The sequence below is a fragment of the Odocoileus virginianus genome, chromosome 3 (assembly GCF_023699985.2).
Source record: "Odocoileus virginianus isolate 20LAN1187 ecotype Illinois chromosome 3, Ovbor_1.2, whole genome shotgun sequence".
Lineage (NCBI taxonomy): Eukaryota > Metazoa > Chordata > Mammalia > Artiodactyla > Cervidae > Odocoileus > Odocoileus virginianus.
The window spans coordinates 45,745,870-46,322,585 of record NC_069676.1 but is presented as its reverse complement, the minus strand read 5'-3'; the positions used below and the strand labels follow the sequence as shown (position 1 = coordinate 46,322,585).

The window sequence follows — 576,716 nt, the reverse complement described above, 5'->3', positions numbered from 1 at the left end:
TCTCAAAATGTTTGATTTGCAGCAGCACCTGGATATTCTAAAAAAATTCCATTACATGATCATGCAGTTTCTAAAGGGATGTTGAGGACCTAAGGGTGGTTGGGGTTACAGGACTGAGCTAAACCAAAGAAGCAGGGAAGGGAATTCCCTGGCAATCTAGTGGTTAAGACTCCACACTTTCACAGCTGAGGGCCCAAGTTCAATTCCTGGTCAGGGAACTAAGCTGTATGGTGCTGCCAAAAAAAAAAAAAAAAAAAAATAGGGAAAAGAAACAAACAAGGAAAAGGGGGGAAAAGCTATCTAAGAGTGTATTATCTATCTATCTATCTGTAATAAATGTCTATTATCCCTATCAGAAAGTGGGGATATTAATGAAACCACTTTGTATCATTGATCCAAGTAGTAAATGAAACAGTGCATACAAAATTCTTTGCTGCCTGGCATATAGATTAAAACCCATAAATTTTTTTTAGCTATAAGATCATGAAAATGTGACAAAACTTGGTGCTGGAACCAGGTTTTAAAGGAAAATGCTCTAAAATTAAATTTAAATTAAAGTAAATGCTATGACACTCAGTAGCTTTGTGTGGGTAGGTACTGGGTCTTGGTTGCTATAGTTTTCTTAGAGCTTAGTGCCTATTCCATAAATAATTTTTTGAATAACCACTGAGCCCTCAGGAGGATATCACAGGGCTGAATAGCTGTTTGAAAGCTTTGGAAAGTAAAATGGTGATTTTGAAGAGGATTCTAAATCTGGGGTAGAAGTATTGAAAAGTAGGTAGATGAGAAGAATGGAGAGGAGGAGTTCATGGACTTAGAAGGTCAACATGAGCACACATACATTCTTAAATTTTCCAGAGTCTGAGGTCATGAGCTTAGTAAAGAAATAATAACATGATATGGGTTGTATTCAGTTCAGTTCAGTTCAGTTGCTCAGTCATGTCCGACTCTTTGCGACCCCACGAATCACAGCACGCCAGGCCTCCCTGTCCATCACCAGCTCCTGGAGTCTACTCAAACTCACGTCCATCGAGTCGGTGATGCCATCCAGCCATCTCATCCTCTGTCGTTCCCTTCTCCTCCTACCCCCAATCCCTCCCAGCATCAGGGTCTTTTCCAATGAGTCAACTCTTCGCATCAGGTGGCCAAAGTATTGGAGTTTCAGCTTCCGCATCAGTCCTTCCAATGAACACCCAGGACTGATCTCTTTTAGGATGGACTGGTTGGATCTCCTTGCAGTCCAAGGGACTCTCAAGAGTCTTCTCCAACACCACAGTTCAAAAGCATCAATTTTTCGGTGCTCAGCTTTCTTCACAGTCCAACTCTCACATCCATACATGACCACTGGAAAAATCATAGCCTTGACTAGACGGACATTTGTTGGCAAAGTAATGTCTCTGCTTTTTAATATGCTATCTAGGTTGGTCATAACTTTCCTTCCAAGGAGTAAGCATCTTTTAATTTCATGGCTGCAATCACTATCTACAGTGATTTTGGAGCCCCAAAAAATAAAGTCTGCCACTGTTTTCACTGTTTCCCCCTCTATTTGCCATGAAGTGATGGGACCAGATGCCATATCTTAGTTTTCCGAATGTTGAGCTTGTATTACACTCCCTCAATTCATATGTTGAAGCCCTAACTCCCCAGTACCTCAGAATGTGACTTTATTTGAGCACAGGGACATTTCAGATATGGTTAAGACGAGGTCTGCAATAGCCAAGACAAGGAAGCAGCCTAACTGTCCATCGACAGATGAATGGATAAGTAAGATGTTTTATATACATATATATATGTATATACAGTGGAATATTGCTTAGTCACAGAAGAGAATGGGGCTTCTCTGGTGGCTCAGTTGTAAAAGAATCCGCCTGCCGAGCAGGAGACCTGGGTTCACTCCCTGGGTCAGGAAGATCCTCTGGAGGAGGAAATGACAACCCACTCCAGTATTCTTCCCTGGGAAATCCCATGGACAGAGAAACCTGGAGGGCTACAGTCCATGGGGTCGCAAAAAATCAGACATGACTTATGACAGACTTTGACTTTCATAGAAGAGAATGAAAGAATGCTATTTGTTTTTTAAAATTTATTTATATTTATGCTTGTGCACACAGGCTTTCTCTAGTTGTGGAGAGTGGGCGCTACTTGCTAGTTGCAGTGTGGAAGCTTCTTGCAGAGGCTTCTCTTGTTGCAGAGCACCAGTTCTAGAGCCTGAGGTTCCGTAGTTGGGTGCACAGGCTTAGTTGCTCCACGGCATGTGGAATCTTCCCAGACCAGGGATTGAACCCATGTGCTTTGCATTGGCAGGTGGATTTTTATCAACTGTACCACCAGAGAAGTCCGAAATAATGCTGTTTGCAACAACATGGATGGGCCTAGAGATTATCATACTAAGTGAAGTAAGTCAGACAAGTATGATATCACTTATATATGTGATATAAAAAATGATACAAATTAGCTTATTTACTAAACTGAAATAGATTCACAGACACAGAAAACAAATTTAAGATTACCAAAGGTGAAGAGGGGGCAAGGACAAATTGGGAATTTGGGATTAATAGATATACACTACTATATATAAAATAGATCCATCTACAAGGACCTATTGTATAGCACAGGGACCCATATTCAGTATCATATAATAACTTATAATGGAATTACTTTGCTATACATCAGAAATGCTGTAAATTAATTAAACTTCAATTTTAAAAAAATATGAGGTCAATCTGGAGAAGGGTGGGCTTCTAATCCAAAAGCTCTAGTGTCCTTAAAAAAAGACAAAAACTGGACATAGACAAGCACACAGAGAGAATATCAGGTTAAGATGAAGTTAGAGATCAAGGTGGTGATCCTACAAGCCACGAACACTGAAGATGGCTAGCAAATCACTAGCTAGTTGACAAGACTGCAACCCATCCTCTCACAGCCCTCAGAGGGAACCAACTCTGCTCATAGGTTGATTTTGGACATCCAGCCTCCAGAAGTCTGATACAATGAATTCCTGTTGGTTAAACCACCCATTTTATAGTACTTTGTTACCACATTTGCTAGGCAGCCCTAGCAAACTAACATTAATATGTGAAGCAAACAAATCCAGAAATGCTGTCCCTCTGGCTTTCCCAGTGGAAATTCCTGCCCAAGCCCAGATAATTAGATCTCTATGTGCTTGCCCCAAACCACTTCTGTTAGAACAACTCTTGCCAGGTAGGCTTCCAAGCAGCAGGCAGAATGATGTGGAAAGCCATTGACCTATTAGTCCCAAGGAGCACAGTAGTTTTAAGTCTGAACAACTGCAACCGTGCAATTAACAACAACAACAAAATCCTGCCTAGGTCCGAGGAACTTAAAAAAAGTTTGAAATTTAGCTATTTTATCCTAATGGTATTTTAATAAGTAATAACTGCTATACATTGATTGATTATTATTACAGGTTAGGGAGTTTGCTAAACATATTATACCCATCATTTCTTTAAACCTCTCAACAACCTTAGGAAATAAGAATTATTATTATTTACATTTTATCAAGGAAGAAACTGAGACTCAGAGGATTAGCTTGTCTGTAAATGCATAGCTAGTCAGTAATGGAGCTGACCTCAGACCCAGAGTCCATGATTTTTGTTACCACACTCCTCTGTCTCCTGAGAGGGTACTGGGCCTCCATGCAGAGAAAGCTTATGGAACATTAGATCCCTCCCCTGTCTCCTCCTATATTGACATAAAAGCTACTGCTTGTTTTGCCTGCATTTTCAAGCTCAAAATGAAAGAAAAGTGACTGGCACATAGTAAGTGCTCAGTAAGTGTTAGCTATTATTACTATTAATATTGCATTGTACATATTCTTCTCTGGCAAGGGAGGTGAATCCCTAGTCTATTGCTAACAATGAGTACTTAGAAGTGTTCCTGAACGAACAAGACAAGTGAAGTGGGGCCTGGAAAGTTAAGTTGATCTAGGAAGAAAATGATAAGTGAGGGTAGGGAGCTTAGGCTGGGGGTAGGGAGGTGGCGAGGGACAGAGAAAGTAGTTGGCTGAAGGCCAGACACCACTTTGCCTTTGGTGTGGCTACCCCTGGGGTTTCAGAGGTGGGGGTTGTAAAGCCTTTCTACTCATGATTGGTCAGTTCACCTTGCTTTATCCTGTATTTTCTCTCTTTTGGGGTGTTGAGGAGGCTGCAGCTTGTGGTTACATAAAGCTTCCTGGAAGAATTCCAGGAAGAGGAGACATGCATGGGGTGCTGACAAAGGTTCCGGAGTGAAGGACTGTGTGAGCAAGAGTGATTGTGCACTGTCCATCGGCACCATGGCAAGGCTGGAGGGCAGTGGAATCAGGCAGATTTAGGTGGAAATTCCAGCTCTCCCATTTTAGCAACTGTGTGACTTACCTTCTTGAGTGTGATTTCCACTTCTATAATAAGGATGATAATGGTACCTATTGCAAAACACTTAAAAGCCTAGTAGAATGCCTCATAAATAATAGCAGCTATTACTGTTATTGTTATTGTTAGAGTTTAATATCCTGTCTGCCTCCCTCCTGTTCCCTCAGTCCTGAAAATTTGAGTCAAATACCTCCAAGTGCTCCTTGATACCTCTGCTTTCCCCTGGTCTTTCCAGTAGGGCCAGGCCTTCAGGGACACCTGGGCAGCCCCAGGGCAATGGAAAGCATCCCTTCATGACTCCGGGATGGTTCTTTTTCCCTCACAGCCTAGGAAGGGTTGATAAAAGTCTTATCTGAGTCACATTCCATTACAGGATTAAATCAGACTTGCTCTGGGGCCTTCTGTCTGCTACCCTAGGCTGCATGCCTGCAGCTCCTGGTTACTGCCTTTAGCCCAATCTGAGGTCATCACACTTCTTTGGGCCCAAGGGACCCTTGGAGGCAGAGGCTGAGGAGAGGCTCTGGCCGTCATTTGGGATCCATTTCAAGTAGCAAGGACTGACTAAGCACGGAGTTCAACAGCCCCGCACATACTAGGCACTTTGCAGACTAGGAGGAAGGATGCTCACCTAGTCAGCTCCAACCTGAGGAGAGAAATGACAGGCTCCATGAGGGCAGTCGACAGGGATGAAGGAGATCAGCAAACAAGAGGTAATGGGACAAAGGAATAATTGTGTGACTGCAGGCAAGTTGCTAAATTTCTCTGAGATTTAATTTCTTCAACTCTGAGCTCGTAATATTAGCATTTACTGCAAGAAGTTAATTTAGATGGACACACATGTTAAAACAACCAGGTTTTAGAGAGAAACCTGAGTTTGGATTCTGGCTCGGCCACCTTGTGCCATAACTGTTAACTTCTCAGAATGTCAGTTTTCTCATGGGTAAAAAGGAGGAAATAACGCTTCCCTCCCAGGGTTGTACTGGTTAGAGAAATTTATGCTTAGCAGTTAGTGCTTACTGGGGCAAATGCATACCTTGTCCGCTGTCCTAGAACTGCTCAATGAATAGGTACTCATGATTCTTCCTAGGCAATGTAGGTGGGAGTGGGCTTAGCCTTCTGGTCTACCTTCTCAAATTAGAGAGGCAGCAGAGAAGATGCATTTCTCTTGCCTAGGTCTTGAGTGTGTGTGTATGGGGGGTGATGGGGTTTCGGGGAGAAAGTTTAGGATGGAATGCATGTCTCTGTGTGTCCCCTGGCAGAAAGAGCCTGGGCTGAGCCAGATGCCACCTTAGTGTGGGGTCAACACCATGATATGTATACTGGACTTGGGACCAATCTCAGCTTGGAGGGCACAGCAGGAAGAGAGAAAGTGGGATTTTGTTAGCCTCCAACACCCAGACGGGCCTTAGAATGCATGTGTATTCAGTCATATCCTATTCTTTGCAACCCCATGGACTGTTGCCCTCAGGATCCTCTGTTCATGGAATTTTCCAGGCAAGAATAGTGGAGCAGGTTGCTATTTCCTCCTCCAGGGAATCTTCCTGACCCAGGGATTGAACTCGCGTCTGCTACATTAGCAGGTGGATTCTTTACTACTGCACCACCTTGGAAGCCCAGGGCCTTGGAGTGGACAGATGAAAGCTAGAAGCTAGAATCTGTCTGTGAGATTATCCGACAACAGGGAAGGCCTGAATGCTCAGCACCCGGCTGCCCCAGCAAGGGCTCATTCCCGAGTCTGAGGTGCCACCTCAGGAGCTCCCAGCTAGTAGTTCAGTCTCTCTCTGCTCAGATCTTTTATCTTTCTGGCTCCCTTTTCTTTCTTATTTCTTATTTTTATTTGCCACCACTCAATAATTTTATTGTGATTCTTTTATTGTGACCTAGACCTAGTGGGTGATCTGGCAAATGTGAAGGGGCACCATACCCTATGCCTGTTGGAAACACAACAATCTTTGTGTAATGACTGTCTGCATGGCATGATCTCATCTCATTCTCAGAGAAACCCTATGAGTGAACTTCTCTTAATACCCTCCTATTACAGTTGAGGAAGCTCTCATTCTATGAGATAAAACAACTTTCTCATGGTTATTTGGTTACAAAGTGGTTGAAGCAAGACTTGTTCAAAGATGCGGTGACTTTTCCATTCCGACTCCAGGTAAAGAGCATTCTCAGGCCTAAGCTGCACTTTCTACACTCATGGATCCTGGGGAAGTGTGAAAGCTGAGCTGTTCTTTCAGGGGATGCCGCAGCCTCTGTGGAGTGGGCACTGTGCCTCCAGAAACACTGGGCTGATGGAGGGTCCTCTGATGTCTTCCTCAGCAGGGGGCACTGAGCTCACAGGAGTGGGTATGCTGAAAGTGTAGATGGCTTCATCCAAGTTTTAAAAGGGAGCCCAGTCGTTCCTGGGGGACAGAAGAAAAATAAAGCAAAAATGGTGGAGGCAGTCGGTTACTTTGAAGTGAAGCCAGTGGATGCCCCCTGCTGTGGTAGTGATTGGGCTTCCCTAGTAGCTCAACCGTGAGCATTCCATGAACAGAGGAGCCTGGAAGGCCACAGTCCATGGGGTCCCAAAGAGTCAGACGCGACTGAGCGACTAACATACACATGGCAGTGGTTAGGCACATGAGCCTTGGAGTCTAACATTTGGATTCGAGTGTCACATTGGCACCTGCTTCTGTGGGTGACCTTTTACAAGGCATTTAAATTCTCAAAGTGTCAGTTTCTCCATCTGTAAAATGGAGATGATAGTGGTACTTTGTTGTGAAGATCAAATGATATCATGTTCCATAAAGCTCTTAGTCTAATGCCTGGACCTCAGTCAATTTATTTTAAAAGGTATTATTGTTGAAAAATAAAAATAAATAAAAGGTATTATTGTTAATAAAATTAGACTAAGAGTAAATACCTATCAGAAGTGTTCTTTATCTTGATCTGGGTGATGGTTATATGAGTGTGTGTCTATGTAAAAGAAAAAACCTTAAATTGTACACTTAAGATCAAATTACTTTTCATGTGTGAAAATTAGTACATTCTACATTTTATTGTATGTATCTTATACCTTACTCCCCCCCCCAAAAAAAGAACAAGAAAAACAAAAGGAAGCTCTTGCAAGCTAGAGTTTAATAGAATGAAATTGTTCAAATAAAAAAAATTGCAGACTAAAATGTAGGAAAAAATGTATTGTGGAGGTATGTCAGTCAGGAAGTTAATAAAAACATTTTCTTCCCCTCAGATTTTGTAATGGTTATGGGATTCATCAGGGTTTTTCTGTGTTTTTAACCACACTGCCCAGGATGTGGGATCTTAGTTCGTCCCCCGCCCCCAGGGATTGGACCTGTGTCTCCTGCAGTGGAATCAGGAAGTCCTAACCACTGGACCACTCTGGAAGTCCCTCTCAGTTTTTTTTTAAATGTGTAATTTTGTGTGCTTTCTTTTATTATCCTAAGTAAACATTCACTTTTGTAGTGAAAAAAAAAATGTGAATGAGCCCATCTTTGGTAGCACTGTGCACGGGGACCCTCTTGGGGAAGGAGAGAAAACAGGAGTTGCCAGGTTGGATAAAGACAGAGACATACCCAGCCTGCCCTTATCCCTCAACTGGTTGGAGCCAATAAACTGCCTGGATGTGGGGTCCTGTGGTTGTCCTGGGGGAAGCCTGCCTGATGGGAAGCCTGCTGTGATCAGGCTCAGCTTTTTGCCCCTACAGAAGGAGCTCCCACTGTATCATCTTCCCCACTGGGAATAGCATGAGCAACAGAGTGATGTCAGTCCAATCAATTCTCCCTCCTAACAGTTCTCAGCAGTGACCTGGGAGGTGAGGCATCCTGAGGGGGACTTTATTGAGTAATAGGAATTAAGAACACTGAGACGGGGGGTCACCCATGCTCTGGGCCCCTGATTAACAGGGCTGGTAGCAAGGCCTCCCATTACGTCCTGGAGCTATTACCTCGGGGAAATGGAACTGGACAAGCCTGCCTTCCCATTATGCAAAGAAAGGGCTTTTCAAGTAAATTTCCATTTAAGTATGAGCTTAGATCAGTGAATATGGGGCCATAATAGCTGAGATGGTCATCACAGCTATTAAAAATACATTTTTTTACCATGTGCTCAGGCTGCCTTGTCATCTTCATACCATTTATCCCCAGAAGCCTGTGACTCAACCTTTCCCAAGTTTCTCAGAGGCAGGTTAACATCCGTCTGTATTTTCAACTTTTTAATTCTTTGACGTACATCCTGAGTGAAGTTTACATCCTTGACACAGCCTACGGATGTATTCAGAATGTGATAAAAAATTGGTCCTGGATTGAGATGGAGATGGGTGGTGGGCAGTAAGTAAGGCACTCCACTCACTGGTCATCACCTGTGGTGCTGGGCTTACCTCTCCAGTTAGACCATCTTGTTCTGCTGTTCCCTACACAGGACCTCAGACATACATAGTTTATTTTTAGCTCAATGCCTTTAGATGGCTGTCTCTGCTGCCTGGATACTCTTCCCCCGTGCTCTATCAGGCTGACTCCCACTTATTCTCCAGGTCTCAGCTTGAACCTGTGTCTTCAAAGATGCCTTCTGACTCACTCCCCGCCCCCAGACATGGTTAGGACTTTCAATTGGTTTTCTATCTTTGAGTGACAAACTGCCCTTAGCCATTTGCTCATGGTTCTGCAGTTTGATTGGCTCAATCTTGCCTGGATAACCCCTGTAGCTGCAGTCAGTTGTTGAGTTGACTGACAGCTAGCTATTCCTGGGTAACTTTGCTCACATGTAGGGAGCCTCAGTCAAAGTGGTGTAAGCACCTGGGACAGCTGGAATGTCTGGGAAGCTAGGATGCTAACCTGGGGCTTCCTTACATGGTGGCTTCAGGGTAGCAAGAGAGTGCAAGTAGAAGCTGCCAGGTTCCTTAATGCTGAAGTTCAGTAGTCACATAATGTCACTTCTACTGCATTCTGTTACTTGAAGAAAGTCCTAGGGCCAGCACAAATTCAAGGCAGAGAAATAGACTCATTTCTTGATGCAAAGTCACCTTGCAAAAGGGCAGGTATCCAGGGATGGAAGGGCTTACTTTGTCCATCATTTAGCATAGACTTAGTTCCGTAAGCGTTTCCTTCAATGCTCTTATAACCGGTGTTGACTAATACCTTGTATGATTGTTTACTTGTCATTTTTATTTCCTACTAGACAATAAGGTCTATGAATGTAGGGACTGACTATCTTGTTCATCACTCTATTCCCAGAGCTTGGAACATAGGCCTTAGTTGTTCAGTTGTATCCGACTTTTTGTGACCCCACGCACTGTACCCCACCATGCTCCTCTGTCCATGGGGATTCTCCAGGCAAGTAAACTGGAATGGGTCGCCACGCCCTCCTCCAGGGGAATCTTCCCAACCCAGGGAGTGAACCTAGGTCTCCCACACCGCAGACGGATTCTTTACTATCTGAGCCACCAGGTAAGCCCTAGGGGAAACTAAGTAGTTGTTAAGTGAACAGATGGATGAATGAATGAATAAATAAGGGTCCAGGTGTCCCAAAGTTGCAGCTAAGGCTTTGGAGATGGTCTTGGGTTTAAATCCTTGTTTTATCACTTTCTAGGGGTTTGACCTTAGACAGGTTGCTTGATCTCTGAGCATTAATTTATCTTTAGAGTTTAAAATAAACTGCACCTGAGTCCAGTCCTAACCATGAGGGTTTCAACTCCATGTTTGCTTTCTTTCTTCTTCTTTGTGACCCTCTTAGCTTTCGTACTCATTAGGTGAGGGCTACTAGTTTCCTTTCCCCAACTCCCAAGCATTGGAAACTGGGCTTTCAGGGAAAGTGGCCCTCAGAGTACATCTTTTGAAGGTCCCCAGGAGTTATTATTATTATTTTGTGTGTGTGTGTGGTGCCATGAAGCATGTGGGATCTTAGTTCTCTGTCCAGGGATCAAACTAGCAACCCCTAGAATGGAAGCACAGACAGGAGTCTATTCTGTATAGACCATTGCCCCAACACTATTAATGGTTATAAACCAGTGGTTCTCAACTAGGAGAGATTCTGCCCCTCAGGGGACATTTGGCAATGTCTGAGACATTTTTGGTTGTCACAGACATTTTTGGTTGGGGAGAGGCATGCTGCTGGCATCTAGAGGCTAGCAGCTAGGGATGTTAAACATCTTACAATGGACAGCCCTCTCCCAGCCCCAACAAAGACTTGTTGATCCAGGGGATCTTCCCAACCCAGGGATTGAATCCAGATCTCCAGCACTGCAGATTCTTTACTGTTTGAGCTACCCGGGAAGCCCCAACAAAGAATTAAATGGTTGAAGGCAGGAGGAGAAGGGGACAACAGAGGCTGTTGGCTGGATGGCATCACCGACTCGATGAACATGAGTTTAAGCAAGCCCGAGACTTGGTGATGGACGGGGAAGCCTGGCGTGCTGCAAGTCCAGGGGGTCACAAAAAGTTGGACACAACTGAGTGACTAAACTGAACTGAAACTGAAATAATCCGTAGAGCTGAAACCACGATAGGACTGACTGTTCTTTCCATCCTCACCGGGTTTAGATGTACTAGGTTTTACCTGGTAGTAGTCAGCCTTCATCCTTTTTTAGCTCTGGTGTCTGGTGATGTCCGCAGTCTTCTCATTCCTGGACCTCACAGCTTTTGATTTAACAGATTTTCTGCTTGGCAAGTTTGTTGAGAGGGGAGGGAGGAAATGACTCCATCTGCTGGCCACAGCTGGGATCACAGCAGGAGAAGGCAATGGATTTTTTTCTGGGAAAGGACTCATATGTGTCAACCTTCAGTTCAGTTCAGTCACTCAGTTGTGTCTGAGCAAGCGTCTTTTATTTTTTTATTCATTTTTAGTTTTACTTTTGTTGTCTTTTAGCTGTGCCACACAGCATGTGGGATCTTAGTTCCCCCACCAGAGATGGAACTCTCATGCCCTACTTTGGAAGCACAGCGTCTCAACCCTGGACCACCAGGGAAATCCCAGCAAGCGTCTTTTAATTTCATGACTGCAGTCACTATCTGCAGTGATTTTGGAGCCCAAGAAAATAAAGTCTCTCACTGTTTCCATTGTTTCCCCATCTATTTGCCATGAAGTGATGGGACTGGATGCCATGATCTTAGTTTTCTGGATGTTGAGTTTTAAGCCAACTTTTTCACTCTCCTCTTTCACTTTCATCAAGAGGCTCTTTAGTTCCTCTTCTTAAGGGTGGTGTCATCTGCATATCTGAGGTTATTGATATTCAACCTTCAACATATTACAAACCCCTAGAGTTCCTGAAGAATGTTAGTTGGGACAGCACACAACTGGATAAAGTTGTTACTGAAGATGTCGTATGTGATAAGCATGGGGTTAGAACCTAGAGTTGAATTCAGCAACTTCTTATACTTTCTTCTTTTTAAGAAATTGTTTTAAAAATTATCCCAGAGGTCCAGACCTAGGAATGGACATGATCCTAGAACTTCATTTTCTCAAAGGGGGTTAGTGTCCTGGGCTTAGCAGCACTTCAGCCAGGAAGGTGCTCACAGCTGCCTAGTGGGTGCTTGGTACACACTTGCTGAACTGAATCCAGAGTTTAGGAGAAACTGCACCAGCATGCGGCTGCTTTTAATAGCCCTGTTGGAAAGAACATTTACTCAACCAGAGAAAGAAGAGAAGGATAGAAGGAGGGAAAGGTGTTAAGGGATGCCTGGGTACTTTATGTGTCATTCCCTCTGATCCTCACAACAACTTGGTATGGTCAATTACTGACCATCATTATCATCACCCACATTTTATGTTATAGATGGAGAGGTTTAGTGACTTGCATTAAGCCATTGCTGGTATATAATGGAACCACAATTTGAATCCAGGTCTCTCTGGGCCAAAGAGACTAAAGTCCTATTTCCGTTATACCACAAAGTTCTTCCATAACAGAAGTGTTTTGTTTGTTTGTTTTTTACTTTTATTTATTTTTGACCATGCTATGTGGCAAGCATGAATCTTAGTTTCCTAACCAGGGATAGACCCATGCCCCCTGCAGTGGAAGTGGGGAATCTCAACCAGTGGACCACCAGGGAAGTCCCAAAATGATTTTAAAATAATAATAAAAATGTAAACAACTACTATTTATTGACTTCCAACCATATGCCAAGGTCTGTGCTAACATTTCACACAGATTATCTCATTTAAACCTTCTTATTAAATCTCACCATGAGCCTGTAAGGTAGGTATTGTTCCTATTATTCCCATTTTATAGACCAGGATACTGCTGAAGTTCATAAGAATTCAGTGTCTTGCTCTAGGTTTCACAGCTGTGAAATAGCAGTGTGCAGGGGAAAAAAAGGGAGTTTTTTCAAAGGATCAGAATGGAAGAACGAATGTAAAGAAGAAGGAAAGGAAAAGAGAAAAACAAGGGGAAGGAGGGGAGGTGGAAAGAGAGTGTCACTGGAGGGGCTTCTCCAGAAATGGTCACCTGTCTGGTCTTGGCCATAGAAGAGGTGAGGAAAGGGATATCAACACTGGGAAAGCATCGCAGTAAGGTGCACACACTGCTGCCTCCCACCTTCAGAAGTTGATCTGCAGCAAACATAGCTACCTGGTCAAGTGGAAGAGAAAATATAATGGAATGCCAAGTCTAAAAGATGAAATACCGCCTCAGCCAGTGAATGAGGCACTTAAAAATTATATGATGCAGATTCAGGCATGAATTCCATGAAGGAACACTACCTAAACCTAAGAGGGCACCTTTGCAGCATCTTTGAAGCAACTTTCATGTTTCAACAATTAGTCATGAATTGAGTGTTTTGATTTTAAATTTTTTTTTCTTTTTTTTTTTTGCTGGTCTTGTTTCTCTCACAAGACCTCCAAAAATTAGGTTGAACACGCTAATTTTCCTGCTCTGACCCTACCTAACCGAGTCTTACGTGTAAGACGAAGACTCGGTTTGAGCACAGGCAAGAGTAACCCTAGCCGTGATTTTAAATTTTTAAAAAAATAAATAAAAATGAAGAATTCTTAATGTTCTATTTGTTAACCTGAGTAGTGGTTCATGGGTACTCTTTTTATATTATTCTTTAACTGTTGTTATATACTATGTGTTATGTATAAGCATATTTATATACTATATCTGATATAATTCTATCATATCCATAAAATAGGGATAATAATATCTGCTTTGCAGGGTTGTCATGCAATGGATGGGCTTCCCAGGTAGCTCAGTGGTAAAAAGTCTGCCTGCCAACACAGGAGCCACAGGAGATGCAAATCTGATCCCTGGGTCGGGAAGATCCCTTTGAGGAGGAAATGGCAACCCACTCCAGTATTCTTGCCTGAAAAAAGTCCAAGGACAGAGGAGCCTGGTGGGCCACAGTCCATGGGGTTGCAAACAGTGAAACATGACTGAGCAACTGAGCAGACACACGTGCACACAAGTGACCTGATATGTAAAGGCGCCAGCAGAGTAATTGTTCCAAATAGCTTACATGTATCCAGTGTTCATTGTGTTAGCAATTGTTCTAAATATATTACATGGATTATCTCATCCAGTTCTTACCCCAAATGAATAGCATGAATGAATTATGATCCTCACTTTACAAATGAATGACCTAAAGGACATAGATTAAATGATATTTGAAGATTTTGAGAACATCAGCAATGGTGGAATTAGAGTTTGAACCTAGTAATATGGCTCAGGGCCTGAATTATATAGCTCTCCACTCAACTATCTTCCAGTAAAGAACTCACTATTACCACCATTTTACCTCCTGAGAGAGAAGTTTACAAATGAGGAGTTTACAAATGATACTGTTGCAAATTTGCCTTAAGGTACTCTTCACATATATCTGTGGATTGTATTCATCTAACAAAAAAATCTTGTTTAACACAAGAAATCTCTGGGGCTTAACAAAGCAATGTTGCAATGAGAAAATATATTCAGGGTCCACAGGGAGGGGAGAGTGGGAAGTGATGCCAATGGGTATGAGGATTCTTTTTGAAGTGATGAAAATGTTTTGGAATTGGATAGTCATCATAGGCTAAACCACTCACCTTTTTACTATCTCCTTAGTTTTGCCTTTTCCAGAATGTCACATAGTTGGAATCATACAATATGTAGCCTTTTCAGATTGGCTTCTTTCACTCAATAAAAGGCAGACAAGTGTCCTCTCCAAGTCTTTTCATGGCTTGATAGCTCATATCATTTTAATGCTGAATAATATTCTATCTTCTGGATATACTAGTTTATTTATTCATTCACCTTCCAGACAGTGAAAGAAAGTGAACTTGCTCAGTCGTGTCCGACTCTTTGCGACCCCGTGGACTGTAGCCCACCAGGCTCCTCTGTCCATGGGATTCTCCAGGCAAGAATACTGGAGTGGGTTGCCATTTCCTTCTCCAGCAGATCTTCCCAACCCAGGGATTGAACCCGGGTCTCCCGCATTGCAGGCAGATGCTTTATCCTCTGAGCCAACTTCCAGAGGACATTTTGTTTCTAACTTTTGGCAATTATGAATAAAGTTGTTATAAACATCTGTGCACAGTTTTTTGTGTTGATAAATGTGTTCAGTTCCCTTGGTTAAATACCAAGGAGCAAGACTGCTGTGTCACATGGTAAGTGTATGCTTAGTTTTGTAAGAAACTGCCAAACTATTTTCAAATGTGGTTGTACATTTTGCATTCTCACCAGAAATGAATTAAAGTTCTTGTTCCATATCTTTGCTAGCATTTGGTGTTAAGCAGCAATCTAGATTTTGGCCATTTCAACAGGTATGTAGTAGTATATTTATTTTTATCCATGAATACTGTATTTTTCAAGTTTTCTGCATTGACCATACATTATTTTTGTAATAGAAAAAATGTGTTATCAAATAGTAATCTGCAAAGTCTCTGTAATAGCAAGTAGTGGTGGTGTGGTGGAGAAATAAAAATTATATAGCATTACAGTGAGAAACATAATACAAAGTAATGATAGTATCAGAACAACTATGGCTTTAAAAATGGTTACAAACATGTGACAGTTAGATCCAATTTATCTTTTCATTCACCAGGACAAAATATTCATTCACTGGCTACACCCAAAATGTGTTGTTTGTAGAGAACTGCTTGCCAGAAGCACCTTGAAATCATTTCTATTTTTTTGTTACTTAAAAACAAAACATAAAAATTATAAAATTATAGACAATTATAAAATAAACAATAACATATTAAAGGCCAAAGTATAATAATTCTAAACAAGTTATAAAAGCATTATCTATCTTACTACCTATAATACCATAAAGAGTAACATTTCATATTTATTCAATTTATATTCAGTATGGTTCATGGAATTGTAAGAGTCGGACATGACTTAGTGACTAAACCACCACCACCACCATATATCTATATCTATATCTATATACACACACAGGTAGATATTTGTAATTTTGTGTTTTCTAACAAATCATTGTTTTTCTTAAATTATAAATTTAAAACAAATATAAAGTGTGCAACACTTTTGAAACAAGAAAAAATAGAATTTTGACCTCATATACTATATAGTATGATGGAAAAAAGTTGACTTTAGAATAGTCTTTAATAGTACAAGTTAATCTAAACATGCTTTACATAATTTCATTTATATATGACACCCAAAGAATGGGTTCAAGACATTCCCAAGGGAGTTCAAAAAATCATATATTACTATGAAAGGGTTAAAGATAAAACAAGGTTGAAAATGTTCATGTAATACTTAGTAATGTTCATTTAATATTTAAGGGTTTTGGAGTCAGAGCAGGGTTATAATCTAAACACTCTTCTTGGAAGACTGAAATTCTGAACTTTAGTCTTGTTTTATCTGTAAAACTGGGATGATACAAATCATGCTGCTGCTGCTGCTGTTTAGCCGCTAAGTCATGTCCAGCACTTTGCGACCCCATGGACTATAGCCTGTCAGGCTCCTCTGTCCAGGAGATTCTCCAGGCAGGAATACTGGAGTGGGTTGCCATTTCCTTCTCCAGGGGATCTTCCTGACCCAGGGATCGAACCTGGGGCTTCTGCATTGGCAACCAGGTTCTTTACTGCTAGTGCCAGCTCGGGAGCCCTCAACAAATGTTAGTTATCTTCTCCCCTCCCCGGGGTAAGAAAGAGAGTGGATAAAAATAAAAATTCAGACAAATTGAAGAAAGTAAGGAAAAACACTACACCAGTCAGGTATGACCTAAATCAAATCCCTTATGATTATACAGTGCAAGTGACAAATAGATTCAAGAGATTAGATCTGAAAGATAGAGTGCCTGAAGAACTATGGATGGAGGTTTGTGACATTGTACAGGAGACAGGGATCAAGACCATCCCCAAGAAAAAGAAATGCAAAAAGGCAAAATGGTTGTCTGAGGAGGCCTTACAAATAGCTGAGAAAACAAGAGAAGTTACAGGAAAAAAGGAAAAATATATCCATCTGAATGCAGAGCTCCAAGAACAGCAAGGAGAGATAAGAAAGCCTTCCTTAGTGATCAATGCAAAGAAATAGAGGAAAACAACAGAACGGAAAAGACTAGAGATCTCAAGAAAATTAGAGATACCAAGGGAACATCTTGTGCAAAGATGAGCACAATAAAGGACAGAAAGCATAAGGACCTAACAGAAGCAGAAGATATTAAGAAGAGGTGGCAAGAATACACAAAAGAACTATACAAAAAAGATCTTCATGACCCAGATAACCATGATGATGTGATCACTCACCTAGAGTCAGACATCCTGAAATGCAAGGTCAAGTGGGTCTTAGGAAGCATCACTACGGATAAAACTAGTGGAGGTGATGGAATTCCAGTTGAGCTATTTCACTTTCTAAAAGAAGATGTTGTGAAAGTGCTGCATTCAGTAAGCCAGCAAATTTGGAAAACTCAGCAGTGGCCGACTTCCCTGGCGGCTCAGACGGTAAAACGTCTGCCTACAGTGCGGGAGACCCAGGTTCAATCCCTGGGTCGGGAAGATCTCCTGGAGAAGGAAATGGCAACCCACTCCAGTATTCTTGCCTGGGAAGTCCCATGGATGGAGGAGCATGGTAAGCTACAGTTCCTGGGGTCGCAAAGAGTCAGACACAACTGAGTGACTTCACTCACTCACTCACACCAGTGGCCACAGGACTGAAAAGGTCAATTTTCATTCCAGTCTCAAAGAAAGGCAATGCCAAAGTTCAAACTACCACACAGTTGCACTCATCTCACATGCTGGCAAAGTATTGCTGAAAATTCTCCAAGCTGGGCATCAACAGTACATAAACCAGATGTTCAAGCTGGATTCAGAAAAAGCAGGGGAACCAGAGATCAAATGGCCAACATCTGTTGGATCATAGAAAAAAGCAAGAGAGTTCTAGAAAAACATCTACTTCTGGTTTATCAGTTAGTTCAGTTCAGTTGCTCAGTCATGTCCGACTCTTTTCGACTCCATGGACTGCAGCATGCCAGGTCCCCCTGTCCATCACCAACTGCCGGAGTCTACTCAAACCCATGTCCACTGAGTTGGTGATGCCATCCAACCATCTCATCCGCTGTCGTCCCCTTCTCCTCCTGCCCTCAATCTTTCTCAGCATCAGGGTCTTTTCCAATGAGTCAGTTCTTTGCATCAGGTGGCCAAAGTATTGGAGTTTCAGCTTCAACATCAGTCCTTCCAATGAATATTCCGGACTGATCTCCTTTAGGGTGGACAGGTTGGATCTCCTTGCAGTCCAAGGGACTCTCAAGTCTTCTCCAACAGCACAGTCAAAGGCATCAATTCTTTGGTGCTCAGCTTTCTTTATGGTCCAACTCTCACATCCATACATGACTACTGGAAAAACCATAGCCTTGACTAGACAGACCTTTGTTGGCAAGATAATGTCTCTGTTTTTTAATATGCTGTCTATGTTGCTCAAAACTTTCCTTCCAAGGAGCAAGCATCTTTTAATTTCATGACTGTAGTCACCATCTGCAGTGATTTTGGAGCCCCCCAAAATAAAGTCAGCCACTGTTTTCCCATCTATTTGCCATGAAGTGTTGGGACCAGATGCCATCATCTTAGTTTTCTGAATATTGAACTTTAAGGCAACTTTTTCACTCTCCTCTTTCACTTTCATCAAGAGGCTCTTTAGTTCTTCTTCACTTTCTGCCATAAAGGTGGTGTCATCTGCAAATCTGAGGTTATTGATATTTCTCCCAGCAATCTTTATTCCAGCTTGTGCTTCTTCCAGTCCAGTGTTTCTCATGATGTACTCTGCATATAAGTTAAATAAGCAGGGTGACAATATATAGCTTTGAAGTACTCCTTTTCCTATTTGGAACCAGGCTGTTGTTCCATGTCTGGTTCTAACTGTTGCTTCCTGACCTGCATACAGATTTCTCAAGAGGCAGGTCAGGTGGTCTGGGATTCCCATCTCTTCCAGAAGTTTCCATAGTTAGTTGTGATCCACACCGTCAAAGGCTTTGGCATAGTCAATAAAGCAGAAGTAGATGTTGTGGAACTCTCATGCTTTTTCAATGATCCAGCGAATGTTGGCAATTTGATCTCTGGTTCCTTGGCCTTTTCTAAAACCAGCTTGAACATCTGGAAATTCATGGTTCATGTATTGTTGAAGCCTGACTTGGAGAATTTTAAGCATTACTTTAGTAGCATGAGAGATGAGTGCAATGGTGTGGTAGTTTGAACATTCTTTGGCATTGCCTTTCTTTAGGATTGGAATGAAAACTGACCTTTTCCAGTCCTGTGTCCACTGCTGACTTTTCCAAATTTGCTGGCATATTGAGTGCAGCACTTTCACAGCATCATCTTTTAGGATTTGAAATAGCTCAACTGGAATTCCATCACTTCCACTAGCTTTGTTAGTAGTGATGCTTTCTAAGACCCACTTTACTTCACTTTCCAGGATGTCTGGCTCTAGCTGAGTGATCACACCATTGTGATCATCTGAGTCGTGAAGATCTTTTTTGTACAGTTCTTTTGTGTATTCTTGCCACCTCTTCTTAATATCTTCTGCTTCTGTTAGGTCCATACCATTTCTGTCCTTTATTGAGCCCATCTTTGCATGAAATGTTCCCTTGGTATCTCTCATTTTCTTGAAGAGATCTCTAGTCTTTCCCATTCTATTGTTTTCCTCCACTTCTGTGCACTGATCATTGATGAAGGCTTTCTCATCTCTCCTTGCTATTCTTTGGAATTATGGATTCAAATGGGTATATCTTTCCTTTTCTCCTTTGTTTTTCACTTCTCTTCTTTTCACAGCTATTTGTAAGGCCTCCTCAGACAGCCATTTTGATTTTTTACATTTCTTTTTCTTGGGGATGGTCTTGATCCCTGTCTCCTGTACAATGTCACAAACCTCCGTCTATAGTTCATCAGGCACTCTGTCTATCAGATCTAGTCCCTTAAATCTATTTCCCACTTGCACTGTATAATTGTAAGGGATTTGATTTAGGACATACCTGAATGGTCTAGTGGTTTTCCCTACTTTCTTCAATTTAAGTCTGAATTTGGCAATAAGGAGTTCATAGACTATGCCAAAGCTTTTGACTGTGTGGATCACAACAAACTGGAAAATTCTTAAGCTGATGGGAATACCAGGCCACCTTACCTGCCTCCTGAGAAATCTATACAAGTCAAGAAGCAACAGTTGCAACCAGACATGGAACAACAGACTGGTTCCAAACCGGGAAAGGAGTACATCAAAGCTGTACATTGTCACCCTGCTTATTTGACTTATATGCAGAGTACATTATGTGAAACGCTGGACTGCATGAAGCATAAGCTGGAACAAGACTGGAGGAGAAATATTAATAACCTCAGATATGCAGATGATACCACTCTTAAGGTAGAAAGCAAAGAGGAACTAAAGAGTCTCTTGATGAAAGTGAAAGAGGAGAGGGAAAAAGTTATCTTAAAACTCAACATTCAAATAAACTAAGATCATGGCAATCGGTCCTATCATGCAAATAGATGAGGAAACAATGGAAACAGTGAGACTTTATTTTCTTGGGCTCCAAAATCACTGCAGATGGTGACTGCAGTCATGAAATTCAAAGACACTTGCTTCTTGGAAGAAAAACTATGACCAACACAGTGGCTGCTGCTGCTGCTAAGTTGCTTCAGTCGTGTCCGACTCTGTGCGATCCCATAGACGGCAGTCCACCAGGCTCCTCCGTCCCTGGGATTCTCCAGGCAAGAATACTGGAGTGGGTTGCCATTTCCTTTTCCAAAGCATACATGCATGCTAAGTTGCTTCAGTCATGTCCAACTCTGTGAGACCCCCATGAACAGCAGCCCACCAGGCTCCTCTGTCCACAGGATTCTCTAGGCATGAACACTGGAGTGGGTTGCCATTTCCTTCTCCATGACCAACCCAGACAGCATATTAAAGAGCAGAGACATTACTTTGCCAACAAAGGTCCGTCTAGTCAAAGCTATGGTTTTTCCAGTAGTCACGTATGGATGAGAGAGTTGGAGTATAAAGAAACCTGAGCGCCAAAGAATTGATGCTTTTGAACTGTGGTGTTGAAGAAGACTCTTTAGAGTCCCTTGGACTGCAAAGGGATCAAACCAGTCCATCCTGAAAGAAATCAGTCCTGAATATTCATTGGAAGGAGTGATGTTGAAGCTGAAACGCTAATATTTTGGCCACCTGATGTGGAGAACTGAGTCACTGAAAAAGATTCTGATGCTGGGAAAGATTGAAGGCAGGGGTCGAAGGGGAGGGCAGAGGATGAGATGATTGGATGGTATCACCCACTTGAAGGACATGAGTTTGAGCAAGCTCCAGGGAGTTGGTGGACAGGGAAGCCTGGCATTTGCAGTTCATGGGGTCGCAAAGGGTTGGACACGATTGAGGGACTGAACTGAACTGAAAGAGGAAGAACTCACCTGTTGCCATACATCTTGCTTCTTAAAAAAAAAAAAAATCTAGCGTATATCAGACATCCTTGCTAGACACCATACCTCACTGTCATTCAGTGGCAGAGAGTCTGCCCAGGAAGTCCTCTGTCTTTAGTCCAATCACATCATCCTTAAGGTGCAGGGCACGGCTCTCTCCCTTCTGCACACTCTTGCCCTCCCAACCCTAGTTTCCAGTCCACCTTAACATTCACTCATTCCTCTCTGCCCCGCCCAGAAATCGTGGCTTTGCCCTCTCTTTCTTGTTCTAACTTTCCCGGGCCAGTAGTTCTTCGCCAATCGGAGACGTAATTGTCTCTTTCCTCCCGACCTCTTAGTGACTTTACGAGAAGGAAGGCTTCTGATTGGTTTTTCTGTAGCAAGAACCCGCCAATAACAGACAGACTTTTTTGGTTCAGAGGGTCAGGCAGTATTTTCGCTGATGATTGGTTGGGGTGGCCGAGACAGGAAAATGGCTGCGAGCTCCTCTATAGTGTCGGTGGCCGCGACGGCTTCCTCCGTGCCGATCCTGCCATCCAGCTGCGATTTCTCAAATTTGCGGGAAATTAAAAAGCAGCTGCTACTTATCGCGGGCCTCACCCGGGAGCGGGGCCTCCTGCACAGTAGCAAGTGGTACGATGTCGGGGTCCGAGGGGACCAGGGTTGGATCCTCGGCCCTGGGGGCTTGGGCTGATTCAGTTTGTGTGGCTGTTCCAGGTCTGCGGAGTTGGCCTTCTCCCTCCCGGCATTGCCTCTGGCTGACCTGCAGCCGCCGCCGCCTATTACAGAGGTAACGACGTATTCACAGGGAGTGCTCCCCAGCATCAGGAGAGATACTGAGTGCCCTGTCACCAGAGGGGAGCACAGTGTTTATCAGGGATGTTTGTAGAGGGAGTTCAAGCCATTCACAGAGATGGATATCTTAAGCAATTTTATCTGTATGTGTTTGCTAAACTTGGAAAGACTTGGTGCTCCAACTTAAGCTTTTGGAGGAATTAGTAAATAATGCTTGCTTAAGATTTCAGCCTTTTAGATTTTACAGCTCAATCTCGACAGTATTCATAACGAGGAGAAGCATCAAAGGTTTTTACAACAGTGTGAAACCGATTTTGGATCCAGACGGTTCTGGGTTCAAATCTCAGTCATACTAGTGAGTTTTGACATTTACATAATTAACCTCCTGAGCCAGTTTCCTCGTCAGTGAAATGCAGATAATAGTATTTACTTTATGGGGATAGTGAGAGAGTTAAATGAGATATGATACATTTTGTGTATGATCTATAGTACATATGTTTACATAGTCTGTAGTCTGAAAGATTTTTGTCATAATCCATTTTGTTTTTCCTGGAGATGCCATTTGATCCCACTCTTCCTCTAACCACACACACACACTTAAAAACAGTAAATATTCATTAATCCAAAAGGTACAATGCATGACATATATACACTACCATGTGTTAAATATATAGCTAACAGGAAGATGCTGTATAACACAGGGAGCTCCACTCAGTACTCTGATAAATAGAGGGATGGTGTGGGAGAGTGGGAAGGAGACTCAGAGGGAGGGGATATATGTATACTTACGGCTGATTCACTGATGTTGTACAACAGAAACTAACACAAAATTATAAAGTAATTCCAGTAAAAAAAAAAAAATACAAGTCACACAAAAAATGTATAATGCAAGTGAGAGAGGTGGAAGAAGAAATAAGCAAATGATGAATGTATGTGAAAAGGGCCACCAGAATCCTAAGCTTGAATGGCCACATTTAGGACATGTTCATCCAATGAAGAAAACATGAATATAATTTTGGTTCCAGTTTTGTGCTGACAGTATTTGGGCAGGAGGGATGAAGAGAATGAAATTATTAAAGTTTTAATCAACTTATCCCTAGAATTTGAGGAGATTGTATGTTTTTACCTCAAGCATGTATCATTCAAATTTTTTACATAGAGAATATAGCTGTGTTTTTTGCTTTTACAGTACTAATGTGTCAAAACTTGAAGAACAAAAAATACAATTAATTCCACAATATATTGCATTCATGTGGACATTTAAAAGTCTGGAGAAGGAAAGGAATGTCAGATATTAATACTAGACATTTTTCATGACTTTTTAATTTTTTCCTCATATCATATGTGTATTATTGGCCCCATTTTACAGATGAAGAAGTGAATACTCAGAGAAGCTAAGTAAGTTCCCTACTAACATCTTGAATCCAGGAAGTCAAGGAGTCAGAATTTAAATCTAGGTGCCTAACACTAAAGCATATGCTACTTCCCACTACATTTGTAGAAACAATACAGATTTCTGAGTGCTAAGTTCTTTCCCCAACTTTTTATTTTGAAAGAATATACTGTTACCTTACTTTATAAACTAATAAATAAGTATTGCATTTTGGGGAGGAGGAAAATAATTATTGTTTCTTACATCTTGAATTTAATAAATATGCTTCTTGGATTTGAACTTTTGTTATCCTGTTCTTAATCACCAACATAAGCTTGTCTCTTTTTTAGGAAGATGCCCAGGATATGGATGCTTACACCCTGGCCAAGGCCTACTTTGATGTTAAAGAGTATGATCGGGCAGCACATTTCTTGCATGGCTGCAATAGCAAGAAAGCCTATTTTCTGTACATGTATTCTAGATATCTGGTGAGGGCCGTTTTAAGATGTCATTCTGTTATCAGTGAAGCATCCATGTTTAGAAATCCCAGTAGAAAAAATTTCATCTTTAATAGTTTAGCAATAGTCTACTTGGTGAATATACTTTATAAATACTTAATAAAGAAGACATCAAAAGAAAAGTAAAAAGAATAATGGTATGAAAGAAAATATAAAAATACTGACAGTATTCATTATTGATAAAGGCAGGGGGCAGTAGACCATTTATTTCAGGAGTAAAAGTTTATATAGTTTTGACATTGGTTGAAAATGACCTGTGGCTTTGGTTGTGGCTATGGGTGAAATTTGTTGCCCAGAGCCACTGGGGGCCTCAGCTCACCACCCGCTCCTCTGTATGGGGACGTGAAACCCAGACCATGACATATGTGGACTGCTGCTCTGGGTGTGTGTGCATGCTGTGTTTTCACATGCTGTCGTGTCTGACTCTGCGACCCCATGAACTGTAGCCTGCTAGGCCTCTCTGTCCATGGGATTACCCAGGCAAGAATACTGCAGTGGGTTGCCATTTCCTCCTCCAGGGGATCTTCCTGACCCAGGGATTGAACTCATGTCTCCTGCTGCTCTGGGCAGGTTATGTCAGTTTGAAATACTATGCCCAAAGAATTCTTGAAGAAACTTCACTTGTCCAATAGAAATACTTTAGTATGTGTACAGGGATATATGTACAGAGCTGTTCATTGAAGTATTTTATGCAGTAGGCAAAAAAATTAAGAACCTAAATAACCATTAGTCAAGAAATTCATTGTTAATTTTTGCCTGAAGTTTCTTTATAATAATGTGAAATGATGATACTCTACTCCAGGATTCTCTAAAGAAGTAAATTCTACTCTACGCAAGGCCCTGGGATTTCCCTTCTGGTCCAGTGGCTAAGACTCTCTGTTCCCCATGCAGGGGGCTTGGGTTCGATCCCTGGTCAAGGAACTAGATCCCTCATGCTACAACTAAGGGTTTGCATGCTGCAGCTAAAATCCCACATGCCGCAGCTAAAAAAAAGATCCTGCATGCTGCAATTAAGACCTGCCAAATAAATACATAAATACTTATTATTTTTTGTAAAGAGCATATTTTCCCCTTCACTTATTTATGTATTTATCTAGTGTCAGTATGGACTCAAGGATACCTATTTTTTTTTGTTTATAATTCATTATTGTACTTTATCATTTTGGTACTCAAATTATTCCAGATTCGGCAGTGTGAGCGCCTAAATAGTTGTTTAAAATTAGCAACCAACAGTAGATTTCATTTTGAACTTGGACCCTTTAGGTCATTTCAGGCTGCTAGTTTTAGAACAGGTTTCAGAATAAACTGAAAAAAAGACCTACTTAACTGGTTTTCTCTTACAGTCTGGAGAAAAGAAGAAGGATGATGAAACAGTGGATAGCTTAGGTATGAATTTCTTTCTCTTATCCTTTGGACTAAAGCAGAAGTCGCAGACTGATCCCTGTGGGATCCAGGCAGGTAATGTAAGTGTGGGGGGTGGACTGAGGAGGAGTCTGCAGGCTGGAGAGCACAGCTGACTGGTCGTCGCCCAGCTGCCTCTGAGGGCTCCCTTGTGGGGATGTGGGCTTGGTTTTGTCAGGGGCTTTACTCCCTTGGCCTTACCCTGTTCCCTGCAACCTGAACCTGGAAATTTAGATTTTTAGGTGAGGCTTCTGATATTTAAATATTGATAATTAAAATTTTAAAAACCTATGTGGACCTAACAGAGTATGACTGCAGACCCACTATCAGTTGCAGTTTCTATAATAAAGTAAATGGACTGTGTAAGATGTCATCGGCCATTGGTGAATGTTGGCTGGAAGTTCCAGTTGTAACTTTGGTTGACGCCAGAGGGAGTATCTGAGTCTGAAATAAAAAGCAGCAGTCTACCCTTCGGTCAGGAACTCTGTTTCTTTCCTAGGCCCTCTGGAGAAAGGTCAAGTGAAAAATGAGGCTCTTAGAGAATTGAGAGTGGAACTCAGCAAAAAACACCAGGCTCGGGAACTTGATGGCTTTGGCCTTTACCTGTAAGTGTTACAGTATAATTTGGAACTTCTGAGAGAGATTCTTCTGAGTAGAGGGGAGATGCTATTAACTTCTGTGATCGTTCCCTTCTCTTCTAGGTATGGTGTGGTGCTTCGAAAGCTGGACTTAGTGAAAGAGGCCATTGATGTGTTTGTGGAAGCTACTCATGTTTTGCCTTTGCACTGGGGAGCCTGGTTAGAACTCTGTAACTTGATTACCGACAAAGAGATGGTAAATTTGAGATGAGTTATATGAAAAATCTTTTGCTTCAAGTCTTAAGTAATTCTTTAATAATCCAGTAGGGGGAGAAAAATTTTGCTAAACCTTTCATTATAGCTACCTCTTTACTCTCTCTCCTATGGTCTCTTTCACTGTTGGGATTTAGGTCTTTATTTGAAAGACTAATGTCTAGCTCTTGTTTGGTAGATGCTGTTGGATTTGCATCCAGTTGTGTTAGACTGTCTTTTCCTATTCATGCTTTCAGATTCAGGTTTTACTGTAACTTGTTTTATAGACTAAATGCTATTATAGTTTCCTAATTCCAAAGATGCTATAGGAGTGATTTCTCTTAAATCAAGAATTGTATTGAAAACATGTTTAATGTCTCTTCTGGACTGTCATAGGTCTCTGTTAAGATTTAGAAATGTGTTAATTAATGAAATAATGCATATGAAATTGCTTTCTAAACTGTCATTGTCTTATTAGTCATTGTTAGAGAACAATGTCTACGGAGCTGTCTACAGAGTTTATTTTGCTGTTCTTCAGTAGTTAATAGAAGCAACAACATACTTCCTTTTGTTGACTCTAAGGGACCAAGGGCTGGTTGATTTCCCTCAATGACACATGCTACTAAATTGGAGTCTGAAATCTTAATCTTGGTTTACCTCTATTTACTTATCTCTAACTATGTACCAGACTTTCAATAAAAGTTTGTTTAGCTCTGAACTTAAAATATGTAAAACCACATTTCTCATCTTGCCTCCTCAGTTCTCTTTCTTCCTCTCAACCTGATGGACTCTCAGTTATATCACTGCTTCTCGGAATGTACTGTCTTGATGCCTCAAAGTCATATTTTGTCTCTTTCCTTTTTCTCATCTCCCTTTATCTAGTCAGTCACCAGACATTGCCATGGTTTTCTTCTTGTCTGCATCTTTTTCTCTTGGTTCCCTTTGCCATCTTGGTTATCATCTCACAAATAGATTACTTAAAAGTAATAAATACTTTTTATCTAGCTTTCCTATTTTTGTACTTCCATTTGCAAGCTATCCTACATACTGTTTCCAAACTTATTCTTAAAGCACTCATGTCATCATGTCACTCTCTTAACAAAAATTGCAATATTTTCACGTTGCATCCCATTTCTGTTTGTAGCATAGCACCCACTCTTAGTTCAGTCTTTTTTTTCCTACAGCTTCCCAACACATAGCCTCCCCTCAAACTGAACTAGTTGCCTCATCCTGTCTACCTACACTCATGACTTTTTCCTCTGTTGTTACCCTTATCTAGAATGTTACCTTCCTCTCCCCTTTTCTATTCAGTTTCTACCCATCCTCCAAGACTCACCTCATATCCTATCTTTTTGAAGCTAGACCATTCTTCCCTATTCCTCCTATTATGTTTGTGAGTCCTATTCACTTAATTGAACAGCATCTCAGGTAGTGCTAGTGCTAAGGAACCTGCCTATCAATTCGGGAGACATAAGAGATGTGGGTTTGATCCCTGGGTTGGGAAGATCTCCTGGAGGAAGAAATGGCAACCCACTCCAGTTTTCTTGTCTGGAGAATCCCATGGACAGAGGAGCCTGGTAGGCTGCAAACCATAGGGTTGCAGACTTCAACTCAACTGAAGCAACTGAATACACACACACACCTGTTCATTATTAGGTGCTCTAATAAAATTTTGGTGATAAATTCTTTTAGAAAATAAAGATAGTTCCTTGATGTTCATTTGAGAGAGAGGTCAAAGTATATTAAGTATGTCCCTCTCTCTCCTGCTGCCAGCTGAAGTTCCTGTCTTTGCCAGACACCTGGATGAAAGAGTTTTTTCTGGCCCATATATACACAGAGTTGCAGTTGATAGAGGAGGCCCTGCAAAAGTATCAGAATCTCATTGATGTGGGCTTCTCTAAGAGCTCATATATTGTTTCCCAAATTGCAGTTGCCTATCACAATATCAGAGGTGAGTGAATAAGGATAACGAAGTACCATCAAATCCTGAAGGTAGCACTGTATTGTTTTCTGAACTCTGTCTTATTTCTGCAGATATTGACAAAGCCCTCTCTATTTTTAATGAGCTAAGGAAACAAGACCCATACAGGATTGAAAATATGGACACATTCTCCAACCTTCTTTATGTCAGGGTGAGGTGCTTCCGTTGCTTAGACCTGATTAAGCTCTTTTGTGCTTTGATCTCCTGGGTTGGATTGTCACCTTGTAGCATTAGATACAAGAAAAATAAGGGTTCCTTTTTCATGCTTAGATCATCTTTCTTTTCTTTCAGAGCATGAAATCTGAGTTGAGTTATCTGGCTCACAACCTCTGTGAGATTGATAAATATCGTGTAGAAACATGCTGTGTAATTGGTAAGAGTCACTATTTTTTTTCTTTCAAGATTTATCTTTAGTGTAAGTAATCCAAATAACAACAATATAAAAGTGTCAAAAAATAGGAGGGGGGCAGTTCTCCGGCAGTCCAGTGATTAGGACTCTGAGATTCCACTGCAGGGGGCATGGATTCAACCCCTGGTCAAAGAATTGGGATCCTGCCAAAAAAAAAGTGTCAAAGATAAAAAAACTATATACAGTAGAATAGGAAGGATCACTGTAATCCCACTCCCAAGACTGTTTGGTGGATACAACTCCAGAATATTTTTCTGTGTAAATACTAAAAATGGTATATGTGTAGGTATGGTTATTTACAAAAATTGTGTCATCATATTAACTGCTTTGTAATGAGCTTTTTTTTTAACCTAAAATATATCTTTTTCCATCTTTTCATGCTATTACATCTAGAGTTGTATTATTTATGATGGCTATGTAGTATTTAATTATATAGATGTGCCATTTAAAAAATTTAATTATTTTCTATTATATAAATTGTGGACATGAGTTTGAGGAAACTCTGGGAGTTGGTGATGGACAGGGAGGCCTGGCATGCTGCGATTCATGGGGTTGCAAAGAGTCGGACACGACTGAGCATATGAACTGAACTTAAAACCAGTTAAAATCAAAGGAGACATACATATGAAGAGTAATGCTTTAGGAGTTTCTGGATTTTTATTTTATTTATTTATTGTTTGGCCATGCCACACAGTTTATGGGATCTTAGTTCCCCTAGCAGGGTTTAAAGCCAGGCCTTTAGCAGTGAGAGCAAGGAGTCCTAACCACTGGACTACCAGGAAATTCCCTTCTGTTTTTTAAAATAATTGGTTGAAAAAAAAAATAAATAAAATAATTGGTTGATTGGTAAACTTTTTTTTTTAATTTATTTTTATTTTTGGTAAACTTCTTAATGAACTGTTTTTGTTTTCTCTTCAGTATATCTGTGCATGCGTGCGTTCTCAGTTGTGTTTGACTCTTTGCAAACCCTTGAACTATAGCCCACCAGGCTCCTTCGTCCGTTGTACTCTCTCAGCAAGAATACTGGAGTGGGTTGCCATTTCCTCCTCCAGGGAATCTTCCTGACCCAGGGATCAAACCGGCATCTCCTGCATTGCAGATAGATGCTTTACTGCTCAGCCATCCTGTCCTTTGCCCCCAGTATATCTGTAATGGCTGACAAAGTTCCTAACATGTGGTCAATAATGTTTGTTGAATTCAGCCACCTATTTTAAGAATAAGGAACGTTAGATAAGATAAAAAGTATATTTCAGCTTCCATATTATAGCCAATTCAGAGGAAGTGGAAGGAGTAAAAAGGTTGGAGAGAGAAGAAACTTGAGGACCTGAAAGACAATGAAACAATAGAGTGATAAATAGAGTGATGGCAAGAAACCTCTACTTATTTATTTCTTGCTTCTGATTTTATGTCTTGATGTGAGTTGAATGCTTCCTTTTGCATCTTTTCTGGAGTTCTAGTCTCTGACAGGCAGCTTTACACACACACACACACACACACACACACACACACACACACACACACACATTACTGTGTAGCATGGTTAAGATTTGGACTCTGGAACCAAACTGCCCAAGTTTAACTCTTGGTTTTGCTACTCACTAGCTGTGTGACAGTGGATTTAAATTCTCCTCATCCATAAAGGGATTTATCAATAGAACCTTTTCCTATGTGTTTGTTTTAAAGGATTAAGTAAATTAATACATACAAAGCACTTATAACAATGTTAAGTTGCCCAGCACATTGTAATTATATAATACATTGTAGCTGTTCCAACTGGTCAGAAAAGCTCATCTACTTAATCTTTGCACAGAACTTGCCTATTCTGACTTACTTAGCATCTCTTTTGTCATCCCCACTGCTTTAGTAGCTAAAGCTTATACTCCTGCTACCACTGCTTCACTTCTGTTCTATTACAGAAGTTAACCCTTGGACAATCTGCTTAAGTTTGGTTATTTTTCTGTATCTGAGTCTGAGTCAGTGGCAGAAGCAAAGGTATCCTTGTATATATTAAAGACCTCCCATCATTTTTCCTAGGTGAATATCAACTTTAATGATCTTATGTGATACAGACAGTTGTTATAAATGATTTCTCCTGCATCAAACTGACAGCTGAATCTAGACAAATTTTTTTAAAAAAGACAAACATATACATAGAAATAGTATTACTTGTTTTTTAGTAGAGTGGAATCATAAAGTTTCTCGCAATTTGCTTTTTCCATTTGACAGTTTATCATGGTCTCTGTAAATTAGTATATGTATATATTTAAATCCATCCTTTTATTTAGTTTATGCACATACAGTTTTTACATAAAGGAGATTTTTTTTCCCCCCTCACTGCACCCTTCATCCTTTAAAATACTTGTGTTAGCATGTTCTGGTACCACATGAAAAATACACATACACATGTATGTGGGGTTTGGGCTTCCTTGGTGGCTCAGCGGTAAAGAATCCGCCCGCCAGTGCTGGAGAGGCAGGTTCAATCCCTGTGTGAGGAAGATTCCCTGGAGAAGGAAACGACAATCCACTCCAGTGTTCTTAAGTCCCAGGGATAGGGGACCTGGTGGGCTACAGTCCAATGGGTCGTAAAAGAGTCAAACGTGACTTAGTGACTAAACAGTGACAATGCAGGGTTTAATGGGCTGTTTGCTTACAAAAATAGGATCATATTGTACCCATTTCTCTGCATTTTACTTTTCTCATTCAACAATATCTCGTGAAAAATCATTCAGAAGTCTTGGTATATCTCTCATTTTTTTCTTCTTTTTAAAATAATTGAGGTATAGTTGATTTACAATATTATATTGGTTTCAGGTATACAACTTAGCGAGTCTGTATCTTTTCTGTACAGATGGTCATATAATTTTTATTTTTCATTTTGTTAATGTGGTATATATGACATTGATTAATTTGCAGGTATTGAACCATCCATGCATCCCTGGGGTAAATCCCACTTGATCATGATGTATGATCCTTTTATTGTATTATTGAATTCAGTTTGCAAATACTTTGAGGACTTTTTCGTCTATGATCATTAGTGATATTGACCTGTAATTTTCTTTTTTTTGAGATGTCTTTGGTTTTGGTATCAAGGTGATGCTGGCTTTGTGGAATGAGTTTGGAAATGTTCCTTCCTCTGTAATTTTTGGGAATAATTTGAAAAAAATAATTGTTAGCTTTTTTCTAAATGTTTGATAAAATTCATCTGTGAAGCCATCTGGTTCCAGACTTTTGTTTGTTGGGAGTTTTTTTTATTTTATTACTGATTCAGTTTTATTACTGGTAATTGGTCTGTTTATGTTTTCTATTCCTGTTTTAATTTTTGGAGATTATATATTTCTAGGAATATGTCCATTTCTTCTAGGTTGTCCATTTTATTGGTATATATTAAAGATAAATTTATTGAGGGATAATTTGTATACCATAAAATATACCCATTTTAAGTTTACAGTTCCTTGAGCTTTTGCTGATTTACTCAGTTGTGTAACCACAGTCACAATCCAGTTTAGAAAATTCTGTCAAACCCCAGAGTTTCCCTGAGTCTCTTTGCAGTCAGTCCTGCTCCCATCCCCAGCAGATCTGCCTTCTGAGTGTGCAGTTTTGCCTTCTCTAGAAATTTTAAATGGAATCTTGGAATATTTAGTCTTATTATGTGGCTTTTTTCACAGAGCTGTTTCTTGAGGTTTGTCCATGTTGTAGCATAGGTCAGTAGTTCTTTTCTTTTTACTGCCGAAAAGTATTTCATTGTCTGGATATACACCACATATCATTTATGCGTTTACTAGTTGAGATAAGTCAGATGGCCTTTATTCCCTTTCTTCAAATAAATTTTTTAATAGAATCCTAAAATCACTCTTTTTAAGGCCAGTGATAATACAACTTCCTTGATTCTTATGGAAGAGAGGAGTTCAGAGTTCTGCATTTTTAACCTTTCAGGTACTTTCTTAGCAACCTAGTAAGATAGTTGGAAAACTACCAATCTGAAGCATACTCTAGGAATACCTTACCCTTTATTAAGAAAATATATGTATAAATGCTAATATCCAGAGGAAATAAACTGAAGAAAACCTTTGTGGTGTTAGGAAACACTTTTTTAAAAAAAAACCAGAATGTATGTTAGATCAAATATATTTTCCAAGGAAATGATGATATTGCCTATACAATTTGGTTTTTCTGCAAGGACTTTGGGGGAATGAGTTCATGCCTACCCTGTGAAATGCTGCCTATTTTAGTGACTTATTTTAATCTTTCTAGTTGTTCACATACTTTTTTTTCCAATCAGGCAATTATTATAGTTTGCGTTCTCAGCATGAGAAAGCAGCCTTGTATTTCCAGAGAGCCTTGAAATTGAATCCTCGGTATCTTGGAGCCTGGACGCTGATGGGACATGAGTACATGGAAATGAAGAATACGTCTGCTGCTATTCAGGCTTATAGGTGAGGTTTTAGTTGGAGGGTGAGGTGGAACAGATTGTTGTGATTTTAGGAACCTCTGGGAAGATCACCTGGAGAAGGGAATGGCTTCCCACTCTAGTTTTCTTGCCCATGGATAGAGGAGCCTGACAGGCTACAGTCCATGGGGTCCAAAGAGAGTCAGAGACATCTGAGCAACTAACACTTTTACGCAAGTCGCTAACTTCAATTCTGCCTTCTTACCAGTTTTCTCTTCCATTTCTTAGGCATGCTATTGAGGTAAATAAGCGAGACTACAGAGCTTGGTATGGCCTTGGGCAGACCTATGAAATCCTTAAGATGCCATTTTATTGCCTTTATTATTATAGACGGGCCCACCAGCTTCGGTAAGTCTGACTACCACCTGATGATGTTTGTTGTGGGAAGGGCTGACACTTTTCTTTCTCTTTGGATAGCTACTGAAGAATCACAGTGAATAGTTTTGACTTTTGAAGACCTAAGTTTAAACATGCCATATGTTGTTTGGTCATTTTTATGTAGTGTATTCTACTAATATGTTAATAGCATAACTGTGGGGACTTCCCTGGTGGTCTGGTGGTCAAGAATCCGCCTTGTAACACAAGGAATGTGGGTTCGATCTGTGGTTGGAGAACTAAGATCCCACATGCTGCAGAGCAGCTAAGCCCAAGTGCCACAACTACTGAGCCTGTGCATCACAACTCGAGTTCCTGCACTGCCATGAGAAATCCTGCATGATGCGACGAAGACCCCCCCATGCCACAACTAAGACCCAAGGCAGCCAAATTAATTAATTAATTTAAAAAATAGTATAATTGTGAACATAATACAATTATATGAAGTATTGGATTAAAGCCCATTCCTTTCATGGATTTGAAACGGTTGTGGTGGTGGTTCCTCAAGGGAAGACTTCAGTTATCTTTAAAGTCTTTGCTCAGGTTTCCTATTTCTCGTTCCTTACAGGCCCAATGATTCTCGTATGTTAGTTGCTTTAGGAGAATGTTATGAGAAACTTAACCAACTAGTGGAAGCCAAAAAGGTACCTGAAATTGGGTTCTGGAGAATTTATGTGGAAACCTAACGTTTGGATGACGGGTTGAGCTATTGGTGCTTAATTTTCCTTCATTTGTATCTGTCTACATAGGGAAGTCTGAATATTTATAGGCTCATTTGCCTGGAGAATCCCAGGGATGGGGGAGCCTGGTGGGCTGCTGTCTGTGGGGTTGCACAGAGTCGGACATGACTGAAGCAACTTGGCAGCAGTAGCAGCAGCAGTGTGTATAAAGCAAAGCAGGACTGACATAGTGGGAATGTTAGTATGTAGTCTAGACCTCAGATCTAGTAAAAATGCTCTGTATTCTCTAAGTCTGAATTTCTGGGAGGATTGCAGGACCTGAGTGAGTCATGGCACATGGGGCAGTGGTTGAAGTGACTGGTTTGTTTATTTCTTTATTGACAGTGCTATTGGAGAGCTTATGCCGTGGGAGATGTGGAAAAGATGGCTCTGGTGAAACTGGCAAAGTGAGTGAAAGAGTGAAATGTTAGTTACATTTCTGTTGGCTTCTCTGGTAGGTGGATCCTGCATGTTCTCGAGCCTCTCATCCATCGTCTACATGAATGAGGGGATGTTCAGTTCAGTTGCTCAGTCATGTCCGAATCTTTGTGACCCCATGGACTGCAGCACGCCAGGCCTCCCTGTCCATCACCAACTCCTGGAGTTTCCTCAAACTCATGTCCATTGAGTCGGTGGTGCCATCCAACCATCTCATCCTCTGTCGTCCCCTTCTCCTCCCACCTTTAATCTTTCCCAGCATCAGGGTCTTTTCAAATGTGTCAGTTCTTCTCATCAGGTGGCCAAAGTATTGGAGTTTCAGCTTCAGCATCAGTTCTTCCAATGAATATTCAGGACTGATTTCCTTTAGGATTGACTGGTTGGATCTCCTTTCTGTCCAAGGGGCTCTCTCACGAGTCATCTCCAACACCACAGTTCAAAAGCATCAATTCTTTGGCGCTCAACTTTATGGTCCAACTCTCACATCCATACATGACTACTGGCAAGACCATAGCTCTAACTAGACTTTGTTGGCAAAGTAATGTCTCTCCTTTTTATTATGCTGTCTAGCTTGGTCATAACTTCTTCCAAGGAGCAAGCGTCTTTTAATTTCATGGCTGCAGTCACCATCTGCAGTGATTTTGGAGCCCCCCAAAATAAAGTCTGTCACTGTTTCCACTGTTTCCCCATCTATTTGCCATGAAGTGATGGGACCAGATGCCATGATCTTAGTTTTCTGAATGTTGAGTTTTAAGCCAAACTCAGTATCATACAGTACAGTACAGTAATCATACAGTAGATCAGTATGAATACTGATCTGGAAACTTAGTCATCGTGTCTCAAGAGAATGCTAGTACTTTTTGAAGGGGAATTGTTCTCCCATTTGGAAAATTCAAGAACTAATTGAAGGAAATGGAAATTTTATGTGAGAGCAGTCTAGAGAAACTAATTTAGGTATCAGTTCTCCTAAGCCCCAGGAAAATACAGAATAACTCAGAAATGATAGGGAAAGAGGTTCTTAAATGCAATTTCATTCCTACTAGTTATTTTCTGGATTCTTAGCAAAAAATCTGAATTGCTTGGTATCTTTTTGACCTTACTCAGGGTATTACCAGGCAGTTTTAGCAATGGTATGTTATCCAACTTAAGTATTTACTAACCTTCCCTCCATCACCAGAAGCAGAATGATTTGAAGCTTTAATGAAGTAACCGTGACTTCTGGGCACTAATAATCTGGGTCCCACTGTGTCATTTATGTCAAAATTTGTACTTGTCTATATATTGTACTTGTCATTTTGTGATGTTACTTGTGTACTTTTACTTTTTTTATCGCTAGCTTGCTTTGCAATATGATTTGTACCTAACAACCAATTTCTTTTGTAGGCTTCATGAACAGTTGACCGAGTCAGAACAGGCAGCCCAGTGTTACATCAAGTATATCCAAGATATCTATTCATGTGGGGTATGTGTCATTAACATGAGAATTGGGTTGCTGATCTTATTCTTACCACCTCAGTCATCCCTGCTCTCCTTATCTAGGAAATAGTGGAACACTTGGAGGAGAGCACTGCTTTCCGCTATCTGGCCCAGTACTATTTTAAGTGTAAGCTGTGGGATGAAGCTTCAGCTTGTGCTCAGAAGTGTTGTGCATTCAATGATGTAAGTATCAGTACTTTAGTGAAAGACTTGGATTTTAAGTTTGAGGACATGACTTTACTGTGATCTGGGGGTAGAAGGTGGTTAAAAGGGTGAGTGGAGAGGCTACCTTGTTCTGAGAAACTTTTTAAGTCAGTATTTTAGAACTTGTTTTTGAGAATAACTTTGGATATATTTTGATACATTTGCTTGACCTTGTTTCAGACCCGGGAAGAAGGTAAGGCCTTGCTCAGGCAAATCCTACAGCTTCGGAACCAAGGCGAGACTCCCTCCAGTGAGATACCGGCACCCTTTTTCCTCCCTGCTTCACTGTCTGCTAATAACACTCCCACACGCAGAGTTTCTCCACTCAACCTGTCTTCAGTCACGCCATAGTTGGCTTCTTTCAAACCAGAACATTGCCAGACCCATATTAAGCCTTATCTCCATGTAAAAAACAGCCACATCTATTTTTCCAAGGACCTTATTTCTTTTTGTTTGTACAACTCCTTGGGGACAGTTTATAGAATCACCTTCAGAGTAGACTGACAGAAGAATCTTGGCAGGAACAGATACTGTCTTTTGCCAGTTTGAAGCACTTCTATCTCCCTTCTGTTCAGAGTGGCTACAGATCTTGGCCTTTTTCCCAGGTCTTTTGGCACCCCACAAAACATGCCATTAACAGCACTTTAGCACAGGCAAGTCTACAGGAACAAAGTTTAAATGCTGCTGGGAGTGAGAGATTTCTTTAGAAAGGCAAGGAAGAAAGCCTGCCACGTTACCCTCTGCTGACAGTAGGGCACTGGATACCCTAGGAAGGTCAGGGCACTGGATAGACATGACTCATCATTCTTTGATGTGCTAAGCATGACTACTCTGATATCAGAGATTAGTTTTAATGGAGTCAAGCTGTATTTTTGTTCTTACTAGGAAGACATTCTTCCCAAACATGACTTGGGGGTGTCTCCTAGAAACTTTCAAATTGGAAGTAACAAGTAGAGTTGAACAAAGGGGCAAAAGGACTCACTGAGTGTGGAACTGATGGCCCCTACTACGGGGAAAAGATGTCTAGAGTTAACTGTACCCCTACTAAAGCAGAGCAAGGAGACAGGATTACAGAGTTTCACAGATATTTGGGTGTGATAACTTTTGTGACTATACAGATAAGAATAAACTCTTTAAGTCAGTCTGTTTTAATAAATATTTTTGACATAATTGTTTGTGTCTCTTCCCCCAACCCCATCTCCAGCAGAATTTTTTCCTAACCTTCAGCTGTTAGACAAGGTAAAAGCAATCATTTCTGCTGTATTCTTGGAGAGTTGCAGGCCTGTGCTTGTGTGTTCCATAGGAGGTAATATGCTGGGATTATGTCTGCTGTGATTTGGACAGTGGATACTATGGGTTATTCTGAGCTCAGGGCCCAGCCTTCCTTGATTCTTTGTTACCCATTCATCTTCTAATATATGATGCTTCATTTTTAAGGGAGGTTTAGCATATCTAATGTCCCTTGCATTCGTTTCTTACGGAGATTGCTTGGGTTAGCTGTACACCAGTTGCTGGTTTCCACTGCCATTCTTGTGCAAGGTTCCCAGGGGCCTGGATGGTATTTGATTTTCAGTTTTTCTGCCCCTTTTATAATTTACTTCAATGATAATGCTAGATTTGGAACTTAGATTTAAAATGTGAATAATATCTTTATTTTAATATAACTTGTGTGCATAGAAACCATATAAGTAAAAAAGTGTAAGATTACATAGGTGATTATATTACAAAAGGGAGAAAAACTACTAGTGTCTGAATATTGCATATTAGATAGAGTTTCAGGTATATATATGGTAAAGCTTTAAAGAAACCTATTTCTTAAACTGAGCGGCAGACCCACCTGAGGGGAGTGCTCTCTCCTCACAACCTTAGTATTTTTTGCCGAAAGGCCCAGATTTGAGTAAAGGGGAACGCCGTGAGCGCAGGATTCGGGCATAAGGGCTGCAGTCTGTTGAACTTTGGCAGGTGGGTGTTCGGGGAAGTAAGTTACGAAGAAATGGTTTCTTCCCTGGGGGCTGTTGGTTTGGTTGCTGGTTTTCCTGGTTGGCACCGAGGCGCTTTTTGGTAGAAGCCTGGCCTTGAAGTTTCAGCACAGTATGATACTGCTCCGCGATGCATGCTGCCTTCTTCCGAAGGTCCAGTTTTACTAGCGTCATGTTATTTTGCAACTCAGCCAGGGTCTGATCCTAAGGAAGATGAACAAAGTTATAGAAAACATTTCTATCTGATCTATTAAAGAAACACTAGAGGGCAAGGTAATACACACTATAGTTAATAAAACTTCTTTTTACAAACATTAGCTCTGTATGGTCAGAGCTTTAATTGAATGGTGTGTGTGGGAGGGGTGGGTGTTGGTATTTAAGACCCAAACAAATAGCACTGAATAGAAGGACCTTTTCTAACACATCAGGTGGTATGAGCCTGAATAATTTCACTTAACTTCCAAGAGCCTCAGTTCCTGGGTGGGTATCAAATTAGGATGTATTTTTTTACATTTCCATTTATCTGGATGGAATCAGGGTGCATTTATTGATGACAGTGTCATAGCTTATGTTAGTGTTTCCTTTTACTATGGTTTCTTATCGTTTACACATCTTGGATGAAATATGATAGTATCTCCCTCCCTAGGATAGTTATAACAGAAAAAGCCTACAATTATTTAGTATAACGTCTTGTACTTAGTGAATGGTTACTTTGCAGTGAAGAGAAACTCCCCTCACTAAAACATTAGCCTAAAAATCTTTTTTATCTTCCTCATATATATTCTGACATGGGCTGATGGGAGAAAGTGATTTATAGGCTGCCCCAACCTGTTTGATTAAGATGTCATCACAAGTGGCCAAGGCTTGGCGAAGTTTTCCGGCTCCAGTGTTGTGGCAACAGGCTCTTTCCGCTGACTGGAGAGACTCACCAAGTTTCTGAAGCTCTGTCCGCAGTAGCCTTATATTCTGAAAAAGGAAGAGCAGGAACCAAATTGTGGCCAAGACGTCACGCTAAGTGATTTACAGGAGTCAGAGAACCATCTGAAGAGAAGTAAAATTAGAAAGGCTAGCCATAAGAATGCAGTAGCCACTTTCCAGGATGCCACAGAAAGCATCTTGTCCTCACGTAAACCAGGGATGCAGTGCTGGGAACTGTCTTAGGTGAGAGCTCTGGTAACGGAGAAAGCTAATTACCTTTTGGCCCTCCTCTAACTTCTTGTCCACATCAACGATGAAAGGCTTGGCTGAGGGTGGGGGTTCTAACATTTTCTGATACTTCTGCAGCTCTGAGGGAAAGAAGCAATAAACTCACATGTATAGGCTTTCTCGCCTTGGACTTTCCTCTTTAACTGAATTAACAGAAGTTTGCAAAAAACATAATAAATGAGGCCATGTGCATCCTAGAATGAAAGGTCAGGGGGATGTAGCTTGGCAGTCAAGAAATTATGTTGGAGTTGGCCCCAGAAGGCCCAAGTTTGAAGAACTTCTGCTTCCTGCCCTCTCTCCCTCCTCACCTTCAGTGGTGGATTTTAGCTCTGCTTTGCATTGTTCCAGTTTAGCCTTAATCTCCTGGAACTGCTGGGTGGAAACAGAAGCCAATCTTTGTGACCGCCGTAGGGACAGTTCAGACCCTGAGGGTTGATGGGCCACTTGCTGCTGTCTGGCTTCCTGCAGGAGAGCTTCTAGCTCTTCAATCTTCTCATCCCGCTCCTAAAGGGAAACAGAGAACACAGTTCTGTTCAGAGTCAGACAGATCCTGCAGGTATAGATGACTGAAGAATGAACAAACATTGCCCTGTTAATTAGCATTTACACCATTTCTTGGCCAGTCAAACTCTAAATCAGTTCATCAAACATAGATTGACATAAAGTACTAAGGAGAGAAGAGAAAGGTGAGTTACACATTCCGCCCCTACTTTATCTCAGGCAAGCTAGCGATGGGAATCTGAGCAGCTACTTGGGACTGGTTCAGGGCAACTCACCTGAAGTTCTTCTTGGTAAAAACTTGTCAGTGACTCCTTGAGGATTGTTAGTTTGTCTTCATACAGTTCCTCTAGTAGTTCCTTTTGTGTGTCCAAATGCTCACTGTCAGAGGAGAAAAGAGAAGTCAGTGCAGAGTCTGAGGAGTGAGCTTGGAAAGCAGATCTTGAGGCACTACTCCATCCTCATCTCTACTTCCTACCCTACGGTCTCGGTGATAGAACAAGAGGGGTTACTCAGCCGGTACCTGCACCACTGTTCTCGTTGTTGCATCTGCTCCACCATCTCATTGCAAATTTCATCACGGAGCTGCATCTCCAGCCGCAATTTTTCCTGCCGTTCTTTCAAAAGCAGTGCTTTCATGGCTTCTACCACCTGTAGGAGCTCCTGGGAGGGACACACAAGTCAGAGGTCATCAGAAGTCCATGCCCTAAAAACGTACAGGCCCACTTGGAACACAGCATGGAAAATGTATAGCTGTCAAGCTTCTGCGCCAAAGTTTTCTTGCATTCTCACCTCCTTCCCGTATGTGGAGATGTCAACTTCATTTTCAATGTCATCACCAAGGCCTGGGTCAGTCTTAGCTCCAGTCTCTAAGCTGGGAGAAGCACGTAGACTGTGTTCCTTGAGGAATGAATGTATCGATGGAAATCCCAGTTGCGTAGGTGGAGCATGCACAAGCTAGTGAGGGGAAAAAAAATCTTAATCGAATCCATTACTAGTCCCTAGTAGCTTTCTGAAGTACAGGTACCAGCCCAAAGTGAGCACAATCATCACACCTATAGCTTCACACCTGGCTAGCAATGGCTGAAAACTTGGCCACATGAAGGGTCTCATCATAGGTAGACGCACAGGGATTCACATTGACAATCATGCAGGAGCGGCCTCGGCCTGTGAAAAAGCCTTGGAACACTCGAGTCAGCTTGCTGTCACGGAAGGGAACCAGGTTCTGCTTTGACCTGGCAGGGAATTAAAGAGAATAGTGCTGTGAGCAGAGCTCTAGCCTCTGCTAGAGCTAGGAGATACTAGCACTAGCTGCAGTGATGATCAGGAAGTTGCTTAGCAAACTGCAGAGTGCCAGGCCAACCTGGCTTGCAGTGAAAAGCTTACCGGTTCTGCTGGTTTTGGCGCAGGGCAGCAATACAGCGGCCCAGGGTGTGCAGAGAAGTGTTAATGTTTCCTGCTTCCTTCAGCCGCTCACCACTCTTTTGATCTTTGCAGCGCTCTGATCCAGCAAGATCACAGAGTGATAACCTTGAGTGATGAACAGGATCTGATATTAGGACCCCACATGTTATATGCTTTTTAGCCCCTTCATATCATTCTAGGGAGGGGAGGAACTGTGAAGAAACTCTGTACCCAAGGAAACAGAACATGAATCTAATGGAAGTAATTCCCCTGAGGACTTTCTTGTCCCCTCCACCAACCACCATGTATGGCCCCAAAGCCCAAATTTCTAAGTGGAAAAACTTACTCGCTAATCTTGGGGATTATATCTCCTTCCCCCTGAAGGTGCAGGATCCGGATTGAGAAGATGCTATGACTAGAAGTTAAAAAAAATAAAAGTCACTGCGTATCTTCTATGACCAGGTGGAGGACTAATGTTTCCTGAAACACAGTGAAAGGCTGACTCATTAACCTACTAACCTACGGCTGGAGTTCTGGTTCAGGTGGGTGCTGGCAAAGCTCTGGTTTTTACGACCCACTTTCAGAAGTTTCCAGGCCTCCTCAGCATCCTGAACATGAATCCAATTGAGATCTGATGTGAAGGAAAGAAGGGCATACATAAGATGGGAGCACCTAACTCTTTTCTAAGTCTCTCCGAAGGTCCCCTCCAGGGTTTATGCCAGCCACCCTGCTTTCCCATACCTTTTACGTAGGGATTGCCATTCTGATCCTCACACAGGCGCAGAGTCTGCCTCTTGCGCTGCTGGCTAGGTGGTTCTAACAGGTCATAAAGCAGTTCATTGTAGATCTCAAAGAAGGAGATCCAGATAGAGAAGCGAAGATCTGCAGGGACACTTACAGGGGCAGTGTCTGGCTGTGCCCATCGGTGACTCATTTCTGGGGAAAAAGCCAATGTCCAGAGCATCAACTCAAGGGTGGTCCACCTCTCCTTTGGCCTGCAGGGGCCTCAGAAAGTGGGACTCAGTTGCAACCTCTGATCTGTACCCCTGGAGTTTTGGGGAGCAGAAAAATGGGTTCCTGCTGTTAACTGGCACAGAGCCCAGTCATGGTACATACCATCCAGCTGGCTACTGCTGGGAAACTGGCTACTGGAGGAGAGCCCTGCAATGCCACTGTCAAAACTGGTGCTGGTACCCATCCGGCTGTCAATGTAGACACTTTTCTTCAAGGAGGTGGACAGTTCCTCCTGGAGGGGTCCAGGGATAAGATAAGCACAAAACTTTCTGGAGGTCTGTCCCCTATCCCTGCCTGTGTGAACACCAACACTTTACCTCTTGGAGGCCTCCATTTAGTAGAGCCAGTTTCTTTAATTCCTCCTGCCGGATCTGCTTGCTGTCTAGCCACATTACCTCATTGGAGAACAAGGGCTTCAGATTAGGTGTTGGATGAAGCTGGCCTTGGAGGCTATTGAAGATCAGAGCCAGGGACCTGGGCAGGATCCCACCATCCTTGATGGTACCTGGAGGTATGCAAAAGAGGGACAGTTGCAGCAAGCACTGTTCAACTTAGAGCATCAAAAGCCAGACAATCAGCAGTTCTGTGAGGCCTACTACTCACCTTGAATTGTGTAGGTTTTCCCTGAGTTGGTGACTCCATATGTATAGATGAGCCAGTTCTGTCCTTTAAGTACATCCTTTACCATCTCCTTCACAGTCAGGTTGAAGAAAGATGCCTGTCCCACTTCTGGTCCAAAGATCTAGGGACAGACCCAATTTCTCAGAGGCCCATCCTTCACCTGGAGAAGGCAATGGCAACCCACTCCAGTACTCTTGCCTGGAAAATCTCATGGATGGAGGAGCCTGGTAGGCTGCAGTCCATGGGGTCACTAGGAGTCAGACACGACTGAGCAACTTCACTTTGACTTTTCACTTTCTTGCATTGGAGAAGGAAATGGCAACCCACTCCAGTATTCTTGCCTGGAGAATCCCAGGGACGGGGGAGCCTGGTGGGCTGCCGTCTATGGGGTCACACAGAGTCGGACACGACTGCAGCGACCTAGCAGCAGCATCCTTCATCTCCTACTTTTACCTGTGCCGAGCTAGAAAATACATCCCTTCCTGAGTGGTTGGCTCTGGAGACTACACAAGCAGCTTCTTCCTGCAGTGCTGCCAGTTGCTGCCTAAATACTCTGCCAGTCCATCTTTCATCCAAATCAACAAATACTTACAGAATGCTATCCACTAAGTCCAATGCTGCACATAAAATGGAGCAACATAATGGTCACAAGCATGGGTTTGGTAGATAGATGAATCTAGATTCAAGTCCTAACTCTACCAATGACTAGCTACATGGTCTCAGGAACATTATATTCAATGAGTCACAATATCCTTACCAGGAAAATAGGGACAGTGATGATAGTAACAAGAGTTGTTGGGAATTAATGTATATAAAGTACATGACAAGCTGACAACACAGTGAAGTGAAATCACTCAGTCGTGTCCGACTCTTTGCAACCCCATGGACTATAGCCTACCAGGCTCCTCCCTCCATGGGATTCTCCAGGCAAGAATACTGGAGTGGGTTGCCATTTCCTTCTCCAGGGGATCTTCCTGACTCAGGGATCAAACCCGGGTCTCCTGCATTGCAGGCAGATGCTTTAACCTCTGAGCCACCAGGGAAGCCCTGCTGCTGCTGCTGCTGCTGCTGCTGCTAAGTTGCTTTAGTCGTGTCCAACTCTGTGCGACCCCATAGACGGTAGCCCACCAGGCTCCCCCGTCCGTGGGATTCTCCAGGCAAGAACACTGGAGTGGGTTGCCATTTCCTTCTCCAATGCGTGAAAGTGAAGTCGCTTAGTCATGTCCGACTCTTAGCGACCCCATGGACTGCAGCCTACCAGGCTCCTCCATCCATGAGATTTTCCAGGCAAGAGTACTGGAGTGGGTTGCCATTGCCTTCTCCAGGGAAGCCCTAGAGTCCCCCAAATTGTAGACATGCATATATAATGAACTCAGTCAAGTAAAATGCTTTCCTTCTGAAGAGGGAATAAAGTTGCCCCTACATGTTGGTCCCTTATTCACATATCAGTAACTCCATACCTGGGAAAAGGTGAATCTGTGGGTAGCCTGTCCAATTCCTCGCTCGTTGCTCTTCTGGGCAAAAGAGTCCTTGGGTGCCTGAAGGGCAAGGGTCTCCATATTCTCAATACAAACACAACCCTGAGATGGGGGAAAACATAGTTGTCACAGAAGGAAACATTCCTGGAAACTCTGCTGTACTGTATCATTCCTTCTTTTAAATCCTCCCTCCTCAGAAACTTACCTGATCCTCCTGTCGTTCTAACTCTGAAGGTAACAAGGGCCTGACCCTCAGGTATACTTTCACCTTCTCTGTACCATCTTCAGATGGAACCTGTAGTAGAATTCCCAGTCAGAATCACAGATTAATCTCAGTTACTTCTGAGCAGATGAGCAAACACAACATAGTTCCTGGGAATCATGCTAACACCATCCCAATTAACCTCAGATGACTCTGTGCTGTTACTCTGGTTCCATAATCATTCCAACCCACATGGAGTTTTTCAGTACTTAATCGCCATTCCTTGTATCTTCAGTATCCTGCAAACTTGGCTTACCAAGATTATCTGCATCAGAAGGGGCTGACTGGTATGAAAATCAGTCAAAACTGATTTTATAGCAAAACACAGTAGTTAAGCACTTTGCGTGTGTGCTAAGCTGCTTGTATCCAACTCCGTGACACTATGAACCATAGCCCGCCAGGTTCCTCTGTTCATGGAATTTTCAAGGCAAGAATACTGGAGTGGGTTGCCATGCTCTCTTCCAGGGGATCTTCACGACCCAGGGATTGAACCCATGTCTCTTACATCTCTTGCATTGGCAGATGGGTTCTTTACCACTAGTGCCACCTAGGAAGGCCCAGTTAAGCACTTTGGAGGCAGACATCCCTGAATTTGAGTCCCAGTTTCATCATTTAGTAACTATGAGATCTTAAATAATCACACCCACCACGTTCATTTAACAAATATTTATAGACATCTACTGTGGCCTAGATATTCTAAGACGGTCTGGTAGCCCACAGTGAAGAATATTACCAAGGCTTCTGCTCTCATGAAACTTCTACAGAAGAGAAGACTTCTGAGTGGAGCTGTTCTCAACTATGGCCATTTCCCTTTCAAGAGACATTTAATAATATTAGGACAGGTTTCCTGGTTGTCACAAATGGGAAAGAGCTACTAGTGGGCAGAGGCCAGGAATGCTGCTTAACATCTTAAATTGCACAGGATAGCCCCCTATAACAAAGAATTATCTGGCTCCAAACATCCATAATGCTGCACCCGAGAAACCTCAGCTCAGCAGAAAGTTTCCTTAAATGGAAGCTATGGTTGATATTAAAACCTGAATGTACATTTCACCTACTTAATGGTGATATGACCTTGTGCAAATAACTAAAACGTCTGGGCCTCAAGGTGAAGGAGAGACAATGACTGCCTTTCCTCATAGAATAAATTGAGAGTAAGCGTTCAGTTTCATTAGTGCAATGCAATTAATAGCTTTCTTATGGACACAGAACTGTACATTTTTTACTTATCATGCTCTTAATTTTGAGTTGACCTGTCAAAATCTAGAATTGCTGGGTTTTTTACTTCATGCTTCTCTGTATGGACAACTAGTAGGCTGATTATATCACTTTCAGTCCCGAAGCCACTCTTCAACTCCTTTACCTGCTTGTCTTCCAGGGAGGTGGAGACGACAGAGCAGTCTGACAGCAGGTTCTTGCGTATCACAGATCCCAAATCTGCAGCTGTGGACTCAAACATGGGGGAGACTACGACCTCCTCATCCGACAGCAAGCCAGCTGGTGGAGAAAGGATCCCTTGCGACATGTCAGCAGGGGCAGTTTAGGTCTAAAAGGAGACAAGAGTGGGTAGGGAGGAGAACCTTAAAGGATAAAAGGGGCTGAAGAATTCTGAAGAATTCAGCCTCTTTTCTAGGTAAGAAAGAATTCCCTGGCCCCAGGACAACCTAGTCTCGCTGCCTGAATTCCTACTCCCTTTCCCTTTGAACTACCAGCAAACGGGAAAGGAATGAGAGAAAGAGTTAATCATTTAATCCAATCTGAGGCAGCATTTCGGACCGCGAACAGGAATGAACAGATATCCAACTCCGAAAACATAAGGCCAAGTTCCAAGTAGGGAGCCTCCCTCAGCCGTGTCAGTAGCCCTAGGTTCATTCTCCAACCTCGCCCCTAGGCCCACGGTTGAAGACAGAATTAAGAAAAACAGAAATGGCGGCAGTTCCGCTTTCTGAACGCCTACTCCGCCAAAGCAAAGGTGCCCCAACTTGGATCAAATATAGCCGCACACTCACCCAAAGACGCCACACTTCTACGGTACCGGCTCACTCACACCCCACAGCCGAAACTGGGCTTTCGCAGCTTGAGAGCACAACTCCACCCACGAAGCACACCTTTGTTACTGATACAATGTTTTAAATTGCGCGCTGCGTTCGTTCGGCCAATCAGATAGCGAAGCTTGCACCTACCAATCAGTGCAAGGGGGCGGGCGAAACCCGGAAACGGTTTTCTTCGGCTTGACCTCTCTGCTCAAATGTGGGACGGGTTACCAACTGTCGGATTTTGGAGCTGGGTCAACTGGAACTTCGGTTTATCAGTTTTTCTTGAATCCTAGGTATTTATTTTCTAAGAAGTCTGGAGGAAATCGTAAGGCTTCAGCCACCATTCTCTGTTCTTTCGCACATTCCTTCCCAGGAACTCACAAGAATACCTGATTTGGTGCGCTAGTTCATCCTAGGGTAGGGAGAGGGGACTACATTTCCCAGGACGCACCGCGAATAAACGCTGGAACTCTATTTCCCAGAACTCCTTGGGCTTCAATTCTGCCAGAAATCTTCCTTCGGGGGTTGGAGACGTCGTGGCCAAAAGATGGCGACGGGAACGGGCAGTAAGTATTCGCCTTGCTCTTGCGTGGAAGGTGTTTGTAGAACCAAGGCCAGGCAACAGATCTGGCACACTCTCGGGTAGTAGAAGCAATGATTTACTTGAGAACCCAGAGCCGTCAGAGACTTGGGCTTGAGCGGCGCTGTTAAGGCCAGCGGTTGGGGGTTGAGGCCCCAGAAGCGTGAAGTCTTACATTTTAGTAAGGCCGCGGACTTTTTTTGTTTGTAAATTTTTACTTTATTTATTGGCTGCGCTGGGTCTTCGTCGCTTCCCGTGGACCATTCTCTAGTTGCCGCGAGGAGTGCTCCTGTCTAGTTGTGGTGTGCAAGGCGGCGGAGCTTTGAGAGAAGCAGCCCAAGAGCATTCTTGTGTGTTTGTCAGCTCTGCGCGGTGAGAGGGGGAAAAAGGTGCCTTAGAGGCTCCGGCGTGCGGACAGAGATACTGTGAGCCATATGGAATGGCCGGGGTCCCAAAGAGTCATTTTCTGACGAACATTTGTGAGGCCTGTATCCACAGAGAAGTGGGGCTTTTTCTGCCACGAGGGAAAAGACGCATTTCGTGTATCTCAGCCATTTCCCCCCGTTTCAGGGACTGAGAAGATCTTTAAGGCCTAACAGCTTGAGGGGAATGGGTGTAACTGAGAGAAGTAAACAAGTTTATGCTAAGAAGGAGGCGGGGCAGTGGGGGGGGGTTGGCCGCTCGGAATCCTGGGAAATAAGGCCTGGGGTCCACATTGGAATAAAGCATTCTTTTTGGGGGGGGGGGGGGGGGCAGGGCGGGGAGGGGAACGGAACCCACGTCCCTTATAGTGAAAAGACACAGACTTAACCACTGGACCACCAGGGAAGTTCCTGGAATAAAGCATTCTTAAAACTGGGTTTTTTTGAAGAACTGCCCTAAATTAACTTGACTTTTTTTTTTTTTTAAATGGTAGAGTAACCAAGGCATTTAAAGAAAAATGTTTTCCTAGATAATCAAGTGCAGTTCTCATGCAATGTATAGGCACCATCCTAGTGGTGGTGTTTACTAGAGAGGTGAAAATCAAGATTTGGTGACAGTGGCTCACTTTGTCCTTACAGGTTAGGACATTTTTGTATTAGACTTTTAATCCTCCCTTTGGGGCTTAGAGTTATCTTCTTTCCTTTCAGAACATAAGCTGTTGAGTACTGGCCCTACAGAGCCATGGTCCATCCGAGAGAAGCTGTGTTTAGCGTCTTCTGTCATGAGGAGTGGAGATCAAAATTGGTAAGGTATCTAGGATGTCTGCTTCCTTGGGTATTAGAAACCGTTGGTTTTTTTTTTTTTTTTCCCTTCATGTAAATACCGGTGGATTCCAGTAGTTAACCTTTAAGCAGTATTTGTTTAGCAGCCTTCTTGAGATGCAAGTCACATATCATAAAATTATATTCACAGACTTCCCAGTATATTCACAGGATTTAATTTATTAAAATTATTAAAACTTATTAATATAATTTAATTTATTAAATTAACAATTTAATGTGTATCTGTAATAGGACCAACACTAGAGTCTATAATTTTACATTTAAATACACTTGAAAGAAGCATCTTACCCCTTAAGCAATCACTCTACAAATCTCTTTACCTCTCTAACATTTCTGCCTCCCTCACCAAATACTCATCTACTTTCTGTCTCTCTATAGCTTATTCTGATCATATCATATAGATGGAATCATATACTTTGTGGTACTCTGGGGCTGGCTTTTACTTAGCATAATGCTTTCAAGGTTCATGCTGGCGTATGTATCAGTACTTTATTCTTTGTTTTGATGAAATTGTAGTTCCTTGTATGAGTTTACCACATTTTGTTTATTTGTTGATGAACATTTGGGTTGTTTTTACTTTTCTGAATATTATAATTAATGCTGCTGTGAACATTTGTGTACAAGATTTTGTGCAGGCATGTTTTCATTTCTCTTGAAATAGTGGAATTGCTGGATCATAGTTCAGTTCAGTTGCTCAGTCATGTCCGACTTTGCGATCCCATGGACTGCAGCACGCCAGACTTCCTGCCCATTACCAATTCCCGGAGTTTACTCAAACTCATGTCCATTGAGTTGGTGATGCCATCCAACCATCTCATCCTCTGTCGTCCCCTTCTCCTCCTGCCTTCAATCTTTCCCAGCATTAGGTCTTTTCAAATGAGTCAGCTCTTCGCATCAGGTGGCCAAAATATTGGAGTATCAGTTTCAACATCAGTCCTTCCAGTGAATATTCAGGACTGATTTCCTTTAGGATGGACTGGTTGGATCTCCTTGCAGTCCAAGGGAATCTCAATGAATCATATTATAATTCTTATATTTACCTTTTTGAGTAACTGCTTTCAAACTAAAAAGTGGCCTCACCGTTTTACATTCCTACCAGCAATAAGTAGGGACCCAGTTTTTCTGCATTCTTGGCAAACATTTAGTCTTTTTGATTATAGCTATACTGCGGAGTGTGAAGTGGTATCGTATTGTGGTTTTAATTTGTCTTTTCTGATGACCATTGTTGGTGAGCATCTTTTCATGTTCTTTTTAGTCATTTGTGTGTCTTTTTTTGTAGAAATGTCTGCTCAGATCTCTTGGATTATTTTTATGTTGAGTTTTAAGAATTCTTTATATATTCTGGACACAAATCCCTTGTTAGACAGGTTGTTTGTAAACATTTCACCTGTTTTGTGTATTGTCTTTCTGTTGTGTATTGTCTGTTGATATCTCTCGATATTGTCTACAGCACAGACGTTTTTAGTTTTGATACGTTTATTTTTTTCTTCTGTTGCTTGTGCTTTTGGTGTCATAGCTAAGAAACTGTTTACATCTATATTTTATTCAAAGAGCTTTTAACTCTCCACATTTAGGTCTTTGATCCATTTTGAGCTGATTTTTGTTTAGATTGGAAGGCAAGATACCCTTTTGCGTGTAGATACGCAGCTATCCCAGAATTCAGTATTTGTTGAAAAGATCATTCTCTCCCTGTAGAATTATCTTGGCACTGAATATTTCTTTTAAGTACCAGGAAGTAGGACTGTGTGTGTTTTCCAGTCTTTTTGTCTACCAGGACATACTCTCATTTTTAACATTTGTTCTCCGCCCTCCTCCCCTTTTTTTCTCTCAGTATCTAAAGATACCTTTTAATTTTCTTAAGTGTTCAAACTGCTTAATAAACATTTGCATTTGTAGGGTTTATCTCTACTACTTTAACCATTCAAATGAGTTTACGAAAGCACCATTATTGATCACATGTAACACTTCTACAATTCTATGTATTTTTCAAATAACTTTTCAAAGAGGAAACCAGAATACTCTAGGTAGCAGCTATTCTTGAACTGATAACCCCTGACAAAACAGCATGGTAATTTGACGAATCTCAGATTGAATTTAAATATAACTCAAATATAAACTGAACTCTTTTTTTTTCTAACTGAACTCATTTTTATACAAAATATCAAGTAAACTGGATTGAAACAGAATCCAATATGTATATTTTATTACATTTTTATTTAAAAAGTTTAAGAACACTTAAGTAAAAGTTTGAAATTTTAAATTGTATTTATGTTTTGAGGAGGTTCTTAAGACATAAAGTTCAAAATTCAAAATGGTACATGTCTGTGTCTTATCTCCCAGGATTAGCAGTTCCTTGTGTGTTTCTCTGCCATTAAATTTTATACTTGAACAAATAAATATTTTCTTTTTCCTTCTCCTTTTTAAAAAAATACTTTATTTATTTTTGGCTGCACTGGGTCTTAGTTGCTGTGCCCGGGCTTTCTCTAGTTGCTGCGAGTGGAGGCTACTCTTCCTTGCAGTGTGCGTTGTGGTGACTTCTCTTGTTGCAGTCCGGGCTCTGAAGGCAGGGCCTTCTTTGCCCCATGACATGTGGAATCTTTGCAGAGTGGGAATTGAACCTGTGTCCTTTGAATTTGCAGACAGATTCTTAACTATTGGACCACCTTTTCTCTCCTCTTTAAACACAAGTGGCCCTGGAGTAGGAAATGGCTACCCTCTCCAGTATTCTTGCCTGGAAAATTACATGGATGGAGGAGCCTAATGAGCTACAGGCCATGGGGTCTCAAGGAGTTGGACACAACTGAGCACTCATGCACCCATGCAATGTATAGTATGTAATTTTTACTGCTATGTAGAGCAAATAAAATGAAGATCTTTCTCAAACACAATTGGTTATATACTATGCACATTTTACTTTACTTTGGCACTGCTGCCTTTTTTTTCCCTTCTACTTAGTATTATACCTTATAGGTCATTGTATATCCTTATATGAATATCTAGCTCTTTTTTAAACAGCTGCATGATACAGTTTTATGGATATACCATAATTTATTTAACGAGAACTCTGTTGATGGACATATGCTAATAGAAATATAGCATTGTATAGTTATGTGTGGATTTGTATCTTAGACAAACTGAAAGTAGAATTATTGATTCAAAGAACATGTAAGTTAAAAAAAATTTGTTAAGCATTTCAGTTGCCCTACTCAAGAGATTTGTTTCAATTTATACTCCCATTGGTGATATGTCATACCTGTTTTTCTATGCTTTGCCTCATAGAATGTGTTGTTATGTATTTTTGATCATTGACAGTATAAGATCAAAACTTTGAAATAGTTCTCGTATCTTTCACTTGCATCTGTCCTATGATGAGTGAAGTTAAATATCTTCTGTTAAAAAGGCACCTGTATTTCCTTTTCTGTAAACTGTCTTCCAGTTTTTCTATTTGACTATTAGTCTTTCTCTTTAATTTTACTGGTGGGGTGGGGAGGGTGAAGGTGGCTCCTTATATATTAGGGAGATTAGCCATTTATCTACATCTTGGGGTACAGTTTTTAAAAACTGGTGTGCTCTTTGGCTTTACTTGATGTAGTATTTTTACATTAAGGGTCTTAAAATATAGTTTATTTATTAAAAATTTTCTCTTATAGCTCCTGGATTTTGTGACTGAATTAGAAAGTTCTTCCCTAGTCCAAGGTTATAAAATACTTTTCCTTTTTTTCCCCTAGTACTTTTGTGTACATTTAAAAAGATATTTAAATCTTGATTTGGAGGCTTTTCTTGATTTAAAGAAAGTTTGTTATGGATCAAACTTTGTTTTTTGCTGATAGCTGTCTACATAACAATGTTAAAGTGAATTTTTTTATAAAAGAATTCTGTGAAACCATTATCCCAACACAGAGTTTAAAAGTTTTCTTTTTAAAGTTGTGAGATACTTCAACCTCATAGAGAAGTAGGCAAAATAATATAGAGTGCCCATGTATCTGGTGCTTGGATTTAACAAATCCTAATGTTTTGTTATGTTTCCTTCAGATCTTTTTAAAGAAATAGACACCGTTGAAGCCCCTTCACATTCTTGCTTCAAGCCATTTCAGTCTGTTTTTCGCCTTTTCCTTTTTCTTTATATCTCTTAGCTTTTTAAAAGATCATATAAGTGCATCATAGCAGAAAATTCTTTTTTTTCAGTAAATATTGTTATAAATATGTTCTGTATCACCACATATATTTCATAGTTATTTTTATGGGTTTAATATTTTCTTGAGGGGAAGTTCCATAAGTTAAATGTGCTGTTACAGGACTTAGGAAAAACCTAACTGTTCATCAATCTGATCAGCACGCTTATGGTTATTGGGGGGAGGATGTCCATGCCTTCTTCCTGGTGCTGCTTTTGTGAAATTATTTTCTTATATTACGTTCTTAAGAACTGTATTAGTAGATCAAAAGATAACTTTTGGGAGTCTGGAATATTGCTTCTCAAAAGACAGATATTTTCTAAAAGAACCAAAGAAGAAATTTCCCAAATGAACAGAAATGATAACTTAGTGTAGGTCCTAATACCTTCACTTCACTCAGGAAATACATCATGTAGGGAAACTGTTTATCAGTGATGCTTTCCCTCCAAAATGACTTTTCAGTAGCTGTGTCCTTTGCCATAGCCATGTATTCCAGAATGTTTCCCAGTAGCAGTATTTTCCCCCAGATTTTGTACTCTAAACCTTGAACTGTGGATGTATACCTTCTCTCTCTCTCTTTTTTTTTTTTCAATTTAGTGTGTGATGCTTTTCTCATTTTGTAGGGTATCAGTTAGCAGAGCAATCAAGCCCTTTGCAGAACCTGGCCGCCCTCCAGACTGGTTCTCTCAAAAAGTAAGTTCCCAAGTACGTGTTCTTTTAGAGCACTTTTTGAGATGTAAAGTGGGTTCCCTTCCAGGTCCTGCCCGCCCCCGCCAACCCTTCCACCACCCCCGTTTTCTTTAAGTATCTTGCACATTTGGGCTTCCCTGGTTGCTCTGCGGTAAAGAATCCTCCTGACAATGTAGGAGATATGGGTTGGACCCCCGGTCGGGAAGACCCCTGGAGAAGGAAATGGCAACCCTCTCCAGTATTCTTGCCTGGGAAATCCCATGGACAGAGGAGCCTGGATGGGCTACAGTTCATCAGGTAGCAAAAGAGTTTGACACAACCTGGTAACTAAATGACAGCAACATCTTGCTATCTATTTGTTCTTATGTTTGTTTCTTTTTTTAATTTTATTGAAGTATAGCTTGATTTACAATTTGTTAATTTCTCCCCTCCACACCCTCCCCCTGATAACCACAAGTTTGTTCTCTGTATCTGGAAATCTGTTTCTGTTTCTGTTTCATACATATGTACATTTGTATTGTAGTTTAGAGTCTACATATAAATGATATCATATGGTATTTGTCTTTCTCTTTCTGACTTATTTTGCTTAGTATGATCTCTGATTCTGTCCTTGTTGCTGCAAATGGCATTATTTCATTCTTTTTTATGACTGAGTAATATTCCATTATGTGCATACACACACACACACGTCATTTTCTTTATCCATGCATCTGTCGATGGACATTTATTTAGGTTGTCTTCACGTCTTGACTGTTGTAAATAGTGCTACTATGAACATAGAGGTGCATATATATTTTCAAATTATAGTTTCGTCTAGATGTATGCCCCAGAGTGGAATTACTGGATCACTTGATAGTTCTATTTTTTATATTTTGTGGAACTTCTGTACTGTTTTCTATATTTACGTTTCCAACAATAGTGTTAAAGGGTTCTCTTTTCTCCATACCCTCTCTAACATTTATTATTTGTAAACTTTTTTGTGATGGTCTTTTTGATCACTGTGACCAGGTCCTGCCCTTTTAAATCACAAGACTTTTGAACTGTGAAGAGTAGTTGAGAATACTTTTCCTTTTACTCAGTATTTGCCAATCCATCCATGTATGCTCACACTATTACAAACTGTCCTTTTCAGTGTAGCATAAGAGTGAAAAAATGAAAAGCCCAGTCTTGTACATTAGATAGATCTCTGTTTAATATGATTTTACTTAAAACTTTGAACCATGATCCTTAGTTTTATGATTTGTAGAATAGAGATAAAAGTTGATTCAAGCTTGTTTAAAAGATTTTGTTGAGATAATACCTAGAAAACATTTAGCACAGTGCCATGTATATGGTAACTACTCAGTAGATCTTAGATATAAATATTGGCTGTTAGCTTGTCTCTCCCCCAAATACACAAATTCCATGCCAGAATTTATATTATGTATTATACAAATACATATTTGTATTATGGTATTGATTATTTTGAACTGATTTGATTGCAAAGTAATTTGTCCTCCTGGAAGCTACTCATACCTTAAACATAGCTCTCCTGTCTAAACCTTAGTGTAATGTGTTGAAATTTTTAAAAGTCGTCCATTTTTAGGCTTGGTCATCATGTTTTCACTTTTTTTCACAGCATTGTGCTTCCCAGTACTCAGAGCTTCTAGAGACCACTGAGACCCCAAAGTGAGTACAGAGCCAGGCATTTGAACCAAATCTCTTTAGTGAAGAATATTTACTGTAGAAGTCTGCTTTTTTAAAAAAAATAAAAAGAAGCTATTTATATTATGGTATGGTAAAATTGTAAAAATACAATAGTAATAATCTTTGGTTAGGTGGTGGAGAAGCCTCAAAGAAAGCAGGTGAGACTAGAAATAATGTTCTTCTTATTCAAGTCTGTGTGTGTTTGTTTTTTTTAATTTTTCATAGACGGAAACGGGGTGAAAAGGGAGAAGTGGTAGAAACTGTTGAAGATGTCATTGTTCGGAAACTGACTGCTGAGCGAGTTGAGGAACTAAAGAAAGTGATAAAAGAAACCCAGGAAAAATATAGGTACTTATCAGAGATAATGTAAAATGGTTGGGAGAGACAAATGGGGCTAACTTACTCTAGTCTGAAATTTTTAAATAGATTAAAAAACTTAGTCTACCCCCCTCTCATCCTACAGACGACTGAAAAGAGATGCAGAGCTGATTCAAGCTGGGCACATGGACAGCAGGCTGGATGAACTTTGCAATGACATTGCGATGTGGGTTATATTATTTTTCCATCTATACTCCTTCTCTTTTTGCCCTTTTTACTCCTTAAGTAATCTGGCTTATTTCCTACATCTGCCACCCCTTTAGACTTGAGAGATTTTTGGAAAGGGACAGCTGTAGAGTGGCCTGGAAGCTGGGAGGGGGTGGCAAGTCTTAGAAGGTAATGTGATAGAACATTTCACTGTGAGAACATAACTTAGTTCTAACTTAAAAGTGGCTCTAGTTTGCCGGGGTAAAGAACTGGTAGTTAGGTAGTATTTTGCTGATAAAGTTTGTAGGTTTTTTTGGGTTTTTTTTTTTTTTTTTTTTTTTTTTTAGGCTTTTCCTCTAAAAAGAGCTAGCCTGGCAAAAAAAAATTTCCTTGTGAGGGCACTATGAACTGTGGAGGAGCTAGAGTCAGCTAGGACCTAACCCTTAATTTTCTCTTTAGGAAAAAGAAAATGGAGGAAGAGGAGGCTGAAGTAAAGAGGAAGGCTACAGATGCGGCATATCAGGGTAAGGTGAACCTAATGATTAGCAGTTGACTGTACAGTACTTCATGTTGATGGCAGTAGAAAAATATTTGTTAACACAGAATCCACTAATTCCAATTTACTTGCACACTTTCCTCTGTCATCTTCTCTTTCATCAGAATAAAAATGTCCCTTTGTGTCCAGGAAGAAGCTCTTAGAAAGTGAGTTCTATTCAGATCTCACTAGACCTTGTGTTCTTTTAAGCACAAAAACCTGATAATAACCTACTGAACAAAAACAAGGTTTTAGAAGTCAGATTCTGTAAGAAGATTGAGAATAGCTCAGTCACTGGATAAGGGAAGGAACTTCAGCATTTATAACTCTAGGAATACATGCTCTGAACCAATAATGTCTTTCCTTGTTTAAAGCAGAATCTCAAGTTGTTGTAGAGGATACTGGGGGATGTTTAAACTACTTTCCTACGGTAGGAACCTTTGGGGTATACGAATTTGCTCATAGGAAAAATTAGGCTAAAAACTTGCAAAGAAAGCTTTCTAATCCAGACTCTTAACACTGCTTTAGTAATACAACATCTCTATTTGTCTTTTGTTGTATAATAACAGAGTAGAGTCTAGTTTTAAAATTTTTAATCTTGAGACAGAAATCATTCTTTTTTATGTTCTAGCCCGTCAAGCAGTAAAAACACCCCCTCGGAGGTTACCTACTGTGATGGTCCGCTCTCCTATAGATTCTGCCTCCCCTGGAGGTGATTATCCACTTGCGGACTTGACTGCAACCACTATGGAAGAGGCCACCTCTGGGGTGAGTATATTTCCATCCACAGGAATTGATCACCAAGGGGCAATAAGCCAGCTGAGAGCTGAGTAATGAGGAAACCACTTTTGGCTTAGAGACAAGTTCCTCTCTTGGTCTGAATGCTGAAGACTCATCATGTTCTGTGCTTTAGGATAAGAATGGACCTAAAAACATTGAGCCTTTTGAAGCATTTTTAGAAATAGGTAAAAGACTAAGTTAAGGAATTACTTGTAAGTGTACTGATCTTATGAAATTCTTGCTGAAATATAGGATGACTTATTTGTAAATACAGTATTGGCAGTGGGTAAGGAGTTTATAAAAAGGCAATTTGGGTGGAAAGATTGAGTCACTTTGGGTTTGAGTGGGTGGAAGAGAAAAATTTTCGGGGGGGGAGAAAGGTGTGATTACGAGCAAGAGGGGTTGAGGGTTTCTAGGCAGTTCCACTTAGGACTAATAAAGTAATAGTTAGATACACTAACCCATCCAGATTAGTAGGGAACCTCCTGAGTTTGAGAAGTCAGATAAAGGTTCTCTGTTGTCTCTTAGGTAACCCCTGGGACTTTGCCGAGTACCCCAGTCACCTCGTTTCCTGGAATTCCTGACACCCTTCCTCCAGGCTCTGCACCCTTAGAAGCCCCCATGACCCCAGTAACAGATGATTCACCCCAGAAAAAGATGCTTGGACAGAAAGCAACTCCACCCCCTTCCCCTCTGCTGTCAGAGCTCTTGAAGAAGGGCAGCCTCCTGCCTACTAGCCCCAGACTGGTATGGAGACTTCTGTGGGTGTTTGAGAGCTGTGGTGATTTAGTAACTTGGAAGGGAGTGCCTGGGACCTAAAATATAACCTAAAATATACATGGAAAAAAAGTTCAAAAGAGGAAGAGATCTCCTAGTTAAATGTTAATTTAAAAACAAACAAGTAGTTGATAGTATCCTTGGGTCCTGAGGTATCTGAAACCATAATTATTTTGGTTCTCTTCTCCAGAGAACTCTTATCCGTAATATTTGAAAATCAGAGTTTCCCCTGGGTCTGCAATTATTTTCTTTGGATATTAACTTTTAGTTTCATGAAGTTTGGCCAACTGCTGGAGTTTTTTTTGGGAAGTGGTAGTAAAGGAAAGCTTGAGTGTAGCCTTCACCTCTGTTCTTCCCTGGTAGGTCAATGAGAGTGAAATGGCTGTGGCTTCTGGCCACCTGAACAGTACAGGTGTCCTCCTGGAGGTAGGCGGGGTCCTTCCCATGATACATGGTGGGGAGATGCAGCAAACACCCAGCACTGTTGCAGCCTCCCCTGCTGCCTCAGGTAAGTCACTACTTTTCCGTTATCTACTTTGTTTTAGAAATGTTGAATGTGGCATTGATTGCCCTTGGTTTCTAGCCTTTGTTATTAAGCAACTGTGAATCCTAGATTTAAAGCCCAACCTTGGAGCCGCATTACCTCTTAAGCCACATGGAGCTCAAAATTATAAATCCATTTCATCTTCAAAATACAGAATATCTTAGATGAACATGGTATAGGTTGTATTAAGAATAGTGAACTTAATGGTCAAGGTGCAAAATCACAGAAGGGTGATACCTGAGACTAGTATAGGGAGACAAGATTTGGAACTAAAATGCTAGACATAACAAGTTTCAGGCCTGCTGTACCCTGAGTTTGTGACTTTGGATAGATAACTTTAACTCTCGAGTCTCAATTTTTTCTTTTATAAGTTGCGATATACATACTTCTCAAGGATGTAGTAATAATTAAATGAGGCAGAAAATGTAAAGCAAAAAAGAGTTTTATAAAATGCCAAACATTAGATTTTGGTGTTTGAGTGATGTTACATTTGAGTGGGTTATAGCATGCTTAACTTCAGTGGAAGTGACAGATTACTCATACTGTTTTTGTTTGTTTTTAAATTGCTCCTCATTTTTCATATGAGTTGTGTATTCTAGTGCTTTGAGTAATTCCAAACTTGGCAGAAGATCTTAAGTAAGATTTGGAAAAGTAAGGATATAGATAATGAGCTTATTTAACAGAGGAGTTGCTTTCATCCTTTGAGACTAAAAATTTTCTTGGTTGAGTCTTAAAGTGGCTATTATTTGCTTTTTGTTCATGTGCTTTCTTCTTACCTCGTTTGTGTGCCTCTTTGTCTGTTAGGTACTCCCACTCTTTCCCGGCTTTTGGAAGCAGGTCCTACACAGTTCACCACACCTCTTGCTTCCTTCACTACTGTTGCCAGTGAACCTCCAGTTAAACTTGTGGCACCCCCTGTAGAATCTGTATCCCAGGCTACCATTGTCATGATGCCTGCGCTGCCAGCACCATCCTCTGCTCCGGCTGTCTCCACCCCTGAGAGTGTAGCTCCAGGTGCGTCCTTGACCCACGCCCTGAGCAGCAACTAGATCCAAAATTTCATTTTGAGCTTCATTTAGAGAAAGGTGACCAAGAGCATTAGCTTCTATTCTCTGTAGATATGTACTATCTTTATCCTTACAAAAACAAGGATATGAGAAGAAGTGGGTGAGCATTTATTCATTGGTGAAAAGGACTCAGTGTACACATACAAGTGGGCTTGAGAATGTGTTCTCACCTTTCTAGATAAAACTGAGGAGAAGAAAACATAGGCAGATGTAAGATAACTTATACTGAGCTTAAGTGTATGGGTACTTGACATCTGTCTAAACTTTGCTGTGATCTCCAGTTGCACAGTTGGTAACAAGCTTCTGAGATGGTTTTCCTTTCCTGTTATTCAGTGAGTCAGCCTGACACCTGTGTTCCCATGGAGGCTGTGGGGGATCCACATACTGTGACTGTTTCCATGGATAGCAGTGAAATCTCCATGATCATCAATTCTATCAAAGAAGAGTGTTTCCGATCAGGGGTAGCAGAGGCCCCTGGAGGATCAAAGGCTCCCAGCATTGATGGGAAGGAAGATTTAGATCTGGCTGAGAAGATGGATATTGCGGTGTCTTACACAGGTGAAGAGCTGGATTTTGAGACTGTTGGGGACATCATTGCCATCATTGAGGACAAGGTAACTATTCAGCAAAACCCCAAGGAATGTCTCATGGGTCCTACATAGACTTCTCTCTCAGCTTCTCCTTGCAGTAAGAATTACATAAACAGCTCTCCTGCTTCTTCCCATCTCCATCTCTGTAGTCCCAAAGCCCTTTGATGCTGACATACTAGTCATCTGCCCAACCTTCTGGTTTGCACCAGACAGGTACCTGTACATTGGTTGCTTCTTCTACCTGGCGGAGATGGAGAGAGAAGCTCAGATTCAGGCCATCTCATTGGGTGCTAATGAATTGAGGGACTTGGGCTTCTTTTTTGATTTCAACAGTGTATATATTATGGGACAGGTAGATGATCATCCTGAAGTTCTGGATGTGGCAGCAGTGGAAGCAGCACTGTCATTTTGTGAAGAGAATGATGATCCCCAGTCACTGCCTGGCCCCTGGGAGCACTCTATCCAGCAGGAACGGGATAAGCCAGTACCTCTCCCTGCACCAGAGATGACAGTCAAGCAAGAGAGACTTGACTTTGAAGACACAGAAAGCAAAGGAATCCATGAACTGGTGGACATCAGGGAGCCCAGTGTTGAGATAAAAATGGAACCTGCAGAACCAGAGCAAGGCATTTCAGGGGCTGAAATGGTATCTGGAGTTGTTCCAACCACAAATATGGAGCCACCAGAACTCAGGAGTCAGGACTTAGACGAGGAACCCAGAAGTATAGCAACGGGAGAAATTACTGAAGCAGATGTTTCCAGTAGGAAAGGTGATGAGATTCCACTTACAGCAGTGAAGACAGAGGTAAATTTAAGACCAGGGGCTTGGCAGGGGGTTGGGAGAGGGTAGAGGGTTATACCTTATGTAAGAAGTGACAGTTTGGGCCTTTGGTTTTCCTGTGGTATTCCTGAGTTCTGACATGTTGGTGTCCAAAGCCCATAGGTATGATCAGTGCTATATATATGTTTACTTAACTCTGTTCCTTTTAAGGTGACCATTAGAATCATATTTCATGGATAAGACTTAGAATTTCTTGTATAGTTTCATTATCATTGAAGAATAAAATAGAAGCTATAGCGATTTACCAGGACTTAAGGTACTTGTTCTTTTTTGGTCTTCAGGCATCCCCTGAAAGCATGTTGTCTCCATCACATGTTGTCTCAAATCCCATTGAAGATCCTTTAGAGGCAGAGACTCAGCACAAGTTTGAAATGTCAGGTAAATAAATAATAAAGCCAGGAAATATGTACTCTGTAATTTTAAATCATTTGCTTTGGCTTCTGAGGGATTGTGGGTTGTGGGCAAGTAGAGGAGATAGAGTAGGTCAGCATGGAAAGGAGAGCTGCAGGGGATTATTGTCCATAGGAAGGGGAGGGCTAAGGTGGAAAAATCTTCAGGTAGTCTTTCTCTCCTCTGCAGACTCATTGAAAGAAGAATCAGGGACTATTTTTGGAAGCCAGATAAAGGTATTTCAGACTTTTCTTTATTCCTCTTGCTGTGTGACTAGATTTCCCTATAGCACTACCTTTTTAATGAATTTCCGTAAATTCACATCTTTATTCTCTGAGATGAGACTGGTTAAGGAGTTGCATGGGGAAAAGCTGCAGTGGACAGTTAGGCATAGTAGGAATACTTTGGCAACATGTGCTTCCTATCTGAAAGAGTTTATGGCTATCACACAGACCATTCTGTGCATATGATGCACAGAGAAGCTTTGATACATTCAGAAGATTTGGAGTGAGTAGTGATACCAGAGCCAGGGAGAGCATATAGGAAATCAGATTATTAATTATTACTATGCAGAGAAAGTCATTCACAGTTTTCTTTTTAGAATTACTAAAGCAGTAGTAACAAACAGACTTAAAGTAATGCGATGTGAGCTTGCTCCATCAGATGAGACACAAAATAAAAACTATTTTTGATAATTTGTACCCAGGGTCAGAGTTCCTCTCAAGAGCAAGGGGAAAGAAGGAACGCCTCTTAGCTTAGTCTTAAGTAAGTAGCTTTTTTTTTCTTCCTTTTAAAAAGATCCTGGGTCTTATTCTTTGTCCAGGCTCTAAATTACTTGATCAATCAGTATCTGTAAGTAGATGGTAGTATAAGTGATAGAGGGCTCAGTCAGGAAATAGTGTGAGGCCATTTTCTAGAACTGATCTAACCCAAAAGACAGATCATGTTTAATGTGCTTTTGCTAGATAGTTTTGTTCTCCTTTCAATTTGTTGACTGGAACACACTATGTCTAAGGATGCCCCAGGTGAGGATGAGGAGGAAGATGGAGTCAGTGAAGCGGCAAGCCTAGAGGAGCCTAAGGAAGAAGATCAAGGAGAAGGCTATTTGTCAGAAATGGATAACGAACCCCCTGTGAGTGAGAGTGATGATGGCTTTAGCATTCACAATGCTACGCTGCAGTCCCACACACTGGCAGACTCCATCCCCAGCAGCCCTGCTTCTTCACAGTTGTGAGTATTAGCGATTTTTTCTTTGAGGTCAAGGCAGTGAAGGTGGGAAGGAGGAGAGGATCTTTTTAGTCTTCTTTTTCATTTTCACTTTCTTGGCCTGAACAAACATTTGATAAATATTAGAACTTTTTTTTTGGACTTATACCAGTGGGACTTTCCTATTTTATTTCAGCTCTGTCTGTAGTGAGGATCAGGAAGCTATTCAGGCACAGAAAATCTGGAAGAAAGCCATCATGCTTGTATGGAGAGCTGCAGCTAATCATAGGTGAGTGGGCTTTACCAGTTAATAGGAACATTTTCTCCTGCTCTTCCTCATTGTTGGTAACTAGAAAAGTCTAAATAGGCTTATATATGACTGATAGCATTGGCTCTTAAAACCTTCAGCCCTTTAGATCAAGTTCCATTACTTGTGCTTCTTGGAGGAAAAGTCAGTAATTGGCACCAAATTCTTTTTGGACAGGTATGCCAATGTCTTCCTGCAGCCTGTTACAGATGACATAGCACCTGGCTACCACAGCATTGTACAGAGGTAAGCCATGACCCATTCAGCCTGCTAACTTGGCCTGAATTGTAAGCTTTCCAGTCTTAGGGGACTTTTCTATAGACAGAAAATTTAAAGCAAAATTTTATTTGATGTAAGGATGACAGAATACTAAACTAATTATTTCATTGACTAGATCATCGAGTCTAAAAAGAATTAACCCCCTTTATTACCTTTCTCAATACTTATTGGACTGACTTTTTGTTTTTATGTTAAGTATTTGTTTGGGGGTTAAGTACTTGTTTTAGGGCTTTATATTTGAGTCTTGGCAGCTGGGACTGAAAGTATATATTAGGAAGTGTATGTGGTAATAATATATTCAAAGATCCTGTTGAGTCCTCTTTCCCTCTCTGCTCCCATTTTTCCCCTGCTCTGTTTTTTAGGCCTATGGATTTGTCAACTATTAAGAAAAACATTGAAAACGGACTGATCCGCAGCACAGCTGAATTTCAGCGTGACATTATGCTGATGTTCCAGAATGCTGTGATGTATAATAGCTCAGACCACGATGTCTATCATATGGCAGTAGAAATGCAGCGAGATGTTTTGGAGCAGATCCAGGTACTTTGAGTATCCTGAGTGTTTTAAATTATGCAAGAGAAGGATTTGTGTTGATATTAGGAAGGGGTGCTGGGATTTGTACTTGGAATAGCCATCAGAAACACAGTACAATTTTCTTCTCGCTGCATTTATGTTGGTTTTCTCATGTTGGTTTGCTAAACGAGTTGTGAGGAAATATTCTACCTTTCTTGGGCATATATCAATAAAATTTTTATAAAATGGTGAATGTATATTTTTAAGTGACATAAAGTATGTACATGGTAGACAGCACTTTTCATTGCAGGGAACCTACTTCTATCATGTAGTTGCATTACCAGGCACCCTTTGGGTATTGAACTTAGAGGGATGTTGTCTGTCTCTACAGAGAGACAGTGATTAGTGCCTAGTGATTACTTAAGTTGCTTCAGTTCATCTAGTTTTATTCCCTCTCATTTTCTTTCTTAGAGCATATAGATTTGTTTTTAAGGATTTTTTTTTAATTGAAGTATAGTTAATTTACAGTGTTGTGTTAGTCTCAAGTGGACAGCAGATTGATTCAGTTTTTTATATATATATATATTAGTTTGGTGCAAAAGTAATTGCAGTTTTACATTATTGAACTTTGCCAATTGATATTGGAATACATTCTTAAATTTGTTAAATAAATGTGATTATGTTATACATCATTTTAATGCACGTTTCTTGCTTTTTGTTTTTTGCTAATGATACTACTTGCCGTGTGTTTTATATTTATTTTAGACTATGGAAATGATGTTAGACAAAAAGCAAATTCAAGCGATTTTCTTACTCGAGTTCAAAATAGGTCATAAGGCGCAGAGACAATTTACAACCTTAACAACACCTTTGCCCCAAGAATTGCTAACAAACATACAGTGCAGTGGTGGTTCAAGAAGTTTTGCAAAGGAGATGAGAGCCTTGAAGATGAGCTTAGTGGCTGGCCATTGAAAGTTGACAGTGATCAATTGAGAGCCATCATTGAAGCGGATTCTCTTACAGCTATATGAGAAGTTGCCAAAGAACTCAACGTTGACCATTCTATGGTGGTTCAGAATTTGAAGCAAATTGGAAAGGTGAAAAAGCTTGATAAGTGGGTGCCTCCTGAGCTGACTACAAATCAAAAAAAGTCATTTTGAAGTGTTGTCTTCTCTTACTCCTCACAACAACAACAGGCCATTTCTTGATCGGATCGTGGCATGCAATGAAAAATGGATTTTATACAACAGCAGGCAACAACCAGCTCAGTGGCTGGACTAAGAAGAAGCTCCAAAGCACCTCTCAAAGCTGAACTTGCACCAAAAACCAGTCATGGTCACTGTTTGGTGGTCTGCTACCGGTCTGATCCACTACAGCTTTCTGAATCCCTGTGAAACCATTACATCTGAGAAGTATGCTCAGCAGATCGATGAGATGCACCAAAAATTGTAGCTCCTGCAACCGTCTTTGGTCAATAGAAAGGGTCCAGTTCTTATCCATGACAATGCCCAACCGCAAATCACACAACCACCACTTCAAAAGTTGAACGAATTGGGTTATGAAGTTTTGCCTCATCTGCCATGTTCTCCTGACCTCTCGCCAACTGACTACCACTTCTTCAAGCATCTCAACAACTTTTTGTAGGGAAAATGCTTCCACAACCAGTAGGAGGCAGAAAATGCTCTCCAAGAGTTTGTTGAATCCCAAAGCACGAGTTTTTACACTACAGAAATAAACTATTTCTCATTGGCAAAAATGTGTTGATTGTAATGGTTCCTATTTTGATCAATAAAGATATGTTTGAGCCTGGTTATAATGGTTTAAACTTCATGGTCTGAAACCACAATTACGTTTGCACCAACCTAATATATATGTTCTTTTTCAGATTCTTTTCCATTATAGGTTGTTGTAAGATAACTGAGTATAGTTCCGTGTTTTATACAGTTAGAGCATAGAGATTTTGATGCTGTATTGTAACAACAACAAAAACTTAGAGCCATTTGGCATTTTCTGATTGTTTATCATACCCAAGAAGAATTAAAACCCAATGTGCTAAACTTCTAATTAGTAGATGTATTTGCATGGTGTTTGCAGAAGGGTACCATAGTCCTATTTACAAAGAGTTCAGGTGTCTTCGTTCTTCCTTGATGGATCAGGTCTCTAGGGCCAACTCTGTTTCTTCTCCCTACAGCAATTCCTGGCCACACAGTTGATTATGCAAACCTCTGAGTCTGGGATCAGTGCTAAAAGTCTTCGAGGCAGAGATTCTACCCGCAAACAGGATGCTTCAGAGAAGGTGAGGAGACCAAGGAAGAGCATGTGTGCCAGTGTTCCAGTGATAGAAGTCTGAAGCATCCAAGGAACCTTATGTTACTACTTGGTACTGCCAGGCTTCTACATTCCAGTGGTATACAGACATCAAGATCTTAAAATGGTAGTTGTTTGCTCCCATCAGACATTGAAGAAACCTGCTGTGACTGAAAAACTCAGTCACATGGGAGAAATTGTGAGCTGAGTGAATGAATTATTATCTCCTCTGGAAGTGTTCACAAGTTGGGAGAAATGACTTAGCTTGTCATTTGGGGATCATCAGTTCCTAATCCAGAGGCATAATGGCCAGATTGCTTTTGGATCTCTTTCCTCTTATTCTTGAGTTTTAAAATTTTGTCTTTGTGTGCGTGGTGCTTGTGTCTCTGTCCTAAGGTTTGGGGTGCTTGCAGCTGAGAGTTTCTGTGGAACCTGATCAGTGTTTGTTTGTCCTCTAACAGGACAGTGTCCCCATGGGCTCTCCTGCCTTCCTTCTCTCTCTCTTTGTAAGTATTGAATGGCTGCAAGGGGTGGTGTTGCCACAAAGATTCTCAGCTCTTGCTGGGGGTGGGTGGCAGAGGGAAATCCAACGTGCAGACTGTGGCAATGTCTCAAACTTCTGTTTATTCAAGTCATCAAATAAGAAACTGCCTCTTCTGCATTTCTGTCTTTCTGCATGTGTGTGTGTGTGGGTTGGGTAGGGACTGTTTCAAGACTTCACTAAACTGAAATGAGGTGTTCTTGGTAAGGATCTAGGATGCACCTGCTCCTCATTTCTTGACTTCACCTTTTGACAGTTCTTTTTTTTACAAATAGAAGATTGCTCAGAGCAGCAGCTGCTAACTGGCATTTAAAAAGATACTCCGCGCATGGGTTTTTTGTTTTTGTTTTCCTTTTCCTCTAATAATAAGTTGCAAGAGTGATGCCTGATAGATAAACATCTAGAAAAATTTAAGGTAAAGATCTCAGTAACAATGATCCCTACCTTTAGTAGTGGCTGGTGGAATTAGAGATGAGCTTAATAAAGCTAACCTAAAGACTTCTTTCTTTTCCTCTATGATTTGAACAAACTTTTGACTGTGTTCATTATGAGGCACTAATTCATGATATAATGAAGGGATATCAGCCTAGAAAACCATATGATTTTAAAACTCACTGGATTTTCTCCTGGAGCCTTGTTTTCCTCATCTGTGTGATGGAGATAATATAACGAGGTACCTGTCCAGCCTACCTCACAGGGATGTTGTGAGGATAAAATGAAATAATAGGTGTGAAACTGGCTTGGAAAAAAAATTAAAGTGTTATACAAATGCAAGGGTGTTATTTTTATACTTAATGTTGTCTCAGAGGCAACTTGTGTTCATGAGCTCTAAGAAGTCCTTGCATATTAGAAATGTAAAAGTGGCCTGGCCCAGCTAAAGTGTTCACTAGCTCATCTTATCTACATGTCTCAGCCTGTACGACAGACAAAACACTGTAGTCTCCATTCTTTCTTACTGGCCTGCAACAGTGACTCTGTGTATCCCGAAGCAATTGACTGGTTGTTGCAAGGCTGGTTAATAGAATCTTTTATCTATTGAAGACAGCAAAGTATTGCACAAGAGGAAGGAGCTGGGCTGCAGGGAGAGAGCAGCAGATGGAACGAAGCTTTCTGATTGTCCTGATCTCATGGAAAACAACTCAGGAGGTGCTAGGGAACTAGTGCCAGGGTCAGTCTGCAGGAAAGGCCTTTCTTATAGGGATCAACAGCTGGACAGGTATGTTAGCCAAGAATCTCACTATCCACTGCCCTTTCTGGCTCTCACACCCATCTTTTACTCTTCTTGTTCCTTTGCACATTGTTTGGGGCCTGGGTGGGATGACTCAGTCGTTCTGTGGGACCCCAGGGCAGAAGCAAGTTACTCTGTCCTGTTATTTCTTCTCACACACTACTCGAGGTGCTTTTTAGCCCACTCTGTGGGAGGACCGTTAAATGCCCCTCATTCCCTGGATTTTTCTGTTGATTCTCCCCCCTCTTCCCCTAAAACCAAATCCCCAGCATTCTTATTGCACCTTCTCCCTTACATCATAGGTAACTCATTCACGCTCCCTTTCTTTATCTGCCTGTCATCTAGGATGGGGGAACCAGGGGGCGCCGCTGTGCCATAGAAGCAGATATGAAGATGAAAAAGTGAAGCCTCAGAGTATCTGCACTGAGCTGAACCTGAAACAGAAGTAAAGATAACGCTTGGGCTTGTGGCCCAGTTTCAGAAGTTGAAGTTACAGAAGAGGAGTTGCCTGGGCCACATGATATAAGCTGGGAAGATCTCTCTCAGAGAGTTGGAGTAGCACAATTGCCTGTTTTAGGGCAAAAATCCTGGGCTGTGTTAATGTCCTGATGTTTTGCTAGCAGATTGTAGCTAGTTTGTACTGTCTTGTGAAGTGTACAGACTTTAAAAACAAAAACCTGTGAAATGTGTATGTACACAATAAACTCCGAAAGATAAGAAAACTCTAGCCTTTGGTGTGTTCTTAGAGTATGTGAGTGTGTGTGTGAAACTTGCAATTTGTTCTGCGTGGTAACTTTAATAATTTGTGGAATGAGATTGTTAGGGTGGAAAAGTAGTGTTATAATATGAAATGTTCTACTACAGGTCAGAGAATGTAAGTAACCACGACTGAGTTTATAATATTTAAGAGTATTGCATTATGCAGTCAGGACTGTCTTATTCAGCTTTTCTTGAATGATTGGGAAAACTTAAGGTCTTCAGTGTTCTGTTCATGGCATTGTTTAAAGAGTAAAGCATGAATACAGATACCATTTTTATCCTCAGCATTTGTTCTTTTTATGACTATCTTTGCAGGTGGTATTTCTTTTATTTAGTTTTGGCTGCACTGGGTCATTGTTGCTTTGTGTGGGTTTTCTCTAATTGCAGAGAGTGGGGGCTTCTCATTTTGGTGGTTTCGCCTTGTTCTAGGCGTGCGGGCTTCAGTAGTTGTGGCTTGAGGGTTCCAGAGCGCAGGCTCAGTAGTTGTGGCGCACAAACTCAATTGCTCCATGGCATGTGGGATCTTCCTGGACCCAGGGATCAAACCTGTGTCCCCTGCACTGGCAGGTGCATTTTTATCCACTGTGCCTTCAGGGAAGTCCTGTAGGTGGTATTTCTTGAATAGTATATTGTTACTTCCTTTCTGTATATTTTCTATGTGTAGGGTTTTTGTATATTTTAGAATTCATAACATTACTATTTGAAGATTTAACTCAGTTATCAAATTATCACCTGAGTTTATTCCAAGTTTTGTTGCTAAGTAAAAATTAGATTAGTGAAATGAAGTATTTGTAAGCTTTTTATTAAAAAGAGTTGGAGATTAATAAGATATTATCTAGTATTTTGAGCATTCTTGAGGAAGATAAGGAACATGATTGAAAATCATAGATCTTTCTTTGGCTTAAATAAAAATATAAAACTGGTTAGAATGCTAAGGACATAGAAGATATACATCTTTGTGAGTGATAGAAAGTTCAGTCAATCCAGGAGTTAGAAAACTTTAATTACAGTATATTCCCAAAGTGATATACTAACATGTATATGATCTAAGCAGTGGAGTCCTAAAAGTTGGAGAAGTTTGTGGAGGAGGAGGTCCATTAAAGGACACAAGATTTTGGGTTGGTAGAGAATGTGATTCATAAGCTTAAGCAAGCTAAATTAAGGTAGAGGTATCTGAGGTGGGAACAGTAAGACTAATTAAGGACTGTATTAAGGAATAGTGAATTACAGGAACTAGGATAAAGGGACAAAATTGGACTTGATTTATGAAGGACTTTGACAGACTGAGAAATTTATCTTTGAAGTATCTATTGTAAAGCATTAAATAGGGAGACTGTATTTGTTCAAAGCAGGTTGGATTAAAAATAGAGAAGCTGACCAGGAGGCTGTCACATTTATTCAGGAATAAAGGATGGGCAGTGAGAAAAATTACTGTGGAAGAGAATTTGGAAGTGGACTTGTTTAATGAATGTGAGAGAACACTCAAAACAGGACTAAGAAAATAGTGATGGTAGGTATAAAGAATTTCGGGAGAGCAAATGGTTTGGGGGGCTTCCTTGATAGCTCAGTTGGTAGAGAATCCACCTGCGATACAGGAGACCCCGGTTCAATTCCTGGGTCGGGAAGCTCCCCTGGAGAAAGGGATAGGCTGCTCACTCCAGTATACTGACCTGGAGAATTCATGGACTGTATAGTCCATGGGCTCACAGTTGGACACGATTGAATGACTTTCACTTTCAAATGGTTCGTGAGATGTTCAGAAAAGTGATTTTAGTGTTTTAGAAGAGTTGAAGGAGATGGGTAGGGCACCTGAAGGGAATCGGCCTTTGGGCACATGGAGAAATGAGGCAAGAATGTATATAAAAAGTAAAAGTGGAGAGATTTGGAAGCCACCTTAATAAAGATCAAAGTTGAAACCTCAAAATAGCTACATTTCTTCTTTTGTTTTTTAAAGACACAGTAAGGAAGCAGAGGCCCAAACAAGAACGTAGAAAGTTGTAAAGGGAGAGGACAGAGTGGTAAGAAAACCAGGAGTGCAGTGTAATGAAAGCAAGGAAAGATATTTTAAAAACTTGATGTTGTAGTTCTCTTTCTGAGAAGTGAAAGCTGAATATCACTAGAAGGATGCTGCAGGTAATTGTAAAGCATGCTTTGAGGATTTAATGGTTGATAGGTTAAAAATGTCTATATGCTGAGGAAAATACCCCATGTGCATCTTATTTGTTGCCTTACAATTGAGTTTAAGGGTGATTTGGGATAGAGGAGTTCAGCTAGCTATGCTCCAGTTTTTTCTCTTCTTTCAGAGTATGAGGAAGTCTAAGAACAAATAATTATTGGGAAATATTTCTGTTGTACTGTTTGACATAGGGCTTTTTCTTTATTCCCGATAACAGATCACTTTTTCTCCTGATGTCTCCCTTCAGCTAGATATTACTCTTCCTAATGATGAGTAGAAAAACATTTCTGACCCATTACCTTTCTACCAAAGTTGGGAGATGGAAATGCCATAGAAATATTGATTTGAGTGTATTTAATGTATTTTTTTTCTGTGTATTTATTTACAGATGGGGCATGACTGGGGTTGGTTGGATTCTGAACAAGACTATCCCAATGACTCTGAGTTGAGCAATGACTGCAGGTCCCTCTTCAGCTCATGGGACTCCAGTTTTGATCTTGATGTGGGCAGCTGGAGGGAACCTGAGGAGCCAGGGGCTGAGGAACTAGAGGAAAGCAGCCCAGGGAGAGAAGCTAGTGAGCTGCTTGTGAGGGACGGAGGCAGTGAGGAATCTCAGGAAGAGGCAGAGCAAGTCAGCCGCCAGAACCTCCTCTTTCTCTCTGAGGTAATGGGAAGCCGTTATTTCCAAAGGTGGAAGAGGCTCAACTTCCTAAGAGAATGCTTACCCATACATATTTCTACCACTCTGTATGTTGTTTACTAAAAATAATGTCTGTATTGGCAGGAATTGAGTTGATTGCTGTGTCTCCAGCACTTGGTGCTGATACAAAACATGTCCCAAATATGTACTTTTTGACTGAATGTTCTAAGAGCCCAGTCATTACGAGCCTGAATCATAGGAATTTCTGTATGTAGGACTGTCTTAGGAGGATCCTTGCAATTCATTCTTTCATACTCATGTGAGGTGACACTTGCCCAAACTCCCCTGTAAGTTTATAATGTTAAGACTTCTCGGCAGTGTTTTTATTTCCCTGGTTAAGGGCTGAGCACCAGAAATAAACAGAACTGGACAGAGAGTTTATGTGGCAGCTATACACATTCAGGAGAACCTAGGTCAAGATCAGTAAAAATCCAGTTTGTGGCAGAGTTTTCAGCAGTTTTTTAGATAGTCGTTGCCAGTTGATTAGAGTTGACACTTGAGATGGAAAATTAGAACTTAAGCTTCTTGAGGCAAGAATCATGTCTATCTTGTTTACTGTTAAGTCCCTACCAACTAGCCCAGTGCCTATGTATATAAGATATTTGATAAATTTAAAAATAATGAATCAGTTAACCCTACCATCTCAGATTTAGTCACAGTGGCAGTGTAATGATGTGGCATTATTAATACGTAGATGATCATTTCCACTGGTGTTCTTATACATCTAACAATAAACTATGGTTGCAGGTAGCTTATTTAATGGAGCCGTTGTGCATTAGCAGCAAAGAATCAAGTGAAGGCTGTTGCCCTTCATCTGCTACCAGACAAGAGGCAAGGGAAATTGAAGCTACTAAAGGAGAGGGGGAGCCCTACAGAGAACCTGAAGAACTTTCAGCCAAGGAAGACCCCTTAGTCGCTGAGAAGTCATCACTGGGAGAAAATGGAAGGCCAGAGGTGACTCGACCTCCCTCAGATATTTCGGCACTTCAGGAACAATCCATAGAGAGCGAAGAGGTATAAGTGAATAACTTAAACCAGCTGTCTGATCAGTCCTGTGCACAGACAGGCAGAGCAGAATGGTTAGAGCACACAGGCTGACTCCAGAGTTCAATTACTTGGGTCTTAAATCCTGGTTTTAGCATCAGCTGTGTAGGCTTAGGCATGTTAGTGAATATTTTAGAACCTCAGTTTTCTCTGCTGAAATGAAATAACAGTGTTCTGTCTCAGGTGTGCTGTGAGGATTAGATGAATAATTTGTGTGCAGCACTTAGCACAGTACCTGGCTCATAGTAAGCCATCAGTAAAATTAGAATGCCATTATCATTAATATAATCTGACCAGCTAGAGTGGTTAGCTCCAGGGCAACAAGTAATGACAGTTTTAAAAGAAAACAGCATCTTATCTAGACTTGAGTATATTGCTTTTTCATTTCTTGGGGGGGCTATAGAGTCAGAGTTCTCCAAGAGTTCTCCATTGCCGTAGGTCTAGTTAAACCACCATTTTCTAACTTATTCTATAACTTTATTTAACTGACCTCTTCTTACCTTAAGATCAGCCTTCTTTTACCCCATGTAAGAAAAATTACCTTGAAGATAGTAAATACCTTTCTAAACTTTCCTTTGTTTCTTGGCATTCCCAGCGGGGAGTTCAGCAAGAATCCAAAGAGGAGGACCAGGTTGAAGGGTATGTATCAGAAATGGAGGATCAGCGTTCTTCAGGTGAGTGTGATGATGACTGCAGCATCCAGGAGACTCCTCTGGTGGATGTCCTTTTCAGTCATGCTGCCTCCTCAAAGCCGTAAGTATAGATTTTTTATTCAAGATTGTTAGGATTCATACTTTTACTTGTGTTTATGCCTATTTGAATTTGTTGCCATGAGCATTTATTACTTCTGTAAATTGAAAAATAAAATTAGAGTTGGAAAACACTAGAAATAGAATTAAATACAATTCTACTATATAAATAGTAGCCTCTATGCTTTCACCTTATAAAACAGGACTGTTTCATCAACATTAAGAATCTCTTTCATAAGTAACACTTATCTGTATGTTTATTCAGGAAATATTGATGAGTCAACTTGTTACTCAGGTCTAATATATAAACTGTACTTTTAAAAATACTAAAACATCTCCTATTAACTTGAAGTTAAAAATTATTTCTAAGATATTATGTCCCTTGTTACTTTTTTCACAGGTCTTGGAAAATTGTTTATAGTTTTTTTTTTTTTTTTTAGCATAAATAACTCTAAGGCCACAGGGCACGTTTTTTAGAATGTTAATTTATTTTCAGTAAAGTGAATTTCTTTTTAAATCAGAAAAGCAAGGTATTTCTAGTTTTTGTAACAAATAGTTCCTCTTTTGGGCCTAGTCTGGTGTCTATGTATTGAGAGAAGACAGCACGAACTGTTTTTTCTTCTTCACTACATCCTAGATCCATCCACATTATCTGTGGTAAGGCAAACCAATAATTATTGTAGCCTAAGATCTACCACTGAACCATGCATATATGTTTTTGTAAATAGTAGATTTTAAATTTTTGTTACACAAATAGAATACAGCTAAAAACCTAGCTTGTTGAAGAATTACTTCCTTTGCTTTTCTTTAATTCCCTTTGTAAGTATGAGCGGATGGCATATGATGACTGAACCCTAAACAGGAAATCACTAATCTGGGACATTTTTTCTCATGACATTTCAGCATCTTGAAATGCAAACTCCACACTCTTATCTTAGAATTTAGGTTAAACATGAAATCTTTGTTAGAAAGCAGTAGATATTAGTAATTAAGTCTGCTTGACTAGATAACTTAAGGGGAAACAGGTATTTGAGTTCGGTGTTACCATTACGGAAGCTTAAAACTACTTTGAAAGATAGACATTCCCTTGGTCCCTCTCTTCTGGCTTCATCCTTAGTCTGTACTGACTCTCGGGGTAAAGTAGAACTTTTGGAGTACCACTGTTAAGTGTGAAGGTCCTTTTTACTCCCACAATTTTACTTGTAGTTGCTTGGTGTACATTCCCAAATAGATGGAAATAAAGGTAAGCAGGGGGTTGTTTCTTAAAATATTGCAAAGGTGATTGATTCTGAAGTTACCAAACATCGCAGTATATTTTACATAGTGGTAACTTAATATCTCTTTTGTGGATATATGAACAAAATTGTATCAGAACTAGGGACCTGTTGTTTATTCTGGCTGACTGACCAGAAACAAAGGAAGAGGTTTGCTTTGGGCTTTAAATGTCTTGTTCTTACAAGGATAAAATGATTTTTGTGGTATATAATTTAGATACAAGTGAGATATTACATCATGAAAATGAATTGTTATATGGAGTTGTTCAAACTGGAGAAAGATGAAATATGAGTTGTGTTCAAATGGATGCACATAATATGGTACATAAAGCAAAACGAGGGTCTGAAACCTTAGGTGTGAAAAGTCTGTTTAGAGAGAATAAGGCAGTGTATAAAGTATGAAGTATAACATGATATTTAACTTTGAAGTAAATAGAAAACTTGCCAATTGGGAAAATTATAAAATGAAATAAAATGTTGAGCAGTTGTACCTCTAAAGAAAAAACTAAATAAATTAGGCAGTTTAGCCCAGAGAAGGAGGGACCATGAGGAGAAATGAATTTGTCTTGGTATTTTAAAGGTTACTATACAGAAGAGAATGAAAAAGAAAAATATTTAAATTGTATCACATTCAGGTGAAGTGTGAGAATTCCTTGGAATATGAAACCAAGTCTCTCCCCCCCCCCTTTGGAAATATGGGAGAAGTACTTATTAATGTGGCATATTTCTGTATAAAAAGAGGACCAGATTCATTTATCAGATACTCATTTGAGCACTTAATATGTGCCAGGAACTTGGGAGACATCAGTAAACAAAGACTACTCTCATAGACCAGTTGTTTAGAGTCACAGGTGCTGAAATGCAAGATTGCAAAAGGCAGAGGCAGTTGCTTGTAAGAATGTAACAACTTCATTTGGTAATAGTGATCAATAGAGAATACTTATAGTCTGGGGTCCTTTATGGAAGCCTTAAATATGTTTTTATTCCTGTGATGTTATTTCCTTCAGATGTTAGCTAGGGGCACTGTGTGTTAGGGAAAATTCATTGCTCATCTGGGGGAACAGAATACCATATGTGAAATTACTGTTTATTTTCTGTCTTATTTTATGCCATAGGTCTGATCGATGCCATGGTGATCCTGTTCAGGATCACTTGCTATTTAAGAAGACTCTCCTGCCAGTCTGGAAGATAATAGCCAGTCACAGGTAGGACTCCAAGCCACTCTGGACATTCACAGCCACTCTTCTCATTTAGGGTGACTTCCTAGAGTTTCTTCATTCTCTCTGGATTTGTCTTTTATCAGGTTCAGCAGCCCGTTTCTGAAGCCTGTGTCAGAAAGGCAGGCCCCAGGATACAAGGATGTGGTGAAAAGGTCAGTGGAAAAGGGGTCAAGAAAGGTTGGTTGCTTTTATATCTGTCTTTTCATACTTTATTTTGCATCTGTTAGATTATTTCCTTATTTCATTTACATTATTTAAGCTCAAGATATATTTTATAGCTGAATAAGTTATCATAAAGTTATGATAGGCTCAGTCCTTATTTGAGAATGTAAGGAACAACAAGATAAAGAGGCTTTTTTTCATTATTGACTTTTCAGTAATATGATCCATTTGTTATAATCTTACATTAGCCTTTGGTAGTTTTTGACACTTATTTTGGAGGAAAACTTTGAAAGGAAAGCTGTATTCCTTCAGGCAGTTATAAGTATGCAAAGAAAGATGGTAATTCAAATGGATTTTACAAACATTGGTTGATTGCAGTATTTTGGATTTTTATATCATAGTTCATCTAAAATGCTATCATAAACTAGTGTGTTAATGTATAAAAGATCATAAAAGAACCTTTGGAGGCAGACTCCTTAATTCTCTAGATGGGAAAACTAAGACTCAGAGGTGATCATGACTTGTCTGTGATCAAAAGTGAAATAGCAGAGCTAAAACTAAACTGGAGTCTTACCTACCTCCTAGTTCAGTCCTCTTTCTCCTCTGCTGTGCCTTCTCTTATACACCCACTCTCTATTATGTCCCACTATATAATATTTATCTTAATATTCATTTTATCTTCATGAAAAGAAGAAAAAACTCTGAGATTTTGATTATATAGTAAAAACTGTTGATTAAATACCTAGTGTATGACTACACATTGTAAACTGTCAATAACTCCCATGTGACAAATTGGAGCTCTTTACAACTTTGATACCACCAACTGTAAAATGTAATGGCTAGTCCTATGGGCTCTGGAGTCAGGCTGCTTCTGAATTAGAATCTAAGCTGTGTGACTTTGGGAAAGTACCTAATTTCTTTGATCTCAATTTTCTCATTGCCAGTTGTGATCATGGTACTTACCATATAGGTTTTTTGAGAGTATCAAGTGAGTTAATATAGAAAATACCTAGCATAGCACTTGACTTATTGTAAGCAGTCGTTATGTTAGCTGCTTTTGCTATTTTATTATCTAATGGGGATTGTTATCTTTACTACTGTTTTCATTAAGAGCTGGTTAGTTTTTCAAGAAAGCATGTTAGGTCACTGCATGTTCCACATGAAGGTTTGATTTCCTCTGATTTCTCTTGGCCACCTGTAGACCCATGGACTTAACTAGCCTGAAAAGGAATCTGTCCAAGGGACGGATTCGCACCATGGCTCAGTTCCAACGGGACCTGATGCTGATGTTCCAAAATGCTGTGATGTACAATGACTCTGATCATCATGTATACCATATGGCTGTGGAGATGCAGCGAGAAGTCTTGGAGCAGATTCAGGTACTGTAGGTAGACAGCTGCAAGGAAAAGGAGTGTAGTTTCTGGAATCTGATTTTAGAAAGTCTTGTGAGAATAGGGGTGATGTTGAAGTGACCTTGTGCTGCCAGAGTTTATGTTTAGAGGTGATTCAAGGACCTGAAGGGTTGACATTGTAATTGCTCCTCTGTGGAACCAGCTTTAATAGATGGTGAAGTAAAATTCTCTAGGAAGGCAGGCAGCAGTAAAGAGCTCTTAGAGACCTGGAGATAGATAAGTAGGTAATGGGTGCATCTACTTCCAGAGCCTCAAGTCAGAGGGCTAAACATGAATACCTGAGGCTGGAGTCACTGTCCATTTTTTGACGCTATGTTGGTATTAATATATGTCCACTTTGTCCCATCTATAGGAGATAAGATATGGTAGCCAGAAGAAGACATTTGAGGGTTTATTTTTTGGGCAGTGTCTTATTGATACTTTAAAAAAAAAAACATGGTTGAATCTCTGCAGAGAAAGAAATAAAATTGCATTCAAACCTCCATAAAGATTCATAGCTGCTATCTGCCTTGACCCTGTAGGTGCTGAGTATTTGGTTAGACAAAAGAAGAGACTTAAATAGTCTGGAATGAAAACTAACCAACCCTATGGATGATGGAAAACCTGTTTTGCTAACTTGGAGCTGCTTCCCTGAACTTTTCTGGATTTTGGACCTTTAACTGAGACTCTGACTTACTGAAGATCCCAATACTTGTTTACCATTTCTCTGTTGTCTTTTCTAATAAGAATTACACCTTAACTTACAACCAAAGAGTTTAAGGTGCTTGTGGACATGATACAAAGAAAACACAGAAAACAGATTTGGGGTTATGCCATATATGTTGCCCACATCTTTGTTCAGTAAGGTTAATTTAGAGGTAAATAGATTAAACTTCTTTTACTGCTCTTTAAATAAATGTTATTTCACAAGTCGAAAATTACCTTTTAATGATTATAGAAGCTGGCAGTAGAGGGGATAACATTGTCTGGTGAAATATGGAAGGTATCTGACACGGATTTTCTTACATACACTGGAAGGTGCTGGGGGTAGGATGAGGAAGAGCATCTATGATTTATCTCATCATTTGTAAAGTGGAGATAATACAAGTGTCCTTCGAATGACTAGGAGGATGAAATAAAATAAATTATGAGGAAAACGTTAGAAAACTTTCGTTGCTTTTAAGATTTGCAAGGGGATAAAAATCCCTGTGGCGGGTTCCCTTTCTTGGCTAAAAGGAGCTAGCCGAAGACTGCGAAGTGCTCTGCTGGAATTGGCCCTCTGCAGCCACCGTCTCTAAGCGGGTTTCTGGTCTCCTAGCAACAGTCTGTGACACTAAAGAAGCCCAGGCTAAGGTGAGTGCCCAAATGAGGGCCGGACTCTGAAGGAATTTGGGAGTGCAGGGGACCCAGGAATTCTGCTTTCCATCTGGGCCTTACCCTAAGCGTCCTGGTGGCAGGAGGGGATGGGAAGAGGGGGTGTGTGTGTGCACTGTGGAGGGTGGTGCTGAGTGGCCTGGAGAGTTGCAGACCTAGTCTCCTCCTGGGCCCCCGGGGTCCTCGGCTTTGCCTTGCCCCTTGGGCTCTCCTAACTTAATGAAAGCACCTAGGAAAACCCATGGCAGGAGATAAGGTAAAAATCGTATTACTGAGACACCGTTTGTGGAAAAAACTATGACAGTTTCCAGCTTTATAAATTAATAAAAATCAAGCATCTGATAATGCTGTTTAGTCACAATTACATTGAGTTGGGGGTGGGGGTGCATGTCATTACAGTTGATACACGTGAAGAATCTTTTTTTTTTTTCATTTATTTTTACTAGTTGGAGGCTAATTACTTTACAGTATTGTAGTGGGTTTTGTCATACATTGACATGAATTAGCCATGGATTTACATGTATTCCCCATCCCGATCCCCCCTCCCACCTCCCTCTCTACCCGATCACGTGAAGAATCTTAAATTGTAGCTGAAAAGCCAGAATGGAGCTATCAATGCCCCCACCTCAGATCTACGTAGAAAAGACTCTGGCTATTATCAAACCAGATATTGTTGACAAAGAGGAGGAGATACAAGATATTATTCTCAGATCTGGATTCACCATTGTTCAGGTAACTTCTGGGCAGTATGATCATGTTTTTTCCCTCTCTACTGAATTAGATTTTTCTGCCTTAGCTTTTAGCTAAAACCGAATTAAAAACTCACTTTATCTTAAGTAAAAGATATGTTTGAAAGCTCTTCTTACTCATAGAGTTATATCCCTAAACTTGTTTTAGAATACCTTTGATTTTACCTTTTAAAAATGTTTATGTATATGTGTTAGCCCAGTTCGATCCTTAGTATTTAGCATGAAATTTAGATTTACTCTTCTGAGTATAAAAGTTATATGTGATAATTTTCCAAAAAGTATTTTCACACTTTAAAAATATATAAAATGAGAAGTAAAACTTCTTTTTCCCATCTCTCCTCTCCCAACTCAAGTCTCACGCTGCAGAGACAACCACTTAATACTTTCTTTTCTTCCAGAATTTTTGTATGCATTTACAAATATGTTTCCCCAAATATGTCCTACTGTAAAGTAGGACAGTTGCCCTCCCTGGACCCTCTTTACCCTCCCTCAGATAGCATGCCAGCTCATTACATCTGAATCTAACTTCTGTATAAATATTCTACTGTCCTAATAAACCAGTCTATTTACTTGATCTTCTCTTGATGAATTTTTAGACTGTTGAGTTTTTTTTTAAGTTAATGTTTTAAGCCTTTTCCTTGTTCTGCAGTTAACAGTTTGAAAATGAATATATAAAGACTATCAAATAGAATGGAGTATTTTTCATCTTCCTTTTTTGTACCATTCTTATCTGAAATTTCACTTTTTTATTATATTTATTCAGTTTCATATTGCTTGTTGAGTCTTTTAAAAAATAAAAAAGATAACTTCAGTCTTCAGAAAGATGGGTTTTTGAATGAACTTAGAAGGATACATGGAGGCTGAGGATGAGATGCTACAAGAAAGTTTAAGGGAGTAGTAATGCAGGAAAAGTATAAAGAAATATTTAATATAATTAAAAGATTCAGGTAAAGATGAGCTTTTAAATAAATGTTGTTAGGAAACTGGGTAGCCACTTAAAAAAAAAACTTGGATTCAAATATTACACTATATATACCAGGATAAATTCCAAATGGATTTGACATTTAAATATTAAAAAATTAAACCGTATAAACTCTAGAAGAAAAATGACTGAATTTCTTTTTATTTTTGGAAGGGGACAGCCTGTTTATTGGGTACTGTAAAATAAAAGATTGATAAAAATATAAACAAAAAACTTGAGCGTGGCCAAATAAGCATAATAAGCAAAGTCAAAACACAGGTGACAAACTTGGAAAAAATATTTGTAACTCATAAAGACTAATCTCCCAAATGTATAAAAAGCTCCTCAAACGGATAAAAATTCAGTTGAAAATGGGAGGTACATGTGGATGGTCACAGAAAAATAAAAATGCTTCTAAAACATGGTAAAAGATGCTCAATTTCTAAGCAGGAAAAAAGCAAATTAAACAACAGTGAACTACCATCTGGCAAGACTACAAAAGTAAATGACATAAGGGAGGGAATCTGGCAATTATGGAAGGAAATCTGGCAGTTATCTATCAGTATTTACAGATGCATCTTCCCTTTGACCCAGCAGTACTACTTCTGGGAATCTCTCCTGTAACTTGTGTATTAATATGCAATGACATATATCTAGGTAATTTTTTGTAGCATTGTTTATTTACAAGCAAAAAATTGAAAACAACCCCACATTAGGAAATTGGTTAAATTCACCCTGATGAATCCGCCAAATTGAATACTATGAAACTAATTATAAAAAGAGCAATGAAGAACCTCTCAGTGTCCTGTTAGGGAAAAAAGCAAGATGCAGAACTATGTGTAGCTTTTTTTCTATGATAGAAAGAGAAAAAGTAATATATATTCATGTTTGCCAGTATTTACAAAATGAATTTAGAAGATAAATAAGCATTAAAAAATGGTTGCATATAGAGGGAAAGGAAGAACAGGCTGAATTAGGACAGGAATGGGAATGAAATTTTTCAGTATGAACCTTTTTATATTGCTTTGAATTTTTTAATCCCCAAAGTATGTTACTCATTAATTTTTTTATTTTATTTTATTTTTTTATTTTATTTTTTTTACTCATTAATTTTAGAAGAAAGACAAAACATAAATAAGATAAAGTTTCCAATTTGATTTTTTAAAGTTTGAAAAGAATTAGTGAAAAGGTAATTAAACAGTGATAGTTAGAAATTAAAACTTCTTATAAAAAAAAACAAAACTTAGTGTAAATGTTAATATTTAACACTTTCTCTAGTCAGCAATAAATTTTAAACCAAAGAACATCTTGGTATGTAGTATGCTTCTTTTTGGTTTAATTGTGATAAAATATATACAACATAAAATTTACCTTAACTGTTTCAGTTCAAGGGCATTAGAGTACCTTCACATCATTGTGCAACTGTCACCACTGACCATCTCTAGAACTTTTTCATCATCTCAAACTGACACTCTGTACCCATTAAACACTAGCTCTCTGCTTAGCCCTCTCCCCAGTCCTTGGTAACACTGTTCTACTTTCTGTCTCTATGACTTTGCTGTTCCAGGTATCTCTTGTCAGTGGAATCATTTTTGTCCTATGTATTATATGCTTTAAAATAGGCTTTATTGTATTTGAGAGTTCATTGAACTTGAGACTTTCTTTTCCCATCTAGGAAAAAACCTTCTAAAAAATGATGTGTTCATTTAGTAGGTGGCAGTCTTTCCTGTGTTACAACAAACTATTGGTTCCTTTTTTTTTTTTTAAATACTTATTTATTTGGCTCTGCTGGGTCTTAGTTGTAGCACTCAGGATCTTTAGTTGCTGCATGCAGGACTTTTTTTTTTGTTTTTTGGTTTCTTTTGGTGGGGGCCACAGCGAACTCTTTTGTGGCATGTGGGATCTAGTTCCTTGACCAGGGATTGAACCAGGGCCCCCTGAATTGGGAGCACAGAGTCATGCCTACTGGACCAACCTCCTTTTCTGATATTAAGTTCACTTCTCTTTGTGAAAATACTTTGTTTTGTTTTTTGTTTATTTACTTATCTTTTGGCCATGGCTTGCAGGATCTTAGTTCCCTGACCAGGGATTGAATCCATGCCCTCTACAGTGAAAGCACAGCATCCTAACTACTGGACTGCCGGAGAATTATCTTGTTGTGAAAATACTAATCTAAATTACAAAAAAGTTTATCTGATCTAATTTTGAAGCAATTGATGGAATCATTGATTCAGTATCAACTTTACTTTAGAATGAGCCCTCAGTTTTTAAAATTATGCTACATTAGCTGGCATACCTGCAAAAGATAGCTTCCCTTGCTTGTTAAGGGATATGTGGAAGTTAAGTGCTTACAGTGCAACAAATGAGATTTTTAACCCAGCAACAACAAAATTACTCAAACCAATAGGCATAGGAATCACAAATACAGGCATGTCTTAATTTTAAAATAATAGAATCAGCGATTATACCAAATCAAGTGCTGTTATCACTTCTCAGATTTCTTCTATTTCTTGACTATATGAATTTTAATATGAAAACATGTCAGCACCTTTTTTTAAAAAAAATAGTACTAGAGCTTCCCAGGTGGTGCCAGTGGTAAAGAACATGCCTGCAGGAGACGTAAGAGACTCGGGTTTGATCCCTGGTCAGGACGATCCCTGGAGAAGGAAGTTGCAACCCACTCTAGTATTCTTGCCTGGAGAATCCCATGGACAGTGGAGCCTGGAGGACTACAGCCCATAGGGTTGCAAAGAGTTGACACGACTAAAGTGACTTAGCAGGCTTCCATAACTGATCCCTGACTGTGAGAATGTTAGTTTTTGTCCAGTAGAGCCTGTTCATAGCAGTGCTGAACTACCTAGTAAGCATCTTTCCAGGCTTCTTGAACTAGGGCAGTTTAGCTCCCTCTCCACAAACCAAGCAATTTTATCAAGTTTCTGAAACCTGAAGACACAGGATAGTTTTGTGGGGTTTTTTTTTGAAATACAAATTCTTTTATTCCAGGTGTTTAAAGAACAATAAATGTGAATCTTAAATAGCTGAATGATGGTAGATTTGTCATTTCTGCCTGTGATTAGACTTGGTTTCTCTAAACAGCAATTTAGAACAGCAGTTGAGTAAGCAGGAAGTGACTTGTGAATGGAGTTAAAATAGAAAAATTGGAAGAATGACTGACTTGGCTTCTGTGATTTTTTAAAATTTAATAATTCATATAGCTTCTCATTGTGAAGAAAATTAATATTTATTTGTCTCAAACATTTCATTTTGTTTCATATTAACAAACTTAATGCTAACTACTTATCTTAAGCTCTTACTGAGTCAACGTATTTATGGCAGAACCAGAATAAGGAAACAAGTGAAAAACTTGTTTACTGCATCATGTTGCATACTACTTCAAAGTACCATAATGAGACCAGTTCTCTTAAATAATGTAGGAAAATTTCACAAATAGATAGGGAAAGATGAATTTGGAATATTCTAAAGTATTTTTTACTTTATGTGAAGTATGTATTAACAAGATATTGAAGATTGGCATGTTTTTACTTTAAGGAGATAAGATTATTTTGTCATTAATGTTGTTGTTGTTTTTTAGTCACTAAGTCGTGTCTAACTTTTTTGTGACCCCCAAGGCCTATAATCCACCAGGCTCCTCCATCCATGCATTTTCCCATACAAGAATACAGGAGTGGATTGCCATTTCCTTCTCCAGGGGATCTTCCTGACCCAGGGATCGAACCTGTTTCTTCTGCATTGGCAAGTGGATTCTTTATTGCTGAGCCATCATTAATGTACCATAGGTTGAAGGAGGCTGCCAAACAAGAGTAGTTTTTCTTAAGTAATAATTCTTATTTACAGCCTACATTTTTAAAAAATTTATTTAATTGGAGGCTAATTACTTTACAATATTGTAGTGGTTTTTGCCATACACTGGCATAAATCAGCCATGGGTGTACATGTGTTCCCCATCCTGAACCCTCCTCCCACCTCCCTTCCCATCCCATCTCTCAGGGTCATCCCAGTGTACCAGCCCTGAGTGCTGTGTCTCATGCATCAAACCTGGACTGGCGATCTGTTTCACGTATGGTAATATACATGTTTCAATGCTATTCTCTCAGATCATCCCACCCATGCCTTCTCCCACATAGTCCAAAACTGTGTTCTTTACACCTGTGTCTCTTTTGCTGTCTCATATATAGGGACATCGTTATCATCTTTCTAAATTCCGTATGTATGCGTTAATATACTGTATTGGTGGTTTTCTTTTTGACTTACTTCGCTGTGTATAATAGGCTCCAGTTTCATCCACCTCATTAGAACTGATTCATATATATTCTTTTTAATAGCTAAATAATATTCCATTGTGTATATGTACCACAGCTTTCTTATCCATTTGTCTGCTGATGGGCATCTAGGTTGCTTCCATGTCCTGGCTATTGTAAACCGTGCTGCGATGAACATTGGGGTACACGTGTGTCTTTCAATTCTGGTTTTCTCGGTGTGTATGCCCAGCAGTGGGATTGCTGGGTTGTATGGTAGTTCTATTTTCAGTTTTTTAAGGAATCTCCACACTGTTCTCCATAGTGGCTGTACTAGTTTGTATTCCCACCAACAGTGTAAGAGGGTTCCCTTTTCTCTGCACCCTCTCCAGCATTTATTGTCTGTAGACTTTTTGATAGCAGCTATTCTGACTGTACAGCCTACATTTAACATTTTTATCTTGCCCACTGTTCATAATACAAAAATAAATCTCAAATTTGTGGTCAGATTGGTACTATTTCAAGTTATTAGTGACTTGTAAAAGTCGCTCAGTTGTGTCCAACTCTTTGCTATCACATGGACTATACATCCAGTCCATGGAATTCTCTAGGCCAGAATACTGGAGTGGGTAGCCTTTCCCTTCTCCAGGGGGTCTTCCCAACCCAGGGATTGAACCCAGGTCTCCTGCATTGCAAATGGATTCTTTACCAGCTGATCCATAGGGAAGCCCATTAAGGACTTAATGAGGTATTACTGAACTGTCAATAATGCTTTTGTTGACTTTGTTTCTCTTTTAGAGAAGAAAACTGCATCTCAGCCCTGAGCACTGTAGTAACTTTTATGTGGAACAATACGGGAAAATGTTTTTCCCCAATTTAACAGCTTACATGAGTTCTGGACCACTTGTTGTCATGATATTAGCTAGATATAACGCCATCTCTTACTGGAAAGAACTCTTGGGACCAAGTAATAGCTTAGTAGCTAAGGAGACACACCCAGACAGGTAACTTTCCTAGGGGAGAAATGGAATCCAACTATGAAAAAAATCTGATTTCATTGTAATAGGAATTTCCTTTAATTTGGAAGTTTTCCTGAATAACCTGATTTTTTTTTTTTTTTTTTGTGGTGGTGATGCAGGGTTGGGTGGGGAAGGTCCATTCTGTGTTTTAACTACTTAAATGTTTACTTTAATATCAAATACCACAAAAGGTCTCAGAGAATGTTTGATTTATGGTTGACTAGCTTATTTTTCTCTCATTCTTGAATTAAACTGCCACTGGTTTAGGAATTTTCATGGGAAAATTGGGATGGTATTTTGTAGAATGTTGGTAATAGAGATTAGAAACTCAGATTTTCAGCATTATCTTTAATGTTTAGAAACCAGAGGACATTGAGTTCTTGACACTTTTGAAAATACCATTGTTTTTTCAGTTGTCATAAGATAGTACCTCTTTTTCACCCAGATAACTATTTTTCCAGTATATCTCTCCTGCAGATTTAATTATAGTTGGCCCTCATGTAGATAGATTTATGCTTAAAATCAAAATAGATTAAAACCTCCATATGTGAGAAGTGGAGATGCTTCTGTAAAATTTCTAAGTAGAATACATATGTAAAAAGTAAGGAAAGAATGTCAGATTGGGTGGTCATCATTTCTAACTTGCTTTCAGTCTGAGGGCGATTTATGGCACAGATGAGCTAAGAAATGCACTTCATGGAAGTAATGATTTTGCTGCAGCAGAAAGAGAAATTCGATTCATGTTTCCTGCAGGTGAGTTACAAATGAGTAATTAGTTAATTGCATTTACTTGTTTGCTTTGTCTCTTAATTTTGGAGATGTAGCTGGGAAGGAAGATAACAGGGTTTATCTCCAGTATATTCTGTCATATTTTCAAGTTGTAGTTAACAATTTGAAGCCAAGAATAGAAAACTTAATGTTTTTCTCAGAATGAAATTGTGACCTCTAGGGAATCTTTTGAGAAGAGTTTACCTTTCTTTCCTTTATTTTGGACTGGGCATATCAAGGGTTTTTCTCCTTCTGTGTTATTTACTCCTTTTAGTTATCCCTAAATGCATTAGTTGAATTTGTTACAAATGAAAAGAGATTCTTCTTTGGCACTTTTGATGGATTTGCCATATTCTCTAATAACAGTTTAATGTTTAACAAATACTCATGCTTTTATGAAATTCGTAGTTCTCCATTCCCTTTTTTTGTTTCTATCCTGTGAAGTTATAAACCTTTTAGAAGTGGGTATAATGAGGAACAACACTGATGTTCTTATTTTCAATAATATTTTTAGAGCAGAAAAGAAATTTGCTGATTTTCATTATATAGAAACAAAGTCAAAGCATTGGGCAGTTTTGAAAATTTCTTTGGCCTTTTTTTTCCTCTCAGTAATTTAGACCTTATTCCTCAGTATTTTTCTGCTAAAGATTTATTCAAAGAAAACTGAAAATTTTCTTGGAGATTTAAAAGTTTGGATTTTTGAACAAACAAAAACTTTTAAATTAAAGATATCTATACATGAAAGGATTTGCTTACTATATGCTTAATTCTTACTGTGACAGAAATTTCTGTCGTATCTATCCCCTTAAGGTATCTTTTTCTTTGGAGCTGTTTTTATTTTGGAATATTTACACAAAAGGAGATAGCATAGCAGCCATGAAATTAAAAGATGCTTGCTCTTTGGGAGAAAAGCTATGACCAACCTAGACAGCATATTAAAAAGCAGGGACATTACTTTACCACAAAGGTCCGTCTAGTCAAAGCTGTGGATTTTCCAGTAGTTGTGTATGAATGTGAGAGTTGGACCATAAAGAAGGTTGAGTGCTGACGAACTGATGCTTTTGAACTGTGGTGTTGGAGAAGACTCTTGAGAGTTCCTTGGACTGCAAGAAGATCAAACTAGTCCATCCTAAAGGAGATCAGTCCTGAATATTCATTGAAAGGACTGAAGCTGAAGCTCCAATACTTTGGCCATCTGTTGGGAAGAGCTGACTCATTAGAAAAGACCCTGATGCTGGGAAAGCAGGAGGAGAAGGGGATGACAGAGGACGAGATGGTTGGATGGCATCACTAACTCAATGGACATGAGTTTGAGCAAACTTGGGGAGATGGTGAAGGACAGGGAAGCGTGGCGTGCTGCAGTCCATGGGGTCGCAATGAGTCAGACATGAAGAGAGTGAACAACAACAACGAAGATCACACAGTATAGTAAACCACTAATGAACCCATCATTCAATTTCAATGATTTTGGTCTGTCTGCTTTTCTTAAAAAAAATTGAAGTATAGTTGATTTAGACCAGTCTTGTTTCATCTGTCACTCCTGCTTGTATTTCTCCTGCTTCTGTATTACTTTGGGGCACATCTTGAACATGAGATGTCTTTTTCATATGGTAGATGTTTAGATTTTGTCCTACTAGTGAATTAGACTTTTTCTCCTTAGCTTTTAACTAACATAGAGTTAAAAACTCATTTATCTTAAGTGGAACAAATTTTTTAGAAGCCCGTCTTACTCATAGGGTTATATCCTTAGACTGTTAGTTTGTATTGCCTTTGATATTATTAATTAATTAATCCTCTGTATACAGTTAGACATTTGAGTTGTAGGACAGATATAAATGATTACCTGCTATACTGCAGATTTCTTGCTATGAGAATGTGAAGTCTTTGAGAGAAAGTTTTTGGAGTTTGTGATATGAGCTTCTTCTTGCTTAGCAATGAGGAACTATGTACAGAACCCTATACAATAAGTCACTAAAGCAAATTACAAAGATATTCTTAAGACATTCCTAAATTCTTGAAAAAGCTAATGCTCTTCCTTTTTAATAGGGATTGCTGATTCAAAGCTTTACTACATTCCATTCATTCAGCAAGTTTATGAGTTACTGAGTTGTGCCAGAAATACCAAAATGAATAAGATATCCCTGTTCTCTCAGGATGATTTTATTTTAAAAGGCCAGAAAAATAAATGTACAATGCAATGTATAACTTCTGCCATGAAAAAGCCTTTAAAAATACAGTGAAAATTTGTTTATGTGAGAAACATGAAAATACATTTTTAGTTTCTCATTAATTCATCCAACTCTGTTGTCAAAAATCAGTTGGCAATGTAAGTATCTACTTTAGAGTCTCAGTTCTGCTTCATTGATCTTTATTGTCTGTTCTTATGTCAGTACCATACAGTCTTAATATTGTGGTTTCATAATAGCATTTTTTTCTTTTTTATATATCTATATTTGTTCCAACTCTTAAGTGTGTGGCTAGAACACTACATTTTCACTCACAAAACTTGTTCTGAGTTATTTTTCAAATGGCTTTGCAACATGCCTAGGTAGGCTTATAATTTTGCTATTCTAAATATTATTTTCCTTTATAAAATAATTTCTATATATGGATAGTGACTCCCATCAAGTTGGTTCAGTTTAACATACTAATTTCTAGGGTCCTGGCACATGCAGTATTATGACTGTAGGGGTTGGAAGGTTTAAAAAGTAGATCCCAGAAAATGAAAGTTGCTTTAATGAGTACTTTTCTTTTAAACATCAGGGTATATACTTCAGAATACTTTAGTGACGAGATTTGGTCCACTAAAGAATCTGCTTGATAGCTAAACACTTCAGACTGAGAAGTTTACATAGGTTACATACACCTTATAACAAACACTACTTCTGTCTGTTAAAATAAGCCAACCTGAAACTAGGAAAAAAAGCTAGCTCTACTTCAGTGCCTAAAGTATCACACTTAATAGAAATCTTAACTTTCCCCTAAAGCAGTTGTCATGCCATACATATTTTTAAATGCTAATAAAAAAATAAATACTTGAAAACATGTTATCAGAAGAAATGGAGACAGAGTGTTGAACATGTAATCACGTAATCCTCAGGCAGAGCTTAGTCTACTTCTTCCATATGAATATGGTCATCATCTCCTTCCAAGGGCAACATCTCCTCAGTTATGGCAGCATTGCTGTTGTCAGTAGTGGGGTCATTCTCATGGATACCAAGACCAAATTTGATCATCCTGTAGACCCTGTTAGCTTGGGTCTGGGGATCCTCCAGACCAAAGTCAAGCTAGGAGAGCCACTTCATACAGTAGGATGACCTGGTTGTTCAAAGACTTATCATTATTATCAGCCTTTTGCTTCAGGGTCTTGATGATGAAACGGTCTGGGGTTTACCTCCAGGTGCTTCTTTGCTGCCATGTAACCCATTGTTGAGTTGTCTAAGGGCTTGAGCCTTCATGATTCTTTCCATGTTTGCTATGCAGCTGTACGTGCTCGTGACAATGCAGCACAGGGATGTCACCAGTAGGTTTGATACAACCATCTTTTTTGCAGAGGGTTTGAAACGTTTTCTTTTCCTGTTTCTTGTTTATTTTTGGCTGTGCTGAGTCTTTGTCATTGTGTAGGCTTTTCTTTACTTGATGCAAGCGGGGCTGCTCTCTAGTTGCAGTGCATGGGCTTCTTACTGTAGTGGCTTCTCTTGTTGCAGAGTATGGGCTCTGCGGTGCACGGGCTTCAGTAGTTTCTGCGTATGAACTCAGTAGTTGGAGTTCCCAGGCTCCAGAGCACAGGCTCAGTATGGCACACGGGCTTAGTTGCTCTACAGCATGTGGGATCCTCCTGGACCAGGGATCAAACCCTTGTCTCCTGCATTGGCAGATGAATTCTTTACCACTGAGCCACTAGGGAGGCCCTCTTCCTATTTCTTTTTCTCCTCGTCTTCTGGAAGTTCTGGGCCCTCTTCAATGACTGACACTAAGGTCTCGCCCTCAAACTTCTTTAGCTGTTGCACACAGTACTCGTCAAGTAGCAGTTTCTGAATCTGGGCCACACTATTACTGCCTGGGTGCCTGACCCCTTCAATCATTAAGTAGGCAAGTAACCAAGGACAGGACTTCTTTTGTACCAGAGCTCCAGTTCATCAGTTCATCTCAGAGAAACATCAGTTCATCTCAGAGGTACCAAGCATAGATAGAGTCAATGTTCCCAGAAGGAATTCTGATACTATCTGAAAATCCAAGTCTCCCAAGCCTCGGGGTACTAGCCAGGCTTGGCCTCCCTTCCCCAGCAGCCAAGTGTCAGTTCTTCCTCATTAAAGGTTTTGAAATCAGGTTAGTGGTTAATAAATAGCCAGAGACAAATAATAAATGATTTTCAAAAATAGAGAAACAATCCAAAAATGAAATAAGCAATTTTATTCACAGTAGCATCAAAAACAATAAGATATTTAAGAATAAATTTAACAAAAGAAGTGCAATTCTTGTGCACTGAAGAGTACAAAACAAAATGCTGCTATGAAAGAATATCTAAATAAATAGACATCCCCTTTTAGGGGCTTCCCTGCTGGCTCAGGTGGTAAAGAATCTTCCTGCGATGTGGGAGACCTTGTTCGATCCCTGGGTCAGGAAGGTCTCTTGGAAAAGGAAATGGCAATCCACTCCAGTTTTCTTGCCTGGAGAATACCATGAACACAGGAGCCTGGCGGGCTACAATCCGTGTGTTTGCAAAGAGTGGGTCGTGACCGAGCAACTAACACTTTCCTGGATCAGAAGAGTCAATATTGTCAAGATGACAGTTCACTCCAAATTGATAGATAAATTTAATGCAGTCCCTATCAAAGTCTGTGCATGCTTTTATGTAGAAATTAACAAGTCAATTGCAAAATGTATATGGAATTGCAAAGGATCTAGAAGAGCTCAGGCAATTTTGAAAGCGAAGAACAAAGTTGGAAGACTTCCACTAACCTGATTTCAACCTATTATGAAACCAGAGTAATTAAGGCTATATGGTCCTGATGTAAGGATAGACATAAAGATCAATGAAGCAGAATTGAGAATCTATAAGTAGATTCTTACTTTTATGGCCAATTGATTTTCCATGAAAGTGCCTAGACAGTTTGATGGGGAGAGGGTGATCTCTTCAACAAATGGTGCAGAGACAACTAGATATCCACATGCAAAAACAAAAACCAGCATAGACCTTTGCTTCACACCACACACAAATAGACCTAAACACTAAAGCTAAAAACAAGCTTTGGTTTTTAGGAAGAGCACAAGCTTTTTCAAGGATTAGGAATATGTCCTAGAATATCTTTATAACTTGCTTTAGTGACTCATCATATAGGGTTTTGTATATCATTCCTGACTGACTGCTAAGCAAAAGGGAGCTCATATCACAAACTCTTCTAACTGGAAGAAAATATAGAAAATCTTTATTACCTTGAGTTGGACAAAGAGTTCTTATATATGACATCACAAATATGATCAGTAAAATAAAATATTGATACATTGGATTGCATCAAAATTCAAAGCTTTTCTTCTTTAAAAGTTGTCATTAAACATGTGAAAAGATAAATCATAGATTGGGAGGAAATACTTGCAAATCATATATCAGATAAAGCACTTGTATCTAGAATATATTAATATAAAGAATTTTTACAACTCAATACAAACTGAACTAGAAACTGCAAAAGATTTGAATAGGTGTTTTGCAAAAGAGGATAACAGTCTAATAAAGTACATGAAAAAGTTCTCAGCATAATCACTGAGAAAATGCAAATCGAAAGCACCATGAGATACCTTTGCTTACCCACTAGAATAGCTATAATCAATGGCAAGGCTATAGAGATACTGGGACCCTTTTTGTTTCTGGTTGAAATATGTTTTTGTTGTATTGCAAGTCTGGGTCACCTATAGTGTTCAAACAAAGCTGAAAAGACTAAAATTTCCTTAAATCTTAGATAATTTATTTTAACAACTGAAAAATAAGCAGCAATATTAATATATACTATCATAGAAATAGGATTTATGTGTATATTCAATAGTTTATAAGAGAGCAAGAAGCATGTATTATTCACTCTTGTATCTGTGCCACTGTGCACACTGCCCCCATTTTAGGGTTGACAGGAGTTAATTTTTGTGATGAATTAACCTAGATTATATGTATTCTTTCAGCTTTTCATAACATTGTCCATTATGTATTTACTGTTAGAAAATGGAAATGTAAATGCAAAAAAGGAGATTGTTGAAAACATAATCAGAATCTTATGTGTGAGCACTATCAATATATTGATGTATTTTTTGCTATTTGTATGAGTCTTATTTTTGTGTATGTGTGATTGTGTGTTTTTGAACAAACTATTTGCTATGTATTTCTGTTTACTTTTTTTAAAAAAGAAAAACAAAGTATTTCTCATGTCATTAAAATTTCTTTGAATATGTCCTTTTTAATGACTGTATAATATTTCATCATTTATATTAGCTTTAATGGGAATACATTTGTATTTGCAGTGATTGTTGAGCCCATTCCAGTTGGACAAGCTGCTAAGGACTATTTAAATTTGTATGTAACGCCAACTTTGCTTAAAGGACTCACAGAACTTTGTAAGCAAAAACCAGCAGATCCTTTTGTAAGAAATCTTTTTATTCATACTAAAGAATACTGTGTATAGCTTTCATAATTTAAATATTCTTTGAAACATATAGTCATTTAAAAAAGCTATTTTATATACATTTTAGATAATTGCTTTTGTATGACATTTGATTACAGTTGACCCTTGAGTAAGAGTAGAACTTAGGGGCACTGACCCTTTGCACAGTCAACAATCTGGCATACTAAGAGCTCCCATGTGCAACAACTAAGACCCAGTGCAGCCAGAATAAATAAATACTTAAAAAAAAATCTGGCATATAATTTATAGTAGGCCCTCGTATCCTCAGTTCCTCTGTATCTATGATTTCTGCACCCTGGGTTCAGCCAGTTGTGGATTGTGTAGTACTGTCATATTTACTATTGGAAAAAATCTCTACGTAAGTGGATCCCCACAGTTCAAATCTCTTGCTCCAGGGTCAACTGTGCTTATTTTCTTGCTGTGTTTTGACTCTTAAAAAACATTCTAAGTAAGTTTTCAATCATTGCACCCTTTAATTGCTCAGCCTTGTTTTTGTGTATAATTTATATAATAAATGATAAAATTAGATATATACTTGAATTTTGTTCAACATTTTTATTTCTCGTGATATCTAAATTTTCTGAATAGAATATTTGTATTTATTCACATACTCAATGCCTCAACATTGCTCATTCAGGTGGAAGAACTGTTGAGTATGAGGACGTAGGATGATCATCCAGGGCCAACTGTCAGCCTGGATCTTTCCTTATAGATACTCCCACCCATCTGAAGAGTCTTAAAGATAATCAAGGAAGGTTATTTTAATATCAGCCCTACCAAAATAATATGTCTGGCCTTTGTTAGAATTCTCAAAAGGAATGCTTTTTGGAAGACAAAAGATTTAATCTTTCCCACATGTTAACATTACCACTTTTACCAAAAAGAAAAACATAGACACGTTATTTCTCTAATAATTCTTTTTCGTTGTGAAAATAGTACTTTTTTTATTTAGTAAGAAACCTGAAAGCACTGAAAAACGTAAAGAAGAGAAGAAAAAGATAACTCATGGTTCCATTTCCTAAACATGGTCTTGAAGTCATCTTGCCTGGACTCAGCTCTGATTCCAGACACCTAATCTCCCCTGAGTCTCTTTATTCGCATTAGTAAGATATAGATGAAAGAGAAAAGTGAAAGAGCTGGCTTAAAACTCAACATTCAAAAAATGAAATCATGGCATCTGGTCCTATCACTTCACGCAAATAGATGGGAAAAAATGGAAACAGTGACTGATTTTATTTTTTGGGGCTCCAAAATCACTGTAGATCATAACTGCAATCTTGCAATTGAAAGATGCTCTTGGAAGAAGAGCTATGACAGACCTTTTTTTGTTCAGTCACTCAGTTGTGAATGTTTGCAGTCCAATGAACTGCAGCACGCCGGGCTTCCCTGTCCTTCACCGTCTCCCAGAGCTTGCTCAAACTCATGTCAGTGATGCCATCCAACCATCTCATCTTCTCTCCCCTTCTCCTCCTGCCTTCAATCTTCCCCAGCTTCAGGGTCTTTTGAAATGAGTCAGTTCTTTGCATCAGGTGGCCAAAGTATTGGGAGTTTCAGCTTCAGCATCAGCCTTTCCAATGAATATTCAGGACTGAATTTGTTATAATGTTGCTTCTTAAAGGGAAAGCTTTTTTAAAAATAATTTAATTTATTTCTTTTTGGCTGTACTGATTTTTCGTTGATGCACATGGGCTTTCTTTAGTTGTGGTGGCCAGGGGCTACTCTCTAGTTACAGTGCATGGGCTTCTCATTGCAGTGGCTTCTCTTGTTGCAGAGCACAGGCTCTAGGGTGCGTGACCTGCAGTAGTTGTGGTTCCCAGACTCTAGAGCACAGGCTCAGTAGTTGTGACACAGTTCTTCCTGGACCAGGGATCAAACTCATGTCTCCTGCATTGGCAAGCATATTCTTTACCACTGAGCCACCAAGGAAGCCCACTTCTGTTTTTTATGTTTTTTTTGATCCATGTGTCATATGGGATCTTAGCTCCCCGACCAGGGATTGAACCACATCCCTTGCACTAAAAGGCAAAATCTTAACCAGTGGACTGCCAGGAAAGTCCCCTTCTAATACACTGTAATATTATATTTCCTCCCACTCTGCCATGGATATGTCTTTGATCATCTGGAATTTTTGTTGTTATAGGAAGTGAGGTAGATGCCACATTTTATTTAATTTTCCATTTGGTTACTCAGTTGACCAAAACCATTTATTGATGGTTTGTTTTTATTGTAGATTTTTTTTCTTGTAGATTTAAGATGGTTTGTTGTTTTTATTGTAGTTTTTTTCTTGTAGATTTAAGAATCTGCTATTAATATATACTAAGTTCTTGCATGCATTTTGTGGGTTTATTTCTATTTTGGGGAGTTGGTTTATTTCATTTATCTATGTCTGTTCATTTGTAAGTACCATACTGCTTTAAGTATTATAGGTTTATAATATATTTTAAAATCAGATTGTTATAAACCTTTCAATTACTCTTCTTTTTCAGAATTTTCTTGATTTTTTTTTGCATTGTTATTTCTAATATGAATATTTTCAGTCAGAATACATACTGTCATATTGCTTCCTTAAAGGGCAATTCCAAGGTACACTGTGATCACCAATGTATATTTTTCATTTCACTTCATCCATGTAAGTCTTATATGTAAGTTAAAAACACTGGGGTGGGGATGGGACTGACTTGATAAGAAAAAAAATAAATGAAAGATGATAATTCAACTGCTTTAACTTTGTGTATATATATATATATATATATGTATGTATACTGGTAAAATTAAACATTTTCCCCTATGTTTAATTGTATTTCCTCCTTTGTGAATTATCTTTTTTTCTTTAGATCCACTTATCTGTTGGAGTTTTATAAGAATTCCTTTTTCCATTACTGAATTATAACTAATCTACAATACTGTGTTAGTTCCAGGTGCATGACATAGTAATTTGATACTTCTTAATATTGCAAAATGATCAATATGATAAATCTAGTTGCCACCTTTCACCATACAATTTATTGTATTGTTATTATTATTTACTATATTCCCCATTCTCCTGTACATTTAATTCCTGTGACTCGTTTATTTTGTACCTGGAAGTTTGTACCTATTAATATCCCTTACCTCTTTCACTCATTCCCAACCCACCTTCCCTCTGGCAACTGCCTATTTGTTTTCTGTATCTGTGACTCTGTTTCTGTTTTGTTTATTCATTTGTTTTAGTGTTTATATTCCACTTATAAGTGAAATCATATGGTATTTGTCTTTCTCTGACTTACTTCACACAGCACAATACCTTCTAGATTTATCCATGTTGTTGCAAATGGAGAATTTTCTTTTTTATTGAGTAATATTCCAGTATGTGTGTATGTCTATGTATATGTCACATCTTTTTAACCTATTCATCTGTTGACTTAGGTTGCTTCCATATCTTGGCTATTGTAAATGATGCTCAGTGAATGTAAGGGTGCATATATCTTTTCAAATTAGTGTATTTGTTTTCTTCAGAAAAAGACCAAGAAGCAGAATTGCTGGATCATATGGTAGTTCTGATTTTAATTTTTTTTTTTTTAGTTCTACCAGGTTATTGCTACAACCCATCTCCCTCCACCCTCATGCATGCATCAGTCATGTAACCCCACGGGCTGCAGCCCGCCAGGCTCCTCTGTCCATGGACTTTTCCAGGCAAGAATACTGGAGTGGGTTACCATTTCCTTCTCCTGATTTTAATTTTTTGAGGAGCCTATTACTTTCTTTGCTGGCTATATCAACTTAAATTATAACAAGCAGTGCATGAGTGTTCCCTTTTTTCAGATCCTTGCCAACATTTGTTATTTGTGTTTTTTAAAAAATTAATTTATTAATTTTTTTGGTCTTCATTGCTGTTCGTGGGCTTTCTCTAGTTGCAGTGAATGGGGGCTACTCTTCATTGCACTGTGCAGGCTTCTCGTGGCAGTGGCTTCTTTTGTTTTAGAGCATGGACTCTAGGGAGCTCAGTAGCTCAGGCCCTCAGTAGTTGCAGCAAGTAGGCCCTAGAGAATGGGTTCAGTAGTTGTGACTCATGGGTTGAGTTGCTCCAGGACATGTGGAATCTTCCTGGACCAGGGATTGAATGGGTGTCCCCTGCATTGGCAGGTGAATTCTTTTTTTTCTCCGTTTTTTTGTTTGTTTTGTTTCTTTTTTTTCCCCACTGTTATTTTTTGTTTTGTTTTTCTCAATTTTTAAAAAATCTTTTTAATTAATTTTTTTCAAACCCTTGTGTTGAGGGCTGATTTTCAATAGATAGCAGCGAGGGAGCTGCGGTGCTGTGTATGAAACCCTGATAGCATGTGAATTCTTAACCACTGGACCACCTGGCACAACCTATTTGTGTTCTTTGTGATGATAGCCATTCTGATTGATGTGAGATGATAACTCATTGTGGTTTTGATTTACATTTCCCTGATGCGACTTAGCATGCATGCATTGGAGAATGAAATGGCAACCCACTCCAGTATTCTTGCCTGGAGAATCCCAGGGATGAAGGAGCCTGGTTGGCTGCCGTCTGTGGGGTTGCACAGAGTCGGACACGACTGAAGCAACTTAGCAGCAGCAGCAGCAGCAGATGGTTAGTGATGTTGTGTCTGTTGGCCGTCTGTTTGTCTTCTTTGGAACAATACCTATTCAGGTTCTCTGCCCATTTTTAAAGTAAGTTTTTGTTTTTATAATGTTGAGGTGTATGAGTTCTTTGTATATATTGAATATTAATTTCTTATCAGATATATTATTTGCAAAATAACTTCTCCCATTCAGTAGGCTGCCTTTTCATTTCATTGATGGTTTCCTTCGCTGTGCAAAAAGCTTTTTATTTTATGTGGTCCCATTTGGATTTTTTTGCTTTTGCTTCCCTTGCCTGAGGAAAAATACATCCAAAAATATATTGCTAATAATACAATATTGTGAATCAACTATATTTCAATGAATATTTTTAAAAAGTATATTACTAAGACTGATTTCAAAGTTGCATACTGCATGTGTTTTCTTCTAGGAATTTTATGGTTTCCTCTCTGCAGTTAAGTCTTTATCCATCTTTCACTTATTTTTGTGTATGGTATGAGAGAATAGTTCAGTTTAATTCCTTTGCATGTAGCTATTCAATTTTCCCAAAACTGTTTATTGAAGAGATTGTCTTTTCCCTACTGTATTTTCTGTCTTCTTTAGCATAAGTTAATTGACCATATAAATGTGGTTTCATTTCCGGTTCTCTATTCTTTTCTGTTGATCTATGTGTCTGTTTTTATGGCAGTACCATACTGCTTTGGTTACTATAGCTCTGTAGTATAGTTTATTTTTATTTTTTTCAGTTTGCTTTAGCTTTTATTGTTGTAGTTGCCTGACCTCACAAGGCTATCATGTAGTCTTCCACATTCCTTATTTTTTTTTCCCATTTATTTTTATTAGTTGAAGGTTAATTACTTTACACTATTGTAGTGATTTTTGCCATAGCTTGACATGAATCAGCCATGGATTTACATGTGTTCCCCCTCTCGATCCCCCCTCCTGCCTCCCTCTCCATCCCATCCCTCTGGGTCTTCCCAGTGCACCAGCCCTGAGCACTTGTCTCATTCATCCAACCTGGGCTGGTGATCTGTTTCACCATTGATAGTATACTTGTTTCGATGCTGTTCTGTCAGATCATCCCACCCTCGCCTTCTCCCACAGAGTCTAAAAGTCTGTTCTGTACATCTGTGTCTCTTTTCCTGTTTTGCGTTTAGGGTTATCGTTACCATCTTTTAAAATTCCATATATATGCGTTAGTATACTGTATTGGTCTTCATCTTTCTGGCTTACTTCACTCTGTATAATGGGCTCCAGTTTCATCTGTCTCATTAGAACTGATTCAAATGAATTCTTTTTAATAGCTGAGTAATATTCCATAGTGTATATGTACCACAGCTTCCTTATCCATTCGTCTGCTGATGAGCATCTAGGTTGCTTCCATGTCCTGGCCATTATAAACAGTGCTGCCATGAACATTGGGGTGCATGTGTCTCTCTCAGATCTGGTTTCCTTGGTGTGTATGCCCAAGAGTGGGATTGCTGGGTCATATGGCAGTTCTATTTTCATTTTTTTTAAGGAATCTCCATATTGTTCTCCATAGTGGCTGTACTAGTTTGCATTCCCACCGACAGTGTAAGAGGGTTCCCTTTTCTCCACACCCTCTCCAGCATTTATTGCTTGTAGACTTTTGGAAAGCAGCCATTCTGATTGGCATGTACCTCATTGAGGTTTTGATTTGCATTTCTCTGATAATGAGTGATGTTGAGCATCTTTTCATGTGTTTGTTAGCCATCTGTATGTCTTCTTTGGAGAAATGTCTGTTTAGATCTTTGGCCCATTCTTTGATTGGGTCGTTTATTTTTCTGAAATTATATAGCTCTGTAGTATAGTTTAAAATCAGGGTGTGTGATACCTCTAGCTTTGTTCTTGTTTCTCAAGATCATTTTGGCTATCGAATGTCTTTTGTGTTTCCATACAAGTTTTGGAATTATTTGTTCTAATTTTGTGGCAAATGCTATGGGTATTTTGATAGGGATTGCATTAAATCTTGTTGTGGTGAGTATGGTTATTTTAACAATAGTAATTCTTCTAATTCATGGATATAACATATTTTCTCATTTGTTTGTGTTTTCAGTTTCATCAGTGTGATAACAGTGTTCTTAGGACAGGTCTTTTACCTCCTTAGATTTATTCTTAGGTATTTTTTAATGGAATTGTAAATGCAATTGATTTCTTAATTTCTCTTTTTGTTGGTAGTGTATAGAAACAACACTTTCTGTATTAAATTTTTACTGTGCAGCTTCACTGAGTTTATTAGTTCTAACAGTTTTTTGGTGGTGTCTTTAAGGTTTTCTCTGTATAATATCATGTCATCTTCAAATTGTGACAGTTTTACTTATTCCTTTCCTGTTCAGATCTCTTTTATTTTTTAATTAATTTTTTCTGATTGCTGTGGCTAGGACTTTTAACACTATGCTGAATAAAAGTGGAAAAAGTGGGCATTCTTGTATGATGTTACTGTGGGCTAGTCATATATGATCTTTATTATGCTGAGGTATCATCCCTCTATCTTTGTTGAGAATTTTTATTGTAAATGGATGTTACATTTTGTCAAAAGCTTTTTCTTCATCTGTTAAGATGATTGTATGATTTTTATTCTTCAGAATGTGATGTATTACATTGATTTGCAGAAACTGAACCATCCTTGCAGCCCTGGAATAAGTCCCACTTGATCATGGTGAATGATTCTTTTAATGTATAGAATTCAGTTTTCTTTGAGAATTTTTGCTGCTATGCTTATCAGTGATACTGACCTATAATTTTCTTTTCTGGTGATGTTTTGTCTAGTTTTGGTGTCAGGGTAATCTTGGCCTCATAGAATGAGCTTGGAAGCATTTTTTTCCTCTTTGGTTTTTTGGAATAGTTTAAGAAAGATAAGTGTAAGAATTCTTTATGTATTGGTTACATCAAGCTTGTATTAGCTACAAAAATATTCCCCTTCTTGTTTAACTTCTAATTTTGCCTTTTAAATAATATTCAATAAGTCAAACCTTAATTTTTTTTCTTATTGTGAGTTTTACTTTATCATCTAAGTTTAGAAAGTGCTATTCCATTGGGAATAGTGAATATTTGCTAAATATTCACTTTCATTTTCTTCTATTAATAGTTTTTTTTCATTTTTAACTTTCCTATGTCTCTGAATTTACTTTTATATATATCACAAAATGAAGATCTAAATTGATTTTTTTCTGACCAATTGTTCTTGTGCATTGATTTATGAGGCCACATTTATCACATATAAAATTCTATATGTGAACATGTATTCCATTATGTTGAGCTGTATGTTCTGATAACAGTACCACAATAAAGAATTGTTTTTAACATTATTTTCAGTACTTTCGTATATACTTAAAAAGTTTTTTGGTTTTTTGGTGGTAAATATAAGATAAACTTTGTCATTTTAACCATTTTCAAGTGTACAGTTCAGTGACATTAATTACAATCACAGTGTTGTATAGCCATCATGACTACCTATTTCCAAAACTTTTTTATCACCCTAAACAGAAACTCTGTAACCATTACGTGGTGACTCCCCATTATCTCCTTCTGCCACCCTTTGGTAACTTCTAGTCTGTTTTCTGTCTCCATGAATTTGTCTATTCTAGATATTTTACATAAGTTATATATAAGAATTATATAATATTTGTTTTTTTGTGTGTCTGACTTACGTCACTGTAATAATGCTTTCAAAGTTCATTCATGTAGTAGCATGTACTAGAATTTTATCCCTTTTATAGTTGAATAATATTTGATTATGTGTGTATATATATATATATATATTGTTTATCCATTCATCTGTTGATAGATACTTAGATTGTTTCTCCCGTCTGGCTATTGTACATAATGTTGCAGTGAACACTGGTGTATAAATATCTGTTTGAGTACCTGTTTTCATTTCTTTGAAGTATGTACTTAAGAGTGAATTTTCTGGGTCATATGATCATTCTGAGTTTAGCTTATTGAGTAACCACTAAGTTATTTCTCACAGCAGCTGCACCCATTTACATTCCCACTAGCAATGTATGAGTGTTCCAGTTTCTCCATGTCCTGGCCAACACTTGTTCTTTTCCATTTTTGTTTTTGTTTTTTTTTTTTAACTAATTGTAACCATCTTATTAGATGTGAAATGGCCTATCATTGTGGCTTTGGTTTGCATTTCCCTAATAACAAATGATGTTGACCCTCTTTTCAAGTGTTTACTGGCCATTTGTATATTTTCTTTGGAGAAATGTCTGTTCATATTCATGTTCTTTGTTCATTTTTAATTGTTTTTGTTGTTGAGTTGTAGGAGTTATTATATGTTACAGATTTTAAATCTTTATATGATTTGCAAATATATGTTCCCTTTCTATAGGTTGTTCTTTCACTTTAAAAAAATAATAATTTTATTTATTAACTTTTTTTTAATCTTCTTGGCTGTGTGGGCTTTTTTCTAGTTGCAGCAAGAGGAGACTACTCTCTAGTTGCAGTACAAGGGCTTCTCATTACGGTGGCTTACCTTGTTGGGAGCATCATGCCCTAGGGTGCTTGGGCTTCAGCAGTTGTGGCACATGGACTTAGTAGTTGCAGGTCCCAGGCTCTGGAGCACAGGCTCAGTAGTTGTGGCACACAGGCTTAGTTATTTCACAGCATGTGGCATCCTCCCAGATCAGGGATCAAACCCATGTCTCCTGCATTGGCAGGCAGATTCTTCACCTTTGAGCCACTAGGGGAAGCCCCATGTCCTTTTACTTTGTTGATGATGTCCTTTGATACATGAAAGTTTTGAATATTTGATAAAGTCTAATTTACCTATTTTTTTTGTTGCTTATGCTTATGGTGTCATATCTAAGAATCTATTGCCAAATTCAAGGTCATAAAGATTTATTCCTTTATTTTCTTCTAAGATTTTAATGAGTTTAACTCTTATGTTATTGACAAACTTTGAATTAATTTTTTATATTAAGTGAGATAGGAATCAACTTCATTTTTTCCGCATAGAAATCCAGTTTCTAAGTACCATCTGTTCAGGATACTGTATCTTCTCCATTGAATGGGCTTGGAACCATTGTCAAAAATCTGTTGGTCATATATACAGGTTTATTTCTGACTCTCAATTCTATTCCATTGATCTATATATATATCTATATATCTCATTGTCTTGATCCCTGTACCTTTATAGAAGATTTTGAAATTGGGAAGAACAAAATTTGATAATTCTCCAACTTGGTTTTCTTTCATGACTTTTTTAGCTATTTGGAGCTCCTTGAAATTCTGTATGAATTTAAGGATTGACTTTTCCATTTCTGCAAAAACAGCAGTTGGAAATTTGATGGGAATTGTGTTGAATCTGTAGATCACTGTGAGTAGCATTCACATCTTAGCATCTTAACATTATTAAATCTTTCTATCCATGAACATGAGATGTCTTTTCACTTATTTAGATCTTTCAATTTCTTTCAGCAATGTTTTATGATTTTCAGGACACAGGTTGGTTAATTTATCCTAGATATTTTTTCAAGGCTATTATAAATGAAAGTGATTTCTTAATTTCCTTTTTGACTCATTCATTGTTGATATGTAGAAACACAACTGATTTTCTGTATTGATCTTGTAACCTGCAACTTTGCCATACTCATTTATTGGCTCTAGTAGCTTTCTTAGATTCTTTGGAATTTTTTATACAGGCATACGATGGAGATGTTGCAAGTTAGGTTCCAGACCACAACAGTTAAGCAAGTATTGCAATAAAGCAAGTCGAAGAAGTTTTTTTGTTTCCCCATGCATATATAAAAGGGTTACACTATTCTGTAGTCTATTAAGTGTGCAATAATATTATATCTTAAAAATCACAATGTGTATAACTTAATCTAAAAAAATGTTAACCATCATCTTAGCCTTCAGTGAATCATGATTTGTTTTTGCAGTAAGATCACTGATAATAGACCACTATGTTTGTGTTAAGTCGCTTCTGTTGTGTCCAATTCTTTGTGACTCTATGGACTGTAGACCTCCAGGCTCCTTTGTCCTCTTGCCCATGGGATTCTCCAGGCAAGAATACTGGAGTGGGTTGCTGTTTCCTCCTCTGGGGGGGATCTTCCGACCCAGGAATGGAACCCACATCTCTTATGTCTCCTGCATTGGCAGGTGTGTTCTTTACCACCACTCCACTTGGGAAGCCCTAGACCACTATAACAAATCTAATAATAATGAAAATATTTGAAATATTATGAGAACTAGCAGACACAGAGACTTGGAGACACAAACTGAGCAATTGCTCTTGGAAAAATGGTGCTGATAATCTTGCTCAATGCAGAGGGCTCAAAACCCTTCAATTTGTAAAGAAAAAAAAAGCTGTATCTGCACAGTACAATAAACTGATAGAGGAATATTATACCTGTATATACGAGGGTCATGTTATCTGTGAACATCGTTTTACCTTCCTTTCAAATTTGGATCTATGCTTGACAATATTGTCTAATGTAATACTTATTGCTTCAATTTTTAGTGGTCATTTTCTTATTAAAGTGAGTTTGGAAACTGTTTTAAATTGATAGAGTATATATTGAAGAAAGTATGTGAACATTAATTAACATAAAGGTTTTTTTCCTTTTCCATAGATTTGGCTAGCTGATTGGCTGCTGAAAAATAATCCCAACAAACCTAAACTGTCTCATCATCCAGTTGCGGAAGAATCTTATTAAAATAAAACCCTCAAAGAACAAATCATGAGCTGTCTTACTATAAAAGGCATGCTTCTACTTAAGAAAAAAGTAACTCCTAAGGGTTTATGTAACTACATGTGAACTTATTTCTTAAAAATAAATTTTAAAAGAACACCTATTTTGTGCGGCAGATAACATTATCTAAGATAAAACATTAGTTTGGGGTACTATTTTTTTCTAATATGAAAATGGTATTAATGTGAGAAGCACTTAGAATGTCAACAAAGCAATTGCAGTTTTTTATTTTTTCAGTTACAAAGTGGTGTTCAGTTAAGAGAACAATAATTCATATACGATGCATCAGAGACAACTGAAGATGGTAGAACTACCATCCCTATATAAAATTGATATTTGCTGTGCACCAGCAAGAACCTACTTTACATTTCTTTGCCAGTTTGTTAATACAATACACATAATACATGAGGCAAAATTAGTATCTATTGAAAATACCACCAGGGCAAGGCTAGCGAAAGACACATTTGGTAGTATGTTAACTATATAGAAAAAAGCACTATACAGTTTAAAAACAAGTCTTGTACGCTTTACAGTTCTTTTTTCTTTAGAAGGAGTGAGTTGTGCACAGGGAGGTTAAACGCTTTTAGACAAGCAGGAAACTAGAATCAACTTACTTGTTATTATCATCTTCAACTTCCTTCTCTTCCTTTTCCTTCTTTTCACCTTGATGACTATCTTTTTTGCTCCATATTTTCTCTTCATCTTAGCAGCCTTCTTTTCATAAAGCTGCTTGTCTTGCTGGAATGCTGTTCCACGTTTCTCCCAGTTCGTTTGCAACATTGCCAATGGGTATGCTGGGCTATCCTCTTTTGATTTGGAAAAAGAACAGGAGAAAAACTGAAGGCAGCCTCTTGTATGCATTGGGATCCTTGAACTTCTTTTTTGTTTCTCCTTTAGGAGGAATGTAGGTTTTCATTTCTCTGTTATAAAGGCCTTGTCTACCTCTAATATGCCTTCAAATTTTTCTTTTTCAACTGACATGGTCTTCTATCTCTCTGAGCACTTTTTGGAAAACTCTGAGAAGGTGACTGGGTACTTGTGCTCCTTCTGGCAAGTTTGCCCAAAGAATGCACATGATGGTGCTTTGTAGTCTCTTAGGGCATCCTTTCCCGTGCTTAGTTATTTTTCGTCCATGAGTCTCAAAGTCATCCAACACCCATCTGGCTCTCCCTTGCCCTCATGCTGTCTTTATGAGGTCATTGTGTTGCAGTGGCTGTCCATTTAGGATATGATTTTAACAGTGATGTAGCATTAAGTAACAGAAGGCTGATGTAAGATATTGCTTATTATTTTTTAATTTTGAGAAGATGTGGCATTTTAGTTATATTTTCCCTAGCCTATATTCTGGATCTACATGCATAATTAATGCATAGTTCAGAAAGCTTAGTTTAAAAAATGTTAAGTATATAAATAATTACAGTTTTCTTTTGCTATCCTATGGGCATCCCTGATATCTCAGTTGGTAAAGAATCCACCTTCAATGCAGGAGACCCAAGTTTTATTTCTGGGTCGGGAAGATCCCCTGGAGAAGGGATAGGCTACCCACTCCAGTATTCGTGGGCCTCCCTGGTGGCTCAGCTGGTGAAAAATCCGCCTGTAATGCGGGAGACCTGGGTTCAATCCGTGGGTTGGGAAGATCCCCTGGAGAAGGGAAAAGCTACCCACTCCAGTATTCTGGCCTGGAGAATTCCATAGAGACTATAGTCCATGGGGTCTCAGAGTCAGACACAACTGAGCAACCTTCACTTTCTACTATCCAATAGTAGAGTGTTCCTATGAAATCTCTCATAAGCAGAAAGAATATAAAGTGAAGACACAATTACCTTAGTTAGTTCACATCTTGCTAACAGAAGCACAAAGTAAATTGAGATAAAGCCCAGATGCTCACTGACAGTTCAGAGCTATGCTGTTTGATGCTGGGATGCTAAGTGTAGTTCCTTAGGAAGGAGCTTGGTGGGGCTACTTTTTTTCCCCAATTATTTTTATTAGTTGGAGGCTAATTACTTTACAATATTATAGTGGATTTTGCCATACATTGACATGAATCAGCCATGGATTTACATGTGTTCCCCATCCTGAACCCCCTTCCCACCTCCCTCCGCATCCCATCCCTCTGGGTCATCCCCGTGCACCAGCCCCGAGCACTTGTCTCATGCATCGAACCTGGACTGGCAATCTGTTTCACACTTGATAATATACATGTTTCGATGCTGTTCTCTCAGATCATCCCACCCTCACCTTCTCCCATAGAGTCCAAAAGTCTGTTCTATACATCTGTGTCTCTTTTTCTGTCTTGCATATAGGGTTATCATTACCATCTTTCTAAATTCCATATATATGCGTTAGTATACTGTATTGGTGTTTATCTTTCTGGCTTAATTCACTCTGTATAATGTGCTCCAGTTTTATCCATCTCATTAGAACTGATTCAAATGGATTCTTTTTAATGGCTGAGTAATATTCCATAGTGTATATATACCACAGCTTTCTTATCCATTTGTCTGCTGATGGGCATCTGCTTCCGTGTCCTGGCTATTGTAAACAGTGCTGTGATGAACATTGGGGTACACGTGTCTCTTTCAGATCTGGTTTCCTCGGTGTGTATGCCCAGAGTGGGATTGCTGGGTCATATGGCAGTTCTATTTCCAGTTTTTTAAGGAATCTCCACACTGTTCTCAATAGTGGCTGTACTAGTTTGCATTCGCTGGGGCTACTCTTGTTGCTCAGTGTGCACTCTGCTTCTGAATTCAGTTCAGTTCAGTTGCTCAGTCGTGTCCGACTCTTTGCAACCCCATGAACCGCAGCATGCCAGGCCTCCCTGTCCATCACCAACTGCCGGAGTCTACCCAAACCCATGTCCATTGAGTTGGTGATGCCATCCAACCATCTCATCCTCTGTTGTCCCCTTCTCCTCCTGCCCTCAATCTTTCCCGCACCAAGGTCTTTTCAAATGAGCTCTTTGCATCAGGTGGCCAAAGTATTGGAGTTTCAGCTTCAACATCAGTCCTTCCAATGAACACCCAGGACTGATCTCCTTTAGGATGGACTGGTTGGATCTCCTTGCAGTCCAAGGGACTCTCAAGAGCCTTCTCCAACACCACATTCAAAAGCATCAATTCTTTGGTGCTCAGCTTTCTTTATAGTCCAACTCTCACATCCATACATGACTACTGGAAAAACCATAACCTTGACTAGATGGACCTTTGTTGACAAAGTAATGTCTCTGCTTTTTAATATGCTGTCTAGGTTGGTCATAACTTTCCTTCCAAGGAGTAAGCATCTTTTAATTTCATGGCTGCAGTCACCATCTGCAGTGATTTTAGAGCCCAAAAAAATAAAGTCTGACACTGTTTCTACTGTTTTCCCCATCTATTTGCCATGAAGTGATGGGACCAGATGCCCTGATCTTAGTTTTCTGAATGTTGAGCTTTAAGCCAACTTTTTCACTCTCCTCTTTCACTTTCATCAAGAGGCTCTTTAGTTCTTCTTCACTTTCTGCCATAAGGGTGGTGTCATCTGCATATCTGAGGTTATTGATATTTCTCCTGGCAATCTTGATTCCAGCTTGTGCTTCATCCAGCCCAGCGTTTCTCATGAAGTACTCTGCATATAAGTTAAATAAGCAGGGTGACAATACACAGCCTTGATGTACTCCTTTCCCTATTTGGAACCAGAATGTTGGTCCATGTCCAGTTCTAACGTGCATACAGACTTCTCAAGAGGCAGGTAAGGTGGTCTGGTATTCCCATCTCTTTCAGAATTTTCCACAGTTTGTGGTGATCCACACGGTCAAAGGTTTTGGCATAGTCAATAGAGCAGAAATAGATGTTTTTCTGAAACTCTCTTGCTTTTTCGATGATCCAGCAAATGTTGGCAATTTGATCTCTGGTTCCTCTGCCTTTTCTAAAACCAGCTTGAACATCTGGAAGTTCACGGTTCACGTATTGCTGAAGCCTGGCTTGGATAATTTTGAGCATTACTTTACTAGCGTGTGAGATGAGTGCAATTGTGCGATAGTTTGAGCATTCTTTGGCATTGCCTTTCTTTGGGATTGGAATGAAAACTGACCTTTTCCAGTCCTGTGTCCACTGCTGACTTTTCCAAATTTGCTGGCATATTGAGTGCAGCACTTTCACAGCATCATCTTTTAGGATTTGAAATAGCTCAACTGGAATTCCATCACCTCCACTAGCTTTGTTAGTAGTAATGCTTCCTAAGGTGCACTTTACAGGATCTGGCTCTAGGTGAGTGTGAGTGATCACACCATTGAGATTATCTGGGTCATGAAGATCTTTTTCGTACAGTTTTTCTGTGTATTATTACCACCTCTTCTTAATATCTTCTGCTTCTGTTAGGTTCGTACCATTTTTGTCCTTTATTGAGCCCATCTTTGCATGAAATGTTCCCTAGGTATCTCTTAAGTTTCTTGAAGAGATCTCTAGTCTTTCCCATTCTATTGTTTTCCTCTATTTCTTTGCATTGATCACTGAGGAAGGCTTTCTTTTCTTTCTTTGCTATTCTTTGAAACTCTGCATTCAAATGGGTATATCTTTCGTTTTCGCGTCTCTTCTTTTCACAGGTATTTGTAAGGCCTCCTCAGACAGCCATTTTGCTTTTTTGCATTTCTTTTTCTTGGGTATGGTCTTGATTCCTGTCACCTGTACAATGTCACAAACCTCTGTCCATAGTTCATCAGGCACTCTGTCTATCAGATCTAGTCCCTTAAATCTGTTTCTCACTTCCACTGTATAAGGGAGTTTCTGAATTTGCTCCTGAAAAACAAATACTGAGTTCTGTTTTCCCTTTTGGCCTTTCTTCATAAAAGCAAAAATCCTCTTTAGATTTATTTTGATTAGTGAAAACAGATGTGTGTAGGACTTTTTTAACAGCAGAGTTACAAAAGAACACAAACTTTCCAAAAGAGGGGGATACCTATATCTATTGTAATGAAAAAGGTTAGAGCTCCATTACAGTTTTAACCAGTCATATATAACTATTTCCTCAATGTTAGTAAGTGCCCTCCACGGGTGACCAGACGGTAGAGTGACAACTCATTTCTGTTTGTATCACTGAAAATCCTACACCCTGGGAGGCCCCTTAATCCTATGCAAAATGAAATGATTGATCCTTCTACCAAAGTCTTCAATATTTCTCAATTATGTTTATTTCTCAATTATGATAAGATACTAGTTTGCAAAAAACAAAATATTCTCAGTTATTAAGAGTAAATAATTAAATTGGCCTCATCTCTTCTAAAAGCTAATATCATAAAACTGAAGATGGAAATGAGGGCGACCGAAGAGACACCTTAACCAAAAGCAGTGAGTGTATCTTGGCTGGATACTGGTTTTAAAAATCAGTAAAAGACCTTTAGGGGACAATTAAGGAGGTTTAGGTTTGGAAATGTTAGGTGGTGTTAAGAAATAATTGCCAAATTTCAATGAGTCAAAATTATATGACCATGAAAAGAGAATGTCATTATCTTTAGGTTGAATGCATTCTGAAATATTTAAGGGTGAATTGTGTTATATTTGCAACTTATTTTCACATGATTCAGCATGAATTATTTTTATATGTGTTAAGATAAAGCAAAGTTAGCAAAATATTAACAGTTGTTCAGTATAATTGGTGGGTATCCTAGTTTACTATTCTTTTCATTTTTCTGTGCTTTAAAACTATTCACAAATGAAGTTGAAGGGGAAAGATCTATTATCATCAAAATCTAGTGGTCAGTTTTTCACATTCTTGATAGGGAAACATTCAGATCCTATATAGCTCTTGATTAGATACAAAAATGAAATATACTAATCATTTATGATATATTCTAGCCAAACGTGTACCTTAAAATTATCTAGCCTTTAGGTCAACCTTCCTTCTTACAGTAGTAGGAGATAATGTGGTCATCTAAAGAATACCAGAAAGAAGCAAAAATTTACAAGATGGGATGTTCTGTAGGACAACTGCCCTGGTCTTCCAACAAATTGGTGTTAGGAGAAATGGGACTCTTTTCAATTAACAGAGATGTAAGATACATAATCAGAATCAACACTTGTTTCTAGATTGAACCCTCATTTAGGCAGACAAGTGCCAAAGGATATTTTTTGAGACAACTGCAAGATTTGAATCTTGACTAAGTATTAGATAAAATGAAAATGTGTTCAAAGGTAAAGATTGTTAACTGAAGAAACATATTGCAAAGCAGTATGTACAGAGTAGTCTCACTTTGATGAAGAAATACATATATGCACATATGTATGGATTAAGTTGTAGAAGGATGCCCACTCAAATGTTACTGTATAATCTCTGGATGGTGGTAATATACTGATTTTTTCTTATTTTTGCTTAGCTATATTTAAATTTTTCTACAATGTTCATATTACTGCTTTTGTCATTTTTTAAAAGGTTCAGAAAGATAAGTGTCTCACTGGTTGCAACCTTAGAAGGGTTAGCAACACTTCCTTATTAATAGACTATCTTCAAGGTATATGTACAACTAAGATACTTTACAAGTTCTAGGTCCTGATGTTTATATGAGTTTTGGGACATATTCCTCCTGCAACTGGTTTGTCCACTGTATTTCAAAATACCTTTAACATTCATGTTGGAAAGACAAGCTAAAAATCTTAAAAATACAGATAGATAGTGGATAGCTATATTTTGACCAATGGCCAAGAGCATATAGGAAAAAGCAAATAATTTGTTAACAATGAGATTCCAGTTTCAGGAGGTTATTTCCCCCACAAGAGCCTCCTCTTGTGCAAAAAGGTGGCTGCATTATATACGGCAGAAAAATTCTATACTGGAAGTCAGCTTCAGTCCATAGACCTGCCATTTGTTTTGTTTTTTAAGTGGAAGAAAAAAATAGAGAAAACAAATTTAATTTGAGACATGTTTTGGGAAAAAACAGAAATACATGCAGGTGGAAAACAATGTAGTTAGCCATAGGATTTTTAAATTTTGGACACGTTTGAGGTCATTATTTCATAAATCAGAACTGGAAAGTGTAGCATAGAGTGAATAAGAAAAATGAGAGGACTGCCTTCTGATATAACCTGCGAGGTAATACCAAAGTCCTGTGTACACATTTGTTACTAAGCAATGGTGATTTAATGCATTTATCTTGAATGATAGTGTGATATTCTTATTAATCAAGATACACCACTTCATTTAATTCCTTTCTCTAGGACTCAAAAAGACCATAAAAGCAAGCAAGCAAGCAAGCATGCAGTTCTCTTATGACTTGAGATTAAATAGCAGTTTAGATCTGGGATGGCATCTAGAAGTACCTCCCCCTAGCCTACCCCACCCCTGCTGCCAACACACACACACATACACACACCGTCCACAGTTTTCTTAAACTTTGCCAAGAAATATGGTACATGTCTAACCTGGGTGTACCTACCTCAGCTTCTATGTGAAGGGTTTTGAAAAGTAAACTAATGCTTGGAAAACCCAGGGCAATAGTTGATCTGCTCTAGTTTAAGTGTGACACAGTTCAACTTGATTTGAATATATATATATATATATATATATATATATATATATATATATATATATATATAATTACATATATTTATAACATTCTGGACTTCCCTGGTGGCTCAGCTAGTTAGGAAGCTGCTTGCAGTACAGCAGACTTAGTTTTGATCCCTCGGTCAGGAAGATCCCTGGAGAAGGGAGTGGCTATCAGGTATTCAGGTATTCTTGCCTGGAGAATTCCAGGGACAGAGGAACCTGGTGGGCTATAGTCCGCGGGGTCACAAAGAGTCGGGCGCAACACTTTCACTTTTCATATATAATTTTCTTTATTTATTTATGACTGTGCTGGGTCTTTATTGCTTTGCTTGGGCTTTCTCTATGCAGTGAGTGGGGGCTACTCTTCATTGTGGTGCAAAGGCTTCTCTTTGTGGTGGTTCCTCTTGTTATGGAGGACAGGCTGTAGGCGCACAGGCTTCAGTATTTGTAGCATGCTGGCTCAGTAATTGTGGCGAAGCATATGGAATCTTCTGGGACCAAGGATCAAACCCACTTTCCCTGCACTGGCAAACAGATTCTTATCCACTCTACCACCAGGGAAGTCTGTGAACTGTGAACAGTTACTCTCAAGAAGTACTTTCCCATCTCGGAAATACTGCCACTTCTCTCTTGTAGTTACCTCTATAAGAGTATTTAGATTAAGCTTTGATTTTTCATTCAGAGATGGCTCAATTCTTCCTTGTTTGCTGCTACTTTGACTTTAAGTGCTTTTTCTTGAGTTCCTTATTTTTGTTAAGTTTCCCTGGTGGCTCAGATGGTAAAGTGTCTGCCTACAATGAGGGAGACCCAGGTTCGATTCCTGGGTCAGGAAGATCCCCTGGAGAAGGAAATGGCACCCCACTCCAGTACTCTTGCCTGGAAAATCTCATGGACGGAGGAGCCTGGTAGGCTACAGTCCACAGGGTAGCAAAGAGTTGGACACAACTGAGCAACTTCACTTTATTTTTGTTAGTCTGCTTTCTAATAACATTCACTATACTAAACTTTGGAAGGACTGATGCTGAAGCAGATACTCCAATACTTTGGCCACCTGATGTGAAGAACTGACTCATTGGAAAAGACCCTGATGATGGGAAAGATAGAAGGCAGGAGGAGAAGGGGACAACAGAGGACGAGATGGTTGGATGGCATCACTGATTTGATGGACATGAGTTTGAGCAAGCTCTGGGAGTTGGTGAAGGACAGGGAAGCCTAGCATGCTGCAGCCCATGGGGTCACAAAGAGTTGGACACGACTGAGCAACTGAACTAACTTTGTGCCTTTCATTTAAGATCTATAATTGCTTTATAAAAGTTAATTAAATCTTAGAAACCCCCTGGCTTATGAGAGCCTTTAATAGAGAAATTTACTTCTAAAGGTAGAGTCCACTGATTTCTGGCAATTACATATAAAGACTGTAAGGAAGATAGCTTTCACCTCACTGAAGGACGTGACTAAATGAAAAAAAATCATTGTGGAGCAGTTCTGCATAGCTTTCCTATTAACTAGATTCTTCAGTCCATTGGAAAGGGGAGATGACTAAGTAACATGATGTCTGTTCCATTCCTGCATCCAAAGTGACCCAGAAAGTTCTCTACCTTCATTCAAGGGTTGATGACACTGCTGAGATTGATGCCTTTTGTTTCCAGACCAAATTGCTTTTTATAGCCCACCCCCTGCCAGCACTTTCCAAAGTGCCACTGCCATCAGCTCCAGAGGGAGCCCCTTCCTCAGGCTTCCTGGCCAGCAGCTGCACTGTGATGGCAGGGAGCTTGGAATGGGAGGAGAAAGCAGCTTGCAGACAAATGGGCAGCTAATCCGACCAACAGCCCATCACTAGAACCATAAAAAAAATTCCTTTTTCCCTCCACTTGCCTCATCTGCATTTCTTGGCTGAGGTGGTGATGGAATGCTCCTTGGGAAAGTTATGGTTTCACATGGTCTATCAAGCAACCTCAAATTTCCCCCTTTTTTCTTTCTCAAACAATTCTGCTTAGTTAGCCTAGTATTGTCAAATCACTACAGACCTTACAGGTAGTAAAAGAACAATGAGGCAATAGTAGAAACAACTTTATGCCGATGAGATTGACAAATTAGATAAAGTCCTTAAAAGACACAGCTACCAACAGTGTCTCAATCTAAATGAGAATTTCTGGATCCTCCTTTAAACTTTCTGTCATCATTGTTTGGATCTCTCAGTGTTCAACTTTAGTTTAGAAGCAGCCCTACTGAATTTACTTAATAAGCATTCTCAACTGTTCTACTAAGATCCAGTTGCTTTCACCACAAGTTTTCTATTTTGGGGATAGAGAGGGTAAAGCTATATTATTAGAATAAAATTTTTAAATTTTTATTTTATAAGAACATCTCAGGGATTAATCTTATTTTAATCAGGATTATAAAATTCTGATCCTTCTGGGTGGCCTTTATGTTAGAGCCAGAATGACAACCTTGCTGGTCTTTATATAGTGTTCCTAGTCCTTAACAATGTGAGAACGTTTCAAGGCAAGAGAGGTAAAGCTATTTTATAAAAATAAACATCTCAGGGGTTAATAAATCTTATTTTAATCAGGATTATAAAATTCTAATCCTTCTGGGTGGCCTTTATGTTAGAGCCAGGATGACAACCTTGCTGGTCTTTATATAGTATTCCTAGTCCTTGACAATGTGAGAACATTTCAAGGTGTCTTTAACATATATATGTGATTAGAGCCTCTTGCACCATAAAATGGTTAGCCACGGACCCATATAAAACAGTCAGTCTACAATGAGGTTGAAGCTTTGGAAACATCACATCCTTTTCAGTGGTACCTGCTTTTATAGTGTCATTTAGCAAATAGACTGTGAAGAATTAGTCATGCCAAACTTCTAACCATCTGATGACTAGCTACAGAATAAACATCCCAGATGAAATTTTTAGATTTTAAAGTTTTAGTCTTTCTTTTCAAAGTTTCAATTAAAATAAAATACTATATCTACTAGGACCCCCTAGTTCTCGTCTAACTTGTTTGCACCTTTCAGAGATACAAGATCAGCACTTATGTGCTACACATGAGTAGCACACCATTATGAGTTCCTTCATGCCTCTCAGAGATGGTTTGAGAAAATGGTATATTTGAAGCCACTGTAGTCTTTGTGGTGAGAAACATAATACACTAAATTAAATCAAAATGTGATGCTGTTAGGCACATTAATGAAACCACATTATTATATTCCTCTTTCTGTTACGCAAATCGTATGTCCCAATCTGAACACCGTATTATATGTAGGAAGCCAGACCCTCTGTCTAGCTTCCTGTAGGTCTGGATGCCCTCAACCTGTCCTTGGCTCTTCAGTAGTTACCTAGGTCTGAGGCCTGACCCTGGGATCTCCTATGCCATCTGAGCTGGCCTTTTCACTGGATTCCATGCCCTTGTATCTTCTTAGAATACTTTTCTTCCTTTTTAAGATCCATCTTTTTAACTAGCCTTTTCTTGATAGTTTACCTTTATCAGTGAGTTTGGTATTCCTGACTTCTACATAAGCTGCTATAAAGATTTTGATATGCCAGTTATATCTTAATACGATTTTTAAAAAAGATTTTGAAATTCTGAAACACATCACAGAGTAAGAGTTAGAAACAGTGTGCCAACATGTTTTCTTCCTATTCTGATGGATCAGGGGAACCTGAGTTGGATGTACACATTGCCCATATAGAAAACAGGTTTCCTACTCCATGAGTAATTGTTTGAAATTAAATTTCACTGTGACAGAAAATACTGAGTATCTAGTGTATATATAATATACTATAAAAATATTTTATAGTTGTTAATCTGGCATTCAGGGCTCCCACAGACTGGTCAGTGTTTATCTTTCAGAACATATCTCCCCCGAACCTGCCTTATGGTTGCTGCTCTAGCTATAGTCATCTGCTCACATTGCTCGTTACTCACTTTGTTCATTTGCTAAAGCCATTCTCTTCCTTTAGTCTGCTCTCCTATATCACAATACTGGAGATTCTCCTGTTCGTTTATGCTTGTACAATTCTTAGCCTAGGAGACAATTTCCTGTAATTTTGCTCTAATGCGTGCTTGTCTCATGTGCATACGAACTACTCATGCTTAATTGCTGACTTATCTGGCATGTAATAATATACTTTGATATAATGTGCTGGACATAATGGTGAAATGGTTTAGCATTTGTTGTTTATAAACAGCAAGGCAGTTTTATATCATAACTCCATCATGACTTCCTAGCTCTGTGATTGTGGGAAAAATTGCTTAACTTCTGAGTCTGCTTCCTCATCTCTCTACTTGGGCTAATGATAATACCAACATTGAAAGTGAAAATGTTAGTTGCTCAGTCGTGTATGACTCTGAGATCACATGGACTGTAGCCTGCCAGGCTCCTCTGTCCATGGGATTCTCCAGGCAAGAATACTGGAGTGGGTTCATTCCCTTCTCCAGAGGATCTTCCTGATCCAGGGATCAAACCTGGGTCTCCTGCATGCAGTACCTACCTTACCAGGATTGTTTTAAGGATTAAATGTGATAATATATGTAAAATTACCTAACAGTGCCTCATGACACTGAGTAAGCACTCAGTCAAAGTTAGCTATTATTTTTTACCTTGTCTTTTTTTTTTTTTTTAAACTTATGTATGGACTATGTTCCCATCATTAATGGAAGGATTACTATCTATTGTTACCTATTATGTGCCAAGCACTATGCTAAGCACTTTCACTTATATTATCCTATTCAATTTTTATAACAATCTTGAGGTTAAAGTGATTTGATGTATAGGCCATATCTGGGAATTATTAGCTCCAGGGTTTTAAACTTAATTATATTTGCCTCTAAAGCCTTTTTATTACTTAATGGTGCTTTCTCATAGACATGGGAAACTTCTTATTTTTCTCATAGGGCGAACTAAGTGTATATACAAACCAAGTTCATTCATTTAATGGATTTATTGTGTATAAATATATGAAGTGGAACTTGGGGTTTTACTCCATTTATGCTATCGCTTTTTGTGGCCAACCGTCATATGTTCTCTTCCTTCTTCACTCAGAAAGTGCTTCCAAATTCCTTTTCATTCTCTGTAATACTTAAGGCACTAGTACCTTTATTTACACTTAACCACTGCATGCCCTTGCTTATCCGCTTAAAACAAAAACCTTTGCTAATTAATTTTAAACTTCCTAATCCAATCCCTTTATTTATAATCGAAGCAAAGAAAGCTCAGAGTAGCTAAGAGACCTGCCCAAGGCCACACATGAAGTTAATGGCTGGTGATCCAGGTTCCTGGCTCATACCCAGAGTGCTATTCATTATACCAAGAGCCTCTGGAGAAGAACCACTTGAAAATATTATCTTCATAAGCAGTTAAAACCTCCACCTGCTGTCTTATTTGTGGTAGTAATTTAATAGTAAATCCTTGTAAAATATAATGTACAAAGAAGATTCCTTCTGCACAGAATTCAACTTAGTAAAATCTAATCATAAGACTATGTTCATGAAGAACATCTGACTGTTGCTATTTTACAGGCTATCTATTTCTAGAAACCAGAAGGGATTCTAATTTATTCTGTATGGCAATTGGTATGGGACATCTTATGAAGGCCAGAACTGTCAGAATAGAGAAATTTAGAGGCTAGAAATAAAATTTTAGAATTTGAAAAATAAAAAATTTGTGAATATCTAATGCAATCTAATAAAATTCCCTTCTTTTTTATAGTAAAGATTTTAAAACAGAGAAAGTGGCATAGCTTTACAGGAAAATCTGTGGCAAAATCAGCATCACTTTTCTTACAATACTGAATTACCACTCTTGGTTACCTCAAAATTAAATTGTATTGATTGTCATAGAAAATTTCAGGATAAATCCTTTTGGAAAAATGTAAGACAACCTTCATGCAACTAAAATTAAACATTACCTTAATCTCTTTTTGGTACACAAACCCCATTATTATTCAGGCAACTTCATTGCAAGTGCAGATTTTCTTGGCTTTTTGATAGTCCTTATGTGTTACTGGCAGAATTGATTTTTCACCAGAAATATCAGAATTCAGAAAAAGAGAAAATGGAATTATTTCAGCTAAACAGGAACTTTGAAAGTCTCCTGGTATGATGTATTCCTAAGTGGCCTCAATTTTTCAGCAACTTCTGGACGTGGAGAGGAGTCAGAATGGGAGTCATCTCTAAGAGAATCAACAGTTCTTTCTAACATCTTTGCCCTAGAGACAACAGAAATGTCTGGCTGTTCATTAGAGCTTTAACAAAAATTTAATCCTTGCTGTTTTCTTTAGGTTGTGGAGTGAGTAGGTATTCCTATCGGAGCCCAGAATTTGAGAGAAATTTTGTATGATTGTTAATTTTTAAAGAAAATTTCATTCTTCCCATTTTGTGCTCCTATAGATTCCTGCCTGGTTGTTGTTTTTTTTTTTTTCTCCCTGTCACACCATGCCACCCAGTCTGGGTATGAGAAATCAGGTTGAGAAGATGACAGTCAGCGTATGACACAAGGGGGAAGTGCATCCATACCCTCAGCTCAGCCCTGTCCTTCAAACTCTGGAGGTTGTTTAGAGTCAACCCCAGGACACTGGTGAATGTGGGAAGCTCTTGAGGGGCAAGAGGTGGGAGGGTGCCAGGGGCCTGAGAGATCACATGGAGCTCCCTGCCACGCTGGCCTAGGATTAACCCGTGGTTTCCCAGCCAGAGCTAATCCAGCTGTCTTGCTTTCCTGGGGTCTCTCATCTTAATCTATGGAATTGACCAACTGAGTTTGACCGTGACTGGCTTTGTGTTGCAAAACAAAATTGGTAAGGCAGGCCTCACGCTGACTGACTGAATGGTGTCATCAGCCCAATTCAAGGGGTGCCACAAAAGCAAGGAAATGAAACTTCAATTTCCTCCTCATGTTAAATGATAGCTTATCATACCGATTATGACCCTTATGCAGCTCAGGGTAAAGTATTTTATTGCTTTTTTTTTTTCCCTGTGAACAGCCATAAACCACTCTCTCCCTCCACTTTTGCCTCTAACCCCTGCCCCCAACAACACACCTGATTAAGGCTCATTGGAAAGGACTGCTCTCTGTTGTCAAAGGACAGACAACCCAAACTTCCTTTCTTAACCCTACCAACCTGTCACGATTTTATCTTGGTTCTAGGAAGTACAAGATTTGTTTTAAGGCAAAACAGAAACAAGTCAACAACCAGGGTGGGAGGAAGTCTATCTGGCTTCAGAGTACCTTTTTAATGTTCAGTTCCTCTCACTACTTGGATGAGCTCGCTTCAGTTCTGGGCCAGGCAGAGATGGCTTGCTTCCATCTCTATGTTCCTACTGCCCCAAATAAAAGTATGCACTTTTATTTGATTGTTTATCACACCACATTATTATGGGCACAGGTGTGCTTTCCTTTTTGATCAGGAAGAACTGTGTCCCTTCTTGTTCACCTCCTAGACAGGCACCTAGCACAGTCCATAGAAGACATTCACTGAATGAACAGATTGATGGAGGTTCCCCACAAAGATTAGCTCATCTATTTCCCTACCTGCCAGCAAATCTGTACCTATCTATTCCTAAAATCAAAAAGAGGTTCAGTTGCTCAGGTTACTCATTGGGCACATGTAGACAACAATGGGAGAGGTGTGGTGTTTCTTTGGACTTGGACCTGTGCCCTCTTCCCTTCACTTCCTACTCCTTTTAGGAAATCTCATGGCTTCAGTATTGGTGACTCCAGAATTTGCATATCCTTCTCAGAGTTCTCTAGTTTATTCAGCCATTCCCCCCAGACTTAATAGCCAATTGCCTGCTTAATATTTCCACTTGAATGTCTCAGAAAAAATTTAAAGTTAATATGTTTGAAATGGACTCTTGATCTGCATCTTCCCATTATCCCTAACCTGGTCCTCATTTTGCCTTTGTCTGTAAATGGCATCACCTGCCACTCAGTTACTAAAGCTAGGAAACTGAAGGTCATCCTAGATCCTTCTTCTCTCACCCATCAGCAACTTTTATTGGTGCTACCTCTTTTATCTGTACTGTCCATGTTTCCTCTTGCCTCTGTTCACTTTATCCCTACCTTAGTCTACTTCACTATCAGCTCTTGCCTGGCTTAATACAATTGCCTCCTTGTCTTCAGGCTTCCACACTTGACCATCTCTGGTTCATTTTCCATACAGTAGCCAGCATGAGTTTTCTTACAAGGTAAATAGGAGCCTATCACTCCCTAACTTAAAATCTTTCGATGGCTTTCAATTTCTTTGGAACAAAATTCAAACATTTTACTGTGACCAGCTGGGTCTTGAATGATCTGGACCCTGCTTACTTCTCTAAGTTCATCTCATGTCACCACATGCAAAGCATTCTCCAATCATATCAAACTTTTTTCAGTTCTTGGAACTTCCCAAGCTCTTTTCTGCTTTGGGCCTTGTTAGTTGTTAATGCTTCTCTCTGAAATATGTTTTCTTGAAGCTCTTACAACTAATTCCTTTGGGTTTAAGTTTGAATGTCAACTTCACAGAGCTCTGACCAGTTTTTCTTAAGATGTTGCTGCCTTATTGTAAGAGCCCTACAATTTCCATCATGACACTTATCTCAATCTGTACTAGCCTATTTTTTTTAACTTATTCATTGTATGTGTCATCCATGAAAATGCTAGTTCCATGAAGGCAGAGACTTTGTCAGTGTCATGGGCTTCTTCATCCCTCGCATTAATGCTATGTTTATAGCAGAGTATGTGATCAAGAAATGTTTATTGAATGCATGAAGTGAGTTGTAAATAGGAGGACTATATGATTGCCATCAAACAGTACACTTTCTGGAATGAAAGGAGGCACGATTACAATTATACTTGGAATAGCAGGTATAAACTATGAAACAATAGAAAGAGTACTGGATTTCTAGAGATGTCAGCATTCAAGGTAACTCTGATTTTGTGCCCTTCAACATTTTTTTTTTAGGTGAAGCCAATTCAAGGTGAATGTGAGGGAGGGGAGAAGGGGTACGTGCCATGAAGGTTAATGTACCCGGGAGAATAGGCTGACCTTTTCTTTTGCCTTGGCTCAAGTGATAATGGTATGTTTGAGAACCTCAAATGTTCTCTTTCATTCTCTTTAGACTTTAAATTTTCTTTTTAAATATCACATACCATATACAGGGGCTTCCTAGGTGGCACTAATGATAATCTGCCTGCCAAAGCAGGAAATACAAGAGAAACAGTTTCAACCCCTGGGTCGGGAAGATCCTCTGGAGTAGGGGCAACACACTCCAGTATTCTTGCCTGGATAATGGACAGAGGAGCCTGGCAGGCTATTCCATGAAACTGCCAAGGGTCATACATGACTGAGTGACTGAGCACACACATACTATATGCAAGTCCTCCCCCATCAGTTAACCTGTCTAAAGTTACTGCCCAGCTGATTGGTCCTGAGAGTAGTTTGGACCACTAACCCCAACTCTAAGAGCAGAGGACCTAGAAATTGATTACATTTGAAATTAGAAGACCTGAGGTCTATCCTCAGCTTGACATTTAACTAGGCAAATGACCTTGGGTAAATTTCTTTCCTCTTCTGTGAAGTGAGAGGTTTACAGGAGATGACTGGTAAGGTCTCTTTGGTCTCTGAAATTCCATGTCCTGTACAAATCACCTACCAAAGGCAGAGTGTCATGAGAGGCTGGCAGAGGCACCAAGAGGGGTAACAAGGCCCTACTTCCAAAGAGGAGACTTGACAGCTCTGTCATTGAGGCATAGAAAAATACATAATGTCTAGATATCATAGGTGGTAAAATTTAGTTTGTATCAAATGCAAGGGCAATTTCAAAGAGCAGATAGACATTAAGGAGGAAAATGGTTTTAAATGAAATATGGAAGTTGCATGGAAATGGTGTATACAAGCATTGTCATAACCGGGTCTAACTGGAACTGAGGAAACAAGCGATAGAATTGAAAAAGCAAAATAGGTGTTGTTACCTCTGGGAAGGGTGGTAAGCTGGTGGGAGGAGGGAGTCAAGGTATTAATATTATTCACTTTTTGGTCTGTGTATTTCTAAGTTTTTTGGATTTTTATGAGAGTATGTTCATGGAAATTTTTTTTTCAATATTTATAATAAGATTGTGTCAAATTTGGGAGACTTGAGATGTCAAGCCAGAGAATTAGGACTGTATTCACTAGGACAGTGGTCCCCAGCCTTTCTGGCAACAAGGACTGGTTTTGTGGAAGAGTTTTCCCATGGATTGTGGGTGGGGTGGATGGTTTCAGGGTGATTCAAGTACATCACATTTGTTGTGTGCTTTATTATTATTACATCAGCTCCACCTCAGATCATCAGGCTTTAGTCCAGAGGTTGGAGACCTCTGCTCTAGGACATTGGTGGTTTTCTTTTTAAGTCAGGTTATGATGAAGGTAGTGTCTTAGTAAGAAAGCATGGTAGCATTGTGTTAGGTAGAGAATTGAGGAGCAAAATATCTGTTATTGAGTTAGCACAAAATTCAGGTGCAATATGAAAAGTTGAGCAGAGGGAGAAGTCGAGGATGACGCATTAGTAAGCCTTAGTCACTCAAAGTGTCGTTAGGTTACTGATGGAAGTAGAGGAATCATTTCTGTTACTCAAATAGAAATGGCCTGTGGAATATTAGAGCTGTGGTGCCTGGAGCTTGCACAGACGTGGAGATTTTGGAATCATCAGCACAGAAATAAAACTGGGATTTTAAAGTAGATGCTTCACAGGTAAGAACAGAGAGGGAAGTGTGTCCTGACTGTCAGTTTCATGTTCTTGTCCCTGCACTGCCTGCAGGCCCCTAGGACAGGACGATCCAGTTGACTGAGGTTCTGGCTGACTGGAGGGGTTATAAATGAACTTGAGCCATGGAGAAACACAAGTGGGGCCTGATGGGACATTCAAAGTTCTGTGACAGCCAAGAATAACTAGATTCTTCAGATACTTGAGGGCAAGAGGTGAAAGCAGTTGGGGTTTAAGAAGTGTATCTATCTGGCTTACAACCTACCTAACTCCTCACCAAAACCCAAAGCTGGTGCATTTGAATAAGGTTAAGGAAAAAATAGTGTAAGAGAGAACTAGTGAAAAACTGAAGTAATTAGGGTTATTTAGGTTGGATAAAAGGAATATTTGAAGGCCCAAATCCACGATAGAGGGTCCTAGAAGATTTGGTAGACTTAAAACACAGCAGTGCTGATTCAGGTTAGGTATGCAGCAAATGTCCTGATAGGCACTTTATCCTAGTAAGGAAGTATTAGCTTCTCCCTCTCTCCCTGATGGTCTTTCAAAACAGGGTATAAGATGTGCTCCTCTTCACTAGGCCTTTGACTGGGAGCTCTCTTGCTAAGAAGCAGGTAGCTGTGTTGCAGGAAGAGGACCCCTTCCAGGGCCCAAAACTGGGTTCTTGTCTAACGCTCGGAAATGAATTGTCCGAGGAGACACATGTGCTGACAAAGCAAGAGATTTTATTGGGAAAGTGCACCTGGCTGGAGAGCAGGAGGGTAAGGGAACCCAGGAGAACTGCTCTGCCACGTGGCTCGCAGTCTCGGGTTTTATGGTGATGGGATTAGTTTCCAGGTGGTCTTTGGTCAATCATTCTAATTCAGAGTTTTTCCTGGTGGCGCACGCATCGCTCAGCCAAGATGGATGCTAGCAAGAGGGATTCTGGGAAGTGGGCAGACAGGCAGGGTCTCCTCTCAACCTTTCCCGAACTCTTCCGGCTTGTGGTGGCTTATTAGTTCTGTAGTCCTTATCAGGATCTCCTGTCATAAAACAACTCATGCAAATGGTTACTATGGTGCCTGGCCAGGGTGGGCGGTTTCAATCAGTGTGCTTCCCCTAACAGCTGAATCAAGTGATCTCTTATAGATTGCCAAGAAATGGCAAGGGACCATCTCACCATCCCCTGGACCTGTCATAGGTGTACTCTGGTACCTGAGAATCTGAGGGGAATCAGAACCTTTCCCTTACCCACATCCCACTCATCCCCTACCATATTCCACCTCACTTACCCTTTGCCTACCTCCTCCGTCCCTGACCAAATGCAGTCTGAGGCTTCCCAGAGCCTTGGCCTAGTTTCCTCAATGTTGTCATTGGTCATCATACATTCATTTCCTGATAAAAAGGGCAGCCTGGCAGAGTGGGCAGAGCACCAGCCATGGAGAATGTTCAGGGCCTTGGACTCTAATGTTTAGCTATCTCACTTGATGATACTGGGGGTTGGGAGGCAGGGGGAGTTTTCCTCCTCCAAACCTAATGTTCCTCCTGTGGGGTGTGTGTGCTCACTCAGTTGTATCGACTCTGTGATCCCATAGACTGCAGCCTGCCAGGCTTCTCTGTCCATGGGATTTTGCAGGCAAGAATACTGGAGCAGGTTTCCATTTCCTTCTCTAGGGAATCTTCCTGACCCAAGGATAGAACCCGTGTTTCTTGCATCTCCACATTGGCAGGCAGGTTCTTTACCACTGTGTCACCTGGGAGTCTCTTCTTCCTGTGGTAGGGAATGCAGTAGAATTAGAAGGATGTAAAGCACTAGTCTCACACAAAGGTCTTTAACTTCTTCTAGAAGTCTTTGCTCTGATCTTTGTTTTCATCCCCCTCCCACCCACCCAAACATCTTTATCTAGGCCCTTGATCACTATTTTGAGATCAGTGATATGAGTAGTTTGTGATCTGGGGCTAGAAATTTGTCTTTCTCTGGATCCTGTGTTTTTTTCCTCTAGCCTCTAAAATAAACACCCCTCTTCTGACTTTCCTTTGAAACTTTGACCTCTACTGTAGACCACAATGGTTAGCCTTTTTCTTTGAGTACCCCCTGGAGAACCAGGATTCTGCCCTCCCAAGTCAGCGGGAGCCGGGCTATCTGCTTTATCATTCCAAGGAAGGCCTTTGCAAGTCAAAAGTTAGGTTTCTTCTCTCTGGAGAAGGGCTGAGAAATGTGACTCTCCTACTAGTAGAAGAGGGAGGAAAAGGACACCTTTTACTGCATATAAATGGAATCCATCTACAAAGCTGTCATGACAGTTAAGAATGTCGCCAGAGATCCCTGGGGTCCCAGAGTGTAAATGGTGTAAAGGAAGAATATAAATTTATATGGTAGTAAGTCTGAATTCAAATCTATCTCCTTGTATTTAATTTAAGGTCGGTTGCTTAACTTCTCTGAGCCATAGTTTCCTCAGTAGTAAGGGGAATAATTGTAACTCTTTAACTGGAATGTTCTGAGGATTGGAGATACATATTAAGCATCTGACACTTAGTAGATGCCCAGTTACTTCCTTTCCACCCTTAGGATCACACACCAGCAAGCCCTGAGAAGATTGGCAGGAGACCATGGGAAACTCTGGGAATAGGCCTTAGGGTTTTCTTGTTGTTGTTCAGTCGCTAAATCATGTCTGACTCTTTGCTACCCTGTGGACTGCAGCATGTTAGGCTTCTCTGCCCTTCACTCTCTCCCAGAGTTTGTGCAAGCTCATGTCCATTGTGTTCTTAGGAGTCATGAATTCTGCTCATGGTACAGATGGGGAGAAGAGGGAGAAAGAAGAGGAGATGAAGGGGGAGGAGGAGGAGAAAGAGCTTTGTAAGGGCCTGGCAAGCCTACACTGAGAAAACAGAAGCTTCTATTCTCCAGGCAATGTGGAGCAGTGCCCGGATTTACTGAAATATGGGACTTGGCTCATGGACAGGTTTCCCTCATCGAGTTGATTCCTTTTTCAGCAGTTTTTCAAGGTTCACTATCAGATTGTGACCGCCAACCTGCCTGTCTTGGGCCCTGAACCTATCAAACATGAGTTTTTACTGTTCTGTCACCTTAATGATAGCCAGCTTGTCAAGGATGAGCCAAAAGAGAAGGAGTAAAGGGTTGTAACTATTGAATCTGAATGCCACTGTAATGCCTAGGAATGACCCCCTGACAGGAAGGTGATGGATGCAGAGAAATCCAAATTCCTTTAGTTTGTGGCCCAGGGTCCATGTGGGAAGACTGGTTGATTGCCATGAGGGGTAAAATGAATGAGGTTGGAAGAAGCTTGGAAGGATTGGGACTATGAGCTTCTGGGAAAGTAGGCAAATTGTTCATGGAATTCTGTTTCCTTCGTGAAAATCTCAGATATAAACCCCTAGAAAACATGAGGCATGTTCTCCATGATTGATAGTTGGGTTGGGAAGATCTGCTGGATAAGGGATAAGCTACCCACTTCATTATTCTTGGGCTTCCCTTGTGGTTCAGCTGGTAAAGAATCCACCTGCAGTGTAGGAGACCTTGGTTTGATCCCTGGGTTGGGAAGATCCCCTGGAGAAGGGAAAGGCTACCCACTGCAGTATTCTGGCCTGGAGAATTCCATGGACTGTATGACCCATGGGGTTGCAAAGAGTCGGACATGACTGACTTTCACCTCACCATGCATCAGGAATGGTTATATTTCTGAAAATCTCCCCTAAGATCATTTGGGAATGTCAGCAAGGTCCTGGGGAAAATGTCAAAGCATCCGATACCTGGGGTCTTTGGATGGAGGTTCAGTTATGGATAAAGAGAAAAGTCTAGTTTGTTCAATTCCTTAGCAGTTTCACAACTCAGGTTTCATGATGAGTAATTTGGTATCTATATTTATTGAGGGTTTAACCTCAAAGTCAGATAACTTTTTTACCTCTGAGCCCCAGGAAAACAATCTTTTTTGGTTGCCTATTACTTCACCACAATTTTTGTGCTTAGATGATATCTCTTACATTCCCCCTTCTACTACCACCTCTCTCTCTCTCTCTCTGTCTCTCTCTCTCTCACACACACACACATTTCTTTGTTGCTAACTGTAGTGTGTGTGTGTTACCTTCCTTGAAGGGAGGTAGAGGAAATCTTCCATTTCTTTGACATAGGTTACATGTTTATGGATTTCTCCTTGTTTCTGGTGTCTAGCATCTGTGATAGTTGGTAGTTTTAAGTGCACAAATGATTGAGGGCAGGAGGAGAAGAGGATGACAGAGGATGAGATGGATGGATAGCATCACCGACTCAGTGGACATGAATTTGAGCAAACTCCGGGAGACAGTAAAGGACAGGGGAAGACTGGTGTGCTTCAGTCCATGGAGTCACAAAGAGTCAGACATGACTTAGCAACTCAACAACAACAACAAAATAGAGATAAGGATAGACTTGCCAAGCACCTGCTTATGGTTTTTCTTGAGACGCCAGCTTCCTTAATAAATATTTTACCTTCTTTTTCACTTAAACAAAAATGATGGATTGGTTATTCCCTGTTGGCATTAAAAATTAACGTACTATTAATTCTTTTTGAAGACAAAAAATTTGTTTATTGTGGACAAATATAAAAATACAGAAAAACACAAAAAGGAAAACTAACCACTCTATTTTGGTATTACATGATAGCTAATATTTTTCTCTTTTTAAAACAAAATTGAATTCATTCTGAACATGCTGTTTTATAACTTTATTCACTTAATTGTATCATGCACATTTTTCATGTTACCAAATATTTTTCCAGAATATTATTTTAATGGCTAATATTCCATTGTGCAGCCATGACTTAATTAGTTTGCCCTGATGTTGAACATTTAAATTGTTTTTTAAAATTTAAAACATTAAGAATGTTTCCCTACTCTTGGTGATCAATCATTTTACTTATTTATTTAACAAAGCTGAATATCTCTTCTCTGTGGGGTGTTTGGCCTTTGTAGGGAGGGGAGACTCCAAAGGCTGAGATGCTCAGATTTAGGAGACCAGTGGCTGAGCCCCTAGGGCTCTCTTTATGGGAACTACCCCTCCCCCCACAGATTACCAGTGGAACATGTAGAAGTGCAAATGAGGAAGGGAGAATCCACAACTTTCCCAGTCTCTTGCCTTGGAGCCCAGCTCCTCCGTGTACAGACACCCCAGGAAGCCTAAGTTGAGAGAGCAAACACACTTTGAATATGGTTCAAGTTCAAAGGGCTTGCTTGTTCCTCAAGTTGCTTAGGTTGTGTTAAAATAATACCTTCTAAATCAAGAAATCTGGATTATTTTCCTATAGGCCAGTGCTTGGGTCTGAATTTTATTATCTGATATCTAACACTAATATCAAGGGGTTGGTATTTCCAGTTTCTCTTTTAGACTTGTACATCATTGGAATATAGAAGTGGAGTTTCTTGTTCCCTTTCTGATCCTCAGGCTTCCAAGGAGAGAAACAAAAAGTCTCAAATGTGTATACTAGAAGCATTTATTGCAAAATGAAGTCGAGTTCCCAATTTGGGAAAATAACAAAAGAGAGTTGTTCTACAGCTCTTTTGGGAAAAATCCCTCTTGGGAGGCTTTGACTGGATAAGTTGTAGTCACCTGTCCACTTACTGTGCCAATTCCTTCTCCATGGCTCCAGAAATGGTTTTGAGTTAGAAAAGTTGTCAGGTTATATGAGATACTGGTTTCCCCAGGAATGCGTAGGGAGAATTTTCAAAAATGTGCATTGAGTTAAAAAACCCAACACCAAAAATATGTCCCTATAGGCAGGCGTGTAGTCTCTGCCTCACTTATCTCTATGAACTTATAGTTGATATTTCTGGAGCTAGCCAGTGTAGGGGCAGGTTACTCCTTCAGGAGTCTGGACAGAACTCTTCCATTTTTGGCTTCCATCCCCTCTGATTCTTAGCCATACAGCTGGGCTGGATGTGGTCTGAAACTCCAGGGGCAAGTATTTTGAAGGTCTTTCTGGATATAGACCCCAAATCAAACTTCCCCTTTAGCAAGCTATAGTATTATAGGCAGAAAGACCAGGAAGTAACTTGCAGAAAAGATGAAATGGGGTCTACCCAAGTTAGGAGGCCCAGATTCCCATTTCAGCTCTGTCAAGAACATGCTGTATCACCTTGGGCCTCCACTTCCCCATGTATAGCAGATATCAAGAGGACTACAGATCAACCCTGTGGTTTCCCAATTGTTTTCCTTACCTCTTCTCTCCAAGAGAGAAGCTGTGTCCCCTCCACTGTCGTACAACTGAGCAGTAAGTTCCTGTGAGGTGCTGTCAGGCACTGCCCTTGCCCCAGGACCAAGCACTGCCTGGGGAGCGCGTGCAGTAGTATTTGCTCACTACATGCCTACACTGGTCACACTTGACCGTGCAGCACCACTGGAATTTGCAGTTACAGCTGCTGATAGCCTCAGTTCTTCTCTCTTCCACCTGCAGGCCACATTCTGTGCACAAGCGCCCACAGCTGCATTGCTCCCATCTGGATGTGTTGCGGCTGTTCTGCAGACACTCCCGACCTTCTGTGCCATAGATGCCCAAGCTGGAATTGCGGGTACAGTAATCAGGCGATTCCTCTAAAAAGATCAGCTCAGCTTCTGCACTAGGAAGGAAGGCCTCGGTGGGTACCCAGTGGCCCTCGGCACTGTTCCCAGCCCTTAGCTGCCGTTTATCCATCTCAATTTTCAGTGCCCGTTCGTACTTGGCCTTTAGGTAGTTGCCCAACTCCCTGAAGTTAGCTAGCTGTAGCCAGCATGTCTGGATGCTACAGCTGCCCGAGATGCCGTGACATTTGCAAGTTCTCTTCATGGTGGCTCTCACTGCCTTCAGAGAAAGAGAGAGGGAGGACAAAAAGAGATTGGATCTGAGTAGAGAAGATCAAAGACTAGCAATTAATGGAACATTTTAGAGTTGTGTTTCTTAACTTTAGAGTACATCAGAATTATGAGGGAGGCCTGAGAAAAATATTTACTCCTGGGCTCTACCTCAGATCTTCTCAATTAGGAAGTTCAGGGGTTTAAAGGCTTTGGTACTGGTGATTTTAATGCTCTTCTGCATGATTCTTATGGAAAAAGCCAGGCAAGTGTTGAGGTGACTGGAGACAGGAAACCTAGGCTTAAGGCCCAACTATATCGCTTGCGAGCTTGTTTCTCTTTCTGCCCATAAAATTAAGAATGATCAAGAAAGTACTTTGTTAAAAAGAAGATGAAGAAGAAAGTACTCTGTAAACAAAAAATGAAAAATATGATAATGTGGCAACTGGGGGCTAGAGTGTTTATGGGTGTTTGGATTTGTCTTTTGGGCTCTCTTCCAGAGGGAAGGAAACCTGGGGTCTGAAGCCCTATCCCCAAGGTCACTTTATCTCCATTATTGTTGTTTTGAAAACCTCTTCTCTACACTGGGCAGCCAGGACATCTAGGTACAGGTTCAAAGCAAAATTTCTATGTTGTTAGCTCCAAATACAACTAGAATCCAGATTTGAGTTCAGAACACTCCAAGGATTGCTATGCACCCCAGAAGTCTTGGGGAACAGCTGACCTTCCAGAGAAGCTTAGATCAGTCCCAACCTCTCCAGACCCAGAAAGACATTAGGACATAAGTTGTATGATAAACCCTTGTTAATTTCCTAGAACATGCAGTTGAAATGGTTAAAATTTTAAGTCATGGAAGCAAGGCCTTGCATCTGTATTGTTTTATGTTCTCAGAAACCTGCCTGTAGAAGGAGTTAGCATATAAGGTTTAGTGATAAAAGGACTAGACTGGAAGATCTGTGTTCATTGCCTGGTTCTGATGCTAATTGGTTGTATTGCCTTGGCCAAGTGATAGCTCTGCCTTAACTGGTTTTGTCATCCAAAGAATAGGGGAAGCTATCCTAGTCTTGCTGGGTGGTGTGGGATGAAACGTGTTTGAGACAGCTCTTAATAAGTTGTAAAGGTCTGTACAGATGTGAGACTGTTGTAAATGTTCAGCCTGTTGGCTCACTGGTCAACTCTTATACGTACCAGCCTGCCTGCCCTGTTGTTATGAAGATTCATCAGGGCTCTGGCATCCTTCCCCTTCTCCAGGCTGTCCACAAAGAGTTTGGAGATTCTTTCCCCAAATTCAACATTGTCACTACAACCTCCCCAGATCCAGCCATGGCCTCCTGCACATAAGGAAAGAGTAAGTTCTTTGTACAGCTTCCTGCTGAATCCTAGAAGAGTCACAGTCATTTTAGCTGACATAGCCAAACCATCCCCAAGAGTTGTAGAAGTGTGTAAAGCTATAGCTAAGTGAGACAGGGAAGGAATTCCCTGGCAGTCCAGTGATTAGGACTCCGTGTTCTCACTGCCATGGCCTGGGTTCAATCCCTGGTCGGGGAATTAAGATCCCACAAGCTGCACAGTATGGTAAAAAAACAAAAAGTGAGGCAGGGAAATGGAGGTATTTAGGGTGGGAATGGGGGTAGGGGGCAGTCTTATTTCTAAAGTCAACTGCCCACCCTTCAGGTACTCCCCAGCTCTAGACAATTCAACTCCATACCCAAAGTAAAATTAGGATGCTGGGGCTGGCCCAGATGATCTCAAAGGTTCATTGATGTTCATTCTAGAATTCTGTACCATTAGTGTACAGTAGTCTTATTAGAGCTATCTCCTCCCTCATTAGTGACAAATCTGAATAAGGATTTTCCAGGCAAGAATCCTGGAGTGGGTTTCCATTTCCTTCTTTAGGGGATCTTCCCAACCCAGGGATCAAACCCAGGTCTTCCACATTGCACGCAGGCTCTTTACTGTCTGAGCCATCAGGGAAGGCCTATAAGTCTCTTGGACTGTCAGCAAATAATTTGATAGCTGTGGATTATGGACAAGCCATTCTAAGCCTGAAATAGGAGGGTTAGCTTTAAACTCTCTTTGGTCTCCTCCTTCCTAGATGCCTTGTTGATTTTAGAGCTTGGTGCTACTTGCTTATCCTTTAATCGTCTTAGCAGAGTCTTGATCTAGGAGCACCCACCAAGGAGATTTCTGCTGGGGTTTAGGGGTTTGAAGAAGCTGTGTCTCTCAGGCTTTGTCTGGAAGACTTTAGCTTACGCTCAGCTCTAAACCCCTTACCTTTTCCCACACCCATCAGAGGGCACAACTCACCTGTTTTACCATTTTTTGACTCATCACAGCCACAGTTTTCAAAGTCACCCATGCTACAGTTCTTGGTGATGGTGTACATGACTCCAGCAGAGCTGATAGCGTGAATGAAAGAAGTCTCCCTGGTAGCTTTGAAAAGAAAGAGGGAACTGAAAACTAGGACCCTGATGACCCAAAGCAGGGGCTTTCAAAAAGCAATACCATTTCATTTCTCTCTCCTGGATATCCCCCTCCCTCTTTGGGTTTATTAAGAGGATGTTATTCTGCTTGAGAGAGCAGTACATGCTTTCCCAGCATCCTTACTTCACACAGGCAGGAATGAGCATCCCCATGCTACAGATGGGGAAAGTAAAACCCAGACAGATAGTGATGAAACCGAGGCCACTCTCCTCACCAGTTATGGCACTGGGACCAGGACCCAGTTCCCCTGATAATCCAGCCTAGGCCTCTGTTCATTAGCCATTGCTTCTGGTCCTCAGGCAGTAAGGATTCAGGGCTATGAGGCTGGCTTATGAAAGAGAGAAGGGCATTTTTCTTCTTTCTGAGATGGACCTGGAGCCATGTAATAATTATAATGATAATACCTACCACTTACTGAGCTTCTATCTTACTAAGTCCTTATAAATATTGTCCCATGTTGTTTCTCAACCTGTTTGTTATATACCCCACAGGAAGATACTTTCCCCCTCATTTTCTTTACCCCATTCCCCTCAACTTTCCTCAGGAAACTCTTCATTAATCATTTCTACATAAATGACTTTCTTGCAAATTACTATGCATAGTTATAAACAGCTACACAAGTACATCATGCACACACACGCCCCCCACATGCACACACCACACACACACACTCCACACACACACACACTCCACACACATACACTCCACACACACACACACCACACACACTCCACACACACACACACTCCACACACACACACACTCCACACACACACACCACACATCACACACACTCCACACACCACACACACTCCACACACACACATACCACACACACACATACCACACACACACACCACACACACACACACTCCACACACACACACCACACACACACCACCACACACACACACACCACACACACACACACTCCACACACACACACACCACACACACACTACACACACACACACTCCACACACACTACACACACACACATACACACACTCCACACACACACACACACACACACTCCACACACACACACACACACCACACACACACTCCACATGAGGCATAGCTCAGTGTGATCTCTCAGCTTCTCTGTTGTTGGGATTTTATGACAGTTGAAATTCCCTCAGGGACTACGAACACTGACTCCTTTCCTCATTTTTATTTCATGCAAATATAAGTGTGTACAAACACAAATACAACATGAATTGAAAAATAGAGTAATTACACTTGTATATACAAGCGTATATACAAGTGTATATACCTTTGATTCACCTCATTTTATCCTTACAACACTCCTGGTGGACTAAACAGTTGACCTTATTGACCCCAGGGATAACACTGAGGTTCAGAAAAGGGGAAATAACCCACAATAAGGAAGTGGCAGATCACTGCCTGTATATGATAACTTTTTCATTTCACTGCACACATACATGTTACACATACATACATACTGCACACCCAACTTCATGGACATATACCCCCTTGTACAGGTTGCACAAACTTACCACTTCTTAGCCTGTTGTGAGTGGAGAGCTGGAGAGCATTTTCAGGGCAGTTCCAGCGTTCCCAAGCAAATTGGAATTTGCACTCCTCGATGCCACTCTGGGCGCCCAGGGCCACACTGGTGGTATAGGTCAGATAGGCCTGGCAAAGGGAAAAGTGTGCAAGCTTCAGCCCTGGCTCTCATCAGGTTGTCTGGGTCAGAAGGTACAGACAGGAATCAAATGGGTTAGCTCTCCATTAGGGAATTATTGGTTCCCTCTGCGTGGCTGACTTCTGACACTGTCTCCCCTCCCATCTTTTCTTTCCCTAGAAGAGTTCCCTTAGGAACATGAATGGGTAAAAACAGGCGCAGGAGACCATCCTACCTTGGGCCCTGTTATCAGGAAATTGTTCACTGACCTACCAAAAAGAGAAAAAGTGAGGCAGTTGGTGAATGGGGATGAGACAGTGGAAGCTTCCTTGGTGAGGAGTGAACAGTGGGAGGGAAGGACTTACCAAGCGGAGGCACCGAAGGTTACACAGCATATGCCCACAGCCACTCTGAGCATAAGTAGGCCCCCCATGGCCCTCCCCACCCCCAGAAGACCAAGTCTAGCCCAGGTCCAAGTCCAGAGAAGTGAGGAGAGGGCAGGCCTTTCTCAGTATTTATGTAGGGAGATGCTGAATGGCCAAGGGGTGAAAAATCAACAGCTCTTCTCATTTGTCCCTCACTGGCAGGGCTGCAGGAGCCACTAACCCAATGAGGGACCAGGGAGGAGGGATTCAGCCCAAAGCCTGCAAGGGAAACCCCGCCCTGCCCCGCCCTGCCAACCTTTCTTCCCTCCCAGGCTGACAGAGGAGCTGAGACCTTTCCCTGCTCAGGAGGTTTCTACCCTCTATAAGTCAGACTTCTTTCTCTTCCTGCTCGAGGGCTCATTAATCAGAATCTTATAGCCCAGAGAAGACAAGTTTTCTTGTCTCTGCAGAATTAACTCAGCTAATTCTGAAGATAGGTCACCTCTCCCTCAAAGTTATGGGGTTCTCACTCATTAACGAGACCTCACTCCTTACCCTGCCTTCCTCCTCAGGGTGTTAACAACTATAGAGGAACTAAATCTGGAGCTCTCTCCTCCTTGTTCTACCCAAGTAAACAAGTGTACCATTCTTGCCTCCTCCCTTGGTGACTGTAAAGTGGTGTGGGACACTGGAGCAGACACCTCTGCAACAGTCCCTTCTACCATATTCTACCAGGATAAGTTCAAGTAGATTTCCTTCATTCCTAGTAGGTCTGCAATTTTGTATTTTTTAGAACTCCAGTTTGTTATTGTTGTTCAGTCACTCAGTTGTGTCTGACTCTTTGAAACCCCATGGACTGCAGTTCACCAGACTTCCCTGTCCTTCACCATCTCCTGGAGCTTGCTCAAACTCATGTCCACTGAGTCAGTGATGCCATCCAACTATCTCATCCTCTGTTGTCCCCTTCTCCTCCTGCCTTCAGTCTTTCCCAGCATCAGGGTCTTTTCTAATGAGTTGTCTCTTCACCTCTGGTGGTCAAAGTATTTCAGCTTCAGCTTCAGCATCAGTCCTTCCAATGGATATTCAGGGTTGATTTCTTTAGAAGGGAACAGCTACCCACTGCAGTATTCTGGCCTGGAGAATGCCATGGACTGTATAGTCCATGGGCTCACGAAGAGTCGGACACGACTGAGCGACTTTCATTTCACTTCCTTTAGGATTGACTGGTTTGCTCTCTTTGCAGTCCAAGGGACACAAGAGTCTTCCCGTTTGTTAACTGCCTATATGTGTAAGAATCAACCTTTGGACCACCCAGGGCTATATTTGATGCCTTTCTTTCTGATACCACTTTGTTGCTAGGACATAAGCTCAGCCTTAGGCAGGAATCTGTCTTTAAAGTTCACTTTGTATTCTTAGTACTGAAGAAGATGCCTCGATGAATGAATAAATGAGTGAAGAAATGAATGAATGAAAGAACTTGTGACCGCTAGGAGAACCTGAGGCATTATTTGGTAGGGCTGGATACTGCAGTGAATGGATGGAGATCTTCCTTGCTTGGTGAAACTCTTTCCTGAGGCAGGGAAAGGCAAGCTAAAGGGATGCAGAGAAGTACGAACAGGAAGTTACTCTCCTAGCTCAGTACTCTGTGACCATAATCCAAATCACTTCACAGCACCCTGGACTGGATTTGGATGAGAAAGGGAGGTCAGAAATCACCCACCAGAAAAAAGAATGATCCCCCACCAAAGGAGTTCCAGGGGCCAAGACATCCCAGGGCCTTTTTAGTGCAGTGTACTCAAAGTATGGACTGGGGTTAGTGTCAGTCTGCAAACTGTTATCTTTATGTGACAAGATAAGTACAGAAATGAGAATGTTTAGAGATTTTTGTAGCAATTTTACAGGGTGATTTTATATATGTTGAAATCTAATAATAAGAAATATGGGCTTATATTCTGTCTTTTTTCTATTTCATTTCTCTAGGAGGATGAATGTGAATATCTCAAATGCAAAATGTCCTTAATGCACTAAAGTTCTGGCTCTTAACCCAGCATGGTCTCTTCCTTTGCTTGCTTGTAGGATTCTCTCCTTGGGGAAAGAGATATCCCACACTGGGTCACTTGGGAAAAGCTCACCAAGTTTGCCTCAGTGGGCTCTTCTCTGTTTTCTACCTTTCCCAATCAAGAAACTAATGTTTATACCTGACACTGATATAATATTGTAAGTCAATGATACTTAAAAAAAAAAATCTACTGTGTAACTCTTACTTAAGACAGTGAGGTTGATTTCTATGCCACTGTCTGTGTGGTCAGAACAGGGGTCACATTAGACCTGAGGAATCCCACAATCCCCTTGAAAGAGTTTTAGGAGTGATTCTACATTCACTTCCTGCATATGAGTAACTGGATCTTATTCTTCTGTGCTTCTCATAGCACTTGGCATTTGGTTGGTACTCTATAAAGATCTTCTCTAATTTTCTAGGAAGGAAGGTGGTGGTGAGCTTTTTGTGTGTAAACTTTGTGCTTGTCCCTGCTCACATTTTCTGAAGATCATATAATTTCTCTAAGTGGAATTCCTAAATGGAATGTTAGGAATGTTAAAGAAAGGTCTTTCCTTCAGGTATTAGGAACTTTGGACATTGGCCACTAGCTTGTTATGTGACCTTGGGCAAGCCATTTACTATCACATGAACTCAGTTACTTCATCTGTAAAATGAGGCACTTGGGAAGATGTTGAATGTTGAATGACTTCTAAGGGTTTTACCAGCTCTCTTCCATGCTATTATCCTAGTTTTAAGATTTACGAGATTTGTTAATCTTGGAGGTGATTGTACAAAAAGATGGGAAAGTCTTGTCTTCTCTGTCAACATGGTACTCATATATCTTTAAATCCTTCAGTTGGCCAGCTAGATAATCCTGTAAGATAGATACCTAGAGGGCAACCAATGCCTTCTTCAGAGTCCTTTGGGACCCTGTCTACATAAGACCTCTGTGCTAGACTGACCAATAGTCATTCACTGTGGTAGAAGTTCTCCTGGAAGGAGAGAAAGCCAGAGATAGACACTCCACACTGAAATCTACTTGCAGCCAAGTCTACTTACAGCCAACCTGTGAGTCCATTTCCTTAAACTCAGCTTTATTATCTCATTAGGCTTTTTTTTTTATGTGAACCATTTAAAAAATCTTTATTGAACTTGTTACAACATTGCTTCTACTTCCCCTACCAGGGATTGAACCCATACCCCATGCACTTAAAGGCAAAGTCTTAACCACTGGACCATCAGGGAAGTCCCTCATTAGTTTTTGTGTTTTTTTCCTTTTTTAATATTTTATTTATTTATTTATTTTTGCCTGCACTGGGTCTTTGTTGCTTTGCATGGGCTTTTTTCTAGTTGCAGGGAGTGGAGGCTACTCTTCATTGCAGCACATGGACTTCTCATTGCAGTGGCTTCTCTTGTTGCAGAGCACAGGCTCTAGGCATTCAAGCTTCCACAGTTGTAGCTCTTGGGCTCAGTAGTTGTGGCCCGTGAGCTTAGTTGCTCCGTGGCATGTGGAATCTTCCTGGACCAGGGATCAAACCTGTATCCCTTGCATTGGCAGGTCAATTCTTATCCACTGAGCCACCAGGGAAGTACCCTCATTAGCTTTTAAATGATGATTCAATTCTTGGTTTCTCTCTTAGGAATGGACATCAGGAACTGAAAAAGTGGAAACAGTGACAGATTTTATTTTTTGGGGCTCCAAAATCACTGTGGATGGTGATGGCAGCCACGAGATTTAAAGAAACTTGCTCCTTGGAAGGAAAGCTCTGACAGACCTAGACAGCGTATTAAAAAGCAGAAACATCACTTTGCCAAAAAAGGTCCATATAGTCAAAGTTGTGGTTTTTCCAGTAGTCATGTACATATGTGGGAGTTTGACCATAAAGAAGGCTAGGTTCCAAAGAATTGATGCTTTTTAACTGAGGTGCTGGAGAAGACCCTTGAGAGTCCCTTGGACAGCAAGAAGATCAAACCAGTCAATCTTAGAGGAAATCAACCCTGAATATTCAACAGAAGGACTGATGCTGAAGCTCTAATACTTTGGCCAACTGATGCAAAGAGCCAACTCACTGGAAAACACCCTGAGGCTGGGGAAAATTGAGGGCAAGAGAAGAAGGGGCGACAGAGGATGAGATGATTGGATGGTATCACTGACTCAATGGACATGAGTTTGAGCCAAGTCTGGAAGATGGTGAAGGACAGGGAAGCCTGGTGTGCTGCAGTCCATGGGGTCTCAAAGAGTCCGACACAACTTAGTGACTGAACAACAATGACCAGACAAACAGGATAGTGGTGTCTCTGAACTAGTGGTGTGCTGGTAGATATTCAGCAACCAGTTCCAATGTGACAGGAGCCATGATTGGTAGTGTTTGCTGATTTGCATGGAGTGCACACTCCTACCATGGCTGACTTCAAACTGCTGATGTGGACTTGGAAAGAGATGAATAGCTGCGCATAATTATACAGTTATTTTTACCATAGATATAATAGATGTAAATAACCTTAACAGTATAGATAATAGAGATGCTAAATTTTGAGTACTTATCTTTGTTTTTGTTTTTTTTGGCTGTGCAATGTGACTTATGGAATTTTAGTTCCCTGACCAGGGATCAAACCCTGGGCCCCATCTGTGAGAGCACTGAGTCCTAATCACCGGACTGCCAGTGAATTCCTCTTTTTCCCCTTTGCTTTTAATATAATTTATTTATAAATTAATTATAAGCAATGTGTTTTATTATATATAATATATAATTTATTTATAAATATATATTATTATATAAATAATTTTATAAATAAATTAATCGCTCAGTTGTGTCCGACTCCTTGCCACCCCATGAACTGTACAGTCCCTAGAATTCTCCAAGCCAAAATACTGACGTCCGTAGCCTTTCCCTTCTCCAGGGGATCTTCCCAGGCCAGGGGTCAAACGCAGGTCTCCCTCCTTACAGGCAGGTTCTTTACCAGCTGAGCCACAAGGAAAGCCCATTTATTTATAAGCTTAACTGTAAGTTTATATACTTTAATTTAATTAAATTAATTAATTTATTTTTATACTTTAATTTTAATAACAGCTGTGTTTAACAAGCAGTTTGCAAAATTCTGGTCTGTGGTGTTGTTTAATCACTAAGTCGTGTTTGACTCTTTGTGACCCCATGGACTGTGGCCCTCCAGGTTCCTCTGTCCATGGTATTTCCCAGGCAAGAATACTGGAGTCAGTTGGCATTTCCTTCTCCAGGAGCTCTTCCCCAACCAGGGATTGAAACTGCATCTTCTGCATTGACTGGTGAGTTCATTACCGTTGAGTCTCCAGGGAAGTAACTATACTGTAGAACATCAAGTGGTAAGTGGAATGCAATGAATAAATGCACTGTATTCCACTGGAATGGTATTCATAGAGCTAGAGATGAGTAGGACAGGATCATCCTGAAGGCCCTTTCCACCTCGTGTTCCAGGATGTTGAGATTCCAGGAGTCTCAGGGGAGCACTGGGGGCAGTGATCAATGAGTAAGCCAGAGTCACTCTTGCTGTGCCCAGCTTTCTGGAAATCTAGAGACTATTTATAGAGCCACAGGTGTCTAAGCTAGAGGGTCCCATTTTTACAAGGGTGTAACTGAGGCTCAGAGGAAGAGAGAGAATTTACTCAGGGTTACAGAGTGAATTGGGGCCAAGAGACCTTGAGGGTACCATCCTGATTTGCCCAGGATTGAGGTGTTTGCAGTGGTGTGGGACTTTGAATGCTTAAACCAGAACAATCTTGGGTAAACCAGGACAGTTGTTCACCCTTTGGTGACTATAGTATGTATCCTAAGTTAATACTTCCTCTTAATGTGCTTTCTTACTAAACTCCCCAAATCCCTAGTTCCCCCCTCATTTCTTTTCAAGGCTCCTTTGCCAGGACTCTGAGATTAGAGGGGCTGTTTAGACTGTGGAGCAAGTTGGGGGTGTGTGTGTGGGGGAGTTGAGTGAGAGGGCGGAGGTGGTTGGAGAATGCCAGAAGAGAAAGAGATAGGATTTCTGACTTTTAACACTCCTCTGCTAATTAGATAAGGGGTGGAGATGGGGGGTGGAGAGAATGAGCCTCCATGCATATTCTTCTGAGCAGTGACACTGAGCAGAGCTCAGGAATTTTTAATCTCTGATCTCCTCCCCTTCTCCCTGGAAGCTTGTCTCTTCCCACCCCCTGGTGACTCCCAGTCCAAATGCCACAGCTGCTTGAGCTCCCTTTTAGCTCCTGACCCCCCAGTTTAGCCTCAATGACTTGCAAAGTTCCTCAACAATATGCCCAGGGAAGAAAGAGGAGAATATTTCAATTTTCTCTTTGAGATCTCGGGTTCCAGGTGTGGGGAAGAAAACAGGCCTTCCTGTGTGGAAAATGGGAGCAGTTGCTGGAACACATGGGCCTATGAGGGCTGGGACACGTGAGAGAGGATAAATCTGCAAGCCACGACTGGGTGTTTCTAGCCTGAAGGTGTATTTCTTTCATCACTTGGGAAGCTCCTTAGGACTTGGCATTGTCAATCTCAACCATATAGGAATCTCTTCAAGGATCGTAGCACATTCTCCTGTCAAACTGAGGTGCCCAGATGGCAGAAGCTGTATCGCCTCAGTTCAGTTCAGTCGCTCAGTTGGGTCTGACTCTTTGTGACCCCATGGACTGCAGCATGCCAGGCTTCCCTGTCCGTCACCAACTCCCAGAGCTTACTCAAACTCATGCCATCCAACCATCTCATCCTCTGTCGTCCTCTTCTCCTCCCACCTTCAATCTTTTCTAGAATATGGGTCTTTTCCAATGAGTTGGTTCTTCACATCACGTGGTCAAAGTATTGGAGTTTCAGCTTCAGCATCAGTCCTTACAATGAATATTCAGGACTGATTTCCTTTAGGATGGACTGGTTGGAACTCCTTGCAGGCCAAGGGACTCTCAAGAGTCTTCTCCAACACTACAGTTTAAAATCATCAGTTCTTCAGCAGTCAGCTTTCTGCATAGTCCGACTTTTACATCCATATATGAGTACTGGAAAAACCATAGCTTTGACTAGACAGACCTTTGTTGGTAAAGTAACGTCTCTGCTTTTTTCTTTTAATTTCATGTCTGCAGTCACCATCTGCAGTGATTAGTCTGACAAGTTTTGAAATTGGAGGGGCTCATCCTAGGAGAGATTTCAGTTGGCTTAAAACTCCTTTATTATATCTTGTATTCTGTCACTGTTCAAAATGCCCATCTCTGGACATTGGATAAGACACTGAAATTCCCAGTTAAAGTTTCTTGATTGATTATTGGGGAAGAAAGTATGGAGATGATTGGGGGATTTTATTAGTTTTCAGAGAATATACATCCATCTGTTTATTCTAAAGATATCTGCCAACTTAGTTCTGGCTAGTATTCCACAGTTATGGTCTAAGATGAATTATCATTACTTGTTTTTATCCTGGGGGAGCTCTCAGTTTGGTCTGAGAGAGAGGAGCTTAAACAATTCATACTAATACAGTGAGATAAAGTAGTCTGGAAAGGTTTGAGGGGGAGCAGGGATAATCAGCGGAGAAGGAAATGGCAACCCACTCCAGTGTTCTTGCCTGGAGAATCCCAGGGACGGCAGAGCCTGGTGGGCTGCCGTCTGTGGGGTCGCACAGAGTCGGACAGGACTGAAGCGACTTAGCAGCAGCAGCAGCAGGAGGGATAATCAGTTAACGCCATAGTCAAGGACTTCTGATAGAGACCTGCCATCTGGTGGCAATGAGTGGTATAACATGGCCTTGCTGCTCTGATGAGGGACTCAGGACCTCAATTTCAGCCTTTACTGAGCACCTGCCTAATGGGTAGCCAGCCCAATGGTTGGCAGTGTGATGCATATACATATGCATATTGCTTCTAAGATGACACTGGTCTTTAAAAAATTTTCAGTGTGCTTGTTGATATAAAGTATATTTGAAAATGTTGTCAACCAAGTAACATTTTTTATACATGTATAACACTTGATATACACACATGAACAAATACACTTTAAACAATATATAAGTGATTAATATTTGTTACCAAAAAGGTAAAGAAAATGGAAATATGTAATGTAAAAAATGAGAGTCTCCCCTGTCCCACTTTCTGTGAGTAACCATTATCAACAGTTTAGTATGGATTCTTTTCTCTGCATATACAAATGTTTATAAACACATACCTAATTTTAAAATAGAATTGTGCTGCAATTCCTCAATTTGGTTTTTACGCTTTTTTAATATTTATTTATTTGACTGCACCAGATCTTAGTTGCAGCATGTGAGATCTTTGATCTTCATTGTGTCAGGTGGAGTCTTTGCTTGCGGCATGTGCAATCTAGTTCCCTGACCAGGGATTGAACCCAGGCCCCCTGCCTTGGGAGTGTGGAGCCTTAACTACTGGACCATCAGAGAACTCCCGGTTTTTAAACTTTTATATCATGGACCTTTTTCTGTGATACTACATATCAATCTAACTTGTTTTCTCTTAATTTTTATATTAAAAATTAAGCATGTTAAAATGAATAAATAGTCTATAAGGTTTGTTAAGAAAAGCAGTAGCCTCAACTATACTCCCATTGTCCTCTCAAGAAGCTACAACTTTCAACAATTCTTTTATCTGGTGCTATTAGCATTATCTCCACATTTCTAAAAAAAAAAAACACAACTATTTGTGTCCTATTTATTGATTTTTTTTTCAGTATTAAGTATTATTTGTTGTCTTCCCACTATGGATGATGAGAATTGGCCTCTCTTTTCTTTTCCCACTTATCAAATCCAAATGCATCTTTCTCATCTTTTCTTACCCCATGGACTACTGTAGTCCACCAGGCTCCTCTGTCCATGGAATTCTCCAGGCAAGAATACTGGAGTGGGCTGCCATTTCCTTCTCCAGGGGATCTTCCCAACCCAGAAATCGAAACTGGGTCTCCTACATTGCAAGCGGTTTCTTTACTGACTGAGTCATCAGGGAAGCCCTCATCTTTTCTAGTTTAGTTAAATTTACTTAGGTCAGTGTTGAATTATTTACATTATGATCATGTATACTATTTAGAGGAGAGTCATATAACAAATCAGGCTTACTGTTCTTTCTCTATGTCTTTTTGTTTTCCCTGGAATTAACAATATTATTTTTTGTTGTTGTTTGCTTCATTTTCTATGTAGTTGTCAGCACTTTAGGCCCAAATTCTGCCCTTTTAAAAGACCTCTTGTTTAGCTCTCGGACTTGCTCCAATCTGGCTTAGTTACTTCTCTGTATATTGCATAGCTATCACCTTAGTGCCTTCTTTCGCCATCAGGATGAAGGTTTAGTACATTTCTTCACTTTGATGCACATCTTGTTTCTTAAATTTTGTGTTTTTCTATTTTGCTTACTCCCTCATTTTGGTGGATAACATTTTGGTATCTTCCTGAGAAAGGGTCATAGGAAGCAAATTTTTTGAGACCTCACATACCTGAAAAATTTACTCTCATTTGATTGATATTTAAAATCTTTAAACTACTATTTTGGTAGAGTTTAGAATTATAGATTGGAAACATTTTCCTATAGAATGTTGAGGTAATTGTTCCAATGTCTTCTAGTTTCCAGTGTTGTGTTGAGAAATCTTATCTTGTCTTGGATGCTAGTCTTTTGTAGCTTACCTGTTCTTCTCCCCTCCCCCTACCCCTTTAGAAGCTTTTAGAAATGCTTTGTTTGGCCCCAGCACAGTGAAATTTCCCAATGATGTGACTTTGGTTTAGAACTTTTTAGTTTCTCGTGTTTAGTACTCCTGGACTGTTTCAATCTATAAATATGTCTCTGTGGCCTGATAAACTCTCTGCATCTGGGGTGGACTGAGTAAGATCGACTCCTGCCGCTGCTTAGCAGAGACCATCTTCCAGCAGGTGATCTCATGTCCCCCTGCCCAACTCAGGAAGTAGAACCAAGGACAAATCAAGGCAGATAACAAAAGGACCATTCTTAAGTACTTGAAACTATTGAAAAAATGTTGTAAATAAAATATTTTGGTATTAACATTATAGTGAACAATGCTTATATCGAAATGTTTACAAACTTCTCTTAACTTTTTCTTTCACACTCACCCTTCCATTGAAACTGCTTTAGATTACCAGTGATCTCCACATTGTCAAATCCAGATTGATGTAGATGATTCACTCTCCAACTTGTAACTTCTGTTTCTTGCAGCTTCCAGGACTTCACAGGATTGGTTTTCCTTTTACCTCTGGTTGCTCTGTTTCCATCTGCTTGTTCCTCATCATTTCTCTGACCTATTAATGTTGGAAAGTCTTGAGGCTCCTTCCTCAGACATCCTCTATTTTTTATCTGTGTTTACTCCCACATGGTAACCATCCCAAAATAATATCTTTTTTTTTTTTTTTTCTTAAATTATCCCCTTTTGCCTTCAAGAGTTAGCTCTACTCTTAGGGCAGACCTCCTGAGAGGGAGATTGCTGCATGTCCTGCCAGACTCCAGAGTTATATCTTTACACCTCACCTAAGTTATATCTTTATAACAGACCTCACCTAAGCTCCAAACTTTGTTTTTAGCTCCAAACTTAAAAAGAAAATACACGTGTTTATTCCTTTTTGACTGTGCCAGGTCTTTGTAGCAGCACTGCCGTGTGAGGGCTTCCCTCTAGGTGTGGCTCTCTGTGGGCTTCAGAGAGCATACAGTTCGCAGCATGCGGGCCCCCCAACTGAGGGATGTGGGCTCAGTAGTTGTGGTGCCTGGGTTAGTTGCCCTGACTCATGTGGGATGTTAGTTCCCTGACCAGGGATTGAAGCTCCACATTGGAAAGTGGAATCTTAACCACTGGACCACCAGGGAAGTCCCTTTAAACTTGTATATTCAACTGCCTACTGGACATTCTCCAGGAAGGCCTTATTGGCTATCGAGCAAGCATTTCAAATGTGACATGTCCAAAACAGAGCTTCCTATTCTCTTCCTCCTCACTCTCAATCTGATCCTCTAACAAGTCATCCCATCTCAGTAAATGGCAACTCTATCCTTCAGTTCAGTTCAGTTCAGTCGCTCAGTCGTGTCTGAATCTTTGCAACCCCATGAACTGCAGCATGCCAGGTCTCCCTGTCCATCACCAACTCCTGGAGTTTACTCAAACTCATGTCCATAGAGTCAGTGACACCATCCAGCCATCTCATCCTCCGTCGTCCCCTTCTCCTCCTGCCCCAATCCCTCCCAGCATTAGGGTCTTTTCCAATGAGTCAACTCTTTGCATAAGGTGGCCAAAGTATTGGAGTTTCAGCTTCAGCATCAGTCCTTCCAATGAACACCCAGGACTGATCTCCTTTAGGATGGACTGGTCGGATCTCCTTGCAGTCCAAGGGACTCTCAAGAGTCTTCTCCAGAACCACAGTTCAAAAGCATCAATTCTTTGGTGCTCAGCTTTCTTCACAGTCCAACTCTCACATCCATACATGACCACTGGAAAAACCATGGCCTTGACTAGATGGATCTTTGTTGGGAAAGTAATGTCTCTGCTTTTTAATATGCTGTCTAGGTTGGTCATAACTTTCCTTCCAAGGAGTAAGCATCTTTTAATTTCATGGCTGCAATCACCATCTGCAGTGATTTTGGAGCCCCAAAAATAAAGTCTGATACTGTTTCCACTGTTTCCCCATCTATTTCCCAGGGCAATTCTAGACTCTTTTTCCTCACACCCAACATCTACTCTGATAGCAAATCTCAACACTAACAGGCTAGATATTTTACATGCTAATCTTTATTGTCTGTTTCCTGTAACAGAATATAAACATCATGAAAACAGAATTTTGTCTATTTTAGTCATTGTTGTATCCTCAGGGCCTACAATAGTGCTGGGTACATAGTTGACATTCAGTAGATATTTGTTCAATGAATTTTAAAAGATACACATTCTTAGGAATGTTTAAAAGTCAAGTTTAGTAAGGCATAACTTACACACAGTAAACTTAATCCTTTTTAAGTATTGATATATGAAAAGTTCTGACAAATATGCACAGTTATGTAGTAACCATCACAATCAACACATAGAACATTTCCATTACTCCAAATTCTTCTGTGCTCTTTATAATCAACCCCTCCACCATCATAGTCCCTGGCAACCACTGATCTTATTTCTGGGTGCATTTACGTATATACATATGTAATATTTTTTAAAGACTTAATTTTCTTAGGGTAGTTTTAGATTTACAAAAAAATTGAGAGAAAAGTACAGAGATTCCCATACATGCCCTGTTCCCATACACATGTAACTACCCCTGTTATCAGGGGTATTGCTTACCACAATGGTACATTTCTACTTACACTGACCCATTGTAATCGCTCAAAGTCTATAGTTTACATTAGGGTTCACTCTTGATGTTGCTTATTCTATGGGTTCAAACAAATATATAATGACATGCATCCATCATTATGGTAGCAAACGGTGTTTTTATTGTCCTAAAAATACCCAACAAGAGACTGACCCAGACTTGCTTGTGAGTGTCCAGGAGTCTCCAGTGGAGGCATGGGTTGGTGGTGGCCTGATGCAGGGTTGGGGGCACTGAATGTAGCAGTACATGTGTGGGATCTTTTGAAGGAGATCGCCATTATCTTCGTTACCTCCACCATAGTTTGGCCCCAGGTAAATAGCAGGGAGGGAACACAGCTCCACCCATAAACAGAAAATTGGATTAAAGATTTACTGAGCGTGGTACAAGCTTCTATCATCAGAACAAGACTCAGTTTTCACCTCAGTCAGTTTCTCACATCGGGAAGCGTCCATAAGCCTCTTATCCTTCTCTATCAGAGGGCAGACAGACTGAAAACCACAATCACAGAAACTAAAAAATCTGATCACATGGACCACAGCCTTGTCTAACTCAATGAAACCATGAGCCATGCCATGTAGGGCCACCCAAGACGGATGGGCCATGGTGGAGAGTTCTGACAAAATGTGGTCCCCTGGAGAAGGGAATGGCAAACCATTTCAGTATTCTTGCCTTGAGAACCCCATGAACAGTACGAAAAGGCAAAAAGATAGGAGACTGAAAGATGAACTCCCCAGGTCAGTAGGTGCCCAACATGCTGCTGCTGCTAAGTCGCTTCAGTTGTGTCCGACTCCGTGCGACCCCATAGACCGCAGCCCACCAGGCTCCCTCATCCCTGGGATTCTCCAGGCAAGAGTACTGGAGTGGGTTTCCATTTCTGTCTCCAGTGCATGAAAGTGAAATGTGAAGTGAAAGAGTGAAGTCTCTCAGTCGTGTCTGATTCCTAGTGACCCCATGGATGCAGCCTACCAGGCCCCTCCGTCCCCGGGATTTTCCAGGCAAGAGTACTGGAGTGGGTTGCCATTGCCTTCTCCACCCAATATGCTACTGGAGATCAGTTCAGTTCAATCACTCAGTCGTGTCTGAATCTTTGTGAACCCATGAACCACAGCACACCAGATCTCCCTGTCCATCACCAACTCCCAGAGCCTACTCAAACTCATGTCCATCGAGTTGGTGATGCCATCCAATCATCTCATCCTCTGTCGTCCCCTTCTCCTCCCACTTTCAATCTTTCCCAGCATCAGGGTCTTTTCCAATGAGTCAGCTCTTCGCATGAGGTGGCCAAAGTATTGGAGTTTCAGCTTCAGCATCAGTCCTTCCAATGAACACCCAGGACTGATCTCCTTTAGGATGGACTGGTTGAATCTCCTTGCAGTCCAAGAGACTCTCAAGAGTCTTCTCCAGAACCACAGTTCAAAAGCATCAATTCTTCAGCACTCAGCTTTCTTTATAGTCCAATTCTCACATCCATACATGACTACTGGAAAAACCATAGCCTCGACTAGATTGACCTTTGCTGGCAAAGTAATGTCTCTGTTTTTTAATATGCTGTCTAGGTTGGTCATAACTTTCCTTCCAAGGAGTAAGCGTCTTTTAATTTCATGGCTGCAGTCACCATCTGCAGTGATTTTGGAGCCTCCCAAAATAAAGTCTGACACTGTTTCCACTGTTTCCCCATCTAATTGCCATGAAGTGATGGGACCAGATGCCATGATCTTAGTTTTCTGAATGTTGAACTTTAAGCCAACTTTTTCACTCTCCTCTTTCACTTTCTTCAAGTGGCCCTTTAGTTCTTTTTCACTTTCTGCCATAAGGGTGGTGTTATCTGCATATCTGAGGTTATTGATATTTCTCCCGACAATCTTGATTCCAGCTTGTGCTTCATCCATCTCCACTGGAAATCAGTGGGGAAATAACTCCAGAAGGAATGAAGAGATGGAGCCACAGCAAAAACAACCCAGTTGTGCATGTGACTGGTGATAGAAGCAAAGTCCGATGCTGTAAAGAGCAATATTGCATAGGAACCTGGAATGTTAGGTCCATTGGAGGTGGTCAGTGATCAAACAGGAGATGGAAAGAGTGAAAGTTGACATTCTAGGAATCAGCAAACTAAAACGGACTGGAATGGGTGAACTTAATTCAGATGGCCATTATATCTACTATTGTGGGCAAGAATCCCTTAGAAGAAATGGAGTTGCCATCATAGTCAACACTAGAGTCTGAAATGCAGTACTTGGATGCAATCTCAAAAATGACACAATGATCTCTCTTCATTTCCAAGGCAAACCATTCAATATCACGGTAATCCAGGTCTAAGCCCTGACCAGTAATGCTGAAGATGCTGAAGTTGAACGGTTCTATGAAGACCTACAAGACCTTCTAGAACTAACACCCCAAAAAGATGCCCTTTTAATTATAGGGGACTGTAACGCTGGGCTGGAAGAAGCACAAGCTGAAATCAAGATTACTGGGAGAAATATCAATAACCTCAGATATGCAGATGACACCACCCTTATGGCATAAAGTGAAGAGAAACTAAAAAGCCTCTTGATGAAAGTGAAAGAAGAGAGTGAAAAAGTTGGCTTAAAGTTCAACATTCAGAAAACTAAGATCATGGCATCTGGTCCCATCACTTCTTGGCAATTAGATGGGGAAACAGTGGAAACAGTGTCAGACTTTATTTTTTTGGGCTCCAAAATCACTGCAGATGGTGACTGCAGCCATGAAATTAAAAGATGCTTACTCCTTGGAAGGAAAGTTATGACCAACCTAGACAGCATATTAAAAAGCAGAGACATTACTTTGCCAGCAAAGGTCAATCTAGTCGAGGCTATGGTTTTTCCAGTAGTCATGTATGGATGTGAGAATTGGACTATAAAGAAAGCTGAGTGCTGAAGAATTGATGCTTTTGAACTGTGGTTCTGGAGAAGACTCTTGAGAGTCTCTTGGACTGCAAGGAGATTCAACCAGTCCATCCTAAAGGAGATCAGTCCTGGGTGTTCATTGGAAGGACTGATGCTGAAGCTGAAACTCCAATACTTTGGCCACCTCATGCGAAGAGCTGACTCATTGGAAAAGACCCTGATGCTGGGAAAGATTGAAGGTGGGAGGAGAAGGGGATGACAGAGGATGAGATGGTTGGATGGCATCACCAACTCGATGGACATGAGTTTGAGTAGGCTCTGGGAGTTGGTGATAGACAGGGAAGCCTGGCATGCTGCAGTCCATGGTGTTGCAAAGAGTTGGACACGACTGAGCAACTGAACTGAACTGAACTTAATAGTCACTTACATACATTAAAACCCCAAAAGGAATTCAGGGTGAAGATTAGGATGAGGCACTCTGTGCTCTGGGAAATGTAACAGAACAGGCTTTCAGATGGTTAGATAGTTTCAGGATACCTTTTTTATGAACCTGGATTCTTGGTTCTTCCCATACAAACCACTAAGATATCTTGCTTAGAGGTGACTTTCGCCTGTCACATATGTACTAACCACCTCCCTTATTCTTTGAAACAGTCCTCATAACTCTCTGAGAGACTCCTAGGTTATAATCCTCAATTTGGCTCAAATTAAAGTTTCCATTTCTTTCTTTAGTTCAGTTCAGTCGCTCAGTCATGTCCGACTCTTTGCAACCCCATGAGCTGTAGCACATCAGGCCTCCCTGTCCAACACCAACTCCTGAAGCCTACCCAAACTCATGTCCATTGAGTTGGTGATGCCATCCAACCATCTCATCCTCTGTAGTCCCCTTTCCCTCCTGCCCTCAATCTTTCCCATCATCAGGGTCTTTTCAAATGAGTCAGTTCTTGGCATCAGGTGGCCAAAGTATTGGAGCTTCAGCTTCAGCATCAGTCCTTCCAATGAAAATTTAGGACTGATTTCCTTTAAAACTGACTGGTTGGATCTCTTTGCAGTCCAAGGGACTCTCAAGAGTCTTCTCCAGCATCATAATTCAAAAGCATCAATTCTCCGGTGCTCAGCTTTATAGTCTCTCATATTCATACATGACTACTGGAAAAACCATAACCTTGACTAGATAGACCTTTGTTGACAAAGTAATGTCTCTGCTTTTTAATATGCTGTCTAGGTTGGTCATAACTTTCCTTCCAAGGAGTAAGCATCTTTTAATTTCATGGCTGCAATCACCATCTGCAGTGATTTTGGAGCCCCCCCAAAATAAAGTCTGACACTGTTTCCACTGTTTCCCCATCTAATTGCCATGAAGTGATGGGACCAGATGCCATGATCTTAGTTTTCTGAATGTTGAGATTTAAGTCAACTTTTTCACTCTCTTCTTTCACTTTCATCAAGAGGCTCTTTAGTTCTTCTTCACTTTCTGCCATAAGGGTGGTGTTATCTGCATATCTGAGGTTATTGATATTTCTCCCGGCAATCTTGATTCCAGCTTGTGCTTCCTCCAGCCCAGTGTTTCTCATGAAGTACTCTGCATATAAGTTAAATAAGCAGGGTGACAATATACAGCCTTGATGTACTCCTTTTCCTATTTGGAACCAATCTGTTGTTCCATGCCCAGTTCTAACTGTTGCTTCCTGATGTGCATACAGGTTTCTCAAGAGGCAGATCAGGTGGTCTGATATTTTCATCTCTTTCAGAATTTTCCACAGTTTGTGGTGATCCACATAGTCAAAGGTTTTGACATAGTCAATAAATCAGAAATAGATGTTTTTCTGGAACTCTCTTGCTTTTTCGATGATCCAGCAAATGTTGGCAATTTGATCTCTGGTTCTTCTGCCTTTTCTAAAACCAGCTTGAGCAATGATGTAAAGTAATTAGCCTCCAACTAATAAAAATAAATGGAAAAATAAATAAATAAAAAGAAAAAAATAAAGCATTGGTTCAAGAAAATATGAAAAAAAAAAATAAAAAAAATAAAACCAGCTTGAACATCTGGAAGTTCACGGTTCACATATTGCTGAAGCTTGGCTTGGAGAAGTTTAAGCATTACTTTACTAGTGTGTGAGACGAGTGCAATTGTGCGGTAGTTTGAGCATTCTTTGGCATTGCCTTTCTTTGAGATTGGAATGAAAACTGACCTTTTCCAGTCCTGTGGCCACTGCTGAGTTTTCCAAATTTGCTGACATATTGAGTTCAGCACTTTCACAGCATCAATTTTTAGAATTTGAAATAGCTCAATTGGAATTCTATCACCTCCACTAGCTTTGTTCATAGTGATGCTTTCTAAGGCCCACTTGACTTCACATTCCAGGATGTCTGGCTCTAGCTGAGTGATCACTCCATCGTAATTAACTGGGTGATGAAGATCTTTTTTGTATAGTTCTTCTGTGTATTCTTGTCACCTCTTCTTAATATCTTCTGCTTCTGTTAGGTCCATACCATTTCTGTCCTTTATTGAGCCCATCTTTGTATGAAATGTTCCCTTGGTATCTCTGATTTTCTTGAAGAGATCTCTAGTCTTTCCCATTCTATTGTTTTCCTCTATTTTTTGCATTGATCCCTGAGAAAGGCTTTCTTATATCTCCTTTCTATTCTTTGGAACTCTGCATTCAAATGGGTATATCTTTCCTTTTCTCCTTTGCTTTTTGCGTCTCTTTTTCTCACAGCTATTTGTAAGGCCTCCTCAGACAGCCATTTTGCTTTTTTACATTTCTTTTTCCTGGGGATGGTCTTGATCCCCGTCTCCGGTACATTGTCAAGAACCTCCATCCATAGTTCATCAGGCAGACTGTCTATCAGATCTAGTCCCTTTAAATCTATTTGCCACTTCCACTGTATAATCATAAGGGATTTGATTTAGGTCATACCTGAATGGTTTAGTGGTTTCCCCCACTCTCTTCAATTTAAGTCTGAATTTTTGGTGATCTTTCTTAGATTTCTTTCTTATTGTTGTTGATAGCACTTACCCTGTCCCTCATCCTTGATCCCCACCTCCGTGTCAGCATGTTCCACCCTGTGTGACTGGGGAGAGGCTGACCGTGTCAACCTGGGAGGTCAGGCCTTAGTCGGTGAGAAAGGTGAAGGCAGCAGAGCCCCATGGAAATGTTTCTTTGGTAGTTGGAAATTTGGCTAGGAGATGGGGAGAGAGTACAGAATTTTGAAGGTCCAGATTTGGGAGTCATCTGTGGGGAGGAAATAGCTGAAGCTGTGAGACTGTGTGAGGCATCACAGAGACGGAAGGAACTGAGACAAAAGAGCAGAAGGCCAAGGATCAGTTCTCACCCAAGTGACACCAGCAAAGGAAGCAAGAAAATGAATAGGGAGTAAGGTTGGGGTACCAGGGCAGTATGGAATCCCAGGACAAGTTAAGTTGAGGGGTGGAATGCCAGCTGAATGGTAGATGTAGTAGCTGTGTCACAAGGGAGGAGCCGGGGTAAACTGCGGTACTCAGGAAGGCTTGTGGCAGAAATAGGACTTGAAAGATGGGCAGACTAAGTGGATGGAGATGAAGGTGGGGGAGCCATCCCTGGCTGTGAAATCCCACGTTTTCAGGAACTGTCTACCTATACAGAGGCCAGTTCTTACCTTCCATGGGCTATGAGGGAAACTATTTCACTCTCTGGATATCATTTGGATCATTCAGGTTTTCTTGGATTTCTAGAGATGAAATCATTCTCTCTTAGTTCCTAAATGACCATCACCCTACTTGCCCTGCAAACTCTGCTTTTCCAGAGGAAACAAAAGAGAGGGGCCTGAAGAGAAATGGGCAATAGTAGGAGGATACAGTCTTAACAATTCTGTATTAAACTCAAAAGGGAAGTCAAAGGAAACAGACGAAGGTTCTTCCTGAGGTTGGGGCCAGAAGGGAATGATGTAGCATTGTGAAAATATTTTAAGAAGCAGTGGATAGCCAAAACTAAGAGTCAGAGTGACCAACTCAGCCTGCTTCTCCCTCAGCTTGCCCTATGTTAACACCAAAAGTCCCACATTTTGGGAAATTTGGGACAGTTGATCATCCCGTCAGGAGACCTCAGCTCTAGCTTTGTATCTACCATTAACTTCATTCCCCTCTGAGCCTCAGTTTCCTCCTCAAGTGGTAAAGTAAGGTACCTGGGCAAAATGATATCAAAGAGTCCCTCCAATCCTGATGGAGGAATCCGAAAATTTGCCCAGGCTGCCTTGTCATCCAGACTTTCTCTTGGAACCTGCCTTGAGTTTGGGCAGAAACATTCTCACCACAGAGGGTGCACCTGAAGGCTCCGGGTGTAGCAAATTCCTATACAGACCCTCCTGTCCTACAGATCCTCCTGTTAGTGACATAAGTTAATACCAGCATACAATGTACATCCCCAGCTAGTTCAACTTAAGATTTTTCCACTTTACAATGATGTGAAAGCAATATGTATTCAGTGGAAAAACTGTACTTTGAATTTTGAATTTTGCTCTTTCCCCAGGCTACCGATTAATACTTCTCATGATGCTGGGCAGTGGCAGCGAGCCACAGCCCTGAGTCAGTCACATGATCTCAAGGGTAAACAACTTACAACCATTCTATACCTATACATTCTGTTCACTTTCAGTATGGTTGTCAATACATTACAGGAGATATTCAACACTTTATAAAATAGGCTTTGTGTTAGATAATTTTGCCCAACTCTAAGCTCATGTTAAATGAACTGACCATGTTTAGGGTAGGCTAGGCTAAGATATGATGTTCAGTAGGGAGATCCATACTATGATTGTTAGTTGTCACCTACAAAATAAAGTGAAGGTGATTATTCCAGTTGTCAGATTTTCTCAAGGAATGTAAACTATATGTAAATCACAAATAAGAAACTTAGAAAGAAAAAGAAATTTCTTAACGCTCCCAACTGGCACTATATTCATTTAAATTATACCCTATACACTCATGCTGGAATGAAATGTGGTTATCATTTCTATTTAGAATTTAGCCTGGCTACTAAAAGAATGATTTCTGTCTTTCAATTTCTATTAATATAAAATAGAAAATGTTTCTCTGTGTTGTAAATCTTCTAAGTACGTCCTATTCTGAAAGTAGCCTTTTATGTTAGCTTTACAAGGTCATCATCTTTTGGCAAGAATTTTAAAACCAATAATTTGAAAATAGTTTCCTTGGACTTTTCCAGTGTCAGTGGTGGCATAACACAAGAGCCTAGACCTTAAAACCAGAATGCTTGAGTTTGTATCACAGGTTTGTATCAAGTACAGTTTGGTGTTTCTACACCTCTATCTTCAGCTATAAACTGGGAATGATGTTAATAGTAGCTACCTTATAGAGCTGTCATGAGGATTAAATGAGTTGATATATCCACAAGTGCTCAGACCTCTTCTTGGCACAAGGTAAGCACTAAGTGTCCCAGTGCAATGTCAGATCCTTCAGTTCAGAGATTTTCATTTGTTTTGTGCACTTACATATCCCCAGAACTGTGTGTTCTATATGTGCCTAGAAGTATGCTTGGCTTGTAACAAGCATTCAATAAATATTTGTTCAATGAAAGTATGTGTCTTAGTAATAGGTATTCAATTTATGGCTATTCATGAGGTTTTTTAAAGTCCATGGGATTTATCTATTTTAAACCTTTGATTTTTACAAAGGAAAACAGGCCCAGAGAGAATGGATCTTTTCAATGTCACATGAGCTTTCCTGGCAATAAAATTAAACACCAAATACTTGCCATAAGAGAAACACAGTAGATAGAACCTCTGTTTTCCCACTTCATCTTTTTTTTTTTTTAACCAGGTGCTCCTGTCTCAGTATTTATCAGAACGTCTTACATAGAGACACTCAGCTTTTATCTGAATGGATGCCACGGTACCTGAAGGCATAAGATCCATTGCAGCAGGCAGAATCAGTTTTATCCCATGGGAACAAAGTGCCTTGCACTGAAAGGACAAGGGTAACTATGTCCATGCTGTGTTCTTGGCTCCTGCCTGCTCCTGTTTCCTTCCTCAACAAGCTTGGGACTCGCATGTGTAGCTGAAACTCCCACAGCCAAGCCAGAAGAAAGCATTACACTGGTTTTGTACTAATCCTGGTTTCAAATCCCATTTCTGTTATTTACTACCTGTTGTACTACCCATGACCTTGTTGTGTAAATTGTTTCACTTCTGTATTCTGTGCATCTCTAAAACGGGTACGCCAACATACAGTGGAGGTAAATGTTAGCAAGAATACTGGCCCTACTGATTCGTTCAACATGATGAATACAAACAAGACCCACAGCAAGGCTTGTTGTAGTTGCACGTTGGGTTCTCTGGAAGGAAACTCTCTGATGAAGGGCAGGACACTTAGGAGAGTGCTCTTGGGATCATAGTCTGTGGAAGGAAGGGGAAGGAGAGGGCAGAGGAAGAAGCTGGACCATGGTTCGGGCCCAGTGAAGACCCCAGCTGACCTCTCACAGGGAACTCTACAGCTGGGATGGGTCTGCAGAACTGTTGCCAGTTGAGGTGAGAAAGCTGGGCCTTCACCCTTCCCGTGACCATGTTTTCAGTTATTTGATACAGACTGGTCCTGGACATTTTCTTCAGCCAAGGCATTCTCCAAACAGGGCTGAAAGCTGAGGGTCATGGCAGCATTCCCAGAAACTGGGGCAATAACTGCATTTCTGAAGGGACATCTAGTTAGTGCTACCCAGCTTCCATCACTTCCAAACTCCAGAACCAGGCATAAAGAAAATATCCTCAAAGCTTCTAGATGGGAAACACAGGGCATCCACAAAGGGACAGGAATAAGAATGACATCAGAAGTCTTAAAAGCACATTAGAAGAGGCAATGGAGAAATGCCTCCAGACACTTTATAGAAATCAGTTTCTAAACTGGAATTCAATTCTGAGCCAAACTATCAAATTTGCAGATACAATAAAAACATTTCAGACATGCAGTTTTGACTTTTGACTTCCCATGCACTGTTCCTTAAGATTTGAATAAGAATTGAATAAGGGATTCAGGAAGAAGGGGATCTTCCAAGAAGACTTGAAGGGCAGTGTGAGTAGAAGTGTTGAGCCACAGCCTAGAGACAACAGGAGAGCCTGGAGTGGGAGGCTGGGCCCTGGAGGGAAGCTGTTAATAGTCAAAACCACATTTTACTTATGACTGTCAACAGTTGGTAAATCTGTAAAGAAAAATAAATAAATGATGATTATGAAAGTCAAGATAGAGTTCACCTCTAGAAAGGAAAGTGAGTGGAGAAAGAACTTCCAAGGTGGTGACATTTTGTTTTTTGATGATGGTTATATGGTTATATTTGCTTTATTAGTAGTAGTATAACCATATATACACATACATATATGTGTGTGTTTCATGCCATTTTCTATGTATATGTTTTATAATAAATTATTTTAAAATATTAGAAGAAGATAAATAATAAGGGTAGCCCTCAACACAGTTCCTGTTGGAGCTGTGCTCCTGGCCTCAAGCACATAGTACAAGTTTAATAAGTGTTAGCTGTATATCATCATTATCATCATCATGATCCTGCTATCCATTCCTGAACAAGTACTTTCAGTTTTTGGTTTCTATAAGGGTGTGAGACGTATTCCAGAAGAGCACGCAAAAGAGGGGAGGATTAACACTTGGCCAGGAAATAGTTTTATGTTTGCACTAACAAAGAAATTGAATCCAGGGCTTCCTGTTCTGAAAATGTATCACTAGCAGAGACAAAATTAAGATATTTCCTATTTCCCCTGCTTCTTCTACAGCTGTCAGATAGACAGTAGGATGGGAAGAGTTACCTCCTGTTTTCCCAACAACAGCCTCTGACCTTTGGTGGGCACGTCCTTTGCCTCTGACCAAATGTGAACCCCAACATGCCAACTTCTTATGGGGCGGACATGTCTTGGACTCACTGTCGCCTCCTCTTACACTCATCTCTTAGGGAATTAGGCTGATGGGATAGAGAGAGCTCTCCATCAGGAGTCTGGGGGCCTGGGCTCCAGCTTTGCCTTTAGGCAGTGTGCATCTTTGTCATCTGTAAAGCCAGAGTTCTGGGACTAGGTCAATCCTGAGATTCCTTCCAGCTTTGATAGTCTGTGGTTGTAGTATCCTTCAAAGGTCGTGAAAGAGGAGAGAGGTAGCATAGCTAACAGGAAGAACATGTGAGTTTTGAGTCAGGGAGACCTAGGTTTAGAACCCAGCACCACCACCTACTACTTATGTGAACTTTGTAAATCAGCCTAACTCCCAGATCTATAAAATTGGAATAGTACCTGCAATGTAGAGATGTGAAGATGAAATGAAATGGTGTATGTCCATGGTTCCCAACTATGTGTTGAAGCACCCTAAGGCTAAGCAGTGAACTTATATGGGTACCACCACTGGATATTTCAAAAACTAAGGGAAACACAGTGATATATGATGGTACCAGAAGAAAGAATTTAAAAATTAGATGGGCTACATTCTGTGATGTCTTATGTTGTACTCTCACAAATCTGGGTTTTCAGTGTGATAAAAATCAAGTGCCATGTAAAAATCAGCATGGAACTCTAAGTAAGGGTGTTGGTGTCCAATCTGCTTAAGAAGTTGAGCAGTGTGAAATAGGTGCACACATCTCATTAATAACTAGATGTGGTTATTTAAGAAGAAAATATAGACAACAGTTTCCTTTCAATTTTCATGTATCATTTTTTCAAACAACTTCTTAATTATTAGCATATAAATGCTTCTTTGCTTCTTTTGATTGAATTATTTACTAAATGGAGCTATTAGGTATTTCTTTTGGCCTAAAGAAATGGTGGAAAGCTTCCTGAGACACTGTGGGCTCTGAGAAAAGAGAAAGTTTGAGGACCTCTGATGTATGGAAAAGTATTTGGTACACAGTAGGTGCTCAATAGATAGTAGAAATTATTAAGGAATCTTGCATAAGGGAACACTGAGTTGTCTTTTATAGTTTATGTAGTAGTGATGGGAGCCAAACTTGAATCAAGAGGAGTTGACACATTTTTATAATAATAGCACATAGAAGGCAGATTAAAGGTCAGCTGAATGAGTGAACGTGTCAAAGATAAAAGGTTTTACAAGGTACCTGAGACACGACTATCAAAGAGAATAACCATTTTTTTGTGTCCTCATCATGGCCTATACCTTGAATAATTTGTCCCCGAATCAGAATCCATTCTCTCCAGAGGATTTTGGTCTTTAACCCCATTTTAAACATGTTAAATTGCTGCTATAGAATTCCAGTGTGAAGACTTTGCCACAGATTTCAGCATGTTTGGAAACTGCTGATTACAGTCTAGTCTGGGCTCAAAGTACGACTGGCTACAAAGCAAAAGAAATCTTGAGTGTGAGTTACATCATAGGTATGGTAAACTCGTCACTGGTTCAGACTACTTCACTAAAAAGAGCTGTTTTAAAGCCCCCAGGAAAACAACAACAAAGCACAGCAAATCTGCCCCTTATAGTCCATCAGTTTTAAGTTTAAATCAGTTTAGAATAAAAGATTTGATTATGTTCCCAAACAGTCTCTGCCTAAGAGCTTCCCCGGTGGCTCAGCCTGCAATGCAGGCAACACCCAGAGTTCGACCCCTGGGTGGGGAAGATGCACTGGAGGAGGAAATGGCAACCCACTCCAGTTTTCTTGCCTGGGAAATCCCATGGGCAGAGAAGCCTGGCGGGCTACGTTCCATAGGGGTCGCAGAGTTGGACATGACTGAGCACACACACGCAGCAATAATATGGGAACAGAACTCCCTTCTCAAATAGTCAACTCTCAATATTTGAAATCAGACTTGTTTTCATGCCATTCTCTGTAGATCAGTTCTTAGGTGATAGCTAACTTTTATGTGATAGAAACAAATCTTAGATGTGCCTTCCTTTCCCTTTAACCACTAAATGCAAACAGTTTCTGAAGCACACACAAAACAAACTTTTGTTCTTGGTTCTGTCGAATGTGGGATTTTGATAGTGGGAAGACAGGACTGAGAAGTTTTATTTATTACTGGATTTAAATCACAAACTAGAACTTTCACTACTAATATTTATTTGCTTTAACAGAAAAACCAGGATAATTTTTGGCAGTTTTCATTAAAAATGGAAATTGTAACTATGAGGTAACTTTAAAAATAAGTTGCAAAACAAGTCCATGTCTTGTCAGCCTGCTCCAAGGTGTTTTAATTTTTATTACCCTTTTTGTTTCTTTGTCCCTCTGACAGCTCCCTTTCAGGTTCAGAACTGGACTGATAATTCACTCTCTTTGCCTTCTCCTCTCTGACTTTCTTTTACCAATCTGTTGCAGGTGGGCCTCCCTCCCTTTTTTTGTGTCCAAAAGGCACTGAATAATAATTTTGGGGGAGAAAAGATCTAAACCTCCTCATAACCATTGAATAACTCTGTATGCTTATGAAACATGTTAGGCAAAAGTCTGTTCCCCATCTACCCCTTTTAATTTAAAAATAAGAAGCAATAGGGAAGGAAAAAGGTCCCCAGTGGGGTATGAGTTCCTAACAAGGGTTAATTTACTCCTGTGAAATCTTTGCCAATAGTAATTTCAGCCAATGGGAGCTCACCCTGATGAGGTAATTCTATCAACCCACACTTGATTGGTTGCTCTCTTTCTTACTTGGTGTACTCCCAGAGGCTGAAAAGTGAAGCCGGCTTGTTTTAGGAATAATGTGAGCTTTTTTCTCTGGCCATTCACTCAGCTCCACTGAATCTTTCTGTAGCACGGCTGGTGCAAAGAGCTGCTGAAAACAGCTGGTGCTTACAGAAATGCTTAGAGCCACTGGGGAAAATCTCAGGTTCCCCTTCTCAAGCAATTAGATATCCTGCAACTTGAGCTAGCTCTTTTACCTGGGGCTACAGGGGTGTCTTCTAGTCTGGCCCTTTATCCCCATCCTGTCAGTGACTAGAGATCTTAACAATGAGAATGTGGGTGAGATGAGGCTGATGCTAGACTGTGAGGAGCTGAGAGAAAAGTCAGCCCGTCCTGAGACAAATATATCCCATAATGCTTGTCACACACCACCTGTGGAGCCCAGCAGTGCTTCACTTTGTGAGTCAGGCTGATTGCCTCTTTAGCTCCCCTACAAAGCTGGAGGGGTGAGATTAGGGGAACTGGGGCTTCTTTCCAGTCATCTCACTTCTGTCTGTTGCCTTTTACTGTGTTTAGCTCCAGAAACAGACCTCTCTTGGGTTTCCCTGATAGCTCAGATGGGAAAGCATCTACCTGCAATGCAGGAGACCTGGGTTCGACCCCTGGGTGGGGAAGATATCCTAGAGAGGGGAATGGTAGCCCACTCTGGTATTCTTTCCTGAAGTATTATATTACATGGAAGTGGGGCCTGGTGGGCTACAGTCCTTGGGGTCACAAAGAGTCGGATATGACTGAGTGACTAAGGCGCACATATCAAGTATGGCTGAGCTCTCTGAAGTTTTTCAGGGCTAACTGGTTACGAGGAGGACATTTGTACACATGAATAGGACCCTAAAACCACATGGGGGAAAATTGGTGGGGAGAAACTTCTAAAACAGAATTGAATCAGAACACATTATGTGGATTCTCAGAACTGAGGATGACAGCATTCCAAAGGTAAATGTATTACTTGGGGAGCTCTGTGGAGAGGGTAATCTATCTGATTCGAAACACAATTTTGATGTAAACATCAGTCCTCTGCCCTTTGTGTTTGAGCTTCATGGAATAAGATTCTAGAGTCAGAGGGAATGAAATTTTACTCCATTTTGTTATCTAATCCTGGGAAAATAGCTCTTTTTCTGTGACCCATTTTAACAGTCTTCAAAAAGGAGAATCAACCTGAATTCAAGGGAAGATTTTTTGAATGAAAGGTTCACCCTAAGTGTTTAAAAGGGTGGAGATAGCACTTAATATTCTGATAATATTCTCTGAAACACCCTGAAACTAACTCCACCCACGTCCTAATCCACAGGATAAAGGTCTTTTCCTTATCTTGCTAACCCCTCCCGCCCCCAGCCGCTATCCATCTTGTTAGAGACCCGGACCCTCTAGATTAGATTTATCCCAGAGAACAAAGACCAGGAAGAAAAAGAAGTATAAAAAGTAGGAGACTTCCAGGTTCAATTTGCAATTATGGTATGTTTACAGAATAAAGCAACTAATACATATGAAAGTTAACATGGTAATGGAAAGGATTACTGCTTTCGAAAGAATAGGAACTATGTTCTATTCATTGCTAAACATTCAGTGCCCAGTCCAATGTCCGACACGTGGGGTTCTTTTTCTTTTTAATTTTTTTAATATTGCAAACTTAGTTACACAAAGTGAGAAAGAATGGTTTACTGCATCTCCCTGTGGTCAGTTTCAAACTGTCACCAATTCATTAGATAAACAATTAATTAATGTTTTTTGAAGGAAGGGATTGTTGAAATTTCTTAGATTTAATTTACCCCATCCTTCTTTTCTTTAGAAGATTATGATCAGTATCAGTATGAACAGTAATATCAGAAAATCATATTTCCTATAGTAGTTTTCATTATGTTAATCACATCTCAGAAAAAAAGGGGCAAAAGTCTTAGGGATACTTTTCATTCTAGGTTATTTGATTAAAAGATTAAAAAATAAGCATCTTGATTTTATAAAGCACAGAACCTCAAACTACCTGCTACTCCTGCTTATGATTAATAGTTCATCCAGCTTCAGAGTTTTAAAAATGTTTTGGCATGGGAGGTGACTGAAAGTTATACCAGGGCTGACTTGTAGGGCGATCATCTCTCTGCTTTGACTGTGATATGGATGGAATGGGGCCAAGGTCTCCATGTTTCTTAGTGTTTCTATTTTATTTATCTTCAACCTTTGTCCTGTGGGTTCTTTATCCTTAAGGACACAGATAACAGGCTGCTGAGTCTAATATGTTTGCTTGAACAGCCTTTTGGCAGTCTTCAACTTAATTTTCCAGGGAGACCAGAAAAAAGCCCACCAGTGATCTGAATTGAGGTGATCATCCAAACTACAAGACTGTGTTTGGGTAAGTTGCTTCCCTTAGAGGTTTCTATGTTTCAGTAAAATGAGGCTTTTTGGTATAGTGATATAGTGCAGAACGTACAGCCTTTAGAGAAAAAGAGACCAGTAAAAAAGACCAGTGTTTGAATTTCCTCTTCATGTTTTTCATATTTCTCATCTGTAAAATGGGTTGTTTCAAGAAAAAAAAATTATTTGAAAGCACCTAGTGCAGTGGCTGGTACATAGCCAAGTACTCAATATATATACTCTTATGATCAAAATGAGGAAGTTGCAAAAAGAAAAATAGGAAATGGAAATGGATAGGTAATTCACTCAGTAAGAAATACAACTGGGCAGGAAGCATACAGTACTTCAACCTCACTAGTACTATTGTTTTTGCTCATCAAATTGACCAAAATAAGAATATATATAATATCCATTTTTGGTGAAATTTTAAGCAAATAAGCATTTTCCTATATGTTCATAAAACCTCTTCTGAGGTACTTTTGGTAATATCTATCAAAATTTAAATCTATTACTCTTCAACTCAGCAAGTTTGTTTCTTGGTATCTGTTATACACAAATATACACATGAATATACAAATATTTACTGCACTATTGTTTTTAATAGAGAAAACTGGAACAGCTTATATTTACTAATATGGACAGATTTCTATGGAATATTATGTGCAAATATTTATATATAAAAATGTATTATAGAACATTATAGTGTGATCTTATTTATGTAAAGAAAAAGGAATGTGTGTATTTAATAAATGTGTAAAAAGAGGTCTGGGAGGATATACTTCATAAGGTTTACCTTCAGGGAAGGAAGTAAGGTTAGGGAACAAAGAAAAAATTTTACTTTCTGTTCTTCTAAATATTTTGGATTTTCCCAATGACATTATATTATTTTTTATTTGAAAAAATAATTTTTAAAACAGGGCAGTGGTGTGAATTAGACCATCCCTCAGCCCCATGGTGAGTACTTGTTCAGATCCAACTTTAGTGTTGGGTAGAGTCAAGCACTTCTTAGATCTGTAAGGGTGGGCAGAACTTGTATTTAAGAAGCAAAACTTCCTCTTTATGGTTTGGGGTTTGGATTGTTGAACCACTGAACCCAAGTGACCCTTTCTGAAGACAGTAGGACTGCATGGGAGTGAGGAGACATGTTTCGGGAAACTTGTGTCCTACTCAAGGTGTTCTATTAAAAAAAGGAAAGATAAAAAGAAACAAAGAAAGGTCTTGGGCTTCTTTGGAAGAGCTTCAGCCCCTTGAAGTCCAAGGCTCCTGGGCTGGCACAGAACCTTCCAAGTTCATCTGTCTTTCTGCTTCCTCAGCATGTCAGCATGTCAGGCATGCCAGTTCCCTAGTGATGAAATTTCTCTCCAGGTCTTAGGGAGTTTTCTTGGATTACTGGAGCCCACCAATTTCAATTTCACTGTGGTTGCACGTTTAGTTCCTACCACTGTGTACAATACCTGAGTGAGAAAACGGATGAAACATCTTATTTAGAATAAGGATAGGAGGAGTTTCCCTGGTGGCTCAGTGGTAAAGAATCCACCTGACAATGTAGGAGACACGGGTTAGATCCCTGATCCGGGAAGAACCCACATGGAGCAACTAAGTCCGTGCACCACAACCACTGAGCCGACTCCCTGGAACAGACCCTGATGCTGGGAAAGACTGAGGGCAGGAGGGGAAGGGGCAACAGAGGGTGAGATGGCTGGATGGCATCCCCGACTCGATGGACATGGGTTTGAGCCAACTTCGGGAGACAGTGAAGGACAGGGAAGCCTGGCGTGCTGCAGTTCATGGGGTTGCAAAGAGTTGGACATGACTGAGTGACTGAACAACAAAAACTTTGACCCAGCTTGAGAAGCAGAATATTATAAATGTTGGGAAGGTCCATGGTGGGGCTGCCAGCACTGTGGTACAAACTGAGCACTGCACAAAGGTCTTTGCCAAGCTGGGGTAGATTCCTCCTGGAGGATGGGACCTTTCCCTTGTGTATAAAGGCTCTGCTGCTGCTAGGCTGAGGGCCCACAGAGAATGATCCTTTTTCTAGTTCCCAAAGAGACCACTGGCAGGCTTCTGCAGCCCTGTCCTGGGGGATGTTCTGCCTGTGTGCTCCATATCCCCTACTAGAAGCAACAGTTATACTGGATTTCGGAGTACTTATTCTCTTATTTTTCTTTAGCATTTTACCATATGCATATGTGGAAGTTCCCAGATGGCACTAGTGGTAAGCAGACATAAGAGACGAGGGTTTGATCCCTGGGTTGGGAAGATCCCCTGGAGAAGGGCATGGCAACCCACTCTAGTGTTCTTACCTGGAGAATTCCGGTGGACTATGATCAGTAGCGTCTCAAAGAGTGGGACATGACTGAAGTGATTTAGCACACATGCATAGGTGTATGTATCCATAAGTTATCCACCTCTCTACTTTTTCCCCTGAAAATTCCATTTGCCATTGTATTCATTTTTCAGTATTGTTTTAACAAATTGCCACAAACATAGTAGCTTAAAACAACACAATTCAGACCAGATTCGCTGATGGTCTAGTAGCTCCCAGTGCAGGAAGCATGGGTTTGATCCATGGTCTGAGGACCAGGATCCTGCATGCTGCACTGCATAGTGAAAATTAAAAAACAAGAAAAAGGCACAATTTATATATGGAGGCAGTGGGTATATGGTATGTCTCTGTACCTTCGACTCAATTTTGCTGTGAACCTAAATCTGCTCTAAAGTTCCATGGCATGTGGAACTTCCCCAACCAGGGATCAATCTGTGCCCCTGCAGTGGAAGCATGCAGTCTCACCCACTGGACAGCCAGGGAAGTCCTAAAGTATATGTATTTTTAAAAAGGCATTAACTAGTAGCATAAGGGGAGCTGAGAACCCTCTGTTCACTTTGTAATTTTTTGTGTAAATCTAAAATTAAAAATAACCAACCACTATCTTACAGTTCTGTGGGTCCAAAAGTGTAACTTGGGCCATGCCAGGCTAAAATCATGACTCTAGGAGAAAATCTAGGGGTCTCTAGAGGAGAGTTAGACTTTGGTGGCTCAGTGGTATAGAGTCTGCCTACCAAGCAGGAGATGCAGGTTTGATTCCTGGGTCGGGAAGATCCCCCTGAGGAGGGCATGGCAACCCAATCCAGTATTCTTGCCTGGAGAATCCCATGGACGGAGGAGCCTGATGGGCTACAGCCCACGGGGTCACAAAAAGTTGGATGCGCTGAGCAACTAAACAAGCAGAAGCAGCGGAGAGTTATTTTCCTTGCCTTGCGTGGCTCCTAGAAGCTGCCCAAATTCCTTGGCTCAAGGTCCGCTTCCTCCTCAAAGCCAGCAGTGGTGAGTTGAGTCAGTCCCACATCTAATCACTCCAACCTCTCTCTTCTGCCTTCCTCTTCCATTTAAATGTAAAGACCCAGATAATCCAGGATAATCTCTACATTTCTGAGTCTGTTGATTAGATACCTCTTCTCGCCTTTGCCATGTAACCTAACATAGTCACAGGTTCCAGGGAGTAAAGTTGTTATTCTGCCTCCTACAACCATCTTTGTGTGCTCCTTTGTCACATGCCTCTTCTGCCCACCATCTAAAAGACTATTATTCTTTTGTTTCTTTTTTACAAATAGCTCAGTCCATATTTGTCTGAGTTGTTTTCTGAACAAGCAAAAAGAATATATACTCTTATTGTGATATATTGACAGTGTCTGGACACAAAATGACATTAAATATACTCTCTGTATTTTAAACTCTGGGCATTTATCAATAGCTTCAAGTCTGAACTTGAAGCGTAAGTAAGGTAATTCAGATACTACCAGTTAAGCTCCCTATTGTTTCCAACTTTTTAAGATGCAAAATGAATACATGTAAATAAATTTTAAAAAGAGCAGAAACCATAAATGCACAGTGTGAAAAGAATTCTAAAGCAAACACGTGTAGCCAGCACCTAGTTCAAGAAATAGGACATAGACAACACCCCTTCCCCAAAGTTCCCCTTGTGACTCTTGTTTATCCCTTACCATCTCCTTTCCTCTTAGAGATAAACCACTATCTACTTTTATGGTAATAAGCTGTTTGCCTTTTCTTTGTAGTTTCACCACCAAAGTATGTCAGTTCAGTTCAGTTCAGTTGCTCAGTCATGTCTGACTGTTTGTGACCCCATGAACCGCAGCATGCCAGGCCTCCCTGTCCATCACCAACTCCCAGAGTCCACCCAAACCCATGTTCATTGAGTCGGTGATGCCATCCAACCATCTCATCCTCTGTCGTCCCCTTCTCCTCCTGTCCTCAATCTTTCCTAGCATCAGGGTCTTTTCCAATGAGTCAGCTCTTCGCATCAGGTGGCCAAAGTATTGGTTTCAGGTTCAACATCAGTCCTTCCAATGAACACCCAGGACTGATCTCCTTTAGGATGGACTGGTTGGATCTCCTTGCAGTCCAAGGGACTCTCAAGAGTCTTCTCCAACACCAGTATTTCCAAACAATATACAGTAGTTGAGTTTTGTCTCATTTTAAACTATATAAGAGTCATATTGTGTGTTTCTTTTGTGGTTTATTTACCTTATATACTATAAAATTCAGCCATGTTGTTATCTGTAGGTTTAAGTCTGATTCATTCATTTTTCATGGCTGTATGTATTTCATTGCATGGTCCATTCTTTTGTGGCTGATAATTTGTGTTGTTTCCATTTTGGGGCTATCACAATCACTGTAGCTGTGAACATTTTTTGCATATATATTCTGGTACCTATGTGCACATAGTTATCCAGGGTATGCATTCAGGAGTAGAAATGCTGAGTCAGAGTTTTTTGGTCTTCAATTTTAGTGGATAATGTTAAATTGTTTTCCTGCTATCAGTGAATGACAGATTCTGTTGTTCCACGTCCTTGCCAACACTTGGTATTATCAAACTTACTAATTTCAGCCATTCTGGTGGGTGCATTGTTGTGGCTGTAGAGTTGTATTTCATTTCAATTTGCTTTCCCCTGGTTATTAATATCATTAAATATTACTCATAGGTCATTTAGATTTCCTCATATGTGCAGAACCTATAAGAAAGGTTTCTTCTGGTGTAATTTTATATTGGATTGTCTGTATTTAAAATTTATTTGATTTCTAGGAGTTCTTTATATAACATGGATAATACTCCTTTTTGGGTTGAATGCTTTGTAATTAACTTTTCCAGTTCTTTGGCTTGTGTTTTCACTCTTTTTATGGGGCCAAATATAATGTAGTTGAATTTATTACTCCTTTCTCTATGGTGAGAGAATTTGTCTTTAAAGAAGTGTGAAGACATTCTTGTATAATTATCTTTTTTGAATATTGTTTTAAAATGTTTTTATTGTGAAATATTCATATAAAAATGCCCCAAAGATATATACAGCTTAATAATAATTTATTACAAACACCCATGTAACTACCACTCAAATTGAGAAATAAAACATTGTTTACAACCCAGACAACTCATTCTTGTTCCTCCCTTCCAAAGGAGCCACTATCATGACTTCTACATTAATCACTTTTTGGCCTGTTTTTTTTTTTTTTTTTTTCCTGTGCTGGGTCTTTGGTGCTGTGCATTTGTGACGAGTTAGGGATATTCTCTAGCTGTGGTATGCAGACTTCCCATTGTGGTGGCTTCTCTTGTTGTGGAGCCTGGACACTAGGGTGCTTGGGTTTCAGTGTTTGCAGCTCTTGGGCTCAGTAGTTATAGCACATGGGCTTAGTTGCCCTGCAGCATGTGAATCTTCATGGACCAGGGGTTGAACCCATGTCCCCTGCATTAGCAGGCAGATTCTTAACTAGTGGACCACTAGGGAAGTCCTGGTCTTCTTTTTAAAAAAAACATTTTTCCATCTTGATATGTTTCCTTAAACATGATGATTGTTTTTTTTGTTTTTGGAAAAAGTTACATCTAGCTTTAATTTTAAAAAATGTAGGGAGCTAATTTTTATTTAAAAATTTTTTGAAGTATAAACTACATACAGAAAAGCATTAAAATCATGACATCTGAATAAATTGTCTCTAAGCAAATATACTCATATAATTGCCTCCTAAATTAAGACATAGAGTATTTCCTTATGACGCCTCTCCCAATCATTGACTCTTTTCTTCCTCCAAAAGTTTCACTCCTTAAACAAAATTCTAAATTTTAAAACCACGATTTAGTTTTCCCTGCTTTTGGAATTTATTTAAATGAAATAATATACTATATGTTTGTATCTGGCTTTTTTCATTTATTTTTCTGGAATTCGTCATGTTGTTGCTTGCAGTTGTAGTTTGTTTTCATAGTTGTATAGTATTATATGGTATAAATATACCAGAATCTATCATTCATTATTCTATCACTGACAGCTACTTGAGTTTTCATTTTTCTGCCATTATGAATGTGCCATATATGTACATTTTTATATGTCTTTCAGTGCCTATGTGCACATTTTATTGGGTATGAGTGACATTGATGAAGTTTAGAGTACATGTATATTAAGCTAGTATGCATATATATATTTTATACATATTTCTGTGTGCATGTGTACATATTACAGGTATGTGTATATATTGGGTTGGCTAAGAAGTTCATTTGGGTTTTTTGTAAGATTTTATGGAAAAATTCAAGTATGCTTTTTGACTAACCCAACATATATATTTATGTATTTTTTTCCTTTTAATTAAAAATTTAATATAGTTACATTAATTATAAATACTCAAATATTTGGATTTGTTTCTGTAATTTTTTTACTATTTGTCCTGCTTTTAAAACTTCTTATCCTTTATTTGAATTGTTTTCTCCATTTCATTTTATCCCCTCTAATCTCCTGGAAGTTATACATACTGTTTTATTTATTTTATTGGTTGCATGGAAATTTTGACATGCATATTTAACTCAATAAATTATGAACTTAATACATTTAGCCTCCTCTAGACAACACAAAGCCTTACATACTGTAACTCCTTTCATCCCCTCCCAATATATGTACAACTATTCAGTAATAGTTGAATTTAGACATTATCATTATTATTAATATTTTATACAGCCAGTGTTTGGATTTACAGAATTTTTGCAATTTTCTTTGGTCACCATTGCTTCCTGCATTTTGGAGCTTCCTTCTGGGATTACTTTCCTTGGTATGTCCTTTAATGAACATCTATCTGTTAGTAGTAAATTCTTTTTTAAAATCTGAACTTTATCTATTTTTTCAGTTCTTACATTGTTTATCTGAAAATGTTTTTGTTTTGCTCTCACCCTTGAAATGTTGTTTCACTGAATTTGGAGTTGATGGCAATTTTCTCTTAATATTTTGAAGTACATTCCAATGTCTTCTGACTTCTGCTGTTGCTATTGAAAAATCAGCTGTTAGCCAAAATGTCATTTCTCTGAAGATTAATTTATCTTTTCTTCTGCTTAATTTTAAGATCCCCTCTTTCTCTGATGTCAGGAATTTTCACTATAAGGTGACTTAGCATGGATTTCATTTAAATTTTTTGGCATCGAAATTTTTCATCTTTCAGAATTTAGAATATTTATCTTCAATTCTGGAAAATGTTCAGCCATTTATTTCTTTGAATACTGCCTTCCTCCATTCTATTATCTCCTTCTTGAATTTTAATTAGACATTTGTTGAATCTTACCCCATCCTTCACGCATCTCAACTTCTTATATTTTCCATTTCTTTCCTCCCCTGTGTTATATCTTGAAATTCTTCAGACAGATTCTTTGGATCCCATGATCTTTCAGAAAATGAATTCTTCCTTCAGCTGTCAAATCTGATAGTCAAGTTATCCTTTTTGAGTTTCTGATTCAATTGCCATTTAAAAAAAAATTTCTGTGGCTCTTTTTCAAATCTGCCTGATCAAGTTTGATAGTTTATTTCCTCATTATCTTTATTTCATTTAATTCCTTTAAAAATATTAATAAAGGAAAAACTTTCTCTACTCTTAACACTTTTGGCACTAAAAATGTGGGTTTTCTGCACAAAATAATTCTTCAGTTCTCAGCAGACATCAGCTGGGTATCCTATTAACACCACCTGGAGTTAACACAGACTTCATGGGTTAAAGGCTCAATCCCACAAGACTGCTCACCTCCCTTCAGATACCAGTCACAAGTAGTGGCTCCTCAAGTTACCCACACTTTTGTCTGAATTGGCTACAAAAAAGCAGTTCCCATGACCCTCTTCTCAAGTTTAATAATTTTCTGCCATGGCGCACGTAAACCAGGGAAACACTTTATTTTCTATCACTGGTTTATTATCAATGATATTTTAAAGGATGCAAATGAACAGCCAGATGAGGTACATAGGGTGAGATCCAGAAGGCTCTTGAACTTAAGAGATTTTGTTCCTGGGGAGTTAATGGTATACCACTATCCCAGCTCATTAATGCATTCACCAATCCAGAACTTCATCAAATCTTGTTCAAGAGTTTTTATAGAGCTTAATTTCCAGCTCCCCTCCCTCACAGGAGGTCAGTTGTAGGGTTGAAAGTTCCAACACTCTAATCATTTGGTCTTTCTGGTATCAGCCCCATCCTGAGTCTATAGCGGCCCCACTGTAAGTCATCTAATTAGCATAAACTCAGAGATGATGAAAAGGGAGTCATTATGAATAACATGGAGGCTCCCCTGGTGGCTTAGACAGTAAAGAATCTGCCTGCATATGCAGGAGACCGAGGTTCAATCTCTGAGTCGAAAAGACCCCTTGGAGAATAGAACAGTTATCCACTCCAGTATTCTGGCCTGGAGAATTTCATGGACAGAGGACCCTATTATGAAAAACAAAATATACTTCTCTTACCACATCACTTAGGAAATTACAGGGATTTTAGGAGCTCTGTGCCAGGAACTGTGAACAAAGACAAAATACACATTTCTTCTTATGTCACAATATCACAAATATATGTTCTTTATACATGGTATTTGATAACTAGAATACTTGCAGTCATTGCAGGTATTATTCTTGAGTTCATTTTTCCTTGTGTTTTCAATGATATTTTAGTATGAGGTCATATTTCTATAGGAAACTTACCTGTAGGATTTTTAGAGAAGATTTACTTTTGCCTATACCAGGTGCCTGGGGCACTAAAGTGATCATCTTTATGGCTTTCAGTTACTTTCGCAGCCTCTGTGACCTGTCTAGGCTGAGAAACACATCCCTATTCTCCAGGCCTCTGTCATCTTGCCCTTAAGTCACATTGGCAACCTCCCCTAAACTAACACCTCCACAAAACTGAAGAGCTATGTCCTCACAATGAGGTGGTTTTCTGGGTCACACAGGTAGTTTGAAATTCTCACCCCCACCTCCCGCAACAGTATGCTTGCACACTTGTTCAAGAATATCCAGAGGAGAGTTTTCTTTTTTCCTATTTCATCCAGTTAAAGTGGAGACAGTCAGGTATCCTTTCCCTTTCCCTCTGTGAAAGTGAAAGTCACTCAGTCATGTCCGACTCTTTGTGACCCCTTAGACTATACAGTGTGGAATTCTCCAGGCCAGGATACTGAAGTGGGTAGCCTTTCCCTTCTCCAGGAGATCTTCCCAACCCCGGGATCAAACCCAGGTGTCCCGCATTAGGTCAGGTTTTTTCCCCTTAATCTCCCATCGAGGATGTAGCTCTTCAATTTTGTGGAGGTGTTAGTTTAGGGGAGGTTGCCAATGTGATATAAGGGTAAGAGGATGTGCCTGGAGAATGGGGATGTTTTACTCAGCTTAGATGAGGTCACAGAGGTTGCCTAAGTAAAGTGACACTTAGGACACTTAAACTGAACTCAGGCTTATTAAACAATAAATAGGAATCTGCCATGCAGAGGGCATAATTACACAGGGTTTACCACAAGGCAAGAATCAATCATGTCCAATGTGTATACTGCTGTATCTCCAGCACTTAGCATAGTACTTGGCACATACCAGGTGCTCAATTAATACAGTTAAGTGTATCAATGAGTAAGAAGTATCAGTTTTCCAAATGGAGGAAAACAACACATATAAACCAAGTAAGAAGTAACAAAGAGTAAAACTTTATTAAAAAACAACAAATTTGGTTAAGCCAAAAACCATTCCCTTTTTCAACAAATACTTTTACAATAGTTGTTTTTGGTGAGACACTTTTAGGATACAGACAGTGCTACACTCTAATACAGATAATAAGATACATGTATAACAACTATAACACTTCTCCCTGCTTACACAATTTAGTTTCTCTCTCACTAGGAAAGGCTAAAATAAGGGTATAAGGCTTCATGCTTCAGAGCCTCTCTGCTGATGAGCTCAGAGATTGGGAAGACACTAAATGCCTCTGCAAATCGTTATACCCTTGTCTTTAATGGAAAAGAGAAGTCAGGTGTAAACTACAAAAATGTGGTTGTAGTTTGATTGCAATTTGCAAATATTTGGGCTGTCAGTTTGCCACAGAAGGTGTGGTCCTCATGAAAGGAGTTTGAGAAGCCAGGCTGGTCAGATGATATGAAGGCTCAAAAACGTAAGGCCTCTAAGGAAAAGGTAGGGTATGCAGTATGGGAAGATCTTCCTACTTGAATTTCTGGCTAAAGGGGCAGCAGAAGGCCCCTGGTATTGTAAAGGCCCCAGTCTTTTTTCTTTCCTTTATGTGGATGTAGGAAGAGGGAAGAGGAGAAAGGAATATTATTTATTTTTTACTTTTTAAACAATAAATTTCCAATTGTGGAAAGAAAATCTAGTTGACTATAGGAATTTAATCAAGAAACCAAACAATGTAGTCTTATAGATGATGATCTCAATGACTTATACTACTGTCATATACTGAACTCTGAGATATCAGGCCAAAAATGTGGACTTGGCAAAGATGAAAGTTACTGTCAATTGTTCCAGCTCCCCAAACTGGATGGCATCAGGGGCTGTGTGAGTGAATACAGAAGTTCAAATCAACATCATGTTAACTTTGGTTCTATTCTGAAAACATTCTATTTCAGATATATGTAAAAAGAAGCTTTTTCAGGGCAGAGATCATGGTTATATCCTGCAACACGGTGCCTGGTCCTTAATAGTTGCTCAGGAAATAAGTGGTGAATAAATAAATGCACAAAGGTTACTCTGGGTTGCTAAGATCAGAACAGTATTTGCCATTATTTTGGATTTGGCGTGGGATTCGTACACCCTGGAACAGTTTCTTCTTTTTTCAGCTAGTAATATTTTTTTTTTTTTGTTTATGAAGAACAAGCATTCTTGCACACTGGCACAGTGGTCCTGGGGAAAGTGGCACAGACAGACCTCCACTGTATTCTTTAGACGACCCAGCCATACCACTCTCTAATGGTGAGTGTTTCTTTTTTTTTTTTTGGTGAGTGGTTCTTTATCAGAAGATTTAAATTTTTCTTGGGGGGAGGGGAGAGGTTTAGCCTTTTCTTTTTTCCCCAGAAGAGATGAGTACTTCAGGAACAAAAGAATGAATTGGCCAAGTCTGATTGAATTTGATAGCATTTTACTGCTCTGCAGGAGTCAGGGTAGTTACAACCTCATCTCCCTGTGCAGTGGTTGTTCCCACACACAAAACTGCAAGTATCTTCTCATTCTTATCTACATGTATGTCTATTTCTATTAGTGGGCACTGTAAATATGCTTTTAATTAGGGAGGAGGTATGCTTGTATTTATTGTAATTCTCAAGGTACAAAAGATGTAAAAACAGTGCTAAGAGTTTGGGAGTTTTGGGTGGTTCTTGGTTTTCATTTAAAAATAAACAGACAAGTATTTAGCGACTTCTACTAAGGAAAATTTCCACATAGGGCCTCATCCCTGGCAATAAAAGCCTAGATACGCTGGCAAAACATTTCCAGATACTTCTTTAGGTCTCTGAAATCAGTATAGGAGAGAGGAGTCAAAAAACTGTAGTATACACTTTTATGCTTGCCAATTTATTTCAGTGTTCTTCTTCCTGTTCTACCAATGGGGCTGTAAGGTACATTTAGGTTAAGTACCATGACTAGAGTCACGTGACTAGTAAGGACAGGGCTAGAACTCAAATGTAGGTTTTCTTATTACAAGTTCAGTGGTGTTATTCCAAGGCCAATATTCTTAAGTATTCAATGTTTGTTGTGTCCATTTCTAAATAATATCATTGGCAGGGGAGAAGGTGATTGGACATGTCTCTCTGGGTCTTGCTGGCTAGTGTGGCTCAGTTTCTTAAGACCATTGTACTAAAAAAGATGATAGCAGCCTTGACTGAACAAAAGTTAATTGATACGCTAGTACTCAAATAGCCTTGGTCAAAGATGAGATCAGTAAGGGTGAGGAGGGCGCCTGAATAATGAAAGTTTCCTTACTGATAGCACAAGAGATGGGCTCAACATCCTGCTACATCTAAAAGCCGAATTTAATCAAACTAATCAAGGTAGGGTTGGAACGGCAGGCAGGAAAGAAGACCATTTGCATTCGCTTTGAATAATCAGGGTACCTGTTGCAAAGTGACTACAGAGAGCTACTCTCTGACTTCGTCTCATCTCAGTGACACGGGTGACATCAGGGAGGCACACATGCGGAAGTCCTCCTGAGAATCCAGGACTTGGTCTGGGGCTGCAGGAAATACATTTCTTTCATAGGGATGTGACCCATGACTTGACTTCTGAGAAGCATAAAGCTTCTGATCAGATCAGCTGGGTAAAATGTTTGTTTCCTTGGGCTAGAAAAGTCATCTTGTGAAGAAATAACTAACAAAAAAAAACCCAACAACAACTCAACTCAAGTAATAATTTTCCTGGCAGGCCTCACCTTCAGAAGAAATCTTAGAAATATACCAGTCACTTCTTATCTTGGCTAAACAGCTATCTGAAATGCTGTTTCTAACACTAGTTATATATTAAATTGTGACCTCTACACCTACCAGTAAAGCATTTGTAGGAGAAATGAAGAAAAAGTGCTATAATCTTAAAGTAGTCTCTTAGTGACTACCAAATGTAGACATTCTGTTTGCTACAAGATATTAAATCTGAAGTTATGTTATCAGTCAGATGATTCTTTGTTGTGGAGAAGGCTGTCCTGTGTGTAGTTAGGATGTTCAGCAACATCCTTGACCCCCATGCACTGGATGCCAAAAGTACTTCCCAGGTGTTTTTTTTCCCAATAATTTATTTATTTAATTTATTTTTGGTTGTGCTGGGTCTTTGTTGCTGCTTCCACGCTTTCTCTGGCTGCAGTGAGTGGGGGCTACTCTTTACTGCGGTGCATGGGCTTCTCTCTCTGGTGGCTTTTCTTCTTGGGGAGCATGAGCTCTAGAGCGTGGGCTCAGCAGTTGTGGTGCAAGGACTTAGTTGCTTCACGACTTGTGGAATCTTCCCAGCCCAGGGACCGAATCCATGTCCCCTGCACTGGCAGGAGGATTCTTATCCACTCTAACACCAAGTAAGTCCGAGTACCTCCTGACTTTTGACAACCAAAAACATCTTCAGACATGGCCATAAAAATTATCCCCAGTTGAGAACTACTGTTTTAACGAAAGCACTGGAGCTGGTGGTAAAGAATCTGCCTGCCATTGCAGGAGACTCAGGAGACATGGGTTTGATCCCTGGGTTGGGATCCTTTGGGAGTAGGAAATGGCAACCCATTCCAGTATTCTTGCCAGGAAAATCCCATGGACAGAGGAGCCTGGTGGGTTACAGTCCATGGGGTTGCAAGGAGTCAGGCATGACTGAGCATGCTCGCACCAAGGTATTACAGAAAAAAAAAAAAAAAACCTCCTTCCTCCCCCTCCAAAAAAACTCTAAAGTGAATTCTGAAATGGATTATCCCTGAATCAGAGGATTCAGACAAAATTACGAGATGAATGTAAAAACTCACAAGTTATAAAAGGTCAGGTGAGAATTACCGAGTGTTGTTTTGGAGACTGTTGCTGGTATCCTATGATTCTTAGCATAGATGCCTGCCTGCCTCTTACCTCAAGATAAGTGAGAGGGATCTTCAGTGGAACTACTCAAAGTACTTGAGATGTGTCCCAAGCAGTTATAGGAAGCATGGTGGACTTGTGGTTGTCTCCTGCCTGAAAAATAGAGGACAAGAGACAGGCTGGGTTGACAGCTGGGTTGGCAACTCTAACGGCAGCAAAGAGGAACACTGAAACTGCACTGGAATTAGCCTATATTTCCAAGTTTGTTTGGGCAAGAAGTGCATGAGAGCAGCATGTGGACCAGGTGTGGACCATACAACATACAACATGGCCTAAACAGCGCCATCAGGAAAAAAGCTCCCCCTCATCCAGACACTTTACTTCTCCCACTAATGGAAAATACTCCCACTAATTTAGTTTGGACCAAACACTTTACTGCCACCTACTGGAAAATTGTCAAAATAAATATACAAATCCACAAGGATGATGTGAATGGCATTCCCTCGGGGTAAGGAGTGTATAACCTTGCACAATGTGGGGTGGTCCCAGAGCCACTTACAAATGGGCCAGTATAAGAGCTACCTTAGATCCCATCTGCCAGGGTCCACACTGAGAAAAAACAGAGTTTCAAGAGACAAGAAGTTGGAGGTGGGCTTCCATGGTGACTCAGAGAGTAAAGAATCTGCCTGCAATGTGGAGACCCAGGTTTGCTTCCTGGGTCGGGAAGATCCCTTGGAGAAGAGAATGGCTACCCACTCCAGTATTCTTGCTTGGAGAATTCCATGGACAGAGGAGTCTGGGGGACTACAGTGCATGGGGTCCAAAGAGTCGGACATAACTGAGTGACTAACATTCACTTTTACCAGATTCTTAGGGACGGAAAGAGAGTAAAGAACTGCCAGAATAAAATCTTGATTTTGTTCAGATCAAGGTTACTATGATAACCACCAAAGAATGGAGATGGTAGTGGTTTCGGAAAACTGTCAAGCATCCATTAGAAAAAAGGCAGCTTTAATCACCTGCCAGGCCCAGAGTGTGAAACCACCACACGGAAGTAAAAGTTAAGATTTTCCTGCTCCCTGATCTTTTTCTCTTTCTTCTGTTTTTTGGTTGGTAAGCTGGGAGAGAATAAGAAAGACCAGGCATAACGCCTCTGCAGGGCAAGCAGTGAGCCAGGTGTCCTAAGACAGAAAAGATTCACTCTTTGTGATTCAATGACCATAGGACTTTCTATTCCTAATAGGAACCACAGAACTCATGAACCTGAGTCAGGTATATGACAGATCGACTCCACTGCACAGGTTTAAAGGGATGATGGAATTTAAAAAGAAAGCTTTTTTGTTCTGTTTTTTAAAAATTATACCCCTAAACTCTGTATGTTGAACATATTGATTACTTATTGTAAAGTAGGATCTGGAAAAGATATCTTCCAAGGATATGCTCTTGAGTTTTATGGGAAAAATGGTCTTTGAATCAGTTCATTTGTTGAGAGCCCATGCTTTGGGAGCAGAGCACATGAATGCAAGGGACTCTCTGTCATCTGGGAGCTTGTAGTCTTGGGTTTCATACTCAGAGTAATGTAACTATTAATGTCAGTTATGTCAACAAGAGCCTGTGTTGCATAGGCAGAGCAGGTTCAGGAGGGTTTTTAGTCTAATGATTGCCTCTCCAATGAATTTTTTACTCACTTATGATTAAGCTTTAGAAGCAATCATGCTGCCCCTGTTCTTCAAGCATGGAATCACAGGTAAAGCTTCCATTTAAGATATTTAAAGAGAGATACAAGACTGAATGCATATAGGCTGGATCTTGATTGGGCTGCTTTGAAACCTGGTCCTCAGTTTGGCAGATTCAGACACTTACATTTCCCTTTACTCAGGCTTAATTAGGCTCTGAGAATTTAATTTGGATAAGACAACTTTATAGTTCAACCCAATGGATGGAAGTTGATTTATTAACCATGATGTGAATGTACTGAGAAAACCTGTATTGCTAGTATCACTAGTACCAGTCATGTGCTTTGGACAATTGCTTCTTACTGGATTTGTTGATTTAGTTGAGATTTCTTGAGTGATGGGAAGATTACCTGATGAGTGTGGAATCAGAGCATGGGTCTTTGTGTGTTCTTAAAGGCTATCTTTAATTTGTTTATTAGGATATAAACTCAATGACAGGGCTCTTATTTTCTGATGTATTCTAAGAGACTAGAATATAGTAAGCATTTCAGTATTTGTTGAGTGAGAGACTGAATCTGAACTAAATTTTTTTAAACTGTTCTGTTAATGGATGGGTTATTGGTCCTGGTCATTAGAATCATAGCCTCTGTCCTAGACAGAGAGACCACAGAACATTCTTATTCAGATTCTGCAGGTTCTAGACTCTTTATGGACCCCACCCCTCTCTTATGACAGCATCAACTGGGCATATGCCACTTAGGTGACAGATGGTTTATTTTACTCTCTCTAATGAAATTTGGGAGCCACCCCGTTCTCTGTAACACATTTACAGATCATCTCATAGGGTGATTTTTCCTTTACGTTCCTTTTTTTGGGGGGTAAATCTTGTTCAAAGTTCTAAGAGGTTTCTTCTTTTACATTTTCTGGGTTTCTGACTTCCAGCTCAGGCAGGTAGGGTAAAACTGAATTGTGGTGGTTTATATTTTCACAGGGGCCTCCCAGATGGCTCAGTGGTAAAGAATCTACCTGACAATGCAGGAGATGCAGGTTTGATCCCTGGATCAGGAAGATCCCCTGGAGAAGGAAATGGCAACCCACTCCAGGATTCTTGCCTGGGAAATCCCATGGACAGAGGAGCCTCGTGGGCTACAGTGCATGGGGTCGCAGAGTAGGACACAATTTAGCGACTAAACATTTTTACTGACACCAAGAGTTCTTTGTGCAGGCGTGGATCTACCTACCCGCTATCCTATCAAGGAATCTAAAGGCAGAAAACTGCGTTTTACTCAAAGTCCTTAACAGACTAAAGAAAAAAAAAGAGAGAGAGAGAGACTGGCTGAATATTCGTACCTTTGTGAAGGTGGTATGAAGGAAGGAACTGCACGGTCGGTCTGGGTGGCTATGCAAGCAAGTCCAGATTCCCTAGGCTCAGAGAGCTCCCTCATTCTTTCTGCCTTTCAGCTCTGCCTCTCAAATTCTGGATCAGTATAGGACACTCTATGTAAGCATATGGTCTCTCGACTTTCATATTCCCCGATGCTTTCGGCACCAAAGGCATCTATATTATCTCTGGAGTCTAGGTCGTGTCCTTAGGTGAAGAGAAAGGGTGGAGGCGGACAGAGTCCCTAGTCTAATCTCCATCGCTGAGAAAGAGAACGTGAGTCATCGCTTCAGTTTGCCTGGAGGTTCAAGTCTCTACTCTCCTCACCTAGATAAGGGTACCGGGGTTTTTCTGGTTTCCTGCAAAGTGGCATGTTCCCTCCGCAGAGACCAGGAATGACCTCGGGCTGCGGAATTCGCCCTTCATGACTCCTAGGTCCCCTCTCCATTTCCCTCTTCTTTCCAACCTCTCCAGACTGAGGACCCCCAGACACCTCCCTCGGGTCCGCGCCCTGCTTCTCAACTCTAACTCAGGGGCCCAAATTTGGAGTGACGGAACCCCTCTCGCCCCTCACCCGGGCTCTAAGTGCACAGACTTAAGAACTGCACCCAGCGTCTGTGGGGGGTCCCCAGCTCTCACTGCGCACTCGCCCCGCCCCGCCCCCTCCCACGCACGTCACGTCCGGCCCGGCCCCAGCCCGCCCTGCGCCCTGCGCCCTCCGCCCTCCGCTCTCCTCCGCTTGCTGTTAGGGAGGCTCTGCGCCTCAGTCGCTGCCTCCGTGGCCGCTCCCGCCCCATCTTCCGCGTCTCCGCCGCCGCCACGGCCGGGGGCATCCGGGGGTCGCCTACCGGGCTGGCCCCGAGCCACAGTCGTCGCCTCAGCCTCCCGCCAGTGGCCGCCACAGGAAGAGGCTCGCCGGTCGCGGAGTCACTTGGGGCCTCAGTTCTCGCTCTCTTTCAGTCGCCGCGGGTCCTGGAGAAGCGGCCGCGGCCGGGGAACGGGGCGTCGCGGTTCCAAGGGTAGGTGAACGGGCGGGTACTCCTATCTGCGCATGCGCCGGTCCCGTAGCCGCGGCCCTCACCCCTCTGCCGCCCCCCGTCGCCGTGTCCCAGTCGCGCTGGGTTCTAGGGCTTTGCCCCTCGGGGTGCGTGGGAGACCGGGCAGAGCCCTGAGGGTGCGGCATTCCGTAGAGAGAGTCCCCTTTCTCCTCAGGCAAAATACGGTGAAGCTGTGCCCCTGGCTTCCAGGGGGTGTGGCAGTCTTCGATGCTCTCAGCCGCTGCAGTGCGCGTGAGCGGGTGTGTGTTCTCACCTCCAAGCTCCCCCTAAGTGGAAGGCACAGCTACCCACGCTTGTTTGCTAGCCTCCCCTGCACACCGGACCTGCGCCGCCTCCCTGCCCTTTTCCTTCATGCTGGGCAGTGAAGTTGTTGCCGAAAAAGAAAAAGTGTGGTTTAATCCGGGCTCTATTGCGCCCCTTTTTAAGATCACGTGAGATGAGTGGTTGGTTACTTCCTTAAATCGTTCAGAGAATATAGCCAAAATTGGGCTGTTGGTGCACTGGGGACTTGTCTAGAATGCACTCTGCATAGACCAGGCTAGAGAGGGTATAGCACTGTCTCAGGGCGCCTGGTTTCCTAGATAAGGTAGTGGGAAATTCAATCATTTGATACACTTGCCCAGTGGGAAGTTGGTATACTTCAATTAAAAGTCAATTAAAAACCGAACTGACTTCTAGAAAGGTATTTCATTCGACTCCCCATTATGCCGTCTAATCAATGAAAAAAGTACTTATGATTGGGCACTTAACCTTATTTTCAAGTTGAGGATAATCTAAAAATGGCAACCGGGACCTCAGCAATGCAGATTGCTGCTGCTAAGTCTCTTCAGTCGTGTCCGACTCTGTGCGACCCCATAGACAGCAGCCCACCAAGGCTCCCCCGTCCTTGGGATTCTCCAGGCAAGAACACTGGAGTGGGTTGCCATTTCCTTTTCCAAATGCAGATTATGAACGTTAAATAACTGAGGTGCACTTACCTTAAAAGGCGGACATTAAAGGGTAGCGTTGAATTACTGACTTTCTGGGTTAATGTGGGGCTGTGTCTTCAACTTTCGTTTTTGTAGCCTTGCATGCAATACTGTATGATGGCCTGGGTGTCTCTCAGGTAATGTGCATTTAGTAAGTGCCCGTACTTGAGTGGAATTAATGAACTATTTCTCATTTGTGTATCTGTCGGTAGCTTCTTATTTTCTTAATCTCTGCTGCTTTTAAAATTTGGGCCGTATTTTCAACGATTTAATTGTGTTACCGGTTAGGGATCTGGGACACTTTTTAAATCCTGGGAAAGATGTCGAAAGGTTTATCAGTGTCATAAAATTATTCCTTAGGTGAAGTAAATGTTATATTGTATATGTGTTTTATTTTTTTATAATATTTTAAACTACTCTTTTTAATTTCATTTTGCTATGAAATTACATTGACTGAGAATTCCAGAACAAAGTTATATTAATATAAGACTACATGTTTGTCTTCTTTCTTACATTATTTTTTCATCTGCTTTCAAGTATGTTTTCAGTTTTAAGATATAGTTGACATGACATTGTATATATTTTTTTCTTTTTCTTTTTTTTTATATTGTAGTGGTTTTTGCCATACATTGACATGAATCAGCCATGGATGTATATGTGTTTTAAACTACATATATACTGTTTTATTTTTTGGTATCAATATGAGTATAGAATTCTCGTATTTTCTGTCTTTAAAATTTTATTTATTTAAAAAATTGGTAGGCTTTTTGGAGAAGTTTTAGGTTCACAAAAAAATTGATCAGAAAGTACAATTTTCCTGTATATCTCTTTCCCCCTGAACACAATTTTCCCTATTTATTGTTTTTATTAGAATGCCATTTGTTTTAGGACAGAGATAATGACTGAAATGAATGTATTGTGCCATGTCAGTTTCCTCCCACCAATAAAATAGCTATTTTTATTATCATCTATGAATAACCTCAGTCTGTGCATGGCTTCCCTTGCTTAGTTGCTAAGTCATGTCTGACTCTTTTTCGACCCCATGGACTGTGGCCCACCAGGCTCTTCTGTTCTTGGGATTTCCTAGGCAGGAATACTGGAGTGGGTTGCCAAAGCCCCTCCCTCTTTGTTGTACCCTGACTTTAATATTGGAGAACATAATATAAATTGTAGCTATATTTTGTTTTGTTTTTTATTTTTTTGTAGCTGTATTTTGAAAAAAATTGTGATAAATGTATATATGTAAAAATTACCATTTTAACCATTTTTAAGTGTACAATTTAGTGGCATTAAGTACAGTCTCAATGTTGTACAACCATTGCCTTCATGGGTGCTCAGTTGTGTCTTAATTGTTTGTGACCCCATGGACTGTAGCCCTACAGGCTCCTTTGTTCGTGGGATTTTCCTGGCAGGAATCCTGGAGTGGGTTGCCGTTTCCTCCTGCAGGGGATCTTCTAAACCCAGGGATCGAACCTGCGTCTTCTGCATTGAAGGCTGATTCTTTACATTCTGGGCTGAGCCGCTGGGGAAGCCCTTGTGCACCCATTGTTAGTATCCATTTCCAGTACTTTTTCATCATTCCAAGCAAACTGTGTAGGCAGTCGTTCCCCATTCCCTCTTCCTTCTAGCCCCTGGTAACTGCTGTTGTACTTTCTCTCTAATTTGCGTGTTCTAGGTACTTTATATAGGTGGAGTCAAATAGCATTTGTCCTTTTTGCATGTTTGGCATATTTCATTTAGTATGTTTTTCAAGGTTCATTCGTATTGTAGTGTGTATCAGAATTTCCTTCCCTTTTAAGATTGGATAATATATTCCATCGTGTGTACATACAGCATTTCGTTTATTCATTCATCTCTTGATGAGTATTTGGATTGTTTCTACTTTTTGGCTTTTGTGAGTAATGCTGCTGTGAACATTTGTGTACAAGTATCTGTTTAAATCCTTGCATTTGATTCTTTTAGATATATACCTAGGAGTGAAGTTGCTGATAATTCTGTTTAACTTTTTTTTTTTCCATTTATTTTTATTAGTTGGAGGCTAATTACTTTACAGTATTGTAGTGGTTTTTGTCATACATTGACATGAATCAGCCATGGATTTACATGTATTCCCCATCCCAATCCCCCCTCCCACCTCCCTCTCCACCCGATCCCTCTGGGTCTTCCCAGTGCACCAGGCCCGGGCACTTGTCTTATGCATCCAACCTGGGCTGGTGATCTGTTTCACTCTAGATAATATACATGTTTTGATGCTGTTCTCTCAAAACACTGTGTTTAACTTTTTGAGGAACATCTAAACTGTTTTCCAGGACTGCTGCACCATTTTACATTCCCATTTAGCAATGCACAAGGGTTCCAATTTCTCTCCAGCTCTTCAGCAGTTGTTACTTCCCTTTGTTTGTTGGTGTATTTGATAATAGCCATCCTAATGGGGGTGAACAGGTATCTCATTGTGGTTTTGATTTGCATGTCCCTAAGACTGACGCTGACCATCTTTTCATTGTGTATCTTTGGAGAAATATGTTTAAGCCCTTTGCTCAATTTTTTAAATTGAGTTTGTTTCTTTGTTGTTGAGTTACTTTCAAAAAGGCATTTTGTAAATGATTTAAATCTTTTATCTGAAAACTTTAATGGTTCTTAAAAATGAATGAAATACTGAAATTTAAAAAAAAAAATAGAATTGGGGAATTCCCTGGTGGTCCAGTGATTAGGACTCCATGCTTCCACTGCAGGAGGCATTGGTTCTATTCCTGGTTGGGTAACTAACAACCTACATGCCACAAGGCACGGCAAAAAAAGAAAAAAAGGAAATTTCTGTTTACAGATGGGTAAACAGCGAAGAGATTTTTCATCTGAAAAAGGTTTCCAATTATTTAGTAAGTCACACTGCGTTAAAAAGATCTCAATTAGGTATATATCAAGATGGAGACCTTACTTCTATAACCTTAGCATTACAAAGGTGATGCATTAAACGAAGATCCTGTCCTCTCCAATGAGTAGGATTAATGCTCTTGAACTTTCCTTTCTTTATATTTTGTTAACATGGCTAGGAGCAGAGGAGATTACTGGATGGAGAAAAAGAAAGTGTAGTATGTACACATGAACTTGACCGGAAACAGTGTTCTCCAAGTGATGCAGTAGGCTCCTATGTGGAGTGGTTCACTTTGGGGCCTTATAGAAGAGCTGACTTTGATTGGAAATGGGAATAATGAAGGATTTTTAAAATAGAATGTAATAAAGGTGGGTTTAATGCACCAACTCATAATCACATGGTATACTAAATAGATATGAATTGTAATGGTATGAAGAATAATTCATTATCAGATTTATTTATTCACTTGCAGAATATTTATTTTTCTTTTTCTAAATGTAAGATACATGAAGGAGCAAAACCAGAGCAGTTACTTGATGATAGTTGTATAACTGTACATTTATTAGACACTGAATTATGCACTTGAAAAGAGTGAATTTTTTGATATGTAAATTATACCTTAATAAAGCTGTCTTTTAAAAAAGCAACCCACCAGTGGACTCTAAGGAACTTACATATTCTCTCGGGCGAAAGAGACTTTAAACAGACACAGAAGGGGATATATAATAAAACTTATGAATGTTTTGGAGCCGAGGAATAATGTGCCCTAAGAAAATTAACGGGATATCATTAGGTTAGATGGGTTGGAGAACCCCCTCCAAGAATGAGACTTGAGTAAGAGTGGAAGATGAGAAAGAGGAAGTAAGCAGTGTTTGGGGTAAATGGACCAGCATGTATAAAAGTCTTAGGTTGAAGGATATGCAGTGGGTTGACAAGATAATGAAATGTATTAGATTTCTACTAGAGAAATAAATACTCTAAATCTTTTTGGTTGGGTTTTTACCTAACTTCAGTATATTTTTTCTTTTGTATATGATGTGCACTAATTCTGTTCTCTTTGATTTTAAGCGTTTTTCAGAGAAATGTATGTCAGGTTTCTATTATTTCCCTTTTCTGAAATGGAAAAACAGAAAACCTTGAACTGTTTACTTAAAATATGTATCTTTGATTTTGTGTATCAGGTGGCTGTTCCTTGTAATTGAAAAGGAAAAGTGAAAATAAAGCTCAGATCACTTGCTGATTGACACAGTAGGTGCTTAGTATTTTGGGGGAAGACTAGGGGGAGGTCCTTTTTGGATACCAGTCAATTCACCTGCCAATGCAGGAGACTCAGGAGATGCGGTTCGACCTCTTGAGTCGGGAGATTCCCTGGAGGAGGAAATGGCAACCCGCTCCAGTATTCTTGCCTGGAAAATTCCATGGACAGAGGAGCCTGGTGGGCTATAGTCCATGGGATCACAAAGAGTTGGACACGACTGAGCACACACACACACACACACACACACACACACACACACACAGTGAATTAAAAATTTGGAAAAGTGAAAGGAGCTCAAATTTAGGATCAGATAAGAGAATATTTTTAAGTTAAAAGCAGACCATATTGTGGTTCATTGTAGAACCACTTTTGAAACTAATAATTTCAAAAGATATATGTACAAGTGTTGGCATAATGATTTTTGAATGGCAAGACAGAATATTTGCTTTATGAATTACCTTTATGAAGTATCATTTCATACATTTCAGTAAAACTTCAGACAGTATTTTCAGTGTTGGCTGCAGTCATTGTTGTCTAAAGAGCGTCAACTAAAGGCAGCAGACTAGATTTCTACTCACTGTTTTAGTGACTTGCTCACTAGTCAAGTGACTTTAAACTAGTTTCTTCAGCTCTCTGAAATTTTTTTTTGTTATTCTTCTGAGAAAGAAAATGATAATCTACTATGCTTATTTCACAGGGGATGGTTGTGAAAATTCAGTTGGATAGTGAACTGGAAAGTATACCAGAAATGGTAGCATCATTTCAGATATTAGAGTTCTACTGTTGTATAATATTCACAACCTGGGAAACAAAGTCGAAATCCTATTTTTTTTTTTCCTCTCAGAGTTCATAATTAAGTTGAAAAGACACATACAAAAAATAAGTGTAATCAGTGCTTTTTTGTTTGTATGTCACTCTTGCCCCATACTCCCCCAGCAATTTTTACACAGGTCTGTACAAAAAGAGAGAAATATTCTGCTCTCAAGGGATCCATTTGGTTAGAACAAGTTGTGGAATTACTTCCAATGGTTTAAAAAAAAAAAAAAAGTGTATTGTAGTTTGGTATTAAAGAGCAGCAAGAAATGATATGCTAGTCTTAAGACCATACTCATTAGTAGGCCCAAGGTGAGCATGTTTTCAGTGGAGGAACATGAAAGGTGAAAAGTTGCTGGAATAGAGGAGTCTTGAAGAGTCTACGTTTGTCACAGTTAAGATCATATGCATGATGTAATTAACTAGAATGTGTTCTCTTTAATGCATATATGCTTTCTCAGATATTTTGTGTCATCTTCTAAATTGTAGAGCTGTTTTTTGTTTGGTTTTTTTTTTTTTTGAAAGGCTCAGTCGTGTTGGTACTTAGTCGGAAGAGCTAATTTAACTTTTACTCACTTTGACTTAGTAGAAAATCATGCTAAAGTAGTAACCAGTGACCTTGGAGTGCACATAAAGGAATGTTTCGGGAGTCAGCTTGCTCTAGCACATTACACTTACTCTTTCATGAGGAGATGTCATTTAAAGTGTCAAATTTTCTCATACTTTAGGATTAAACATCACTCCAGCCCTCTAACCTGTTTTTCATGCACTGTTATGTGAACTTTATAAAACTCAAGATCTGACTACTGATAAATACTTTGAGGAAGTTTCTTCATCTATCTTGGAGACTAACTTCAGGTACCTTATGGTTTCCTTGACTTTTTGAATTAGATTTGTGGCTTATTTCCAAGTAGATGTGAGAGTAAATGTTTTTGCCCATATAATACTGCTCATGTTAGTGTTACTAGTTTCTTAAGACTTAAATTACTTCCATTAGATTTGGAGTTAGATCCAGCAGCACATTCTAGCATCATCATTTACAAATTTTGAAGTTTAGCTCAGTGCCTTGAAGCTTAGTACCTGTAAAAAGGAAATAGTGCCTTTTATATAAAAAATCAGCATTTTTTAGGTATGAGAAATAACTTATGAAGTGCTTGTAGATATAAATCAGAGTTTATTTTCATTTTAAAAAAAATTATAACTGATTTACAGTATTATTAGTTTTATTATTATCAGTATTAGATATGCAACGTAGTGATTATTGTATTTTTATATGTTATACTTTAAAGTTATTATAAAGTGCTTTTCTTGATTTGATTATCTTTGATTATTGCTGGAAGGAGATATGGCAGCCACTTTTGATCTTTTATTTAGTTTTTAATCACTTAAGGAGATACTCACTTCTTATCTTCTTAACTTTGAATAGCCAGTGTTATTCTTATTTATGCTTCTTATTTATGTCTTTATTCAACATATATTTTATTTATTTATTTTTCAACATATATTTTAAACTTTAAATTATGTGTTAGGGATTGTATGAGGCTATACAAAGGTGAAATGACAGAGTTGCTACCTACAAGGTCTCTCTTGAAAAAAAGAGACAGGCGTATTTTTAGATTCTATGGGATCATTGCTAAAAAGGTAAGAAACACAATAGGAGCAAAAGAGAAGAACTGTCTGCCTTAGGAAATCATGGAGGCTTTGACAGAGGAAGTAAAGTTGAGACTTGATGGTGAATTGGAAGTCTGATGTACAAGATGGAATTTGTCATGGTGTTGAGTTAGGGCTCCAAGACAGGAAGCAGAATGCACGCACAGCTTGGGAGGTGTGGGTTGTGAATTTCAAGTAGTTAAACATTGTTGGCGAGTAGAGTGAGGTGGAGGAATGTCAGGAAAGGAGATTTTAGGTGAAGTACTTGTAGGCCGTGCAGTAGAGTTTGCAGTCTACGGTGTATGTCAGAGGTTCATAAAACTTTGTATGTATTACAATCACTTGAAGAGCTGATTAAACATACAGAGTCCCAGGCCAGGTTCTCATGGATGCTAGATTGGGGTTGTGGCTGAATATTTGTATATTGAACAAACCCCACCCCATCCCCAGATGAAGTTAGGAAACCAGTGCTGTAGGTCACTGGTCTCAAAAGTGAGGTGCTGACACTTTGAGTGGGCAGGATGATCTGTTAAAATGTGTGTGGAGGTGGAGGAATACAATTTACATTTCTGTTTATTTTTAATGTTAATTTTTTTTTCTTTTGCTGAGTTGTGCTGCAAGTAGAATTTTAGTTCCCTGATCAGGAATCAAACTAGTATAGTGCCTCTTGGGTGGAAGTGCAGAGCCCTGACCACTAAACTGCCAGAGAATTACTTTTAAAAATGTTATTATAGTATGTGTTTATTATGTTCATAGTATCTTAGGGTATTCAATATTTTACCTTAGATATACACATACATGTATGAGAGGTATGGTCACAATCTTTTTTCTGATTGAAAAATTTGGAGCCCAGGGCTCTAGGCATTGGAAAACAATTGAGGAATTTTGTGTAGGGAATTCAGGTTAGGTTTGAGTATTGAGGATATCAGTAAGGAGAACAGATGAGGGGACTTAGTCACAGGGGATTTTATTTCCCTTTGTCTTTATTACTTTTCTTCTGATTTAAAAGTTTGAAATCATGTATGTTATAAAATAATTGACTGTGGCCATGAAACCTTTTTGAGAGTTACTCAGAATTAACCAGGCTATTTACTAATAGATTTTCTCTAGGGGCAACCAGTTTTTACGTGAATACTTTGAATAAAATAGGGGTAAATGAACTTTCTCAAGGTGAAATGTTTTGTTTAGTGGGTTGCAGTTTGTAAAATATATGTGTTGCATCTAGCACCATGATTTGGCGAGTGTGGTTATACAAAATATACTCGATTTCATTGCTCATTGTAGTTTTATGAAATCACTATGGAGGAGGGTTGGTTATTAGACATCTTGTCCCTGAAGTTAACCTCTCTAAAAGATCTTATATAACTTTGAAATTGTTTTTCATGTAAGAGACTACATGTTTTAACAGGCATTTCAGGATGTTTTGGAAGTAATCATCTATTAAGCATTTGTCGTGGGAACATGGTTTTCTTTCCTCTCCGTTTTTAATGTTCCTCCTGGAGGTATATGTTACTATTAACACGTTTTTGAAAACCACACTGTATGATAATACTCTTCTGCTTACTTGAACCCTCTTGAGCAGGGACCTGCAGTGTACTGAGCTTATTAGAAGATTTTACATAGATTACCAGAATTTACAGAAGGCGATGAGACCAAATATTAAATACATTACCAAACAGATTTTCCCTGCCCTTCTGTTTCTCCACAGCCTCTTTTGCTGGCCTTTTAACAGTATGTAAAGAAGAGAAAGAAATTGATTTTCTTTCTAATGCATGTGTGGATTTTCTCAGTAAAATGTAACGTGTGTAGGTATTTTTTATATAAGGAAACCTAGGCTTAGCGACTTGGAAGCTGTTCAGGATCACGTCTACAGAGCTGATACTTGAATATGCACCTTTCTAGTGCTGTGTATACACATTACATATGCACTTTCTCGTTCTAGTTGGAAAACTCCTCTTTTCCAACATGCACTATTGCCTGTTCAAATTAGAAAGCTCGTACTGCTGTATTCTGGATAACAAAATGTTTCTTGTATATAAAGTATGTAAGTGTGGTACCAAGCTTAAACTCATGTCTTTCACTCTGATCTAAAAGTGCTTCCATGTTTAATTCTGAGTATATGAGTAAGGATGGAATAGAACTGGGTGGGATGCATGTGTGGGTGTGTGCACAAATGACAGGTCCATTGAGGAAAAATGTATTATGAGAATGGTGTAATCCCTGAAGATGTGTGCTGTCAAAGATTGTCCTGTGCAATACGTTTGTTTATCTTTAGCAGAATCATACCCAGGTTAGCCATCGTAATTGGAAACTTCATGTAAGATTTTTGCCTCTTGTTCTCAGACAGATTAAAAAAAAAAAATTTATCTGTGTGGTTGCATCGGGTCTTAGTTGTGGCATGCGGGATCTAATTCCCTGACCAGAGACTGAATCCAGGCCCCCTGCATTGGGAGCTTGCAGTCTTAGCCATTGGACCACCAGGGAAATCCCTCTCAGACAGATTTTTTTTAGGCAGAAGAATGCTTTTTGTTTTAGTCGCCTTCTTGAATAGATTGACTGCTGCTTCTCGTCTGTTCTCACAGTTAAAGATGTTATAGGAAATTAAAAGAATTTTTTTTCTTCTTCTAGATTAACTGCTGAAGTACTGATCGAGTTCTGCGTTTCTTCAATGAGGAACTATAGGCTGATCTTCTGCCATAATCTCAAACAGCCATAAATGACAAAAGAATGCTTGCTCAGTGAGGGTAGCTGGTGCAGAAACCATTTTTTAAACTTAGGTGTTTAAGTACTCAAAGGTAAGTTTTCACAATGGTAATTATTCCATGCTTATATATCCACAGAGATTTTATTTTATTTTATTTTATTTTTAATTCATTTATTTGGCTGCACCAGGTCTTAGTTGCAGCATGTGGGATCTAGTTCCCTGACCAGGGATCGAACCTGGGCCCCCTGCATTGGGAGCTCAGAGTCTTAACCACTGGGCCAGCAGGGAGGTCCCCACAGAGATTTTAGAATTAATTTCCTGTGACTGCTATTGAATTGTTAACTTCAGGTTTTGTAGTTATTAACTGACATCAGATGTGTTAAAGAATGGGTTTTGCTTGTCTGAAACTGTTTACATTTATGGCATTTTGCTGTCCCTAAGTTAATTTTTACTATTTATATAAGTTTCATTTGTTCTCCAGTGGGTTTACCTTTTATACATATGGACATATACATGTATGTATACATTTATTTGTGTAAACTTTTAGAATATTGAGCTTTTTTTGTTTTGCTCTTATCTTTCTCTTGTAGGGTGAAAGGAATTGTGTCTCTTGGGTGATGAAAAAATCTCAGTTGGTGTCTTTTTGTTCATTATCAACTTTTGAAGTTTTTCTTTCCTTTATCCATGTAAAGTAATACATTTTTATTTTGTTTTTATTTTTTATTTCTTTGGCCCTGCTACATGGGTTGTGGGATCTTAGTTTCCAGACCAGGGATTGAAACCATACCCTCCTCCAACTAATAAAAATAAATGGAAAAGAAAAAAAAAAGAAACCATGCCCTCAGCAATGAAAGCACAGAGTTGTAACTACTGGACCACCAGGGAGTTCCCATAAATGATTATCTTAGAAAATGAATATTTTTTGAGATTATTTGTTCTTTGATGATTCGGAAATTGGAAACATTGTTTTTGCCCACTGATTCTTTATTAATCACAAGTCCTGCAGAGTTAAGATGAATAATTGATTTCTTCTGAACTGGACTGTGGAAGTTTTTCTTTTTAATAATTACGAAGCAGCAGGATTGATAAAAGAATATTCTCATTAAAGGTAGATGCCTAGAGCTGAAGCATTTCCTTTGTTTATAAAAACATTACGGCTGCTCTGTCATGTAGAAATAAGAACTGGTTAATCTTGTTCTTATTAGCCTATCATTTAAAAAAAAAAGATTCTCTCCTGTTAGGGTGCTTATGAATTGAGTGGTTAGATACCAGAGTCCAGAAATGATTAGGTTTGACCTTTTACTTCTGTCATTATTAAGCTTGGTCAGTAAGGTCTTACTGGAGCAAAATTTGCCCCTTAATTTGTCTTTGAGACATTAATATCCTTGGCAAAGTTGAGTGATCAGTTTTGCCATTGTTTGATAAATATGCAGTCTTGGCATGGCATTAGTATTGGCTTCCCTGATGGCTCAGCTGGTAAAGAATCCGCGTGCAGTGCATGAGACCTCAGTTTGATTCCTAGGTTGGGAAGATCTGCTGGAGAAGGAATAGGCTACCCATGCCAGTTTTCTTGGGCTACCCTGGTGACCCAGCTGGTAAAGAATCTGCCTGCAATGTGGGAGACCTGGGTTCGATCCCTAGGTTGGGAGGATCCCCTGGAGAAGGGAAAGGCTACCCACCCCAGTATTCTGGCCTGGAGAATTCCATGGACTGTATAGTCCATGGAATTGCAAAGATTCGGACATGACCGAGCAACTTTCACTAAAGGGAGCATTCAGAACTGACTTCACATAGTAGAGAAAATGCTTAGATGATTGTATTGAGCTTTAATTGTAGAACACACTGTGGGCCTGGTAACTGGAACATATTTAATAGATAAGAACACATTCAGGTGTAAAGCCTTCTTCTTTAATGTATTTAGTCATATTGCCACCAGTTAATCATTATAGTCTTTTTTTTCCCTTTCATTTGGCAGAAAAGACAGCTTTGATTTCTGGCTGCAAAAAAGATATGAGGAAGAGCTCCTCCCCTTCCTTGAGTAACTGCAACTCCGTTCTTGCTAACAAAATATTTGGAATTCCACTTGATGAGCTGCAGCAGGGAGGACATCCAGACAATGAGGTTCCGTTCATAGTCCGCCATGTAGTGGACTATATTGAGGAACATGGTATATATTTCCTTACTTTGAGGGCTAGCCTTTGTTTTAATAGACATAACTTATCCCTTTTTGACCTTGGATTATTTTTTTCCTCAGTACTCAGTGTCCAAAATATTGTGAGGAAAACTAATGGAAATTTTTTTTTTTTAGTGTGTCTTTCACTTAAAGTCATATATTCAGATATGCCTGGTTTAGAGCCTATTTTAGTGGGAGGGATGATAAGAATATTTGTAATGAATATAAGAGGGTGGGATAAAGTAGAATATCCCTCAAGACAGAGACAGTGTGTGTTTTTAGATGTGTGATTTGAAGGTGTTCAGCCCAATCGGGAGACAAGAATGGCTTTCTGAAAGTATGAATATTTTAAGTTCACTGGAGAATGAATATATATGGTAGTTGAAACTTATTTAATTTTTGCCTTGAACTCATGTAGGAGGTCTGGAGCAACAAGGACTTTTTCAAGTCAATGGGAATGCTGAGACAGTGGAGTGGCTTCGGCAGAGATACGACAGTGGAGAAGAGGTGGATTTGGTTAAGGAAGCAGATGTTCCCTCAGCTATTAGTCTTCTTAGGTTTTTCCTTCAAGAACTTCCTGAACCTGTTATCCCTGGCAGTTTGCATATTCACTTGATGCAACTTTCTCAAGGTAACATAATCTGAATCTTACCAATCAGTCACTTAACATTTAATTTTAAAATCTTTATCTTTTAGAAATCTTGACATGTAAGCTGTAATTATAGTAATTCTGAGAATAATTTCTTAAGTTCCCATTTGAATACATATGCTCTTTGGGGCTATATTGTCTAGTTAAAGGAACAGCAACCTCTTTGATTCCTGTAGTGCTCTTTACTTTTTATGATTGGTCTTAGTGAGCCTAAGATATAGGATGAGAAGGAGGAAAAGCAGGAGACAAGAACAAAGAAAGAAAAGAAGGAACAACAACAACAAAAAGATGTATGGCAGAATGTCCCATAATAGCCAGAGGTGTTGGTTAGTGGTGATGTTACTATATTTATCCTTGGTTTGATTGAATATTCTAGCAAAAACCAGAAGACAGCTTTGATTCTAAGTTTGGACTATACCTAAAACTTGTTCTTGGACACCTGCCTGAAGGAAAGTGAAAGTCGCTGAGTTGTGTCTGATTCTTTGCTGCTGCTGCTGCTACTGCTAAGTTGCTTCAGTTGTATCTGACTCTCTGCGACCCCATAGACGGAAACCCACCAGGCTCCGCTGTCCCTGGGATTCTCCAGGCAAGAACACTGGAGTGGGTTGCCATTTCCTTCGCTACCCCATGATAAAATATCAAATTGGACATCAGATTGCAACCCAAATAAAGAAATTGATTTGTCTCTGTTGGGTTAGTTTTTTGGTGGCGACTAAAAGTAGGACTTAGCTGGGATGGACAAGAAAAATAAAAGTAGAGGTATGCAGAAAAGCGAGGAGATGCTTCTGTTTCTTGAGCCAGATGGTATTATTCATGTGTATATAATAGTGTGATGTTTCGTTACATAGGAAATTTATGAAGTTGACATGTAATACAGTTGACTCTGGAACAAAATGGGTTTGAACTTACATATTTTTTCAGTAAATTTGTACTATGGTACTACATGATCTAAAGTTGGTTGAATCGACACATGCTGAACCGTGGACTTGGTGGACCTGCTGTAACATTATACACGACTTTTCAATGGTGTGGAGGGTTGGCACCCCAACCCCTGTGTTGTTCAGGGATCAAATGTATTATACATTTCTTTGGATTTTTAAACTATTTTTTCTGGCTTTTCTTTTTTTTTTTTTCCTACATAATCAAGTCTTTATTTATACTTCTTTCAGTAGATCTGCATTTTGCCAGGTATTTACCGAGTACTTTTCTTTTTTTTCCATTTATTTTTATTAGTTGGAGGCTAATTACTTTACAACATTGCAGTGGTTTTTGTCATACATTGAAATGAATTAGCCATGGATTTACATGTATTCCCCATCCCGGTCCCCTCTCCCACCTCCCTCTCCACCCCATCCCTCTGGGTCTTCCCAGTGCACCAGGCCCGAGCACTTGTCTCATGCATCCAACCTGGGCTGGTGATCTGTTTGTATTGTGGAATCTCTTTAATTTTTTGAAATGGAACTTCTAGAGAAATTCAGTGATAGTAAAAAATTATAACTGCTTCCTTAATCCCTATCGCTGTGAGAGCTGGATATTTTGTTCGTGTATGTCCTTAAGTTGTGTATGGTTAGAAGAGGAGGATTTCCTTTTGAGAATATTTTTCCATTTTATTTTTTCTTTCTTTCTTTCTTTTTTTTTTTTAATTTAAAAGCAAGCCTAAGTTAATAGATGCCTCTTATTTATGTGTTAAAAGTCAATACAAAGATACTTTATGATCCTCTTATGTATGTTTTTCTCTATACAGCTTGATGATAGAGCTCATTTTATACTTGATTTATTCAGGAATGGTTAGCCTGATTCAGTTTTGTTTCTTTTTTCTTTTTTTAGTTTTGTTTCTTTATTGTGCCACCTGGATCAAAGAACAAGTTTCAGAATAAAGTATCAATATCATCGCCTTTTTTCAAAATGTAACTTTCTTTTTTTGTCCCAAGAAATATTATTTTTGTTTTGAATTTCTGAATCTATTTCAAATTTCTTAGAAGTAGGAATTTTTTCAGATGTTTATATTGAGTCACCTAATAAGCATTTTTGCACCCGTTAAATATATATAATGAAACTGATATGTTAGAGTTTTTGAACTCTTTTTATGTCTTTAGAGCCACTTATTTTGTTTTTATAATGATAGGATTCCATTTTCCTTGTGTTATAGAATTGTAGACAGGTCTTTTAAAGTTCTAAGAATCTGATAATTCAGTTTTGACTGAAAATTTATAAATGAATAAATGGAATAAGATTTAGTGATAATAAAGTTACTGCCTCTCGTTGATGCTACCAGTCAGAAGCTGTTTTGTCATTGAGGTTGTCATTTTCACTGTTACTCATTTAAAAGTATGACAGTATCATATACTGTGTTACTTATGTAGTTACAGTATATATCTTACTAATTATTCTATGTCAGTATTCATTCTTACGAAGGAATTTGAGACATGCAGAAATGCTTTTGGCCTGTTTTGAGAAAAATCACCATTCTTCTCCATTGCCCATGTACATAATCATTAGCGCACACACCAATATACATACACACATGCATGCACACACACCCACATAAGACACCCATTTCTTTAATAGCTATGCAGATAGGTGTGGCGGTACTCGAGGTGATACTTTTATTTCTGTTGTAATAAAATCTGTTCATTCATCCTTTAATCATTCATTTGGGAAGGTGTCTGGGTCTTTGGACAGAATTCTTTCCATTTATTGTAAGTAACTCTTACATTAATATTTTAATTGATGTTCACAAATAGATGAAATTAGTGCTTTTACGGTCATGGAGGGAGCATTTTTCCAGTTGAATTTGAGTTAGTGTTTTTTTTTTTTCTTTTAAAGAGTAGGTTTCATTTTCTGTGGCAGCAGGACCTTGCAAAGTGGTGTGTTGTGGTGTGGTGTGGTGTGATGTGGTTTGATCTTTCATTTAGACCAGTATTTCACAACCTTGGTACTCCTGACATTTTGGGCTAGGTAATTCTTTAGTATAGGGGCTATCCTTGAATTTTAAGATATTCAGTAGAATCCCTGGTCTCTGTCTACTAGATCCACTGGTAGCCCTTTCCCCCAGGTTATGACAATCATTCCGTTCATTGTCAGTGTTATCAACCATTGGTTTAGCTCTTGATAGTTTGTCCAGTTGTTTATACATCGTATTTTGGTAGAAAACACAATTCACAGTTCTGTGAATTTGTTGTTACATTAAAAAAAACTGTTACAATGCTTAAAAGATTTCCTAATCAGGGGAATCTTCTTTGATATGTACATATATTTTTCCTGGTTATGATTTAACTAGGTTGTAGGCTTAAAATGGCAACCCACTCCAGTACTCTTGCCTGGAAAATCCCATGGACGGAGGAGCCTGGTGGGCTGCAGTCCATGGGGTCGCTAAGAGTCAGACACGACTGAGAGACTTCACTTTCACTTTTCACTTTCATGCACTGGAGAAGGAAATGGCAACCCACTCCAGTGTTCTTGCCTGGAGAATCCCAGGAATGGGGGGGCCTAGTGGGCTGCCGTCTATGGGGTCGCACAGAGTCGGACACAACTGAAGCGACTTAGCAGCAGCAGCAGCAGGCTTAAAAGGATAAAAACTGTTTAAGCAGATGTTTTTGACACACACACACACACACACACACACACACACATTTAACTAGGAAGTAGGCTCAAAAGGAAGAAAAGTTTAAGCAGATATGTTTTTAATACACACACACATACACACACACACACACACACACGCTGCTCTGCTTATTTGAAAATTTTAGAAGCAACCTGGTAGAGGTAAATATTTTTGAATACTCTTGAATACTAGAAATGTTCACTAATAAAAGTAAAGCAGCATGTTAAACAGTATTTCAGGCAAAACCAGTGTAGCCCACAATCTTAAGACCCTGTCAAGTCAAATGTTTTAGTAGTGCAACATATTTTTTCAGTTATTGTGTATTTATTCAGCTTCTTCAACTAATTTTTATTGAACCCCCTACTGTGTGCCAGGCACTGTTTTAGATTCTGGGAATGCAGAAGTGAACAAAACTGTCTTAGAGCTAAAATTCTGAAGGGGCTTAAGGAGAGTTAAATGATAAAATAAATAACAAGAGTATGTTACATAGCTGAAGAGAATGTTATGTAGAATTTGTCAATGTTGATGTAGTCATCATATTGATAATATTAATTGAGGCATATATTTTTGAGTTGATATACATGGTTTTTCTTAAATAATCCTTTTCTGCTACATTTAGATTGTTAAAAATTTCGGTGGCTCAGATGGTAAAGAATCTTCATTTTGGGAGATGTGGGTTTGATTCCTGGGTCAGGAAGATCCCTTGGAGAAGGGAATGGCTGCCCACTGTGGTATTCTGGCCTGGAGAATTCCATGGACAGAGGAGCCTGGCAGGCTGCAGTCCACGGGGTCGCAGAGTTAGACACAACTGAGTGACTAACAGACTAACATTTTCACAGTCACAGAAATTCAAATAAACATTCTTTCAGGGACTGTTCCAACCAGTTGTAAAGACAGAGTACCTGGGCAGTTGATAATATTATGAAATGTAGAAGAATTGTTATTGGTCGCATGTTAAATTTTAAGTAGCCGTTTCTGTTAACTTCTTAGAGTTGCGTTATTTTGTAGAGATGACCAATATCATGGTCAGAACCTTTTACCAATAATTTTTCCCTAATAATTATTTTTAAATTAATTTTAAGAACCTCAAGAAAAATACAGAATGAAAGATAATTGGGTTAATTTTCCCAATTAGAGCAATTAACTACTTCATTTTGAGGTACCTCTGAGAAATTGCTTCTCCTCTTTGGGACCCTCCCCAGTCAGTGGGTTGATACAGACCTAATTTCTGTTAATGAAAACTCATTGACGTAAACAGAGGACCTGTCTTCTGGTAGTTGAAATTCACTTGGTAAACCGAGAAGAGGAATTCGGGTTTTTTTTTTTTTTTTTGGCTCCATCATGCAGCATGTAGGATCTTAGTTCCCTGACCAGAGATCGAACCCCCTGCATTGGAAGCCCAGAGCCTTAACCACTGGATTGCCAGGGAAGTACTGGAATGCATCTTAATGTATTGATAGTTCTGTTGATAACTGCTGAATTTAATTGTCCTTTTCAGAGTGTTAAAAGAAGAAAGTCTGTTTTTTACTCTGTTTCTTCCTTGTTTTTTCTTTCATTCTGATACTGTTAGCTGGTTAAATTGCTTCTCATTTTTGCTTACTAGTGGTTGGTGTTGACTGGTATTGATGAGTACATTTTGACTTCTCAGAGTTGGCACTAATTTGGAAACACATGTACAGTCATGCAAAAGACAGTATGTTGAGAATTAAAAAAAATAAGCTCTAGGATTGGAGCCAGTGAATAATAAATGAAGAAAACATCCTCCAACAGTTGAGGGGTTGCATTCCTTCCCCAGTTCTTCCACTTAATAAGTGAAATGCAAAGCCCTAAGGCATTTGGCCTCTAGTGGAGGAAGTGAAGAGGTTTTGAATTGTTATAGTAAACTGATGATGTAGGTGGGGTAATGTGAATCTGGCAAAATATCTGAGCTTTGCTTTTACTTCATTAAGAAAAAACCCTGTCATTATGTTTTATAGATTATAATAATGAAGATGAATTTGGAAGAAAGTTGAGGTTCCTCTTGCAACAGCTTCCACCTGTTAATTACAGTTTGTTAAAGTTCCTGTGTAGATTTTTAGCCAATGTAGCATCACATCATGAAGAAATTTGGTCAGCAAACTCTTTGGCTGCTGTCTTTGGTCCAGATGTCTTCCAGTAAGTTTTTTCACAAATTTTTGTTTGATTAAAAAACATTATATTTGTGAAATAGAATCATTATACTGTCTCCCAAGGGTCATAGGTCATTATTTTTTATAGTAGATCTGATTAATCCTCCCAGCATTTCTGTGAACAAGGTACAAATTAGGTTGACTTTACAGATGGGAAAACTGAGGCACAGAATGGTGGCATAAATCACTCAGGTCTATAAAGTGACTCATTGGTTTTTTCAGACTTTGTCTGTGATGGATTTAAAGGCTCTGAATTCAATTTGGACTTTCATTCTTAGTATTTACACAGATGTGGAAGATCTGAAAGAACAAGAAATAGTAAGCAGGATAATGGCTGGACTTCTGGAAAATTACTATGAGTTTTTTGAGAATGAAGAGGAAGATTTTTCATCTAATGATTTGAGTTCAATTACTGAACAGGTGAGAATATTTTAAGGAGTTTTTTTTTTCACTTGGTAAAGAATATGCTCTTAAGGGCTTGGCCCAAACGTATGTGGAATTTTGAAGTACTGAACTGGAAGTAATTTTCTTGGTTATTATACATTATCATAGGTGATATTTCCATGTAGTATATGAATGTGATTTTTTTTCTGAACAACTTTCTTGTCAATTTGGGTAATATGGAAAAGGAATCGAAACCAGAGATAAGCTAGAGCTTTTGTGGATTTTCTTGTGTTTTTCTTTTGTTAAATTAAGCATTGTTTATTTTCTGAGTAGTGTGTTTTTGTTTTTGCAAAGAAATTGCTAGCATAGAGGAATGTAGGCAGAGGTTGAGAATTAGAAGGTAGAGGGAGAGGTGGTATGTAAAGTTGACACAGACTTTTAAAAATGTTTTTTTGATTGAAGTAGCAAGTCAGTGCAGCAGTGTAACCATTACCATATTAATTCCCATTAGGGAAGCATCAGGAGAGTAATGGTTTTGGTTGCAGATGTTTTAAATTTTGTTGCTCTTGAATGTTAAAACTAACCATTTCTCAACAGTATATTTTATTGTTACTGTTATGCCTTAATGGTTGAGACTATAAAAGGGTCCTCATTCGTTTCTTCCTTATGAAGTGAGAATATTGATTCTGAGTAATTGTTATTGACTGTAAAGCCACATTAATTCAGACTTCTCAGGTTTAGAATTCATGCTTTAGGTCTGTCTGGAAGTTTTTCTTGTGTACTTAAGTGAAATGATTGTCAAGCAAACTTTTATATTAAAACCTATAATGTTATTTATATTTTGAGTGTGGGGTGGGGCTGCTACCTTTTTAAAAATAGATAATAATTTACCTGGTTAAAAATAAGTAAGGTAAAATATATAGTAAAATGTCCTATTCTTACCTGTGCCCATCCTTTCCCTCTCATTGGTTTTTTAATGTGTTTTTCCAGAATTTCTTTATGCAAATGTAAGTAAATATTTCTTCTTAGTAATTTTAATAGGAAAGTAGCATACTTTACATACTATTATACACATTGTTCTTTTTTAATCATTTGACAATGTATCTTGGAGATCTTTTTTTGGAATGTAAAGAATGTAGACTTTAAAAAAAAAATATCTGTGTAAGTTCTCTATTGTGTGAATGTAACATATAATTTATCTGAATCATAGTCTCTGTATCCACTTGAAATGATGATAGCACATCCCGGTTTTCTCAGAGGTGTCATAGTTTATATCTGCTTTCTAGTGTAATTATTAGAAAGAAATAATAAAAAATAATATAATAAAATAATAAATAATTTATTGTTATTTTAGTAGCTCCCCTTTTCACTTTCAAATGTATCCCAAGTTTAGATGATAAATTATTATGGTTATGCTGTTTATTGATGGACAACGGATTACTCCTCTTCATTTGTTCTTAAACTATAAAACAGCATCTCTTGAATGTTTATCATACAGATTTTCATCCATTCTTATAGGTGTTGGCTTTTATTATGTGAGTTAGGAGTTTTATTTCCTAGGTAGCCAGGCTTTTATTTAAAAGGATTTCTGTACCGTTGTGAACTTTTATAGATAAGTCTTTTTAATAATTGGGAACTATACTTTCTTAGGTTTGTTTGTTTTGTGTTTTTAAATGAAGTTTAGTTAATTTACAACATTGTGTTAGTTTTGGATGTACAACATAGTGATTCAGTTATACATGTTATACATTCCGTTATGTCGCTATCCTTTTTCAGGTTCTTTTCTCTTATAAATCATTACGACGTATTGAGTATAGTTTCCTGTGCTATATAGTAGTGGTGCACAATTGTCCCAAACTCCTAATGTATCCCCCCCCCCCCCCCCCACCTTTGGTGACCATAAGTTTGTTTTCTGTGTCTGTGGATCTGTTTTATAAATATCTATTTTTTTTAAGATTCCACATATAAGCGATATCACATGATATTTGTCTTTCTCTTTCTGGCTTACTTCACTTAGTATGATAATCTTTAAGTCCATCCATCTTGCTGCAAATGGTATTATTTCATTCTTTTTAATGGCTGAGTAATATTTATTGTGTGTGTGTATGTATCAGTCACATGTATATATATGTATCAATCACATCTTCTTTATCCATTCATCTGCCAGTGAACATTTAGATTGCTTCCATATTTTGGCTGTTGTAAATAGTGCTGCTGGGAACACTGGGGTGCGTGTATTTTTTCAAATTAGAGTTTTTGTCTTTTTCAGGTACATGCCCAAGAGTGGGACTGCTGGATCATATGCGACTCTATTTTTAGTTTTGTAAGGAACCTCCATACTGTTTTCCATAGTGGCTGCACCAATTTACATTCCCACCAAGAGTTTAGGAGGGCTGCTTTTTCTCCACACCCTCTCCAGTATTTATTTTTTGTAGACTTTTTGATACTGACAAGTCTGACTGGAGTGAGGTTAATACCTCATTGTGGTTTTGACTTGCATTTCTCTAATAATTAGTGACGTTGAACAGTTTTTCATGTGCCTTTTGGCCATCCATATGTCCTCTTTGTTTTTTTATTTATTTTATTTTATTTTTCCTCTTTGGAGAAATGTCTGTTTAGATCTTCTGCCCCCCCTTTTTTTTTGTGGTACTGTATGAGCTGTTTGTATAGTTTGGAAATTAATCCCTTGTGAGTTGCATTGGTTTTAAGTATTTTTCCCCCCATTCTGTAGGTTGTCTTTTTGTTTTGTTTATGGTAAGTTTAATTAGATCTCATTTATTTTTGTTTTTACTCTCAGAAATGAAGCCAAAAAGATATTGCTACAGTATGTGTCAGAGAGTGTTCTGCCTATGCCTTCCTCTAAGAGTTTTATAGTATCCAGTCTTATATTTAGGTCTTTAATCCATTTTGAGTTTATTTTTGTGTGTGGTGTTAGAGAATGTTCTAATTTCATTCTTTTACATGTAGCTGTCTGGTTTTCTCAACACCACTTATTGGAGAGTTTGCCTTTTCTCCATTGTTTAGTCTTGTCTCATTTGTCATTGATTAGTTAGACGTAGGATGGTTCCTTAAGTTTTTTATATTTTTTTCATGTAACCATTTTTACCATTGTCTGACTTTCCTTCCCTCTTTTTCTTCTTCCTTCCCTCTTTTTCTTCTTCCTTCTTTTCCTTTCTTCCTCTCCTCTCTCTTTTCGAGTATCAGAAACTGTTAAGAAAACAGTAACAGATGTAAAATTACAATTTACCATGTATAAACTGAGGCTGAATATATATGTGTGTGTGTGTGTGTGTGTGTATATATATATGTTATATGTGTATTTGTGAGATAAATCAAGTCAGTAGAATTTGTAGCCTGAAACAGTGCTCCATGGAACTTTTGGCATTTTTTTTGAAGGTTTCTAACTATACAGTATATGACTTAAGAAACTTGATTAAAATAAAGAACTGATAGAGCTGTTCAAAATTATTTTTGCTGAAAAGAAAATGTCAAGAAGAGAACAAGTAAATATATATGCCTTAAATGTTTAATGCTTTTTGATACCCATATGAACTCTTATCTTTGGGGGATTCTGTGTGCCACCTTTCTTTTCATTGTAGTTCAGCAGTTAATTTTTTAAAATAAAGTTAATGGCTGCTGAAAATGAAACAACATACGTACATTTGTGTTACTCATTTTCTACTTTTCTGAGATGATTTGACTTACAAGAAACTGATGATGCCAATTTGATCTAATGTTTATATCTTGACTCTTCTAAAGTCTGCAGGATGTATCTTGATTATGTTTTACATTGTGGTGTAATTCTCTAATATTTCTATTATCCTGCAGCTTTCTTATGTAAACTGAAATATATTCATAGCTCACATATATTACATTTATATTTCTGTATTTTTTTAAGCACTATAAAAACTGACTCAAAATATATTGTGCTTTACATTAAATAGTTGTGGTCAATTAACACCTGGAAATAATGTTGAATTCTACAGATTTGACTGTGAATAGAAAGGAGGATATTAGCATATTGAACAGAATATGCTCAATAAACAGGGTAGTGTAGTGAGTCCTGAGAGACAGCAAGGTATATCATTTATCTTGGCTCATGTTGCTACAGTTTGAATTATAACTGGGTTGCAAGTAATAGTACAGATTTATGAAATTTCCTTTTTAAGGTAGATTTCATATCTTTCGTATTTGTCTTGTGAAGCTGAGTTGATCAGATACTGAGTGAAAGTAAAATCTCCTCAAACTCAGCACGGTTTGGTTGCATTTTAAAGTTGTTATAACTTAAATGCTGCTAATTTTTTATCCATATACATAAAGAGGTGGGCAGACCTGACCTGTCCTGGCAGTGCATTGATTTTCCCCCTGATTTTGATACTTGAAGAAAGCAAAGCTTATTAAGCACTCTACTTTTAGAGTTTCATCCCATTAATGCAAGTATTTGGCCATTAGGTCCTTTTCAAGGTAGTAGATTTTTATTTTTAGTAGTATGAGAGGTCTCATCTGATTGGAGATGTTGAATAGAGAGTGTTTGAGTAATGACCCAGAGTCAGAGAACAGATTCTTTGTATGGGATCCTTAAATGATTGCAAATCCAGTAGAGTGGTTTGAAGATGTAGGTGATAATTATGTTTCTTTATACATTTGAGAAGGCAGGTAGCAGCGTTCTCCACAAGCTGGAGTCTGGAGAGCAGGCATTTCACGAGGTCCTAGAGAAGGGAATTACAGCAGTCAAAGAAGGAAGAGATGTAAGTATGGCTGAGGGTTTTCCATAAGTGATAAGTTGAGTCAGGTGCCTTATAGGACAGGTTCAGAATAACTTATGGACAGAATAGAGTATTGATAAGCAGAAGGTGATAAGTTGATAAGAAGAGGATCAAGAAGAACTTTTGAAGCTAAGTTGTGGGGTGATGAAGCATTTTTATCTAATTTTTACTCTTACCCAAACCAATTTAGTGAATTCTTACTGCAAGAAATTCCACTAGAAGGCCTCAGGTGAGGGGTGGGGGAGTGAGAAGAAAAACCTACAGGCAATAGATTGTGTTCGTGTCCTATCTTAGTTGGTGGTTACTGGTGAAAATATTAGGAACTATCTATTAATTATGTAAAGCTTATTGAATCAAATATATATTCATTATAATTGAGGGTAAAGTTTTAATGGAAAGAGCTATTGACTGTAGACAAACTGATTTTAAAACCGGTGATGTAACATATTAAAATTACAGTACTTCTGAACCAAAAATGTGTGTCCTGAATAGTTATCTATTCTCAGTTTAAATAGTCACCTTACTTTTTTATTTTGCAGTCTTCTACTCTTGTACTCAAACCTGAGAACAGTATTTTCTTGTCAGTTTTTTTTCTTCCTTGGATTATCAAGTAGATATTAATTAAATACATTCTTGATTTTAAGAAATTTGTTAAATACATAGATAAAGAGAGTAACTTTCCATTTCATCCAGTTTAAAAACTGACCTGTCATTTGAAATTTTCACCTTAGTGTATAAATCTAACTTCTCAGTTAATCACTTCTGTGTGTGTGTGTGAGTCGCTCAGTCGTGTCCGACTCTTTGCGACCCCATGGACTGTAGCCGGCCAGGCTCCTTTGTTCAAGGGATTCTCCAGGCAAGAATACTGGAGTGGGTTGCCATGCCCTCTTCCAATAACCACTTAGGCCAATGATTTCCAGTACTTGTTGATTAGGAGTTGGTAGTGTATCGAAGTATAATTACCTTTCCTCTGATTCAAGTTTTTGTTTCTGAGAGTCTTGTAGCAATTGTATTTGCCTGTCAGGAAGAACACCAGTGTTACATGTAGCTTAAATGTATTCTAGGTATTGTCAGCCCATTTGGCTAGAATGGACATAACTATTTGTGTTTACTGTTTAATGTTTTTAATGACTAGTATTAATTTATAAAAAATGTTATGACTTTATGGCTAGTTTCTTCTATGGGATAGCTTAATAAATATTTTTCATTTGAAAATATTTAGTTGGTTTTCCTTCTCAGATATTTGTGTCTTTTTAATTAGAATGATTATTTACTTATGTAGCCAATTTGATAATAGAAAATGTTTTATAGTCCCTGCCAGAAAGAGAATTATAACCTTGAGTTGTGCTTCATGGTAAAAATAAATGAGTTCTTCCTTGTTGTAAGGTCCAGTTTCTGCATGAAGAGTTGAGTCTGAATCATTTAGAAGTTAGCTGTCATTTTCTAAAACACAGTTAAGACCTTAAGGCAAAATTTCTGTGCCCTTTTTTCTCCACACTTATTCTGTATTAAAATCACTTGTTCAGTGCACTTGGAAATTGGAGAGGTCATTTGAAGTCTTTGTTGTAGCTCTTAGATTTACAAATCTGATTGGTTAGGAAATAAAGTTTTTTAAATGTTAATTAACTGTAGTGTGTATGCTTTTTTATAGTTTGCAGTCTTATTCATATTCCTAGTGATATACTAGTATAATCATTACCTTCTGCTTTAAAGTATTATGTTTGGTTTGAAATTTTACTCTAATGTGGAGAAGTTGGCAGATACTTTGTAAGGGAAATTGGTCTTAGGAAATGAAGTGGAAAATGAGTTGTATTTAAATTTTTCTTAGAATAGTATGTTTTAGATGGTATCAGTTAACAATTTCATTAAATTTTATTTCTTGGTTTCCTCTTATTTATATAGGTTAATGAACTTTCTGAGGAAGAAGAGGAAGATGAAAAGCTGGAGCATATAGAAGAACTACCAGAAGAGGGTGCAGGAAAATCAGATGACATGCCAGAGGTGGTACAATTAAAGATGACTGAAAACATCCTGGAACCAAATAGTGTTACAGCATCAACAAGGTAGTATATCATTTGAAAGGACTAGTTTTTGAGCACTTCATTCTAGATGTAAATTCACTCAAGCACTAAATTACACAGATTATAACGATATATGAAAGATTAGTTTGTATGTGAGAAAGAACAATAAGAAAATTTTAAAGAAGTAAACTGGTTAAGGAGTTTTCAGCTATTAATACCTTCTTAAAAAAAATAACCTCTTATGTTTATTTTCTCTTAAAGGTTATTGGTTTTTGTATTATTAGTGTATTAGTTCGGTTGGGTAAAATTTCAGCACCTTTGAAAGTAGAATTGCTAGAGAAACATATAGTGGTTGAGTTGACTATATTTCCAGCTCCTAGGCACTAGATTGAATTAGGCTTTGAGAGAGGACTCTGTGATCCTTTAAGATGGTGCTTTCTAATCCTTTCATGTATAAAGTGCTATTAAAGATGGTAGGCTGGAGGCACTATCGTAGCACATAGGTAGGACCATTGAACACACTATTTAGGAAGCATTAGAGAATTCAAGAACACCCCATACATAGCTCTAGGTTTGCTAAATTCTGTCCTAGTTCTCTGTAAAGTTCCATGGTTTACTAATTAGGGGGACGGTTACTTGTTTAGGCCACTAGATATTTTTCATTAAATTTGTGTTTAATAAAATAGTGATTAAAAAGTATAAAAAAATAATAATTTGATTAAATACATAATTATTAATTAAATAATTATTAATTCAATTAAATAATAATTTAACAGACAACAGAATTTCATTTAAAAATAACTAGTAATTTAAGGGAAGAACTATTCAGTGTCATCTAGAAAAATTATAAAGTAGTTTAAAGTGTATACTTCTATATTTTTATTTAGTTGCTAGGTCATGTTTGACTCTTATGATCCCATAGACTGTAGCCCATCAGGCTCCTCTGTCCGTGATATTTCTCAGGCAAGAATAGTGGAGCAGGTTGCCATTTCCTTCTCTAGGGGATCTTTCCAACCCAGGGATAGAGCCCACATCACCTTCATTATAGGCAGATTCTTTACCACTGAGCCACCAGGGAAGCCCATACTTCTAAATACCACTATTAAATTTCTCTTTGGGACTCTCTCTCTCTATATATATATATATATTTAATATTTTTATATTAGTTATAGTATAATATATGTATATTAACATGTTTATTCACCTTTTTGGTGGTGGTTTAGTTGCTAAGTTGTGTCCAACTCTTAAGACCCCATGGACTGTAGCCCGCCAAGCTCCTCTGTCCTTGGAATTTGGAATTTCTCAGGCAAGAATACTGGAGTAGGTTGCCATTTTCTCCTCCATTTCACCTTTTTGCCCCTGGTATAATTTTTTGTTTGTGCTTTTCTTTTTACATGATATTCTTAATTCTATGTTAGATATATATGAAAATACTTATAAGCTATATGTTAAAAGTATTTAGCTATGCCTTAATTATGTGTTTGCTTTCTTTTTTTTGATCTTTGAGTTATTCCAGCTTACTCTACAGCTTTTGTTCTTAGGTCCTTTTCTCCTTCTTTTGACAGTTTCCAAATAAATTTGGAAAATTCATTAGGGTGAAAGAAAATTTTTCTGTGACTATTGATAAGTATTTACAGACTGCTTAAAATACCTGTCTCAGTTTTCATTACTGTTCGAAGTATTTTCTTGAGCACCTGAAAACAATAGATTTAGACTGGTGTTCTTTATGCTCTCCAATAATGTAACCACTAGCTCCATGTGTCTATTTAAATTTAAACTTAAAACAATTAAATAAAATTGAAAAAAATCTCCACGGTTGTGCTAGTCACATTTCAAGTGCTCAGTAGCCATATGTGATGAGTGGCTACCGTAATGGACAGTGCAGATATAGAGCAGCAGTTCTATCACTGTAAAAATTTCTTTCAGATAATGCTCATTTAGAGAGGTAAATTCGTTAGATATATTATTTGTTTACCAGCAAGGTTAAATATTGTTTGAAATGCATGCTGCTAATAGTTTCTTTTTTTGTATCATCTGTCTAGCTTTGTAAAGGATCCTCCTTCCCTCCAACACAGCCATTTTTAGATAGAGTCATTGGAGATTTGAGGGTAGTCAGGATTCCTTAATTGCAAGTCATAGAAACAGATCTTGGCTAATGGAAAGAAAGATAATTTAATATACGAATGCTGGATAGGTACCAGATTTGAAAGGAAAAGCAGAGAGAAGAACATGAGAGCTCTAGCGAATTTAGTATAAAAGGGTCATGGAAGAATCTCTTCAGCATGTGGCTGTTGCTGTGAGATTTCAAACTACTTCCTTCCATCTATCATTCTGCTTAAGATCAGATTCCTGTCGGGTGGCAGGGGAGAGGATCTGGCATAAATTGGATCATGTGTCCATTCCCCAACCAAGGTAGAGGTGAGTCATTGTAATTTATTCATGTATCAAGAGCATTGGATGGAGGGAAGAACTAATTTGCCACAGAAAAATGGGGCTAATACCAAAAGAAAGGGTTAAGGGTATCAGGCAACACAAATAGATGTGTAGATTTAGTGTTAATCTCTATAAATTACAGTTAATATTTATACATTAATATTTTAGTTTTGGCTGATTGAGTGCATAAAGGCAAAGAATGCATTCGCCTTAAAAAAATTTTTTTTTTTAGTTTTGTATTGGGGTGTAGTCAGTTTTCATTCCAATCCCAAAGAAAGGCAGTCCCAAAGAATGCTCAAACTACCACACAATTGCACTCATCTCACACACTAGTAAAGTAATGCTCCAAATTCTACAAGCCAGGCTTTAGCAATATGTGAACTGTGAACTTTCAGATGTTCAAGCTGGTTTTAGAAAAGGCAGAAGAACCAGAGATCAAATTGCCAACATCCACTGGATCATCAAAAAATCAAGAGAGTTCCAGAAAAACATCTATTTCTGCTTTATTGACTGTGCCAAAGCCTTTGACTGTGTGGGTCACAATAAACTGTGGAAAATTCTGAAAGAGATGGGAATACCAGACCACCTGACCTGCCTCTTGAGAAACCTGTATTCAGGTCAGGAAGCAACAGTTAGAACTGGACATGGACCAGCAGACTGGTTCCAAATAGGAAAAGGAGTACATCAAGGCTGTATATTGTCACCCTGCTTATTTAACTTATATGCAGAGTACATCATGAGAAATGCTGAACTGAATGACCGCAAGCTGGAATCAAGATTGCCGGGAGAAATATCAATAACCTCAGATATGCAGATGACACCACCCTTATGGCAGAAAGTGAAGAGGAACTAAAGAGCCTCTTGATGAAAGAGGAGAGTGAAAAAGTTGGCTTAAAGCTCAGCATTCAGAAAACTAAGATCATGGCATCTGGTCCCATCACTTCATGGGAAATAGATGGGGAAACAGTGGAAGCAGTGTCAGACTTTATTTTGGGAGGCTCCAAAATCACTGCAGATGGTGATTGCAGCCATGAAATTAAAAGACACTTACTCCTTGGAAGGAAAGTTATGACCAACCTAGACAGCATATTAAAAAGCAGAGACATTACTTTGCCAACAAAGGTCCGTCTGGTCAAGGCTGGTTTTTCCAGTAGTCATGTATGGATGTGAGAGTTGGACTATAAAGAAAGCTGAGTGCTGAAAAATTGATGCTTTTGAACTGTGGTGTTGGAGAAGACTCTTAAGAGTCCCTTGGACTGCAAGGAGATCCAACCAGTCCTGGGTGTTCATTGGAAGGACTGATGCTAAAGCTGAAACTCCAGTACTTTGGCCACCTCATGCGAAGAGTTGACTCACTGGAAAAGACCCTGATGCTGGGAGGGATTGGGGCAGGAGGAGAAGGGGACAACAGAGGATGAGATGGCTGGATGGTGTCACTGACTCGATGGACATGAGTTTTGAGTAAGCTCTGGGAGTTGGTGATGGACAGGGAGGCCTGGTGTGCTGTGATTCATGGGGTTGCAGAGTTGGATACGACTGAGCGACTGAACTGAACTGATAGCTGATTAACAATATTGTAATAGTTACAGGTGAACAGCGAAGGGACACAGCCATACATATACAAAAATACATTCACCTTTGATGAAAGAAAGGTAGGCAAGAAATATCCTAGAATGCACAGAACCTAGAAAATAGGGATCTCTTAATAAATTCATTTTAGGGAATTCATGGATACTGTGTTGCATGAAACTAGTGATTGAACTTTTGCTAACTTAATGTCTTGTGTCTTTTTTTTCCCCTTAAGATTTATGTATTTTGACTTTGCTGGGTCTTTGTTGCTGCACATGGGCTTTCTCTAGTTGTGAGCGGGGGCTACTCTTTATTGCGATGTGTAGTCTTCTCTTTGCAATGGCTTCTCTTATGCAGAGCATGGACTCTAGGCATGTGGGCTCAGTAGTTGAGGTCTGTGGGCTCAGTAGTAGTGGTTTGAGGGCTCTAGGGCACTGGTTCAGTAGTTGTGGCCCATGGGCTTAGTTGCTCCATGGCTTCTGGGATCTTCCTGGACCAGGGATCAAACCCGAGTCCCCTGCATTGACAAGTGGATTCTTAACCAGTAGACCACCAGTGAAGCCCATTAAAGTTTCTCTGAGTTTTCCTCTGAGGTAGCTTACAAATATTTTATGGAAGTATTAGGTAGCCTACTTTGTATTTCTGTGGGAAGATAGGTTAGAGACCTCAGAGAAATAAACATTAAGTGACAGTTGAGCAATTCTTAAACATTTTGGTTTCAGATGTTATACTCTTACAAATTATTAAGGATTCTGAAGACTTTTGTTAATGTTGATTTTATACCTTTGGATATTTACCATATTATAAATTAAAACAGCATAAACTGCTGGATGTGTTTTTTGTTGAGTTGTACTTTCAAAGATACTTAGTATTTGTAGCTGAAATACAGCTCTTTATGATCTAACAGGTTGTTGTTGATAGATTTCTCCTCCTTTGTTAGTTTTAAGTCATTGATTCTCAGACTTTTTGGTTTAGTTTGTGGACCACAAAGAATTGTTACTGTGGGTTATAGCTATTGGCATTTACTCTTTTGGGAACCAAAACTGAGAAATTTCTTGAAGTAGTAATGAACTCATTACATGTTAATATAAAACTTTTTAATCAAAAGTTGCTCTTTCAGGATCTTCCAAAAATCTTTAGTGAGAAATTTTTTAGTGGCATTGTTTATATTTTTACAAATTTTTTTCATGTCTAAGTTGATAGATGGTAGCTAGCTTCTCACATTTCTTTGGCATTTAATTTGTTGCCATCTGAAACTCCAGTACTTTGGCCACCTGATGTGGAGAGCTGACTCATTTGAAAAGACCCTGATGCTGGGAAAGATTGAGGGCCAGAGGAGAAGGGGACGACAGAGGATGAGATGGTTGGTTGGCATCACCGACACAATGGACATGGCATTTGGGTGGACTCTGGGAGTTGGTGATGGACAGGGAGGCCTGGCATGCTGCGGTTCATGTGGTTGCAAGGAGTCGGACACGACTGAGGGATTGAACTGAACTGAACATCTGTTATTTTGGTTGAAGTATGTGAAGAAAATCTAGCATTATATAAGTAGGTAGCTGGAAAAAGGTAGAGAATTTTTATAGCCTTTTCAGGTAATTGTGGATATTCTTTTTTGACAGTACACCAAAACTCAGTAAGTTGTAGTTTTTTAAAGGTTATTTGTAATGTGGAACCCGAAAGCATATCTGAATTTTTCATACTCTGATCCGTTGGTCTCTCCTGTACTTTGAGAGAATCTTTCAGCCATGCTTGATTTTGTAATATGGTATATTGGTCTGAGGAGTCCTTACAAATAGCTGTGAAAAGAAGAGAATCGAAAAGGAAAGGAGAAAAGGAAAGATATTTCCATCTGAATGCAGAGTTCCAAAGAATAGCAAGGAGAGAGAAAAAAGCCTTCCTCAGCGATCATTGCAAAGAAATAGAGGAAAACCAACAGAATGGGAAAGACTAGAGATCTCTTTAAGAAAATTAGAGATACCAAGGGAACATTTCATGCAAAGATGGGCTTGATAAAGGACAGAAATGGTATGGACCTAACTGAAGCATAAGATATTAAGAAGAGGTGGCAAGAATACACAGAAGAACTGTACAAAAAAGATCTTAATGACCCAGATAATCACGATGGTGTGATCACTCACCTACAGCCAGACATCCTGGAATGTGAAGTCAAGTGGGCCTTAGAAAGTATCACTACGAACAAAGCTAGTGGAGGTAATGGAATTCCAGTTGAGCTATTTCAGATCCTGAAAGATGATGCTGTGAAACTGCCGCACTCAGTATGCAAGCAAATTTGGAAAACTCAGCAGTGGCCACAGGACTGGAAAAGGTCAGTTTTCATTCCAGTCTCAAAGAAAGGCAATGCCAAAGAATGCTCCTTTTTGTGCAAAGAATGCACAATTGCACTCATCTTACATGCTAGTAAAGTAATACTCAAAATTCTCCAAGCCAGGCTTCAGCAAAAATTCAGCTGAAATCCCTGTGATGCACAGGGAGGCCTGGTGTGCTGCGATTTGTGGGGTTGCAAAGAGTTGGACACGACTGAGCGACTCAGCTGAACTGGTATTGGTATTTTGAAAAATACTGCCTTACTGAGTTATTCAGAGCTTCCACATAGTGATATATATACATATATCTATTGTTGTATTATATCAAAATATATATTCTTTAATATCACCACTGATTATGTAAAAAGTATCTTTAAGTATTAGTATGCTATTAAGCTTCTGGTGGAGGATACAGATTTTCCAGAATTCTAATTTTTGCTGGAAAACCCAAATATTATTAGTTCTGTTAGTCTTGCTCATATTTGAGAAATTTTCTACCAGATATCCAAGTTGGAATAACTATAATCTGTCAGTCTATCTTTCAATAAAAATGAGTGTTTCATGCTAAAAGTTAAGCTCTCAACTCAGACAAGACAAGCCTTGTACTGAGCTGTGCAACAGAATTTGCTTTGTGTGTATTTCCTAATTGTCACATCACATATTAAAAAGAAGTATATTCAAGGGCTGAGATATAATTAATAATATGTATTACTTCTTCATCAAGGACTTGCTCCTTTTAAAAAGAGATTGCAACTGAGCAGTGATGAGGAATGCGCTGGGCATGGTTTGTTTGGTCCCACTTGCCTGAACTTGTGCTAAGACCCAGAGCAGTTTTTTCTGCCGTCGATTTTGCATCATCATGCAAGTATCAGCACAGTGAAATGTTACGAAAAAACAGTTCTGATCTTTGGTTTCACAGACCACCCTTACAGAACCAGTTTAAATATTATCTACTACTTGGTTTAAATATTTATGTATGGATAGTACTGAGTGACTTATTTATGCATCTGTTATTTCTATACATTGTTCGCCACTAGCCATATTTTGTTAAGAATGAGCCAAGTGCAGAGTGGAAAAAATGGTGGGATTTAGGGTATGGGTGATGGACAGGGAGGCCTGGCGTGCTGCGATTCATGGGGTCGCAAAGAGTCGGACACGACTGAGTGATTGAACTGAACTGAACCTAGGTTACACAAAAAGCAGAAGTTTTGGTTACTTCTGAGGCTCAGTCTTACCCATGAAGTTCAAGGAAATCCCAAGCTTGTTTCTAAAGTGTGTTGTATCTGTAGATGAAAAATGATTGCTTTATATTCACACGTTTATCTACTGCTTGGCTTTATTTAGATAAACAAATGTTAGGGGAATCTTTACCTTTTAAAAATTTAGAGAGAAAATAGAGAGTTGAAAGAGTTCTTCATTTTCACTGTGCTTTTCACAGTTTATTTCCTAGACTGTATTGGAAAGGTTTATTTTGGCTTGAGGTTAGTTAACTTTTAATTTATATTGCTTCTAGAACTGCAAATCAAAAAACCAGCTAATTGGCATTATTATGAAGTTCATTTAAAGTTGTACTTTTAATGCCTTGCTAAAACTTGGAATTTAGAAAGAATAAAAAGTTTGATCCTCTCTTGCATGTGCTGTTGGTGCTAGGGCTTCATTTTGTGAGCTCATTAGTTTATGATGGTTTGATTTTAGGTGTGATGCAGGAAAGAAGATGTAGTGGTTAAGGAAGAATTCCAGGTTGAGGGGTTTGAGACTGGTTTGCACTTCATTCTGTGGATACCTTATATGTTGAAATCCCATGGACAGAGGAGCCTGGCAGGTTACAGTCCATGGGGTCGCAAAAGTTGAACACAGCTTAGCAACTAACACTTTTCTGTTGTTGAAGAAATGTCTCTTCAGCTGATTATAGGTGCACAAGAAATGTAGTAGTAACTTTTTCCTTTAAGCCCGGTAAATAAGCAGTTTGCAGAATATTTCAATTGGTAATCATTTCACCACATTTTCACTATATAGGTTCCACTTAAAAGTGAAAAGAGGAAGAAAATGTACTGGGGTGGGAGTGTCAGAAATGTTGGGTGGAAAAAAAGTAAAATTTATGCTTTGGGTGAATAAGATAAATTGTTAAAGTAAAACATTTTTTGAAGTTTCAGAGCATAATAAGAACCACACAGGTTCTCTTCCTCCTTTCTGTTGCCCTGAAAATGATACATTTGGTATTTTAAAGACTTGTGGTTGTTATAACTTACTAACTTTCTAATAGTGAGGAATCTTTTCAGTTTACTGTTGTCATAGGTATAGGGTATTCCCAAATTGATGGGGAAAGTGAAGAAATGGATTTTGCTGTTGATTGGAAAGGAATATGTGGCTTTTGTTTTGTTTTATATGTTTACTTTCCAAAACTACAGTTTTTGAAATACTCATTTAGTGGGGCTCTGGCATAAATTATCTGGAAATCCTCCTAATTTTAGATTGTAAAAATTAACCATTAATGCCTTTCTGATTTGGATAATGAGTAATAATAGTTCTCTATCATTCATCTGTTTTAGCAATGTCATATTTGTTATAATTTCTAGCTCTTGATATAGTAGCGATTAATGAAAACAAACAGACTTTTTCCCCTGCTTTATAGTAGGTTATGCCTAAATATTTTTATAGAGTAAGGCAGATTCAGAATTTTGTCCCCCTTTCCCTACCTCCCACTGAGTTGCATAGTACTTGGGAAAAAATTTGTGGACTATTGATTGGGTCCTTGTCAGTAGTGACCTCATGTTGCAGCCTGCTTCAGTTTAGACTGCAGCTCTGATTGCTCAGCAATTTTTGTAAGCCCATCACCATCGTTTATGGTATTTGAAGTCGCTTTACTTGATGTTTTTGTTAGGAGATGCCACAGTGTTCAGAATGGCTTGCAAGGCTCTGTTACACAGGTAAAGTGATCTTTTATCAGATTTAATTGAAGCAGAGCTTCAATACTTTTATTGAAGTATTATTTGTAATATTAAATATTTGCAGTTGGGAAATTAAAATAGTAGTAGTTCCCTATGATAATTGTATTTGATTACAAAAAATTAGTAATTGGAATAAATGGCTGCAAGATTGATTTTATATTCTCAAGAAGGTCCTGTGATTCTAGACAGATTTTAAAACAGAGTTCACAGCAGAAGGGAGGAAAAGGTCAGGGAATCAATCACTACAGTCTTCAATGTTACACTTAGTTGTAGCCTGAAATACGTGTGACCTTTGTGATTTATGTCCTTTTTGTCTGATATTCCTTGTCTGGTGGTTTAGTGAAAAGAGATATTTAAGTGGTCTTAATGGCATCTGTCTATAGTACCTAAGTAATTTGACCTTGAATTTGTCAGCATTTATTCTTTGTGTATCTTTATTAATCAGAATTCACCATTCTTGAATTCACCAACTTAACATTATTTTGATTCTGCTGCAGATGCATAGCCAAAAAATCGTTTTCTTTTTTAGCCATAGGTTTGTGTTAGCTTTGGTTTGTATATAAGTACTTTATTCCCCACAGAACTTGGCAAAAATTTGAAAATAAAGAATAATTAAATTCTTTGAAATATGAAAACTAAGTCAATCCTTTGCCCTTTAGGAATTTTGAAAACAGTTTTACAGTCAACTTTGTAGCCTCAGTCTGACTCATTCAGTACAAAATCTATGTATTTGATTTGTTTACTGTAGCTTTTTGTTAGGGAGAAGGTTCCTACTGAAAATAGCTATTTATTTGATTGTCCTAGCCTGTTTTTCAGGGCCAAAGAATGTTTACTTTCATTCTAATAATCTGACTTGCTGATGAATATTTTTACATATATTTTAATTCCAATAGCATTTAAAAAGGATAGGAAATTGAAAGATCAAATCCTCTGCCTACCCACCAAATTTAAGACGATTGGAACTTTTTTTTCTGTTTGACTTCTTTGGATAGGTGGAAAATATGATTTAAGTTTAATCTTTTGAGAGGCTAGATAGCTCTTGGCCAGTGTTTCTTACATTTGTTAGTATGGATAAGAATCATTACTGATGCTTCTTAAAAATAAAAACTCAGAGGTCCTACCTCAGGTTTGGAGAGGAACGGAGGAATCTCCTTTCTTGAAGCTTTTTTTTTTTTGAACTGGGAAAGAAATCATACTTACAGAAATGTACATCAAAACAGGTTAGTAAAAAGCAAATATTCAAATATTCTAGAGTTGAAAATAAACACTGAAAGCACCCCAATAGCTCTCACAATCATGATCTCCTTACTTTTATGGCAATCACTTTTTTATATATTTTGGAGCTTTGTGAAAATTATATCTTACTATATGTGTTTTCTTGATGCAGCTTCTATCACTGAACATCTTATGAGAGATTTCTCTATGTGGTTACATGTCACTGTGGTTTATTCATTTCATTGCTGTAAAGTATTCCATTATATGATTACACCACAGTGATCCAGTTTACTGTTGCTGGGCAATTAGATCATTTTTATTTTTGACAATTGTGAGTAACATGCTATGTACATTGTTGTACACATCTTCTGGTACATGCATGCACATTTACTGTCTTTAAACTTGAGTAACTATTGCTGAATTGTTTTTCATGGTGCTTCTCAGTTCACATTCTCATTAACAGTGTGTAAGCATTCCCATTGCTTCACATTGAATATTTCATTGTCATTTTATTAAGATTAATCCCCTTTTCATATTTGTGAGGTGCCTGGTCAAATCTGTTTCCTATTTTTTATTGACTTTTCTTTCTTACTGAAAAGGGAGCCCTTTTTAGGAGCCCTTAAAAAATAAGTGTTGTAAATGTATTTTTCTCATTGTGTTATACCTTTTCCTTCTCATATTGTCCCTTCTGATGAATAATTCCTAGTTATAATTGTAGATTAAAAATTCTGGCAAAATTCTGTTCTTTATTTTATGGCTAAGTAGGATTCCCTTATATATGTGTATATGTATGTATACATGTACCACATCTTCTTTATCCATTCTTTTCCTTGTGGTTAATGCTCTTTGTGCCCTGTTTAAGAAATCTTTTCCTAGCTATATACGCCTGTCTTGTAAAAGTTGTATCTTTCACTTTCCTTGTTTAGGTCTGAAATCTACCTGGGATTGATTTGTCTGCAGTGTGTGACAGATGCCAAGTTAACCCTTTTCATTCTAGATACCAAATTATTGCAGTACTCATTTTTGAAAAGACTATTTTTTCCCCTGCTTTCTATAGTGGCACCTTTGTTCTAAATCAAGCATGGGTCTGTTTCTATTCCATATGTCTGTTCTTGTGCCAGTACTATACTGTCTTATTTACTTTGGTTTTGTGGTTATTTGAAGTCTAGAATAGGGTCCACATCTCCAATAAAGTAACATTGTCACTTCAGGAGAGTCTGATATAAGAGGTCCATGGATTACATCCCTGTTTAAGGGGTATTAAGAAAGCTTCCATATTCTAGTTTAATCTTTTATTAGTGTATGTGTATAATTATAAAAACATTTATTAAATATAAGCCTTTTGAAACATGGTTGCACACATAATTTATGTACTTTCTCATGTTATGTTTCCTAATCTGTATGAACATTAGTAGTTTAAAACTGATACATTGACTCTGTGTAGCCTAGTCCATTTTATATATTTATTTGCTGATATTTCTTAAAAATAACTATGCAAATATAGTAAAATTTTAACAAGTTTTTTATTGACATATAGTTGATTTATAATATGGTGTTTCAAGTGTACAGCAAAGTGATTCAATTATATGTATATATATTTTTGTCCAGATTTTTTCCTGGTTATTACAAGATATTGAATATAGTTCTCTGTGCTATACAGTAAATCCTTGTTGTTTGTCTGTTTTATATGTAGGGTTGTGTATCTGTTAATCTCAATTTATCCCTCCGTTCTCCCCCTTTCACCTTTCATAACCATAAGTTTGTTTTCTATGTCTGTGAGTCTGTTTTTATTTTATAGATATATTCTTTTGTATTATTTTTTATATTCCACATATAAGCGATATCATAATAGTATTTGTCTTTGTTTATATGACTTATTTCACTTAGCATAATGCCCAATCTATCCATGTGCTGCAGATGACAAAATCTGTTCTTTTTTTATGACTAAGTAGGATTCCATTGTATATATGTGTGTATGTATGTATACATGTACCACATCTTCTTTATCCATTCATCTGTTCATGAACCTTTAGGTTTCTTCCATATCTTGGCAATTGTAGATAATGCTATTATGAATATTGGGGTTTGTGTATCTTTTCAAATTAGTGTGGTTTTTTTTTTTTTTTTAATATGTACCCAGGAGTGGAATTTCTGGGTCATATGGTAGTTCTGACTTTTAGGCTTTTTGGAAACCTCCATACTGTTTTCCATAGTGGCTGCACAAATTTACATTCCCACCAACAGTGTGCTGCTGTTGTTTAGTCACTTAGTTGTGTCCAACTTTTTTGCATTCTCATAGACTGTATCCTGCCAGGCTCCTTTGTCCATGGGATTTCCCAGGCAGGAATACTCGAGTGGGTTGCCATTTCCTTCTTCAGGGGATCTTCCCAACACAGGGATCGAACCCACATCTCCTGCATTGACAGGCAGATTCTTTACCACTGAGCCACCAGGGAAGCCCTAATAGTTTATTTGGGTTCCCTTTTCTTCACATCCTCACCAACATTTGTTAATTTGTATTCTTTTTTAAAAAAATTAATTTCATTTTTATTGAAGGATAATTAATTTGTGTTCTTTTTGATGATAGCCATACTGATAGGTATGAGGTTTCTCTTTGTGGCTTTGATTTGTGTTTCCCTGATGATTAGTGATATTGTATTGAGTGATTATCTTTTATTTGATTCTTTGTGAAATGTCTATTGTGCACGTATCCACTAGTATTCTGTTGATAACCTAATCTAATAAAAAAGAGGAAGAAAATTTTTCTGGGAGGATGAATTTGGAAAAATACAGGAATGTAAGCCCTATGAAAAAGTAAAACATGGCACAAGGCTTCAGTAAAAGATTGATGGAGTGAGTAGTTGAGAATTAGAACTTTTTGAGAATTTGTTGTAAGTTAAAGAAGGAGCTCACCAGAAATCACAAATTAAATGGTGACAAGAATGATGTTAGATTTATAAATTTTCTTCACATCAACATACATCAACATGTCAGTGGATAACAGGTATTAAAAGTAAAATGAATGTTTCTAAATAGGTCACAAATTTACTAAACTTAGAGAGTGCTCATCTTCCTGAGGAAAATATACCAGATTTAACTTTTATAATGAAACAGCAACTCATAATCAAAATGAAAAATCAACACATCATTGTAGCGGAATATCAGAAAAATATCTGATAGCCTAGTTGACATTGAAACACTCTCTGGGGAAAGCTTGATTTGCCATATTTGTTTTTTTTTTCTGCAAAAGTCACTAACTTTCAGCTCATCTGAAACTGCTAGGAAGAAACTGATGGCTACACTGTTCTTTGTGCACATATATGTGATTCCCGTCCTGCCCCCCCCACCTTTTCCTGATTTCAGAAATGAAAATGATGAAATGATTTCATTTAAATATAAAAAAATTAGGTACTTTACTTGAGGGTATCAGCATGAAAGCATTTCGCTAAGAATAATTCATTCATGAATAATAGATTCAAGGGATTAGATCTGATAGAGTGTACAGGAGGCAGTGATCAAAACCATCCCCAAGAAAAAGAAATGCAAAAAAGGCAAAAGGTTGTTTAAGGAGTCCTTACAAGTAGCTGAGAAAAGAAAAGGGAAATGAGAAAAGGGAAGATACACCCATCTGAATGCAGAGCTCCAAAGAATAGCAAGGAGAGATAAGAAAGTCTTCCTACAAGTGATCAATGCAGAGAAATAGAGGAAAACAATAGAATGGGAAAGACTAGCGATCTTGTCAAGAAAATTAGAGATACCAAGGGAACATTTAATGCAAAGATGGGCACAGTAAAGGACAGAAATGGTGTAGACCTAACAGAAGCAGAAGATATTATGAAGAGGTGGCTAGAATACACAGAAGAACTATACAAAAAAGATCTTAATGACCCAAATAACCATGATGGTGTGATCACTCACCTAGAGCCAGACATCCTGGAATGTGAAGTCAAGTGGGCTTTAGGAAGCATCACTGCGAACAAAGCTAGTGGAGGTGAAGGAATTCCAGCTGAGGTACTTCAGATCCCAAAAGATGATGCTGTGAAAGTGCTACACTCAATATGGCAGCAAGTTTGGAACACTCATCAGTGGCCATAGGACTGGAAAAGGTCAGTTTTCATTCCAATGCCAAAGAATGTTCAAACTACAACACAGTTGCACTCATCTCAAATGCTACTAAAGTAATGCTCCAAATTCTCCAAGCCAGGCTTCAACAATACGTGAACCAAGAACTTCCAGATGTTCAAGCTGGATTTAGAAAAGGCAGAGGAACCAGAGATCAAATTGCCAACATCCATTGGATCATTGAAAAAGCAAGAGAGTTCCAGAAAAACATCTACTTTTGCTTTATTGACTATGTGAAAGCCTTTGACTGTATGGATCACAGCAAACTGTGGAAAATTCTGAAAGAGATGGGAATACCAGTCTACCTTACGTGCCTTCTGAGAAATCTGTATGCAGGTGAAGAAGCAGCAGTTAGAACTGGACATGAAACAATGGACTGGTTCCAAATTGGAAAAGGAGTACGTCAAGGCTGTTTAATGTCACTGTATTTAACTTATATGCAGAGTACATCATGTGAAATGCCGGGCTGGGTGAAGCACAATCTGGAATGAAGATTGCCAGGAGAAATAACAATAACCTCAGATATGCAGATGACACCACCCTTATGGCAGAAAGTGAAGAGGAACTAAGGAGTCAAAGAGGAGAGTGAAAAAGCTGGTTTAAAACTCAACATTAAAAAAACGAAGATCATGGCATCTGGTCCCATCACTTCATGGATTGGGAAACAGTGAGTGACTTTAATTTTTTGGGCTCCAAAATCACTGCACATGGTGACTGCAGCCATGAAATTAAAAGACAGTTGCTCCTTGGAAGAAGAGCTGTGACAAACCTAGGCAGCATATCAAAAAGCAGAGACATTACTTTGCCGACAAATGTCTGTCTAGTCAAAGCTGTGGTTTTTCTAGTAATCATGTATGGATATGAGAGTTGGACCACAAAGAAGGCTGAGCACTGAAGAATTCATACTTTTGAACTGTGATGTTGGAGAAGACTCTTGAGAGTCCCTTGGACAGTAAGGAGATCCAACCAGTCAATCCTAAAGGAAATCAATCCTGAATATTCATTGGAAGGACTGATGGTGAAGCTCCAGTACTTTGGCCACCTGATGTGAAGACTCATTAGAAAAGACCCTGATGCTTGGCAAGATTGAAGGCAGGAGGAGAAGGGGACGACAGAGGATGAGATGGTTGGATGGCATCACTGACTCGATGGACATGAGTTTGAACAGGCTCCGGGAGATGGTGAACGACAGGGAAACCTGGTGTGCTGCAGTCCATGGGGTCACAAAGAGTCGGACATGACTGATCAACTGAATAGAACTGAATTCATTCATGAAAAGTAGCAAAATATTGGCAGTTAAAAAAACCTTTTTTTAAACTAGAGAGGTTATGTGTGCCAAGCCAGGATTGTTAGTGTCTGATAAAGCAGTTGTGCAATTTGCTACTGATGTGTGAAGGGAGACCTGAAGATTATTGGATGCATGGTAAATGGTGTTCATTTGGTTTCCTGCAGACAATCCTGATAATATTAACCTGATAGACCTTCTTTCTTCCTCTTGTTGGTTAGAGTTTGTGTTGGCACATTTTACAGAGTATTTTCATAAAACTAATTTAAATTTACTTTTAAAAATGATTCTTTTCATTAAGGAATCACATGCATACAGAAAAGTTCACAAATCATAAGGTCATTGAATTACTCTATGAACTCAAATTTGTATAATCATATTTGTATAATCATTAGCATAATCACACAACAGTTCTTGCTCCTGTCCCTTCTCAAGTGCTACCAATCTCTCTCCTCCCACGGTAGCCACTATCTAACTTTGATTATTGTACATTAGTTTTTTCCTCTTACTGACTTTTTTCCTTAGAAAATTGACTTTACTGAGATGTATTTTTCACACAATAAAATGTATTCATTTTATAAGTGCTGATAGTCGCTCAGTCGTGTCTGACTCTTTGCGATCCCATGGACTATAGCCTGCCAGGCTCCTCTGTCCGTGGAATTCTTCAGCAAGAATACTGGATTGGGTGGCCATTCCCTTCTCCAGAGGATCTTGGATCTTCTTGACCAGGGATCAAGCCCGGATCTTTTGCTTTGTAGGCAGATTCTTTATCATGTGCGCCCTTGATGTATCTATTAACAATCATAGCAGTCAAGATAGAGACTGTTTCTACCTCTTCCCTTGCTGCTTTATTATAGCTCTCTCCCTGCTCCCTGCAATTTCTGGCCCCAAGCAATTGCTGATCTGCATTCTGTCACTACATAGGCATAGAATTTTGCCTGTTTTAGAATTTCATATAAATGGAATCTCATAGAGTAGGTACTCTTGTATTTGGCTCTTTTTGCTTTGTATAATGTTTTTTGAGATTCATATTATTGCATGTGTCAGTTATTCAAGACTTTTATTTTAAAAAATTCTAAGTATATTTCATTGTAGGGATATTCCATACTTTGTTTATGCAATTACCTATAGGTTGTTTATGCAGTCAACCTATAATGGAGTTGATGACTATTTTTGGCTCTTTTGAATAAAGCTGCTATGCTTGTAGAAGTCTTTTTATGGACTTAAACTTTAATTTCTTTTGAGTAAATACCCAAAAGTACAGTTGCTGGGTCACATAGTAGGTTGTGTTTTTTTTTTTTTCCCATTTATTTTTATTAGTTGGAGGCTAATTACTTTACATACATTGAAATGAATTAGCCATGGATTTACATGTATTCACCATCCCGGTCCCCACTCCCACCTCCCTCTCCACCCCATCCCTCTGGGTCTTCCCAGTGCACCAGGCCTGAACACTTGTCTCATGCATCCAACCTGGGCTGGTGATCTGTTTCACCCTAGATATACATGTTTCGATGCTGTTCTCTTGAAACATCCCACCCTCGCCTTCTCCCACAGAGTCCACAAGTCTGTTCTGTACATCTGAGTCTCTCTTTCTTTTTTAAAAATTAATTTATTTATTTTAATTGGAGGCTAAAATTACTTTACAATATTGTAGTGGTTTTTGCCAAACATCGACATGACTCAGCCAGCCATGGGCACAGATGTGTTCCCCATCCAAAAGCCCCCGCCCACCTCCCTCCCCATCCCATCCCCCAGGGTCATCCCAGTGCACCAGCCCTGAGCACCCTGTGTCATGCATCAAACCTGGACCGGCGATTCACCTCACGTGTGATAATATACACGTTTCAACGCTACCCTCTCAAATCATCCCACCCTTGCCTTCTCCCACAGAGTCCAAAAGACTGTTCTTTACATCTGTGTCTCTTCTGCTGTCTCGCATACAGGGTAGTCATTACCATCTTTCTAAATTCCCTATATATGTGTTAGTATACTGTATTGGTGTTTTTTCTTTCTGACTTACTTCACTCTGTATAACAGGCTCCAGTTTCATCCACCTCATTAGAACTGATTCAAATGCATTCTTTTTAATGGCTGAGTAATATTCCATTGTGTTTATGTACCACAGCTATCTTATCCATTCGCCTGCCGATGGACATCTGGGTTGCTTCCATGTCCTGGCTATTGTAAACAGTGCTGCAATGAACATTGGGGTGCACATGTCTCTTTTCAGTTCTGGTTTCCTTGGTGTGTATGCCTAGCAGTGGGATTGCTGGGTCGTATGGCAGTTCTATTTTCCACACTGTTCTCCATAGTGGCTGAACTAGTTTGCATTCTCCCCAACAGTGTAAGAGGGTTCATTTTTCTCCACACTGTCTCCAGCATTTATTGTTTGTAGACTTTTTGATAGCAGCCATTCTGACTGGTGTGAGATGGTACCTCATTGTGGTTTTGATTTGCATTTCTCTGATAATGAGTGATGGTGAGCATCTTTTTATATGTTTGTTAGCCATCTGTATGTCTTCGTTGGAAAAATGTGTCTTTAGTTCTTTGGCCCATTTTTTGATTGGGTCTTTTATTTTTCTGGAATTGAGCTGCAGGAGCTGCTTGCATATTTTTGAAATTAGTTGTTTGTCCGTTGCTTCATTTGCTATTCTTCCATTCTGAAGGCTGTCTTTTCACCTTGCTTATAGTTTCCTTCATTGTGCAAAAGTTTTTAAGTTTAATTAGGTCCCATTTGTTTATTTTTGCTTTTATTTCCATTACTCTGGGAGGTGGGTCATAGAGGATCCTGCTGTGATTTATGTCAGAGAGTGTTTTGCCTATGTTTTCCTCTAAGAGTTTTATAGTTTTTGGTCTTATGTTTAGATTGTTAATCCATTTTGAGTTTATTTTTGTGTATGGTGTTAGAAAGTGTTGTAGTTTCATTCTTTTGCAAGTGGTTGACCAGTTTTCCCAGCACCACTTGTTAAAGAGATTCTCTTTTCTCCATTGTGTATTCTTGCCTCCTTTGTCAAAGATAAGATGTCCATAGGTGTGTGGATTTATCTCTGGGCTTTCTATTTGTCCCATTGACCTATATTTCTGTCTTTGGGCCAGTACCATACTGTCTTGATGACTGTAGCTTTGTAGTATAGTCTGAAGACAGGCAGGTTGATTCCCCCAGTTCCATTCTTCTTTCTCAAGATTGCTTTGGCTATTGGAGGTTTTTTGTATTTCCGTACAAATTGTGAAATTATTTGTTATAGTTCTGTGAAAAATACCATTGGTAGCTTGATAGGGATTGCATTGAATCTATAGATTGAGTGGTGTACTCATTTTCACTATATTTATTCTTCTGATCCATGAACATGGTATATTTCTCCATCTATTTGTGTCCTCTTTGATTTCTTTCATCAGTGTTTTATAGTTTTCTATATATAGGTCTTTTGTTTCTTTAGGTAGATATATGCCTAAGTATTTTATTCTTTTCATTGCAATGGTGAATGGAATTGTTTCCTTAATTTCTCTTTCTGTTTTCTCATTTTTAGTGTATAGGAATGCAAGGGATTTCTGTGTGTTAATTTTATATCCTGCAACTTTACTATATTCATTGATTAGCTCTAGTAATTTTCTGGTGGAGTCTTTAGGGTTTTCTATGTAGAGGATCATGTCATTTGCAAACAGTGAGAGTTTTACTTCTTTTCCAATCTAGATTCCTTTTATTTCTTTTTCTGCTCTGATTGCTGTGACCAAAACATCCAAAACTATTTTAAATAGTAGTGGTGAGAGTAGGCATCCTTGTCTTGTTCCTGACTTTAGGGGAAATGCTTTCAATTTTTCACCATTGAGGATAATGTTTGCTATGGGTTTGTCATATATAGCTTTTATTATGTTGAGGTATGTTCCTTCTGTTCCTGCTTTCTGGAGGGTTTTTATCATAAATGGATGTTGAATTTTGTCAAACACTTTCTCTGCATCTATTGAGATAATCATATGGTTTTTATCTTTCAGTTTGTTAATGTGGTGTATTACATTGATTGATTTGCAGATATTGAAGAATCCTTGCATCCCTGGGATAAAGCCCACTTGGTCATGATGTATGATCTTTTTAATATGTTGTTGGATTCTGTTTGCTAGAATTTTGTTAAGGATTTTTGCATCTATGTTCATCAGTGATATTGGCCTGTGGTTTTCTTTTTTTTGTGGCATCTTTGTCTGGTTTTGTTATTAGGGTGATGGTGGCCTCATAGAATGAGTTTGGAAGTTTACCTTCCTCTGCAACTTTCTGGAAGAGTTTGAGGATAAGTGTTAGCGGTTCTTTAAATTTTTGGCAGAATTCAGCTGTGAAGCCATCTGGTCCTGAGTTTTTGTTTGCTGGAAGATTTCTGATTACAGTTTTGATTTCCATGCTTGTGATGGGTCTGTTAAGATTTTCTGTTTCTTCCTGGTTCAGTTTGGAAAGTTATACTTTTCTAAGAATTTGTCCATTTCTTCCAAGTTGTCCATTTTATTGGCATATAGTTGCTGATAGTAGTCTCTTATGATCCTTTGTATTTCTGTGTTGTCTATTGTGATTTCTCCATTTTCATTTCTAATTTTGTTGATTTGATTCTTCTCCCTTTTTTTCTTGATGAGTCTGGCTGATGGTTTGCCTCTTTTATTTATCTTCTCAAAGAACCAGCTTTTAGTTTTGTTGATTTTTGCTATGGTCTCCTTTGTTTCTTTTTCATTTATTTCTGCCCTAATTTTTGTGATTTCTTTCCTTCTACTAACCCTTGGGTTCTTCATTTCTTCCTTTTGTAGTTGCTTTAGGTGTTGAGTTAGGTTATTTATTTGACTTTTCTCTTGTTTCTTGAGGTAAACTTGTATTGCTATGAACCTTCCCCTTAGCACTGCTTTTACTGAGTCCCATAGGTTTTGGGTTGTTGTGTACATAATAGGTTTTATAAGAAAGCTGCCCAACTGGCTTCCAGGGTGGTTGGAACATTTTACATTCCCACCAGCATTATGTGAATGTTCTATTTGCTTTACATCCTTACCTACACTTTAATTTTCAGGATTTTAATGTGGGTTTCAAGTTGTATGTTCGATAGCTGTGGTAAAAATGAGTTTATTATCTATGTTTTTATAGGTATCAGTAGATGGTGTGGTTTAAAATTTGCTAAGAAAAATCTGTTACCAGCACAGTGAATGATATGGCCTGAATTTTTGTTTCTAATTTGCCTTTTCGTTTTGTAGCTTGAGAATATCCTCTGAGTAGTGCATGTACTATTATGTTTGGCATGGAGCACAGGGCCAGCATTGAGGCCTCCATAGTGTCCTAGGTGGATACTTTTGTTTGGCCCAGTAGTCAGTTTTTTTTTCCCTTCAGGCTTAAAATAGGTCAGTGTTCCTCCAGGTAAGCACCAGATGAAGTAGTTGCGCTTCTACCCCCACCCACCCCCCCCCACCCCCCAAACACACAAAGGAACTAACACACAAAACAGACAATAAGTATATTAAGGGTCTTCTGTGAAAAAGAGTTTCTTTGAAAAATTAGAAAAATAAAAACTTAGTGCATGCTCTCCTGGGTGTATCAAGGTAGTGTAAATGTGGAGTTTTCACCACATTTTGTAGTCATTTAGTATTGAAAATTTTACATCTAATTTTTTTCTTTGATTACAGTGCCCATACATCACCCATCAGCATCTTACCAGCCTCTGCAGAGTAAGTAGTATACTTATAGAAGACAGCTTAAAAAGCTTTTAAAAATATTAATAAGCTATAGAAAGTAAAAGCATATATTTATTGTAAATACTTACTTTAGAGGAGAGACTATACATAAGGTAGTGAAACTGGTTAGTATTTTATATACTTTAGTCAGAACAAATGAAGAAGGAAGGCATTGCTCTGATATACTTTTTTTCAGATGATTTTTTTTAATCTTCTGAAATGACTGAACATCAATAGAGCTTTTTTTTAGTAAAGGTTCCCTGCCCCACCCCTTTCCCCCCAAATGACTGCTTTATTTATGTTGACTAGGGTGCACGGCATGTGGAATCTTAGTTCTCCAACCAGGGATTGAACCTGTGCTTCCTGCAGTGGAAATGCAGAGTCCTAATCACTGGACCACTGGGGAATTCCCTGAGAAGTCTTTTTAGATGGCTTTATATGTTGTAGTGAGGAATGGATTACTGGGACAAGTGATCATTCCTGCGTCAGTATTAATATTGACATGATTGATTTGTGTAATGTCTGGGCAAATTTCATTTTAAAGTTTAAGCAATTATCATGTATTCCTTTTCTGTATTTGTTTTTCCACTGTAGCCTGTTCATTTAAATACCATTGTATATTTTTTATACCTGGTTGTATATTTTAAAGTTTGTGTTTATGTGACCAAATAATCTAGTTTGGGTGACTGCTTCTCACTAAAATGTGTTCTGTTTTATAGCATTTTAGAAAGAACAATTAGAGCAGCTGTGGAACAGCACCTTTTTGATCTGCAGAGCAGCATAGATCATGATCTTAAGAACTTACAGCAGCAAAGTCTGGTGTGTAATAATGAAGCAGGAAGTGTTAATTGTGATGGGGAAGGATCTAATAACCAGTAAGAAACTTTTAAAACATTTGACTATTTTTTGTTGAATTATAAAATTGTTTCACCTCTTAAAAAACAGTTTTTTCTTTAATGATAGTGTCTCATCTTACTTGAGCATTTCTGAAAGTGTGAAAAATGACTTTGTATATACTTGCTTATAAATTGTATATACTTCACATTAAAAATCTCATAAGTCTTCTGTTAAGATAGTAGACATTGAGTCCAACAAAGCCTGTGAACACCAGATGAAGTAGCGGGCATAATTACCTTTAGGATCTATGTTATGTGAAAAATAACTTTAAAAAGAATAGACCTATATTCTGTTTTCCAGATGGTCACACCATGGCATATAGTTTTCTAGATAGATAGGTACTGGGACAGCAGATTGACATCACTCGTAGTGCACATGGTCATTGAATGAATTGGTGAATGGAGTCATCCTTTGCTATTTAACTTGTTATCCTGTCTCCAGGCTTTGCCTTCCCTACACACTGTTGTTTTAGGTTAACTGTTAATAATTGGATTTGTGCAAGTTAAAAGTACCCTATGTAGTGTGGTGTGTGATGTTACTCCATTCTTCATCTGACTTGTTATCTTTAAGTGATGAAAGCTTCATCTCCTTTCCTGTTACCTCAGCCCTAGAGGTGCTTTCTTCTGAGTCCACAGATGATTTTTATAGTTTGCATTGGTCAGTTTTTGTTTTGGGGGCAGATCTATAGAGCGGCATAGATCATGATCTTAAGAAAGACGTACCCAAATTTGGAGAATTCATAGGAAGGCCAAAAAAAAAAAAAAAAAAATAGGTAGCTAGGTAGAATTTTGTTTTTGTGTTAAGAATTAGATTTTTAAAAGGCCAAATATGTCAAAACACCAGACTAGCTATCACATATGAAACTGAGAAATTAATGGATATAAATACCAATGCTGGGACTATGTTTATGGAATACCAGATTGTACAACCACAGGTGTGCCATATAATCTGCATGGATGGCATCACCACCAGCCTGTGCAGCGATATGATGGCCCTGATTTGTGTGCTTTGAAGGCATTATTTGAGCTATACAAGTGGATCTGTAGGAAATATTTGAGTTGAATATGAAGGAAAGAAGCAGTATCTAAATGGTAGAAATAGTAGAAAAATGTTTCGAAGGATATAATATAAGCAGATTTCTTGGAGTTTGCCCTTTTGGCTTAGCTAGAGATCCTGAAAACCTATGTCTATGCTCAGATATTATAGAAATACTCATACTCTTATGGTTGAATTCTCATATTGTCTGGTCTCTTATAAACAACCTGCAGTGTTTTACATATTCTAAATTATATAAGATGAAAAAATCTGCAGTAGGATGCTATTCCTGTTGTAGTTGAAAAGGTGTTGAACTCTATGTTGCCTAGAGCTAGACTTGGGTTTTAATCTGCAAACAGGTCGTTATTATGATTTAGAGTGTGTGTTTGTAAGGGAGATCATTATTTTGATGCATAAATTATTTTTAAAGCCATTCATTTGCTTGTGAAAATATTCAAATTGGATAATAAATAAGATAGTTCCTCACAACATCCCATGGAGGGACAGAAATAAACTTTGAACCCTCTATAATCTCACTTGACATGCTAAATAAACTGAATCTTTATGAAAAAGGTACACTTTCTACCACAAGGAGAAGTTTCAGATTGTTACTTTTATTTATTTATTTAAAAGGCATTACATATTCAACATGTGGCCTGATCTGACTTTTTAATCTTCATTACTAGGGTTGATATTGCTGATGGTATTATTAATGCCAGTGAACATAACAGAGACTGTTCAGAACCTGTGGCTAGCACTAATTTAGACAATGAAGTTATGCAGCAAGATTTTGTATTTGAGGATGAAGAAAATAACCAGGTAAGAAATGTAGGGTCTTAAAAATGTCTGTGTTAAGTGTGCTAGATCAACAGTCCCCCACCTTTTTGGCACTAGGGACTGGTTTCATGGAAGAGAGTTTTTCCATGGATTTGGTGGTTCAGGTGGTGATGAGAGCAGTGGCGGATGAAGCATTGCTCGCTTGTCCTCCTGCCACTCACCTCTGCTGTGAGGTGATCCTTACAGGCCAGGATCCTAAACAGACCGAGGCCCAGGGGGTGGAGACCCATGTATGTACTAGATTACAGTTCTCATTGCTTCATGTGTTCCTTTGATACCAGAAAACATAGTTCACTGTCTTTGCTGATACATGTGTTCGCCTTGATTCCAAGTCCCAAGAACATACATTCTTTCAGTGGGGATCAGGAACCATCATTGAATAGAGAAGTAGATACAGAATACCTTATTTTTAAATAATTTTCTGGAAGGAAACAAATTACAGTGTCACCTGAGGTGACTGGTGGTTTTATGGTTGAATTTTGTTCTTTTAAAGCCGTGTATGTCCCAGATATTTTCTGAAGAACATGGAATGTTTACATAATTATGGAAAACCCATGAACGTCATTTAAGAAGTAAATTATTTTCACTGTCAACAATTTTTATTTTTATTTTTATTTTTTATTTTTTTTTTTTTTTGTTTTTTTTTAAATTTTTATTAGTTGGAGGCTAATTACTTTACATCATTACAGTAGTTTTTGTTATACATTGATATGAATTAGCCATGGATTTACATGTACTCCCCATCCCAGTCCCCCCTCCCACCTCCCTCTCCACCCGATCCCTCTGGGTCTTCCCAGTGCACCAGGCCCGAGCACTTGTCTCATGCACCCAACCTAGGCTGGTGATCTGTTTCACCCTAGATAATATACATGTTTCAATGCTGTTCTCCTGAAACATCCCACCCTCGCCTTCTCCCAGAGTCCACAAGTCTGTTCCATACATCTGAGTCTCTTTTTCTGTTTTGTCAACAATTTTTAATAATAACATTTTAAAAATAATTTCAGTGAGTGTACAAAGCATTTTTCTAAGACATGTTTCAAAATTTTGTTAACACTTTTTAAAATCAGATACTTAATGGATGAGGAAATTTTCTTCAGCATGTTTTCATTCTAAATCATATGCTAACATACATATAGTAAGGAATCAAAGATTTGTGTTTAGGCTTTGCCTGTTAATAGCAGTATAACTTTGACAAAGTTACCTAGCTTTTCTGAGTTGTTTTTTGTTTTTCTTTATATAAGTGGGAGGTAATACCCATTCTAGAGGATTGTTATAAATATCCAAAGAAGTAAAAGTATAAACCTATTTTATGAACTGGAAAACATTTCACAGAATTTAAGCTACTCCTGGACTTAGTTTTATTGGACTCTGTGTCCAATAAAACTATGTAACTAGTGTGTATGTAACTAGTATTCTTACTTTCTTTCACTGGCATATTAGATTAATCTCTTTTCATCTGTTCATGGTTATTGATTCTGTTCTTGTCTGTTTGCTCCACTGATAACACTGTCTTCACTTGGCTTTCAGGATATCTTCCTCCTCTTGTTTTTTTTTCCTCCTTGACTGCCTGTTGTATCCCTTTGCTGATTGCTTTTTGTGTTCTGAAATTTAGTATAGTCCAGGGCCCAGTTTTCTCAAGTCACTAATTTTCATTTACTCCATTGGTAATTTCACTTAGTCTAATGGTTTTAAATACCATCTCTCAGCTAAACGCTCCCAAGTTTATACCCTAGTCCAGATCTCTCGCACCTTTAGATTCCTATACCTAGAAGTTCTGCTCAACGTTGAATATCTTTGTTCAGTCGCTAAGTTGTGTCCAACTCTTTGCAATCCCATGGACTGTAGCACACCAGGCTTCCCTGTCCTTCACTGTCTGCCTGAGTTTGCTCAAACTCACGTCCATTGAATCAGTGATGCCATTCAGTCATCTCATCCTCTGTCGCCCCCTTCTCCTCTTGCTCTCAATCTTTTCCTAGCATCAGGGTCTTTTCCAGTGAGTCGGCTCTTCATATCAGGTGGCCGAAGTATTGGAGCTTTACCTTCAGCATCAGTCCTTCCAATGAATATTCAGGGTTGATTTCCTTTGGAATTGACTGGTTTGATCTCCTTGCAGTCCACAGGACTCTCAAGAGTCTTTTCCAACACCACAATTCGAAAGTGTCAGTTCTTCAGCATTCAGCCTTCTTTATCATCCACCTCTTACATATGTATATGACTGCTGGAAAAACCATAGCTTTGACTATGTGGACCTTTACTGACAAAGTGATATCTCTGCTTTTTAATATGCTGTCTAGGTTTGTCATATCTTTCCTTCCAATGAGCAAGCGTCTTTTAATTTTGTGGCTGCAGTCACCATCTGCAGTGATTTTGAAACTGAAGAAAATGAAAACTGTCACCATTTCTACTTTTCCCCCATCTATTTGCCATGAAGCAATGGGACCGAATGCCATGAACTTTGCTTTTTCAATGTTGAGTTTTAAGCCAGCTCTTTCACTCCCCTCTCACCTTCATCAAGACACTATTTAGTCCTCTTCACATTCTGCCACTAAAGTGGTATCTCTGTATCTGAGGTTGTTGATATTTCTCCTGGCAATCTTGAATATCTTGACATCTTAATTAAACATCTTAATATCATAAAGCATATTTTTTTTTAAAAGACTCATTTATTTGTTTATTTTTGGCTGTATGGGTCTTTGTTGCTGTGTGGGCTTTTCTCTAGTTTTGGCCAGTGAGGATTACTCTCCAGTTGTGGTGTGTAGGCTTCTCATTGCAGTGGCTTCTCTTGCTGCAGAGCATGGATTCTAGGGTGTGCAGGCTCCAGTAGTTTCCATGTGTGCGCTCAGTAATTGTGGTTCTCAGGCTCTAGAGCCTGGGCTCATGGGCTCAGTTACCCTGAAGCATGTGGCCTCTTCCTGGAGCAGGGATTGAATCTGGACCACCAGGGACCACTGGACCACCAGGGAAGCCCTGATAAACATCTTATAAACATTTATAAGCATCTTAACATGCCTAACAAGCTGCATGGCAAGGTTTAAAACAAATTCCACACCTTTATTATAAGCTAAATGCTTGCATAAATTTGACTATAAACTAAATGCTTGCATAAATTTGGCTGTTTCTCTTTCCTTCATCAACCATGAATGAGAGTTTCTCTTGCTCCAGTGTTTGGGATTTTGGCCATGCTAATAGGTGTCCAGTGTTATCTCGTTGATACAGTTTACAGTTCCCTCATGACATAGTGTTCAGCATCTTTTCATATGCTTTTTTGCCATCTGAATATCTTTGCTGAATTTAGGTCTCTTGTTCAGTTTTTGATGTAGTTGTTTTCTGAGTTTTAAAAGTTCTTTATTTGAGTAAGTCTATTATCAGATATAAAATATCAGGTCTTTTGCAAATTAGTATTTTTTTAAATGTACTAATCTGTAGAAAATCTTAAGGATTTTTGTATTGATATGACGAGATTGATCTTTCAAGTTATAACAAGTTGTATAGTAATTTGTACTGTTTGAGAGTGGAAACCATCGGTAAATCAGTAGCCTGATTTGAGTTCACATCAAAATATCTGATGTTATTAGTAAATTTCTCATAATGTGCTGTGCCAAGATGCTTCAGTCATGTCCAACGCTTTTCGACCTTGTGGACTGTAACCTACCAGGCTCCTCTGTCCATGGGATTTTCCAGGCAAGAATACTGGAGTGGGTCTCTGTGCAGAGGATGTTCCTGACCCAGGGATTGAACGTCTCCTGTGGCTCCCACAATATAGGCATTCTTTACTGGTGAGCCACTGGGGAAACCCAGATGTCTTATAAAATCAATTCATTTCTGGATTAGCAGACCTTCATGGCTGGCACCCTGCCAAATTTGCGATTATTTATATCTTCTGAACCCTAAGAAATTGCTGGAATTTAAGTACCTCCTTTCAGAAGTGAAGGCCAGAAGTATTTGGGACGCTCTAGCAGACAACCAAGAGGAAGAAATAGCTATCAATTGGACTTGAATTGTTATGAGACTTCACTTTCCTTTTTTAAACAGAAATACTCAATACCTCTGACAGGCAACAACCATTCAATAATGTGTTTTTTTAAATCAGTCTATCTTTTTAAAACAGTTTCTCTTTTAAAATTAAAAAAATTGAGGTATAGTTGACATATTACATTAGTTTCAAGTGCATAACATTCAGTACATGTATATATTGTGATATGATCACAAGTCTAGTTATTAATATCTGTTACCACAGTTAAAATTTTTTTCTTGTGATGAGTCTTTTAAGATCTACTCTCAGCAGCTTTCACATATATAATATAGTATTATTAACTGTAGTTACAGTGATGTATATTATAGTTCTGTATCTTATTTATTTTATAACTGAAAAGTTTATACCTTTTGACTACTTTCACCCATTTTCCCCACTACTAACCCTCACCTCTGGCAACCACCACATATGTTTTCTATATAGATGTTTGACTTTATCTTAAAATTCCACATAAAACTGAAATCATATGGCATTTGTCTTTGTCTAACTTATTTCACTTAGTCACAATGCCTTCAAGGTCCGTCCATGTTATTGGAAGTGGCAGGATGCCGTTTTTTTTTTAAATGGCTGAATAATATTCCATTGTGTGTGTATATATGCGTGTATGTGTGTTATATATGTATACACACCCACACAGAAAATTATTCAGCTATTTATCTATTGAGGGATGCTTAGGTTGTTTCTGTATCTTGATTATTGTAAATAATACTGCAATAAACATGGGGGTGTTTATTGGTGCATAAACATGCACCTATCTTTTTGAGGCAGCATTTTTTTTTTCCTTCACATAAATATCCAGAAATGGAACTGCTAGTAAACATATGGTAGTTCTATTTTTAATTCTTTGAGGAGCCTCCATACCATTTTCCTTAGTGGCTGTCAATTTACATTTCCATCTGCAAAACACGAGGGTTCCTTTTTATCCACATCCTCACCGGCACTTACTTTGTGTTGTCTTTTTGATGATAGCCATTCTAATGGGTGTGAGGTAGTACCTCACTTTGGGTTTGATTTGCATTTTCTTGATGGTTAGTGATGTTGAGCATCTTTTCATGTACTTGTTGGCCATCTGTACTTCGTTTTTGAGAAAAGGTCTATTTAGATGTTCTGCCCATTTTTAAATTGTATTATTTGTTTTTTGCTATTGAGTTTTATGAGTTCTTTATATATTTTGGAGGTTAACTCCATATCCAGATACATGATTTTGCAAGTATTTTCTCCCTTTCTGTAGGTTATTTTTTCATTTTGTTGATGGTTCATCTGCCGTGGAGACCTCATCACTTTTGACCACATTAATTCAGTGAAAGAAATTGGGCTAGAATGAAGAATATTTAATATATTTTTATATAACCTTTAGAAATTGTGGATCATTATGATGTATATAATATTGTATATAAACTATACCTCAATTAAAACATTTTTTTTTAAGTCTCCATAACCTAACTGATGGGGCTTTCCAGGTGGTGCAGTGGTAAAGAATCTGCCTGTCAATGCAGGAGACACAAGAGACACAGGTTTGATCTCTTGAGTTGGGAAGATCCCCTGGAGTAGGAAATGGCAACCCACTCCATCCTCTTGCCTGGGAAATTCTATGAGCAGAAGAGCCTGGAGGGTTACAGTCCATGGGATTGCAAAAAATTGGACATGACTGAGCACATACCTTTCACATTTAATCTAACTGACAGAAAAATACAATGAGTTGGCAGCTCATTTAAATGGAAAGTTGTTAATCAAAAAATTTTTTTTCTGCTTAACACACAGCAGAATTTTGCTCCAATGTGTTTTTGTATCTGTTCAACTATAAAATCAGGTTGGAGACTACAGTTTCAAGTTTTCTGGATAATCTAAATCTTTAGATTCTAAAGTTCTGTAGCTTTATTTCTGCCATCTGGTGGTTGAAAATGCTTTAGTAAGTTTTCTTATAAGCAGATGAAATGTATAGAATAAAGTGGGGATAGTTAGCTTATCTAAAAGAAGTAGCTGCCATACTTGAGCAAAACTAGGTCAGTGGAGATGGAAAGGTGAGCGGCTAAGCTGTGTGGAAGTATCAATGGTGGATGGCTAAGAAATGGATGGAGACCGAGGAAATTACTGGTCTTTAATTAGCTCCTGTCAGTAAGCCCTGACAGCCCCCTAATACCTTGGCAATATGATTGTGCTGTAGCTGCTGCTCCCACTGTTGTCGCCATTGCCACCACCTTTTTTCACCAAAGGGCTCTAGCTTTCCTGAATTGAGACCAGCGTGCCTTACATTCCTTTATGAGGACTCTGATGTTTGTGGAGAAGGGAGGGAAGACAGCACAGGCTGTTTTGTCATCTGATATTTTTAGAAAAAGAGCTTTTCTCTTCTTGTGTATAAAGGATTGAATATTTTATCTGGAATAAGTTCTGAGAAAGTAAAATTTTTCTAAGTGATGAAGTATATTTTACTTTCTAAGGAAAGTATTGCACATTCCCTGTATGTTAAATGAAGTCTGGCTGTATTCTAACATTACTTTAATAGCTTCTTTTTCTTTGTCCTGGGATATTGTACAGAGCACAGTTCTGCACTTGACTCTGAATTTCATCTCTGTTCTCCACTGCTGGACTGTCAGCTTTTGCTGCTGTAACTTCATTTTTTTGTGTGTGTGTTTTTTAAAATATTATCCCTAATTGAGATCTTGTTTAATACTTTTCACTATCTAAGAATTATGTTGCCTAAATCTGGGTGGAGGATATGTGGATATTATATCAGTGGTCATATTTTATTTCAGTTATTTCATAGTAAAAGGAATTATAGGTTAAATTAGGGTTGGTCATGTAATAGTTTGCTTTATAATAGAGCTTTATAGCTTTCTTATAAGTTCTTTCTTTTGATTGTCTGACAACAACCATAAGATAGGCACATAAGTAATTGTTACTGTCTTATTTTTCATCAGAAGGAAAGAACTGGGACTTGAATTTGGTGGAGTAAAGCAAAAAGGCTCATTTTAAATATTGAGCCTGTGTAATGGTTTTTCATGGTTCCTGAAACCTTCATATTTAAGACTGTAAAGCTATGTTCCAGAGCATGAAGGTTGCTGAAGTCTGATTTTTAGATCAGTGGTTCTATACACTGTGGGTCCCAAGGACCTCTTTATACTCTAGAAAATTATTGAGGGTCCCAGAAAACTTTTATTTAGGTAGGCATGTCTATCAGTATTTAGTATATTAGAAATTAAAACTGAGCAATTAAAATGCTTATTAATTCACTTAACATAATAAACTCACCCAAGGTAACATAAATAAGATTGCTTTTTCTTAATAAAAAGCAGCTATTTTTTTATTTTTTATTTTTAAAAGAAGATGTTTTGAGGCATGGCATTGTTATATATACTTACAGATCTTGCTACTGTCTTACTTAGAAGTCAGCTGGATTCTCATGTGTGCTGCTGCATTCTCTCTGTTGCTGTAGATTCTTTTGTTTCAAGTGCATGAGGCTAGTTAACTTCACAGAGATACATAGTTCAAAAAGAGTATTTTAATAACTTTTTACAGATTGTCTTTCACATTAAACAAAACTGCACAAGTAGTAGTTTCTTAAGGATCTAGGAAGATCAAATCTTGTTGATTTCTGAGGTGATCATCAAAAACACTAAAAGGTTTACATAGTTTGAAGTAATGCACAGGACAGTTGTATTAGACTTGATAGCTGTTTATTTTAGGGAGGAGTAGGCATGGAATGGTATCTCTAAGCCCATTGGAAAATTAGGGAGCATTCTCATGTGCTTTTGAGTTTTAGAGTTTTTTCAAATATGTCATAAAGGGATCTGGTGAACTACGTGACTCCTCTGTTACCTGCTAGGAAGTTAACCAACTTGTATGTTCATTGCTGACAAGAAAGAGAAGCAGCAGACCATCATTTTTAGAGGAGAAAATTCTAAGGAAGGAAAAAGAATGTGATAGTAGTAGCAATAGCTATTGCCCAGTAGGGTAGCAAGAAATACCGGGTCTTCATTTTATACACATGCACCCCCATACACACAACTCAAGTTTTGAGGAAGATAAATTACTCTCTAACAAAAGATGTTAACACCTACAGACTATTGTAAGTAGTAGTTAAAAGAGGGGCATTTGACTAACTTGTAATCTAATATCCTAATTTAGATTGGAAACTTCTCAACTTTAAGGGGATGGGAACTCCATTAATAAGTGGTGGTCTTTTTGTCAGTGTGTAGGTATATTGTTAGAGCCATGCAGTGACCATGGTGATGGTGAAGATGACTGTCTTGAGAGGTAAGCATTTTTTCTTGTTGCTGCTAATTAACTATTCATTTTGAAAATTGGAGTTCTTTACAGATTCTAGGGTGAATTTTTTAGATGAAGCTTTCTGTTACAGCATATATTTTAGGTGAGCAAACAAAACCAAACGTCTTATTTTGATGATAAGTATAAAGCATATTGGAGCTTCCCAGATGGCTTGATGGTAAAGAATCCACCTGCTAATGCAGGATACTCGGTTTGGACCCGTGGGTTAGGAAGATCCCCTGGAGAAGGAAATGGCAACCCACTCCAGTATTCTTGTCTGGGAAATCCGGTGGACAGAGGAGCCTGGTGGGCTACAGTCCATGGGGTCACAAAGAGTCAGATATGACTGAGCTACTGAGCTGCAGCAGCAGCATAATGCATATTAAGTGTCCATAAATATTCAGAGTAGATGCAGGTTAAGACAGGTTATAAATTGGAAAACATTCAGAAATTAGAACACTGCCTTCTTGGAAACACTTCAAAGTTTTCATTTGATTTGTAGAACAGTTTGGGAGTTTACTGATACTCTGAATACATGCTTCAGTGAGTTAATTCATAAGTCTTGGAACTGTGGCCAACTAACTGAAAGATTGTAACATATTTGCCTCAACAAACATGTAGGGATGTTTTTGCTCCTGTTCCCGTCCCTCTGTGTGTCCCAGTACAGTCCTACGCAATTAGTGCTTGTTTGTGTCCTTGACTAGCCGTAATGGAAGGGGGCATTCCCTAGGCAATAAGTCTTTTAACTATATGTAGTCCCCATAGATACTTGATAGAGTCCCTTTGAACAGAAGCTTTTTAGAATGTTTTAAAGTAAGTTTTGGATGTCGTTACTCTTTTTATGATTTGTTAAGACATTGCTAAAAAATGTGGATAGTTTTCTTAAGAATGACGGTTTGATCTTCTGAAAACACATCAGTAATGAAGTTGCAGACTAGGCTGTAAATACTGAGAAATCCCATACAACGTTACTGATTTGGTGGTAACCTGTTGGCAAGGGTAAACTTGCATCGGTGTTGTTGTCTGTCTTAATTGTGAGTAGAAAATGTGTTCTCTGAGGGCAAGTAAATTCTTTGGAACCATGTCTCTGGAGCATCCCCCTACACTGAAGGTCCACAGATTTCCTGCTTACAGCAGCTCCTTGTGCTTCCTTTCCGGAGGCAGGAATGATCCTCTTCCAGCCCAGGGAATATTGGAGCTATGGGCTGAAGATAAAAGATTAACAGCATTAACAGGCATCCCCAAAATGATGACATCTGGATTTGATAGAACAATAAGGATCCATCTAGTGAGGACTCAAGCTTTTTCGAGAAAGCTCCTTCCTCTTCAACTTACGTATAGATTAGCAAACTGGTTTTTAGACCAAAACATTTTCTTGGTTAGGTAGATTACATTTTGCTTGTTTAACCCTCATGTTTCTAAAATTTAGATGATTAGGTCTTTCAATCTGTTAGGCTAGAATTTAACTCATTCCCCAATTTGTTCCCACTCTTAAGAAGAAGAGGGCCTTTGCTTGCTGGGGAGTTTAGTTTGTTTTCCATGTTCAGCAGACAAGGTAATTATGTATATATGAGGAGCTGACTTGCCACATTTAGCTCAAGACCTGTCTTCTGAGTGCACAGTTTTATGGCAGGGGAGGAGCAGCACCTATGAGTATCACTGTAGGTTGCATTGCCACAGTGTCTTTGGGGAGGAGAACATTCCTACAGTCAGCATATTGATAACTTACTGTGATACTAGATATTCTGTTGAGGTCGAGTAGGTAGCGATGATTTGTGACAGCTTGCTTTATCACTTGTTCTAGATAGGGATTAGTTTTTATAGGGAAATAAATGAATTGAAATTTTATAAAATTTCCTTTTAATGTGTTACCATTATGTTTTGAAGAAGGAGAGATTTAGTTTTCAATTAGCAATAATCGCGCCTCGGATAAACCTCATTGGCTACGATACTGCCACTGCACAAACCTGAAGGAGAGGTTTAGAAATAGTAACTTTGTTTTGATTGTAATAGAATACCATCAGATTTAAAATTTAGGACATAGCTATACCTTTAAAAAAAATCTTTAAATGAAAAAAGATGTCCCAGAGTATGAAAGAATGAAGTCAATTGGTTAAAACTATTACTTATTTTATAAAATCTTTTCCATTATATATTCATTTCTTTTGTTTTTTATTTATTGTGGATTATATTTTTCCTTTTAAAGTGCTTTTCATTTTGGGGAGTGAATGTGTAAGGGAGTGGTGAATGTACTTTATTTTTCTGAACATGAACTGATTCTCTGGATATTTTCAGTAGTGTGTGTTTTTCAGATATAGGGCTCCAAAGAATGGGCACATGTGCAGGTGTTATTTGCTTTTCTCACACTGTAAATGCTATCTGTATGAGGAAGAGAGGAATCTAGATAAGAAGTATGCAGTGATAGTAACCAATTTATTCTTAAAAGACTAATAACTTTACTTGATTTTTAGGAAAGAATATTTGTCATTTGACAGTGATAAATTGTCACACTTGATTCTGGTAAGAATTACTTTTCTTTATGGTTCTTTAAAATTTGACTAGATTTAATCTACCAGTTATTGTATCTGGCTTTTGACTCTTGGGTTTAATAGTTTTAAAGGAGATTGAAATGCAGATACTCTTACCAGTTGTTTTACAATCAAGCAGCAACTTGATTTGCCACTTTTGGTTTTTGGTTTGTTTTTGCTTTTGTTTTCTAATTTGCCACTTTTGATCGCAAGAAACTTGTTTATGAAAACAATTTCCTCAGTTTGGGATCCAAACTTTGTCTTGAATGGTGGGAATGGGACAGTTGCCTATGTAGGCACGGTAAACTAATGAGGACCACAGAAGAACATAAGCTGGTTGTTTTTAAATAGGGCGTGGAAAGCTTCTTGTTTGTGAAATGTATTCTTTATTTTAAAATACAGGATTCTAGTAGCAAGATATGTGATTTGAATGCCAACACTGAATCAGAAGTGCCAGGAAGTCAAAGTGTTGGTGTTCAAGGGGAAGCAGCATGTGTCCAAATTCCACATTTAGATCTGAAGAATGTTTCTGATGGTGATAAATGGGAAGGTAATTTTACCCACACCCATTATTTTTCTGATAATGTTATTTGTAACTGAAATTACCCAAGGCAGTAATGAGATTACTGCCCTTTTCTGAGCAACCTTATTCGTTTTTATTTGATTCATATGAGAGTGAGTCATGTAATTTTACTCAAATGCGCTAATGAAATTATGGGACAGTTATCTCATTTGAATTAATTCTTAACTGGTCCGTTAACTCTGAGGATGGATGTTAAAACATAAAGAAAGTAAAATCAAGGGTAGGCTTTTGTTAATTGTTAAACCAGGTGCTATCTCCCAGTTTTTGGAAGTCCAGTATGTTAGTGTTTAGGGATCTCACTACTTTAAATAGAGAGCCCATAATACAGCTACCTTTTCTTTATAATCAAAAGAAATACATTTAAAAAGAAATTATCTTCAGAGGTATTTGTAAGCAAATATTGTACTCAGTCCCTTTATCTCTTGTTAGGTTTTGAAGATATGGGAGCAGGGTCCTAACAAGTTTTACAAAGGAGAGAAATTTCAATTTTAACTTAAAGAGGCAAAACCACATAGGTTAGAACTCAGCAGATGTGTATTTAAGACCTTCATTTCATTGTATGCAAGTTTTTTTTTAATCAAAAGGAACAAAAGCTATAAATAAATACCAAACTTCAGTGAATGATCAGCATGCAGCAGGGTTTATGGAGGAGTATATGAGTATCTACTGTTCACTTTGAAATCCATGAAGAAAACAAGATGGTTAATGGAATGGAAATGTTACGAAGCACGTATAGTAAAATATTAGTAGTAGAATCTAGGAGATTGAAATATGGATGTCCTTTGTAAAATTCTCTAAAAACTTCGCTGTGTATTTGTAAACTTTCAAATAAAATGTTGCAGTTGAGGAGTAGAAATAAGACACATATTTGGGTCCAGGGGGGTCCTCTGGATCATACCCTTCCCTTATGTAAAGAGATAAGGAGACCACTCAGAAATCTTAAAGTTACGTATTTGTTCACTTGAATGAAGATCCCTTCGTAATCTCACCTTTGGCAAGTTAGCCAATGGCATACAGTGGCAATAGCAAGGAATTGCAATGCCAATATCATGTACTCCTTTTGCCACCTCAAGTCTACACACCTGATCACAGTTGGAGCATTTTTATTTATTTTTAAGGTATAAACAATATTTTAAAAGCCCCAACCAAGTCATTCTGCTAGTCTTTACTGTTGTCTTTAAACCCCCACTCCTCCCTTTTTGGTCTAAATGTTTGGCATGCCCATTGGTGTATTATGTGTCATAACTTAGACTAAATCAGGAAGTTATCGTCCATTTACTTTGTTCTGGGTTATTCAGGATGTTTGGGATTTATGAAGATGCTCCCCATGGTTAGGGATATACTAGCATTCTGGTGGCAATGAAAATCAAATGTCCCTTTAAGTTACTCATCCTGGTGTAGTTACTAAGAAGGAGTGGCGGTCATCAGAGCATCCTTTGAGCTGTAAGTTAGGGAAGGAGTCTCTGAAAGATGAAGCTGGGCTTCTGACAGCATTTAATGCTGCTGCTTTTTAGAGGATGTAGATAAATAGCCCTTTATAGTCCTTGGTCTGAGGGTCCTGATCTTGTTTTAAGCATAGAAGACCATTTGTTTTCCATTGTCTGAGGAGATAGGACATTCTCTGTCCAGCTTCAGCTTTCTGAGGGCTTCCCTAAACAGAGCCTGATGCTAGGCTCTCTTTTGTTGCCTTGTTGGAATCCACCATTTACAGATTGTGGTGGTAGGGAAGGGAAGGTCACTATGTACTCCTGATCCCTGATTTTCAGTGTCTGAGCTGTCCTGGCTCATCAGCTGTGACAAGTCCACATAGACCTCCTGCTGGCTTTTCCAGGAATACAGATCAGTGACTTTCAGAGAGCCAACAGCAGTCGACACCTGAGTGAACTTCTCAGCCATGAACTCTGCATGTGCTTGGGAGAGTGGCTGTTAGCAGACCATGTTGTTCTTTCCACTTGTGCCCACAATACAGAGACTGATTTTCCATAACTGGGAGTTTAGGATATTCTAAAATAATAGTCTTCCTCAAGAAACCAAATTACTTTAGATCTGCATACCTTGGAATAAGAGATGTACCCCATTTGAAGTGACTTAACAGAGAAGTAGGGTGTCTTCAAATGGAGAACCATCTCATTCTTCCTAAGTATGTGGGTTTAGGTTTTTTGTATTGTTCCAAGGGTAGTCAGCAAAATGCAGTTAGCGAGTGGGTAGCACATGTCTGCCACCAGTATGCATTTGTAGCCATCCAAAGGTCTTGGTTTTTAATGGAAGTGAACATCTTTACTTCAGATTCTTTCCTGCTGACTCTTGTATGAGATAACAGTAGAATCTTTTTACAGAGCAAACTAAGGGAGATATTTTTCTGTCAAATTGTTTATACTGAAAAGCTTTCACAGTACCTGATTAAGTTTCCATTTCTTCAGTTTTATGTTTGAGTTTTAATAGAACAGCCCTACTTTAATTTTTTTGCCTTGCTTGCTGAAACGGAAATGTATGTTTGTGTTTGTTTTTAAAGTTTGGTTAGTAGTAATTTCTTTGAATAAAGTTTTTGTGCAGAATGCCTAACTGGTTTTAGGGAAATGTTTTTGGTATCTTTGGCTTTGTGTTAGTTATGTGTATGGTTTGTTCTGACTGTGCTGTGTGTTCACTTTAGTATTTTTTGCCATTTTTTCCATTTTATTAGCGTCATGCCCTATCACTTTTCCCCTCATTGATTTCAAAACAATGCATCTGCAGAGAGATGGGGAGGGTAAGTATGGTTCACCATAGTTTAGCTTTTTTGCCTTTATGGTTCACTTTGTTTGCCTTTTTATTAGCCCTTCTCCTGCTGTCCCCAAATATTAGGAAAACTGGGTTAAAAATGATACCCAGAAAATACTGTTTTTTGTTAGTTCCCTCTTTTCTTAAAACAGGAGATTTCTCATAAAATGTTTATTACCAGTTACTTACTTTCTGGGAAGCAGGTACAAGGGTTGCTTTGAAAATCACTTTATTGCTGGGTTTATTATGGGATTGCACGCTATGTACCCAATTTTTAGTTATCAGATTGATCTGGGCTTTAAAAACTAAGTTGATTATGTTCTTATTATCCTGAAAAAATGTAGTGCTTTAAATTGTTAATGCATAAAGTTAAACTAAGTTAGTAGCAGTTCATAGGTATTGTGTGAAAAAAAAGAAAACGTCATTCTTGCTTTTTGACACTGTCAAGCCAATTTTTACATCCTAAAATAGTTAACTCATTTTTGCTATTAAAAGCCATAGCATCAAAAATTTACACTGTAGTCATATATTAAGTTAATGTGTAGATGGAAAAGTCCCAATCCTCTCCCCAAATCAAGGGATACTTGAAGATAATTTTGTATTTGGAGTATATTTGTGGGTTGTGTGTTTTATCTGTATGTGTTCTGTATGTAATCAAGCCTTATTTGTGCAGAGACATCAGATACCTCAACACAGCTTCATTTGAGAACTTACAGGATAGCTCCAATAAAATAAATGTGCTTAAGGAGTACTGCTATTAAATTTTGTCTTGTTAATACTTTGGGGTTTAATTATTAAAATATGTATTATACACAGGAATCCTGTAGCAGAAAATAACCACCTCTGTTTAATGTTAGAGTCCAGGTATTGTCAGGTAAATTAGCTGCTTGTTTATATATGTAACAGTTCTTTTGTTGGAGTCCAAGAGCTTCATTTGCTGAGTATTCTGAATAGCATGGGGAATAGCTTCCACTTCTTAACATAGTCACTTGACAGTGAGGGACAATTTATTCATCTGGCAGCATTTGGCTCAATTAAATTCCCAATTAAGGACTGTTAAATGTTTACTGTTTCTAAATGAAGACTTTTCCCTACTTGAAAAATAGCATTTAGTATAATTTTGAAGAGCTTGACAGTGTCCCTTCTTGCTTTGTGACTGGGTTCAGAAATTTAAAGTGTAACTCCTTATGTGAAATTAGAACAGAAGTAAAAAGTGAAGCTCAGACAATTCTAAACTGTAGTAGGCTATATGAAGATCCTAGGATCCCATAAATATTATGTGAACCACTACAGAGTGATATGGTTTAAAGAACGTATAGCTGGTACTGTGGGACTTTTTTCATACAGAACCAAGAGACCCATGGTACTATTCTTTGTGTTTGTTTTCCAGAGCCATTTCCTGCTTTTAAGTCTTGGCAGGAAGACTCTGAGTCTGGAGAAGCTCAGCTGTCTCCACAAGCTGGAAGAATGAATCATCATCACCCCCTGGAAGAAGACTGTCCTCCAGTATTATCACATCGGAGTTTAGATTTTGGGCAAAGCCAGCGTTTCCTACATGATCCGGAAATGTTGGATTCCTCATCTAAAGCACTTTCTTTTGCTAGGTAAGTGATTTTTATGTTCTTATGGGCAGTGAATCCTATCATATACCCAGGTCCTTTGAGAGATTTTAATCCTCTAGGTCTATAATTGAGAGCTTTTGTCCCAATTTCATGAAGCATGCTTTTGTGGTTTATTATTTTGAGCGCCCCTAAATTCTGAGTTCATTGAGCATCTATTAAGGTTTGCTCTCTAATAGACATCTTTCCGTGATGTATTTATTTTTTCATTCATTACTGAAATTGATCCTGAAAGTTAAAACGTTTTCTTTGCAGTTTGAACATCAAAAGAGCTCTAAGCTGCTTGGTGTCTTTGTTTCTTTTCTGCATTTGACCAAGGGCCTTTTGAATAATTTCAGATTGTTTTCATTGCTACTGTGTTAGCTTTTTGTGGTCTCTAGCTTGGTTCAAGTTTCTTTTTAACACATGTCCTTCAGTGTTAGGGGTTTAATTGCACTTAAAAAATTTACTTCTTGATAATAGTATGATGTTTTATCAGGGTGATAGGAGAGATGGTGTTGATAATTTGAAAATTTAACTAACAGTGTTCACCTCTTGTTTTTTTTTTTCCACCTCTTGTTTTAATTCAGGATTCGAAGATCATCCTTTAGTTCAAAAGATGAAAAAAGAGAAGACAGAACACCATATCAATTAGTCAAGAAACTTCAGAAAAAAATCAGACAATTTGAGGAACAATTTGAAAGGGAAAGAAATAGCAAGGTAAGTTTGTAGCACTGTCTGTTGTAAAGTAGATCTGTTGGAACTTAGAGGATATCCTCCCATCTCTTTCCTGGGAGAGAGAACTAATCTAAGATGTCCAGAAAAATAGCACTCATATATCTGAGATCATATAGTTCCTTAGCCTTCTGATTCCGGACCAGTGTTCTTGCCATTGTACCACTGAATTTTTATATTTCTGTTGGAAAGAAGCTTGTTGAATTTTAAGGCAAATACTTTACATTGACAAATTATATTAGTGCTATTTCTGCTCCCTTAAAAACCACAGGTAGCCAGGGGAGGTGGGGGTGAAGGGGTAAGGTATTTAATCGTTAGAACATGTGAAGTAGGAAAAGTCTTATGCTTGAACTCAGAAGACACTTAGTCAGATCTGCTTTCTGCTGGTTGCGAGACCGTCCTCTTAGAGAGCTTTACTTAATATCTTGCCCTGTCTACTTAAAGTAAGATAAATGAAGATTGTGTGAAATCTCTGCTGTGAACACTCAAATACTATTTGAGCAGAAATTAAAATAACCTTTGGGACTTCCCTGGCAGTCCAGTGGTCAAGACTCCATACTTCCATGCAGGGGGTGAGGGTTCAGTTCCTGGTTAGGGGACTAAGATCCTGCATGCCACACTGCGTGCTGCAAAAAAACAAAAAAAAAAACACACCCCAACAATAATAACAACCCCATTTTGCATACCCACAAAGATTTTGATCATTTCTTTTTTTTTTAGAATCTCATTTATTAATTTTACTGAGGTATTAACAAGTTTCTTAAAAACATTATATTTATGAAGGAACAGTGTCAGTCTGTGAGTAGGTTTATAGTCGTAGAGTTGTTGTAGGTTGGATTATCTGGGAAGCATTCTGAGACAGAGATTTCAGTGCATGCCATTTCAAGGGAGTGTTTAGGGAGAATTGGAGCTCTAAGGAGTAAGGCAGCATGGTTGAGAGGAGAATGTAGACCTGAGATACAGTTGCATTCATGGCCTCAGCCTGATTCCACAGTGTTTCAAGCTAGGATGGCTGAGTTAAGATGATTTAGGATTGACTGAATTAAGATGAAGAAGCCAGGCTTTTTTAATCCTGTATAACCAGTCATGGATGTGAGCTGCTCCGGAGGACGGGTTGTAACCTTGGGCCAGGCAGCTCATATAGTCAAAGGCAAATCCCAGAGAGGGACTTAGCACAGACAGGGGTTGATGAGTGCGTAATCTGTGATTCTGTTTTTCTAATTTTTCAGCCTTCCTACAGTGATATAGCAGCCAATCCAAAGGTATTAAAATGGATGACAGAGCTCACCAAACTGCGAAAGCAAATTAAAGGTATAAAATGGGCCATTTTTCAATATAATTGCATTTTTAAAAATATTATCTATAATAATATCTGAGCATTATAGTTATAATTTGTGATAACTTTAAATCTTGAACACTGGCAAAATAAAAGTTCTCTTGTTCTTTTATTAGTTATAATCAAAGTTGAAATACTATATTGTTTTCTTCCAAATGTCTTTCCCCTTCTTTTATTAGTAATAGCCTTTTGATGGATGCTCTAGATGATATAGTCATAGGTGGTATTGTATTGTGAAGTTTATATGAATATTTCAAATATTAAGCAGTTTTGAGTTTCGGTAGGTATTAAGAATTTTTGATGGGTATTTCATCTAAGACTGAGAATATCTAATTATCAGTCATTTATACTACAAAGACTAAATTGTAAGTTGTGTTGAATAAAAAACTGGGTCTTGTGTTACTGGGTGTCAGCCCAGTATAGCAGTTGCTAAGATACACTTACTTCGTGGGTATTCAGTGGACATGCTTTTTAATAATTGTTAATACTTAAAGAATTATCTGTACCAAGTGTGGGAGTATAAGTTGGAGCATCACATTTGGTTTACTCGTTTGAATTTATAAAACAAAAATTTTAATGTCTATAAGTACCAAGTGGCTTGAAAACATCTCAGGTTGTAGCAGTGAACAAGACAGAGTCCCTGTTGTCACTTGAGTTTATTTACGTTCTTGTGGTTAAGTAAGTTCTCCTACTTATTTAGAATTTTCCTTTACAAATTCTATAAAAAATTTTCTCATTTAACACCAGTTTCCAACCATCAGTGAAAATCAGTACTTTGAATGTATTACTAATGAGTGTCATTAAAATATTAGGTTCCTGATTTCCCAGTTTTCTTTCATTCTTACTGTCCTACAGTAAGTGCATTTTCTGCATCCAGAATTATTTTTTATTAAAAAGCTATGTACTGTCTTTTTTATAACTCTTCAGTGGGCTTCCTTTTCCGCTTAGAACAAAGTTCAAACCCTTTGCTGGCTTTCAAGGCTTTCTATACTCTGCCCTTTCCCCCATTTTATCACTTTTCCTTATTTGCTGTTTTTTTAAATATGTCATGGTTTAGGAACATTGACTTGACTGTTGCCTCAACTAAGGAGAAATGTTCTTCACCTAAATCTTCTATACTAGGTTAGTCCTAAAATTCCATGTTCTTCTATACTAGGTTAGTCCCTTTTTATTCCATGTTCAGCTAGGGTGTCACCATATCAGAAAGGCCTTCTTTGTCAGTTCCATCCAAAGGAGTTGCTCTTTCAAAAAGCTTGTCACTTTAACATTGTGACATCATTCTATTTTATCTTCTTTATAGCAAATTAGCACTCATTGAAATTATTTTATGAATCTGATTACTCACTTTTTGTTTTTTACTTCCTGAATATATGACAACAGAGACCATGTCTGTTTGTTTACTGCTGTTATGCTCATCACAGCATTTTACTCTAGTAGCCATTCTATGAATATTGGTTGAAAGAAAAATCATACAGTTCTCCTGTTGTATATATATAATTTAAATATTTCATGTGACCTTGAAATACCTGAGCTTATGTGTTGTCGATGTATACTTTCTTCTTGTATGTCTTGCGTTTCTTTTAATTTAGTTGCATTTTAGCTAAAATCAGTAGTACTGATTTATCCTCTTGGTTTTAAAATGTAGATGCAAAACACAAAACCTCTGATGGAGAATTTGTACCTCAGACACGTCCACGTAGTAACACTCTTCCAAAAAGCTTTGGCTCTTCTCTAGACCATGAAGATGAAGAATATGAAGATGACTCCAAGGTCATTCACAAGGAGAAGAAGCCATCTAAGGAAGCAACACTTGAACTTATTCTGAAAAGACTGAAAGAAAAACGTGTCGAGAGGTGTCTTCCAGAAGATATCAAAGTAATCTTGAACTATGGTTTTTGCCCAGACTAGCCTTTAGAATCACTGAAATAAAATAATTATGATAGAGGCATAATGATGTCTAGGTAATCTGCTGCCCTGAGTCTACAAGTTTGCAGTTAAGAAAAATGTTTTTATCAGCACAACAGAAGTGCCTGAGTCACAATAATAAAACTAAGAAAACTTGAATGTGATCTGTTCACTTATATTGGAAGCAGTTAGCAAGATGAGTGTGTTTGATATACCTGAGTTTGAATCTTGGCCTTGTATCTTAGTAGTTGCATGTAATAAACTCTTAGCTTATGCCAGTTCCTGACTGTGCATTCTTCCAGTGAATCCCTTCAGCAGCCATGTGACTGTGATTATGTCCATTAAAATAACACAATATAGCTATGAGGACTAACAGTGCATTTTCGTGATGAACCATTACTCAGTATAACCTGTGCTTAGGGCAGTCCTAGTCAAGGCACTTGGCACCCAAGGTCATTTATCAGATGAAGTTTGCTGAAAGAGTGCAGAGGTAGATTGCTTCAGGTGAACTTTTGTCAGGTAGTGATGAATCCTGACGTGCAGCCCTCTTGACAACAGAGTACACCTCGTGGTCTCAATATTAGTCTTTCTCCCTTCAAACACAGCTGGCTTAGAAATTCTAGTCACTGCCCTCCCCAGTTTTTCTTGGTTTTGCTTTTATGTTATACTAACCTCCTCTCCTCCCCACCCCCTTTCCTAGAAATGATTTTGATTGGATTAGCTTTATTCAGATTCATTCTCCTAGGTTTAAGATTCAAACTTGAGGTTGAAATCAGTGTTTTACAAAGTCTACACTCAGCTATCCTTTACTGAATGTACTTAATATAAAATACTTGTTATAGAAAGTATGTATCCTCTGAATATATATGTATTTTTAACCTCTTATTTTCATTCTGGTGGTAAACGGTCATTTTAACCACTCCTGGTAGTAACTGGAAGGCTTCCCTGGTGGCTCAGTGATAAAGAATCTGCTTGCAATGCAGGAGACGTGGGTTTGATCCCCGGGTCGGGAGAATCCGTGGAGGAGAACTTGGCAACCCACTCCAGTATTCTTGCCTGGAAAATGCCATGGACAGAGGAGCCTGGTGGGCTACAGTCCATGGGGTTGCAAGAGAGTCAGACATGGCTTAGTGACTAAACAACAACAGAGAGTAACTGGAGAGTTTGTTTGGATTAAAGTATAGTCTGTGGAACATTGGTTCATTGGTATGTTAAATCTCATGCTGTGGAACAGAGGGAGGGGGGTTATGGGCAAATGAATTTGGGGCTCCTGCCTACTACCATTGGAGTACTAAAAGATGTCAGCAGAGTATCTTATTTTCAGTATTTAAAAAATGCCAGATGAAGGGGAGCAGAAATCATAGCATAGAAGTATAGGGTCACAAATCGATATTGAGCTCTCTTCAGGAGCTTTCCACTATACTAGTACCAAATTTTCTTAGTAGTTTAGGAGAAATACCAAGTTATAAGATCTATACTTGTGTATGCATGCGTTTTGAATATATGCTCACACAGAACAAAATTATAATGCTAATAAAAGATTATGTGCACTGGGAAGACCCAGAGGGATGGGATGGAGAGGGAGGTCGGAGGGGGGATTGGGATGAGGAATACATGTAAATCCGTGGCTGATTTATGTCAATGTTTGGCAAAAACCACTACAATATTGTAAAGTAATTAGCCTCCAACTAATAAAAATAAATGGGGGGAAAAAGATTATGTGCAAAATTAAATGATAATAGGCATTTATTTTGTTTATTGTGTGCTGAGAAGGCACTGTGTAAATGCCTTTACAATGTATTAACTTGTTTAGTCCTCATTAGATTTCTGTGAGATAGGTGAAAGTGAAAGTCGCTCAGTCGTGTCTGACTCTTAGAGACCCCATGGGCTATACAGTCCATGGAATTCTCTAGGCCAGAATACTGGAGTGGGTAGCCTTTCCCTTTTCCAGGGTATATTCCTAACCCAGGGATTGAACCCTGGTCTCCACATTTCAGGCAGTTTCTTTTTCAGCTGAGCCACAAGGGAAGCCCTATGAGATAGGTGATGTTATCCCCATTTACAGATTAGGATATTGAACAAAATGAAGGTAACTAACCCAAGTTCACTAAGCTCTTATATTCATAACTTATTCAGATAAAATATAAATCAAACCACTAAAGGGATTGGTACCTAGTTACCAGAAGACCAGATTCTCCAGGAGACTGAAAAACATTGCCTACAAATCCATAAGCAAAAGATGTGTTCTTATTAACCTAAGCTAGAGTAATGGGCTGATCCTTTCAACCAAATTACTTACATTGCTGAAGGGAATGATGTAGCTAATGGGAGGATTTTCTTTTATTCTAGAAAATGACAAAAGATCATTTGGTAGAAGAGAAAACAACTCTCCAGAAAAGTCTTCTTTATTATGAAAGTCAACATGGAAGGCCGGTAATGTTTCTCTTGATGAAAAGATTTGATTTTCTTTCTTACAGAACATGAATCACTTTTGTGGCCCACATCTTCAAGCTGTTTCTTAGAGCATTGTTTCCTACATTTGGATGATTGTCTGCTTATTTAAAATAACTTTTTAAAAATTGGAAGGAAGTCATATTGCCTAATATTTTAGAAATTTTAGATTTCAGATGACTAGGTGATTTCCGTTTTTCTTGCTTCAGGTGACCAGGGAAGAAAGGCATATTGTTAAACCTCTCTATGATAGATACAGACTTGTAAAACAGATGCTGACAAGAGCTAGCATCACTCCTGTCCTTGTAAGTAAAACATGCGAGTATTTATCTAGTTCATTTTACCAAGACCCACTCTTGCCAAAAAAATCCACATGGTAGTATATTGGAGAAATACATAGCCAAGGTAACAAGGATTGTGTATGTAAGGTGAGGTTACTGCTTTTAAAATAATAGGAAATTAATAAGTGCTTACTACTATCTCCCAGGTACTCTTACAAGCATTTTAATCTATGATTATGTTGTTAAGTCCTGACAAGTTAAGTTACAACAGATAGAGGATGGTAGCCTCATTTCACAGGTGATGAAATTGAGACTCTGGAGTGATGTGCCAGGGTCATCTACTTATAGAATTAAAAACTCATATTTCAGACCCTTGCCTAATTTCTTTCCATTTAAATTCAAGTCTTTGAAAATACATCACTCTTGTGATGGCTATTAGTTCCCTTAACTGCAGAATAATATAAACCTAGTTTTTCATCTTTTTAAATGAAAAAGTCTATTAAAATAATAATATATATTCATATCTATGTGCATTTTTTAAAGGAAAAAAGAAAACTCTTAATAACTTACGTGCATATTGAGTGCTATCTCTTAAGTTAACCATTAGATGGTAGGGCCTGTGTCTCAGGCTCAAATAGAAGACAACATGTAGCCCATTCTGCATCAGGGAATTCATTCTTTGGAACTTAGAGTTTGCTTAAACTTGCTGGCCATTTTTATGTTGATAGCCTCTTGAATAGGGGTTCCCTTTAGGCTTTGACATTTTGCCCTTACAGAAACATTCTTTTATAAACTGACCATTTTTTTAGTTGGCTGTCACTCAACAGAACTTTATTTAGATATAAGCAGTTTTCTTTGAACAGTGAATCATGCATACTTTATACTCTTTTCACACATAGCTAGTTTAATTAATACTGATTTTATCTTTTGATTACGAAGTGTTTCTGTGTGTCATTGATGTTTTCATAACTCCATAATAGTATATTAGTCTTTGAATTTATTTATGAAAATCACCTTAGAATTCCACAGGTTTGTCTTTAAAAACTGAGTCTATAGGAAGCATTTCTAGATCTTATGGACTCCTAAATTTGACTATCATAAAGAAAAATTTGGAGTCTAAAAGTTAAGCCAAGACAATAGGAGAGAATCGTTTTTCCAACTGCCAGCTGGTGCTGGCAGTTCCCCACAAGTTTAAACATTGAGTTACTATATAACATAGCAGTTCTCTTCCTTGGATATACCCAAGAAAATTGAAAAAACATTTGTCCACATAAATTTGTAGGCATTTCTTAAAAGTAGCATTATTCATAATAGCTAAAGTGTAAAAAACTGTCCAGATCTGCAGCCAACTGATAGATAAATATGATGAGGTATATCTGTATGGTGGAATATTATTTGCCATGCGAAGGGATGAAGTACTGGTACACACTATGACATGGATAAATCTTGAAAAACACTTAGGCTAAGTGAAAAAAGCTGGACATAAAGGCCACTTCTATGAAACATCTAGAATAGACCAGCTCATTGAGACAGAAAAGAGATTGTTGTTTGCCATGGGCTAGGGAGAGAGGGCTAATGAGTACAGTTTCCTTTTAAGGTGATGAAATGTTCTAGAAACAGATAGTGGTGATGGTTGCACAACTTTGTGAATATACTAAAAACCACTAAATTGTATACTGTAAAAGAGTGAATCTTATGGTATGTGAATTACATCTTAGTGAACTGTTATTTTTTTTTAAAAGAAATATAAAGGGGTCCTCAGACCAAGAAAGTTGACAGCTTTGTTAAAAAGAAAAAATGCTCCCAATTAAATTATCAGTAACACTTCATTAGTTAGAATTTTAAAAACATTCATTGAATGAGCTCTTTAGAATTACCTAGACATAAATTACCATTTATCACTCTTATGCTTACATAACAAGTAAAAAGCAAAAATATAGTCAGAAATTCCTAAAAACTTTTAAAGCATATGGTTAGGAATTTGAAAATAAAGTTTAAGATCGTTAAAATAAAGTTTAAGATCTGTTATACTTTATTTTATCTGTAATGGCGAAGTGAATCTTCCTTGAATACTAAAAATGTGACATTTGAATGTTTATTGTCACAGGGATCTCCATCCACCAAGCGAAGAGGTCAGATGTTACAGCCAATCATAGAGGGAGAAACTGCACATTTTTTTGAAGAAATCAAGGTAATCCTTAAGAGAAATCATTCTGTTATCTTTTTCCTAAAGGAAAAGTTGAAACCATGGCATGTTTGATTTTCTGTTTGCATATATATATATTTAGGAAGAAGAAGAAGATGGTGTTTGTCTGTCCTCTGAGTTAAGTGATATCTTGAAAACTGCTGTACAGGCACAGTCGTCATTGGAAAACTCGGAATCTGATGTTGAAGAAAATCAGGAAAAACTGGCTCTAGATCTCCGATTGTCAAGTACTCGAGCAGCTTCTATGTATGTATGCTGGTTTGTGATTTTAGCCTATTTATGTAAGAAATACTCAAAAATATATACACAAAGAAATTTTAGTGTTAAATAATTGAATACTTGGAGAGAATGAATACAGTGCTCAAGAAATACAATGATTTTAGAAAGTGTGCTTTACAAAATATGTTGTTATTCACATTTTCTGAATTGAAAATTAGTGTGTGATAAAAATTAAAAGAAGCTAAAGTCCTATATTTGCTGTATGACAGAGTGCTGGAACCTGCTGAGAGTTATCTGTTAGTTTATGCTCCATCAGCGTCTTTACTTGATGTGGCCTTGAATTCTAATACTTAGCCCTGACATCACTTTAGGATCATGTGGAATGTTGTTTTGTTTTGTTTTTGTTTTAAGTACTTATGCTGAGCCCTACAAGCAGCTATTCTGATTTAATTGCTCCAAGGTGAATCTTAGACATTGGCTATTCCAGAAACTTATCAGCTGAGTTGATTTTGCAGCCAGGGTTAGAAACACTGTTAAGAACATGATGAATTTAAAGTACCCTTTCAAATGTTTTCTTCCCATTTCAATTTTAGGCCCGAATTACTGGAACAACTTTGGAAAGCCAGAGCTGAAAAAAAGAAACTACGTAAAACATTACGGGACTTTGAAGAAGCATTTTATCAACAAAATGGAAGGTTTGTTTGCGCATCACAAAATTTAATTCTCTTTCTTCTTGTCACATGTCCTGCCCATATATTGAAATAAATAGATAAGAATAGAAATGTGCATTTAAGGATGCTAGCATTGAAAATAAAAATAAAAAGCCTTCTTTTATTCCTTGCAGCCCTGCTGTTAATGGAAAGAAAAAGCTAGAGCTGGAGTAAACAACATCTGACAAAATATATCAGTATTGTCCTAGAGAGATGTGGTTGAGTGGCAGTTATTTTAAGTTCCTTAATTCAGTATCTTTACCCTTTTGGAAGTGTTTGTGAATAAGATCTCCTTTTAGAAAGGGTCCCAAATGTGTGTGTTATTCTCAATTAGTTTGGATTCTTCTACTGAGACCATGGCTGCTTAGACTGTGTGTTGTCTCATTCTAGGACACATACTTCCAAGGTGTGTATTAGTGTGGCAGTCTTGTGGCTCCTATAATACAGTATGGCCAAGTGCCTTTATCTAACTGGGTAATGCACAGTTGACCCAGTGGGACTTTAAAAGTAAGGAAAATACATTCTAATTCAGACTGTGGCCAGAAGTGACAATTTATCTTAGCCCTCAGAAGAGTTTTTCCATGTTACCAGATGATCTTACTTACCAAGCCATTAACTCTACAGTAGTTCTCCTGCATCAATTTTGTGTCTGTTTCAGTTACACCATGATTAACTGTGGTCCAGAAATATTAAATGGAATGTTCTAGAAATGAACAATTCATAACGTGTAAATCGTGAACTGTTCTGAATAATGTGATGAAATCTTGTGCTGGCCCACCCAAGACGTGAATCATCCTTTTGTCCAGCATATCCTGCCCCTTAGTCACTCAGTATCCATCTCGTTTATCAGATTAGCCATCACAATATCTCAGTTCCTGTATTCAGTTAATCCTTATTTAACTTAATGTGTCTCAAAGCACAAGAGTAGATATGTTAGCAATTTGGATATGCCAAAGAGAAGCTATAGAGTACTTCAAGTGAAAAGAGGGGTGAAAAGAGGGAAAGAAAAAGAAAATTCTTAATCAGTCAAGGAAAAAAATAATCATATGCTGAGGTTGCTAAGAACTATAGTAAGAACAAATCTATCCATGAAATTGTGAAGAAGGAAAAAGAAATTTGTACTAATTTTGCTGTCACACCTCAGACTGTAAAAGTTATGGTCCAATGCATGATAAATGTTTAGTTATTAATATTATGAAAAAGGCATTAAATTTGTATAATAAGATGTTTGAGAGAGACCATGTTCGCATAACTTTTATTAGAGTGTATTGCTATAGTTATTCTGTTTTATTATTAGTTATTGTTAATCTCTTACTGTGTCTTAATTTATAAATTAAAGTTTATTATAAGTATGAATGTTAAGTATATATAGGATTTGGTTTCAGGCATCCACAGGGTTCTTGGCATATATACCCATGGATAAGAGGAAACTACTGTATTTGAGTCTTCTGTGTAGGGTGGCATGTATGGTTTAAAAAAAAAATCTCAAGTGCATTTTCCAAGTGCTTTCTAATTGTTTGTCTTATTGGGAAAAAAACCTTTGTTTATAATTAGGATAGTTCAATATTTTACCTGATTATTAAACTGAATTGCATTGTACCCCTAATATAAAGTGAGAAAGATGACTTTTTTTGCTACCAGTAAGATGTTTTGCATCTTAATTCACTGAAGCCAGAGTTAATATATATGAAATGACTCACTGTAATTCTCTAGAACTTACGATACACTTACAGACCTGACAGAGTCTAGCAATGCATGTCTTATTAAAATATTTGATTATCTCTAATAACCTCCAGTCATCATTGATACTGATAATGTCCATTAATGTGTCAACACATTATATCCAAACACATTAATGGACATTATCAGTATCAATGATGATCAGAATTTGAAGTATTTTAGGAATATTCTGTTCAGTTGAAGGGAAATAGTCCAATAATCTTTTTTTCTTGCAGTTTTTTATTTGAGCTTATATTGGGTAATATTCTGTCTCACATTATGACAACTTCTGGGATTTTATTTTCCAGATGATCTCTAAGTTTTAATTTCTCCCCTAGGAATGCCCAGAAAGAGGATCGTGTTCCAGTGCTTGAGGAGTACAGGGAGTACAAGAAAATTAAAGCCAAGCTTAGGCTTCTTGAAGTTCTTATCAGCAAACAAGATTCTTCAAAATCCATATAAAATATGGTCCTTGACAACATCATAAAATCAGTTGTATTCCCTGAAGCTATCATCATGTGTACTTGGCTGGTAACTTAAGTTCATTCTGTCAGGCACTCAGAGTTGCATTTTATACTTGCTGGTGGTGCCACTAGAGAAATGATGGGAGGGTAAGTAGACCTTATCTAGGGAGTGCGATGTTCCATATTAACCACAGACTGTCCTCTCTACCTTTAGCAAACATCCACTTTTCTTCGTTTTGTACTGCAGATACATTGTGTTATTAAAAGACTAATATTTTATCTTTTCAACTTTAAGAACTTTGAAGATAGAAGCTTTTTGTTATTACCAACTTTATTATTTTGTTTCTCATTACTCAAGAAAATTGAGAGGAAAATCTTCACATTGAATTCTTCTTCGGTTGCCTTTTTCTTACAGAATGACTGAAAATTTGAAAGAAAAGCCTATAAATGTGCACATATGCAACTATGTTCTATGTTTTCTTAAAAAACCAAAATCAACTGAAATTTCAAGTCCTACAATGGAACCTATTTCTGTTAAATACCCAAAGTGACGCTTTTTCACCATAGTGTGTTAGCAAAAGTTTGCAGTTCAGTGGTCACACAGCTCCTGGATGAAGATAACAATGGCTAGACCAAAAAGTGACCTTGCTTATTAGTGTAGTGAAAATACACACCACACATCACACACAGAACTGAATTATATCACATGCTGCCTTTGGGACTTAAGTTACTCTTTGTTTCCTCAGTTGCAGTTTATCAGTTGGTGATGATGTGATTTGTCTGGATTAGATCCTGCGTTTTTTCCCCCCTACCCACCTCCAGATAATGTGAGAAAATAGCCATGTCAGCATGTAGGAACTGATGGTGCTCAGATTTGTGTGTTCAATCAAATGGGCTTAAATTGGCAAAAGAATCATTATGCCTGAAGTGAATCTATTCTTAACAAGGGCTATACCACTGCATTTTTTCTTGTACCTTTGGTGGGGTGTATCTTTTTTTTTTTAATTAGCAAAATCCATAAAGAAAACATCCTCTAAAGGAATTTGCTCAGTCACATGCTATTTAAAGCACCTGGCTGTGTGATTATTGTGGTATGCCCCTTGTCATACATTCTAAGCATATCTTCTTTCCTTTGGGTTTGCATGGCTTTTCTTCAGGTTCTTTCCTGGTATAATTCTGCTAATTAATTTCACAGAATAGTGACTTTATTTGTGCTAACAGTGTAATAGTCATTAACAGCATATTCTGATCAGGCTTGATCTAAGTGTTAATTTTTTTCCTGGTGCTTTTTTGGATGGATGTGCCCATGTTTTGCATGCAGTGACTCATGCATGGTTTTCTTAACTAGCTAATATTCATAATTTGTTTCATACAAAAACGGACTTTTGCAACATCCTTTAATAAGGTGAGGGAAGCATGAACCTCAGACTTCTGGCATTATTACATAGCACATGAAGTAGCTTGATAATAAGTAGCATTTCTAGTACTTCACATTTCACCTGTGGGTGCAATGCCTTTTTTGGGGGGAGGGAATATTCCTTGGTAGTGAACACGTTGGGGAATAAAGCACTAAATCCAGCCCTTTTCATGTGGTTTCCTTTTGATACAGCTTGGTTATTCATAATGTACACCTAGAATCGTGAAATTGAAAACACCAAAAGATGTTATCACTTTGATTTTGAATTCATCATGCAGTGTGCATTTAGTTTATGTCTTTTAGTCTCCAGACAGGAGTATATTGAAACATCTTATTTAATGTGCACTGTGTATTGTTTTATATGAATGTTTTATTTTATATACCACATGCAAAAATGTCCATATGCACTATTTAAATGTTTTAAATAATATATTCCTTCTTTATAATGCTAAATCTATATTAGTACCATATTTTTATAAGTCATTGGCCGACTGGTTTCATTTTAGAATTAACAGCTGCTTCATGATGTTGGTTATTCACTGTTAATGTTTGGCTGTGAGTAGAATAGATAAAAAGTAGCCTAGCAGCATGCATGCTGTGTGACAGTATTGTGTGTCCTAGTTCAGCAGTAAGTGGTAGAATTAGGCAATTTGTGATAATTTTACTTTGGTACAAGTAAAAGCTGTATATCTATATACAAATAATATATAGATATATATGACTGTAAGTATCATTGCATTGCTGTGTCTGGCACTTCATTGTATAGACTTTTGTAATAAAAGAACTTTAATGTTCTAAGTCTCTGTAAATGTTCTTTGTTTTTTTCACTAGATGTTAAAAAAGAAAAATAGAAACCTCAAGTGTTCCCTTGCCTTAATGTTCTCAGGCTCTGTTTGAATTACTCCAACCAGAGACCATGCGGAGAGACTGCAGGGTTACTAAACCACGTGACTGGCTATAGCTCTAGGGAGTGGTAAGACAAAGAAGAGCCATGTTGTTGATTCTCTTTGGAAATCTAGGGAGAAGATGCAGAGAGAATAGTCTTTGTTTCTTGTTACAGTCAGTTATCTTTTTAAGAAAATTAGAAATACAGTGTCCAAGAGAAGAGCTTGGTTTGAGGAAGGTGAGTATATTTAACAATTCCTTTATTTGAGTTTTACAGTCCAGGGACTGTTGAGCACAACGTGGGAGTCTATGGTCAAATAATGTTGCTTAGGTTAAGAGAACATGTGGCTCTTCTAGGAGGGCTTATGTAACCTCTATTAGAAAAGTTTCCTTGCAGTTTCCCAAATGCCAGCCATTCACAACTTCGTAACCATCCATACAGGGCTTTTGCAGCACCCTCATTTATCCTTTCCAAACATAACTTGTGTTTTTATAACCCTAAAGCTCCTGCTTTGCTCTTTTTTCTTTTTCAAGGATATTTTGCTTTATAAAGTAATTGAGGAAGCACTTTTGCAAAAGTGTTAACTTTAGAAACTGTCTAGATGAATTTATCATTTGAAGATATTAGTGAAATTTCTGTAGGTGGTTGGGAAGTTTGTTCTACACTTTGCCTTTTTCCAGGAGACTTCCAACTAGGAAGAATGGAGGTGAGATTATTTTACCTGGGGTCTTATATAATGGCTTTCTAGGATTCTAAACATTTATTGGTCCATGAAGTTAGAAACATGGTGTGTGATGAGAATACCAGCAGTTCTTATACTAACACTGTGAAAAGTATCTTTACTTACTTAACCATTTACTTAGAGACCTGCCCCAAGAACTAAAAGCAGTATTATTTTATACTTTGCATTTTCATTCCTAGAATTTAATAATAAATCTCATTATAAAAGTCTTTACCTGTACCTGTGTGTATGTATTGTGGAGGCATGTTGTAATATGCATGGGTTATATATTGTGTCCCATTCCTAGAAATAATTTGATGATTATCATTGACCCTGATGATAGTTTAATGGTAGCTGGTTTTGTGCTTTTAAAATGTACCTGAAATGGGGACAAATTTAGGAACTAACTCAGTTCAGGAATAAATTGTTAGAAATGCTCCATGATTGTATCACAGATTCTCACCTCCACTTTTTTTCAGTATTGTAGAGCTGAAACCTTCTTCATCACTCGGTTTAGTTTTAAACTGACATAGTGTAATTCTTTCTCCAGCTCCACAGCATATAAAAAGAGGCTAGAGGATAATTTAGAAGGAGAGAATGAGTCAGTAACATTTTTGTATGTAAGGGAACAGTAGGTTATTAGCGCCTATTGTGAAATACTTTGAGTGTTTTAAGCTCCCAAAACATGCCTAGCATGGCCAGTTACCAGATCTAATCTTTTAAAACTGTGTGGAGCACAGTATTTACTACGCATGTCAAGTATAAGTGGCATTTCCTGTTATCTAGAGATGTAAGGACAAAAGCAATTGGTCTTACTCTCACTTTCCATTTAAATAAACGGAGTCTTATACTTTCTATGTTACTTTAAAATTGGGTAAAAAAACTGGGAAAAAATGTGGCATCTTAACAGAATAAGATTCTGGGTTCAGGAAAATTGTGGGATGTCCCCAGTCCTCATATAATGATATTCCATAATACCCTGGTTAGAACAAATGCTTACTCTCGGAATTCTTGTTGAGTGACAGTCTGGTAGTCATCTTGAATTTCTGTAGAATAATACTTTTTCTCAAGCCTCTCTTTCCATTTTTTCATCTGCTCTGCACTTTGAATCTCCTGTAAAGTTAGAGGAAAAGCATATACTGCAACCTTTATATTTTTCTCTATTTTAGGCCTATGCACATAAGCATCACAGGGTTGAGAATCTTTAGCATTACTCTCTAGGGCTGTGATTTTTGAGCCGCTCTGGCTTTTTGCTCTGCCTGATTTTGAGGTGTATGCATAAGCAGAGTCACTAAGAGAACTTGGTGTTAAAACTGTTTAGCAGGTTAGGGGTTTTTTAAATTATGAATATTGGCTTATTCCCGTTTCACTTCCTGGTGAAATATGCATCCTTTAAAAAACCCATATCAACCATCACTTTTCTATGAAGCTTTCCTTGACATTCATAGATAAATGATACATTTCCTCATGGAGCAGCAATTAGGTGGGGGCATTTGCACAAGTTCCTAGGTTCTAGTCACTCCACCTCTTCCCTATAGGTGGTAGCTGCTTCTTAGAGTTGTTTGTGGATTAATTTGGCATTCCACAGTGGTTCTTGGAGTCCTCTCATGCTCAGAAATGAATTCTGTGATGTAACCCACCTTTTTGAACTACCTAACATGTTTCTGTTTTTTGGACTGGACCCTAACTGATGACTGGTTGGTAACTGAGAAGGTCCAAAGAAACAGACCCTTGTAGATAGTGTATCTCCACCAAGGGACACAGTTAACTTGAATTTGAGATCACCACCTGGTTATTTGGGATTCCTTAGGTTACTGAAGAGCAGGCAAAGAAGTGACGGAGGTGAGTCATTCAAGTTACCAAGGAGAAATTGGTGTTGCTACAAAATGGGCAGAGAGGGCTATGTTATGGAAGCCAGGGAATTCTTTGAGCAGTGCCTCTTAATGCTTCCATGTCTAAAAATAAACTCGTTTATTTTAAACATTGAGTTCTTAAGGAATTGTCATTCGAGCTGAAAAGATCTTAATGTTGTCCAGAGATGGCCACAGTTATTCTTGGTACTTTGCTTCTCCCCTTCTGGGGAAAAAATAAGAGTGCTTTCATTTGTATATAGGATAGTTCCATCTTATTAGATGGAAACTAGAAATATTGTCATTTTATGGAAGGTCACATGTGTACTAAATTGCCGAAGGGGTGAATTGGGCTGACCATTTATCTAATATCTCTCAACTGAAAATTTGCCTTCTTACACTCTTTCGCTCTTTTATACGCTTTGATGCTGGTTCTCAGGCTTTGCAAACTTCATTCCCCAGACTCACTTGCTACCAGATTTATTAGGTTTTGCCTTACTGGATGATGGCAGGGAGAAGGTTCTTGTTTTCTTTCTACCAGCATTGCTTCTGCAAGTGATCGTTATCTCCAGCAGTGTTTGGCTCCAGGCTGCAGTGGTCCAGCTTCTTTTGGCGTCCCCAGAAACAGATTCATCACACTCCCTAAGAAGTATCAGGAGCAGCAGAGGTGGGAGGGAGGTGACCCCAGAGGTCTGAGCAATAGCTCCAGGCCCCTTCTTAAGTGTCTTAGGTTCTGATAAACCCATTTTTTGTAACTTTAGCCCTGGGAGTGGTACTATCCTAACAGTTATTATTTATGAGTTGCTTCAGTGTTTTTACTGTTTCTATCTTCCAGTACCTGTGTAATCAATTCTCTGTAATTTTCTCTGAAATACATAGTATCATTTCCATTTTCCTGACTAGGTCCTCACTCATACATGTAGTATGTCATTTGGTCAAGTGTATTTTTGTTTTTAAGGAATGTTTTCAATTTTTCCTTATCTTGGTTTTAAATGTTTTAGAATTAATCTGTGGGCATTTTCTATTTTGTTGCTATTATAGATTCTTTTATTATAATATTTAATGAACTGGTTGATGTTTGCATATATGACATGATGACTGTATTTATGTAAATTATTTTTTCCTACTACTTAATCTTTTTGTCATAATTTTTCAGTTCATTGTATACCTGAAAAAGAGAATCATATCTCAAATAGAGATAGTTTTTACTTTTTCCTTTTCAATTCTTATACTCCTTGCATATTTCTCCTGCTTAATTCTTTTGACTGATCCTTTTAATATATCTTTGTCTTGTCTTTGACATGTCCAGTTTTTCCCTGTTAGGTAAGGTGCTAGCTTTGGGGTGAGGTAAATTTGTTTTTATCATGTCAAGTTAGAGTTTGTTGATTCCTGTTTTGTTTTCCCCCTCAAAATTGATGTTGAATCTTACCAAATATCCAGCATCTATGGAAAATAATAATGTAATTTTCCTTTTTTGATTTATAAATAGAATTATGTTAATTAGTTGATTATATAGTTTTAAATCATTTTTACATTCTTAGAATAAACTATATTCTGAGTCATATTGTATTCTGTTGGATTCTGTTTTCTAATACTTTATCTAGGATTTTTGCTTTATAATACGTGTGGTATTTTCTTTTTCTGTTTTGTTTGTTTTTTGAGGAATACAACCTTTACCAGTTCTTAGAATCACTATATATTTGCTTTATAAAAATAATTTGGAAGTTTTCAGTTTTCTCTTTGCTCTGGAACGATTCAAATAGCTTGAAATTATTTATTCCTTAAAAATTTGGTAAAATTCCCTTGTGAAACCATCTGGGCCTGAGTTACTTTAGAAGTAGTTCTTTGATGACTTTATTTCTTCCATAGAGTGGATTTAAAAGTCTCTTTTGGGCTCAGTTTTGATAAATATTATTTTCAATTTATTGAGGTTTTCTCTATGGCCCAAAATATCTGTTTTCTTGAGTGGATTTTTGAAAAACCAGGTATATCTTCTGAGAGTATGCAGGTTAGTACGTAACTGTACGATCACTTTATTCATTACATATGTATTTTTAAATCCTTTCATTTTTTTTTTCTTGATCTGTTCTCTACTTTTAGTGCATTCTTAAATGTTTTCCATTTTCTTAAGTCTAGTAGTTTTGATGGATTTGATGCCATATTATTTGGTGCATAGATAATCATGACTATTGAAGTTGACCTTAGCCTTATAAAGTGCCCTTTGTCTCATTTAGAACTTTTGGTTTAGAATTCTACCTTGATTTACATTAAGTTGTATCTGCTGATAATTTTGCTTGCCTTTTTACCGTGGCTCATACTTTTATACTTAACTTTTCTAAGTCACTTTGTTTTAGGTATATATTTTAGGCTATAACATAGAATTAGGTGTTACTCTGTGATTCAGTCTGAAAACATTTTCTTTTAAAGTAAATTAAGCTTATTTGTCTTTACTGATATAGCAGATATATCTGGTCACAGTTATATGGTTTTAAGGTATATTTAAAGTCTTACCATGTGATATATCTTCAGTTTTGGTACTGCTTCCTTTTAGGAATGTATGTATTTTTGTTTTTGTGGCCATGTATCTTCATACATCCTAGGTCATCCCTTTCTTGTTTTGGTTCCCTCCACAAGAACCAAAGAAGTTCAACAAAAATTGGGTTGTAATTTCTTCCTCTTCATTTCTTTCCTCTCTACTCCCCAAGTATATTTAATCATATTACCATATTTTGTTTTATCTAAGAGATGGAGTCTGTTGTAAAACCCGTTACACCATTCTGTGTACTATTTAGGAAAAATATTGCTACCAGCTAAAATATGGCATGTTATCAATTATAAGGTACATTTTAATTTCAGAGATATTAAAATATGGAAAATGTGTTTTAAAATTAATAAAAATATCTTATTTATTACTATACTCTTAAATACATAAAGCTTCTTTTTGGTTGTTAACTCTAAATGATAATTCTTCAGCATTTTAGCCATTACATATGAAATAAGTAGCTTTTTTTCTATGTTGTATCTTCTCCCTTTTTCTAAATATATCAATCATCTCTTGTTTGGCTGAAGATGATCTTCACGTAGAATCCTCAGGAATACAGTGGTATTCCCCAAGTTTTTACATTTCAAAACTGTTTGAGCCTTTCTACTTGAAGCACAGCTTTGCTGGATATAAAAAGCCTTGGCTTACATTTTCTTTCCTTGCATATATTGTAGGTGTTTTGTTGATTTATGGTGCTGAATGATGTGCTAATCTAATTTTCTTAGATTTCTAAGTAAATGTAAGTTTTACTTGGACAAGTCTCATGTTCATTTAGGTAATTTTTCCCAGGTACACAGTAGATGTCTTTTAAAAGTTTATATTGTCTTTTATTTCAGAAATGGCTTATTGAATTACAGCTTTGTTTTTTAAAAGAATCTCAAACTTACAGAAAAGTTTTAAGAAAAACACAAATACTTTTTATCCTTTGAAGTATTTAACATTGCCAACATGAATGCCTCATTGTCTCTGAATACTTCAGTGTGTATTTTCCTCATATAAGGACATTCTCCTTTATATGCAGAGTATAGTCATCAGAATCAGAAAATTAATAGTGATGGATAATTACCATCTAAATCCCCAGTTCCCCATTCAAATTCACCAGTTGTTCCAATGATGCCTGTTACAGTAAAAGGATCCAGTCCATGATTATGCACTGTATTTACCTAGTTTTTAATCTCAGTCTGGTGTAGATCCTCAGCTTTACCTTGACTTTCATGACCTTGATGCTTCTGAAGAATATAGGCCAGTATTTTGTACAAATGTCCCTCAGTTTCTTTTGTGTAGTGTTTTGTCATATTGTGCACCTCTGATGAAAACTTTGCAGAAGAGATTGTGTGTGCTCTCGGTGTTCTATCAGATGACATGTGATTTTAGTTTAGTTCTGGTACTGTTAGTGGTGCTGATTCCAGACTTCTCTACCCTAATGTTATTCCTTTTCTTTTGGTAGTAAGTGTTTTGTGGAGAGGTATGGAAATGTACTATTCTTCCTCAGACTTTTATTCATGTAAATATTTAGATCAGTGTGGACTCATGGAATCCTCTTTTATTCCATTTTAAATTAAAATTTTAAATTAAAATTCATTACAGTGCTTAAGTAGTCCCAGACTTGGCCAGTGGGAGCCCCATTAATGCTGACTTTTTGTGTCCTTTTATGAAATCTCCATCATTCTATGTGGAATATATAGTATGAAGCACCTATACTTTCCAGTCCTGGAATTAACTGTGCTTCCAAGGAGTACTGGTTCCTTTTGGAGGAGAATGGTATTTGGAAACCCAATGTCTGGACACTTGTGTCATTGCTACTAGGATGTCACTCTAGCTTCTCAATGTACAGAACTAGAAGATACATTCACACACAGACACACACTTCTGCATTTCTAATCCAATACAGCGTTCATTTTAACCTTCAACCTTTCCGTTTATGCAATTCCATTGTCTGATAATGAGAACCCTTACTCTAGCAGTATTACTTGTTTGCTTATTCTGATCTCTCAATCTTGCTGTTCTCTTTCTCAGTATATTGGAGAGTGGGAAGCTTCCAGAAGTAGAGCAGTGTTCTATTTTTTCACTTGGGTGGTAGTGGTATGTGAAGATTTGCTTAATAATTATTTAGTAAACATATGTGTTTAGTCATTTGTTGAATATATATGTTATGACTTCGAAATACAGGAAAAATCATTAAAGTGATTCATCACATTAATGATTATAAGAGAATGATTACATAATTATCTCAATAGAATATACTCATTAAACTGTGTGCTAATCCCACAGTGAAGCGTACAGCTATAGGATGAGGGTATCTGGCAAAGAGCACCAGTAGGAGAGAAGGAATATTTGGAATCCAAACAATTTGTCCTAAATAAAAAAGGATCTAGATCCTGGGAAAAATCTGGAGGTAGCAACTACTGCTCTGAAGAAGGGAAATCATTCAATTCTTAATAAGAACTTTTTCTAATAAAGCTATCACTTCTTTATGAGAAAATTAAAGTCTTACTTTTTCATCAAAACCTTCTCTTCTGGCTTTTTCAGCCAAATCTTTGTTTTCCATACTGAGAATATGAAATAAAAAACAGAGGCATATGATAGTAAAAAGGAAAATGACAGTATAAAATACTACCAGGTCTATATTAAGGATGAATTACATTTCTGTTCTTTCTGATAACACTAGTTATCTAGACAATGTTGTCATTAATAAGTTCTCTAGAGTATCATATCTCTAGCTGTAAAAACATGTTTATATTATGTCCCACTTCCAGAGAACTGTATTTGGGAAGCATTTTGACACCAAAATAATGCAATAAATATATTCTTAAATATTTTGTGTAAAAATCTCTTTACTTCAGTAGCTAAAAACATGTATTAGTGTGCATGTACTAAAATAATTTCTTAGTTTTTAAGAGGAAAATTACTTTCCTATTAAAGCTGTTAAATCCTGTTACTATCTGTTAAAGCTTTCTCTGAGTGGCATGGCGTGCCTTTTGTTAATTTTAAATTGTTTAGAGTTTCATGACACTCAGAAATTATGACGTGCTACTGGGTGTCTTGACAACTTATTTAGAATCAGCACATCAAATGGTTGTTGTTTTATAATCAAAACCTTACTCTCATTGTAAGTTTCTAATATAGAGCTTTAAAATGCTAAGTTAAAAATTGAAGAAAAGTGATCTTACCGTTCCTTGTCTTCATCTGTTTCAGGTTTTTTTAGTTTGAGTTTTTCGAGAGCATTGTTGTAACTCTGGGCATAATTTAAAATAGTTTAAAAGTTCATAAGAAATATATTCTGTATTTTTAATTTTTGACTAAGGTAAAGGAAAGAGGGAATGCTTGCCTTTAGGGGCTTGCTGCCCTAAGAAATGTAGAGGCAAATACCATGGTTATCCTTCTTTCACCTTGTCACTACTTACAGTTTCTGCCTCTGGTGAAAAAGTTGGCATCACACTTGAATTTTGGGGAAAATCTTTTAATAATATTATTGTTTATTGCATTGATGATATTAATACTTTAGTGCACATAACCAACATCATAATCAAGAGATAAAAGATAAAAACCCCACAGTTAAGCTCACTGAAATGAAGTGAAGTGAAAGTCACTCAGTCATGTTTGACTCTTTGCCACCCCATGGACTATAGTCCATGGAATTCTCTAGGCCAGAATACTGGAGTGGGTAGCCTTTCCCTTTTCCAGGGGATCTTCCCTACCCAGGGATCGAACCCAGGTCTTCCACATTGCAGGCGGATTCTTTACCAGCTGAGCCACATGGGAATCTCATTGGGGAACATAATAGATTACTTTCACAGATAAGTTCTTGGACAGAGTTCTTCAGCCCCCCCAACCCCACAGCTAATAGGACTTTTTCTATGTGAAGTGCTATGGTTAGAGCTGAGGATATGCAGAGATAGACAGAATGGTATACACATGACTCTGCTACAATTCATAATACATGTTGAGAGGACAAGGAAGATTCCTCTCTGACAGGGAGAATAGAATGTCAGTGAGAGAGCAGAGGGAATATTCCTGCAGAGTCAGGGAATGACATGAGCAGCGGCCCAGAGGACACAATGAGAGCAAGCATGTGCTCAAAATATTAGCTGGCGCATGCAGTGCTGTAAGTGGAAGCATAGAAGGTAAAAATTGTATACTTAAATGATAATGAATAAAGATACATTGACACTTTGAGACTAGAGAAGGCTCTTGAATGTTTGAATAAAGAATTTGGACTTAATTTTGACAAGCCCAGGGAAACTTTGAAGAATTTTGAGCAAAGAAGTGACATGATCCAAACTGGGTTGGCAAGGAAAGAGGCTAGAACAGATAAGAAGATACTACCATACAGAAAATAGTGCTTTGCATTTAGTGCTCAATAACTTTTTGATATACTGAACTCTGAAATACTTCTTGGTCACATTTTGAAAGCCAGAGAACATTTCTCCTGGTAGTGAAACAGTACAAATATGAGTTACATTAGACCAAAGCAAAAACCCAAAACCTCTCCCTGCACTACCACTTGGGGTATAAACCAGACAAGACTGGCCTCAGAATTCTGATTAGGAGAAGAATTTGACATACATACCTTTTTAATCATTTTACCAAGTTGAAAATCTGGCCTTCTGCCTATTGAGTAGTCAGCTTTCACTTCAGAGTAAGTATCATTAATTATTGCCAAGAACATGTTCTGGGGAGAAATAGTCAAATGAAGTATTTCAGTAAAAATTTAGTTTAAAAGTTAATGGCTTTGACAAGTGCTGGGATTTGTAAAATTAGATTTAAATTTTAAAAGTAACTTATGTGCTCAGTAAGAGAGAAATGGCTATGCAGACTATATATAAAAAAATGTAGTGGAATGGGAAATATTTAGTGTGTGGATATGGGCAAGTATGTGTATGATAAATGGGAAAAGCAGAATGTAAAATAGTGCATATAAACTGGTTAATATATAGAAATTTATTAATGTTAGATAGCAGAAGAAAACTTACAATAATATGTGTTCACGGGTTTTTGTTTTTTTTTTGTTTTTTTTTTTTTTCAATTCTGTTGAGTTGTTTAAACGCACAATTTTACTAGGGCTCTTAAAACTACCAGTGTCCAGATTAACACAAACAGAATTGTGGCTAGAGTATTCTTAATCTCAAGCCCACCTCTCCACATTTCACTGTGGCCCAGATCTGTTGCTTTGAGGACTCCTGCCCACCATCAGAGTATAACTGCTGTGCATGACCAAAAACAAAAAATATTTTCATGGAGGACAGTAGCAGTGCTTTGAGTAGAAAAGCAAGTTCCTTGATTAGGAAGGCCAAATAGGTTTGTCCTGAGCACATGTGAGAGACTCATAAATTCTGGGGACTCATAAAAATGACAAAGGTGTGAGCTTTCAGCCATAGGGCCAAAAGCTGTTGTGATGGGCAGAATGTGAATGACCTGATTCATACTTACTGGTGTGAAATATCCCAGACTGGAGAGACCTGGGATATTCAAGTTATATGTGTAAAAGATTTAGCAACTCTTGGCACACAGTAAACACTCAGATGGTAACTATTAGGGTCACATCCTCCATTGGACAACTTAAAATCACTTAGACTTGCTGGATTACTAGAAATCTACATCATTCTTAATAAATGTTAAGTGTTCTGACAACTAAGCAGTGATACTGTAATTTCTTCTCAATTAGTAATTATATTTTTTATTTTGAAAAATATAAGCAAAAAAAGGGACTATATTTGATCTTTCTTACCAGCAGGACAAAGAACACGAAAAAGACGAAAGTGATGAAGTAAATGGGTCCCAAGATACGATTGGCTTGCTGAATGCCAGCAAAATTAAAATCTCCAAGAACAATACGAAATTGCGTGAATCTTTTATGGGGATAAAGAAAAGCATTAGAAAATGTTATATCTCTTCATACATACATGACAACTAATGGTTACTAATGTGTCTAGGAAAAATACCTAACTGCATATGGTATGTGCTTTCTGGCTTTAGTTTTGTTAGCATAAAACCGGATGTAGAGAATTCCCCTGAAGGCAAGACTTAATGGCTGAACAGATAGTTTAGGAAATGATGGGCTTCAATTTATTTAACCAGTGTGAACCCAGTGTTCATCTCCAAGATTTGAACCTTGAGATTCCTGCTTACCAGCTTGTCTTGACAGTTATCTCCTTAGTAGCCATTCCGGTGCCCTTATAAAACTTAGGATACTTAGACCTTTCCAAAAAGTGACTTTCAACTTGGACATAGACCCGAGAACCCTACAACTTCTTTTATCAATGATATGCTTAATTTCTGCTTCTCTACTGAAGTAATAAGGATGCCAACAATTTATCACTTGTCAAGCCTCAAGCAAGTGCTGGTAATGATCCTCAAACATGAGTCTGAGTTTTGTTTTTATTTTCTCCAATAAATATAAAAACTTGGCTTTGATGTGAAATAGCATTGAAAATATAAAGCTTCATTTTATTAATTTTATAGATGGAAAAATTAAGAAATTAAGCTTTGAATGAGCATAGTAGTAGGAGAGGTAGAATTAGGATTTCATAACCTGAAGTCTTATTTTCTCATCATTGGTTTGCAGTGGTATTGCCAGACATACCAGAGATACATTAAAAATTATAAAAATGTAATATATGTATTAATATATATATATTTTAAGGGGAAACCTGGAAAGGAGTTTTTACTACTATGTAGACACTTCACTATCGTTTTTCCAGTAGTTATGTACAGATGTGAGAGTTGGACCATAAAGGCCAAAGGATTGATGCTTTCCAATTGTGGTAATGGAGAAGACTCTATACAGTCCCTTGGATTGCAAGGAGATCAAACCAGTCAATCCTAAAGGAAATCAACCCTGAATATTCATTGGAAGGACTGAAGCTGAAGCTCCAATACTTTGGCCACCTAATGTGAAGAGCCAACTCATTAGAAAAGACCCTGATGTTGGGAAAGATTGAAGGCAGGAGGAGAAGGGACGACAGGATGAGATATTTGGATGGCATCACTGACTCAGTGGACATGAGTTTGAGCAAACTCCAAGAGACAGTGAAAAACAGGGAAGCCTGAAGTGCTATAGTCCATGGGGTTCCAAAGAGTTGGACACAACTTAATGACTAAACAACAAGACACTTTGCATGATTAGTCAGTCAAAGGACTGAAAAAGAATGTTTCTTGTTTTTTAAGCCAAAACATTAAGGGAACCATAGGATCGTGGATAATAAAGGAAGAAAATGTATTCAAAGAAATCAGCTATTTGGAGTTCTAGGACTCAAGAGTTTTCCGGAATTTCATTCTTGGTACCTGCTGCTGCTGCTGCTGCTAAATCACTTCAGTCGTGTCCGACTCTGTGCGACCCCATAGACAGCAGCCCACCAGGCTCCCCGTCCCTGGGACCTGAGACCTGACTAAATCATATATAAAATATTTATCTAGTTTCTAATACTGGATTCAAATGCTTTTTACATAAGACAGAGAAATGCTGAATTAGGAGACCAAAGTTTCTCAGCAAATCAAACTTTTTTCTCTCTGGCATAGGAGAATATGAGGTTCTGTTTAAGTGTTTCTAATATGATTTTTTTATGCTTAGGTTGTATTTAAGAAATGATAAGTATTTGATACTTTTTCAAATGTCACTTTTTACACTATCCTGTTCTATAAAGATATTTTCTGACGTGTTTTATTTCTCTAAATACATTATTATTATTTGAAATCTTTGAGTCTGTTTCTGTTGTCTATTGTATCTGTTAGTTCTTACTTAGGATTTTTTCCTCCTTCTATACGAGGTTATCTTTGACCATGAGCAGAAAATTATACTTGAAGGACTTGGGATGAAGATACCATTCTCCAGAGAGATTTGTATATGTGTCTGCAGGTGTATATGGACATTCTAGCTTGGGGCTATCTTAAACCAAGTTCAAGATAATGAGGTTCCCTGGATACCTAGGTGATTAAACCCCTACTTCAAGTCACTGAGGGATTTATTTTTAACTTGAGGCTGTAGCACTTCAGAGCCCTGCTTTATGTATGGTGAGGTTATCAGGCACTGCTCTTCTCCCCCTACCCCGCTTTCCAACACAGACACAAAGGCTCTGGGTTTCTCTTCTGTCTCCTCCTTGAGAAGTAACTAGGAACCCAATTTCTTAACTGTTTCCTCTGGATCAGCAAAAATGCCTCCACGGAGATTTTGGGGAAGATGGAGTCAGGAGCACTAGGAATCTGTCTCACCACCTTGACAACAGTCTCACTGGCACAATCTGATATAACATTTGAAATGAACTCTAGAGTCTGTTGAAGGCTTGCAACAATTAGGAAAGGACTGTACAATTTGGGTGAATTTAAACTTTTAGTTTGACAGCAGCTACCCACCTCCTGGGCTTCCCAGGTGACTCAGTGGTAGAGAATCCATCTCCCAATGCAGGAGACTCTGGTTTGATCCCTGAGTTGGGAAGATAACCCTGGAGGAGGAATTGGCAACCCACTCCAGCATTCTTGCCAGGAAAATTTCATGGACAGAGGAGCCTGGTGGACTATAGTCCATGGGGTCGTAAAGAGTTGGACACGACAGTGAGTGAGTGAGCATGTGTGCATGTGCACACACACTTCCAATCCCTCAGCCCATGGAAGGTGGCCCTGTGTGTATTCCTGGAGCAGCTTGTGCATAGCTTGTGGGAGCCAGGGTGGGCAAGAAGGATTGGGTTGTCCAAACATCAGGCATCTGTGTTCTGATTGCTGCTGCTGATGACAGGCAGGTATCCTACTACATTGGTTGCAAGTCCCTCCCTCTCTGGCCGAAGCAGTGTCCTTGGGATTGAAAAGCCCAATGCCCTTTCCTCCATTTTTTCTTTCTTCCCTTTGGGAACCAGACATTAAAGACTAGGACACTAGAAAAACAAACAAACAAACAAACAAAAAACCCTGCATATGTGGAGGAAATTAGAAAATCACCATGCATACCCAAGAAATGGCACAGACTCAGACCTGAGAAGACCTTTAAGTTTACACCTCAGGCTGATCCTCAGCATGGAAACAGTTAACAATGAAAAACAACAACAGAAAACATAGCGGGCCCTGAGGAAGGGAAATTAGCTGATTTCTAAAATTATCACATTGTTACACTTAAATTTCTAGTTTTCAACAAAAAATGACAAGACATACTTAAAGAAAGGGGAGTGTGGCCTATTCAAAGGGAAAGAGTGAATCAACAGAAACTACCCCTGAGTAAGACCACATGGCAGATCTACTAGACCTAACCATTTTAAAGATGCTCAAAGAACTAAAAGAAGTTGGAGAAAGTCAAGAAAACTAAGTATGAACAAAATGGAAATATCAGGAAAAAGAAAACCTCAAACCAAAAACCAATTCTAGAGCTGCAAAGTACAATAACTGAAATGAAAATTCATTAGAGGAATTCAAAGGTAGATTTGCAGGCAGAAAAAAAAAATTAGTGAATTTGAAGATAGAGCCATTGAAATTACTGAGTTTGAGGAACAGAAAGAGAAGAGTTTACAGAAAAAGTGAACAGAGCCTTAAGGGACTTATGAGACATCATCAAGTGGACCAACATATGCATAAGCATATGAAAAGATGCTCAGTATTGCTAATCAGTAGAGAAATGCAAATACAAAATACAATGAGATACCATACCTCACACCCATTAGGATGGCTACTATCAAAACAAAATAATTTTTTATAAGGCTGTGGAAAAATTGAAACATCTATGCACTGTTAGAAGAAATGTAAAATGCAGTGTCTACTGTGGACAACAGTATAGCAGGTCTCAGAAAATTCAAAATAGAATTACCATATGATCCAACAATTCTACTTCTGGGTATATACCCAAAAGAATTCGAAGTAGGATCTCAAAGCGATTTGTACACCATGTTTTCACAGTAGCATTATTCAGGAGATTGAAAATATGGAAGCAGCTCAAGTGTCACTGACAGATTAATGGATAAGCAATATGTGGTGTGTGTGTAACACACAGTGGAGTACTATTCAGCCTCAAAAAGGAAGGAAATCGTGACATTCTACAACATTGTTGATGATACGCCAAGTGGAATAAGTCAGAAATGGACACATACTGTATGATTCTATGAGAATTACCTAAAGTAATCAAAATCAGAGACAAAAAGTACAATGATGGTTGCAGGGGCTTGAGTAGGGGGAGAAAGGGAGAATTCCTGTTTAATATAAGTTTCAGTTTTGCAAGAAAGATTTCTGGAGATGAATGATGGTGATGATTGAACAATACAAATGTACTTCACTCTTAGAAATGGTTTTAAAAGTGGTTAAGATGGTAAATTTTATAACAGCTTGAAATCTTTTAAAAAACCTTCAGGGACGAATAGCTTTGGATGCTGGAGCTACTTCTCTGGGTTCTTGCTTTCTGATTTTGGACACTCATAAATTGTGAAGAGATTGATTTGAATAGCCTTGCACATCATTACCAAAAGCAGAAGTTCCCTCATTAATCCATTCCAAACTTTTCTTTCTGCTTAATTTGTGTCTTATACCTTCTTTCCTCCCATTATCCAGGGTGAGACACATTTCCAAGATTCTGTAGATTATTACATTCATATTTAATGTCCAATATTAATTAGTTTTATTACTTACACTTAAGATCCTAGGAAGGGACCAAGAAGTTGTTGAAACTGCAAACATTGACTCAGGGTAAACTAATTAGACTTCTCATTTGTAGTTGGAAGGGACCTCTGGAAATGATTTAGTTCAGCCCATTCATTTACAGATAAATTAAGATCTAGAAAAATTAAATAGCTAGTGGCAGAGGTAGAAAGTAGAATTCTATCCTCTTGTTTAGTAAAGGATTATTTCAGAAAAAATGTTATTTCAAACAGTGGTACTTCAGTTATTTACATGTGGATAATGAAATTTTTCCGACTAAGTCAGTTTAGTTGCTCAGACATGTCTGACTCTTTGTGATCCCATGGTCTGCACTAAAATTTACCCCCAACTGAGTAAAAGGACCATGGACATATTTGAGGAATTCTGAACTGAAGAAAGTAGTACAGTTTTTCTCAGAGCCATATGTTACCATGGACTACAAATTTCCAAGAGTGATGCAAAATTTCCTAAACTTTCTTAAATATGAAACTATTTCCCCCAGATAATCTTAGTCTAGATTGTACAGAACACATTTTTGAGACCTGATATTTTAGACCAGCAGACCCCAAAGTATTTGGCAACTGGGACGAGTTTCGTGGAAGACAATTCTTCCATGGACTGCAGAAGCAGGGATGGCTTCAAGATGATTTAAGCACATGACATTTATTGTACACTTTGTTTCTATTATTAATTACATCAGCGCCACCTCAGATCATCAGGCTTTAGATCCAGGAGGTTGAGGAACCCTGTTTTAGACAAGCATATATATATATATATATATATATATATATAAATACAACTTGTTTTACCTACTCAAAAGTGGAAGTCTATTTATTAAAATTACTCACTTTTAAAGAAGAGCCTGAATACTTTTCTAGGCACTCTGCCTAATCAGTTCTTTATCTGCTAGTTGCTTTATGTGTATAAAGCTATTTTTAAAATTCAGCTTTGCCAGATGAGCAAAGGACAGTCAAGTCAATATCAATGAAAGGATTCTAAAGATACCCTTGAAAGAAAACACTTAGAATTTGTTTTGCCCAGAGAATAGATACTATGGAGACATGGAGCCAATATTTTTTAACTTAGATAAAATTTTCACTTCTAGAAAAGTAAAAAATTATTTTTCTAACTTGACCTAGTAACATGTGAAGAGTGGATAACACCATCAATTTGGATCTTTCAATGCCTAATTGCACTTTGAATATAACAGATATTTAGCCATCAGTGAAAATATCAAACCATTTAAAAATTTTTTAAAGCTTATTTCACTACTTACAGGCATTTTCATGATTTTTTGTTATAAACTGGAAAATATAATTAAGTTTATACTAAGAGCTTACATGGCATTTTGAAAAGTGGAAAAGTCGTCAACCTGTGATCCAAAAACAAGAAATCCTAACTGAGCGTAAGCAAAGAATATTATAAAAAACATGATAGCAAATCCTATTATGTCTTTGATACATCGTGACAAGGTTGATGACAGCTGAGACATTGTCTTATTAAAGCTTATGAATTTGAATATCTGAAAAAGAACAAAATTGATTGGAATAGAATACTAAAGATTATACTTAAAGTTAATTTCAGAAGAAATCTGCTTCAAATTAAAAGAGATGCTTAATAATAGTCAAGGATGTTTGAGGATTTGCCAGCAATCACCACAAAGCCAAACTACTTTAAAAATTACTGTATAGTTAAGAGTATCTTTTTGTTTTTTTTTCATAACTTTGTAGTTTGAGTTCTTATTATCTAGTGTAACAAAGTGAAGTCGCTCAGTCATGTCCAACTCTTTGCAACCCCATGGACTGTAGCTGCCAGGCTCTGCCATCCATGGGATTTTCCAGGCAAGAATACTGGAGTGGGTCACCATTTCCTTCTCCAGGGGATCTTCCCAACCCAGGGATTGAACCCGGGTCTCCCACCCTGCAGTCAGACTCTTTACCATCTGAGCCACCAGGGAAGGCCTTTATCTAATATAATAAAACATATCTAATCTGTTATGTCTGATAAAATAGAAATACCTTTATCCATGCAAAGAAGATGGTTATGGCAATTATATTATTGTAATAAATGTGCCAGTATGCAAGAAAATAGAAGTCTGAATATTTTTCAGTATCTCTTAACAGTTGTCCAAGCATGCGATATATTTGCATATTAGAGTATGAGCTGAAGAAAACAGTCAAAAAACATAACTAAATGGAAAAATAAGAAGAGTTAGTTATCATTTCTACCTCTAAATCTGTAGCCTATAAACAAATACATGAAAAACTTCATCAAAAGGTCAACCAAAAGGAAGGGATAAGACATAGGCTTTTATATAAATTAAAGTAAGCCTCAATTTATAGAAGTTTAAGGTAGCATAATTATAAAAGTAACAAAATATTGGCTATATGTATTGGCAAATCTATATGCCTTTTTGTTTCTTTAGGCATAAAACACAAATATATAAAATGATTATATAATTCTGACTAGGCTATAAGAGTTTTTGCTCCATGATACCTAAGAGTTTAATATTTTTCACTCTTAAGAAAAAATTTTTTTACAGTTCCAAAGAAATAACCCCCTTTAGGACTCTGTAACAACTCTTTTTAAAAATTTTATTGATTTTTTATTGAAGGATAATTGCTTTATAGACTTTTGTTGTTTTCTGTCAAACCTCAAAAAGAATCAGCCACAGGTATACATATCAGTTCAGTTCAGTCCCTCAGTCATGTCTGACTCTTTGCAACCCCATGGACTACAGCATGCCAGGCCTCCCTGCCCATCACCAGCTCTGAGAGTTTACTCAAACTAATGTACATCGAGTCAGTGATGCTATCCAACCATCTCATCCTCTGTCGTCCCCTTCTCCTCCCGCCTTCAATCTTTTTTTTTTTCATTTATTTTTATTAGTTGGAGGTTAATTACTTTACAGTATTGTAGTGGTTTTTGCCATACATTGACATGAAACAGCCATGGATTTACATGTGTTCCCCATCCTGATCCCCGTCCCACCTCCCTCTCCATCCCATCCCTCTGGGTCTTCCCAGCGCACCAGACCTGAGCACTTGTCTCATGTATCCAACCTGGGCTGGTGATCTGTTTCACCCTTGATAGTATACTTGTTTCAATGCTATTCTCTTAGAACATCCCACCCTTGCCTTCTCCCACAGAGTCCAAAAGTCTGTTCTGTACATCTGTGTCTCTTTTTCTGTCTTGCATATAGCGTTATCATTACCATCTTTCTAAATTCCATATATATGCGTTAGTATACTGTATTGGTCTTTATCTTTCTGGCTTACTTCACTTTGTATAATGGGCTCCAGTTTCATCCATCTCATTAGAACTGATTCAAATGAATTCTTTTTAATGGCTGAGTAATATTCCATGATGTATATGTACCACAGCTTCCTTATCCATTCGTCTGCTGATGGGCATCTAGGTTGCTTCCGCCTTCAATCTTTCCCAGCATCAGGGTCTTTTCCAGTGAGTCATTTCTTTGCTTCAGGTGGTCAAAGTATTGGAGCTTCAGCTTCAATATCAGTCCTTCCAATGAATATTCAGGACTGATTTCCTTTAGGATGGACTGGTTGGATCTCTGCAGTCCAAGGGACTCTCAAGAGTCATTTCCAACACCACAGTTCAAAAGCATCAATTCTACCCAGAGGGATGGGGTGGAGAGGGAGGTGGGAGGGGGGACCGGGATGGGGAATACATGTAAATCCATGGCTAATTCATTTCAATGTATGACAAAAACCACTGCAATGCTGTAAAGTAATTAGCCTCCAACTAATAAAAATAAATGGAAAAGAAAAAAAAAAAAAAAAACAAAAGCATCAATTCTTCGGTGATCAGCTTTCTTTACAGTCCAACTCTCACATCCATCCATGACTACTGGAAAAACTATAGCTCTGACTAGATGGACTTTTGTTGGCAAAGTAATGTCTGCTTTTTAATATGCTGTCTAGGTTGGTCATAACTTTTCTTCCAAGGAGGAAGCGTCTTTTAATTTAATGGCTGCAGTCACCATCTGCAGTGATTTTGGATCCTCCCCCAAAATAAAGTCTCTCACTCTTTCCATTGCTTCCCCATTTATTTGCTATGAAGTGATGGGACCAGATGCCATGATCTTAGTTTTCTGAATGTTGAATTTTAAGCCAACTTTTTCACTCTCCTCTTTCATCAAGAGGCTCTTTAGTTCTTCGTTTTCTGCAATAAGTATGATGCCATCTGCATATCTGAGGTTATTGATATTTCTCCCATCCAAGTACTAACCAGGCCCGACCCTGCTTAGCTTCCGAGATCAGACGAGATCGGGCGCGTTCAGGGTGGTATGGCCGTAGACTATTGATATTTCTCCTGGCAATCTTGATTCCAGCTTGTGCTTCATCCAGCCCAGCATTTCTCATGATGTACTCTACATATAAGTTAAATAAACAGGGTGACAATATGCAGCCTTGATGTACTCCTTTCCCAATTTGGAACTAGTCTTGTTCCATGTCCAGTTCTAACTGTTGCTACTTGACCTGCATATGGATTTCTCAGGAGGCAGGTCAGGTGGTCTGATATTCCCATCTCTTGAAGAATTTCCCACAGTTTGTTGTGATCCACACAGTAAAAGGCTTTGGCATAGTCAATAAAGCAGAAGTAAATGTTTTTCTGGAACTCTTTTGCTTTTTTGATGATCCAACAGATGTTGGCAATTTGATCTCTGGTTCCTCTGCCTTTTTTAAATCCAGGTTGAACATCTGGAAGTTCACAGTTCATGTATTGCTGCAGCCCGGCTTGGAGAGTTTTGAGCATTACTTTACTAGTGTGTGAGATGAGTGCAGTTGTGTGGTAGTTTGAGCATTCTTTGGCATTGCCTTTCTTTGAGATTGGAATGAAAACTGACCTTTTCCAGTCCTGTGGCCACTGCTGAGTTTTCCAAATTTGCTGGCATATTGAGTGCAGCACTTTCACAGCATCATCTTTCAGGATTTGAAATAGCTCAACTGGAATTCCATCACCTCCACTAGCTTTGTTCATAGTGATGCTTCCTAAGGCTCACTTGACTTTACATTCCAGGGTGTCTAGCTCTAGGTGAGTGACCAAACCATCGTGATTATCTGGGTCGTGAAAATCTTTTTTGTATAGTTCTTCTGTGTATTCTTACTACCTCTTCTTAATATCTTCTGCTTCTGTTAGGTCCGTACCATTTCTGTCCTTTATTGTGCCCATCTTTGCATGAAATGTTCCCTTCGAGGCTCTAATTTTCTTGAAGAGATCTCTAGTCTTTCCCATTCTATTGTTTTCCTCTATTTCTTTGCAATGATCACTGAGGAAGGCTTTTTTTTTTTTTTTTTTTAATCTCTCCTTGCTATTCCTTGGAACTTTGCATTCAAATGGGTATAGATTTCCTTTTCTCTTTTGCCTTTTGCTTCTCTTCTTTTCACAGCTATATACAAGACCTCCTCAGACAACCATTTTGCTTTTTGCATTTCTTTTTCTTGGGGATGGTCTTGATCCCTGTCTCCTGTATAATGTCACGAACCTCCATCCATAGTTCTTCAGGCACTCTGTCAGATCTAATCTCTTGAATCTATTTCTCAGTTCTGCTGTATACTCATAAGGGATTTGATTTAGGTCATATGTGAATGGTCTAGTGGTTTTCCTTACTTTCTTGAATTTAAGTCTGAATTTGGCAATAAGGAGTTCATGATCTGAGCCACAGTCAGCTCCCAGTCTTGTTTTTGCTGACTGTATTGAGCTTCTCCATCTTTGGCTGCAAAGAATATAATCAATGTGATTTTGATATTGACCATCTTGTGATATCCATGTGCAGAGTCTTCCCTTGTTTTATTGGAAGCGGGTGCTTGCTATGCTTTCTCTTGGCAAAGCTCTATTTGCCTTTCCCCTGCTTCATTCTGTACTCCAAGGCCAAATTTGCCTTTTTCTCCAGGTATCTCTTGACTTCCTACTTTTGCATTCCAGTTCCCTATAAGGAAAAGGACATCTTTTTTTGGGTGTTAGTTCTAGAAGGTCTTGTAGGTTTTCATAGAACCATTCAACTTCAGCTTCTTCAGCACTACTGGTCAGGGCATAGACTTGGATTACTGTGATATTGAATGGTTTGCCTTGGAAATGAACAGAGATTATGCTGTCATTTTTGAGACTGCATCCAAGTACTGCATTTCAGACTCTTTTGTTGACTATGATAGCTACTCCATTTCTTCTAAGGGATTCTTGTCCACAATAGTAGATATAATGGTCATCGGAGTTAAGTTCACCCATTCCAGTACATTTTAGTTAGCTGATTCCTGCAATGTCGATGTTCACTCTTACCATCTCCAATTTACCATCTCTTGACCACTTCCAATTTGCCTTGATTCATGGACCTAACATTCCAGGTTCTTATGCAATGTTGCTCTTTACAGCATGGGACTTTACTTCCATCACCAGTCACATCCACAACTGGGTGTTGTTTCTGCTTTGGCTCCATCTCATTCTTTCTGGAGTTAATTCTCCACTGATCTCCAGTAGCATATTGGGCACCTACTGACCTGGGGATTTCATCTTTCAGTGTCCTATCTTTTTGCTTTTTCATACTGTTCATGGGGTTCTCATGGCAAGAATACTGAAGTGGTTTGCCATTCCCTTCTTCAGTGGTATACATATATCCCCACCCTTTTGAAACTCCATCCTATGTCCCTCCCCATCTCACCCCTCTAGGTTAATACAGAGCCCCTGTTTGAGTTTCCTTAGCTATACAGCAAATTCTCGTTGGTTATCTAATTTACATATGGTAATGTAAGTTTCCATATTACTCTTTCCATATATCTCACCCTCTCCTCCCCTCTCCCTATTTCTATAAGTCTATTCTCTATGTCTATTTCTCCATTGCTGCAGTGTAAATAAATTCTTCAGTACCATTTCTAGATTCTGTATATATGTGTTAGAATATGATATTTATCTTTCCCTTTCTGACTTACTTCACTCCGTATTAAATAGGTTCTCAGTTCATTTGCCTCATTGGAACTGACTCAAATACATTCCTTTTTATGGCTAAGAGTCCCTTGTGTATATGTATCACAACTTCTCCATCCATTCATCTGTCAATGGACATCTAGGTTGCTTCCATGTTCTAGCTATTGTAAATAGTGCTGCAATGAACAATGGGACACATGTTTCTTTTTCAGTTTTGGTTTCCTCAGGGTGTATGCCTAGGAGTGGGATTGCTGGGTCATATAGTGGTTTTATTCCTAGTTTTTTAAGGAATCTCCAAATCATCTTCCATAGTGGCTCTATCAGTTTACATTCCCACCAACAGTGCAAGAGCGTTCCCTTTTCTCCATACCCTCTCCAGCATTTATTGTTTGTAGACTTTTTGATGATGGCCATTCTGACCGGTGTGAGGTGATATCTCATTGTAGTTTTGATTTGCATTTCTCTAATAATGAGCAATACTGAGCCTCTTTTCATGTGTTTGTTAGCCATCTGTATGTCTTCTTTGGAGAAATGTCTATTTACGTCTTTCTCCCACTTTTTGATTGGGTTGGTTGTTCTTCTGGCATTGAGTTGTATGAGCTGCTTGTATATTTTGGAAATTAATCCTTTGTCAGTTGTTTCATTTGCTATTATTTTCTCCCATTCTGAGGGTTGTCTTTTCACCTTGCTTATAGTTTCCTTTGCTGTGCAAAAGGTTTTAAGTTTAATCAGGTCCCACTTGTTTACTTTTGTTTTTATTTCCATTACTATAGGAGGTGGGTCATAGAGGATCCTGCTTTGACTTATGTCATTGACTGTTCTGCCTATGTTTTCCTCTAAGAGTTTTATAGTCTCTGGTCTTACATTTAGGTCTTTATTTATTTATTTATTTTTATTTTTTTCCATTTATTTTTATTAGTTGGAGGCTAATTACTTTGCAGTATTGTAGTGGTTTTTGCCATACATTGACATGAATCAGCCATGGATTTACATGTATTCCCCATCCTGATCCCCCCTCCCGCCTCTCTCTCCATCCCATCCCTCTGGGTCTTCCCAGTGCACCAGCCCTGAGCACTTGTCTCATGCATCCAACCTGGGCTGATGATCTGTTTCACCCTTGATAGTATACTTGTTTCAGTGCTGTTCTCTCTGAACATCCCACCCTCGCCTTCTCCCACAGAGTCTAAAATCTGTTCTGTACATCTGTGTCTCTTTTTCTGTCTTGCATATAGGGTTATCGTTACCATTTCTAAATTCCATATATATGTGTTAGTATACTGTATTTGTCTTTATCTTTCTGGCTTCACTCTGTATAATGGGCTCCAGTTTCATCCATCTCTTCAGAACTGATTCAAATGAATTCTTTTTAATGACTGAGTAATATTCCATAGTGTATATGTACCACAGCTTCCTTATCCATTCGTCTGTTGATGGGCATCTAGGTTGCTTCCATGTCCTGGCTATTATAAACAATGCTGTGATGAACATTGGGGTGCACGTGTCTCTTTCAGATCTGGTTTCCTCGGTGTGTATGCCCAGGAGTGGGATTGCTGGGTCATATGGCAGTTCTAGTTCCAGTTTTTTAAGGAATCTCCACACTGTTCTCCATAGTGGCTGTACTAGTTTGCATTCCCACTAACAGTGTAATAGGGTTCCCTTTTCTCCACACCCTTTCCAGCGTTTATTGCTTGTAGACTTTTGGATAGCAGCCATTCTGACTGGCGTGTAATTGTAGGTTTCTTTTTTTGTGCTGTCTTTGTCCGGTTTTGGTATTGGGGTGATGGTGCCTTGTAGAATGAGTTTGGAAGTGTTCCTTCCCCTGCAATTTTTTGAAGGAGTTTTAGAAGGATAGGCATTAGCTCTTCTCTAAATACTTGATAGAATTCTCCTGTGAAGCCCTCTGGTCCTAGGCTTTTGTTTTCTGGGAATTTTTTTTTATCACAGCTTCAATTTCAGTGCTTGTAATTGGGTTGTTCATAACTTCTATTTCTTCCTGGTTCACTCTTGGAAGACTGAACTTTTCTAAGAATCTGCTCATTTCTTCTAGATTATCCATTTTATTGCCATATAGTTGTTCATAATAGTCTCTTATAATCTTTTGTATTTCTTCATTGTCTGTTGTAATTTCTCCTTTTTTATTTCTAAGTTTGTTGATTTGATTCTCTTTTGTTCTTGATGAGTCTGGCTAAAGGTTTGTGAATTTTGTTTATCTTCTCAAAGAACCAGCTTTTAGTTTTATTAATCTTTACTATTGGTTCTTTCACTTCTTTTTCATTTACTTCTGCTCAGATCTTTATGATTTATTTCCTTTTACTGATTTTTTTTTGGTTCTTGTTTTTCCAGTTGTTTTAAGTGTAGAATTAGGTTGTCTTTTCAATGTTTTTCTTGTTTTTTTGAGGTAGGATTGAATTGCTATAAACTTCCCTCTTAGAACTGCTTTTGTTACGTCCAAGGAAAGTTATGACCAACCTAGATAGCATATTAAAAAGCAGAGACATTCCTTTGCCAACAAAGGTCCGTCTAGTCAAGGCTATGGTTTTTCCAGTGGTCATGTATGGATGTGAGAGTTGGACTGTGAAGAAAGCTGAGCGCCGAAAAATGGATGCTTTTGAACTGTGGTTCTGGAGAAGACTCTTGAGAGTCCCTTGGACTGCAAGGAGATCCAACCAGTCCATCCTAAAGGAGATCAGTCCTGGGTGTTCATTGGAAGGACCGATGCTGAAGCTGGAACTCCAATACTTTGGCCACCTCATGCAAAGAGTTGACTCACTGAAAAAGACCCTGATGCTGGGAGGGATTGGGGGCAGGAGGAGAAGGGGCCGACAGAGGATGAGATGGCTGGATGGCATCACCGATTCGATGGGCATGAGTCTGAGTAAACTCCGGGAGTTGGTGATGGACATGGAGGCCTGGCGTGCTGTGATTCATGGGGTCGCAGAGTTGGACATGACTGAGCGACTGAACTGAACTGAACTGAATACGTTTTGAGTTGTCATGTTTTCATTGTCATTTGTTTCTAGAATTTTTTTTTTATTTCCCTTTTGATTTCTTCAGTAACCTGTTGGTTATTTAGAAACATGTTTTAATCTCCATGGGTTTGTGTTTCTTACACTTTTTTTCTTGTAACTGATATCTAGTCTCATAGCATTGTGGTCAGAGAAGATGCTTGATATGATTTTGATTTTCTTAAATTTACCAAGGTTTGATTTGTGACCCAAGATGTGGTCTATCCTGAGAGTGTTCCATGTGCACTTGAGAAGGTGTATTCTCCTGCATTTGGATGGAATATCCTGAAGATATCAATAAGATCCATCTCCTCTGATGTATCATTTAAGACTTGTGTTTCCTTATTAATTTTCTCTTTTGATCATCTGTCCATTGGTGTGAGTGGGGTGTTCAGAGTCTCCTACTATTATTGTGTTACTGTCAGTTTCTCCTTTTTATGTCTGTTAGTGATTGTCTTATGTATTGAGGTGCTCCTATGTTGGGTGCATAGATATTTACAGTTGTTATGTCTTCCTCTTGGATTGATCCCTTGATCATTATGTAGTGTCCTTCCTTATCTCTTGTAATCTTCTTTAAGGTCTGTTTTGTCTGATATGAGGATTGCTACTCCAGCTTTCTTTGCTTTCCATTTGCATGGAATATATTTTTCCATCCTCTCACTTTGTCTATATGTGTCTTTAGATCTGAAGTGGGTTTCTTATAGACAGCATATATATGGGTCTTGTTTTTGTATCCATTCAGCCAGTCTCTGTCTTTTGGTTAGAGCATTTAATCCACTTACATTTAAAGCAATTATTGATATATACATTCCTACTGCCATTTTCTTAATTGTTTGGGGTTGATTTTGTAGATCTTTTTTCCTCTCTTGTCTTTCTTTACTATATAAGTCCCTTTAATATTTGTTGCAAAGCTGGTTTGGTGGTACTGAATTCTCTTAACTTTTGCTTGTCTGAAAAGCTTTTTATTTCTCCATCAATTTTGAATGAGATCCTTGCCGGGTATAGTAATCTTGGTTGTAGATTTTTCCCTTTCACTACTTTAAATATATCCTGCCATTCCCTTCAGGCCTGCAGAGTTTCTGCTGAAAGTGTATAGGGTTTCTGTTAAGCGTATGGGGTTTCTCTTGTATGTTACCTGTTGCTTTTCCCTTGCTGCTTTTAATAGTCTTTGTGTGTTTAGTCTTTGTTAGTTTGATTAGTATGTGTCTTGGCGTGTTTCTCCTTGGGTTTATCCTGTATGGGACTCTTTGTGCCTCTTGGATTTGATTATTTCCTTTTCCATGTTGGGGAAATTTTCAACTATAATCTCTTCAAAAATTTTCTCATACCCTTTCTTTTTCTCTTCTTCTTCTGAGACCCCTATAATTTGAATGTTGGTGCATTTGGTATTGTCCCAGAGGTCTCTGAGACTATCCTCAGTTCTATTCATTCTTTAAACTTTATTCTGTTCTTCAGAAGTTATTTCCACCATTTTATCTTCAGCTCACTGATTCGTTATTCTGCTTCAGATACTCTGCTGTTGATTCCTTCTAGAGTATTTTTAATTTCAGTAATTGTGTTGTCTCTGTATGTTTATTCTTTAATTCTTCTAGGTCTTTGTTAATTGATTCTTGCATTTTCTTCATTTTGTTTTCAAGGTTTTTGATCATCTTTATTATCATTATTATTCTGAATTCTTTTTCAGGTAGTTTGCCTATTTCCCCTTCATTTATTTGGACTTCTGTGTTTCTAGTTTGTTCCTTCTTTTGTGTAGTATTTCTCTGCCTTTTCATCATCATTATTATTATTTTTAACTTACTGTGTTTGAGGGCTCCTTTTCCCAGGCTTCAAGGTTGAATTCTTTCTTCCTTTTGGTTTCTGCCCTCCCAAGGTTGGTCCAGTGGTTTGTGTAAGCTTCATATAGGGTGAGATTTGTGCTGTTTTTTTTTTTTTTTTTTCCCTCTGATGGGCAAGGCTGAGTGAGGTGGTAATCTTGTTTGCTGATGATTAGGTTTGTATTTTTGTTTGTTGTTTAGATGAGGCGTCCTGCACTGGGTGCTACTGGTGGTTGGGTGATGCTGGGTCTTGTATTCAAGTGGTTTCCTTTGTGTGAGTTCTCACTATTTGATACTCCCTAGGGTTAGTTCACTGGTGTCTAGGATCTTGGATTCAGTGCTCCCACTCCAAAGTCTCAGGGCTTGATTTCTCCAAACTAGTTCTGAAATAATGGAACATGGAAGAATGCTGTCATCATTTGGGATTCAGTGGTTTATGGCAGGTCTGGGCAGTTTGGAAACCACCAGGGGGGACTGGAGGAAGGCAGATTTGGTTGCAGCTCTTCCAGGTGCAGTCCAGGTAAACAGGTGTGTGTTGGGGCTGAATAGTGAAGGGCCATGCTGGGACATCGCGATCTAATTCTTTCTGCCTGGCTTTATCCCAGAGTTTATAAATACCCCATGCAGCACACTCCACCTGACTCTGGAGGATTCTGGAGCAGGGGGTGTGCAATTGCACTCATGTGGTCCAGCTCTGGGCTGGTGGCTGTGTCTAACAATTCTTTTAGGAGAGGATTTTTGAACCAGATTATCTTTTATCTATTATTATTATAAAGCTATATGACTGTTAAAACTATTATGAAAAATTTCCTTTGACTTCTCTTCCCTAAAATACTCAGTTAAACATTTAATGCTTATGCCCTATGTTAAACATTATTGGGGAGTACCAGAAAAACTTTCAGTTTGGTTTTGGGAAACAAATTTTATACATACACACACACACAAACACACACACACATACACACACATACACACACATACACCAGGTAGAAGGCCTGGCAAGTCTGTGAAGTTCTGCCATTGGGAACAGGTGACCTGGACCTGTCTTGTCACTGTCAGGCTAAAATATATAATTATATATAATATAAATATATATACACACAAATACACAGACACACACACTCAGTTGTTGGCTATAACTAAGGACAAATAAGAGTGAAAGATCAGATTGTATAAGCCTGAATATTTGCTCACTGTTCCTAAAACCAAAGTCTTACAATTTGTCTTGCCCTCCCCTCTACATTTATTTTAGTATTTTCTAGTTTTAAGAACTGGCAGTCTTTGGAGCTTCTTTCAAGGACTATTCCTCCAATCCTCGTGGCACCTCTGGGCCTACAAGCTACCCGCTCTGGCTTCTCAAACCTTATCCCCACCTTTAGTATTCTGCCTAGGCTTGTCTTTTACGTATTTAAAAATTCAGGATAGCAGATTTAGGCAATGTAGAATACATTTTAAAGGACCTCGCCTGCAAATAATCTTTATTTTCAATACATTCCTGTAAGAAATACATATTTTTGGGTGGGAATAGGGAGACTTAACTGTGCCAATTAAGTCATAATACCTATGGAATCACCTATTCCTCTAGGTTTATGCTAGTTCTCATAAGGACCAAATCAGAGAAAAAAAGACTTCTCCCTTTTGGAGGCACACCATTAATACCTACTTTGACAGTTCATCTTATGGTTGATACTTACGGCTTTTAGAATAAATCACAGATGAATAGAAAATTCTACTTTTTTTTTTTTTTACGGCTCCCTCATTTGTGGGTTCAGATGTGATTTCTATCAGCCATATCTGTGAAAATATACTTACCACCAAAAGTAATAATTCTAGCCAGTTCCAAATACTTTTGAAGTAGGCAAATTTAAATTCTTTCAGTTTTTTGATTTCTTGTATTGCAAAGACAATAATAAAAATACAAAATATGATTTCACAGGAAGCAATAAAATAATCATAGAAGCTAACGTATCTGAGGAGCTTCACAGAGTAAAACTGCCATGAAGTAAGTATTCCTCCAGTTGCAGGGAATTCTGCCACCAATCTGTAAAATGAGGTTTGTGAAAGTAACTGCATTTCAAGAATTTATATTTCAGTACCTAATTCAATTGAAATTTCCAGTCAGTGATGTTGTATACTTTAATAGTTATTTTGTACAAAATATGTTTTCTCAGGGTAACAGGCTCAAAAAATTCTTTTTAATGCTCCACTTTCTTTGGTGCTCTGAAAATTCACAGTGGTCAAAGACCAGTGTAAACGAGAAAGAAGGAAAGATGTGACTTTACATTCATTTTACTCTATGTTTTGATTGCTCATTCATAACTGGACTGCTAATTTATCCCCAGAGAATAAGGGGTGATGTTCAAGAACATGCTGTACTGTTAGTTACTGTTATTATTCAGGACTCCCCAAATATTTCAGAGGAGGGACATACACTCTCCCCGTTTAGCTTATCAGAGATACTTCTTGCTTCTAAATCTCAAGATAACATACTATATTAAAGCCAATGTTTTCTATTTAACTTTAGGCACTAGATTTTGGATACAAAGATCTACATGCAAGTAGAAGTATAAAAATTACTCCAGTACCAAATATAAAAAGATTTTTAGGTAATTCCCTGTATTCCTAGTTTTTTCCATAACTGCAGGTAATTAAGAATTGGCAGTAATTTAAGGAACCAGTATCTCTATCACAAATTCATAATGTAATTATTCCTACCTGAAGGTGTTAGCAAATCTTATTGGTACTGGAATAAGGTGCTGCCCCACTCAACCCCAAAAATACCTTACCAAAATCCAGAACAAAACCACCAGTTAACAAATAGAAAACAGGATTTTTTTTTCACCTTGCGTATATTCGGTGCACAAATTTGAGCAAGTGAGTGAAATGAATGAAACTCAGTATTTTGACCTTAAGTGTAGACTAGTGAACAAAAAGCAAAAAATGATGAGCATTTAGTTTGCCAGATGTGTGTAAAAAGGAAAATAAGTGGATAAGGTCGTAGTGTAAGCAATATGCTCCCATACAACTATTGATTATACTACCAGGTAAAAGTTTCAAAATCTGCTGAAATTTCTAAAAAACATTTTAAAAGATAAATAAAATAAGCATGAAACCTAGAGACAGAAAATATGGACTTAATGTAGTATTGCAAGCAGTTCTTCGTATAACTGTAAGCCAATTACCCCATTGTTTCTATTCTTATTTAGGACATTGGAGTGATTTGTATTCTTTACTTTTATCCCTGGGGGGACTATCGGGAAAGGTGAATACTGTTGGTAAGAAGCTGATTCCCTGAAAGAAACTACTATAACATGCTGCTGACAGTAATTCATTTGCTTTCATTTCTTTTTTTTTCTTTTTTGCTTTCATTTCTGTACATTTTAAAGGCTGTGACTATCTTTCACCATCACTGTTGCACAAGGGCCAAGTTCCCCATTCAGAGTAAAGGCTGATTCCATATTCCATTCGGAAGAAAAATGTAAAACTCAAGAGAAAAAAGTGGCTTACTAAGACTCAGTGGACACTAGTGTTTACCTCTCCAGTATTCACTATCCTATTCCTCCTTTCCAACAGAACCTTGTATCAGGCATTCACCCATTCCCAGATGGCTTAGAAGCCAATTCAATCCCCAAGCAGATTCAATCACAGTAATGCTATTTGCTTTGCCAGTCCTCAGGCCTAAGGCAAATAGTATGGTCCAGGTTAGGCAGATTATCTAAGATAATCAGACCTACAGAAATAATTTTTTTCTCTTCGGCTGTTTCCTCCTCCTCCTTGATAGAGGGGATGTCTCTCATCCTTTTCTTGGGTCCAACGGGTTAGCCCTGGCATGTTATTCTCAAGTAATAGTAGAAGTACAAGACAGCAAGTTTTAATGTACAAACTGCTTTCAAATTTCTGCGTGTATCATGCATGTGTGCATGCTAAATCGCTTCAGTTGTGTCAAACTCTTTGTATGGACTGTAGCCTGCCAGGTTCCTCTGTTCATGGGATTCTCCAGGCAAGGATACTGGAGTGGGTTGCTATGCCTTCCTCTAGCAGATTTTCCCGACCCAGGGATCAAACCCATGTCTTTTATATCTCCTGCATTGGCAGGCGGGTTCTTTACCACTAGTGCCACCTGGGAAGCCCTTGCTTTTATCATATATACTGACATTCCATTGACCAAAGAAAGTCACATGGTTGAGCCTAGTATCTAGTTCTGGGGTATTGCACCCTGCCCTAGGTGACAGGGTACTACAAGTTTACATGGCAAAGATGTGAAGAATTGGGGCCATTTGCAAATCATCATTGGCTATAATCATGTCTAGGATGTTGGCTCTTGTTAAATATTGTTTGAATGTTAAATTGTTCATTCTTGAGACAAAAATTAATAACTTAATAAAGAAGCTCATTGTGAAAGGAAATCAACAGATTTGAACGATCTGATTTAAAGGAAGAAATTTTTAGGGCTAAATGTTAGATTTGTCCAGCTGCAGAATGACAAGAAATAAGGCTATATATTCTTAAGTAATATAAAACTAACCTACTGTATGTAATTCTTCATGTTCTGCAATATATCCTGAAGCAGTGAAACAATGAATATGATGTTGCTTTTTCTTCATCATTATTGGAGGAACTACATTATATTTACATTGGAGCTTATGATTTTAATCTCAGTACAAACATGCTCAAACTGGAAACTCTAGAGGGCTCTGGATGCCTTTTAAATTCAATATACTAATAAGAGGTCTTGAGTCACTCACCTGATAATGCAAAATAGATTTACATTAGCATTGTATACTGAAAAATCAATAAAAATAACTCTAGTGCCTCTTGTGATCCAGCTGTTCATTCGGAGGTTAATGAACTTGTTTAGGGTTTCAGATTTTGATTTTGATAAAGTGAAAATATACCCCCCATTTTGGTAAACACCAACAAATCCCCAGTGCCAAGGGGAGTTCATACCAGGAGAAGAGTACTTCCATCTGTTAGACAAAAAAAGAATAATGGAGAGATGAGAAAGCTTGACCAAGAATAAGAGTTAACTTTTGGTTCAAAAGTAGTTTAAAAAAAGTAGTACTAAGTTCATAAGCATTACAGTAATTTTGAAGTAAGGTGGTTAAGGATTAAGCTAAAAGGATTAAGGTTGCATATGTTTTCATTTTTTAGTGCTTATTGTGGACAAGTGCTATGAGAAAAAAAAGTTTAGTCCATTGCCTCAGGGAACTTGAAATCTAGAAAACAATGATGCATTTTTTTTTCATTAACATGTACCTGTTGTCTTATCTTCAGTCTTTGAGGAGGACAAGAACATCCAGGGTTTTAAGTCAGAAATATCTGCCTCAGTGTGGGGAAAAGATGCTTTACAGTGTGGCTTCTAACAGTCATATACCATTTATAAATGTCCAATAAATAAAAACTTTGTTACAATGTCTATGTTGTTATATAGGTATCTTATTTTAATGAAAGTACACAAAGTAAAATCTATGTAAGTAAATTTTGTTTCCATTCTTTCTACTTTTAACTTAGTTGTGTGTGTGTGCCTGTGTGTGTTCAGTTGTGTGTTCAGTTGTGTCCGACTCTGTGACCCTTTGGACTAGAGCTGTCAGGCTCCTCTGTCCATGGAATTCTCTGGGCAGGAATACTGGACTGGGTTTGCCATTTCCTCCTCCAGGGCATTTTCCTGTCTCAGGGATTGAACCCGTGTCTCCTGCGTCTCCTGCATTGCAGGCAGATGCTTTACCCACTGAGCAGTTCAGGAAGCCCAGTGAACTTAGTTATGGATATCAAAAAATTAAGCTTTGATTCTTCATTTCAGTTCCTATTTAGTCTCCCCAAACAGATCTGAACAATTATCCAAAGATGCTGTGCTTAAACTTGTTTTCCTATCATTAATACCATGTTTGCTTTCACCAGAGAAGATAAAAATGATAACACTAAGAAAAAATACTCATTTAATGAAGATTCCATAGTTGTATCTTTGCACGTTTTCCACATGATTGTTAAAATGAAACAAGAATGTTTGTTATGCTAACCCTCTCCTACTTCAATTTTTAATACTGGTTTTAATTAATGAATGTTGCATTTTAGAAAGACAAACACAACTTGATTTGTATTTTGGTTGTTAGGAAATGACACATATTAAAAGTCTAAATCCATGTTAATTTTGGAATGTAAATTATTTGTAGTTGTTATAATTTGGAATGTTAGAATACCTAACAGATTAGTCTTGAGATCAAATTAAAATGTGTACTTAAATAATTGACTTATCTCATAATTTTTTATTGAAAGGGAAATGGTGTGTGGTACTATTATACTATTATAGCAGTATAATATTTAAGAGAATGTGTCATTATACTTAAGAACTGATATACAAAACAAGAGAACTATACAAGCACGTTGTGGCCCTCAAGAACGCCCAAAACTCATACAAAGAGAAAATAAGTTAACAAACCCACAAAGCAATGATCAGTCCTAGGGATACTGGGGAAACTGCTCAAGAAGGGAAATGTAGTTACTGTACTTATATTTATATAAATATAAAATAAACATTGACTAATGATTAACAACATTATAGTATAACCATAGGCTAAGAGGAATAGGAAGTTTGTTGAAGGAGAGAGTGGTATAAGAAGGATATATGACACACACTTTCTGTGACAGAGACAATAGATATACAAAACTATAAAACCAAGTAATAGCAGTATCTGCATACTATTTAGAAATGTGAAGTATATACAAGAAACAACTGAAAGTGGTTGCTTGTGGAATGGAAATTATGAGCAGGAAAGTGTGGACCTTTGTAAATGTTTGCATCACTTTGATAAATATCAAATTCTAAAAAAGATACTTTGCCTCTATGATTTCATATGACCTTATATGCAATGATACCAGTACCTTCCATGTTAAAGGTAGGTAGTGTTAGTGGCACTGGGCTTTTACATTTTCAATGTAAAGTGTAGATGTGAATCTATACTAGTATTAACCACAGCCACTTTGGAGAACAATGGCCAAAATATCTTTGGCAGGCATCATCTGATGCAGTGTCTGTAAACCTAACTGCCCCCTTTCAAGATGTTGTGCTGTGCTGAGTTGCTCAGTTCTGTCCGATTCTTTGCGATGTCATGGACTGTAGCCTGTCGGGCTCCTCTATCCATGGGAAAAGTACTGGAGTGGGTTGCCATGCCCCCCTCCAGGGGATCTGCCCGACCCAGGGATCGAACCAGGTCTCCTGCATTGCAGGTGGATCCTTTACCAGCTGAGCCACCAGGGAAGCCCAAGAAAACTGGAGTGGGCAGCCTGTCCCTTCTCCAGGAGATCTGCCCAACCCAGGGATCAAACCAGGGTCTGCTGCATTGCAGGCAGATTCTTTACCGCTGAGCTACCAGGGAAGCCCTACTGGCAACAATACAAGATATCACTGAAGTAAGCCAGAGTGAGAAAGCAGCGGAGTACTTCAGAGACATTCCCTAGGGATCCCAAAAAGCATTTGGGATGTGTATAAGAGCATCTTGCCAGAGCCAGAGAAACTGATTGAGTATTATAAAAGCAAAAATGGGCACTTTGCCTTGTGTTCAATATGACTTAACACTTCACCTACCACAGCTGGGGGGAAAAAAAACACTCTGTGTCCTATGGTAAACAAAAAATTAACAGGTTTACTCTTCCTTTTCTCAGCACTGCACCTCTGAGTCTTCCTTTGATACTATTATTGAAAGAGTCTCCTTACCTGCCAGCTCCCTGTGGTATCATTTGGAAAATAAATATATTTTCACAGTTGTTTGAAGATACAATGCTAGGTGCTACAAAAGTTATGTGTAATTTTACACTACTTACTCAGTATCCTGTTTAAGGCCAAAATCAGCCATATCTTCATTTTTAGAAGTGTATTTGTCATAACATTCATCCATCAAAGACCGAAAGAATGAATAGACCTTGCATGTGCCATTGCGGACTTTTAGTTGACGGACTCTGGGGAGTCCTAAAAGTATATTCTCATAGTAGATGCGACTGCTGTTCTTTAAATCATACAGCTTCTCATTATTGTACCATGAGTCCCAGTACAGACCATCCAAAAAGGGTCCTTCCATAAACTTCATATAGAAAAATACATATTACGGGAAAAATATTTTCATGTCAACTGTGAACAGAATCTACATTCATAATGTTATCCATAAGAATATAAAAAACAGTGATTTTGAGGACAAGTATGAAAATTATTAGCCAAGCCACCATTAATAATGGTAATGGTAGATGATGTTGATTATAATGAAGATGGTTAACATTTACTGAGTACTTTATATGTACTGTTCTAAGCACTTAACAAGTATTAACTCATTTCTATAACCTTTCTTCTCTAAGGGGTATACTGAAAACCCTTCGCCACAACATGGGCAAAGAATTTATTGGCAATTCAAGGCATTTTTAACAGTAATTTTCACCATATACAATTTTAAAGTTATAAGAATTATATCACACTGAGAACACAGGTTCTCAATAAACATTGGTTGATTATAATAGTTTGAAGAAATGACATTTATTTTTATTCATTCCTTCAATAAATACGTATCAAAGTCCCTATGATGTGTGCCAAAGGCTTTTTTATGCAATACCTAAAACTATTTCATCCAATCACACCTTACCTTCCAAAAGTCAGTTATGCTGCGAATAGACTTAAAGTTGGTTCTTTCTTCACCAGCCACAGATGTGTCCAAAAATAGAGATGACATAACTTTGTTTAAGTAATACATATGTGGGTTTACCATCCCAAAAGTCACTAAGGAAAAAAATTTTTTATTTTAAAACTTATGTTAAAAAAAACTCAAGTTTTTATCAGGATTAAAAATGTACTTGTAATTTGTTCCTAATTTTGTTTTGAAAATTCAGTTTTATTTTGCTAACTATAAAAGCAATAATAAAAAAACTAAAATATAAAAATACAAAACAGGAAGAACTTTTCTTTAACCTACTATGTAAGAGTTAGGTTTGGCATATATTCTTCAGATTTTTCTAAATGCAAACACAATATAGAGAAGACAACTTTATTTTTACAAAACTGAGACTACATTTTACATACTATCATGCAAATTGGCTTTTTTCCAACACTGGGAGTATGCAGCACAATTTGGTAAGTAGTTAAGGATATGAACTTTAAAATCAAACAGATTTTTTTTTATCCCACCATAGGGATATCTTTTAATGTTTTGAGAAGTGAGATAGTTCACATGGAACACTTAAAACTATGTTTTGGCATATGATAAGATTGAAAAAAACATTAACTAGTATTCTTTCTCATTCTTTCTAGGGGTAGGTGTGTAGGTTTTAGATCAGTGAAAGTGTTAGTTGCTCAGTTGTGTCTGACTCTTTGCCATCCCATGGACTATTAGTTCAGGGTATAGACTAAATATTCTTTTTTACTAGAAGATATTTATTTTTAGTAATAATCCATCTTCAACATTATTCCATGGCAAACATGAACCTGTGCCATTCTTTAATGTTGCATATTATGTCATTATATACACAAAAATATTTAAAAAATCCTCTGTTGGAGATTTGTTTCCCATTCTTCCTAATTATAAAAAGGTGTTTTTTAAAAAATCCCTGAATAATGTGATTGAGTGATTTTAAATATTTTCCACTCCCCAAATGTTCTGTAATAAGCATTTAAAAACTAATCTAAGATAACTTATGAGATGGTTAAAGCTGTTTTTTTAATCAGTAGCTGACTCAAGCTCACTCCCACATACCAATTAATTAGTTAACTGATAAATATTGGGCTGGCCAAAAAGTTTGTATGGGTTTTTCCATACCATCTTACAGAAAAACCTGAATAAACTTTTTTGCCAGCCTAATAACTGCCATACTGACATATGTCCAGCCAGTGAGCTTACATCTACTGTATACTGGGTGCTATAAAGACAAAATGCTCTTTAATACTGATCATGCTATTAACTCACAGATAGGAGGAATGTAGGTTGAGATGTTTTCCTGGTCCTCCCTAAAGATTTGCACTTATTTGTATCTCCTGTAACTCAGAACTAGCATATTTTACTATTAACTATGTAACATGCTAGGGAAAAGATCAAAATAGACATCAAGACTAACTTCTTAGGCCTTATTTGTTGTCTGACCCATTTGTAGTCTGACTAGGGTGAAGCTGATGTATCTGTATGGCTCTAAAAGAAATCAAGAATTGGCAACTCAAGGGAATAATTATATTCAAGATAGAACTGCCAACAGGAATAATTGATTCAACCAAAGTTGACTATAAAAGCTTTTTATTAAATCCGTGACTTTAAAGTTGTGCCCCTTAAGAAATGGACATAGTGTCGATCAAAATGAATTTAAAGTGTTTGAAATGTGTCTCTATTTTTTGAGAGGTTTCAGTGGTCTAAAAGCCTAATTAAAAAAAAATAAAACCCATGTTTTATTTTTCATCTACAGATAACTTAGTTCAGACTTTTCATCTACATCTGTGTACTTACATATACATAAGTTTATTAAAAAAATAGAGTAGAGTAACAACTCCTGAAGTGTGGTTCTAATTTCTACGTCCTCTCTGTAACGCAGTTTACGTTTCGGAGTTCCTGTGAGACATAAAACAAAATTTTTTCTTTAATTTATAATGTATGTAAATCATAGGGGTGGAAAAACAGAGGCAATTTTAGCTGTTTACACTGTGAAGGAAAGCTCTAACAGCTTCTGGTTATGTTTTTACTCTCACTTTTATGAAGAAGGAATAATTAGTAACATTTTCCCAAGGTGATAGTGGGCAATCATTTTATGACTGTTCATGATGAATTTTATAACCTGGATGTTTCCTTACCAGTCTTGTTTTAAACTGAAAATGCAAAATATAAACCAAAGAAAACCCCCTCATCTGTCCCTAATCGTTTTTCGCCATCCGTCATCACTGCTTGGGATGGCTGGCTCCTGCCGGAGGAGGAAAAAGGACTCTGCCTGGGATTCTGCTAAGGTCGCTACTCCTTCGATCAACAAAGGCCTTCTAAGGCTGGCCCAGCGAAGGCCAGTGCACAGCAAGTGGCTGCACCCAGATCCAGCTTCGGGCAAGGGCAAGAGGCGAGATGTCTCCTCGAGGATTCACTTTTCCTGTCACACACAGTGAGCCTCTCCGATTCTCAAGAAGAGGCTGTGAAGGGTAACCGATCTGGAGATTATATCTCTCATCAGAAATCATGCGGGGTTACAAACTTTCTTGCAGGGTATTTCGAATTGCCAGTTCCGCCCTGCCCCACCCACTCCCTAGGAGCGCCCCTGACCACCTAGATGCCACCGGGAAGCCTCAGCCATTGCCGACTTGGACTACGACGCCCGTTTCGCCTTCCTATGCCTTCAGAGCCTGCGCGGTACTCTTGTGCACGTGCGCCCCTGGCTTGTGCGCCTGAGCGAGTCCTCTAACAACCGCGCATGCGGGGCTTGAAGATGCGGATGCGCGTGCGCACTGAGGGCTGCGTGGAATGGCTTGGCGTGAGGCCTGAGGCCGGCCTACGCATGGCAGCACTTGTTCTCTGCGTGTTGTCGATTTCTACGGCAAACTTGGCGTTAGGCCTGAGCATAATCATGAAAATCGTACTAATTATAATGGGCTACTTTTTCTTGACTTTAATATCTGTTAGCTTGTTTAGTCTTCATACTACCACTTCCTGAAAGGTAGGTGTTTTGTCCTCGTATTAGACTTGAAGAAACTGAGGAGAATAAATTACTTAGACCAAAGTCGCGTTGGGGCAAAGTTTGCTCAACGCCGACGCCGGAAATTGTAACGGAGACCCCACTCCGCCGCTCAACTTTCAGAAACCGGTTATTACTAATTAAGAGCTGTTGCTAGAAATAGCTTCCACCCGGCTTTCCACCCAATATGGCTGAAGAGAACATTGAAATATATATATTGGGGGGAAAAAATCTGTTTAGCAGTGATGATGTAAAAGGGTAGGCCAAAACAGTAGTTCTTGGGAGCCCAGACTCGTATCTGACATAGAAGCTTTGCAAAGATGAGATTTGTAAACTAGCTATAGATAGAAAAAAACAAATTTGACTGTAAATTAAGGCATCCACAAGCCCGCCAGAATGTGAGACGGGAGGGGATTCTCATGTTGGTGAAAACGAAAATAAAAAGGAATAAACTAAAAAGCCCCAGGTTAGCCAGCTGAGAAACTGCTCATGCTGTTTTGAAAGTAAAAAGTAAACCGCGTTTTGTTATTCCTCTGAAAGAGATATAGAATAATGTTGATAAATGCTGTTTCATGTCAGGTAAAAAGGAAAACTAGGCCACACAACAGCAGGGGTCAAAGACTATCAGTGATAAAAGGAATAGGAGAGGTCTAGGAGAAGGAAATGGCAACCCACTCCAGTGTTCTTGCCTGGAGAATCCCAGGGACCGGGAGGCTCGGTGGGCTGCCGTCTATGGGGTCGCACAGAGTCGGACAGGACTGAAGCGAAGTAGCAGCGGGCCAGCAGCCAGTGGAGTAGAGACCTGAGAAAAAGAGGGCTACTGGCCTAACTTAAAGATACACAGGATTTGCCCTTTCCTGCACTGGGACGCTCAGAGGCTGGCAAAATTATGTTTTCTAGGGTAATAGGTTATCTGAACTAGAAATGGAGGAGGAAACCCCCCTCCCATGTAAGTTTTCAAATTTACATGAACTATAAGAATTAGGCAGAGGACTGCAGACTATTTTTAATCCATTGAGCTCAGTGATCTTGAAAAATTAGAAACCTATTTGGTTAAAACAAAACCACAATTACAGGAGAGATAATATCATGCTATAAGTTATTGTGGTTGCCTTTGAAGTGCAAACGTAAAAAGTCTAGTTTTGTATCAGGAGGAATAAACTGAGCTGTGAGCTTCGCCAAGATAAACTGTTCTAGGATATAGTATTGTTGCCCTTCTGGAGCTTGTTATTCATAGGTTTTGCTGAGTGTCACAAACCAGAAGTTTTATCTTAAAGATCTAGACTTTTGTGAAGAGGAGACAGGCTGTTTTAAATATTTGAAATTTTATTCTGTTTTGACATAAAACTAAGGAACATTCAGATAATCTATACCATGTTAGTATTCCCATCAGAAAAAAACAGATAAAACAGATAAAACAGTATTTAGAAAGCAGTATCAGTAAATCTTATTAAGCATTAGATGTGTTTAAAATGTTGATATTAATTTATAAACTGTAGGTGTGTGTATGACTTAAAATCGAACATTTGTTAAAGATCTTCTACAATTATAAATCCAGATTTTCTGTAGGCTTCACAAACCAGAGAGGTAAATAGAATGTGCAGGAATCAAAGGATAAATGTATTATAAATATGTATTAGTTGTGTTACCTAATTAAAGCCATAATCTGTTAATACAGCTATGGATTTATTTCAAAAATTTAATTGAATTTATTATTGATAGTGTAGTTGTTGTGTTTTCCAATGTTGGTAGAGTGGTTAAAGTTCTTCACTTTCATAGAGTCCAGATTGAGCTGCCAGCCGCTGAAACTCTCCTTCAGGGTTAAAAGCTTGTTTCACATTCAGACCTTTCCCGTTAAGTGCTAAATATTTGCTGAAAGTTGGCCGGACACGTAACTGTTTAGGAGCTGGAAGAGTTTGGTTTGGACGGGCTGAAATAGATCAAATAAAAGTTAATTTAGAAAACTTGTTCTAAACACATGGGTTATACTAGGTAGTTGTTATCAGACAGGAAAAGAAAAAACAGAAAACTGACTATGTATGAGAAGAATCCATCAGACTTTATACTATGCTGGAATTTGTGTTTCTTACTAAATCTCAGTTAAGTTCTTTTTAACACTTGACATAGCACTTTGTAAGAGCGTGACATACCTGTAACATCTAATCTTGTGTTACATGTGGTCACTCCAGCTTCATTAACTGCAGACACAGTATACCATCCAGCATCTTTCTTGTTTACATCTTTTATCAATAAAGTAACTCTTCCAGAGTTATCATGATATAAACTGGAAAAGATAATTACAAGTTGAAAGTAAAGGAATTAGTTTTTCTGTGAGAATTTACTTATGATGTCTCTGACCTACAGTCAGACCAGTAAGAAGACAAAAAAGCATTTGGAAATTCTGAGTCTGTAGCTAGTAATTGCATAACTGCTGCTTTTGTTGAATTAAACATCCCCCTAATCTTGTTTGTATCATCTATTTCCTTGAGTCATCTTTTATTGTTAGTAAAAAGGTAAATCTTAGCCTACTTTAACTGCTAAATTTCTGATTAGTGGAATCTAGCTTAGTGAGGCTTATCATATTTCTATATATTTTTTAAAAAATTGAAGTATAGTTGATTTACAATATTATGTTAGTTTCATTTATATGTTTTTAAAATTAGACAAATTGAGGTCACAAATGCATGCCATTTATAATTCATTTCAAAGGATAACTGGATTCACCCAAGTACTCTATAGTTAACTCTCGAAATACTTATCCTACCTTATTCGATCAGTGTTGAATTGTACCATTTCATTATTTCTTTTCCAGAAAAGCTTTGGTGGAGGTATAGCCGAGATTTGGCATTCTAGCTTCACTGATTCTCCCTCAAAAACTTTTTTACTCTGTGGTTTGTAGATGAACATTGGTGCTCTTCTATGTTCTTTTGCTACATATTAATAAAAAATTCATGTATTTGAAATATTATAAAAATATTAAGTCAAACCAAAGTATTATGAAGTCTGTATGCTGATATAAAAGTTTTAGAAAGTACTAACAACAGAAATGGAAGGTTTTATGTTTCAACTTTAGTTAAAATAATATGCAGTACTGTTGTATATTGTATTACTATTTATAATTCTAAAACAGTAATGTAATGATGAATTGACTTTATAATCATGTTTCATTTGAAGAATTTAAGTTATGTTGTCATCATCTTACCTTTAGGGAGACAGACTGAGTGGTGGAAAGAGAACCAACAACTTGGGTCCAAATTCTGTTTGCCCCACCAGCCATGCACATTGGGGAAATTTTTGTTTAGTTTCTCTGAGACTAAATTTTATTTATTATAAAGTGATACCCAAGTAATAATGACAGCTGTGCCCACACCGAACAAAATTATGTGAGGATCAGTTGCGGTTATGAATGAAGAAGCACTTTGTAAACTATAAAATAATATACAAATGCCAGTAATTACTATGTCTTTACTTTTCTTCAAATACCTGAGGGAAAAGAGTAATTGGTACTGAATGCTATAACCCTAGCTTTTCTGAAGGAGAAATGAGGAGATTGGATGAATGCCAGCTGAAGTCTTTTTCAGCTCTAACATTATAGTATTTTTGGAGCTTGGCATAGAAAGGTTTTGCCCTAAGCGTAATCCCTTGAATTCTGTGTGTGGTATGTGTGTGTTTCAAATTCCAGATCACTACTTTTTCCCTTAGTCTGAGGTCCCTTATTATATCATAGAATAATCTTACAGCATTTTCATTCACCTGGGTAGAATACAAATTCAGGATTGCCCATCCTTTAGCTTGGTCAAGCTTTTATATAATAAACAGTGAGTTACAGCAAAATATCTCTGATATAGTATATCTTAAGTCATTACAAATGTGATATATTTAAATCAGTTAAATTGTAATATTTTAAAACAGGACATTAGTTTTATGAAAACTACTAAAAACAAGTTTGAGACATGAGTTTTGTTCTATTTGTTTTCTAAAGCTAGTCAGCATATTTTTGTCATAATTAGAGACTACTTTCTGGTTAAAAATGCATAGCCTAAGGCTAAAAGTTAACATTTACTCTTCAGTTTTAAGCTATGTGTGATTATAACAACCTGTGAAAATGTGAATCATTATTTTAGACTATAGACCAGAAAAATGATTAGATTAAAATTTTTCATTTTAATATTGAATCTACAAATACTGTATGTCTAAAAATGTAACTGGAGTATACTACCTTCTTTGGTCGGTCTGAAGTGTTGCCTTATTTCTCTTCCAGAAAAGCTTTAGTGGTAGATTTGTCATTGTAGTTTCTTTGAATTTCCCTCAACCTCTGCCCACTGTGACTTTTTCATAAAATTGATGTTCTACTAGATTCTGTAGTATAGACATTAACCTTAAATGTAAAGTCTTTTTCAACAGTTTCTGTTTTGACTTGACATGTCTTTAAGGGGCTCTCTGGTATCTCTTTGGAGCTTACCCAGGACATCCAGCTGCACAGTGAAGGTGGCTTCTCCTGCCCTGTTCTTGGCAACACATGCGTAAGCCCCTGCATCTGACGCTCTGACCACTTCAAAGATGAGTGAATGAAAACCCTTCTCAGACACTATCATTTTGTGAAAATCATCTGATTGAACTGGTCGTCCATTCAGATACCATGACACATCAGGAGCTGGTAGTCCACTCACCTGGAAAGGGAAATACAAGATGATAGAATTTTAAATTACAGACCACTGGAACCCCTTTGTCCATTTATGAATTTTAACAATTTAGTACCTGAGTGGGTTTGTGATTAAAAATGCAAAGTGCAATCTTATAAGGTATTTTCTTTCAATAATTTTTAACAAAATAGTAAAAGTCATAACCCTTGAAATTAATATATTATTTTTAGACTATCTCAAATCACATCTAGCTCTTTCATATACAACCTCAGGCTCCTTAAGATCTCTTAATTACTATATTAAGGACATTAATTTATGTTATATTGGTTTCCACAAGGAATATGGAAGTCATATGGCTTTTCTGGCTAATGGCAAGTGCAGATGAAGTCCTAGAGACACATATATATGAATCTTGCTAATCTAATTAATAACCTTTCCAAAACAGAGTGTTCTTGAGCTATAGTTCTGGTGTATGAATGACATTTTGTTAAGTGTTTTCATATAAGCCTTAACAGTCAAATGTGTACACTGAATTTCACTCATAGGGAATCTGGAAAAATATTTTATGAAGAAAAAGTTCTCCAAAATGATGTTAGTAAAAATGTAGGCCTTTCTAAAAAGTTATTTTAGCCTGAAGAATTCTTCTAGGCCAAGAGAGGGCAGGGCAGCTTGAGTTTCTTGAAGAGGCATTTTACTTAGGAAATCCTATTGTTATGAAAACTTCACTTATATAGGGTATTAGGTGTTTGGCACTATTGTAAGTACCTTATACCTATTTACTCAGTTTATCTTCAAATAGCTTTATGACATTGGTACAAATTTTATTTCCATTTCACAGGGAAAACAAAAGGGTAGTGATGTTAAATGATTTGTCCCAGGTTACACAGCTGGAAAATGGCAGGGCCAGGATTCTAAGCCAGGTGAACTTATGTATAGTGTTCTCATCCACTGTACATACTACTTGGGCTTTCTTGGTGGCTCAGATGGTAAAAAATCTGCCTGCAATGCTGGAGACTCAGGTTCGATTCCTGGGTCAGGAAGATCCCCTGGAGGAGGAAATGGCTACCCACTCTAGTATTCCTGCCTGGAGAATTCCATGGACAGAGGAACCTGATGGGTTATAGTCCATGGGGTGGCAAAGAGTCAAGACACGATTGAGTGACTAACACACACACACACATACATACATACTACTTGTCAGGCTCTGTAGAAAGTTATGAAGAGGAGGAAACATTTTTCAAAACTTAGTATCCCATTGTTAATTTTTCTTCAATATTTTTGAACTTTTTTCTTACTTTGAAGTCCATTCTGCAGAATCTTCCTTCTTCAACTGTCATGTTCTCTGGCACTTGAATGAAACGAGGTGGGTAAAATTTCTCCTGGATTGCATCCTGATCATTCACATCTCCCCTTGAAGATGATCTGCTTCTACAAAAACATTTTAATAATCACTATGCAGAAGAATTGTCATTGCTCTTTCTTTCATGCAAATATAATTTAGCCGTCACATTTGAAACCCCAGAGGCTGTGCTGTTTGATCTGATAGTGTAGTAACAATGGAGAGAGGCTGCAGAGCTGTGTTTATCTGTGGCATATTTGATGACTATTAGAAATGGTATCAATTTAAAAACATCTGGTACAAATGATCCATCTTTGTTTCTTTTTTTCAGTGCCATGAATTGGTGAAGAAGCTAGTGTATTAAAATGCATGGACAATTCTAGTCACATGCAATGATTGTATAATTAGGATTGGGTTTTCATTATGAGAAAGTTTACTCTGGAAACATGGTACTGGCTTATTTGAACAAAGCATTTAAAAATTTTCCTCTGAGACAGTTGTGATAATTAACAGGTAAAAATTTTTATCGTCATCTTGGACATTAGAAAATTCACATTGTTTTTCTCTATTGGTTCCAAAGCAGTATAAACATTATTTTCTTTTTTATAGCCATACTTTTTTATTGTGTGTATTAGTTGCTCAGTTGTGTCTGACTCTGTGACCCCATGGACTGTAGCTCGCCTGTCTCCTCTGTCCATGGGATTCTCCAGGCAAGAATACTGGAATGGATTGCCATTCCCTTCTCCAGGGGATCTTCCCAACCCAGGGATCGAACTTGGGTCTCTCACACTGTGGGCAGTTTCTTTACCATCTAAGCATAGTTAATTTACAGTGTTTTGTTAGCTTCAAGTGTATAGCAAAGTGATTCAGTTATATACAGATATATCTTTTTCAAATTCTTTTCCATTATAGGTTATTACAAGACATTGAATATAGTTCCTTGTGCTGTACAATAGGTCCTTTTTGTTTATCTGTTTTGTACCTAGAAGTGTGTATATGTTACCCTAAACTCCTAATTTATCCACCCACCAACCCGCTATCCCCTCTGGTGACACTGTTTTTTATAAAAGGTCTGTAAGAAACTTGAGGATTTTGTAAATATTACATTTTAAAAATATGAACATGTTTTAGGTAACAAAATACATACTTCTTTAAAATTAAAAACATTTTTTTTACCTTACTTGTGATGTAGGAACTTGCAGCCGTGCATGTTCTATATTGTGCTGCTTGGAATTAAAACAAAGTGATAATGTTAACATGCCACTGTTAGCTTGAAATTAAGCAGAATTTAGTAGCTATAGTTGAAAGGAACATTTCTGTTGTGGTTGTGTTTGTATTGTCATAGATAATTCTATATATTTAGCTGTTAAGCATTTAAAATATGGTATATTAACCTTCCAGTATTCTAGCAAGAAATCTATAGAATTAAGACTATTCAATAGATACGGTTTATGAAAATTAACTAAACTTTGAATTGATGGTGGTTCATTTTTCAAATGACTGTATTTTATGTCAAAGGATGATGAATCCCCCTGGTGTATTTGAAATGGGAGCACATAGTACAGAGTGTCTTTTGGTAAAACAGTAATAGTCATGAAGTCACTTGTGTTGATAACAGGGTATTATGCCTACTACTCTTAAGTGGCACCAACAACAATAAACACGTATTAGACTGGAAAATACTTTTGTTTTTAGCTCAGGGCACAAAATCTTGATGGACACCCTGGAAACTATCTGCAGAGCTATAAATAGCCTTTGGAAAACAATATTACTTCCTGCTTAATAAGGATGTATTTAATTTAAGCAGTTATCTTTTAGGATTTATATCTGAGCACCAGAAAGTTATTCATATTTGAGGATGAAATCAGGAATTGATGAATATTATAATTATTTGGTAAGATATTGTGTGCCTGTTTCTCATATTTCATTGTGCTTGGTATAGTGAGAGATACAAAGAAGTAGAAATTATAGTCCTTACCTGGACATATGAAAAACATCTGTATAGCAACATAGCAAATAAATACAAGTAATTTATTTGGGATGAACTTTAATTTTGTTTGTATTTTGTCATTCTAAAGCAAAATTCTTATAACTCTGCAATAATTGTTGGTGAGGCTTTGAGTTTCTCTAAGCAAAATGTCAAAAGAACAGTCAGTATGGCAGAAACCAACACAATATTGTAAAGCAATTCTCCAATTAAAAATAAATCAAATATAAAAAAGAGCAATCAATGAATTTTTTGGTAAAAAAAAAATCCACTTAAAATCATAATATCCAAATTAAGTTTTTTACTTTTTCCTCTGGTGGTTTGAATATGTATATAGATTTGTATTCATAGGTATGATATTTTTGGTTATATGTATTGCATTGGCCAAAAAGTTCATTCACGTTTTTTCATGACATCTTAGGGAAAACACAAATGAACTTTTTTGCCAACCCAATAGTTTGATGACATTTTGTATAATTTAAGTAGACTGTTTGAAGTGTAAGATTTTTCTTTTTTGATTTCATAATATATTTTGCTGCTCTTTTCTTGGTATTATCATCTTCATTTTAAAGTTTTTGAAGAACTAATGAGAAAAACAATACATCCTTGCCCTTGAAATCATACATTGAATTTGTAATAAAATGTTACTTTGAGTAACATCATCAATATAATGTTACTTTGAGTTACTTCTTCTTATAGAGATATATTTAGGTCTTATTCTTGCTTTAATCTCCTATTCCAACTCCAGAGCCCAACACACAGTAGATGGTTCATATGAATTAGTTGAATAAGTGAACATGTGAAGTGTTCAGTAGCTGGGAGAGCTTTAAGTTCTGTCCTCAGGCCCTGGTTACTTGCTGTGCTGAAAGACTGCACTCTATCCTGTTTAGTAGTCTAGTCACACGTGGTGAAAAATGGGAGTGTTAGTTATTCAGTCCTGTCTGACTCTTTGTGACCCCACGGACTGTAACCCACCAGGCTCCTCTGTCCATAGGATTCTCCATGCAAGAATACTAGAATGGGTAGCCATTCCCTTCTTCAGGAGATCGTCCTGATCTAGGGATTGAACCTGGATCTCCTGTGTGAATAGTCTACCTGCAATGTGGGGTTCGATCCCTAAGTTGGGAAGGTTCCCTGGAGAAGGGAATGGCTACCCACTCCAGTGTTCTTGCCTGGAGAATTCCATGGACAAAGGAGGCTGGTGGGCTACAGTCCGTGGGGTTGCAAAGAGTGGGACACAAGTGAGTGATTAACACAGAGTCACATTTAATAGAAACAAGCTTATTTTCCTCTTATACTTTAGAAGGATGCGTTTTAGGAGGTTGGAATTCTTGAATGCCTGGTTTCATCCCTTTTGCTCCCAGTTTCTGTGGACTTTTTAAGAGGGACTAAGAGATAACTATAGAAGGAAGACAGGAAGCAATAGCTGTTCATTCTGCCTCTCCAGTGGTACACTTCTCTTTGAGGTTAACTTGTTAAAATAAAATTGGTCAGGAACATGCCTGTGGAATATTCATTTTATGTTCTCCATAAAGTTAATCCCTTCTTGGAAAGGATGCTTTTGTTAGTCCTGGAGCCATTATTCATAAGGGTTTTGTTGTCTGTTTTGTTTTTAATAAGCATTTCAAAATACATGGAACATGTCAAAGGAATTAGATGTTTCATTAGTACACGAGTTTATTTTAAAACTTTGAAATGATAAACAGCTTATGAGAAAAGGTTGCAATTACTTTCTTTAGAGTTTTAACTTCTGTCCTGTTAAAGATTTACAACTCATAATTTTTCTGTCCATGTAGACGTTGTAGGGAGAGTCCTAGGTCTAACTGACCCCTAAATGTCCAGATGAAAAGTGACACCATTAGCCTTCTGGTATTTTGACTTTGTAACATTTCATATGGAGATATTAGAACCACCAGAAAATAGGGTAAAGTTAAAAAAATCTTTGTGTATGTATTCAACTAGTCATAGCCTGTCCTTTTTTATATCTAATGCAGCATGGAAGTAATTGACTTTTGCTTCAAATGCTATTTATAAATATTTAGAAAAACATAAATCTAAAAATCACATGAAAGAAAAGTGCTCCAGTTAGATAAAGATTAGTTTAATTTACCTGTGCTGAATCTTGTGCCTCACTGTCATTTTGACCTTGAAACACAGCAGCTGCATTCTGTGGTCCTAGCAATCTGCGAGCCATCTTCTCCTCATACGTTAGCCGCTTTAAAGAAAAAATCATAAAGGAGATAGTAATGAGATTTAATAAAAGTTGTTTATATGATCTTACCTTAAAACCACCAAGAATTATAACAAAGAAACATGATTATGCCTTTTGAATGATAGATACTATATTTTTAAAGAAAGCATTTTCTTTCATTCAAAGCATTTCCACTTGCTTCATCTGTAAATATTCATCTCTGTTTTCTAGGAAAGACAAGCTTTGTTGTTGTTCAGTTGCTAAGTCATGTCTGATGCTTTGCGATCCCATGAACTACAGCACACCAGGCTTCTCTGTCCTTCACTATCTTCCAGAGTTTACTCAAACTCATGTCTTTTTTTGTCTTTCAAAAAGTCCGAACAAATTTCATGCAGAGAAATACAGAATAGGATCCAAATATTCCCTCTTTTTAGATAATCCTATCCCTTGCTGATTATATGGGCATAGCTTTGTGAGACAGAAACAACTCTCTTACTGAGATAAGCTTTTATAGTTCTACTGTCTTTTTATACAAAATAGGCATCTTGCTTACTTGGTTTCCATTGTGAAGAAGGCTGTCCTTGCATTTTAGCTTTCTCTCCAAATCTTGAATAAGAGCTTCTTTTGATCCTTGTATTTCGTGGTCAGGAGTCCTTGATGTGAGCTTAGCATTTGCATTTTGGTATGACTTAACATTTACAGGTTGGCCTACTGAGGGTTGTTGATAGCTTTAAAAAGAAAAAAAGATTAAAAAAAAATCTTTAAGAAGTGGTAAAATAGAATTGGCATCTTTTTGTCAGTCACCTTTAGGTAGGTTGAATTTACCACTTAGTATTGCTGGTGTTATTAAAATACCAATTGCCTTAATAACAGTCAAGAAGAATTTTTTAGGAATGGTTACCAGCTGTTTTTTTCTTTTCTTTTTGTCTTTGCAAATGAAAATTAAGTAGCAGGAGGAGCAATGTAGATTAGACATAAGAAGAATGTTTTTCCCTGACGATCTTCCCTAAAGAAGTGAGAGTGAGTCCGGTAAGTGGCAACGTGAGGGCTCTTCCAATATTCCAGTTGAATTTCCTAAGTTTGATTTATGGGTAGATAGTAAGCATTAGTGTACTGGAGCTGACTCATATGGGCTTAAGAGAATGATTTTTAGTGTCTCTTCCCAACTCACTGTGATCTCATGTTGAAAGTCTGAAATTGATTGGTGGGAATATATACACTAGGGAAATTGGTTAGTACCACAATTACCACCTTCCAGAGCTGATTGTTAAACATTTACCAGCATGACTACTGGTGTTCAGTGAATATTCTCTTGCTTTGAATTGAATTTACAGTTTATATAATCTCTGGCTTTAATTTCTACTTCCAATTAATTTCATATTCTAGATATACAAGTATGGCACTATATAACAACTTCTAAAGTAATAGTTTCTTTAATGTTGCTAAAGTGATTTTTAGAGAAAGATGATTAGAGGAGGAAGGAGAAAGAAATGTAAAATGAGAAAAAAGGGGGTCTGGAAAAAAACAAGTTTGAATGGCATTTGAAGAGCTTGGTTTAAATCCTTATTTCAAATTCCAGTCCTAAATTTTATTCTAAGACGTCCTTGCACCTCTCAGAGTTTCCCTGCTGATTCTGATAGAGGGCAGGGGTGGTGTTTAGGGAGTCCTGTATTTTTAGATCTGTTAGGTAGCTCATGCTTTTAACAGAGTTTGTTCATATTTTACCTAGTTTATTTACTTAGGGCGCTGCAGGTGCTAGCTTATACCCATTTAGTATAATAGATATTACATTATGTGGGAAAACGGGCCACTGCCCTCTGAATATTTTGCCATTATCATAATAAACATTCTCCAGATATCCAGATGAGGAAGCCTTGGTCTGTTCTCTGGTATGTTTGTGTTCAAAAATTCTCAAGGATCATTAAAAGAACTTGTAAGCTAAGGGGAAATATATTTCCTCTGAGTGGAGCCAGAGTTTTAATTTTTGCAGACTTTGGGGACTTGGTTAGTAATCTCTAGATTGTAAATATACTGAGGGGGAAAAAGATGTTTTATTACTCATTGTTGTATTATTTATATCTACTAACCCAAAGCTTTCAAAATAGTGAGGTGATACTATTAGTTTGATGAATGAATATTTTTCATTGTGTTCAAGATACTCTATTGAAAGTTGAATATATACGTTTTCCCTTGTTGTATTCCAGATATTCAGGATTGCCTATTATCAATCCTCAACAAAAGTCTGATTTGTTCAGTGAAGTAAATAGCCAAACAAAATGTTTAAGTAAATAGTAAGGTGATTTTGTTTTAAGATTGAATTCCCAGGCCAAAGTGTTAAAATTCCTTTGGTTTTATAGATCTACTATTTCTTCAAATGTATGAAGTTAGAATAGTCTGCCTGGTTTTTTTTTTCTTTTTTTTCTTTTGAGCTAGCCTGCCATTTTTTAAAAAGTTACATGTGTTTGGTAAAGTGAGTTAACATTAAATAATAATTTTGTCAAACTGTCATAGTGTAATATGTCTGAGAAATCCTAAAGGACTGTTAAAACCAAGGCTGAGAATTACTTATATGTATTTATGTAACTTCAGTCACTTTGTTCACTGAATACCTGCATTATTACCATCTTACATGGTTTAAGGGTTAGGACTTGCTATCTGTTCATAATTAGAAACTAACGTTATACTTGCGCGGTGCTTTATAGGGTTTTCTTCCCCTAACATTAATCACCCAAATCCTTGCTTTCGTTATAGATCAACATACTGAATCACCTAGCAGGTAAGGTAGTCATGCTGAATGTCACACAGCAAGCTTTTTGAAAGGAGTGCTTAAAGAATTCCTCTAAATTTCCAGTCTGTGGGTTCAAGCAAATGTATGAAACGTTTGCTTAAGGGTTCCTTACTGATGAAAAGCTAACTAAAGCTTTCAAGCTTCTCTAGGTCAGAATCCAAGGAATTATTTTGGAAGACAGGGCAAACCTAAGCCCATCATAACAATGAGGGAGTTGTGCACAAATGTTCAAAGGGCCAGAGCTTTCCACCCTGTGCAGCTGGACACTGCATGGGTATCAAGTGGCTGTGGGAAGATTAAAAGAGTTATCTATGATTGCTGAAAATGGAACAGCTAAAGCTGGATCTTTGATCTCTAGTTTGGGGTCCTTCTGTGCTTTATTTCTCATCCTCTCCATTTCATCCTTTTTTCCTCTCTTTAGTTCTGTGCACGGAACTAAGTACATGGTCATGGCTCGCTAGTATTTATTTGATGGCCTTCTTTTCTGGACAGGAATTTGGAATAGGATTAAAGACTTTACTAAGAAGAATATAGTAGTCAGAAAAGGTTATTTGAGATTTAAATATGCTTATACAGGAAATTTAGAAATAATTGAAAGCTAGATGGAAAAAGATTATCTGGGTAAAATGTAACTAAGAAAAATCTACAATGTGTGATAATGGGTATAATGGGAATTTGGGATGGAAGAGGAGGAGAGAGCTCTTAATTCCTGAAGGCATCTTTTAAAATTATTAGGCCAAACCTGTGAGAATACCTTTTTGTAGGTCAAACTTTTTATCAGCCATTTCAGATGGTTCTACTTAGTATCTATAGGATTCTAACAAATGTATTTGGCTTTCTTGGTTTTTATTTTTAAAAATATTGAAAAATTTTCTTTGCAAGTAGATTTGCTGTGGTTAGACCACTAACAATTGGAATCTCTTGAAAAATTAGCTTCTAGAGAAAACTGAGAGAAATTAGCAAGAATTTCAGCTTATCTGTTGATAAGCCTGTAACCAACAAAACATATTCCATCGGTTTTTCAGATGCCTCTGATTTAATTCTCTTGATGTTCTAGCCAGCTGAGGAATAGGAAAACTGATAGCCCAAAGTTTGCATAAGCACAAAGTATTTAGTTCATGTTTTAAAAAAAGCACAACCACTATGTCCTTCTTCATATCAGTTTCTCCTCGGACAGTTTTAGGGATGTGGAAATAGTACATGCTTGCATAAGTCTGCAGGTATTCTTCCCTGTATTTAGATTTGTCCGACCAGTTTGAACAAAGTGTGGTTTTAATGATCTTCTAAACTTTAAGGTCACGAACCTTTATCTATTCAAGCCTTTTTTTCCGATCATCGGGAAAATTCACATACTTTAGTGTCTGAATCCCATATTTTCTTTTTAGCCAACTGGATATTCAGGATCAGAGGGGAAGATGGATAGTAAGAAAAGACTAAAACTGAGAAGAAACTTAATAGCCTCTGCTTATGTGAGAGGAAATCCTATCTGAAGAAGAGCAGACAGGTGTTCACCTCAGCTAAGCTTCGAACCAGAGTGATCAAATTTACAGCATGAGGAACTTAAAGCTGGGGAGGTAGTTCACTGTTCTTGGGTATGTTAGAAATTTTTTTTTTTGAAGATGGAAAATAATAGGTGAATAATTGTATAATATGAAGTAATAGGTGATTTGGGTTTAACTCAGCCTGGACACTGGAGAATGGGTCAGATGACTTATTGCCAGTACCCTGGTTCAAGATGTTCCAGGAGAAATATGGAATGAGACCATGAGGTCACATTGACTTTTTAGATAGTGAAGAATGACGTACATAACCCATCCCTCTTCTCCCCCCAGATACTAGCTCCCAGGATACACAGTTCTATCTAACTCTGTCTCTCTCTCTCTCTCTATATATATATATATATGTATATATATATATATATATATATATTTTTTTTTTTTTTTTTTTAAAGCTCACTTACTTGGAGTCCACAGTGGAAGGGATTTTACTGCTGCTGTAATCAGGCTGTGATGGTAATATGGAGCTGAGGAAGCTGGCTGGAGACTGGTTATAAGTAGCTGTAACCCTTTGGCCTGGGTTGGAGCCAGTAAGCTGCTGAGGAGAAGCAGGGAAAGCAGAGGAGGACATAGTGATGTGAGAGCTCACAGTTGAGGAGGCAGAATATCTTTGCTCTGTGCACTGGCGGGGTTGGATGGTAATGGAAGACTGTTTGGTCTGGCTAGAGTAGCTGGAGATTTCCGGTCCGGGAGGCTGAAGTCTGGAGCCACATGGATTTTGGGATTGGATGAAGTGTTTTGGACGTTCGTAGTTAAACATGTTTAGCTGGTTTATGGAAGTTGAAGGCAACTTATTATTGTAATGACTTGCTCCTGAAGGGGTGGGGTCCTGAATCTGGGTCTGCAAGCCTGGAATTACAGAAGGTTGCAGTGAATCAGAAGCGACCTTGGTCTGTGCCTCCTTGTTGAGATCCTGGGAATACAGTGCTCCTGGCTTTGATGGAGTGGCCTTCTCTTGAAGAATATTGTTCCTTCAAAAGAAGAAAGTGATTCAGTTACAGTATTTGCATAAAAATGGTACTGTTTAAGATCTTTAGGAGTTTTTTTTTTCTCTTAAAGCTTATGTGCTTTCAAAGTCATCTCAAGGTGGAACTTTTCTGGCTCATAGACTTTCCATTCCTTTATGCATTGTCTTTGCACAAATGACTTCCACTTGAGAATAAGAAAAAATAATTCATTAGTGTTTGCTTACCTCTGGGTGATTCTTCAAGCACACCTGGGGGCTTCAAGATGTAGGAAAAGTTTTGACTTTGAGTTTGGCAAGTGTTTGTTTATGAAAAGAAAATTTGTGATGTTGCTCAGTGTGATAATTTTATTTCATGTTTAGCTTTTGACCAACCCCTGCAGTTTTATTAGCCACAGAGAGTTACTGACTTTAAATTATTAGCAGTTAAATATATTAGCTTCTATTCAGTTTGAATTCTTCCCATTGCTCATCAGTACCAATGAACAGCTCTTCTGATGCACCATTAATTCATGCCTTGGTGATCTGTGATGAATGACATGGTGAATCAAGGCGAGCAGCGTGCTTCTTTTCTAAAGAACATTACTGTCCATATTTGCTCCTTCATCCTTTTACAATTTCACAAAGTACAGCAAACATCTGTACTTCACTGTTGTCAACTGTGAGTGGATTTTGTTTTACCTTATAATTCACTGCCTCTTTTTCTCCCTTTGATTCCCGATTGACCATAGTACCAAACTAGATGATAATTAAGGAGTGACTGCATTCATGTATCTCTCTGTATGTATATAAGTTACTGTATTCCAGAACCCTTTGTAGTTTTTGTTATTTTTTGATTTTATTATCTAGTCATTGGTCTTGCTGTTCTCTTAATTATTTGGTTTCCCTTTAAATTATTTTTGTGTTTAGTATGTATTTTAGACTAAATTTTGAAATTGCTTTCATTCCTGTATTATTTTTTCTTTTGAAACGGCAAACGGGATGTACAGAGGGAAGTAAGGCAGCTCTGAAGCTAGCCTGTACTCTTCCAAGAGAAGATGGCTGCCATCTCTCTTGCTTAACTCTGCATTGGCACTTCTGACCTTTGACAGCAGGTCCCCATTGTTCCTTTGATGAATCATTTGCCCCGAAAATCAGCCTCAAAGAAATATTTTCACCTGATTTTTTCTATTAGTGTGGTAAATCTGGGAAGGACTATATATATACTTTACACAAAAAGACTAGCCCCATAAATTGTTTTAACATTGATTCTGTGTTTATTCAAAATATCAAGTAATTTAGTTCAGAATATGTTTAGTTTGTTTTATATAGTATAAACCAAAACTGAGGTAATGCTAAATCAAACTTTTAGCTAGTAAAATTAACCAAATTGTCATAATTGAATCATAGTCTTATGATTATTTAATTTCCTCTCTTGAATAAAGTATCATTTTTAATGAAAAATTTCTAAACCCATCAACTTGATTCTCAGGTTGTATGTATAGTTTAGAGTTTAAACAGTTTTAGGAAAGAACAAAAATGCAACTAAACAGTCAAGAGAAAGATTCTATTGAAAAAGGCACTTAAAAAGTCATACATTTCTTAATTTTGAGTTTATGAACACAAGCACATTCAACTAGGGTGCATTTTAGTAATTAAGTATATTAAGCCTTGAAATTACTGGAGAAAAACATCCAAAAGGAGGCTTTAATTAGATACTCTTAAAAAAAGAGACTATTTCAAGGCAAGTAATTTTATAGTTATGGGTTTACTCCATTGCAGAATTGAATCCAGTGTTTGATTTTTAATTCCTTTGTGGGCTGACAGATCATTCAGATTAATTTCAAATAGCAAGGAATAAACTGTTAAACAAATAGCCAGTAGATATTTTCCAGAAAGTTCCTTGTTTTTCTTTATGTGTATTTTTAGAATGTCAACTGTCTTGTACATTTTGATATTTACATAGTTAACAATTACTGTTATTTTTTTAAAAAATTCAATTAAAAATATGTTCTTTCAAACATTTCATTTTCATGTCTGAAGAAAATTTTGTACAGATGTTCATGCAGATAACTCTGGAAGGCTTTTCTTCGTGTTTGTATTTACTGTTCAACAGTCAGTTCTATAATCCTTCTGTTTTATGACAGTATCATTTTATTCCAAACAATGTTAAATAAATTTCAGAGATTTTATGAATAAAGTTCTATTAACACTCCTGTTTAGAAAAATCTTAACTTTCCCCCCTATTTCTAATATACCACAAACTTAAACAGAAAACTGAGGATATTTTGAAGCTATAGGACATTGCACAGTTACAGTTAGGCCAGGTGTCCTTTTTTCAAAGAAAACTGATGATTGAAAAATAATGACACACAACTATCTTTCCTTCTACTTTTTTTAATGCCTTATAGTTTCAGTGGAATGAACAGGCCTCATTCTTTTCAAATCTTTGTATAATGCCATTATGATCTTGTGGCTTTTGAACTTTTTATCTGAAGATCACCTTTTACATACTGTTCTGATTTGGACAAAAAACAAAAACAAAACCCAAAACTGAAGCAGGAATAAAGAAGGGACTTACTTACCCGAGTTCCAGAGAGTGCCAGCTGGGTTAAACCTACTACTAAAGGGAAGGAAGAGGCATCCCCTTCCCTCGCAGACTAATCTAGTGGCTCTGTGCTTAGTATTATAGCACCACTGACTTTTATCAGCTGCCAAGCAGTGACATCTGATGTGCTTGCCTGTCCATCTACCTATGCTGGCATGTCAAAGTAAGAGTCCATGATCTAAACAATATCTCAGATGTCTTAGTGATATTTAAGGAGTGGGATTACATGAGCTTCTCTTGCAAGCCTCTTTATTTTAGATGTGAACTTTGACTAGGATCTTTAGCAAGCTCATGTAGGGGGGACAGAAAAGAACTGGGAAATGGGAAAAGGTGTAGAGAAAACTCATTTTCTTTTTTTGTGATTGGAGCTTTGATCTTCCTTGTTGAAAAAAGGACTGAAAGGGAAATAGTATTCTAAGACTGACATTCTGACTACTAAGACTTCTCCAGAAATAAGACCACTGATGGATGGGCTTCAAATTGATTTCTGTTAAATAGCTATTCATCTGAAGACCTCTTTTTTCCTCTCTTGCCAAATGGAAGGAAGGGTGGAGTGGTATTCAAGCAGTTTATTTCAAGAGAGGGAGTGTGTCTAGGCAAAGGCAAGAGAGCAGAATGATGGTGTCATGTCACTAGGAAGGTGGGGAAGTGGAAAAACATGATTTGGTCTGTATAGCAAGTTCTCTGAATCTGTATGGCATACAGATCCTTGACCTTATACTTTTATTGACCTTATACCTTTATACTTTTTTTCTAAAAGAGTTAAAACACTTAAGAAACTATCCATCAAGCAGTGTTTACAATTAGGGCTCTGTCCTGTAGCTCTCTGTATCTCCCTTGCTTCTTATAGTCACACAATTTCCTTTCTGTTTTCACCAAGGAGACCATCTTAGCCTTTTATGTTTCCATTTTTGTGTATGTGTATGCAGAGAAGTATATAATTAGGAAGAAAGCTTCAGATCAACAAGAGGTGGTAGAGAGGGGTAGGTGACATGAGGATCAGGCTAATCGAGTGGAATTATCCATATTTAGTGGCTTTAGCTTTGGTATAGTTCTGTTGTTTAAAACATAATTATTTATTCCCCTCCCTCATGGTCTTAGAAAAGGCCCTGATGCTGGGAAAGATTGAGGGCAGGAGGAGAAGGGGACAACAGAGGATGAGATGGTTGGATGGCGTCACTAATTCAATGGACATGAGTTTGAGCAAGCTCTGGGAGATGGTGATGGACAGGGAAGCCTGGCGTGCTGCAGTCCATGGGGTCGCAAAGAGTCGGACACGACTGAGTGACTGAACAGCAACCCTCATGGATCCTCCAGCCTTGATGTAATTGCCGTGTACATCAGGGTCCAACAAATAGATAATTGAGCACAAATGAGCCACTTAAAATTCTTCACAGTTGACCATGTAGGTGCATATTCCTTTGGTGTTCAGAGAAAGTTTGATGACAGCCACCTTAGTAGAAAAAGCATTACTTAGTAGAAAAAGCATGCTGGACTTGATGAATAGGCATTTGCTTACTTATTGTAAGGAGTCTTATTGTAAGTATTATTATAAGGAGTCACCCCAAATATTTCTCCACTCCTGCTCATTGATATTTCAGTTTACCTTAATAGGGGCAAAGCCTTCAATCCAAATTAGACTTAAAATGTAAGTGCAAGTCACAATAAAAATAACAAGAATAGCAGACACATATTAGCCTTTAGTTTGAGCAAGACCCTAATCTAGGCACTTTAAATGTGATATATGTGACTGATACTTGATTCTTCCCAAGAACAGAGTTTGATTGAGATATGCTCTACCAACCAAGTGTGGTAGATGCCCAGGACAAACTTAAATCCCCAATTTTGCCAAGGGCAGATTCTAAATGTTCCATAGTTGAGGAAGAATTTTAGTTTTTATTTATTCTTTATCATTTACACTTTTCCTCTTCTTTCCCCTTGACCTTTGTAAGATAAACTTTCATTATAGTGTGGTAGCTCCATGGTACATTGAGGCTAAGATTCTTGCTACAATTAGGGGATCAAGAGATGGTTTTGGAAAGGTAGATGAGATCTTTTATAACACCATTCTCAAAAGTTAAGGGTCTATATTCAGTAATTTACCATGAATCTGTTTTTATGTCTTTTAATATTTGGTGTGCTTTTTAAAATGGTGTTTTATGTTTTCTCACAAATATGGCTGTTTGAATGATTTGGTGCTTACTTGAGAAAAATCATCCTAAAGCTGAAAGAATGACGATATCTGGTGGGTGAACCATATTCCAGCCTAGCCAGTAAAGATAACTTTCCCATTTCTGTCTCTAAATTATCAGTAAGGGTCTCTAGTAAATCATTCTAATACCTCCCAAGATGTATGTAACTTCCTACTGTTGCAGGTGTTTCCTACTGAAATATCTCCTGCTACATGTCCAGGAAATTCCTTCTTGCCTCATCATCAGGGGGTAGCTGTCACTCATTCATCTCTTGTTTTTTAAGATGTGAAGTATATATGTGATTGTAAAAATGGTGCTTTGAACTTCTGACCTTCTTCAGAGGTCAGATGTGTGTATGAGACTAATTTCTATCCTTCTCAGCTATATCAACTGAGAAGGAAAATGTCCTATTGAAGATGAAAGGACAAAAGAATGAAAAATGTTTTATTCATTTTCAGATTATGCATTAATTACTCTGATTTTTGAAGTTCTGCACAGCCATATAGCAAAAGGGAATTGCCTTGGAGCAGTGGACTCAGTCTTATTCTTCTCAAGAAATAATGGTGGATACTTCACTGGATTTGGAGTCAGACAGTACAAATGATAGTATTAATTTGGTTAATGCTCTGCAGCTTTCTAGACACATTAACCTTTTTATTATCTATTTTGGAGACCTGAGTGTAAGTACTCACTCTACTGCATATCTCTGAACTTTAATAATTAAGTGAAAAACAAAGATAGTATCTATTTTACTAAATCAGTGTTGCAGAGACTCAAATGAAACAAGAAATCCTACAGTGGACTATTTTGTGGTATAATGTATCTCTTCAACTAGGTTTTTTTCTGAGGAAGGGACTCTTTATTACTTATTTATCTTGTCTAGGAGAATATAGCTCTTAGTAGACATTCAGTAAAAACCTGCTAACATTCATGGAACTTTTACCTGATAATTGTCCCCACAAATGATTTTATTAATGAAAAAGACAGTAGTCTTATATGAAAGATACTAATAGTAAACTCAAGGCCTTTTTAAGTCCTAAAGGCTCACTGATAAACACAGGTACTTATGGAGAAAAACTGTGGATATGAGTATTGATCATTTTACCAAGGCACAGAAACTGACAAACATATACAGTGTGCTTAATAAGTGTTTGTTGAATAAATTGCAGTCTTATTTATTTTTCCACACACCCATTCTTCCTTGATCCCGTGAGGAATCTATTTATAGGGGTAGCTACTGCCCAGACGACTGGTGATCCCATTAAGGGGATTCCAGGAGACCAACTGAGAATTCACAATTATTGGTGGAGATAACAATTATTATCTCCACAATTATTGGTGGAGATAACACTGACCTTGATAAAAAGACAATGCAGTGAAGTAATAGTTCCTATTTATTGAATTCTTGCTATGTATTTCACACATTGTTCCAGGTCTGTTAGTCTCCAATGACTTTTAAGTATCAGTTTTTAGGTTTTTAAAAAATAAGTATTTTGGTTTGAGGTTTGTGTTTGGGGGCTGGGGATGGTGCTGATTGTGTTGTTTTAAATGCACGGCCTACTTGGCAAATTCACGTACTCATATATCTTTCTGTTTATACTTTTGTCCTTTATATGCAAGGACAATTGTGTCTGTATTCTAAGACTAACCATGTAGGAATCTGTATCAAAAATGTTTTACCTATTTGTATTGAGATAGGACATTGAATTCTAATTTGGGAAAAGACTCCATTCTTCAGAAACTTTTGCTATTTCAGTGTTGTTGTTGTTGTTTTTTCCCCAATAAGTCTCTGTAGCAAACCCTTAAATATGTATCTAAGACTTATTATTTCTTTCTATTTCTAAAACTTACATGACTTACTGTTTCAGCCTTGGTGAAATGCATGATGGAGATATGACAGAGGTAAAGTGATTCATCCATGCAAGCTTGCCGAGGGCAGGAGCTTTGTCATGTTCACTCTTCTTTATAGAGAGCCAAGAACGTTTGCTGGATGTGTGAATGTTAGGTCTGTCTGCCCTTACCATTGTGGTTGTAGCTCAGAGGAATTTTCATTGATGGTGCAGAACTCCTCCTTTGGAACCTGGATCTCATGTTCATTGTGACTGGCTGTTTCAGGAATAGTTGGCATAAGGTTTATTGAAGTATTGTCTGGATTTTTATCCTTTGTGTGGCTGTCACTGCTCCAGGGAAAGGAGACCAGTTTTGGAGGAAATTTTCTTGTGGGTGACTTTCGAGAACCCTCTGATTTCTCCACTTTTCCTTCTGAAAAATAGAATTCATCACCAGTTCAGATAGAAACAGAGAGAATCTTCCTCTTGGCTCAGGGCTGAATTTGAGCAGGGTGATCCTGAGGAGTAATTACCTGGAGAAACAAAGAGTCTTGCTGTGGAGACTGCAGTCCCAGCCTCATTTTCTGCAACGCACTTGAAGTCTCCAGAATCTTCAGGAAATGCTTCTGTGATAATTAAGGTGCACACTTCCTCTGGAAAGGGGAGAGATTCAACTTGAACAGAGTATAATTAGGTGCCCCAAATTAACAAACAGTGTGGGAGGATATCAGGGAGAGTAGGTATTGGGAATAAATGGTGTATTCCTGAGATAAAAAAAAAAAAATCCCTCTGATTAGATTTTTGTCTTTGAGTGGGCTCATGAAGATAAATCCTAAAAATGCAACCTAAAGTAACCCCAGTGTGGTCCCTAACACCTACTTCTTAGACATATCTGTTTTCTCTACTAGACTATCAGCTTCTTAAAAGCAGGGATTACACTTTACCTCTTGAATTCTAGATTTCTGTCGCTTTAGTGCTTAGCATAAAGGTCCTATAAGGACGATTTTATTAACTGACCTAAGTGTTGCTATTGCTGTGGTAATTAGACTTGATGGTAGGATAATGATGGCTACTTTGTGGTGGCCATCACATGTACTTCTTTGACAGCCAACAATTTAGTTTTTGATGTCAGGACACCTTCTTTCTGCCTCTGTGTGTTGCTCACGAGGCGCACATGGAATAAGAGGACATCAAATGGAATTAGAGGAAGAATTCATGCCCTGTGAGGTCAGGGATTCCTCACTGCCACAAATGGAACTTGGCCACTGCCTGTTTCTAGTAAATGTTGAATGAATGAATAAACGAGCAAATATACTGATAAATCCAGTTTTCTTGCTTCTTCCATTGTATAGGGTTGGCATAAGGTTGTGTCAAAACTGTTCCTAAAGGCAAAAGTGGTTTAGGAATCAAAGTCTTCAGATGCTTATTTGGTTTAATTATTTATTATCAAGATGTTGAAAAATTGTGCTTACCAGGAATGGATGATAAACAAGCTTCTGAAAGATAAAACAAGAGAATAGAGAATTTAAATGATGGCAGTTTAGTTGAGAGAAGATGCCATGTGTATGCAAGAAATAACTTGAAACAAGTACAAGATTGACTGAAATCTTGTATCATAGACTGTAAATTCTGTAGAAACTCAGAAAAGGTATGGAATGAATACTTGGCAGGGTGCTAGAGCTAGAAAAACTGTATTTCAGTCCTGTTCTACAACTAGCTTGCTCTGTGACTTTGTGAAAATTACTTCTCTGGGCCTTAGTTATTCATCTCTAATGTGAAGTCGGAACAGCTATATCTCTTCTCTGAGTGTAAACTGTTGCTGAAACACTAATCCTGAGGTGGCCTTTTTCTCCCAAGAAAATCCTTTTCTTTTACCCTCTCTAATTAAAGTTGAATATTATAAAAATACTGTATTATAACTGCAGAAAAATACACAAAAGATTAATAATAGTTTTCTCTGGGTGATAAGAATGTAACTTTATGTCTCTTCTAGATTTTATATTTTTAAATATTTATTGTAATAAATTTTATTACTTTCAAAAAATGTGACTTTTAAAAGAAATACCATGTGGCATAAAAGAGGTGTTTCTTCCTAAATGTGATGCGCAAATGCTCAGTTGTTTTGAATTAATATTTAAGTGAGTATATTTTCTTCACTTAGTGTAAGAAATATCTTGGGCTTGAACCTTGACTATAACACTTACTAGCCTTGTGACCTTTGGCAAGGTATTTAGCATTTCTAATTTCAGTTTTCTTGCTTATAAAATGGAGATGATAACACATACCTCAAAATACTGATGTGAGGATTAAATGAGAAATTGTTTATAAACTCAGTATTTAGCATGTCAGACATGACTGAAGTGACTTAGCATGCACGCACAGGAAACTTAAACTGTAAAGTTTTAGAAAGCTATGCATCAGTTTTCATTTGTGTTACTCTTTTAAAAGTGTGTTTATTCTCACATTTATTTTCTTGTCTGTATGCCAAGAACTCATTGGGAAGATAATTAAGATTAATCTGTGAAAACAGACTAGTCTTTTTATAGCTATTAAAACTATTATTTGATCAGAACAAAGCAGCTGTCTTTTCTTTTTTGGTTGTTTATGTTGAGGAATTATTTATATTTAAGTAATTGTTTAGCAGTAGCAATCTCTGAACCTGTAACAAATTAGTTATTAAACGTTAAAACATGAATTGGATTTCAAGGTAAATCAGAATAAAAAGTAAATTTTGAAGCTTATCACTGTACTTTTTCTCAGAATTCGGAAGTCATCTGAGTCGGTTATCTGCTCTTTCTCTCTGTACCAGTGAACTTCAACTGCGGCTGTGGCCTGGACTCGGCATTCAAACACGACAAACTGACCTCTGGTTGCAGAGATATCTTGAAGATGCTAAAGAACAAACACAGAATTCACAGAATGGAAGAAACTGTTTCACCATATACAGTGATTTGGGGTGTCAGTTGCAGTAAGTGTGTATGCTTTCCATCATAATTATTGACAACTGATTATACCTTAATCAAAATAAGGCGCTTGCTGGGCATCTTATGTGCTTTATAGTCAGCTGTAAGTTTTTATCTCAATTTCATGGAGTTGTGTTTAATGAGAAAGCTTTCACTCTTTCTCCCAAGAACCGCATTTCAAAATAGAAAACCGATTCGTTGAGAAGTCTTCACTTTTTTGTGTTTTTTTTTTTATTGAGCACCTATGAAGTCGCAGATTTAATCTTTATTACTGGTTGAGCAGCATTTGAAGTATTGTAATTTGTTAATGATTCTGAATCATGACTTAGAGGAATTGGGCCAAAATCACAACTTTTCCACTAGGGGGTTGAAGCTCATCATACGAACTTGGAAGACTTAACCTTTGTGGAACTCCTGTTCTTTGTCTGTGAAATAGGGTTAGCAAAATGCTCAGCATACTTGAGGTTTTGAGGCTCATTTCAGAGACATAATCTTAAACCTTTCTTTAAAGAATGAAGAGTTATATTGATATATAGAAAGTATTTATTAACAACAGCTAGTACAGTCTCACGATTCATACATGAACAAGTGACATTTGTGGTAAATTTACCCGTTAAGTTCTAATCTCCCTCCTTTCCTATTCTCAGCTCCAGGGTCCTCTGGAATCTAGAATCACATTTCAGATTATAACTTGGCCCTCAGACCAAAGAGAGAGGACTTGAAGTCCTTCTGCCTGGTGAGACCTAGGTAAGACATAATGATCCCCAGCCCAGCCCTTGAGCCTGATGTCCAGGGCTGCATATTACAAGGAAGGAATGCAGCAGAAGAGAAGACTTGTGCCTGATAGCATCTGCTGAAAGTGGGCTTTCAGAACTGATAGTAGTGCTCCTTACTCATAATGACATTGTTTCCTGTGTCTCCCACCCTGTATCTGGTAAGTTCCAGCTGTACTTCTCATACCTTAGGCCAGCAGTGGCAATAGTTCCAGTTCTGTTAGGTTTGAAAACTGGGAGACAGAGAGCCTGCAGAAGATAGCAACCTTAGCTTGGTTTGACTTAGCTGATTGAATCCTGCTGTTTCCTGTGAGTGATAGAGGAGGCATCTAAATCCTGATCTGTGACTGTGACCCAAGCCAGAAATATATATGGTTTTGCTTGTTGACTTCTTCAAAAGGGCATCTTGTGGCCAGTTAAGAGAATGTGATGAATTGAACCTTGAGGTCAGGCAAAGCATTGTATATTTGGAGAGAACCGTCTAAGAATTGCCTTCCAGAGCTGGAGGACTGACAGAGCAAAAGTCTAAAGAGCATAGGATGAACCATGAATTGCCCTGTGACACTGAACAATAATTTCATGCTTTCTGGGACTCAGTTTCTAGTTTTCTCCTTTCTTCTTCTTACACCTTTGATAAACCCTACAATTTGTCTATAAAATCCAAACACCATTATGCACTGTGCATAGATTACCTTGGTAAACACAGGAGCTACAACACAAGTGGATCCCAGCAGGCTGCTGCAGGGACTCTGCATCTGGTTAAGAAACAGAAGAGACACTGTCATCCATATTGTCAAGGCTCTGAAACCTTAGTTGAATGGTGGCCATGAGCTAGCTGTTACCACCCACACTATGCATTTACTTTATGAAAGGGATGATACTCCTAAATTAAGTGTCAGTTTGGATATCTGCTCCAATGCCACCCCTGTTTCCCCTCCCCTCCAGCATTCTGTTAGTTGAGATGGTGAAATACAACACTAGGTGATTACATTTGAGAAATGAGTATTGGTGATTATTTAGAGACTGTACATTAAAGGTTTAAATAACTTCTTTCTTTTTTCATTTATTTTTATTAGTTGGAGGCTAATTACTTTACATCATTGCAGTGGTTTTAAAGGTTTAAATAACTTCTAAATTTTACTGACTAGATTTTTTTCTTCCTCCTTACAGTTGTTCTTGTATCTTTTAGGTTTTTGAAAAGCATCCCTCTCTCCTTTTTTAATTACAAGGGAATTCATTCCTTGGATAGTTGGAATATTCTATTATGGGACTGAACTCCTAGAAACCAACTGTCCCTTATGGTCTGGCACACAGACAAATGGACAACCCACAGAACTACCACGGAGTTATTTCTGAGACCCATAGATTTCTTAGGAAGCTTTTCCTGTGTATACTTTTCAAGAAAGTTGCATTGATTCCTTCCTCTCTGGGCCTGTGTCTCCATTACTGAAACCCCTCAGAAAGCTTTTAAAGTTGAACCTACCCTGTGGGGGTCAATATACAGTGGTTGAACTAATGTAGAATAACTTGATCTGATGTTAGAGGTTTCATTAACAGGGGAACTGATGGTCAGAGACACTCTAGTGGTTTTCTTCTTTATCCTGTGGGGGAAACAAAACCAAACACAATCCAGTTAAAGAAAGATTAGAGGTGGCTTTGATACAAATGCCTCACTGAATACATGAATATATACTGAATATATGACATTTTTACCTTTAATTCTTATTTTTCTTTTGGTTTGCGTAATAATTCAAGTGTTTTCTCTTTGAGCAAGTATTAGTAGATTATAGCTCCTAGTCGTTTTGGTTTAGATTTCCTTTGTCTTAGTCCCATAATCAGTGGGCTCTTACACTTAAATTGCATGAAAAAAAACTTCCAAAGCAAATATTCAGATTACACTTTGGAAAGTTGATAAATTGATTGGTCTATTTTTTTAAAAGTAGAATTCCCCCTATAGTCATACATGACAAATGCACATTCACATTTTGTACTTACTCTGACATTTCTGTCACATATGCCAAGCATAATCCCAGAGAAAAAAACGTTTTCTTACTTCTCTGGGTACTTACCTATAAGAAAGGGAAAAAAGAAATTCTATCTAAATCTGATGGGAATTTAATGAAATGTAGTTCAAGTATATTATATTCATACTAGGACCAGCAAATTAAGCAAATTAATTACATATAGCATATCAATCCAAAACATATGAATTCTTGACTAAGGATGGAAGTATTTTAATATTTGCAGTGTAAAACTTCCAGATGTTTACCTTTATGAAGTTATGATGCTTGTACCCAGAAGAACTGCTGGCTTATTTCCCCAAAATTTCATTTCAGAGGGCATATATTAGTATCTCTGAATTTGCATTTTGGTTTGAAGTCCTTAGCATATTTGTTATGATAAGAAATCCATTGAACCTAATTAAACTTAAAAGCTTTCACACAGCAAAGAAAATGGTTGATGAAACAAAAAGACAACCTACTAAATGGGAGAAAATGTTTGCAAATGATATGACTGATGAGGGGTTAATATTAAAAATATATAAGAAGCTCATACAGCTCATCAATAAAACAACTCGATTAAAAAATTAGCAGAAGACCTGAATAGATATTTTTCCAAAGAGGGAATACAGATGGCCAACAGGCACATGAAAAGATGCTCAAAGTTGCTAATCATCAGGGCAGTGCAAATCAAAACCACAATGAGATATCATTTCATACCTGTCAGAATGGCTGTCAGAATGGCTATCATCAAAAGAACCCAAATAATAAATGTTGGCAAGGATGTGAAGAAAAGGGAATCTTTATACCTTGTTGGCAGGGTATACTATGGAAAATAGTATGGAGATTCCTCAAAAACCTAAAAATAGAACTACCATATGACTCAAGGATATCCACTGCTGGATATGTATTTGGAAAAAAGAAAAACACTAATTTGAAAAGATACATATACCCCAGAAGCATTATTTACAGTTGCCAAGATATGTAAGCAATCAAAGTGTCCATCAATGGATGAATGGATAATGATATATATGGAATACTCAGCCATAAAAAGAAATGAAATTTTGCCATTTGCAACAACATGGATGGACTTGGAGGGTATTGTGCCAAGTGAAGTAAGTTCAGACAGAGAAAGACAAATACTGTATGGTATCACTTATCTGTGGAATTTAAAAGCTACAGAAAACTAGTGAATATAACAAAAAGGAAGCAGACTCACAGATACAGAGACCAAACTAGTGATTGCCAGTGAGGAGAGGGAAGGGGGAGGGGCAATATAATAATAGGGAATTAAGAGATACAAATTATTATGTATAAAATAAACTATAAGGATATATAGTACAACACAAAGAATGTAGTCAGTGTTTACAATAACTATTAATGGAGTATAAGCTTTAAAAATTGTGAGTCACTATATTTTACACCTGTAGTAGTTTAGTCGATAAGTCGTATCCAGCTCTTATGACCCCATAGCCTTCTAGGCTCCTCTGTCCATGGGATTCTGCAGACAAGAATACTGGAGTGGGTTGCCATGTAACTTATATAATATTCTACATCACTTGTAACTCAATTGAAAACAAAACGCTTTGAAACATGTTGCTGTGTTTACTATAAGGAAGGGATGTAAAGGATCATATTATCTCTGTGAAGACTTAGTAGAGAAATACATCTCAGTTCGTAGAATGAGGAATAATTGGGCTTCTCCTGTGCAACTGGTTTAGTTTTTCCTCATAGATACTGTGGATCTTAATATTGGTTTTATTTCCCTCTGTATTAGCTACCTGAAAGTCTAATGCTCACTTCATGAAAGCCAGTAATTCAACAGCGACTAGAATCAGAATCTTCTAAATCTGTAACCTGATGCTTGTCTTTTTTTCATTTTATCTATGCTGATTATTTACCCACACCAGCATAGATCACATGACCCCACAAAAATCTTTATTTCTTGATAGAAGAGGTACATTGGAAGATGTAGACTAGCTTGAATAACAAAATATTGTAATTTCCAGAAAGCCATTGGTTTATGGAAATGGGGTGAAATTGTAACTATTCCAAAAATCCAGGCTGTATAGTCACTTTACACTACAATTCTTAAAGGACATAAAATAGTTCCCACTTTAAAAGTCTTTTGCAGAAGTATTTGATACCACCATTAGGACTAGGTTTATCTAATCTCCTTTTAAAAAAATCATTATTTATTTATTTTTGGCCATGCTGACTCTTAGTCGCTGCGCTGGCTTTTCTCTAGTTGCGGAGAGCAGGTGCTACTCTCTGGTTGAGGTGTGTGGGCTTATCATTGTGGTGGCTTCTCTTGTTGGGCTCTAGAGTGCATGGGCTTCAAAAGTTATGGCTCAGTAATTGTGGCTCCCAGGCTCTAGAACACAAGCTCAATAGTTGAGGCACACAGGCTTAGTTTCTCTCTGACATGCAGGATTTTCCCAGACCAGGGATTGAACCCATGTCTCCTGCATTGGCAGGCAGATTCTTTACCCCTGAGCCACGGGTGAAGCCCTTAATCTCCTTCTGATCTCACGATATAATACTGTAATAGTTGGTGTCTTTTTTTAGTCTTAAGACCCCCTTTATCATCTTAAAGTTTTATATTCATTTTAGAGTTAATTTACTTAAAAATTTTGATGATATAAAAGAGTTACTCTTTCATGTTTGATTTCCTATGGTGGATAATGGCTTCAGAGTGTGCATTTTATTATTATTTAAAATTTACATATATATTATGTCTATTCCTTTCTATGTATATAGTACTTTATAATAAATTTGTAAAATTAAAATAAATCTGCAAACTGGAACTACTTTTTAACTGAGTTAGTTGTTTTTTAATTTTCAAAGAACAGATAGGATTTTTCTTTGGTTGTTCAGAAGATAGCTTTAATTCTATGAGTGTATAAGGGCTAAAGGGATTGCAAATACACACAGATTATCTTTATGTCCAAAACTGGGCACAAAAAGAGTCTATACTTATAGACTGTCTAAATAGGATAGAATCAAACAGTGTTAGATGTATTTATTTGATTTGGATCATTTTTCTAATGAATGAAAGCTTTACAAACACTCAAACTTTTTAATTAGTCAAGACCCCAGGAGCAATGCAAAGGAGTTTAGAGTTAGCTGGCACAATAAAAGTATATGAAAAGCTCAATACTGCAAAAGATATATGATAATAATAATATAGGTGCTGTCTTAGTAATTTAACTTATATGCAGAGTACATCATATAAAATCTCAGGCTGGATGAATCACAAGCTGGAATCAAGATTGCCAGGAGAAATGTAATCAACTTCAGATATGTAGATAGTACTATGCTAATGGCAGAAGAGGAAGTAAAGAGCCTCTTGATGAGGGTATAAGAGGAGAGTGAAAAAGCTGGCTTGAAACTCAGCATTCAAAAAACTAAGATCATGACATCCAGTCCCATCACTTCATGGCAAATAAAAGGAGAAAAGTGGAAGCCATGACAGATTTTATTTTCTTGGGCTCTAGAATCACTGTGGACTGTGACTGCAGCCATGAAATTAAAAGATGCTTGCTCCTTAGAAGGAAAGCTATGACAAACCTAGACAGTATATTAAAAAGCAGAGATAAATCACTTTGCTGACAAAGGTCCATATAGTCAAAGCTATGGTTTTTCTATTCATAGTCATGTACGAATGTGGGAGGGAGACCACAAAGCAGGCTGAGAGCTGAAGAATTGATGCTTTTGAATTGTGGTGCTGAGGAAGACTTTTGTATTGGACTGCAAGATAATCAAACCAGTCAATCCTAAGGGAAATTAACCTTGAATATTCACTGGAAGGACTGTTGCTGAAGCGCCAGTACTTTGGCTGCCTGATGCAAAAAGCCAAGTCATTGGAAAAGACCCTGATGCTGGGAAAGATTGAAGGCAAAAGAAGCCGGTGGCAGAGGTTGAGATGGTTAGATAGCATCACTAACTTACTGGGCATGAATTTGTGCAAACTCTGGGAGATAGTGGAGGACAGAGGAGCCTGGTGTGCTACAGTCCATGGGGTTGCAAAGAGTTGGGCATGACTTAGCAACTGAACAACAGCAACAACATCTTATCAATACCACAAGACATCAAAAACACTAATGCCAGAAGACATTTAATAATGCCAGTGACATCACAAGACAGCATGTAATCACCCCACAGGCTGCTGGTAGTAAGTGCTGTGACTTCAAAGGAGACAGGAGCTTGACTGGTATAATCAAGAACTCTTTATTGCAAAATTCAGACTTAAATTGAAGAAAGTAGGGAAAGCCACTGGACCATTCAGGTATGACCTAAATCAAATCCCTTATGATTATACAGTGAAAGTGAGAAATAGATTCAAGGGATTAGATCTGATAGACAGAGTGCCTGATGAACTATGGACAGAGGTTTGTGACATTGTACAGGAGGCAGGGATCAAGACCATCCCCAAGAAAAAGCAATTCAAAAGAGCAAAATGGTTGTCTGAATAGGCTTTACAAATAGCTGTGAAAAGAAGAGAAACTAAAGGCAAAGGGGAAAAGGAAAGATACACCTATTTGAATGCAGAGTTCCAAAGAATAGCAGGAGATAAGAAGCCTTCCTCAGTGATCAATGCAAAGAAATAGAGGAAAGCAATAGAATGGGAAAGACTAGAGATCTCTTCAAGAAAATTATAGATACCAAGGGAATATTTCTTGCAAAAATGGGCATAATAAAGGACAAAAATGGTATGGACCTAACAGAAGCAAAAGGTATTAAGAAGAGGTGGCAAGAATACACAGAAGAACTATACAAAAAAGCTCTTCATGATCCAGATAACCACGATGATGTGATCACTCACCTAGTGCCAGACATCTTGGAATGCAAAGTCAAGTGGTCCTTAGGAAGCATCACTACAAGCAAAGCTAGTGGAGGTTGAGCTGTTTCAAATCTTAAAAGATGATGCTGTGAAAGTGCTGCACTCAATATGTCAGCAAATTTGGATAACTCAGCAGTGGCCACAGGACTGGAAAAGATCAGTTTTCATTCCAATCCCAAAGAAAGGCAATGCCAAAGAATGCTCAAACTACCGCACAATTGCACTCATCTCACATGCTAGTAAAGTAATGCTCAAAATTCTCCAAGCCAGGCTTCAACAGTACATGAACCATGAACTTCCAGATGTTCAAGCTGGATTTAGAAAAGTCAGAGGAACAAGAGATCAAATTTCCAACATTCGTTGGATCATCGAAAAAGCAAGGAGTTCCAGTAAAACATTTACTTCTGCTTTATTGACAATGGCAAAGCCTTTGACTGTGTGGATCACAACAAACTGGAAAATTCTTCAAGAGATGGGAATACCAGACCACCTGACCTGCCTCCTGAGAAATCTGTATGCATGTCAGAAAGCAACAGTTAGAACTGGACATGGAACAACAGACTGGTTCCAAATCAGGAAAGGAGTACATCAAGGCTGTATATTGTCACCCTGCTTTTTTAACTTATATGCAGAGTACATCATGAGAAATGCTGGGCTGGAAGAAGCACAAGCTGGAATCAAGATTGCTGGGAGAAATATCAATAACCTCAGATATGCAGATGACACCACCCTTATGGCTGAAAGTGAAGAGGAACTAAAGAGCCTCTTGAGGAAAGTGAAAGAGGAGAATGAAAAAGTTGGCTTAAAGCTCAACATTCAGAAAGCAAAGATCATGGCATCTGGTCTGATCACTTCATGGGAAATAGATGGGGAAACAGTGGAAACAGTGAAAGACTTTATTTGTTTGCACTCCAGAATCACTGCAGATGGCGACTGCAGCCATGAAATTTAAAAATGCTTGCTCCTTGGAAGAAAAGTTATGACCAACCTAGACAGCATATTAAAAAGCAGAGACATTACTTTGCCAACTAAGGTCCGTCTAGTCAAAGCTATGGTTTTTCCAATAGTCATGTATGAATGTGAGTTGGACTATAAAGAAAGCTGAGTGCTGAAGAATTGATGCTTTTGGATTGTGGTGCTGGAGAAGACTCTTGAGAGCCCCTTGGACAGCACGGAGATCCAACCAGTCCATCCTAAAGGAAAACAGTCCTGAATATTCATTGGAAGGACTGATGTTGAAGCTGAAACTCCAACACTTTGGCCACTTGATGTGAAGAACTGACTCATTTGAAAAGACTCTGATGCTGGGAAAGATTGAAGGCAGGAGGAGAAGGGGACGACAGAGGATGAGATGGTTGGATGGCATCACTGACTCAATGGACATGAGTTTGAGTAAACTCCGGGAGTTGCTGATGGACAGGGAGACCTGGTGTGCTGCAGTCCATGGGGTCGCAAAGAGTCAGACATGAATAAGTGACTGAACTGAACTGTTGTGCCAATACTTTCCTTTTCTCTTTACCTCCTGTGTGGGGAAATAACCATTCAGTGATATGGAATGCTCTAGGATCAGATTGCCTGGATTTACTATTTATTAGGTATATTAGGTTTACCTCTATTACCTATATAAGCCTCAATTTCCCAATCTGTAAAACAGGCACAATAATAGTGTTTATTTCTAGGGTTGTTTAGAGGAAAAATGAGATAGCCTACAAAAGCACTTAACTCATATTTGTGCCACATATCAATAACTCCATAAATGTTAGATGCTATTTTTGTTGTGATGGTGATTGCTATATGTAGATCTAGGGAGAGTTCAACCTTTCCTCAGAAGGTTTGAATCTAGTTGTCTTTGATTTTTCTTCTCTTGTGAACTTACAATCCTTATATTAATAGTGCACCTCTGGTTTTTTTTTGGCCATGCCATGTGACTTGCAGGATCTCAGTTCCCAACAAGGGATTAAACTGGGGCCACAGCAGTGAAAACCTAGAATCCTAGCCAGTAGGCCACAAGAGAACTCCTATAAGACACTTTTGTTTCCAATTCTTTACTGTTGTGTACTTTCATCTTACATCAGGTTCCTTAAGATCAGGCATCTTTCCGTGTGTCTCCACGGAAAGTATCTAGTCCAGTGTTGAACACATAATAGGCATGGAGCTGATTGATTTTATAGATTATCACATGAGCAGATGCTGTTAACAGTTGTCCTAGGAGATGTGTGTTAGTTTGTGTTATTTCCCTCAATGCCACTCCACAGATAAAAGCAGTTGATATAGAAAGATTCCTCCTTTTCCAGAAAAGGGAAACCTCTGTACTGTTGGTGGGAATATAAATTGGTATAGCCACCATGGAGAGCAGTATAAAGATTCCTTAGAAAACTAAAAATAGAGTTACCATATCCAACAATCCCACTCCTGGGCATACATCTGGAAAAAAACATAATTTGAGAGGATACATGCACCCATGTGTTCATAGCAGCACCATTTACAACAGTTAGGACATGGAAGCAACCTAAATGTCCATTGATGAAGGAATAGATAAAGAATATGTGGTACATGTACACAATAGAATATTACTCAGTCACAAAATAGAATGAACTAATGCCATTTGTGAGACATAGATGGGACCGTGAGACAGATGGGCCCTAGAGATTTTCATATTGAATGAAGTAAGTCAGAGAAAGACAAATATCATATAATATCACTTATATGTAGAATCTAAAAAAATGGCACAAATGAACCTATTTACATAACAGAATTAAGTCACAGATTTTGATAAACCTTACGGTTACCAAGGGGAAAGGGGGAGGAAGGAATATACATTTTGAGGCTGGGATTGACATATACATACTATCATATATAAAATAGTTAACTAATAAGAACTTATTGTGTAGCACATGAAATTTTATTAAATACTCTGCAATGACCTATATGGAAATAGAATCTAAAAAGAGTGGATGTGTGTTTGTGTATAACTGACTCACTTTGATGTATAGCAGAAACTAGTACAACATTGTAAATCAACTAGATTCCGATTAAAAAAATGGAATATAGCCATCTTAGGTGAAGTTAACCAATCACAGAATTGCAGACTAAGACATGGGAAATGTTGTCAAACATCTTCAGAGAACAAAACTCTAAGGGTCATAGAGGTTATGTATTTGCTGCAGGTCATGCAGTCTGTTGGTGGAAGAGTCAGGATTAGACTCCAAATTTCATGTTTTCTAATGCAATCCATATAGGCCTATATCTGTATTACTGGATAAATGTAAAACTGCAGATATTAGTCTGAGTAGTTGAGACGGTAGTAATTTTTTTTTTTTAATCAGAATAGAGCATTTTTGTGATTCGGAATTCACTGGGTAATGGAAACCATCTTTTTAATTTGTGTGTTAGCTTCTTGAGGGTCTGTTTTGTTTACTCTTGTATCCCTAGTGCCTGCAATAGTGCCGGGCACATAGGAGATACTCAATAAATATTTGTTGAATACATTTGTTAGCAATCTTGGCTGAGATGTCAGTTGAGAATGTTTGTGACTTCTGGAGATTCTAACCTTTAAGTATCAGACCCTGGAAAGAAACCCTAGAAATAGTAGGGAAACTCTGGCTGTGGCAGGAAGATAAAAATGAAATGCTTCCCCTCATAGGAAGAGAAGAATTAAGAGAAAGTGTAAGAAACTTTTGGAACTTCTTGGAAGAAACATACCTTATAAATAAAAGGTCATTTGGTTCAAGAGGCTAGAATTTCGTTTAAGCCTCTTGGTATATTTTGAAGGAGAAGCTAGAAAACATCAGCAAAGTAGTTTTGGTGGTGAATGAAATTCCAAGTTTTTGCCCACCTTCAAATTGTCCTATGCTCCCTGGCTAATGAGGAAAAAAGAGGAAATCCAATTCTTATAAAGGGAAGGCCTCCTCAACATCTCAGATGCTTCTTGTTCTAAGCATGAACAATGAAACTTCATGCACAAGGCACTAGACAGCCTGTGCTGCCATTTCATCAGTGGCATGAAGAGGCCAGGCAGGATTTCCCATCTTCTGTCCATGATCTTCCAGCTAGTAAAAGGAGACAGTGATAACTAATAGAGCCATGAGATGTCCTGAATCTTACATTGGGATATGCTACTGGTTAGCGTGAATTAAACCATCTCTGTCTGAAGACGATACTGAAATGGATAAAATTATAGAGACACCAGATAGTGTGGGAAAGAGAGCACTAATTCAGGATTGAGGAAATCTGGATTTTGGTTCTAGATCTATCATTAACTAGTTATGTGCCTTGGACAAGACTCTGGTGTATGCATGTGCACGTACACTCAGTTGTGTCCACACCCCATGGATTGTAGCCCACCAGGCTCCTCTCTCCATGAAGTTTTACAGGCAAGGATACTGGAGTGGGTTGCCATTTCCTAAGCCAAGACCCTTTGGAGTCTTGGTTTTCGCATATCTAATAAGAAGTGAGAAGGTTTCTTCTAGGTCTGTTTGCGTTTTCAAAATATTTTAGAAATTAGATCACAGCAGGATCCTCTATGACCCACCTCCCAGGGTAATGGAAATAAAAGCAAAAATAAACAAATGGGACCTAGTTAAACTTAAAAGCTGTTGCACAGTGAAGGAAACTATAAGCAAGGTGAAACAAGGCAGCCTTCAGAATGGGAGAAAATAATAGCAAACAAGGCAACTGACAAAGAATTAATCTCCACAATATATAAGCAGGTCATGCAGCCCAATTCCAGAAAAACAAATGACCCAATCAAAAAATGGGCCAAAGAACTAAACAGACAGGTCTCCAAAGAAGACATACAGATGGCTAACAAATACATGAAAAGATGCTCAACGTCACTCATTATCGGAGAAATGCAAATTTAAACCACAATGAGGTACCATTCATACCAGTCAGAATGGCTGCTGTCAAAAAGTCTACAAAAAATAAATGCTGGAGAGGGTGTGGAGAAAACGGAACCCTCTTATACTGTTGGTGGGAATGCAAACTAGTATAGCCATTTTGGAGAACAGTGTGGAGATTGCTTAAAAAACTGGAAATAGAACTGCTGTATGACCCAGCAGTCCCACTGCTGGGCATACACACCAAGAAAACCGGGATTGAAAGAGACACACGTACCCCAATGTTCATCACAGCACTGCTTGTTTACAATAGCTAGGACATGGAAGCAACCTAGATGCCCATCAGCAGACGAATAGATAAGGAAGTTGTGGTACATATACACAATGGAATATTACTCAGCCATTAAAAAGAATGCATTTGAATCAGTTCTAATGAGGTGGATGAAACTGGAGCCTATTATACAGAGTGAAGTAAGTCAGAAAGAAAAACACCAATACAATATATTAACGCATATATATGGAATTTAGATGATAACGATGAGAGGCACAGATGTAAAGAACAGACTTTTGGACTGTGTGGGAAAAGGCGAGGGTGGGATGATTTGAGAGAATAGCATTGAAACATGTATATTACCATGTGCAAAATAGATGGCCAGTCCAGGTTCAATGCATGAGACAGGGTGCTCAGGGCTGGTGCACTGGGATGACCCTGAGGGATGGGATGGGGAGGGAGGTGGGAGTGGGGTTCAGGATGGGGAACACATGTACACCCATGGCTGATTCATGACAATGTATGACAAAACCTACTACAATATTGTAAAGTAATTAGCCACCAATTAAAATAATTTATTTTAAAAAATTTTATCTTTTAAAATCTCTGATTTTCATATTTATTGGAATAGATGAAATTCCATCAGAGGATGAGGGAAAGAAAAATGAATATTGGCACTAAAGGCAAAAGCAGTCAGCACTTAGGACTGGGGCTTACACTGCCATTCCAGAATGCAGAAGTTTGAAAGATGAGCTGTGCTTTAGGTAACAGCTTAAGATGTGATTTATTTATGCAAGTAAACCTTTCAGAACTCATTTGGGTAAGTTATAAAACCAAACCAAGCATGAGAACCACCCCTCTTCCTTCCAGAAAAGGAATATTTCTAAAAGAAAACTCACTCTTCTCTTGCTAAAGCCACTGTAGTTATTACATTTGATACTCATATATTTTCCTCTAGGAGATAGAAAAGGAGCTTTTCAGGAAGAAAAACCCTTTTGCTCAATTGCTGTGAAATAATACCATATGCTAGAGTTTGCTCAATTGCTGTGAATACGATACGCTAGAGTTATCAAAATGATATGGTGGATTCAGAATATGTGTGGGCCCTATGTGTGACCTGTCCTGAAGTGTTCCTTCTTGATTTTAGGTAGCACTGAGGATGTCCTTGAGAGAAAAAATAGCCAGGGATTTCACTTTGGTGATGAGTTATTCTAGCAGGCTTCATGTCTCACGTAAATGGTAACCTTTGCTGAGTGTAACCCTAGCTCTTTGTAAAGAGAACAGAATTAGACTCCACCAAATGAAGAGTCCAAGACCTTGGCAGTCACCCTGGACAGATGACAAGATACACAGAGATCAGGAACAATGATGAGGCTCTCATAACACTGCCTGAATAGGATGTCTGCAGAGTTAGACTAGCTTCATGGATGTAATGTAAGTTCAGTGGTCTGAGGAGTAGAACATCAGGTTTGTTTAAAAGTACACAGTGAAAGAATCTGATAGTAGCTACAATTAGGCAAAAATTGGGGAAAGAGAAGGGAGGTCAGGCAGATTAGCAACATAAAATGTTTAAAATATTTCAGAGTGTCACCCAGTATCACACTTAGGGAATACTCAGTGAAAATTCACACAATAAGCTAAATTTGGTGCATTCTTTTTAAGTGTTATTTAAGTTATTTGATGGATGAGTTTGAATTACCAGTTTTTTTTGTTTGCCTATTTTATGATTTAGTATGTATTTAAAATAATAAGTTACCTTTATTTACAGAATGATAGTTAATATGAATTTTCCACAAAGGAACATCTATTGTGGAAGACATGTATTTTTCATTCATGATGAGGGAGGCAAAATAGTTGAGGAAAGAGATACATGAGTTAAGGTGTTGTGAATTGTGTGTGTTTAATGATTTCTGTCATTTCTGAGCAAGTCTAGAGCATCTATACTCTGTGGCCCACTGTAAAAATGAATTTGACATATGAACATATTTAAGCTGTTTGAAGAGAGGATAGTATTTGACATAAACTGAATATTTTGGTGATTTTGAAAAGTTCCTGAGGATATTTTGGTACACAGGGAATTCTTTTTTAAAAACTTTTTTTTTATATGGGTGTATAGCTGATTAACAAACAATGCTATGAGAGTTTCAGGTGAACAGTGAAGAGACTCAGCCATATAAATACATGTATCCAATCTCCCCTAAATCCTGCTCCCATCTAGGCTCCCACATAACATTGAGCAGAGTTCTTTGTGCCATACAGTAGGTACTTGTTAATTATCCATTTAAAATGTAGTAGTGTGTACATGACCATCCCAAACTCCCTACCTATTGGTTCTCCCCACCCTTCCCCCTGGCAACCATAAGCTTGTTCTTGAGGTTTGTGAGTCTGTTTATCTTTCATAAGCAAGTTCATTTGTATTATTTCTTTTTAGATTCCACATATAAGGCATGTCATATTAGTAATGATATTTCTCCTTCTCTGTCTGACTCACTTCACTCAATGTGACACTGTCTTGGTCCATCATGTTGCTGCAAATGACATTATTTCATTCTTTTTTATGGCTGAGTAATATTCCATTGTATATATGTACCACATCTTTTTTATTCCTTTGTTGATGGACATTTAGGTTGCTTCCATGTCTTAGGTATTGTAAACAGTGCTACAATGAACACTGGGTTGCATATTTCTTTTTGGATCATGTTTTCCTCTGGATATATACCCAGGATTGGGATTGCAGGGTCATATGGTAGCTCTATTTTTAGTTTTTTAAGTAGCCTCCATACTGTTCTCCATAGTGGCTGTACCAATTTACATTCCCATCAACAGTGTAGGGCCATTCTCTTTTCTCCAGATCCTCTCCAGCGTTTATTGTTTGTGGATTTTTTGATGATGGCTATTCTGGCTGCTCTGAGGAGGTACATAGGAAATTCTAAAAATGCACCTTATCATTTCTTCCCCAGTTGATCTAGACCATTCCTCAGTAACAGTGGGTTTTTATTTTTCTAGATCTCTTGATCATTTATCATACTGTCTTTGTGTTTGGCTGTTTCTTTGTCTTTTGTTCTCTCTTTCTTGCTTTGTTTGTATGTATGTATTTTTAAATTGTATTTATTAATTTTGGCTGTGCTGGGTCTTCCTTGCTGAGTGTGGGCTTTCTCTAGTTGCAGGTGGGCGCTGCTCTTGGTTGTGGTGAGCAGGCTTCTCATTGTGGTGGCTTCTCTTGTTGCAGAGCAGTCTCTAGGTGCTCGGGCTTCAGTGCTTGCAGCTCACGAGCTCTAGAGCACTGGTTCAGTAGTTGTGGCACACAGGTTTAGTTGCTCCACAGCATGTGGGATCTTCCCAAACCAGGGATCAAATCCATGTCCCTTGCACTGGAAGGTGGATTCTTTTCCACTGTGCCACCAGGGAAGAGTCCTTTGTATTTATTTTTGTGTATTTGTTTACTTGTTTATTTTGGCTGCACCATGTGGTTTGTAGGAGCTTAGTTCCCCAACCAGGGCAACAGCATCATGGCAGTGACAGTACTGAGTCCTAACCACTAGATCACTAGGAAATTATCCCTTTCTTGCTTTTTAGAAAAGTAAATCTCTTCTTTTTATTTTCAACATACTAATGTTAAGGGTGGGTTGTTATTTTCTAGATGACTGGAAATTTTACTTAATCACATTCAGTGTTTTACCTCTTCCTAATGTTTTGTCAAATTTCCCTATTTTATGCAGTGCCAAAGAAATGATCAATTACGTTTTTTTCATGTTAAAGTAAAATACTCACTGTCCTGGTTCTCATGGTTTCTCCAGTAGCAAAATGGTATTTTGATATAAAGCTGTTTTAAAGGACAACTGTTACATGCTAGCTATACTTACCAGGTGGTGCAGTGGTAAAGAGTCTACTTTCCAGTGCAGGAGATGTAGGAGATGTGGATTTGATTTCTAGGTTGGGAAGATCCCAACTAGCATACCTAACTAGCATAAAGATTTCTATTTGAATATCTGCACCGTATTTGTTTTCCTGCTGTCAAGGTCCACGTTGTTCATGACCTTTCTCAGACTGCTTCTCCATCAAAGAATAGGATGCCTGATCATGTGTTAGGAATGTTACTACTTCCTCCCCCTAATGCTGAGAACCTAAATGGGCTTGGAAACAACTGGGACTTATCTTGAAACTCTTTCTCACTGAGGTGCTCTTTTAGGGCATATGATCTCTCTACTGTGACTTGATGTTTTAGGTCAAGAATTTAAGAAGCATCAACTGGGGAGTTCATCTCTGATCCATGTGTTTTCAACTAGGGCAGTTGGGCCTTGAGAGTACATTTATCCAAGATGGTTCCTTCACTCACAAGTCTGGCATCTTGGTGATAGTTGGCCTCTCTCTCTCTTTCAAGTGATGTCTTTTCCTGTTGGGCTGGGCCTTTCCGTATGACTTGGACTTTTCATAGCATAGTGACCTCAGGGTAGTTGGATTTCTCACGTGGAGGCTTAGGGCTCTAAGAGCAAGTATTCCAAGAATATCTCTCTTTTAAAGAAAAAATTGGTTTTGTTTTTATTTCTTGGACCCTTATTTATGGTGGTATAGGAACCAGTTTTAAAAGACCCAGTTTATAGAGTTCTTCTATACAAAAAATTCAGACCTTAGGACTCAAATACTAAGATAAACAGATATTTGGTTTGAATTATGTGGCAAATCACTTTTTACTTTGTTAGAGAATTTTCAAATTTAGCTAAAGATTGGACTTGACATTTTTTCTCTTATTTGAGGATAAAATACTGAAACTGAAGTTTTCAGTGGTGACAGAAACCTAGACTCCAGGAGAATAATTTGCAACACTTCTGGTCTCATTCTCCAGCACCTGCAGTGATGGCTGGTCAGAGATTGTTGCTGAGAGTTAAGTCTTACTGTGTTGTAAACAGCAACTTTCAATCCAGCTTTGGCAAATTGACAAAATTTGTATTTTGCAAACTCTCCTCGCCCCCAGAACCCTTTCTTTTTTTAAAAAAAAATTATTTATTTTAATTGGAGGCTAATTGCTTTACAATATTGTGGTGCTTTTTGCCATACATCAACACGAATCAGCCACGGGTGTACATGTGTCCGCCCTTCCTGAACCTCCCTCCCACCTGCCTCCCCACTCCATACCTCTGCTTGGAGTTGTCCCAGAGCACTGGCTTTGAGTGCCCTGCCTCATGCATCGAATTTGCACTGGTCATCTGTTTTACTTATGGTAATATACTTGTTTCAATGCTATTCTCTCAAATCATCCCACCCTTAAACTTCTCCCACATAGTACAAAAGTCTGTTCTTTACATCCGTGTCTCTTTAAATCTAATGTTCTTTACATCTGTGTCTTGCATATAGGGTTGTCGTTACTGTCTTTCTAAATACCATATATTTGCGTTAACATACTGTATTGGTGTTTCTCTTTCTGACTTCACTCTGTATAACAGGGTCCACTTTCATCCACTTCATTAAAATTGACTCAAATGCGTTATTTTTTTTTATAGCTGAGTAATATTCCATTGTGTATATGTGCCACAACTTCCTTATCCATTCGTCTGCTGATGGATATCTAGGTTGCTTCCATGTCCTGGCTATTGTAAACAGGGCTGTGATGAACATTGGGGTGCATGTGTCTCTTTCAATTCTGGTTTCCTTGGTGTGTATGCCCAGCAGTGGGACTGCTGGGTCGTATGACAGTTCTCTTTCCAGTTTTTTAAGCAGTCTCCACACTGTTCTCCATAGTGGCTGTACTAGTTTGCGTTCCCACCAACAGTATAAGAGGGTTCCGTTTTCTCCACACCCTCTCCAACATTTATTGTTTGTAGACTTTTTGATGGCAGTCATTCTGACCGGCGTGAGATGGTACCTCATTGTGGTTTTGATTTGCATTTCTCTGATAATGAATGATGTTGAGCATCTTTTCATGTGTTTGTTAGCCATCTGTATGTCTTCTTTGGAGTCCTGTATGTTTAGTTCTTTGGCCCACTTTTTGATTGGGTCGTTTATTTTTCTGGAATTGAGCTATATGAGCTGCTTGTATATATTGTAGACTAATTCTTTGTCAGTTGCTTTGTTTGCTATTATTTTCTCCCATTCTGAAGGCTGCCTTGTTCCACCTTGCTTGTAGTTTCCTTCATTGTGCAACAGCTTTTAAGTTTAATTAGGTCCCATTTGTTTATTTTTGCTTTTATTTCCATTACTCTGGGAGGTGGGTCATAAAGGATCTTGCTGTGATTTATGTCAGAGAGTAGAACCCTTGTACACACTTTATAATGTTTTCTTCCTTTAGACTTCCAAAGTTATCACACCATCAGGGCACATCAACACTGACTTGTTTTATACCAATCCTTTGATAGACTGGTTCAGACAAAGACACAAATTTCTCTGTGAAGACATTCCAGTCCTCCATTTGTCTTTAAACAGGAAGAGCCATTACTTTAACACAAATGACACCCTCTCCAGTGGTGACACTCTGAGGCAGACAGGCCAGTTGTCGAGTCATCTTAGAGGTGGGGGAGATTAGATTCCTTATAATGTCTTTCACATCCTGCTAAACTCATAAGAGACTGATATTTAATCCTAAAATTTTTATTTCCTTTGATATTTAGCCTAAAATAGAAAGAGGATGTTTGTCCTTTTTGATACCACTGGCTTAAGTACATAAGTTTTTATGTTATAAGATCATGCTCAGTTTTTAAAAAAGGCTCTTCCATTTCTGTTTGCCCTCATCACACACATGCAGAGTTATTGCCAAGAGGAATGTTGTGTGCACAAGGACAGTTAAGACCACATACTGTCCTTAGCTGGGAGTCAGGTTACCCACCACATGGACAGCAGCATGTGCTAGAGCTGTGTGTAACTAAAAGAGTCCTAGAGAGGAGAATCTGTAGCATTAAGCAGGCTTTGCAAATTAGAGAGGGAAAAAAAAAATCAAACCAACGACCAAACCAGATCATGTACAGTAGTCCTCTCTGAGCTTGATTTTAACAACTTAAAATGAGATTGATCACTAGCACTGTACTAATCACATTCTATACATTATTTCATTCACTCCTGCAAAAATCCCAAGATGTAGACATGTTATTACATTTTATATATTAGAAAAAAGCTTAAAGAGGTTATACACATTGCCCAAACCCACATAGCTGATAAACAGTAAAGTCAGGAATAAAATCAACACAGTCCTTTTCTAGAGCAGTGAGCTTTTAACCTCTACTATATGAAATATACTTTCTTGACCTGTGTACTTCTTGAGAAATAGGAGGAAAGGGGACCTAGGTTCCAATGAAAAGCCTAGCCTTTGTCAAAATTCAGGTTTGTTTTACTTGTATGAATCTATTTCATGATTTTCTCTTCTGTGTTTCTGTCTCTCTCCTAATACCCCCACTGTCTTGCTTACTGTATCTATATAGCTTTGGGTTTAGGAGGGACCTAATAAGCATATGAACAGAGATGTCCATTTAATAATCTTCTCATATACAGGACACTGGTTCAGAAACTTAACTGACAGTGCTCTTGTTTATTAGAATAAACAAGATATATAAGAAATCTTAGATATATAAGATATATATATATATGCTTAGATATATAAGAAATTAGATGTGGTATTGAGATTAATGAAATTGGGTGGTGTATAAAAAGCTGATTCCAAAGTGTGAGAGAGTTGTGTGGTAACTGTACTGATTTCTTTTGGGAAATATGAAATAGCTTTGGGTCAAAACTCCAAAGACCCATATCAGAGAGCTTGGGAGAGGCAGAGCTGAAAGTGTGTTCAATAAATAAAAATATTGAGACCCAAAGGACAAATTCTCACCAGGTCCAGCCCCTGCCCCAGAATATGGTATAATGATACCCCAGGTCAGTTCTCTCAAGAAAGTTATCAAAAATGTTTGCAAACAGTGCAAGCGAAAAGGCTTAATTTCCAAAATATATAAACAGATACAACTCAGCAACAAAAAAAACACCCAATCAAAAATTGGGCAGAAGCACTAAAGAGACATTTCTCCAAAGAAGAAATGTAGATGGCCAATAGGAACATGAAAAGATGCTGAACATTTCTACTTATTAGAGAAATGCAAATTAAAACTACAGTGAGGTACCACCTCATGCCGATCAGAATGGCCATCATTAAATGTGGATGTGGACAAAAGGGAATCCTTCTACACTGTTGATGGGAATGTAAGTTGATGCAGCCACTGTAGAAAACAGTATGGAGGCTCCTCAGAAAACTAAAAATAGAATTACCATATGAGTTTCACTCCTGTGCATATATCTAGACAAAACTCTAATCTAAAAAGACAGTTTGCATCTCATGTTCATAGCAGGATTTTTCACAATAGCCACGATATGAAAACAACCTATTATAAATTTTCATTGACAGGCATGGATAAAGAAGATGTGCAATTAATATGAATCTTTTGAAGTAAAAAAAAATGTTGTACATATATACAGTGATATACTACTGAGCCATTAAAAGAACAAGATAGTGCCATTTGCAGCAACATCAATGCAACTAGAGATTATCATTCTTAGTGAAGTAAGAAAGAGAAATGCCATATGATATCACTTATGTGTGGAATTTAAAATATGACACAAATGAAACTATTTTACGAAACAGAAACAGAATCAGGGACATAGAGAATAGACTGGTGGTTGCCGAAGGGGAGAGGAGTGAGAGAAGGTTGGGCTTGGAGTTTAGGATTTGCTGATGCAAACTGGTATATACAGAATGGATTAACAACAAGATCCTATTGTATAACACAGGGAACTATATTCAGTGTCTGGTAATCAACCATGATGGAAAGAATATGAAAAAGAATGTGTGTGTGTGTGTGTGTGTGTATACATATATATATGTATATTTGAGTCACTTTGCTGTACAACAGTAATTAACACAACATTGTGATTCAATATGCTTCAGTAAAAAATAAAAACAAAGAAAGTTACCAAAGAATGAACAAGGGGAAGGGGCAAAGGTGATTAGCATAGGTTAATCAGGACATATTTCTTCCCTAACTTTCTTATTGTAGCACAGTTTAATTAGCTTGTTGTCACCTTGGCAATATTGAACCCTGTGAGAGACCAAGAAGCTGAGTAGAGAGTAGGAGAAAGAAGTGTTGACAGTGACAGGCTTATGGAGGCAAGGGCAGTTAGAAATGTCAGGAGATGAAAGTGTCAAGATAGTAGACACACGTGTAGAGCAGAAGCTTTTCGAGGAGGTTATAAAGAAGCTGGGGTTTAGAGAGGACCGAGAGAGGAAGTCAGGCTTTGCAGCTTCAGACTTAATCTCAGGGCTGTCCTTGGTCCCTGCAGTGACCTCGGGGACTGCAAAAGTGTTGTCCCCTGGAATCATAGACTATTGACCATGGCCTGGGAGTACATCAAGTAAATCTAGCCGCTCAGTTTTAGTTTAAAGGGGACTTACAGTGACTGTCTAATTGATCTCAAAGCAATTTTGATATTTATGTCAGGCTTTAACATACCTTTCTTTCTTTAAAAAAATTTTTTTAATTTATTTGGCTGCTGCAGTATAGTTATGAAATGTGGGATCTAGTTCCCTGACCAGGGAATAAACCCAGGCCCCCCACACTGGGAGCCACTGAACCACCAGGGAAGTCCCTGACATCCCTTTCTTTTGCCATTTCCTCTCCTGCTAAAAATCCTATTAACAGAAGACCGTATGTGTGTATGTTCTTGTGTGTTTGTGTGGGTGTGTTAATTTATGTTGGGTCTAGTTTGTCAGACAATAGAGTGAAGGAAGATGATTCTAGTTACCTTTTTAGCTGCAGAACTGACACCAAATTAGTCAATCCTGTGTAGTCCTTTGTTTCTGAGGGCTGGACAGCATAATTGGATAACATAATTTGGATAACCCTTTGATTTCTAGGTGCATACATGTTCTGTAGGGAAATAATTGATGATAACAGTTCCTTAAGCACCAGAGAAAAGCACTTTATAATTTTACAGTGGTTCTCAAAGTTTAATGTGCATATGCATCACTTGAAAATCTTGCTAAAATGCAGATTCAAATTGAGTAGGTTTGGGTGGGGACCTGAAATGGTGCTTTTCTCACAAGCTTCCAGATAAAACTGATTCTGTTGATCCATAGACCACATTTTGACAAAAGTGTCTTAACATTGGTTAAAGTGTGAGGCATTCATCAGAAATATAAGTAAGTCATTTTGACAGGAGACAGAAAGTTGGAAGGATTGGTTAGTATCAAATCCCTCAGAGCCTTGAATGTCAGGGTAAGGTTTTAGATCATATAATGAGCTAAGGAATCATTGTAGGTCTGTACTGGGTATAGAGTGACCTGATAGGACTTAAGGGAGATTTATCTGTCATCATGTATAGAACAGATGGGGTAAAAGTTTCTGATTGGGTATCAAGTAGCAGAGACTCAACTCCTGGCTCTTTAATCCTTGATGAAGAAGATTGCACAAAGGAAAAATGGAGGAGATTGGCAAAAAGGAAGCTACTTGCTTAAATCTGGCCCTGTGAAGTTGTTTGGATCATAGATCTCTTTGTCCAAGTTCCAAGAGATCCCTGCCAATCCCCTCTTTATTTAATAATGCAGCCATGTTATATGTACTTGGTAAATTTCTTGCTTGATCCAATTCAGCGAAAAATATATTGAGTGCCAGGTACAGTGCTTTGCTATCTCAGGTGTTTGTATATCTCTCATAATGTCTAATGCAGAGTCCTGCCTTTCATCAAATTCATTGTACTATTAGTGGATGAATGAATTTATTCTGCTTAATTTTCCTATTTTAATTTAAGGTACAGTAATATACCTTGATAAGACTGTTTTAAAAGTAAAGATGTAATACACACAAAAACATGATAGTGGTAACAATTGAGGAACAGTGAGGGGAAGAGAAAGGGGAGGAGCACATAGATATTGTAAGTTATTGGTTTTGTTCCAGTTCTCGGGTTGAGTAAAGGGTTTATAACATTAAGCAAATGAACCAATAAATAAGATAAAGTAGAAGAGTACCATGTATGTTAATTCATAGTTTCAAAATATGAGTTATTATGTGTTATGCACCTGATGTCTGTTAAAAAACCACACACACACACACACACACACACACACACACACTGAAAAGAAATATTATGGAGAATCCATCCTATAGGGTCTTCCAAAAGGAAATTAAAATCACTACATCTGCCTACATCTGTGGTAGGATTTTCTCTGCAGTAAAATTTGAGTAATTATCCTATGTCCAGCCTAAGGCTTGGTGAAATCAGGTTAGGCAGCAGACCCAACAAAATATTCTGACATTCTACTATCTAAATTTCTATTACATTTTATAATCTACAGAGCACTCTCCCACATCAGAACATGCTTTCCTGCCATTTACTCAGTATTACCTCCTTGGATTCTTGAATCTGAGATCATAGGTCCCTTTATGAATGTCTTTGGTGATTTAATGTGCTCAAAGTATTGTTATACTTAATATTCTCCTGAAATTAGATTGTATGATACTAAATCTTTCCTAATCATTGAAATGACAAGGCATAAATATAATCTGGAGGGTCAAATCCATTTTCAAAATATGAGGGCTATATGAACACAATTCCCTCTTTGTTATCTGTTCTAGAAAATGAATGAAATTCTGGCCAATTCTACCAAGCTATAGGAATAACCAATTTTCAGAGAAGTAGGATACACTAAAATGTGTTGTTGTTTTAGTCTGTAAGTCATGTCCAACTCTTTGTGACTCATGGACTGTATCCACCAGGCTCCTCTGCCTATGGGATTTCTCAGGCAAGAATCCTGGAGTGGATTGCCATTTCCTTCTCCAGGGGATCTTCCTGACCCAGGGATCCAACACGCATCTGCATTGGCAGGGGGATTCTTTACCACTGAGCTACCTGGGAAGCCCAGGTGCTAAAACTACCCTGTTCAGTTCAGTTCAGTTCAGTTGCTTAGTCATGTCCGACTCTTTGCGACCCCATGAACTGTAGCACACCAGGTCTCCCTATCCATCACCAACTGCCGGAGTCTACCCAAACGCATGTCCATTGAGTCGGTGATGCCATCGAACCATCTCATCCTCTGTCGTCCCCTTCTCCTCCTGTCCTCAATCTGTCCCAGCATCAGGGTCTTTTCAAATGAGTCAGCTCTTCGTGTCAGGTGGCCAGAGTATTGGAGTTTCAGCTTCAACATCAGTCCTTCCAATGAACACCCAGGACTGATCTCCTTTAGGATGGACTGGTTGGATCTCCTTGCTGTCCAAGGGACTCTCAAGAGTCTTCTCAAACACCACAGTTCAAAAGCATCAATTCTTTGGCCCTCAGCTTTCTTCATAGTCCAACTCTCACATCCATACATGACCACTGGAAAAACCATAGCCTTGACTAGATGGACCTTTGTTGACAAAGTAATATCTCTGCTTTTTAATATGGTGTCTAAGTTGGTTATAACTTTCCTTCCAAGGAGTAAGCATCTTTTAATTTCATGGCTTCAATCACCATCTGCAGTGATTTTTGAGCCCCCCAAAATAAAGTCAGCCATTGTTTCCACTGTTTCCCCATCTATTTGCCATGAAGTGATAGGACCGGATGCCATGATCTTAGTTTTCTGAATGTTGAGCTTTAAGCCAACTTTTTCAGTCTCCTCTTTCACTTTCATCAAGAGGCTCAGTTTTTTTTCACTTTCTGCCACAAGGGTGGTGTCATCTGCATATCTGAGGTTATTGATATTTCTCCCAGCAATCTTGATTCCAGCTTGTGCTTCTTCCAGCCCAGCATTTCTCATGATGTACTCTGCATATAGTTAAATAAGCAGGCTGACAATATACAGCCTTGACATACTCCTTTCCTGATTTGGAACCAGTCTGTTGTTCCATGTCCATTTCTAACTGTTGCTTCCTGACCTGCATACAGGTTTCTCAAGAGGCAGGTCAGGTGGTCTGGTATTCCCATCTCCTTCAGAATTTTCCACAATTTATTGTGATCCACACAGTCAAAGGCTTTGGCATAGTCAATAAAGCAGAAATAGACGTTTTTCTGAAGCTCTCTTGCTTTTTCGATGATCCAGCTGATGTTGGCAATTTGATCTCTGGTTCCTCTGCCTTTACTAAAACCAGCTTGGACATCTGGAAGTTTATAGTTCACGTATTGCTGAAGCCTTGCTTGGAGAATTTTGAGCATTACTTTACTAGCGTGTGAGATGAGTGCAATTGTGCAGTAGTTTGAGCATTCTTTGGGATTGCCTTTCTCAGGGATTGGAATGAAAACTGACCTTTTCCAGTTGTGTGGCCACTGCTGAGTTTTCCAAAACTACCCTGAGTATAGCTTAATTCTTTTGATTCATAAAGTATTTTTAGGAACTTGGGATGTTCTATGCAACTGAATATTTCAGAGAATTGAAACAAACCTGTGAGTGCCAAAAATTTTTAAATGATAACAGTAGTAGATGCTTAGGGCAAAAACTCTAAAAATTCAGAGTACAGAAGGTATAAAATGAAAAATAAAAGTTGATCCTTTCCTTCTTAAACCTACTAGAGGAAGAAGAACAAACAAAACCCAAAGTTATTAGAAGGAAAGAACTCAAAAAGATAAGAACAGAAATAAATGAAATAGAGATTGAAAAAACAATATAAAAGATGAATGAAATTGAAAGCTGATTCTTTGAAAAAAAATAAACAAAATTGATATACCTTAATGAGACTTATTATGGAAAAAAAAAAGAGAGAAGCCAAATCAATAAAAGCAGAAATGAAAAAGGAAAAGTTGTCACTGTCACCACAGAAATATAAAGAATCATGAATGATTTCTGTGATCAACTGTATCCCAATAAAATGGACATCCTAGAAGAAATGGACAAATTCTTAGAAGGTTTTAGGCTCCCAAGATTGAATCAGAAAGAAATAGAAAATATGAACAGACCAATTACCAGTACTGAAGTTGAACCAGTAACTTAAAACCTCACAGCAAATAGAAGTCCAGGTCAGATGGTCTCACAGGTGAATTCTAACAAACATTTAGACAAGAGTTAATACCTATCTTTCTGAAAATATTCCAAAACGTTTCAGAGGAAGGAACACTTTCAAATTCATTCTATGAGGCCACTGTCACTCTGATACCAAAACCAGACAAAGCTGTCACGAAAAAGAAAATTATAGTCCAGTATCACTGATGAACATAGATGCCAAAAATCCTCAACAAAATACTGGCAAACCAATTCCAACAATACAGTAAAAGGATTATATACCATGATCAAGTGGGATTTATCCCAGGGATATGAGGGATTTTCAGTATACAGAAATTAATCAATGTGATATGCCACATTAACAAACTGAAGAATAAAGACCACGTGATCATCTCAGTAGATTAAGAAAAAGCTTTGGATAAAATTCAGTATTCATTTATGATTAAAAAAAAAAACTCCAGATAGTGGGCATAGAAGATACCTGACTCAACATAATAAAACCCATCTATGATAATCTCACAGCTAACATCATACTCAGTGGTGAAAAGTTGAAAGGATTCCCTCTAAGATCAGGAACAAGAGAAGAATGCCCACTCTTGACACTTCTATTCAACCTAGTTTTGGAAGTCTTAGCCACAGCAATCAGGGAAGAAAAGGAAATAAAAGGAATCCAGATTGGAAAGGAAGAAGTAAAACTGTCACTCTTTGCAGATGACATGATACTATACATAGAAAATCCTAAAGCACCACCAGAACAAACTGTCATCAATTAATTTGGTAAAGTTGCTGAATACAGAATTAATATACATAAACCTGTTGCATCTCTGTATTCTAACAACAAAATAGCAGAAAGATAAATTAAGGAAACAATCCCATTTACCATTGAATCAAAAAGGATAAAATATCTAGGACTAAACCTACCTAAGGAGGCAAAAGACCTGTACTCTGAAAACTATAAGATGCTGATGAAAGAAACTGAAGACCACACAAACAGATGGAAAGATATACCGTGTTCTTCGATTGGAAGAATCAGTACTATTAAAATGACTGTTCTACCCATGGCAGTCCACAGATTCAGCACAATCCCTATCAAATTATCAATGGTGTTTTTCACAGAACTGGAACAAAACTTTTAAAAATTTGTATGAAAACACAAAAGACCCCTGATAGCTGAAACAATCTTGAGAAAGAATGGAGCTGGAGGAATCAGGTACCCTATGGTTTTTCCAGTAGTCATGTACAGGATATAAGAGTTAGACCATAAAGAAGGCTGAGCACCAAAGAACTGATGCTTGAAACTACAATAATTAAAACAGTATGGTACTGGCATAAAAGCAGACATACAGATCAATGGAGCAGGATGGAAAAAGACCCATGCACTTTTGGTCAATAAATCTGTGGCAAAGGAGGCAAGAATATATAGTGAAGAAAAGGTGGCTTCATCACCCTGATACCAAAACCAGACAAAGACAACACACACACAAAAAAACTACAGGCCAATATCACTGACGAACATAGATGCAAAAATCCTCAACAAAATTTTAGCAAACAGAATATTCAGCAACACATCAAAAAGCTCATACACCATGATCAAGTTGGTTTTATTCCAGGGATGAAAGGTTTCTTCAGTATATGCAAATCAATCAATGTGATACACTTTATTAACAAATTGAAAGATAAAAATCATTTGATAATCTCAATAGATGCAGAAAAAGCCTTTGAAAAAATTCAGCACCCATTTATGACTAAAACTCTTCAAAAAATGGGAATAGAAGGAACCTACCTCAACATAGTAAAGGCCATATATGATAAGCCTACAGCAAACATTATTCTCAATGGTGAAAAACTGAAAGCATTCCCCCTAAGATCAGGAACAACACAAGGGTGTCCACTTTCACTGCTATTATTCAACGTAGTTCTGGAAGTCCTAGCTATAGTAAATTAGAGAAGAAAAAGAAAGAAAAGGAATCCAAATTGGAAAAGAAGAAGTAAAGCTCTCTGTTTGCAGATGACATACTGTACACAGAAAACCCTAAAGATAGTATCAGAAAATTACTAGAGCTAATCAGTGAATTTAGCAAAGTTGCAGGATACAAAATCAATACACAGAAATCACTTACATTTCTATATACCAACAATGAAAAATCAGAAAGAGAAATTAAGGAATCAATCCCATTCACCATTGCAACAAAAAGAATTAAATATCTAGGAATAAACTTAACTAAGGAGACAAAAGAACTGTACACAGAAAATTATAAGACACTAATGAAAGAAATCAAAGATGACATAAACAGATGGAGAGAGATTCCATGTTGCTGGGTAAGAAGAATCAATATTGTGAAAATTACATCCAGTCCTATCATTTCATGGCAGGAGGTGGGGAAACAGTGAAAACAGTGACAGACTGTATTTTTGGGCTCCAAAGTCACTGCAGGTGGGGACTGCAGCCATGGCGTTAAAAGATGCTTACTCCTTGGAAGAAAAGTTATGACCAACCTAGACAGTATATTAAAAAGCAGAGACATTACTTTATCAACAAAGGTCCATCTAGTCAAAGCTATGGTTTTTCCAGTAGTCATGTATGGATGTGAGAGTTGGACCATTAAGAAAGCTGAGCGCTGAAGAATTGATGCTTTTGAACTGTGGTGTTTGAGAAGACTCTTGAGAGTCCCATAGACTGCAAGGAGATCAAGCCAGTCATTCCTTAAGGAAATCAGTCCTGAGTATTCATTGGAAGGACTAATGCTGAAGCTGAAGCTCCAGTACTTTGGCCACCTGATGCGAAGTGCTGATTCAGTGAAAAAAAACCTGATACTGGGAAAGATTGAAGGTAGGAAGAGAAGGGGACTACAGAGGATGAGATGGTTGGACGGCATCACTGACTCAAGGGACATGAGTTTGAGCAAACTCTGGGTTATGGAGAAGGACAGGGAAGCCTGTTGTGCTGTAGTCCATGGAGTTGCAAAGAGTTGGATGTGACAGAATAGCAACAACAACTAACACCATATAAAAAAATAAACTCAAAATGGATAAAAGACCTAAATGTAAGACTGGATATTATAAAACTTCTAGAGAAAAACTTGGACAGGACATTCTTTGACATAAATCATAGAGATATATATATATTTTTTTGGATACATCTCCTAGAGTAATGGAAACAAAACCAAAAATAACCAAATGGGACCTAATTGAATTTACAAGCTTCAGCACAGCAAAGGAAACCATAACAGTATAAAAAGACAACCTAGAGAATGAGAGAGCATATTTGCAAATAATGCAACTAACAAGGGATTAATTTCCAAAATATACAAACAGCTCATGCAACTCAGTATAAAAAACCAAACAGCTCAATTAAAAAATGAGCAGAAGACCCAGATAGACATTTCTCCAAAGAAGACATACAGACTGCCAAAAGGCACATGAAAAGATGTTCAGCATTGTTAATTATTAGAGAAGTGCAAATCAAAACCACAATGAGGTATCATCTTACAACAATCAGAAAGGCCATCATCAAAAAGTCTGCAAATAAATGTTGGAAAGGGTGTGGAGAAGAGCGAATGCTCCTGTACTCCTGGTGGGAATGTTGGTTGGCGCATCCACTGTGGAAAACAGTATGGAGGTTCCTCAGAAAATACAGAAGTAGAACTGCCATATGATCCAGTAATCCCATGCTTGGGCATATATCCAGAAAAGATGAAAACTCTAATTAGGAAGGTACATACACTCCAATGTTCATTGCATCTCTGCTTGCAACAGCCAAGACATGGAGGCAACCAAAGTGTCAACAGAGGAATGGAAAAAGATGTGGTATGTATAAATATAACTGACTACTACTCAGTCATTAAAGATCAAAATAATGCCATGTGCAGCAACATGAATAGATCTACAGATTATCATACTAAGTGAAGTAAGCCCACTAAGTGAAGTAAGACAGAAAGACGAATATCATGTGATATCATTTATATGTGAAATCTAAAATAGTAATCCAAATGAACTTGTTTATAAAAGAGAAATAGACTCACAGACATGGAAAACAAACTTATGGTTGCCAAAGGGGAAAGTGGGGGGAGGGATAAATTTGGAATTTGTGATTAATAGATATATACTGTTATACATAAATAACAAGGACCTATGTATAGCACAGGGAACTATATTCAGTATCTTATACTGACCTACAGTGGAAAAGAATCTGAAAAAGCTGAATCACTTTGCTGTACACCTGAAATATTGTAAATCACATATATTTCAATAAAAAATAAAAATTAAAAAAAGCTGACCCCTTCTAGTCTCTAACTTCTATTTTTAACAGTTTTTAATATCCTTTATGTGCTGTGCTGTGCTGTGCTTAATCATGTCTGACTCTTTGCAACCCCATGGACTGTAGCCTGATAGACTCCTCTGTCCTTGGGGATTCTCCAGGCAAGAACACTGGGGTGGGTTGTCATGCCCTCCTCCAGGAGATCTTCACAGTCCAGGGATCAAACCCAGGTCTCCTGCATTGCAGGTGGATTCTTTACCGTCTGAGCCACCGGGGAGCCCTTATATATGTAATTATACATTCATACAGCTATATATATATATATATAATTTCATTTTATTTTTTCATAAATGCAACCATACTATTTATAGTATTCTACACTTTGCCTTTCCATTTAATATATCTGGGTCATCATTTGATAATAGCACACAAAAATCTAATTCATTCTTCTGAATTCCTACATAGAATTTTCATATGGTTTATAATAGTTAATATAATCATTTCCCTGTTGAAGAATATTTGTATTAGTAAAAACAATAGTTAGGTGAGCATCTTTATAAATACACCTTTGAATGCTTTTGTAAGTTTATCTATAGCAGTGGAATTACAGGGGAAAAATATGCATTTTGAAGTTTAATAGTTATGACCAAATTCCCCTTTTCTAAAATAATACATTCTCAGTAGTTATTTGAGAATCATTCCTTACAATCCTTATAATTTGACATCTTATAATTTTGTAAACCTGCATTTCTTTAATCTTGAATGAGATTGTATATATTTTGTGTGTTTATTAGTCACTTTTGCTTTCTACTCTTGTAAAATGCCTGTTGAGAAATATAATCTTCCAAATTGCACATGGACTTCCCTGGTGGCTCAATCAGTAAAGAATCCTTCTGCAGTGTGAGAGACCTGGGTTTGATCCCTGGGTTGGGAAGATTCCCTGGAGGAGGGCATGGCAACCTACTCCAGTATTCTTGCTGGGAGAATCCCCAAGGATAGAGGAGCCTGGCGGGCTGCAGTCCATGGGGTAGCAAAGAGTCAGGTACAACTGAGCGACCTAAGACATGCAAATTGCACATAGAACATTAATGATGTATTTTTACAACTATACTTTTACAGTTAGACTTCATTCAAAGAGAATATTAAATAATCTTTTAGAATCTTGAGATTATTTTTCATTATTTTTTTAATGCAATATGTTGTCATACTAAATATCTAATGTCAAGATGATGACATTTGGTCTTTCTGTTTGATTTAATGAACAGTTGTATCTTACCCAGACTTCAATCTAATTTGGGCCTTGTGCAAGTTTGGAAAATTCCTGGAATGGAAAGCTCAAAAAAAAAAAAAAAAAGAAAGGAAAAGAAAAAGCAAGGGCGTGGGTATGTGTGATAGGTGACTTCATTCCCTGCTCTGTCAGAACAATACATACCTTCCTCCCACTTTGGTGAGAAATAACCTTGGGAATAAATTTATACCCATGGGTACAATTCTGAGTTTAGGGCTCATGCCTTGCGTGGTGTATGCTGTTTCTGCCACACTGTGGCTTCTAAAGAAATGTCCAAGAAAAACAACAATAATGCTGGTATTTGGTTTGTCATTTGTGGCTCAGGGCATCAGTAGGGCATAGAGCAGAATTCTTGCTGAGGAATATGATCCTTCCTTGATTCTAAATTTATCTTTGTGGAGCAGCTTTTAGATATGAGGACAGCTGGTGTTGGATAAATCTGTCCTCACAAGCTTTATGAGATTGAAATAAAGTTAAATATTTAGGGTTAAATCCAAATGCAAAAATGTGGAAAGTACTGATTAATCTTTGATGCTTCGCTTTTGGCATCTTGGTAAACAGGCACTAACTATTCATTGTAAACTTCTAGCAACAGTCCAATTTGAAATTTAAGATAGGGAGAATGTGTGCCCTAGTTTAAGTTCTAACCTTTCATAAAAGGTAAAACAAAATTCTTTCTTTTCACGCCATCCTCCACCCTGTTGATAAAAATGATAGGCTATCCATATCTGTTTTTGTTAGCTACCTTTCTTTCGTGTCTTTCTCCTTTGAGTAAAAGATTGCTACTAGTGAGATAGTGAGGCCCACATTTCCACTTGGATTAGGATAATAATCCTCTGTGGCCTCTAAAAATCTGTGAGTGATGGGACCCCAAACTCCTAATAGATTCTCCCCAGGTGATTAAATGTCTTGCTAATTGCTAAGGGATAAATAAGGGTGGTGAGCTCAGAGAACAGTCCCGTTGCTAGCTTTTCTTTAGCTGACTGGATTACTAAGGTAGAAAAGCACTAAAAATAAGTCAGGGCACAGATTCTCCTGCCAGGGTTTGAGTATTGAGATAACTTGTCTTCTCGGCTGGTGTTGACATCATCTATTCTAATGTGCACTGGAAATAGGAGCCAGAATGAGAAACATATTTGGCCATGGACTAGTGTCAGTAAAACTCTGTAGCCCTGTACTCATTGCTGCTTCTTGTCAGACTTAATTAATTAGTTTCTCTAACTCCTGTGGGAGAGAGCTAAATACCTCAGGGTGAGAACTCAAAACAAACTCAGGGCCAGTCTCGGGGGAAATCAGTCAGTCTCTTCCAGTTTCAAATATAACTTTGCCAGGTCTCCTCCATGTCAGCTGAGTTTCAGTGTTCCCCTAAGGGGTCAGAGTCCACCAGGGTCGACACGTGGGAAGGCCTCTCAGATGTTGAATCCTAGGACCTGGAGGTTTCACAACCACCAAGTTACCTGACATGGAATAGAGTCTTGATGCTGGATTTCTCTTTCTGTTGTTGCTTCAGATGTCTTGAGGAGAGAGCTTTTGCTGGTCAGAATTACTCTGTGGATTTTGTTTGAACTCAAATGGAGGGGAAATTCATGTAAATCACTACCTTCTTTATATTTATTCCTATTCTCTCTTCATTTTATAGAAAGTTGTCTTTTTGGAGTAATGCTGGAATAATACTGTCTCACACTCATTAAGTACTTGATACTCAAGAAACACTTTCACACATTCGTCTTGTGACCTTCAGGACAAGTCTTTAAGGAAGGCAGATGTTATTATCCTCTTATTAACTGCTAGACTTAGAAAAGCCAACAGATTGAGACATTGGCAATGATTGGTATTAAGAGTCCTGGGAGTCTGGAATTTCTTGGTCTACTCAGCAATGTGGAGTTTGACCCAGGGCCCTTTCTCCAAGCCCGGAGATTTGTTCTATTTTTATAAAATAATATATTTAAATGTTTCTATAAAAATGCATTTTAATTTTAGAAAACTTGAAAAATATGACAGAAAAGTGAGAGAAAAAAAATCAGCCACACACCCAAGTACACAAAAACAAATTCCTTTGGTTTTTGACTAAATCTGTGGGCTGGAAGGAGAGATGAAATAGATATTCAGTAATGCTGATGTCTATCTACCCATTTCCCTGCATTTAGCATAATATATATTATAGACATTTTAGTTAAGCTGCCTCCAAGGATCTTTTGCAGGCAGGTGTTTATGATAGACATTTTGAACTGAGCTTTAAAAAGTGCCATCCCAGATAGAGACCAGCTATTCACTGTTGTCCTTTCATTACTTTTTTTTCTATCCTCCACAAAACCCTCTTCCTTTCCTCTGGCTGTGTCAGTACAACCTCTCTTCATCTTTCCCCCTGCTAGTTGTCATTCCCAGTCTTAGAGTCACCAGCAGTATTTTTGCAGACCTTTCTTGAAATTCTGCCTGGCTTCTTCAGAGTAGAGTGAAGGGCCAGGTAACACTGATGAAAGGGCTGTTCTTTCTCTGGTATGCCATGCTCTTGACCTGGCACTGAAAAGGTACATCTGACCAAGAGGACTGCTGGAAAGTGCAGGGACTTTAGCAGCTCCAGATGTTTGGAGCCAGGGAATGTGAGTTCCAGTGTATCTTTGAACCCTCTCCTGTGTTTTTCTTAGTGCTTTAATAATAGATTTTAGGCAAGGCAAGTGTTCTTTGACAAGTGTATGAGTGAGTGAGTGAGTGAATGTATTTGGTCCTGTGAGTTGAGGTGGGAAGTCACTGTACTGACTTCCTATAAATTAAAAGCATGGGGATTATATTCCCCATGTCCTGAGCCCAAGGAATTAGAAATATTTGATTTTCCTCATCTGTAGGATCACTATGATATGAGAATACCCAGCCAACCAGCAGCCTTGGTTTCAAAGGTACTCACAGCCTCCACGTTGTCTGTCTGCTTTTCTTCTCCTGTTGTCCTCACAGGAAGAGCCCCTCGCGGCTGGGTTTGTTTGAGGTAGATCCCTGTTCTCTGGAAAGGAGGGGCATAAACTGGAATGACAGCTGTCAGAAGAGAGGCTAGGGTATCAGCTGGAAGGACTGTGGAAGGGTCTCCCTATTCCACTGTATTTGGTGCAGCCCCAGCTTTCTATTAATCACACTTGGGGAGTACCCATCCTTGCAACAAAGGCTGAAGAATATGTGACCCTGAGTTAACCACTGATAGTTATACATCAAATCTAAATGGAAACCAGGGTATAAAAGACAGGGCGGAAGCCAAAGTCTCATGGTGAGCGAAGCATTTTTAGCTGGAATGTAAAGAATTTTGGTATTGGCATTTCAAGGAAATTCAAGCTGCCCTTCCTCTCAATTCAGAAGATAGGAGATAGCTCACAGTTGCTTGGGTCAGGATTACAATTTTACTGATTTCAGGAATGTAATATTAATCTCAGTATTGACTTTGGTGGAGGATCTATGCAGGGGTTGTAGATCTTTTTGAGGTGGTATGTGGAACAGCACATTTTTTCTTTGAAGCTTAAGATTTCTGATTTACATGACATTTGTAGATACACTTTTGATTGTGCTAGATTGATCAATACATCTAAAATACAATATAAAGAGTTTAGATCCAATAAATGGAGAAACTTCTTGTTATCGTGAATAAGCTGAAGATCTCTGTGATAAGTCTCTTTCACTCTGTCATAAATTATGATTAAACAGCAAGCTTTCTTGAGGAGCTGCTGTGTGCCCAGTACTGAGCAGCTACAGGGAGGTGGGAGGGGGGATCGGGATGGGGAATACATGTAAATCCATGGCTGATTCATGTCAGTGTATGACAAAAACCACTACAATATTGTAAAGTAATTAGCCTCCAACTAATAAAAATAAATGGAGAGGAAAAAAAAAGAATGCTATGGAAAAGAGCTAACAAAAGGAAGAAACATAGACGTCATGCTACATTTACAGTAAACTAAGTGAATCCCAAGTTCAGTCCTTAGTGTCCCTGAGTAAGTAATCCAAAAGTAAATAATGCAACAGTACTATAGTACAGTACAGTAAACTAGTAAGTGCAGTTGATCGCAACTCCACATGCAGGGTATAAAATTTCCAAAGCCATTCAATTCAGCCAGTATTTTTTGAGCATCTCATGTAGGTCAACTATTTTCTTTTTTTTCATAGCTCTAGACCATTTCTCTGTCTAGTTTTATTAAGTTGTTTAAAAATTAAATGATACTTTTGGTTGACAGAAGCTGGAGGAATTCAGTATAATCCTATTTCCAGTAGTAGTGCAAAAAGGCAAATTGTTTTGGAATGATTCATTAGAAATATGGTCTCCCTCATCAAGGGATGGCATGTCGCATCAGAAGGGAAGTAATTTATGTGATGTAATCACGAGTGCTGATGGCTTAAAGGGCTCTGTTAGCTGTAGGAATATGTGACTCAGCATCTGGCTCCTAGAGACTGGTTCTTACCAGGCTGTCAAAGATCAAGGCAAGCTTCAGGTCATCCAAGCAAACTCCTCTTTAAAAAACTTTTAAAAAACAGACAAGGACCTCAAATCCTAAGAAGAGAAGCCATTTGCCAAAATAGTGAATTACCTTGAATGCCAGAAGAATGTCAGGAAAAATTGTGAAATTTGTAAAAAAAAAATTTCTGAGAATCCTTTAGAATGCAATGCATTGACTGTACCTTCTTCCAGGTTATTTGATCCTGTAGTGATTGGTACTTTTCAATGTCTTTGAACTGTTTTAAACTCTATGAAGTTGTAGAAAACTGAGGGTAATGCAAATTATTCTTATTTATAAAAAAGTAAACCAATTTTGCTTTGTGGAGGTGCAGTTGACCACTACCTCCAAGAGGCTAGTTTTGCTAATTAACAGATTAATTTCAGCCTTTCTGGCTATCTCTAGAATCAGTTTTTTACATTTTATGACTCTGTCTTTAATTAATTAGTAAAATAAAATCTGTGACATATATTAATTTAATATTTATCTGAAAGTCATAATTTTACCTTAAATAACTATCCTTTAATAGGAAGGAACTAGGATTTTAGTAAGGGCTCTCTGTTCCTTCCTTTCCTGTGAATAGATGTAGGCCCTGTTTACATGGATTTCTGAGATGGCCAAGCTATCACTTACAGATTTTTTGGGGTCACATTTTTATGTTTAAAGGCCACTTGGATAACATCTTTAAAAAACCTTACTGAAATGAATTTCATGTAACATAAAATAACTTTATTTTCATTTTTAGAATGTTTGTTGTAATACTAACCATTTAAAAATGAACAATTCAGTGACATTTAGTGCATTCACAGTGTTGTACAACCACACCTCTATCTAGTTTCACAACATTTCCATCACTCCAAGTATTGATAGAACACCTTATCTGTTAAACTGTTTCCTCCCACTTTTCCCTCCCCTGGAAACTACAAATTTGCATTCTGTGTCTGTGGATTTATCCATTGTGTATATTTAATATGAGTGTAATCATACATTATGTGACCTTTTGTATCTGACTTCTTTCACTTAGCATAATATTCTACACTGTCCGTATAATAAAAGTTATGGTTTTTCCAATAGTCACGCATGGGTGTGCGAGTTGGCTGAGTGCTGAAGAATTGATGATTTCAAATTATAGTGCTGGAGAAGATTCTTAAGAGTCTGTTGGATAGCAAGGAGATCAAACCAGTTGATCCTAAAGAAAATCAATCCTGAATATTCACTGGAAGGACTGATGCTGAAGCTCCAGTACTTTGGCCACCTGATGTCAACAGCCAGCTCATTGGAAAAGACCCTATGCTGGGAAAGATAAGAGGGCAGGAGGAGAAGGGGGTGACAGAGGATGAGATGGTTGGATAGCATCACTGACTCAGTAGACCTGAGTTAGAGCAGATTCTAGGAGATAGTAAAGAAGGTGTGCTGCAGGCCATGGGGTTGCAGAATCAGACATGACTTAGTGACTAAGCATCAGCAACAATCCATGTTGTAGCATATATCTATAATCCATTCCTTTTTATGACTGAATAATATTCCGTTGTAAGACTATACCACAGTTTGTGTGTCCATATGTTTATTGATAAACATCTAGGCTATTTCTATGCTTTTGTCTGTTGTGAATAGAGGTACTGTGAACATGCATGACCATCTACTTGTTTAAGCATCTGTTTTTAATTCTTTTCGGTATGTATTGTGGAGCAACAGTGTAACATCATATGGTAATTCTGTGTTTAGCTTTTTGAGGAACCTCCAAATTGTTTCCATGGAGACTGAACTATTTTACATTCCTACCAGCATTGTATGAGAGTTCCAATTTCCCCACACCCTCAAAGACCCTTGTTATTTTCCATTTTTAAAATCATTGCCACCCTACTGGGTATGAAGTGGTATCTCATTGTGGTTTTGAGTTTGATTTCCCTAATGACCAAAGATACTGCATATATTTTCATGTTCTTGTTAATCTTGAACAACATCATGTTTTGAATATGCTAGGTAAGCTAGCTATTAAAAAGAAATCTTTGATAACTCCCACTGCAATGTAAGTAATTATCTCTTAATTTATGTTTTTTTAAGATTTTATACAGTAAGTTTATTAAATGATTCTATAGAGAAAGTTATCATTTTTGTAAAAAATTAGGATTTTTTCCACTCCCCACATGATGCTTTTTATAGAGTGTTTTCAGAGACCATACCTGAACCTTACAGTACCAAGCAAGAGCTCTTCAGGAACTCAGAGAAATGTTGCCATGGTGATAATATATGTCCTTGTGAAACACCACCATGTGAGCTGTTTCATGCATTAAAGTGTTGCTTGGAGCCATCTCTTTGTAAGATTTATTTGCTAATTTGCTTTTAAAATGTGGGTAAGTAGTATATTTTAAATAATAACCATAACAATGACTAGCATTTATTGACTATTTATTGGGTACCAGACTCTCTACTAGATATTTTATGTAGATTATATCACTTAATCCTGGTGGACTATTAGCTTCTAAGAGTTGATTCTCATTTTTCTTGTCCGTGCTTCTTGTCCATACAGAGTACCTGTTACAGAGCAGGTTTTCAACAGATGTCATTGAATTAATAAACAACCCTTTGAGGTAGTTTCTCTGATTACCTTCATTTTACAAATGAGGAAGCTGAGACTAAGAAATGTAAAGCAGTTTCCCCAAGATCATACAGATGGGCAGTGGTGGAGCCTGAATCAGAACTCAGGCAGCCCACTCCAGAATCTGTAGCAAGTTGCCTTTTAAGCCCGTAGTAATCAGAGCCCCACTTTCACCTCTTCCTTCCAGTTTCTATAGGGTGGCCAGGTATTTTTGTCAGAGAAGAAGCAATAATTCATTTCAGTTCAAGAAGATATTTATTAATAGCCATCTGTGTGCTCAGACATTTGTTGCGTGTAATGTTGAGAACTGGGAATTAAGAAAATGAGATTCTAGTATGGATTTTGACACTCACTTGAATAAATTATATACTCTTTCTAGATTTTGGATTCCTCGTGTGAAAAATGGAACTAGATAATCTAAGTGTGCTCCTGCAATTAACTATGATAACTTTAAGAAATGGCACTGATAAGGCAACAATGAACTCGTTTGCTGAGGATAGGGGTAGTGGGGAATGTAATTGGTGTATATATCTTAATCTTTAATCAACAAGGAGTAAAAAAGGGGAAAGGGCAACAAGGTGATAGATATATGGTGGCAGTGGCAGAGTGTATCATCTAGAAGAGAAAATAAGGTAACTATCCAAGTAACAAGGAAGCCTCAGCTTACCCTTTAAGATTGGATTTGTTTCTATCTTAACCCTTACCTTTGAGAAACATAATCAGTTTAGTTCAGTTCAGTTCAGTCATTCAGTCATGTCCGACTCTTTTCTACCCCTTGGACTGCAGCACACCAGTCTTCCCTGTCCTTCACCAACTCCCGGAGCTTGCTAAAACTCATGTCCATAGAGTTGGTGATGCCATCCAACCATTTCATCCTCTGTCGTCCTCTTCTCCTCCCTTCTTCAATCTTTCCCAGCATCAGGGTTTTTTCCAATGAGTCCATTCTTTGCATCAGGTGGCCAAAGTATTGGAGCTTCAGCTTTGGCATCAGTCCTTCCAATGAATATTCATGGATGCTTTCCTTTGGGATTGACTGGTTTGATCTCCTTGCTATTCCAGGGACTCTCAAGAGTCTTCTCCAACACCACAGTTCAAAAACATCAATTCTTTGGTGCTCAGTTTTCTTTATAGTCCAACTCTCACATCAGTACATGACTACTGGAAAAACCGTAGCTTTGACTAGATTGACCTTTGTCGGCAAAGTAATGTCTCTGCTTTTTAATATGCTGTCTAGGTTTTTCATGGGTTTTCTTCCAAGGAGCAAGTGTATTTTAATTTCATGGCTGCAGTCACCATCTGCAATGATTTTGGAGCCCAATAAAATAAAGTCTCTCACTGTTTCCATTGTTTCCTCATCTATTTGCCATGAAATGATGGGACTGGATGCCATGGTCTTAGGTTTTTCAATGTTGACTTTTAAGCCAACTTTTTCACTCTCCTCTTTCACTTTCATCAAGAGGCTTTTTAGTGCCTCTTCACTTTCTACATTAGGGTGGGGTCATCAGCATATCTGAGATTATCGATATATCTCTTGGCAATCTTTATTCCAGCTTGAGCTTCACTCAGCCCAGCATTTCATATGATGTATTCTGCATATAAGTCAAATAAGCAGGGTGGCAATATACAGCCTTGGCATACTCCTTTCCCAGTTTGGATCCAATGGATGTTGGCCATTTGATCTCTATTTTCTCTGCCTTTTCTAAGTCCAGCTTGAACATCTGGAAGCTCTTGGTTCACATAATATTGAAGCCTAGCTTGGAGAATTTTGAGTATTACTTTGTTAGTGTGTGAGATGAGTGCAATTGTGCAGTAGTTTGAACAATCTTTGGCATTGCCTTTCTTTGGGATTGGAATGAAAACTGACCTTTTCCAGTCCTGTGGTCACTGCTGAGAAGCATAATAGCCTACAGATATTCAGTGTTTTATATAGCTTTTCAGTGCTTTCCTTTCCTTTGTGTCTTATAACTTTGCTGAGATGTAGTTTGGTCCTTGGACTGCAAGGAGATCAAACCAGTCAATTCTAAAGGAAATTAACCCTGAATATTCATTGGAAGGACTGATGCTAAAGCTCCAATACTTTGGCCACCTGATGTAGAGAGCCAGCTCACTGGAAAAGACCTGATGCTGGGAAAGATTGAAGGCAAAAGGAGAAGGGGGCGACAGAAGATAAGATGGTTAGATAGCATCACCAACTCAGTGGAGTGAATTTGAGCAAACTCCGGGAGATAGTGGAGGACAGAGGAGCCTGGAATGCTGTAGTCTGTGAGGTCACAGAGTTGGACACGACTTAGTGACTGAAAAACAGCAGAAGATTGGGGATGATAGTTGGGAAAACCAAGGGCCTAGCCAGGTTTATACAGTTGTTTAATGATTCTCAATCTTGAGTTTTTGATACTACCTTATCCTGGGATCTGAAGAAAATGTGAAATTATTATTTTTTAATAATGTGAATTTTTAAAAAATTACTTGATTAATAATATATAAAAATATATGCTCCATGACACTTTTCCTTTGGTTTCTAAAAACAGAGGCTATTACCTAATAAAACAGATACTAATAGAGTACCCAAACTTCCAAAACAATGTGTTAACTTTTTAGGAAAAAGATCTTATAGACAAAAGGCTTACTTAAAGGTTCACTTGTTTTATACTTTAAAGTGGGTCAAATGATCATATTACTTATTCTGCAAAGTTTAACCAGTAAATGCACTAAACGCTCGTCAGATACCTGCTGTGTACAAAGCACTATGTTAGATGCTGAAGAAATTCCAAGATGACTTTCCCTCAATCTTGTAAATGTTATGAAACCTATACAGCTAACCATAGCATATGATATAATATCACGAGTGCCTGAAACTAAATCTGAAGTGTTAAAGGAAGTCAAGAAGATACCCCTTTAAGCTATAGTGATTTAGAAAAGCCTCTTGGAAGGGGAGATATGGAGCCAAGTGTTGAAGGATGTATATATTATATTAAGATTAGAATGAGAGAAAGAGATGGAAAGAGAGAGATGTTAACAGATGGAGGGAACAGCACGAAAATTGCTCTGGAGGAAGAATATTCAGGGTGTGTTTGGTAGTTTATGGGAGTAGAGGAAAGTTTAAAAAGATGGATAGAGGGAAGTAGTGGGAAATAGGGAGAAGAAAAGAATTCGAAGTTGTGAACAAGTTTGTACACCCTGGCAAAAGCAGATTTTTCCAACAATTATTTCTTTGTGTGCTTATCAATTTTTCTTTCCCATTCCTGCCCCACACTAAATAAAACTAAAGAACAAACAGTTAATCCCTTCATCCAGCAAATATTTGTTGAGTACTTCCTCTGTCCCAGGTGTTATGCTAGGAGCATAAGCTATAAACTAGACACAGCCCAGCCCTGCTCAGTCTGGTGGGGAAGACCAACTGTTGGTTAGAAAAGGGGTACATTCAAAGTGCTCATATTTGAAATGGGGCCACCTTGAAAAAGAATGATGTTGACTGCACTGGGCTAATCGCCTGAACTCTGTTTTTAGCCCTTGGGAGCAACCTCAGGATGAGTGGCATACCAGAAGAACAGCTGCATACTATATTCTGAAAATGATGAAAGTGATGCTTCTGTTTTTCCAGACCCAGAGCAGTGACTCTGAGAAGGAGAGCCAAACTTTCTTTCCTGGCTTGTGATAGTGGACACACTGTTGCAAAGATTTTTGAGGGGAAGTTTCAGATTTTCCTGCCTTTATCCCAAAGAAAGGAGATAGAGGGAAGGAAAGGATAAGGGAATAGTAAACTATAAAGTCCTTTCATTAAAAAAAATAGAACTCGTCTATTGGTATTTCTTAGATGCAGCAATAGATGGTAATAATAATGATAGATGATATTTATTCAGTGCTTACTTTGTGCCAAGCACCATGATGAGGGCTTTAACAGTAATTTAACTAACACAGTAGTCCCAAACACCAGCTACTTATTTTCATCACTTTTTACAGATAAGGAAACTGAGGTGTAAAAAGATTAAAGAACTTTCTCATGTCACATAGCTCATAAGTGGATATATGGAAAGTATATTGGAATGGGTTTTACATTTCATATTTTGCAGAGAAAAGTAAAGCCCAGAGAGAAGAGATTGGTATGTAGGTATAGAGCAGAATGACGTCAGAGCCAGATTTAGAACTTGTATCTCAATGTTATGTCTTAAAAAATTTTGTAATTCTTTTGTAATAGGAAATGTAAACAGATATATTAATCAGCCTCTTCAGTTACCTATTCATGATCAGTATTATTTCATCTGTACTTCTACTCTCCTACCCTCTACTGTATTAATTTGAGGCAAATACTAAAGATTATATTATTTCATCTGTAAATATACCAGAATGTTTCTCTAAAAGATGAGTCATTCAGAGAGCATAATTGTAATACCATTATCTATATTTAATAATTTAGGTGAGCCAAAATTATTAATATTTTTATAATTATTTAAATATAAAAATATTTAAATTACAAAATTGGTAATATTTTGCAAACCAAAATTTGAAACCATCTTGTCTGAGTTCACATTTCCAGTTGTCTCTAAAGTGTTATAATTTTTTCTTACAGTTTGTTTGCTTGAATCAGCATCCAAATAAGGTTTACACATTACAGTAGATTGATGTACTTTTTAAGTCTCATTTAATCTATAGCTTTCCTTCCTCCTTTTCAGTTTTCTTATAATTCATGTCGTTGAAAAAACTCTCCTATAGTTTCCTGCAATTTTTATTTCTGTAGTTTAAGATGTTCCTTTGTCTTCTATATGTATTTCCTATAAATTGGTAGTTGGATCCTCTTCTTGTCATCCTTGAATCTCTTATCCACTCTTAAAGGGGACTTCATTCCCTCCTCCACTTGTTGTTGTTCTGTTGCTCAGTCCAACTCTTTGCGGCCTTCGGACTGCAGCACGCCAGGCTTCCCTGTCCTTTACCATCTCCTGGAGCTTGCTCAAATTCATGTCCATTGAGTCAGTGATGCCATCTAATCATTTCATCCTGTGTTGTCCCTTTCTCCTTCTGCCTTCAATCTTTCCCAGTATCAGGGTCTATTCCACTGAGTCAGCTCTTCCCATCAGGTGGCTAAAGTATTGAATCTTCAGCTTCAGCATCAGTCCTTCCAATGGATATGCAGGGTTGATTTCGTTTAGGATTGACTGGTTTAATATCCTTGTTGTCAAAAGGACTCTCAAGGGTCTTCTCCACCACAGTTTGAAGCATCAATTCTTTGGTGCTCAGCCTTCTTTATGGTCCAACTCTCACACTGGTACATGACTGCTGGGAAAACCGTAGCTTTGACTATAAGGACCTTTGTCAGCTAAGTGATGTCTCTGCCTTTTAATATGCAGTCTAGGTTTGTCATAACTTTTCTTTCAAGGAGCAAGTGTCTTTTAATTTCATGGTTGCAGTCACCATCTGCAGTGATTTTGAAGTCCAAGAAAATAAAGTCTGTCACTGTTTCCATTGTTTTTCCATCTATTTCCCATGAAGTGATGGGACCAGATGCCATGACCTTAGTTTTTGGATTGTTGAGTTTTAAGTCAGCTTTTTCACTCTCTTTCACCTTCATCAAGAGGCTCTTTAGTTTGTCTTCACTTTCTACATTAGGGTGGTGTCATCTGCGTATCTGAGGTTATTGATATTTCTCCTGGCAATCTTGATTCCAGCTTGAGCTTCATCCAGCCTGGCATTTCGCATGATGTACTCTGCATATAAGTTAAATTAGTAAGGTGACAATATACAGTGTTGATGTACTTTTTTCCCAATGTTTAACCAGTCCCAATTAAACCAGAGATATTTAATTGATCTCTTGAAGAATTTTCCACAGTTTATTGTGATCCACACGGTCAAAGGCTTTAGAGTAGTTAATAAAGCAAAAATAGATGTTTTCTGGAATTCCCTTGCATTTTCTATGATCCAGTGGATGATGGCAATTTGATCTCTGGTTCCTCTGCCTTTTCCAATCCAGCTTGTACTGAATTTCTCAGTTTACGTACTGCTGAAGCCTAGCTTGAAGGATTTTGAGCATCAACTTGCTAGCATGTGAAATGAGCACAATTGTGCAGTAGTTTGAACGTTCTTTGGCATTGCCCTTCTTTTGGATTGGAATGAAAACTGACCTTTTCCAGTGCTGTGGCCACTGCTGAGTTTTCTAAATTTGCTGGCACATTGAGTGCAGCACTTTAATAATCATCTTTTTAGGATTTAAAATAACCGCTGGAGTTCCATTACCTCTATTATCTTTGTTCATAGTAATGCTTCCTAAGGTCCACTTGACTTCACACTGCAGGATGTCTGGCTCTGGGTGAGTGATCCCACCATTGTGGTTAATTGAGTCATTAAGACCTTTTTTGTACAGTTCTGTGTATTTTTGCTACCTCTTCTTGATATATTCCACTAAAGACCCCCAAACTGCCCTAGGCTACCTGGGGAAGTCCCGCACCTTTTTCTTGAGCATCCACCTGGGCTCCAGGCTTCTTCTATTCATCTGTGCAGCCACCTCAGCCTTAACTAATGTAATTTTCACCCACTTTGGTCCTGTCAGCCTATCTTAAGGATAATGCTTGATGCTCAGTTCTAGTTGGCTTCAGTGGTTTAGTGTACAACATTAATAGGTTAATATTCATGTTTAAAAGTCCATTCAGAAATATGCTTTAATTCTTACTTATTTGTTTAAGGTCCAGTTCAAATATAATCTTATTTATTTAGCAATAATTTCTCTAGTGGAACCATGAGTCATGTATTATGCTAGGTGCTAGTGTATAATGAATAAGACTTAGCTCCTGCCCTCTGGAGTCTCATATATGTGAAAGACAGACTTATAAACAAATACAGGTTGACATCGTATAGTCAAAGCTTTGGTTTTTCCAGTAGTCATGTACCAATGGGAAAGCTGGACCATAAAGAAGGCTGAGCACTGAAGAACTGATGCTTGAGAACTGTGGTGCTGGAGAAGACTCTTGAGAGTCACTTGGACAGACAGCCAAGAGATCAAACCTGTCAAGCCTAAGGAAATCAGTCCTGAATATTCATTGGAAGGACTGATGCTGAAGCTGAAGCTCCAATACTCTGGCCACCTAACACAAAGAGTCGACTCATTGGAAAAGACCCTGATGCTGGGAAAGATTGAGGGCAGGAAGAGAAGGGGGCAACAGAGGATGAGATGTTTGGATGGCATCACTGACTCAGTGGATATGAGTTTGAGCAAACTCCAGCAGATAATGAAGGACAGGGAAGCCTGGTGTGCTGTAATTCATGGGGTTGCAAAGATCAGACACGACTGAGCCGCTGGACAACAACAGTTGACTTCACAAAAATAGTCAGGTAGGTATTAATGAAGGTTCACCTCTGAGGGACAGGTAGCAGGATCTCGGGCACTCAGGAAAATAGACTTTTGTGATGGATCTAAAAGAGAAATAGGGGTAAAACAGTTGAGAAGATGAGGAGAATCTCGGGCAAAGAAAACAAGATCAAAGGCACAGAAATAACTAACAATATTGATTGCTGTTTGCTATGTTTTTACTGTTTGTCAGGCACAAAAGCTAGGTGCTTTGCATGCATTATATCAGTTGACTGTTACAAAAACTGTTTAAAATGAGGATTATTGGTTTGGTGAAGAAGTTCGTTCAGGTTAAGATGCTTGTGAAAGTCGCTCAGTCCTGTTCGGCTCTTCTCGACCCCATGGACTGCAGCCTGCCAGGTTCCCCGTCCATAGGATTATCCAGGCAGGAATACTGGAGTGGGTTGCCATTTCCTTCTCCAACATGATGTTTTGAAAAACCCAAACAAAGTTTTTGGCTAGCCCAGTATTATAATGTCCATTTTGCAAATAAGGAAACTGAGGTTGGGAAAGTTCCAGCCTTGCCCGAGGTTGTCTAATGTGCCAGAGATGGGATTAGAACCCAGATCTATCTGATTCCAAAGCCTAAACCCTTAATCCTTAAATTACTGAAGATAATTTATGTTCAGAATGTGATAGGGTAAGAACAAAGTCATAACTGGAGAGAGAGCAGGGAAGGTTTGTAAAGGCCAGACTGCAAAGGTTTTTGTGTTCTGTATCTGTGAAATTATTCTTTATCCACTTTTTATTGCCCCCAACCCCCTAACAACCAAGCCAAAGGAATTTTATTTTTCCCTCTTAACCCCTATGTACTTAATATTTATATCTCACATGCATTTATGATTATGTTTTTTTTCTTATTTTCCTTTGTTCATCACTAGGCAACAAAGTCTTAATTAAAGGATTATCACAGTGCCCCACTCATTAAGTGAATGTGCTCTACTCACTTTGGGAGTGAATGAATGAATGAATGAACCTAAAAGAATGCCTGTGGCAGTGTAATGTTTAGGCACTGGGCTTTATAATTCCATATCAAAAAAGTTATGATTGCCTTGAAGTAACTGAAAACTCAGATTAATTTTAGGCTATTCCTATATGCCAATTGGTAAATCATATAACCTGAGCATTGCTCCTCAGCTTTCAGTGAGCATGACATGAGACAAGCCAATTGGGCTTCCCATGAGAACTTACAAGGAGCTTTTGTCTGAGTTACAAATTTTATGATTCTAACCCAGGGACAGAGTGGTACTTCCAGTAGTTCTTTGTGATTTCTGGATGTTGTGGCTCCCTTGCCTGGGATCTATTTGGTGCTCAATATTTAGCTATAAATAAGTCTTGAGCCCCAATGTCTAACCTGGGGTTGGGGAGCAGAAGGAGGGAGGCCAACTGGAGAGGCTAGAAATGTTAACAAGAATGTGAAAACTGGAAAGGAAGACAGGAATCCAGTCTTATTTGGTTGCTTTTTTCTGTAGACATGCAACCTGATTGTAGCCTTTGGCCAGTTGTGTCTGCAGAAGAAATTGAGCTTTCCTTTCCCCAAGCCTCTCTCCCAAAACCTAAACCTGTTTCATGGCCACTCCCTGGGTGGCGCTAGTGGTTAAAAAAAACAAAAACAAAGAACACCTGCCTGCCAATGCAGGACACATAAGAATTCAATCCCTGGGTCGGGAAGATCCCCTCTGGAGAAGGATGACAGCCCACTCCAGTGTTCTTGCCTGGAGAATCCCATGGACAAAGGAGCCTGGCAGATTATAGTCCACAGAGTTGCAAAGAGTTGGACACAACTGATGTGACTTAGCACAGAACATACCTAAACCTGTTTCATCCCTGCCCCTACATAGTAGTGAATGAATTGCCTCATTTAGAGTCAGGAGATGTGTATTCAAGTCTTGACTGCCAGTTACTGTGACTCCAGGTAAATCACATTGTCTGGTAAAGTGGTGTTATACCTCCTTCCTGTCACTCCACATAGAGAGAATAAAATGAATCATAGGGTTGAAAGTATTTTGTAGGTTATCAAGCTCTGTGTAATTGTAAAGGAGAAAGAAGATTTGGTTTCTTGAGGGCATTTTAAACTGAGAAATCCAGCTCAGAAATCTTTCTGAGCTGTCCAATGTGCCACAAGGTGGCAGCAGGAGCCTGTCTTAGCGCCTATCCTTAGCAAAGGGGAAAATAAGGAAAGATTTAGATGCTGCTTTGCACTTTTCTGCAAAGTTGAAGAAGAGGATTTATTCCTTTATCACTGCCTAAATTCCTGACTCCACTAAATCCTTCAAGTCCATATTAAATAATTTGTCAGAGGGCTTGTATCCCCCCCGCTTTTTTAAAAATTCTTGGCCACACCATGTATGTGACCAGGGATGAAACCCATGCCTCCTGCAGTGGAAGCACAGCATACTAACCACTGGACCACCAGGGAGTTCCCTGACTTGCTTTCTTAAAGCGAAATCCCAGAGCACTTTCCTTCCTCCTTGTTGAAGTTAAACCAGCCCTAATAGGTTTCAGTTAATGGTTGCAAATCTGTTCTGGACTTTGGGCTTTCATACAACTGTCTCCCGACCCCCACGCCTGCTAGGGATGGCACTGCTGTAGACTCCAAACTCACTTTCATTTTCATCCTTGAGTCAGCTCTAGTGGACCTGGAAAACCATCTAATCTAGCTGCTCATTTTGCAGAACAGGAAACTGTGGCACAGAGAGGGAAATAATTTGTCCAAGTTGAAAGAAATAATCAGTTTGTTGAAGAGTGAAAACTTCAGTCCCAATTTCTTCCTGTGGGTTCAGTCTCTTTATAAATGTGAATATTTCCCAGGTGTTTTGGGAGGCTCAAAGCAGCTTTTATTTCTCCAAGTGGTGAGAATTTTGAGCACTTTCTGAGGTAGAGGGAAATAGGAAATCTCTCGGTAGCGAACATTTGAAAAAAATCTTTGGAAGAAGAGTTGCCATAAGCCCCTGTTTTAGGAATCCCCAACTATCTGAAAGGTAGGCCTCAAAAACTCCCAGGTACGCATGCTTGGAGGACTACGACACACAGCGCCTCTGGAGAAAGAAAGGAAATCATTTTAAAGGATACATTTCAGTCTATGGGCTTTCATGTTAGGCTTGCCTTCCCAGTTATATTCTTCTCAGAGCCATATGTTAAAAGACAGTTCTCAGTGTCCCCTGAGTTATGGAAAAAGGCAAGAATGAGGGAAGCCAGTCTTAACCATTTACTACCTACAAAGGGCATTCTCTGTACACAGAAAATCCACATAAAGTTGGCAGAGAGGTAGAACAAAATAATGTGGATTAAGAGTCTCACAGATACTGATTCAAAGTCTGCCCCAGTTACTTAGCTTTATAGGCAATTTTCATTAAGTCTCAATTTTCTTACTTATACAGTAGATATAATGATATCTACCTTATTAGCTATGTAACCTTGGACAAGTTCGTTAATCTCTGTGTACCCACTCCAGTATTCTTTCCAGGATGATTCCATGGACAGAAAAGCCTGGTAAGCTACAGTCCATGGAGTCACAAAAAGTTGGACATGACTGAGCGACTGAGAAACTGAGCATGCACTCACCTCCATTATATCATCTATTAAAACAAGGATAATAGTAAAATGAAAAGCCCTACTTCATAGGTTTTATAATGATTAATGACTAAAAAGTTATTATCTATAATCATGCATGGCACATAATCAACAGTTTGGAAAGTATTCGTTATCACTGTTCTTTTTATTAATGCTACCACCATACAGGGTTGTTGTAGTGATTACATTAGTGTATGTAAAGGCTTTCTAAAAAGAGACTAGGCTGTCAATAAGATGCTATTTATTTTTATTTATATGTGAAAGATCCTCTGGAGAAAGAAATGGCAACCCACCTAGTATTCTTGGGGAATCCCATGGACAGGGGAGCCTGGTGGGCTACAGTTCATGGGGTCACAAAAAGTTGGACATGACTGAGCAACTGAGCTTGCACATGTAGCATATGCCAGCCTGTCTTGACAAATATGTTCTTCCTGTACATTTCTCTCTTTATTCTTCTCTTCTTTCTTGGGCCTTAGCAGAAGCTTGGATTCACCCCTAGGGTGTAGGGTGAAAGAGTTGTAGAACTATGTTTCAGATGGAGAGGTGAAGGGGAAGAAGGAAGAAGGGATAAATTAAGAGGTCTGTACAGTCTGTTCATCATCTCTGTGGGTGTTAGGCTATCTGCATAGGTTTTCCCACGTCTACCTCTTAGCCTACCTACGGAGACCTTCTCCTGAGAAGGCTGTGAGTGGTGACTGGGCAGGAGAAAGCTGATCTGGAAGCTTTGACACTTAAATTCATGGTCCACAGAACTTCCAGTGGCTCTGACCCTGCTGTTCACAGAATTGCTTTGAAGACTCACTATGGAGGAATAAACCAGCTCATCCAGCTCCGTTTCATGTGAAGTTTCTGTGTGAATTTAAGAATCCTCAATCATTAATCGCTAAAGTTAGCTTAGGTAGGGAATAAATATTGTTATAATGCAATTTACTCCAAAAATATTTCTCAACAGAAGTCAGGGGCCAGTGTGCTCAATTAAGTTCTGCCACTGACAAGCTTTGTGGTAGACAGCAAGTCACTTCCCTCCTTGAGCTTCGTTCCTCCCAGTAGATTGTTTCAGCCCTGATGTTCCAAAGTTCTGAGATGAAGGAGTGTAGAAGAATGTTCCCATTCTTCTAGAGTTAACTAGAGTTAACTCTGATCCATGCTTTACCTTTTGGTTCTTTGCACTATCAGAGGCTGCCCTTGTTTCCTCCCCTCCCACAGAGGATGGTGACAGTGTAGTATGTTCATGAAATTGCTTCAAAGCTTCCTCTTTGGAGGCTGTAAGTGCTTTGAGGACCTGGTTTCATTTGTCTCTGCCCTGTCCTGTGCCTGGCATGGTTCTTGCCATAGAGTAGATGCTTAATAAATGTTTGCTGACTTAAATGGAGTGAATACTTTGTGTTCTTAAAATTTTTTTTGAGGTATATTAACATACAATACATACATTTAAAGTGTGCAGTTTGATAGGTTTTGACACACAGTGTGTCTGTGAAACCATTAGTGCAGTCAAGATAATTAACATACTCATCACCCCTCAAAGTTTTCTCATGTCTCCATGTGTAAAACCTCGCTTTTATCCTATATCTTCAAACAACCACTGATTGGCTGTCACTGTAGTTTAGTTTGCCTTCTCTAGAGTTTTATATAAATGGCATGCAGTATGTACTCTTTGTTTGGGGGGAGGGTGTATCTTTTTTCACTCTGTGTAATTATTTTAAGATCCATCTGTATTGTAGCCTATATTAATTGTTCATTCTTCTTTATTGCCAAGTAGTATCTGTTATATAAATATATTGCATTTGTTTGTTTATTCATCTGTTGGACATTGGATTGTTTCTGATTTTTGGCTATTTAATGTAAAGCTACTGTGAACATTCATGTATAAATCTTTGCATGGACGAATGCTTTTATTTCTACTAGGTAAACACCTAGGAGTGGAATGGCTGAATCAAATGGTAGTTGTCTGTTTAACGTTTTAGATCCACCAACAGTTTATAAGGGATCGGTTCCTCTACATCCTTGCTGCTCTTTCTGTGTGTCACTTTTTAAAATTTTAGCCCTTCTAACAGATGTGTAGTGTTAGTATCATGTGGCTTTCGTTTAAATTTTCCTAATGACTAATGAGCATGGGCATCTTTTCATGTGTTTATCTGTCATCTATATAATCTCCTTTGGTGAAATGTCTCTTCAGTTTTTCTGCCCATTTGAAAAACTGGGTTGCTTTCCTATTATTGAATTTTGAGAGTTCTTTGTATATTTTCAGCAGAAAGTCTTATATCGGATATGTGCTTTGCAAATATTTTCTCCCAGTTTGGTTTGCCTTTTCATTCTCTTACTGGTGCCTTTCAAGAGCAGAAGTTTTAAATTTTGATGCAGTCTAGTTTATCAATTTGTTCTTTAAAGGAACATGTTTTTAGTGTTCTATCTAAGAAATCTTTGTCTAACCTAGGTTCTTACTTTTTTCCCTTGTTTTCTTCTGTAAGTTTTAGAACTTTGTTTTACATTTAGGTCTACAATCAAATTTGACTTTTTATATGGAATAAGGTATTGAATCACTGTTCTTTTTTGCATATGAACATCCAGTTGTCCCAGCCATTTGTTGAAAAGTAACTTTATGTATAATTTTTTCAGATTAAAAAAAAATCTCTGTTAATCCAGATCATTCCATTCTACAGATAAGAAAACATACTTGGAGAAGTGACTTGCCCAAGGGGACATCATCAGTTAGAGTAGGTGTAGACCCAGAGCCCGAGTCTTCTGATTTCCAGTCCGTTGGTTTGTTCATTATGCTGTCTTTTTACTTTACCCTTCTAAGGATGCTGTTCTTGAGTATTACCATTGTGCAATTTTTTTAGGAGAACTGAGGCCTAAGAGAGCACTATCACTTAAAGATCACATGTGAAGGTCCTCTCTTCCCAGACCTCATACTCTTATTATTCTCCCCTCACTCACTCCACTTCAGTCTTCTTGCTGGTCCTTGAATCCACAGGTGTCTTCCTGTTTTAGGGCCCTTACAACTTATTCTGCTCTCTCCCTAGACTGTCTTCACTCAGCTCTCTGCATGTCTTACTTCCTTACTTCTTTCAAGTCTTTTTCAAATGTCATCTCAGTGAAACCTTCCCAAACCACATATTTAAAAATTTGCAACCCCTTCTTCCAATGACCTACATGCCTTTTCCCTGCAGTGCTCTGTCATCAGATTATGAAGCCAGGTCTCACGGAGTGACGAGTTTGCTTGTCAGAGTGATACCAAGGCCATGGCTGACTGAAGGTGGAAAGTCTCTTTGTATGTGCCCAGGGTTGAGGAAGGATACTGAAAGCAGTGTGGAACGGTCTGCTTTTTTTCTCCCATCATCTTTAGGAAGTTAGATTCCTCCACAGATTTTTTAGCCCAACTCTCTGATTTGTGGGCTGACTCTGACTGGTATGAATTTGTAGAAGAGTCCCCTCCTCCAGGTTTAAGTAGGTGTCAGAAATTTTAATGTTTCAGCTATTTATTCAGTCCTTATTTGTGCCTGGAACCATGAATGTATTATCTTGAATCCTCACAACAGTCCTATAAAGCAGAAATTATTCTCTATCTTATATGTTTAACTCCAGGGTCAGAGATGTTAAAGCTTGTCTCATTTCCCACAGCTGGTAAGTGGTAGGATCATAATTCAAACCCAGGCCTGGATGGCTCAAAACTTTTTATACTATGCTTTGATAATGTGTTTCCCCTTTCCTGTCCATCCCTTTCCACCTGGGAGCAATATCATCAAGTAACGACTGAAGCGTGGAGGTGAATATTCCAGTGCCATCGCTACATCTCTTGTGGAAGACAGCAGGAATCTTTGTCCATAGATGGCAGAACTGAGGTGGCACAGAGGGGTTAGTGACATGCTTAGGGTTACAGATAAGTCCTTGGAAGAGTTGGGGTGGGAGTCTCAGGAATCCTGGCTTCCAGGGGCATTGTTTGACAGTCCATGTCCCACCAAAATCAGAGACAATTTTATTTTAAGTCTGAATGTACGAGTAAGTAGCTGCTTCTTGTGGCCCTTTAGGAGGATGAGTAAACATCTGAGATCTGTGACCTCTCTCCCACCTGCTGCCCTGAGGAGGAATTGAAGTCCCTCCACACAATACTGTAGGTTTAGGTTCCACTGAATCATTGACTCATGAGCTATATCCCAGACTCATTCTAACAGATTATTGATAGATGCCCAGCATTTTATTAGGCTCCAAAGTTAGATTTAACTTATGTTTCTAAGAGCTCCTGGTGGAAACTCTTTTAGAAACAGCTCTGAAATCCTGTTTTGTAATTTCTTTCTCAACTCCCTGGAATCAGAGAGCGAGGGTATTTTTTTAAGAAGACATATGAAGAAGCAGGGGATTTGCCTGAAAACTTTGATGAAGCTTTCTGTGATTACAGCAGACGTGATTTAGCTGCTGCTTGTCTCTCTCTAGGAGCCCCTAATGCTACTGCTGAAGTTCCTCATCAGTTTGAGATGCTGAGAGCATGCTTATTCTGTGTAGTAAGGTGCATGGGTACCATTCGGACACCCATTCCCCTGGGAAATTTTCATCTGAACAGACTGGCCAGGCCTAATGGTATAGAAGTCTGAGCTGCTGGTCAGTGTCAGTCAGGGATGCCATCCTTCAGATATAGCTTTGCAAATTTTCCAATCTGTATAGTCTTTGTCAGTGATCATGTATCCTCTCAGTGTCCTTGGGGAGCTAGGGAATTAGATCCTGATCAAAAAGTACAGTCCCACTCTGTCTGTTTCTAAATTCTTAGCGTGTTGTAATTGTTTGGCTTATAGTGCATTCCTCAAGAGTAGGGACTCAATCTTGGTCATTTCTTTATGACCAATGTCTGGCAGAGAACTGGGCAGGTACTCATTAAATGCTAGTTGAATGATGAATGAAAGATGATCAAATTTTAAGCTGGACAGGTTAGGATTTACTACTGTGTGACTTTAGGCAACTGTTAACTAACACTTTCCTGATTTGTAAACTGGGTAACATCTACCTTCAAGAATGTTTTTCCTGGGGGGGATTAAGTGAGTTAATGAGTGGAGAGACACAATGGCCCTCTGGACAGCTTAGAACACAGAATCACAGAATTACAAAGCTGCTAAGAGCATAACCAGCCTCATCCCTGCCTGGCTAAATCCTAATCACTCTTTGGATCTTAGTTTTAACATTTCTTCAAGGAAGATTCCCTTATCTACTTCTGGTTCCCATTGTGCACCAGATGAAGTTAGTTCCTTCTGCTAAGTGCCCTCTTAATGTTACATTTTCTCTGTTATATCACTTGTCACAATTTACCTTTTTAAAAAAGTATTGTCTTTGTAAATTCCAGGAGAGTAGAGAACTATGTCAGTCTTGCTCATTATTGTATTTAATCAGTTAGTAGATGCTTCTTAAATGTTTATTCAATGAGTGATGCATTTGACAGATGAAGAAACTTGACACTTAGAAAGGATAAGGAATTTCCCCAAACTCCAAGCTAGGCCCATGTCTCTTAACTTCTTGTACCACATCTGCCTCATGGACAGTTACTTTGGATTCTTAGTTGTTGTTTTTTTTAAGGTTTTTACTTTTTCTTACCCATTTGAAAAAAATTATACAAATATGCATGTTCATAGTAGACTGTTATAAATTATAGATAAGCAAATTGGCCAAAAGAGAGGAGAAGGGAGGTTAGAAGGCAAAATGGAACAAAGAAGATAGATCACCCAAAAGTTTTATCACCTGGAGATAAACATTGTTAACATTTTGGAGTATTCCCTTTCAGACATTTTTCTAAGTGCTGTTCACAAATGTGTGTGCACACACATGCACATACTAAAATATTTGTTTTTTAGAAATATTTATTTATCTATTCATTTTTGGTTGCACCTGGTCTTAGTTGTGGCACACGGGCTTAGTTGCCCAGTAGCATGTGGGATCTTAGTTCCCTGACCAGGGATTGAACCTGCATCCCCTGCATCGGGGGGCAGATTCTTAGCCACTGGACCACCAGGCAAGTCCTGGTCTTTGTTCTTAAATTGAGAAACTTTGAAGGGAATAGAAAGGTGTAAACTTGAATCTTCAGGAGATGACTAACTGGTGACTGTCTAGGAGTCAGTGACTCCTGCTGCTGTTAAAAAAACAGAGGGCATCTCTTGGGATCCCTGGATGATGAAGACTGCCTCCAAATCAGTAATACAATAACTTTTGCTTTTGGGGTTTATGTTCCCTTAGAGAAGAAGACAGAGAAGGACATGGCAACCCACTCCAGTATTCTTGCCTGGAGAATCCCATGGACAGAGGAGACTGGTGGGCTGCTATCCATGGGGTCGCAGAGTTGGACACGACTGAAGCGTCTTAGCATGCATACATACATTGGAGAAGGAAATGGCAACCCACTCTAGTATTCTTGCCTGGAGAATCTCAGGGATGGAGGAGCCTGGTGGGTTGCCGTCTGTGGGGTTGCACAGAGTCGGACACAACTGAAGTGACTTAGTAGCAACAGCAGCAGCAGAGAAGAACAATAATGTGGCTCATTGAAAAAGACAAAGTTCTGCCCTCCCTTGGACTTTTATAGAGAGCATGGTTTTTCTTCTAGTAGAGTCATAAAGAGGCTCACTCTCCTAGAGGCTGGTTGCCCTGGAAGACTGGCCTTTCATTTCTAAGAGCTGTTTGCTCAAAGAACTTTGCCAGCTTAGTTAATTGGAAGTTAATAGGGCATTTTCTTCCACCTTTAGGACCTTCTCAGTTAGCTGATTCTTTTTGGTACAACTTGTATAGACAAGTAACACGTGGGCCATAAAAACCCACCTTGCCCTTGAGGTTTCCCTGGAATCATGATGTTTATGTTTATTCTCCTGTTCATGCAGATTTTCTGCACACTGGATCTTGTATTTCAGATAGAAGTTTGACATTCTGTTTCTTTAAGTACTGAGTTCCAAGAATACAGGCTCCACTTACTATTCAGATGCACACACCACTTCCAAGCAAAGGTTTGTTATACCCTGATTTATTTTGTCAATACATCTGCAGTTTGCAAATACTGATTGAACTCCTACTTTGTGCCAGAGTCTGTGCTTGGTACTAGAGCCCCTACTGTGAGTAAGACCCAGTGTTTTCCTTCTGCAAGCTCATGTCTTGCAGATGTAAACAGGCCTTCATCATTCTGCATGGTAGCTCTCTATACATAGAGTACTGCGAGAGCTGTGACTAGTGGATTGTCACAGGCCTGGGGGGCTAGAGAAGATTTTTGAAAAACATTTAAGCTGAGACCCAAAGCACTTGGGATTTTGCAGCTTATTGATATTACAGTAGTCTGTGTAATGAGGCTTATGTCTTTACGCTCTCATTGGATAATTAATAAAACATAGGTTTGAGAACATTCAGGCATTCAATAATTTGTGAGTAATGACTGCCTACCTTGTATTTTAAGAAATAATTTAAAAAATTTATATTAAATGCTTTTCCTTGCCTGTTGTTGTTTGCTAAGTCATATCTGACTCTTTGGGACTCCATAGACTACAGCATGCCAGGTTCCTCTGTCCTCCACTATCTCCCAGAGTTTGCTCAAATTCATGTCTATTGAGTTGGTGATGCTATCTAACCATCTCATCCTCTGCCACCACCTCCTCCTTTTGCCTTCAGTTTTTCCCAGCATCAGGGTCTTTTTTTTTGCGTAGTCCTATCTTAAATACTCTGAGTGTGACACCAGTATAGAAGGAATAAAAAATGTAGATCAAAGTCTCTGAAAGTTGACAGTCTCATTTAGAAGGTCAGATTTCTCTACCTAAAAATAGAGGATCACAGAAAATGGTCAGTGACCAGAAGGAAGATGGATGCATTCCTGTCAGCAGCACCACACATCCTTTTACTTCTCCCGCAGGGCAAATACCATCCCAGCATCAACAAGGAGTTTGATTTGGGCACAGAAACAGGGGAAAGTGCCTTCCTGAACCCACTGGAAATTCTCTTCTAATTTCTCTGGTTATTGCGTGAGCCCATTTATTGCATAGGTGACTTCAGGGAGGATTTTAGGAATTCCTGGGCTTATTCATCTTGAATACTTCTCCTTGATTCCTCTTCTAGAATACTTCCTCTTTTCTTCCCCAGTATATTCTTACTTAGGGCTTCCCAGATGGTGCCAGTGATAAAGAACCCACCTGCCAATGCAGAAGACATAAGAGATGCAAATTTGATCCCTGGGTAGGGAAGACCCCCTGGAGAAGGGCATGGCAAGTCCACTCCAGTATTCTTGCCTGGAGAATCCTATGGACAGAAGAGCCTGGCAGGCTACAGTCCATGCGGTTGCAAAGAGTCTGACACAACTGAAGCAACTTAGCATGCACACACACATATTCTCACTTATGGGTATAAAGATAAAGTGAGTCCTTCTTTGATATCAGCTCTGCCTTCATTTACTCTTAAATTTTGTTTTGGCGGTTTTCTACCTGGCCATAAGGAAAGGCTTCAAAATCAAGACATGAAATTACTCCTCTGGTATACTATAAACTCTTTAAAGCCTCAACTAGATTGTAAACTCTTAAAGCTGTGTCTTACACTTATTCTGTACCTAACACACTGCTAAAGACATAGTGAGGACTTAATATATTTTTTTGGATTTATTATTCTACAAAAACAAAGCTTATAGGAAGAGAAGTTGACTTTTTACTGAACTGATGAATTATATACTGTTCCTCATAAGTACTGAGTAAGGCGAAGCTTCTTTAAATTGAAGCCTCTGTAATCAACTATACTCCAGTATAAAATAAAAGTTAAATAAAAAATAGTGACTATAAAAAAGGAAATACTTAAAGCAACAAAATGGAAAGGCAGCCTATAGAATGGGAGAAAATATTCATACATACGAAAAAATGAAGCCTCATGCTTGTTCTGTCAAGTTATTTACACCTTTTTCAGAATGTTACATTTCCATTGTTGAAAAATATACACCATATTTTATACCCACAGTTGGGTATAAAAACCCAAATTTGGGTGCTCTTTATGTTGAATCATTTATGTTGTTGATTCTCTGTTAGAAATTATCTGGGAAATCTTTTAGAAGCAATCAGACAGAAAACCTATGGGACTCTGGCAGGATGTATTAGCGTTTTGTCATTCAGCTCTGGTTCAGTAGGCCCATATGTACATCCCACTAATAGTCATGTTTTCTGGAAACTTTTAAAGATAGATAAATTACTGTCAATCCAAAATGATTTGAGATCAGGAGACAGGAACAGATACTTGGAGCACTGGCTAGAGGGAACTGTTTTTGCATGTCTATCAGGCAAACACCATCAAGTTTCAGTCTCAGATAGATTCATGGCAAGGAAAATACAGGCACATCTGGCAACGAGGGAGAGGCAAATGAGAAAATGAGGTCTTATTTCATTCACCAAGTGATTCAGCTGAAGACCAATTGGTATGCACCATCCACAAATACTGCAGAAACAGTATGGTGGACTTTCCTGAAATCTTTGTTTACTCTCAAAAATATGTTTTGTCTCCACTGTGGCCCCACAACACTTGGTTTTATTCTCATTATATCTTCCTAAGTAGCTACTTATAGACCTGTGTTCTCCCACTTGTCAGAAGTGTAAGTCCCTTACAAGTAAAGGCATGTATTAAAGCTAGTTAATTCACTACTTTATGAGATAAAAATAAACCAAAGAAAGACTATTATTATTTTTAATTAAAATTTATTTTATTTTGGAGTATAATTGATTAACAATGATGTGTTAGTTACAGGTGTACAGCAAAGTGATTCAGTTATACCCATACTGATCCATTATTTTTCAAATTGTTTTTCCATTTAGGTTATTATAGAATATTGAGCTGAGTTTCCTGTGGTATATAATAGGTCCTTGTTGGTTATCATTTTAAATATAGTAATGTGTATATGTCAATCCCAAACTGCTAATCTGTCCCCTCCCTTTCCCCCTGGTAACCATAAATTCATTCTCTAAGTCTGTGTTTCTGTTTTGTAAATAAATTCATTTGTATACATGATATCATACAATATTTATCTTTCTCTGTCTGGCTTACTTCACTTAATATGATAGTCTCCAGGTCCATCCATGTCGCTGCAAATGGCGTTATAAGAAAGACTACTATTGATATCATTAATGACTTTTGTTTCATTAAAGCTCAATAAAATATCCAAAGTAAAGACAGAATGGACTTTTTAGGAGAAGGAAATTGTTTATCATGGAGCCAAAATGGACACTATAATATTTAGTAACAGACTGGAGATCTCTTTTGAGTGCTTGGGATGGGGTTGCTAGGGTTAGAGAAGCTGGGGTGTTTATGTTTGGGTGAAGGGAGAGGGTGATAGCAGAGTTTGATGAAAGCTCTTTCCTGCGTTCAGTGGCTTGGTCTAAATCTTTTCAGTAATGGAAACTAGTTTCAACATATCCTTATAAGTAAAACATCACATTGGATCTTAATTATAGTTTTAACCACTGTTTGTCAGAAGAGGTAGAATTGGTATCTAGGGAGAGCTGTTTTCTGGGTTAAGGGGCTGCATCTGTACTTCTAGGATTCTAAACTGGCAGCGTTTGAAATTGGTTTTTAGATAAGAGCTTTTATTTGTAGCTAATACAGTGTTGCATGCATGCTTGCATGGTCAGTTGTGTCTGACTCTTTGCAACCCCATGGATGTAGCCCACCAGGCTCCTCTTCTCCAGGCAAGAATACTGGAGAGGATTGCCATTTCCTCCTCTAGGGGATCTTCCTGACCCAGAGGTTGAACCTGCATCTCCTGCGTTAGCAGGAGGATTCTTTACCACTGAGTTACCTGGAAAGCCCAATACTGTGACACTGTTACATTTTATTTCCTCTGGTTATCCTGTTAAGCTTTCTTATTCCTTTTCCCCAAAATGATTTAACAGAGAGACCAGAAATTCTGAAGACAAGGAAAAGCTAGATGGGGGGAAGAAACAGAGACAGAGGGAAGTAGAGGAGAGAGAGAGAAAAAAAAAATTTTTCAGGAGGGAAAATATGGAGGCTAATGTGGAAACAAAAGGGCTTCCCAGGTGGTGCCAGTGGCAAAGCACTCACCTGCCAATGTAGGAGACATAAAAGGGTCAGGAAGATCCCCTGGAGGAGGAAATGGCAACCCACTCCAGTATTCTTGCCTGGAGAATCCCGTGGATAGAGGAGCCTGGCGGGCTACAGTCCATTGTGTTACAAAGAGCCGGACGTGACTAGCAGTTTAATAAACATTCATGTGGAAACAAAAACTATACACACAGTGGAAAAATCACAGTTATTCAGAGAAACATGACCTTTTATTCAAAAGAAAGAAGACAATATATTTTGTATTATATTTTTAACATACAAATAAGTTGCAGCCCCAAGTTTAATAGTATAAAGAAGTATAAGGAATATGTATCTGAGGAAGAGATAAAACTGGTCATCATTTGTAAAAGTCACTGAGCTAATTTGACCAGTAGCTTAGTATCCTTTCTAAAGACAGTCTAGGGATTCTCCAATATAAATGACTCTGTAGGGATGAGAGCTATTTTTTAAATGTTTAAATCATAAGCTATGCAAGAGGTTTTAAAAAATCTGGAGCTAACTGTGTGTTACTGATGAAGTTCATCAGACTCAATGATAGAGTTGTAATAACCCCTACTTAATATATATAAAGAGTTAGAGATAAAAAATCATTTTGTAATGAAAGATCTGTCTACATTGGCTATTAATAAGTTAGTTTAAAGCATAATTGGAGTGCTAAAGAGTTTGTGACCAATTTGAGTGGCAGTAATAGCATTGTTAATGAAGAAAATGCACTATTGCCATAAACTAGAGAATCTGACTCAGGCATGTGAATTAATTGTATTTAAAATACTTAGTGTAAATATTAAGTGAAATCAACCATTCCTTCAACTTCCAATCCAAACTCAGTTATTTAGCTAATTAGTAAATTATAATGAGTCTCTCTGATATTGCTAATTAATTAAATAGTTACATGGTTAAAAGTTACAGTTTCTATTTCTGAAAGTGGAATTGCTTCAACACTAAGGAGATAGAACATTGTTTTTAGTGGACATATCATTAGTAATAACTTTTGTGGATATTCCATTGAATAATAATATCTGGGGATTTTGTTCCCCAGCCATCAGTGTTCCTTGTCTCTCTTGCTTTCTTACTGTCATTTTTGCCACAAATGGTGACAGCTGGGTGTGTGAGTTATTATTCTAAGAGAGTAAGGTGGAGAGAGAGAGAGAGAGAGTGTGTGTGTGTGTGTGTATGTGTGTGTGTGTATGTTTGCATTGGGTGGATATATGAGACATATAGATCTGGCCTAAAGCAAAACTGGTTAGCATGAAGTTACTCTTTTTTTAAAATTTTTTTTTAGTTCTGGCGTCCTTGGCATCTTGCCCAGCTCCAGTCATTACCTCTCCATCTCCCATATAAGAAGGCCTGTGGCATTAAGTGTTACCAGTTCTTATATACTTGTTGATGTATGAGCTAATCTTAATGGTCCCTTGTATTCATCTGTGTGCACACTGGAGATGGCCCTATTTTGAGATCTTTCCTTAGGTGCAAAGCACCCGCAGTGGTGTTTTCAACACCATGTCCTTCTGGAAATTTTTGTTGAGAAAGCCATAGAAGAGCGGATTTATACATGTAGAAGCCAGAGCAATCAAGTGGCATACTACAAATACCAGGTCATAGTGGCAGCTCATTGGATCTCATGATACCAGTCAAAGATGACATTGAAAATGTTCAAGAGAAGCCAGCAGACCCCAAAGGGTACCACAATAGAAATCAACACCATGTTGATCCTCTTGTTTTCCCTGAGCCAGCTCTCACTTTCTCTCTTCTTGTCTATTTTCCCATTTCTCCTGTGGAGACAGGTAAAAATCTTCAGGTAGCAGACAAGGATGAAGCTCAAGGGACACAATATTGCAGCATAAACAGGGAGGTGGTAAAGAGGAGCTGGTTCATTTTGGAGAGCTAGTTCTCTACACAGGCAACCCAGTATGGGTAAATGTCAGTGGGAAGAGAGAAGTTTTGGAAAGGCTCATTGGTGAGGAAGAAGAATAGGAGGAAGGGAATAGATAATAGAAGGGAAAATAGCCAGATCAATGTGATAGCCGAATAGGCGTGAGCTACTCTGATTTTCCAGCCCCTGGGGTTCATCAGTTCAGTTCAGTCGCTCAGTCATGTCTGAGTCTTTGCGACCCCATGAATGGCAGCATGCCAGGCCTCGCTGTCCATCACCAATTCCCGGAGTTTGCCCAAACTCATGTCCATTGAGTTGGTGATGCCATCCAACCATCTCATCCACTGTCGTCCCCTTCTCCTCCTGCCCTCAATCTTTCCCACCATCAGGGTCTTTTCATATGAGTCGGCTCTTTGTATCAGGTGGCCGAAGTATTGGAGTTTCAGCTTCAACATCAGTCCTTCCAATGAACACCCAGGACTGATCTCCTTTAGGATGGACTGGTTGTATCTCCTTGCAGTCCAAGGGACTCTCAAGAATCTTCTCCAACACCACAGTTCAAAAGCATCAATTCTTTGGCGCTCAGCTTTCTTCATAGTCCAGCTTTCACATCCATACATGACAACTGGAAAAACCATAGCCTTGACTAGATGGACCTTTGTTGACAAATTAATGTCTCTGCTTTTTTTTTTTTTTTTTTCACTGTTAAAGAAGAGCTGCCTGGTGTGTATCTTTATTTTATTTTATTTTTTTTCCATTTATTTTTATTAGTTGGAGGCTAATTACTTTACATCATTGCAGTGGTTTTTGTCATACATTGAAATGAATTAGCCATGGATTTACATGTATTCCCCATCCCGGTCCCCATTCCCACCTCCCTCTCCACTCGATCCCTCTGGGTCTTCCCAGTGCACCAGGCCCGAGCACTTGTCTCATGCATCCAACCTGGGCTGGTGATCTGTTTCACCCTAGATAATATACATGTTTCGATGCTGTTCTCTTGAAACATTCCACCCTCGCCTTCTCCCACAGAGTCCACAAGTCTGTTCTATACATCTGAGTCTCTTTTTCTGTTTTGCATATAGGGTTATCGTTACCATCTTTCTAAATTCCATATATATGTGTTAGTATACTGTAATGGTCTTTATCTTTCTGGCTTACTTCGCTCTGTATAATGGGCTCCAGTTTCATCCATCTCATTAGAACTGATTCAAATGAATTCTTTTTAATGGCTGAGTAATATTCCATGGTGTATATGTACCACAGCTTCCTCATCCATTCGTCTGCTGATGGGCATCTAGGTTGCTTCCATGTCCTGGCTATTATAAACAGTGCTGCGATGAACATTGGGGTGCACGTGTCTCTTTCAGATCTGGTTTCCTCAGTGTGTATGCCCAGAAGTGGGATTGCTGGGTCATATGGCAGTTCTATTTCCAGCTTTTTAAGAAATCTCCACACTGTTTTCCATAGTGGCTGTACTAATTTGCATTCCCACCAACAGTGTAAGAAGGTTCCCTTTTCTCCACACCCTCTCCAGCATTTATTGCTTGTAGACTTTTGGATAGCAGCCATCCTGACTGGCGTGTAATGGTACCTCATTGTAGTTTTGATTTGCATTTCTCTGATAATGAGTGATGTTGAGCATCTTTTCATGTGTTTTTTTGCCATCTGTATGTCTTCCTTGGAGAAATGTCTGTTTAGTTCTTTGGCCCATTTTTTGATTGGGTCATTTATTTTTCTGGAATTGAGCTGCAGGAGTTGCTTGTATATTTTAGAGATTAATCCTTTGTCTGTTGCTTCATTTGCTATTATTTTCTCCCAATCTGAGGGCTGTCTTTTCACCTTGCTTATAGTTTCCTTTGTTGTGCAAAAGCTTTTAAGTTTCATTAGGTCCCATTTGTTTATTTTTGCTTTTGTTTCTAAAATTCTGGGATGTGGGTCATAGAGGATCCTGCTGTGATTTATGTCGGAGAGTGTTTTGCCTATGTTCTCCTCTAGGAGTTTTATAGTTTCTGGTGTTACATTTAGATCTTTAATCCATTTTGAGTTTATTTTTGTGTATGGTGTTAGAAAGTGTTTCATTCTTTTACAGGTGGTTGACCAGTTTTCCCAGCACCACTTGTTAAAGAGGTTGTCTTTTTTCCATTGTATATTCTTGCCTCCTTTGTCGAAGATAAGGTGACCATAGGTTCGTGCATTTATCTCTGGGCTTTCTATTCTGTTCCACTGATCTATATTTCTGTCTTTGTGCCAGTACCATACTGTCTTGATGACTGTGGCTTTGTAGTATAGTCTGAAGTCAGGCAGGTTGATTCCTCCAGTTCCATTCTTCTTTCTCAAGGTTACTTTGGCTATTCGAGGTTTTTTGTATTTCCGTACAAATTGTGAAATTATTTGTTCTAGTTCTGTGAAAAATACCGTTGGTAGTTTGATAGGGATTGCATTGAATCTATAGATTGCTTTGGGTAGTATAGCCATTTTGAATGTCTCTGCTTTTTAATATGCTGTCTAGGTTGGTCATAACTTTCCTTTGAAGAAGTAAGCATCTTTTACTTTGATGGCTGCAGTCACCATCTGCAGTATTTTGGAGCCCCCCTCCCCAAATAAAGTCAGCCACTGTTTCCACTGTTTTCCCCTCTATTTGCCGCGAAGTGATGGGACCAGATGCCATGATCTTAGTTTTCTGAATGTTGAGCTTTAAGCCAACTTTTTCACTCTCCTCTTTCACTGTCATCAAGAGGCTCTTTAGTTCTTCACTTTTTGGCATAAGGGTGGTGTCATCTGCATATCTGAGGTTATTGATATTTCTCCTGGCAATCTTGATTCCAGCTTGTGCTTCTTCCAGCCCAGTGTTTCTCATGATGTACTCTGCATATAAGTTAAGTAAGCAGAGTGACAATATACAGCCTTGACGTACTCCTTTTCCTATTTGGAACCACTCTGTGGTTCCATGTCCAGTTCTAACTGTTGCTTCCTGATCTGCATACAGGTTTCTCAAGAGGCAGGTCAGGTGGTCTAGTATTCCCATCTCTTGAAAAATTTTCCACAGTTTATTGTGATTCACACAAAGGCTTTGGCATAGTCAATAAAGCAGAAATAGATGTTTTTCTGGAACTGGGGTTCATAGTCAGCTGATATCTTTCAATAGCAATTAACACATGTGAGAATATGGACACACAGATGGAGACACTCTGCACATAGGAGGTGACTTTGCATGTGATGTCCCTAAATATCCAGTGATCCATCAGAGTGTAGATGATAGTAAAAGGGATACACATGACACATACTATGATGTCAGAGAGGGAGAGATTGGCGATCATTATGTTGATGGCATTCTGAACTTCTCTCTGCTTCTTAAAGATGATAGTAATGAGAGAGACAGGTTTCCAAAAAAGTCCACAATGAAGACTACTATAGAGACTATGAGTAATAGGAGCAAGGCTAGGAAAGGGAGCATACAGGACTCAAAGTAGAAAAATGCAGAGTTGTTGCTCTTTATTGTTTTATTAGATTGGATAGTTTAGGAAAAGTTTCATCCTGTCAGGGTTGTAAGAAGAGCTTTTCTAAGCTTACTTGTATTATGGCTCAATATTTTGACCATCAGTTCTTGGAAAGAACTTTGCTCTGAATCTTCCAATGAGTAGTTATTAGGATTTAGTCTTCCTCTTTGCTTGATAGAAATGAATGAATGACTTGAGGAAGCTCTGGAATGTTAAAAAATTAAACAGAACCCAGAAAATTAAACCAAGTTCTTAATAATCTGGAAAGTTTTGTAGGTGGAAGAGTGTCCCTGAGAGGAAATAGATATCCTTGCCTTTCTTTCATCTCAGGGTGTTTTATTTGTCCCAACAGTATAGAGATAATGAGGAAGGGAATGTGACAGCATTCTGTTAACTGTATAAATTAGCTCAAAGGTATCTTTCCATCTGTATCAGTTTCTGTCTGTTTTTTGTATATGTGTTCTGTGGATGCCAGAGTACTATGTTTGGAATTGATTTCTACTTGGAGCATCACTGTTTGGTGTCTATATGACTTTGACATAAGTTAATTATCCTTCTGGCTCCATTTTTAAACTCTATAAAATGAGGATAAACAATGTCTTTCTGAGTTGTTGTGAGGTTTAAATGAGATAATGCAACTGAATTTGTTGCTCACGGCCATCATAGAGCATGTAGTATGTGTTTAGTATATGTGTGCAGAATAAAATTTATCAGTTCCATTCCCTAGAGCTAATCTATATCCCTAAGTCTGGGGGCTAGACTCTGAGGCCACGCCTGCTTATGCCTTCCCCTCTTTTTCTTTCTTTTATTTTCTGGGGCTGAAGCCAGACTTGGCACAAGCAGTTCCTGGGTACATCACTCAGATTCTAGAGATCAAGCAGGGTAGGTGCCTAGTGAGCTATTACTCAGAATTAACTTTATTTAGAAAGCATTCCTTTAGTTTCTTTTCCTTTGGGTCTCTTCTTTTTCTGACTTCTAGAGGAAAGGGGGTCCCTAATCCTATGGCTCAGCATAGCTTAGGGTGATCATATTCAGTAAATATATCCCAGGATACACAGTAGGCATAGTGAATGCCCTGCCATTCCAAATGGTGATACTTCTGGCCCAAAGAGGACATGTTGAAAGAGAGCAAATGAAAAAAATACCCCTTATCTTGTTTTATTATTTAGAAATTTGAAGAAAACAGCATAAATGATATTGATAAAAAGCTGAGCAATAGGAATGAAAGAGAACAAACTTTTGTTTACTGTTTGAAATTACCCTGGCCTGCTCTCACATTCTTTCTGAATTCAAAGGCTTAGAAGATTCTTATAAGGAAAGAGATCACTGCAAGAATATTTGTGTCTATTGTGGTTTCAACAATAGATACGCACAATGAGAAACCAGAGATGAATAAGAAGCGTTGACAGAGACAGTATATTTGATAGAGAAGGGCCCAAGGAGCGATGTGTGGCTCAGATGTGCTGTGATGATAGGTAGAAATAGCAAAATTTGTAAATAGAGGTATTTGAAATGCAGTTCAGGACTTGGATGATTCAGGGGTTCAGTAGAATTAGAGTTCACAGATATTGGCTGAAGGGAAATGTCAAGATAGATTTAAGCCCTTTATGACAGTCAGTGGACTAGAACTATAAATGAGAAATAGAATACTTTGACTGTTTACTTGCCACCAAACAAGCTTTGCTTGGAGGAGGAAAGGAATGAAAAAGAAATAGGCAATGTACAGATACATATGGGTATGCTAGAATGAGCACTATCCTGTCAGGAGATTTGTCCTGCTACTAACTAGCTTTTTTTGATATTAGGCAAGTCACTCCCCATCTCTCAGCCTCAATTTCTTCATCTGTCAATGAGATTTTATTTTATTTTAATTTATTTATTTTAATTGGAGGCTAATTACTTTACAATATTGTAGTGGGTTTTGCCATACATTGACATGAATCAGCCCTGGGTTTACATGAGTTCCCCATCCTGAACCCTCCTCCCACCTCCCTCCCCATCCCATCTCTCTGGGTCATCCCAGTGCACCAGCCCTGAGCACCCTGTCTCATGCATCGAACCTGGACCGGCGATCTGTTTCACATATGATAATATACATGTTTCAATGCTATTCTCTCAGATCACCCCACCCTCGCCTTCTCCCACGGAGTCCAAAAGACTGTTCTATACATCTGTGTCTCTTTTGCTGTCTCACATATAGGGTTATTGTTACCATCTTTCTAAATTCCATATATATGTGTTAGTATGCTGTATTGCTGTTTTTCTTTCTGACTTACTTCACTCTGTATAACAGGCTCCAGTTTCATCCACCTCATTAGAACTGATTCACATGTATTCTTTTTAATGGCTGAGTAATATTCTATTGTGTATATGTACCAGAGCTTTCTTATCTATTCGTCTGCTGATCGGCATCTAGGTTGCTTCCATGTCCTGGCTATTATAAATAGTGCTGCAATGAACATTGGGGTACACATGTCTCTTTGAATTCTGGTTTTCTTGGTGTGTATGCCCAGCAGTGGAATTGCTGGGTCATAAGGCAGTTCTATTTCCAGTTTTTTAAGGAGTCTCCATACTCTTCTCCATAGTGGCTGTACTAGTTTGCATTCCCACCAACAGTGTAAGAGGGTTCCACACCCTCTCCAGCATTTATTGTTTGTATATTTTTGGATAGCAGCCATTCTGACCAGTGTGAGACGGTACCTCATTGTGGTTTTGATTAGCATTTCTCTGATAATGAGTGATGTTGAGCATCTTTTCATGTGTTTGTTAGCCATCTGTATGTCTTCTTTAGTGAACTGTTTGTTTAGTTCTTTGGCCCATTTTTTGATTGGGTCGTTTATTTTTCTGGAATTGAGCTTCAGGAGTTGCTTGTATCAAATGAGATTTTAAAAAATGGCTCATTTCACAAAACCAGCAAAGTTTTGTGCTTCCCAGCTGTTACTGTTTATAGTAAAGAAAAGCTTTCTATGACTCTTGCGAAGTTGTTTGCATGCTAAGTTGATTCAGTTGTGTCCAACTCTGTACCACCCTATGGACTGTAGCCTGCCAGGCTTCTTTGTTGGTGGGATTCTCCAGGCAACAGTATTGGAGTGGGTTGCCATTTCCTCCTCCAGGGCATCTTCCCAACTTAGGGGTTGGTTGAACGTGTCTCTTGTGTCTCCTGCATTGGTAGGCAGGTCCTTTACCACTAGTGCTGCCTTGCAAAGTTAGGTCTGAATAATAGTTTTCTCTTAACAGATATGGAAATTCATACAGTTTGCAAATTTTCTAACAGATTGGTAGTAGAGATGGGAATAAACATCAGAAACCTTTGTGTTGCCCATTCTTATTGATCTGGGTTGTCTGGGCTGAGTGAATGAGTATCACTCACCACCCTGCAACAGCAGGTTTAAAACTTAGTAGAGCTCCCTTTACTCTCCTCTATAATGATTAGCTGCGAAGTATAAATTAGTTCTCCAGTTTGTAAATTCCTATAGAGGCTGGAAGCTCAGAAAATCCAGAAGAAGGTCAGATGATCCTCATCTGGGAGGGAATCGAAGGGAAGTGCTGGAGTTATATTATCCAGTGCCCGCTGCACAATTTAGAGAAGATTAACAAGTAAATCCCCGTTGTGGACTTTGAATGGCAATGTGAGGTTTACACTTTACGTAATTGGTAACTACTAAGTTAAAACATTTAAATCTTGCCTATCTGGAAACAACTTAATACTGGGCCTTGATTCATAAAAAAATTCTTGGAATATGTTTCTGTTTTTGGAAAGGTTGTCTTTGGCCTATTTGGTTGGAAAGACCCAAAGATGTGAGATCTCAAATTGCCAAGTGATATTTTGCCCCCAAATACAAGTAACATATAGTAGAGATAGGTAATCTTCAGTCTTTCAGCTTGATTTGTATCTAGATATGCTCATGAGGCACATGCCTTGAACTGGCTCTATGTATGCCTTTAAATGCAAAATTACAGCATTACATTACACATTTTTTGGTAGTTTTGTGTTTAAAAGTTTTAAGGTGAACAAAATAAGAACATTACTCTGCGAAAGTCTCCATATGCATATTTGTTTCTATATCCGGGTGTCTTTTTTTAGTTTATGTCTTTGTCTCTATTGGTACAACTCTTTCTTTGACTGAGGAGAGTTGTTAGGGGTAGTTTATGTGTGTCTGCCCCTAGGTCTCTGTGTTTTCTCCTTACCTCTAATTGTCTTCCTTTCTTTCTGCCTATCTGCCTCATTGTGTTCTCTGTTTCCTCCTTTCCCTTAATTATCCTTAAGAGAGAAAAACTAAAGCATATTTTAGATTATCTCTTATATTTCACTTAGTGCTATTGTGCTTTGACTTTGAAGAAACTCTATAGGTATTTTAATACACACCTCCAGTTTGACAGATGTTGTGACTTTGTAGTTAATTACTGGCAGATCAGGAATCACAGTCTTAGTCCCCTGCTTCTTGGAGAGTTTCATGTTCTTTCTACTGTTTTCTGCCACCTCCTATTTTATACTTCTTGAAGAAATTTCTGTATCTGTTGTTCTTAATTTCAAAAGCAGATGAGTAGAACATTTTCTACTTCTTTTATATTAAAAAATTTCCTTATGTAACTTCAAAGAGTCTGTGTCCCTGGGCAAAGTGAAACTTTACATTCCCTCACCCTCTAAGTATGTATATGAGGGTCCCAAAATAAGGCAGGATCATCCTACAAGAATTCTCTCTCCTTTTCCTTAAGCCTCTAGGAATATAGATTCTATGGCTGTGTTGATGCAAATAATATCTCACATTTTGCTTAGGGCTTAATTATTTTAAAGTACTACATGCATGCATCCTAAGTTGCTTCAGTCACGTCTGACTCTTTGTGACGCTGTGGACCATACCCATAGCCCACCAGGCTGCTCTGTCCACGGTGATTCTCCAGGCAAGAATACTAGAGTGTGTTGCCATGCCCTCCTCTAGGAGATCTTCCTGACCCAGGGATTGAACCAGAGTCTCTTATGTCTTCTGAATTGGCAGGTAGGTTCTTTGCCACTAGTGCCACCTGGAAAGCCCCTTTAAAGTACTACCTCATTTATTTATTTGCTCAATAATTTAAGTGCTATGAAAAGATGCTCAACATCACTAATTATAAGAGAAATGAAAATGAAAATCAAAATGAGGTATGACCTCACACTTGTCAGAATGGCTGTCACCAAAAAGTCTGTGCTGTGCTGTGCTGTGCTGTGCTTAGTCACTCGGTTGTGTCTGAGTCTTTGCAACCCCAAGGACTGTAGCCCGCCAGGCTCCTCTGTCCATGGGGATTCTCCAGGCAAGAATACTAGAGTGGGTTGCCATGCCCTCCTCCAGGGGATCTTCCCAACTCAGGGATCAAAGCTAGATCTCCCACATTGCAGGTGGATTCTTTACCAGTTGAGCTACTCTGGAAGCCGCATCATCAAAAAGTCTACAAATAATAAATGCTGGAGAAAGTGTGGAGACACTCTTGGTGGAAATGTAAATTGGCACAGCCACTATGGAAAAGAGTATGGAGATTTCTTAAACTAACAATAGAGCTACCATGTTATCCAGCGATCCTAATCCTAGCCATAGATCCAGAAAAAATAAAAAACTCTTAATTTGAAAACATACATTCACTCCAATGTTTATAGCAGCACTATGTATGGCAGCCTAGAAGTGGAAACAACCCAAGTGCCCATCAACCGTTGGTTTAAGAAGATGTGGCACAATGGAATATTACTTACCCTTAAGAAAAAAATGAAACAGTGCCATTTGCAACAACATGGATGAACCTAGAGAATATCATACTCAGTGCAGTAAGTCAGACAGAGAAAGATAAATATCACATACATGTGGAATCTAAAAAATAATGCAAATGAATCTATATACAAGACAGAAACAGACTCACAGATGTAGGAAACAATCTTACAGTTACCAGAGGGGAAAGGGAGAGGGTGAGGGATAAATGAGGAGTATGGAATTAACAATAAAATGACTATACATAAGTAGGTATAAGCAACAAGGATTTACTGTATAGTATAGGGAACGGTAGTCAATATCTTATAACCTATAATGGAAAAGAATCTGAAAAAGATGTTTATATGACTGAATCCCTTTGATGTATACCTGAAACTGACACAATATTGTAAATAAACTATATTTAAATTACAATTAAAAAAAAAGAATTTAATGGCCAACAAGGTGGGCTCTTTTGATCTGAACAGCAGTCTTGTACTCTGGTTCTGATTTTGCAAACATGGCAACCAAGACCCAGTGACTTGCTTATGGTTGCATAGTTAATAATAGCAGGGCCAGAAATGAGACTTACACTTTCTAAACCATACACAAAGTAATATTTCTAGTTTATTTTGTTCATTTCTTAAAAATCAATCAAACTGATTATTTGTGTTTCATGAAAACAAGTAGAACTAGAATCTTCATAAAGATACATCTTGGAGCTTTCCCTAGGAACATGGTAGAGTATTAAGTAAACATAAGAAGCCTAAGAAACAAAAGTTTACCTTTTCGCAGCCTTATAAAAGTATAATTGGGCTAGTTATTCTGTATTGTTAGGTCCATACCATTTCTGTCCTTTGTTGTGCCCATCTTTGCATGAAATGTTCCCTTGGTATCTCTAATTTTCTTGAAGAGATCTCTAGTTTTTCCCATTCTACTGTTTTCCTCTATTTCTTTGCCTTGATCACTGAGGAAGGCTTTCTTATCTCTCCTTGCTATTCTTTGGAACTCTGTGTTCAAATGGGTGTATCTTTCCTTTTCTCTTTTGCCTTTAGCTTCTCTTCTTTTTACAGCTATTTGTAAGGCCTCCTCAGACAACCATTTTGCCTTTTTGCATTTCTTTTTCTTGGGGATGATCTTGATCACTGCCTCCTGTGCAATGTCACTAACCTCCATCCATAGTTCTTCAGGCACTCTGTCTATCAGATCTAATCCCTTGAATCTAATTCTCACTTCCACTGTATATCGTAAGGGATTTGATTTAGGTCATACCTGAATGGTCTAGTGGTTTCCCCTGTTTTCTTCAATTTAAGTCTGAATTTGGCAATAAGGAGACCTAACAGAAGCAGAAGATATTAAGAAGAAGTGGCAAGAATACACAGAAGAACTATACAAAAAGAGATCTTCATGACCCAGATAACCATAATGGTGTGATCACTCACCTAGAGCCAGACATCCTGGAATTCGAAGTCAAGTGGGCCTTAGGAAACATCACTACGAACAAAGCTAGTGGAAGTGATGGAATTCCAGTTGAGCTAGTTCAAATCCTAAAAGATGATGTTGTGAAAGTGCTGCACTCAATATGCCAGCAGATTTGGAAAACTCAGCAGTGGCCACAGGACTGGAAAAGTTCAGTTTTCATTCTAATCCCAAAGAAAGGTTTTGCCAAAAATGTTCAAACTACCATACAATTGCACTCATTTCACATGCTAGCAAAGTAATACTCAAAATCCTCCAAGCCAGGCTTCAACAGTTTGTGAACCGGGAACTTCCAGATGTTCAAGCTGGTTTTAGAAAAGGCAGAGGAACCAGAGATCAAATTGCCAACATCCACTGGATCATCGAAAAAGCAAGAGAATTCCAGAAAAACATCTAGTTCTGCTTTATTGACTACACTAAAGCCTTTGACTGTGTGGATCACAGCAAACTGTGGAAAATTCTTCAAGAGATGGAAATACCAGACCACCTGACCTGCCTCTTGAGAAATCTGTATGCAGGTCAGGAAGCAACAGTTAGAACTGGACATGGAACTACAGAGTGGTTCCAGATTGGGAAAGGAGTACCGTCAAGGCTGTATATTGTCACCCTGCTTTTTTAACTTATATGCAGAGTACATCATGTGAAATGCTGGGCTGGATGAAGCACAAGCTGGAATCAAGATTGCCAGGAGAAATATCAGTAACCTCAGACATGCAGATGACTCCACTCTTATGGCAGAAAATGAAGAGGAACTAAAGAGTCTCTTGATGAAAGTGAAAGGGGAGTGGGGAAAAAGTTGGCTTAAAACTCAGCATTCAGAAAACTAAGATCATGGCATCTGGTCCCAATACTTCATGGCAAATAAATGGGGAAACAATGGAAACAGTGACAGACTTTATTCTTTGGGCTCCAAAATCACTGCAGATGGTGACTGCAGCCATGAAATAAAAAGACGCTTACTCCTTGGAAGGAAAGTTATGACCAACCTAGACAGCATATTAAAAAGCAGAGACATTACTTTGCCAACAAAGGTCCGTCTAGTCAAAGCTATAGTTTTTCCAGTGATCATGTATGGATGTGAGAGTTGAACTATAAAGAAAGCTGAGCGCTGAAGAATTGATGTTTTTGAACTGTGGTGTTAGAGAAGACTTTTGAGAGTCCGTTGGACTGCAAGGGGATCCAGCCAGTCCATCCTAAAGGAGATCAGTCTTGGGTGTTCATTGGAAGGACTGATGTTGAAGCTGAAACTCCAATACTCTGGCCACCTGATGTGAAGAGCTGACTCATTGGAAAAGACCCTAATGCTGGGAAAGATTGAGGGCAGGAGGAGAAGGGGACGACAGAGGATGAGATGGTTGGATGGCATCACCAACTCAATGGACATGGGTTTTGGTGGACTCTGGGAGTTGGTGATGGACAGGGAGGCCTGGCATGCTGCGGTTCATGGGGTCAAAAAGAGTCGGACATGACTGAGCAACTGAACTGAACTGAACTGAAATGCCTCTTTTAGAATAAGAAAATTCTTTTCTCAGTTTACTAAGATTTATTTTTTAAAAATCTTGAATATGTATTAACTTTAATCAAATATATTTTTCGTCATTTTTAAGATAATCATATTTTTCTCCTCTATTCTGTTTGGGTAATAAGATTGATGTTCTGTTGCCAGATTGATTCTGTATAATTCCTATAAACACAAATGAATTGTGATACCATATCCTGTTTATATATTTCAGTTTTCTGTGTGATACGTTGTTTAGGTAGAAATGTTCTTCAGTGAGCTTACTATAAGTTCTTTTTCTTACTGTTCTTAGTGGATTTTGGTATCAGAATTATGTTAGTCTCATAAAATAAATTGAAAAAAATATACTCTATTTTTTGTCCCTAAAAGAATTTGGATGTTATTAGGCTTATTTCTCACTTGAATATTTGTAGACACTGATGGTGAAGTCAGCTGGGCTTATAGTTTTCTTTGTGGGAAGATTTTTTGTGAAAACAGGGTGTTTACAGTGTGTTAGTTTCTATTGTTTGCATTTGATAAGATATGATGAGAAAGAGAAACTTGAAAAAATTGGTTGATTTGCAAGTCAAAAAGAATTTAATTTCTTTGTTTGAGAGGATATTAAGAGAGCACCCAAAGTTCAGAACTTGCAGGTTTGGAAGATATAAGTGCTTCTTGTTTCTGTCTGGTAAATGATAAAACTTAAGACCTTTGAATGATAAAGTTTGATTAAAAATGCTTAGCCTTTAAAGCAAGGATCATATCAAGGATGTGAACATATACTCATTGTTAAAAGCCTATGAATGGATTAAAGTGAGGTTTATTAAGTCCTTTTTATTAATTGTTGGACAAAATAATAATTAAAAAAAAGAGATTGGAGGTGTGTTTGTCCCAAAAGAAACTTGATGAGCTCAGGTATCTGAGTGGATTCCAATGAGGGAGGGGTTGTCTTAAAAAAAAACAACAGCTGTGAATGTGGCTATTAGTATATGGAGCTGATTAAAGTAAATTAAAAAATCAAGCTCATTTGTAAGAGAACTATACATTCAAAGTGCCACCAGCCTGGATTAAAAGAGTCTCCTACTGTTGGCCCCAACATTCTATGGGAAGGAAACATGCAAAGAAAGCTGCTAAGTCCTCAGTTCAGTTCAGTCACTCAGTTGTGTCCGACTCTTTGCAACCCCATGAACAGCAGTATGCCAGGCCTCCCTGTCCATCACCAACTCCCAGAGTCCACCCAAACCCATGTCCATTGAGTCAGTGATGCCATCCAACCATCTTATCCTCTGTCGTCCCCTTCTCCTCCTGCCCTCAATCTTTCCCAGCATTAGGGTCTTTTCCAATGAGTCAGCTCTTCACATCAGGTGGCCAGAGTATTGGAGTTTCAGCTTCAACATCAGTCCTTCCAATGAACACCCAGGACTGATCTCCTTTAGGATGGACTGGTTTGATCTCCTTGCAGTCCAAGGGACTCTCAAGAGTATTCCCCAACAGGAGGGCATATTTTCCAATGCCGTCTTTACAGTGATCAAGAATAACTGAAAAGCATGTTCTGTCAAAGAACAGAACCAAGGGCCCTGTGAACAATGGGTTAGGGAGTGGAACAATCGATAATGGAAATCAGGACCTATTCAAAAAATATCCACCCTCCCCCAGGGTAGGAACCCCTTGTAATCATCTGCCCAGGGGGATTTTAGAATTGTTTTTCCATCTTTCTTCTTTCCAAATGGAAGTATTCATTGCAATTATCCTGACCCTGCTCCATTGTTGTATATATATTGGGATAGGGTGGAACAGATAATGTATATTATTAATTCAAATGAGCCTCATCTATACCTGATGTCAGTTCAGTTTAGTCACTCAGTCATATCTGACACTGCGACCCCATGGACTGCAACATGTCAGGCTTCCCTGTCCTTCACTATCTCCCGGAGTTTGCTCAATTTCATGTCCATTGAGTCGGTGATGCCATCCAACCATTTCATCCTCTGTCATCCCCATCTCCTCCTGCCTTCAATCTTTTCCACTGATTCAGTTCTTTGCATCAGATGGCCAAAGTATTGGAGTTTCAGCTTCAGTATCAGTCCTTCCAGTGAATATTCAGGGTTGATTTCCTTTAGGATGGACTAGTTGGATCCCCTTGCAGTCCAAGGGACTCTCAAGAGTCTTCAACATCATAGTTCAAAAGCATCAATTCTTTGGTGCTCAGCTTTCTTTATAGTCCAACTTTCACATCCATACATGACTACTGGAAAAACCATAGGTTTGACTAGATGGACCTTTGTAGGTAAACTAATGTCTCTGGTTTTTAATATGCTGCCTAGGTTGGTCATAGCTTTTCTTCCAAGAAGCAAGTGTCTTTTAATTTCATGGCTGCAGTCACCATCTGCAGTGATTTTGGAGCCCAAGAAAATAAAGTCTGTCACTGTTTCCAGTATTTCCCCAGCTGTTTTCCATGAAGTGATGGGACCAGATGCCCTGTTCTCTATATCTACATGTTTATTTTTATTTGGTTTGGTTTGTTTATTTTGTGTGTATGTTTTTTTATATTCTGCATGTGAGTGAAATCATACAGTATTTGTCTTTTCTTCATCTGACTTTCAATTAACATAATACCCTTGAGGGCCATCCATGTTGTTGCATGTGTTAAAATTTACCTTTCTTATGACTGAGTAGTATTCTGTTTTGTGTGTGTATCTGCATGTATATGTCTGTGTCTGTCTGTCTGCAGGTATCCCATCTTCTTTAGCCTTGAAATGGTTATCTTTAAAAGACTGACATAAAATATCTGCCAGTCTAGAACTTATACTAAACAGAATTATCTTTCAAGAATGAAGGCAAAAGAAAGACATTTTTCCAGACAAACTAAAGGTAAGAAAGTTCATCTGCAGTGTATGCTTACTGTAGGAAATTGTAAAAGGTGCCCTTCAGAGAGAAGGAAAGTGATGCTGAGGGAAGATCTGAGATTAACAAGGGAAGAAGAACAGAGAAAGTGGCAAACATAGAAGTAAATCTAATGAGCACTGATTATACAAAACAGTAAGAATAATGTCCCAGTAAAGTTAAAAAATTTAAATATACAACAGTAACAACAATAATACCATCCAGGAGGGTGATACTGCATTTTAAATGATCTTCATGTCGCCTAAAGATAGGATAAAGATAAGTATTAATTTTGTTTCTGATAAGTTAAATATGCATTCAATAATTTCTGGGACACCTGCTAAAAAAATAAAAACAGTGCATTAATTCCAAACCAGTAGATGGAGAAAAAGGGATAATAAAATAGTCATTCTTTACAGTGTGAGGATTATGGAAGTAATAATAAACCTGAGGATTTCTGACTTTGGCAACCAGGCAGATGATTGCATTCTTAACTGAAATAGGAGATAGGAGGAAGAGAGAATGTGGAAGGAAGAGGGTGAGTTGAGTGTGGGACAAGTTGAATTTCAGAGCCAGTCAAGTCGGTTTGATTTGGAGGCAACCACTGAGTTTTCTCAAAGAGGTCAAGGCGAAAGCAGTGGGGTTTTGGTTTTTGACCTTTTAATTTTTGTTTTCAGTAGCTTCTTTTTAAACTACTGTGATTCTTAGTTTTCTCTGAACTTATGATCTTGTCTAACTATTCTGAAGTCATCCTGGTTATATTGTCTTAAAACACATTTTTAATAGGTTGTCCAAATATCAATTAGAGGAAAATTGTGAAATTCTCATGTCTCTGCAAGCCTTTAAAAATAAGGTGTTTTTCCAGCAAAGGAAACATTAGAGTTTCATAAACAAAACCAAAAGACAAGCCACAGAATGGGAGAAGATATTTGCAAATGATCTGACCGGCAGGGGATTAGTCTGCAAAAATTTATGAACAGCTCATAAGACTTAATATCATCCAAACAAACAACCCAATCAAAAAATAGGCAAAAAACCTTAATAGACATTTCTCCAAGAAGACATATAGATGGCCAAGAGACACATGAAAATATGTTCAATGTCACTAATTATTAGAGAAGTGCAAGTCAAAATTACCATGAGATATCACCTCACACTAGTTGAAATGGCTGTCATCAAAAAAATCCACAAACAAGAAATACTAGAGAGGGTATGGAGAGCAGGGATCCCTCCTGCACTGTTGGTACGAATGTAAATTGGTATAGCCACTGTGGAGAACAGTATGGAGGTTACTTTAAAAACTAAATGGTGAGCTACCTTATGAGCCTGCAAACCCACTCCTGGGCATATATCTGGAGAAAAACATGATCTGAAAGGATACATGTACACCAGTGTTCATTGCAGCACTGTTTACAATAGTCAGGACATGGAAGCAACCTAAATGTCCATCGACAGAGGAATATATGAAGAAGTTGTGGTACATATATACATTAAATGTTACTCAATCACTAAAAATAATGAAATAATGCCATTTGTAGCACCACAGATGGACCTGGAGATAGTCATAACTTGAGTGACGTTAAGTCACAAAGAGAAATATTTTATGATATTGGTTATATGTGAAATCTAAAAAAAAAAGATACAAATATCGAAAAAGAAGATATAATGAGATGGATGAAACTGGAGCCCATTATACAGAGCGAAGTAAGCCAGAAAGATAAAGACCATTACAGTATACTAACACATATATATGGAATTTAGAAAGATGGTAACGATAACCCTATATGCAAAACAGAAAAAGAGACTCAGATGTATAGAACAGACTTGTGGACTCTGTGGGAGAAGGCGAGGGTGGAATGTTTCAAGAGAACAGCATCGAAACATGTATATTATCTAGGGTGAAACAGATCACCAGCCCAGGTTGGATGCATGAGACAAGTGCTCGGGCCTGGTGCACTGGGGAAGACCCAGAGGGATATTGGGTGGAGAGGGAGGTGGGAGTGGGGACCGGGATGGGGAATACATGTAAATCCATGGCTAATTCATTTCAATGTATGACAAAAACCACTGCAATGATGTAAAATAATTAGCCTCCAACTAATAAAAATAAATGGAAAAATAAAAAATAAAATAAAATAAAAAAAATAAAAAGAAGATATAAGGAACTTATTTATAAAACAGAAGCAGACTCACAGACTTAGAGAATTAACTCATGGTTACCTGGTAGGGAGGGATAACTAGGGAGCTTGGGATTGACATGTATACACTGCTATATTTGAAATAAATAACCAACAAGGACCTGCTGTATACAAAAAGTAGAAGGGGACAAGGAAAAGATACAGATGAGATGAGACTGGCCATGTGTTGATAACTCTTGAAGCTACTTGATGATTCATAGAGATTTATTACACTGCTTCTTCTTTTGTGTATGTTTGAAATTTTACATAATGAACAAGTTAAAAAAATAAGGTGCTTTTCTAGTCTAAGATGTTAAGAGTTTGCCACCTTTAGCTAAGGGCTTGTCTTCTTCAAGTATATGAAAAAAAAAAAACCATTTTTTGGTATGTAGGAATATATTCTTTGCTCTTCTCTGCCATCTGGTGGTATATGAATGGAACATTGCATTTGGAGAGAAAAGAAATTTCAGCTATTTTGAAATAATATTATATTGAATATATATCATATGATGCTGAAAAATATATAAAATATATAGTTATTATACTGAAAACATGTTATATACTGAAGAGAAGCAGTAAATTGTTGAAACCACCAAATCACAATGGTAGTCTGAGGGTACAGAAATTTATCTGTCTGTGGAATTTTTTGGCTTCTCTACCTACTTTATTTTACCTTGCCCTGCTTCAGCATCTAGCATTTTCAACCTCACATGTAGTGCTAAGTAAACTGAGTAATCAAAGTTAAATTTTTCCTTCAGTGCCTCTTTTAATTCAATCAGTGTTGGCTTTACGACCTGTACAAATGTGTGGCCTCCTTCACTCCCTGTGCTTGTTCATCTCTGTAGCCCTGTGGTAGGAAGAATAATGACCCTCCAAGGGTATCCACATCCTAATCCCCAGACCTGTGAATGTGTTACCTTACGTGGCAAGAAGTACTTTATAGATGTGATAAGGTTAAGGACCTTGAGATAGGGAGACTATTTTGAATTGTCTGGGTGGGAACAGTCTAATCATATGAGCTCCTTTGCTGGTTGTAGTTAGAAGCCAAAGGGAGAGAGAGAAAGATATAGATAGATAGATAGGTAGATAGATAGATAGATAGATAGATAGATAGGACAGTGAAAGAAGCAGTAGGAAAAAATGAAAGTGTGAAAGGAAACAGACTCACCAATGCTGGTTTTGAAAGATGGAAGAGAGGGGCATGAGCCAAGAAATGTAAAGGGCCTCTAGAAGGAAACAGTTTCTCCTCTAGAGCCTTCAGAAGAGAATGCAGCCCAGCTAACACTTTAATTTTAGTCTAGTTTTGACTTACAGGATTGGTTTGAGATAATGTGTTATGGCAATGATAGATGTGAATGAGCTCCCCCGGAAGCAGGTCCTCCAGCCCTGGCTGACATCTTGATGACAACCTCTTGTGAGACCGTGAGCCCAGATCACCCAGCTCAGTGCCTCACAAATTCCTGACTCACAGAAACTATGAGATAATAAATTTTGTCATTTTAAGCTGCAGAGTTTAGGTGATTTGCCATAGGGAACTGATGCAGATCTTGGCACCTGGAAGTACCATTCCTCTACCTAAAAATGTGGAAGTAGCTTAGGAAGCAGTAGGCAGAAGCTGGACAGACTTTGAGGAGAATGTTGGAAAATAGTTCAAGTGTCTTGACTAGTTTGTTAGAAAAAGCATTATGGCCCTTCTGAAGACTGTGGATGAAGTCTTAAAAAGTGAGGAAGATACCAGTGTAAAATGAAGGAAAGACGGTCATATATACGTAGGCAGAGAGTTTAGCAACACTGTCAGCTGTGTTAATGTGGAAAGTAGCAAATTACATAAATAGCTTGTTAATTTAGCTAAGGAAAATTTCCAGGCAGACTGTTGAAGGTGTTTCCTGGTTTCTTCTTGCTGCTTATAGTAAAATGTTGAGAGAGAGAAGCTAAAGAAAAGCTGGTTAAACAGAAAGAAGCCAGGACTTATTGGTCTTAAAAATATTTCTAGCATCTCCAAAAAGTAAACTGGCTTCTAGGTAAAGATCAAATCTAGGAAACTGTGGGAAGAAAAACATGATCTCATGAGCTTCTAAGTCTGGAGGAGTAATTTTGTTATACAGCAATATAAGTAATATACTTTCACATCCTTACCCTAAGTTGGTCACCTTGCTTCAGGCCTCATGTAGAACATAACAGCACACCTCTCATCTTCTTAACAGTATCCACAGTCTACTGACATGTATGCCTTGGCTGTCGGCCTTCTTGTTGAAGTCTGAAGGCATGCCAGCCTTTTCATTTGTGCTTTTTAGTCATCCCTTTCTCATGGACTTTGATTCAACAGTACATTTTCTCTCTTTCACTGTCAATTTCTCCTTCCGCATTGATTCATTCTCATCAACAAACATGCTGCATCACCTCCCGTCTTATGAAAACAAACCCTCTTTTTGTTTCATATCCCTCTGGGGTATTAAGCTGTTTCTCTGCAATCCTTAACAACAAAACTTCTTTGACTCTTCTTCCTCACTTCTTATTTCCTCTCAGTCCACCCTGTTTGCCTTCTGTCTCGAACATACCACTAAACATTTGTTTGTCAAGGTTACATATGACTTTGATGCTGATAGAGTGGTCTCTACTTCATTCTAATCTTGGCTGATTTGTCAGCAGTATTTGCTTTAGGTAAAAGTGAAAGCGAGGTCGCTCAGTCGTGTCCAACTCTTTGTGACCTCATGGACTGTAGCCTACCATGCTCCTCCGTCCATGGGATTTTCCAGGCAAGAGTACTGGAGTGCTTTAGGTAACCTCTCCCTAATTTATATACCATGCTACTTATCTGTTTAAACTGTACAATTCAATGTTTTTAATATACTTACAGGATTGTGCAGCCATCACCCACTCTAATGTTAGAACATTCTTGTCTCCTCTAAAAGAAACCTGGTACTCATTAGCATTCACTCTTTATTTCCCTCTCATTTCCTGTTCCAGCCATAGAGAGCCATTAATCTACTCTCTGTTTCTGTAGATTTGCTTATTCTGAACATGTCATATAAATAGAGTCATATAATATGTGACCTTTTGTATGTGACTTCTTTCACTTAGCAAAATGTTTTCAAGGTTCATCCATGTTGTACCATGTATTAGTATTGCTTCATTCATTTTTACTGTCAAATAATATTCAGTTGTAAGAATATGCCACAGTTAGATGATCTGTTCATCAGATAATCTATTCAAGATATTTAGATTGCTTTCATGTTGGGGTTCTTAAGAATAACACAGCTCTAAACATTTGTATTCAAACTTTCATGTAGACATATGTTTTCATTTTTTCTTGGATTTATACCAAGGAGTGGGGTTTCTGGGTCATATGGTAACTGTATGTTTAACCTTTTAAAGAAACACCAGACCTTTACACAGTGGCTGGACCATTTTACATTTTTATCACCAATGTATGAGGATTCCAATTTTTCCATATCTTCACCAATACTTAGAGCAATCTGGTATATACTGAATGTTTTGTCCTCAACATTTGTTCTTCCCCAAATTCATATGTGGAAACACTAACTTCCAATGTGATGGTATTTGGATGTAGGGCCTTTGGGAGATAATTATGGTTACATAGATTATGAGGGTGGAAACCCCATGATATGATTGGTACTCTTATAATGGGATGAAGAGATCAAAGTACACAGTCTCTATCTCTAGAGACTGTCTGTCTGTCTGTCTGTCTCTCTCTTCCCCTCTCTGCTCTCTCATCCAGCCATGTGAGGAAACAGGAAAGACTTGCACCAGAGTCCTCTCACCAGAAGTCAACCTGCTGGCACTCTGATCTTGGACTTCAGCCTCCAGAACTGTGAGAGATAAATTTCTGTTGTTTAAGCCACCCAGTCTGTGGTGTTCTGTTACAGCAGACTTCATTCTTCAAACATTTTCTCATTTTGGCTTCCAGGGCATCACATGATCCGGGTTTTCTCCTGTCTCACTTGCTCTTTCTCATACTCATTTGTGTGTTTACCTCGTATGCTTCCTCTTTATTCTCCTTTTCTTCCACTAAACTTCTAAATGTTGGAGTACCCTAGGTCTCTATCCTGAGGTATCTTCTCTGTCTACATATTCTTGATTGTCTCATGTCATTAAATACTATGTACAAATTGCTTCCAAATTTATATCTTTAGCCCTGACCCTTCCCTTGTCTCCACACCCCTATATCCATTTGTTTACTTAACACCTCTTCCTAGATTTCTAATAGGAACTTCAGATAACATGTCCAAAAGAGAACTTGTGATTTCACCCACAGACCTGCATCTTCTCCCAGTCTTCCAAATATCAGTAAGTGGGATTCTGTCTACGTGCTTGCTCAAGCCAGAAGGCTATGTACCATTCTTGATGACTCTTACTCTCTTAAACCCTGTGTCATGTCCATCAGCAAGTTTCTTTTGACTCTGCTACCACAGTGTATTTGAATTCAACTCTTTGTTTTCATGTCTGCTACTACTATTACTGGCCTAGTCTCAGATATCCTTGTCTCTTTCCTGGATTACTATGGAGGACCCCTACTGGTTTCCCTGCTTCTATCCTGCAGTTCATAATTCATGTAGCCACCAGTCATCTTTTACCTTTTAAGGCGTCACATCATGTAACTTCCTTGTTTAAAATCTGTGAGTGGTTTCTATTGCTCTTAAAATCTAAACTTGTGTGCCTGACTTATGGCCCTGCATGATCTAGCCCTTACTAGATCTCTGTCCTCATTTCCTACCATTCTTCTGTCAGCAATATGCAGACCACTGGTCTTCTTTCTTCCTTGGGACCTTTACACTAGCTGTTTCTTCTGTCTGGAATGTTCTTCCCTGGTTCTTCACATGACTGGCTTCCTGTCATTTGTGTTTCTGCACCTGTCGTTTCTAATTTTTTGTGTGTTTATCTGCTGTCTGTGTGCTCTCCCAGTATCTGCTTTAGCAGCTGTAAAATCCTTGTAATCAGGGCTTTGTCTATCTTGTTCAGGGCTGCATTCTCAGAATTTAACAGACACTTTTAAAATATTTGCTTTTTAAAAAAATGTTGTTGAGATGTAATTGACACAAAACATTGTATTAGTTTTAGGTGTACAATCTGTATGTATATATAATGAAATGATCACCAAAATAAGTTTAGTTAATATCCATCACCACACATAGATGCATCTTTTTGTTTTTTTTTCTTCTCATGAGGACTTTTAAGATCTACCCTACTGGTAACTTTCAAATATACAGTGAGCTTCCCTGGTGGCTCCGATGGTAAAAGCATCTGCTTGCAATGTGGGAGACCCGGTTTTGATCCCTGGGTTGGGAAGATCCCCTGAAGAAGGAAATGGCAACCCACTCCAGTACTCTTGCCTGGAAAATTCCATTGATGGAGGAGCCTCCTAGGCTACGGTCCACGGGGTCACAAAGAGTCAGACACGACTGAGCAACTTCAGTTTCAGTTTCAGTTTTCTTAGGTGTCTCAGCAGTAAAGTATCCGCCTGCCAAGCAGGAAATGTGGGTTCGATCCCTGGGTTGGAGAGATCCCCTGGAGAAGGAAATGGTAACCCACTCCAGTATTATTGCCTGGGAAATCCCACGGACAGAGGAGCCTGGTGGGCTACAGTCCATGGGGGTCACAAGAGTTGGACACGACTTAGTGAAACAACAGTTGTTAACTATGGTCACCATGCTACATCCCCAGCACGTTTTGACCACTTTTACCTATTCTGCTCTCTCCATATCCCCTACTTCTGGCAACCACTAATATGTTTTCTGTATCTATGTTTGTTTTATCTTTCTTAAACTTCATATATAGATGAGATCATACAGTATTTGTTTTTCTCTGACTTATTTCACTTAGCACAATTCCCTCAAGGTCCATCTGTGGACACAATTTAATTATTTTTTATGGCTAAAAAATGTTTCTTTATCCATTATCTATCAGTTGACATTTAGTTGTTTCCTCATCTTGGCTATTGTAAATAATGCTGCAGTGAATATGGGAGTGCACATATATTTCTGATAGTGATTTTGTTTCTTTCATAAGTAAAATTGCTGGATGATATGGTAGTTCTATTTTTCATTTTTCAAGGAACCACCATACTGTTTTCTGAATTGGTTGCATCAATTTACATTCCTACCAACAGTGCACAAGAGTTCCTTTTTCTATACATATTTGTCAAAACTTATTTCTTTTCTTTATGATGACAGCTATTCTAACAGGTGTGAGGTGATAGCTCATTGTGGCTTTGGTTTGCATTTCCCTGATGATTAGTGATGTTGAGCATCTTTTAACGTACCTGTTGGCTATTTGCATGTCTTTTATGGAAAAATGTCTATTCAGATCCTCTGTCCTTTTAAAAATCAAATTGTTTTGTTTATTTCTATTGAGCTGTATAAGTTCTTTATATATGTCAGATCTTAACCCCTTATCAGATAAATGCTTTTGCAAGTATTTTCTTCCATTTTGTAGGTTTCCTCTTCAATTTGTTGATGGCTTTCTTTGCTGTGCAAAAGCTTTTTAGTTTGATATAGTTCCACTTACTTTTGCTTTGGTGTCAAATCCAAAAAATCATTACGAACACTGATGTCAGGGAGCTTACTCCATATGCTTTCTTTTGATTATCAGGTCTTATATTCAAGTCTTTAATCCATTTTGAGTTGACTTTTGTGAATGTTAGATAGTGGTCCAGGTTCATTCTTTTGCATATGACTACCCAGTTTTCCCAGTACTGTTTATTGAAGAGACTGTACTTTGTTATTGGCTCCTTTATTGTAAATTAATTAACCATATATGCATGGGTTTATTTCTGAACTCTGTTCTATTTCATTGATCTGTGTGTCTGTTTTTATGCCAACACCCTATTTTTTTGGAGTTTAATATAGTTTGAAACCACAAATTATGATCCCTCTAGCTTCGTTCTTCTTTCTCAAAATTGCTTTGGTTATTCAGGACCTTTTGTAGTTTCATAGAAATATTAGGATTGTTTGATCTAGTCCTGTGAAAAACGTCACTGGAATTTTGATAGGGGTTGCATTGAATCTATAGATTGCTTTGGGGAGTGTAGACATTTTAACAATATCAATTCTTCCAATCCATGGCCACAGAATATATTTCCATTTATTTGTATCTTAAGTTTCTTTCATCAGTGGCTTATAATTTTCAGTGTACAGGTCTTTTACCTCCTTGGTTAAATTTATTCCTAGGTATTTTATTCTTTTTGATGCAATTGAAAATTGGATTATTTTCTTAATTTCTCTTTTAAAATATTTGTTAATTAAATGCATGCATGAATGAATGACTTTGAACTTCTAAACTGAGGTTTTTTTTTTTAATTTAAATTATTTATTTATTTTACTTTACCACATTGTATTGGTTTTGCCATACATTGACTTGAATCCGCCATGGGTGTATATGTGTTCCCCATCCTGAATCCCCCTCCCAACTCCCTCCCCATCCCATCCCTCTGGGTATGCCAGTGCACCAGCCCTGAGCACCCTGTATCATGCATCGAACCTGGACTGGCAATTTGTTTCACATATGATAATTTACATGTTTCAACGCCATTCTGCCATATCATCCCGCCCTCGCCCTCTCCCAGAGTCCAAAAGACTGTTCAATACATCTGTGTCTCTCTTGCTGTCTCACATACAGGGTTATTATTACCATCTTTCTAAATTCCATATATATGTGTTAGTATTCTGTATTGGTATTTTTCTTTTTTCTTTTTTTTTTCCATTTATTTTTATTAGTTGGAGGCTAATTACTTTACATCATTGCAGTGGTTTTTGTCATACATTGAAATGAATTAGCCATGGATTTACATGTATTCCCCATCCCGGTCCCCCCTCCCACCTCCCTCTCCACCCAATCCCTCTGGGTCTTCCCAGTGCACCAGACCCGAGCACTTGTCTCATGCATCCAACCTGGGCTGGTGATCTGTTTCACCCTAGATAATATACATGTTTCGATGCTGTTCTCTTGAAACATTCCACCCTCGCCTTCTCCCAGAGTCCACAAGTCTGTTCTATACATCTGAGTCTCTTTTTCTGTTTTGCATATAGGTTTATCGTTACCATCTTTCTAAATTCCATATATATGTGTTAGTATACTGTAATGGTCTTTATCTTTCTGGCTTACTTCACTCTGTATAATGGGCTCCAGTTTCATCCATCTCATTAGAACTGATTCAAATGAATTCTTTTTAATGGCTGAGTAATATTCCATGGTGTATATGTGGTGTTTTTCTTTCTGGCTTACTTCACTCTGTATAATAGGCTCCAGTTTCATCCACCTCATTAGAACTGATTCAAATGTGTTCTTTTTAATGGCTGAGTAATATTCCATTGTGTATATGTACCACAGCTTTCTTATCCATTCATCTGCTGATGGGCATCTAGGTTGCTTCCATGTCCTGGCTATTTTCAACAATGCTGCGATGAACATTGGGGTCCACGTGTCTCTTTCAATTCTGGCTAAACTGAGTTCTGAATAAGGATAAGAGTTGTCTTGGCACGAAAGGGAAGAAAAAGAAGCCAAAAATATCCAGTTAGTTTGTTTCACATGGATTATAGGCATGCAGTAGATGTTAATCCCCTCAGTCCTTGATATACTCAGGTACAACCTGGCAAAGTTACAAGAGCATTCCTGTGCTGAACTCCTTAGAGGGTATTTATGATGGATCAGTGTTTGACCACAAGATTCTTTAGCCTCACAAGTAGGAAGTATTTTTAAGGATATCTGGCATTTACTGTTGTTATGCTAGATGCTGAGTGGGGCCCAAGGATGTTCAAGAGTCAGCTGCTGCCTGTTAGGGACAAGAGACAGTGGAGTCAATGGAACCCATAGTGATCCAAGAGTCCAGTGAGTATAGTGTATAGGGATCTGGAATATGAAGCAGAGGATCCTGGTGGGTACAGCTTGGGATGGTGGCCCTGAATTATTATCTTCATATATAAATCAGATACTTTTGTCTCTACATTTGGGATATACTGTCAGCAGGATCTAAGGGTAACTACAGTGTAACTATAGTCTATAGTATAGATGTCAAATAGAGCTTCTTCACTACTTTAAAAGTTTTAATAATGAAAAGTTTGATTGAACTGGAAATCCTTTTGCAGAAGAAATCTTCCCTGTTACTCTCTTGCTCTGTTAGTAATCTCTAGCTCACTGGAATACTACTCTCTCCCTTGGGATCTTTACACTAGTTGTTCCCTCTGTCTGGAATGTTTTCATTTGACAGTAAAAGAAAATGCAGAAGTACTAGATTTTTTAAAGTGTGATTTCAATTGTGGTTCATTTTAGAATGGTTATAAAAGCTGTTTTATATTTTCATCTACCTACCCATGAATAAAGTTTCCTGTGAATGGTGATTGTCAAAAATTGAAGAGAACTACCTGGTCATTTCAGTTGTAAAACCAGTTTTCTGCCTTCCCTTTTCCCTCTTCCCCACTTCCCTTCCTCCCTCTGATCTTCCCTATATCCTTCCCTTCTTCTCTTCCTCCCTGTTTTTCTACCTTACAATCTTCCTACCTTCTTTTCATACTTCCTAAATAACCCAATTGAAAAACCACTCAGTAGGGTTTATAGTGTAGGCATCTGCATTGGAGTGTGGAGGACTGTTGGCTGCCTGGCATGGTATATCAGAATCCAAGTGAAGTGAGGGGGAGGATGGTAGCAGCCTTTGATTGTAGGGAGCTTGAGAGAGGTGATGAGGTTGTCCACACAGGATGGTGGTGACAGCAGCAGCCTGGCCCAAGATGTTGGAGATTGAATGAAGTAAAGGGGGCATCTGGGTATCATGGCCACCGGAGTACCATGCTGGTAATTTACTCTCAAGGAGAAAGTAATATATAGTATTATCATTGAAATTCTTTTGCAAATTTGGGATTATTTTAACATGAAAAGAATAAAATTATGTTTAAATGAGCAAGCTAAAGTTTCTCATTAAAATGTTTTGGTATCTTATTTTTATTTTTTATAATTTATTTACTTATTTATTTTTGGTTGTGCTGGGTCTCTGTTGCTGCACGTGGACTTTCTCTAGTTGCAGTGGTGGGGCTACTCTGTTGCAGTGCATGGTCTTCTCATTGAGGAGGCTTCTCTTGTTGCAGAGCACAGGTTCTAGGCCCATGAACTTCTGTAATTGCAGCTTGCGGGCTCTTGAGGGCAGACTCAGTAGTTGTGGTGTAAGGGCTTACTGGCATCTTCCCTGGACCAGGGATCAAACCCATGTCCCCTGCACTGGCAGATGGATTCTTATCCACTGTATCACCAGGGAAGGTGAAAAGTGAAAGTGTTAGTTGCTCAGTCATGTCCAACTCTTTGTGACCCCATGGACTATAGCCCTCCCAGGCTCCTCTGTCCATGGGATTTTCCTGCAAAGAATACTGGAGTGGCTTGCCATTCTCTTCTCCAGGTGATCTTCCTGCCCCAGGGATTGAACCCGGGTCTCCTGCATTGCAGATAGGTTAAGGGAAGGGACTATATATCTTATTAAATATCTTCTCTGTTGAATTTTCTTCTGACAAGGCCCATATAGGTAATTCCAAATTCCTTCCAGTTTGTCCCTGTTACATAAACATTATCTTTTTTTTTTTTTTGTCTGCAACATGAAAAAAGGCTGTGGAACATTATTTTAGGCAGAGGGAGTCACATATGCAAATGCCTGGAGCTCAGAGAACCTGACTTTTATGAGAATTGCAAGCAGTTCAGCACATCTGGAAAGTATGAAATTGATGGGGCAGCTGTCAAAAAAGAAGACATCTAACACCCTCAGATTAATGATGGTAACATTCACTGACATAGGAGATGTATTCACTTCTATGACCCTAAAACTGACAACCAAGAGCAAAGTGTCAAGGAGGATGCTCCCCAACTGGTACAGATAACCATGTGTCTAAAAACTGCACAAGGATGCTTCTTGTTTTCAGAATTCAGTCACAAATTGCCCTAGACTTGTGCCTGCAGGAGGCCCTCCTCAGAAACATGAAGAGGGATGGAAAATGTAGCCTCTGTCATATCATATCTGCTTTCAAATGTGTTAATAAGAAAAAGGATACCTTACAATAGACACATGTTATAGGATAATTCATTGAAATATCAGTTTGCTTTTTATTCTGTTTTCTTGCCCTATTCCAAAAACATTTTTCTACTTTCTTTTTTTGAGCTTTTGTTCAGCAGGACCAATGCAGAAGTCAAAACGCCTTTTGTTTTTTAAAGCCTACAGGGGCCTACTGTGTAGCACAGGGAACTCTGCAACCTAGATGGGAGGGGAATTTGAGAAAGAATGGATATGTGTATGTGTGTGGCTGAATCACTTTGTTGTATACCTGAGGCTAGCACAGTATTGTTAATTAACCATACTCCAATATAAGATAAAACGTTAAATTTAAATAAAAATCTCATCCTTTAGTTCTGCCTTAAAAGAAAGAAGTCAGGTTTTGATGTTTAGTCTCAGACTTAGTGATGCTATGATTCATGCATTTTTATTGTTTATTTGTTGGAATAAAGAGAGAAATTTTTTTTTAAAAAAGAAAAAAAGAAAGCCTAAACTTACTGAAGGGTTTATGCCAGGTATTCCCAGAGGAGAGGAGAGAGAGGCAAGAGCCTCAGAGTGAGAGTCTACTATGGAGACCCCAAAGAGAGATTTATTTGGAGAAGGAGGGCTCCATGGAGTGGCAGGGTCCAGCATCCAGTCCCACTATGCTGCTCTTTTGTAACCCCCTGGGGGTGTGACCTATTCTCAGCATGGAGTGGCTTTGTGATACAGTGGGAAGCTGAACCTTTGGTATTGGGATTGCTAGTTTTGGTAAAAAGTCTCGGCTCAAGCTGAGAGGCAAGTTTCAGGAAATAGCAAAGTCACCTTCCTGCAAGGGATCCTGTAGCCCTGGATAAAGAGCCTGTGAGCAGGGACCAATCTGGACCAAAGATCAGAGGACTGTCCCTAAGTAGTGTACTGTGTATAACCTGAAGTCTTTGTCCTAGGAATAGCACTTGACCCTAGTATTGATTGAGGTTGAATTTCTATCAACTTGAGGAGTGGTGGCTTAAAATGAGATTTGATAATAGAAAAGGACTATGATATTTCTATCTCCTAGACTATGAAGTAACTTTAATACTCACTGTACACATTTATAGCTTGCAAGATCTAGGGGAGATTACTTACACATGAAAAGACTTCTTTCCCCCAGAAATATTCTGCTTAAGTCTTTCATTGTACCTTTTCTGCAAAATAACTATTTCAGTTTGATATGTGCCTACAGAAATTAACGCTAGATGGACTTAGGATGCCTCAACAAGCTTAGTTTTCTATTATTTTTTTCTACCCCCAAAGCTGAATGGTAGGAAGGAAGGAAACAGCTAGCCCCACATTTGATAGATGCAGGTCCCTTTCTGTTCTCTACATTTTCCCAGTACTCCTGAGACTGACCTGGGGCAGAGAGTAACAGGAATGGGGTGAAGACTGGTTTAATTCCAGTTTTATTATAGCTTTATCTTTCAGATGCACATTGTCATTCAAATACCCAAACTTCGTATTTCTTTTAATTTGAGCCAGGTGAAATTGTGCTCTGAATTGAGCCTACTTCATTAGACTTTGGATAAATGATGACCAAAAGGATAGAATGACATTCCAACTCCTTCATTAATGATGTTTTTATTTTCCAAAGAAGGAAGCCTATCCAGAAACCATACAAGGAAAAGTTTACAGGCTTAGCCATGTATGAAGAAGTCAGTTGACTGCAGATTAGAATTTGTAACTTTGCCACTACACGTCTATGTGGCCCTGGGCATGTCCTTTTAAGTCTCTGGACCACATCTGCACATGGAAGTTTTGGACTGGATCACCTGAAATAAATCTCTTCATGTTCTATGCTTCTAGAATGTATAGTAAGATTGTTTTAAAGTAGAGATACAGGGTAATAAAGGAGCTTTATTGACATTAAATGCTTAGATATAATGGGACTTATTTTTCGTAGAACTTTTGAATGTGCCTGTAAGATCAGTTCAGTGTTTTTACAAAACCATTATCAAAGCCTTGTGATTAAACTTAGAAATTGTATTAGTATATATTTTGGTTGTATGCAGTGGATATCATATCAGCGCTTGGTGAAAAATAAATCCTCCCAAAACCAATGACGGGAATTAGCAAATTATTAGAATTTGAACTGAATTATATGCAATTTTAATCCTTGAAGGAAATTTCTTTGATTCCTATGAATGAAAAGTGCTTTCTATGTTATTTCAGAAGCTGGAAAGTTGACCATATTTAGAATCCTGGGCAGCAAAGTAGAACAGATTTCAGGTAAATTATGCTGTACAAATAAAAATAGTCTATCCCAAGAAAATAAATCACTGCTAAATTTACTGAGAGATCTCTTTCAGTGATTATCATATGGAATAGGTTCCTCAGGAAGCATTTGAGTCTTGATTTCATAGATGCTAATCATTTATATAACGTTGCTTGTATAAATCTTGGCTAATTAATTTATTTTTTCACTGTTTTTCTAGTTTTATTTGGAAAAAAAAAGGATGCGTGTAATTTCTTTTCTCTAATATTAATGTATTGAGATTATGATAGCAAATACCATTTAACTAAAAATGTTTAGATCCTGAATGATCCAGAAAGGCTTTATATATAATCTGAACTCAGTGACCAACTACAACTAAATACCAGTCTTACAGCTTACTGAGTAGACTAAGCTGTCCTTTATTCTCTTCAGTGTATAATTAGAAATTAGGTAGGATCAGATTCCTAAGGACTCAAAATATATATGGTGGTATGAATGTTACTTAATTCACAGGTCTTGAGTATTGTACATTTCACAAATTAAATCTTACTCTGAGTTGCCACTCTAGGTTAATGGAAGTTTGATCTCAATGAACACATTTTACTTTTTGTGTGAGGAAGAGAAGCTTTATTAAGCAATTACACACATTTTGAACCACACTGTAAGCTAAAACTAGAAGTTGAAATGAACTTAACAGGTAAGATTGAAAAAACTTCATTTTTACATGTCTCATGGGGAGGAAAATATCCAGTATAAATTTTGCTGAAGAAAATGAATATTTAAAAATTGAAGTTCTTATTGCAACTTTATTTTTTTTCATTTTTTTTCATTTATTTTTATTAGTTGGAGGCTAATTACTTTACAATATTGTAGTGGTTTTTGCCATACATTGACATGAATCAGCCATGGATTTACATGTGCTCCCCATCCTGAACCCCCCTCCCACCTCCCTCCCCATCTTATCCCTCTGGGTCATCCCAGTGCACCAGCCCCAAGCACTTGTCTCATGCATCCAACCTGGACTGGCAATCTGTTTCACACTTGATAATATATATGTTTCAATGCTAGTCTCTCAGATCATCCCACCCTCACCTTCTCCCATAGAGTCCAAAAGTCTGTTCTATACATCTGTGTCTCTTTTTCTGTCTTGCATATAGATTATCGTTACCACCTTTCTAAATTCCATATATATGCGTTAGTGTACTGTATTGGTGTTTTTCTTTCTGGCTTACATCACTCTATAATGGGCTCCAGTTTTTTTCATCCACCTCATTAGAACTGATTCAAATATATTCTTTTTAATGGCTGAGTAATATTCCATTGTGTATATGTACCACAGCTTTCTTATCCATTCGTCTGCTGATGGGCATCTAGGTTGCTTCCATGTCCTGGCTATTATAAACAGTGCTGCGATGAACATTGGGGTCGACGTGTCTCTTTCAGTTTTGGTTTCCTCTGTGTGTATGCCCAGGAGTGGGATTGCTGGGTCATATGGCAGTTCTATTTCTATTTTTTTAAGGAATCTCCACACTGTTCTCCATAGTGGCTGTACTAGTTTGCATTCCCACCAACCGTGTGAGAGGGTTCCCTTTTCTCCACACCCTCTCCAGCATTTATTGCTTATATATTTTTGGATAGCAGCCATTCTGACTGGTGTGTAATGGTACCTCATTGTGGTTTTGATTTTCATTTCTCTGATAATGAGTGATGTTGAGCATCTTTTCATGTGTTTGTTAACCATCTGTATGTCTTCTTTTATTGCAACTTTAAGAGTAATAGAAATAAAAGTCATAAAATTCAAAACCAAAAGATGAATAATTTATGTAATTTTAAAGGAATGCAGTTCTGTGACCTTGTTATGGAATTCGTAGGTTAAACACTAAATCTGGTGTAATCTTATCTAGGCAAGATGTGATAGGAAGCTTTGCAGGAACAGACGAGTTAGGTCTAACTCCCTGAGTAATGGACACTGAGAGCACTGCTTTTCTAGGTGGGTACTGCAGTTTGCTAGGACTGCCATCACAAAGTACCACACACTGGGTTGCTTCAACAACAGTTTTATTTTCTCACAATTCTGGAGGCTAGAAGTCCAAGATCAAGGTGCTGTCAGAATTAGTTTTTGGTGAAACCTCTCTTTCTGACTTGCAGACTGCTGCCTTCTTTGCTCCTAAGAAAAGCTTTATTAAACTGTTTTACACATTTCAAACTATACTATAAGATAAAACTAGACGTTGAAATGGAACACAGCCCTGCCAGCACATTGATTTTAGCTTAGTGAGACATCTGTCTGATTTCCTTACTGTAAGATAATAAATTTGTGTTTTTTAAGGCAATGAGTTTGTGGTAATTTGTTACAGCAGCAACAAGCCAATATACTGTACACTGTCATGTGCTGTGCTGTGCTCTGTCTAGTCACTCAGTTGTGCCCAACTCTTTGCAACCCCATGTGCTGTAGTCCACCAGAGTCCACCAGTCTCCTCTGTCTGTAGGGATTCTCCAGGCAAGAACACTGGAGTGGGTTGTTATGCCTTCCTCCAGGGGATCTTCCCAACTCAGGGATCAAACCCAGGTCTCCCGCACTGCAGGTGGACTCTTTACTGTCTGAGCCACGAGGGAAGCCAAGAACACTGGAGTGGGTGGGTAGCCTGTCTCTTCTCCAGGGGATCTTCCTGGCCCGGGAATCGAACTGGGGTCTCCTGTATTGCAGGCAGATTCTTCACCAGCTGAGCTACCAGGGAAGCCCACACTGTCAGACCCTTGATCATTTACTTGTGTGACTCCAAATATAGCATGTACACACATTGTTTCTTGTACTTGAAATGCTATTACCTTCTTGTATGCCTAACTAACTCTTAAACCTACTTCTGAAGTTACCTTCTATTAGGAGAATTTGCTGAACTTCGGGTTTTTGTCCATTTCTTTCTCAACACACTATGTTTGCAACATTTGTTGTACTTCTCTGTTATTGTTATTACTGTCATTGATTTCCCCTCTTGTCCAAGACTGTTGCGCTCCTAGAGGCTTGGGACTTTATTTACAGCATCTAGACCATAAATGAGTTAAGTGGAATGATGAGTAAATGAAAATAGAATGTCCTAAATGTTTTTAAGTTAGAAGACTCATATTCTGTGTGTGAGTCTGTGGGTATGTTTATATTTGGGTGTGTGTTCTTTACAAAAAGGGAGTCTGAAAAACATCAATTTGTTAAGTCCTCTGTCTTAGTCTATTTGGGCCAATATAACGAAAATACCATAGACTTGGTGACTTATAAACAACCAAAATTTCTCATATTTGTGGAGGCTGAGAAGTCTAAGACCAAGGTGCTGGCAGATCCAGTATCTGGTGAGGGCTCACTTCCCTGTTCATAAATGGCTGTCTTCTTGCTGTGTCCTCACATGATGGAATGAGAGCTAGAAAGCTCTTTGGGGTCTTTTTATAAGGGCGCTAATCCCATTCATGAGGGCTCCACTCTCATGACTTACTTTCCAAAGTCCCTGCTTCCACATACCAGCACACTGGGGATTAGGCCTCAACATATGAATTTTGGGGGACACATTCAGTCCATAACATCCTTTAATTCTGGTAATCTTTTCCCAACTTCCCACCCAGGTGGTTGGCAATTAAATACGTTATTACTAGAGTTTAGTTTCACATATAAGGATTCCAAGTTTATTTGGGGTTGCTGATGTGGATCTGGTCCCAAGACAAAGGTGATATAGTTTTTTTTAAGATAGTGTTCAGCCTGCACAGTTATCCATGTGTGTATGAGTGTACAGAGGGAGGATAAAGTAGACTCATATGGCTTACACTGGCTGGGTCACTCTTTCCTCTGATGGACAAAAACCCAGAAGCTTTTGGTCATGTATTTTATTTTTTAATTAGTTTAAAAAATTAATTGAGATATAATTTAGACACATAACATTTTATTAATTTTAGCTGTACAACATAATATTTGCAATATATATATTATAAAATGATCACAGTAATTTTAGTTAACATCCATCATCACCGTTTCAATTTTTTTCTTGTGATAAGAACTTTTCAGATCTACTCTTTTAGCAACTTTCAAATATACTATATAGTATTGTTAACTGTAGTCACCATTGTTGTTGTTCAGTTGCTGAGTTGTGTCCGACTCTTAGCAACCCCATGAACTGCAGCACGCCAGGCTTCCCTGTCTTTCACTATCTCCCTAAGTTTGCTCAAACTCACGTCCATTGAATCAGTGATGCCATCCAACTTCTGTTGCCCCTTCTTATCTTGCCCTTAATCTTTCCCAGCATCAGGAAAGATGCTAGGAAATAAGTCAGCTCTTTGCCAAAGTATTGGAGCTTCAGCTTTAGCACCAGTCCTTCCACTGAATATTCAGAGTTGATTTCCTTTAGGATTGACTGGTTTGATCTCCTTACTGTCCAAGGGACTCTCAAGAGTCTTCTCCAGCATCACAGTTCAAAAGCATTAGTTCTTTGGCACTCAGTTTTCTTCATGGTCCAACTCTCACACCCATAAATGACTGCTGGAAAAACCATAGCTTTGACTATGTGGATCTTTGTCGGCAAAGTGATGTCTCTGCTTTTTATCACTGTCTAGGTTTTTCATAGCTTTTCTGCCAAGGAGCAAGCGTCTTTAATTTCGTGGCTGCCATCACCATTCACATTGATTTTGGAGCCCAAGAAAGTGAAACCTGACACTGTTTCCACTTTTTCCCCATCTGTTTGCCACGAAGTGATAGGACTGGATGCCATGATCTTCGTTTTTTGAATGTTGAGTTTTAAGCCAGCTTTTTCACTCTCCTCTTTCACTTTCATCAAGAGGCTCTTTAGTTCTTCCTCATTTTCTGCCATTAAAGTGGTATCATCTGTATAGCTGAGATTGTTGATATTTCTCCCAGAAATCTTGATTCCAGCTTGTGAGTCATCCAGCCCAGCATTTTGTTTGATGTACTCTGCATAAGTTAAATAAGCAGGGTGACAATATATAACCTTGATGTACTCCTTTCCCAATTTTGAATCAGTCAATTGTTCCATGTCCAGTTCTAACTGTTGCTTCTTGTCTTGCATACAGGTTTCTCAGAAGGCAGGTAAGGTGGTCTAGTATTCCACATAAACTGTGGAATATTCTTTCTAAACAAATAAGGAAATAATAAATAGCTCAGGAAAGAATATTATAAAGCAGTTAAATTGATATTGTATAGGAAAAACAATGATACTTGGGTATGAATCTTATACAATTATGATGATGTGTGAAAGGTCACATTACTTATTTTACCAAATCAAATTAAATTGGACTTTAAACTGCATACGCAACAGAATGGCAGTAATGTCAGCATGTCATTATTGGGTCTCCTCTCATTGTTTTCCACTCAAAGGCACTTGCCTCTCTTCCCCTTTCCTTCTTGGGCAGTGTAAGAGCAATACTTTGATAAAATGCTTTTTGTTAAAAAAACAAACAATGAGGACTGAACTTAAAAGAGACTCTCCTAAGGCAAAAGAATACACAGATATATTCAATCTGTAGAAATATTAACTATCTTGTTTGGTACCTATGTAGTTGCCTCCAGTATAAAGTCTAGGCTTTTAGAAGGGATTTATGTTTGTTTGCTCCATATGGAAGGGGATTTCAAAGGTGGAGGGATTGGAAAAAGACAGCTTCCCAAGTCTAAGAGAAGTGACCAGACAAAAGGTACAAACTTCCAGTTGTAAGATAAGTCCCGGGGATAGCATGTACAGCACAGTGACTATTTACTTTTGCTTCATTGAATACTGGAGTGGGTTGTCATGCCCTCCTCCAGGGGTTCTTCCCAACCCAGGGATCAAACCCAGGTCTCCTGCATTGCGGGCAGGTTCCTTATCGACTGAGCCACCGGGGAAGCCCAATAACACTGGAGTGGGCAGCCTGTCTCTCTCCAGCAGATCTTCCTGACCCAGGAATCGAACCGGGGTCTCCTGCATTGCAGGCAGATTCTTTACCAGCTGAGACACCAGGGAATCCCAATCAGATAGCTATTTGAGGGCAATTAGAAGTTTCCAACTTACACAGATTCTCAGTTATTTCCTTAAGATAAATTTCCAGAAGCATCATTAATGGTACAAAAGAATGGTCAAATTTTAAGGCTGTTGAGTCCGCTGCAAAGATTGTACCTCATCACAAACAGCAAAGTATCATTTTGGAAAGTAACTTGGGTAAATAAAAATGGAGCATGTATTGGTTTGCTAGGGCTTCCATAACAAAATAACAAAGAATAAGTGGTTTGAACAACAGGAATTAATTTTTCTTCCATTTTTGGAGGCTGGAGGTCCAAGATCAAGGTGCTAGTAGGGTTAAGTTCTTCTGAGACCTTTATCCTTTGCTTGCAGGTGGCCATCCTCTCACTGCCTCTTCACATGGTCATTCTTCTGTGCATATATACCCCTGGTGTCTCTTCCTCTTTTTGTAAAGACACTAACCATACTGGATTAGGGCTTCATCCTAAGAGCCTGTTTTAAGATAATCACCTCTTTAAATACTTTATCTTTGATTATAGTTACATTCAGAAGTACTGGAGGCTAGTGCTTCACATTATGAATTTAGAGGTAAGAGAGGGTGGGGACACAATTCAGGCCATGACAGAACTCAACTGCAAAAATTAACTCTGAGATATAATGGCATGCTGCAGTCCATGGGGTTGCAAAGAGTTGAACATGACTGAGCAACTGAACAACAATAATAAAAAGTTGACTTAAAAAAGAAGTAGAGTTGCTGCTTTCTGAAAATACAGCTGTTCATAGTTTCCCTTCTCTTTCTCAGCTCATTCTTTTTCCTTTTCTGTAGTTCTTTTTCTGTTAGGTGCAGTAAAATATATCCTTTTTACTGTGCAGTTCTTTTGAGTTGTTAAACATCATATTCAGTTAGATCTTGTTATCACACTTGCAGGAGGGATGGAAAGCAAAGGTTGTCTAAATTTTAGTTACATTTTAAAACATTTGTTTTGGAAGGCTGAGATACTTGTAAGCAAGGAAATGTCAAGAAACATACTCAGGCAATGATCTAAAAGGTAAAGTAGGAAAAAAATTGTTTTTCCACCTGAATGATCTCAGAGGTAGGAAAATGACAGCATCATTTAAGGATTTATATAACATGCTTTATTCACTGTCCCTACTTTTAGCAATCTAATCTCTGAAAAGAGTCTTCTATCCCAGTTATCTTGCGCTTCTCCTGACTTTCTAAATGTCTCTCAAACATGCTTGTGTTGTTTCCCATCATCCCTACCCTCTCTCTGTTGTTGTTTAGTCACTAAGTCATGTCCCACTCTTTGTGACCCCATGGACTGTAGCCTGCCAGGCTTCTCTGATCATGGGAGTTCCCAGGCAAGAATATTGGAATAGGTTGCCATTTCCTTCTCCAGGGTATCTTCCTGACCCAGGGATTGAACCTGCATCTCCTGCATTGGCAGGTGGATTCTTTACTACTCAGCCAACAGGGAAGTCTGCCCTCCTTCTATAGGTAAGGCTTAGACTAGACATATGCTTCTATGAAGCTTTTCTAGTCAACAGAAATTAAATCAGTAACAGATCCTCAATAAGACTGTGTGGATGATTATTTTAAAGCAATATAGGAAAAAATGTTATTTTAGAATTTACAATTTAGATGAGAAAACAAGTTACGGTCTGATTCTGTTTCAGAAATTCATCTTTTACTGTTTAACATTTATTTGGATGACTCTAAAACAAACTTCTTTAGGTCTGATCTTTCATCAGAGCTATAATCTTGGGCATCCCAGAACACAGTGCTCCATGAATACCCGTTTCACCTTAAACATTAACAGCTATGTTCACCATCACCCACACTTCCTCTAAAATAGTTTCTTTTCCTAGATTTTTGTAGTTCTATCATGTGGTAATTTTAGGCTTCCAGATATCAAACACTCGAATGCTTTTATTTTCCTCATTATTTATCATCAATCTGTTAGCAAATCCTGACATATCTGAATTGTGTTTTGTAGTAAGGTAATACTTTCCTATTATCCTTCTCTTTTAATTTTTTCAATGGCATTTATTGCTATCTAACATGCTGTATACGATTTTTATTGTTTGCTTCTCCCCACAATGTAAGTTCCATGAAGGCAGACATTTTTGTCTGTTTCTTACTGCCCTATTCCCAACACTTGGTATAGTAGTTATTGGATAAATTGAGAAATTGAGCACTTACTATGTGCCAGGCACTGTGCTCTGCATTTACATGCAGAATCTCATTTAATTTTTACCGCATTGGGAAGGTGTTTTATGTTATGATTTTAGATAATAAAACTTACAATTTTAAAAAGGTTAGGTGACCTGTCCAAAGTCACACAACTCGATGGTCACACAGTTTGTAGGTAATAAAGACATAGTTTCTTCCTAAACCTTGAAGCCTATCTATAGCCTTTGAATTATTTATACTCCTTAATCTAAATTTCAAGACATTCCATAATACCAAGACCCTTAACCTAGTTTTTTTCTATCAAAAACCTCCTGATCCAATCAAACTGGTCCACTTTATAGTCCTGGGAGCTTATAAATTTTCTCCGGATTTTGTTCCGGTAAACTCCCTATAGAAATCTTATCTAGCCTTTGACTCTGTGATTCAGTGCAACTTCTACCTCTTTAATCATTTCTGAATACATTCCATTCCAGGGTACAGTGAGGAACTTCTCTTCTAATTTGCTACATGGTTTTGGGGCTCTCCATCACGTGCCTTAAACCGTGTGGCATTCCTTGTATCTTGCTTGGAACACAAAAGTTTCAGTAGACGGAAGCCATTATAACTTTCTTGTATTCCCACCTGGGTGGATATGGCAGTTATCAAGGATGTGCGATACTTATATACATTACAGTGTTTATGTGCTTAACTTGGCTCCCAGTCCGACTGAAAACGCCTTAAAAAACGTAACATTTTAGTTGGGAAGGAAGCTCATACAGATATCAGGACCTATGAAAAGATGTGTACACCGTGGGAGTATGTAAATGTCCGCTGAGAAGAGCCTCGCAAGAGGGTTCCACTGACAGCACTGGGGTAGGGGGGGGTCTCGCTCCAAGCCTCGGTCGCAAAGTCTGAAGCGCTTTCGGCGCGCTGCTGTCCTTCCACATGGCCTCGGGCTCGCTTTTGCGCAGGGCCACGTGCCAATGTTTGTCTAATCGTGCCTCTGGCCCACTATAAACGGTTAATAACCGCCTTCCCTGACCAGGCCCCTACCCTCCATCTTTGTGCGGACGGGAGGGGTGAGGACGCCAGGTGTAGTGGCCCAGCCGAAACGCGGCGGGTAAATCCAAGACCCTAACCCCAACAGTCAAGTTTTCAAAAAACCCGCGCGTGACGCCCCAGGCCGCATCCGTTGGGAACGGCCCCCAGCGCGTCCCCGCTCTTCGCCACCCCCCGCGCCCCGCCCCCGCGGCAGCCCAGGGCGGGAGGAGGCGTACGGGTAGCCAGAAAACTCTGCACACAGGGGGCGCCGAGGCCAGCGCGCACTGGGGAGCGCGCCCGGCCAGCAGCTGCCGAAAACGGAAGTGGATGCAAGCGGATGGCTGTGATTGGCTGAACTGACATGTCTCTCAAGGGGCTGGCGCGAACGCCACTGCGGTGCTGGGTGAGGGGATAGGGCTAGGGGAGGGGGAAAAATCACTGGGAACAGCCGCGGGGGCTGGGGGCAAATGAATCGCAGAGGTTCGCGAACAGCAGAGAGAGTCCCTAGTGAGGGCGCACTGGGGATCCTGGGAGTGAAAGCAGAGCGGGAAAGGCGGCAGCGGGAGCAGCGTAGGCCGAGGGCTTGAATAGACCGCGGAGGGCGGGGAGCCCGTGACCGAGAGCGGCGCTGCAGCGCGGTAGGCGGGACTAATGAGGTCGAGGCGAGGATTGGTGGACTGCCCTGCGCTGCCGTACGTCGGCGGTGACGCACGCTTCGGGGAGGGTGCGCGCGCGTTCAGCGGCCTCTTTGTGTGGTGCACAGATAGGGGAGCGGAGGTGGCGGTGGAGGTAGCGGCGGCTTTGGTTGCCTTCCAGTTTCCTCGGCTCGTCCTCTAGCCGGCAACTCTCCCCTTCCCTCCCCCTTCCTCTCTTCCTTTTTCCCTTCCCTTCCCTTCTTCCCTTTCCCGTCGCTGACCGACGGGGGCGGCTCCAGCGACGGCTGGGCCCAAGTTGTGAAGAAACCTTAGCCAACCATCACGGCGACGGCTAAACCTCGGAGCTCCCAGGGCGGGGGCAAGGCCCGGGCGGTGGAGATGGAGAATTCCCAACTGTGTAAGCTGTTCATCGGCGGCCTCAACGTGCAGACGAGTGAGTCCGGCCTGCGCGGCCACTTTGAGGCCTTTGGGACCCTGACAGACTGCGTAGTGGTGGTGAACCCCCAGACCAAGCGCTCCCGTTGCTTTGGCTTCGTGACCTACTCCAATGTGGAGGAGGCCGATGCCGCCATGGCCGCCTCGCCTCATGCGGTGGACGGCAACACGGTGGAGCTGAAGCGGGCGGTGTCCCGGGAGGATTCGGCACGGCCCGGTGCTCACGCCAAGGTGAAGAAGCTCTTTGTCGGGGGCCTTAAGGGAGACGTGGCCGAGGGCGACCTGATCGAGCACTTCTCGCAGTTTGGCACCGTGGAAAAGGCCGAGATTATTGCCGACAAGCAGTCTGGCAAGAAGCGTGGCTTCGGCTTCGTGTATTTTCAGAATCACGACGCGGCAGACAAGGCCGCGGTGGTCAAGTTCCATCCGATCCAGGGCCATCGCGTGGAGGTGAAGAAGGCTGTCCCCAAGGAGGATATCCACTCTGGTGGGGGCGGAGGCGGTTCCCGGTCCTCTCGTGGCGGCCGCGGCGGCCGAGGTCGGGGCGGTGGTCGTGACCAGAACGGCCTGTCTAAGGGCGGCGGCGGCGGTTATAACAGCTACGGTGGTTACGGCGGCGGCGGCGGCGGCTACAACGCCTACGGAGGCGGAGGCGGCGGCGGTTCGTCCTACGGTGGAAGCGACTACGGTAACGGTTTCGGCGGTTTCGGCAGCTACAGCCAGCACCAGTCGTCCTATGGGCCCATGAAGAGCGGCGGCGGCGGCGGAGGAGGAGGCAGCAGCTGGGGAGGTCGCAGCAACAGTGGACCTTACAGAGGTGGCTATGGCGGTGGGGGTGGCTATGGAGGCAGCTCCTTCTAAAAAAATTTTTTTTAATGCTTGGGAGTGGCTATAGGGGTAGCTCTTTTCAACCACCCAACTAGGGTCAACTCCCAAGTCCTTTTCGCTCCCACCGCCTTCCCCGTTTTGCCCTTGGGGGAGCCTCTTCTAAGGCTGCTTACCCTTGGGGGTGTTGCCCTATCTGCCTGCCACCTCTCTCGTCTCTCCCTCTGAAGATGGACTTGGCCCCACATACACATTTTTGTGTTACAGTCATTGATGGACTCTATTTTTTTATTATTACTTGGACTTTGGTCGTTTTTATACTAGCAAAATGTCTTGTTTTAATTTGTGTTTTTTTTGGGGGGGAGGGAGTGAACTTGCTGATTCTGTAGCAAAACCTGGGCGGGGGTTGGGGGGGTTTAGTTTACTTTGTTGTAAGGACTTGATATCTGGCTACAGCGTTTTCTATGAAATCTCCTTGGATCCCATGCCCGAAATTTGGAAGCATATGTACAAAAATCATTTTTACGTTTTATTTTTAATAAATCATTGTGTTTGACCGTACATGTCTAACATTTTTTTTCTAGGATCCATTCCGTACCGTTTTAAGGGTAATTTTTCCTGTTAATTCTTAATTCTTGATGTGTACTTAGAGAAACTTTTAAAAGGTCCTGTGAGGTTTTTTTTTTTTTTTTCCTTCTTGCTGTTGCCCAGGTAGTGATGTGTTGAATTTTATCCCTTACAGGTAAAACATTTGAAGTGGTGGATGTGGCTTTTTAAAATCTTTAAAGTTTTTCCTACGTCCATCTCTTGTACTAAGTGATTTGCTTATCATTTTGACATGGGTGGTCACTTCTATGAGAATTTAATTCAAAATATGTACTGTGTAGTTCTAAAGAAATAGTTTGTGTTAAGCATGTGTTTTCATTCATATAAACTGTTTTAAAAAATTCAGATGGCCTAATTTCATCCCTCTTACTGGTTTGTCTGTAATGAATGGTTACAAATAAGGGTTATATTTTACCCTCAAACTTTAAGTGCATTTTTGTATTTTCAGAGCAGGTTTAAATGTTTTTTTTTTCCCTATAGCTGAAATGTTGTCCTCCTGGAAATCCTTCCCCTAACTTTTGTGGCACCATCTACTGGCAGAATGTCAGTATATCTGCAAAACAGTTGGTTTGAAAACTTGTTCAGGACAGTTACATCAGATTTTAGAAGTTTTGCCATCAAAAATCTGTGCAGACTTTGGTTATACATTTACTTGTAACTAAGATGGGTTTTACAGGAATGTAGTTAATGGTCCATATCCCGACTGCCCTTTCTACATGAGGTTTGAAAATGTAAACTGCTATGCATAGCTTGGGCAGTGGCCCCACATTGCTATGATAACTAATGAACCAGCTTCATGTACTGGTATCTTAGGTGCAAGTTGTAAAGCAAAATATCTGTGTATTCTGCTTGGTTAACAAATGTATATTTGTAGCCCTTTCATGCAATAGAGTTCAAGTTGTTTATAAAAAGCAAAACAAAACAATGGTATAGGAGAAAATTGCCTTCCTGGATAGACATAGAATAGCAACGTTTATGGATATCACAAATAAAGAATTCAATTCTTTACATGATTGAGTGAGAGTATGTATAACCTGGTTGGTGGGTTCAGAATACCTTTTAATCTAAGTACCTACATTTGATTTAATGATAGGGTAAAATATTTGATTGGAATTTTGCTTAAGGCTTCTTAGTAGTCATTTTGACAAAGGGTAGCTGATACTTGGTACAGGTACTTTTAGTACCTCTACAACAAATGGGATAGATGTGTTTGCATATTGAATAAATTAACAAGATAGTCAAGTTTTGCATTACAAATGGTTTTACAAATTTGCTTAAATTTCTGTTTTCACTCTTACTGAAATGCATCATACTGCGTTTCTTCATGTGGTGATTTGGTCTAGCTTTTGCGGGGAGTGGGGCTCTAAGATACAGAAAATGATATGCTTAAATTTTTTATTGTAATTATTGTGCTTGTGTTTTACTCAGTTTTAGGAGGAAGATCTGTTTCTTCTGGTTCAACTGGAATAGTCCACCTTCTGGAGGGTTTTCAGAATTTAACAAGGTTATTGTCGTTTGTATTTCCCACGTAGTGATGTGTGAAAAGTTATGTAAAAGGATTTCCTAATTAGAAAAGTGGCTTAGTGTTCATGGTATATCATCGCTTTGTTGTCATGTATCTACCTTTACAAATTTCTTATCTGGATTGGTATTCAGTGAAGGCAGAAATAGTGGTCTTTAGTCTTTCCAGATTTGGCGTGTGGAACTTACTTGTTTGTTATGGTTTCACTTTTTTCACCTGTTAAGATTTACCTGAACATTACTACTTCAAATTTAATCAAGACTTGGGGAGGAAGTAGTACAGAACCTAGTCAGCATTGAATATAATTTTTATGCAATGCTTGAATCTAATTTTGAAAGATTAGCAAAATAAAAATTTTTTTTTGTCTTCCTGTTGTGAAGAACTGCATTTACAGTGTTTTAGTAAAATTCAGTGTTAATCATTAGTTGGAAGAGGTTTGAAAGATTGAAAGTAATTTGGAGTCTTAAAAAGCTTGCAAATGGTTGACATTCATAGTGGTTACAAATCAGAATGATATACTGATAGCTTCATTCTGTAGCTTAGTGATTTAGAACAGAATATTTAAATCTTCATAATGAATTTTTGTTTTCAAGTGAGGTTAAAGCTTTGAGGATACTTAAGAATTTTCTATTTCTGATTAATTACCTCAAGAACAGAAATGGCAGTGTCAGTTATTTGATTTGTAGCTTTGTTTACCTTTAAGTGTGCTTAATACTCTCAAATTTGAGAATTTGCGTTTTAAACTAAATTTACCTATGTTTTTGCTGATTAAAAGTGGGCATTTGGATGTTGAGTCAATTTAAGCAAAACTGCATCTAGGCAATGTAAGGATTATTCCCCCAAAGACAGTATTTGCACTTAGAAGAGGGTAAGTTAAGTCTCTTTCTTCCGTTTTAACCAACGTACTGCATCAGTGTTAAGATTTTGGTCACTGGGAATATAGTTTCTCTTCCCTGTTTTAGAAGGCTTTTTTTATTAAGTGGAGCAACAAAGATTGTCTCTAAACCAGGGTAAGACAGGGAATGCCTTTTCCTTGGTGTCTTATTGCAGGTTGCTTTGCTGTACCTTTGTCTAATGTTTTCTATTAAAAGTGAATGTTGTAAAAACTTCTTTCCAATAAAAATTCCCTTTCTACCGTGTTATTTTAAAAAATTATAATATTGCATGTTTGGCATATTTTTGTATTTTAAAAATTAAAATATTGCATGTTTGGTCAAATGCTGCCAAGTAACATTTGGCAATGTTAACTAGGAAATAGAAAAGAGAAATTGTACTGAATGTTGAGACTGGTGTATTTTTAAAAGTGAGAATTAATGTTTAAATAACTGCTTAAAATCTAAACAAAGAATGGTAGAAAGCCTACCAATATGAGGAAATTATCTTCTCAAGGATAATCCTTGTTAATAGGTGTATGTTCAGCAAGGTCTTTTGTATGTACCTACATTTTAAAAGTAGAATAAAATAGTTCAGCAGTTTATATGATTGGCATTCTCATATCAGAACAAATAGACCTTCCTCATCCTCTTTAATGCCTGTATAATGTTCCATAGCATGGCTGTACCATAATGATTGATGGACATTTCTTGCTATTACGAGTAATGCAGTGATTGTTGGAATTGCACATCATGTTCTTGCTTACCACGTATACACTTAGTTGTTGAGATGGCTCACTCAAGTTAAATGTGTTGGATAACTAGAACACAGCAGTTCTCTGGTATCATGAGTATATTTTTGTTCTCAGTATATATTCAGGGAAAGGTACATGCTCATTGGCAGCCTTGTTAAAACCTTAGGGTATATTCAACTAAAACATTTTACTGAAAAATTTCAAAGCTAGATAATACATGATAAAACAGTTAATGGCCTATAAAGACACTTATGTTGCTCCTTCCCTGTTTTCTCCCAGCACTTGGAGATGATGTATGTTAACAGTTTGCCTATTTCTAGGTCTTTTTATTTGCAGGGAGATACATTTATCTTTATTTTAGGAACAAGTATTGGGTTGTTTTAGACATACATACATTCGTAAGTATTTTAACTTCAAAGACCACCCGTATGTGTACATAATCGCTCTGTATCATAAAACTGGTATACTATAGTATAGATGCACCGTAGTTTATTGTTTAGTATGTTTCTAAACTACTTTTGCAGACTTTGTGTTGCCATTTGCAACATACCAAAAAAGAGCCGTCCCTGCTCACAAGTGTACTTTCAATTTTTGTTTGAGTAGTGGGAATTCCAATGATTGTGATAGATTGTGGGCAGTTTAGTTAGAGATGGGTATAAGCAGTTGTGTTGACTTGGTGGGTCAAGAAAACATTTGGGCTAGTCTTGATATTTAGACTATGTAGATGAGTTGGCAGAGGGCATGCTACTATCATGCCAATACACAGCATGATGTAATGGGCTCCTTACATTTTTTCTTACGTTGCTAGGCCACAGAGACTTCAGAAGTACATCATCCATTTTTATTGCTTTGCATTATTTTATGGCTTACGGTTTTTGCTAAGTTTTAATAGCAAAATCAGCTTAAGGGATATGGGCAGATTCAACGATAGAAGTACAAGTCAGTTGAGATCTTGAATGGTAAATGATGATCACTGTAAAAGTTTCTATGAGAAGTATAATTCATAGTTTGGAGACCCCCTTTATTAAGCCATAGTTAGCAATATTCTCTTCTATTTTTTTCCTTTGATATATCTTCCCTATATTTTGACTTATTAGCTGGTTTTAAAATAGAATTTTGTTAGAAAACGTTTGCAGTAAGTAAATCGGTTTCTGACATTTGCTATAATTGGAAACAATATGTTCTCTGTAAATTTTGTTTTAAAAATAAAGCTAACAGTTGTTTAATTTGGCAGGGGGAGGCAGGGTTAGTTTGAAGAATAAATGGGCATGAATTACTAGCTTCAGATTAAATTGAGTTTAACACATCGTGAATGTTCTTGATGCTTAAAATTTAGTCTCTTACTAAGTATAATGTGTGGAAGTATATTGTTGGGAAATAGGATTTATTGCTCATTTTTAAGACAGGCATGCAACTGGTTTGGGAAAATTGGTCTTTGACATTGGAACCTGCTTGTGGGTGAACTTCATATTCTTCCTAAATGAGAAATTAAATGCCATCAGATAAAACATAAAAAAGGAGATACTAGAAAGCTGCTTTTTAAAAAAGATATCTCATCAGGGAGGCTAAAAGGGCGGTTGAGTCACTTGTACTGACCTATCCCACATACTTTTTATTAATGAACTTAACACTTTTGTTGATAATTTATTAATAATAAACTTTCAGTTGGAGCGGAATGATTTGCATCTTCAGAGAAGAAAAAGATTCAAAATTTCCTTTTTTAGCTGTGTGCTCCCTTCTCAGGCAGATTTTCTTTGGCTCCTTTAATTCTTTTATCACTGCATATGATTTGTTTAAAAAAAAACAAAACCCCAAAACATGTCTGAAATGGGTTTTGTTCTAAAATTATCTGACATGAACTTGTACTGTTTTGACAGTATGCTTATATCCCAGCATTTTCTGTCAGTTTCATCAGGGATTGATTACCTTACTTGTGCAAAACATCTCAGATCTGGAGATAACTGCAGTGGGACAAACACGGTTCCTGTTGTCAAGTAACTTGCATTCTGTTGGAGAGTCTTTCTTTTGAAATGCATCCTTTTCAGCATTGTGGGATCGTCTCAGATTGTTCACACTGTACAGACAAATTGGAGTTAGTCCCATCATCATTTAAGTATACTCTGGTTAAAATGAAGGCTTCACTCTTTCACTGGTTTTATTTGGATACCATATGAAAGGTTTATTTTTCTTTGATGCTTTTGTTGCTAATGTAATTAGCCTCAGAGTAGGCATCTGATTTAGTATTTCATAGTCCTTAATGGCAGAGAAGGCAATGGCACTCCACTCCAGTACTCTTGCCTGGAAAATCCCATGGACGGAGGAGCCTGGTAGGCTGCAGCCCATGGGGTCGCGAAGAGTCGGACATGGCTGAGCGAGTTCACTTTCACTTCTCACTTTTATGCATTGGAGAAGGAAATGGCAACCCACTCCAGTGTTCTTGCCTGGAGAATCCCAGGGATGGGGTCGCACAGAGTCGGACACGACTGAAGTGACTTAGCAGCAGCAGTAGCAGTCCTTAATGGTGGAGAAGGACATGGCAACCCACTCCAGTACTCTTGCCTGGAAAATCCCATGGACAGAGGCGCAGGTAGGATACAGTCCATGGGGTCACGAAGAGTTGGACATGACTGGGTGACGTCACTTTCACTTTCATGCATTGGAGAAGGAAATGGCAACCCACTCCAGTATTCTTGCGTGGAGAATCCCAGGGACGGGGGAGCCTGGTGGGCTGCCGTCTATGGGCTTGCACAGAGTCGGACACGACTTGCAGCAGCAGCAGCAGTCCTTAATGACATAAATTTTGGTGTCAAATAGACCAGGTTCTTTTCTTGACCCATGACTTTCTTGTTCCATGAACTTGAACACATGGTCCCGAACCTGTTTCCTTGTGTTTGAAAAGGAGAGACTACTGTTAATATCTGTCTCAGGATTGTGAACAAATTATGCTTTAAACTGAACAAATTATACTTTAACAACAAATTCGGCGAAAGTATACATGTAAAGGGTATACTATCATTGTTGGTACATAGTGAAGTTAATATTACAACTTTGGTTGAGGAGTGTACCTTTATTTCATCACCCCCCTCCCCCCCGCCAACCACAAAGTATTTGCACAATTAATGAAGTGAATGAATAGCCATCTTAAAAAAACTACTGACATAAGTGTGTGTAGTCCATAAAGCACTCTCAGTATCTGAGATTTGGTTTTTAACCTAGGCTTTGCTCTTGATTTGCTGGGTGAGCTTGGGCATGGGAGCCCTCTATTCCTCTGCTTCACCTCTAGTAGGAGAGGTATGAGCCATGTTAGCTGTCTGTGTCTATTTATTACAAGAAAGTTACAAGTAATGTGTTGAGAGTGCCTTCCAGGTAGGAAGAAGGATCAAGAAAAGCATTATGAAACATGTATTTGACTTAAGAAGTTGGCTGTATAGAGAAAGTAAAGGGGAAAAGTTAATTTCAGTAGAGGGACAACTAGGCAGAAACATGGGGCACATACAGAGAAGTATGCCTACTGTGTGCTGAAATGTACAAAGTACATTTGCAAATGTTCTCACTGGATCCATTTCAGTAACCCTCTGCTTCACAGTAGGGTAGCTGAAGCTCATCTCTGAAAGGTTAAACTTTCCCAAGGCCACCCAGCTGGTGGAATGGTTGAACTGGGAGTTGAATCCAAGCCATTGATTTCATTTTTTTTTTTCCATTTATTTTTATTAGTTGGAGGCTAATTACTTTACATCATTGCAGTGGTTTTTGTCATACATTGAAATGAATTAGCCATGGATTTACATGTATTCCCCATCCCGCTCCCCCCTCCCACCTCCCTCTCTACCCGATCCCTCTGGGTCTTCCCAGTGCACCAGGCCCGAGCACTTGTCTCATGCACCCAACCTGGGCTGGTGATCTGTTACACCCTAGATAATATACATGTTTCGATGCTGTTCTCTTGAAACATCCCACCCTCGCCTTCTCCCAGAGTCTACAAGTCTGTTCTATACATCTGAGTCTCTTTTTCTGTTTTGCATATAGGGTTATCGTTACCATCTTTCTAAATTCCATATATATGTGTTAGTATACTGTAATGGTCTTTATCTTTCTGGCTTACTTCGCTCTGTATAATGGGCTCCATGGCCATACTCTGCATGAAACTTGGATACAAGTGGCTAATTTGTATTAAGTGTAAAGGAGAGTTGTGGGAAATTGGGAGAAGTTGGGACCATATTAGTGTTTATCTGGCAGCCAGTGGAAATTACTAAAAGTTTTTGAGAAACAATAGTGGTAGTGAGACTGTAATTTAGAAAGACTAATTAGTAGCACTGAGTGAAATAGATGGCATTTGAGTGATGTTTCAGGTGGTAAGGCTGCTATGACAGCTTATGTTAACCATGAGAGCATGAACAAGGAGCACTGGCAATAGACGGAATGTAGGGGAAGTTGTGAAAGTTTAGTTAGCAAATGATTGGATATGGCAGGGAGAAATAAAGAAGAGTGAGTAGTTCAGTCAGAATTACTGTGTAAGAGGGTGGTGGTGTCACCAGAAATGGGATGAGAAGATGTAGAAGGAAGGTTTGAACATAGTTGAAGATGTTGATAAGCACATTGAACCCTGGTGGCTCAAGACAGTAAAGTGTCTGCCTACAATGTGGGAGACCCAGGTTCAATCCCTGGGTCAGGAAGATCCCCTGGAGAAGGAAATGGCAACCCACTCCAGTATTCTTCCCTGGAAAATCCCACGAACAGAGGAGCCTGGCAGGCTACAGTCCATGGGGTTGCAAAGAGTCGGACATGACTGAGCGACTTCATTTTCACTTTTACAAAATGATTAAGGGATATTCTCTTTTTGCCCTTCCTGATCCACTCTGTACCTTTCTGTTCCTTGCTCTGTGTTCTCAGAAATTTGATTGTTAAAGAACTATACTCTTCAATGGCTTCATGTTGGGTTTGACAGTGGGAGAAACCAGCAGGAAATCTGGAAGAGAGAGAAAGGTGAGGCTAAGGTATTTGTTCCCCTGTCTCCAAAGTATACATTTTCAGCAAATAGTTTATCAAGGCCTCTTATCAAGCTCTGCTCCAGTGGCCAGCTATAGGTCTTCTCTGGTAACCATTCCCTCCTACTGCTACTTCAGGCTCCCTTTTTCTAGCCTTAAGATGGTTTACCAGACCTTGTTGGTTTTCCCTTAACTGCCCACATCCTTGTAAATAGTTCCTTTTATTAAAACTCCAGTAACCCTATTTGAATGTGCCATCTGTTGTCATCTCTTCAGTGAAAAAAAAAAAAAAATCTCACATTTTCTAATGATTTGGTCTCCCAGAAACCATCAAACTTGGAGAAGATCTAGCTGTTTATCCTCCCCACCTGTCAATGAGTTTTTCCACACTGATATTCAGTATCTCCCTGTTTCCTACTGTGTCAGGTTAAGTGTTTGACTCTTCTGTTCCGTGATTCAGCTGGAAATGCAGCAAATAACAAGAAAACAAAAATCCTTGCCCTCAGTAGAGCTTTGTTTTAGTAGGGGGAGACAGATAATGAACCATAATAAGTTGTATGGTATTTAGAAAATGATGTGTGGATAGAAAAGGATAAGGAACCAGGAGTGCTGCAGGGCAGGATATTTGTGAAGATAGTGCAATTTAAAATGGGGTGATGGCCTTCCCTAGTGTTAGAGAATCCACCTGCCAATGCAGGAGACACGGGTTTGATCCCTGATCCAGGAAGATCGTAGATGCCTTGGAGCAACTAAATCTGTGTGCCACAACTATTGAGCCTGTGCTCTAGAGGCTGAGAGCCACAGCTACTGAGGCCCGCATGCCCTAGAGCCTGTGCTCTGTAACAAGAGAAGCCACTGTAATGAGAAGCCCGTCCAGCAATGAAGACCTAGCACAGCTATAAATGGGTTAGTGGGGTAGTATGGGTAGGTCTCTGAGACCGTGATGTTTAAGCACAAACTTCAAGGAAATTTGGGACTAAGCAGTGTAGATGTTTAGGGGAAAAGCATTCCAGGTGGAGGCTTAGGAAGAGCAAAAGCCCTGAGGCAGGATTATACCTGGACTTTGAGGAAGTGCAAGTTGGTCAAAGTGGCTGGAGTTGAGTAAAGAACAAAGGAGTAGCTGATGATGTCAGAAAGGGACTAGCTCATAGCTCAGTTCAGTCACTCAGTCGTGTCCAACTCTTTGCGACCCCATGAATCGCAGCACGCCAGGCCTCCCTGTCCATCACCAACTCCCGGAGTTTACTCAAACTCATGTCCATCGAGTCGGTGATGCCATCCAACCATCTCATCCTCTGTCATCCTCTTCTCCTGTCCCCAATCCCTCCTAGCATCAGGGTCTTTTCCAGTGAGTCAACCCTTCACATGAGGTGGCCAAAGTATTGGAGTTTCAGCTTCAGCATCGGTCCTTCCAATGAACACCCAGGACTGATCTCCTTTAGGATGGACCAGTTGGATCTCCTTGCAGTCCAAGGGACTCTCAAGAGTCTTATCCAACACCACAGTTCAAAAGCATCAATTCTTTGGTGCTCAGCTTTCTTCACAATCCAGCTCTCATATCCATACATGACCACTGGAAAAACTATAGCCTTGACTAGACGGGCCTTTGTTGGCAAAGTAATGTCTCTGCTTTTTAATATGCTATTTAGGTTGGTCATAACTTTCCTTCCAAGGAGTAAACATCTTTTAATTTCACGGCTGCAGTCACCATCTGCAGTGATTTTGGAGCCCAAAAAAATTAAGTCTGACACTGCTTCCACTGTTTCCCCATCTATTTCCCATGAAGTGATGGGACCAGATGCCATAATCTTAGTTTTCTGAATGTTGAGCTTTAAGCCAACTTTTTCACTCTCTTCTTTCACTTTATCAAGAGGCTTTTTAGTTCCTCTTCACTTTCTGCCATAAGGGTGGTATTATCTGTGTATCTGAGGTTATTGATATTTCTCCTGGCAATCTTGATTCCAGCTTGTGCTTCTTCCAGCCCAGCATTTCTCATGATGTACTCTGCATATAAGTTAAACAAGCAGGGTGAGAATATACAGCCTTGACGTACTCCTTTTCCTATTTGGAACCAGTCTGTTGGTCCATGTCCAGTTCTAACTGTTGCTTCCTGACCTGCATATAGTTTTCCCAAGAGGTGGGTCAGGTGGTCTGGTATTCCCATCTCTTTCAAAATTTCCCACAGTTTATTGTGATTCACACAGTCAAAGGCTTTGGCATAGTCAATAAAGCAGAAATAGATATTTTTCTGGAACTCTCTTGCTTTTTCGATGATCCAACGGATGTTGGCAATTTGATCTCTCGTTCCTCTGCCTTTTCTAAAACCAGCTTGAACATCTGGAAGTTCACAGTTCACATATTGCTGAAGCCTTGCTTGGAGAATTATGAGCATTACTTTACTAGCATGTGAAATGAGTGCAATTGTGTGGTAGTTTGAGCATTCTTTGGCATTGCCTTTCTTTGGGATTGGAATGAAAACTGATCTTTTCCAGTCCTGTGGCCACTGCTGAGTTTTCCAAATTTGCTGGCATATTGAGTTCAGCACTTTCACAGCATCATCTTTCAGGATTTGAAATAGCTCAACTGGAATTCCATCACCTCCACTAGCTTTGTTCGTAGTGATGCTTTCTAAGGCCCACCGGACTTCACATTCCAGGATGTCTGGCTCTAGGTGAGTGATCACACCATCGTGATTATCTGGGTCGTGAAGATCTTTTTTGTACAGTCCTTGTGTGTATTTTTGCCACCTCTTCTTAATATCTTCTGCTTCTGTTAGGTCCATACCATTTCTGTCCTTAATCGAGCCCATCCTTGCATGAAATGTTCCCTTGGTATCTCTAATTTTCTTGAAGAGATCTCTAGTCTTTCCCATTCTGTTCTTTTCCTCTATTTCTTTGCATTGATCTCTGAAGGATGGCTTTCTTATCTCTCCTTGCTATTCTTTGGAACTCTGCATTCAAATGGGAATATGTTTCCTTTTCTCCTTTGCTTTTCACTTCTCTTCTTTTCACAGCTATTTGTAAGGCCTCCTCAGACAACCATTTTGCATTTCTTTTCCATGGGGATGGTCTTGATCCCTATCTCCTGTACAATGTCACGAACCTCCGTCCATAGTTCATCAGGCACTGTGTCTATCAGATCTAGTCCCTTAAATCTATTTCTCACTTCCACTGTATAGTCATAAGGGATTTGATTTAGGTCATACCTGAATGGTCTAGTGGTTTTCCCTACTTTCTTCAATTTAAGTCTGAATTTGGCAATAAGGAGTTCATGATATGAGCCACAGTTAGCTCCCAGTCTTGTTTTTGCTGACTGTATAGAGCTTCTCCATCTTTGGCTGCAAAGAATATAAGCAATCTGATTTTGGTGTTGACCATCTGGTGATGTCCATATGTAGAGTCTTCTCTTGCGTAGTTGGAAAAGGGTGTTTGCTATGACCAGTGCGTTCTCTTGGCAAAACTCTATTAGCCTTTGCCCTGCTTCATTCTGTACTCCAAGGCCAAATTTCCCTGTTACTCCAGGTGTTTCTTGACTTCCTACTTTTGTATTCCAGTCCCCTATAATGAAAAGGACGTCTTTTTTGGGTGTTAGTTCTAAAAGGTCTTGTAGGTCTTCATAGAACCGTTCAACTTAAGCTTCTTCAGCACTACTGGTTGGGGCACAGACTTGGATTACTGTGATATTGAATGGTTTGCCTTGGAAATGAACAGAGATCATTCTGTCATTTTTGAGATTGCATCAAAATACTGCATTTCAGACTCTTGTTGACTATGATGACTACTCCATTTCTTCTAAGGGATTCCTGCCCACAGTAGTAGATATAATGGTCATCTGAGTTAAATTCACCCATTCCAGTCCATTTTGGTTTGCTGATTCCTACAATGTCAATGTTCACTTTTAGTGTCTCCTGTTTGACCACTTCCAATTTGCCTTGATTCATGGACCTAACATTCCAGGTTCCTATGCAATATTGCTCTTTACAGCATCGGACCTTGCTTCTATCACCAGTCACATCCACAACTGGGTATTTTTTTTGCTTTGGCTTCATCCCTTCATTCTTTCTGGAGTTATTTCTCCACTGATCTCCAGTAGCATATTGGGCACCTACCGACCTGGGGAGTTCTTCTTTCAGTATCCTATCATTTTGCCTTTTCATACTGTTCATGGGGTTCTCAAGGCAAGAATACTGAAGTGGTTTGCCATTCCCTTCTTCAGTGGACCACATTCTGTCAGACTTCTCCACCATGACCCGTCCATCTTGGGCGGCCCCACACGGCATGGCTTATTTCATTGAGTTAGACAAGACTGTGGTTCGTGTGATCAGATTGGCTGGTTTTCTGTGATTATGGTTTCAGTGTGCCTGCCCTCTGATGCCCTCTTGCAACACCTACTGTCTTCCTTGGGTTTCTCTTATCTTGGGCGTGGGGTTATCTCTTCATGGCTGCTCCAGCAAAGCGCAGCCACTGCTCCTTACCTTGGACGAGGGGTATCTCCTCAGGGCCGCCCCTCCTGACCTTGAACGTGGAGTAGCTCCTCTCGGCCCTCCTGCGCAGCCACTCCTTTGACATGGGGTAGCTTCTCTCGGCCACTACCCCTGATCTCGGATGTGGGGTAGCTCCTCTCGGCCGCTCCTGTGTCGTCGCAGCCTGGCACTCTTGGTCGCCGCCCCTGACCTTGGGCGAGGGGTAGCTCCTCATGGCCACGCTTCTGCGCGGTCCGTCGCAGCCTGTGTCCTTCTGCGCGGTCCGTCGCAGCCTGTGCCCTTCTGCGCGGTCTGTCACAGCCAGCGCGCGGCTTTGTTAAGTATTGTAAGGATTTTGGCTTTTACAGCATGACTGGTCAACTATTTCAGGGTTTTGAGCAGAAGAATATGCTCTACTTGAATTTTTTAAAAAGATTCTCTGATTTTCTCAAGACAAAATTCTTTTAGTTGATGTGGTTGGTTTTGATGAGGCTTTATGAGAAAAGCAATCAGAACAACTTGGATTAAGGTATAAAAAGACCTGCAGTCTCTTAATTCTATTACAGGCATCTGCATTTTTGAGGGAGAGGTTATTCTCTGGCCGAAATGAATCTTTGATTATGATGTGCTGTTTTTAAAAGGGACTACTTGCTTGCAAGGTTGGCCCTTGTCTGGGCACTTTGATTTAGGTGATGTTCCTACCATTCCCTAACTGATAAAGGTGGTCTGGACTGTGCAAGCAGTTAGATTTAGGCTAAATACCTCCTTTCTTCTGGGACTTTGGAATTTTGATGTGTGCTAAGCAGTGGGTACCTATAAAACCTGGAGTACTTTGTGTTTGGGCAGAAACATCACTCACAGGTGTTGTCTTTGTGACCCTTCATGGTAGGGAGAGAGCATAAAGAGGCCTGTACTTGGGCTCCTCCAGATTGTGTCTTTTCTCCAAATGATTCCACTGTGTATCTTCACACTGTGTCTGTAGTAAACTTATCTGTGAGTACAAGACTTAGCAGTGCTGAGTTCTGTGAGTTCTTTTAGCTCATCTCTGAAGCTGGCATTGGTCTTGGGAACCACTGGAAACAGCTAACATTAAATTTTTTTTTCTAAATTTAATATATATATTTTTAGTGTAACTAAGTGGAAAACATCACGTTGTGGATAGAAGGTGCAGTTTTGGAAAACCTGTCCCATAGGTCAGTCAGCTCTGTGTCTAGTGGAGAGCTCTTCTGAGCAGTTTCTGCTTTGTTAATTTCACTTTTTTCCAAAAGCTCTAGGTCTTTTCATTATTGCAGCTTCTAGTAGCTCAGCTGGTAAAGAATCCACCTGCAATGCAGGAGACCCTGATTTGATTCCTGGGTTGGGAAGATCCATCCCCTGGAGAAGGGATAGGCTACTCACTCCAGCAGTATTCTTGGGCTTTTCTGGTGACTCATGGTAAAGAATTCACCTGCAGTGTGGGAGACCTGGGTTCAATCCCTGGGTTGGGAAGATCCCCTGGAGTAGGGCATGGCAACCTACTCCAATATTCTTGCCTGGAGAATCCCCATGGACAGAGGAACCTGGCTGGCTATAGTCCATGGGGTTGCAAAGAGTAAGACACAACTGAGTGACTAAGCACAGTACAGCAATTTTGAACATGTGGAGACTCACTACCATCATGTAAATCTTTTGTAAGCAAGTTTAGAAAAAGGACAGCCTCATAAAGATCTTTAAAATAATATAAGTGAAGGCAGTTGTTGACATAGGTGCCTGTTGACATAGATGCCATAAATAATTCCTTAGGGAGATAGGAAGTATAGCTACTAGAAGCAACAGCATTTGACAACAGGTGGTAGATATGTCAGTATGTTAGAAGGATCGTGCTTTGCTTGTATACACTGCAACGAGATGTGTAGCAAGCTGGTCTGATTTAACTACTCGGTATTACTCCCCTTGGAAGGAAGTTGTTCTGTTCTGATCGTATAATGAGACTTTGGTTCACAGGATATGAAACTTTGGTCACAGAAGGGAGATTGTGGCAAAATTACTTATTTGACATACCTCTTCTGAGTATCTATTGCTGACTTCAGAGTCACAACCAGTTCCTTTGAGTCTCTGGATTCATGTATCCATGAGCTTGAAAGCTTTTATTTTCATTTGGTGGGATTATTTGTTTTCTTCCCTCCAGTTGAGTTTAGTCACAGTTTTGTACTTTTATAACTGAAATTGCAGACAGTAACTTCCCCATTAGGTTGGAAACAATTATGAGTGAGGAGGATAAATATGGACTTATTTAGTAGGAACCGTTAATGTATCCAACCCTTGGCTCTAGGACTACCATACTAGGAAATTTAACATTAAGATAACAATTCAGTGAAAGAAGACGTTATTGCACAAAGATGATGATGAGAACATTTATAGCAAGAGATTGGAAGCTATAAATGTGAAATGTTAGGAAAATGTTTACTAAATTGTGCTCTATGAAAATGTGAAATATTAAAAATACATCATCCATCAACAAGTGAATGGATAAATGTAATGTGGTATATACACACAATGAAATATTTATTCAGTCATAAAAATGAATGAAATTCTGATCCATGCTAACACATGGATGGACTTCATAAACATGCTCAGTGAAATAAGCCAGACACAGAAGGGTATGTATTATTTGTTTGCATGTATATGAGGGATCTAGAATAGGCAAATTCATAGAGACAGAATGTAAGATAGAGGTTACCCGAGGCTTGAGGAAGGCAGGAATGGAAAATACTGTTCGCTGGGTACAGAGTGTCTGTGGAGATAATGAAGTTCTGCAGATGGATAGTGGTGACTGTCACATAACACTGTGAATGTACTTAATGCCACTGAATTGTTTCCTTAAAAGTGGTTGATGTAAATTTAATGTGTATTGTCACAATAAAAGTTATAATTGAATATGCAATAATGATATGTATTTAGTGTAATATGAGTATGTAAATATGTTAAAGTAGTTGAGATTAAACAATTGAACCTTTTAAATTTTTGAAAATTTTAAGTGAAATCATGAGAAATTGAAATTATCTAGTTGCAACTATTTACAATTATAAATAGTCTTTTTTTAATACAAATTAAAAAAAAATTCATTTATTTTTGGCCAGGTCTTGGTTGCGGCGTGTTGGCTTTCTCTAGTTGTGACAAATGGGAACTATTCTCTAGTTGTGGTGCGAGAGCTTTTCATTGTGGTGGCTTCTCTTGCGAGGCACACGTGTGTGCTCTTGTTGCCTGGGCTTCATTAGTTGTGGCTTGAGGGCTCGAGGGTGCTGGCTCAGTAGTTGTAGTACACGGGTGTAGTTGCCCAGCAGCATGTGGAATCTATGAAAAAGTCGTCAGTAGGAATTAATCCTCTTTCTTGTGTAGAATGTTCTGTGAAGGAAGCAGATTTTTGGCCCTTTACTAAACCATTGGTATAGTCGTTAGATTTCACTTTTATGAAGAGATGCACATATTTACCAGCAGAGGGCATAAGTTGCAGGTTGATGATTAGAGAGAAGATGGGATTCTTGGGGGGAACCTGGGAAGACAAGTGTTTGCAATGTGCTAGCCTGTTGGAAACACCCTGCTTGCTGCTGTAGTTGGTCTGGCTTTTCTTTGACTCACTGGGGTCCAGTGGTGTGTCTCCAGCTTTCCCCAAGAGTGTTCTTTGGCTTGGCTTGGTAAGCTAAGGGACCAGAGGAATTCAGGGATAAGGACTTAATAAGAGTATGTATTGAGAGCTTTGGATGTCAGCTTATGTTAGTATCTTTTGGGGTTCAGATGCTGTTGCTCCATATCTTCAGGTGAGGTGGAGAGAGCATGAGGCCAGGCATCTGAGGATCCACAGCTTGCTTGGCCACCAACTCACTGAGTGATCTTGAGCCAGTTGCTTTCTGTCAGTCTCAGCTGGCTTATCTCTAAAATGGAGGTAGTAAGATAGGGATAGTGTCCCCAAGCACAGTAGTTAATAGTGGTCTCTGAAGTCAGGCAGATTGGGTCTCAGATCTCTGGGGTTATAATCAACTCATTTAAAGTCTCAGAACCTCAGTTTCCTCATATTTATTTGTTTATTGACGTTCCATGTTTCAGTCAAGCTTGTATTTACTGCATTACTTTTTTTAAAATTTATTTTTGGCTGTGCTGGGTCTTCACTGCTGCATGCAGGCTTTCTCTAGTTGTGGTTAGAATGGCTACTCTCTAGGTGTGGTGTGCAGATTTCTCCTTGCAGGGGCTTCTCTTGTGGCAGAGCACGGGCTATAGTGTGTGGGCTTCAGTACTTGTGGAGCTCAGGCTCAGCAGTTAATGGCACATGGGCTTAGTTGCCCCACAGCATGTGGAAATCTTCCTGCATCCAGAATTCCTGCAACCATGTCCCCTGCATTGGCAGGCAGATTCTTAACCACTGTACCACCAGGGAAGTCCTGCTGCACTACTTCTGAAGAGAAATAGTTTTTTCCTTTTACCTTTGGTCCCCTTTAACCCATTTCTCCTTCCCCTAACTCCCTACCTCTGGCAACCACTAATATGTTTTCTGTATGATGTTTTTTTTAAACAATTTTTTACAATTTTAAACAATTTCTTAAGAGTCCAGGTATAAGAAAGATTATACAGTATTTGTCTTTCTTTAACTTATTACACTTAGCATAATGCCCATGATGTCCATCCTTGTTATTGCAAGTGGAAGCATTTTAATGTTCTTCATGGTTATATAATACTGTTCTCTGTGTGTGTGTGTATCATCTTCTTTATCCATTCATCCATCAATGGACACAGGTTGTTTCCATACCTTGGCTGTTGTAAATAATGCTGCAGTGAACAATGGGGTACATACATCTTTTTGAGTTAGTGTTTTCATTTTCCTCAGATATATGCCCAGAAGTGGAATTACTGGATCACATGGTAGTTGAATTTTTAAGTTTTTGAGAAACCTCAGTACTGTTTTCCATAGTTGCTACACCAGTTTAAATTCCCACCAGCGGTGTACAAGGGTTCCCCTTTTTCTACCTTCTCGCCAACATTTGTTGTTTCTTGTCTTTTTGATATAGCCTTTCTGACTGGTGTGAGGTGGTATCTCACTGTGGTTTTGATTTGCATTTCCATAATGATCCATGGTTTCCATGATGTTGAATGTCTTTTCATGTGCCTGTTGGTACGTGTATGTTTTTATTTGGACAAATGTCTATTCATATGTCCTGCCCATTTTTTAAATCAGATTTTTTTTTGCTGTTGAGTTATATGAATTCTTTATGTATTTTTCATATTAACCTCTTATCAGATATAGGATTTTGAATCTTTTCTCCCATTTTATAAGTTGCCACTTCATTTTGGGTTGTTTCCTTTGCTTTGCAGAAGCTTTTTAGTTTGATGGCATCTCACTTGTTTATTTTTGCTTTTGTTACCTTTGCATTTTCCCCAGCATGTATTTTTGGTTCCTTTGTTGTAAATTAATTGACCATTATGTGTGAGTTTCTTTCTGGGCTCTGTGTTCTATTCCATTAATTTATGTGTCTGTTTTTCTGCCAGAATCATACTGTTTCATTTCATACATCTGATCACGTGCTGTGCTGTGCTTAGTTGCTTCAGTCGTGTCCCTCTCTTTGCAACCCCATGGACTGTAGCCCGCCAGGCTCCTCTGTCCATGGAATTCTCCAGGCAGGAATACTGGAGTGGGTTGCCATGCCTTCTTCCAGGGGATCCTCCCAACCCAGGGACTGCACCCAGGTCTCCTGCATTGCAGGTGGATTTTTTACCCTCTGAGCCACCAGGGATAGATAATTATGCTGTTTTAATTGATACAGCTCTGTAATAAAGTTTGAAATCGAGGAGTATGATGATGCAGCTTTGTTCTTACTTCGCAAGATGGCTTTGGATTTTTTTTTTTAGTTCCATACACATTTTAGGATTATTCTATTTCTATGAAAAGTGCCATTGAAATTTTGATAGAGTTTATAAAATTTGTGGGTTGTTTTGGGTAGTATGAACATTTTAACAATATTGATTCTTCCAGTCCATGAGGATGGAATATGTTTCCATTCATTTGTGTCTTCTCCAGTTTCTTTCATTAATGTATTTTTCAATATATAGATCTTTCATCTTGATTATATTTATTCCTAGGTAATGGGGATTTTTTTTTTCGGATGCAGTTATAAATGTGGTATTTTTCTGTATTTCTCTTTCCGATACTTCATTTTTAGCATATAGAAACACAGTAGACTTTTTTGTATTGATTTTTATATCCTCTAACTTCACTGAATTTATTAGTTTTAACAGAGAGAACTCTACTAAACTCATTTTATGGAGCCAGCATTAACCTGTTACCAAAACAAGACAAAGATGCCACCAGAAAAAAAGTTATAGACCAGTATCCCCAATGAACATAGATGCAAAAGTTCTCAACAAAATATTTACAGCAATATTATTTCTGAATGTGGCAATACATTTAAAGGATCATCGGCATAATCAAGTGGGATTTATTCCAGGTTTCAGTATCTGCAAATCAATCATTGTAGAACACCAAATCAACAAAATGAAGGGTAAAAATCATATGATCATCTTAATAGAAGCGGGAAAAGCATTTGACAAAATTCATCCGTTTATGTTAATAACTCTGAACGGAGTGAGTGTAAAGAGATTGTAACTTGGTATAATAAAAGCCATATATGCCAAGTCCATAGCTAACATACTCAAAGGTGAGATCACAGACAAGACAAGGATGCCCACTCTCACAACTTTTATTTGACATAGTATTGGAAGTCCTAGCCAAAGCAGTTAGGCAAGAAAAAGAAGTAAAAAGCATCCAAATTAGAAAGGAAGAAGTAAAGCTATCATTTGTAGGTGATATTGTACATATTAATGGAAAACTCTAAAGGTTCAATCAAAAAACTGTCAGAGCTGATAAAATTAAAGTTGCAGGATACAAAGTCAACATACAAAAATCTGTTGCATTTCTGTGTATCTCATATTTAAAACAGGGTTATTGGGAGGATTAAATGAGAGGGGTACATGTAAAGTCTTGAGTACAGAGTCTGCTGCTGCTTCAGTCATGTCCAACCCTTTGTGACCCCATAGACAGCAGCCCACCAGGCTCCTCTGTCCCTGGGATTCTCCAGGCAAGAATACAGAGTCTGGCCCAGGGTAAAAGGTCAAGGGATGGGAGCTGTTATTACTGTTCAGTGGATGTTTTATCTTAAGTCCAAGGAGATGAGGGACATGATGAACTTTGTAAGCTTTAAAGTACAACATAAATGCCACAGGTAATTATTCTCTTAAATATGTTCAGGGCATGGGTTCTTCTCTCTCATAGGAGGAGTCCTGAGGGAAGCCAGGCATCTCTGGATAAGATGATGTTCTCTTTACCTTTTGACTTTTTTGGACCTTGAGTTCCTTTTCATTTTCTGCCTGACTTGCTGTGCTGGGGGCATGCTAAGCAGCTACAGGAAGAGTCTACTCATAAAGTAGTCAGGAATATGAGGGGAAGTTTTGGTGATACAGGTGTGGGTGGGCCTGAATTTAACTTTGGCGTTGTCTGGTCCTTGGTAGCCTGTTGGTAATAGTGACCACTGAATGACTCCAGGAGAGGCCCAGGGCTGTGCTTCCTGGCACAAGGTACCCTGGCTGACTTCTCGACCTCAAAACTAAGGACTCACAGAGCTATAGTTTGGTAGCATTGGCACAGGTAATGCAAATTATAGCTGCTAATGGTTACTCAGTGATTATTACAGGCCAGGCTCTCTGCTAAGTGCTTGATAGTCTTGAAACCTAACAGCCCTGGGGGGCAGGTGCTATTATTATCCACTATTACCTTCTTTTTGCAGATGAAGAAATTAAGACTTGTACCTTGCTAAGGGTTATATTTCTGTTAAATATACTCAGATCCTGGTCTGACTGATTCTAATGGTCTGAGTTCTTTTCTTTGTGGTCTTTCCATTTAGCTGTGCATTAGTGTCGCCTATGAAGTTTGCTGAAATTCCTGCTCCTTTGGTCCTAGTTCTATAGGTGTGTGGTGGAGCCAGGTACTGGGATGTTTTCTTTTTCCCAGGTTTATTGAGGTATAATTGCCAAAATTCACCTCCTTCAGTGTCTAGTTTGATAAAATGTAGTTGTATGCAATTGTATAGTATCATCACAGTCAAGATATGCAGCACTACCATAAGCCAGAAAGTTTCCTTGTGTCTTTTGATCCCTTGATGCCTATACTTTCAACCAGATGGCTTTGATGCACAGCTGGGTGTGGGACCACTGTATGTATTTTGGTGCCTGCAGTTGTGAGGAACTGAGGCTTTGAAAGTGAAAGTGAAGTTGCTTAGTCATGCCTGACTCTTTGCTACCCCATGGATTGTAGCCTACCAGGCTCCTCCGTCCATGGGATTTTCTGGGCAAGAGTGAGGCTCTGAAGAAGGAGGATAAAAACAAGAAAAGAAGAAAAGGACACTTAGAAGGAAGATTGATGGGCCATGCTTACTGCCTTTAGGTAAGCTGTGCTGTGCAGGCTCCCAGTAGACAGATGGAGTGTGGAGAAGAGAGCTCCCTAGGCCAAACCTACTTAAAAAGTTTCTTCTCCTCACATGATTTTTTCCTCAGCCACACAGAGCTGGAAGATTTTGAACAAAGTTGGTGTACATGGTTGGGTAAATGGTTCTGGAATGGAGTGGGGACTCTTGGTAAGCTGTGGGAGAAGCTTTGAGTATGGGGAGGAGGCCCAGCAAGGAGGTGAGACCCTACTGCTGGAAATTCCAAACATGGGACCTCTTCCTCCAGGAAGGCACTACTTTGGTTCCTTTGACTTTTCTCTATTTCAGGAATCCAATATTGACTCTCCTTAATCTGAAATCCAGTTAGGACAGTTAGCCTTGAGCAAGCAGTTTTAGCCTGTGGCCCAGAGAACGCTTGGATAATAAAGTAGAAAGTGTAAAGCTATAGCACTGATTGTAGAGGAGATTCTGATGGCAACTTTGTGCCAGGAGTCTGGAGACTTTGATTCTTGGTTCAGCTCTGGCCCTGGTTTTGCCTTTCTTTTCTTGATGCCCTTCTTTGAGAAGTCTCTGTTCAGCTTATCTCTCATGGATAGAGTGGAGGATACAGTGTAGGTGATAGCAGTATGATTTCAACACATATGTTGTAGTGACATTGGTTAGCACTGCAAAAGTAGTTTGCAAAGGAAATTCTGTAAAAATTTTATACTGGCTCTCAATAGTTGTAATATATTGAAACCTGAAATATGCTTGGTCCTTTAGTATTTACTTTTCTGATCCTCAAAAACTTTCTGGTTTGTTTTATGTGACACTTCCCCTCTTTCCTATATGGTGAGGTTGTGACTAGGGGTATGAAGTTGTGAGAGACTCATCTTACTCTCATATCCCTTTTATGAATCATCCACTCGTCTTCCTGGTGGATGTCTGCACTCTGGCATGGATTCTGGGATTCAGTTTCCTTATTTGTGATGTTCAACTTCTGGTCCCTGTGATTCACCTCAAGAGGAAATATCTGGAGCAGAGCCACAAGGCTGATTAGAAGAGGAAGGGGCAGAGGGAGAAAGATAGGAGGGGTATTGTTGTGAAAGGAAGAAGTAGTGATACAGGGCTGTAGGGTGTAAATAAAATCTCCTGAGCCCCTTCTCACTTGAGAGAGAATGAGTTGGGTAGCGGCCTAATGGCCTCATTTAGGAGGACTTTGCAGTGTCACAGGTGGGGAGTAATCTTTGAGAGTATGTGCTAGCCAGTGTGAGTTCAGGAGGCTGTGTAAGGTTTAAGTTATTCTAGTTTCTGCTACCTCAGTGTCTGGCTTCCCTCATGGTCTAAAGGCTTTCTGGCAGTGAAGAAATTTAACAGGTCAAAATTACAACTATAATAGGTTTACTAAGCATCCCTCATACTTTCACATACTTCATATTATCTTCCTTAAATCCCCCTCGAAACTTTATAGAGTCCAGTAAAAATTTCTTCTTAAACAATCTTACAGGCTAATGAGAAGAAAAATGAAACATTTAAGACATTTTTAGAGTCATGTGATTTTAGAGCTGAAAGGGACTCTAGAGTCTGTCCCTAGGTTATGGATGAGGGGCTGAGGTTGAAAGTAGGCAAAAGACTTACTGAAAGTCACTCAACCAGCTAGTGGTAATATGGGTCCTGAAAAGCAGAGACGTGACACAGAGGATTCCGAGAATAGAGATGCTCATGTGTGGTCTTTCTGAGGCATCAAGGAACTTTCTTAACCCATTACTGTGGCTAAGCTTCCCAGGTGGCTCAGTGGTAAAGAATCCGCCTGCCAGTGCAGGAGCCGCAGGAGATGCGGGTTTGATCCCTAATTTGGGAAGACCCCCTGGAGGAGGAAATGGCAACCCACTCCAGTATTCTTGCTTGGATAATTGCATGGACAGAGGAGCCTGGTGGCCTACAGCCCATAGGGTTGCAAAGAGTCGGATACAACTGAAAGGGACTGAGCATGCAAACACCAGTGGCTGATTGCCCCAATTATGCCCCTTGACTGTGGCTGTGAGGTACAGACCAGCCTCCAGCGTGCCCCCTACATTATGTTTTCTTATAGGTGGGTCAGAATTGAGGCTTGAAAGGCAATTGGAGATTCCAGGGTGCAAGAGGTCTTTGACTGGAGATGGGGGATTTAGTTGGAGACTGACTGGTTGAAGCTACAGCTTAAGTCAGATTTTAACATGAGAGACTTTTGGAAGGTGTTTTAGGGTTGTGCTATGGAACTTGTGGTCTTTCAGTATGGCCTGGGGAAATAAATGTATGTGGTCCCATTGTCATGGCTTTACTGCAGTTTAACCTCTTGCAGTAAAATAGTATTTATTTCAGTTCCCTTTTTCTTAACTTCTTTTTGCATTCTTCTCGGTTCCATCAGGCTCTTTTACCCTAACTTCTTTTCATCTATCAGACGCTCAGAGCTGCTGTAGATTTTGGGAGGAGGAATTGGAAAATGAGCTGTGACCTCCAAGTCAATTTCCCCAGGTGGATAAAGTCCACTGGAAGCCACAGAGGGGCCTCCTCATTCCAGCGATCTGGCCAGGCTGACAGACTCACAGCCTATGGGGGCAGGGGAGGAGGTGGGGACCAGTATTTCTCAGGCTAGTGAGGAACTGCCCAAGTCTTTTCAGTCTAGGCAGAGGAGGCAGGAGGTACTGGGGTCGGCTGGTCGCCTGGGGATGCCTGGGCAGATGTGGAAGCGGCTAGAAAGGTGGCCTTGCACTTGGGTTGCTGTTGCTGCGCTGTTCCTAGGAGACGGAGGAGCAGCAAGCCTGCGGGGGAGGGGGAGCAAGTGGGTTGCTGCTTTTAGCAGCTGAAAGGGCTGCAGGGAGCTCTGGGTAAGACGTTTTCTGCTGCTGCTGATTCTGCGGTAGAAGCTGCCGAGAGTAAGTCAGAGGAAGGAGGATCGAGAGGGAGGTGGCTTCATTTGCAGCCATGCTGAATCACTGCTGCTGATCAGATCTCCCGCTGGTTGGCTGGGAGAACCGAGCAGAATAGAGCTAGGATCCTCCGGTGCAGGCACAGCTCAGCGGCTGCCACCCCGGCTGGGCCTCACACAATGGACGGGGAAAGGTATGTATGTGTGTATAAGTGTGTGTGTGTGTGTGTGTGTGTGTGTGTCTGTGTCTGTGTTTGTGTATGTGTACACGCACCACAGTGCAGCCACCAGCTTTTGTATTGGCGTTGGTTAGACAGGGCTGGAAGACCTGGTCACTGATGGATACCAGCCGGCGGCAGAGTCAGAGCAGGGAAACCCCTTTCCCCAGAGGTCTGGCTTCCGCAGAGACAGGTCTGGGTTTGCAGGGCAGCGGAGCACCCTGAAAGAAGTGACTTCCTGACTGGTGTTCGGGAAGAGTCAGCATGGACTGTATCAGGCTGTTTCAAGGAGGCGTTTCCCTTTCCTGGCTACTTTCCCCTGGGGTGTTTTTTCTTTGGTGGGTGTTTTTTGATGTCATAGCAGGGCTGGCCTGGCACAGCGTACTTGCTCAAGTTGTCAACAAGCATGCCAAGCTGATGTCTTTCCTAAAAGTGTATGTGTGTGTGTGTGTGTGTGTGTGTGTGTGTACCTGTATGCACACAAAAGTTAAAGTAAGAAGGAGAGAAATCCATTCAGGTGACACTTGCTCGGAACTTTCCATTTGCAATGAAAGTTTCCTAATGATACTGGAAGTTATATTCTTTAGGGAAACTCTTGCTCCTTTCGTCAGGGGTTTCTTTATAAAGTAGAAATTACCAGAAAGGAATTTTAGTACTTCTGTTGAGCTGGATCTAACTAGCGAGAGATTTTTTTCCTGGCAGCCCCATGCATTTTAATACATTTTAAGGCTGTTATCTGAGGCTCTGATTCTTTAATTGTGAAGGTGCTGAGTGTGGTGCAGGGGCGGGTCACTTCTCTGTGTGCCAAAATGTCTCCTCTTCATTCTGTCAGTCTGCGACTGGTAGAGAATGAGACTCGCCTTTTCCTTGAGGTGAGAAGACTAAGAGCAGTAGGCCATGGCAATGGACCCCTGAGGGAGGACGGCTGCTCCTCTGAGTCACCAGTTTGATTCAGATGGTAACCAGCTGGTTAAAGGGTAACAGGTTCAACTAAGTCAACAATGCCTAGAGTGTACATCAATAAACAATTTCTTTTGCATGGATTGTCCCCAGTCTTGCATCTCATAGGGGCACAATGATGTCATTAAACCTCTCTAAATCCCACTAGGACTGGCAGGATTATATAGTGTCCTCCTGTCTGAAGAGGCCCCCAGGGGCTGTGTTTCTTGATGTAACTCCTAGGAAGAGAACTGGGACTCTTCAGACTGAATGTACTGCTGGTTGAGTGTCTCTCCTTGAGTGTCCTTTGCAACAGGAGCTTAGTGTTGGATCCTGTGTAGCCCCCTGGGTGACAGAGCATCTGAAAGCCTGCTTCCTCACGGCAGAAGTGTGCAGTGTCCTCCACCTTCTTGTATTGGTCTAGTAGCTAACAGAGGGCAGGGGTGATATGAATGGAGGTTTAGAGATTCTAGATCAAGCCTGTTTGCTTACATATTAGGACTGAAAGGTCCATTTGAGACTAGCAACAGTAGATCAAAGCACTGCTTCCCAAGCATTTTGGGGTACTTACTATGTTCTCAGTTTTGTGTTCCAAAATGTAATGAGCCCTGGCCTCCTAGGAGCTCTCTTGTTCTTCAGCACTCTGGTGCCTTTCAACTGGGATGGCTGAGGTCTTTGGCTTTGCAACCCCTAGTTTTTACATGTGTTCTTTTGCATTCCTTCTATCAAAAGCAGAGAAATCCAAACCTTGCAGCTTCCAGTGTTCACCAGGTCCCTGAGCTCACTACCGTTTGTTCCCACTCTTAGACCAGCTTACTCTGCCAGGCATTCAAGTCTTCTGAAATCTGGCTCCAGTCCCCATTCCTACTGCTCACTCATATACCCCTACTGAGAGATCTATGGGTCTCTCTTGTGATCACTCATCCTGTGCACTACTACATCTGGTCTCAGATCCTTAGCCTCCAGAGTTTCTTTTGCGTGGAATGCCTTTTGCTTTCACTTTTCCAAAAGTTATTCATCTATCAAGACTGTTTTAAAATTCCACTTTCTCTTGGAAACTTAAGCTCTTCTGGTTCTGGCAGATGTTCTTCCTAATTTCATTACTTCTAGTTTGAATTTCATAGTTGGGTACTGAATAATAGGCCCACCCACAAGATGTTTTTGTGCTTTTGTTTCATATATCTTATAAGTTCCCACAGTGTGGGATAGGTCCTCAAGGGCAAGAATGTTGCCTGTACCTCTGAATACTCCACATTGTCTACTGTGTGGCTGGACACATAGTAGGTATTAGATAATTATTTGCTGATTAGCTGACGACTTTTGTGAGAAGCTCCAATAACTAAAAATTGCCTCTCCGAGAGGCGATTGAAACCTCTGGCCAATAGGTTCATCCTTGGCTATCAGCCTTATTATCTCAGCATGGGTAATTGACCCCATGGAATGCTTTGAGGTAGGGCAGAAAAGGGGGAAGTAGGGTTCTTTCACAAGTTCCCTGGGAAACTCGGGGCCAGAGAAACTGGGTGACTGGCCTAGGATCATATGTCAGACCTCTAGAGACTGGAGGGATCCTAAGTTTTGTTCTCCTACATTTAACCTGCTGAAGCTTAATTGGGGCTGTTTTTAAGCATTAAGAATTTTCAACCAAGAGATTTCTAATGAACAATTTTCTTTCTTTGCCATGAGGGTTTGAAACTTCTACCTTAAAAGACTATTAATTAAAAACATGGGCTTTGGGGTAGCATAAAGCTTGCAGTGAATCTATTTCATAAACTGTATGACCTTGAGTGTGTCACATTTTTTTCAGAATTAATTTTTCTTTTTGATGTAGAGGGACAGTATCCATATCTCACAGAGTTGCTGTGAATATCAAGGGAGGCAATATAGATAAAGCACCTAGTAAGTTTTTCTGGCACAGAGTAAGTTCTCGGTAAATGGTAGTTTCTGTTATTGTTAGTGTTCATCTGTTGCCCTGTTGTACTCCATGATTTGTTCTTGGATACTAACCAAGGCTTATTTTAAGGCCTTCCTATATTTATAATCCAAAGCAGATTTTGTGGGACCATTCCCATGAGAAAATTAAGAGGCTATCAGGTCATCTTGCATCCACCTAAGCTGTCTCCTCACAGTGAGATACCACACAGGGCTTGGCTCTTCCTCTTATAGGGTTCATCAACACTTGTGTGTGTGTGTGCACATGTGTGTACTCAGTCCTGTCAGACTCTGTGATTCCTATGGATTTGTAGCCCACAAGACACCTGGAATTTTCCAAGCAAGACTACTGCAGTGGATTGCCATTTCCTGTTCCAGGGCATCTTCCTGACCCAGGAATTGAACTCGAGTCTCTTGCATCTCTTGCATTGGCAGGCAGGTTCTTTACCACTGTGCCACCTAGGAAGCCTTACCTTAGTCCTCCTTTTATAGACACCCTGAGGCTTCAGATGCCTTAGTGGTTTGGAACCATGACATCACTACAGTGACAAATTTGTGTGTGTGTGTGTGTGTGTGTGTGTGTGTGTGTGTAGAGCACATTGAAAATGACAGTAGCTTGGCTACTGGGATTTTATTTAAGTTCTAGAAATCAGCCTTGTGGATATATTACAGTAAATTCCCAACTTATATGAGGTATCTAGAATGGTCAAATTCATAGAGACAAAAAGTAGACTGGTGGTTGCCAGGGTCTGGGGAGAGGGAGAAATGCTTGATGGGCATGGAGTTTTAATTTAGGGAAATGAAAAAGTTCTGGAAATAGATGGTTGCACAAGAACATATACACACTTAAAGCCTCTGAACTATATTCTTAAAAGGGTAAATTTCAAGTTAAATGTATTTTTACCGTAGTTAAAAAAATTCCCAGGCAGTCTCTGGGATATTCACAAGAATTGCAGAGAACCACAACTTTTAGAAGAAGCATCACAGAAGAGGGTGTTGGCTGTCCATTTTTCTTAGAATTGTGGTGGTTTTCTTTATCAGAAGCATCAGGATACCTCTTATTGCAAGGGGCATTGTGTGCCCAACACTGTGCCTTGAATTTATGAGAATAGTCCTGAGAGAGAGAATGGCTCATCCTTATGGAGGACAGCCTGCTCCTAGAACCCTGAGGGCTTATTTTTCTGTCCTTGATCAGGAACAGATCTTATTTTAAAAAACAAAAACAAAAACATGATGTAGGCAGCTAAATCTCTCCAAATGCTGAGTTTTACAATGCCCGGTGTATCACTGGCAAGACCCAGGGAAGAGCAAGTGTTCAGTGCCCCAGGCTTTCTCTTCCTCTCAGCCCTCTCCCATCCATAGAAGGCATGGGTGGAAACTTCTGTAGAAATTTTTGGGCATCACTGCTGCCTGAAGCATATGTGCATTTCAACCATGATAATTGAAACCAAACTTTCCATTTTGGAAATAATTTTTGGTGAAGCAAGGTTTTCAACTGCAAGAAAACAAAGTCAGTTGGAAGAAACCTCTTGATTTCCCCATGCCCAGATTTGAGTTTTAGGTTTTTGCTGCTTGCTAGGTTTTATATTGTTAAGACACATCCATACAAGAACATTTTGGGTAAGTTTTCTAAAGCAAGTATTTTATTTGATGAAAATTGCCATCATAGAATTGACCTAATTTTTTTTTTTTTTCAATTTCTGGATAAACCTTGAAACTAGGTTAGACTGGAAAGAGCATTAATGCACTGTGTAAAAAATAATTTGAACATGTTTTGTTCTTAAAATTTTTTCTCTATCAAGTTCAATGGTTGTCAAGTTACAAATCTGTAACTTTTTATAATTTAAAAGGGTTTTTGGACTCTCAGCCATGCTTTCACAGACTTTTCTTTTTAACTTGTGAAAGTCTATTGTAACCTTTATCAAAACCACACACATGGAAGAGTTCAGCTCTCCTATTCAAACCTAATAGAAGTTTGGCTTCCAAAAGGCTACATAATGAGGGCTGTGTTTTCTTTCAGTCTTTCTCTCCCCTTGTCTCATTCTGTCTGCTGAACTCATGTTTTTCTTATATTTTGCATTTTTATGCAGCCTGCTGAAGTGAGTGCCTTCTTGGTTTGGAAGGAAGCTATTTGTGAATTGGACTGTTAGGAATGTTATTAGTAACATACCTGTTCTTGAACTGGTTTATGAAAGAGCACATTACAAGAATGGCAGCAGCTGCTAACCAGCTTTGATGCATCATGACGGGCTTGTATGAAAATTCTGAGTTCTGTCCAATTAATAATATTAACTCCAGTATATACTGTAGTTCCCCCACAATCAGTGGAGTGAAATAGTGCCATGGCACAAGTCCTAGGGGATTCAGTCTTCTTCATTGGCTTGGTTTGGCCACACCATGATGATCCTCAGAGAGTGGATCATAAGGATTGAGTCTCCCTTGGGCTGTTGGACTGTGGACATTATCCCAAGACAGTGGACATTGTTATGAAGAGGATAGACCCTGGAGTGAATTAGACATGGGTATGATTGTCAGTTCTCCACTTAGTAGTTATTTGGGATTTCTGGACAAGTTTTATCTCAGTGCCTGAGGAGGTTATACTTTATAGGGTTGTTCTGAAGATAAAATGAGACAGTAGAGGTAAAGTAAGGTTTCAGTAAACGTTAACTGTTACTACCCAGGAACCATAGGTTACTGATGCATTATCTTCCCTGGGTCCGTGTGGCCTGTTGCAGGGAATCAACTGATGCTTGAACTGAGGTGGCACAAGTGAAAAAGTAGGAGAATATGGAGCTCTATAGCAGTCTGTGTGTGGGGGTGTTCCTTGAGGACAGGGAGGCACTATCACACCCTGAATCCCGTTACTTGGATGTCTTCAAGTGCTAGGTTGTTCATTCATCCAGATGCAGAAATCTCAATTGGGTCATTTTGGCCTTGAACTTTAGGATTGAGAAATATGCTAGTTCTCCCAGAGCTAGTTTACCCAGAGCCCGGTAGGTTCCAAAATCTTCTCTTGTCCTTTGCTGCCCAGACCTGAAGAAGTAGAGTCATGCTGATGAACTCATCATGAGAAACTGAGGTACAGCAGTCAGAGTGTCACTTTATTAATTTGTGATGAAAAGTATTACCGGCACAAGGTTCCTGAGGGCCTGCTACCACACTTTCTTGCTTCCTAAAGGAGAGCCATAGGGGAAGCCAACTTGATCAAGAGGCTGCATTTGCGAGCTGGGGATTGAGTAAGGGCATTGAAGTGTTTATAGGCTTCAAGTTCCACAGCAGGGATCTGACATGAGGCTGAACCTAATGATTGTCTGATAACTAAATCATTTCTTCCATAGTGTGGGGTGAGCTGGATCAAGAGCTTTCTCAGCTTGATCCTTGTTTTTTGATTTCCCTTTCTAAAGGAAATTTTCTTACCTTTTTTTCTTCTTTTTTAAAAAAGGACATTTTCTTTATTGAGGGATTTTAATGCATTCGGCATAGCCTTCCTCCGACTTACAGAGTTGTGTTGACCCCTGTAGGTGACTTTGCCTCTCTTTATTCTGTCTCATTTATAGCTTGACCATCATGTGCTTGGGCTCTATCTATGTGGCCCATGCTGCCTGAACTTTATTTGCATCTTTTGAAGACTTTCAGCAGGGATGCAGTTCTTAACTCTCAGCAGTGTTTCTTAGACTCCCCTTTCCTCTCCTCTCCATTCTCTCACACCCTGGATGCTCCAGAGTTCCTCATTTGGCAGATTCCCCCAAACACATCTGGACGATTAGATGCTCCGAGGTTTCTGCGTCTCCTGCTTTGCTGACATGCGTGCTATTGTCCTTTCTATTCATTGCCTGGATTTTTCTTAGTGATGGAAAGAGCATAAGAACTAACGCAACAGGCAGTAACTCTTCTTGCTTTCTTCCTTCTTCTCTAGAGGAGTGTGACTTTCTCTTCTACCCCTGCCTCCCCCCACCCTCCCGCCGCCCCGCCCTGCTTCCTGTCAAGAGCCTCCTGCTTCTCAATCACCAGTGCAGGAAACTAGTTTGGCTAAGAAAGCCCCTCCCCTACCCCTACCACCTCCTTTGGGGAAGGACAGAGGGGGAAGTTGAGAGGGATAAAGCAATAATTATTTTAGAGGATGTGAGAAAAGATGGGATAGTTGGTAGTTATACCTCATTTACTTATCCATCCATTCAGTTACTCAATCATTTATTGAGTACCTGCCATGTGCCATAGGCTAATAATATAGAGGGAAATAAGATACCATCCTGGTTTTCATGGAGCTCAAAATCTTGGGTGGGCAGTGGTATGCAAGAACCAGCACTCATCCACTTGCTAGAGCTGCTTGTTAAATTTTTAAGAATTTTGTGAGTCAGTCATTAAATATAACCCTTATTAAAATTATGTGATTTACTAATAAATTATCTTAAAGACATGGTAAAGACTCATCTCTTCCCAATTATTTTACTAATGGGCTTCCTTGGTGGCTCAGACAGTAAAGAATCTGCCTGCAAAGTGGGAGACTGTCAGCAAGAGGTCTGAGGGTTGGTGAAAATGAGCTAGACATAGGGGACAACGAGTGCGGATAGGGCAAAAGAGCTTGGTATATTTAGGCAATTGTGAGTATTTTAGTACTTGAGTAACAAAAAGTCTTCAGGACAGCAATGAGATAAGGAAGCACCAGGCTGGATCTCTGAGATTTCTTCTGTATGCAGTGAGGAACCAGTGAGAAGTTTCACATAGGACGTGCCATGCACACAGTGACATTCTGTAAAGATCCTTCTGAAGTCTGTGAGGAGGAAGTCAACTGTAGTAACTACCCAGCTAAGAGATCATGATGGCCTGGACTGAAGTTGTGGTAGCAGTGACTGTGAGAAGGGAGTGGAGTAGAGAGAGATGAAAGGATTTAGGACTGATGGGACTTGTGGTAGTGTGTGAAGTGAGAGAGGGAGGGAAGAAGACATCAAAGATGATATTCCAGTTTCTGCCTTGCATAGGTGAGTGGGTAGTTGGGTATGACTCTGAGACAGAGAGTACAGAAAGGTGAGTAGACTTCAGAGAGGGTGGGGAACATCAGTTGAGTATAAGTTACTATGAAAAATCTAAGTTGGGGACTCAGTTCAGATAATGGATATATGGATCTGGACTTCGGAGGAGACGGGAGGGTGGGAGAAAAGGCTGTGGGAGGTGGCATGCCATGAAAGAGGGCCTAATGTTTATAGTTTATGTATTTTTGTTTATAATTATTATAGGATTTTATGTGTATTAATTTATAGTTTAATTTTGAAGACCAACTTTACTTTCATTTTTAAGATTGTTAGGGTTGGGGGCAGTGTTTGGGGCAGGTCATCCCCTCTCTGCTCTACTGTCTACCACCCACAGGGACAAAGTGGAGGGTTTTCAGATCAGAATTCATTGATGATAAATATGTCATGAAGGCCTGCTGTGGGCATGGCCTTCTGCTGGGCAGGCTAAGCTGTTGAGAGTCCTTGGACACATCGTCCTTGCTTACCAGGAATATGGAGTCTAGCATGAGGGGGCTGGGTGTTCAAATATGTGCTATGAAAAGGTCATCAAACACGGGTTTGTATTCTATGTGCAGTTGAGTTACAGGCCAGAAATACTACAACACTTTAGGGGAGGCAGAGATCACTTAGGAATGAAGTAGTCAAAGGACTTCTTAGAGGAGGCAAAACCTAACCTACTGGGCCATCCTGGAAGACTGCAAAATTCAAAGACTAACACAAGGAAGAGCAAGCTTCCCAGGTACTAGTCACAGGAGATTGTTGTCAGCGCTTCCAGCATGTCTCTCTTTGATCTACATCTGTCCCATATATGTAAAATAGAACTAATAATGTCTGTCCACTGGGCCTTTATGAGCTCTAATCTCATAAAGTTTCTGTCAGAAACCTTTAGTTGTTCTCTGATCAATACCAGATATTTTCTCTTCCTGGCTTTTAAGTCTCTGCAATTTGAAGACAGTATTTATAATGAATATTTGTGCAGTGTTTTACAGTTTCTAAATTTACTTCAGCATTGCAAATATAGTTTAGTATTATAAAATATGTCATATACCACATTAACAGATTAAAGGGAAACATCCATATGATCATCTCATTAGATTCATGAAAAGATTTGATAAAATTAATATAATTTATGATTGAAATTAAAATGTTAGTTTCTTAATTTGATAAAGGCCATCTAAAAAAATCCTAAAATTAACATACAATGAGGAAACATCACAAACATCTTTTTAAAATTTAAAATAAGGAAGATGACAATATTCATTAGGACATTTTATGTTTATCATTCTGTGATATATGTCTAAAGGTGGTATAACAAGGTCAGTGGGGAAAAGGAAAAAGTATTCAATAAATGGAACTTACAGGAAAAAATTAGATCCATATTTCATATGGTGACATAAAAATCAACATTAGATAAAATAAGGACTTAAATATCAAAAGTAAAATCATTAAACTTTTAGTATAAAATAGAAATTTACATCTATCCGGCCTGGAGTAGGGAAGGACACCTAAGTTATAAAAGAAATTATACTTGTGGGATTTTTAATAGGAAGTTTTTAATTTTTACTAGGTCCTCCCTCTCCTTGATAACATTCTCTGTTTTGCGATTTTCTTAATGTTTTAAAACACATGATTCTGCCTTGATATTTACCATCCTGTGCTTAGCTGACTTCTTTGCACCCAGAGTGCAGATAGTCCCACAGTTCAGATGTCTGTGGCTTACATTTTCCTGCTGAACTAAAAGTGGGATGGAAGCCAGTGGAGGCTAGTGTCCTGGTTAGACAGGCTGTGGGTCTGGCATGCTGGTTATTTTGGAATGTTCCAACTTTACCAGTCCCAGTGTGAGATCTAGAGAGACTCTCAGGTCTCTGAAACTTTATCTTAATCTTAGCAACCCCTTTCTTGAGCCAGTTTGCAAGGCTAGGTGGTAACATCAAAAAGAAGCCCACTAGAGAAAGGCAAGGGAAGTTACTGTCAGTGTCTTAGAGTTGGTGTGAACTGTGGGTCCCCAAATCTACTCCAGTGGAGAAGGTTCCGGTTTTCTGTGAGAAGGCAAAGCTTAGCCTGGTCCAAACAGACATAACTCCAAGGTCTCAGACTTGGCTTGGAGCTGAATAGTTTTATCAGTTTGGGGAGAAAGTCCTTTTCTTGCTCATTTTTTGCATTCTTCTTTCCCACCCCACCATCAAGTTGAGACATGTTGCTTGGAAGTGATTGAGCATCTCGTTGGCATCCCATAGGAATTTGAGTGTTTTGTCTTTGATGTGGAAGGCTTTGAGATTATAGGTGCCTCTTACTAGTCACCACTTGCTCACCTAGCCCACATATAGTCATTTTATAACAGTTACAATCCCTTGTCTTTCTATGGGATTATGGTTTCTCCAAAGCTTTCACTCTTATGCCACTAGTGTCCACGCTGTGGCCAATGTGATCTTCCTAAAGCACACATGTATTCACTTGCTTCCTGCTCCACTTCTTTGCTTAAAACTCCGAGGGCTTCTCATTGTTTTAGAATGAAATCCAAACTCCTTAGCTTTGTTTTTATGTGGCACTTATAAGACTACTCAGTCTTCTAGACCTTTCTCTTGATACTTTCTTTTAGTTTTACTGAACTTCTAGGGCTCTGATCCCACTGGACTTCCTTTCTCTTGGTCTTTGTTCATATTGTTTCCTCTGTTTCCCCATCTTCCTTCTTATCTGGTTAATTTCTGCTATTCCTTAAGATTTCTATTCTTCCTCAGCTTCTAGTAAGTTTTTCCGCAACCTGCCGTCACTGCGATAGTTGCCTATCCTTTGTGCTTCTGTGTGGGCGTGCACGCTAAGTTGCCTCAGTTGTGTCTGACTCTTTGCGACCCTCTGGACCATAGCCTACCAGGCTCCTCTGTCCATGGGATTCTCCAGACTAGAATACTGGAGTGGGTTGCCATTTCCTCCTCTAGGGGATCTTCCTACCCAGGAATCAAACCTGCGTCTCTTATGTCTCCTGCATTGGCAGGCAAGTTCTTTACCACTAGCACTACTTGGGAATCTCTTTGTGCTTCTGTAATTCCAATCAGATCATAATACTCTGATATGTCTAAATGTTGACTTGGCTTTCTCCATCACTGAACGCTAAGCTTTGTGAAAGCACTGTCTGTGACTCACCTATTGTGTTTCTCTTGAATTTAAACACAGTGCTTGGCATGTAGTAAGCTCCACTAAATGTTTGTTGAATGAACCTACATCCCTGTGAAGTGAGTGGTACAGTGCTTAGTCTCCCCTCACCCCATACCCTTTTAGGGATGGAGAGATGGACAATAAGGACCTCCCGCAAAGTCACACCAGTGCTTGATGGAAGAGGCTGAACTAGGATCTGAGGGGTACATTTTGCACTGGAAGATCCTGAAGAAATTCCTGACCCAGTGATTTCCTTCCCTTCTGGGCCTGTGGTGAAGAGAACAGGCTGACAGAGATGCCCCTGGTGGGTGGGCAAATGGATGGATTTGTGACAGTTTGATCAATGAGTTTGCCAACATGTGATCCTCTCTCTCCTCCCCCACTCCTTTCCTGTTCACAGCATCAAACTGAGCTCCCAACCCCCGATACAGACTGGGGATGATGAAAAGAACCAGAGGACCATCACTGTCAACCCTGCCCACATGGGGAAGGCGTTCAAGGTTATGAATGAACTGCGGAGGTACTTTTCCTATTTTGCCCGTGCCCTTTTGGAGGGAACTTGCTGGGTGAGCGTCATCAGGGTTTGAGAACAGAAGTCAGAACACCACCACCTAGTGAAGTCTGGCTCTTCCCCACCCCCTCTCAGTCAGGTGGCTTTCCCTTTCGAATTCTGATAGAGACAGAATGACTCCCCCAAAGCTCTCTCTTTTCTTTGTATTTATTTAACACCTATCATTTTAGTGCTTAATCACTGGGGAAAAATCCTTTATGGTTACAGCAGTTCTGTTCATAAACTTGATTTCCAGCTGAACCCACTGCTTGAAGGCCAATAATAGAGTGATTGCAACACCTACACACAATTGCAGATTAAAGATTGCAGATGCCATGCATTTTCTTTTGGCCTCTCTCTCTCTTTGGTCTCAACTTTGTCTTTGTCAAGGCAACCACACGGAAGGGAGAATACCTAGCTTCTAAAATGCAATTTAACTCTATAAAGAAAGAAATGAAGTGCAAAAGCACTCATTCTCACTGAGCTGAACAGTGAGGGGTATGCAGACTATTTGTAAGGCCAAGGTGCATGTTTGCTGAGCTTTGTTGCAAGACAGGTTCAGGACATTTAATGAGTTTTTCCTGTATGAAGGCTGTGCATACAACCTCTTCTTTATCAGAGCTTTCTTTGCCAGTGCCATTATTTTTCTTTTTTTATTGAAATACAGTTGATTTACAATGTTGTGATATTTTCCAATGTATAGCAAAGTGATTCAGTTATATACACTTTTTCAGATTCTTTTCCATTATAGGTTATTATAAGACATTGAATATAGAGTTCCCTGTGAAAGTGAAAGTCACTCAGTTGTGTCCAACTCTTTGGGACTCCAAGGACTATACAGTCCATGGAATTCTCCAGGCCAAAATACTAGAGTGGGCAGCCTTTCCCTTCTCCAGGGGATCTTCCCAACCCAGGAATCAAACCCAGGTCTCTCTCATTGCAGGCAGATTCTTTACTGGCTTATCCACAAGGGAAGTCTAAGAATACTGGGGTGGATAGCCTATTCCTTCTCCAGCAGATCTTCCTGACCCAGGAATCGAACTGGGGTCTCCTGCATTGTAGGCAGATTTTTTTTTTTTTTACCAACTGAGCTATCAGTGAATTCTGCAGGCCAGAATACTGGAGTGAGTAGCCTTTCCCTTCTCCAGGGGATCTTTCCAACCCAGGGATCGAACCCAGGCCTCCCATATTGCAGGTGGATTCTTTACCAGCTGAGCCACAAGGGAAGCCCCATGGTTCCCTCTGCTATAAAGTAAATCCTTGTTGCTTATCTATTTTAGATATAGTAGTGTGTATCTGTTAATTCCAAACTCCTGTTTTGTTTCTCTGCTACCCTTTCCTGTTTGGTGATCATTAAGTTTGTTTTCTGTGTCTGTGAGTCTATGTCTCTTTTGTAAATAAGTTCATTTGAATCGTAATGTTAGATTCCACATCTAAGTGATGTCATGTGATATTTATCTTGCTCTCTCTGACTTTCTTCACTTAGTATGACAATCTCTAGGTTCATCTATGTTGCTGCAAATGGCATTTTTTTTTTATGGCTGAGTAGTATTCTGTTATATAATATATATACACACACACACATATATAATAGTGATATATGTGAAAGTGAAAGTTGCTCAGTTGTGTTCAACTCTGCGATGTCATAGGCTATACAGTCCATGGAATTCTCCAGGTCAGAATACTGGAATGGGTAACCATCCCCTTCTCCAGGGGATATTCCCAACACAGGGATCGAACCCAGGTCTCCTGCATTGCAGGCAGATTCTTTACCAGCTGAGCCGCCAGGGAAGCTTATATATATATATATGTATATGTGTGTGTATATATATACACACACATATACATATATATATATATGTATATGTACACACACACACACACACACGCACCCATATCTTTTTCTTTTTCGCTACCACCAGCACCTATTTATTACCTTGAAAAAGTCTTAAAGACATTTATCATTTGTAAAATACATCATTATCAGTGCTTTTCCACTTATAAGAAAAACACTGTCGTTAAGCCATAATATGCCATTAGCTGCTAGATGCCATCTAGTTTTCTATGATGTTAACTCTGCAGAAATGTACATATATACATTTTATGCATGTTAACATATGAAGTAACAAAATACAGTTAAAAAGGGAAGGAAAAGGAAAATTAACAAATTTCTGCACATATTAATGAATATATATATTCACAGCATGAAAAAAATGTATATACCATATCTTCTTTATCCATTCATCTATCAGTGGACATTTAGGTTACTTTTATATCTTGGCTATTGTAAATAGCCAAGATATGGAGTACATGTATCTTTTTAAATTAGAGTTTTTGTCTTTCCTGGATATATGCCCCGGAATGGGATTGTTGGATCATATGGTAAATCTATTTTTATTTTTTAAGAAATTTTCATGCTGTTCTCCATAGTGGCCGTACCAATTTACATTCCTACTGACAGTGTAGGAGGATTCCCTTTTCTCTATACCCTTTTCAGTATTTATTATTTGTAGATTTTTTGATGATGGCCGTTCTGGTCAAGGTGAGGTGATGCCTCATTGTAGTTTTGATTTGTGTTTCTCTAATAATTAGTGATGTTAAGCATCTTTTCATGTGTTTGTTTGTTGTACCAATTCCATTATTTATCACATATTTCATCCTATTGTATGTTATAACTGTTTATCTCCTCTTTCTCTGTAGTTCATGAGCTTCCTGAGGGCAGGGACAATTTTTGAATCATTTTAATCTCTAACACCTAGTACTTCATAGGAGCTTGAGTTATTCACTAAAGAGCCCCAGACACACTGGCTAGGCTCTGAGATGTGTGGGAGAGGGTGCAAGATAAAAAAATGATAATAGGTCAATGAAAATGGTCTTCCTACAGTGCAAATAAGTGTTATGAAGGAAAAATGTATCAGGTGCCTGCCAGCTGGTAGGTGTGCAGTAATTATTAGTTTCTTAAAGGGTGTCATGAAAGAAAGCATGTAAAACTGCAACTTTGGAGAACACATCCTAAGGGGAAAGCTGCTTGAGCTAAATTCTAAAGGACAAGTAAGAGTTAGAGAAATGAAAAGTGGTAAGGTTAGGGAGAAGTCTTCCAGGCAGAGAAAATGGCATGAGCAAAGCACGTAAAAACTGAAGATGCGATTGTTGGGTAGGGGTTTGAACTACTTGTAAAAAAATTTCTATGTTCATTTACTTGTTTTTCTTTTCTGCAGGGTCTAGGCTTTGGAATTAAAAGCCAAGTTAAATTAGATTTGTCTTATGCTCTATTGCTCAGTTTTTATTAATATTAGGCTTCCTGCCAGATTTCCTAGAAGCTCCATCCATAGTTGTTTTACGCAGTGGATAGTGCTAACATTCATGCCTAATGTTTCTTTGTCACTAAAGAATTTGTATTATGTTCCCTAGACACTATTGAAGTTCCTCATTTTGTTCCCTTGAGTTTGGCTTGTGTCCTTTGTCTGATTTAAGGCTTTAGGTTTCCAAATAAATAACCTAGCTTTACATGTGGAGGAATTAGAAAAGAAGTTTAATCCAGGCTCAAAATTAGCAGAAGGAAAGAATTAATAAAGATTAGAGCAGAGATCAAATGAAATAGAGATTAGAATGACAATAGGAAAAAAATGAAGCTAAGTAAGAGTTTTTTTTGAAAGAAAAGACAAAATTGACAAATCTTTAGCTAAACTAAGACAAAAGAGAGAGGACTCAAAATTATAAATGAAAAAGGAGACATTAAACTTACCATAGAAATACAAATGATTGTAAGAGGCCACTATGAACAATTATATGCCAACAGATTGGATAAGCTAGAATAAATGGATAAATTCCTTGAAACATATAACTACGAAGACTAAATCAAGAAGTAGAGAATCTGAACAAACCAATAATTATTAAGGAGAGTGAATCAGTAAGCAAAAATGTCTCAACAAAGAAAAGCCCATGACTGGATCATTTCATTGGTGAATTCTACCAAATTTCAAAGAAGAATTAACACCAATCCTTCTCGAAATCTTCCCAGAACTTGAGGAGGATGAAACACTCCCAAACTCATTTTAACAAGGCCAGCATTACCCTGATATCAAAGTGAGATAAGGACACTACAAGAAAAGAAAACTATAGGCAAATATCCCTGACAAGTATTAACGTAAAATTTTTTAACAAAATACTAGCAAACAGTATATGTATGATCTGGTAAAATATGATCCAATGAAAGGATCAAATACTATGATCAACTGAGATTTATCCCTGGGATGCAAGGGTGATTCAAGGTAAATCAATAAAGATGATATACCACATTCATAGAACGAAGGATAAAAGCCATAACATCTTTTTAATAGAGTAGGAAAAGTGTTTAACAAAATTCAACATCCCATCAAATTGGGTAGAGAAGGATTATACCATAACATGTTAAAAGCCCTATGTGACAAACCCATAGCTAACATCATACTGAACGGTAAAAGTTTGAAAGCTTTTCCTTTAAGGTCAGGAATAAGACAAGGGTGCCCACTTTCACCACTCTTTTTGATCATAGTACTGGAAGTTCTAGCCAGAGCAATTAGGCAAGAGAAAGAAATAAAAGGCATCCAAATTAGAAAGGAAGAAATAAAATTGTCTGTTTGCAGATAACATGGTTCTGTATATAAAAATCCCTACAAGACTCCACCAAAAAAACTGTTAGAACTTAAAAATAAATTTTGTGAATTTGCAGGATACAAAATCAACATACAAAAATCAGTTGCATTTCTATACACTGATAGTGAGCTATCTGAAAAAGAAATAAAGATAAGAAACTCATTTTAAATAGTGTCAAAACAATAAAACATTTAATAATAAATTTAACCAAGAAGGTGAAAGATCTGTACACTGAAAACTTGATGAGAGAGATTGAAGAAGACACAAATGAAAGATATCCTGTGTTCTTGCATCAAAAGAATAGTGTTAAAATATTCATACTCCCCAAAGCTATCTGTAGATTCACTGCAATACCTATCAAAATTCCCATGGCATTTTTTTCACAAAAATAGAGAAAACATTCTTAAAATTTGAATGGAATCACAAAAGACCCTGAATAGCCAAAACAATCTTGTAAAAGGAGAACATAGTTGGAAACATCACACTCTGATTTCAGACTACAGTTGGGCCCTGAACAACATGTGTTTGAACTGCGAGGGTCCACTTACCTGAATTTTTTTTCACTAACTGCCATAGTACTGTACTATCTGTGATTCCATATCTTGGATATGAAATTGTGGATATGGAGAGCTGATATAAAGTTAGATGTGGGTTTTCCACTGCATGTGGGGGGGAGAGTTGGCACTCCTAATCCCTACATTGTTCAAGGGTCAAGAGTATGTGAGAAAGCTGTGGTAATCAAAACAGTGTGGTATAGACATATAGACCAGTGGAACAGAATTGAGAGCCCAGAAATAAACCCACATGGATATGGTCAACTCATATTTGGCAGGGGAGCCAAGAATATTTAATGGGGAATGGATAGTTTTTCATCAGATGGTATTAGGATAACTAGATGTTTACATGCAAAAGAATGAAATTGGATGCCTATCTTATACCACTCACAAAAATTAACTCAAAATGGATTTAAAACTTAAATGTTAAGACCTGAAACCATAAAACTCCTGGAAGAAAACAGGGGATAAAATAAACAAATAGGACTTCATTAAACTAAAAGTTTCTGCCAGCAAAGGAAATGATCAACAAAATGAAAAGGCAACCTATGAAATGAAGAAAATACTGGCACACCATAAATTTAAGGAAGGGTTAATATCCAAAATATATAAAACATAGAACTCAATAGGTAAAAATGGTTAAAAATTGGCAAAGGACCTGAATAAACATTTTTTCCAAAGAAGATACCAAAATGGCCAACAGGTACATGGGAAGGGGCTTCACATTACTCATCATCAGGGAGACTCAAATCAGAACCATAATGAAGTATCACCTCACACCTGTTAGAGTGGCTATTATCAAACAAACAAAAAACCCTAAGAGATAACAAGTGCTGCTGAGGCTGTGGAGAAAAGGGAACCTTTGTGCACTATTGGTAGGAATGCAAATTAGTACAGCCATTATTGAAAACTATATGGAAATTCCTCAAAAAATTAAAAATTGATCTGCTATACAATCTAGCAATCACAGTCTGGGCATGTATCTGAAGAAAATGAAACCACCATCTTGATATCTGTACCTCCAGGTTCATTGCAGCAGTATTCACAGTAGCAAAGACATGAACACAACATTAAGTTTTGATTAGTGAATGAATGGATAAGTAAGATGTGGTATATTTACACAATGGAATATTATTCAACTGTAAAAAAGAAAGAAGTCGTGTCATTTGCACCGATGTGGATAAACCTTGAGGGCATTGTATTTAGAGAAGTAAGTCAGAGAAAACCAAAGACTGTATGATTTCATTTATATGTGAAGTCTAAAAAACCTGAACTCTCAGAGAGGTTAGTGGTTGTCAGGGAGTGGAGGTTGTGGGAAATGCGGAGGTGTTGGCCAAAGGGTACAAACTTCCAATTATAAGAAGAGTAAGTTCTGGGGATCTTATGTATAATGTGGTAACTATAGTTATCAATACTGTATTTTGTACTTGAAAAGTTGCTAAAAGAGTAGATCTTAAAAGTTCTCACCAGAAGAATAAAATTTGTAACTATGTGTGGTGATGGATGTATTACCTTATTGTGGTAATTATTTCACAGTATGTATCAAATCATCACATTATACTCTTGGAACTTACACAATGTTATATGTCAACAGAATTGGGGAAAGAAGACTTTTGGTCTTTCACCAGACCTTATTTTGCCTGGTTTAGCCCACTCCAGTGACTACTTAAAGGCAGAACTCCGGAAATAGATATGCCCACGGAATTCCCCCCAACTCTCACTTTATATTATTAGTATTTTTTCCTTTTGCTTAAATGACTGAAAATCCTACTATGTCCCCCCCACCTTTTTTTTGCAAGTTACCACACTTTTGCATTTTTCCTTAAAACCATTGACTTGAATTTAACCTCTTCCAACAGTCCTGGTGCTTCTCTTTTGTGTAAATTAGCATTTGCCAGTCTGTTCTGAGAAACATTTTCTCAAGATGCTCTGTGGGAAAATAGATCTGAACCAAAACGAGTTTTAAAAATGCTACATAAAACAGCTATACTCCCCTCCAAGATTCATAATATTTATAGGTAGATTAAAACCTCTGAGAAGTCATACAGTAAACTTCTCTAACTGAGGGTTTCCCTCATGGATGGTTTTGAACCCTCTTTGGTTGTTATGTACAGACCGAGTGTTTTGTGAAACTTATTTTGGAAAACACTGGTCATTTGCTGAAACTTAAGTGAATAATCTTTGTATTAGTCAGGGTTTTTCAGAGAAACAAAACCAATAACATCTATTTTTATTATTTATTTATATATATATATTATTGATTCTGCTTCTCTGAAAAACAAGATATATATTAGAGGAGATTTATTATTGGAATTGACTCACTTGATTATGGAGGTTGAGAATTCCCACAGTCTGCTGTCTACCTGCTGAAGAACCAGGAAAGCCAGTGGTATAATTCAGTCCATATCTGAAATCCTGAGAAACAAGAGCCAGTGGAGGATGTCTTATGGTCCAAAGGCCTAAGAACCAAGTCCTCTGATGTCTGAGGGCAGAAGATGATGTGTAGTCCATCTCAAGGAGAGAGAGAATTCACCCTTCCTCCAACTTTTTGTTCTATGCAAGCCCTCCGTAGACTGGATGTTACCCACCTACATTGGTGAAAGGGATCTTCTTTTCTCAGTCTACCAGTTCAAAGGCTAATCTCTTTTGGAAAGACCTTTGCAGACATGCTCACCAATAATATTTCATCAACTATCTGGGCATCCCTTATCCTGGTTGAGTTGGCACAAAACATTAAACCGTCACAGTCTTGTTCTTCCTCATTTTGTTTTTTTTTCAAATGGACCACAATCTGTTTATGTTTTTGTTGGGAAATTTTAGTTCAGGTCTGGGCATGGATTTCCCTTTAGTTTTTCTTTAAATTAAAATTTTTTCTTTTAATTTTTTTAAATAAAAAGAATATATTGTAGAATATTTAGAAAATACAGGTGAGGGAAAAGTCACAGTGAAAACCATTATTAGCATTTAGGAGAAGATCTTTTTTTCTTTAAAATATATGTCTCAACTGGATTTTTTTTTCTGTGGGTGATTTTTAATTTTAAAAATATTTTAATTTTATTGGGGTATAGTTGATTTACAATTGTGTTAGTTTCAGATGTACAGCAAAGTGATTTAGTTATACATATATGCATTATTTTTAGGATTTTTTCTCTTATAGGTTATCACAGAATATTGGATAGAGGTCCCTGTGCTATACAATAGGTCCTTGTTGATTATCTGTGATGTAGTGTGTGTGTTCAACCAGATTTTTATTCTTAACATTTTGTTGAACATCTTTTTTTAAATGTTACTAACTGTTCTACAACTTCATTTAAAGTGGTTGAATGATACTCTATTTTTGTTTTTTTAAAAGCAGTTTCCTGTTGTTGGATGTCTAGGTTTTCCAATTCCTTGCGTAAATACTCACAGTGGTTTTGTGTAGGGCAGGATAGTGCACTGGTCACAAGCATAGACTCTGGAGGCAGACAGCCTGGTTTTAAACTTTGGCTTCAGTGCTGATTAGCTGCGTGACCCTGAACAAGTTAATTAATATCCCCAACCTCACTTTTGTCAGCCATAAAATGAGGCTAATAATAGTTCCATTCTTGCTGGCTTGTTAAGAGAATAGGTGCTTAGAACTTATTAAGTGTTAAATACTTGTGCACATTTACAGTTATTTCTATAGAATTAATTCCTAGAAGTAGAATTGCTAACTGAAACAGAAAGCAACATAATAATAATGATAGCTATTCCTTAGATATTTTATGTGTTCCTGCAACAAAGTGAACATTCTGTGTTAGCTTATTATGATGATGATGTGCTTCAGGAGTATGGCAGTAGGTGGGACAATCAAAGCCTTGCCCCTCAATCTCACTTGCATTCTAGTGGTGTTCCAAGATTATATCAAGTTTTAAGGCATTTAAATGACTGACTGAAAAAACTAGAGTGGAATGGGTGATGCAGGGAGAGAAAGGGGGCCTGAATAGACACTTTATTGATTTGGGCAATTTCAGTCAGAACTGGGGAAAGGCATACTTTGTTTGGAGGGAGGCCAGGGTGAAGCATCTGGACATCCTGGGGTCAGGCTAATGAAATGTTACCTGATATTCCAGGGACCTGGGATTATTTCCTGCATTATTTTCACATTCCCCTCCTTCAATTTTAAGCTTTTTTTGTTCAGGCACGCACGTTCTTTGCAATTTATGAATCACACAATTCACCTGTTTCCTATTCTTTATCCTTCCATGGTAGAAGATGAGCTGCTGTCATGGTAACCAAGCAGCCTTCCTCCTCGTTTTGTACCTCATCACTCTACCCTGGTCAGACCAGCAGCTGCTTCTGGGCAGCAGAGCCCTAATGGCTGTTTGTCTTCTGCCTTACTGGCCGGTCAGCAAGTGGGCGCGTTGTCCTTGTTGGAATAGCAGCTCCTGATCAGGCCTGAAAATGAGAGACAATCTTCTATCTCATCTTGACAGTTTTCATTTCTTGTCTATCCACTGCAAACAGTTCTCTGCTTCATCTTTTTTGTTTTTTAGATTATGGTCCAGTGTGGTTTTTTTTTACTGTAGTGATAAAATAAAGATAGTAATGAGCTACCTTAGCACACCGCTTTCTGTTTTTCTTTTGAAGTGTATCTTTTTTTTTAGCCTTTACATTGTTTTTTACTCCTTGCTATTAGTATAACTTTTTAAAATTGAAGTTTACTTGATTTACACTATTGTGTTATTAATAGTTTTAAGTATATAGTATACTGATTTTTTTTTGCAGATTATATTTCATTATAGGTTACAGGATAATTTCCTGTGCTGTACAGTAAATCTTTGTTGTCTTTTATGTGTAGTAATTTATATCTTTTAATCCTGTATTCCTAATTTGCCACTTTCCCCTCATCTTTTGTCACCATAAATTTGTTTTCTGTGTCTGTGCATCTGTTTCTGTTTTGTACATACATTCATTTGTATTATCTTTTAGATTTCACATGTAATATCATATAGTATTTGTCTTTCTCTGTCCGACTTATTTCTCTGTACATATTTTCTAGGTCCATCCATGTTGCTGCAAATGGCGATTTTTCATTCTTTTTTATCACTGGGTAATATTCCAGTTTGTGTGTGTGTGTATGTGTGATCTTCTTAAGTCAGTCATCTGGGCATTTGGGTTGCTTCCATGTCTTGGCTATTACAAATAGTGCTGTTGTGAACATTGGAGTACATATATCTTATTGATTTAGACTTTTCATTTTTTTGCAGATATTTATGCTGTTTTTTAAATTTTGATAACAGGTTCATCAAGATATACTTCATATAACATGCAGTTCACCCATTTAAAGTATACACTTTAATGGTATTTATTATATTAGCAGAATTGGGCAACCAACAGTCAATTTTTGAATATTTCTATCACTTCTCCCAAATCCCATATACTTTAGCAGTAATTCCCCCATTATCCCTATCCACTCACCCCGCCCCCCCAGTACTAGATAATCACTAATCTACTAATCTACTTTCTGTCTTTATAGATTTGCCTATTTTGGAATCATATAATATGTCTTTAGTGACCAACTTTTTTCACTTAGCATTATGTTTTCAAGGTTCATTGATGCTATAGCATGTCTCAGTATTTCATTCATTTGTACTGCTGAGTAATATTTCATTGTATGGATATACAAATTTGAGACCATTTGGCTATTATGAATATTGCTGCTGGGAACATTCAGAAACAAGTTTTTGTGTCATGTGTTTTATTTCTTTTGGGGGTGGGATTCCTGGGTCAAATAAAACTTATGTTTAACCTTCTGAAGAACTATCAGACTGTTTTCTGCAGCACTTTATACTTCTATCAGCAGTGTATGAAGGTTCCAGTTTCCTCATATCCTCATCAACACTTATTATTTCCTGTGTTTTGATTATAACCATCCTAGTGTGTGTAAGGAGTTATCTCATTGTGGTTTTGATTTGCATTTCTCTGATAACTAATGATGTTGAGCATCTTTTTATGTCATCATTGGCCATTTCTATATCTTATTGGAGAGTTCTATTAAAATACTTTGCCTATTTTATATAGGGTTATATGTCTACTTATTATTGAGTTGTAAGATTTCAAGTTCTTAATATATTCCAGATATAAGACTTTTATCAGACATATGATTTACAAAGTTTTTCTTTCATTTTGTATGTTTTCTTTTCATTTTCCTGATGTCCTGAAGCACAAAAATTGTGAACTTTGATGTCTAATATATTTTTTGTTTGTTTGTTTGTGCTTTTGGCATCCTATCTAACAAATCATTGCCTAATCCAAAGTCATTACGATTTACCCTAATGTTTCTTCTAAGAGTTTTCTAGATCTAGCTCTTACATTTAGGTCTTTGATCCATTGTGAGTTAATTTTTGTATATAACATGAGGTAGAGATCCAACTTCATTCTTTTGCATGTGGATATCCAGCTAATCGGGCTTCCCAGGTGGATTTAGTGGTAAAGAACTCACCTGCCAATACAGGAGCTGTGGGTTTGATCCCTGGGTCAGGACAATCTCCTGGAAAAGGAAATGACAGCCCATTCCAGTATTCTTGCCTGGAGAATCCCATGGACAGAGGAGCCTGGTGGGCTCAGTCCATAGGGGGTCGCCAAGAGTTGGACACAACTGAAGCGACTTAGCAAACAAAGCACATCCATTTAATCTTAGCACCATTTGTTGAAACAACTATTCTTTCCCAGTTGAATGGTCTTAGCATCCTTTCAGAAATTAGCTGACTATGAATGTGAGTGTTTACTTTTAGACTCTCAGTTCTATTCTGTTGATCTGTATGTCTGTCTTTGTGCTATTACTATGCTGTTTTTAGCTTTGTAGTAAGCGTCCAGGTGGTTCAGTGGTAGAAGAATCCACCTGCCAATGCAGGAGCCGCAGGAGATGCAGGTTTGATCCCTAGATTGGGAAGATCCACTGGAGGAGGAAATGGCAACCCACTCCAGTGTTATTGCCAGGATAATCTCATGGACAGTAGAACCTGGCAGACTACAGTCCAGGGGTTTGCAAAGAGTCGGATACAACTGAGTGACTGAGCACGTATGCAAATAAGTTTTGAAATTGGGATACCTGAGTTTTTCAACTCCTTTCTTTTTCAGGATTGTTTTGGCCATTTTAGATCCCTTGCACTTAAAAATTTTAGGTTCAGCTTGCCCCTTTCTGCAAAGCAGCAGCTGAGAGCTTGATAGAAATTGTGTTGAATCTGTAGAAGATTTTGGAGGAGAATTGTCACCTCAGCAGTATTAATTTTCTAATTCATGAACACTGGAGGTCTTTCCATTTATTTAGGTCTTCTTTAATTTCCTTCAATTGTGTTTTATAGTTTTAGGGTATAGGCTTTTCACTCTTTTTGTTAAATTTATTCCTAAAATATTTAATTCTTTTTGATGCTATTGTAAATGGAATTAAAAAAATTTTTTTTGAATTGTTCACTGCATGTGTACAGAAATACAATTGCTTTTGTATACTGACCTTATATTCTGCAACCTTCTTATACTCCTTTATTCTTCTAATTTTTTAGTGGATTCCTTGGGATTTTGTATGTACAAGATCATATCATTTGTGAATAGAGATAGTTTTATTTCTTTCTTTCCAATCTGTATGCCTTTCATTTCATTTCCTTGCATAATTGCGCTGGCTTGCCACATTAATATTATCTTACTTATTAGCGGTATTTGATACAATTGTTCATTCCTTCTTTTTTGCAACCATCTTTTCACTGGGCTTCTTGGGCACCACACCCTTTTGGTTTTCCTCCTGCCTCACTGGCAGTTTTCTCATCTCTTTTGTTGGTTCTTCTTCTTCCCCCAACTTATTAACCATTTCCTGCCTGTAAATTCCAGGCCCTAGTATCCACTTGCCTACTTGACAACCCCACTTAGATGTGCAAAAGGCAGCTCAAATTTACCATGTCCAAAACTTACTCTAATCATAAATGAAGTATTTTGTGGAAAAAAGGGAGACAAGAAATCAATTAATATTTACTGAATGTTTATTATTAACACTATTCATTATCTTGTTTACAGCACATGTCAGTTCTGTGATTCTCAGGGGTCATGAATCCTGGTCAGTTTGATTCTAGGATCTGAGCTCCTTCCTAACATCTCTACTGTATTTCCTTTAGACACATTGTGTATAACTCAACTTTCTCTCCTCCAGATTGTCCTTTGGAGTAGTGTGTGATCGCTCAGAAAAAAGAATCTCACAGGATCTCTGGTGACTGGCCTCAGAAGTGCTTATGAGCCATGCAGTGCCTCTGGAGCTGCACCTTCTCTTTTCTCTGTGTAGTGGAGATGAAGTTGTCTCCAGTGTGAAGAAAGGTGGTGGGAAAGCCTACTTTGGGTGTTTGGCAAGTTTTTATTGGTTACTTTCCCAGGTTAGAGTTTCTCTGGCCTTGAGATGTACCTCCTGCTTCTCAGAACTGCTCTCATTTATTTGCTGACTGGATTCTCCATCTTTATTCCTTGTTCCTTCTTGTCTCTTCTTCATTTGTTCAAGGATTATCAGCCTTTCTGGGTTTGTGTAAGATATCCCACTTTATTTGCTTTCCCAGTACCTGACATTGAAAATTTGTTCAGCATCTGTGACTCATCTGTGTCAATACTTTCCTTATTAAAATATTAATACTAGTTGCCAAAAATTTTACTTGTCTTTTTAAATAGCCCTGATAACTCTATTTTCTCTCCCAAATCTTTAACAGAAGTGAAAATGTCCAAGATGAATCTATTCATGTTGGGAATACATTTTTAAAATGTATTTTATCCAAGTTTAAACAAGACTATTCTCAAGTAGTACCTACAATCTCATTTGGCCCCCATGGTATATATCCCAAGGCAGCTAAGATGAGAAAATTGGTGGGGTCAATTTGTTCATGCTCTTATAGCCTGTTGAGGCAGAGCCAGTTCTGTTCCCAGATGAGCTGGTTTATTCTGATAAAGTTTGTATTTAGAGTGTGCTGTTTACTGCAGGATGAGGTCCCACCCCCAGGTTTTGCCTCTTGGTGCCCAGAGGTCTGACCCTTCCCAGAAGTCCCCTCACTGGTTCCTTATTCCATGTGCTGAATCTTTCCTGATCCCCTTTCCCTTTTGGAGCTAACCTAGCTTCTGTCTTTTCTCATTCTGAGTATCAACCAACCATGAGGCAGAAATGGTACTGTGCCTGGAGTTAGAACTGGATTGAAGGCTACGGCTTTTGTGGTTTTGGGTCACCTCTCTGAGCACCATAGGGTGATCTCTCAGGGCATTTGCAATTCTAGCCTACTCAGGCTTTATGACTCTGTTTCTCTGAAAAGTGAACCTGGACTAATATCTGAGTAGTTGGCTTAATATGCTCTACCAGGGAGGGCGAATATGTAGCTTCTCTTCCATCTGCTTACCATGGAAGACTCATTATATTATCTCATCACTCTCATGTGGAACCCAGTCATGACCTCAGACTTCTCAATTCAGTATCAGTTCTGTTCAGTTGAGTTGCTCAGTTGTGTCCGACTCTTTGCAATCCCATGGACTGCAGCACCCCAGGCCTCTCTGTCCATTACCAACTCACAGAGTTTATTCAAACTCATGTCCATTGAGTTGGTGATGCCATCCAACCATCTCATCTTCTGTCATCCCCTTCTCCTCCCACCTTCAGTCTTTCCCAGAATCAGGGTCTTTTCCAATGAGTCAGTTCTTCATATCAGGTGGCCAAAGTACTGGAGTTTCAGCTTCAGCATCAGTCCTCCAATGAACACCCAGGACTGATCTCCTTTAGGATGGACTGGTTGGATCTCCTTGCAGTCCAAGGGACTCTCAAGAGTCTTCTCCAACACCACTGTTCAAAAGCATCAATTCTTCAGCACTCAGCTTTCTTTACGGTCCAACTCTCACATCCATACATGACTACTGGAAAAACCATAGCTTTGACTAGACAGACCTTTGTGGCAAAGTAATGTCTGTGCTTTTTAATATGCTGTCTAAGTTGATCATAACTTTTCTTCCAGGGAGCAAGCATCTTTTAATTTCATGGCTGCAGTCACCATCTGCAGTGATTTTGGAGCTCAAACAAATGAAGTCTCTCACTGTTTCCACTGTTTCTCCATCTATTTGCCATGAAGTGATGGGACCAGATGCGATGATCTTAGTTTTCTGAGTGTTGAGCTTTAAGACAACTTTTTCACTCTCCTCTTTCACTTTCATCAAGAGGCGCTTTAGTTCTTCTCTTTCTGCCACAAGGGTGGTGTCATCTGCACATCTGAGGTTATTGGTATTTCTCCTGGCAATCTTTATTCCAGCTTGTGCTTCCTCCAGCCCAGTGTTTCCCATGATGTACTCTGCATATTAGTTAAATAAACAGGGTGACAGTATACAGCCTTGACGTACTCCTTTCCCTATTTGGAACCAGTCTGTTGTTCCATGTCCAGTTCTAACTGTTGCTTCCTGACCTGCATACAGATTTCTCATGAGGCATGAGGCAAGTCAGGTGGTCTGGTATTCCCATCTCTTAAAGAATTTAAGTTTGTTACGATCCACAATTCAGTATATTGTGCAAGTAACCACTGCCAGTGGATCACAGTTGAAATGTGTTTAATCTCCCTGTCTTCCCTCCCACTTCTAGTGCTTCAAGCTGAAGGAGGGACTAGTGGTGACCAGGATACTATAGAAGTTAAGAACGCTGGTTCTTGGGTTTAGCTCCTTATATTCAAATCCTGTCTCTACTGCTCCCTTTCTGTGTAACCTTGGGAAAGTTACTTAATGTCTCTGGGTCTCAGTTTCCTTTGTTTGAAACATGGGACATAATAATAGCTAAACATCTTAGGGTTGTAGAGAGGATTAAATGAAATAATATATATATTTTTTAAAGTGTTTAGAACAATGCCTGGCACATGTAATTCAAAAAATGTTAGCTATTGTAATGATAATAGCCATGATAAGAATTTGAAAGGCTGATAGAGGAAAAATTCTTGAATTGGTAGGGCTTGTGGTATCCTTTCAGTCTTCAAAGTAGTCAAACATTCGTTCTCTCTCTGAGTGTAGACTGATCCTGTTTAAAATATCATTCCTTCCTTCCTTTATTTATTAGTAAAAATTTGAGCCTGCTGTGTGCTATGCATTCAGCCAGGTGTCTAGGATATAACAGTAAATAAGTCCTTTTCAAAGGTTTGTCACCTTGTTTGGGGTGAAAAACAAGTAAAAATGTGGTTACAGTTTTCTTAATAATTGCAGTGATTGGAGTTTGCACAGGGTCTTTAGGGAGCTCTGTGTATATATGTGGAGTTTCTTTGATGATAGTGTTAAACCTGGGTGGGAAGAGAAATATACTTGAGTCCTCCAGACATGGCTGGCCTCTTACCAGTGTTTCATAGGCAGTGAGTGGATCACTTGGGGAATAGTTAATACCTGTTCTCACTGGTGGCACACCTCAGTGGCATGCTCATGCTCCTTGGTGTTCATTCAGCCACTCAACTAACAGCCTGAAACTTTCCCCACTGCTCATTGAGCTGTCCCCCTGTCTCAGTCAGAGCTGGTAGAGTTGGGGAGCAGAGATGTGAAGACAGATGGAGGAGCCCTGAATTTGCAGCTACATTATAGTTGGATCTCTACAGAGTTGAGTGCCTCAGGAAAGCATGAATGTCAGGCTTATCAGGGACTTGGAAAAGGTGATGAGTCCATTCCGCTGCCTGACTCAAGATATGGCAGATCCATTTGACAGCCATGGCCAGTATGGCTGTATTCCATATGATAGTATGGAATGTGGGTGGGAGAAAAAGTACTTTTGTATGGCTGGGGGTGAGTGTTTGTGCTGTGACCCATCCTTTCCCCTCACTGTTGTCTTACAGCAAACAGCTATTGTGTGATGTGATGATTGTGGCAGAAGATGTCGAGATAGAAGCCCACCGTGTGGTCCTGGCAGCCTGCAGCCCCTACTTCTGTGCGATGTTCACAGGTATGAGGGGCAGACAATAAACCCACACGTGTGGGACTGTAGTCCTAACTGGGAGAATGTCGAGGGTGGTGGTGTGAGTGGGGGAGGAAAGAGAAGGCTCCACCCCAAGGAACTTTTATCTGCCAGATTCTTTGCTCTGAACTATGGAGGTACAAAGAATTGTGATGGACCCACAGCCTCAGCCAGGCCTGTCGAGCATGCAACCCCTATTGCAGTTCACTCTTTGGAGCAAAGATAGAATTACAGTCCGTGAATTCTCAGACTTTGTTGTGTATCGCAATCATGTGGAGGAGCTTGTTAGAGATGTAGACTCTTGGGCTCACCCTCAGGCTTCTTCCCTCTCATTTTGCAGTTTGGGGACACTGAGACTGAGAGCAAGGAAGGGACTTGCCTGAGGTCACACGGTGAATGAGTGGAACTTGGCTCATGGACTCCTGGCCCAGGGCTGGCTGGTCTAGCTGTTTCACATCTTGTCAGCCCTTAGCCATTTCTTCCAGGCAGGGGCCCTGAGCCTCCTCTAGCTTTTTTACAGGAGTGTTGGGAGAGAGAGTGGCTCAGATAGTAAAGAAGCTGCCTGCAGTGAGGGAGACCTGGGTTCAGTCCCTGCATTGGGAAGATCCCCTGGAGAAGGAAATGGCAACCTACTCCAATATTCTTGTGTGGGAAATCCCATGGACAGAGGAGCCTGGCCCGCTACAGTCCATGGGGTCACAAGAGTCAGACATGACTTAGCGACTAAACCTGGGAGAGAGTTGGGAGACATGATGGCGGGGCTTGGGGTGGAAAGAGTAAGACAGAAGTATATACACCATCTGCATTCTGTCCCAGCACCTTTGCCAGGTTTCCAGGGAGTCCCTGTTTCCTGGACATGCCAAACAGCCTTGTCCATCTGTTGCACATGTGTTGCTTCTAAGCCTGAATTCCCTTAAGCCCATGGGCTGAGCTTCCTGTCTGCAGTACCTTGCAGCCCCTACCCTGAGCCAGGCACAGGCTGTATCTATTATGGCAGACTGAAGGCCAGCTGGCCCGAGCATGGCCCCTGGATGTGGTCTGGTGCGCCTTCCACGTGCTCACCTGTGCCCTGTGCTTCCTCTGAGCGTGGTCACTGTCATTCTGCACTTAGTCTGTTTCCTGGTGTGTGCTGCCCATGCTCTGGAGTCTCATGTACTCACCGCTTATCACCCTGCAGTTTATACTTCAGGTGCCGCCTCCTCTCTGACCACCTGAGCCATAGTTCCATACTAGGTCTTCTACTCCATAACTCATCTCTGTTTTTTTTCATAACTCTTATCACTATCTGAAAATCACATTGATTAGTTGTTTAAGTATTTTTTTTTACCTGTGTCTCCTTATTGGAATATCAGTTCCATAAAGATTGGGATCTTGTTAGTTTTGTTTCCATATCTACCTGGTACACACTGGCACTAAAATATTTTTTAAATGAAAAAAATATCTCCCACCCTTGATTGTGAGTTCTTGGGCACTTGGGGACCATGTCTTCTCACTGTCGAATCCTTAGTGCCCACTCCAGGGCCTGGTGTTTAGGAGACAGTGAACAACTGAAGGTTAAACGAATGAGTGTGCAATTGCTAATGATGGGTGAGTATTGGCACATTTTTCCTGAATAGGTTCTTGTCCTTTTCCTAATATAATACACAGCCTTTGCTGGCAGGAATGGTTCTTGACGGGTGGCTGGTGGTGGGGACTTAGAGCTTGTTATTTGAGAGTTCTTCACATAGTTCTTCACATGTGTGTCCTCTCTTGGCTCATCATGTGAAGGACTGATCTCAACCTGGAGTATTGCTTTTGCTAAGTGCACCAAGACATGCTTACCTCACTTTGAGCCTTGTACTAGGAATTCCATAATGCAGCCTGGAAAACCAGCTACTTTCATTACCTGGAAATTTTGAGGCACTTCTATTTGAAGTAGTCTCAAACTCTAGTAGTAAGGTTTTTATTTCTTTATTTCCTTGTCCTTCATCCATCTTTCTTTCTTTTAAAATAATTTATCTTATCTACAAATTTAGTTGCAACTTTAGTAAATAGTTCTGCCAGCCATTTTTCTCCATGTATGTGATTTTAAAAGTCTAGCATTGAAAGAGGAGTCCACTTGCAATTGCAGTGAATTATACTTTTGGCTCCATTTTTTTTTTTTTTTTGCTAATCAACTTGCCTCTGGGGTCATGGAAGTGCCTAAGCAAAAACAAAGTGATTTTAAAAAGGGAGAGAAAATGTGCTTCTGGATCAGACTTGGATCTAGTAATTGAAAGGAGGAGAGAATCGAGAGAAGAAAGTAGTCTAATGTGTGGCCCAGCCCATGGCTTCCATTGAATCTGGTTAATATCCATCCTCCTATCCTTCTTTCCTTCCATCCATTGTCTGTCTGTCCATCCATCCACTCACCCATCCACCTTTCCATATGTTCGTCCAAACACTATTCATATATGTTCATTACAGAAAAAAAATTAGAATAAGAAATACTTGATTAAAGTCTGTGCACATTTTGAATCCTTGTGAGACATGTGTCTCAACTCCACAACACTTGGAACAGTTGTACCAGTGTATGCTTCCATCAGCAATGTATCAGATTTGTGTATTTTTTGAGGCCCTTTGATTTTGCTTAAATGTTGGTAAACAGGTACAAGAAAAAAGTAACTGCAAAATTTTGTTCTCATTATCAGGTTCAGCTTCCAAATGCATAAAATTAATAATGAAAAGGTCCAGCTGACTCTTGTTAAGTCTGTTTCTATTGGCATGTTTAAGGCCCCAAAGAAGAGAAAATATATGTGGCTTTCTTCTGACTTGAGTGGTGTGATTAAGATTTTTTACTCAGGCTTAACACGTTTTTATTTGTTTGTCTGCTGAGTTCATATTGCCCAAATGTCCGTTGATGGTTCCAAATATCAGCCCCACTCCTTGACAGTGTCCTTCCCATAACTTGGAATAAATATGAAACTGAGGTCTGAGTGCCCACTGGAGAGTGTCCAAAGGCAACCAGCCTGTGAGAGGGTCTGGGATGGGCAATCACCTGAATTGCAGTCTACTCCTTTAAAGTGGTGTGATTGGAGAGGCCAGCAGGGCTGACCCTGTCCTTTTCCCTGTGTGTATGGAATACTTAAGATTCCCCTCAACCCCTTTCTCCCCATCTAGCACCTTCATTCCAGGGGAAGATAATTTCCCCAAAATAACCCAGTCACTTTTCCCCCCATCTTTTTAGCATGCCCTTTACTATGGGTTCTGTGTACCTATAGTATTGGTACTCCATACAGATCACTGCATGTCATCCAGAATTTTAAAAGCAGTCCCATTTTATGGTATTAAAAGCACCGAGTTCTAAAGAATATGTGGGCTCAGGAAAAGACATTTGAGCTCCATCCCAAAAGAAGCCCTGGGAGTGAGCTGTCCCATTCTTCTGGTTCTAGTGTATTGATACTATACACTGAGGCTGATTAGATTGGCTTTTTTTTTTTTTTTTAAAGAAAAGTTGCTTTTAGATGCAGGTTGATATTCAACTGGTATCTTTGAATATATGGTGACTAGAAATAAGGAGGAGAGTCAAGAATGTGCTGGAGGTAAGAGGCAAGGGACTTGAAAGGAGTGGACACCAACCAGCCACCAGCAGAACAGTCAGTGCCAGGCTCTCTTACTCACCTCTAGGCATGCACTCATCACATAGAACCACTGTTTTGGGCTTTCTTCATGCCTGACTCCGCCAGGCCTTGGACCATGTCTTTGTTCTGAGTGTCTGAATGATGTATTGATGTCTTTGAAGATCTTTGCATATCGTGCAGTTTAGCATGACTTAATCCAAAGCAATGGAGCAGGGAGGGAGGGAATACGAGGGAGTAGAATCTTTTCTTTGTGTTAAGAGGGCCTTGAGGGAGTAGTCGGAGTAGATAGGGTCTGGCCTCTGAGGATTTTGCCTCTAAGGAGTTAGAAGTTGGGTAGAATAGTTCAGGGGGGTGGAAAAAAAGGAAGATCAGAGTCTGTGTGGGATTAAGGAGCCTGGTCTTCCATGTGTCTTTTAGAGTTGGTTACCTCAGGGCAGAAGCTTACAGTGTCATAGGATTTCTTCTTCCTGTCCCTAACATAACACATCAAAGTCAGATGTCCTTTTGTGGCTTAAGTGTCCTAGATTTGAGGTTGTCATGTCTAAAAATATGTTGCTCTTGATATAGAAATGGTGAGCTTTTTTCAAGAATTGATTTGGATGTAGTTCAACCCTGTGTTGATGTAGTTCAGTACAGGCTTGTGTAGTGCCCTGGAAAAGAGACTACTGTTCAGACACCGACCAGCATCCATTAAGGTGCAGCTGATTTGACCAAGATGGTCTGGGGTAGACTTGCCTGGAGTTGGTGTAGCTCAGTCTTGAAATTTCAGATATTCACTGGAGAGAACCACTGGATGGAAATTTTTTATGAGTGTTCTTAGAGGAGGTTTGAAGTTGTTGATGCAAAGGCCTCTTTGGTATGGATTAAACATAGGGTGGTAATGCCATCTTCATTAGGGGATGGTGTGGTATCTTAGAAAGGGCTTTGGAGCCATCATGACCTGACTCCAGCAACTGATAGGTTTGTAAGCAGTTACTTAACCTCTGTGATCCTGTTTTCTTGTTTGTGAGACTGGGATAATAACAATAAAACAATAATAACAATAAGCAGGGAACAGATACAGGTAAGAGAAATAAGACACCTAATACAGAATGAAAGTGTGAAAGTGTTGGTCGCTCAGTCATGTCCGACTCTTTGTGATCCCATGGACTGTAGTCTGCTAGGTTCCTCTATCCATGGGATTCTCTAGGCAAGAATACTGGAGTGGGTTGCCATTGCCTTCTCCAAGGGATCTTCCTCCCTCACCTGGGTCTCCCACCTTGCAAGCAGACTCTTTGTTATCTGAGCCACCAGGGAAGAGCACCCAACAAAGAATAGATACTTAATAAAGCTAACTCTTTATTGTGTGTAGAGCACGTCATAGTTTACACAGCTCATGTGGATGTGTGGGGTGGCTCTGATACCTGCTTCCCTGGTGGTGGTGAGGGTTGACATGAAACATCTCTGGCTACATAGGCATTTCCTTCCTAATTTGGTACTCCAGCTGAGGAGAAAGACCTCTCCAGGTGAAGGAAGGCTGAGATTTCCGGGAGGCTGGGTGCTGGGGTGATCTCCAGCACTGCAGCTCTGCTGAATCCTGCTGCTGCAGTTCTCACACTCTCGTTATCTCCTTTGAATGTCACACAGCTTTGGCGTGAAGGCAGGGCTGGGAATGTCCTTATTTCACAGGAGACAGAGGTCAACCTTTTGCAGTTATCTGGCATAGATGGCTCACCTGCAAACCTTACCTGCGGGAGGCTTGGCTGGGATTCAGCAAGGTGGCAGGTTATTTCTTTCCCTCATGTGATGCTAACATGTGGCACAGGTCTCAACTCTAGCCAAGAGTTGGCAGCCTAGATATTAGGACTTAGACAGATGAAGGTTAGGGGGTGAAAGAGTGTAATAGCTATCCTAACACCCAGGCAGGATCATTGTGCAGAGGGTAAGGATCTTCTGTTTTCTTTTTACCCAGATCATGAAACTAAATTTCAACAGTAAGGTTTCAACTGAGGAGTGAAGAAGAGTTCTGTAACACAAAGACTCCTGAATGCACTTTTTCTTTCCTTTGCTATACAGCTTTGAGGGGTGGCTGGTGGTCTGTGTCTGGCTCTTTGGAAAGACCTCACAGCCATTCTACCATTCCTTTCTCACTCTTGAGGCTCCTTTGGCTGAATAATGGGGTTGGGTTTCTATCAGCGACCTAGGATATGAGCCAGTGATTTTCTAGGCCTCCTGTCTTATGTGGTGGTGAAAGATTTCCCCCATGGAGATGCACCTCCTCCCGCTTTGGGCAGCCTTCCACCTGAAAGGAGCTCTGTTGTGCACGTGGGCTTCCCTGGTGGCTTTGACAGTAAAGAACCTGCCTGCAGTGCAGGAGACTTAGGTTTGAGTCCTGGTTTGGAGAGATCCCCTGGAGAAGGTAATGGCCACCCACTCCAGTATTCTTGCCTGGAAAATCCCATGGACAGAGGAGCTTGGCAGTCTGCAGTCCATGGGGTCACAAAGAGTCAGGACGACTAACACTTTCACACTTTGGTGCATGTGGTGTGCTTGCTAGGGTGAGACTATGCCTTGCTCTCCTGGGCTCTCTATGCTTCTTGGAGACTTTTAGGTGCTGGTCTGAAGGTAGAGTCTGAAGATTTAAAGAAGTTTAAGATGTAGTCCCTTAGTCTAGCTGCCATCATCTTTCACCCAGTTTACTGCAGCAGCCTTCTAATTTGTCAACCTGCCCCCATTTCGTTCCGTCAGTCCCAACCCGTTTTCTACGCTGTAGCTGTACTCATATTTACTAAATAAAAATCTAATGTATTCCGTACTTGCTTAAAGTCTGTCAAGGGTTCCCCATTGTCCTTAGAATGAAGTCTAAATTTCTCTGCATGGTGCACAAGGCCCTCAAGTTGTCCAGAGCCTGCTTGTATCTTCAGCCATCTCTCCCCCTTCCTCCTTTTATATGTTGTGCTTCTGCCAGACTCAAATTCTTATGGCCCCAGAATAGATCAGGTTCATCAGTCTGATGAAAACAATGGATTCTTTCCACAAAAAAATATATATGTGCTCCTGTATGCTCATTATTTTGCATACAGTTCAGGGTAGAGGAATCCTTGCTTAAGAACCTTTTAAATTGAGTCTCCTTTTCTAGCATTTAACACACTTTGAAATTGCTGGTTTACTCATCTTTCTACTAGTTTGAGTTCCATGAGGGCTGGGAACATGACTTGTTCACCATTGTCTCCTTGGGCCTTGCCCATAGGGACTGTTTGATACTTGCTTATTGAGTGAATGAACAAACAAATATCTGCCCTTGCTAGGTAGATCATGATCTATCTGGAAGAACAGGATATGATGTTGACAGAGGACAAAAAATGTACAGCTAATGTTTTCTTTCTTTTTCTTTTTAAAATTCAAGTATAGTTGCTGTTACAACATTACGTAAGCTATAGGTGTACAGTAAAATTCACAATTTTTAAAGCTTATACTCCATTTATGGTTATAATAAAATATTGACTATATTCCCTGTGTTGTAAAGTATATCCTTGTAGCTTATTTTATTAATTTATTTAAAAAGTATTTATTTATTCTTTTTGACTGGGCTGGGTCTTCATTGCTGCACGGGGGCTTTCTCTAGTTGCAGAGCGTGGGGCCTGCTCTCTAGCTATGTGTAGGCTTCTCATTGTGTGGCTTCTCTTGTTGCGGAGCGCAGACTCTAGGCGCATAGGCTTCAGTATCTGTGGCACGTGGACTCAGTAGCTGTGGCTCGTGGGCTCCAGCGCACAGGCTCAGTAGTTGCGGCACGCAGTAGTTTTGCTCTGCGGAGTGTGGGATTCTCCTGGGCCAGGAATCAAACTGGTGTTACCTGCCCTGCAAGGCAAACTCTCAACCACTGGACTACCAGGGAAGCCCTGTAGCTTATTTTATACCTAATAGTTTGTACCTCTTCATCCCCTCCCCTCTTCCTTCTCTGCTAGTAACCACTAATTTGTTCTTTACATCTGTGAGTCTGATTCTTTTTTGATATTCACTAATTTGTTGTATTTTTTAGATTTCACATATGTGATATGATACAGAATTTGTCTTCCTCTGTCTGACTTTTTTCACTTTAGCATAATACTCTCCAAGTCCATCCATCTTGCTGCAAATAACAAAATTTCATTCTTTTTAATGGCTAAGTAAGTATTCCATCATATATACAGACCACGTTTTCTTTATACTTACCTGTTGATTGATGCTTTGGTTGCTTCCATATCTTGGCAGTTATAAATGATGTTTCTGTGAACATTGGTATGCATGTATCTTTTTATATTATTGTTTTTATTTTTTTGGGGGGGGGATAGGATATATAGCCAGGAGTGGAATTCCTAGGTCATATGGTAGTTCTATTTTTAGTTTTTTGAGAAACTTCCGTACTGTTTTCCACAGTGGCTGTATCAATTTACATTCCCACAAATAGTAGTGGGAGGGTTCCCTTTTCTCCACATCCTCACCAGCTTTTGTTATTTGTGTTCTTTTTGATGATAACTGTTCTGACAGGTGTGAGATAATCTCTCATTGTGGTTTTGATTTGCATGTCACAGATGATTAGTCGTGTCGAACATCCTTTCATGTACCTGTTGGCCATCTGCATTTCTTCTTTTCTGAAAGTTCAGAGTCTGAGGTGGCTGGGCTGGGCCTCTTGGGAAAAATCAGCAGAAGAGGGTTCTTAGGTTAACCTTGAAAATAGAGGGACTTACAGGGCTTATGTTCTATCCTCTAGAAATATTTTGTCAAAGTAGCAGAGGTGAGTGAAAGAGCAAGAATGAAGAAGCCTTTGAAGATTTCTCCTTCTTCAGAATTAACTTTAGTCTGTGGACTTATGAGATGTCAAGAGAAAACCTCTCTTCTTTCTTTCTTTCTCTGCCCCAATACGTATTTAAGTGCTTGTTATATGTCAAATGGGCTTCCCTCGTGGCTCAGACAGTGAAGAATCTGCCTGCAATGCAGGAGACCTTGGTTCGATCACTGGGTTGGGAATATCCCCTGGAGAGGGGAATAGCTACCTGCTCCAGTATTCTTGCCTGGAGATTCCCATGGACAGAGGAGCCTGGCAGGCTACAGTTCATGGGGTTGCAAAGATTTGGACAGGACTGAGCGACTAACACTTTTACTCTTCACTTTAGGAATGCTTTTGTCAAGGTCATTAGTTAGGGTCAGGTTTAAATTATAGAGGGACTTATTAAAAATGGCATGAGGTCTAAAGTTAGGCCAAAGGTTGAACCCAGCCCTACCCTCTTACTAGCTGTGTGCAAATGCCTCTTGATATGCCAATTCTATAATTTATAAATTGGAAGCATTATCTCATACCTCCTGGAGTTGTTACAAGGACTAAATGAAATAATGTGTATAAACCCTGAGGGCCTGGCATGTAGTAGCAACTATTATTACTACCACGTTCAGGGTTTGTTTAAGCTGACATCTTTGTTTGATGCAGTAATTTCTACTGGTTCACAAAAATATTAAATTGGATTTTACAAGTCCTTATGATTTATATTAATATAAGTCTCCAATTTCCTATAAAGGAAATTTATCAGAAAAAACATGGTCTTTGAGGCCCTATATTTTTTTTTCTCCAATTTTTCCTTGCTTGTTGTAATTTTAAGTACTTAGTGCAGAAATTTTTGATTCATATAAAGAAGCAAGGAAAAAAAAATCCCATCATCTAGAAAACTGCATCTTAACATTTTCTGGGTATTCAAGACTGATGAAAATGATTGTTCATCTCATCAGAAAGTCAAACTTTTGCCCATATGTACAAATACTTTCATACAATTTCAGAAGATTCCACTTGTTTACCCCCAAGATACAAAACCCTAACCTGACTCCCAAGCTCTACTTCCATAGAGAGCAAGCAATCAGGCCAGGCTTTCTCTGATTTCATACTCACTAAAGACTCCTGAGTCTCTTGGTTCTTGTAGTAAGGTTGCTTTTCTTTTTTTTTTTTTCAGCCTTTTTTCTAAGGTCCAAGTTCTTAAACTGAGAATTGGCTATCTTTGATGATCTTTTGCAGTATAATTACCAACTGGACCTTTGCTAGTGAACATCTTCATGGCTGTTTGGAGAGAGGAATTTAACTTTTGATTTCCTTATGTGTGTGTTCTTACTTGTCATGGAGTATATTCAAGAGAGAGATTGTGAAAGCTTGTTTTCTGGGTAGAGGAGAAACTCACCATCTTTTCCTGTTTCCTCTTTGCATCTTTGTCCTGTCTCAGGGTTCTTTGTGCTGAGGGCATTTTGCTGGCTTCTACCAGCAATCAGAGAGAAGAGAATAGACTGGGGATCACTGGGCTGCCTGATCAGGGGAGCCAGCAGGGTTTGGAATAGGTCTCCACACCCTCATCTTTCCTCCCTCGCTGGCGTCATTCATATCTAGAGCAGTGTCAGGATGGGAACTGTGGATTGGTGGAGGAATCACACATAGTCCATGCAGCTTGGAGGTGGGCGTCTGCAGCCCACGTGCTGTACTGTACTGTATTTTCTTGGCTCCAGTGCACAGATTCCACAGACAGAAAACAACCGCCCAGGCTCTGTTTTCACGCTCATGTAAGGACTTCTGAAGCCCCGTTTCTTGCAGTCACGTCGCCCTGCATCTCAGTCTACAAGGACACATCTTGCTTGTCTTTTCTTCCTGAAACCAGCAACGTTTGTTGAATGAGCCTGGCTCCAGACAGCCGTGTGAGCTGTATAGAGAGAGCAGGCTGTGGTCAGGGGCCTCAGGACTGTGCAGTCGTGCCTTGCTGCCCTAGTTCACAGGCCTGTGTTGTCTCTTTCTTGGATGGTTGTCAGGGCCTCCCATCTGTTCTCCTTGCCACTGGTCCAGCCTCCACCAATGCGTCCAAAATTTCATTCAAAGACACCCATCTGTTGATGTCATTCCGTCATTTAAAACCGTTCAGTGGTGCTACTCTTAGGATAAAGTCCCAACTCATTCGCATGGTTTACTGGGCTCTGCAGGTCCTGGCTCCTAGCTGTCTCTCCAGCCTCCTTCCTCTCACTGTCACTCCACATACCAGCCATGCTACCCTCTCACTGTTCCCCACATTTATCCTTTTGGCACTTTTCTGTTATTGCACGGAAGCTGCATCCAGCTCATCTTTCCTCACCTTTGCTGCATGTGGAATAGCCAACTCAAATGTGACCTCCTATTAGGAGGCCTTCCAGAATTCCACAAATAGGGTGTGTTGCTCTATCTTCTGCATTCTTTGGATTTAGCATACCACAGTGATTACTAGTGTGGACTCTAGAGTCAGACTCCCGGCTTTCAAGTCTTGCCTGGCCCCTTCCCACATGTGTGACTGTGGGCAAAATGAATTACTTTTGCTCCTGTGCCTCAGTTTCTTCATCTGTAATATGGGGATGTTAAGAATAATACTCTTAAGTCATTGGTTAAAAGAGGCAACCCAGTGCTTGGCCATAGTTAGCACTCAAAAATTGGTTTTCTAAAAAGTTGTTCCACTGGTACTTTGCATATCTCTCATCATCTCATGTAGTTTAATATATCTGCCCTACTAAACCAAGTGCTCCTTGAGGACAGGTTCATATCTTGTTCACTTTCTCTCGCCCCCTGTGTACAAGTTTGCAGGAACTTGGTTGAATGCTTTCTCATGTATAGATTTGCCTTCAAAATGAAAAGGGGCAATGGACAGAGTTAGGGAATGCTTGAGGTTGGGCTTGTGGATGATCCCAGACCCAAAGTTGATGTGACCTTGATGTCCACTAGTGTGTCCTTCTCTGTGGCTGAGTGTTCCTTTTCCTGGCTCCAGGAGCACAGATAGTGCTTTTGTTTTGCCAAGACAGGTTAGGAGAGCATGTGAAAGTTAAGCACATCCTAGGCACCAAGTTCATGTTCATTTTGTTTTTGTTTTGAACTGTAGGTGACATGTCTGAGAGTAAAGCCAAGAAGATAGAAATCAAGGATGTGGATGGGCAGACCCTGAGTAAGCTGATTGACTATATCTATACGGCTGAGATTGAGGTGACTGAAGAGAACGTCCAGGTAAACTCAGCTCCAGCTAATAGCTCAGTGTATCATATACTCAGCGCCCCACCCCCTACCCCCATTTACATCTTCATTTTGTTTAACCCTCACAACAATTCAGTTGGTAACTGGAGAGGAAACTGAAGCTTCAAAGAGAGTGGGTGACTTGTCCCGAGATACGTGGCCAGGGCGAATGACCGTCATATCCCGCCTGCCTGACCATGGGACCCATGTTTTTAACCACTAGGCCATAATCCCTCAGAATGAGCTTGAGCCCCAGAGCAGAAAGTCTTTAACTCATGCTGGTTCAAACTCTTGGAGCCTGGGTGACCCCTCTTCTCCCCAGTCATCATCTCATCTCAGGGATTTTGAGTATTGGCTTGTGAGGCTGTTCAAAGTTTTTCTTGTGTCAGTGTTAGTCAGTGAAATGCCTCTGAGGCCGTGGAGGTGCCAAGCACCAGCCTTGAGTGTCAGCAGGGGTGTGTGGCTGTGAGGTGGGTTGTCTGTGCCTCTGCCTCGTTTTGCCGCCCCGGTCTCTTCCTCAGCCATCTGGAGCCTAGAAAAGAGGAATCAGCAAAGACACTGCTTCACCCAAAGGTGTGCATCCTCACTGTGGGGTGTGAGACATCAGTGTCATGGCTCCAAAGGTGGGATGGTTGAGGGTGTGGCCCACGCTGGAAGCCTGTGAACCACCAGGCCAAATGCAGGCACAACATGTGCTATTTTTTATCATTAGGCATTTTGCTATTAAAGTAATGGAAATTATATGGGATATGAAAGGTTTTTCTTCCTTTTTTTGTTTTTTTAAAGCAAAATTCTACATTATTTATTGTGAGAGAGATATATTAAACTCTATGAGATGATGAGAGATATGCAAAGTACCACGACATATTTCTCTTAATCAGAACACCATGCCCTTTTTAAGATTGAGGTGTTTGGGAGGCCACATTGGTAATTGTGTGTTCATTCCATCTGGCCAGAATGTTTGAGGGCCTCTCATATGTCAGACACTTCACTGGGCACTGTGTTTGTACCAGTGAGCAGAGGTGATTCCATCGTCTCCTTTCATAGAATTTGTGTTCTAGGGTGAAGACAGACACTCATCTAATAGGCACACATCTAATGTTTATGTATAAATTGTGGTAAGTCCTTTGAAGGAGAGGGACAATTTGAATGAAGTGGGGAATCTAGGACGGGCTCTTTCAGGAGGTAAGATTTCAGCTGAGGACTGAAGGATGGGTAGAAGTTAGTTGCGTGTGATAAAGGGTACCCTGGTAGGGTGTTAGGGTACAGGCAAACCGAGGGTCTGAGGCACCCTGCATTCGGGCCTGTAGAGCCTGCCTCAGGGTATAGCCTGTTTTTGTCTCTGGCTCTTAGACAGACTTTTGGGTGGTATAGTTTCTACAGTGATCTAGTCTAATCCTTCCTCGCCCTTTAAAACTGAAATTTCTTTTATGCACAGTAAAATGCATAGCCACTCCATTATTTCTGGTCTTTCCCATCCAGAGTGGAGTGGGCGATGCCATGGTTACATACTAGGTCAAGCAGCAGAATTTAAGCAGCTGAATAACTTTTGAGCAGTAACAGCAAGTGCAAAGTAATTTAGTATAAAATATGTATAGGGCGTGTGTGGAAAAAAATTTTTTTAAAATGGGTGATAGTTATATGAAATCACCATGGTTTTAAATTCATTTAGGTGCTTTTGAGACTGATATAAATATTGAGATTTACAAAATGCAGATTATATCCTTTGCAACTTTAATGAAAAATGCTAGATGTCAACCTAAAAAATGTGGAGGGGGTAAATAATTTTTTTAAAATTTTGCATTAGAGATACTATAAACATGAAAGTGATAGAGGAATGTGCAGAAAAGAGTTAACTAGCAAGCCTGCTTGCTATCTTCAGAAAGGCTTTCTTACAAGATCAGTCTTCATCCGGAGTCTGGTAACTTGGATTTTCAGAGAGTTCCCACTCCTCTAGTGATAATGGTAGTAGCTTGCACTGCTTAAACTGTTTGTATAAGCAATATGGTTTATGCCTATCACCTGCTATCCTTATGAGAGTTTGGAATTTCAGTCCATGCTAGGCAGAAGGTGCCTGTGTAACTGACACCTAACACACGTCTTGGCCTCTGAGAGTCAGGCTAGCTTTCCTAGTTGGTAATGTTTTGCCTGTGTTGTCACAGTTCGTTGCTGGAGGGGTTAAGTGTGTTCTCTGTGACTCCATTTGTAGAGGACTCCTGGAAGCTTGTGGCTAGTGTTCTCCAAAATTTGCCCCATGTACCTCTTCCCTTTGCTGATTTTGCTTTGTATCCTTTCAAGGTAATAAATCTTAGCTGTACTCATAGTGAGGAAAACTAGAGCTTCTCTGACACCCCCACTAATATTCTGCCTCAAGGGTCAGTTTTCTCACTTGTAAAACAGGAATCATAATAGTGCCCTTTCTGTTGGGTGATCATGAGTTAGGCTGTCTGCCTTTAAATAATCCTGGCTCCACCGTTTCCTAGCTGTGAGACTTCAAGCTAGTTACTTAACCTCTCTGTGCCTCAGTGTTCTTGTCTGTCTCATGGGCATAATAATAGTGCTTAACCTCATAGGGTTGGCATGAGCATTTAATGAATTACTACAGGTAAAGCACTTGGAGGAGTGTGCCCCTGTGTCAGCAGACAGGGTGGACACAGAGAGTCCTGTGAACACAGAAGCGTTTTCACCAAGGAGCACATGTCTGAAGGTGGAGACAGGTGGCCAGGCAAATGGGTGCCCTCCATTGTGGTAGGGGCCAGAGTGGAGGTACCCAGGAAGCAGAGAGTGTTCACCACCACCTTGATGAGGGTGGTCAGGGCAGACCTTACTGAGGATGCATGGTGTGTGCTGGGTGTTGAAGGAAAGTCTTGGAGGTCAGGCCTGCCTCCTCTTCCACCTGTCTGTGACCCCGCTGGCCTGTGAGCCGCTGGAGGGGCCTGCTGCATTCATTATTATCTGGGAGTGAGGAGGGGGCTGCGTGTGCAGAGATTACCCTGGGAAGCACAATGTGGAGTAAAACTCTGCAGTTTGGAATCAATCATATATGTGAACTATTTTCCTTTTTTTTCCTTAACTTTATGGTTTGATCAGGAATGACCTTGGGAGAAAACCAAAACTGGTTAAGACAAAGTTTTAGATCAAAATGTGGCTGCCTCCTCCTGCTGTGATGTATCTATCTGCTGAGAGTTGCTCACAAACTATCTGTGAAGACTATGTGTGAGGATTCATTGCACTGAGGAGGTGTACGCGGAGTTTCCTGGGAAGACAAGGGTTAGAGACTTGGGGCTTGGTTAAATGGCTGGGAGATTATGCCCTGCTTCTCCTTCTAGCCACACATACCTTGGAGAGACTGAACTGCCCTTCTACAGTGGAGGCAACAATTCGTAACTGATTCTTATTGATACTCACTGTAAGCAAAGCACGTGTTGATCACTTCACATGCATTATCTTGTTTAATTATTGTAACCACTACTGGAAGGTTCTACTATGATTCTCCTCTTACAGTTGAAGGAACTGATGCTGCAAGGGGTTAAGTGGGCATTACCCAAGATCACACAGGTGGTTAGTGGTGAAGTTGGGGTTTGAATTCAGTTCTAACTTGCTCTGCCCAGTTGATGTGGTCAACTCGAATTTCTTGTGAAATGGATGATCAGAATCTTGACTTCAACTTGTATTAATGAATAATAAAAACCAGTGTAACTAAGGACTCCCTGTGCACCAAACACTGTGTTAGTTGCTTTAAATGTATTATTTCATTTGAGTCCAATGACAAGCCTTTAAGGCGGTACTATTACTATCTTCATTTTACTGTTGAGGAGTCAGAGGCAGAGAGAGGTTAAGTAATTTGCCTTTAGTCACATGGCTGGTGAGTGGAGAAGTCAAAATTCTAAGTGACACTATACTTCCATTAAATTTTTTTTTCTAAATATTCTAAGTGACACATTTAATCACAGGGTAGTCCTGCTAACTCCTGTACACCCCCCGCCCCCTTCTTCTTTCTCTTCAGTAAATTTTTGTTTAGCACTGTTTCTGTGCCAGGACTCAGGCCTGGTGCTGGCAGAGGCAGGACTTGCTGTGTGTGGGGGGCAGGGGCAGCCTTGTCACCTGGGCCTCTGACTGGCACCCTCCCTCCGTGCGTGGCCCTGCTTCTCTGAAATTCCAGGAGTAGGTGCTTTCTGAGGCAGGGCATTTCCTTTTGTTTTTGTTAAAGGAAACAAACTCTGTGACGGGATATCCTCTGCTGGGTTTTCATGTTATCCGAGGGAGAGAAAAAACAACAACAGGGCCTGTGCGTGAAAAATGGAGGGGAAGCCATTTGCAAGCTGGAGGGGAACCTGTAAACTCTTTGCCGAGGGTCATTCCAGGGCCTGTTTTCCCAGAACCAAAATGCTGAGACGGCGAGAGGCAAGCTGAAAGCTTTTAACCTAGGGTCATTTTCCCTTCCTGCTGTGGTTCCAGCCAACTGCTCCTTTTCAGTCTCAGCCTCCTTCCAGGGGCCAAGCCACACAGCCTTAGTAGTTCCACCAGGACAGTCTTGCTTCCAAGTTGAGGACCTGTGCTTGGCCTCTCGTTCCTAATCTTATTACTGCTACTGCTTGAGGGAGCCGAGCTGCAGGCAAGATAAGAGGAGAGTACATCGTTTTCCAGCCTTGGCTGTAGGAGAGGGAAGTGAAGACCACCTCCTGGATGTTTTTCGCTCTTTCGTAGCCTCTGAGGATCTGTGTTGCCTCTCTTTGTGTGCAGCCCCCAGAGCCCCACTGGATCAGGCCCCTATTTATCCCTGAGACTCTGCAATTGAGCAGTGATACAGCCTCCAAACTTTCCCCCTCAGCATCCTGACTCCCTTGGCTCTTCTTCACGCCTTCCTGTGTGAAGCAAGCAGTGGGAAGAAAAGAGCCTTTGACTCATAGCAGATCACAGCATAAGATCAAAGAGAGGGAAGGGGCAATTAGAGAAAGCACCAGCTCCGCTCATTTTGGGATGTCAGCTTGGGAACACTTTAGGGCAGGAGTGGACCCAAGCAGGATGGGGGAAGGTCTGAAGTTTTTGTCTGCCACGTGGGTTTTGTGAACAGTGAGGAAGCTGAAAGCTGTGTGGGTAGCTGTATCCAGGGAGGTTTTAAAAACTGAAAGTATAATCTAAGGAGTGTGTTCAGGAAGTATTTATTATTTCATTACTTTGGGTAGTTGTCATGAGGTTGAAAATTTTAGCACCAAACTGTGCAACTGACTTTGTGGTAAAGAAGAGGGCAAGGGAGAGGGTGTGTGTGTCTGTCCCTGGCACGACAGCATTTTGGCTTGGCCGGGATGCAATCTGGGGGATGGGGATTGGACTCTGAGAAATTCCTTCTCCGTGGCACTAGGGAGCTGCTATCCATTGCATCCGCTAATCACATCTGACTCTTGGGGGCTCCTACACCCGAGTAGGGTGTGTGCTGGACAGCATTGGCTTACTCCTCCCCACCAGGGCTTCTCAGTCTACCTGGATACAACTTCCTTGTTCCCGGGGTGAACAACTGTCCCAGTTTGTCCAGAACTGAGGGCTCTCCTAGGACACAGGACTTTGAGTGCTAGAACTGGCAAGGTCTCAGCAAACCGGGATGGTCGGTCAACTCGTGGCCCGGCTTTCGGGTTTGTAGCTGGTGCTGGTTTAGGGCACGTGTTATGGAGGTCATTTGGGGAGTTTGGAACACAGCTTTCCTTTCCTGGTATGTATTCAGCAAGAATGGTTAATGGTTCTCCACTTTACTAGCAGGCCGAAACTAATCTGGTCCTGGAATCTGTTTGGCTAGGCTGAGCAAGCGCACAGGTTAATTGAGTTCCCCAGTTTATAGCTGCTTTGTGGGAATGGAGGTTAGGTGGTCAGATTTGGAGCCTGACTGTGTTCACTTACCGTCTCAAACTCTCCAGCGGGTGATCTTATCTTTTTCCTTCTCTGGAATGAATCAGTGGTTCAGAAATTACCAAGAATGTGATGGTAATATACAGTTGTCTTGCTGGTAGAAGAGAGAGGGGACAGGAAGCAGAAAGGGGAGAGGAAGGAGAGAGATGTTTTCTAGAACTCAGCTGTCATGAGGGAGAGGTATAATCTTGCAGGCAGTATGAACTTCCCTTTGAGAGCAGGTACTTAGCTCTGGAGCAGGACCGCTGATACTAGAGGCTCTTGGTGGCGTCTCTGTGTGGGCAGGAATGAGGAAGGGGGCCAACCACCCCAATTTTTGCACTGAAAGTCCTGTGTCCTGGGAAGTCTTTCGATCCTGGGCAAACCTGAATGGCTGGTTACTCTAGTGATGAGACAAGGCCCAAGAATGGGGCAGTGGGGCAGTTTTTAGCCTTAGTCCATGGTGGTGAAGAGAACTAGAGATGAGGTTCAGAGCTGTTTTGGGGGGCAGTTAGTCTCTAAAATTTAAATCACTCAAAAAAAAAAAAAAGACTCTTATAGTGCTCTTAGTCAAGAAATCAAATGCATCTGCAGCCCGTGTGTGTCTTCCTGGGCAAGCCCGCGTGGATGCAAACAGCTGGGGTCTGGCTGGCCCAGACACTCTCCCTGAGAGCCAGGGGAGCAGCTGAGAGCAAGGACTCAGAACATGGGGCTGTTTTTGGGTGAAATGGATGCTGGGGGCCCCAAGCAATCCAGTCTGAAGCTGAACTATTCACAGCTATCTGTTTTTTTTTTTTTTTCCTTAAGTCACTCTCAGACTGTCTGTGCCTCCCACAGGGTTGGGGAGAGGAGGGGTAGCAAAGCTGGGTTGAGGAGGACTTTGCTGACGACCCTGGTTTTTTGATCTGAGGGCCGGCTTTGGGAGCTGTGGCAAAGTCCAAAGGAACTCGACCAGGGTTGACAGTCTGAGCACCTAACTGGCCTGTTCAAGCTAGTCTTCCCTGAATTTTAGGAAAAACACATGCACACACACTTGATCAGGAACTTGTTTCTGTCTCCCAGGGTACAGTATAAATACTCATGTGTCTCATGACCTTTTAAAAGGAGCCTTAGCTCTCCTTTTGCTGAGAACCTGCCTCAAGATGTTCTTTACTATTTATCTGTTGAGTGGGAGAGTAGAGTGTGTCTGTTTGAGTCCTGATGGATTTGGGGATGATGCCCTCATTCCAGTAGATGCTAGAACAAGATCAGGGGTCTGACTTCTGCTGAATCTTATACATACGTGCTCAGTAATTAAATGGTGAATGAGTGTGTTAGCTATTCAGTAAATATCTTTCTGAGTAAAGATATTAACTAAAGGCTATAGGGCAGTGTTCTCAACTTGATTATACATTACAAGCACCTAGGGAACTTTAGCAGTATCTCACTGTCCAGGCTACACCCCATTCCTATTGAGTTGGATCTCTGGGGGTGAGACCCAGGCATCAGTATTTTAAAAATTCTCTGGGGGATTCTAATATATAGCCATGTAGGAAATCAGTCTTTCTGAGCTTGGGCTGTCATAACAAAATACCACAGAGTGGGTGGCTTATACAACAGAAACTAATTTTCTCACAGTGTTGTAAGTGCTAGAGCTGGGTTCCAACTGATTGAGTTTCTTGTGAGGGCTAGCTTACCAGTTTGCAGAAGGCCACCTTCTCCTTGTGTCCTTGCATGGTAGAGAGAGAGAACTCTGCTATTTATTTTTCTTCTTATAAGGGCCTTAACCTAACTGTGAACTTCTAGATGTTCAAGCTGAATTTAGAAAAGGCAGAGGAACCAGAGATCAAATTGCCAACATTCGTTGGATCATCGAAAAGGCAAGAGCATTCCAGAAAAACATCTACTTCTGCTTTATTGACTATGCCATAGTGTTTGACTGTGTGGATCACAATAAACTGTGGAAAATTCTTCAAGAGATGGGAATACCAGACCACCTGACCTGCCTCTTGAGAAATCTGTATGCAGGTCAGGAAGCAACAGTTAGAACTGGACATTGAACAGCAGAGTGGTTCCAAATTGGGAAAGAAGTACGTCAAGACTGTATATTGTCATCCTGTTTGTTTAACTTCTATCCAGAGTACATCATGAGAAATGCTGGACTGGAGGAAGCACAAGCTAGAATCAAGATTGCCGGGAGAAATATCAGTAACCTCAGATATGCAGATGACACCACCCTTATGGCAGAAAGCGAAGAAGGACTAAAGAGCCTCTTGATGAAGGTGAAAGAGGAGAGTGAAAAAGTTGGCTTAAAGCTCAACATTCAGAACACTAAGATCATGGCATCTGGTCCCATCATTTCATGGCAAATAGATGGGGAAATAGTGAGAGACTTTATTTTGGGGGACTCCAGAATTACTGCAGATGGTGACTGCAGCCATGAAATTAAAAGACGCATACTCCTTGGAAAAAAAGTTATGACCAACCTAGACAGCATATTAAAAAGCAGAGATATTACTTTGCCAACAAAGGTCCATCTAGTCAAAACTGTGGTTTTTCTAGTAGTCATGTATGGATGTGAGAGTTGGACTATAAAGAAAGCCAAGCACCCAAGAATTGATGCTTTTCCAATCAGTCCATCCTAAAGGAAATCAGTCCTGAATATTCATTGGAAGGACTGATGCTGAAGCTGAAACTCCAATACCTCGGCCACCTGATGTGAAGAATTGACTCGTCAGAAAAGACCCTGATGCTGGGAAAGATTGAACGCAGGAGAAGGGGGTGACAAAGGATGAGATGGTTGGATGGCATCACCAATTCAATGGATATGAGCTTGGGCAAACTCTGGGGGATGGTGAGGGACAGGAAAGCCTGGTGTGCTGAAGTCCATGGCATCATGAAGAGTTGGACATAACTTGGCAACCGAACAACAACAAAGGGTCTATGAAGTGGAGAGTAGCGGAAACTAAGGCTGGGGTTGCCTCAAAGGCCAAGCTGGGAAGTTTGGACTTACTTGGGCAGGCAGTGGAGAGCCATGCAAAGGTCTTGAGGCTGGTCGTGGTCTGATTAGAGCACTGCTTTGGGGAGATGAGACCTTGGTGGTGGGATCCTGCAACTCAGAATGTCACCTTCTCTTCCAGGTGCTGCTCCCAGCCGCCAGCTTGCTACAGCTCATGGATGTTCGTCAGAACTGCTGTGACTTCCTGCAGTCACAGTTGCATCCCACCAATTGCCTGGGCATCCGCGCCTTTGCAGATGTGCATACCTGCACCGACCTGCTGCAGCAGGCCAATGCTTACGCAGGTAATGGGAAACAATGTAGCTGCACCTTTCCACCTTTCCAAGCCTGTGAATTTAATAACCTGGTCTGTGGTGGACTCCTCAAAGATTATGAGGCTAGTGTGTTCTACTGAGAAGCAGTTATGACTTAGTCAAGGAGATAAGACACAGGTGGAAAGATAATTAACAATAGAGGAGTTCAGCTCAGTGCCAAGTGGAATATGACTAATTGCCAGATGAAAAGTTCAGACAGTAATTTTCATGAGAGAAGAGGAAGGAGATATGAGAAGACTTCATGGGGGAAGAATAATTTGAACTAGGTCTTGAAATAATCTTTGTTTAGGAAAATTTCTATTTTGATCAAAGTGTTCTGTGAACACCATTTGAAAAGTCAAATACTGTTGCAAGTCTCATAATGATAAGAGTCTCCTGCTGTTTTTCCACACCAAGTGTTGCTCTCTAGAGCCACTCAGTTGCCTGTCTGAAAGAATTAAAATACAGGTGCTGATTCAGCCAAAAGTTGCTTCATCTGATATTTACCTCTCTTTCTGTAAATAAAATGTTATGCGACTGGTTTCGGGTTTATTAGTTTTAGATGTTGTCTGTTGACTTCTCACAGAAGAATAACTGCGCTTTCATAGACATCCCCTCATATACAGTCACTGTTCCCCTCTTTATTCTTCTAATATCATTTCTACAGCTGAGCTAAGTTATAATTGGTTTTTTATCACAAAAAAACTTTTGTTGTAGTCAGTAAGGCAGTGAATAGATGCTTTTTATTTTACACAGTATTATGATCACTAACTCTTACAAGGGAGGTACACTGAACAGTCTTCTCAATACATCAGATAATCTGTTGAGTCCATTTTATTTTTCTTGGAGACATTCTCCTCACTAGAGCTTGTCATCCTGTGATTTTTATAGGGAGTAGTGATTTGAGGATGAAGGTCATGAGTGACCTAGGAAACATGTCTGGCCATATGAATTGATAGATCTAGTCATGGCCACCTCCTTCCCTTGCAGTAAAACCTCTCATTCTTCCCCTGCCTAAATGCTGGCAAGGCTTCTGTCTGTTCTGTCTCCTATCCAGGAAGCCAGTGTCTGGGAGTTAACTGAGGGCCTGCTAGCTGCTCACATGCCAGCTCCCTGCACTGTGTTAGCCCCTTGATCCACAATCAACAAGCATTTCTTCTGTTTTTCAGCATCCTCTTTTTGCTCTGATCAAGACCCCAGGAGCCTACACAGACTCTCACTTCTTAAGGTCTGTTTCTGAGGACACAAATGGGACCAGACATTAGGATGTCAATGATGATGATTTTTGTGAAGGACATTCCCCAGTCTGCCTAATTCTGAATTCCTCTGACTCTTTCTGACCCTAATCCTTGAGTCTCCTGTTTCTCTGCTGTCCCTCCTGTGCCTGTATTACCTGGCATAATACCCTACCTCGTTTTTGTTCTCAGGGAGTGGTCACTAGTCCAGCCTTCTCTAGTCTAGCCTCTTTCTTGAGGGATGTACACAGACTTTGCTTCAGCAGAAGCTGCAGGCTTAACTAAGGCCAAGATCAGCATGTGGACATCTGCTGGTGCAGAGGTGAAGGGAGAATGCTTAGATGCCAGGAGGTCTCTGTCTCCCCTCCCCAGTCCTCTCTATAGAGTGTGCATGCTTGCATCCGTACGCAGCACGTATCATACCCTTTTGTAGTTGGCTCATGAGGTCATCAGAGGTCTGGGCTGTGTATTGACCTTCCACGTTTAACAAAGGCTTCTAGGTCTTGTGGCCTGGCTTTCCTCCACTTTGAGAATCTCTGTTTTCTCCCTTGCCCTTCTCCTCTCTGATGGTGAGACTCACCTGTGGGAGAGTTGGGAGCACCTTGCAGTTTTGGTGCTCCCTGATCCTGATGTGGGCACGGTGATGTGGTTCCACAGCGTTTGGGCGTGTGCTCCACATGTGTGTGCAGTGTCATGGTGGATGGCTCTCAGCTAGTGTTTACTGAGCTCTCACTTTGGGTCACATCCTAGACTAAGCATTTTATATTCATTTAAAGCATACAGTAGCTGAGGAAAGTAAAGCGCAGAGGGGTGAAGTCATTTGTTGGGGTTAGTTAGAAGAGACAGAGACAGGATTCAAACCCAGACAGTGTTTACTCCAGAGCTATGTTTATAACTACTCTGTTCTGTGGCTTCCAGGCCCAGCTTGGACATAGGGTGGCCCTGTGAATAAGAAACTGTGGAGTGTTGGTGGCTAGAGCTGGCATGTTCCATCGGAAGTGTGAACCTCAAAGTCTGTGCCATGCAGTTACCAGATTCCAACCAGACGTTGTAGACAGATGGCCAGCTGTCTCTGCTAGATGCAGGGTGTTCAGTCATCTTGGGGTGGGTAAGTGAGGCTTGGATGTCTTCTCTTCCCTGTTGGGAGGCTGCCCCTCATGGCATGCGTGAGCCCTCCTCCTTCTCTGGCTCGGTCAGTGTGACTGCAGGCTGAGAGCCTCCTCCCTGTTGTGCAGGCCTTCTGGGGAACCTGGGACCAGCTCTGGGATAGCTTTCTTTGTAGCCCTCAGCTGTGTGCAACCGAGAAGATAAAAATCATATTTTTAAGGTGGTGTGATAATACAGAGGTTGTTAGACTATGATGAAGAGACAGTAGAAGAAGCAGTGTTAAGACTTCACCCTGTGTGGTATATAGAGAAGTAAAAAATGGTTAATCTGCGCTTATTCTATTGCACTCAGCCACTGCTGTGGGCCTGCTTTGTGTCTTTGGTCTTGCACCCTCCGAATTTAGATGGAGCCTGGCGGCTCTGCTATTGCTGCCTCCTGGGACAGAGCTGCTGTCTTGCCCATTTAAGTGTGGACGTGTGGGTACTGATCAGAATCACATACACAGGGGGCAGTGTCGGCCCCGTTGGACACAGGCTTCCATGGCCCCATGCCTCAAGTTAGGAGGTATCTGAGCCCACGGACTACAAGGAGACCCTCCAGATCAGAACCAGGGATCACATCAGCCAACACTTTGGAGCTGAGTGACCCTAAGCCTGTTTTCTTCTCTCTCTGATGGGAGGTTGCTCCTCCTGCTTTGTTTTCAGGATGGTTTAGGGGATTGGGGTCAGTGTGGGAGGGACAGGTAGGAGTGCCTCCTGAAGAAGTAGGTGCCATCATAGGGCCGTGCCCTGGATCTTCCCTGCTGTTCATGCCATCTGTGGCAAGAGAGCCTCAGAGCCCCATGGGACCTGGTGGAGAGACGGAACTCCTTGGGTCAACACCACGATCCCTGCTGCAGACTGCGTGCAATTTGCGGGAGAAGGACCGTTTCTGGAGCTTCTGATGGTAGCTCCTCTGTATACATACACACAGCTGGGTATGTGTGCCTTCCCCTCCTTCCCTGTCTCTGGCCAGCTGGCCTCTGCCTTCACCTGTCCACAACCCCAAACTGCCTTTGAATTCTGTTCATTCTCCTTCTCTAAGATGAACTTTCTGTTCTTATTATTGTTGCTATCTTAATACACAACCATCTGTGATTATTGCAGGAAAGGCCCCACAATCCTACCCGGAGGGCGTCACAGGCAGCACGCTAATATACAGCTTTCCCCGTCTCTCATTCCACATATATATTTTCCAGCCAAAAAAATCTTAGCAGTATATTCTGAACATCTTTCCATGTTAGCAGACATATTTCTATACTATTATTTTTAAAACTTTAGTGAATGTATTCAATAAGAGCAACTTGTATCCATTATAAAAATTTCAAACAAGACCAAAGGTATGAAATACACAGTTGATCTCTCAGGTCCTCTTAAGGAAGCAGGGGACCCTCTTGGATATCCCTACAAGATATGTATATATTACACATTTTAACTTACACAAATAGAAGACTTTTGTACTGGTTATACTTTTTTTTTTAACTTAGTGCAATATCTTGAAGTTCTTTCCAGACTCTTGTGTATGGCTATTCTTACTCTTTTTGTCTGCTGTATCATAGGGATGAACTATAATGAACTATAATTTAGTTAACCAGTCCTCTCTTAATGAACGGTAATGTTACCAGTTTTTTTTTTCCTTTCCCTTTACATCAAATGCTTCAACAGGAATTCTTGTACGTAACGTTTTGGAGTATACTTGCTGGTATGTAAGTAACCATGAAATTGTGCTTGTAGGGTGCCATCTTAGTGTATAGCACAAAGTAGCTCGTAGAGAGTATGCATTAAAAGATACTGCCGAATTGCTGTCTAGAAAGACTAACCTATTTTTAAGGTTGACGACTGCCTTCTGATAAGTCTTCAGCCCCCTGGCAAAGGGCACAGCGTGATTCTGGGGGCTGGACCACCAGCTCTTTCCACCTAGCTGCCTGGTTGATTTCCTGTTTGCAGTGGGCCTGTCTCTTCTTCCTGTGGCAGTCCCTTCTGCTTCCTCTGGGTCCAGTTTCCCCCTTAGGGTTATGCCCCCACATTTTTGCTGTGATATGTGTTATGCTGGGCTGGGGAAGGGTGAGTTCCATAGTTCAAAGCTGACTGGGCTGGGGAAGCCCCTTGCCTCCAGCTGCTGGTGTCATAGTTCTCCTGAGTACTGGGTAACTGGGAAAAGGACCCTCATATTTTGCATAGCCTGTTTCTTATATCTCACTGTTATTGTTTCCAGGGACTGCTTAATCTTTAACTTCAGAGGCATGGGCCCAGGTTTATGGGGATTTTGTTGTTTGGTAATTGGATGACCATGCCTGGGCCATCAGCAGAGCTAGTTGGGAGGGATGTTAATGGGACTCTATTAATGAAATGGCAATTAAAATTCTTTGAACAATGTGTTTACATCAGCCTGCCAAAGCTGAGCTGAAACCACCCAGCCATGGGATGGAAAAACCATTGAATTTCACATGTTTGTGGAGAGAAATGGCCTTTTTTCGATTGATTGAGTCATTTAAGACCATGGAATGAAGTAATTAAACTAAGGACAGCAAAAAACTTTGACAAAGCATTTGAAAAAACACAACCCTCTGACTTAGTGAGGGTTATCTGGTGAAATTGCTGCCTCCAGCTTGGCATCATAAGATAATAATGATGGTGATAGTCACAGTGGAAGCTTCTGCCATTTCTGAATACTTATGAGGTACCAGGCAAGGTACTACATACTTCAAAACTGTGAGAGGTAGTTATTACTTTCCTAACTTATAGATAAAGAAACAGAAACCTTGGAGAAGTTTAGTAACTTGCTCCAGATCACATAGTTTGTGAGTGGCAATGCCAAGATTCACGAAGAGGCTGCCTGACTGCAGGGCCTGTGCTCTGAGCCCACTGTTTATTTTCACAACTCCCCAGGCCAGTTCAGTCTCTCTGCCCCTGGCCACTGCCTCACTTCTGCCTACCCTTGATTTTCTGCTTCTTTACCTTGGAGGTGGCAAATGAAGCATTCGTGTGGATGCAGGTAGTTTGTATTGTTAGTTGTTCTCCTTTTGGGGATTTGAGGAAACTTCCCTGTTCCTTCCATTTTCTGGAGAACAGGGAACTCTGTTGTTGAATCAGCAACACTGATAACTGGGCAGTTCTGATACAGCCCTTTGCTCTGTGTGTGTGATAGCAAGGGGAGGCACAGTACATACACTTCTGGAACTAAGTCAGCTTGGCAATAGAGCTCTCATCCCACCATCCCAGGGAGAATGGAGGCAGTGAAATTTAGAGTCCGAGGGCTGGTGGTCATGACCCTTGTGGGAAGTAGTCAAGTTATTCTGTGTTACTCTTTGTGGGAGCTGAGCAAGGAAACTTTCCCTGGAGCAAGGAAACTATGGGCCCTGAAAGCCAAATACTGATCAAGAAAGCTTACCTCTGCTCTCCAAAAATAGAGTAATAGAGGGAAGGGGAGAGAGATTTAAAGTAGCTCTGTTTTTTTAAAACTGTACTAAAATGTTTTGATTCTGTTTGTGTGTCTACCTTTCGTTAGCTTGTCCTGGAGCCTGATAAGTGGTTCCGTTCAGAGGCACTCACTCATACCTGTTTGCTGGGGCTGCTGGCCCTGGAATAACTGGGTTCATCTCATCTCTGCAGGTCAAAGAAGTCATAGATGAGTTATCACTTCCATTTGTTCTGGGCTTGTAGTTTAGATAAACCTGATCAAAGCTTTAGGTTTATTTCACACCGTCAGGAGGGAGGAATGGACTTGGGACTTGCTTGAGAGGTTGCCTGAGGCCTAGGAAGTCTTGAAGAAGCAGGGGAAGGGAAGCATGGTAATTTCAGAGCTGGATATCTGCAGATGCTGAGTCACATTTAAGCAAAACAGACTCAAATGAGACAGAGCCTCCCCTCATGTGGATCATAGTCCCAGTATGAGAGAAAGACCTCAGGTGATAAGATGGGTTGATGAGCATTGTGATTTTAATTTCTTATTTTGTGTGACTTTGGGAACACAGAAGAATATCACGTCATCTAGCCTGATAGGTGGGTTAGGGAAAGATTTCTATCCAGGGGTCTGAAATTTGAACCCAGGTCTGATGCCAAAATGTTTGAAATACTATCATCCTAAGATTATTTTTTTAAAAGAAAATATATTTAAATTCATATTTTCTTTCTCTCTCTGCAGTGTCCCTAAGGGATTCTTAGGATGTTCTGATGTCTATATCGATTTTACCAAAATGGCCTGCTGAGGACAGGCTTTTATTATTTTGGAAACTAAGATTCTTATCAGAACATTTGTTATTATATATAGATAGCATTGGTTTCAAAACCAGGCTCTACCACTTACTGCCATGTGATACTAAGATCATGACTTAGGCTTTCTGGGTCTCCATTTCTTCATCTGTAAAGTGGAGATATTGATATTCGCTTCATCTGGGATTTTGGAAGATGTAAGTGACATAATATATGTAAAATACCTAGTATGTTAGCCATTTTTTAGGAAAAACCCTTAACTTTGTCCAGGCTTGCTTCTTTGAAAAAACCCAGCTATTCCCCCTTTTCTGGGAATGTGCCACCCAGTTTCCTTATCCTTTCAACAATGGGAAGATATATTTGTGTCGCTTGGTGGGGAAAGGATTTACAGTTGTCTGGTGCCCCTCGCCTTGTCCATAATTTCTCATCTAAATAGACAGGAACAGTTCCATTATGTTTGATTAATCAAAACTTGGACTTTTTTTTTTGCTGGAGAAGAATAAATTATTATTACTTGCAGCAAGTAGGGAGAACACTGGGGATCTTTTCCAAAGCCATGTCTCCAAAACTTACATCTTAGACAGTGTTTGCTGCTTGTAGTAAAACCTGGTTAATTGAAACTCCTAATGGGATACTAATTAACTATCTTTTTGTGTGTGTGTGGTTTGTTTACACTCCTCCCTAAAGGGGAAAAAAGCAAGAAGATAAGAAAAGTTTAGATAAGTTTAGAGAAGGTGAAAGTTTATTTTGGAGAATCCCCCCTGAATTCACGGGGCTCGCCTGTGGTTCAAAGATCCTGTGCCCTTGCACATTCCACCTGTCCCCCAAGGTGGAGCCTTGCCTGTCTCTTCAACCTCCCCGGGAGCCTGGCACAGTCCCCTATACTTGGTGGAGGCTCTGTACCTATTTGTTAGATGAATGAAGACACAGCCTAGACTCTAGCTATACTGAGCTGTTGCTGTTTTCTAGATATGCTCTGAATTGGCCTTCTTTTATTGAATGTGGAGTGCCTTTCCTGGTCTGGCCCTGTGGACTTTGGGTTGAAGTTACTGGTGTCTTGTGCTACCCTTTTGTAAGCTAGTCGTCTCTTTCTAGACATCAAATCTACTTTCTTCTTTTTTGAAGAAACACTGCTTTTGGCACATCACGTATGAACAGTTATTGAGTACTTGCAGTGGTTTCAGGAAATGTGAATTATTGTACATATATTTATCTAATGCCCATCACACCTTTATGAGTTAAGTGCTATTATTAGCTCCATTTAATGGATGAGAAAACTGCAGCCTTAGGAAATTCAATACTTATATCATTAGAAAGTTTGTCAAACTCAGTGGAGTTAAAGTAGGATTCTCAGACCTTTGAGTCCACAGCCTCACTGGCAGGCCCTGCAGTCTCAAAGGATGACTGATGCTGTGGAAATGCTTCTCTGTTGGAGAGCAGTGCTGCCCGCAGAACTGGGCTTCGTAATGCAGGTACACATGCACGTGATATTTCTCCTTCATTTCTAAAGAGTTTCTTATAGATCTCAAAGTAGTCTAATATATGTTATCAGTTTTGAACTTCAGAACAACCTGGAGATCGAGGTCAGGCTTTATGGTCCCATTTTATGATTAAGGAAGTCAGAACCTGAGAAGAAGGGACTATAAGAGGTGGAGCTAGGTAAACCCAGGTTTTCTGACTGTTAGCCACAATAAGTCACTACATTCTCCCTTAATACATTAACAGCAAAGCAAAAGAAATTAAAAACATTTCCAAACAAGTGTTAAAGGCAGAAGCTGATTCTAAGCAGAGTGGGTTCTTTCCAGGAAGTGCCTGAGAAGAGCTCTGACCTGAGTCCAGAGTCTTCTGGGCAACTCCTGTTTCCTAGGAAACTGAGTTAGCCAGAGGAGCCTGTTCCTATTTTTTCTACCCTGTTGTGTCTTGAGTGTTGCTAACAGAAAGGGGTCTCCTCTGGGGCTCAGCCCTCTGTCCCAGGCTGAAGAGAGAAGGGAAGGAGATTCTGGGCCCTTCTTTGTGTCTTGCTAATGCCTTGCAAATCTCCTTGGTCTCTGGGTGTGCCAGCCCTGAGTGAGAGAAGCTCCTGTCCAACACCTCCCTTGTTGTCTCCTCCCCACCAGATGCTGCTTCCTGGGAGGATTTCTGAAGGGATTTCAGTGGGAGGTTCCAGATGGGCAAAGAAGCAGCCAACTTCAGAGAGATGGGACCCAGACTCACATGCTGCGATGCCCCAGAGTGTGAGAGATGGGGAAGTTCGGAGGGCTGACTGCTTTTTGCCTTGCTTTATCTTTGAGTACTTCTTGTTTATCCACCAAGTCGTCTAGGATATGCATCGTTGCACTTCCACTTTCTTCCTTTTCAAAACCCAAGCTCGTCTCTTGGCTTTCTGAGCTCTAAGGAAGAATTTCTTAAAGCTCAGAATTTTACTTCCTCACCTCCTCTTTCACCTCCTCTTATTCTTTTCCCTCTTCTGAATGTTAGTTTTTTGGTGTTTTTTTTTTTTTCTTCTATCAACCAAAGATAAAGGTGGAAAGACCAGGTATGGCTCTGGGACACAGATGTTGGCGTTGGCTGGCCTGCCTCCCCTGCTGAGCTCAGCCGTGGCTGGTCCCCAGGAACTCTCTGCCCTATACTTGGTCAGTTTTTCTCTCTGCAGTTTCTTGTGTGTTGTCAGTGCATCTGGCGACTGGTCCAAAGACTTCTTGGGCCAGAAGAGTGTATAAGGAGAATCCTGTTACTTTCCAAGCCTCCAGGCCAAGAATGAATTCCCATCATCCAAAGAAATGGGATGTTCACTTTTATTTAAAAATCTTTAAGAATGAATACTTAAAAAAATAACTATCGTCTTAAATATTCTGAAAGTTAGATAGTTGAATCTCATACTTAAAATCTATGCTTTAAAAAAATATTTTTTTCCTATTGCTGTGTAGAGAAGCAAGACCAACTTCTTATGTTGTGACAACTGCTTCCATCTGTAACGGATCTGACTTTTAACTTTGTGTTGTTTTGTACAAACAGCCCTGAGCTTCAGGATGGGCAAGCTTTTAACTGTGGCTTCAGTTATATTATTAAGCTAGTGGAGAGCAAGTGGGGAGCCTTTTTTGCCCAGTGAGAGATGGAAAAGATTATTTATAACTCAGACTTTGAGAGTAGAATATTGACATTTAGGGACTCTGGATGAAAGGTATATGGGAATTGTTTGGATCTGAAATTCTTTCAACATATAAAGTTCAAAATTATTTTCACAAGAAATGATTTAAACTTTAAGTTCTTTGTTTGGTTTTTAAGAAGTTGATGAGTGTGATTAGCATGCTCCGATTTTCATTTTCCTTGTGCAGCTGTGGCAGAGTTGATGTTTCAGCATGGCCTCCTAGGCATGGAGGCACCCGGAATCTCACTCCAGGGGCCAGCCAGACCAAGTTGGTGGGGGTTTGGGGGGGCTTCTGGAATTATGCAAGAAGCTCTCAGGCTAGAGGAGGGACACCACAGAAGAAGGGGAAAGGTCTGGAGGGCAAAGAGCACAGGTGCTTCTGGGGTGATGGTGCAGGGTTGTGAGAACTGAGGAAGGAGCAAAGTCTGGGGCAAATGACAAAGGACCCTGTGGCCTCCAGAGCCTCTTGCACCTGGAGTTGTCAGCCCTTGGCCTGGTTCACCTTGAAGCAGCTTGCAAAACATGTTCTCAATTCCTTTCTCATCAGAGCATGGGATGGAGGGGGAATTGGTTTTTATCTCCATTGTACACATGAGGATAATGGTGCCACAGGACACAGCTCGTAAATGACACAGCTGGGACTTGAATCTAGATTCCTTCTTTTGGAAGTGCCTGCTTTTTTCCTGGCATCTCACTGTGTCTGTAATAGCAGGATGGTGACCTGGGAGAATGTCAGGGTCAGAATTGTCCTTGGCATTTCTCTTATGTGGCCCTTGGGGCTGTGAGATTTATCTTGTTCTTTTTGTCCCAAACTCCCCTCTATATTATTACAGCCTTGGAAGGCCCGGCTGCTGTGGACCATTCCCAGTGGTGGTCTTGGCAGCTGTGTTGCCGCCATACCCAGACAGAAGCTTAGTTGAGCCTTCTTGTGAACCAGAGATAACAGGCTTGACTTGGGCAGGAAGGGATGAACCCTTCGGCCAAGCTTCTAATGTTGACTTCCTACCAGAACCCCCAGAGACTTTGGCCATGCAGCAGTTCTGACCCACTTTTGTTTGGCTGAGTGGCGGGGGGCACCGTCTGCAGCTCTGCCAGCCTGTGCCTTGAAGGGAAGTGAGCCCAATTAAATAGGCAGGCCCCTGCAAGGCTTCTCTGCAGCGCCATTATTAATCTCATGGAGCAGGGAAAAAATATAACCTCACAACTCTGTGCCCAATTTTCCTCTGTGATGATGTTCAGGACAGAGGGTTACACAGGGGGATGCCTTTGCTGCTGAATTAAAAGGCTGGTTTCCCTCCAGCCAGGATGTCTACCTTTCTCTCTCCCTCCCACCTCCCCCAGAGGTCCCTGGATTCTGCTCTGAATCCCATAGATTGTCATGGCCTTGGTTCATGGATGGGCAGGAGCGTGTTATAACTTGGTTTTCTGAACTTAACGCCTTTTTTTTTTTTTCCTTTGGAACAGAGCAGCACTTTCCAGAGGTGATGCTGGGGGAAGAATTTCTCAGCCTAAGTCTGGACCAGGTGTGCAGCTTGATATCCAGTGACAAGCTGACCGTTTCTTCAGAAGAGAAGGTATGGCATGGCGCTCTTTGAAACAGAAGCCTCTCTCATGAGGTGGTTGTGGGAAGGAGACTTGTGATTCAATGAGACCTTTTCTCTTTCCCAAATTAAAAAAAAAAAGAAAGGTTTATATATTTTTTGCCCCTTAAGAAAAGACTTTCTGGCCCATGATCACTATATACGCTTTATGGACACTTTAAAGAAGGCATAATGGTGATGATGATGATGGCGACAAAGGTGCTTCCATTTCTTAAACCTTTACAGTTTGCCAAGCCCTATGCTAAGTGCTTGTTGTTCTTCAGTTCGTTCAGCCATCACCTCAGCCCTGTGAGGCAGGCATCATTATTGTCCTCACATTACAGATAAGGAAACAGACTCAGAGGCATGAACTATCTTGTTCAATGTCACTCAGTTGGTTTGCATGTCACTTGATCTTAACCACTGTCCCACATGGCCTCTTGTGAATATCCAGTATTTAAACCAGAGCCAACCTTTAGGGAACATCTAAGCACGTGTCTGCAATGCGGGAGACCTGGGTTCGATCCCTGGGTTGGAAAGATCCCCTGGACAAAGAAATGGTAGCCCATTCCAATAGTCTTGCCTGGAAAATCCCATGGACGGAGGAGCCTCGTAGGCTACAGTCCGTGGGGTCACTAAGAGTTGGACACAACTGAGCGACTTCACAATTTCAATAGGGAACTGGAATTTTTACTGATGAGGAAACTGAGCCCCACAGAGGGGTTAGGAACTCCTGGAAATCACAGTTTTTCGGTAGCCACGCCAGGAGTAGAACCAAGGTCTCCTGACACCCAGTCCTCTAACTCACTGACCGCACACCTCTTCATTTGTGCTGGAAGCGGGACTTCTGCCCCTGCTTAGCTGACCTGTGACTGCTGATCTGTCCTGCCTCCCAGCCTTCCTTATCTCTGACCCTGTCGATTCAACAGTGATTGCCCCTTAGTCATGCCCACTCTTCTCGACCCCATGGGCTATAGCCTGCCTGGCTTCTTTGTCCGTGGAATTTTTCAGGCAAGAATACTGGAGTGGGTTGCCATTTCCTCTGCCAGGGGAACTTCCCAACCCAGGGATCGAACCTGCATCTCCTGTGTCTTCTACACAGGTGGATCCTTAACCACTCTGCCACCTGGGAAACCATTATGCTGGGAATATTCTCTACTTTGCTCTTCATCTAGTTGAATTCCCAAACAGTTTAAATTCTTTTTCTACCAGGAAGAATTTCTTTACTCCAGGAGATGTAGTCTACTATACTGGAAATAACACAAACTTCAGTGTTGGCCACTGGGATCCAAGTCTTATCTCTTGTATTTACAAATCAGTGATGTGATGTTGGGCAAGAGACTTTGCTCCTCCACCTCTTTCCTCATTTGTAAAATGTGGGAAGTAATAGAGCATGTTCCACGGGGTGGTTGTGGGGATTGAAAGAAATAAGGTATGTAACCTATTATAGTACCTATTACCTTGTGGGTACCTAGTCAATGTTAGCTGAATTGACTGTTGACTGGGCATCTGGAATTCATTATTTTCTCCTCTGTGTTCCAGGAAAACGCTTACCTTGTTCTCCTTTTTACTGTAATTAGTTCTCAGCCAGTCTTACCTCCTCCACTCACTATGAGTTCCCAGATGGTAGGGACCACACCTTATTTGGGATTTCAGTGGCTCAGTGGTAAAGAATCTGCCTGCAGTGCAGGAGACACGGATCTGATCCCTGGTTCTGGAAGATCTCCTGGAGGAGGGAATGACAACCCACTCCAGTATTCTTGCCAGGAAAATCCCATGGACAGAGGAGCCTGATTTGCTACAGTCCATAGCGTCACGAAGAGTTGGACACTACTGAAGCGACTGAGCACACACACACACACATGCACACACACACAGTCCATAGCATTGCGAAGAGTTGGGCACTACTGAAGCGACTGAACACACACACACACACACACTGCTTACTCATCTCAGTCCTCAGAGATGCTCAGTAAATGTTCTCTGAATTGCCCTAGTTCACCCTTAGTGTCCAAGTTAGGCCCTTTCCTGAAGGAATATTCAAAGCAAAGCCCTTGGGGAGGATTTTATGTTGGACATGAGACTGCATCCAAAGATACCTGTCCAGAGAATGGGGTGAAATTCACAAGGCCCTGCCTGTCGTCCTGCAAAAGTTTGGTCAAGAAGAAAAACAGTTGTTGGTTGGAACTGTGGACAGTCCTGGACTTCAGAGAGATCCCCAGAAGGTGCTTGCCACAAGCTGGGCTCTCCTGTAGGCTTAGGGACATCTGTGCTTCCGCTGGCTGATGTGAACAGCACCTCTGCAGGCTTCTTTCTGCCCCAGCCTCAGAAATGGAGAGGCCTTCCTCACTTCTTGCCAAGCCTCTGTACTGTCTGCTCCAGATTGTGCTACCAACTTGGCACAATTTGAAGGAATGAGCCAGTTAACTGTTGTATGAATGTTGGTCTGTTGGCCAGTTTAGGGCCTGCTCAAACATATGTTAAGTGTAGTTTGAGAAAATGGAAGCAGACATATAAGCAACAGGATTTGAATCAATTTAGGGGTGTTGAATTGAGAGGGAGACCCTCCTATCTTAAATTCACAGCGGCCCATCCTGCTCTGAGGTCATAGTAAGTTTTCTTCAGGTGAGGGCTTATCTATGCTTGTTGTGCCAGGACAGACGTGGAGATGGTTGTTGGTAGGGGGAGGCATTATAGTGCCCTGGAAACCACTTGGATTTTGGACGTGGGCAGAACTGGTTCCATGCTCAGCTTGATGCTTACTGGTTGTATGACCTTGAGAAGTCACTAGTTTCTTTGAACCATAATTTACTTACATGTAAAAAATACTAAGAGTGCCTCCGTTATAGAATTGTCTTGAGGATTAGAGATAATGGATTAAAAAATGAAAATCCAGTTTTGGTAGGTGCTCAATAAATGGCAGCTATCATTGTAATTATCATAGTTCTCTATTTGGAGGTACTATTGATAAATGGCAGTGGTATCGATTTTGCTATTGGTAATGGTAAAATAAACCGTGGTGTTAACTGCATCTTTTCAGAAACAGAAACATGGCAATAGATATATACACTTAAAACTTGCCTGAAGTGGCTTTCATTTATTCATATGCTTACATATGAGTTGCCCTTTCTGTAGAATCAGTTTGGAGTGTATGTATTTTTCACATTATTGATATTGTGTATCATATTTAGGTCTCAGAAATTATGTGTAACTTCAGAGTTATATGATGCTTTTCAGAAAATATATTACTCATGGTATGTTTAAGGTTGGGCATGTAATTTTGAGGCTTATTAATGAATAGTGGGTTTTGCCTATATTTTCTCTTTGCCAAAACCCATAATTTTTTTCCCCCTTAATTGATCACTTATTTCTGGAAGTTTAATAGCTGGAAGCTTTGACAATTAGGTGTTTGTCATTTGAATGCTAGTCCTTTAGGCTTTGAAGATTCTTTAATCTGTTCCAGGAGATTTGGTGATTTCTACTGCTTTTAATCACATTGTGTGATAGGCATAATTGCTTGAATGCACAATGGCTTTTTCTTGCAATATTGTGTTATAGCGAAATTTTTTGAGTGTATTCAAAGTAGTATCAGGGGTCGTCATTTAAGTTAAAATCCAGCTGCATTTAATGTCAGCATCTGCAGAAAATTCAATTGCATCGGCAATCAAATAACCTGTATTCAGCAAAATTCACACTTGAACAGCAGTATCAGTTATATTATGGCTTACTTCTCTACTTGCAGCCTGCAAGTTTCTTTCAACATATATTATAAAATGCAGCCTGGTTTCAGATGTGTCTTACAACTAAGCATCTTGAAATAGAGGAAATGTAGTATTTTACTATTAATGCTGATTTTCAGTGTCTGTGGCTGGGCCCAGACAGCTTGTTTGCTGGAAGTTTGAAAGTATAGGTTCTGCAGCCAGAATAACTGAATTTGATCCTGGCTCCACTACTTTAACAAGCTGAGTGATCTTTAACAAGTTACTTATCTCCTATCAGAATGCATACACCATAATAATCAGGAAGTTTGACTGTCTTATGGTTACTGCTAGAGCGGTATCAGGTCCTTGCATGCTGTGTGCTTAGTCGCTCATTCGTGTCTGACTCTTTCCAAGCCCACAAATTGTAGCCTGCCAGGCTCCTCTGTCCATGGGGATTCTCCTGGCAAGAATACTAGAGTGGGTTGCCGTGCCCTTCTCCAGGGGTTCTTCCCAATCCAGGGATTGAACCCAGGTCTCCCACGTTGCTGGTAGATTCCTTACTGTCTGAGCCACGAGGGAAGCCCATTAGGCCCTTGGCAGATACAAAAAGTGTTGAGCGAGTGAATAAAAGAGTCCTTCTAAATCTCAGTTTTCGCATCTGTGAAAGAGGGGTTGATGATAGTATAGTATCTATCTTATGGAGTTGTTCTAGGGATGAAATGAGATGATACATGTACCCACTGATTGGGGCCTTTCTCCAGGGGAAGCTGTTTTCAGGCCCTGTGTTGGTCTGGGTGGTTGGCATGACCTGTGCCTGGCAGGAGCTAGGCTGGTCTGTCTTTTGGTCCTAGCTAGCTGTCTTTTGGTCCAGAATCCCCAGCATCGTCTGGGCCTCTCCCAGAACTCAGATGCTGTTTTTCCTCATGAGCACTTGCTTTTGCCCATGCCTCATCTCTTCTACTATGCTCAAGCTCCTTGAGGGCTATGAGGGTACCTTAGCCATCCGTGTGTCACACACAGTCCTGACGCAGAGCCCCGGGAGGCCCTAGGAGGTGCTCAGCAGACATTTCCTGAACAAGTGACAAGGCAGACTGCAGTTGGACTCTGTCCTGAGCAAGCTGAGATTATGGGGACAATTTTAATATTTTTCCAGAGAATAAGGACAAATGGGGGAACTAGAGGTCAGACAGGGGCATGGATATTTGCAATTTTCTCTCCTGTTTTTCCTTCTTGTAGTTTTTGTTTTAAAATTCCAGTTATTTGAGAGAGGACAAATGTAAGTGGTAGGGATCACAGAATCACTAGTTCTTTGTGATCACGCCACCACCTCCCCCCCATCCTTGCTTAGGTAGAGGAATGATGCAGAGAAGCAAGCCCCTTCTAGTCACCTGAGTCTTTCCTATGGGAAGTGTCTCAGGGGCAGAGCTAATCCTGTGGGCAGATAGCCTGTTTCTTGCATCCCCTTTGAGACACAAAGGTCAGCTCTCACCACGTGCAGCCTTGTTGACCCAGGGGCAGGGTAAGCAAGCTTCTGGGACACATATACTCTGAGGAGAAGGGACGTGACTAAGTTCTATTGCAGCCATGAAATTACAAGACGCTTGCTTCTTGGAAGGAAAGTTATGATCAACCTAGACAGCATATTAAAAAGCAGAGACATTGCTTTGCCAACAAAGGTCTGTCTAGTCAAGGCTATGGTTTTTCCAGTGGTCATGTATGGATGTGAGAGTTGGACTATAAAGAAAGCTGAGTGCAGCAGAATTGATGCTTTTGAACTGTGGTGTTGGAGAAGACTCTTGAGAGTCCCTTGGACTGCAAGAAGTTCCAACCAGTCCATCCTAAAGGAGTTCAGTCCTGGGTGTTCATTGGAAGGACTGATGTTGAAGCTGAAACTCCAATACTTTGGCCACCTGATACAGAGAGCTGACTCATTGGAAAAGACCCTGATGCTGGGGAAGATTGAGGGCAGGAGGAGAAGGGGACGACAGAGGATGAGATGGTTGGATGGACACAATGGACATGGGTTTGGGTGGACTCTTGGAGTTGGTGATGGACAGGGAAGCCTGGTGTGCTGCGGTTCATGGGGTCACAAAGAGTCGGACATGACTGAACGATTGAACTGAACTGAACTACAGTTTGACCACTGAATTTCTGGGTACTAGACTTTTCTGAATCTTTGCTTTTTCAGCTAGCAAATATGTTTCTACTTCTCAAGATTTCCACTCCTTATGAAACTCTGTTGAGGCTTTTCAGATTGAGAACTAACAGAGAAATGACTCACATTTCAGGTATAGGTCAGCAAGAAATTGGTTGGATCTCTTAAAAAAATTAGATTAGTGTTAAGTATGTGTTAAAAAGAGAAGTACAGATTTGTTTCTTTCTGCATGATCACATTTTATATACTATTATCTCCTAAAGCTATCATCAGGGGCCAAATTCTGATATTGTATTTCCTGGAAAGAATTGGACCGTGTCTCCTGGGATGTTTAGTGTTGTGGGCCCTTCTGTCTGAATTCCTGGCCTCTCCCACCAGCACCAGGGATGGGTCTGGGGTGCAGGCAGGAGCTCCCTGGCCAGTAGGCTGGGCTTGAGTGCTTGCTGCCAAGGCACCATCCAGGGACCAAGCAAGTACATCCTATGCTTAGGCTGGGCTCTTGGCAGCCCTACCACACTCTGAGGTCAGCATTAGACCTGCCAAATTCTCAGCCTGCAAACAATGATCTGGCCTGGACCCCTGAGTCAGTGATAATCTTTTTTACTGTTCTCCTCTGAGAGCACAGTTCACAAAGCACCTGTGACTGGAATACTACCACACTATGACCAAAAACCTACCTTGACTGCTCACAGTGATTATTTCACACACTGTTAAAAAAAAAAAAAAGGTGTTTATGTTGCAGTAAGCTCAGAGACATGAGCAAATGCAAAGTGCACGGCTCAACTTTTACAAAGCCAGTATCTGGATCAAGAAACAGAACTCCAGGTCTTCCTTCCAGTCACTACCTCCCACTTCAAGAAGCCAAACCACTATTTGACTTCTTATAGATCAGTTTTATCAGCTTTTAAGCTTTGTATAAATGGAATCTTGCACACTTTTATGCCTGACTTCTTTTGCCCAGTGTACTGTTTTGCACATCATTCTAATTCTTACAGCAACTAGCAAGATCATTTTGCAGAGGAGGAAACTGAGGTTTATTTATAGTAGATGGTTCTATGGTTTGACACTGACTGGGTCTGCTGCCCTGCTTTTTATTAAGGAACCTCTACCCTGATAGGGAGACCCTTAGTTATTACCATTCAAGAACTTTGGGGGAGTTCCCTGGTTGCCTAGTGGTTAGCATTCTGGGCTTTCACTGCTGTGGCCTGGGTTCAGTCCCTGGTGGGTTCCTGTAAGCTGTGAGGCATGGCCAAAAATAAAAGAGGAAAGAGCTTGCAGTCTGGTGGGCAGACTGATAATATGGCTGAGAAAAGTAGCTGGCTGTAATCAAAGTTCAAAGAAAGTACCCTGGAGTATTTCATTGCAGATTTTGGAGGTAGGAAAGGCCTCATAGGAAAAGGAATACTTGAACTAAAACTTAGAGAATGAAAAGTTGGGTTTTTGGAAATCCGTTCAGGTTGAAGGAATTGTAGGAATATAGGCATGGAAGTTTGAAATAACTTACTGGGGGAAGAATAATTTGTGTAATGAGAATCAAGGATTTTTGGTGGAGGAACTGGAAGATAAGGCTGGGAAGGGAGTAGGGGTTGTGGAGAAGGTTAGGAAGTGAGGGCTTTCTTCTTTAGACCAGTATTTACCCAACTGCATGCTATAAAACCATAATGGTATGAGATGGTTTTAGGTGAAAAAAAAAAAAAGTGTTCAAGTGAGATGTCTTTGGGAGACAATGGCTAAAACAAAGGAACCAGGTTAAGAAACTGTGAGACTTGTCTGAGCGTTTGTATATTAATGAGGATCGTGAATCTCTAAAAGGGCTTTGTAGTTGTATATGATGTGCTCCCCAGGCTCGTTTGGGTCCTAGAACCTCTTTGCTATAGAATGTCTCTGGCTTCTAGTATTTTGAAGAACACATTAAGGAAGCCACCTTTCTTTGGTTGCCCCAAATAATTTTTGATTATTGCATCTGTTGATTTTCCTTTTCATTTCATTAGTGATCTGTATTTTTTGATGGTGAGACCATCTTCAGAGGGTGTTATATCCATGGGAGTCTGGGTTATCCTGGGCTGTGAAGGTGCCTCTTCTAGAACAAGTTTACTGGTTTGGAAATAGTTTTTATATTTTTGTCTTGAGTACCCCTTGTACCATCTAGGTAGCATTAATTCAACCCCCACATACGGATGTGACATGAGCCTTGGGTTGTGGTTTCTGGAGGATGAAGTTTTCACTCCCCAGGCCATAGGCGATGGTATACTTCCTTCCACCTTCCCATAGCAGATGGTTGGAGTTCATCTGTTCCCGGTTTTACAGCTGAGGCTACACTGTTCTCAAGGAGCCTGTGGCCTACACGTTCAACCTGATGGGATACTTGTCCTGAACCAATAAAGCCCATATCGGAATTCTACAAGCCTGTGAGCCATTTTGGTCTCAGCTTTCATTCAGCTCCCAGACTTAAATCCTTTGTTATTTAAAGCACTCAGCATTTACCTCTTGCTTCTGAGTATGGCTCAAATCTATTTTTTGGTTTTATACCATTTTTTCATGTGTTTAGAGCTATAGGGGAAGGTTCCTTCTGAGTCAGCTCAGCGTGCCATGTTGGCTGGAAGTTGTTGTCCCTCCTTGGGTCATGTTCCCGTCATTTGTAGGATTAGTACAACTGAAGTAGCCTGTCAGCTTGGAGGCCTTTATGTCAAACCATTGTGCTTCAGTCCTTTCCCTTATCCTTTGTATAGTGAATCAGAGTGGAAGTCTTTTTGCTGGCTGTAGACAGTAGTAGAAACCTGAAGAACAATTTCCAGGCAAGGTGCTATTATTTTTATAGTTTTGTCGTTGTTTTTGTTTATATGAAGTCAGATTTCTGGCAGTGTGCTGTTGGAGGAAGAGAAAGAACCATGTGCCTAGTCATTCCTGCCTTGGTTAATCTATCCATTCTCTCAAGAAATATTTCTTGAGTGCTTTCTGTGTGACAGATACTATGTTAGCCACAGGAGAGACAGTGATGAACAGATAAACACAAGATTCCTAGCCTCATGGAACTTAAAATTACATGGAGGGAGACAGATGTTGTCAAACACACATGCAAATAAATATGTGGCTACAGATCGTGAGCACAGCGTGCTGTGAAAGTGCAGACTGAAAGCAGTAGTTCTGATTGCTGCCCTGACATCATGACTGGGTAGACCACTTTCTCACTCTCTTACCTCAATTTCTCTTTTTGTGAGTGTCTCTAGCAGGGCTCTTGTGGGTCTGAAATGAAACAACTATAAGAAAGAGCTTTTTCAGTGTCATTTAAAACCTTAAGATGATGATACTATCTGAGAGATGAGGGCAACTAGATGAGGTTTTCCTAGAGTCTGGGGAGCCTTCAGACTAGTGGTATGCTGGTAAATGTTTAGCAGTTGGCTCTCCAATAAAAAATTCCAAGAGCTTTGATTTGTTTGCTGATCCCTTTGCTAATTTCCATGGTGTAAATATTTCCACCAAGGTAATGTCACTAGACACTGAATTGGGACCAGCTCCAATCCATCACTGCTCCCAGCTGTGCCCCATGCTGTGTGTGGCAAGAAGTGGGAATATGGTTAACACACCTCTTGTTAAGTTTTGATTTGAAAAAGAGCACAGAAATATGACAGAATCATTCTTGTGTCTGGGTGTGCTGTCTTGTCTTTTTTAAAAAAGTAATCTTATTTAAGTTTACAATGTTTTTATTAAAATATAGTTGACATACAATATTTTGTTAGTTTTAAGTGTACATCATAACGATTTGACACTGAAATACATGATGAAATGATCACGTTAAGTCTAGTACCTGTCTGTTCCCACACACTTATTACAATATTATTGACTGTATTGTTTATGCTGTATATTGCATCCCCATGACTTATTTTATAGCTGGAAGTTGTACCTCTTAATACCCCTCACCTGTTTTACCCATCTCTCCACCCTCCTTCTGCCTGGCAACCATCTGCTTATTCTCTGTCTGTGAGTCTGTTTTCATTTGTCTTGCTTTGTTCATTTGTTTTGTTGTTTTTTAGATTCCATATATAAGTGAGATGATATGGTATTTGTCATTCTCTGACATTTCACTAAGCATAATATCCTCTAGATCCATCCATGTTGTGGCAAATTTCACTCTTTTTTATGGCTGAATCATATTCTGTGTTTGTGTGTGTGTGTGTGTGTGTGTGTGTGTGTGTGTGTGTGTATCACATTGGAAGTGCAGTCTTCTTTATTTAAAATCATGGCAGTGCATTTGGCAAATGCTATTGGCTCAGTCCCTAGGGAAGAAAAATGTACCAGGGGATGTTCTAGGATGACAGGGAGGGTGCAGTTAGGATTTTGGATTTAGAAACATAGTTTCCCAGCTCAACAGTATGCTCAGGTTTTTCAAATAATTGTGCCTCTGAGATGCTATATTGCATAATGTTAAAGATGAATTTTTGGCATTAGAGGTGAGTCCATGTCTCAGATCCACTGCTTCCTGGCAGAGTGGTCTTGCACAGGTTGCCAGCCTCTCTAAGGCTGTTTTCTCATCTATAAAATGTGAGCAGTGGTACCTCCTTCACAGAGTCTAGGATGGACTAAATGAGGTCATACATGTAAAATCCTCAGCACTGTGCCTGCTGTTATTGCTGAAATTAGTCCTTCTCAATCTTGAGTAGCAAATCTGGTCCATGTAGGAATCTAGGTTTTCCCCTGATGTTCTCAAAGCTAGCTTATTTCCCCATCCCATGTTTGGCTGAGAATCACCCTTAACTGGACCTTTCCCCTTGCCAAGTCACCGCCCTACCCTATTTTAATCTGAGTCCCCTTCTTGATTCTCAGAACATGTTCTTTTTCTTTTAATTTTTAATTGGAGGATAATTGCTTTACAACATTGTGTTGGTTTCTGCTGTACGTCAGCATGAATCAAGCGGGGCAAGTGCACCAGGGCTCCCCTCTTTGCTCAGTATGCAGGTCCGTCTGACTTGGCTCCTTCTGTAACTTAGGGGATAGAGTGGAAGGATCGGGTTCATCTAGTCTTTTCTGACCAAGGCTTGTGCTTACATCGGAGGTGTGAACTGAGGACTATGAAATCCGATTTTCTCCATCTCCTTTCCATGTAGCAACCTTGTAGCACTCAAAAAATTGGTTCTGAAACATGAAGCAGTGAGGAAATGATGCTATAGGCTTCCCTTGTGGCTCAGCTGGTAAAGAATCCACCTCCAATGCGGGAGACCTGGGTTCGATCCCTGGATAGGGAAGATCCCCTAGAGAAGGGAAAGGCTACCCACTCCAGTATTCTGGCCTGGGGAATTCCATGAACCGTGTAGCCCCTGGGGTTGCAAAGAGTTGGACACAACTGAGTGACTTTCACTTTCTTTGTCTAAAAGTGAAACAATAAGTGTGCCTTGGGGGCAACTGGTTATTTCATCATGGAGTCCACGAAAAAAAAAATATTTTCATCTGAGTAGACATTACCCTGTCCCATGATTGAAGCCACAGGGTTGCTGCTTAGAGCCAACAGACCAGGCATTTATGCAGTTTTCCTTTAAAGGGCCAGAGAGTAAATATTTTAGGCTTTGTGGGCCACAGCGTCTCAATTCAGCTCTGCTATTAAAGTGTGAAAGCAGCCGTAGATGACTTGTAATGAGTGAGTGTGGCTGTGTTCCAAGAAAATTTTATTTACAAAAACAGGTGCATGTGGCCTGTGGGCTGAGGTTTGCCAACTGGGTAGCTACTGAGAATAACGGGAAAGAGTCTGAGCATTAGAGATGGGAGTATGTGGACCCAGCTCTGCTGCTTTCTGGCTCTGGACTTGGGTGAGTCACTCAGCACGGGGCCGGAGTGTCTCCTCCCTGGCCGTCGGGAGAGCCCGTGGTTGTGGTATCTCTGGAGAGTGGCGCAGGGCACGAGCTGCTGCTGCTTGTACTTGCTGCCTCTTTGCCTTGGCCACTCCTTTGACAGCAGGGGCTGTTGGGAATGATTGTAGGCCCATAGGCTAGTTGGAAGTTCATTTGCTTATTTCCCAAGCATGACATCTAAATGAAAAAAATATGCGACCTCCTCTAGCTGTGGAGAAGGTCACCGTTGCTGCCAAGTGCTGTGGCTTTCACAGCTGAGTAGGTAAACAGTGCAGCTGAGCGGAACCAGTTAGACAAGTCAAGCCAAAAATAAAGATAAGGTTAAATATCGACTTCATTAGACTCAGCCTGTGTTGCAGCTTCTATAACAGACTAAACTGATTGACAGGGAAGGGTGTGATCGGCAAATCCCACCTACTCAAGGCCCTGCTGTTCATTCTTTAGGAAAGCGTTCTCATCCGGCCATGTGCTCTGTGCCTGGCACTGTGCTTGGGAAGTGCAGGGACAGAGCTGATACCCTTCTCACTCTGCAGGAATCACAGTCCAGTAAAGGGAAGAGGAAGGCAGTGTTGGCAACCAAGGTGCAGAACAGAACAGAACTGTGGCGGTCCATCACCTAACCCAGCAAAGCCAGGCGTCTCCAGCATCCTTTATCCTTTGGTTCTGGGGCCTGGCTCTGCTTCCCTAATCCGGCTGCCTGCTCCAGTCTGCTTACAAGCTCATTCTGAACTCTTGTCCATTCATTCTTTAAATACATTTGAATGTGTATTATGTGCCAGCAAGTGAGACAAGGTCCCTGTTCTCATGAATCTTAAGGGCTAATTGAAGAAACGCACAATTATTTACAAAATAATGCAATAAGATTGAGACACATAGCTCCGTGAGAGTTAATGATTTTTAGAAATGAACTAGACAAGGATTTCCATGACATGTGTGTCTATGTTTGTACACATGTAGGTTATTTTATATAGAAATGGGAGCAAACTTCTGTTCCATTCCACTCATCTCTTTCCCTTCTCTTCTCTTTCTGATGGATTCCTTTCTGATATCTCATCCAATCCGAGTATGCTCAGCCTGATTTAAGTACATGTTTAGGAAATAGGGCCAAAACATTAGTAACATGTCAATACACACAAATACACAGTTAGAATAAGAAAAATTGGAGATTTTTTACCCATACTGGGAGATATAGCTTTCATTTCAACTTGTGAATTTTGAAATTGTAAATTTTTCTGTAGTATTTACCTTTTCCCTTAGGATTTCTTTTCTTCTCCCTTCCACTTTTTATTTTGAAAAATTTCAAACCTATGGTAAAGTTGGAAAAGAATGAACATTCATATACTCTTTACCTAGATTCACCATTTGTTAACATTGTGCTTCATTTGCTTTTTCTATTTCTCTCCATAATCTTTTATTTTACTGAATATTTAATTTTTATTTTTGACAGTAAATTGTAGACATCAAGACACTTTACCCTTAAGTATTTTAGCTTGCCCTTCCTAAGAACAAGGAAATTCTCTTTCTGAGCCATAAAACCACTATCATACCAAACAAATGGAACACTGACACAATAATATTTTCTGGTATACAGTCAGCACTCAAACTTCCCAACAGTCTCAAAAAAAGTCTTTCATGATTGTTTCTTTTTAATCCATGACCAAATAAGGATCATGCCTTGCATTTAGTTCTACGTCTCTGAAGAAGATTAAGTATGCATGATGTCGTGACTGACTCTTTGAGACCCTGTGGACTGTAGTCTGTCAGGCTCCTCTGTCCATGGGATTTCCCCGGCAAGAACACTGGAGTGGGTTGCCATTTCCTTCTCCAGAGGATCTTCTGTTTCCCTGCCTTTTTTAGTGTCTTTCATAATGCTAACAACTTTTTAAAATGGCAATTAAAAATTTTTTTTGTTTATTTGTTTTTGACTATGCTAGGTCTTTCTTGCTGCACTTGGGCTTTCTCTAGATGTGGCAAGTGGGGGCTGCTTCCTAGTTGTGGTTCATGGGCTCCTCATTGTGGTGGCTTCTCTTGTGGTCCACAGGTTCTGGGCACGTGTGCTCTGTAGCTGTGCTACAGAGCACAGGCTTAGTTGCCCCTCAGCATGTGAAGACTTCCCGCATGAGGGATTGAACCTGTGTCCCCTGGATGGCCAGGGAAGTCCCCAGTGCTAACAGTTTTGAAGAATCCAGGACACTTATGTTGAAGAGTGTCCCACACATGGAGTTGTCTGTTTCTTTGCTATAAGATTCAGGTTTAACGTTTTGGAAAGACTACTGCATAGGGAATGCTGTTTCCCTCTCATTAAGTCACATTCAGGAGTGTAATATAAATTTGGCCTGTTTATTAGTGGTGTTAACTTTGACCACTTGTTAAAGGTGGTATCTGTCAGATCAGCCAGTTTGAATCTCCCCCACTCTCCCTATGTAATTAATAAGTATTCTGTCAGATGACACTTGGAGAACTGTGAATATCTTGCTCCCAACAACTTTTCACCTAATGGTTTCAGCATCTATGGTCAACATTGGCTGAATCAGTTATTATATTGGTGGTTGCAAAGTGATATTTTTTTAATTCTGTGCTTTTACCTTATTAGCTGGCACTTTTCTGTGAAGAGCAGCCTTCCCATACTTTTTAAAGTCCTTATGGATTCATGGATTCTTTTTATTCTTTGGGTTTTGATTCATTGCTATCTTTTTCTTTTAACTAAATATATTTTAAATGAGGTATGATTTACATACAGTGAAATGTATAGATATTAAGTGTAAGATTTGATTAGTTTTGACAAATGCATTTACCTATATAGCTCCCTCTATCAAGATATAGGACCTATCCATTACCACCAAAAGGTTTCTTTGGCCCCTTCCCAGTCAGGGTTTAATTATTTCTTCGTTATCTTGTTACATGTTTAAATTGTCCCAAATGTTGGCCATGAAAAGGCCCTATCTAGCTCGCTCTGGTATGTCTGTTGTGTCCCCTTGATCTTTGGTCACTTTGTTGCTTTCTAGCACAAGAAAGTGTTTTGTCTTATTATTAGTTGTTATTATTATTGTTTTTCAGTTCAGTTCAGTTCAGTTACTCAGTTGGGTCCGACTCTGCGACCCCATGAACCGCAGCACAGCAGGCCTCCCTGTCCATCACCAATTACCAGAGTCCACCCAAACCCATGTCCATTGAGTCGATGATGCCATCCAACCATCTCATCCTCTGTCATCCCCTTCTCCTCCTGCCCTCAATCTTCCCCAGCATCAGGGTCTTTTCCAGTGAGTCCATATTCGCATCAGGTGACCAAAGTATTGGAGTTTCAGCTTCAACATCAGTCCCTCCAATGAACACCCAGGACTGATCTCCTTTAGGATGGACTGGTTGGATCTCCTTGCAGTCCAAGGGACTCTCAGGAGTCTTCTCCAACATCACAGTTCAAAAGCATCAATTCTTCAGTGCTCAGCTTTCTTTGTAGTCCAACTCTCACATCCATACATGACCACTGGAAAAACCATAGCCTTGACTAGACAGACCTTTGTAGGCAAAGTAATATCTCTGCTTTTTAATATGCTCTCTAGGTTGGTCATAACTTTCCTTCCAAGGAGTAAGCGTCTTTTAATTTCACTGCTGCAATCACCATCTGCAGTGATTTTGGAGCCCATAAAAATAAAGTCAGCCACTGTTTCCACTGTTTCCCCATCTATCTGCCATGAAGTGATGGGACTGGATGCCATGGTCTTAGTTTTCTGAATGTTGAGCTTTAAGGTATATATTGTCACCCTGCTTATTTAACTTATATGCAGAGCACATCATGAGAAACGCTGGGCTGGAGGAAACACAAGCTGGAATCAAGATTGCCGGGAGAAATATCAATAACCTCAGATATGCAGATGACACCACCCTTATGGCAGAAAGTGAGGAAGAACTAAAGAGCCTCTTGATGAAGGTGAAAGAGGAGAGTGAAAAAGTTGGCTTAAAGCTCAACATTCAGAAAACTAAGATCATGGCATCCGGTCCCATCTCTTCATGGCAACTAGATGGGGAAACAGTGGAAACAGTGGCTGACTTGATTTTTCTGGGCTTCAAAATCACTGCAGATGGTGATTGCAGCAATGAAATTAACAGCTGAAAATATCCCGTGTCAAAACTAGTTTAATAATTTCTCCACTAGTGGACTTCAGAAAGTTTCTTTATCCTCTTACAAAAATCCTGCAGCAAATATCTTGGAACGCATATTCTTGTACCACTTGTGTAAATATTTTTGTTGACTAGAGCTCTAGAAGTTATATTTCTAAGTCAAAGATATGCACATTTGAATTTTTGATTGCTATTGCCAAATTCTTCCTTCCCCTCTTAAAAAGCCATGCTAATTAAGCTTCCATAAACAGTGGTGGTTTCCCCGCTGTCTTACCAATGCTGACGTTTATGCATGTCTATGTATATGGTGATGCAGGGTTTGAATCTGAACTTAACCTTGAGTAAGGTGAACATTCAAACCATAGATTCCCCTTTTTGGTTCTAAGACCTGTTTTGATTTGTATAGAAATGAAATCTCTCCTCAAAGAAAAGGTTCAACCCAAGGAGAAATTTTTGCCATTCTCTATCATTCAGTTTCAAGTTCACCATTATTACCAACTTTTGTGGGGGACATCTTTATAGTTTTTGTTCTGCATTAAACGAACATGGGAAATAGATGAAGAGAGGTGTTTGTGTGATGAAGACATTGACCCCAGGGCTTCTGGTCCTCTTGGGAATTCTTTGTAAAATTTGATTCAGAGTTATTGCTCTGCATTTCTACCCTGGGGTAACTGTTGGAATTGATTTTTATTTTGCAATGAACCTGGATGATTCTATGTTTGGGGCACCAGGTTTTTCTTAGTGTACATTTGTGTGTGTGTGTGTGTGTGTGTGTGTGTGTGTGTGTGTATGAGGGAGGCAGAGAGAACACTCTCTGACATGACATCAGGTAGTAAATATATTCTGTTTTTATTAATATTTTCAATATTAGACCTTAGGTTAAATGCCTTTGTGAATGACTTGTAACTTTTCTTTCTTTTTTAAGGTTGAAGAAATTGTTTGGAAGCTATTTTAAAGTTATTATCTCTTGGCTAAAGTTCCCTATTTCGGTTTTCCGTACAGGTATTTGAAGCTGTGATTTCATGGATCAATTATGAGAAAGAGACCCGTTTAGAGCACATGGCAAAACTGATGGAACATGTCCGTCTCCCTCTCTTGCCGAGGGATTACCTCGTTCAGGTGAGTGCTGTGTGTAGAATCAAGCGCTTCCCTGGTCACCCAGGCCTCTAGGAGTAGCAGTGGGCAGCCCTGGTTGTATGGAATGGTGAGGAGTTTCATGGGTCTTTGGTGTGGAGTGAGGGCACTTACCCACTGACCCTCAGTGTGAGGATGTGGTAGTGTAAGGTTTAAGAGCACAGGTTTGAGAATGAGACACTTAGGTTTAGCTCCTCCTCTCCCACTTCTTAGCTTTGAGTCTCAGTTTCTTTTTCTCTAGAAGGGAAATTGTACTACAGCCCGGTAGGGTTGTTATGAGGACCAAAGGAATTTTAAGTATGTAGTTCAGGTGTTTAGCATGGAGCCCAGGGATAACACATGTTCAGCAGAAGTTAGCTGCTTTTGTTGTACAGGACTTCAGCTAGGAGGGTCGTTTCTATGTTCATGTTTCTATGTTCTCTTTTTGCTTCATATTAGGCAACTTGGAGCCTAATTCAGGACATAAAAACCAGCTCTTCACAGCTGCCTGGAATACATACTGCATATATGGGCTTCCCAGGTGGCTCAGTGGTAAAGAATCCGCCTGCCAATGTAGGAGACACAGGAGATGTGGGTTCGATCCCTGAGTCAGGTAGACCCCTTGGAGGAGGGCATGGCTACCCACTCCAGTGTTCTTGCCTGGAGAATCCCCATGAACAGAGGAGCCTGGTGGGCCCATTCCGTGGGGTCACAAAGAGTCGGACATGACTGAATGAGCACACACTGCTTCCTCTAAAACATGGCGCCACATGTTTTTTCATTTAATCCTACAATAACCCTGTGAGCAGAGGTTATAACCCTCTTTTTACAAATGTGGGCTTTGAGGCTTATAGAGGTTGGGATTTATGCAGAGTCCCCAGCTAATAGGTAGGTGGCAGGGTCAGGATTCAAATCCATGTCTGTCTGGCTCCAGAGCACCCCACCTTCCCTAAGCAGGCGCCACCTTTAATACTCTCTGTTCTGTTTGTGCATTACACAACTGACTTTGTAGCATAAACGGCATTAGATGTTTTCCAAGCAGGCAGAAGATAAAACTTAATAGATAAGCACCAAGTTCCAAGGCAGAAGGTCAGCACAGCCGTTCTCAGGAGGTCTCTGGAGGAATGGCAGGTATGAAGCAAGGATAAGAGGAGGTTCAGTATCTAGCAGCAGAGCTCTGTCACTTCTTGACCATAATACACTGGGTCAATCCTCAACCTTTCTAAGCCTCTGCCTTCTCACCTGGCGAAAAGAGCCCCTGCCCTTATAGGATCATTTGAGGATCAAATGAGATAAATCATGTCAAGCCTACAACCCAGTGTTCAGTGATACTACTACTCTCATCACACCACTGCTGCTGTTGGCACTAGTGGGAGACAGTATCCTTATGAGCACTTGTGAAGTCCTCGGTTTGTGACAGTGTTGACCACAGGCCTCAGAGGTCAGTGGAATGTTCTCTGGATGTCTGAACCTCAGCCCTCTTCTCAGGTATTGAGCTAATCGCTCAGTCATGTCCAGCTCTTTGCAATCCCGTGGACTGTAGCCCTCCAGATTCCTCTGTCTGTGGAATACTCCAGGCACGAATACTGGAGTGGGTGGCCATTTCCTTCTCCAGGGGTCTTCCCAACACGGGGATTAAACCTGGGTCTCTTGTCTTGCAGGCAGATTCTTTACCTTCTTGGCCACCAGGGAGGCCCAGGGGCCAGAGAGTATACTCACAAACCTTCAGACGTGGCCTGTGTTTTACCCCGTGGATGGTATCACTGCCACCTGGTGGCCGCACATCCTTCCTGTAGGAGAGGCCCCCTCCGCGGAGGAGCCAAACCCACCCCAGCTCCCAGTGTCGGAACCACGCCTGCCACGGAGTGGGCCCCGCCACCCGTAGGGGTGGAGGCTTGGCTTCCAGCAGTCTCACCTGCACAGGGACCAAGGGCGGCCAGCGGACTTGGGTTCTGGAGAAAGCTAAAGGGGCCTTAGAGAACCCGTGCTCACCACCTCCATCGAGTGCCCGCAAGGGAAACTTAATGAAGACTTTAGGAAATAGTTCCTGTGTTATTAGGGCAAGGTCAGGTTTAGGTCTGGAGAAGAAGGAAGAGAGAGACAATGGGCGTGAGCTCTGTGGGGTGGGACTTTTTTTTTTAAGGTTTTTTTTTCAGAACACCTTCGGAAGGAGATATTTCATTAAAACTCTTTTGACCTTGAAACTTCAAACAGTTGTAACCACGGAGGATGACTGATGGAGGAGGCGAGAAAGGAAAGCTCTGGGCAGACCTGTACCAACATTGATTCCTAGGGGAGGTGTTTTTTTTTGTTGGTGGTGGTGGTTCTTTTTTTTAAAGAGCTAACATTTATTAGGTTTTCATTAAATATTTTAAAATATTGTGCTAAGTGTATAACATGGTAGATCTTATTTAAAAATTTGTTCTTGTCATAAAATATGTATAATATAAACTTCATCCTTTTAACCATTTGAGGTGTACAGTAAGTGGCATTAATTGCATTCATTGTGCTCTACAACCATCACCATACCCATTTCTAAAACTTTTTCATCATCCCAGATTGAAACTCTACACACTTGGGTACTCTCTGAATGAGTGCTCTGGGAGAAGTAGCTACTCATGCATTTTTCCTTCTTCCCACCCTTTTAATTTTTTTTTAACTGACCCTAAATGTTTATGATTTGTCCCAACTTGCCATAGCCCCTCAATGGGACAGAAAAAACCTTCCCAGAAAAGGGAGTGTTCCTGAGGATCATCTGTGGGGAAAGAGGCATCCAGAGGTAACAGAGGTGTTTTCACTGACCCTCTTTTTCCTGGCACTTCTGACACTGCTCTGCAGATGATGGCCCAGGCCACATTACTGTTCCTAGTTACAGGTGAGGACCCAGAAGAGGCTCAGCCAGGCCTGTGCATGACCACTCCAGGGCTGAGAGAGTTAAGATGGGAAGGCCCTTCTCATTCTCTGACTAGACCTGAGGGCTCATGGTCAGAACCCTTGTTTTGTTCATCATTTTCTCCCCTGAGGTTCAGCACTGAGCTGCTGAACCAGGAGACATTCAATCACTGTTAGCTGCTGAATGGAACTGACCTTTGCTGATAACTCCCAAACACTCCAGCAAAGAAAACATGAAGTAGCCTTCGAGGATCACACTATACCTTACAGACATGCCAGTAGCGATCTGACCTGCACCCAAGGGCAGAGATTTGAGAGTTGGGGTACCAACATGGTTCACACTTAGCTTTGCTCATGAAATATTTAGGCTTAAGTCCTTGGCTCTAGAAAAAGGCATGAAGAAGTCACAACCCCAGCTTAGATGGGGTCCAAGTGGAGGTCAGTTGGTGGGACTTTAGTGCAAGACATTCTTTGTGCTCTGATATGTTATAGAGTGCCTCACTGGCTGCTTCTCCCTGAGGCTTGTACGTAAGAAAAGGGATATGAATTCTTCATGAACATCACCTTATTACACCCAGTGCCTACAAGAGTTGGCTGTTGGGTCCCACTGTCTTCCTGTTTCCCTCCCTCTCCTTCTCTCAAATGCCTGACCATTTGCCTTAAACATTATAAAGTTTAGGTTGATACAAACGTAATTGTGGTTTAGGACTGTGAATTTTAAATCACCATAACTAGGCTTAAACACATCTCTTTTTTTCTTTTTAATTTATTGTTTTATTGAAGGATAATTGCTTTACAGAATTTTGTTGTTTTCTGTTGAACCTCAACATGAATCAGGCATAGGTATACATATATCCCCTTCCTTCTGAACCTCCCTCCCATCTCCTGCCCATTCCCACCCCTCTAGATTGATACAGAGCCCGTTTGAGTTTCCTGAGCCATACAGCAAATTCCCGTTGGCTATCTATTTTACATATAGCAATGTAAGTTTCCATGTTACTCTTTCCATACATATCAATCTCTCCTCCCCTCTCCTCATGTCCATAGGTCTATTTTCTCTGTCTGTTTCTCCATTGCTGCCCTGTAAGTAAATTCTTCAGTACCATTTTTCTAGATTCCATATATATACATTAGAATATGATATTTATCTTTCTCTATCTGACTTACTTCACTCTGTATAATAGGTTCTAGGTTCATCCACCTCATCAGAACTGACTCAAATGCATTTCTTTTTATGGCTTAGTAATATTCTGTTGTGTATATATACCACAGCTTCTTTATCCATTCATCTATCAATGGACATCTAGGTTCCTTCCATGTTCTAGCTATTGTAAGTAGTGCTACAATGAACAATGGGGCACATGTTTCTTTTTCAGTTTTGGTTTCCTCAGGATATATACCTAGGAGTAGGATTGCTGGGTCATATGATGGTTTTATTCCCAGATTTTTAAGGAATCTCCATACTGTCTTCCATAGTGGCTGTATCAGTTTACATCCCCACTAACAGTGCAAGAGTGTTCCCTTTTCTTCACACACTCTCCAGCATTTATTGTTTGTAGACTTTTTGATGATGGCCATTCTGACCAGTGTGAGGTGATACCTCATTGTAGTTTTGATTTGCATTTCTCTAATAGTGAGCAATGCTGAGCCTCTTTTCATGTGTTTGCTAGCCATCTGTATGTCTTCTTTGGAGAAATGTCAATTTACGTCTTTCTCCCACTTTTTGATTGTGTTGGTTGTTCTTCTGGCATTGAGTTGTATGAGCTGCTTGTATATTTTAGAAATTAATCCTTTGTCAGTTGTTTTACTTGCTATTATTTTCTCCCATTCAGAGGGTTGTCTTTTCACCTTGCTTATAGTTTCCTTTGCTGTTGAAAAGCTTTTAAGTTTAATCAGGTCCCACTTGTATACTTTTGTTTTATTTCTGTTACTCTAGGAAGTGGGTCATAGATGATCTTGCTTTGATTTATGTCATCAAGTGTTCTGCCTATGTTTTCCTCTAAGAGTTTTATAGTTTATGGTCTTACATTAGGTCTTTAATCCATTTTGAGTTTATCATTGCATAAACACCATACAGTGTTAGGAAGTGTTCTAATTTCATTCTTTTACATGTAGCTGTCCAGTTTTCCCAGCACCATTTATCGAAGAGGCTGTCTTTGCCCCATTGTACATTCTTGCCTCCTTTCTCAAAAATAAGGTACCCATAGGTGCATGGGTTTATTTCTGGGGTTTCTGTCTTCTTCCATTGGTCTATATTTCTGTTTTTATGCCAGTACCATACTGTCTAGATGACTGTAGCTTTGTGGTATAATCTTTTTTTTTTTTTTCATTTATTTTTATTAGTTGGAGGCTAAGTACTTCACAACATTTCACTGGGTTTTGTCATACATTGACATGAATCAGCCATGGAGTTACATGTATTCCCCATCCCGGTCCCCCCTCCCACCTCCCTCTCCACCCGATTCCTCTGGGTCTTCCCAGTGCAGCAGGCCTAAGCACTTGTCTCATGCATCCCACCTGGGCTGGTGATCTGTTTCACTATAGATAATATACATGCTGTTTTCTCAAAACATCCGTCCCTCGCCTTCTCCCACAGAGTCCAAAAGTCTGTTCTGTACATCTGTGTCTCTTTTTCTGTTTTGCATATAGGGTTATCATTACCATCTTTCTAAATTCCATATATATGTGTTAGTATGCTATAATGTTCTTTATCTTTCTGGCTTACTTCACTCTGTAAATGGGCTCCAGTTTCATCCATCTCATTAGAACTGATTCAAATGAATTCTTTTTAATGGCTGAGTAATATTCCATGGTGTATATGTACCACAGCTTCCTTATCCATTCGTCTGCTGATGGGCATCTAGGTTGCTTCCATGTCCTGGCTATTATAAACAGTGCTGTGATGAACATTGGGGTGCACGTGTCTCTTTCAGATCTGGTTTCCTCGGTGTGTATGCCCAGAAGTGGGATTGCTGGGTCATATGGCAGTTCTATTTCCAGCTTTTTAAGAAATCTCCACACTGTTCTCCATAGCGGCTGTACTAGTTTGCATTCCTACCAACAGTGTAATAGGGTTCCCTTTTCTCCACACCCTCTCCAGCATTTATTGCTTGTAGACTTTTGGATAGCAGCCATCCTGACTGGCGTGTAATGGTACCTCATTGTGGTTTTGATTTGCATTTCTCTGATAATGAGTGATGTTGAGCATCTTTTCATGTTTTTGTTAGCGATCTGTATGTCTTCTTTGGAGAAATGTCTGTTTAGTTCTTTGGCCCATTTTTTGATTGGGTCATTTATTTTTCTGGAGTTGAGCTGGAGGAGTTGCTTGTATATTTTTGAGATTAATCCTTTGTTGCTTCATTTGCTATTATTTTCTCCCAATCTGAGGGCTGTATTTTCACCTTACTTGTAGTATAATCTGAAGTCAGGAAGATTTATTCCTCCAACTCCATTCTTCTTTTCCAAGACTGCTTTGGCTATTTGGGGTCTTTTGTGTTTCCATATGAATTGTGAAATTTTTTCTTCTAGTTCTGTGAAAAATGCCATTGGTAATTTGATAGGGATTGCATTGAATCTGTAGATTGCATTTGGTAGTATAGTCATTTTCACAATATTGATTCTTCCCACCCAAGAACATGGAATCTCTCTCCATCTGTTTGTCATCTTTGATTTCTTTCATTAGTGTCATAATTTTCTAAGTACAGTTCTTTTGTCTCCTTAAGTAAATTTATTCCTAGATATTTAATTCTTTTTGTTTCAATGGTGAATGGATTGATTCCTTAATTTCTCTTTCTGATTTTTCATTGTTAGTATATAGAAATGCAAGTGGTTTCTGTGTATTGATTTTGTATCCCACAACTTTGCTAAATTCACTGATTAGCTCTAGTAATTTTTTGACACTATCTGTAGGGTTTTCTGTGTACAGTATCATGTCATCTGCAAACAATGAGAGCTTTACTTCTTCTTTTCCAATTTGGATTCTTTTTATTTCTTTTTCTTCTCTGATTGCTGTAGCTAGGACTTCCAGAACTATGTTGAATAACAGTGGTGAAAGTGGACACCCTTGTTTTGTTCCTGATCTTAGGGGGTATGCTTTCAGCTTTTTTCCATTGAGAATAATGTTTTCTGTAGGCTTATCATATATGGCCTTTACTATGTTGAGGTAGGTTCCTTCTATGCCCATTTTTTTGAATAGTTTTAATCATAAATGGGTGCTGAATTTTGTCAAAGGCTTTTTCTGCATCTATTGAGATTATTAAGTGGTTTTTATCTTTCAGTTTGTTAATATGGTGTATCACATTGATTGATTTGGGTATATTGAAGAATCCTTGCATTCCTGGAATAAACCCAACTTGATCATGTGTACGAGCTTTTTGATGTGTTGCTGAATTCTGTTGGCTAAAATTTTGTTGAGGATTTTTGCATCTATGTTCATCAGTGATAGTTTCTGTGTGTGTGGGTTGTCTTTGTCTGGTTTTGGTGTCAGGGTGATGGTGGCCTCATAGAAGGAGTTTGGAAGTGTTCCTTCCTCTGCATATTTTGGGAAGAGTTTCAGAAGGATAGGTATTAGCTTTTCTCTAAATGTTTGATAGAATTTACCTGTGAAGCCATTTGGTCTTGGGCTTTTTTTTTTTTTTTTTTTGATTTTTGATCAAAGTTTCAATTTCAGTACTTGTAATTGGGTTGTTCATAATTTTTATTTCTTCCTGGTTCAGTCTTGGAAGATTGAACTTTTCTAAGAATCTACCCATTTCTTCCAGATTATCCATTTTATTGCCATATAGTAGTTCATAATAATCTCTTATAATCCTTTGTATTTCTGCATTGTCTGTTGTAACGTCTCCTTTTTCATTTCTAATTTTGTTGATTCTTCTCTCTTTTTTTTCTTGGTGATTCTGGCTAAAGGTTTGTCAGTTTTGTTTATCTTCTCAAAGAACCAGCTTTTAGTTTTATTAATCTTTACTATTGTATCTTTCATTTCTTATTTATTTCTGCTCAGATCTTTATGATTTCTTTCCTTCTACTGATTTTGGTTTTTTTTTGTTGTTGTTCCTGTTTTTCCAGTTGTTTTAGGTGTTAAGTTAGGTTGTCTATTTGATGTTTTTCTTGTTTCTTTAGGTAGGCTTGTATTGCTATAAACTTCCCTCTTAGAACTGCTTTTGCTGCATCCCATAGGTTTTGAGTTGTTGTGTTTTCATTGTCATTTGTTTCTAGAAGTTTCTTGATTTCCCTTTTGATTTCTTCAGTAACCTGTTGGTTATTTAGAAATGTGTTGCTTAATCTCCATATATTTGTGTTTCTTACAGTTTTTTTTTTCTTGTAATTGGTATCTAGTCTCATAGCATTGTGGTCAGAGAAGATGCCTGATACAATTTCAATTTTCTTAAATTTACTGAGGTTTGATTTGTGACCCAAGATGTGGTCTATCCTGGAGAATGTTTCATGTGCACTTGAGATGAAGGTGTATTCTGCATTTGGATGGAATGTCCTGAAGATATCAATGAGATCCATCTCCTCTAATGTTTCATTTAAGATTTGTGTTTCCTTATTAGCTTTCTGTTTTGATGATCTGTCCTTTGGTGTGAGTGGGGTGTTCAAAGTCTCCTACTATTATTGTGTTACTGTCAGTTTCTCCTTTTATGTCTGTTAGTGATTGTCTTATGTATTGAGGTGCTTCTATGTTGGGTGCATAGATATTTACAGTTCTTATGTCTTCCTATTGGATTGATCCCTTGATCATTATGTAGTGTCCTTCCTTATCTCTTGTAATCTTCTTTATTTTAAGGTCTATTTTGTCTGATATGAGGATTACTACTCCAGCTTTCTTTTGCTTCCCATTTGCATGGAATATATTTTTCTATCCTCTCACTTTCAGCCTATATGTGTATTTAGATCTGAAGTGGGTTTCTTGTAGACAGCATATATATGGGTCTTGTTTTTGTATCCATTCAGCCAGTCTCTGTCTTTTGGTTAGAGCATTTAATCCATTTACATTTAAAGCAATTATTGATATATACATTCCTATTGCCATTTTCTTAATTGTTTGGGGTTGATTTTGTAGATCTTTTTCCTTTTCTTGTATTTCTTGACTATATAAGTCCCTTAAACATTTGTTGTAAAGCTGGTTTGGTGGTACTAACTTCTCTTAATTTTTGCTTGTCTGAAAAGCTTTTTAGTTCTCCATCAATTTTGAATGAGATCCTTGCCAGGTATAGTAACCTTGGTTGTAGATTTTTCCCTTTCACTACTTTAAATATATCCTGCCATTCCCTTCGGGCCTGCAGAGTTCCTGCTGAAAGCGTATAGGGTTTCTGTTAAGCGTATGGGGTTTCCCTTATGTTACTTGTTGCTTTTCCCTTGCTGCTTTTAATATTCTTTCTTTGTGTTTAGTCTTTGTTAGCTTGATTAGTATGTGTCTTGGCATGTTTCTCCTTGGGTTTATCCTGTATGGGTCTCTTTGTGCCTCTTGGACTTGATTGACAATTTCCTTTTCCATGTTGGGGAAATTTTCAACTATAATCTCTTCAAAAATTTTCTCATACCCTTTATTTTTCTCTTCTTCTGGGACCCCTATAATTCAAATGTTTGTGCATTTGATATTATCCCAGAGGTCTCTGAGACTATCTTCAGTTCTTTTCATTCTTTTTACTTTATTCTGCTCTTCAGAAGTTATTTCCACCATTTTATCTTCAGCTCACTGATTCGTCCTTCTGCTTCAGATATTCTGCTATTGACTCCTTCTAGAGTATTTTTAATTTCAGTAATTATGTTGTCTGTCTCTGAATATTTATTCTTTAATTCTTCTAGGTCTTTGTTAACTGATTCTTGCATTTTTTCCATTTGTTTTCAAGGTTTTTGATCATCTTTACTGTCATTATTCTGAATTCCTTTTCAGGTAGTTCGCCTATTTCCTCTTCATTTATTTGGACTTCTGTGTTTCTAGTTTGTTCCTTCTTTTGTGTAGTATTTCTCTGCCTTTTCATTTTTTTTTTTTTTTTTTTGTAACTTATTGTGTTTGAGGTCTCCTTTTCCCAGGCTTAAAGGTTGAATTCTTTGTTACTTTTGGTTTCTTCCCTCCTAAGGTTGGTCCAGTGGTTTGTGTAAGCTTCATATAGGGTGAGATCTGTCCTGAGTTTTTGTTTTTTTTGTTTATTTTTCCTCTGTTGGGCAAGGCTGAGTGAGGTAGTAATCCTGTCTGCTGATGATTGGGCTTATATTTTTGTTTTGCTTGTTGTTTAGATGAGGCATCCTGCACAGGGTGCTACTGGTGGTTGGGTGATGCTGGGACTTGTATTCAGTTGGTTTCCTTTGTGTGAGTTCTCACTATTTGATACTCCCTAGGTTTAGTTCAGAGAAGGCAATGGCAACCCACTCCAGTACTCTTACCTGGAAAATCCCATGGACGGAGGAGCCTGGTAGGCTGCAGTCCATGGTGTCGTAAAGAGTCAGACAGGACTGAGCGACTTCACTTTCACTTTTCACTTTCATGCATTGGAGAAGGAAATGGCAGCCCACTCCAGTGTTCTTGCCTGGAGAATCCCAGGGACGGCGGAGCCTGGTGAGCTGCCGTCTATGGGGTCGCACAGAGTTGGACACGACTGAGGCAGCTTAGCAGCAGCAGCCGCAGCAGCAGCAGCATCAGAGTTAGTTCTCTGGTAGTCTAGGGTCTTGGAGTCAGTGCTCCCACTCCAAAGGCTTAGGGCTTGATCTCTTTACAGACTGTTCTCAATGAATTTCCCGATTTGCTGAGCTTCAAAGCTGGTTTTCCTAATAGGCAAAGTCCAAGGTCACAAGCAATAAGTGGTAGAGGCGAGGTGCAAATCCAAGTCTGCCTCCCCCCCAGAGCCTGTGCTCTATACAACCCAGTGGCATATGATGATATCCACAAGAGAGATAGCATGAAGGAATTGATTTATTTTGGCAGTAGTCAAAATATCTTTAAAATACACATAATATAACACATTTTCAGTCCACCAGATGCTTATTTAATTTTGAAAGATCAATTTTTATGAAGCTGCTCTGAGAAGTAGTTTTGTGTTTGTTAACACCTGGTTATATTCTTGAAAAAGTAGAAGCCAACTTCTGGCCACAACAGGTAGAAACTGAGAAGAAAAAGGCTCTCTTCTCTAATATTTGGTCATGAAAATCCTGATTCATTTTTGCAAAAATTGTACTGGATCATCACTCACCTATCTTCACCAAGAGTTCAGTCTAGAAGTCATATGAAGAGGAAGACTGACCAAATCAGGAAGTTACCTACAGGATGGTAACTGGAATGGTGGAGCTTCTAAACTTCACATAAGGGACGACTGAAGTAGCTGGGGAATATTCAGCCTTCCAGGATCTCGGCAGCTGAGAAATAAAAGGCAGAGGGAGGGAGCGCGGGCAGGAACAGCACCTAGGCATGTGCCCATGGGGGTGGCTGCCTGAGGTTCCCAGGAGCAGAGGGCAAAAAGTCCTGTGATTGGACAAAACATCTTTATTAATCAAAATAGGAACCATTACCATCAACACATTTTTGCTAATGAGAAATAAGTTTGTTTATTCCTGTAGCATAAAAATCCATGCTTCAGGATTCAAAGAACTCTTGGAAAGCGTTTTCTGTATCTTGCTGGTTGTGGAAGTGTTTTCCCTGAAAAAAGTTGTCGCATTGCTTGAAGAAGTGGTAGTCAGTTGGTGAATATGGCAGATGAGGCAAAACTTCATAGCCCAATATGGAAGTGTTGGTTGTGTGATGTGTGGTCATGATTGAGTGTTGTCAATGGAGAAGAATTGGACCCTTTCTGTTGACCAGTGCTGGCTGCAGGCATTGCATTTTTGGATGCATCTCATTGATTTGCTGAACATACTTCTCAGCTGTATTGGTTTCACCAGGATTCAGAAAACTGTAGTGCATCAGACCAGCAGCAGACCACCAAACAGTGACCATGACCTGTTTTTGGTGCAAGTTTGGCTTTGGGAAGTGCTTTGGAGTTTCTTTGTGGTCTAACCACTGAGTTGGTTGTTGCCAGTTGTTATATAAAAGCCACTTTTCATCACACATCACAATCCAATTGAGAAATTCATTGGAAGTTCACTGTTATTGTGTAGAATAAGAGAAGATGACACTTCAAAGCAATGATTTTTTTTTTTTTTTTTTGGTCAGCTCATGAGGCACCCACTTACTGAATTTTGTCACCTTTCCAATTTGCCAAACAACCATAGAATGGCTGGCACTGAGATCTCTGGCAACTTCTCATGTAGATGTAAGAGGATCAGCTTTGATGGTGGTTCCGAGTTGGTCATTGTCAACTTCTGATGGCTGGCCACTGCGCTCCTCATCTTCAAGACTCTTGTCTCCTTTGTAAAACTTCTTGAACCATCACTGCACTGTACATTCATTAGCAGTTCCTAGGCCAAATGCATTGTTGATGTGAGTTGTCTCCACTGCTTTACGGCCCATTTTGAACTCAGATCACTCAAATTTGGTTTTTGTCTAGCATCATTTCTATAGTCTAAAATAAATATAAATAGCAAGTAATTAGTCATTAGCAAACAAAATATAAAGCAAGAGATGCACATTAAAATGATGTATAACATAACCACATTTATCTAAGAATGTATTCCAATATCAAACAGCAAATTTCAGCAGTGCAAAACCGCAATTACTTTTGCACCAACCTAATACATTCCAGTCAGGGGGCATGTGGAAGGAAGCCTTAGGGACAATAAATTGTCTTTATATAATTTAAGTTTACAAGAAAATACAATGTGTGAGGTTGTGGGGTACTTTAATATGCCTGCCTTGCATCTTACAGATGAGGAAACTGAGGATCAGAGGAGGTAAGTGGTAGAGCTGGGATTTGATGCCGGAGCTTCATCTCTTACTCCATTGCTCTCTTGAGATGCAGGAGGTGGGCACCAAGCTGTAACTCTGGACCTTGGTCTTGGGGTTTGAGACAATGCAATGAGGGAATGGATGAGTGTGGGAGCACAGGAATGACTCAGCCCAGGGAGATGGCTTAGGAAATGGGGCTCAACTCTGCCCCAGGATCACCTGTGGGTTATTACCTTTAGACAGTTGAAGAAGAAGCTTTGATAAAGAATAACAACACCTGTAAGGACTTCCTCATCGAGGCCATGAAATACCATCTGCTCCCTCTGGATCAGAGGCTCTTGATTAAAAACCCAAGGACCAAGCCCAGGACTCCAGTCAGCCTGCCCAAGGTAAGTCCTAGCCCACTACCAAGAGTTGAGACTGTGACCTGGGAAAGTGGCCTTGCACACCGGCCTCCAAGTCTCTCCTCACCTCTGGCTGCCCCACATCTCAGCTGTATTTACCACCTAGGAGATGGAGTCTGCTGGCTCCTCTCGAATCTGCTGGTACCTCTCTCTTCCAGGGTCTTCCTTTCCTAAGAGTGTCAAGGTAACTTTCAGTGTTGCCAGGGAGGTTTGAGAAGGACTCAGGGCTCCTTTCTTCTTCTCTCTCTTGTTTCACACCAGTGTTTGGGCTCTGTTTCATTTGGAAGCAGAGGAGTGACTGTGCAAGTTTTGACTTCACTGTGGCCCCGGCAGTCCTCTCTCTAGGCCATCCTTGGAGTCAGAACAGCCCTAGTCTGGTTTCTCCCCTCACCACAGAGCCAACAGGGACAATTAGGGCTGCCAGAGGAGAGAAGGGCCCTTAAGGAGCCCGGCAGGTAATAAGGCAGGGGAAAGGAACGGGGGAAATGAAAGCCTGGGAGGGAGCCAGGGGGAGGGAAGGGTGAGCATAGGAGGGGACACCATGATGGAGAGCCTGTGCTGGGTGCTGCCTGCTCTGGTTCCCTGTGATCCCCTTCTCTCCCCAGTCCTCAGGTCCCTCACCTCCAGAATGAATGCTGCAGTATACAGTCTGTAAAGTTCTTTCTGGCTTGGCGTTTGCATCATCTTTCCGGGATCCTACTTATGAAGTCTATGGGGGAGGTCCCAGCCAACCCAGGAGGAAGGGTGGAGGAGAGGGGTGAGTTATGTTGGCTCACCCACTACAAGCAGGTGAACCCAGGGGTTATGTCAACCCTCGTCTTGCCCTCTTCTTCCCCTTTGCGGTTTGCCTTACTCCTCACCTGCTGCTCCCAGGAAGGGTTTCACGACGCTCGAGAAGCATGTTGTCCAAGACCCAATGTTTGAATTTAACAAGGTTTGCCATTCCTTCTCTCCATTCTGCTGTGTGACCCCAGATCATGGAGAACATAGTGGTTGCAATGTGAATGTCCCAGATAATAATAGAAGCAGCTGACTTTATTGAGTACTTACTGTGCACCGGGCAGTGAACTGAAGGTATCACATAGAAGGTAGAAGTAACTATCCTAGTTCAGCAAGGAGGAAGCTGAAGGGCAGAGATGTTAAGGCACTTGCCCAAAGTCTACACAGCTAATGTGGTAGAACCAGATTTTGAATTGAGTTTTTCTCCCTCTCCAAACCTATTCTTGAACCCATACCATTTTGCACCTGCTCCACCTTTGTAAACCTGAGAGTTTTACCTACCTGTTTGCCTCCTGTTGCCAGTGCTGGCTAGAAGGGCAACTCCAGGGCATGGACTGCTGTCTGATGGACCATTTGCCTTACTGCATGTTGATGTGTTTTGTTTCGTTGGAACATTGCATTGAAATGTCTTCATGTTTTTCAAAGTGAAAATAACTTTATTATAGAAATATGTGCTCATTGCAGGTTATTAAAAGGATACTGCAATTTGGAAATAAAGTAAAAACCACCTGAAATCCCTCCACCCAGGGACAATCACTTTGGTGAATTTTCTTCTGGACATATCTCTGTGGACTTATTCACAAATAACTCAAAACACACACTTTTAGATAAATGGACTCTTGCTACACAGATTGAAATCTTTTTTGTCTACTAAACCAAGTGTCACAGACTACTTTCCAGATGACATGTTTAGATTTCTGGGCACATAGCCTTCTACAGGCGACTGGAACCATGATTCCCTTTAAATCTGTTGAAGGGATTTTTTTTTTTTTTTTTAAAAGGCATGGCTACTCCTTGCCTCATTGTTCCCCCAACTTTAATCCTTGAATGAGGTAAGATTGTATTGTCCACCCTGCTTCTCAAACTCTTACTCCTGTCACCACTGTGTGGGCACTTAAATTAACAAGATCCCTACTGCAGGGTTGAGGAATGGGGTATGCTAAGGGGAGCTGTCACTGTGAAGATTACAGACTGTGCTCATTAAATTGTGACAGTAATAGGTCAGTGTAGTCATATCCCTGCTCTACAGAGTTTACTCAGAGAGGTCATGTTACACAGCTAGAAAGTGTAGAGCTGGGGTTTTAACAAGGTCTGTTCCATTCCAAATTCTTGTGCCAAACTGCCTCTAGGAACAGGTTTTCAGGTTTTGGTGGCAGATGAAAAAATATTTTCTTTCTCCTCCTTTTATTTTTTTTCTTTTTCCTTCTCTCCCCTCTTCCATTTACCCTTTCTTCTCTCCTTCCCTTCATTTTTCCTCTCTTTTTTTCTTTTTCTTTCTCAGCAAAATATTCTTTCATTAGAGCACTATAATATCTGATTCATCTTATGAAGAGAATGCATTTCTAATACATTTATTTCTTTAAGTCAAGACTTTATATTTTTAGTGCACTTTTAGATTCATAGCCAAATTGAGGGGAAGGTAGAGATTCCCTGTATACCTTCTGCCCCTACAATGTGTAGCTTCCCTCTTTATCAACATCCCAGATTATTTTCTTTTGGGTTTATTGAGGTATAATAATTTATTCACAGTAAAATTTGCTTTTTGGAGGGGATTCAGTTTGATGAATTTTGACAACTATACACAGTCATATAACCATCATCTTCATAAAAATATGGAATATTTTAATCACTCTAAAAAATTCTCTTGTGTTGCTTTGTAGTCAAGCCCCTTCTCCCATCCCCACCTCCTGATAGCTACTGATATGATTTCTGTCCTTACAGTCTTCTCTTTTCTAGAATGTCATATAACTGTAATTATGCCATATGCAGCTTTTTGATCTTGCCTTATATCTCTTAGCATCATGCTTTTGGGATTCATCCATGTTGTTTGATGTATCAGGAGTTCATTCCTTTTTATTTCTAAGGAATAGTCCATTGTATGAACGTATTATACTTTGTTAATCCATTTATCAGTTGATGAACGTTTGGTGTCCAGTCTTTTGGCTTTTACAGATAAAGCTGCTTTGAACAGTCACTTATAGATCTTTGTGTGGACATATATTTTAATTTCTCTTGGGTAAATACATTCTCCTGGGAGTAGGATTGTTGGGCTGAGTGGCAACTATATGTTTAACTTTTTAAGAAATTGTTAAACTATTTGTTTAGATGATGGTGCCATTGTGCTTTCCCAGCAGCAATGTATGTGAGTCTTTGTTACTCCATTGTCTCACCATACTTGTATTATCTATTTTTTTTAAATAAAAATTGGCCATTCTAGTAGGTATGTGGTCACATCTCACTGTGGCTTTAATGTACATTTCTCTGGTTAATGATGTCAAACATCTTTTCATATGCTTATTTGTCATTTGTATGTCTTCTTTGGTGAAATCTGTGTTCAAATCTTTCCACATTTAAAAAATTATTTTCTAATTATTGACTTCTAAGAGTTCTTTATGGGTCTGGTCAACTCAAAGTCTTTGCTTTTGACCATGACATGGTACTAACCCCACACGGATGTTGGTAGCAGGTCTAATTGCTGAGCATGTGCCAGGCACTGGGCTGAGTGATTTACATTTATTACCTCATAGGATTGTCAAACCTGTCATCATCCTCCTTTTATGCCTGAGGAAACTGAATCTCAGGTTATGTCACCTTCTCGCTATGTATTATTATCACTTTCTGCATTATAGATTACCCTAACCTTGGTGGCTTAACACAGCAAGCGTTTCTTATCTCACAGTTTCTGTGGGCAGGGATCCTGGAGGGGCTTAGCAGCATCGTCCTGGTGCAGGACCTCTTGTTAGGCTGTAGTGAAGCTGCTGGTTCCCACTGCAGTCCCCTCCAGGCTCATTTAGGGAGGATCCGATTCTAAGCTCACTCTCGTGGTTGCTAATAGGCATCAGTTCTCCGCCTCATGGCCTTCTCCATAAGCTACTTGGGTGTCCTCAACACATGGCAGCTAACTTCCCTCAGAGTGAGTAATTTCTACAATAAAAGAATGGGAAAGCTCGCCTGTGATGGGAGCTGTAGTCTTTTAATAACCTTCTCTCAAAGTGATATTCCATCACCTCTGCTATATTGTATTTTCTGGGAGCAAGTCAGCAAGTCGAGCCCACACTCAAGGGAGGGGTGGTGATGAGGTTCCATGTCTTGAGTGGAGGAGTACCAAAGAATTTGTGATATGTCTATAAGCATAGCTAGTAAATAGCTGAGCTGAGATTTAACAGAGTGAGTGATTCTAGTCCATGCCTCCACACTTTATAAAAGCATTTTAGCTGAATACTGGGTAGAAAGAAACCCAGTTCTTACCCTCTGAGGACTTTTAAGAAGTCCTTCTGAGAAAGTGAGGTAGAAATGTAGAAGTGGCGAAATGAGGAAGAAGAGAAGTTAGGAGACAATGGGGCTCCCTGGAAGAGTGGCCACAGGAATTCCAGGGGCCAGCAGGTTTGGGCTTTCATGAGTTCAGTCCAAGTTGGCTTTCTGACAAAGCTGACTTTGAGAAACTGAGTGGTGGAGAGAGATTTGTACTGTTCTCAGCAATTCCCAGCAGTGAGCTGTTTGCCAGCCAAATCCCCTCCTTGGAAGAAGCAAGACTCTGCCTTGATATAGCTGCAGAGGCTAATAACGGATTTTTTTTTTCTTGTGCCTTATACACACTGATCATACTGACACATTCAAGCTGGAACAGCTAATAGCCTCGTCTGAGCTCCCACACATTCACCGCCCAGCACTTTCCCCATGGCTGGGTTGCCATGGACACCTAGGGGCTGTCTCCCAGACACTCACAACACTCCTACGTTACCGTGTGCTGCAGATGGTAGCAGAGAAATGAGATTTCAGGAAGATGGAAATAAACCCTTTAGAGATGTACTGAATCTGGCACTTTTCACTGTCATCTCAGTTCAGTTGACATCTCTATTAAACTTTCAGATGACACCAAAAGCTCATTTGGGCTGATAGTGGGTGGCTTCCTCCTAGGTTGGGCTGTCCTGCTTTCAGAAGATAGTGTTGGAACCAAGGCTTGTTGGCAGGGTGGGTCGGATGACTTCTCTCGTGGGCCAGGCCGGTGAGTGGACACTGCTCTTCCCTCATCTTGATCCTTTCAATAGACCCAGGCTGCACCCTGGAAAACACTCTGGGGTCCTGAAAAAGCGCCATCATTATCCCTGTAGTTACTGGTGCTCACTCTCCCATTCACAGATCATAAGTATCCTTTTCTACCGGTTGTTGAGAATCTGTTTTTTAGCAACTGTTTTAAATGGTAGTAATGATGCTGGCATTGATCTAATAATAGAAGCTAACATTTAGTGTGTGCTCTTTACCAAGCGCTGCACTTGATAAATGATATAATGACTTATATCATTTAAGCTTCCTGACACCCATTGGGGAAGTATCCTGTCATTCTGGTATTTTAGGTAGTGGAAGTGAGCTTGGCCAGGGTAAGTGGCTGCCCATGTTCACACAGTTAGTTAGTGATGGGGCAGGTGTTTGAGCACAGATGTGTCTGACCCCAAAGTCTATTTCCCACTCATGCACTCCTCCCCCGGATATTGCTCTTGCATTGCTGCTTCTCCACCCCTCATTTCTGCATCCTGGCTGTCACTCCTTGCCTGGAGCACCTGTTGCTCAGGAACCTGCTGGGACAAGTCTTCTGCCTCAACCTCGACATGCTCCTTCGGATGAATTTCTGGTGTTAGCCCTGCGGCCCCACGCACCAGGGTAAGAGAGACTCGCTTCCTGCCCTGGCCCGAGGGACCGACTGGCTGGGCCTGCCTTCTGCCCGGCTCACCGGTCGTGGAAGAGAGTTTGGACACACACTCTACTCTTGCCTGATGAACACAGTGTGCAGAGCCCGGTCCATTCCACTCACCCGAGTGCAGAGTCTATGAGTGAGGGCCTGGGTCCTGCTGGGAGGTTCTGTGCTGTTCACTCACTGCCCTTTTCCTGGCCAGTCTCTGCTCCCTAATGCCTCTCTGTGTAGAGCAGTTGTTAGATTCTAAGGAGGGGCCAACAGGCTTGGCTCCCAGGTCACACTGGTAGAGTCAGACTCATCCAAGTGAAAGAAATAGTATGACGTGTTTTTGTTTTTATAAGTCATCTTGTTATGCTGGGAGAGCAATTTCCTTCCTAAGAAATCAGATAGTCTTTACATGGTCTTTCTCACATCCCTGAAGCAAACGGCCACTTGGCTTTCTAAAATGAGGGTGTTTTCCTTGGGAGTCACAAGTAGCTGTGCCCTGTCGAGTCTGGCTCACCAATGTTGTGTCACCCAGAACTCCCCCCTCACCAGGAGATCTGCAGCCTTCCACACAGTGATGACTGAAACTTGGAGTCAGGACCCTGGGTGCCCTGTCAGATTCCCAAGTACACTGGTGATCTTGAATGTGATTAAGTTTGGTCTAGCATGATTGTTAGCCTGGAACCAGTTTTTAGTGATTTTGTGATTCCCATATGACCACTGGTAGTTCTTAACTCAGAGTTAGTTACCTTGTAGGATAAATGTTTAAAATAGTGATCATTAAACAAGCTGATTTGATTCACTAATTTGTATTAAAGTCATTACACATCTTTAGGAAACTGAGACTTAGGATGTTGGGGAAAGAAAGAAATATGCCATAAAAAATTTTTCTGGAAAAAAATTTCCAGAAAAAAATTTTCTGAAAATGTCAAATGTGGGCTTGCAAGAAAGAACAGATCAAGTCTCTTCTTGCCCTGACAAACTGTGGTTTCTTTAAGTAGCTGGAAGTTTACAGTTTCAGAGGTGTAGTACATGTAGACTCTGGGGAATACTCATTTTTATCTAATTGGTTGCTAAGTTCAAGTATCTATGGAAACAAGTATCCATTAGTATGTCAAGATAGGAGATTTGTTCTTTTTTACACTGCACAATTACATGGCGATGAGCATAGTGCTCCATGTATGGTGGCTTTTTGCCAGACCTGCCGTAGAAATTGGCTTTCTTATGCTTACAAGAGAAGCAGAAAGCACACCTATTCCTCCCTCTGCCTTGAGCTGCCTCCACATTTTCAGAAACCAGTGATTTGAGAAACCTTATAATTGCTCTTCCCAGATTGTTGTACAGCCTCTCACCAGTGGTTTTATGAGCTCAAAGGCAAGTTTATTTTGAAAACCTTCTTCTGTATCATTTTTGTCTGTGTACATCAAATTTTGGCATTTCTTTAATATTGTTTCTATGTTACTATGGAAATTCTCAGGCGAGTGCTGGATTTTCTCCAATATGAATGTACTGATACCTCCCTACTTTGGTGGAAAGTAGTTTCTGGAATATGGTTAAGTCACCCGAAACTTTGCCTTTTTTTGTTTATGGCAGAAGCCTTGATAGCTTTTGCAAAGAATTGATAGCTTCTGCCTTCTTGTGGTTGAATCAAAAGATGGGAAAAGCTCCCTCTTTCTCTTTTTGTTTGTTTTCCTCAAATTCTGTTCCTAGAATTGTAATCTGGTGTCCAACATGTCTTAATCCAAGAAAGAGATATTCTGGCTAATTTTTTTTTTAAACTGTGTGTTTTTTCATTTAACTCTTTGCATGTGGTCTTTACTATTCATTTATTCTAAATAAATATCTGAGTTATTACTTTTACCTGGTACCCTAAGACCCAAGGATTATTTTAGTAATTGAGGCAGATATTTTTTTGTTGTGCTGGCAGGGCTCACTGTCTAGCAGGGGAGACAAAATTACCAGACAGAGCATAAAATTGGGCACTTTTAGTGGGAAAACCCTGGGCGTATGTGATCTTGGGGAAGGACCTGTGATTCAGCTTTGGAGGTCAAGAGGTTCTCTTGGAGGAAGTGATGTGTAAATTGAGACTTGAAAGATAAGCAGATGTGAGAGGAGGAGGATCAGGTTGGGGAAGAGTATTTTAAGGAGAGGAAACAACTTGTGTGAGGATTTTGGGTACTTGAGGTCATTGCAGAAAGAAAGCTAAAAACTAGTTTTATTCCTACTTAGCCCCAAAATCAGATATCAAAGAAAATCCTTGAAATGGTTTGACTTCATTTTAATTTTACCAACTCAAAACCAGAAAGACAGTACAAATTCTAGGTATGTTTATGAACTCAGGTCATTCAGCCCTGGAGGAAGAAGTTGGGCATTGTCTGAAGTTTGCCAGGAGGCTGTGTTCATTAACGTCCCCTCTTGAAGTGTTCATGGATCTTAGCCAAGAATTACAGATAGGAAATAATGTAGAATTCTGCATCTCTCTGAAAAGGACTGCTCCTGACACAGAGCAGCAGACCTTCTGAGCAAAGGAAAGTCAAATGCAGAACATTTATTTCTGGAGGCAACAGCATCCCTAAGCCTGGACTGTGTGTCCTGAACTCCTTTGGGATAGTCCAGAAGTCAGAACTGAATTCTGAGTTTTTGAACACTGTTAACTCACTTGGTCACAGAGGAGCTGCAGACTAACTCTGATGACCACTGACCACCCACATGAGCAGTAGTCGAGCCTGATTCTGGAATCCTGGGTCATAAATAATTGATCTTGAGCAATGGTGGTCAGCCCTATATCTGTCTCCCACTGTGGTAGATAATGTTCAGCCGAGGGGTGTGCTCCTGTGTGCCGACACAGATTTTGATGATCACTCTTCCCCCAAAATCACTTTGAGGAGGAGTAAAGAACACTATGATAAGTATAATGGCAAACATGGTTAATGGCACATCATCAGGAAATCCCTATATTTGTGGGAGTAAAACAGTGGTTATCAAAGTATGACTCTTGGAATTGCAGCATCAACATCAACTTGTTAGAAATGTGTATTCTCAGGCCCACTTCAGACCTACTAAACCAGAAACTCTGCGGGTGAGGCCCAGCAGTTTGTGGCTTAACAAGCCCTCAAGGGGATTCTGATGCACACTGAAGTTTGAGATCCACTGGGGTAAATAAGACAAGCCTCAGGTAATGAGAGGATCCTGTGACTTATATTGATTGTCTGCCTGTGACTTCATCTCTTTCTCTCCACTTAAGAAAGCATATTGGAATGAGTGAGTGAGAGTAATGTCATTGTGGGACAGCCATTAATTTGTATAAGCTTATTGAAATATGTAAAATTTTGTTAACTCTGGTGCTTTAATTTTTATTTATTAATAACTCATGACAGTTGTCATAGCGATGGGGATACCACAATGGAGTGATGACATTCCCTTGCTACAGCCAAAACAGTGACTTTCTTTTTTGTTTGTTTGTTTTTAAATACACTAAGAAATATGCCTAAATTGCTTTCCAGGAGACACATACATGTGTGTATAACCATAACAAGTATTTCATGAGATAACATCCTTATGGTATTTTCTGTGCTGTTCTATTAAAAGTATGATGATAGAAACTTTTAAAACTTGATTTCATGACCCACCAAAGAAATGTGACCTGCAGTTTGAAAACCATTGTGTAGTGAGCTGTCCTGGCATAGACCCTGTCTTTAGAGCGGAGCAGTGAGTAGTGGGGAGGGGCTGTCTTCACTTCTGTGTCAGATGCAGTTGGCTTTCAGTCTCTCTTTCTGCTGCTCTTAGCTGTGTGACCTTGGGCAGTTTCCCTATATTCCCTGAGCTTTACTTTCCTGACCTATCAATGTGGATGGTAATACCTACCTCACTGAGTTGTGGTGACGGAGGAATGACAACATACTTCACATGATGACTGGCAGTGGTAGCTACTACCTTACTTGTAGAAATAGTACTAGTAGCATTCTTTTTCAGAACATCATCAGTTACATACATTTCTGTGGTAACCGCCACAAAACAGTGTTTTACAAATTTCCCATACTCCAAAGAATAAGTACCCCCTACAGTCTATGCATTCAAAAATATTTTTGAATTAATTTTATCTTAAAAATGCATCCAAATTCTATACTCTATTCCAAAATACATTCAGATGTTGAGAAATATATATGAATATTTTGTTTCAATATAAAATTTAGTCTCCTTGCCCCCAGTCCTTAAGGACACAGACTGTAGAAGATGCCCCAAGTGGCTGCACATGCCCCAAGTACAACTGTGAGTAGGGGCACTTGGGAAGCATAGACTTAATGACTGTGTTTCTGTGGAAAGATGGTTCATTAGATTTTTCTTGAATATTCATACCTGTTGGTGAGCAGGGGCAGCATCTTCATGTATGTAGCTCTGTAAATTGGCATTTCAGATCATCCACGGACTCTGAGCAGTGAGCATGTGTGTAGTAGGGATTGGTCACCCGTGAGTCTGGATGTTGGGGCAGCCAGCTAATGTCCACTTGTCTCTCTGGAGGTCATGATCGTGGTTGGTGGCCAGGCACCCAAGGCCATCCGCAGCGTGGAGTGCTATGACTTCGAGGAGGATCGCTGGGACCAGATTGCTGAGCTTCCCTCCAGGAGATGCAGAGCAGGTGAGTCGCATGGTCTCCCAGTGTGCCAGCTGCCCCCCAGCCCCCACTCCCACACTGCAGGTCTCTGCAGGGTGCTGAAATTCTGCTCCCTGTTTCTGAAAACATTGTGCATTCCACACTCCCTTCCTTTCCCTTCCCCACCTGCACACTTTCTAGCTGTACCTTCTGGGGTCAGTTCTTATGTGCTTAGGGACTTCAGGCTATTGTAAATATTTGCTTGACACAAACAAAATTAGCAATGCAAATCAGAGAGGAAATCCAATGAGTCCTATAGTGACTTCCAAATATCACAAGTTGGAGATCACCTTCTCTGTTAAACTATCAGTATTTATATGCCTGCCTCATTCCCACACTGTCACTTATCAAAACGTGAGTCATCAGCCGTTTGAGATGACCTTGATGCCTTGGTTTCCTGTGCCTCAGGTGTGGTGTTCATGGCTGGCCATGTGTATGCTGTGGGCGGGTTCAATGGCTCACTGCGTGTGCGGACAGTGGACGTGTATGATGGGGTGAAGGACCAGTGGACGTCCATCGCCAGCATGCAGGAGCGCCGGAGCACGCTGGGTGCAGCTGTACTCAATGACCTGCTCTATGCCGTGGGGGGCTTTGATGGCAGTACTGGTAGGTCCCGGACTCAGTCACCATCCAGCCTGAGACATGCACTCCATGTTACTCTGGTTTGAAGCTTCCCAGGTGGCACAGCAGTAAAGAATCCTCCTGCCAATGCAAGAGACATAAGAGATGCAGGTTTGGTCCCTGAGTTGGGAAAAATCCCCTGGTGTAGGAAATGGCAACCTACTCCAGTATTCTTGCCTGCAGAATTCCATGGACAGAGAAGCCTGGCAGGCTACAGTCCAAGGGATCACAAAGAGTCAAACATAACTGAATAACTGAACCCACCACCCTGGTTTGCTCAGCCAGCTCTTGGACCAACCTTTGGTCTCTCTGTAGCTATTGTTCCAAGAACATACCCATCCTTCCTCCTCTCCCAGCTTGTGTGTCAGAGTTACCCCTTCCTACACACACAATACTGTCCATGTGCTGTCATTTCTAGGTTCCAGGAAGTACCCCACTCTCAGAAGAGGCCCTTTTTTCCTTTCTAGTGTCTGGGAACTCACTTATTCCACAGATAAAACATAGAGCAAGCTCAACTGGAGGGGTGTCTCAGGATTGTGATCTGAACCCTCTGCTGAGCAGATGGGAGAGCTGAGGTTCAGTTGTGGGAAGAGACTTGGCTTGAGTCACACAGCCTTTGTCCATTGCCCTTTCTGCTGGCCCACTAAAGCTGCGCAAGGCTGTGACACTGCAGAAGCGTCTCCTTGCTCCTGGTGTTCATCTCACTCCAAAGTCAGAATCAGAAACTATTAATACTGGTGGACATGGACTTGGAGAAATTATCTTATCTCTTCTTATATCTCCAGGTGGATTTCTCTGTAAACACTTAACTCTTTTGGTCCCCAGTGACGTGAAAAACAATATGCTTTATCCCTCTGAAATTTCATTTCTTTCTTCACTAGTTGGTAACATTTTTCAACCTTCTCTTTGCCTCCTTCATGTAATTCCAAGTTATACAGCCCCTCCAGAGGCTGCTTCTAGTGAGGGGGGACTGGGAATAAAGAGAACAAAGGATAGTGGGGCATTGTTTCTTTTAGGCATTGCTTTTGACTGCTAGTAGAAAACCTGACTAAACCATAGCTTAAACAAATGAGAGCTTTTGTTTTACTCGTGAAACAAATTCAGAGATTGGCAGTTGCTGGCTTGGTTTATTTGTTCAAGGATCTTGCAGAGTCTCTTAGACTTGTCCTCATGGTCACAAGGTGGCTATTATAGCTCTTGCCAATACATTTGTATTCCAGGTAGCAAGAAGTAGTGGGGTCGGAGGAAGGGGGCAGGGCTGAGAAGGGGGGGCTCTTATCAGAAAAGCAAAGGCTATTTCAGAAATCCTGCTTAGATTGCATTAACTTGGTCACCCCCAGCTCTAAGGAAGTCTGGGAAGACAGGTTTTCATCTTTCTAGCCTCTAAAGTTGAGGAAGACAAGGGGAAAGAGGGTTGAAATAGGTGTTCAGTGAGGCGATCTCAGGTACGTAGTCCATTCGTGGTTGTATGATTTACTTTATACCCTCAGCCCTCTCACAGCCCACTCTCTAGGTCAGGTCTTAGTGGTCCCCTCTGGCAGACACACTGCAAGTGTGTTTGTGGAGGTGCCGCGGGATGCATGGTGAGGCAGAGGTAGTGCTGAGTCATGCTCGCCCGGGTTTTCGGCCCCCAGGTCTGCACTCTTCCCCCATCCTCACTCTCAGGGTGAGGCCTGGCGCCATAGAAACATAGAAACCTCACAAGTCGCTTGTCTCCCAGGCCTGGCGTCGGTAGAAGCCTACAGTTACAAGACCAACGAGTGGTTCTTCGTGGCCCCGATGAACACGCGCCGTAGCAGTGTGGGCGTGGGCGTCGTGGAGGGTAAGGCTTCTGTTCCTGCCCTGGCCCCCGGGCCTTCTCCCGGTGTCCTGGCTCTGTTCCTCCCCTTACTGAGGAGTTGGGTACTAGTATTCTGATTAGCGGATGAGAGGAGTTAAGACTCAGAGAGGTGTAGCTACTGGCCCATGGCTAGAAAGTAGGTGAACTAGACTGGGGGTACTGGGAGGAGCCTAGAGGGAAAATGCTGGGCTCTCGTTTTGGCCGCTTGTCTATATTACAGGTTGGGGAGTCCAGGGTCAAGATGTAACCTGGGAGTTTAGTGTGTGTGTGTGTGTGGGGGGGGGGGGTGAGAGTCAGTTATTCAATCGATTTTGTCCTCATATTTTATGTTGAGCATTGTCAGCAGAGCTTTGAGTGATGTAGGTCCCTTTCCCCAGTTCTGATTAGTCACTGAAGGGTAGGTTGGTGCTGGATCCTGCTTGGTCAGGAAGGATATGTGTGGTGAGGTAGGAGGAGTGGTGAGGTCTGGGGCCTGGTTAGACAGTGCACTGGAGCTCTAAGTGCCTTCATATCCAGTTTCTCATTTTGTTCCTAAAATTCTCTTGAAGGGGAAGGGCAGGACTTAGATTTTCTCCATTCTCCAGAAGGGGAAACTGAGTCCCAGAGGAGTAATCAGTGTGCCTGTCCCACACTGGTAGACAGCGCAGCCACTCCTTGAACCCAGATCTCCAAATTCTAACTCAGACCATTAGCAAATGTTATTAATAATTGAGAGGAGTTTTAGAAATATGTATGATTTCAACATATTAAAGCATAGAGTATTATTTAGACTAAACTGTTACACTTCGCAGGGCAACACTGATTCATTAGCCTGTCTTGAAGTGGGAATTTAGCTGAAAATCTATGCATTCACACAGGTACACAGGCATTTCCTCTCTCTCACGTGTACACACAGTTCATACACGTGCTTCGGGGAGAGTGTCGGGCAGGGAGTTAGACATTAATAGAAATGTAATTTTCTCTTGCTGCATTTCTTGGTCTGTGCCAGTGTAGTTTAAATTTTAATTTAAAAGTATATTGTTCTAATACACCAAACAAGTCACCTTAGTGAGTGCAAGGATTTTGTCCTCCTACCAAGATAAATTGTTTCTTGCAATCTCATCCTTCTGGTGAAACAGAAATTGATTTGTCTGCCAAGCGTAAGTGCTTTGTCTAACCACCTTCCCATTTCCCCCCTTGCTCCTTAGTCAGGAATATCAAACAATAGAGTAGGGGTTAAAAATAGCATATCCCTGAAAGGAGAAACCTTGAGTGGATATTTTTTCAGCTGACACAGGGTTGAGATGGTTGATGGGAGTTAGAGGAGATGCCTTCATGGTGCTCATCAGAAATACTCCTCTTGACCCCCTTGACAGAGGCTTCTGTAAGCATGCTCTGCATGGCAGAGTGCTGTGTGGTAGCACACCCTGTTGACATGGAGGACAGACTGGGGGATTATTTATCTTGTCCATCCTGAATTTGAAGCTCTTTCGGCTGCAGATCACCCTGGGGCCGCAGAGTCCAACGGGCAGCTTTGGTGGGCGTGTTCAGGGAGTATCTTCAGTGGATGCTACTTTCCCCGAGGCCCTGCAGATACAGCCCCCCACATGGTCTGCACAGAACCCGCCTCCCTGTCCTCATCTCCTTACCACAGCGTCACAGCCTGATCGACAGCTGGGGACAGGAGCAGGAAAACCAGGATCAATAGCTACCAGCTGCCCTGAAGAATCTCTATGCAGGAAAAGGGACAGTGAGGCTGAAAGATGAGGCAGAAGCTCCCAATAGAGCCGAGATGGTGTGTTTTAGAGACTGGGGTTGCCCTCAGGAGCGTCTCATTTCCTCCACACCCCTGGCCTGTCTCCTCCCTGCTGATGGATAGCTGTCCAGGCAGGTGCTTACCTCCGAGCCAGCACATACCCTAAGAGTAGCCTGGGTCCTGGGGGAGCCTGTCTGAGTCAGGGTTCTGCTGTCTGGCTAGAGAGCAAAAGGGCCAGTTGAGAGGGCTCTGAGGCAGAAAACAAAACCAGGCTCAATGATAGAAGAAGAAATAATTTTACATTTGGTGCGGAAAAGTCTTGATGGTAGAACATGGTTCTCAGCCTGAGAATCTCTTTCTGACTTAAAATAACTATAGATTTTTCACATACTGGTTGTATTCTTGGTGTCTCTCCATTAAGAAAGTGTATATTGACCAAAAAGAATCTTTTGATTAGGTAACCTTTTAAGTAGATTTGCATCTGGTGGTATTTATTTAGCCTGTAGCTAGTATACATCCTTACTATATACTTATTATAGTGTAGATCCTTATTATAACTCCAAGGTCCCCCATAGAACTGAGATCTCAGATGAAGTAGGACCCCCACACCCAACACACACACACACACACACACACACACACACACACACACAGAGAATCCCACTGCATTCTAAGACTACATGTTAAATCCAAATGTTTGAATCTCTCTGAGAGAGCTCAAATACCAGTTTCCTGCCCCCTTGCCCAACCTCACCACCATCCCTAGGCCAAAATGATGCTCTTTGATAATAGCTTATGGTACTTTATTTTAAAAATAGGTGATGGTCAGCAGAAAGTAACACAACATTGTAAAGCAATTATTCTTCAATTTTTTTTTTTAAAGTTTAACTTGAATGTAATCCAGTAGATCAATATTTTTCTTCAGGATTACACTTTTTGTTTTTGGTTAAATAAACCTTTGCCTATTCCAAGATAAAGAAAAAAAATAGATGATGGTACTTCAGGGTTCTTGTGTATGGCTCAGAAATTGTAAGGGGATCTACAGATCAATTCCAGCCACTCCAGCCCAGAGTGCACACAGAGCACTCCATTCACATGCTTTGCCTGCCTGGGTTGTGGATAGAGTACAAAGCATGGTGAAGACAACCTTTGGGTTCCTATTGGAGAATATCTTTCTATATTTGTTCTGTCTGCTGTTGTGAGCCTTTAACCAGAAAGTCTGCCAGCCTGGCTGCAGCGGGGGCCCTTAAACTTTCCATCTCCCCGGCGCCTTGTTCTGGAGAAGATCTGATGTAGTTCACCAGTGAGAATACATTGAGCCCTGGTGATGCCAGGCCATAGTTTCGCATTGGGTGTTTGGGGTGCTTTTTTAGATAAAGCTTCAGTACTGCTTTGAGGAGGAGCCCAGGGCTTAAGAGGAAGTAGGAGGCAGAGTCATGAAGGATGCTTGCTCTGGCTGGGGAGTAAGTCGGTTGGTCTTCCTGGGGAAGGAGACCCGAACCCTGATGAAGGTGAGGGTGTGCCAGCGGGTTACAGGCGGAGTTTCAGCTACTCTCCAGTTCCATGCCAGGGTCCGAAGCACCCCCCACCCCTGGCCACTTTGTCTGTTGCAGGGAAGCTGTATGCCGTCGGGGGCTATGATGGGGCCTCTCGCCAGTGCCTGAGCACCGTGGAGCAGTACAACCCAGCGACCAATGAGTGGACATACGTGGCGGACATGAGCACTCGCCGCAGCGGCGCAGGTATGGGGTAGGGGTGGGGAGTCGGGGTCCAGGGGGCAGGCCGTGTTTGTTCTCACCTGTGGGTCTGGAGGCCAAGAGCTTAACGTTCTACCTTATTTTCCCTCCCTCCTGTCTGCTTTCAGTATTTCTAATCCCACTCGCACCTTTGCAGCAAGTTAACCTTTCTCAGGGGGATCCCTTTGTAGAGAACCAGTGGGATCATATTCCCTTCATCGTCATCTCTTCCATTTGTTTGGAGATGTCCACATTTCTTGAAAGTGAAACTTGCTGTTGCCAGGTGCTGTCCTAATAAGCACTATCTATTCCTCATTTATATTAAATCCTCATCACAGCCCTGCAGGAGTTCACAATATAGCTCACACAACGTAACTCCACTCAGCAGATTTAGAAAGTGAGTCAGCAGGGGTTAGTTAGCCCAAGGTCCTGTCATTCGTCATTTTAATTAGTCACTGGCAGAGTCAGGATTCCTACTCAGGTCTGTCTCCCTTCAGAGTTATCTTTTTCTGACCTCAGATTATCTGAGTCTCATTCTTATGAAGTCTCAGTCTTCCCTGGAAAAGCTAAAGCTTGCTTGTCTTTGTCTTAGGGGGTCAAAAGTCAGGTTTGTATTTGGAGATAAACTGGTGTCTCTTCCCCAACTTTCTTCACGTCAGCCCCCTTCCTGATGTGGGAGGAGACTAAATCCCCATGTGTGGCCCACTTTGGCCTCCTGGGGGAAGACCAGGAGCTTTGGGATTTTCCAGGAAGTGGAGCAGCAGCCCCGTCTTCCCGGCTTTGTCTGCCCCGTCACCTGGGGGCCCAGAGGCAAGGGTCTGGGAGGGCAGACGGAGACGCTGGGGGCTGGGCACCGGCTCTCTGCGGCAGTGGTGACTGGTGACCACCCCGGCTGGCGGGTAGGCCATGTGACTTCTGGGAAGGGAAGCCACAACTGAGAGCTTTTCCCCACAACGTTATTACTTTATCTTTTTTGTATTTTTGAAGTTTGAATTGTGATCTCATTTTATACCACCAAATACATGACCACTTCCTCAGCATTCCTTGAAAATTAGGCTGTTTTATTTATTTATTTTTTTTAGGCTGTTTTAATATTTTTCAAGAATCACTGTATACTCACTCATTAGTTAGAAAAAGAAAAAGCTGTATGATTCCATTTAAGAAGCATTTGTGTTTGGAAGGCTATTTTTAGGGAGCTTGTCTCTGCCCATCCTGACAGGTTGGCCCTTCCTAAACATGCACGCAGCATATGCGTGGAGGGCAGGAGGTCTGGACCTTGGTTCTGGGTCCACTCGAGCGTGCTATGTGGTCTTGGCCTCCACTTCCTAAGATGTGAAATGAGTGAGTTGCAGTAGGTGTTCCCGAGGGTTCAGTTCAATTCACAAGTCTCCTGATTCTCCTTCCTTCACAGGGCTCTTTTAGCAATTTCAGTTGATAGTATTGCTGGTCTTCTTTGCCCTTACTGGAAATCCTATGTGTGACTGAGGTGTGAGAGCAAGAGGTCACAGCCAGGAGCAGGGCAGCTCCTAAGCAGCAGAGCAGCTCACTGAGGTGTGTGTTCCTGGGGGCACCTGGAGCAGAAAGTGTGCAGGGTCAGCCCTGAGCAAAGCTGAGCACAAAGCCACCTCAGAAAGTTCAGTCTCCTCCTGTGGAGAGAGCTGCCTTTGGAGGCCTCACTGCTCTGTGTCAGGCTGCCCAGGGGTCACTGCTGAGTGGATGTCCCTCAGGCTGCTTGTGCCTCTCACCTGGGCCAGAGGCCCTGGATGGTGACGAGGGAGGCACAGTGACCTCAATTCAGGGGACTGTCTCTTTCCCCCAGGTGGATTCCTTCCTCAGTGCCCTGGCCTCAGGTTCCTGGGGCAGCATTTCTTTAGTGCTTCACCTCCCTAAGATTCAGGGAAGCCTCCCCTCTGGAGTTGGGCACCCGTGTACTTGCCCTAGTAGGTGTTCTTTAGTGACTAGAGACCCAGAGACCCTGGCATGGGGGCTCACACTGTGTTCACCTCTGTGTGAACTTCAGAGGAGAAGGCCGCAGAAGGGCGCAGTGTCCCTGATTGCCTCCTCAGCAGGGGTGGGCAGTGCCAGCAGATGGCTGTGCGGAAAAGAGGCCATCTCTAGGTTCCAGCGTGTGCTCGTTCCTCTGCACATGGAGCAGGGGAAGGTGAGGCAGCTTGGGAACACACTGAATTGTATTTATTAACACGAGTCCATCAGATAGCCACTGCACGAGTCCATCAGATAGCCACTGTTGATGCAACACCACCATCTGCTGTTAGTTTAGGGCAACTGCGAGGAACCATTTGCACACTCGCATAATTACTGGTGGAATTTTATATGTCTTGTCATTCAAGCAGTATTTGTTGAGAACCTACTACGTGCTGTTAGGCACAGGGCAACCTACATGATAAGGCAAGCATGGTTCTCGTCCACGTGAACTTTATATTCTGGAACTTGAGACCTTGGGTCTGAAACCTGGCTGCACGTCCCAATCACCTGAGGTACTTTTTCTGATTCCTGGCCAACGTCTCTGGGAGTGAGGCTGTGGAAATCTATATTTTCAAAAATTCCCCAGCTAATTGAGCTGCAGCCTGTCCATGGAGTGCAGTAGTCTGTGGTCCACTGGAACTACCCATTTAGTCCAGCTCCCTCACTACACATGCGGGAACCAAGGCCTCGAAAGGGCAACACCACCTGGTGGGCAGGTTGAAGACACAGGTCCAGAACCCAGGTATTCTGGCCACCGCATCAGCTGCCCTTCCTAGGGCACTGTGCCACCCACCTGCTTTCTGGATTTTATTTCCTTGACTTGTATTGTTGTTCAGTCTTGTCCTACTCTTTGTGACCCCTTGGACTGCAGCACACCAGGCCTCTCTGTTCCTCATCATCTCCTGGAGTTTGCCCAAGTTCACGTCCATTGTATTGGTGATGCCATCCAACCATCTCATCCTCTTGTATTAAAGGGTGACATCCTCTTGACTTGCATTAGAGAATGTCAAAAGGTTATGCTGAAACCTATAAACGATGCAGTCCTGTCCCTCAGTTTAGGCTTATCACCACTGAGAGTGATTCAGGGCCCTTCTGCCCCTTAGGAGGAGAGCCCAGGGGCAGAAAGGACAACTTCTGATTCCAGATAAACAGGGAGGTCTCAGCAGTCATGATCTCAGCACACCTGCTGTGTAGTTTCCATTTTAAGTCTCTTTAATACACACACACACACTTATTATATATATTTTTACATGTCTTTAAGTAGAAATGAGGTCATATTTGCCTTCTATTTGGAGGTTTTCTGGTTGGCGATTTTATGAGGCAGGCAGGGTGTCATTATATTTGTTTTACAGACGAGGACCCTGAGTTACAGAGAGACAAAATAGCACTCCCCACGTCACTCTGCCGGTGATGGCTGTCCAGGACGGGTGCCAGGCCTCCCGGTTTCTGGTTGTGGCAGCCAACCTGAGGCTGCGACTCTGTGCTCTGCCTTTCAGGGGTTGGGGTCCTCAGTGGGCAGCTGTATGCCACAGGTGGGCACGATGGGCCCTTGGTGAGGAAGAGTGTCGAGGTTTACGATCCTGGAACAAACACCTGGAAGCAGGTGGCAGACATGAACATGTGCCGACGCAATGCAGGTAATGTGATGGCTCCTCCCTCTTTTCCTTGTGGGGAGGTTGTGGGTGTTTTCTCCTTGCAAACACTGGCCCTAAAAGAGGCAGAATGGAGAGCTCCCATGGCCTGGGACTGAGCTTGTATCCTGAGCAGGGAGTGTCCATTTGCTGGGCAGGGAGAGCATGGAACCCCCAAAGCTAGCCAGAGGGCCCCCTCTCAGAGGCAGAAGGTTCCTTCCCTCCCGGTGAAGCATGGTGACTTTCACCGCACATGGATGGACTCAGGCCCGGAGGAGCTGTGTGCCCAGGCCCAATGGCTTTGTTGAGTAGCTAAGCCTAGGGCTGTGTGGACAGGGCCACACAATGACACTTGGTTCTATCTTTTCTTTGCTGCTGTCTGGCTAAAAGAACCTCTCGCTTTCCCCCAGAAACTGATTTCCTTCCTTTCAGTGGTATCCATGAAAGGATTTGTGATCCATTATCCAAAAGGACCACTTTCCTTATTCTCTTGTTTGTATTTCCAGTCTCTCCTTCCCTTCCCTTCCCCTCCCCTTTTCCTTCCTGTAGGAATGATTTTTGTTAGAGCGTTTAGATTTGTTCCTGGAGGCTGATACCTCTATTAAACCATTTCCCTTTAGACCTTTGCCCTATGGGTCGTGTCTTATGTTGGTATGTCTTGCTTTCTGCCTTCTCACTCTATCCAAGTGTTGGCTCAGCCCAGCTTCCCTGGCTGGAAATACAAGCGGGTGACTTTCAGGCATACTTATTTCCTTTATACTCAAATTACCTGCTCAGTAAACCCATTTGCAGCTGACTTGTTGAAAGTGTAAATAGAGGGGAGTTTATTAATTTGCTCATTGTCTAAGCCTGCTGTGATATAACCTGACATTTGGCCTTGAGCCACATGAATGAGGAATTACAGAACCTTCAAGGCAGCTAATGCAAGAATTCGGTTTAGATGTAAATGTACGTGTATGCTCACATTCGCAAATGGATATTTCTATTTTTTATGACAAAAATGGAATCTTTCTGTAATACTGCTTTATTAAAACTTGCCTTTTTAGATCCACTTTCCAATCTTTTATGAATATTTTATTATAACACTAAGCCTATTTACATAATATTATTTTAAATGGCTGTAACATAATTTAAAGAGCCAGGCTGCTATTGGACATTTAGGTCATTTCCATCTTTTCTGTAAGTAATGCTTTGGTTATTATAAATAGCCTTTATAGCTAATTAATGCACACATTTAAAATTATTTCTTAGAATAAAAGGTCAGAAGTGAAATCTTGGATTCAGAGGGAGTATATGTGTTCCTGACATCACCCAGGAAAGTGGTGCCTTTTATACTCACCAGTATTTGAGAGTATGTTCACCAACACTGGTAATTACTACTTTCTGAGCATCACCCACCCCTGAATTGGGCTTCCCTGGTAGATCAGGTGGTAAAGAATCCACGTACAATGCAGGAGACCCCAGTTCGATTCCTGGATCCAGAAGATGCCCTGGAGAAGGGACAGGCCACCCAACCCAGTATTCTTGCACTTCCCTGGTGTCCCAGACGGTAAAGAATCCACCTGCAATGCAGGAGACCTGGCTTCAGTCCCTGGGCTGGGAAGGTCCAGGATTCTTGTCTGGAGAATCCCCATAGCCAGAGGAGCCTGGTGGGCTATAGTCCATGGGATTGCAAAGAGTCAGACATGACTGAGCAACTGAGCACACAGATGCTGCTGCTGCTGCTGCTGCTGCTGCTAAGTTGCTTCAGTCGTGTCCGACTCTGTGCGACCCTGTAGATGGCAGCCCACCAGGCTCCCCTGTCCCTGGGATTCTCCAGGCAAGAATACTGGAGTGAGCTGCCATTTCCTTCTCCAATGCATGAAAGTGAAAAGTGAAAGTGAAGCCCCTTGGTTGTGTCTGACTCTTAGTGACTCCTTGGACTGCAGCCTACCAGGCTCCTCCGTCCTTGGGATTCTCTAGGCAAGAGTACTGCACAACCCCTGAATTAGGGCTTCCCAGGTGCAAAAGTGGTAAAGAATCCAGCTGGCAGTGGAGGAGACGTGGGTTCAGTCCCTGGGTTGGGAAGATTCCCTGAAGGAGGGCATCGCAACCCACTCAAGTATTCTTGCCTGAAGAATCCCCATGGACAGAGGAGCCTGCTGGGCTAAAGTCTGTGGGGTCGTAAAGAGTTGGACACGATTGAGCATCTGAGCACATAATCCCTGAATCTTATTTTGAAAAAAGACACAGAATATTGGACTGTGGCCTTTTAAAGTCTTGATGAGCAGTACTTACATTTTCCTACTCTTGAGTCCCTGTTACATGAGACCTTGCCCCCAGACCTGCTGCCTCTGAGATCAGGGTGGGTAGAAAACCTTGTGCCTGAAAACTGTTTGTGGATTTAGACACCAGTTGTGTGAAGGGATCATAAGCACAAGCATTAGTGCCCCACAGTGTTGATGACACAGGGCTTATCAGGGAAAGCAGAGTAGAGGTGGTGTGGGTGAGATCCCCTGAGTTGTCTTCTTTCTTAGCTCAGACTGAGCGCGGGAGGCCTGTGCACCCTGTGCCTGTACCTATGGTGCTCCGTGCCTATTTATAGGGTCAAGAGCTGGGGACATCTGTGGGCCTGTATCCTTGTGAAAGCCGCCTGGTCAGAGAGATGACCTTGTTAGGAAGGGGGCTCCTCAGAGCCCAGTGACTGTTGGGTGTTCATTCATTGAGCAGACTTAAACCTGAGGAGCCAAGTATCTATTGTGCTACCACAAAGGGAAGGAAGAGTGACCCCGGGGCAATCTAGACTTGTGCTCCTGCTCTCATGCCTCCTCTGGCCTCTATTTGATTCCCAGGGGTCTGTGCAGTGAATGGGCTCCTATATGTGGTTGGAGGGGATGATGGATCCTGTAACCTGGCTTCGGTGGAGTACTACAATCCTGTTACTGACAAGTGGACGCTGCTGCCAACCAACATGAGCACAGGGCGGAGCTATGCAGGTCAGTGGGTTCCCCCCCACCCCCACCCCCACACTGGGGCCGGGGATGGGGTGGGGCAGGTGGGGCCCAGGTCAGTTTGCTTAACTTGGGATTGAGTGCCTCCTCCAGGGATGGGAGGTGATTGTCACATGTCACCACTCCTTCATGCTGTGCCCACGACAGATACCCATAATTAGCACTCATTTCCCCAGTGAAGTTGAAGGTAGCCTCTGAACTGTTCTTAACAGTGTTCCAGGGAATCCGTTCCAACTGATCTGAGTTGTCATAAGAGGTTTTAGAATTTCATTGCCCTTCCTGACCAGCCTCCAAAACCAGGAAATACAAGATAATGTACATGTAAATTCTAAAGGAAATGTGCTACACAGGCTTTAGGACATGACATGTGAGAAGTGGCAGAGTTAGGGAATACTTCCTGGAGGAGACGAAGCCTAATTAAACTTGAAGGCTGGGTCACAGCCACACAGATAGCTGTTTTTTGCCAGGTACCCACTCCCTGCACCACAAAGCAGTGTGTTAGATATGGTAACTATTCCACAGTTTAGCTGTTTCCCCTCATGTCAGACATTAAGTAGTTCTCAGAGTCTTCTTTTGCTATGATAAATAATGTGCCAGTAAATAATTTTGTTTATAAATCTTTACCTACAAGATACTCTTTTCAACAATGCTCTGGTTGAATGAGACTGTATACTTCCATTTTATAGATTATGAAACTGAGGTTTGGAATGTTTAAATAATCTGTCCAGGATCATGTGACTAAAGAAAGTGTCAGAGTCAGAATTCAAACCCAGTCCTAAGCCCGTGCCTTTTGTGCTACCATAACTCAGGGTTAGCGGGTAAAGCAAGAGGCTGGAGTGGGGAGGGAGGGATGAAGCTGCTGTCGAGGCTTTTTTTTTTTTTTTTCACGTGTGAAATCAGTTCCCTGACCAAGGACTGCACCCATGCCCCCTGCACAGGAATCACGGAGTCTTAACCACTGGACGGCCAGAGAAGTGCCTATGGAGGCTTATTCCTGGTAGGGGGTGTGTGTGACAGTTTTGGTAAGGTGCAGGGCACAGGATCAGAGTTGGCGGGGCTGAGGTCAAGGGTCTCTAGGGAGACAAGCAAATATATCTATGTAGCTCAGCTTCTGGTTCTCCAGAAACTGGAAGAGTTAGAGCTAACATTTATTTATTGAGCACATACAATATGCCAGTCATTCTCCTAAGTATTTTATGACCATTATCATTCACTATGACTCCAGTGGTATTCTTATTCTGTTTTTCATTAGAAAGGTCATTATTCCATTTTGTTTGGATTTTAGTGCAAAGGAAGACTATGCCATGCAGGCTCAAAGGGCTTTGTATGCCGTTCTGTCTGCCCAAGGCTTCAATTAATGAACTTATTTTACCTTTTTTTTTTCTCCTCATTGAGGATTTTTATCAACTAAATAGAAAAGATTTCAGGGCATTCTGGTCCTAGAGTGGTTCTGTTCTCATTGTTATTTATTAAAACCAGCACTTTTATTTTCTCTCTGAAGCTGAAGTGAAAAGTGCAGGGCATTTTCCTATGTGAGGCAGGGAGGCCAGTGAACGATGCCCCCTTGGCTCCATGTGAGCCTTAATGAGAGGGGAAAGTGCAGGTGTGAGTAGTTAGAGTTTTGGGTATGTGCTGAGTATTTCATGTCCATTTCTTTACTGTCTGCTTACTCCAGAAGTAGGTGGGAATGAAACGAGCAGATGTGCAGTTTATGTTCAAACCCATTGACTGAGTGAATCTGTTATCTTAGAATCTAAGGAAATGGCCTGACATGCAAAGATTTATGGACAAAATTATTTATTGGAGCATTATTTATTATAGCAAAAAACTGAGAACTACTTATTTTCAGATGTGAGGGACATAGCTAAATAAGCTGTGTAATATTTATACAGTGGACTTGTTTTTAATATGAGAATATGTTTGTGACAGGCTGTTAGGTTAAAAAAAGGATGATGCAAAATGCATGTACCATGTGAGCTCGGTTGAGCAGTCCTGGGTCAGAGGGGTTGGAGTAGCTCCTGTTTACAGAAATGGATATTGGAGTCACATCTGAATTCAAGTCCCAGCTTTGCCACTAGCCCTGGGCCTCTGGGCAAGCCAGTCAGTCTGATTGAACCCCTGTTTTCTCATTTGTGAAATGAAAATAAAATCATATCAAGCCTCTTGGGGCTGTTGTGAGAATGAAATGTGAGAATATGTGGAAAGCACCTGGCACAATGCCTGTCTGGCAGGTAGAAACCTCTCAGTGGCTGATTATGACTATCATTAGAAGTCAGGGTATATTCCAAAAAAGAGAATGGTGATTCTCTTTGTATGTAGGGATTAATTTTTTTTTCTTGGTGTTCTGTGTTATCTAAAATTTCCATAATGGGAATATTTTATTTTATAATCAGAAAGCTTATATAAAAAGCAATGCAGGAGCCTGCTTTTTAAAGAAATGCTACCTTGAGAAGGAGGAGCCTCAGGTGCAGGCAGGATGTTCTGAAGGGCAGACAGCACATCTGGGTCTGAGGACTTGGATTCTGCCACCTCTGATCTTTTCTGTCTGAACCTTTATCCAGATATTGACATGAAATGCATGTCTCAACAGAATCTCACCATTTGGGTGTCCTGGGCTTTCTTTTAGCAATGTTCTCTCAATCTCATTTTCAACCAGATTTGATAGTCTAGTCATGGGAATATGTTAAAGTAAGGCTCCTAGTTACACCTTACCTGTAAGTTAGAATTTGTTTCAGCTGCAGGTACCAGAAAACCTGTCAGATACTTGCTTAAATAAGGAAATATCTTATTTGTATGTATGTATTTGTCCCAGGCAGAAAGAAGTCCCTGGCTAGCCTGGGGGTTCAGACTGTTATTGAAGAATCAGGTTCCTCCTGTCTTTTCTGTTCTGCCAGCTTTATGAATAGCTCCTGCTGCCCCTTGCACCTTACGCACGCTTCTTCCAGGCAGGTCAAGGGAGAAAGCCAAAGCTGCAGCACTGACAGACTTGTATTTACAATTGCATGAGCCAGGATCGCAGCGCCTCTAGCTGCAAGGAAGTCTGGGAACCTGAGCTCGAAACTTGCTCCTCTCAGTAGCAGAGGACAGCAAGTAGAAGAGGTGTTGGGTGAGTCAGCCTGCAAATGTCTGCTGCACAGCTGCAGCCCATTACATGTAAGACTTTAGGCTCCTAAGTTAGCTGTTGAGTATGGTTCAACTTGGCTAAAACAGTAACACATACAGACATGTTTGGAATGTTTATCCAAGCGTACAATTTAGCATTGGAGGGATCTTTCAGTTAGATGGGCTTCCCTTGATAGCTCAGTTGATTAAGAATCTGCCTGCTATGCAGGAGACCCCATTCGATTCCTGGGTTGGGAAAATCCACCAGAGAAGATTTAGGCTACCCACTCCAGTATTCTTGGGCTTCCCTTGTGGCTCAGCTGGTAAAGAATCTGTCTGCAATGCGGGAGATCTGGGTTCGATCTCTGGCTTGGGAAAATCCCCTGGAGAAGGTAAAGGGCTACCCACTCCAGTATTCTGGCCTGGAGAATTCCATGGACTGTATAGTCCATGGGGTTGCAAAGAGTAAGACACAATTGAGTGACTTTCATTTTCACATTCAGTTAGATGACCTTAAATATGTGGGAATGGAGCCTAAAGAGGTACATGGACTTATCTGAAGCCACAATGCAGCTTGAGTGGTGGCTGAGCTAGGATGGAAATTTACTTGTTCTTGTTGCCATGAAGTCAGTCCATTGTTCTTTCCAGTTCATTTCCATGTCTGCTAAAAGGGGACATGAATCACTCATCACTTCTCTTAAAGTTATACAAACTTAGAGCTGTGAGGTTTCCAGTGAGGGTGCTGAGCGCTGGAAAGAGGAGTCATTACAGTATGAGACGAGCTGGTGTGATGATGCGAGGTGAGATCTCTCATCTGTGGAGGGACTGTGCTTTATGTTTCAGCATCTTGTGGGGACTTAGCTGTTACAGCAGGAAGCAGCTGGCTGCTGACAACCTGAGTCCACAAGCCCTTCAGTGTTTGGGTATAAGCCATCCCCATTTCCCTTGACTGTGGCTTGGGATGTTGTTCATGATCTCCTTGAGACTCTGAATAAGTTTGCAGAAACTATTAATAATACGGTAACTTTCTCCCCCTTTCATCTTAGGTGTTGCTGTGATTCACAAGCCCTTGTGACCCCAACTCCCACTGCCAGGAGGTGGAGGAAGGGAGGGGTGCTGCCTGTGACTCAGCGCAGCAGGACCACGCTGGTTGGATGCCACTCGCTGCCGGAGTCTGCAGTGGGGCGGGAACTGCCCTCCTCTAACTTGGCAGTATTGTCTGGGTGGGAAGACAGTGATTGACTACTGGCTCCCATGAGGTGTTTTGTCCCCTGCCCTGAGCAGTGGGTTCCTGATAGTTCTGGCTGCACCTTTGAGCACTGTGTGTGTGTGTGTGTTTCTATAGGGGTATTAGAGAAGCTGGAACTTTTGTGTGTATGTGTGCAAGAGTGTGTGTGTGTACATGCGTGTGCAGAACCTTTTGCTTCACTAAGTTGGAGGATGATGACAGTCTACTCCATTTCTGTACTACTGATCCTTCTGCTGTGCTAAAAAACAAGTCACAGAAGCCTCTCTTCTGGATTGGCCCATGGGGACCTTGAGACTACTAAAGCTGCTGTCTACTGGAAGTGCAGTTGGACACACCAGGAATGTCCAGAAATGACCAGGCCTATGTACTGGCCTAGACCACTGGCACTGTCTGCAGAGGAGCGGGGCTCCCCTGAAGCTGCCCTGTGTCCTCTGTGTGCTAGAACTAGGACCGTGGGTTCTCCAGCCCCTCAGCTGGGTGCTCTTCCCTCACCTCTTCTCCCGGAAGTTCTCGTCAGAACTGCCTGGTCTCTGGGCCCCTGGTCATTGATGTAATGGATTCCAAGTTTGGAAGATTTTGTGTCTCTTCAGCTGAGAAAACTAGCTCTTCAGTGAAGCACTGAATAACACACTGGAGAAAAAAAATACGTGGGAGACAAAAGCAACAAAACCAAGTGGTAGGGCTTTAGTCCTTGCCCATAGTGGTCTCAGAGAAGACCCTACTTCTGGTTTTTCCCGGGATAGGACAGCCTCTGTTTATACTTATTATCCAGATTTAATTATTCAGAGCATCCCATTTTACTCTCATAAGTGTTCTGGTTTGGTGGTGATGTAAAAGGTCACCCTACCTCCAAACCCAAAGATAGGTTTTTCCTTGCACTGGTTGGAGTCATGTATGATTCACATGGACACGGATGACTTTAAAGGGGTGTACTGGCTGGCCCTGGCCCTCAGCCGTCTGTGAGGAAGGTTCTAGTCTGTCTGACACCCTTGTCCTCCTTTCCTGTACTCTCCCCCTTTCCAGGCCTATACTGTCTCTCCAACCCTCAGAAATCCCACTCCTTGCTTCCATGAGGGAGGACATGGTGGTAGGCCCTGGATGTGTGATGTCTCTCAGGAATACTTGCATTTTGAGAGAGGAGCTTGATGAAAGCTTTGCTAATTCACAGGTGAAAATGATTAATGACAGAACTTCAGACATCTGGAGAGGGGTATTTGAGGGCGCACAGACTCACTTGCATTAAAAAAAAAAAAAGAACCTTAAGGCTGTACTGTTCCTGAACTATCAAGTTGCTTATATTGGAATTTCCAGCATAAGGAGGGGAGATCTTATGTCTGGAGCAGCCTCACAACTTTGGGGGCTGGGATTTACCCTTCCTGCTGTCAGAGTCCACCCTTAGGGAGCCAAGGAGCTTTATGAACAATGACGTTGGACTTCTGATACAACTGGGCCCCTTCTAAGCAGATGTTGCAGGAGGCTGGCATTCTCCCCACTTCACCCCAAGTTAGAAACCCAGGACCCTCCCCAGCGAGTTGGCCACTCTGTGTATTTACTGTATATTTATTGTGCACGAACCACTCAACTCTCTTGAGGGGGAAGCATCTCCTTATGATGTTGAGCAGATATTGTATCAGCGAGATGTTTGGAGAACACCAAGGCACCCAGGGTCTTTAGCAGCCTTGGGAAGAGGCTGAAATATCCAGCTTTTATGGACCTAGAAGAATAGTTCCAAAGAGCCAAAGAGATCAAGACATGCTGTTAGCTGGACGTTCCACCCTTACCTGGCACAGAGGTGGCTGTGGTTTCAGAGCTCTGCCTGACTCTGGATCAGAAGCTGAAGGAATGTGCTTTCTGTTCCAAATGTTGTTCCCCTCCCTCTCTGAGGAAGGTTTGGGACTTTGTTTCAGGCTGTGTGTGTGTGCGTGTGTGTGTGTGTTGGTGATAAGGTTGGGGGTTGGGGTCTGATGCGTGCTGTCACACAGCTCCTGATTTCAGATGAAACGTGAAGTACCTCCCAACACTTAGAAGCTGAACTTTCATGCTTATCATGCTTGTGTAGGGGAGGCTACTGTTCATGGTCATCTTCCCACAGAGTGTCCCCTCCATGAGAGCTAGCCAGTATGTTTTCTCCTTTTGGATTTTTGCTGTTGGCCCCTTCTTACGTCTCCCTGCCCAGGAAGCACTGCCCCTGTTGGCAGTGTTCTGAGGCTGTGTTCATCTCACCTCCATGCGTCCTTTCTCACGGGGACTAGAACACTGGTACGTCATCACCAAAAAGCCAATGTGCTATATCTGCCCACAGATGCCATCCAAAACTAGCTCTCCCTTTACCACCATATGATTTTCTCCCTACAGTGGGCACAACAGACTTATTTTCAAGTCTGTGCTGGTCATGTGGTAGGTGAGCCCCCCATACCCCTATTCTGATGGCCACAACTGCTTGTGAATGCCGCTTTGCCAGTGGTGTATCTAAAGTCTGATCACAGTAATGAAATGGAATTGCCGCTCAAGGTTAGAAGCAGCTTAGACTCTGCTTGGATACTGATTTGGACAACAGAGAAGTCAGACTCTGAATTCCAAAGTTATTTCTCTTAAGTACCCAATGGCATCTCTCCATCTAAAAAGTTGCAGTATTATGCAAATGAAAGTGACCTCATTTTCTGCTATGCAATAAGAATACTTAATTCTTTTTTGTGACTAACCAGTTGCAATATCCCCTAAGATGCTTTCTGAGCTGTCTTACTTTGATATCTGTTGTGTAATGTTTGTATCTTCCTGAGCCAGATGCTTTCAAAGATTGCCTTTTTATAAAACTGAAGCTATAGCTTTCAGGCTAAAGTTTTAATGTAGATATTTTTATAAAATAATTTTTCACAATATTTGAATTGCTTTTTATTATCCATGATAATGAAATGTTATGTTCTATTGTGTCATTGTCTCTAACATCATTCATGCCTGTAGGTATTTTCCCTTTGTTTCTCACCTTACCCAATCTGATTTTTCAATAGCTCCAGGCTGACTTGGAGGCTTCTTTCTTAACACCACATGCAAGGGAGATTGCAAAAAAAAACACACAAATCACTGGTGTTTCTTCAGTTGTTTAGGGTTTAACATTAAGCCTGAAGCAGCACTTACCCATCTATGATGCCTGTCTGCTTTTTCTGGAGACAGGCTTTCAGCAGGGGTGAGGCAGGGTGAGTCTGGTTGGCCCATCTCCTGGCATCTCTCACGGTCTGGCCTGGAGTTTGGCATGGAGAAGCCCAGGGAAAGGCCTGCCCTTCAGCATATACTCCAAGGAGGTTCTAGGCCCAGCTGACTAGTCTTCATTCTTTCCTATCTCCTTGTTCTTCAGAGCTTCAGGACTAAGCCCTTTGCTGCTGGATGATATATGTCTCTTGAGAAAACATCTTGTCAAGGAACTTGAAAAGAGTGGTCATGGTCCCTGCTAAGAATGTGATCAGCATGTGCTTTGCAGATGTCCATACTACACTTACAACTTACTAGTCTCTTGAGCTGTGTCTACACTCCAGGCTCGATTTTGTGTATTTATCTGCCAATTAGTCTCATTTAAAGAATCTTTATTATTTTTGGGACAGGTGCCATTTGACTTGCCTCTGCGCTCCCCATTCGTACCTTGATGGATCAAGTTGGGAAGCTGAGCAAACTCATAATCCAATTAGTTGGAGTTTTTCTGTTTGCCTAGAGAAGCGAGGAGATTAGAATGTATTTTTTTTTAAGTTTTTGCACTATTTAGAGTCCTAAGCCCCTCATGTTCAGCCGTGCTGTGTGTCTATTGACCAAGCAGGAGAGCTCGCAGCACTTCCGACATTTGGGAGTGTCAGAGGCCTCTTCTGTAGTGGATAATCACCACCTCAGGGCCCCTGTGCAGCTCTTGTCATGGGGCTCGTGATTTACAGATTCAGCATTGGCCAAGGAAGTAATGCATGGGACCGGAGCATTTGGAGCAACAAAAGTGTCCCAGTGCTACGTTCTCACCTTTGGTTATGAGATTTCAAATTATCTTACCCCCCTTTCAGTGGCAATAAGAACCTTTGTTGGACTTCTTGTTTAATTCATACATAACATGTAAAATACTTTCTTTGAAAGCAAATTCAAGGCACTGAATCTGTATGTCTGTGTGGGTGCTGTGTCCGTGTGGCTGTCCATTGGCAGGCAGACTTGATCCCTGACGCCCTGTACACCACACTGCGTGAGTCAGGTCCTTGATCGGGTGTTCTCTGCTTGGATGGTAGGAACCACAGAGCTTGTGAAACACTTGTCACCTGCTCCATCGGTTACAGCGCTGGCTGAGGAAAACAGTTCCTCACATGTATTCTTTTAACAGGACTCGTGTTCTAGTTTCCTGTAATTTATGTTCCTTTAATTTTAATAAAAGCTGAACTGTGAGAATCTTTCTCAGTATTTCATTTTTGTCACCCAGCCTCTCTACCCTGTCTCAGACATGAAAAGGACAGACCCACTCTTGCGTGCTTTCAGTTAAAAAATATTTTTTCTTCAAGATGTACTGGACAGAGTCTGGGTTCCTTTGGTGTCTATTGTCTGGCACAGTGCCCGATCCATGAAGCTCTTCAGTGAGGCCCACAGAGGCCAGTCCCCTTAGTGGGTGTTCACGATCATGTGGACAATTGCCCGGTGATCACTATGAGGTGAGTGAAATGGTGTCAGGCACCAGAGAAGGAAGCAGA

At 39.5% G+C, this 576,716-nt stretch overlaps 10 protein-coding genes and 3 non-coding genes across 48 annotated transcripts; 7 read left to right on the top strand and 6 right to left on the bottom strand.

Moving 5' to 3' along the window:
• The first annotated feature begins 21,655 nt into the window (after positions 1-21,655).
• On the top strand, positions 21,656-41,713 carry CDC23 (cell division cycle 23). Of its 4 annotated transcripts, none has more exons than XM_070465421.1 (16): positions 21,656-21,839; positions 21,924-21,996; positions 23,724-23,861; positions 25,235-25,277; positions 25,792-25,897; positions 25,994-26,126; positions 27,896-28,073; positions 28,157-28,254; positions 28,395-28,476; positions 32,792-32,945; positions 33,188-33,307; positions 33,903-33,978; positions 34,399-34,460; positions 35,875-35,953; positions 36,031-36,150; positions 41,643-41,713. In XM_070465421.1, the coding sequence occupies exons 1-16, from the start codon at positions 21,679-21,681 to the stop codon at positions 41,658-41,660; spliced, it is 1,641 nt and encodes a 546-aa protein (XP_070321522.1). In that variant the 5' UTR covers positions 21,656-21,678; the 3' UTR covers positions 41,661-41,713. The 4 variants fall into 4 exon arrangements, with proteins under 4 accessions (XP_070321522.1, XP_020755822.1, XP_070321521.1 ...); XM_020900163.2 differs by lacking the exon at positions 41,643-41,713 and adding an exon at positions 36,352-37,341; XM_070465420.1 differs by lacking the exons at positions 23,724-23,861; positions 41,643-41,713 and adding an exon at positions 36,352-37,341.
• On the top strand, positions 24,130-24,256 carry LOC139034572 (small nucleolar RNA ACA64). The gene has a single exon (XR_011487108.1). It is a non-coding gene; the product is annotated as a small nucleolar RNA ACA64 (small nucleolar RNA).
• KIF20A (kinesin family member 20A) lies at positions 37,796-46,903 on the bottom strand. Of its 2 annotated transcripts, none has more exons than XM_020900159.2 (19): positions 46,817-46,903; positions 45,997-46,179; positions 44,577-44,666; positions 44,354-44,473; positions 42,876-43,014; positions 42,590-42,777; positions 42,375-42,504; positions 42,000-42,194; positions 41,778-41,889; positions 41,605-41,673; positions 41,241-41,384; positions 40,924-41,089; positions 40,647-40,811; positions 40,378-40,517; positions 40,133-40,235; positions 39,665-39,860; positions 39,345-39,436; positions 38,979-39,116; positions 37,796-38,354 (listed from the first exon to the last, which is right to left on the bottom strand). In XM_020900159.2, exons 2-19 carry the CDS (start codon positions 46,156-46,158, stop codon positions 38,037-38,039), a joined length of 2,667 nt encoding a protein of 888 aa, XP_020755818.2. In that variant the 5' UTR covers positions 46,159-46,179; positions 46,817-46,903; the 3' UTR covers positions 37,796-38,036. The 2 variants fall into 2 exon arrangements, with proteins under 2 accessions (XP_020755818.2, XP_020755817.2); XM_020900158.2 differs by lacking the exon at positions 46,817-46,903 and adding an exon at positions 46,643-46,746.
• Positions 46,904-46,976: 73 nt separating this feature from the next.
• BRD8 (bromodomain containing 8) lies at positions 46,977-77,905 on the top strand. Of its 7 annotated transcripts, XM_020900148.2 has the most exons (29): positions 46,977-47,066; positions 47,152-47,235; positions 48,380-48,476; positions 53,310-53,379; positions 54,995-55,044; positions 55,288-55,410; positions 55,526-55,606; positions 56,047-56,111; positions 56,754-56,890; positions 57,431-57,649; positions 58,043-58,187; positions 59,028-59,237; positions 59,624-59,904; positions 60,233-60,685; positions 61,003-61,099; positions 61,301-61,347; positions 62,127-62,341; positions 62,514-62,606; positions 62,802-62,870; positions 63,266-63,443; positions 65,608-65,712; positions 66,185-66,229; positions 70,816-71,091; positions 71,875-72,141; positions 72,767-72,924; positions 75,310-75,399; positions 75,498-75,566; positions 76,778-76,955; positions 77,510-77,905. In XM_020900148.2, the coding sequence occupies exons 2-29, from the start codon at positions 47,217-47,219 to the stop codon at positions 77,558-77,560; spliced, it is 3,888 nt and encodes a 1,295-aa protein (XP_020755807.2). In that variant the 5' UTR covers positions 46,977-47,066; positions 47,152-47,216; the 3' UTR covers positions 77,561-77,905. The 7 variants fall into 7 exon arrangements, with proteins under 7 accessions (XP_020755807.2, XP_020755812.2, XP_020755810.2 ...); XM_020900153.2 differs by lacking the exons at positions 46,977-47,066; positions 57,431-57,649 and having other exon boundaries at positions 47,116-47,235; XM_020900151.2 differs by lacking the exons at positions 46,977-47,066; positions 66,185-66,229 and having other exon boundaries at positions 47,116-47,235.
• An 88-nt stretch (positions 77,906-77,993) lies between these two features.
• NME5 (NME/NM23 family member 5) lies at positions 77,994-104,171 on the top strand. 8 transcript variants are annotated; one of them, XR_011486856.1, is made up of 8 exons: positions 77,994-78,320; positions 78,917-79,073; positions 84,060-84,134; positions 85,106-85,311; positions 85,979-86,079; positions 92,602-92,720; positions 102,581-102,690; positions 103,949-104,039. XR_011486856.1 is itself a non-coding variant. In XM_070465423.1 (7 exons), exons 2-7 carry the CDS (start codon positions 78,945-78,947, stop codon positions 104,030-104,032), a joined length of 714 nt encoding a protein of 237 aa, XP_070321524.1. In that variant the 5' UTR covers positions 77,994-78,320; positions 78,917-78,944; the 3' UTR covers positions 104,033-104,171. The 8 variants fall into 8 exon arrangements, 6 of the variants coding, with proteins under 6 accessions (XP_070321524.1, XP_070321528.1, XP_070321526.1 ...); XR_011486855.1 differs by lacking the exon at positions 102,581-102,690 and adding an exon at positions 95,249-95,391 and having other exon boundaries at positions 103,949-104,038; XM_070465423.1 differs by lacking the exon at positions 102,581-102,690 and having other exon boundaries at positions 103,949-104,171.
• A 24,396-nt stretch (positions 104,172-128,567) lies between these two features.
• WNT8A (Wnt family member 8A) lies at positions 128,568-133,668 on the bottom strand. The gene is made up of 6 exons (XM_020900125.2): positions 133,601-133,668; positions 133,471-133,504; positions 133,108-133,246; positions 131,411-131,536; positions 130,292-130,434; positions 128,568-129,113 (listed from the first exon to the last, which is right to left on the bottom strand). Exons 1-6 carry the CDS (start codon positions 133,666-133,668, stop codon positions 128,568-128,570), a joined length of 1,056 nt encoding a protein of 351 aa, XP_020755784.1.
• A 10,343-nt stretch (positions 133,669-144,011) lies between these two features.
• On the bottom strand, positions 144,012-144,146 carry LOC139034561 (small Cajal body-specific RNA 11). Its single transcript, XR_011487097.1, has one exon. It is a non-coding gene; the product is annotated as a small Cajal body-specific RNA 11 (non-coding RNA).
• A 28,832-nt stretch (positions 144,147-172,978) lies between these two features.
• FAM13B (family with sequence similarity 13 member B) lies at positions 172,979-260,153 on the top strand. 11 transcript variants are annotated; one of them, XM_070465408.1, is made up of 26 exons: positions 179,434-179,716; positions 186,395-186,524; positions 189,945-190,111; positions 191,996-192,187; positions 192,612-192,824; positions 198,423-198,600; positions 198,893-199,034; positions 203,648-203,746; positions 205,667-205,827; positions 227,331-227,372; positions 228,098-228,253; positions 229,997-230,129; positions 238,370-238,434; positions 240,918-240,966; positions 241,377-241,524; positions 244,238-244,303; positions 245,705-245,918; positions 246,503-246,632; positions 247,877-247,958; positions 249,629-249,858; positions 252,238-252,321; positions 252,549-252,644; positions 254,728-254,811; positions 254,909-255,072; positions 255,639-255,740; positions 257,813-260,153. In XM_070465408.1, exons 4-26 carry the CDS (start codon positions 192,031-192,033, stop codon positions 257,934-257,936), a joined length of 2,919 nt encoding a protein of 972 aa, XP_070321509.1. In that variant the 5' UTR covers positions 179,434-179,716; positions 186,395-186,524; positions 189,945-190,111; positions 191,996-192,030; the 3' UTR covers positions 257,937-260,153. The 11 variants fall into 11 exon arrangements, with proteins under 11 accessions (XP_070321512.1, XP_070321511.1, XP_070321513.1 ...); XM_070465407.1 differs by lacking the exon at positions 179,434-179,716 and adding an exon at positions 183,844-183,963; XM_070465411.1 differs by lacking the exons at positions 179,434-179,716; positions 186,395-186,524 and adding an exon at positions 172,979-173,079.
• Positions 240,282-240,415, bottom strand: LOC139034591 (U4 spliceosomal RNA). Its single transcript, XR_011487116.1, has one exon. It is a non-coding gene; the product is annotated as a U4 spliceosomal RNA (small nuclear RNA).
• On the bottom strand, positions 258,235-299,102 carry PKD2L2 (polycystin 2 like 2, transient receptor potential cation channel). Of its 2 annotated transcripts, none has more exons than XM_070465416.1 (15): positions 298,982-299,102; positions 298,187-298,288; positions 296,345-296,478; positions 295,539-295,795; positions 292,466-292,687; positions 289,533-289,761; positions 277,978-278,148; positions 277,300-277,481; positions 271,083-271,203; positions 269,925-270,026; positions 268,525-268,589; positions 267,849-267,903; positions 261,963-262,075; positions 261,426-261,534; positions 258,235-258,358 (listed from the first exon to the last, which is right to left on the bottom strand). In XM_070465416.1, exons 1-14 carry the CDS (start codon positions 299,010-299,012, stop codon positions 261,438-261,440), a joined length of 1,881 nt encoding a protein of 626 aa, XP_070321517.1. In that variant the 5' UTR covers positions 299,013-299,102; the 3' UTR covers positions 258,235-258,358; positions 261,426-261,437. The 2 variants fall into 2 exon arrangements, with proteins under 2 accessions (XP_070321517.1, XP_070321518.1); XM_070465417.1 differs by having other exon boundaries at positions 298,985-299,102.
• An 87-nt stretch (positions 299,103-299,189) lies between these two features.
• On the top strand, positions 299,190-576,420 carry KLHL3 (kelch like family member 3). Of its 5 annotated transcripts, XM_020893036.2 has the most exons (17): positions 299,190-299,372; positions 324,276-324,434; positions 325,077-325,176; positions 465,374-465,493; positions 482,532-482,638; positions 494,133-494,254; positions 503,260-503,422; positions 514,636-514,745; positions 531,569-531,685; positions 544,628-544,777; positions 554,988-555,105; positions 555,529-555,726; positions 557,462-557,563; positions 560,930-561,058; positions 564,535-564,675; positions 567,501-567,644; positions 571,808-576,420. In XM_020893036.2, the coding sequence occupies exons 4-17, from the start codon at positions 465,456-465,458 to the stop codon at positions 571,834-571,836; spliced, it is 1,668 nt and encodes a 555-aa protein (XP_020748695.1). In that variant the 5' UTR covers positions 299,190-299,372; positions 324,276-324,434; positions 325,077-325,176; positions 465,374-465,455; the 3' UTR covers positions 571,837-576,420. The 5 variants fall into 5 exon arrangements, with proteins under 5 accessions (XP_020748695.1, XP_020748683.2, XP_070321505.1 ...); XM_020893024.2 differs by lacking the exons at positions 299,190-299,372; positions 324,276-324,434; positions 325,077-325,176 and adding an exon at positions 449,509-449,620; XM_070465404.1 differs by lacking the exons at positions 299,190-299,372; positions 324,276-324,434; positions 325,077-325,176 and adding an exon at positions 450,594-450,837.
• On the bottom strand, positions 300,699-321,680 carry MYOT (myotilin). 4 transcript variants are annotated; one of them, XM_020893015.2, is made up of 10 exons: positions 321,498-321,680; positions 314,299-314,865; positions 310,104-310,278; positions 309,470-309,574; positions 306,549-306,598; positions 305,329-305,461; positions 303,853-304,060; positions 302,155-302,320; positions 301,541-301,674; positions 300,699-301,320 (listed from the first exon to the last, which is right to left on the bottom strand). In XM_020893015.2, the coding sequence occupies exons 1-10, from the start codon at positions 321,659-321,661 to the stop codon at positions 301,148-301,150; spliced, it is 1,875 nt and encodes a 624-aa protein (XP_020748674.1). In that variant the 5' UTR covers positions 321,662-321,680; the 3' UTR covers positions 300,699-301,147. The 4 variants fall into 4 exon arrangements, with proteins under 4 accessions (XP_020748674.1, XP_020748675.1, XP_020748679.1 ...); XM_020893016.2 differs by having other exon boundaries at positions 306,549-306,595; positions 321,498-321,679; XM_020893020.2 differs by lacking the exon at positions 321,498-321,680 and adding an exon at positions 317,423-317,522 and having other exon boundaries at positions 314,299-314,743.
• Positions 427,746-429,732, top strand: HNRNPA0 (heterogeneous nuclear ribonucleoprotein A0). Its single transcript, XM_020893037.2, has one exon. It carries the CDS (start codon positions 428,290-428,292, stop codon positions 429,205-429,207), a length of 918 nt encoding a protein of 305 aa, XP_020748696.1. The 5' UTR covers positions 427,746-428,289; the 3' UTR covers positions 429,208-429,732.
• Positions 576,421-576,716: the final 296 nt, after the last annotated feature.

Excerpts from the sequence above, each read along its gene's own strand:
- CDC23 (XM_020900163.2), top strand. The coding sequence starts at position 21,679 with ATGGCTGCGAGCTCCTCTATAGTGTCGGTGGCCGCGACGGCTTCCTCC. Across the intron at positions 35,954-36,030 it reads AAGATATCTATTCATGTGGG|GAAATAGTGGAACACTTGGA; the intron begins GTATGTGTCATT and ends CTCCTTATCTAG. Across the intron at positions 36,151-36,351 it reads AGTGTTGTGCATTCAATGAT|ACCCGGGAAGAAGGTAAGGC; the intron begins GTAAGTATCAGT and ends ACCTTGTTTCAG.
- KIF20A (XM_020900159.2), bottom strand. The coding sequence starts at position 46,158 with ATGTCGCAAGGGATCCTTTCTCCACCAGCTGGCTTGCTGTCGGATGAG. Across the intron at positions 41,890-41,999 it reads TGGCAATCCCTACGTAAAAG|ATCTCAATTGGATTCATGTT; the intron begins GTATGGGAAAGC and ends CCTTCACATCAG. Across the intron at positions 39,861-40,132 it reads TTTACCAAGAAGAACTTCAG|GAGCGGGATGAGAAGATTGA; the intron begins GTGAGTTGCCCT and ends GTTTCCCTTTAG.
- BRD8 (XM_020900148.2), top strand. Across the intron at positions 57,650-58,042 it reads TGCCTACTAGCCCCAGACTG|GTCAATGAGAGTGAAATGGC; the intron begins GTATGGAGACTT and ends CTTCCCTGGTAG. Across the intron at positions 62,607-62,801 it reads AGAGCTGCAGCTAATCATAG|GTATGCCAATGTCTTCCTGC; the intron begins GTGAGTGGGCTT and ends CTTTTTGGACAG.
- NME5 (XM_070465423.1), top strand. The coding sequence starts at position 78,945 with ATGGAGCTATCAATGCCCCCACCTCAGATCTACGTAGAAAAGACTCTG. Across the intron at positions 84,135-85,105 it reads GGCGATCTGTTTCACGTATG|AGAAGAAAACTGCATCTCAG; the intron begins GTAATATACATG and ends TTTCTCTTTTAG. Across the intron at positions 92,721-103,948 it reads AAAAACCAGCAGATCCTTTT|ATTTGGCTAGCTGATTGGCT; the intron begins GTAAGAAATCTT and ends CCTTTTCCATAG.
- WNT8A (XM_020900125.2), bottom strand. The coding sequence starts at position 133,668 with ATGGGGGGCCTACTTATGCTCAGAGTGGCTGTGGGCATATGCTGTGTA. Across the intron at positions 133,505-133,600 it reads ACCTTCGGTGCCTCCGCTTG|GTCAGTGAACAATTTCCTGA; the intron begins GTAAGTCCTTCC and ends TCTTTTTGGTAG. Across the intron at positions 129,114-130,291 it reads ACAACAGGGCAGGCAGGCTG|GCAGTGAGAGCCACCATGAA; the intron begins GTACGTATAAGA and ends CTTTCTCTGAAG.
- FAM13B (XM_070465411.1), top strand. The coding sequence starts at position 192,031 with ATGAGGAAGAGCTCCTCCCCTTCCTTGAGTAACTGCAACTCCGTTCTT. Across the intron at positions 249,859-252,237 it reads GTCTTCCAGAAGATATCAAA|AAAATGACAAAAGATCATTT; the intron begins GTAATCTTGAAC and ends CTTTTATTCTAG. Across the intron at positions 254,812-254,908 it reads ATTTTTTTGAAGAAATCAAG|GAAGAAGAAGAAGATGGTGT; the intron begins GTAATCCTTAAG and ends ATATATATTTAG.
- PKD2L2 (XM_070465416.1), bottom strand. The coding sequence starts at position 299,012 with ATGGCTGAGGCTTCCCGGTGGCATCTAGGTG. Across the intron at positions 295,796-296,344 it reads GCATAACTGACTTTTGGAAG|TTTATGGAAGGACCCTTTTT; the intron begins GTAAGGTGTGAT and ends TTCTATATGAAG. Across the intron at positions 278,149-289,532 it reads TAGAATTATTACTTTTGGTG|TTATGTTTTTTGACTGTTTT; the intron begins GTAAGTATATTT and ends TTTTCCATTTAG.
- MYOT (XM_020893015.2), bottom strand. The coding sequence starts at position 321,661 with ATGGTAAGGGCAGACAGACCTAACATTCACACATCCAGCAAACGTTCT. Across the intron at positions 309,575-310,103 it reads TTCTTCACAATGGAAACCAA|CGGCTAACGTATGAGGAGAA; the intron begins GTAAGCAAGATG and ends TTTTCTTTAAAG. Across the intron at positions 304,061-305,328 it reads TCTGCAGAATGGACTTCAAA|GTGAGTGGACTACCAGCTCC; the intron begins GTAAGAAAAAAG and ends TTCCCTTTCCAG.
- HNRNPA0 (XM_020893037.2), top strand. The coding sequence starts at position 428,290 with ATGGAGAATTCCCAACTGTGTAAGCTGTTCATCGGCGGCCTCAACGTG.
- KLHL3 (XM_020893024.2), top strand. The coding sequence starts at position 449,517 with ATGGGAGCTGTTATTACTGTTCAGTGGATGTTTTATCTTAAGTCCAAG. Across the intron at positions 449,621-465,373 it reads GTACAACATAAATGCCACAG|CATCAAACTGAGCTCCCAAC; the intron begins GTAATTATTCTC and ends TCCTGTTCACAG. Across the intron at positions 555,727-557,461 it reads GGGCTTTGATGGCAGTACTG|GCCTGGCGTCGGTAGAAGCC; the intron begins GTAGGTCCCGGA and ends CTTGTCTCCCAG.